This window comes from Giraffa tippelskirchi, chromosome 3 (genome assembly GCF_054371585.1).
Source record: "Giraffa tippelskirchi isolate mGirTip1 chromosome 3, T2T-mGirTip1v1.2.pri, whole genome shotgun sequence".
Lineage (NCBI taxonomy): Eukaryota > Metazoa > Chordata > Mammalia > Artiodactyla > Giraffidae > Giraffa > Giraffa tippelskirchi.
In genome coordinates, this window is record NC_137277.1 from 132,127,324 (window position 1) to 132,700,404 (window position 573,081).

The window sequence follows — 573,081 nt, forward strand, 5'->3', positions numbered from 1 at the left end:
CAAGAAGCAAATGCGACTGAGTGACTGAACAGAAAATTAGTCCCAAATCTGAGTATACACAGTATTTATTTTGCTTTTAATTCAGTCTCCTTTAGCCCCAGGTGACCCCACCCCCTCGACTTGGTGCCTGGCGCTGCACTAGGTCCTGAGGATACCTGGACAATAATGTAGAGATAGTCTCTGCCCTCGTGGAATGCATGATTCATGGAGGAGGGCAGCACATGTGTAAACAGATGCATGCGTGCTCAGTCATGTCCAGCGCCGTGTGACCCCATGGACTGTAGCCTGCCAGGCTCCTCTATCCATGGGATTCTCCAGGCAAGAATACTGGAGTGAGCTGCCCGTTCCTTCTCCAGGAGATCTTCCTGACCCAGGGATCGAACCCATGTCTCCTGTGTTGCCCTGCATTGGCAGGCTGATTCTTTACTGCTGAGTCACCTGGGAAGCCCCATACAAATAGGTACCTAGTGCATAATGGGGCTTCCCAGGTGGCTCAGATGGTAAAGAATCTGCCTACAATGCGGGAGACCTGGGTTCAATACCTGGGTTGGGAAGATCCCCTGGAGGAGGGTATAGCAACCCACTCCAGTATTCTTGCCTGGAGAATCCCCATGGACAGAGGAGCCTGGTGGGTTACAGTCCATGAGGTCGCAAAGAGTCAGAGATGACTGAATGACCAAGCACAGCACAGGGTGGCCAGGACTTTAAAGGAAAGGAGCAGACTGCAAGGCAGACAGTACTGGTTAGGTTGGGGAGGGTTTAGACAGAGCAGTCAATGAAGATCTATCCAAGTAGAAACCGGAAAGATGAAACCAGTCTGAAAAAAGAAGAGAAAGAGTGTTCTGGGGTGAGGGATGGCATATGCAAAGGCCCTGATGTTGAGTGTGGCTGGAATGCGGTGAGAAAAGAGGAGCAAGAGTTGAGTTTGGAAAAAAAAAGCTGGCTCCTCCCTTATAGGACACCGTCTGTAGACTGAATTCTATCTGAACTGGGCTGGGGAGCCTTGAAAATTTGGGGAGAAGGTAATGACATGACTCATGAGTTTTACAGAACAATCTGGCAGCCATGAGTTCTCTGAGAGCAATGCCTGGGCAACCACTGAGTGGGCACAGTGCAGGCATTGCCTCAAATACTGGGCAGAGTGGGGGTGATGGCTGGAGCCCTTCCCCAGCGAGCAGCTATTAATACTAGTACAGCAAGAATAGCAGCAAGACAGTTTCTTGTTCATGGGCGTCAGCTCATTTAATCCTCACTCCCGGGAGTTTGACGCTATTTTGTACCTTCACTTGTCAGACATGAAGCCGAGGCTCAGAGAAGTTAGGTAACTTAGCCAAAGTCACCCAGGCTTTCGGGCACAGAGCACAAAGACACACACTGCTGCAGAGGTTGGGGTGCCTCTCCTCGCTTTCTGGAAAGAGATGGATTTCACTCCTGGTGAAAACTTTTCTTTGGATGTGTTACAAAGCATGTTCTTAAACATTTTTAAAAGGCACAATAACTTTGCCACAGTGCTTCTTAGTTCAAAAAAAAAATATGGAGATTTGAGAGCGGTTGGTCCAGGGTGGGACAGAAGCATGATGAAGGACACCAGGGCACAGTTGCTACCCCTCATCTGGCAATCTTCCAAAGTGGTGCTTCTCCATGGCTGTTAAGACGATGACAGAAAGATGAAAACCCGGAGGTTGGCATGTCGGGACGCAGGTGAAGCCAGGAGCTGCAGGAGCGCCTTTCAGATCTGCTTGCCTTCGCATCAGCCAGCAGTGCCCCTCATCCGGGCTGCCTCCCTCAGATATGAGAACAGGGAAGGCCATTAGTGGGGGCCCTGAATACCCACAATGTCCCCACATCAGGTCCTGACCTCCCAGGAGGGAAGAAATATAATTGCTGGAGATTTGATAGAATTATCAAAAATATATCAAGTCAGCTACCTAAATTGTGAAACATGCTGGAAAATGTCCTACCATATAAGAAACATCTCAAAGCAAGGTCATGACTGCCATCTCTTAACAGACGCCCACCACCATATCCACATTATCTGTGCCACCTTCAGCACACAGACACACACACACACACACTCACTCACACAAAGACCTAAGTTTTTTTGCTTAGCCCATCATTCTGAAATGCATAAATTCCCTGCATCTGATCAGGCTTCCATGCAATAAGCATTTTCCACCTATCACACTTTTTTCTTCCAATTCACCAATTCTCTTTTCAGCCATAGCCTTTGAATGATTTTTAATTTTAATGACTACATTTTATGTTAATTTCTCAGCTTAGGGTTCTGGCTTAAAGCTGCTGCTGGCATGCCTTTAAGGCCTGCACTTCCACCAGGAATAAACCTGAGCTTTCAGCTTTTCACAGAAGACTTTAAAAACCCCACTCAGAGCTCTGAGCAGACAGGATGCACCCCCTTGTCTGGTTTAGTCTCATTTTCAGAGACAGTGGCCTCTTTTCCAGTGTGTTAGCTTTTTGCAAAGGTCCGCACTCCAGCTGCCCAACAGCACAGGTCCCAGGCCATATCTCCTGCCCCAACCTGGCATTAAACCCCAACTTCCACCCCCACCCCTACCCCTCGCCTCTCACCCTATGGGCAGCTGAAATATCACCCCTGCCTGACCAATGTCCCTGGCTATGTTGTCCTTTGTTACTGGCCCTGGCATCTCCCTTTCCTTTAAGGTTGGCTCTGCATTTAAAACCTTTTTTTAAAATATCACATAGGCTTGGGTGCAGTGTTTCTCTATGCTTGCATCAAAAGTGGGGGTGCACATTTATTCAGTCTGCCATGTTGTCAGAAGTCCACATTCTTGGATTTTCCACCTCTATGTGTCTTTATTAGGTTTTAAATGATTTACAAGCATGAGTTTTCGTGGCTACTATTGTGTCTTACTTATGGCAAGAGGAATCACAAACTTGGGGTGTTTGAGCCACGGGAAGTTAGCAATTGCTGAAAGCCCATCTCACAAATATAGAAACTGAGTCAGCAGGATGATGTAATGTGGTCCAGGCTGTGGACCTGGTGGGGGTACTACGATTCAAACCTGGATGCTCCAGTCTACATGTTTCCACCCAGCACATAACTCCTTGTCACCTGGAAAGACTAAGGACAATGGTCATTGCTGGATAAACAGTGTGGGTAGGCCTCCATTCTGGAAGGCCTCCCACCATGAAGGGGGTGCGTTTCTTAGTAAAATCCTCGAATGGCCACAAGCCTTCAGAGGGTCCTACTCCTGGTGACTTGGTCTCCGTCACTCCCCAGCTGTCCCCTCCCCTGCCCCAAAGGGAGACATACTCAGTCCTCTGAGTGATTGTGAAGTCCCTCCCCGCCAGAGTCTGCCCCTACCAGCACATTCTCTCCATCTGGCCAAAGAAATACTGCCCACTAGTTCAGATGAGCCTCTGGTATCTGTGAGGACATGAGTTTGGGCAGCCCCCTTGGACTGGGAGCAGCCAAGACCACTCCCTGACTCCGAGTGTCTGTGGGGGCAGTCTCCTCCTCAAAGCCCTGCAGGCCAGAAAGTCCTGGGGAGGGTTTATTGGGAAACTCACCACTGGCTGAGCCAGAGCTCCTGGAACCAGGTCAAGAAGGTGTGGACCAGAGAAAGCCCCAGCTTAGATGAGTTCAGATCCCAGCTTTGCATTAACCTCTATGACTCAGTTCCTATTCTGCCAGGTAGGTTAACAGTGCTGTCTTGTTTTTCTCTTTCTGATTTACTTCACTGTCTATGATAGACTCTAAGTCCATCCATATCTCTACAAATGACCCTATTTTGTTCCTTTTAGTTGCTGAGTAATATTCCATTGCATATATATGTATATATATATATGAATATTGGGACACGTGTGTCCTTTTGAATTATGTATTAATTCATATATGTGGAATCTATAAAAATGGTACAGATGAACCTATTTCCAGAGCAGGAATAGAGACACAGATGTAGAGAAGAGACATGTGGACACAGGGGCAGGGAGTGGGGGGGGGGCGGTGAGAAGGGGAGGGTGGGATGAATTGAAAGAGTGGCATTGACATGTATATACTGCCATGTGTGAAATAGATAGCAGGTGGGAAGCTGCTCTATAACACAGAGAGCAAAAAAAACAAAACAAAACTGAAACTCGAATGCTGCTTGGACATAAAAGATTTACTTTATGGGCACAGATCTTGTTAAATGCCTGTTAACAGTTCAGCTGGTTGGGTGGAGCCTAAATATTTGTATTTCTAAGATAGCCATGGGTGATGCTTATGCTGTAAGTCCTTGGACCTTACTCTGGGGAGCAAGGGAGTAGGGGTTTACATCAGTGGCAGGGCTGCTGCTAGGCCTTCACGGGAGGGAAGGGTCTTGGACTAGTGTCAAAGCCTATCTGGAGGCTGCTTGGCCCAGCAGCATTTTCAGTAGCTGAGTTCACTCTGCTGCTGCTGCTGATGGTAATGATGTTGAAGACGAGACAAAGTCTCAGAGGTAGGGGGCAGGGAGGGCCATGATTCGTGCCCCTCCACCCTGCAACCACCAGGCTCTATAGCAATCATGGGTGGCTGGCTGTCCCTCTCTGCCCCTGTGAGAAGGTTGTCATTGGCTAAAATGACAGAGATCTCAGAAGTCCTCTCCCCGAGGTCATCCTGAAGCTTTAAGACCCCCAGGTGACCCTGGGCTTTTTTAAGGCTGAAGTCAGTCCCCCACCACAGGGAAAGTCCATCTCCCATCACTGGGCAGAGTGCCTGGGATTCCCCCTCTCCCTGCCCAAGGGACAGGGCTATGATATGGCTCCTTCTGCCCTGGGTAATTCAAGGTGAGTCCTGAAGGCCCTGGGAGATTGGGTTCATCAGGGGACCATGGAGAGCAGGGCCTGGTTCCATCCTAAAGCCCTGGAGGTGAATGGGCGGGGCCTAGCCATCTCAGGCTGTCGCTCAGAGCTGTAATCCCCTCCTTCTCCTTCTGTCTTCCTCCTGACTGTGTCTGCTGCCTCCTTCCCACATCACCCACCTGCTTCAATACGGACTTTCACTCCTCTGGGCCTGCTCAGATATGGGCAGCTCTGGGTGGGAATCGGATGCTTGCTCCTATTCCTCCACGTGATCTCCTCCTTCCATGCCTCAATATCCCCAGCTGTAACTGCAGAGGTGGATAGGATGGTTTCCCAGAGCCTTTCCAGCTCTAGCATTTCTAGCATCCCTGGTCTAGGGTGGCTGGTTGGGAGCTGAAGGTATTGGTGGGGAGGGCTTCCTGGTCTGCGCCTGAAATACAGAAAAAGCTTTATATACAAAGATGCTTCCCAGAGCATCATTTATAATTGTGAAACACAGGAAAAAACCCACAAGTCTTATAAGAGGGGTTTTGTTCAATAAACTGACACATTTCTTAGGTTGAATATCCAGCATTCTCAAGAATTGCTAACAATACGGTGGAGAGTTGGAATGGTTTGAATATAGCAGAAAAATGTACCGTGTCACAGAGCCAACGAAAGTGTCGTGTGGACCCCTTTCTCTTAGCTCTACATGCTGATGTCCTCTGCCAGCTCCTCCTGCAGCCGGTGTTGGGCTGCAAGATGTAGTGACTGTTCTAGGAATCACATCCAGACACAAGCATATGCAGAGGAAGAAAAGGGACTTTCTCTTTCAAGATCAAGGAAACCCAAGAGGCCCCAAGGACTCCCCTTTGCCCTCATGGCCTGGAAATAGGTGTTCACTGATGTATAGGCTAGTAGATGGCCTCACCAAGACAGGCTGTGGCCAATTCCCGGGGTGGCTGCATGTGGGGCTCCCCCATTCGCATGAAAAATCATGTTACCACATGAAGGGGAAGAAGCAATCCCAAAACCGTATATAATAGGAACTCTGTTGTTATCTTTGTTGGTCTCCTATATATCTAAAATGATTTCAACATAAACATTTTAAAAAATCTAAGATCATTTTCCTAGGCTAAGCTTTTGGAAAAATCAATGAGAAGTGAATACATCATACTGGGGATGGTAATGTATTTTCCCCTCACTGTTTCCTTTCCTTGATTGATAAAAAGAAATCAAATATGATTATGATCCTACTGCCACTGAGGCATGGTACTGAGGCCAAACCTATAGGATCTAAATATGCATGAAAGAAAGTGAAAGTGTTAGTTGCTCAGTCATGTCTATCTCTTTGAAACCCCATGGACTATAGCCTTCCAGGCTCCCATGTCCATGGAATTCTCCAGGCAAGAATACTGGAGTCAATTGCCATTTCCTTCTCGAGGGGATCTTCCTGACACAGGGATTAAACCTGGGTCTCCTGCATGCGTATGAAACTTTAAAAAATGTTTTTTAAATTATACCTATATAGTAAGAGCACTCTCTGTTCTAGCCCAGCCTCCCTGTGAGCAGAGCCAAGAGCTGGGCATGCAGGTGATGGCTGATTTGGGAAACATTACCAGCAGCTAGACTGAGGGGTCTGAAAAATGAGAAGAGGAGAGAAAGCCAATTTAATACTACATCGCTGTGGGCAATGGGGGCTCCACTTGACCGGAGCTGTACGTCCCAGTGGGTGGGAGTGGCAGGCACAGTGGCCAGGACCCCGATACTCGGGCCCTGGCCCATCCCCCACGCTGCCTCGTGCACAAGTCAAATGCCCAAGGTCCTACTGTAACTATTGATAGAACTGCCAAAACAAGCGGAGATCCAGCTCCGTTTCTCCACTGGGAATCAGGGGTAATAACAGCTCCTTCCCTGAAACTGGAAGGAACCAGAGAAATGAAGTTGTGCAGCTTACTCGATGAAAAATGATGGTTCATCTCCAGAGTGTCCTCACCCGAGGCCTAGGGGGTAAGGGAATACCTAACTTGCCCAAGGCCAGGCAGCCAAGAAGCAGTCAGCCTGGGAATTTAATCTAAGCCTTGATCCCCTAATGCGTGTTGCTGTCTCTCTGTGTGGGGTTCTGCTTGCTGGTTTCTGCGGCCGTCACTAACACACCTGTGCCTACGTAAGGCTGAACTCGCCATCAGCTTGGTTCCCTGCTGGAAGCACTGGATCCTAGAGGCTGTGAGCTGGTGCCTTAAGCCTCGAGGTGTGGGGAGCCTACCCCCTCGTGCAGTCGTGTCCCTGGAGCTGGCAGCCTTATGGCTGTAGTGAGGAATGTCCTCTGGGGAGATTTAGTATCTGGTGATAGACTTGTGGGCTTGATTTAGCTATCCAGCTCTGTTCCACCCAGAGCAGGCGGTGCACAGCTGCAGAGTGGATAAAAAACTAGAGAAAACCAGAGGCGTCCATGGGGAGCTTGCTGAGGGGAGTAGGAAACTTGCATCTGAAGAGCATTTATTGATGCTGGGCCTGTGATCTCAGGGGATACGCAAAGCAAACCTATCAGGTCACCTACCCATTTTACAAGAGTAAGAAACTGAGGCTCAGGGAGGTTACGGAGCTTGACCAAGAGACTAGTCAAAGGAACTAAGGAACTCTACTTACTGTGGGGAAGGGCCTCCTGGGGCCATAGCACCTGCCCTAAGCTTCCTCTGGGACCAAATCCTGGGGGCTCCATGCCATTGCCCCTGGGCCCTGGCCCTGCCAGTCTACCTGTCATCAGAATCCAGGCCCTTTCATGGAGCTCTCAGCTATGCAAGCTCCCTGTTTCCAGTTGGTGGGAGACCTCTTGCATTAGCCTGGCCAGGGGCTCAGCAACCTGCAGAGCAGACCCCTGGGGGCCCCCAGGATCTCCCTTTGGAGTGGCTGGTGTGGTTGAGCCAACATCTTCTGCCTCCTGTGTGTCTTCCTACCGCCTCTACCTTGCCTCTGCCCATCCTTCTGGTCCTGCCCAGGTGCTGCCTGCTTCTAAGGCCTTTTCTGATGACGCAGCCCTCAGATCACCCTCTTTTTCTGCTGCCTCAGAGCCCAAGTGGTTCCCAGCAGTGGTGAGCTCCACCCTGGCTCCGTGCAGTATGACCTTGCTTCCAACACATCCCATCTGGCTGCCTGTCAGGAGGACTTCAGGAAGATGCCCCCCCCGGGGCATCTGGAGAAATCAGAGAGGTGTCATGGGTCTTCCTCTCTCCTCGGGCCCCTCCAACACACTCAGCCTGAGGGGTGACTGCAGGACCCTAGGCCCTGTCCCTCAACAGCTATAGGACGATGTAGGGTGTGGTGACCCAGTGGCCTGGAGGGGAGCTGAGCTGATGCGGCCAAGGGTCTGCATCTCATGGCTATGCATCCCGGAGCACACTGCTGCCTGGTATGCAGGATGGAAGATGAGTGGGCCGATCTAGTCCTTTAACTCCAGCCCTCTCAGAGACTAAGGTTCCGTGCTCTCCACCATGCTATGCTCATGAAGGCAGGAAGGAAAGGGCTGTTCGTGGCCAGCTCTGACCCATCGCTTGGAGTTTATTGAGGGCAGACTGTCCTGAGCTGACCACGTGTGCTGCTGCCTGTGCTCCCTCCCGGTGGCCTTGTGAAGTCTCAGGTCCCCTCCCAGTGGTGCTGTCCTCCATGGATACACTGCCTGGGTTATGCTACCTGCTGTCACAGTTCTAAGTGGGAATCACTATAGTGTCCCAGGGAAGACTCAGACCCGCCTTTTCTGGCCCTGACAGGAGAGCAGTTGGAATGCTTGATTCATTCATGATGTGGTAATAATGCACAATCTGTTAGGTTTGCTGTTGTTGCCATTGATTCTCCACCATACCTATTATCACTAGAGTTACTTCAGATGGGTGATTTCAAAAATACATATCTGGAGGCATTATGAAGGGGTTATTGCAGTGGCTACTAGGTACGGAGTCAGGAGACCTGAAACCGAGGCCTGCTTTTGTGTCTTTGAATTACTTACCTTACTTTTTTTTTTTTTGGACTTGTCAGTACCATCTATACTGTTCAGAACAGAAATTTCCAAACAAACTAGTTTCAATAATAGCACATTTGAAAATGAAAATTTGCTGGTTAACATAAATGAAAACTACTGTGGCTATGTAGGCTTCAGGTATGGGTTGATCCAGTGATTAACAATAGCTTCAGGCTCTGGTGCCATTCTCTGTCATTCCCGTTGCCCTTCCTCATGTGGTACAGTGGTTGCTCCACCGGCTTAGCCCTGGCAAGATACCAGAAGCAGTTGTAGCAATCCCACCCAGCCTCTCCTCACATCCCTGGTCCGAAACAGAGAGTGTCTGCAGTCCCTCACCCCTAGCAAAAGCCTTGATGTTCACACTGATTGGCCTATTTTAGGTCTCAGGCTGAACCCCAAATCAGTCGCCATGGCTGAGAGAGATGAAATGTGCTGACTGGCTCAGCCTGGATCACAGATCCCACCCCCAAAACATCAGGGAGGCTATTTCCCTGGACCGCATGAAGAGGTCCGGAAGGAGGGAGGTGGTGATGGGTGGAGAGGAGGCAACAGCTACCCACTTTATCTATGTTTCAGATATGTCATTTAACCTTTATCTCTACTCCTTCACTTAGAAAACAAGAGAATTTGTCTAAAGTCCTTTCTAACACTAACATTCTGGACTTATCGGTCATCTTTATCTTCCACACTGAATCACTGAGACCAGAGGAATAGTGAGAAGTGGCCTTGCGCTATCCACAGAGAAGGGTTTTCTGCTCCAAATGTAGAAACCATATCTTCACCGGCAACCAACCAGTCATTGTGTCCTTTATCTGCACAAGGCCAAGTACTGCCACTGTGTGAGTGTAAGACCCAGACCCTGGCCTGGAGGGCCTTATGGGTAAATCAGTGACATTCAACGAGCATTTACTGAGCACCTACTGTGTGCAATGCAAATTACAAACAACAGTGACATCTTCCAGGTGTGAGATTTCCAGTTACTAAGTCAATCCTGTGGGGTTGACAGATGTCACTAGACAAGAACATCAGAGGGCAGGGCAGAACAGAGCTGGTACAGCAATGACAGCCCTTGCCGGCCCAGGCAAGGGAGCTGGCTGTGGTGTGAAATGATTACAATGGAAATGGCTTGAATGTGCTTTGAAGGCAGAGCCAGCTACAGTATTTACATGGTTAGGTGCGACGTGAAAAGGCAGGACTCCTGTTTAAAAGACAGGGAAAGGGACTTTCCTGGTGGTCCAGTGGTTAAGACTCTGCCCTCCCAAAGTGGGGGGTGTGGGTACTATCCTTGGTTGAAGAACTAAGATTCTCTATGCCATGCAGCCAAAAACTAAAAAAGAAAGAAAGAAAAGGCAGGAAACTTACAGCTCTTTCTTTTCTGATTCCTTTCTCTCTCAACTTGTCATGGTGTCTACTTGTTGGCCACTTAATGTCATTTTAAGTAATGACAAGTAAACACTTTATATGACACAAATAAACTTATTTACAAAACAGAAACAGACTCACAGACATAGAGAACAGACTGGTGGTTGCCAAGAGGGAAGGGTAGGGTGAGGAAGCAAAGGATTAAGAGTTTGGGGTTAGCAGATGCAAGCCATTATATATAGAATGGATAAACAAGGTCCTACTCTGTAGCACAGGGAACTATATCCAATCTCCTGGGATAAACCATAATGGAAAAGAATATGAAAAAGAATATATATCTATGCATAACTGAATCACTTTGCGGTACAGCAGAAATTAACATTGTAAATCAACTACACTTCAATTCTTTAAAAAGTAAACATTTTAAATGATGAGCATGCATTTTACTGTTCGCCTCTAGACTGTGCCAGGCCAGTTTTAAGTGTAAATAGAAGAACATTTAACTCACATGCAGAATCACCAGGATTACACAGTTTGTGTTTCAGAGTTAGTCCATGCATATGTATTTCATTCTTACCAGAGCAGTGGAAATGCAGCCCAGCACTCATTCAACTGTTTTTATTTCACTTCTTGATATGCACACACTCTACCAACATGCTCTACCTTCAGCTTCCTGTTGGAGGGAAGAGGGACCCGGGGCTGTGTTATTGTTCCCTGTGCTTCGGGCCTCAAGTCCAGCACACCAGGTTGGCAGGTACAGGAAAGGGACAGAGTAAGAAGGAACGTGAACACTCCTCAGCTGTCCCTGTTTCCTGAATACTGTGGCCTTCTCTTTGCACTGGGAGTGAGTTCTGGCTTAAATGGAAGGCATGGCCTTTCAGGGCAGTCCACGCCTCCATGGACTCACCTGGTCCTGAGAGGTACTAATCCCTCTGCCCACCCCACCCCCCTTGGACTTCACCCACAAAACACAACATCAAAGACCAAATTACTGAGAACTTCTGCATGGCAGCCCAGAGCATTAACCCAAGTGTGGGGCCCTTCAGTGAGGGGCCTTGGGTGATCACACAGGGAAGATGCCCATGGGGGAGGCTCTGCTGGAAGGACAGAGATTTTGTCCAGGGAGAGAGATGGTGAGAGGGCACCCTGGGTGAGCAGAGGACAGGCTTCAGCAAAGATACCAAGATAGGAATTCTCCTGGTAGAGTTAGAAGGGGGAGGAGGGAAGAGTCTCATTAAGGATGGGGCTCCACAACGGCTGGTGGTCAGTCAGGAGCCAGCAGTCCGCAGAGAGCCATACACCTTGAAAACCTCAATGTCGCCATCAGTCCTGGGCCGTGGTCATGAATGGGGCTACTCATAAGCCATTTGTATTGCCTTAAATTGACTCCTCCCAGGGAGTGGGGGGCTGGTGGTGCACTTTTCTCTCCGTGGACTGTTTGCCCCTGAGTGTCATTATTTGCTAAATTGGACCAACCCCACTTGATCTCAAGCTTCTTAATAAAGGGGTAGGTATTACACTGTATTTCAGAACTGCCCTTTAGTGCCAGACATCAGAACTTCAACAAAAATTTTATGGAAGGAAGAAAAGATAACCCACTCTTTGGGAATTATACTTTAAAAAAAAATTGAAGTATAGCAGACTTACAATGTTGTGTTAGTTCCAAGTGTGCAGCAAAGTGATTTATCTATCTATCTATATTATACATACTCTTTTCCATTATAGGCTATTACAAGATATTGAATATATTATGTGCTATATGCTGCTGCTGCTGCTGCTAAATCACTTCAGTCGTGTCCGACTCTGTGCGACCCCATAGATGGCAGCCCACCAGGCTTCGCCGTCCCTGGGATTCTCCAGGCAAGAACACTGGAGTGGGTTGCCATTTCCTTCTCCAGTGCATGAAAGGGAAAAGTGAAAGTGAAGTCGCTCAATCGTGTCCAACTCTTAGCGACCCCATGGACTGTAGCCTACCAGGCTCCTCCGTCCATGGGATTTTCCAGGCAAGAGTACTGGAGTGGGGTGACATTGCCTTCTCCAATGTGCTATATAGTAGGTCCTTTTTGTTTATCTATTTTATATATGCTGCTGCTAAGTCGCTTCAGTCGTGTCTGACTCTGTGCGACCCCATAGACGGCAGCTCACCAGGCTCCGCCGTCCCTAGGATTCTCCAGGCAAGAATACTGGAGTGGGTTGCCATTTCCTTTTCCAGTGCATGAAAGGGAAAAGTGAAAGTGAAGTCGCTCAGTCGTGTCCGACCCTTAGTGACCCCATGGACTGTAGCCTACCAGGCTCCTCCGTCCATGGGATTTTCCAGGCAAGAGTACTGGAGTGGGGTGCCATTTTATATATAGTGGTGTGTATATGTTAACCCCAAACTCTTAATTTATCTCCCAGGAACAATGCTTTTTTAAGTGTTTTAATTCAAGTAATGAATTTTTTTGAATTTTAAAGTTTTATCTTGAAAATGATCCATTCCTCCCATTTTCCATTCATTTCGACAGGCGTTCCCTTCGGTAGACAACAGGGAGCCACACCTGGACAGAAGAGTGACTGCTGACTAATGGTGGGATGGGTGGGTCTTACTGCTTCTGGCTGACATCATCCTGAAAGCCTCAGGAGAGGTATAGACATGCGGCCCTCCTATGATGGTGACTGCGTGTGATGAGGTCTGGAGAGAGCGAAGGAAGCGAGTGAATGGGCTGTAAAGTGAAGATAAATAGAGAGGATAAACTAACCCTAGAGAAGACCAGAGCAGCCTGAGGTCCCCCCAGCCCTGCAGGGCCTCGAGCCTCGGATTATTTCCAAGCTTAGTGAGGCCGGGTGAGCAACTGAGACACTGGCACAAATTGTCCCTGGAGTTCTCTGGGAGGGAAATAAAGAAATATTTACAAGCCTTCCGTGAACAAGTCATGCGGTTAGAAAGAGGGCAAGGAGGGACAGCCTTTGTCTGAGTATATGTTGGCTTAGCACTGTGCACCACCAAACAATTAGCTAAAGATGTGAAGTTTTCCTGACTTGGTTTTCAAAATTCCAGTGCAATATAAACACTTAAATTCTTGGTGGATTTTTTCCCCCAGTTTTCCTCCAGATGTTTGGAGGGATGCAGATACCACAGTACATAAGTGTGCTTAAAAGGCCACTAAATTAGGCAAGTGGGTGTGAGGGTGTGACCTTCTGCTAGCCTGCCCTGGGACAGAGGCACAGCCTGGACCATGAGGTGTCTTGCACCTTCGGAGTGGGGGGTGGAGTTGGGGAGCTGGGCTGGAAGTTTCTGGAACAGCCAGGCACTATAGACAGTGAGGAATGTACCCATGAGGCCGACACTCGCCTGAGCTGTAAGAATTCACACCCTGGAAATGCAGGCAGGGGCCGAGGGGGGAGGAGGACGTGCATACATGGGGATGTGCAGAAAGACACTGTGTGTCCCTGGGGGCAGCTATGGCCCGCGTTGGGCTAGAGTGGAGGGAGGCAGGACCTGGCTCTGGAATCCTCACTTCAGATATCAGCTCTGGGGGATCTGCGCTGCTGCCTGGATAGGAAAGCTGACAAGCAGTGGTTACATCACTGTCCAGAGGCTTGATGGAAACTGACTCATGCCGCCCACTAAGTGCCTTTTATGCCTTGTGGCCCTGGGGCCAAACGAATCTGCTTGATGATGTGTTACCCGGACAGCTGAACAGTCCGAGGAAGAAAGAAAACGTTGTTCTTGGTGATTTTAACTCTGAGGTTAGGGAGGGACAGGAAAAAAAAAAAAAAACTACCAGCAATTAAATGAAACAAACTCAGCCTTGCTAGGGAGGGAGGGAGCTTCCTTGCCTGCCTTCTCCTTTCAGAGCACAGGCCAGGTGGGGCCCAAAGCATCCTGGCTCAGAAGATCCCTTGCTGCTGGGGAGGCAGAAGCCATTAAAAATGACATATGGCTGTCAAAGGATGCTCCCAAAGGCGAGCAGGGCCCGGGAGGGCCCCTGCCTACCCGAAGCACTTCTTTTGTGTCACACTGTCCCTGGCTGTTTCCTGGGGTCGTTTGCCGGCTTTGATATCCTGGTGGTAGACTTACTTGGGTTGCCACCTTTGAGACTGGGCCCTGGGGAGCTGTCGGCTCATTTACGACTGTCGAGCCCCAAGATAAGGTGCCCTCAGATCGGGGTCACTTCCTCATACTCCAGGGGGCCCTGAACTGAGCATAAATATGTCAAACACCTGCAGCCCAGAGCTGAACAGCTCTCAGAGATGCTGACCTGCTGGCTCCAGCCTTCACCGAGTTCAGCCTGCCTGCCAGCAGATAGGATTTCTCCTCTTGTAGCCAGGGGAACTGAGGCCCAGAATTAGTCAGGAGTCACTGTAGGAACCACTAGAGAATGGCAGCCAAGAGCCTGGATCTTGAACTTGGAACCAAACTGACATACTTGACTTCCACTCACCAGCCAAATGACAGTCAATCCATCTAAGGTCCATTTGCCCATCTGTAAAATGGACAGATGTGTCGTATCACCATCTCAGGACTTGGCTGTGAGCTTCAATGGGAATTCTGAGAAACTTATTGCTGTCTTAGCCTTTTTTACTGTGAACGAATTGCTTTCTGGGGCAGCCTGGCACCTGAGCCCCAAGCTCCAGCTTAAACCTTGTGGGCTTAAGGAATTTTAGAATTTTGGGTCCAGCAAGGAAGATTTGCCTGTAGAATCCCAAAGAGAGGTGGAGGGAAGGCTTTGGGACATCCAGATGGCCCATCAGGACGGGGAGGGGCAGTAACACAGGGGCCAGGGGACCGGCCTCGCCAACACAGAACCATTCAGGTGACCCCACCTGTTGTGGAAATGGCTTCCCTGTTGCCTGAGACTTTGGAGTATAAGCATGGGGGCCCATAGCTGCAAGAGGGCCCCTCTGGTTGGCTGGCTTAGAGCAGGTGTGGCTACAAGCAGGAGATGCCCTCCAAGGACAGGCAATGCTGATGTGGGCAGGAAGCTGCCTGGCAGGCCTACCTCATAGCTGCCTGCCACAGCTGCCCAGGGATGCCACTGCCCACCATGCAACAAACCACCAGCTGTGACTTCTTGGGAGACCTCCAAAGCCCTCCCAACATTCCTCAAAGGCTTAGGAAGGGGCTAAGAATGCCCAGTTTGTGAGTGGGGTGTCTTGAAACTGATTTAATCATATGCAGATAAGTGAATGGGGCATTTCTTGTGTCCAGGTGTCACAGAGGTGTTCACATGTGTCATCCACAAAAAGAGTGGGCACAGAGTCTAGGACAGACAGGCCTGCAGCAAATGTCTTGCACATGACTCTTGATAAAGGGCCCTGAACTAAGACCATCAGCTTCAGGGTGCTTCTGGTGGCTGAGAATGGCTCGGTCCAGGGGTGCACTTGATGCTGTTTAACTCCTTCCCCACAAGCTCATGACCATGCTACCACGGAAGCAAGTCTCCATCAAGCTTCTGCTCCACAGAGGACTTTGGGGAACAAGCATTGCTTCTCAAGGCCCCAAGGGTCTACACAGACTCCTGAGTGGGTGGTTGTCAGGAGCCTCTAGAGCCCCTCCCCTTTGAAGAACTCCCACCCCTGCACGAGGTCCCCTGTGACAGTCACACGCTTCTGGGGTAGGATTCCATGGTCTTTATCATCCAAGTAGCCATGCAACTGGAAATCCTCCCAAATGATGGACAACTGCATGGAGGACCACTTGGGGATCAAACTTCGGGCACCAGTGCTATAGGCCCAATCTCCAGGCCTCCCTGGATTCTTGTCCTCAGTTCATGCACCCTGGGGAGTGTTTCTAAACAGGGCAGCCAACCAGCAAGTCTGCAATACCTTTATTTTCACCAAGGAGCACTTATTTCTCATGTCATCAGGCTGGTTACTGGGCAGCTATTTTCACACATACACCAAAAACTCTACAAAGCAGAACACACCAATTCTAACATTCTCTGTGTTGGCAAATTGTGGGCTGTATTTTGAGGCAATAGAAGCCCTTACAGTAGGGTTTCCTCAGGAATGGCCTCCTGGCCTGGGAGTCATGATTTGCAGCTTGGAACGCCCACCTCATTGTTTAATCTAAGTGGCATCCCCAAATGTCACATCAGAGCAGGCCCTTGGGAGGTTTTGCTCAGAGGACTGGAACCTGGGGTGTGAATTGGTCCCTTGATGAAAATGTGAACTAAAGGGCTCCTTTCCTTTTTGTTTTCTGAGATCTTAAGTCTTGCTCCCAATTAGCTTATGAGCTCCTTGGGAACTGAGCCAGAAGTTCAGCCGCACGATGCTAGATTCATTGTATTCGCTGTTTCTTTAAATATTTATTAAGTGGATTTTGGGAGAGTAGAAAAGTTGGCTGAAAAAGGCATTTGGGGAAAGGAGGGCCTTGGTGACCAGGTGAAAGAAGCTGAATTACATTCAGGGGAGATAGGAAGCCATGGAACACTTTTGAGAAGGAGAGGGTTTGACCAAAGTGATTCTTGACAAGGAGCAATTCATGGTCTGAGCAGCCATCCAAGGGTCCCTGGTACATACACAGAGCAGCTCTCTACCTGGCCAGGCTTCAGTTTAGTGTGGTTTTTTTTTTTTTTTTTTGGTCATGCTGCTCAGCATCTGGGATCTTAGCTCCCCAACCAGGGTTCAAACCTGCACCCACTGCGGTGGAAGCATGGAGTCTTAACCACTGGGCTGCCAGGGAAGTCCCTAGCAGTTTCTTAAGAACAGGAACCATGGAGGATCTGCTGACTACCAGACTCTGTGCTAGAAGTCTCAGGCCCCAGGTGTCCGGATGAACCCTCTCTCTCCCTGTTTTCTAGAAGAGGAAGCCAAGGCTGAGAGCAGCCAAGTGACTTGCTCAGAATCCCAAACAGGAAGGGTGGACAGTTTCTGTCTGGTGCAAAGCTCTCCCTGCAGGAAGCCTCCACTTGTGCCCCAAGCGGAGGCATCGGATTCTGAGTCTCTCTGAGGTATCTGGAATCAGAGACATGCAAAGCAGGCCGGTTCCAGCTCTTGCTCGGGAACAGCAGTGCAGAAATCAAAATGCTTTCAAGTCACAATACCCACTCTCTGCATTGCAGCCCATCAGTGCTAAGTGAATTCCACAGGGATTATGGTCCTCTGGAGGCGGGAGGAGGCACCTGATGGACGGTGGCAGCCGAGACAGGACCTCCGCTGATGGCAAGTCCCATTAGACAGCTACATCCTTAGTTTTTGGAGGAATGCTTGTGGGGTGGCTGGTATTTCATCTTGTTGCAAGATGATAATGCTTAATTAGGACATTTTGCATAATAAGCCCATGTATTGGATTGATTTTGCAATATTTGGCACATTAAAAATTATTTTTCAGTTGAGATTAAAAAAAAATTGTACTTTCCTGCCTACACTCTCATTCAATCTAGAGACCCTTAAGTTATTCTATGTGGAGATGGATTATTCATCCTGATGTAGGACCAGATAGGAGGCAAACCATTTAAATAAAAAAAAAATTATTAACACTCAGCATGTAATGAGGGGAGTTTTATGGCTCAAGATAGCTAGTAACACCCTCCTTGTCTTAGGCTCTGGGGAGTTCACATATTGCAGGGGGTCAGCAGGGACCCAGGGGCAGACAGACCTGGATTCTGCCCCCAACACCCATACTTCCTAGTTGTGTGTCCTTAGGCAGGTTACTTGACCTCTCTGAGAATTGATTTTCTCCTCTATAGTATCTGTCTGCTTCATGTGTGCCCAGTCATGTCTAACTCTTTTGTACCCCATGGACTGCAGACAACCAAGCTCCTCTATCCATGGGATTTTCCAAACAAGAATACTGGAGCAGGTTGTCATTTCCTACTCCAGGGGATCTTCCCTGGGACTGAACCTGAGTCTCCTCTGTCTCCTGCATTGCACGTGGATTCTTTACCTCTTGAGCCATTGCGGAAGCCCATACTTTAGGGCAACTAATTGAATTGCCAATTAAACTAGGTAACAAATATGAGAACAACCCACTGGCCACCCCAGGAATGTTGACTTGCAGCTGGTATTTGATGCTTTTTTCTTTTTTAGGAGTTCCCAGCCATGGAGGTAAGATTAATAAGGATTAGCTGTCACCTGGAAGAATGTAGTGGAGAGAAATCATGGGCTTTGGGATTGCTCAGATATAACTCATACTCTACCAATCACTAACTCCATGTCTTGGGGAGTTAACACAGCTCTTGGCACCTCTGTGTTCTTATTTGTAAGATGGTTTCATCACACTACCTGCCTGGCAAGGTGTGTTAGGGAAGCTCATGCCTGAGGAGGAGCAAATTTGTATTAAGACTCCATTTGTTGGAGAGTGCTCAGGTCTCCAGACTGGAGGCACCCAGCTCAGGTCCCACCAGGATCCACCAGAGTACCCAGCAATATCTGTGGGCTGAATAGAACTGCCTCATCCATACATGTCTGAAGAGTGTCCACATGGGTACAGATGTTGTTGTGATCAACGGAATCCAAATTCTAAGGCATGACCGAAGTCATTTTCTCTCAGTGGAAGTAGAAAGGGCAAAAAGGAGGAGCAGAAATTTTATTTGGCACTGAAAAGGGTCAGCTAGAGAAGTTGGAGATTCTGGTCCCCAAACCAACTAGTTGTGTGTGATGCTGGATCTGGAGGCTGGTTGGAGGCCAGAGAGAGATTGAGGAGGAAGCTGGTCCTCAGGAAACCCAGTCCACCACTCTCCAGTTCCCTTCCCTCTCTGACTGGGCTCCCCAGTGGAAGGGGACACCTACCTTATGATCAAGAGCTTTGGGGGCAAACCTAAGAGCTTCCTATGAGGTTGTGTTCCTATGAGGCCCACTTCACAGGGGAGCAAACTGAGGCACAGAATGGTTAAGTGACTCACCTCAGGCAGCAGATTCAGGCTTCACACCCAGGCAGACCTGCTCCAGGAGGCTGGCTTCCATCCAGGGGTTGGGAGAAGAGTCTGGGGACGTGGCAGCAGTAGCAGCAAGGGCAGCGGGTAGAGAAGCAAATCCCAGGAGTGTGGGTTAGGCTGAGGCCAGTTTGTCTGCACACTGCACTGCCAGCTTCACAGCCCTAGCCAGGAGTCTCAGAGCAGCCAGAGGACATGACTCTGCAGCTCACCAAAGGCCTAAAGTCCTTCCTCTCCCTTTCTCTGACCTTCAGGTCAGGAAAGCAGGAAAGTGGTATGAACTGCTTCTGCTGTAAGTGTCGACCCACAGACCTGCACATGTCGGCTGCCCTTGCTGGAGGGGAGGGGGCCAGGGACTCCCCTCACTGTGGTTGCAGAGGGTGACACCCTACAGGGAAAGACTCCTTCTAACATAAACAGGGTCAGGGCAGAAAACATCACAAGAAAGATGCACACAGAAGAGACCCAGTGTTCAAGGGCAGCCCCACTATGGATGTGACCAGATCTTGAGTTGAGCGTGGCATCCAGAAGGCTCAGGCAGCAGGTGTGGAGGGAGACAGAGGCAGACTAGGCCATTACAGGACTCTGGGAGGCCTTCTGGGAAAGGCCAGCCAGCAGGCCTTGGGTTCTGTGAGCATCTGGGGAAAGGGCCATAGAAGGAGCAAGGGCAGAGGATGCTGTGAACCCAGGTGTAGAGATAGGCAGGCGAAGGTGTGCCTGGGAAGCATCAGCTCACAGCGTTCCAGGAGGCTGTTTCCTGGTCCCTCATGGCCTCTGGGAGGAGCTCTGGGAGCCACCAAAGGAGACTCAGCCCTGGCCAGCAGGGAGCTCACAGTCCAGCTGGACACACACATTATCCCAGAGGTTCTGAAACTTCACCCTGCCCCCTGGGGAGGGCCTGTTCAAAGGCAGGTTTATGGGTCCCTTGTCCTCATAGTGCCTGCTTTAGAAGGTCTCAGGTGGGACCTGAGGTTCTGCATTTCTACCAAGATCCCAGATGTTGCTGCTGCTCACTGGACCACACTTGGAGAACCACAGGGTTATAAGATGTAGAACATGGACCACTGGGCCACGTAGAAAACACACCAAAGACAATGTTGCTAATAGAGCAGGGGACCGGGGAGGAGCTTCCAGTGGAAAGAGATGTAGATGCAAGAAGAGTGGGCCAGGGGGCAAGGGGGTTAAAGTGGGCATGGCACCCAGCTAGACCACAGCCAGTGGGTGGAGAGCCTGGACTCAGCTGGAGGGGGGGGGGACATTTCTCCGGGAAACACTGAGGACCTCTCGGTTGAGAAAGGTGGACCCGAGATGCTAGGTTGTTAGAGGAGGAGGACAGAATTGAGGATGGGAACCGGGGGCAGCCTTCCAGTGCTCAGAGCATCTCCCCACGTCAATTACCGTGTTCACCCACCCACAACTCTCTAAGGTCTGATTCTACACCTTTTACCACCAGGCTTCCTTGCCTGTTCCAGAAAAGGAAATCAAGGCTTAGAAGTTGTGCAAAGGCAAGTACAGTGTGAACTAGAACGGCTGTAGTTAATGTCGCAATCCCACCACCTCCTCCAAGTCCAGAGTCAGGCAAGTCTTTCCCTTGTTCCCACTGAATAGCCCCCTCCGTTGGGTTCATCCTGTGAATAAAATAGCAGGAAGCCAATAGCAGGCCACGTAACGTGAGAAAGGTAATCATCCCCCTTCAGGAAATCCTGTTGCTGAGAGTCCCCTGGGAATGTTCACTTTCCCACTCAGACTACTCCCCACCCACCACCCACTCCCCTCCCCAGCTTCCCGACCGTCTGCCCAGTTGGCTTCTACAGGTGAAACTGGGCCAGAAATGCTGGGCCCTCGGCCAGAGTCTGACCTTCACCCTCTGGCCTCGAAGAGTCCCTCGGTGTAGCATCTCCTAGGGAGGAGGAGGCAAAAGAAGAGCCACCGGAAGTCCCCCAGCACTCTTGGACTCTGCCAGGAGGGTTGCAAGCCATGGCTGGGGAGAGAGGGGGATGCTGGATGCTCAGACGTTGTACCCTCCATGGCAAGAGGCCCCAGGGCAAGCATCCTGTCCTCCCTGGCTTCCGTTCCCTTGCCTGTAAGTGAAGCAGCAAAGGGAAGTGAGGTTTACACACGTGAATCTGCACATGGTAGGTTCTAGTCAACTTGCAGGAGATGAAGCAGATCAGAGCCCCCAGGGCTCAGAAGCCACAGAGGAGAACCCCTCATCAACTCCTGTTGTGCAGAGAACCCAAGTTCTGCCCAGGCAGGCAGCTGATGCCACTGACTGACAGTTTTATTTGCTGGCGTTTTCTTCCAGTGAGTGATCTTATTTTATATGACACACATTCATTTTCACATGTAATTACCTCCCTTCTCCCATCAAATAGCCCTGCAAGTTAGGCTGTGTTGGGTTATCTATTCAATGATTCATTCCCTCGGCAGATAGTACTGGAGCATCCTCCAAGTGCCAGGCATGGGTAGGTGCTGGGAACACAGACGCGGTCCTGCCCTTGAGGAAGTCTCCATCTGCCAGGGAGGCTAAGTCTGATAAACAAATCATGTGCTCAATAAGCTAATTACAATGATAGAGAGAGTTTCAAGAGAGAAAGGCTAGGTGCCCACGGAGCCTCTAACAGGGGACCTGGTTGAGTGCACAACTCTGAGCTGGGAGCTACAGGAATTCCTCTGTCCACTTTGCCACAGTCCCCACCTGGCCTGTTCGCCTTGCATCAGTAACCAAATTGCCCTTCTGATACCTCTCTGTGCTGAGTGTGCAGCTGCTGCTTTATTATCTTGATCATCTTGCTTAAGCTGTCCTCTTTTTCATGGTGCCAACCTGAACCTGAACTCTATGTGGTGTCTGTCCTTGGGGCCTATGTCTCTTTCCCAGACCATGATCTCTACCTTCTGAAAGTTCTGATGCCCTGGCAGAATTGGTAGTCTCTGCTGCAGAGATCTCACCCTCCCCTCTTCCTGATTCCCCAGCATGCCCTGCCCCTTGTTCACTGCCGGGTGTGAGGCACTGGGATGAGGAGACCTGGTTCCCATGTCCCGGGGCTCACAGCCATGCAGGACAACGGCATCAAGGAACCATGAAGTGACCTGATGGACAATGGCTCCCAGTGCTAGTGAGGCCCTATCAGAGAAGGCTCCCTGGAGGAGGTGATGCTGAGCTGAGTCTGAAAGGATGGGAAGTAGACAGGTGCAGGATTCCAGCCAAGGAGAGCAGTGAGAACAGTCTCAGAAGTGAGGGGAGTCAGGGGTGGTGGAGAGAGAAAGGCCTATTCTAGAAATGACAGATTGATGGGTACAGCTGGACAGTAGAGTGTAAGGGGCACTTCACCTAGTTTGGGGCATTCAGAAAGGCTTCCTGGAAGCAGTGGCAAACCAAGTGAGACAAACTGAAGGAACAACAGCAGCTGGCAGGAGGGAAGGGGAAGGATGCCACAGACACTGAGGAAGGAGGATATAGTCACTAATAATGCTGTATAATAACTCACTCCAAAACTCAGTGGCTTAAAGCAAAAAAAGAAATAACCATTGGTTCTTTCTCATGGTTTCTGTAGATGGGGGATTTGGGAGCAACTTGGATAGGGTTTATGGCTCAGAGTCCACTCTCCTGAGGTTTCATTCACATGTCAGCTGAGCCTGCCTGTGGTTGGAGGGCCTGTCGCCCAGGTGGCCTGCTCCCAAGCCCGGCTCACTGGCGGTGGCTGTTGGCAGGAGGCCTCAACTCCTCAATCCAGTCCACCTCTCCACTGGACTGTTCAGGGCCTTCATCTAATGGCAGCTGGCTTTCAAGGGAGTGAGTGAGCCAAAAGGCCAAGGTGAGAGCTAGAGAGGCTTTCATGACCAAGCCTCTGAAGCCACATGCTCTGGAGTATTCTATTTGTCCCATAGGACAGCCCTGCTACAGGGTGAGAGGGGACCAGCACTGGGCCAGGTAAGGTAAGTGAGGCCCTTGCCTTGTGTACAAACACTCAGTATGGAAAGCAAGACATATTTTGAATAATCAAAATCAATGTGAAAACAACCATGATGAACAAAATACCAACGTTTAAAATAAAGACTGAACCCAACGGGGCTTGGATTAGGGTGAGGTGAGTGAAGTGAATTGGATCCTGCACAAGGAAGCTGTGGTACATATACACAATGGAATATTACTCAGCCATTAAAAAGAATACATTCGAATCAGTTCTAATGAGGTGGATGAAACTGGAGCCTATTATACAGAGTGAAGTAAGCCAGAAAGAAAAACACCAATACAGTATACTAACACATATATATGGTATTTAGTCAATCGGTAAAGATAACCCTGTATGCGAGACATCAAAAGAGACACAGATAAATAGAACAGTATTATGGATTCTATGGGAGAGGGCGAGGGTGGGATTATATGGGAGAATGGTATGGAAGCATGTAAATTATCATATGTGAAATGAATCGCCAGTCCAGGTTCAATGCATGATACAGGGTGCTCGGGGCTGGTGCACCGGGATGACTTGGAAGGATGGGATGGGGAGGGACGTGGAAGGGGGGTTCTGGAGGGGGAAAACATGTACACCCATGGTGGATTCATGTCAATGTATGGCAAAACAAATACAATATTGTAAAGTTAAAAAATAGATAAGTAAACTAATTTAACATAAAAAAAATAAATAAAATAAAATGAGAGAATAGCGTGAAAAAAAAAAAAAGAGTGAATTCAGGAGCCCAAGACGGTGGCAGGCCATCCTGGAGACTGGACACCACGCCCAAGGATGAGTGGATGCGGGCTACGTGATAAGCCAGGCCCTCGAGGTGAAGCCCACTCCCCAAGTTCTGGGTCTAAGAGCCTGAGGGTCTCAGAAGCAGGTGTGCAGCCCAGACCCAAGGGCAAGGAATGAGTGCTGGGGAGACCTGTTTCTCCACCAAGAGTCACTGAACCGAAGAGGAAAAATCTCCACCCACAACTCATATATAAACAGCAATCTTGTTTCCAGGGAATTGGGGTTGGGAGCTTTATTCTTTTCCCAGTGCTACGGTAACAAATGACCACAAACTAGGGGACTTAGAACAACAGAAACAGTTATTATGCCAGAGTTCTGGAGACCAGAAGTCCAAAATCAAGGAGTCGGTCCCTTCCGGGGGCTAGGAGGGAGAATCTGTCCTGTGCCTCTCTCCTGCCTTCTGGTGGGTGCTGACAACCCCCGAGGGTCCTTGGCTTGTGGACATGTCCCCACTCCATGTGGTGCTCTTCCCTGCATCTGTGCACTAATAGCCCTTCCCTTTAAGGACACCAGTCATTGGGTCAGGACCCACTGCAATTTGACCACATCTTTAAAGGCCCTGTTTCCAAATAAAGTCATATTCATAGGTACTACGGGTTAGGACTTGAGCAGGTCTTGGGGGTAGGGGCACAGTTCTACCCACAACAGGAGTATAGGATTATTCTAAGGGTTTGCTACATCATTAGAATTGGAAGGAAGACAAATATTTTAAAATTCACATTTCATGCATCTGCCTTTTTCAAGCACTAACAGGAAGCAGAAATGCTTTTGAATAAAATATCTGGTTCCATTCTGCTATGATCTGATGGAGGAGAGTAGTAGAGGGCCTGGATGAATGGGAGAGGGGTATTGTCCACCCTGAGACTGAGGTTAACAGATAATCCCAGAGATGCAGCGAGCAAGACAAAAAAGATAGTGACAAAGGCTCTGAGGACGGACCCGCCAATAAAGACTTCCAAAACCCCACTGCATATTTGCAACAAGTGGCATGAATTAGGAGCTCCAACTCTTAATTGCTGCTTTATCCCTGGGGTGGATGATCCAGTGAGAACAGGATGTAGTCTGAACTCTGGGGAGACTGCACTCCTGCTGCAGACATTGTTGCCCAGAATTTTCCAAGCACACTTTGGTACTTATCAAGAAAATGTCAACACTGGGCAAGTGGGAAAGAACTGAAGTGAGTTTTGAGGTCAGGGAAAGCAAATAGGTTTTCTCTCTCATGCCCTGCCTCCACTGGTACTTGTCCAGGGCACTATAGGAAGAATTATACAGGCTCAGAGAACTATGATCGATTAGTTATATCTGCTCAGGGTGCAGAAAAGACAAGGGGCCTCTTTTCACATTTGCTATTCTAGATCCAGAACAGGACACTGTGGGAAGAAGTATCCTTGCTCAGAAAATTGGAATTGATTAGTGATGTCTGCCTCGAGTGCAGGAAGGACACGTTTGTTAGTCTAGATCCAGCACAAGCAGTGTATTTTGAGGATGCGAATACAGGCCAAATAAGACAAAAGAGCATGCCTGGATCTCTTTGTTGTTTCACAGTAAAACTCAGATATGTCCCACTCCCCAAGCCCATCCCAAACTGGATTCCCCCTCCTTGTTCCCATGTCAGTGAGTGGCACCAACATCCACCCAGAGACTGGGGGTCATCCTTGCCACCTTTCTCTTCCTCACTCTGAACACTCAATTACCACATCTCATTCACTTCTGTCTTGCCTTTCCCTCGAGCCTGTTCTCCATCATCCTCCTGGTCCAAGGTTCTCAACAGGGGGCAGTTTTTCTCCCCAGAGGACATATGGCATGATGTGGTGGGGCTGCTACTGGAGCCTGGTGTGCAGGGACCAGGGCTGGGGTAAGCATCCTACAATGTACAGGGTAGCCCTCATCATGGCAGCCCACATCCAGCCCAGAGTGTCAATGATGCTGAGGCTGAGAAACCCTTCCCTGGACCATGTGACCATCATCTCTTGCCTGGACAAGCTCAAGGGTCTCCCAACTAGGCTTGCTGGCACCCATTTGCTCCTACAGTCCAGTCCCCACCCAGAAGCCAAAGTCTTCTTAACATATCAGTCCTACTACTGTACTTCCTTGCAGACCCAGGCTCGTCCCCAGGACCCAGAAGACCTGGTGTGATCTGGCCCTGCCTCTCCAGCCACCCCTCCTCCCCTTCTGCTCCATCTCAGCGCTCTGGTTTCACCAGTTTCCTTCAGTGCTTTGAGGGAACCAAGCGTCTTCCTCCTTTGGAGCCTTAGCAGCAGCTGCTCCTTGTGTAGGAAACACCAGCCTTCCACCCCAACCTGTCTTTCTTATTAATTCTTGCTCATCCTTCTGATGTTACTACTTCCTTGGCCCTTCTTCATCCCCTGCCCTTTACCTAGCATGTATCATAGTCTGCAGCTATATATATATAGCTGTGAGATTGTTTCATGACTGTCTTTCTCCTCTCACTGCACTGGAAGAAGTACCCTGTAGGCAGGAGCAGTATTTGTCTTGATGAGTCCCATATTTTCAATGTCTAGTATTGTACCTGCATATAGGTTCTCCACAAATATTTGTTGGATGAGTGAATGAAAGAAAGAAAGGATGGATGGATGGATGGATGGATGAATAAATGAAAGAAAGAAATGACAGGTGGATGGATGAAAGGATGGATAGATGGATGAACAAACAGATGAACAACCTCAGGTTTTCAGACCCCTTGGCTCTTCATTCACCCAGTTATCACCACAGTGTCTCCCTCTTTTCCTTCTTTTCTATTTCTTTGCCCTTCAAATTTCCCTCCTACACTTTCTTCTCCATAAGCTATCATCTTAGGCAGCCAACGATGGTCTTTGTTTATTGTGCTGATTAAATGCCGTTCTTTGTGAAACAAATTCATTTGATTTTCTTATTTGCATATCCTTCAACGGATGTTGCCAGGAATGAAAAATAGTCAAATAGAACAAGGCATCTATGCTGGATGGACGCCTGGCACTGCCTAAAGGCAGGCAGGAGACCAGATGGCCTTGGGCTCAGAGTCAAAGTCATTGGCCGATAGGTCTCCAGCCCCAGCCCCAAGGGGGACACAGCTGTTGGCTCCCCAACCCTTAGAAGAGGTCATTCTCTGGCTTTGCCCAGGATGGGTATCTTGTCAGCCTGCAAGTCAAAGTCAGATGTCATCTCTTCAGTGAGGTCCTCCCAGATCACCAGTCTAAGTAGCCCAAGGACCAAAAGCACAACCAGGAGGCAGAGTTCAGAATTGGGAAGAGGCAGAAGCCCTAATAACATCTTAAAATCATGTGCCTGCCTTGCTTCTTTGCCATACGTGTTTGTTAAATGGCCTGATCAAATCATTCTTAGTTAGATATCTTGTTACTTGCAGTTAAAAGCACCCTATCTGGGACTTCCCTGGTGGTTCAGTGGCTAAGACTCCACACTCTCAATGCAGGGGGACTGGGCTCAATCCCTGGTCAGGGAACTAGATCCTACATGCCACAACTAAGAGTTCACCCCACAACTAAAGATCCTGCATGCCAAACTAAGACCCAGTGCCAAATAAATAAACAAAAACAAAGACACTTTACCTGATACATCCTTTACCACATGGGTTAGTTGGCTAGAGTCGCCATAACAGACTGGGGGGCTTAAACTTCAGAAATGTACTGTCTCACAGTTCTGGATGCTGGAAGTTCAAGATCATAATGTCAGCAGAGCTGTTTCCTTCCAAGAGCCAGATGAGGGCAGGATTTCTTCCAGGACTCTCCCCTTAGCTTAGAGATGCCCATCTTCTTCCCATGTGATCATACCATCTTCCCTCTGTACATGTCTGTGTCCAGTCATCTTATCAGGCACCAGGCATATTGGGCTAGTGACCTCATTTTAATTTAATTACCTTTTTAAAGGCCCTGTCTCCAAACACAGTCACATTCTGAGGTTAGGACTTCAACATACAGATTTGGGGGATCTCATAACACCCATGGAATTCTCTTCCATCACACAAGGCCATGAAAACTATCTTCTCCTTTCTTCTGCCAAGTAGGAGTTGCTATAGAGACACTGCTACAGCCCCCACCCCCCACCCCTCCTGCCCAGTGTAATCTAGCCAACCGTCCAGGGTGAGAGAACGCAGGAGTGAAAACCTCCCTCCAGAAACTTGAATCTCAACAGCCAGGAGTAACTGCTACTCATCACTTCCCATAACAGCGGTCTTGTAAACACTGTCTCCAACTACCCTGTGAGGGTGACTCCATCCCTGGTCCACACTGAGAAGGCTGAGCTCAGAGCAGTTAAGCAGAGGCCCAGAGTCACACAGCAAGTAGGACAGCCATGCAGATGTCTCTGCCCTCTGCTCTCAAGACAGAACCTGCTGTTCAGCTGTGGCAACACAGGAGCCTGCCTCCCAGGGCAGCGTTTGCAGTACCTGCCTCCACATCTGAGCCAAGGCCTTGTATTTCTGGGGCAGCCTCCCACTCCTACCCCATCCAGCAAGGGCTGAGCAGGAAAGAGGTATTTGGGCTTGACCTCTCCAGCTCAGTGAAAGCTCCCCAGGGGGCTATCTCTGCTCAGTGATCTTTGGTAGAGTCTCTCCCTCCAATTTTTTTTTTAACTCTTAAAAAAAATTTTTTTTTTAAATTTTTTGGCCATGCCTCATGGCATACAGTATCCTAGTTCCCTGATCATGCATCAAACCTGCTTAGAGTCCTAATCACTAGATGGCCAGGGAAGTCCCTCCTTCCACCTTTTATCTTTCACAGGACTTACTCTCCATAAACCTGTCCCACTCCCAACCCTGTCATGGTGTCTGCAGCCTGGAGGACCAAAACCAGTCCTGCTGGGGAGTGCACACCAGGATGAGAACCGTGACTCCACCTTGGGGACCCATCACAACAGTCTCTCTAGTCACCACTCAGCCTTGAGGCTGTTGGTTTCAAATCTAGAGGTGGGGGAGGGACTGGGCTTTGTGAGCCCTGGAGCACTGGGCTGGGGTCATTGTCACCTAGGCTGACAGTAGTGTAGTTAAGGTACCTGGGCTGGGAGGATGGGAGCAGTGAAGGCACTGTCCAAGGTCACCAGCTGCTTGGTGACAGAGCCAGGTTCACAGCCCCAGGTCCCTGAGAACCTGAGTCTGGATCTCCTGCCTGGCCAAACCGACCCAGAGGGGCAGCCCTGAGGAAGGAGGAGGCTGGGAGGCTGAGGGTCCATCACTGAGCTGCAGAAACTGCAAGGGTTCTTCGAGGTCCTCACGCTGGACATCCTGATGATGGAGAACCTCATCTCCCAGGGCAGAACAGACAGACAGCAAGATGTAGGGGATGAGAAGGGTATAAGCCCCTCCTCCTTCTTTGCACTGATTTTGCCAAGTAAGGCAGTCCCTCTTATCCATATGCACAGAAAACGCCCTTCTTGCAGGGACGTTGGGGGTCTTCAAAAAGGTGGTATGTAAAGAGCTCCCAGCCAGGGCTCTGAGACTCCTGCCTCCGGCCACCTGACCATGCTTCCTTTCATCAGGGCCCCTTGCACTCAGGCCAGCTCCTGACTCACTAATTTATGACAGGGATGACCTGAGACCTCTCCCCAGGGACTCAGAATGCCAGTTTATAGTCCTGCCACCTTCAGGGCTAGTTCATCTTATGAACAACAGGAGACAAAGTTGGCGTAGCGGCTTGACGAGTCTCTGCTTCAACAGGCACAGAGTGCAGCTCTCCCAGGCAGGGTCCCTTCCTCCCTGTAGCTGCTCTGGTCTGGATGACAAGGGTGTGACGGGTCACGAAAGGGTCCCTCCAAAGCTGACAGGCCAGAGCGAGGACAGCCTTCCCACTGCAGTCCCACGTGGGGCTGCTCTCTTGCCAAGGGTTCCAGGCTAGATTCAGTTCAGTTCAGTTCAGTTCAGTCGCTCAGTCGTGTCCGACTCTTTGCGACCCCATGAATTGCAGCACGCCAGGCTTCTCTGTCCATCACCAACTCCCGGAGTCTACCCAAACCCATGTTCATCGAGTCGGTGATGCCATCCAACCATCTCATCCTCTGTCGTCCCCTTCTCCTCCCGCCCCCAATCCTACTCAGCATTAGGGTCTTTTCCAATGAGTCAACCCTTCGCATGAGGTGGCCAAAGTATTGGAGCTTCAGCTTCAACATCAGACCTTCCAATGAACACCCAGGATTGATCTCCTTTAGGATGGATTGATTGGATCTCCTTGCAGTCCAAGGGACTCTCAAGAGTCTTCTCCAACACCACAGTTCAAAAGCATCAATTCTGCGGCGCTCAGCTTTCTTCACCATCCAACTCTCACATCCATACATGACCACTGGAAAAACCATAGCCTTGACTAGACGGACTTTTGTTGGCAAAGTAATGTCTCTGCTTTTAAACATGCTATCTAGGTTGGCCATAACCTTCCTTCCAAGGAGTAAGCGTCTTTTAATTTCATGGCTGCAGTCACCATCAGCAGTGATTCTGGAGCCCAAAAAAGTAAAGTCTGACACTGTTTCCACTGTTTCCCCATCTATTTCCCATGAAGTGATGGGACCAGATGCCATGATCTTAGTTTTCTGAACGTTGAGCTTTAAGCCAACTTTTTCACTCTCCTCCTTCACCTTCATCAAGAGGCTCTTTAGTTCTTCTTCACTTTCTGCCATAAGGGTGGTGTCATCCACATATCTGAGGTTATTGATATTTCTTCCGGCAATCTTGATTCCAGCTTGTGTTTCTTCCAGCCCAGCATTTCTCATGATGTACTCTGCATATAAGTTAAATAAGCAGGGTGACAATATACAGCCTTGATGTACTCCTTTTCCTATTTGGAACCAGTCTGTTGTTCCATGTCCAGTTCTAACTGTTGCTTCCGGACCTGCATACAGGTTTCTCAAGAGACAGGTCAGATGGTCTGGTATTCCCATCTCTTTCAGAATTGTCCACAGTTTATTGTGATCCGCACAGTCAAAGGCTTTGGCATAGTCAATAAAGCAGAAATAGATGTTTTTCTGGAACTCTCTTGCTTTTTCAATGATCCAGCGGATATTGGCAATTTGATCTCTGGTTCCTCTGCCTTTTCTAAAACCAGCTTGAACATCTGGAAGTTCACGGTTCACGTATTGCTGAAGCCTGGCTTGGAGAATTTTGAGCATTACTTTACTAGCATGTGAGATGAGTGCAATTGTGCGGTAGTTTGAGCATTCTTTGGCATTGCCTTTCTTTGGGATTGGAACGAAAACTGACCTTTTCGAGTCCTGTGGCCACTGCTGAGTTTTCCAAATTTGTTGGCATATCGAGTGCAGCACTTTCACAGCATCACCTTTGAGGATTTGAAATAGCTCAACTGGAATTCCATCACCTCCACTAGCTTTGTTCGTAGTGATACTTTCTAAGGACCACTTGACTTCACATTCCAGGATGTCTGGCTCTAGGTGAGTGATCACACCATCGTGATTATCTGGGTCGTGAAGATCTTTTTTGTGCAGTTCTTCTGTGTATTCTTGCCACCTCTTCTTAATATCTTCTGCTTCTGTTAGGTCCATACCATTTCTGTCCTTTATCGAGCCTATCTTTGCATGAAATGTTCCTTTGGTATCTCTAATTTTCTTGAAGAGGTCTCTAGTCTTTCCCAATCTGTTGTTTTCCTCTATTTGTTTGCACTGATCGCTGAGGAAGGCTTTCTTATCTCTCCTTGCTATTCTTTGGAACTCTGCATTCAGATGAGAATATCTTTCCTTTTCTCCTTTGCTTTTCACTTCTCTTCTCTTCCCAGCTATCTGTAAGGCCTCCTCAGACAGCCATTTTGCTTTTTTGCATTTCTTTTCCATGGGGATTTTCTTGATCCCTGTCTCCTGTACAATGTCACGAACCTCTGTCCATAGTTCATCAGGCACTCTGTCTATCAGGTCTAGTCCCTTAAATCTGTTTGGCTAGATTAGGGGTCCTCAAATCCAGGATGAAAGGAGATGTCTATTCATTCTCATCTTGGGGAGCCTCAGCAGGGTCTCCTGGAGCCATGACAGCCACCTGCCTCCCCACTATCTTGGGCAAGCTTTCCAAGATGCGCATTTGCACTCGAAGTGTGTCCTTCAGTAATCTCCCCAGCAAAGACTGCACTCTGCATGTCCCCGCAGATGATGGCAGCACCCCACTGGCACTAGGGCTGAGCCATTAAAACATGCAGCATGTGTGGTGTGTGTGAATTTCCAATTGTCTCAGGCAGACAGTATGGTGTCATACAAAGCAAAGGCTTTGGAACCAGTTAGATCTGGTTCAGTTACTTCAAGTTATTCCCTAAGCCTTGGGCTCCTTATCTGTAAAATGGGCTAGTAACACATTCTTCAGCTGTTAGGATTAGATGAGCTAAGTGCAGCAAGAGCATTTAGGCTGCCATTTGATTGGGACTCAATATTAACATTCACGAGGAAGGAGGGAAACAGGAGACACAGGGCAACCCTGGTAATGGGGGCTGCCGGTCCCACCGGGACAGCTAGGCCCTCTGGAAGTCTGCTTTTCTTTTTCTTTTTGAAGTATACTTCATTTACAATATTGTGTTAGCTTCAGATGTACAGAAAAGTGATTCAGTTATCTATATCGATCTATCTATATATATATATTCTTTTTTGGATTCTTTTCTATTATGGTTTATTATAGGATATTGAGTAGAGTTCCCTGTGCTACACAGTAGGACCTTGTTGTTTATCTATCTGATACATGGTACTGTGTATCTGCTAATCCTGAACTCCTCCTAATTTATCCCTCCCACCTTGCCCTTTGGTAATCTTAAGTTTGTTTTCTATGTCTGTGAGTCTGTTTCTGTTTTGCAAATAAGTTCACTTGTGTCATATTTTTAGATTCAACACTTAAGTGATATCATATGATACTTGTCTCTCTCTGTTTGACTTCCCTCACTTAGTATAATCATCTCTAGGTTCACCGCAAGTGGCATTATTTCATTTTTTCTTATGTCTTAGTAATATTCCACCGTGTATATGTACCACATCTTTTCTATTCATTCATCTGTTGATGACATTTAAGTTGCTCCCATGTCTTGGCTTCTGTGAATAGTGCTGCTATGAACATTGGGGTGCATTTATCTTTTCAAATTAGAGTTTTCATCTTTTCTAGACATACATCCAGGAGTAGGATTGCTGGATCATAGGGCAGCTCTATCTGTGTCTGCATTTCTGGACACTGAGCTGATGGCTGTGGTTACAGTCCTGACTGAAAAATTTTTAGAGACAGAATCTTCTCATACCCACACTCCTGCACATTCATGTGCATAAGCCTGTAATTTGGGAACATGCCTGTCTGGAGTCTGGAAACCACACTGTTACAGAAGTGGCTTTGCATACATGTACTCCTGTGCATCGAGGTACATACCCACATTCACACACACATGCGTCCAATGTATGTTGCACACAAAAAGTCCCATGGACATATGCACGTATACACACAAGCTTACATTGCTGTATGCACACTGCACACACATATAGAGTCCTGCAGACACATGCCATGTATACCATATATATATGTGCATACCCCTGCACACATACACACACACACAGGACCCCATGCTTCCAGCACATGTGTGGGCGCAGAGGAGCAGGTTGACAAACCCCAGAGCCAGACCAGTGTGGTTAGCTTGGAGATTAGGGCCCAAGGAAAGGAGGGAAAAGCAGATGTTTTTAGCTGCTGAAGGACATCCCAAAGTAAAAATAGCCCAGCTTGGGCCTGCCAGGAGGGGTGTTGGGAAGCGCAGTGGCCCTGACGCCCCAACACCCCCACCTCTCCCGCCTTTGAATCAAGGTCTTCAGAGGACTCGTTTGTACAGCCCAGATGCCACACGAAGGAGTTGCAGAGAGAGGGCAGGATGCTCCAGCTCATCCTTGGTGTCAGAGCAGGATGTCAGGGCAGGACAGCTGCAGAGCTGGAGATGGAGGGAGTCCAGCATCCCTGGCCCTGCTGGTACCCAGTTCACCCCGGAGCTGGTTAAGGACCACAAGGCAGGGGCACACGGTAACCCGGCATCCTCACTGTGCCTGGCTGACTGCGGTGGTCCTAGGACTGCAAGGAGAGGGAGGGAGGCCAGGGACCTGGGTAGGAGGAGAGGTCAGGACTTAGGGAGCACTCTGGCTTTTGTGATAGGAAGAGAGTTCAAACCTTGGCAAGCAGGGGCCTAGCTCCCACGGGTCCCAGCTCGGACAACCTCCACAGAAGGAAGAGAAGTGAAAACCAAAGCTACTAAGACTGGAAAAACTGCATAAATATTAAAATACATCACCATCCTTGATCTGTACATTTCAAAGAGGTGGATTTCATTGTATGAGAATTATATCTCTGTTGCTACACCTCTCCTCTTTCACTCCTACTTTAATGCTCTTGCCGGAACACTGATTTTTTTTCAAGTCCACTATCTCATTAAACCCTCACCCAAATCCACTTCACCTGCAGGGAAGGTGTGGGGCCTGGTTCAAGGTCACCAGGTGCTCCATGGTGGAGTTGACTCCAAACCTCACTTAGCAAGACTAGCAGGCTGGCTCTTTCCTTCTCCCATTTATTCTGTCGACATTAAGTCACTGAATCTAGATGTCCAATATGAACTGGATCAGGGGTTCCTGAATTCCAGGATCCAACACAAACACCATCTGGAAGGCTATCAAAATGCCAATTTTGGGCCCAGTCCCAAGGTTCTGTCTCAGTGGGTGAGGGCGGGTGCCAGGCTGGGTGGGGGTGAGAGTGCAGGCTCCTGTGCACCCAGAGAGGATGAGATGGTGTCACAATGCATCTGTGTCCAGGTATTAATTGAAACAGAAAACCCTGATCAGCTGTTTCTCACAAGCCAGGACGGCACTCTGACCTCTGCCGTGTATTAAACCCGAGGCAGTGGGTCACATGGACATCTCATTAAATCGCCCTCACCATGGAGGGTGGGGTGGGGAGGGATGACAGAGGGCAGAACTCCTGGCAGAAGCATTTTCAAGGTTAACTAGTGACCTTGGCAGAGGATGCAGGAGAGGGGCAAGGGTCCCAAGGGGCGGGGCCTGGGTGAAAGGATAAATTAGAGCATCTTTTGTTTGCCAGTCAATAGGTGCTTCCAGGGGAGCCTGGGAGGGAGGAGGGGACTTTGTTTGCCCAAGCGTTTAAACAATACCCCTGCAATCCTGTTTACACTCTTCATTTGCTCAGCAAACCTGCCCCTCGGAAATAGCTTTGGGGTAAACCTGGGCCCAGCTGCTGTTGGAGATTGCCACACAACCTGCCTGAGACTCCAGCCCCCAGGGTTGCTCATGACCTGCACAGGTGAGGGCAGGGGCTTCAAAGGTACACGGTGTCCCACTGATTGTGTGCTCACGGGCGCACACACGGACACACACACATATGACCCCACCTGACCTCATCTTGCAGGACAAGTGAGAGTTAAACTTTGCAGTTCAAGTTCATTCCATCTTTTAGCTTTGTACCTGACTTTTCAAAGGTTGGAACAGCTGCAAGGCTGTCTCTTGCTCTCAAGAGGACACCCCTCCTCCCTGTTCCTCTTTGCTAAGCTGCACAGATGCGGCTGTGCCTTCAGGGGCTGCTTGGTCCCTGGGCTGTAGGGGACAGGCCATCTTGCTCTCAACCCTTCCCCCCACCACCACCCCCCTCCCCACCTCAGTAGTCCTGTAGCTGGGGTCCCAGGGTCTGCTCATTACCCCTAAGCCAGGCAAGGGGACTGCAACCTCCACAGCAAGGACCTGCTGCTGGGTTCCCCAATCTGGGGATAGCTGCCCAAAGGTCTAGCTATGACCCCATAATGAGCCCTGGAGTGGCTGGCTGCTCTGCAGTTCTTGGTTAGAAGGCTGATCCCTTGGCAAGTTCACAAGACACTCTCAGCTTCCTTATGGTTCCCTTCCATGCAGCTGGGAATCCAGAAGCCTGGGGGCGCTGCTCCAAGCCCCTTTTATGCTTCATGAACTTGTGTGTCACTCAGGGGACAGCCCTGCTGTGGAAGTTGGCCCTCAGTTCCAGAAGCACAGGGAATGAGGTAAGTGGCAGTGTCTCAGACCTTTGACTTTCTTTCTTCCCCACTCCTGGGGTCCCACCTGAGCTGCCAAGGCCCCTGAGTTCCATGAAACCTGGCACCATTCTCTGACACCTCTCCCCACTCCTGAGGTCCCTCTGTCCTGCGCCAGGCTCACCTTCTTGTCACATTCAGTGTCTGCTCCACCTTGCACCAGCTTAGAATAAGCCTCAGGGCTCAGAGCTCCAAGCGCTGGACCCGATATATACAGGATAACCTACAGAACTTAGCAAACATTTTCTTCTGCCGCAGAACCTGGCTTCTAAAGCTCTGGGCTGTGGCTTGGAGCTCCTAGCCTGCTGCACATTCTCTTTCTCTTTGTGCCTTGTTACCACTCTGATCTCCCTGCGGCAATGGGTGCCTCTGGCAGGCGAACAGGAAGGTCACATAGAAGAAAAAGTCTGCACATGCCACTTTTCTAGAGGTATGAGCCCACTGTGTGTCTAGATCTGCCCTGGGGGAGGTGCTGGGAGGGCGGGGGGCAAACGCAGGAGTCGGTGGGGGGTGCTCACCTGAGCCTGAGAACCTCCTGGCACCTAGAGGACAAAGGAGCCCTGCCACTTAGCACGTGGTAGATACGTGTGACACAAGAATGAGCAGGTCTGTGTCACCAAGGTGTCAGCATTAAGAGATGAAACTCCTGGAAGAGACTAGGGGCCCTCAGGAGGGTGTCCACCTCTGACCCCTGGGCACACGTGGAGATGCTCCCGGTCTTGCTCCTTCTTGGGTGGATCTTAACACCCAGCCAGACCACATGGGCCCTGCCTGCCCCTCAGAGTAAGCTTTGGTGGCAATGCTAAGGCAGAGAGACACTGTCTCCTGGCGTGCAGGACAGAAGGGAGTCCTCTTTCAAAGCAGGAGACGTTGAAGGATGAAGAATCCCCCAACTTCTGTCGCTGCAGCCAGACACTGGTGCTCACTTCCCACCAGGCCATCCTACAATGGTATGGCTCCCCTCTGTCTCCATTTTCTCCCTGTGCTGTGCAGAGCAAGTAGGGACAAAGGGTGGGGGAGCAGTAGGTCTGCAGTGCACCCCAGTTGGGAAATCAAAGCAGTCTTCTTGTGATACAGATATATAATGGAATATTATTCAGTCATAAAACAGAATGAAATAATGCCATTTGCGGTAACACAAATGGACCTAGAGATGATCATTCTAAGCGAAGTAAATCAGACAGGGAAAGACAAACAACATATGCTATCACTTACATGTGGAAGCTGAACTATGACACAAATAAACTTTCATGAAACAGAAACACACTCACAGACATAGAGAACAGACTTGTGGTTGCTAAGGGTGGGGTGGCGGGGTTGGCGGGGGAGGGTTAGATTGGGAGTTTGGGATTAGCAGATGCAGACTATTACATGGACAAACAACAAGGTCCTACTGTACAGCACAGGGAACTATAGTCAATATCCTATGATAAAGCATAATGGAAAAGAATACAAAAAGAAATATATATACATGTATAACTGAATCACTGTGCTATACAGCAGAAATGAACACAACACTATAAATCAACTATAATAAAGTAAAATTTTTTTGAAAAGATATCTTCTGGATGCTTTGCGAGGGTGGCTTTGCCTGAAGGTCGAGATAACCCCCCACCACCACCCCGCGGTGGGAGTGGGGGCGCGGGGGTTGGGGGGGAGCAGCCGCTAGTGTTTTGTTTGGCGCAGCGGCTGGCGTGGTTGCCTCGTAGCTGAGAACATCGGCTCTGGTCACGCTTGCCTCCGCTCCAATCCTATTACTCCATGCGGTTGGGCTCCGAAAATAGCCTCTGTCAGCGGCGTCATCACAGTTCAGCGTTTCCACCACCGGCCATTTATTGTTCCTCGGACACAGGCATCGTTAACCCCTCCGCTGCCAGGCGGCCGGGGGCACCTGGGCTGAGCGGCCCCCTTTGGGGAAACGGTTTTCTTTTCATTGTCTTCATCCAGGAGGAGCTCCAAAGGGCAGGGAGTTGGCCTCCATGCCAGACCCTGCATACAACCTCTCATTTGAACTCATTTGAGAAACTGACTGAGGCCCTGGCGTTTCTGTCCGCATCTCATGCAGGAAGGAGATGAAGTGATTTGCCCAAGGTCGTCCAGCCGGGATACGGTCAGCGTGGGTACAGACCAGACCGCCTGACTCAATGACCGTGACCAGGCCCCGAATCTGCACTTTTAACCAGCACCACGCTCCTGAGTCTGATGATAAAGCCCACCAGGCCTCACAGCTGGCCCGAGATGCTGCAGGGCCCCCTGGGAAGGAAAGAACATGGGCCCGTGTGCCACGCAGTGTGCTCTTCAGACTATTAACACACATCATTCTGTTTCTTTTGGTACCAAATAAATGTTTCACTCAAGATAATGAAGATTTCTTCCACTACACCAGATTGGTCTCTCAAAAGAAAACAGCCAACAATTTTACAGCGCAAGACCAGCCTGGAAAATGGATGCGTGTGTCACGCGGTCCTGAGTGTGGAGCTGGCTCACAAGAGGAAAGCAGCCAGGACAGTGGCTTTGAGGACAGGTCCTGGGACCAGAGAGACCCAAAGTCACTGGGGGCTTGAGTAAGGTGGTGTGAGTCTTGGGGTTGGCACAGGGCCTATTGCTAGTGATAACATCTGGAATACACTGAGCCTCAGTTTGTACAAGACTGTCCTGAGAACTATTTATTAACTCCCTTAGACTTGTCAGGCAGATTTTGTTATTAGCCCCATTTTACAGGTGAGAAGACTGGCTACTTCATCCTGCAAGTAGGGCTGGAAACTAGACACCTGGCTTTGGAGCTTATGTCATGTCATCATAACTAGATGTGTCCTTCCGAAGACCCTGGCCTGCCACTCAGACACGTAGATTTTTCTGCACCTGCCAGGCCTGGACCAAGCACTCTCAGGGACCAGTGGGGTGTCCTGGCAGGATGGAGGGGTGCTCCTGCTCAGTGGACTCTGGCTGAGTCCCTTGCTGTCAGGAGGCTCTCTCCACTGGGCTCTCTCACTGGGATCTGGGACGGTTCCCGGACCCTCTTTCTTTTAGGCCTTGAGATGGTGGGGACAGATGCCTCGGCAGACTTACACCTTGGCCTTAATTTTGAAAATAGATCTTTTTATTAAACTCTCTGATCCTTCTACTTTGAGTGCAAGATCTGTTTCCTACTGTTACCCTGACTGGTACAGTAGCTAAAAATATACAAAACCATTGCAATTAAATAAAAAGAAAAAAAGGACTTCCCTGTTGATCCAGAGGTTTAGACTCTGTGCTTACACTTTGGAGGGCACAGGTTTGATCGTTGGTGGGGGAACTAAGATCCCGCATGCCATCTGCAAAAAAACAAAACAAATGGGTTTTAGTGGACCTGAGTTTGAAGCCCTGAGATGGGCAGCCACCTGCTCAAGATTGCTTGTGAGTTAGTGGCCCAGATGGGCCAGGTCCCCTGCCTCCTGTGCTGTTCCCTCCCCATACTTCAGGCCCTCTACTTCTGTGGGGAGAAGGGAATGCAGTCTGCCCACAGGTAGGGAGCCTCAGACCCAGGTGCAGTGTGCATTGGGCCCCAGGAGGCCTGCCAAGGGATGAAGGGGGTGTTCTTCACTTGGTAGAGGCCAGCTGTTCCCACCCAGGACAGAGGCTGTTGGCTGATCAGACTCTCAGAGGCTTGTGAAAGGCATCTCCACTTCATCTCTGAGCTTTCTGTCCTGTCACTCCATCTTTGTTCCTTCTGCTAAGGGAAAGCAGTGGGTTGACCAAGGGCCCAGACTGCCCTGTTCCCCTTCTCTCTCACCTGCATGTGGATACAACAAAGCTCTCCAACCCAAAAATCATGCCCAGTGTACCCCTACATGGCCAATGATCATTCCTTACTCCATGGCTTAGCCTAATGCTCCGATTACATTTGACATTCAATTGGGACAGACTGAATGAATTGGCACCACTGTATAAATGAGCTTAGCAGAGCTCTACCTGAGAAACTACTTTGATAAAAGGAAGAATGTATGAGTCACAATTCTCAACTAAATCTCACTCAAGTCTAAAAGGGCATTTTTGAGCCTTAACCTCGTGAGAACTGGACCATAAAGAAGGCTGAGCACTGAAGAATTGTTTTCGAATTGTGGTGCTGGAAAAGACTCTTGAGAGTTCCTTGGTCAGCAAGGAGATCAAACCTGTCAATCCTAAAGGAAATCAACCCTGAATATTCTCTGGAAGGACTGATTGTGAAGCTGAAGCTTCAATACTTTGGCCACCTGATGCAAAGAGCCGACTCACTGGAAAAGACCCTGATGCTTGGAAAGATTGAGGGCAGGAGGAGAAGGGGATAACAGAGAATGAGATGGTTGGATGGCATCACCGACTCAGTGGCATGAGTTTGAGCAAACTCTGGGAGGTTGTGAAGGACAGGGAAGCCTGCAGTTCATGGGGTCACAAAGAGTGGAACATGACTGAGCTACTGAATAGCAATAACAAGACAACCTCATCCCCAGACTCAGGCTCTGGAAGCCTCTGTGTCCCGCTCTGTCTTGGCATTGCTGCCCAAGCTTGACTGTTTGTGGGCTGCTCCCCAACTAGCCAGCAGTTCCTCCAGGCCAGCATGTGTATCACTTAGAGTAAATAACAAACACCTACCTCACCCACATTTGAACTTAGTAAAAGTTTGTTTCTCTCTCACACACCACTCAACATGGCCATTTCTGGTGAGTGGGTGGCCTTCCACTGGGTCATGCAGGATCCTGGGGTCTTGAAGCAGCACCCACCATGGGAGCCGAGATATCTGCACACACGTGACTAGGGAACAATTGCAATATGGCTGAAACTGAGCTTTGAATTTTACTGAGTTTCCATTTACATAGCTACGTGTATCTAAGCAGCTGCCATCTTGCCTGCTGCAGCCTTGGAGTTTTCACCGGATCTTCTGATTCTAGCTGGAAGATGGAGGAGATTTGGAGATCATTTTGAGACAGGCCTGGGAAGTGGTATTTGCCTCTTTTGCCAATGTTCCAGTGACTGAAACTCATCCTCTAACCACATCCACCTGCAGGGAACCCTGGAGCTGTAACCTCACAGGGTTTACCCTGCAGATAGAGTGAGGTTTTTGGCAAGAGTGCAGCGGTCTTTGCCACCCACTGTACTCCTTCACTTCCACGCTTCCCAGACCTAAAAGTGCCTGGCAGGAGACTGGCATTCAAGAAAGGGTTTTTTGTGGGTTTTTTTTGATTGAATAGATGTGAACATGAGAAGGTGTGTGTGTCTAAGTATCAATATGGATAAAGTGGTGAAAAAAAAGAGTGAATACTAGGCAGTGAATTCAGCTCCCAGGGGCTATTCAGTTCCCAGGGGCTACTGGGAGCTCCAGGCCACCTCAGTGATCCCAGGTTCTCCCTTCCCGGTCCCAGAATACAGGGCAAAATGCAAAATCTCAAACACAAGCAAATAGCATCATTTAAATAGCAAATATTGACCCTGCAAGGAGATAAGCAGAATACAAAGTGCAGAAGGACCAGGGCTGACCTGCTTCCGGCCGTGGCTTAGTTCTCCTGCCTCAGCCTCCACCGTGGCTCATGGTCTTCCCGCCATGGCGCTGTCGTGGGGGCTGCCCCAGGAGCTGGCTGAGGCCGAGACTGGGGGCTGGGTCCTGGTGGTGGGGGTGGGCAGCATTGGCTGCGAGCTCCTCAAAAACCTTGTGCTCACCGGCTTCTCCCACATCGACCTGATTGATCTGGATACTAACTATTGATGTCAGCAACCTCAACAGGCAGTTTTTGTTTCAAAAGAAACGTGTTGGAAGATCAAAGGCCCAGATTGCCAAAGAAAGTGTACTGCAGTTTTACCCAAAAGCTAGTATCATAGCCTACCGTGACAGCATCATGAAGTATGCTTTGATTATTACGTCCCAAAATTGTATTTGCTGTGAATTTTTAATTAAACTTGCAAAATATATTTTTATTAGCTAAATAAAAAAAAAAAAGAAGGACCGGGGCAAACTCCCAGCCAAGCCAAGCATGTGGGAGGGAGACTCAGGGCTGGGACCCTGGGTCAGGGACAGAGTGGGGGTGATGCCTTTATGTGACCCTGTGCACAAACCACCCAAAAGGGGCTTGTGGGCTGCATTCTAGGAACCAGGGTCACTGTCAGAGGTGGGAGTGGTCACTGGAGGGATCTGGGGGTAGGAAAGGGATGTGGGAGGGAGCTCAGTTAGGGGGTCAGGGATCTTGAACTTTACATACAACCTGCTGTGGGCCTGCAGGCCAGCTCCTCCCTGTCGTGGGCTCCTGAAGCCTGAACAAGGAGAAAGCTGGACATATGATTTCTAAGGCCCCTTCAGCTCTAGAGACATGAGATTGACTGTCATCTCTGTCCCTCAAGAAGTTGCATAGACTCCAGCAAGACCTTTGACCTTCAGAGGCCTCAGTTTGCCCAGCTATAAAATGGGAGGAATGTTGCTAAGTGGAGTCTGTGTGAGAAAGTGGATCCTGGGACTTAGGCAAATGGTCAGAGGAGCAAGAGACAGAAGGCCTATCTCCTTGGTAAACTTGGGCCGCCCTGCTCCCAGTGTTGAGAACTGCAGGTCTGTAGGGGTGATGTGGTCACATGAGGTCTGTCTCCTTTAAGGAGATGGGAGATCCTTTAGGGCAGAGGCCTTACCCAAGAGGGAGGCGGGGAAGCCTGATTTGTCAATTTCTATGGTGTGGATATCTCCACCATGGCCAATCCCAATCCATGAGGACTTCACAGAAAGTGGAGCTGAAAAGAGACATGCACCGGGACAGCAGGCTGGGGGCATTCCTTGGGTAGTCCTCACAGGCAGCCCCAAGTGAGGCCTCCCTTTCTGCAGGTCAGACCCCACGTGAGTGTGTGAGAACCCTCAGAGCAGGTTGAGGCACCCCTGGGCCCGCCTAGCAGCCAACCTCAGCTGACACCCCCACCCCTGCCCCTCTGCACTGCTGCGGGACAGCAAACCCCTGCTGACTTCAGAGAGGCCTGGGGCGGGGGGAGCTTGGGCAGGGCTCTGAGTGGCATTGACCATGGGTGGGCTGGTCTCCAACAAGACTTCACTGGCACGCTGGCAAGTCTGGGTGCAAACTCAGGGCTTCTGCAGGGTAACTCCTACCTGGGCTTCTTCTGGGGCAGTTGCTTTCCTAGAGGGTGCATCCCAGGAGAAGCAGGGAAGCCTCCTGGCCTTCTCTGATGCAGGCTCAGAACCCAGGCAATATCACTTCTGGCCCCGGATTCAAGGGGGAGGGGAATCCAACTTCACCTCTTGATGGGAAGGGCAAGGACCAAGCACAGATGAGCACGTGGGGTGGGATAGAGCTGTGGTCATCTGTGGCCACCAAAGGGGACCCTGCAGCCAAGCTGTCACCCAGGTCACTGTCTCTGATGCAGCCCAGGGAAGGGTAGGCTTGGAAGGTCTGATTCACAAGGTATTATTAATACTAAGAAAACACTGGGTTATGACTTTCCAATAATGTGATAGTTAAGATGATCTGAGCAATAACTGTGTGCCAGGCAAGGACTGTTCTCGGTGCACACACAGGTTATCTCATTTCTTTCTCACAATAATCCTATGGGTAGGGACTGTTATCCTCCCCACTTTACAGATGGGAAAACTAAGGCACGTAGCAGACAATAGTATTAGACTTCCCTGGAAGAAGCACAATCAGACACCAGCATTGGGCCCCAGAGTGCAGCTGAGCCCATAATATATCCTTGGGTTTCCTTCCCAGGAAAACTATGGAAGGAGCAGCAGGCTGACTGCCAGCCTGCCACTTCCTAGCTGTGTCACTACTTTCCTGACCTCCTCTGAGCCTCGGCTTCTGTGCCCATGAAATGGAAGCTCCAAGCTTGCTGGAGGATGATATGGAATCATGTAGAGTAGTGCCAGGCATGGGATTGATAGAATGAAAACATTAAATTCCCTTCCTTTGCCCCCTCAGGAAACAAACTTGAAGACAATGCTCAGGACAAAACTATCTTTTCCCTGTAGGATGGGGACAGTGGAATTCTATTGATACTGTGATGAAAGCCAATGGTGAGCACTCTGGAAAGGGTAAAAGGTAGTGATGATGCTGCTGCTGCTGCTGCTAAATCGCTTCAGTCATGTCCGACTCTGTGCGAACCCATAGACGGCAGCCCACCAGGCTCCACCGTCCCTGGGATTCTCCAGGCAAGAACACTGGAGTGGGTTGACATTTCCTTCTCCAGTGCATGAAAGGGAAAGTGACAGTGAAGTCGCTCAGTCGTGTCCGACTCTTAGCGACCCCATGGACTGCAGCCCACCAGGCTCCTCCGTCCATGGGATTTTCCAGGCAAGAGTACTGGAGTGGGGTGCCATTGCCTTCTCCGGAAGCTAATAACTTACCAAGTACCTCTGAGTACCTCCTATGTGCTGGGCTTCCTACTAGATGCTTTATATCCCAAGCCCTCCCAACAAAGTTGCAGGATGCGATAAAACTATCAATTTAGAGAGTTTAAGCATCGGATCCGAGTCTCAAAGCAGTAACTGCAGAAAAACAAGTCAAACCCAGCGCTCTCTCATCTCCTGCCTCCTCTGCCGTCTTGCCATCTTGCCGGGGCCCTGAGAGGCAAGGTTGAAACACAGAAGCTCAGTATTTGGAGGAAAAGTAGTTTGAGAATTACCTTGGGGAAAAGAATACCACAGCCTGCTGTCAATGACATGAATGAGTTGTTGGCCTATGGCCAAGACATAGATCCAAACTCCTCTTGGAGCTAAGAGGCCCCTGCCTGCTCTGGGTCCTGGGGACCTCTCAGATCTCAGCCCCTCCACACCACCTCTGCTTGCCCCCTTGCTGCTTTTGCCAGTCATGTTCCTGCATTTGCAATTCCCAGTTTGGAGCACACTATCCTCAAGCCTGGGCATGGTCCCTCTTCACCTCATCCAGGTCTCTGCTCCAAAGATACACCCTCAGGGAATCCTTCCCTAACCACTCTGTCATTACACCCACCCCATTCTGTCGAGTTAGGCTGCCTTTCTTTCACTATTGCCAAATAGCACTGGGTACTCCCTGACCTTATACTGTATATTTGTCTTCTTATTTATATTTATTTTCTGTCTTCCCCACTACAGTGACAGACCTAGGAGGTCAGGGGCTTCATCCTTGCTGGTCACTGCTGTATTCCTGGGGCTTGGAGCAGGGCCAGCACACAGCAAGTATTCAATACATAGACACAGTGCCAAAGACTTAGTTAGCAGGGCAGAGAGAGCCTTGTGACTTAACAATCACACTGAAGGAGAATCTACTTAAGGTCTTGTTTTAAATCAAAGCTTCATTAGCCTGAATGTATGGACACATCGTTGCCCGTTGATTCCAGAATTTTCAGCAGGTCTTTCCTAGGAAGGGAAATTTTGCTCTTTGGCTGAGCATGATCACCTTACAGGCAGTGCCCAGAGAGGGCAGTGGTTATAGTATCTTCACAGGACACACTCAAGGCACTTACCCCCAAAGACCCAAGGGCTGGGTTACTTAAAAGATGGGCAACCATGCAGGAGTGCAGGGCCCATGCTCAGAAGTGCTCACAGGGGTGAATTTAGTACTCTGTCATCACCATCTTGAAATTCTTAACATTTTAACAAAAGGCCTGCATTTTCATTTGTGGTGGATTCCACAAATGATGTAGCCAGTGCTCCCCAAAGAACTAGCCAACAGTGGAGCTTTAGACTTTCCAGATGTTGTTTATCTGTGGACAGAGATGCTTTGAAGGGCTACTCATCCACACCACTGAGACCATTTAACTGTATCGCCAGTTAAATTCATTGGGCACCTGTTGTGTGTCGGACTCTGTGTTAGACACTGGAGAAGCAGGAATGAAGGAGGCTTGGCACCTGCCCCTGGAGCTGCCAATCAAGAGGAGAGACAGGCAGATGAAAGGAGAGGTTATATCGAGCTTGAGGAGGCAAATTGAGTGCAGAGTGAATAACAACATTGGCCTGCAACGAGCTAAATGCTATCTGGACCATCAAGTTGAGATCAATCCCAGGAAATCTGGCCCCCAAGCCTACACTGTCCCCACCGTCCCTAAAGCCCCTGCAGAGGTACCAGGAGGAAGAGGGGAGGGAAGCAAGGTGGCTGGCTCTGGAACCACCAGATCTGGACCTGGCTGGGGCCCAGGTGCCCAAGAGCAGCTGGAGCCAAAGATGCTGACAGACTCAGTGGGATGGACTTCATCATCTCAAGTTTGATGGCTGTTTTGTGGCTGAAGGGAGCCCTGGAAGAGTTAGAGACCTCCATGCAATGACCTCTTGTTGAAGAGCCTTCCTGCAGTTATCCCAGCAGGTAGAGGAATGGAAAGGGAAGTCCTTGGAGCAGGGAAGGGAGAAAGCTTTTCAAAACATCTCTGCTCTCCAACCCCTCAAATCTCTCCTTTAAGGAGCCATGACTACAGCAAGTGATGTACACGGATCTCCTCCCATCCTTACAAGCAGAGGAGGGTGTTTGTTATTAGCCTCATGTTTCAGAGAAGGAAACAGAAGCACAAGAGGGGGAGTGATGTGCCCAAGATCACAGGGTCAAAAAGCGGACGGATAGAGCGTCTGGGGACTTCAGGACAAGGGTGCCCCAGCAAACCTCCCGACTCAGGCCAGCGCCAGCTGGGGACTGTTTGCCGAGGGGAGTGGGGTGGAGGGCACCTGGGTCCTCGGAGGTGATGCCCAGCGCCCTAGAGCCCCGGGGAGGAGCCGCCAAGGGGCTCGGCAAAAAAGACTCGGCAGGAAAAGAGCCTCCAGCTCCCGGGGCGCTAGGCATCTGCGCGCTGGGGGTTCGCAGCACCCGCCCCGCCGCCCCACCGGCCGCGCTTCCGCCTCCTCCGGGCTGTGCCGAGCGGATGCGCTGCCTGCGTGTGAACAGGGCTTGTTTTCCCTTCACGCCCTCGGGCTCCGTTTTTATGAAGAACTTCCTTCTGTTGGCGCTTTGGGAATATTCATTCCTGGCTTGCTTAGCGCGCGGGTGACAGTTGGGCTGGGAAATGTACCCGCGGCTTAATTAGGGCATCACCAGACCGCGCCAAGAACCCACCCCCGGACCCCAGGGACCCCAGAGCCTGCCGCCCGCTGCGGGGGTGAGAGTCGCCACTTCTGCCTGTGTGCGCACCATGCTCGCTTCTGCTTCAGCCCGCGACTCCAGGGTCCCCAGCCTGCCCTCCACCCTCTCACCCCAGTTCCTTCTTCTCCCCTCCGGTAGCCTTCACTCACTCACCCGCTGGAGACCCCTTCTCAACCAGTGGGCGTCCTAAGGCCTCCTGCCGCCCTGGCCCTTGGACAGCCCTGGGTAGATGGACCATGATGGACCACCTGCTCTCCGTTTCCTGCATCCTCACCAGAGCATCCTCAGGAGAACAGGCTCACATGTAACTTTCACCCTGATTTTGAGGAAGCTGAAAGTAACATTAAAAGGAAGGCCGGCAAAACTGGGTATACACATCATCAACCCACATGATTCAGGGCAGAGTGGGGGGAGACCTCACACCCCAAAAGCCCAGAAGAATACTGCAGAAGAAGGCCAACTGGATTGACAGTAAATGTCAAGCCAAAAAATAAATATTGAAAATTTGACTGCATATTATATTAGAATCCCGCTATAAAAAAAAACTGGAAAAATATTTGCAACACATATGGCAAAGGGTGAGTTTCCTTAAATGTGAAAGTACTCCTACAGTAGGAAGAAAATCAACCGCCCCAAAGAAAACGAGCAAATAGCAACAGGCCACTCTCATAAAGGAAGCATGAATGGCTGCTCAAGAAATGAGATGTGCAGCCTTACTCATGATGACAGAAACATGGAAGGGGGAAATGACATCGTGGTGTGAAATGATAGAGAAATATCATGATGGGTGGCCTCATGGGAGAAAAGGGCTGAAGGGAGGGGCCGTGAGAGGCTCCCACTGAGTGCAAGGCAGGTCTGCATCATGAGTTCAGTGGATGGCAGGTCACGCTTGGTGAGTTCAATGGGTTGTGCAAGGTGAAGCTGGGGTGAGTCTTCATTCAGACTCCATGCAAACTTCTGCTCCATAGCCTCCCAGCTGCAGCCCTGCAGGCAGCTTCCTTCTGTTCTCCCAGCCTTGGTTTTCTCATCTGTAAACTGAGGTTAGGATGTGCTTCCAGGGAAGATTGAGAGGTGTTAGCAGAAGGGAAGAGTCTAGGAATAAAGATGGAAGCTGAGAGAGGGAGATCTAGGAAGAGAAAAGGCAGGGTTACTGTGGGGGAAGGGAGGGCATTCAAGATGGGAGATATGGCCTTGGGGCTGAGACAATTCAGGTACACAGGAAGCAGGTACAGAAGAGGCAGCCCTGGGACTGCCAACGGGATGGGGTAGAAGAGCTGGCCTTGGAGACCACACTTTCAAGGTTTTTGGTGACAGAGGAAAGGGGAGAGCTTGAAGGAGGGATAAGGATACAGAGGGGAAGGGGGTCAGGATGGGGAAGATGAACTACCTATAGGCTGTGAAAATGACTTCAGGCTCCTAGGACTCCCAGCAGCCAAAGCCAGGCCTAAGACTGTGTCTTACAAATGAGCATATTTTATATGATCCGATCTAGTAGAAGTCCCACTTACACTTGCAGGGCAGAGGCACACCCAAAGTCCATCAGAGCATGGGCCAAAATCCAGCCTCCCCGGCACTGATGGAGAGGATGATGTTTAACCCAGAGCTGAAAGGACAGCAAAGTCAGAGGAGCAATTTGAAGCATATGCAAAGAAGGAAGTAAAAGACTGGCCTAAGAGGAGCCAGCTCCACAACAAGCATCAAGGTGGACAGGAAAACAGACTGGGGGGCCCAGAGCTGGAAGCGAACCTGAAACACGTGCTCAGAGAGTGGTGATGGACACGTTCACCAAACACTTGCCAAATGCATCCCTGGAAGGAGGCTTGTGAGACCTGTTAAAACAAATTGTTCAAGCCTGAGCGTGTGAGCACAGTGAGTACAGGATAGCTTTGAGGTCAGGCGCTGCTGGAAATGTCACTTCGGGTCTCAGCACTGGCTGGGCAGGGCCCAGTGGTCCTGCACTTGCCATTCTTTTTTTTTTTTTTAGATTCTGTGTTGTTTATTACTGTCCAAATACATGAAGTTCTGATGAAATAAAATCATATGGTACAGATACAAACAGGCCATGAGAATCCAGAGTCATTTTAGGGCCAAATGACAGACCACTCAACAGTTCACATTTTAGGAATTTGAAATGCCTTAAAATAGATAAGGTGGTGTCTGAGAAAGAAGAAAAGAAGAAAGAAAAGGAGAGAGGGAAGGAGGAGACAAGATACCATTGAGGAAATATCAACTCATAAGAAAACTCAACTTAGAAAGAAATGACAAATGAATTAAAAATGCACAAACCTTGTGCAGGTTAATGCAATACTAAACAGTAGAATACATAGGCCTCATAATACTTTTGCAATCTGCCCTTGCAACTCTTGAGGCAGGCATAATACTTCCCCTACATAAGAGTAATCTGAAAGGGCAGAAGATGCCTTGCTGGGGCCGCAGAGCAGAGCCCAGGCTATTCAGATTCACAGGGCTCCTTTCACTGAGCAGGAAATCCTACTCACCTTGGATAGAGAATGGGAGAAGTTATCAGGGCTCCAGGGCTCACAGGTTCCAGAGGCTGTAGGAGTGTGGAGGGCAGGTGGGTGAGGGAGAAATGAGAGCAGCACTGAGGACTTAAGGAGCAGGCAAACACAGACTTCATTACAATATCCCCGCGGAAGTCAGGCCTGGGTTCCCCAGCGGGGGGCCTCCAGTGAAGAGTTGGAGAAACCAACAAACATATCTGATTGGCTACTGGTCAGCCAATGAGCAGCCCCCTCTCTACCCTTGGTCCAATCAGCTGCAGGCTGGGCTTGTTGAAGGCAAGCCCTGTTGGAAGAGGAAATTGGATACGACAAGCAAATTAACTAAGGTCTGGGTTATGTTGAGTGATTAGTGAGATGAAAGACTCCCTGGCACTGGGGTCCATTCTGCCCCTAAGAGGCTTTGTGAACACAGTGCATTCCCTCTCCAAGCCTCAGTTTCCTAAGTGGCAAAATGGTAGTTATACTGGGTTTGTCACAGGGTTCTTGTGAAGAGAAAATGCGATGATAAACAGGAGAGTGTTTTGTAAACCGTAAAACTAGGGGCGAGTCGTTTTATTTCATACCCAAAGAGTCAATGTTGTTGGGTTTTACTTTACAATGAATGTAGATCCAGCCCCCAGCCTGTGCTGTACACGGGTCAGACCCTAGAGTTATATCCTCGGCCTATGTGAGAAAATGCTTACCAGGCTTCCTGCAGAAGGCACTGGGTTGCACAGTCTTGGCTCTGGTGGCATCTCTGCCTCCAGCGAAGCTGGTTAGGCCCTCCAGGCCCCAGTTTCTCCACCTGCAAAACAGCATCCTTGGCCTGATCACACACTGCTGAAGGATGAACTAACGCCCTACTTCCTCTTCCCTCTCTTCCTCTCTGGGGTTCCATGGATGGCAGCAGCTGAGAAGAACAGAGCCCCTGGGAACATTTCTGTACCCTCACCAAACTCTCCCTCCTCCAAAGACCTCTGACACTCTGCCAACTGCCCGCACAGCCCAATGCCAGACAAGAGTGCAATTTGCATCCTCGTTTCAATGTTTCCAGTAACATTCCCACAACTGGATTATAAACCTTAACGGTTGTATTTTACCTCTTTTTGTAAACATCACAGCTGTCTCCGTGTGTGACCAGAACTGGGCACCCAGCAAAAGTTCTTTGGAGGACATGGACCCTAGCAATCCTCCTGCAGAGGAGAGTTCCTGCCTCAAGGGCACCTTCCCTTGTCCTTCCTGCGCTCAGCCTCCAGACCTAACACAGTCCTCAACATCCCCACAGCTTCAGTTTCCTGGACCCCGGATCCTGGGACCAGACGAGGAGGGGCTGCCGCTCCCCGAACTCTCACTCAACCCTGCAGGCCTGGGTGTCATCTCCTGCAACAGCTGACAACGACGCCTCCACCGCGCTGGTGTCACTTTTAACACTGCACGTTCGCACCCGCGGCTGACTGCGCAAGGAGGCCCCAGCAGAGCCTCGTGCAGCCGCACCCCACGTGTGGAGCTGCTAAGCCGGCAGTTGTTCAGCAGGTTCTCTCGGCCTCACCTCCAAACGTGTTACTTCTGGAGAGAACGACACTGCGGAGCTGCAGGAGCACGGAGAAGCAATGGTGGGACCTGTCTGTACTTCGTTGGCTGGAGGAAGCGAAGGCAGGCAGAGAGCTGGGGCTGAAGCCTGCCACTTGCGCACAGCTCCCTAAGCTGTAAGGGGGCAAAGAGAAAAAGGAAAGGGGAAGCATGTCACCACAGCACTTTAGAAGTTTTATTAGAGCTGCATGTTGACCACATGTTTCCAAAGAGTAGTTCCTAGTGTAATGGTTAGAGACAAAAGCAGCTGGCAGAACCCTATACACAATGTGATGTCCGCTCTGTAATGTGCAGAGTAGACATGCCACTACTCACCTATCCTCCCACCCCCACCCACTGCCAGCTGCAGTTGGAGAATTTCACTTCCTCAACCTCCCCTCGGAGAAGGCAATGGCACCCCACTCCAGTACTCTTGCCTGGAAAATCCCATGGACGGAGGATCCTGGTAGGCTATATAGTCCATGGGGTCGCTAAGAGTCGGACATGACTGAGCGACTTCACTTTAACTTTTCCCTTTCATGCACTGGAGAAGGAAATGGCAACCCACTCCAGTATTCTTGCCTGGAGAATCCTAGGGACGGTGGAGCCTGGTGGGCTGCCGTCTATAGGGTCGCACAGAGTCGGACACGACTGAAGCAGCAGCAACCTCCCCTAGGTCAGGCGTGGCCATGTGACTTGCTTTGGCTAATGACATGTGAGGAAAGTAAATGCATCACTTCCGGGTGGCAGTGTTTTAATTGCCAGCTGGGGGCTCCCCAGCTCATGCTCCTGTGGCCTTAGCAGCCCTGGGAACATTGGTGATGTGCAGGGACCAGGAGGTCACAGGAGCCACCTTGGGGAGAGAAGCACCCCTGAGAGTCACCAGGACTCATGTGGTCTGGATATGAGCAGAAATAAACCTTTGTGCTGTTAAACTGCTGAAATTTCTGTATGGTTTCCTCAGCAGCATGAACTGTCCTATATTGGCTGATACTATAAATAGATGCAGGGAGTTCCCTGGTGGCCTCATTGTTAGGATTTGGAACTTGCACTGCTGTGGCCAGGGTTCAATCCCTGGTCGGGGAACTAAGATCCCACAATCCATGAGGCACTCCCTTCCCTGCAAAAAGGCAAAAAATATATATTAGAAAACATTGCAGTTACTGATGATTTTTATTTTTCAACTTCTTTAAAATTTCCAGATGTTATGTAGTCAACATATAATATTTTTATGGTTTTTTCACATTTATTGAGATATAATTGACATATTGACATATAGCATATGTTTAAAGTTTTCTTACTTTTATGACTTTAAAAGGTTGTTAGTTTTACCCACTGCTAGCTTTTTAAAGTAAATAAATGTGTCCTTGGAACTGTGCTAGAGGTTTCAGATATGTTATTTAATTTCATCCTCACAAAACCCTAAAAGGATTTTCCTGTTTTAAAAAGGAGGTGTCTGATCTTTAGAGAGATTAGGTGACAGGTAGTCTACACTCATTATCCCATTTATCTCCTCAGAGGCTTGAAGTATTTTGTTCCAGTTTTAAAGATGAGGCTCAGAGAATTTAAGTGAGTTGCTTAAGGCTAATCACTTGGGAACTGAAGGAAGCAAAATTGAAACAACAATAACCAGGACGGCAGACTTCGTTATGGGATGCTTCTCCATGCAGGCTCAGGTATGATCTCATTTTATGCTCTCTGTAACTCTACAATGTAGGTACAAGTATTGTCTCAACTTTCTAGATGAAAAAACAGAGGCTCAGAGTGACTGAGCAACTTGCCTATTATTAGGGTCATACAGCTAATAATTTGTGGAGCTGGGACTGGTGTCTTGGTCTATCCAAATTTTGGTCAGCTCATTTTGACCTGAGTTCTGTCTCTGGATTGGGAAGGGAATGGGAACCCACTCCAGTATTCTTGCCTGGAAAATCACATGGACAGAGGAGCCTTGCAGGCTATAGTCCATGGGGTTGCAAAGAGTTGGACATGACTGAGGAACACACTTTCATTTTGCCTGGAGCAGAAGTGATACAAAAGGTGCCTTTAGTTATTTCACACAGGAATATTTTTAAACCAAATTTCTCTTTTTATCAAAATATTTATGCAGAAAATATTTTAAATCAAGTGATCCCATGAAACTGAAAATCAAAAGTAGCAATCCATCCTTCCTTTTACCACCTAGCCCCCTCCCCAGAAGCAAATACTTTCAATTCATTTAGCTCTTCCTTCTGACATTTATATTTCTAAATACCATTCTTTATCATTATTGTTTAGATATGCATTGGCTTCCTCCTGTATAAGATTGCTAATGCTCCACCAAACTCCACACCCAACCCCCTCTTTCCCTTCCAATACAGTTCTATGACAGTTGCTAAATGAAAACTCAGCACTTACATTATTTATATGTATTCCATTTTTAAGTGTTAGCCACTCAATCATGTCTGACTCTTTGCGACCCCATGGACTGTAGCCCACCAGGCTCCTCTGTCCATGGGATTTCCCAGGCAATAATACTAGAGTGGGTAGCCATTCCCTTCTCCAGGGGATTTTCCTGACCCAGGGATAGAACCCAGGTCTCCTGCACTACAGGTGGATTCTTTACCATCTGAGCTACCAGGAAAGCCAGTAGTATTCATAGCTAAACAAAATACTATTTAATGGTTGTAAATGCTATCTTCTACAGTTTACCCCACCCCCAGAGTTAGTAATTACCTCAGTTTTTCATTTAATTGTTTTTCTAGTAGCATCATTAATTCATCCCACAAACATGTCTAAACATCTAGCAGTATATTCAGACATATCTGGTAATCTATAAGTTCTGTATTTTTCTTGAACTCTGTCCTCCTGCTCCTAACTGACCAGTTGTTCTCCTGGCCACTGTCTAGTGGAAGTCCTGACATTTCTCTTCATCATTAGCCTGGGAATTCTCTTCACCTCTTTCCTATGTTGATACCTTATTTCTTAGATCTTAAGCCATTTTCTTTCTTAGTTGACTCCCTTCATTTTGTTGTAATATGCACGCCAGTAGCTTCCTTGGAAACTGCATATGGGATTTCAGTTATTGGATAATTGATTGACAGTTTGGCTGGATGCCTAAATCTTGGTTGGAAATCATCTTCCCCCAGAATTCTGAAGGCAGCTCTCTTATCAGCATCTGGTATTCTGGGTTGATGTTAAGAAGCCCAATGATTCTCATTATGAGACCTTTTTGGTCATTAAAATCTCTAGAATTTTTATGTCTAGTGTTCTAAAAAAATTATTTAATAAAATTCAATATTTATTTTGATCTTTAAAAAAGTTTTGAGGGGGACTTCACTGATGGTCCAGTGGTTAAGACTCTGTGCTTCCACTGTGGGGAGGGGGGATCCCTGGTTGGGGAACAAAGATTCTACATATGGCCCCCCTTTAAAAAAAAAGCCTTAAAGAAGTTAGACTACATGAATAATGCCATAAATTGACTTTTACGTATTTGGATCTGAAACCAGGGGAGGTAGTAGAAATACCACAACAGTATCACTTTCTACTGGAGTCCCAGCCAATCAAATGGGAAAGAGGCATCAACCTGGAAAGGAGGAGGTGACTTACTAGTTTGAAGATTGTTTGACTGTTTACTTGGAAACCCACAAGAAACAACTGAAAACCTTATTGAAATGATAAAATAATTGCATAAGATAACTGGGTACAAAATTAGTTTTCTATTATCAATAGCTTTGAAATACACAGACAATTAGCTAGTACTAAAAATACAATGGAAGAAAGATTCCATTAGCAAAAGCAACCTAACAATAAAATTCTTTTAAAAAGTGCAAAATCTATATGAAGAAAACTTTTGGAATGCTACTGAAGAATACAAATGTGAACTTACACCATATTCTTGAATAAAGAGATTCAGCCTTATAAGGATATCAGTTCTCCCTAACTATAGTAACATAATCACAATGACAACACCAGGAGGATTTCTCATAGAACTAGACAAGTTGATTCTAAAGTTGATGTGGAAAAATACCCAAGAAAGTTTAGCCAGGAAAAGTTCGAAAAAGAAATGTAAAGAGCAGAGATAACTCCATCAGATATTTCCATGTCTTTAAAATCTATTATACAATTAAAATAATGAAAAGTATGGTACAAGCCCATGGAGAGATATATAATTTAGAAATGATAGGAAGTCACCCAATATATATAGGAAGTTACTATATAATCAAGTTGGCATTTTAAAAACAGGATTTATCCATATTTGGTATTGGGACAATTGGCCACCCATCTGTAAAAGAAATGAATTTAGATCCTCACTTCATATGTTACACCAAAATAAATTCTACGTGAACCGAAGGTTTAAATGAAATCATGTAAGCCTTAAAGGACCAGGAGAAAACCAAGGATATTGAATCTCTTACTACTTCAGCTCAATGCCTGGCAGCAGTGAGCAGTCCCAACTTGTGGGTTGTTGATGGAAGAACAGACTGATTGTGAGGTGCTGGACTAGATGTCATGCTTGTAGCTGCCAATCAGAAGGCCTGAACTAACTTTGCTCCATGGCATTTGTTTGGTTCTACCAGCATTAAAACATCTTTGGTTTTGAGCTAATATTTTAAAACTGAGAGTTTTCCCATACAAATCAGGATTTCAGACTTCCCCTGAAATGTCTAAATGTCTGGCAGCACTGGGCCCTCACTACTGCACTGCACGGAACAATCAAATGAGCCCTTGACTTTTGCACTGAGGCTGAGGCTTGGGCTCCAGTGACCAGAGCAGGTAAAGGGGCATGGTGATGCTGGATGTGGGAACCCCGAGTTGAGGGCAAGTGAATGAGGTTTTCATTGGGGCATGGGAGACAGGGGACAGTTCTTAGGCTGTTGTCACTCAGCCTAAGAATATATCATAGCAGAAGCAACAGGAGGGACTGGCTTGGCCAGAGGGAATTTGGGGTGTGAATCCAAGAGGCTTGGGGACAGATGGAAGGGGTGTGTGTATGTGTGTGTTGGGAGTGGGCAGGGGAGTTCTTGGAGGAGGAACTAAGAAAGCACCCCAATATTCTCACTCAGGTGGGTAAATGCTCATGAAAACATAAACCAGATCCGGGCATACGCCTGCTTAAAATCCAAGCTCCTTACCTGAGCCAACTGGCAATGATTCATCCTCTGTCCTTTCCTCTTTCTGCATTCACCTTGCACACCAAGCCGCAGAGGCCTTAAAGTGAAGTGAAAGTCGCTCAGTTGTGTCTGATTCTTTGCATCCCCATGGACTATACAGTCCATGGAATTCTCCAGGCCAGAATACTGAAGTGAGTAGCCTTTCCCTTCTCCAAGGGATCTTCCCAACCCAGGGATCGAACCCGGGTCTCCCACATTGCAGGCAGATTCTTTACCAGCTGAACCACAAGAGAAGCCCAACAATACTGAAGTGGGTAGCCTATCCCTTCTCCAGTGGATCTTCCTGACCCAGGAATCGAACCAGGGTCTCCTGCATTGCAGGTGGATTCTTTACCAACTGAGCCATCATGGAAACCTTGGGCAATCCCAAAGCTGCTAGGGGCTTTTTGCCTCAGAGCCCCTGTTCTTGACATTCCCTCTGCTCGACACGCTGTTCCTCTGACTCTTTAGCTGGCTGGTTCCCCTTGTCTTTCAAGTTTCCTCTTAAATATTCTGTCCCAAAAGAGGTTTGGAATATGCCAAGGGACAGCAAGAAGGCTGATTCCATGAGGTCCTGGGATTTTCTGGACCATAGGGTCCAGAAAAGCATGCAGGTTTCTGAATGCAGGAAGGCTTTGAAGGGGCAGCCGGTGCTGGGGGCACAGTGACAGGATCTGATGGACCTCCTGAGACTCCCTCTAGCACCTGCTGGGGGAGGAGATCCCAGGGCCAGAGTGGGAGTGAGAAGGAGAATTCAGAGTACTTGTCCGAAAGAGGAGATGGCAGGGGCAAGGCATTAGAGTGAAGTCTCGAGGTGTTTTGTGCATGTGCAGGGTGGGTGGAATGAGAGCTGTGGGTTTCAGGAAGGAGAGTCAGGGAACTGCTTGGGTTGCAACCCTGGCAGAGGGGAGGGTGGCGGCGCTGGGGTCCTAAGGAAAGGACCCTAGGGCAGGGAAACACTGGGCAAGTGTTGAACAGCCCCTTTCCGCGGTGGGCCCGGAGACGATCTGAAGGTAGCAGTGCAGGTGGAGCCGGGGGTGTGTTAGTTGGGCCTGCGGGAAGTGTCAGTCAGGTGGGGGGTGGGACGGGGAAGCAGATGTGCAAAGGTCTGGAAAAGGGAAGAATGTAGCTGCAGATCCCCTGGCCTGGCCACAGCCTGACCAACAGAAGGCGCAGGGTCAGTGACCCCAGAGGAGGCAAATTCTACCTGTGACATCGAGTCGGTCAAGCTCATCTAGAAAGTGAAGGTCTGATGTCAGAGTGTGAAGGCCATCCCAAAGGGCTAGGTGCCTGAGGACATCATCGTTATTCCCAGAGGGGGTGCCATTTAGCTCAGTTAATATGCTAAACAAGAGTTAATCTGGTCCTTCTTTCCAAGCAGAGCAGGGTCACCACTCTAGTGGCTAGTCCAGGCTCTAGCCCTGGATCCCAGGATCCTCAGGCCACATACTACTTCTCTCTGGGCTGCTGGTCCTAGTCAGTAAGAGTTTATTGTTACAGAAAGCAGGTAATTGGAGAGCATCTAAAACTCTTAAGGGCTTCCCTGGTGGCTCAGATGGTAAGGAATTTGCCTGCAATGCAGGAGACCCAGGCAGGTCTCTGGATTGGGAAGATTCCTGGATTGGGAAGATCCCCTGGAGGATGGCATGGCAACCCACTCTAGTATTCTTGCCTAGAGAATTCCATGGACAGAGCTTGGTGGGCTACAGTCCATAGGCTCTCAAAGAGTCAGATATGACTGAGCACAGCACAGGCCAATTGGAGCTTACATATTCATGACCCATAATTATGCTGTTGAGCCTTGAATGGGGCCCAGTCTCACTTCCTCACACTTAGAAGTAAGCCCAGTTATACCCACTGTCCAGCCGAAGTCAGGAGGCTGCAAGGTTCATGCAGGTGAGCAGGCAAAGCCCTGACCCAACGCATAACCACCGTTGGTGCCTCCCACACCTTTTTTTTTTTTTTGGCACCCTCCTCCAACACTCTCCCCTCTCCTTGGTCACCAGGGAAAAATGCTTCTGTAGGCAGGGTTCTGCTATTCCAGGGACAGCTCCAACCCTTCTTCATTACTCCTGATTTGAGAAACTTAATGAAGCTCTTACTCTGTGCCCACACTCTTCTAGACTCAGAGGGTTCCAGAACAAAACCAAAGATGCTAGGCCTTGGTGGGAGACTCAGGGTGAGAATATCTCAAGAGATAAAGAGCAAGAAGAAAGGGTAGGACTGACAGGCTGGGTTCTCTGTGGAGGAGACATGTGAGCAGAGACCAAAGGAGGTCAGGGCAGGGACAAAGGCCCTGGGGCAGCCACCCAGGAGGCCAGGGAGGCTGGTGTGTGGGAGCGAAGGGGTGTGAGTGGCCAGGATGGGCACTGGGGTCCTGGCTGACACGGGGGCCTCCTCGTCTGGGTGTCAGGAATCACCAAGTGCCCCAGGGTTCTCAGTGGCAGCCAGGATGATTCAAAGTTGAGACTTATCTCTGCTGGGGTGTTCAACCTGCAGAGGGTTCTGAGCGGAGGACTGACCCAACCTGCCATTCTAACATAAGTTTTTTTTTGTTTTTGCTTTTTTCTCAGGTTTAAATCATTTTATCTTTAAGCCCTGATTTTACAAAATGTGCCAGTTCCAAAGGGGAATTACATTTCCATCTGAATTTGTTCATGTAGATTGCATTCCAAATACATTGCAGCTAAGATGTGTATACATTTTTACATGCATGTTGGAAGAAAGCACATAGAAGCAGCTGCTTTTTTCAGTATACTTGGGCCATTTTCCATCTCTTTGGGTCAATGCACTACAGTCAGGTGAGGGGAGATTTATCTGGACCTTGTAGTACATACTGAACCACTAGGTGATGATTCGTCTTCTCTGCTTGTACAGCCACTCGGGACATTAGGCCAAATGTCTGATTGCAATTTTTGAAAGAGGACTCTGTAGATGGCATCTCTCACTTAATTCCGACCAGCCTGCTGCTTTAAGGTCAAGTATAACTTGGTTCCTGCCCTCTGCTGTCGATCAGTCAGCATCTGCTGACATGGCCCACAGGCTCTGACTCCCACCTGGAAATGTCATGAACGGCCCCCACCCTACACCTCCAGCCCCCGCCCTACGCCTCCAGCCCCTGCCGATATAGGGTTTTCTTGACAATCACTCTGATTGTATGTGGATACCAAGTTGTAGAGGGAGAAAAGGAGAACTTGGGAGACCAGATAAGGGCCACAGCAATCCTCAGGCTATAGATGGTTCTGCTCCATCTCCCTGTAGCCTTGGGAAAGTGTCAGATTCTGGAGTGACCCAGAGAGACAGGGGTGAAGGATGACACGTTTCCAAGGAAATGTAAGGCTGAGAAGGGGAACTGCTTTTGAGAGTTCTGTATCTTACTCTGCCCTACAGGGCAGCACATCACCACAGGGAAGAAAGGGGTTTTCCAGGTTGCACATATAGGGGGCTCTGCTGCCCACCATATATACACACTCTGTGTTTCAGAGCTTCCTGTTCTGCTTCTGAGCCAGGCTTAGAGCAATGTGGTCTCTCTTGCATCAAACAAGTCAATCCTGGGGTTATCCCATGCATTCCAGAAAAATTCCAGGCCGCTTCGATCCCATGTGTAGCCCAGACATAAACTACTGATGCATGATGTGGAAAGCCCACTGACAACCTTCCTGCTTAGCATCCACTGGGTTACGCAACGCTCTTCAAGAGCTTCCATTTTCCAAATCTCCAAGCACATTCCAGAAACATTAAAAAGCACAACTCACTTCTTCCAGTCTCAGCTGTAGGGATTGATTTCCCAGTGCTGCCTGTTTTTGGCCCAAGGGTCTTACCTGGGATTTGACAACCAGACGACTCAGTGGGAAACCCCTCTGCTCTGGGAGGGACGTTCCACAGGCGGTTGACAACTCCACGAGTGAGGGACTGGGCTCTGGAAGGGGAGAAAAAGAGTTGTTTTTTGTTTTTTTTTTTAAAGTGTTCTCCAGATATCTGTGGAGGGTCACATTGAGGGTTACCAGAGGCAAAGGTATAGACCATGGGAACCAATACACAGTCTTCCTGATAGTCACATGTAATTTTCTTCTTTTTTAAAAAATTATTTTTTGTTGAAATATAGTTGATTTACAATGTTGTGTTAATTTCTGCTCTACAGAAAAGTGACTCAGATATACACACATATACATTCTTTTTAATATTCTTTCCATCATGGTTTGTCATAGGGTATTGAGTATAGTTCTCTGTGCTATACGTTAAGATCATGTATATCCATTCTAAATGTAATAGTTTGCATCTGCTAATCCTAAACTCCCAATCTATCCTTCTCCCACCCCTCCTCCACCTTGGCAACCACAAGTCTGTTTTTTATGTCTGTCACATGTAGCTTTCTTATTGGAAACCAAACCAACACAGAACTGTTTCTGTTTCATTTTTGTTCTCAAAGAATTTCTGAAATAAATTGAAATTATTTAGTTAAGTGGTCGATCTTTTAATAAATAAAGCTGACAAACTTTATGCTGTATGCTTAAATCAGTCCTGAATATTCATTGGAAGAACTGATGCTGAAGCTGAAGTTCCAATACTTTGGCCACCTGATGCAAAGAACTGACTCATTGGAATAAACTCTGATGCTGGGAAAGATTGAAGGCAGGAGGAGAAGGGGATGACAGAGCATGAGATGGTTGAGATGGCATCACTGACTCAATGGTCATGAGTCTGAGAAGGCTCTGGGAGTTGGTGATGGACAAGGAAGCCTGGCGTGCTGCAGTCGTGGGGTCGGACACAACTGAGCAACTGAACTACAGTGAACTATAGTGCGTGCTGTGCAGGTCACACCCACTTGAGAACATCTGGCCTGGGGGCAAGTGAGGCCAGCCCCATGCTCCACACTCAGAGCTATCCCCAAGCCCCAGGCCCAGGAGCCCAGAGGAGGACCTGCCTTTTGCGAATTCCCATGAAGACGCTGTGTGGGCTGAGAGCAGTCATGCTCGTGGCAGGGGCTGCAGATTGATCTCTAATATCTCTTCTCTCCTTTCTCAGTGTTAGAAGTACTACCAGGATCCAGATTCACCTAGAACTACATTTCCCAGCCTCCCTTGCAGTTGATGGCCATGTGACTAGTTTCTAGCCAATAGCGTGTGAGCAGAATTGTCTTGTGGCAGCTTCTGGGAGCTTTCTAAAAGGACAGCTGATATATGATCTCTGCCCCATCTTTTTATCCCCTATTTTATTCTGAAAATTTTAAAATATATAGAAAAATTGGAATAATTATATAGTGAAATCATACATACCCATCCCCTAGATTCTATATGATCTATCCATCTATCTACCATCTATTACCTATCTATCATCCTTTCTATCCCTCCATCAACAACCCTATTAATATTTTTGATTCATTTTAGAGTAAATTGCAGGCACCAATATACTTTCTTCCAAATATGTCAGTGTATATTTGTTTACAATATTTTGATGTACACTTTTTACATATAATGAAATGAACAAACTTCAAGTGTACATTTGGTGAGTCCCAACAAATATACTAAGAATCAGCAGCCCAGAAAGTTTCCTCACACCCTCTCCCAGTCCATCCTCAACCTTCTTCCCACTGCTTGGCAACCATCGTTCTGATTTTCTTCACCATTAATTAGCTTTTCCTGCTCCAGAATTTCACTTAAATGGATCATTCATACAACATATACTCCTGTGACTGATGGGTTTAGGTTAGCATCATGTTTTTGAGAGTCACCCTTCTAGTTTCTATTGATGAGTGATCATGCATTGCGTGAGTATATCCATGCCCCTGTTGAAGGACCCTGGATTATTTCCGGGCTTGGGCTATTATGAATAAAGCTGCATGTATTGAGAAACAGTTCCCTCGTGGGTCTCTCACATTTTTACCATATTGTAAGTGAGGGACCAGCTGCCCTTTCAAGGATGTTTCTATTTTGAAGAGTCTTGGAAAAGAATGTGTCTCCCAGTGGAGCAAAGGGCGGGTGTACTTACTCCTCATTATAAAAGCTCCAGGTTCCCTAAGTTAGGGTTCCTTTCCTGTAATGCCTCACTGCATGTGCAGCATCCATCTGGTCCCATCCACGTTGCCCCCTGAGACTTGGGAATAAGAGGAACTGACGCAAATACACTGATGCTCTTGCTACTTGCTGTGCTGTGAGTAATAAAGTCTATAGTTCTTGCATCTTCTGCCAACCTCTGTGAAACAGTGGCAGGCTGACATGCTAGCCTTCACATTGAGTAAAATCTCAGCCCCTTCGTAGTTCTTGATACTGAACATTCTTGTAACCCTTGTTTTGATGACCATATGTTTGCCTCTTTCCTCTTTGTCTTTCTATCCTGCCACCTGGAATGCAGATGTGATGGCTGGAGCTCTAGGCATTCTTGGCCCTAGAGGACCACAGCTTTTCTCTAGGGGTAGTGATGCAGGAAGGTGCAAGAAGCCTGGATCTCCTGGGTCTTTACAGATTAAAATCGCCATACTGGCCCTGGAATTTAACAGGACAGATGCTTTGCTTACTCTATTGTTACTGTGGTCTTTTCCAATCCTATCTAATGCAACTCACATCATCATTCATCCCTTCTGAGATGTCTTCCCCTTCCCTGTTTTACAATGAACACTGTACTAACCTCAGTGAATGACTCTGATAGGCCTCTAGTCCTTTCCGCAAGGATTACTTCCCATATCCCAGCGCCCAGTGCAGTGTCTGGTAACCAGGAGGGGCTCAGGAGATGCTAATCGAACATCCATAGTGAACAAATCCATAAAAGAGAGGTTCAGATTAATAATGGTGGGAAAGTCCATCCTCCATCCTCCAAGTGGTGGAACAGAAAAAACATTAGATTGACAGGGAAGGAGTCAGAGTTCCAGCCCTGTGCTGTGTGACCTTGGGCAAAGCACCTACCTCCCTGGGCTCAGTTCTCTAGCTGTGCAATGCGGGCTTTGGTTCAGATGATGAATGTCCATGGCCCCCACTGGCCCTGAAGTGCTCTACTAACCCTGAAATCTTGGTCTTCTTGGCCATGCTTTTTGCTCCTTCTCATGTATCTTCTGCTGGACCAGTGGCATCTCTTGGTGGCCAAAGGAAGACCCATCCTTTCCTGGGCCTGGGACTGCTTTCCACCCAAGGTTGGGGAAATGTGGATGTCTGGGACGCTTGGCAGCTGGGGGAGATTGGCAGCTTTAGCAGCCCAGCTGGTGGCATCAAGTTGCTGGGTGCCTGGTCACCACATTAATCTGCTCTTGGTGCCACTAATACCAATTTGTGAGCAGACAGCCAGGATCAGACAGGCCAGCTGTCAGGCAACTGTGGACAGCTCAGTATGTGGTTTGATTTTTATGGCTTAGGGCTGGAATTAGAAATTAATTAGCAGATTTAAGTTTCTGGAGCTGCTTCAAACAGGTAGCTCCCAGGGACCAGGTGACACCCGTTCAACCCAATGACCCTGGCCCAAGCAGCCTCGTTCCATTCTGCCAACAGCCAAGGCATCAGTTCTGGCTCCAGCTCTGCTGCTGCCTTGCTGGGTGACCTGGCTGAGTATCTTTCCCTCTCCGTGCTCAGCCTCCTCGCCTGGACCACAAAGGAGTTGGGCCGGATGCTCTCTGCATCTTCCCAAATCCAACATCCTATGATTCTCATTTGGTCTAGGATGCCCAGCATGGAGTAGAGCCTGACAAGCCCTCTGTCCCCACTGCCAGTGGGACAACTTCCCGCACAGTGCCCCTGTAATCTTTCCAGGATCCCCATTTCTAGAAAAACCAGGCAATAAAGTGGAATGATCTGCAGTGCAGCTAGTCACCCCCTCCATCAAATCTTCCACCATTGATGGGAAGGAAGTCCTGTCTACCTGAGTCACCCCTCTCATCTTATGGCCCCCATGCTCCCCTTCATTGTTCATGGGACTCTGGCCACAGCAGCCTTCTTTCAAATCCTCTAAGTGACACCTTCTGATGGCCACAAGCTCCTGCCACTCTCTGCCTCCTCCTCCAGGTCTTTGCTCTGATATCTCTGCCCTGCCTGACCCCCGTTAGCACTCTCTGTGCATTTCCACGGTATCCCTCAGCTCAGTGGGAAGCATAATTCTTAAGGTCATTTGTCATTTGACGTTCATCTGGCCATGAGTCTCCTCAAGGCAGGAGCACGTCTGTTTTGTTCATCAGTTTTGTCAGTGCCTACTAGTTATCATCCACTCTCTGTCCCACTCTCTCTCACATGGTGGCAGATGTCCTGATTTTAACTTGATCTGTGCTCACCCCAAATAAAGACCCCATTCTCAGTCTCCCTTGTGGCCGGGCATGGTCACGAGCCAAGTCCTGGCCAATGGATATAAGTGGGCAGGAAGGGAACCACTGCCAGCTGTGCCCATCCCCCTGCATTTCTTCTCCTGGCATGAGACAGGGGTGAGGCAGGGGCTACTTTGGGCCCCACAAATGGGTTTCATTCCAGAAGGGCTGAGTCACAAGGTAGTGGGGTCTGAGCGACATGCCAGCTGGGACTTTGACAAGACAGATTGTCAACATCAGGGTCCTCCAGAGAAACAGAGCCAATGGGGCATATAAACATAAGTGCATGCATACTAAGTGGCTTCAGTCATGTCCGACTCTGCCACTCCATGAAATGTAGCGCTCCAGGTTCTTCCATCCGTGGGATTCTCCAGGCAAGAATACTGGAGTGAGTTGCCATGCCCTCCTCCAGGGGAATCTTCCCAACCCAGGGATCAAACCCGAGCCTCTTACATCTCCTGCGTTAGCAGGCAGGTTCTATACCACTAGGGCCAACTGGGAAGCCCACATAGAGATACAAAAACACCTAAGAGGGAATATTATAGGCATCGGCACATGTAGTTATGGAGGCCAAGAAGTACCACCATCTGCTGCCTGCAAGCTGGCACACAGGGATGCTGGTGGTGCCATCCCAGTCCAAGCCCAGAGGTGCAGGGACCAGAGGAGCCAGTGGTGTGTGTCTGAAGTCCCAAGACCCCAAGCACTAGTGTTGGAGGCAGGAGACATTTCAGCTCAAACTGGGAGCAAACGCACAGTTCATCTTCCCTTTGCTTCCATTCTTCACCCTCAATGGATGGGGTGATGTGTCACCTCTTCTCCACATGGGTGAGGGTCTACTGATCCCAACGCTAGTCTCTGCCAGGAACACCCTCATGGACATACTCAGAAATAGTGTTTCACCAGCTCTCTAGGCATCCCATAGCCCTGTCAGTGGACACATAAAATGAACAGTGACAGAGAGCTATTCCCCTGCCTTGTTTGAGCCACTGTCATTCTGGCTCTATATCATGGTAGCAGTAGTAGTAGTGTTACACACTCAGTTGTGTCTTCCAGGCTCCCCTGTCCATGGGATTTTCCAAGCGAAAATACTGGATTGGGTAACCATTCCCTTCTCCAGGGGATCTTCCCGACCCAGGGACCGAACCTGGGCCTCCTGCGTTGCAGGCAGATTCTTTACCATCTGAGCCACCAGGAAAGCCCCATATCATAACTACACCCCAAACCTAATTAATCCTAATTACCACTGTGTGTGGTAGGCACTTAGAAAATATTTTTTGGTTAAATGAGTGAGTGAACAAATGAATGAGCAAAGTTTTGTGTTATAGAATTAATGGTCTTAAGCACCGGGAACTATAGTCAATATCCTGTGATAAACCATAATGGAAAAGGACCTTGTTGGTTTTCTGTTTTATATATAGTAGTTTGCATCTGTGAATCCCAAACTCCCACTACATCTCAGTGACTTCTTGTGAAAATTAAATGAGGTACTGATGACAGGCATCTGGAAGAAAGATATTGACCCAATACAGTGAACAGGCCTCTTGGTCACAAACCCAGGCTCCAGACACTGCTTCCTGCCCGGTCGTCTGCATCTGAATCACATCATTTAGTGCCTGGTGTGTCTCCACTGCTCAGGGTACAGGGGGCGCCCAGGACTCAGACTGGCCTGAGGCAAAGTTCGCTCAGCCTCCAATCAGTATTTGAAAAATGAAGATATCGCTCTCTCTCTTTCACATGCACACACACACACACATACTCAGTCACATGTGCACATATACATACATACACAGATATACACCCTGCATTTCAAGATAAATCAGAAGACTGGGCCACCCTAGGCTCCAGTTCCTGCTGGGTACCAAGCAGCTGTTGACGAATAGCAGCTGCCCTTTCAGACAGGAGCTTGGGCTGTCTGCCCCCCAGATCCTCCTGCCACCCTCTAGGTGACCCCTCACCTGGCCCCATCCTAATCCCTGCAGTCCTGTCAGCCTCCTTGCTGCTCTGTGCCTGTGGGCTCATCTGCTGGCATCTTCTCTCACTGCACCATGACTCCCTGAGCCCAGCCCAGCCCGGAGCCTGGAGCCCAGAGTCAGATGCAAGTCCTTTGTTCTTTCCCCAGAGTGCCCCCCCTGTGACCACGCTTTTTGGGACAAACCACGTGCGCATTGTGGGCTAGACCTCTGAGCAACTGAAACTGGACCAGTGCCTCTTTAAGGTAGATCAGAACTCAGTTTCTGTGCTTCTTGAGGGTATGTGGGACAGCACACAGCATCCAGGGTGGCTTTTGTGGCCCCAAGAGCTGACGATCTCAGTGCTGCAGGCAGCTTGGATCCCTGAAGGGCTGTGTGGCCCCTGCCAACCTGGAGCCTCCATCCTGGACTGTTGGATAAGAGAGTGATGTGTCTCTCTTGGGCTTGAACCGTTACATGTCAGGGTCTCTGTGCTACAGCCAGTCAGGCTGCCCTTTCAGAGCAGACTTCCAATCCTGGAACATCCTGTCACCCAGGGCTGTGGAGAATTTGGATGTGCGTGCAGGCGGAACGCAGACAGGCGACAGGCCTGCTGGCCAGTCACCACGCTGCTGTTGACAAAACTCCCTTCTCAGAGAATGGGAAGCTAAGATGAGGACCCATCAGCCCAAGAGTGGCCAGGCTGTGACCCTGTGGTGGTGTCCCACCCTCCAACCCTGCCACACCCTGGCTATGTCCCACCGTGTGGGGACCTAGATCCTGGCCCGGCGGCTGCTACAGCTTAGGTCCCCCCGAGCACCCTGGCCACTCTCCTCTGTGTCTCTCTCCAACACAGGATTGAACAGCCCCTTATCTGCTCGCCAGAGTGGGCAGTCTCTCACTCCACTTTCCCTGGTGCCTCTGTGGATGGCAGGTGGTGATACGGGTTTCCAGGACTCTGTACGGCAAAGCCATGGGTCTTCAAAAGTGGAGCTGCCTGGGGAAAGGGGAGGGGTTTGGAGGAGGGATAATTGAGGAGTTTGGGATTAACATACACACACTACAATATATAAAATAGATAAGCAACAGGGACTTACTATATAGCACAGAGAACTCTACTCAGTGCTCTGTGGTGACCTAAATGGGAAGGAAATCCAAAAAAGAGGGCATGTATGCATACATGTAGCTGAATCACTTTGCTGTATACCTGAAACACAACATTGTAAATCAATTATGAAAGTGAAAGTGAAAGTCACTCAGTCGTGTCCGACTCTTTGTGACACCATGGACTATAGAGTCCATGGGATTCTCCAGGCCAGAATACTGGAATGGGTAGCCTTTCCCTTCTCCAGGGAATCTTCCCACCCAGCGATCGAATCCAGGTCTCCTGCATTGCAGGTGGATTCTTTACCAGCTGAGCCACCATGCAAGCCCCAGATTACTGGAATGGGTTGCCTATCCCTTCTCCAGCAGATCTTCCTGAGCCAGGAATCGAATTGGAGTCTCCTGTATACACCGATATAAAGTGAAAATTCAAAAAAGAAAGATTTTGCCCAAGGGAAAAAATAGAAAGTACTCGATGCATATTTGAATAAACAAGCAAATGGGGAAAAAAGGAGAGTTGCCTCTCTCCGTCTTTCCTGCTGTGACAGTCACTCCCAGTCACAAAGCCCTGCATGGGGATGGCTGTGGCCTGCCTCATGGCCAAGGGAAGGGACCACAGGCTGTGCATGGCTGGATATGGGAGCACCACCCACACTGATGGCCACTTCACTGACAAGCTTGTGCAGCAGAGATAGTGTCGGGCCAGATACAGTGGGACACCCCAGGGTGGGGTCATTACAGCTGACAGGCTTCTAAACAGCCCCTATGCCCATCACTGGGGCTTACAGCTGCTTTTTATTTTCATTCTTTTTTCCCCAAACGTATGAACATAAAAATGACAAAGGATGCTGATTCTACATCTCAGGGACCTGTTTTTTGGGGGCCTTTGGAGGAACTGGCGAACCCCTTCAGCCTGATGAAGCTTGAGCAGGTTCGTCTGCAGGGCTGGTGGTCACTCCAAAGCCAAGTGACAAGGTTTCTGTGGCCCCAGGTGTTCCTGAGTCCCATCGCTATGTCCTTCTGCAGGCCACTTTGCAGAAGGGGGCTGAGGGCTGGCTGGAAAGAGCATAGGCTACAGAACTCAAGCGCTCTGTGTTCAAGTCTTTTCGTCCACAGGTAGCAGTGTCTAGGCATTGACAAGAATCATAACTGCCTGAGATCTCAGTTTGCTCAGCTGCCAAGGGGAAGAGGAATGCTCACCACACAGGCTTATTGGGAGAATCGATTAACTACAAGTTCCCGGCATCTACCATGGGCCAGACATGTTCCTATAAAGAATGACAAAGCCTTTCCAACCTTATCTCACTCACCTCCTGGTGATGGTGGCTTCCTTCATGATGTCAGGGGCCAGACCTCACTGGCTGTCCTGACTTGAAGCTTAGTGTTGGTTCTTTGCCTCTGCTCAAGCTCTTTCTGCTCACATGGGCATGTGCCTTTGTGTGTGTGTGTATGGGTGTGCGCATGTGCTTGCAGATGCATGTGCTAAGGGGAAGGGGAGGTTCAGAAGCACATGTGCTTGTGAACCTCTGTGAGTGATGTCAGGTTGGCAGCTTCTACCAATGGCCATCAGGGGGTACTCATCAAGGCCCTTCTTTCGATGTCCCCAGGGACCCTTCTCCAGCCCACCCCAGTCCAGTCCCCACACTCCATTCTGCCACCACCAGGCCCCCCAGAGATCAGATTGCTCCCCTTTCCTGCCTCACCTCTGTCTCTATCCAGCAAACCTCATCTCCTCCAGGTGGGCCTGGTGCTGCCTGCTGGGGACACTAAAATACACTTGGGCACTGCCTGCCCTCAGGAGGCTTATAGTCTCCCAGGGAAGTGTATGGGTACACTAGAGTGTGGAGCAAGGCAGGACGTGCAGAGCAGTGGGCCCTTGCTGTGGTCGGGGAGGGGGGTGCCCAGCAGTGTCTCCTCTCCCGAGCTGGGGTTTCCAGCTCCACTCCCTATTCAAGGCAAGCCTAAGGGCCTTTTCTTCCTTCTCCCAGTTGTGCAAGCTAATAGCACAAACTGAGCTCCAAGAGGTAAGAAAGATTCCCCAACTTCCCAGGGGGAGGTCCAGCGTTGAGCCTGGCCTGTGCATCTGCTTCTCTCCTCCGCACAGCCTTCTCTCTAGCAGGGCTCTGCCACCCACCCCCAGTCAAGACCTCCAGTCTTCAGGCCCGGGCTAAAGGCTGCCCTGCTGGCTCCACGAAAAGTAAATTCCACAGAGAGCTCTCATCTCTGTCCAAAGAGGCCATCAGGGCTGGTGTTCTCTGGGGGCATGGGTGGGACTGTCTGCAGACCAGCCCCTCCTGTAGACTGTGCTGGTGAACACTTCAGCCCACCTATGAGTAAGTCCTGAGCCTCTGCCGTGCTCCAGGCTTCACGCTCAGAGGCCACAGATTGCCAGAGAAGTCCCTGCCTTTCGGGGGATGGAAGATGAAGATGAGAAGCTGGGCTGTAGCAAGAAGCAGGAACTCTTGGGGACAAGTCCTGTGGATGCTCCAAGGAAGGATATGGTGGATTAAGAGGTGAGGATTGTGGGTGGAAAGGTAGTCAGGGAGGGATTCCAGGAAGAGGTGGGGAAGGGACCACAACTCTTGAAAGGAATAAGCTATCCTTTGTGTACATGCCTGCTGCTCCCAACTTCTGAAAATGTCCCCTTCAGCACATATGATGGTTACAGCTAAGCACATAGCTCAGAGCACGGGGTTCAGCTTGTTTGAGGGAGCTGCCAGGACTGTGGTCCATGGAAAGGAGTCTTGGAGGTCCGGCCACATGTCTGGCTGCCCCTGGGCCCTGGCTTCAGTTGCTGTGTCTCGCCTCTAGCTCTTCCTAACTCCTCTACTCCCCGCCCCTCCCCGCCCCCCAGGATCACTGCTGCCCCATGCCCTTTGCACACTGTTTGCTCTCAACCTGTCACTCTCTGGATCCTTCTCTGTGTGTTCTGCATCCAAAAGCCCCAAGAGGGAGCATCTATTTGGATGGACAGACACTGGGCTCTGGGCCATGCACTCAAGCCAGGCCACTGACAGCTGCTCTGGGTCAAGGCTCCAAGTCTGGTGTCCCCAGCTGTGGCCAGCACCTTGGGTCGCATGGAGGTGCCCCTCCTCCAAGGGGCCTCGAGAGCCTGGTGTGTGTTGGGGGCGCATTCTCAGAAGCCCTCATGTCCAGGATCACCCGAGTAATCCCAGACCCTCAAGGTAGCCTCAGACAGCGCCGCAGCTCAGCAGGAGCAGAGGTCGACTGGAGCTGTGAGACGCTGGTTGGTGACACTGCCCCTGGGATCCTTTGCCCCAGGACCTCTAAGGGACTCTTGTGGCCACAACACGACCCTTGTCAAGCCCTGAGCCTTGTCCTCTAACCCAAGCCTGGGTGGAGGACAGCTGCTGTGAGCAGCTTGGCACTCGCCAAACCTCAAGATTTTTTCGGCAAAGGAGTTTGTTTTTTCTGCCCCACCAAACACTTGTCTTCTTTGATTTGCCATTGTTCTTTCCAGGGAGATCTGATTTTAAAACAAAAAATCATGGTTTCTAACCAACAGGACACAGACATGTGCCAACACATATCTGATTTGAAAGCAGTTCCTTGCTCAGTTTAAGCTTTGTTTTGGAGGGACGGGACAGAACATCGTCCCCAGCTGTCCGGAGCATGGGTTTGGCCCTGGGGAGGTTCCTGTGATCCCTCAGCTCGGAAATCTGACTAGACGTGTCCAACGGAAACCCTGCCATGAGGGTCACATAGCTTCCAATCTGGGGGGTGAGGCGGGGCGAGGCAGCAGCAGGATCATCTCTTTAAACAAGGAAGAACCAAAATAGCCCTGTTTGTGGTGTTATCAAGCCCAGATGTGTCTCCACACACAAAGCGGCTCTAGAGACAAAGCCACTTCCGCATTCAGGCCAAGGGTGATGCTGTCAACATTGAAGCTAATAAGTAACCTGTCGTTGGGTGAAGTCTGTTTTGTTTTGTGGGGGTTTCTCTGCCTCTGGGAGCAGTTCTTCCACCCCTGGGTGTTCCCCTTCCTTACCCCACCTTCTCCTCACTCCCAGGATGCTGCCCTCACAGGCCTGGGGTTCTACCAAACTCTGTGTCCCCTAGGGGTCTTCAGCCACTGTCACGGGGGCCAAATCACGCCCCACTCCCACTCCTGAATAAGAAGGAAAATTGCCTGGTCCATCCAGTAGCAAGAAGCCTAGAAGGTGATGGGTGACTCTCGGGTGTCTGGACTTCTCTGAGACCCTCACAGAGGCATGGAGCAGGGGCAGGGGCAAAACTGAGATGGGGATGGATGCTCAGCAATTCACAGACTAAGGCTTCACACACACATATGGAAGCTCTCTGGGCTTCATTGTCTCCTCTGAGCCATGGAGCCAACATGTCATGCCTCTTGAGGCTCAAGCGAGATGAGGCCATGAGGCCACGTAGCTAAGGCTACGTGTGGGGAACCATCCCACCTTTCCTAGTAACAGAAGCCTGGATTTTGCTGGGCACAAGGCTACTCACAGTAGACTATATTTCTCCTGGTGCCTGAGTATGGCTGTGGGATTAGCCAATAGAAGGTAAGCACAAGTGCTGTGTGGAGCTTCTAGAAATTTCCTTCACAGCTAGGACTTAAGTTCACACTTGGCCCACTTCTTTGTCCCACCTTCATGCTGTGATAAATTGTAATAACCAGGCTCATGAATTGTTCCTCTCCATCCCTATTAGTCAATCCCTGGCCACAAACCCAGTACTTTATGTACAACATGTCATTCACCTTCCCAATTACTCTACCATGAAGACATCTTATCACTATTTTACAGATGAGAAAACTGAGGCTCAGAGCAGGAGCTGGTGTGCAATTTGAACCCGTGTCATAGAGACTCCAAAGCCATGTGCAATTTTCATTCATTCAGCGAACACTAATTGAATGCTTTCCATGAGCTGGGCTCAGAATGGGGCCCTGGAGACAGAGCCATGAGCCACACCCACAAAGGGCTGTGGGTACCAGCTTCAGAGAGGGTGCCAGATTGTGGTCCCAGGCTTCACCCTCCTCTCTGCTTTCCTCTCAGAGCCAGGTAATAACAATTGTCAGCCCTATAGACTGTTAGACCAACCATCTGATTCTTCCACTTTGCCACTTGTGGGCACCTGGGTGGGTGAGAGAGTGTCTTTCCTGCTTCCTCTGGGATGAGACAAGAGCCCCTCGGAGGGATGCTGCACAATGGCTGTGTGGCTTCTGGGGTGTGTCTCCTGGACCACCATCCCGCAGGGGACTGGAGAGCATGTGCAGTACCCCATGAGATGTAAATGGAGACATCCCAGATCAAGCAGACCCAGAACTGCTTGGTATTCAGCATTCAACTCCTCGAGACCTCTCATGACTTGAGAGTCGTCTGAGTCAGGTTCATCCACTCGGTCCTGTCCTCTGTGCCATCCAAAGTACAACAGCTCAGCACCTTGTCTTAAGAATGCCCTGCTATTGGTCCCAGAATTTTCTCTTGAGCTACTGACACCTATCTTGCAAGTTCTGATGTATGTGCTGGGAAAAGACAATAGTCACAAGAGCAGCTGGACCTGACAAAGACTGTAAAATGCCCTCAGACTGCAAAGATGCCAAAATGTAGAATGTGTCATGGTAGAGTCCATAAAATATGACAAGAAGGGAAGAGGGTGGGTGTCATCTTCAGGAGAGACTGGCCAGACAGTGCCCAGTCCTCTCCAGGTGGGCTGGCTGGGCTGTGCCAAGATTTGGGGGGGGGGGGGTTCACTGGGGTCCGAATTCTACTGGCTTGGTGACCTTCATTGACCTTCCTGTCTTTCTGTTTCCTTGTGTGAAATGGGGTCTATAATATCCAACTCGTATGGTGCTTGTGAGATTTCAGTGAAAATGCGTAGAAAAAAATGTGAGTGTAAACACTTAGCAAATATGGGAGCCTCCACATGTCTGGTGGTCAGGAGGTCAAGAGGTGACATCAAACAGGCCTGGCCCAGCTCTGGCAGCCTTTGTTCTTAATCCCTCCATAGATAACAAGGCAGTCATGGAGCCCACCTTGAAGGGCTAAGAGGGTGAATGAGGGAAGGCTGCCTGGAGGAAGAGGACAGTCCATGGACAGCCACCAGAGTTCCTGCTGCCCTGGCACGGCCTCTTTCCCCCTGCTCCGCTTGAGCGGGCACCACCATCCTGGACCCTTTGCCTGATGAGCATAGAGCTAGGGCCTCCGTCACCAGCACGTCTGCCCACCGCCCCAGCCAGGCCTCCTCAACCTCTGCAGTTGTTTCCAGTTCTTCCCAACCTCTTAAATCTCCAGCTGATCAGCTCCCTGAGCTCAGGGACCAAGGTCAGAGGCAGAAATAAAGACACAACAGTTTAGCTGTCTTCAATCACATTAGCTGTTGTGGGGAAGGGCAGTAAAACAAAGATGAGATAGCAGGTCTGACATAGAAACACAGAGTAGGGTGACCAGGGAGCAGATGGCAGTCTCTGGAGCCAGGCAGACCTAGCTGCTATCTGGATGGCCTTGAGCCAGTCCTCTCCCCTCCCGGAGTCCTTCCTTTTTGGCTCCACACAGCAGTGATTATTACCATCCTTAGCGTTATCTCGGGCTTGTACGCAGTCTTGGAGCATCACTCATTCAACGAACGTGAATTTGAGCAAACTCTGGGAGATAATGAAGGATAGGGAAGCCTGGAGCACTCCAGTCCACAGGGTCACAGAGTTGGACACGACTGAGAGACTGAACAGCAAGTCTTGTACATGCAGATGACCCAGGCCTTCATCCTGAACCCATTGCTCTTCTCTCCCATCCCTGGCCCTGGGTGTCTTCACCAGCTCATGACTCTAATCCCATCCAAGGTCTGCTCCCAGATGGTCCAGCTGGGCTTTTGCCCTGAACATAGATGCGCTCAACCTGCTGTGGGCTGGTCATCTGGCCTGAGGTCTGGTACCTATCTCTACATTAGTGTGTTCAGAACTGAACCTCTGGGCCACCCCAGGTAAGGACCATGCACTGTGGATGCATCTATGAAAAGAGAAGGGCCCTAGCCTCCTGGGAAGGGGTACCCCAAATTCTCGGGGGTGGGAAGAGACTGCACAGGAACTGCTGAACATGCCTCAAGATCGCTGAGCTGCAAGGGTGATGCGAGAGGTGGGGTCCTGCCACATCTTATTGTCCTTGATTGTGCCAGGAGAGGGGTCCCTGCTTCCCTGTTGGGGTCGGTCCTCCTCTGCCTCCCACCCTGGACCTCAGGATTTCATCTCTCTCCAGGCAACAGAGAAGTGGGGATATAGGAATCCACCGCCTGGGGTTCCAGGAAAGGCTGCTACCTGGATCCTACAGACAGTGAACCTGCCCTAAATGTGCCCTGTAGTCACCCAAGCACTTCAGCTAGCCCACGATCCTCGGGCCTCCCAACTTACCCACCAGCATCACACACCCCAGCTACATACTTCCTCAATGAGTTATTTTTCCCTTATTGGAAAATCACAATAGTAATATATTTTGCTACTGCTGCTGCTGCTAAGCCGCTTCAGTCGTGTCCGACTCTGTGCGACCCTATAGATGGCAGCCCACCAGGCTCCACCGTCCCTAGGATTCTCCAGGCAAGAATACTGGAGTGGGTTGCCATTTCCTTCTCCAGTGCATGAAAGGGAAAAGTGAAAGTGAAGTAGCTCAGTCATGTCCAACTCTTAGCGACCCCATGGACTGTAGCCTACCAGGCTCCTCCGTCCATGGGATTTTCTAGGCAAGAGTACTGGAGTGGGGTGACATTGCCTTCTCCGGTAATATATTTTAGTTGCTAAAAATTTATGATAAAGAAACAAACAGGAAAGACGAAAAGTCAGTCCTTGAACCACCCCCCTCCACCCTCCACTCCCTTGTCCCACAGAGCTCCGCCTCCTCCTCCATGGAGGTTTCCCTGCACAGGCATCTGTGTGAATCTTCATGAATGCACGTGCAGGACTTTAAATGATACAAAATGGGTCCTGCAATTGCTGTGGTTCTGCATCTTGCTTTTATTTTCACTTACTAAGCTGAGAACATTTTTCAGGGTCAGAGCAGAGGTTTCAGCACCAGCTGTATAATTCTTTGTCATGCGGCCACCTTTCGTGTGTCTCGGGACACACAGGTGATCCTGCTGTCTTCTCGTGGTAGAGGAGACACTGAGGCATGGGACACCTTCATCATTTTGCAAGGAAAGAGTCCTAAAAGGGGAATTTCTGGGTCACAAGGAGCATGCATTTTAAATGTGGCCAAGTCTGCCCAGGTCGCCTTTCCACTGGCAGCAGGTACCATGCTGGTCCCGTGTCTGTGGCACCAGGGACCTGCATCCCCAGCAGTGCACCCCTTCCCATCCTTTCAGCTCTGCCCCCAGTGGCTTCTTCCGGGGACTGGGGAGCTTAGGGTCCTATTTGATTGTTCAATGGCTAAGAGTGTGTCTCCTTCTCTGGGTCACCCTTTCCTCTCCTTTGCCCATTTTTCTCTACTGGGTTGGACATGTCTTACTTGTGGGCTCATGGAATTTCTTTAGATGTACTATTAATTGCTTGTCCATTGTACATGTTTTAAATATTTTCTTTAGTCAAATATCTTTTAACTTGGTTTCTTGTGTAATTTTTCCATGTACGGGCTTTTTATTTTTATGGAGTCAAATCTATCAGCCTTTTCTTTTATAGCTTCTACATTTTGTGTCTGGCTTGGGAGGATCCTCCAAGATCTTGAAAATATTCTCCTCTCTTTTCATCCATTGGTTTTATAGCATTTTTTAAATAGGTTTTATGGGTTTTTTAAATAGATTTTATAGTGTTTTTACCTTTTACAGCCTCGATTCTTCTGAAACATATTTTGTGGTGTGACACTCCCTTTCTTGGGAAATCTGATGCTCCAACTGGTCCATCTTCCGATCCACCCATTCCTTCGCTCATGCTCTCCACAGTGTCTTGAGTCTTCGTGTTAAATCATTTCACTTGTGTCCAACTCTGCGATTTCATGGACTGTAGCCTGCCAGGCTCCTCTGTCCATGGGATTCTCCAAGCAAGAGTACTGGAGTGGGTTGCCATGCCCTCCTCCAGGGGGCCTTCCTGACCCAGGGATCAAACCCGCATCTCTTATGTCTCCTGCACTGACAGGCAGGTTCTTCACCACTAGCACCACCTGAGAAGCTGCCTCAAATGCTGAGGGTACAGCAGAGCCTGTCTGGAGAAGATGACAAGGAGCAAAGAACAAACACGTGGTTAGTTAATACGATTTCAGGTAATATGGTGGGAAATGCAATAAGGGATGAAGGGTTAACACAGAGGTGGTATTTTAAGTAATGTGGTCACAAACAGACTCCCTCAGAAGACAGCCAAAGCCTGAGATGCTGATGATGCAAGGGAGGAGCTGCTGGATCCCCGGGAAGACAGCTCTGGACAGAGGCAGCGGCAGGTGCAAGGCCCCTGACAGGAACCCGTTTCTTCAGGTCAAGGATGGCTGTGCTCCAGATGGATGCTGGGGAAGGGTGGTGGGCAGGATTACGGGGCCTTGGAGGCCCCTAGGAAGGGGCAGGTTTCACTCAGTTATTGGGAGTCTTCGGTGGCGGCCTTTAGTACATGTGATGTACTGGGAGGAGGGGAGCAGGCAGGTGGCCTACGTGAGTGCAGGGGACCCCCAGGCCTCAGTGCTTACCCTGTACTCTCACTTCTGTGGTCTGCATAGCCACTGCTGTGCAGTGTCACACCTGGCCCTGTGCCTGGCACATGGGGAGCCCTCCACAGACATCTGATAGCACCTCATTGAGCCTCACACACAGCAGGTGCTGATATGAGCTCCTTTACTCCCTACCCAGGCTCTAGAAAAGGAGTTGGGATGGAGGCTGGTCACTGGCTGGCCGCAGAGGGGCAGCAAGCCTGCCACTGCCCGAACCAGCAGAGGCTGAGCCATCGGCTTCACATGGTTCCTTGCACTTGGGAGGCTGTGACGGCCGGTCACCCAAGTAATGGCACCTGTGCCTCCTCACAGCCTGGAAGGGTCTGCAGAGCTGGCCAGGATGAGGAGGGACTCCGGAGCCAAATGAGGAGGCAGCGTGGGCAGGGCTGGCCCAGAGCTGTGCCTGAGGCCCATCCTGAGAGGAAGCAGGAAGGGGGCAAGGAGATGCTCTGTGTGGAGGAGGGGGAGAGGAGGAGCTGGCCCCAGGGAGCGGGCAGGGACTCAGAAGTGGAGAGACAAGGAGCGACCCCACAATATCACAACTTCATCAAGGGCTCGTGACACCAGGCTGAGGAGCCAGCTGGGCTGAGCCCACCACGAACCTATGTCAGTTCGGCATCCCACTCTGCAGGGAGGCATCGAGGCCCTGCCCCACGGCCAGCTCCAAGGGCCAGAGACCAGCTCAGAGGGCCAGGGAAGCCTCCCAGTCCCATCGACCTGGATGCTGAGATTTTAGCCAGGCCCTCACCTCTGTGCTTCTTTTCATTTCTTTGTTAAGTCTTGTCCTTAAGAGGTGCCAAACTAAAGCCTTCTAAAGTCTATGGTTTTTCCAGTAGTCATGTACAGATGTGAGAGGTGGACTGTTAAGAAGGCTGATCACCAAAGAATTGATGCTTTCTAACTGTGGTGTTGGAGAAGACTCTTGGGAGTCCCTTGGACAGCAAGGAGATCAAACCAGTTAATCCTAAAGGAAATCAACCCTGAATACTCATTAGAAGTACTGATGCTAAGGCTGAAACTCCAATGCTTTGGCCACTCGATGGGAAGAGCCGACTCACTGGAAAAGACCCTCATGCTGGGAAAGATTGAGGGCAGAAGGAGAAGGGGATGACAGAGGATGAGATGGTTGGGTGGCATGATTGACTCAATGGACATGAGTTTGAGGAAATTCCAGGAGAAAGCAAAAGAAAGGGAAGCCTGGGGCACTGCAGTCCATGGGGTTGCAAAGAATTGACAATAAAGCCATCTTCATCCGTTCTCAGCCTGGGAGGGAAGGGTGGAACCAGCAACAGAGGTAATCAGGGTAACTGGGCGAGGGGTCATTTGGAGAAAGAGAGCCAAGCCAGGAGCTCAAGGTCCAGGAACTGGGAGCTCAGGACGACCTTGCTTGGGCAGACACAGATGAGCCCAGTCGGAGGGGAGGCCTGGGAGCCAGGGAGCATGGAGACAGGAGAGTTCCAGGGCCAGGCTTTCTTGGTCCTGCTTCCCACAGAGGGTCTGGTCATCATTCCTGGATGAAGTCCACCATCTCTCCCCACCAGGAGGCCTGTGTGGAAGGGAGCACTGGGAGTGAGGTGGGTGCCAGGGCCTCCAGGACGAAACCAGCTAAGCTCTGGTTGACACACAAAAGTGAGAGGTATGTGGGAGCAGGCAGAAGGATGAAGCAGAAAGAGCCCTAGTCCTGGACATCACAGGTCATAGCCACAGGATGACGAAAGCGGACACCCCAGACATTGGCTCTCACCTGCTCTCAAGCTGTTGCTGTTCTCCTCTGCCACAGCCGTGAGCTTTAGTTCCTGAATGCAGACACACTTATGTTTAGGTCTCTGGGACTAATGATGACCTTGATAGAGAAGGATATAGATGCTCCGGACTAACATTCTAGAACTCAGAACCATTCAGCCATCTCCCCAGACCCCTGACCATGGTCCACAGGGCTGAGGAAGTTGGCCCCCCATCACCCTCTTCAGCCTTAAGGCCCCTCAGAAGTTCCCAGACACCCCCTCACCCCCACCCTGGGAGCCTTGATCTGGCAATTCTTCCCCCCGCCCCATTACTCTTCCTGCAGAGTTTTGATGACTGGCTTCCTCTCATCCTCCCCACTCTGCCCTGGTGAGGCCCTTCCTAGACTCCCTCCACCCTCTGCAATATTCTCTTCCCACAGTACACACAGCCTGTCATGCTTTGTACCACATATTATTAACTACAAATATTCGTTCGTTACTAGCTAGTTAGCTGGCTGGTTAATCAGTTATTTGGTTCCCGGTTTATGTTCGGGCCTCTGCCCCAACTTGCTCGTAAGGACCCAGAGGGCAGAGACCTTGCTTGTCCTGCTCAGGACAGTATCTCTTTTCTCAGCACAAAATGGCACAAAGTTGTTGTTGAATGAATGAATGACTGCATCTACTGGACACATGTCCCCTGAGCACAAACTGAACTTGCCAGCACAGGGCAGCTCGGATGAATAAGACAGGCTTCCCTCCCTCCAGGAGCTCCCAGTGCTGGCGTCACCTTGTTTTCAGTCTCTCCCCAACCCGGAAACTCAGCCCTGACAAATGGCCTTATTCTTTTTATTTCCTGCACCCCAGATCCCACCCCTCCATGTCTGACTTAGTTCTGGGGGTGCCTGAGGAGCCTTTCCTGAGGCCCTGACCCTGCTGTTCCTGGAAGCTCCATTCATCCATGGTTGGAAGTAACCTCCAGTGAAAACAGCCTTAGGGTGAATGGCAGGGACAGGGAAGACTCCCCTGAGGCAGCAGAACTTGGGGGCCCTTTTCCCTCAGGAGGGTGGGGAACACTACAGGCCCCTGGAGGATAGATACCTTGGAGGGGGTGGTCATGGTGGGAGCCAGCTTCGGAGGGATGACCCCCACCCCGGCAAGGGACCAGACCAAGGACCTCCAGCCCTCATGCCCTGGGGGTCAGGGCATTCCCCTCATTGCCTCTAGGGAAGACCTTGGGGGCTCAGTACCCATATCACCAAAGCACACCGCTTTACGACAATCCAGTAATGCAGCCTAGACACTTCAGCAGCTTTAGCTCAGTTTTTTCAGAGTATGAGGTCTCTTGACTCCAATTTCTATGGCTCACAAAGAGGTCGAAAGAGGCTGTAAGCCCATGGAGACAGGGACCCCACCAATGATGTTGTTTCTGCTACAAGAAACAGAAAAACCAATCTGAAGTGGCACCGAGGAAAATTTGACAGAACAAGAAGGCTGGAGGAAGGGAAGCGCTTGGTTGATCATTTCAGCGATTCAGCGACATCAACCTGAACCTGGATTCTTTCCATGTTTCAGTTCGGTTCTTCAGTATGAGAACTTTGTCCTAGGCTAGCTCCCCTCATGGTTTCAAGATAGCTGCCGATTTTCTAGCCATTACACACAGACACCACACAGGGAGAGAGAAGGCAACTCTTCTAATGTGTGTGTGTGTGTTTCTCTCTTTTTTTTTTTAATTTTTGGCCTCTCAGTGTGTGAGATTTTTATTTCCCTAACTGGCAATTGAGCCAGCACCCCCTGCATTAGAATCTTGGAAACTTAACCACTGGACCACCACTGAAGTCCCTAATGTGTTTCTTTAGTCCGTGAAAAATCTCTCCTGGAAGCTCCTCCCCCAGCTCAATTCCCCTCACGCCCTATTAGCCAGAATTGTGTCACGAGCGTCCTCTGCACCAATCGCTAACAAAGAGCCTGGGACTACCGTGTTTGGCTGAGAATAATTGGGATTGATGCTTGAACCACAGGTGGAGGAGGAATGCATACCTGACGGCTAAATTGCTTCAGTCATGTCTGACTCTTTGCCACCCTATGGACTGAAGCCCGCCAGGCTCTTCTGTCCATGGGATTCTCCAAGCAAGAACATTGGATTGGGTTGCCAAGCCCTCCTCCAGGGGATCTTCCCACAGGGATTGAACCTGTGTCTCTTAGGTCTCCTGTGTTTGCAAGCAGGCTCTTTACCACTAGTGCCACCTGGGAAGCCCTAGAGGAGGCACGGACACCAGCAAATCCAAGTCCTACCAATAAGGAAGACAACTGCTGAGGAAGGGACTGGCCTCCAGGGCAGAGAGAAAAAGGTGAGACTTTAGAACCACGGTGTCCCACAGCCCACAGGCCCCAGCACAATGGGTGTGAGGAAGACTGGAAACCCAGACCTTGTCTGGCTAGACTCCTGGGTGACCACACAGCAACGCACACCTGTGACAACACTACAGAGTGTGGACCTTGGCCAGAGCCAGAACTGCAAATTAACAGCCCAGGGGGCTTGTGAATCAGACTGGATGCCTCACCCTCTGGGCCAATGCTGTCTGGTATTGAGCACAGAGCTCCACAAGCATTTTGTCAAAGGAGTGCCCACAGGAGAGAATGAACACTGGCCTTGACTCAGAAACTAGGGCCTCTGCCTCTCTAGAGGCCCCAGCCCAAGCAGCTGTGGGCCTCTCCCATGCCCCCAGGAAAGACAGGAGCCTTCCTAGATGGTCAGTGAGGGGGAAAACCCCACTCCCTGGAACTGCATCCATTAGCTGCCAAAGAATCTTCTCAGCCCTTCACAGGCGGGCAGCTTCTCTGAAATCCGGAGGCCCTCACCCTGCCATGAGGCTCCACAGCATGGGAAGAGGCAGAAAAGCCTCTGCTCCAGTCACATCTCCCCATATCATTAGCCGCTGTTGATGGAAAGTCAAATGACCCTTGCGTGGGAGGTGGCATGTGGAGGAATTTATATGCTTTTAGAGCCCATTTTCCCATCTCATCATCTGCTCTTAGCTCAGGGCTGAATTAGAGCTAGTTCTTTCTGATTCCCAGCTGCAGTGTCATTTGATGTTTAAGAGAAGCCCAGGAAGGCAACAGAACAGCCCCCAGATGAGCAAAGATGTTGCGGTCTTCAGAGATTTCAGGATGAAATCAGGTGGAGGAATGGAGGAAATCTGGAACCTGAAGGTCTTTTTAATTTTCAAATTAGTTTCTTATCAGTGAGCTCATTTGATTTGCTTTACAGCCCTGTAAGACAGTTGGCCAGGGATTTTCATGCCCATTTGACAGATGAGAAAATTGAATGACTTGCCCAGGTTCCCACTTTGGGTGAGTGACAGAAATGAGATTAGGATTCTCTCAGCCCTATATATCTGGACAAAATTATAATTTAAAAAAATGCACGCACTCACATGTTCATAGTAGCACTGATCACAATAGCCAAGACATGGAAGCAGCCTAAATATCCATCAACAGAGGAAAGGATAAGGAAGATGTGGTACATATATACAATAGAATATTACTCAGCCATAAAAAAGAATGAAATAATGCCATTTGCATCAACGTGGATGGACCTAGAGATGATCATACTAAGTGAAGTAAATCAGACAGAGAGTTAAATACTATATGATATTACCTATATGTGGAATCTAAAATATGACACAAATGAACTTATCTATGAAACAGACTTAGACACAGAGATCAGACTAGTGGTTGCTGAGGGTGAGGGAGGGATGGATTGGGAGTTTAGGATTAGCAAATGCAAACCACTCTATACAGAGTGGATAAACAACAATGTCCTACTGCATAGCACAAGGAACTATATTACTATCTGGCAATAAACCATAAATGGAAAAGAATATGAAAAATAATGTGTGCGTGTATATATATATATGTATGTATGTATGAGTAACTTTGCTATATAGCAGAAATTGACACAACACTGTCAATCAACTATACTACAATAAAATAAATTTTTTAAGAAAGGAATCATCCCAAGCCTGGTTTGTTCAGTTACACCACTCACGATGCCCTGTGGGTGAACAGATCCTGCACTGGGAGGGCCGCTGAGGTGGTCTCCTCCACTCAGTTTCCCCCAACAAATACTCCATTGTCATGAGACTCTTTCTCAAGGCATCAGGCTGTCCTCTCAGTTGGTTAAAGCCTCACCAACAAGGCTGGCTGATGCACTCTTGATGGTGATGCAGTGCTTTGAATCTAGCTACCAAGGCCCTGTTTGAAATGTAAGATTGTGACAGATTTTTAGCAACATATTTGCAGAGGATCAGCAGAGGTAGAGGAGTCACTTGTGTCTGGTTAGCAATATATTTGCAGAGGATCAGCAGAGGTAGAGGAGTCACTTGTGTCTGGTTGAAATCTTCTTTTGTCAAGGGTTCCCCAGATGGTGCTAGTGGTAAAGAACCCACCTGCCAATACAGGAGACAGAAGAGATGCAGATTCAGTCCTTGGGTCGGGGAGATCCCCTGGAAGAGAACATGGCAACCCACTCTAGTATTCTTGCTTGGAGAATCCTATGAACAGAGGAGCCTAGTGGGCTATGGTCCATAGGTTCGCAGAGAGTCGGACACAACTGAAGCAACTTAGCATGAATGAAAGCATTTGTCAAAGACAGCTGAGGCAGGACTCAGCCCGCTTGGCTCATCAACAGAAAGGATGCAAAGTCTATCTCTTTGAGATACCCAGGAGACCCAAGACTCCCAGCCTGCTGGCACTGTACTCATTGGGCAGCTGACCCTCTGAAGGACATGTGCTCCTTGGATTGTTAAGACAAGACCCAGTTCCAGCATCCTTGGTACCCCATGGTAAAGGGCTGCTCCAGTGCCTGCTGGGACCTAAGTACCAGGCCCCATCTCACCACCTTCAAAACCTAGCCAACATCCACCCCCTCCTTCATCCTGAGCCTCCCTGAATGCCCATCACCCTCTTTCTTGGACCATCTTGGGCCAGTTCAGAAGTTTAAATCCCACCTCTGTGCAGACAACCCTCGGATCTGAAACTCCAGTCGTGGACTCTCTTGATCTCCAGTCCCCCTCAACCCCATCTCCAGACTGGAAATCTCCCCTGGCCTAAGTGGCAAAACTGTCCATAGTGGCCACAACCAGATTCTGCACCTGTGTCTTCCTCTGGGAATGATGGTAAACGCCCCACCTCCAGCTCCAGTCACCACTCCACTCCCAGTCTGCTCCCCAGGCCAGTCCAGGCCCCTGGGAGCCCCAGGAACTTTGATTTCAGCCTCCAACATCTCCTCCCCTCCCCTACACCCTCTTTCCCAATAGGGACACCTCTCTTTCCACCAAAACTTATCATCCTGGGTCCCATTGCCTGAGCAGTCTCCCAGCTGAAAAGGGAACCCACCGTAATATTTTAATGACTGTCCAGTTCATAAATATTTGCCATGTTACTAAAGATTTGTGGAGAAGTGTCTTCTTCAAAGGAATTAACAAAATGGATGAGGTGGCTGCTGTCAGAAGCACTGGGGTAGGGGTAGGGGTCTTCTATCCCTCCACTCCTCTGCCCTTGGCCAGCTCCTGGCCTGGCGGTAAAGAGCAAAGGACCAGAACTTTGCATCCTGATCTTCCCAGCTCTGCTCAACCTGGGCCTAGACTTGGTGCATACAAAGTTACCAGGTCCCCAGCTAGAGAAGACGAGGTTGCTAAGGCTGGAGTCCCATGCGCTCAGAATTCAGAATTTGGACCTTTCAAAATCTGAGCCCATTTAGACTCCAGAAAACACAACTCCCAGGACGAGTGTAAAACACCTCCTGAAAAGATCCCTCTGGACATGCCAGGGCCTGTGAGGAGTTCTGGGTACAGGAGTCATCAACCTATGGAGCAAATTCCCTCCTCATTATGCACACACCAGAGTTCAGGAGAAGTTTCACACAGCTCAGTCCTGGTTCAACGAGTTGGAAAATGCTCTGAGTCACAGAGAGACCCCAGAGGCAATCAGCCCCTCCCTGCCATCCCTATAGGCCTTTCTCTGTGGAAAAGCCTTCAGTAGAGGAAGCTGGTGGGGTGTGTGTGTGTGTGTGTGTGTGTGTGTTAGTTGCTCAGTCATGTCCGACTCTTTGCGACCCCACAGACTGTATGTAGCCTGCCAGGCTCCTCTGTCCATGGAATTCTCCAGGCAAGAATACTGGAGTGGGTTGCCATTTCCTTCTCCAGGGGATCTTCCTGACCCAGGGATTGAACTCATGTCTCCTGCATTGGCAGGCAGATTCCTTACCACTAGTGCCACCTGGTTGAGGAATAAAACAGTCCAGGATAAACTGGGGCCCTCTTCCTGGGCCGACAGAAACAGAAGACCCTGGAAGAAGGCAGTCCCATTCACTGCACATCTTTGAGGGCCAGGGTCCTGCCCAGTGGCTAATGTGGCTGGTTGGTACATCTTGCCATCTGAATAGAAGAGTAGCTTGTATTGCCCTGAAGGGAACGTGGAAGCAAGCAAAGTGGCTAGAGAAGGAGTGGAAGGCCTATTTCCCCCACCCCTCCTCAACCCCCCACACTGATTGGAAGTTGAGCCTAAGCATCACCAAAATAAAGTTTCCATGTCAACTTCAGAGATTATTATTAAGTGGACAGTGACTTTAGTCCTGGGAAAGTGAAAGTGAAAGTTGATCAGTCGTGTCCAACTCTTTGCAACCCCATGGACTATACAGTCCATGGAATTCTCCAGGCCAGAATACTGGGGTGGGTAGCCTTTCCCTTCTCTAGGGGATCTTCCCAACCCAGGGATCAAACCCAGGTCTCCCGCATTACAGGCAGATTCTTTACCAGCTGAGCCACAAGGGAAGCCCAAGAATACTGGAGTGGGTAGCTTATCCCTTCTCCAGCGGATCTTCCCGACCCAGGAATTGAACTGGGGACTCCTGCATTGCAGGCAGATTCTTTACCAACTGAGCTATCAGGGAAGCTCTTGGTCCTGGGAGCCTTGGTTTACTCCACTATGACATGGCAGCAATGGCCCCACCCTGCCTACCTGGCACCTGAATGAGGATGTGCTGAGAAAAATGTATTGGGGAAAACTTTGTGAGCCATGAGGAGGTGCACAAAAACAGACGCCTACTAGTATGGTGATGCTGAAGTGTTTCCCACGAGCTGGTCTGTTCCCCTCTAGATTTTCCCCTCTTGGCAGGCTGGAATCAAGCGCTGCACAACTGGGCTTCCCTCCAGCCTGTGGAACCAGCCTTGGACACAGGTGTTCCCCAAAGCTGGCCTGATGAACAGAGTCTGGATTGAAAGGATCGGCGAGCACTCTTTCATTTTCTCCCAAGGGCTCAAAGGCAAACAGACAGATAGGAGGGTCAGTGTGACGTGGAATCCAGCTCGGCTGTTAGGAGACTTCCTGTGGCATTCTTCTCCATAATTAGCTCATTCCTTTGTCCTAACACCCACATCTAGCCTGTCCATTTCTGTGATGTTTGTGGTTGGGCTGAGACTTGGGTGGGGGAGAAGAAAAGGGAGCTGTGGTTCATGCACACAGGGCACCTGTGGACTTCATGAATATTCCATGGCACCCAAGGGTATCGCTCCTCAACATACAGACTGGGCACTGCACCAAAATGCCCAGCTGGGGGATATGGGGGGCTCCAGTCCAGGCTGCAGCCCACTGGTCAAGCCCTGTGCCCAGAGGGCATTTTTCTCATTCTTACAAAGATGCTCCATAGGTTAGCAGTGCCTTTGGTGTTGTTTTATCGAGGAAGAAGCTGACGCTCAGAGAAGCTAAGTAACTTGCTCAAGGTCACACAGCAGGCAGGTGATGGAGCCAGGACACAATTTCATCCCCATCTGACTGCACCCTGCTGATTTATGCCTGACCCAGCCATACACTTTGGTACCCAAATCACCCCTCACATGATGTGTTAGAGATCTTTTGATTCCAAGTAACAGAGACCAGACCAGTAAAAGAAAAAGAAAAAAAAAAACCCAATAGAAGTTTTCTGAGAGGACTGGTAGAATCTGAGGAAAGAACTAGCAATCCCAACAGGAAGACCCAGGGGACAGAATTCAGGAATGTCTGGATACAGCTCTGAGGACCCCAAAGGTGGCAGTTCATGACCTTCCATCCAGAACTCTGTCATTAACTTGATTTGGTTTCCAGTCCCTGGCTTAAATTTCCTTGTTTTTAAAAATTTTGATAGAACATGATTGGGCAGCTTGGGTCAAATGTCTACCTTTTCTCTGATGGTTTCCTGGCGTTGAGTTCCGCATGAGAGTCATGAAAGCCAGCAGCCTATGGGTCATAGGGCAGTTGCCACATCAGTGGCCTTAGATTCAGCAAGAGGGGCCATTGCCCTGGGCTCCATGCTTCAGAGGCCTATACACACACACACACACACACACACACAACTGTAATAGAGCCTTTTGAAATTTTTTAGAGAAAAAATATTTTTTGAAGACACAAAACTTGAAGTTTTTTTATTCTTATATTTATCATAATTCAGATTTTTTGATGGAAATATATTCAAATTTTGTGCACTTTAAAAACAATTACAGAGACTCTCCTGGTGGTCCAGTGGCTAAGATCTCCCCGTACTTCCAGGGCAGGGGACCCGGGTTCTATCCATAGTCAGGAAACCAGATCCCACGTGCCACAACTATGGGTCAAAGATTCCACATGCTGCAACTAAGACCTAGCACAGCCAAATAAATAAATATGAAATACAATTACATTTTCTTTTCAATCCTTCAGGTCAGAGCTGGCCAATTTTTTCTTAAAGATTCACATCATACATATTTGAGACTTGGAGGCAATATAATCTGTCATAACTACTGTTACAATGTAAAAGCAGCTATGAATAAAATGTAAATAAATGTATGTGGCTGTGTTCCACTAAAGCTGTATTTGCAAAAACGGTCTGTTTATATATTGCTTCACATGTAAGATATTTTTTAGAGTTTTTGTTTTTAGCTGTTAAGCCAAGGCCAACCCTTTTGTAACCCCAGAGGACCCACAAGGCTGCTCTGTCCTTGGGATTCTCCAGGCAAAAATACTGGAATGGATTGCCATTTTCTTCACCAGGAATCTTCACCACCCAGGGACAGGACCTGCATCTTCTCCTTGGCAGGCAGATTCTTTACCACTGAGCCACCTGGGAAGCTCCTCTTTGGAGTTAAGATGAACAAAAAGAGTTCTTTGATCAAGTATGAATAAAGATTGTCAAATCACACCATGCTATTCACTGAGCATGAATATTCAAAGAAAGTCAATTCTGATGAGGTCATTGACAAACTTGCAGAAACTAAGGCTCAAAATCAGAAACTGTAATGTTCTCATTACTGTGGCTGGCCAATATTTAGAAAAAAGTATTTTCCCCTTTTCAAAAAGTAGAAACACACTGATGTGGGAGTTTGGAGTTAGCAGATACAAACTATTATATAGATTATGGATAAAAAATCAAGATCCTATTGCATAGAACAGGAACTATTTTCAATACCCTTTGATAAACTATCACAGAAAAAAATACCAAAAAGAAAAATATATAGATATAACCGTTTCCTAGGTGGCTCAATGGTTAAAAAAAAAAAAATCTGCCTGCCAATGCAGGAGCTGTAGAAGCTGCAGGAGACATGCATTCAGTCCCTGGGTCAGAAAGAGCCGTTGTAGAAGGTAATAGCAACCAGCTCCAATATTCTTGGCTGGGAAATTCCATGGACAGAGGAGCCTGGCGGGCTACAATTCCTGGGGTCACAAAGAATCGGATACAACTGAGCGATTGAGCTCACGCACATTTATATATAACTGAATCACTTTGCTGTACAGCAGAATTAAGACAACATGTAAATCAAGTATACTTCAATAAAATAAATTAAAAAAAAATACACTGAAGTGACTTAAATATGATTCCATTACTTTTCTACTCCTTTCCCCTCACCCAGGTCTGTTAGGTGCTGAGAAAACTCCAGAAGCATAGGCTCTGGTAAAATAGTTTCTCCTGAGGGCAGGTCTTGTTAAGAAGAACAAGGGTATGAGGAGGGATAGATTGGGAGTTTGGGAATGACATGCAGACACACACTGCTGTATTTAAAATAGACAATCAATAAGGACCTACTGTATAGCACAGGGAACTCTACTCAACATTCTGTGATAACCTATATGAGAAAAGAATCTAAAAAAGAACATATATATATATATATATGTTCTTTTTTAGATTCTTTATATATTCTTTATATATATATAAAGTGAATCACTTTGCTGTACACCTGAAACTAATACAACATTGTTAATCAACAATATTCTAGTATAAAATAAAAATTAAAAAAAAAGAAAACAGTATGCTCTAGTATATTCCAAAACAGTTCATTTCCCGTCTCCCTACTGGAAGCTGGAGGAGTTTTTTCTCTGATGACCTAGTGGAGCTCCCAGAGACAAAATTTACAACAATGGACTCCCCACACCCCACTTCCCTTTGAGCAGGTCTCCCTGCAAGTTTTAAGTCTCCGGCTTATCCACACTGAGCCTTCAGCAATGTCAGTCGGTTTCCCTACCCCATCCCTGGTTCCTGCAGAGATTTCAGCTCATGGGTTTCTGCTCAGGTAGATTCTGATTCTCTGTTCTGCCAGTCAGTCTCTTCAATGTAGGGAGAGCTATTTACCCTGGGTCCTCAGGTCTCTGAGAGATTTCATAAGAGTTGTTGATTTTTTTTTTAGCGCATTCAGCTTTTTTATTTATTAGGATGAAGGGGGTGTACATCTAAGTTCCTTAAATTCTGGCCCATAAAACATGTGTCCTATCACTTTCTCCTCTTTTTCACTAAATTAATTTTATTTCTATTTAAAAGATATTTACCAGCATGATCACGAGAAAAATGTGTTTCACTGCGTGCTTCTTTTCTGGTCATTATTATTCATTTCATTTCCTGATTCTTTTCTGAAAAGAATCTTATTACATAGAAGAAAGGGATTTGAGAAAAGGATCCACTCTGGGAGGCAGAATGATGGGCCCAGCTCGTGCTGGTTCATGGGAGCCAATGGTGAAATCTCTTTTCTGCTCTGTGTTCGGTGACATCCTGTTGGTAGCTTGAAATCAGCCGCAGTGGTAGTATTTATACCACAGAAATGCAAACACTATAAATCAGGGCTCCCTGCAGCCTGCCAAGAGAGTTGGTTGTTAAATACACCTCATATTCTGGGTATTAAATACTCTGAAAAAGTGAAAGTCACTCAGTTGTGTCTGACTCTTTGCAATCCTATGGACTGTAGCCCACCAGGCTCCTCTGTCCATGGGATTCTCCAGGCAAGAATACTGGAGTGGGCTGCTATGCCCTCCTCCAGGGGATTGTCCCGACCCAGGGGCTGAACCTGTGTCTCTTACATCTCCTGTATTGGCAGGCAGGTCTTTACCACTAGCACCACTTGGGAAGCTCCATCTGGTCTATACCCTCCTTTAAAATTTTTTTATTGGAGTACAGTTGATTTACAATGTTGTGCTAGTTTCAGGTGTATAGACAGTGATTTAGTTATACATATATTCATTTTTCTAAGATTCTTTTCACATATAGATTATCACAGAATACTGAGTAGAGTTCCCTGTGCTATATAGAGTAGGTCCTCGCTGGTTATCTATCATTACACTGTAATGTTTGTATGTTCATCCCAAGCTCCTGCTTCGTCCCCTATCCCTGTTTACCTTTTGATAACCATATGTTTGTTTTAGAGGTCTCTGAATCTGTTTCTGTTTGGTAAATAAGTTTGCTTGTATCATTTTTAAATGACATTCCACATATGAGTGATATCATACGATATTTGTCTTTCTCTGTCTGACTTACTTCACTTGGTATCATCATCTCTAGGTCCATCTATGTTGCTGCAACATGCAAAAAGACAAAATGTTTGTCTGAGGAGGCCTTACAAATAGCTGAGAAAAGAAGAGAAGCTAAAGGTGAAGGAGAAAAGGAAAGGCAAACCCATTTGAATGCAGAGTTCCAAAGAATAGCAAGGAGAGATAAGAAAGCCTTCCTAAGTGATCATTGCAAAGAAATGGTGGAAAACAATAGAATGGGAAAGACTAGAGATCTTTTCAAGAAAATTAGAGATACCAACGGAATATTTCATTCAAAGATGGGCACAATAAAAGACAGAAACAGTATGTACCTAACAGAAGCAGAAGATATTAAGAAGAGGTGACAAGAATACACAGAAGAATGAGACAAAAAAGATCTTCATGACCCAGATAACCATGGTGATGTGATCATTCACCTAGAGCCAGACATCCTGGAATGCAAAGTCAAGTGGCCCTTAGGAAACATCGTTATGAACAAAGCTAGTGGAGGTGATGGAATTCCAGTTGAGCTATTTCAAATCCTTAAAGATGATGCTGTGAAAGTGCTGCACTCAATATGCCATCAAATTTGCAAAACTCAGCAGTGGCCACAGGACTGGAAAAGGTCAGTTTTCATTCCAGTCCCAAAGAAAGGCAATGCCAAAGAATGTTCAAACTACCGCACAATTGCATTCATCTCACACGATAGCAAAGTAAGGCTCAAAATTCTCCAAGCCAGGGTTCAATAGTAAGTGAACCATGAACTTCCAAACGTTCAAGCTGGATTTAGAAAAGGCAGAGGAACCAGAAATCAAATTGCCAACATCTTTTGGATCATCGAAAAAGAAAGAGAATACCAGAAAAACATTTACTTCTTCTTTATCAATTACACCAAAGCCTTTGACTGTGTAGATCACAACAAACTGTGGAAAATTCTTAAAGAGATGGGAATACCAGACCACCTTACCTGTCTCCTAAGAAATCTGTATGCAGGTCAAGAAGCAACAGTTAGAACTGGACATGGAACAACAGACTGGTTCCAAATTGGGAAAGGAGTATCTTTCCCAATTTGGAAAGTTTGTATCTTGTCACCCTGTTTATTTAACATATATGCAGAGTATATCATGTGAAATGCTGGGCTGGATGAAGCACAAGCTGGGATCAAGATAGCCAAGAGAAATATCAATAACCTCAGATTTGCAGATGACACCACCCTTATGGCAGAAAGCAAAGAACTAAAGAGCCTCTTGATGAAAGTGAAAGAGGAGAGTGAAAAAGCTGACTTAAAACTCAAAATTCAAAAAATGAAGATCATGGCATTTGGTACCATCACTTCATGGAAAATAGATGGGGAAACAATGGAAACAGTGAGAGACTTTATTTTGGGGGGCTCCAAAGCCACTGTAGATGGTGACTGCAGCCATGAAATTAAAAGACAATTGCTCTTTGGAAGAAAAGCTATGACCAACCTCAGTTCAGTTCAGTCGCTCAGTCGTGTCCGACTCTCTGAGACCCCATGAATTGCAGCACGCCAGGCCTCTCTGTCCATCACCAACTCCCGGAATCTACCCAAACCCATGTTCATCGAGTCGGTGATGCCATCCAACCATCTCATCCTCTGTCGTCCCCTTCTCCTCCCGCCCCCAATCCTACCCAGCATCAGGGTCTTTTCCAATGAGTCAACCCTTCGCATGAGGTGGCCAAAGTATTGGAGTTTCAGCTTCAACATCAGACCTTCCAATGAACACCCAGGATTGATTTCTTTTAGGATGGATTGATTGGATCTCCTTGCAGTCCAAGGGACTCTCAAGAGTCTTCTCCAACACCACAGTTCAAAAGCATCAATTCTGCAGCACTCAGCTTTCTTCACCGTTCAACTCTCACATCCATACATGACCACTGGAAAAACCATAGCCTTGACTAGACGGACTTTTGTTGGTCTCTGCTTTTAAATATGCTATCTAGGTTGGCCATAACCTTCCTTCCAAGGAGTAAGCGTCTTTTAATTTCATGGCTGCAGTCACCATCAGCAGTGATTCTGGAGCCCAAAAAAATAAAGTCTGACACTGTTTCCACTGTTTTCCCATCTATTTCCCATGGAGTGATGGGACCAGATACAAAAAAGATCTTCACGACCCAGATAATCACGATGGTGTGATCACTCACCTAGAGCCAGACATCCTGGAATGTGAAGTCAAGTGGGCCTTAGAAAGCATCACTACGAACAAAGCTAGTGGAGGTGATGGAATTCCAGTTGAGCTATTTCAAATCCTCAAAGGTGATGCTGTGAAAGTGCTGCACTCGATATGCCAGCAAATTTGGAAAACTCAGCAGTGGCCACAGGACTGGAACAGGTCAGTTTTCATTCCAATCCCAAAGAAAGGCAATGCCAAAGAATGCTCAAACTACATGACCAACCTAGACAGCATATTAAAAAGCAGAGACATTATTTTGCTCACAAAAGCCTGTCTAGTCAAAGCTAAGGTTTTTCTAGTAGTTATGTATGGATTATAAAGAAAGCTGAGCACCAAAGAATTGATCCTTTTGAACTGTGGTGTTGAAGGAGACTCTTGAGAGTCCCTTGGACTGCAAGGAGATCAAACCAGTCGATCCTAAAGGAAATCAGTCCTGAATATTCATTGGAAGGACTGATGCTGAACCTAAAACTCCAACACTGTGGCCACCTGATTCAAAGAACTGACTCCTTGGAAAAGACGCTGATGCTGGGAAAGATTAAAGGCAGGAGGAGAAGGGGACAACAGAGGTTAAGATGGTTGGATGGCACCACCAACTCTATGAACATGAGTTTGAACAAGCTCCTGGAGTTGATGGACAGGGAAGTCTGGCGTGCCACAGTCCATGGGGTTGCAAAGAGTCGGACATGACTGAGCAACTGAACTGATGTTGCTGCAAATGGCAAAATTTTGTTCCTTTAATGGCTGAGTAGTATTCCACTGTATTTTTGTACCACATCTTCTTTATCCATTCCTCTGTATGAACATTTAGGTTGCTGCCATGTGCTGGCTCTTGTACCTTGTGCTGCAATGAACATCGGGGTACATGTATCTTTCTGAATTATAGTTTTTTCTGGATATATGCCCAGGAGCGGGATTGCTGGATCATATGATAGTTCTATTTTTATTTTTTTAAGGAATCTCCATACTGTTCTCCATAGTGGCTGCACCAATTTACAATCCCGCAAATATGCAGGAAAGTTCCCTTCTTTCCACATGTTCTCTAGCATTTGTTGTTTGTGGACTTTTTTGATGATAGCTATTCTGACCAGTGTGAGAGGATAGCTCTTTGTATCTACCCCTTTTTAAGTAGTGATGCAATTCGCAGGCCAAACTCGATTTTATGTCTTGGTGGAGCAGATAACTCCCAGCTAACAGGGAGAACAGGCTGCATGACCTTCTGACATCTTCCTGGCAGGGTATATCATTTCTCTACTTGGCCCAGGAAAATGCCAAGGGCTCCTTGTCAAAACGAGAAGAGTTGCTTGCTGAGCAGATCATTGCATTGCCCCCAAATCTTAGGGTTTCTGCTGATTCTCCAATCTACCATCTATTAAGCAACTTGGCACCATTGGATCTACTGGGTTATAAAGGTCCAAAGAGCAGAGCCACTTACATTGGAGCCTGGACCAGCCTAAGAGGCTTCTCTGGCACTGAGCCCCACTCAGAACATGGAACCTTGTGGCTCACTCAATAAATGAATCAGAAGAGCCCAATCAAACATAACATTTGGTTCTTTCCATGTTCCTTCCGAAGTCCAAAGGAGTTCACAAAGCATCATACCTCCTTCTTTGTAGTAGTGGGTCAAAACATGCGTGCTAAGTCACTTCAGACATGTTTAACTCTGTGGACCTGTGGACAATAGCCTGCCAGGCTCCTCTGTCCATGGGATTCTCCAGGCAAGGATACTGCAGTGGGTTGCCATGCCCCCCTCCAAGGGGTCTTCTCAGAGATTGAACCTGCGTCTCTTATGTCTCCTGCATTGGCAGGTGGGTTCTTTACCACAAGTGCCACCTGGGAAACCTGTAGTAGTGGGTGTAGTGGATCAACTTCTCCTTCACTTTGGAGGGAATATCTCAGTATATCGGAGACACCAGGACCCAGAAACTCCAGTGAGGTAGCCAAGCTCCTGTATTTTTATGTGATTCATTGCCGATCCTATAGTGCACATATGTCTTGCAAAAGCATTTAAGTATCTGTTACTTTCTGCTGTCTATGACCAATGGGCTTGAGGTCAGCAATGCAGTGGACAGCATCATGACATGTATAGGATGAGAACATTAGAGTGAATTGTACCACAGTGCCAGGAAACTGATGTCATCCAGAGAGCAGTTCGTGAAGATGCACTGCGATCCTTTTCAGGGGAAATCCAACTACTGAATTCTAAATGCCTTTGTGCTCAGAGGGGCTCCAAAATAGAAAAGATTTACCAGCTGTGATGCCATGGGCTGTGTCACTTTATCAAGATAATCTTGTCTAAAATAACAGCTGAAATTGAAATCACCATCTGAATAAGCTTAAATGATCTGTGGTTACTCTGCAAGATGGATCTGTGGATCTGTGTCCTGTACCAACTAAATAGCCAAGCTGTGCGAGAGTGTAATTGAAATCACTCCTGCGGAATTTTTCTCAAATGTTCCATGTTGGCACGAATATCTGAAATGCCCCAAGGATTTGGCATCATATGGGCTGATAGCTTTGACAAGGAGGTAGAATTCTGGAAGTTTCTATACTTGGTCTTTCCTCACTACAACTGTTACTATTCCACAAACCAGGGAGACTATATGGAGATTCTGTCAATTCTCAAGCATGTCTCCCATCAAACTAGTGCCTTAAAACCTTGGCAAATAAGCACAGGGTAGGTTCTGGTTCCTATTGCCTTCACTGAGGTGAATTGAGTCAAAATTCCAATTATGGAGACTTCCCTGGTGGTCAGGGCTTCTCACGTGGTGCAGTGGTAAAGAATCTGCCTGCCAATGCAGGAGACATAAGAGATGCAGGTAGGAAATGGCAACCTACTCCGGTATTCTTGCCTGGAAAATTTCATGGACAGAGGAGCCTGGCAGGCTACAGTCCATGGGGTCACAAAGAGTAGGACACAAATTAGCATGGACGCAGACATGCCCTGGTGGTACAGTGGTCAATACTCTGCACTCCCAAAGCAGGGGGTCCAGAGTCAATCCCTGGTCAGGGAACTGGATCCCACATGCCACAACTAAAGATTCTACATTCCACAACCAAGACCTGGTGCAGTCGATAAATACATAAATAGTTTCCAAAACCCTCCAATTATCACCTTAACCTCAAAATCCTCTAGATAGTAGGCCAGAGTGTTGTTCTGAATTTCCAGGAATCAGTCTTTGCTCAGAGTCATTGTTCAGTAGCCCTTTCTCCAGTGCAGAAATACCCAGGCAGTGACCCAGGTTACCTTGTAGTAGGTCAAGAGGAAGATTCACACTCCTGAAAGGTCCTGCTTTAAAGGTTATGGATTCTTTCCATAGGTTCTGGGTCTATGCATTGAATCAGGTCTAGGGATTTGATAGGTTAAGAGGCCACGTCACTCTGTCATGATGACCCAAGTCAGGTCCAAGAGGATCTTAGCCTATTATCTGTCTATTTCAGCCTAAGATCCCTAAAATCAAAGCCACAAGCAAGGTTCCTGCAGGTCAGGTCACCATCATTCCAGTCCCACGCTCTCCAGTGGTCACCAAGTTCACTGCCTCTGATGGTCCAGTGCCATTGCCTGGCATCTGCCCTTCAGGCTTCTCCATCCTTGAAATCATTGCCTGTCCAACCACATCATATCTGGCTCCATCTCTGGTCTTCAGAGAATAAACATCACAGCATCTTCCAAGGATGCTAGCACTCCCCTCACCGATGTGTTTCTGGTATATGAGGTGTTCCCTTAGAGAACAAAATTAAAGGAGGATTCCCGCATAATTGATTCACTTCAGAATCATAATTTTATGGGGAGTTTCTGACATTTTGGTGGTGGCTACACTGAGTCCAGGTTTTGATCAAAACCACAGAAGGCAACTACTTCCAGTTGCCTGGGCGACAGGTTGAATCTGACTCTCTGGGAGCCCCCTGACTCTCTGGAAGCATCATGTTGAACCTGACTCTCTGGGAGCCCCCTGTGGGTAACCCCCTGCTGTAGAGCCAATGGTTTGAAAGATGCTTAGAAATAGAATCCACAAAACACACTGATAGTGTGGATGTGGAGTGTGAGGAAGAGATTTCAGAGATGATGCCCTGGTCTCGTCAGGAGCATCTGGTGGATGGTGGTGTCCTCTCGTGAGGATGGGGATGCAGACTTGAGGTCAGTGCTGCCGAGATGCTCACATAGCAGAAGTGAACAAATGGCTGAAGGATGTAAGCGACATGCCTGAGCTCACACAGCTGCTGAGGGACAATGTGGGACTGAGTCCACGCTCCGCAGATTCCAGAGCCCAAGCTCTGCCTCCCACCTCCACTTCCTCTGCCACCCCTCTACCAGGTCTGCCTCACTCTAGGCAATACATTTGGAGGACTCCAGGCTAAGCACTTCACATACTTTTGAAACTCAGTTGTCCTGGCATCCCTGTGAGGCGGACTCAATCATCCCCAATATTCCAGATGAGGAAACTGAAGCTCAGACAAGCTAATTAGCTGCTTCAGTCTACAAGTGGCTGGTGCTGGCTCTTGCACTTTATCTAACCAGGCTGTTAGGAAGATCACAAGAGAAAGGGTTTGTGAAAATTCTTTGAAAAGTTTGCTTCCCCGGGTATAATACAAAATCAGCTCTCCACGGTTCTTTCTGTGGCTTCTTGCTCAGCAGCAGGACAACTCTGGTGAGTGCTATGCCCAAGGAGACTTTTCCTGTGGCTCAGAGGTGGGTGCCCAAGGTTCACCCTATGACTTCAAGAGAGTGACCAACAGCTGTGGCCCTGCTGCCAAGTTTATAGGAGGCTAAAGCTGCCATGGGCTTGCTCCAGTCAAGTGCCACTGTCCTGCTCAGCCTGCTCCTATGGAAGGTGCTGGGCCAGGGCAAGGGAGAGAATTTGAGGCTTGAGGATTTGGCAGGGTTTTGCAGTGGTGTGATTTCCCCTCCCTGCCCAGTGGAGGAAGGGATTGTCTCTTACGATGGTTGATTTTATACATCAATTTGACTGGGCTATGGGATGCCCATAGAGCTGTCAAAAACCATTTCTGGGTGTGTCCAGGAGGGTATTTCTAGAAGAAATTAGCATCTGAATCAGGGGACCAGTAAAGACCACTCTCACCCATGCAGATGGGCATCACCCCAACCATGAATAGCCTAAGTAGAACAAAAAGATGGGGGAAGGGGGACTTCCCTGGTGGTCCAGTGGTTAAGACTCCATTCTCCCAAGGCAGGGGGCACAGATTTGATTCCTGGTTGGGGAACTAAGATCAAGCATGCGATACAGCATGGGCCTAAAAAAAAAGATGGGGGAATATTTGCTCTTTCTGCTTGACCTGGGACACATATCTTCTCCTACTCCCTGACATTGGCTCCCCTGTTCTCGGTGCCATGGAACCTGGCCTGACACCAGCAGCACCCCCACCCACAGAGAGCATGTTCTCAGGCCATTCAGCCTCAGACAGGGAGCTCTACCATGGGTTCTCCTGGCTCACAGCCCTTCCAACTTGGGCTGAACTCCACTTTCTGGTTCTTCATCTTGAAGATGGCAGACCGTGGGGCTTCTTGGCCTCCCTAATCACAGGAGCCAATCCCTATAATAAGGGAGGGGTCAGAGTGAAGGGCAAACACACTTGCATCCAGCTGACGATCCCCACACCAGCGTCCTGCAGCTGCAGGAACCAGGGACCACTTGTCCCCTCTGGCCTTCTCTCCTGGCCCCATCCTGAGGGTGCCTGTGTCTAGAAGGCAGGCTGGGGTGAGGCAGGAGGGAGTGCTTGTCTCAAAAGAGGCCCCTTTAGGTCCTCCCAGCTGTGGGGTCAAGTCTGAGTATTGTCAGAAGGCCGACCCCCTTCTAGGGCCTAAGAGTGGGCTCTTTTTTAACACTTGGAAATGGATTGTCCAAGGAGACCAACAAAGCAAGAGACTGTATTGGGAGGGTCACACAGGCAGAGAGCAGCAGGGTAAGGGAAACCAGGAGAGCTGCTCTGCCATGTGGCGCACAGTCTCAGGTTTTATGGTCATGGGGTTAGTTTCCAGATTGTCTCTGGCCAGTCATTCTGACTCAGGATCCTTCCTGGCAGCAAGCACATGGCTCAGACAAGATGGATTCCAGAGAGAAGGATTCTGGGAAGTTGGTAGGACATATAGATTGGCATCTCCTCCCTCCTTTTGACCTTTCCTGAATTCTTCCAGTGGGGGGCAGCTTGTTAGTTCCTTGTTCCTTACCAGGACCTCCCGTTGTAAGATAACTCATGTGCATGGTTACTGTGGTGTCTGGCCATGGCAGGTGGTTTCAGGCAGTGATTCCCCTAACATGAGTGGGGAGTGAGATGTACTGAGTTTGGGATGGAAGGCTTAAACCAGAATTTTCTACCAACCACAGGTCGCTTAATGTGCTTACGTGTGTGCTAAGTCAGTTCAGTTGTGTCCAACACTTTGCCACCCTATGAGCAATAGACCACCAGGCTCCTCTGTCCATGGGATTCTCCAGGCAAGAATACTGTAGTTGGTAGCCATGTCCTCCTCCAGGGGATCTTCCCAACCCAAGCATCAAACCTGCATCTCTTCCATCTCTTGCATTGGCAGGCAGGTTCTTCACCACTAGCACCACCTGAGAAGCCCACTTAATCTGCTTACTACATTGCTAAGGATTCAACAAAACTTGCTTGCTGACAGCCATGAATCGAAAGTTAAATCTTTCTAAACTGACCCTCTTCCATGAAACTCCCCCTAGATGATCTGGAACATGGCCCATCCTGGAGGATGCTGCTTCCCACAGCCCTCTATGGAGGGGATCCTGCAGGTCCCAGTTCCTTCCTGTTAGCCTTGGCTGTGACCCCAGGCCCTGCAGCCAGTACAGAGAGGAGAGGAGGAGATGCTGGCTGGGAGCTCCATGACCACACTCCCACCCCTGGTGACAGCGACCAGATGGTGAAGCCCTGTCCTGGGATCACCCAGCGCTCACTGCCAGGAAGTGCCTGTCCATCACAGACCAGCCAGTTAGTCCTCTGGGACTGCTGTTTGCAGCCCAGGGCTTGGTTCTTTAGGCTTCGGCATCTTCGTCGGCTGTTTCTCCATCAGAGATGGATGTGAAAAAACCAACCTTAACACCTTGGCATCTTGGGAGGATTCTGAACGTTCCTTTGGCTTCTGCCCAGGCTCCATGGCCCGATGGCCCTGCACATAGAGCCCAGAGGTCAGCGACAGCACCACGACCACAGCCACCTGTAGTCAAGGCCTGGAGGTGGAAACCGGGCCTCACTCATTTCAGCACAATGAGGCCGGCCTGCGTATTGGTCTGCCGGGAAAGTCAGACACAGTCCTTGGCAGCCTCTATCACTTCCTGTCTTTAAGCTTTGTGTGGGGTGGAGGCTCAGGGTTGCCCCACCCCGGGCCCAGCCCTCGACTCCCTGCAGGACCCACACGAGCAAGGGCTCTAGGAGAGTCTAGGCCAAGCCCAGGCTCGGAGTGGGTACAGGAGAGGGTGAGGGGTCAAAGAGCCTGGAGCTGTCTTCTCGAAGGCTTCGTGCAAGGGGCAGCGAGTCCCAAGGAAGGATGAGGTTTTGGGCAACTCAGAGAGCAGGCAGGGCACTGCAGGCAGAGCACCCAGGATGAGACTCACAGATGTGTGGGGCAAAATTCCAGGGAGGTCTTCTGCATCCAGTCCCTGTGCTACAGCTGAGGATGAGGCTACAACAAGGTCAGAAGGACTGTGCCTTCAAGGGCTTCTTGTCTGGGAAAATATAGGAGAGGGAGCAGCCCAGACCACGGGAGTGGTCCCAGCCAAGTGCTTGTGGTATGTGTGTGGTGGGGGGGGGGGGTGTGCCAGAGGGCTCCCAGGTGGGCCTGGATGAGGCCCTGCCTTACTGGCCTGGCCGCGCCCACTGCTGCAGCTTCACCCTCTCCATCCATTCCAGCATCAACTTAATCCTTCCTCCTCCACAACTTCCTTCTTTGGTGCCTTGGCCAGTACCATCCCCTGGAGCCCAAATGCTGTTCCTCGTCTCTGCCTGGCAAACCCCAACTTATCCTCAGCCTCTCTGTGAAGTGCCACCTCCCCTGCAACCCTCACCAGATGGCAAGGGGGGGCCCTCCTCTGATCTCTCCCAGACCCTGACATGACCGTAATCAGGGCATCAGATATTAACTCATGTTATCCTCACCCTAATTCTGTGAAGAGGCATTAGCACCTTCATCTTAGAGATAAGGACATTGAGGTACAGAGAAGTTAAGTACATTGCCCAAAGTCACACAGCAGCTTCCTCTATAGCAGAAAATTCTTGTAACTTGACAGATCTAACACCATTCCTGCCCAGGAGGGTGTCCAGGTGCCAGGAGGCCTTCCCCACCTGGCTTCACGGTACTTTTCTGGGCCAGAGTACAGGGGATGTTTGTCCAGCAAAGAGTGTGCATTGGCCCACAAAACAATCAGCCACGCCTGAACCCCTGACGGGTGGCGGCCACAGCAGTGACGACTGTCAGGTGATGTTGTCTCCCCTCCCCTGGCTGCTACCCTGCCTTCCTAGAGAGGATGGGGGTGATTGTAGGGCATAGCCTCCAGCAGCAAGAAAACAAACCTCCTACTTTTCTCGGAACAGGATGCCCTTCAGGCTATCAAGCGTGAAGGAATTCTTCCGAGAGGGACCAGGGTGAGGCAAGAAGGATGTAGACAACACAGTGACAGAAACATGCGCCAGGCCTCTTGAACTATGCTCTGAATCTTCGCCCCCAGGTCAGCCCCCTTCACCCAGATGTCACCACCCACGGTCTGTGCAGGTAGGTGGCTGGTCCCACACTAGGGACAAGGGGGCATCGTGCCCCAGCCCCTCAGCGCACGTCCTTGCGTCTTCAGGACCAGCTGGCTTCTCCTCTGCCCAGGTGCCCAGGTCTGTGTCTCGTGACACTGCCTTCCCAGGTGCCTGACTTCCTAAAATTCTTGCACTAAGGCACATATCACAGGGTTGATCTGATTTTAGTCACAAGTCTCCGTAGGCTGGATGTACCCTTTGTCTTGTCTGCCTCTGTTTTCCTGACAGATGCATGAACCACCAGTGGATGGGTCAACACCGTCCGCTGGCCCCCGCCAGCCTCTCTGCATGTGGGCCTGCTCACAAGCTGCACACACGCGTATGCCCAGATATTCACACACAGGCTTGGGAGTTCTGATTCCTCCTGGCACTCTGGATGGGCCCACTCTTTACACAGAGCACAACTGGGACGAGAACAGGGCTCCAATTGTCATGGGTGACTTTCCCAGAAGCCATTGCCTCAACAGTCTCAAAATAACGGGGAACTCAAGTTTTATGACCAAATAATATTCCATTGTATATATATATACCATACCTTCTTTATCCCTTCATCTGTCGGTGCTACTCCCACACTCTACACAGACACCTTCATCAATGCTCACGTGTTCATACACAGTGTTCCGAGACCCTCCTGCATTCCAGGTGCCAGGCCTGAGAGTGGGGATTTAGGGCCATTTCACATGTGGGCCTGCTGCAGAGATGCCCCCAGTCTGGTGGGGGAGACAGGGAAGTCTGTAGGCAATTTTAACCTGGGCCGGCAAGTGCCCCAGGTGAGGGACAGCGAGCACAGAAACCTATGTGGGCCAGAAGCCCGCTCCGCCTGCAACATCAGGCAGGTGAAGACAGGGGAGGTGGCCATGTTGCAGCGGCCCCACTCAGCTCTAAGGGAACTCTTGACATCTTTCTCTCTTTTTTAAATTTGGTCACACCACAAGTCTTGCAGAATCTTAGTTCCCTGACCAGGGACTGAACCCAGGCCCTCAGCAGTGAGAGCGTGGGGTCCTAACCACTGGACCGCCAGGGAGTTCCACTCCTAAGATCTCTTTCCCAACAGGACCCTGGAATGAACCTGCAGGCTGAGAGCTCCTCGCAGTGCCAGCCTTGAATGGTCCTGAGGGGTGGATGACACTGCCCCTCCACGTTACTCCCTCCTCCCACGCCAGGACCTAGCGTTCTCATGCAGCTTGTCTGTCCCAGCCCCCTGTGCCTGATCCCTTTTCTGCACACTCCCTGGGGTGTGGCAGGCTCTGTCTCTGAAGAAATGAATAATGGCAAGTGAGGAGGGTTCCCCTCTCTCTCCACTTCTGCCCGAGGTCTGAGCCCCAGAGGGTTTTCACAGGCCTGCACACTGTAAAGCATCTTCACCATTCTTTACTTAACAAATTCTTCTCTATGTGCTCATCACTGGGGATCCAGAAACTCATGAAGCCCCAGGCCGTGCCTGTCCCCAGTCCCTCCACCCCTCACCCCGGCCTAGCCTGAAGTGTCATAAACACCCTGATAGACTGTTCTGAATGATGGAGCCCTGGCCTGGGGGGTCCCGGAAACATCAGACCCCAGTGAGCAGGCTGCCCTCACCACTCCCTGGGGAACAAATTGGTGGTGGGGTGGTGGGGAGGGGAACCGATGCTGGGAAGGAGAGGGCAGGAGGGGGAGGGGGAAGGACAGGATCGAAGCCTCTTGTCCTTGTTTACTCACCACCGAGCCAGAAACTGAACTTACTGGAAAGCTCCTGGTACTTTGTTTTCCTGAAACGAGACAAAAACAGGTTGGACTTCTCCAGTGTTTACTTGAAGACTTAATTACCTAATTATGAACCAGTTGCCTGGCAGGCTGGCAAAAGGTCAAGGTGGGGCAAATGCATCTGCTACTCACATGGCCCTGAGAAGTCTCAGGAGGCTTAGCCTACCCAAGACTAGAGGAAAAGGCTGAGGTGAGGCTGGAAGAGTCCTGGCTCTGGAGAAGGACAGGGCTGGTCAGAATGCTGTGCATCTCTGAGCAGCTTACTCAACTTCTCTGAACCACTGTCTCCATCTGCTAAGCAGAAATAGCAATACTTCCCCCCCCCCCCGGGTTATTGGGTAAACAGTGGTGACCTCACACTAGGCAATGATGGCTGCTGTTAGTAAAAAAAAAAAAAAAAAGTCTTCGTCTGCTCGTGTTGTTGGGGACTCCAATGTTCTGGAGACCCACCCACCACCATCAACCTTCTTCACAGATTGATCCCACCCCAGCAGATACTTTTGCTGCCCACTCAGAGCTAGCTCCTAGCCTCCCATGCATGGCACGATTTCAAGACAGTAGGTGGTGATGTCATTTGCGGAGCTGAAGTTGCTACTACGGACAGGAAGCTCTCCCAGCTGCTGGGAGAAGTTTCCTCCAGTTCATCTTGGCCATGCCATGACTCAGTTTCCCTCTGCTCTTGTCCTCCTGAACTCCTGAGATGCCACAAGCATGCCCTGATGGCATCTGGCCCCCTCTTCCTTCAATCTCCCTGGATCATCACCAAGTTGCTGCTTGGACCCTGGCACCATGAATCAGGAAGAAACACAGACCTCAGTACATTGAAGCTCCTGGTGGGACTCAGGGCCAACACAGTTGGCTCAGCACATGTTTACATGCATTTTTACATTAACTTGAAAATGAACACGTGCCACTTAGAAGCTCCTGACCCCAGTCTGAGGCCCAACAGGACCCGATGGAGTCTCACCCAACCCTTTCCCCCACATGTAACAGCTCTCCTTCCTGACCCTCTGGGCACACAGGAGCAAGGGTGGCTGTTGGCCCAGAGCCTCAGTGTGACCATAGGCAGATCGCAAACAGAGGACAAAAGCTTTCCTCCTCTCCATCTCCAAGTCCCTGCAATGACATTGCTGCTCCTTCTTCCAAGAGATGGGAGGGAGGTGTCGGCTCCCTAGCCCTTGATCCAGGCTGGCCAGAGGTTCGCTCTGACCAGCAAACACAGGAAGCAAAGGTGCTGGGTCTGAGCCAGGCACCATTGGTTTGTTTCCTCTACTCATTCACCTCCTGGTTCCTCCCTCTAAACCCAGAGTCTTTGGTGTTGGTAAACGGAGTTGGAAATGAGAATTCCTTCCCCCGTGGGAGAAGCACCTGGGTCCTCTTCTGGTGGAGAAGGGTGGAGACAAGTGGCGAGGGATGTGGGAAATTTACAAGCCTCCAGCCCTGAGCTGGAGAGGGGAAGAGAGGGCCACGCTGGGCCTCCATCCCCGCTGGTAAGAAACTCCAGCCATATGAGAGGCTGACTACCTCCCAGCTACAGGGAAGCCCTAGCACAAGGACAGAGTGCCTTGTGCTCCTGCATTATGGCTGAATAGGGGAGGGAACCCAGCCTCCGAACCCACCCTCCAAACCCACCCTCCCTCAGCACAAGAGCCCCAGCTTTTCTGATGGTAGTGGCTGCTAAACCATGTCATGTCATTCTACAAAACGGACCCCGCCAGCCCAGAGACACAGTGTCTCTTTCCCAAGTCATGGAGCAAGCGAAGGGGGGTTTGGACCATCTTGTGAGCAGACACACTCTCAGCCTCTTACCAGGGCACACAGGGCCCTTCTCCAGCCCTGCCACCTGCCCTCCCATGAAACCCAGAACAGCTTAGATCTGAGAGACCCTCTTAAAGATGGGAGATCCTTGGGAACTGGAGTCCTGTCTGCCTTATTTCTCCATCCTCCTAGTGTCCAGTGCTATATCTGGCCAGAGGGGAGCCAGGACAGAACTGCTTCAGGAGCTCTTCTGACTCTCTACCCTTGGGTGCAAGGTCAAAGTCTCTGGGCACAGAGCATACACCTATCTTAAAGATGAACGGTTATCTATAATTGCACATTTGTGAGTATTCGTGTGTGTGTGCACTCAAGCACCCATTCTTGTTACTGGACTGTGGGTCCCTTGACGGTGTGGGCTGTGAGATAAATGAGAGATAGATACATAGATAGATAGATAATTGGGTAGGAGGATGGATGGATGGAAGGATGGATAAAAAGACAGAAAGACAGACAAAAGATAATAAGATAAATAGATGACAGATAGATAACTCGGCTAGTGGATGGATTGATGGGTGGATGGATGGAGGGAAGAAGAACAGATAGATAGATCCAGCTATTTATCCCCTATGATCTCAGGATGGCAATTTATTGGTAATGGACCCGGATAACCTGAAAGGAAAGAAAGAAGGCAGAATCCAAGGTAGTCCTCATCTCTAGAAGAACAAGGGAGCCAGGAAGACACTGTGTCAGCCAAGTCTCAGGGCTTGAACTTCAAGGGTCCAGTGTGGTCTTAGCCACTGAGTTTCTCTGACCTTCCATTTTCTTTTGCATAGAAAGAGAACGGTGACGATAGACCCTGCCTGTCAAGGATAAACAAGAGGATAAGCCTAGAAGACTGTGCATTCAAGGTTTACAGAGCAGACAAGCCCAGGGCTTTGAATGAACACAGGGTCCAGTTCCAGCTGTGCTACTAATGTAGTGCTGGACCTGAAGACACTGTCCGACCACCCCCCACCCCCACCCCAGGCCTCAGCTGCAAACCTGGGAGAGGAAGCAGTTCCTTGGCAGGGGTTTGTGAAGATCGAACCAGGTCCCGGGTGTGGGGTGTGTGCTCAACCAAGGTGAGCACCCTGTGATGTGGTCAGCATCCTTGTCTAGAAGGCCTGGCTCCAGCTCTCGCAGTTTGGACAATCAGAGAGATGCAAGTGAAGACTGTGATGGACTGCGGTGGATGCTGCAGGCTGCAGAGAGGGGCTTAAGTGACACAGGCTCCCCTGACAGAGCACGGGGCTCACGGAGGACGAAGCCAAGACGAGCTCCTCGGAGGAGATACAGAGGGTTTGTGAGGAAAGCTCTTTTCCTCCCCAGCTGACTCCCAATAAAGGGGAGGTGTGGAAGGGAGACGTTTTAACAACAAAATAATGGCAGTTCTGGAGGAAATTCCAATGTCTGCTAATTTGTGAATGTGTTCCCCCAAGGAGGGGTTGGGGGCCTGGCCACTGGAGACAGCTGCCAACACAAACGGGGTCAGGGGGACTTGGCTTCATTTGTGGATGCAGACTTGGTAGGGGCTAGGTTCATGCAACAGGGCAAAAATGGGTTCTTGGGGGCCGCACAGCCCCGGGGGCCCAAAGCAGGTGAACAGAGCTGGGTAGGCAGGGGTCCTAGGTTCTCCCTGTGTACCTAGGCCTCTTGTTCTTTGCGGGGCCTAAGATAATTGGCTTCCCTTTGGCCTATCCATCCATCCATGAGCCCAGCAAACATCAGCCGGTCCTTGTGCTGGAGGGACAGTCCCGCTGCTTGGCCTCAGAGAAAACGGCCACCTTCAGCCCCTCCACCAAAGCCACCAGGGTTTGGCCAGGGCTATCCCTCCTCATCACCTTCCCTGGCTAGTGGGCAGAGGTAATGGAACCTGGGAGGGCCTAGCCCAGGGTAGCTGATTCATGGGTGGCTGGTATCCAACAGTGGTCCATCATAAGTTCAGATCTTCTCCATGGATCTGAATTTGGACAGAATTTTTCAGGAGATGAAATGTTGGATGCAAGGGGGCTGCTTAGCAAAGTAGTGTGGATGAGGGGGATGCAGAGCCTTTTGTGGGAGATGGATAGATGCTGACGGAAGGAGGGAGGAAGTGGGCCAGGAGGGAGAGAGAGAGAAAGAGAGCCCAACTTCCTAAAACACCCTGCTCACCCTTCCTTACATTAAATCTTGCCCTGCTAAACATGTTATGGACTTTATTTCTTCAGGCAGTTATGAAAAATAATACGACAGAAAAATAGGCATAAAGTAACTCGCTTAACAAATGATTTGTTATTGTTGTTCAGTCGCTAGTTCTGTTGTGTTCGCTGATAGGATGTGTTTTTAACTGTGAAATGTAATAACTGGTGCTCTCAAGAAACTTTCCACTTTTATTGATTCAAATGGAGACTTTGTGCTAAACACATAGTGTGCAAATGTTGGTTTATTTAAAATAGGAATACAATTGACATTAGCCCTCCCTCTTTACCGTGTGTAACTACAAATACTTCCTCCATCTGAGTCCTGAGTCATCACCAACACCACACACAATGGCAACAACCTCATTTTGATGCTGCTGTATTTACTTGGTAAGAATAATAATAGCCATACCACACACTTGAATCCCACTTTATCACGTGATTACATTTATTCCATGTATCAAACCTGTGTGGTGTAAGGGAGACATTGTTAATTATATTTGATAGATAATGGATGAATAAACCAAGGTTCAGAAACGTTAATTAACTTGCCCAAGGCCACAGCTAATTATTGCATATGTTGATCCTGAATAACTTATTAAAATTAATGTTGCTGTTGTTCAGTTACTACTAAGTTGTGTCCAACTCTTTGCAACCCCATGGACTGTAGTACCCGAGGCTCCTCTGTTCTCCACTATCTTCTGAAGTTTGCTCAGATTCATGTCCATTGAGTTGGTGAGTCTATCTAACCTTCTTATTCTCTGCCACCCCCTTCTCCTTTTGTCTTCAATTTTTCCCAGCATCAGGGTCTTTCCCAATGAGTCAGCTCTTCACCTTAGGTGGCCAGAGTATTGGAGCTTCAACTTCAGCAATGAATAGTCAGGATTGATTTCCTATAGGACTGACTGGTTTGATCTCCTTGCTGTCCAAGAGACTCTTAAGAGTCTTTTCCAACACCACAATTCAAAAGCATCGATTCTTTGGTGCTCAGCCTTCTTTATGGTCCAACTCTCACATCCACATGACTACTGGAAAAACCATACCTTTGACTATATGGATTTTTGTTGACAAAGGGATGTCTCTGCTTTTTAATACACTGGGTTTGTCATAGATTTTCTTCCAAAGAGCAAGCATCTTTGAATTTCCTGGCTGCAATCCCCATCCACAGTGATTTTGGAGTCCAAGAAAAGAAAACCTATTGCTGCTTCCACTTTTCCCCCTTCCACTTGTCATGAAATGATGGGACTGGAAGCCATCATCTTAGTTTTTTGTATGTTGAGTTTCAAGTCAGCTTTTTCTTTCTCCTCTTTCACCTTCATCAAGAGGCTCTCTAGTTCCTCTTCACTTTCTGCCATTAGAGTGGCATAATCTGCATATCTGAGGTTGTTGATATTTCTCCCAGCAAGCTTGATTCCATTTTGTGGTTCATCCAGCCTGGCATTTCACATAATGTATTCTGCATATAAATTAAATAAAGAGAATGACAATATACAACCCTGTCATACTCCTTTCCCAACTTGGAACCAGTCAGTTGTTCCATGTCCAGTTCTAACTGTTGCTTCTTGACCTGCAAATGATCAGTGAACTAAATTAAAGGCCAATTGGAGAATGGAGACTGCAGACCCTGCCAGCCTTTCCCACTCGTCACCCCCATCCTGCCCACAAAGATGGCCAACACCAAGCCTCATGGCTTTTCTTTATCAATCTTACAGAGCCAGCCAAGAAGGCAACCTTAAATCCTATAGTCAAATTCTGCCATCTTATCAATTTTATGGAAATAGACTTGCACCAAAGTGTTCTTTCAAGTTCAGCTTCTTGCATTCACTGTAATGGTTTTGAGAGTAAGTCACATTTTTCCTATAGTTTAGTCCATTCACTCTTTGGGCTGTGAATGGCTTCATAGACCGCACTGCGATGTGTTCATCCATCCTACTATTGACTGATGTGGGGGTTGTTTCCAGATAGAGACTGTTGGACTAATCCCCCTTCCTGTCCTAGTGCCCAGTTTTCTGTCGGTGTCCTAAGGAGATCTCTGATTTTTATCACCAATAAACAATTTGAAAATGGGGGAATCCGGAGAAATCCTAGTCCTTAGGAGGGACTCAATCCTGAACCTCTTAGGGAATGGAAATTCAGATTCATTTCACTTTCTGGGCCAAGAAAACAACACAGACTTCTTGAGGATGTAGAGTCTGAAAGGAAGGGGAGGAAGCCACAGAGGACAGGGCTTCAGGCTTCCAGAAGGAAGCAGTCTTTGAGGTGGACTGAGAAGGAGGATTCTGTTTAGAGTAACCTGAAAATTATTTGGGCCTTCCCTGGTGGCCCAGCAGTAAAGAAGCTTCCTGCCAATGCAGAAGATGCAAGACGTGTGAGTTCAATCCCTGGGTTAGGAGGATCCCCTGGAGAAGGAAATGGCAACTCACTCCAGTATTCTTCCTGGGAAATCCCATGGACAGAGGAGTCTGGCAGGCTATGTACAGTCCATGGTGTCACAAAGAATCAGACACAACTGAGCAACTGAACACAGACAGAAATTATTTAATTCAGTCTTTTATGCAGAAACCTCTCCAAACGTCTGAGTCTCCTGGCCTTCTTGTCTTCCCAAGGCAGGTGGGCATGGAGACCTCTCCATCCCCATCCAAAGGAGCAGCCGGTCACACCTGTCTGGACATTGGAGCCCACTGTCTGCACCTGAAGGCAATGGGGGCCAGAGGTGGTGGAGACTGTACAGGATGGAGCTTCTCACCCAGCAGCCTCCGCATAACAGGTGATGCACAAAACAAACCACCTCGTGAGCTTCCTGCAGTGATGCTGTCCAATCTGAGGTCTTGTAGAAGATTTTTGTGATCAGGCCTGAAGTTGTAAACTAGAGCCTTTCAGCAAGACCCACTGGCTAGCATGGGTTTGGTTGGGAGAGCCCAAATAAATTCAGACCTGTCCTTGTGGCCTGTACTAGTCATGGTCAAGCATTGCAGATGGCTTTCAGGGCTCGAAGAAAACACATACACACACACACAAGATAAACTTGATACTTCACCACACGACTTACTTCTTCACGCCAAATGTCAGGAACATCCCTCCAGGCGGAGGTTGGGGGACGGGTACAGACAGCTCAAACTTGTAATCCATGGAACAAATACAACAGTTTTTTCAACCAGTCCCTCATTAATGTACATACAGATTATTTCCAGTTTCATTTTTTTGCAAATGGTGATGTGACAGACACCCTTGTGCATACATTTTCACGTACTGAGGTTTCTACCACACATGTCAGAGCACATCACTCACTACCTCCTCCTGGCCGCTTCCTCTGGCCATGCTTCCTTCTCTGAGGCTACCCTGGATCACCTTCCCTGTGCCCATCAGCACCAGTTACACCTGCCCGATTGCAAGGCCTTGATCTTGCCAAACCTAATTCTGCCTTGGGACCCCTGTGCCAACTATTCCCTCTCCTGGAAGGCTCTTCCTTGATAATCAGTGACTTCCTTGCCATTCAGAGCTCAGGTAAAATGTCACCTCCTCTGAGAAGCCCTCCTGCTTATTCAAGCTTAAGTAGCCACCCTCACTCTCTTGTATCATACTAATTCTTTGTACAGCCCTCTGAGAGTTGAATTGTGTCCTTCAATAAGTTGTTGAAACTAACACAGCATTGTAAATCAACTATACTCCAATAAAGTTAAAAGTCAAAAAAAAATCAAAATAAAAAGATATAGTTGACTGACCCTTGAATAATGCAGAGGCTAGAGGCAGGGACCCTCCATGAATTTGAAAATCTGAGTATAATTTTTAGTCAGTCTTCTGCATACATGCTTCCTCCAAATCCATGATTTTGTATCCCAGGTTCAACCAACCTCAGATCACATAGTACTGTTATAGTTACTATTGAAAATAACACATATATAAGTGGATCTGCATAGTTCAGCCCAGTGCAGTTTGAGGTCAACTCCTGGTACCTGTGAAAGTGATATTTGGAAATAGTCTTTGTGGATGCAGTCAAGTTAAGAAAAGTTCAGACTGGACTCAGAAGAACCCTAATTCAATTACTGGTCTCCATATAAGAAGAGATCATTTGGACCAAGAGATGGGGAGAGGAGCAGGCTTTGTGACAACAGAGATAGGAGTGATGCACCTATAAACCAAAGGCCAGCAAGGATGCTGGCAGCCACCAGGAGTGAGGAGAAAGGCAAGATTCTCCCTTGGAGCCTCTATAAGGACTAAGCCCTCAGTTCTGGACTTCTGGTCTCCAGAATTGTAAGGGGATATTGCCCAGTTGTTTTAAGCCACCCAGTTCACAGAAATCTGTTATGGTATCCCTACAACATCAATGCACAGCCCTAATCCCAACCCAGTACATTTCTATTTCTTGCTGTGTTTATTTGTGGTCTGCATCTTCCATGAGAATGTCAGCCCTGTGAGAGCAAGGCCTTCTCTCTCCTGTTTGTGGCTACACCTTCAGTGCCTGACACATTGTCATTTTTGGAATGGAGTGAATGTGTGTTATATCTGAAAGAAATAAATTCCTAGAGGTGAGGACTCAAAATGTAAGTGCATGTTAATTTCAACAGACTATCAGATTACTTTCCCCCAAACATTGTCACAATGCCCTCCTCCTAGCAGGGCATGTGGGTGTTCATTTCTCACATCCTAATTGGCTCTGGACAGTGTTACTCTTTTTAATATTTGCCATCTGGAGGGTGCACAAGGAATCTCGTTGCTGTTCTTTCATTTTCCTGACTATCGAGAAGGATGATGAAATTTTTTCATAGATTTATGGGCTGTTGCAATTTTCCTATGAATTGTTTATTCATATCTTTGTTCATTTTTAATTGATATGCGTGGTAGATATAATAAAGATCCCCTCTCAAAATTGTCTGTGTCCTAATCCCCAGAACTTGTGAATATATTAGTTTACATAGTAGAGGGGAACGAAGGTTGCAGGTGGAATTAAGGTTGCTAGTCAGCTGACACTGAAGATGGGGGAAGATCACCCTGGATCATCTTGGTGGGCCCAATGTCATCACAAGGACCCTTAAAAGTTGAAACTGGAGGTCATGAACCAGCCGTGGCACTAGTGGTAAAGAACCCACCTGTCAATGCAAGAGATGTGGATTCAAACCCTGGGTCAGGAAGATCACCTGGAGGAGGGCATGGCAACTACTCCGGTATTCTTGCCTGGAGAATCCCATGGACAGAGGAGCCTGCAGGGCTACAGTCCATGGGATCGCAAACAGTCTGACATGATTGACGCAACTTAACACAGCATAGCATAGCACATAATCAGCTCACACTGAGATGGGGAAGATTACTTTGGATCATCTGGGTGGGCCCAATGTCATCACAAGAGTCCTTAAAAGTTGAAACTGGAGCAGAATAGAGAGACCCAGAGAGATGGCAGCATGTGGACTCAACCTGACATTGATGGCTTTGAAGATGGAGGAAGACACCAAAGGCCAGGGAATCCAAGCCACCTCTGGAAGCTAGAAAGACAAGGAAATAGACTTTCCCTAGAGCCTCTAGAAGGAGCTCAGATCCGCTAACACATTGATTTTAGCCCAGTGAGATTCCTTTTGGACTTCTGACTTTCAGAACTACAAGATAATAAATCTGTGCTATTTTAAGCCACTGTTTGTGATAATTTGTTAGAGCAGCAATAAGAAATTAGTGCACTACGCAACAAATAATGAATGTTGGAGAGAGTGTGGAGAAAAGAGAACCCTCCTTCTACATTGTTGATGGGAATGTTAATTGGTGCAGCCACTATGGAGAACAGTATGGAGGTTCCTCAAAAAACTAAAAATAGAATTGCCATATGATCCAGAAATCCCACTCCTGGGCATAGATCTGGAGAAAACTCTAATTCAAAGATACACGCACCCCTAAGTTCAGAGCAGCACTAATCACAATAGCCAAGATGTAGAAAAAACCTAGATGTCCATCAACAGATGAATGAATAAAGAAGATGTAATATTACTCATATATAAAAAAGTAAAGAAATAATGCCATTTGCAGCAACATAGATGCACCTAGTGTGAAGAATGTCAGACAGAAAAAGACAAATATCATATGATATCGCTTATATGTTGACTTTAAAATATGACACAAATGAACTTATCTATAAAACAGAAACACACTTCACAGACATAGAGAACAGACTGGTGGTTGCCAAGGGGGAAGGGGAGGGATGGATTAGGAGTTTGGGATTAGCAGATGCAAACTATTATATATAGAATGGATAAACAACAAGGTCCTACTGTATTGCACAGGGAACCACATTAAATATCCTGAGATAAGCCATAATGGAAAATAACATTAAAAAGAATATATATATATACATGTATAACTAAATCACTTTGCTGTAGAGCAGAAATTGACCCAACACTGTAAATCAAATATAATAAAAATTTTTTTTAAATTAGTGCACCATGTTTGAATTTTCTTATCAATTCATGGAAGCCTGATGTAGGTTAGGGATATAAATGCTTTATTTTCTTGCATATCTTCTACAATCACTGTCTGGTAATGGGATTATTGGCTTATAACTTACCTCCTTCCTCATTGAGCCTCAAGGACAGGATTCATATTTTATCTTGGTATTTCTAGCAAAACTGAACTTGGCAAGTGCACCAAAAATGTGGAATGAATGAAAAACTGGTGAACTAGACACATTCAGTCATCCCTGCATCTAACTCGTCCCTGTGCTCCACAAACATTGAACCCACAGGTAATGGGGAGACCCGGGTATTGTCCCATTTCCTGGTTGTTTCCCAGGTTTAGTTCAGAGATGAGGTTGAACATCAGTTCCCCAGATGATGGGGTCCTGGCCTGTCATTCACTTCCTGCGTGGGCTTGGGGTATGTAGCAGGCTGGGGGGAGACATTTGCACTCAACCAGATTCAGGGACTGCAGAGCTTGCATGGCTTTGGGAAGTAGACTTGGATGGAATGGGGGAGATTTCTGAATCCCTGAGGACTCCTCTGTGTGATGGACTGCAGCAAGACATTCTCCCATGAGGATGAGGACGGGGTCACTGTTACTCTGTCATGTGGTTCACCAGAACTGGAGTGGCCCCAAGTCTGGGAAACAGCAGAGGGGATGGAATACTGTTTCCAGGATTAGATTATAACATTGTCTTCGGCTCTCCAGTCAGCTGGATCACTCATGCTGCGGGAAACCACGTCACCAGCAGCCCCATGGAGCAATCTTTGTGGCAAGAGACAGCAGCCATGTGCCAACAATCACATGAGTGAGCTTGGAAGCAAAATTTTCAGCTCCTGCTGAGCCTTGAGCTGCTTGCAACTCTGTCCCACAGCTGGACACAACCTCACAAGAGCTCAGAGCCAGAACCACTCAGCTAAGCTACTCCTGGATTCCTGACCTCCAGAAATTGTGAAATAATAATGTGCGTTATTTAAAGCCATTAAGTTTTGGAGTGACTTGTTATGAGGTAATAGTAACAAATAGTGTTGGGAATCCTTTTTCTTCACAGTTTTGAAAGATTTGCTCTGAGGCTAAAGTTCTAGTTTTCTGTTATGAGACCTTTTCTTTGTTTCACATGTCCTGACATTGCACGGTGGTTTGGGTCTATATTTTCCATTGGGCTGGGCCCCTGGTGGGCCATTTCAATACAAAAATTCATTTTTTTCAGTGCTGGGGAATTTTCTGGAATTATTTCCATTGAAAATTTCCTCCTTAACACTTTTTCTAGTCTCTATTCCTGAAATTCCTTTTATTCATATTTTGAACCCTGGGGATTCATCTTTAATTTTCTGACTTACTATCCCCTTTTTCTCAATTTTGCATTTCTGTGGTTTTTTTCCTTTGCTTTCTGGGTAATTTCTTTATCTTCTAATCTTTTAATAAATCTTCTTCTTTTATTTTTTATTGTGTTTTCTTTTTTTGTTGTTTTGTTTTTACTGAGTGTTCCCTTTTCATAGCATCTTGTTCTTATGTTATGGATACTGTATCTTTTCTTTCACTCTAAAAATGTCAATACTAGAGTTACGGAAAATTTTTTGTTCTGTTAAATTTTCTTCTCTCTGCATAGTCTCTTGGATTCCTAGTCCTTTCTTTCCATGAGGTCATTGCTGAGTCAGTGTCCACACCGAGTGTTAGTAGAGAGGTCTACTGGGGGAGGAGAACCCAGCAGAGCTTTGGCCAACCACGTGAACGAGCCTGAATGGCCTTACTGGGTTGATGCTCAAAGGCTGGGGCACGATGGCTTGCTCACCATCTGGCATTTGGGCTGGGGAGACTCAGTAAAGTGGGAGTTCCAATAGTTGGGGCTCTTTGGGTCCCCATCTCTCTGTGTACTCTCCAACTCAGCAGTTTCAGGGGAAGTAGGGTTCTTACATGTTGTCTCAGGACTCCCACAGCACCAGTCCAAGCGGAAGAACAAGACAGGGCAGCAGTTGTATCACTTCTCACAACCTAACCTCGGAAGTCACACTATTTCTCTCCTTGAAGCAGGAGTCAAAGCCTACCCAGGTTTAAGGGAAGAAGAATAGCTCCCACCTCTTGAAAGGAGAGTGTGAGTGTTCTCATAGAGCATGTAGGGCAGGAAATACTGTGCTGGCCATTTTTGATACACATTATCCTAGTATTTGGGAATTCCCAAGTGGCGCTAGTGATGAACTCGCCTGCTAATGCAGGAGATGTAAGAGACGTGGCTTTGATTCCTGGGTGGGGAAGATCCCCTGGAGGAGGGCATGGCATCCCATTCCAGTACTCTTGCCTGGAGAATCCCATGGACAGAGAAGCCTAGAGGGCTACGGTCCATAGGGTCACAAAAAGTCAGACACACCTGAAGTGACTTAGCATGCACGCATGCACATCCTAGTATTTAAGCAGACCATGTCCTCAAAAAGTCTTTGTATTCATTCCATATTGCTGCCACCACAAGTTTGGTGCTTTGAAAACCACAAATTTATTATTTTACAGTTCTGGAGGCCAAACTCCAAAATGGGTCAGAAGTCCAGCTGGCCAAATCAAGGCCATACTTCCTCTGGAGGCTTTGAGGAGATCCCATCTCCTCGCCTTCTCCTGCTTCCCTTGGTTGATGGCCCCTTCCTCCACCTCCACAGCACATCTCTGCTTCCACTGTCACATCCTCTCAGACTCTGACCCCCTCGCCTCTCTCTCATAAGGACCCTTGAGGTGACATTGAGTCCAACTGGATAATTCAGTACACTCTTCCCATCTGCAAAGGCCCTTTCGCCATGAAAGTTTCCATTTTTACAGAATCCAGGTACTATGAGGTGGACATCTTCAGAGGGGACATTATTCTGTCCCTGGACTCACTTATATAGAACTACTTGCATATGTCTTTCTTGGGTGGCAGAGTCCTGAGGGGTTGATCCAGTGGACCTAAGAAAGCTTTGCCCTTATCCCTGGGGTGCCTACCCTTAAGCCAGAAGCATTCTTCACCACATACAGACCACTCCCAGGTTTGTAGAAGCTCAGGACTAGGGTCAGCTCTGACACCTTCTTCCCTGGTCATCAACCTTCTCTCTGCTCCTGGAATTCTGAGCAAATACACAGCTCCATGATCTCTCACAAGCCTGGCCCAATCCCAAGAATCTATCTGGCGCTGTGACACAGAGCCCCCTTTCCACGTCTGGTGAGTCTTTGGGTAACATGGACCCTCTCAAGCTGGGAGAAATAGATGATCAAAGCCAAGTCGCATCTATATTTAAATTCAACTCTGTAAATAGGCTCCTGGTGGGCAGGTCAGGGAGGGGACAATGTGAGGGAGCTGAAGAGCACAGCCTCGCAGGAGGAGGGCTCCTCAGCCCCCAAGCAGGGCGCCCCACTCAGACTGGGCCACCCTCATGCTGCAGACCCCTCTGTACTCTGACATTTCTACCTCTCCTGCTCTGATCACCACTGTCCACCCTTCCACTCCCTCCCACCTTCTGAGTCGCTTCTTTCTGTGTGTCAAAGACACTCATTTCATCTCTCTCTTCTATAATGAGAAATTTCAAAACTACAGACAGTGTAGAGAGCAAAATAGCACACATCCATTTGCCACCTGCTCAGTGATGATAATTTTAACAAAGTTTGCTTTCAGTTTTTTTTTTCTTAAGGCATGAAACACTATAGGTATCATTGAAGTCCCTTGTATTATCCTTCTGAGTTCCTTTGTCCCCCCTAAACTGAACCCTTCCATCCCTAGAGGAAACCACTCTCTTGACTTGGATGTGTCCAAAAAGTATGTCCACATTCTTTCTACATAGGTGTGCCTCCATAAACAATAGATTACAGACATGATTCACTGCTATCTACAAATTCAATGTAACCTCTATCAAAATGTCAGCAGCTTTTTTTCACAGAAATAGAAAAGCTTATCTTCAGATTTATATGGGCAAGGGAACTTGGATAGTTAAAATAACCTTGTCAAAGAAGAATAAGGTAGGGGGAAGGGTCTCATACTTCCTGGTTTCAAAACTTACTGCAAAACTCTAGTAATTAAAACAGTGTGGCAAAAGCATAAGCCTTACAGACCAATGGAGTGGAATAGACAGCCCAAAACTAAACCCTCCCATATGTGGCCCACTGACCTTTGACAAGGATGCCAAGTTGTTCGATGGAGGAAAGAACAATCTTTTTAGCAAATGGCACTGGGAAAACTGGATACATATCTATGTGTAAAAACTTTGGGCCCCTTACCTAACACCATACACAAAAACTAATTTGATACGGAAGAAAGATCTAAACTGAGGGCTAAAACTTTAAACTTCCTCTAAGAAAACAGGATAAGACCTCAACATTGAATTTTGCAACAATCTCAATGGATTTGACACCAAAAGTACAGGTGATAAAAGGAAAAATAGATTGGATTTCTTCAAAATGTAGTGTGTTTTTCAGAAAAAGAAAAATATCATATGATATCCCTTATACGTGGAATCTTTAAAAATGATAAGATGAACTTTATTTCCAAAGCAGAAATAGACTCACAGACATAGAAAACAAACTTATGGTTACCAAAGGGGAAAGAGTGGGAGGGATAAATTAGGAGTTGGCAGGGACAACTTAGAGGGGTGGGATGTGGTGGGAGGTGGGGGGAGGTTCAAGAGGGAGGGGATGTATGTATACCTACGGCTGATTCATGCTGACATATGGCAGAAACAAACTCAATATTATAAAGCAATTATCCCTCAATTAAAAATAAATAAATTTTAGGTTATGGGGAACTTGCCCGGCCTTAATATAAACTATAACTGAAACTCAGCAGGCCCAAACCGAAAAACTGGTTTGGTCTCCAGATACTCAAAAGGCTTTTAAGGTTCTTAGACTGCTCTCCTGTAAGCTCCCACTTTGAGCTTGCCCACAGGGTCAGAATTTAATTTGTTTGTCACTGAAAGAAAAGGTATGGCCTTGGGAGTTTTGATACAACCCCGAGGGCCTCACCAGCAACCTATTGCTTATCTAAGTAGAGAATTAGATGTAGTTTCACGTGAGTGACCCCACTGCCTAAGAGTAATTGGGGCAGCAGCTTTATTAGCACCTGAAGCTTTAGAAATAATTAATGGACGAAACCTTACTGTATTGACTTCTCATGATGTGAGTGGAATCTTAAATTTTAAGGTTAATGTTTGGATGACAGACAGTAGGCTTCTTAAGTATCAGTCATTGTTGTTAGAAGGACCAGTAACTCAGCTCTCAGCTTTTCAACAGGCATTATTAACAGAACTCCGGGAGATGACTCCTGACCCAGCCTCTGAGTCAAGCAAGCCTCTATTTGAGCCAGGAACCGAGGTCCTCATAAAAACACTGGGGTCTGGGGTCCCATCCCTTGAGCCCCTCTGTGAAGGCCCTTACCTGGTTATTCTTTCTTCTCCCACAGCTGTCAAAGTGCCAGGAATTGATTCGTGGGTACATCACACTCGAGTTAAGAGGTGGCACCCTGACCAGAACTAAGTGGCGTCATTTTACGTCTTTACTTTCTATGCTCTGACTTTGTGCTTTTCAGATGGGCCCGATAATCTATGTGAGCCTACTTCTGCTGACACCAAAGATCCTGAGTCTGCTGTTTGATCCTCAAGACAATACCTTCCTGTCTTGGGCTCACTCCTACGCAGCATTTCACAATCAGTCTAACTGCTGGGTCTGTGGAGCATTCCCCTCTTCATCAGTGAAAGGCTTCCCATGGTAGACATCTCTACTTCAAGGAAAAGACTTTCTCCAAGTCTGCAAATACCTTCAACAACAATCGCATGTGATGCCTCTCTTAAACTGATGACATCTAACAACCTTAAGATGGACTGATGTAACTATGGACATAATGTGACTTTTCATTTTGATTTTAACTTGGTTAAATGACTATTTTGTCTTACATCTGTAACTGTATAATGGGGTTTTCTAACCATCTAAAAGCTTTTAAGTTACAAATGGTTGTCCGAGCTCCTACGAGTGCCACAGCCTCCTCCAACTATTACTTGGGGCCCCTGGATCAGAGACCCTCAGTATGAGGGTTAGGAGAATATGTTGCCTCAACAATTTAGGGACTACGCCCCTAAACAGCAGGAAGTAGTTATGGAATGAAAAGGACGCCCCTTTCCCTTAGCAACATAATTCTCCTAAAAGAAAAGGGGGGAATGAGAGAGTCATTTCCTAGGCAGGTTGATAAGAAGTCTAGGGGTCTCCAAGGAGAGAGGGGTCTGGAATTCTGAAGGAGGAAGAAAGGACAAACTTTGTCTTTCTCTCTACATTCCTTAGGATTATATAACAATAATGTATCCCGCCTGAGGACAGTCTCTGGATTAAACTTTCTGGCTAATTCTGTTATCTTAAAATGTAAATTATGAGAGTAGGTCTGTCTTTACAAGGATTATAACAATAATGTATCCTGCCTGAAGGACAGTCTCTGGATTAAACCTTCTGGCTAATCCTGTTATCTTAGAGTATATAACTCCACTGCTAACACTAGCAAGGGAATACTCTTTCTGCCCCCTTCTGATGCCTATGTCAGAAGCTTTCTCTGTCTCCTTTATACTTTTATAAAACTTTATTACACACACAAAAATAAATAAATAAAACTGATATCTTGATTTAGCTCTAACATTAATTTACAACAATGGTTACCATGAGATTCCAAATAAAAATTGGGAGTTGGGATTGAAATATACACACAGTTATATGTAAAATAGATAACAATAGAGACTTAACATATAGCATAGGAAACTATACTCAATATCTTGTAATAACCTTTTCTAATGGAAAAGAATCTTAAAAAGAATATATATATTTATATATGTATATATATATTAAAGAAAGAGTAAATCAACTATATTTCAATACAAATTTTTAATTAAAAAATTTTAAGAATATAGAGCTAAAAAAAGAGGATATGAAAAGATGCATTACTCAGATATGAAGATTTCTGGGGAGAGCCTAAAACTTCCCAAGCAGGCCCAAAAATGGCTTAAGGGAGCAAGGAAAGGAGACTGGCTTGGGTCATTGGTGGAAGGGGCTGGGGTGGAGGTTCTAATGCACAGACCCAGGCTTGCAGGATTTGAACTTCCTGATGAGGCAAAGGGAGGCAGCACTCAGGCTTTCTGATGAGCTTGGCAGATCTAAGACAGGAAGGAAGAGGGAACAGTGGAGTTTGAAAGGTGTCAGCAGTCAAATGTTAAAGTAGAGCCAGACATGGTTATAATCTGTGCTATGGACTAAATGCTTGTGTCCTCTCAAAATTTACACGCTAAGGCCCTAAGCCTCAATGTATTTGGAGGTGGGAGCTTCGGGAGGTAACTCTGTTTAGATGAGGTCGTGAAGGTGGTGCCCCCATGATGGTATTAGTGCCTTTATAAGGAGAGGAAGAGACACAGAGCACCCATTCTCCACCAGGTGAGGGCACAGAGAGAAGTGACCATCTGCAAGCCAGGAAGGAAATCCTCACTGGAAACAAAAGTTTGATCTTGGACTCCCAGCCTTCAGAACTGTGAGAAACAAACGTCTGCTATCTAGGCCCCATGCCCCTAGTCTGTGGTATTTTGTGATGGCAGCATGAGCTGACTGAGACACTCTGTAAGGCTGATGCTAGTGTATTTTTTCTCAAGTCTATTGGTCTCATGTTTTCCACCTATTCACATGTAACTTTTATTTTTACTTATTTATTTTTTGGCTGCATGGCTTGTGGGATCTTAGTTCCCCAACAAGGGATTGAACCCATGCTCCCTTGAAGTGAAAGCACAGAGTCCTAAACACTGGACCACCAGTAAAGTCCCTGTCTTATAATTTTTAAACTGACTTTGAGATATCATATATAAAAGAATCATAGAATTTAAAGACATTATTCTTCCTCAGAAAGTATTCCCTCCTCTGTTAGGCAGATAAGGTGAGGGGATCATCACCTCAGTCTGATCAGAAACTGAGTTAGGTTGGACCGGGTTCCAGTGTTGGTCAGTGTGCCTCTGGCCTCAGACGTCCCCAGAGTAAGATGTGTCCTGCATTTCTTGCCACTCCTCCTTCCAGCAGCTGACTTCTCAGGCATGGTCTTCCTACATTTTTGACTCTAAGACTGGCCAGTCTTTGTCTCCTTGGCCTTAGAAGTTCTGCTTCTCTGAGATTTTAAGCTTAGCTCTTGCACCCCCACATTCACATGCAAGCAAAATATCTGGCAAATGTCTTAAGGGGGAAAGTTATCATGTTTCCTTTTTATTGAAGTGTAGTTGGTTTACAAAGTTGTGTTAATTTCTGCTGTACAGCACAGTGATCTACTTATACACATACATACATTCTTTTCTATATTCTTTTCCATTATAGTTTATCTTAGGATATTGAATATAGTTTCCTGTGCTATACAGTAGGTCCTTGTTGCTTATTCATTCTCTGTATGACAGTTTGCATCTGCTATCAGAAACTCCCAGCCCATCTCTCCTCCAGTCCCCATCCTCTTGGCAACCACAAGTCTGTTCTCTAAGTCTGTGAGTCTATTTCTGTTTTGCAGATAGATTCATTTGTATTATATTTTAGATTCCACACATAAGCAATATCATGAGGTATTTTTCTTCATCTGACTTACTTCATTTAGTATGATAATTTCTAGGTTTATCCATGTTCCTGCAAATAGCTCTATTTGTTCTTTTTTATGGCTGAGTAGTATTCTTTTGTATATATGTACTACATCTTCTTTATGCATTTATCTGTCGATGAACATTTAGGTTGCTTCCATGTCTTGGCTATTGTGAACAGTGGTGCTATGACATGTTCTTGATGGCCTTTTCCTTTAGTTGTATTTGGCCTCCCAAGGACTGAAAAACAATGTCTTGATGCCCAGCGTCCTACACTACCCTACCACACAGTGTCCCATTGGGAAACCATAGATCATTGCTATTCTCTGGTCATTCAGACTCATCCATGTGGCTGTCCAAAGTCCTGCCAGATTCTCCTCCCATTAGTAGGCCTCTCTGCCCAAAACTCAGGCTGAACACTGATTCAGCAATGGTCTCATGGAAGAAAAGGACTAGGAATCCCAACTCACCTAGAAAGAAGTTTTCCATCTCTGGAATTTTAGTTTCATCCTGACTTCTTATCTTCCACAGAGTTCCAATGTCCATAAAATATGATTTCTGTAATTTATCCAGTTTTTCCCAGTTGGTGCAGCATGAGAAAATGTTGGCTGCTGCCTACCACATTCTACACCAACATATTAGAACCTCTTTGGCTGTTTCATTTTTACTGCTATTTTTCCCCTATCATAGGATCATCCCACTTATATAGGGGGTAGAGAAATGTGAAAATATGGTCAAGACAAGAGTGGTATATGTTATAGCTAGTTGAACAACTCCAGTGGAATTTCCAAATATTTTTCTTTCTCACTCATACTAGGGAATTAATGCCTTCATCCCATAAAAGATTTGAATTGTAAGACTCTCAAGGCTCAAGCAATGTTTAACCCAACAAAATAACTGTCAGTGTCAGTGATTCATCCATCTGCAGTGAGTTGAAGAATAAAAGAAAGTTTGGGCATGTGATCTTCTTGTCATCCTTAAATCTTTCTTGCTTGGCAACTATTCTCCATCTACTCCTTGGGCTGGCTTAGGAACTGAAGAAACAGGAAAATAACTGAAAGAGAGTGAGTTTGGAGTCAGGCAGACTTGCTTTTAAACCCCTGTGTTACCTTAAGGAAATGACTTAACCTCTCTTAAGTTCTGGTTTCTTCCTCCATAAATTAAGACAAGCAATACCCACCTTCTACAGTTGTTGTGAGAATTGTGTGAAGTCTAGAGCACCCCTCCACACACAGGGAACATCTATACATTGTCCTCATCAGTCTTCACTTGTCCTCAGCTTATTCTTCTGCAAAATTAAGATGTGCCAACCATACAGCCATATCCAACTCTCTGGAACCCATAAACAACAGCCTGCCAGGCTCCTCTGTCCATGGAATTCTCCAGGCAAGAATACTGGAGTGGGTAGCCATTCTCTTCTCCAGGAGATCTTCCTGACCCAGGGATCAAATCCAGGTCTCCCACGTTGCTAGCAGATTCTTTACCATCTGTTCCATGTAGTCTTTCAAGGTAAAGTGTTAGTTGCTCAGCCATTGGGCTTCCCTGGTAGCTCAGTTAGTAAAGAATTTGCCTGCAATATGAATTCCCAGGAAGACCTGGGTTCTATCCTTGGGTTGGGAAGATTCCCTGGAGGAGGGCATGGCAACCTACTCCAATATTCTTGCCTGGCGAATCCCCATGAACAGAGGAGCCTAGTGGGCTACAGTGCATGGGGTCGCCAAGAGTCGGACACAACTGAGTGACTAAGCACGCATGCGCTCAACCATACAGAGTTGTTCTGATTCTGTGGTTCAGTGAGACCATGTAGGTAAAGGGATTTTCAAATTGAAAATACTCTGCACAAAGCCTTGGTCTCTATTTTTTTCCCTTTGGCTGTGTCACAAGGCATATGGGATCTTAACTCCCCAACCATGGACTGAAACCTTACCCTCTGCAGTAGAAGCACACAGTCTTAACCACTGGACTGCCAGGGAAGCCCAAGATTTGGTGCTCTCAGGGGCTGAGGTACCAAGTGACTTATCTCAGAGCAAAGTCCAAAGGCTGCTCTGGTTGATTTTTGTTTCTAAAGGTTCCTCATCGTTAGTGTCATCCTCAAGGCCCCCATCTTCATATAGAGCAGCCAAGTGCCATCTCCCATAGGAAGCCTCCCTTCAGTACCAGCCAGTACCTAGTGTGCAGGTACTTCAGAGCCTGGTGGGCTATTGTTACCCATCTAATCCCTGGGATACTCTCATCCACCCCCATTAGGTTGCCATAGTGGTGCAGAACTTGGAATCACACAAAACATCAATCAAATGAAATCCCACCTATGCAACTTACTAGCCATGTGACTTTGGGCAAGTCCCTTAAGCTTCCTGCCATCAATTTCCTCATCTAGAAAGCAAGGATATAATAATAAGGGGACACCTCCATGATATTGTAGGTTCCATTCAAGACCATTGAGATAAAGCAGATATCACAATAAAGTGAGTCACAGAACTTTTTTGGATTCCCCAGCGCATATAAAAATTTTATTTACTCTATACTGTAGCCTATGAAGTGTGCAATAGAATTGTCTTTAAAAATGTACATATCCTAATTTAAAAATACTTTCCTGCTTTAAAAAAAAAAAAAAAAGCCCACTAACCATCATCTAAGGGCTTCCCTGATGGCTCAGATTGTAAAGAATCTGCCTGAAATGTAGGAGACCCAGTTTAAATCCCTGGGTCAGGAAGAACCCCTGCAAAAGGGAATGGCCACCCACTCCAGTATTCTTGCTGGGAGAATTTCATGAACAGAGGAACCTGGCCAGCTACAGTCCATGGGGTCTCAAAAAGTCAGACACGACTGAGCGACTAACACACACAACCATCATCTGAGACTTCAGCAAGGTACAATAGTGATATCAAACTTTGCTGGTCACCAATCACCATAACAAATAGAAGAATAAAGAAAAAAGTTGAAATATTCTGAAATTACTAAAATGTGACACAAGGCAGGCACATATTGTTGGAAAAATGGCACTGATAGACTTGCTCAACGGTAGGGTTGCCACAAACCTTCATTTTGTAAAAAGTGTAGTATCTGTGCAGTACAACAAAAGGAAGCCTGGCTGCATCTACTTTTCAGGACTGTTGCAAGCAACGGATGAAAGAACAGGAAGCCTGGTGCACAGGGCAGACATCTGCAAACGGCAACTGTCCCTTTCCCTGGGTCCCTGACACTTCCTGCACCCACGTGCCTGGCTCGGCGCTGGATCAGAGTCTACACTCACTCTCCACAGCCCAGTCTCCTGCGGCCCAGCATCTCAAAGGACGGCGCCCTCTCGGCTTTCCCATCACCCTGGCAACGAGGGAGCGGCTTTCAGGGGGCTGGGCCAAGAGCCAGTGGGAGCCAATCAAAGCGCTGAGAGGCCACAAGAAGCCAATGGGTTTGAGGTGGGGCGGGGCCGGCCTCTCTGGATGCCCAGCGCGGAGCTCCCAGCTGCGCTGTCCAGGCTGGTGCAGGCAGGGCGCAGGGCCAGCCACCGACTTCCACCCTCTTCCCAGCCTGGAAGAGCAAGAATAAATTAGCTATTCTTAGTAGGGCCTGAAAGGGATCCTATTCTAACAAGGAAGACAAAATTTTGTCAGTATTTCTCCAACTCAAATAGTACAGTGATGTGGGCTAACAAGGAAGACAAAGTTTTATCAGTATCTATTCCTCAAACCCTGGTTCTTCATTGATGGGGCCTGAGCATGACCAGGGTGCTGGGTGCCCAAAGGGGCCTCCTGGGCAAAACTCAAGTGGTTTATGCTCTGTTGGGCTTTGGCAAGAAGAAAAGACCATCTGTGGGAATGGGGCATCTCCTGGGGTGCTGGCAAACAAGAGGCTTCAGTCCTCCCCCAGCTTGGTCCCCGGGGCCTTCGCTTGACAGCACCTCTGGACCAGTCTAAAGTGGGCGGGGCTCCCATTGGCCCCTGCAGACCTCACAGCAGACCTCAGCCTCAGCCTGAACCCTGCTAGGACCCAGTTGCTTCTGTGTCCTCCTCGCCCATCACCCCTGCTCCTGGATTCCTCTGCTCCTCACACATGAGCCCTTCCCTATGTTACTTGCAAGATCTTCAGTGGCTGCTGTTTCTCTTCCTTCCAGCCTTAGTCCCCTGACCACATAGCTGCAGGAGATCCCTCCTGCTCATCACTCTCCAGCACATCATCTGGGTCTCCTTTCCAGGGATTATCCCAGTATGGAATCATTAATTCATCTGTTTGCTGTCTACTCCCCAGCTAGTGTGACAGCAGTTCCACCAGGCCAGGGACTGGCTGTCTTGTTCACTGTGTATCCCAGGACACAGAGGAGACACTAAAATACATGATAAATGAGTGAATGGATGAATCCAAAATATAGTATTGAAGTGTCTCCTGGAACCATTCTTGCTATTGACGGATGAGCCTGACTGACAGTCTTATTCTCCACTTTCACTTGACCAGGGACTTATCACTGGTGATGGAGCTATGTGGAGTCCTGTATTAAGGGACACTATGGTCCAAACCCATCTGTATGACTCTTTCACAACTAAAAGGAAGGAGAGGACCTGCCAGTATCTCAGACTTTGGGAATTTTCTATAACTGATGGACAAGCTGCCCAGAACTCCCTGAATATCTTGCTGATATTTTATTAAGTGTAGAGGGTCTACACAGTTATCAAAATAATAATAAAAGTGACTGCTATATACTGAGTACCTGCTATGTTCCTGTACCAGACATTTCCCTGTCTCAGCTCAGGATATCATAATGAAATGCCACAGACTGAGTGGCTTAAATAAGAGGCATCTTCTTCTCATAGTTTGATAGACTTGAAGTCCAAGATCAAGGTGTTAGCAGATTCAGTTCTTGATAAGGGACCACTTCTTGGCTGACAGGTGGCCACCTCTTTGCTATGTCCTCACATGGCAGAGAAAGAGCTCCATTCTCTCCTTTTCTTATAAGGTCACTAATTCCATTGTGGGGTCCCCACCCTCATGATCTCACAGAAACCTAATTATCTCCCACAGGTCCCACCTTCTAATACCATAACATTGGGGATTAAGGTTTCCATATAAAAATTTAACAAGCACAAACATGCAGTCCATAATATCCCCTACAGGGACTACATTTTCTACAGAAATAGCACAATGTAAGTGATTAATCTCCTTTAGTAGGTCTCAGTGCATGAGGTGATGCAACTCATAGTCACACGGTAAAACTAAAGGTTGGTGGCCTCTCCCTACAGTAAGCTGCCCCCTCAAACCTGTTAGCTCACCCCCAGAGCTAGCCGGAGATCACACCACAGACCCTGGGCTCTGATCTGGTTGGTTAATTGATCAAGTAATTTGTGGCTGAAAAAAAAAATTATCATAAAAACAACATCCATCCTGGATTGGATGGAACCTTCTATCCCAATCACTCCATTTGGGACTTTCTCATTTATTCCTTCATCCCACAAGGGTCTGTTGAGAATCTCCTCTGTATCCAGGGATACACAGTGAACAAGACAGCAGAAAGTCTCTGGCTCCACAGGTGTATTTCTGAAGTTCAGGGCAAGTGTGTCAGAAGGATCATGCAAACAGGACCCATATCCCAAGGCCTGACAGGAACCCAGGGTTTGCTGCTTCTTTGCCCCCAGCATCCCCTGCCCCAGTGTCCACCTTCCCTCCAGCAGCCACCACCTCCCACACCTCCCCTTCATTTCTTTATTTGTTTTACCACATTGGAGGGGTTTTTAATGGGAGAAAGGGCCCAGGAATGGGGTTGTTTGAGGACAAGGAAACGAGCCACTTGCTGTGATGAATGTTCTTGAAAAGCAATTTATTTTTTCACGGGTAGCTCGCCGGGCTCAGGAACAAAAGTGCTTTGGCTGCCTATCAAATATTAACAGAGGCGAACTGTTTTCTCGGCGGTTCTCTTTTCCCGCACACGCTCACTTGCGCCTCTCACTAGGCATGACAGAAGTGACATCGAGTTCAAGGGCTCCCTGGGGTCCCCTCCCAAGATAAAGCAGCGGCTGCTTTCATGGCCATGGGACCCTCTCCCTCCTGCCTACCCTCTCCACTCTCCATGCATTTGCTTCCAAAAGACGACTGCACTGCAAAGACATTCAGTGGAGTGGGTCCCCAGGAAACCAGAGATCAAGTGGAAACATTGGATATGCTGCCCTCAGTTAAGCAAGAGAGGAGAAAGCCCTGTCCTCTTTGCCCCTGGACTCCAACCACATTCCCCACCGAAGCAGCCATCCTAATATCTTCCTGGTGTTTTCGGTTCCCCTCCCTCATCAGGAACAGAATCACTTCTCCCCAAGGATGGGCTCCCAGGCTTTGGAGTGTGTCTGCAGAGAAGATCTCTCAGGTGACTGATACTCCTAACAACTCACTGGGACCCTGCTTTTGCCAAATGATGGTTGTGCCTGCCTGGCTGAGGGAGGCCTCGCCATCCCTGGGAACAGGAGCTAAAGCAACACAGGGCCCAGGGTCTTCCCAGGTCCAGGGAAAAGTGACAGTGTCTGAAACTTACCATGATGAGAGCCTGAGTTTTAGCAATAATTCCAGGAAGGCAGAAGTCTCCTGCTAGCCTGCATCTATTGAGGATGACCAGACCAAACCCTGCCTCTCACTCCTGCTCCCCTTTGGGCTGACTTCTGCTTTTCCATTTGCTGGAGGAAATTTCTGAAATTGTCAGAAACAAGAGGCTGTGGAGGGGAATCCTCCACCTGAACAGAGGGCAGACTTCCCCATCTAATCATATTGTCCACATGTCCAGAAGAGTGACCTTCCTTCCCCAGCAGACGGTTAGGGTCAGGGACTTGGTTTTGTTTTCCTGAAGGGGGGTGTGAGTCTCTCAAGTCAGTGACTGTGCAATAGAAGCCTTTATCTGCTCTTAAAAGAACTTGAGACAAGGAGCAGAGGGTGGGCTCCCTTTTGCCCAGTCTGCCAGCCCCAGTTCTGGAGATGGACAGATCTCTGGATGGAGGCCCCCAAATCCAGCTCCCAGCAGTGCTGCAGAGGCAGGGAGTGGAAGGGTCAGGCCCAGGCCCTCCTTCTTCCTCTTGAAACTGTTAGCCAGACTGCAAAGAGGGCCTCCAGTGAGCTTGGCCCTGATATCACCCACTTTCAGAGTCCCCTCCCCTTCAGTGTGGGCTACCCTTGGGGCTAGCTTTTGTCTAGCAGAATGTGATGGCAGTGATGCTTGAACTTCTGAGGCTAAGTCCTAAAAAGCCTTGAAGCTTCTGCCAGGGTCTCCTGGGTGATGCATCTGGAGGTAGCCAGGCCCCATGTAAGAAGTCTGACTCACTCGAGACCACCAGGCTTGGAGGAAGTCTACATAGAGAGGCAACAAGGGCAGACAGCTACCTGGCTGGTCCCCAGCTCTCCCAGCCTTCCCAGCTGGAGTGACAGACACAGTAGTGGCACAGCCCTGTATGATGATCCATCATTGTAGCCTCAGGACTCCAGCTCCGGCCACCATTTCAGGACAACTGCAAGAAAGGCCCCCAAGTGAAAACCACCCAGCTGAGCCCAGTCAACTGATGAAAGAAAATGAGAACTCACTGTTGTAAGCCACTACATTTCGGAGTGTTTTGAAATGCAGCACAGAAACCCAGGACAGAGATCCTGGCCCGGAGAAGCAAGAGCTTTGCAAGGAATTTCCCAGGCTAGTAGACAATGGTTTCAATCAGCAGCTTTGAACTCGACCAGTTAAGAAATCTTTTGTCCATGGGAAATCATAATTAGAACTCTGATATGTAAAAGAGATAAAAGCATGGTAGTAGCTCTCTTCTTTAAAAAGTGAGAAGAGCAACCTCTCCTTTTACCCACCTGCCCCTGGGCAATGAATGAGACTCCACCTGCCCTCCCAGGCCTCTCTCTCTCTTTTGCTCTTTTTTCCCAACAAAGAAAAACACCTCACAGCAAGTTTTCTTCAGCCGCATTCCCTGGTCCAGAGGGAATCGTAGCAACACCCTGAATCCTGGCAACAGCCTTCTGTACTTTTGAAAGCGACATACTCAGGATCTTCTCTTTTCAGCCCCCATGTCCTCTGGCAACACCCTGCCTTCCTTCACCAAAGGACACCAGCAGTCCAACCAGCACCCCCTGAGATGCTAGAACACATTTTCTGCCATGAGACATTGTTATCAAGAGATGTTATCAGACTCTGCTTCCAGCTCACCTTTTAGACAGAGAAGAGGCAAACAGATATAATCCCTGTTGTGTCAATGGGGAAACTGAGGCCAAATATGGTCAAGCTGTCAGTAGAGCAGGAGATTTCTCCGGCCTCAGTCCCAGTCTCTCTACGAATCCTGACCCCCGCAATCATGAAGGCTGTGGCCCTAGGCCTGAGAGCAGCACACACCTTGCTCTTCCAAAGCCAAGCCAAGCTGAACCTCAACTCTTCTCCCAAACCTCACGGAGCAGAGGGACCCAGCATGCCCTCCTTCCTACCTGGCTTGTTCTACTTGATGCTAAAGACTCAGCTCCTCCTCCAGAGGCGATGGCCACGCCCCCCAACACTTGACCACGCCCCCGCACCGGGACGGTGTGTCCCTCATCCATCTTGTTCCCTTTTCATCTTTATCGCCAAATCCCCCCTAACTCTTTTTTTCTCATCGTGCTGACTTCTCCTTGGGGAGGGCGAGCACTTGCATAACAAGCACTTGACTCGTCTCCAAAGCCAAGGTTTGTTCCAATGGGTTTGACTTTCAACCTCCCCACGTCTCCTTGAGAAGATGAACCGCGCTTTTGTACCACAAGACATGCCAGGAATAGCTCCCCCGCAGTGCTCGCGGGAGGGGCAGGGATCGTGAGGAAGAGGCCGCAGCTCAGCTAGACATCTAAAAGGTACCATTAAGATGATGGACGTCTTTTTCCACGGTGCCTTGGGCAAGCCGTTGCGCTTTATTACTCATCTCTTCCGCAGGGAGGTCACGGCATGTCCTGTGCTCTCTGGCCGGGATGCACGCTCTGGGGACCACACTCGCATCCTGGGGAAGAGAGGATGCGGGAGCAGGGCCTCAGGATATTCTATCTCTGCATCCTTACCTGGACACAGGGCTTAGGCAAAACAGACCACACTCCTGTGGTCATGTCACAGACACCAACTCTCCCTCATCACAGTCACCATCCCCTGCAAATCAGCAGATTTTCCCAACTGTCTGCAACTTCTCATCACTGGAAAAATCCCAGAGGTAAAACCAGATTTCTGACCAATTTAGAAATGTCTGAACACACTCCACAGACAACAGCAGTGATTGTCACCAATTACCTAGCCATTACAGTGACCAAAGCTTGTCCTGGGCATTTGAGACTCCCTGCAAAGCAAGTTTGGCCATCTCACTTGTCCAGAGTCTAAGGGAAGTTCAGAAAGTTGTTCCTTGGTACTTAACTGGCAGACCTGGGATTTGAAATGACCCCTGGCTGGGTCTAAAGCACGATGTTCTTCCTATTGGTGACACTGCCCATGTGACTCAGAGGGCAGGATCTAAGATAGAAACGAGGCTGGACTCAGGCCTGGAATGAACTGGGTTAGTCTGAGCCAAATAATGAGGATTGGTGGCCTCCCTGCCTCCCAGCCAGTATTCCCTGGCTAACCTCCACCAGGCAGACATGTAGGCTGTAGAACCAGGAAGGTCCTTCAGGAGCATCCAACGGGAGAAAGGGATTCAGGAGCTGAATACCCACTATGCGGTAGGGCCATCGCCGCAGGAACCTGGTGCTCTCTAGAGAAAGCCCATGAGACGTGGGTTGCCTGACCCATTTCACAGATGGAGAAATAAGGTTTTACCAGAGTCAGAGGATCCATAAGACTTGCAGATATCAGGTCAATCCTATTGAGTCCAAAGTGTGCTTTCCTACCGCAACCTCAAGCTGCATCTGTGAGGAGAGAGCTTGACTTTTGACCCCAGAGGGTCAAACCACCTGGCTACTGCCTTTTAACCACCACTGGGTACCACTCTGAAAGGGCACTGAGCAAACGTGACCACGTGATTTCTGTCTCATCCCTGAATCACCTTCCGGCTCATATGGTATAACATCTGGGTGATTATTACCAAAAAGAACAGTTTCTAATTCCCTCATTGTCCAAATACAGTTTCCACTGCTGTGCTTAAAAAATTCTTTTCCCCTTCTTTGGTATGTTAAACCATCTCTCCTGAAATATTATAATGATCTTTGTTGACACCATCGACTAGCTTTTTAAGGTCTTTCTGTGTAAATACAGCAAAGATAAATTTCAGGCCAACTCCCGTCTGAATCATTCTGGAATGCTGCAGGGTCTGGGTGAGTGAGCCTTGGCTGTACCTCGAGTCAGGAGGAGGAATACATTACCCTTGACCTTTCTCAGAGGAGCTGAATGGCTGAGCCTGTCCACTGGGAAAGTCTGATAGGAGAGCCTTTCCTCCTCCCCCACTCTCCTTCCCAGAGCCTGGAGATAGGGAGGCATAGGGCAAGGCTCACCCCTGATCTGTGTTGCAGCTTCAGTTTGCAGCTCACGGCCACCTTTTGTCTGCCCTGCTCTCTGCCCCGGGATGCAGACCCATCTGGACTCCCTGGCCCTCTGCCTTCTTATTGGATTTGGTCCTGGGAAGCCCAGCAGAAGATGGGAAGAGATTGAGGGTAGGGTATTCAAGCCTCTGAGGCTCCCTCCCAGCAGGTCCACCAGTCTAGCAATCCTTTCCAGGCAGGTTTAGCTGCTCCCTCCTCCCCTTCCCCTGGCCCCTGGATGGTCAAGGGGACTAGCTTCAGGTTGCTGCCCTGGTCTTTGCACAGCAACCCTGATACTAGGAATAGGAGTCACCATTTACAGAGGCTTCTCTAGTCGGTCATTTTATCTACATGATTGTGCATAGTTCTAAGAGCAGCCCTTTGAGGAAGGCATCCCATGTGTCAGCTGAGGAAGCTAAAGTGGTGGCTGCTAAGCAGCTCGTTCAACGCACTCACTAGTAAATGGGGAAACAGGATTAGAGTCCTTGCTGAGTGGACCATCTCCCGTTGAAACCACAATGGTAGCTCCCTGGGGCCAGTATGGCAGGGAGCCATACTGCCATATCCCTCCCCCACCCCTATGGCAATCCTGGTCCCAGCCCCAGTGTGATACTCTTCCAAACCCCCCTACTTCAACCCTAGACTCCCAACCAACTGGGTCTTCCCCAAAGACTGGGTCACCCTCGCCCCCGTCAGTGCCAATGTTGGGGCCCATCTCTTGGCTAAAATGCTTGCTGTCCAATTCAGAAGCAGCACATTTTGAACTCAAAGGGATTGCAATCAAAAGTCTTCAGCCCTGTCTCCACTGCTGTTTCTGGGTCTGTGTCTCATGTGACCATTTAGGTCTCCTCTCGGCACTAACCTCTCACCCCTTTCTCTTTCCCTCTTGTTTCTCCATTTCCCAAAAGTGTTCACAAGTTTCTGATAGATTAACAAAGAAAGAAATAGAACCTCCTGCTTTATAGACAATGAGTAAGAAATGTCATCAGTAGACATAACAGTCAACAAACTACATAACACAATACTGAAATCAGCCCATGAGGAAAAAAGGGCGTGTATGCATGTTCAGTCACTCAGTCGTGTCCGAATCTTTGCAACCCATGGACTGTAGCCTGCCAGGCTCTTCTGTCTATGGAATTCTCCAGACAAGAATACTGGAGTGGGTTGCCATGTCCTCTTCCAGGGGATCTTCCGGACCCAGGAATCAAACCTATGTCTCCTGCATCTCCTGCATTGCAGGCAGATTCTTTACCCACTGAGATACTGGTAAGCCCTGAGGAAAAATGTCCAACTGGCCAAAAACTAAAGAAAGAATTAAATCTTCTTCATGAAGCTTAGATTTGCACAATGCACTCAAAAGAAACTGGACTTGGTAGAAACAATGGCTAAAAGCACACACATGTGCACACACACACACACAGGCACTCACAACAGCAGAAGGCAAATTATAAAGGGACAAAAAATTAGTTGTAAAATTTTGTTATAAAATGTAAACTTGTTGAAAGAAGTGAAAGTGAAAATCACGTCTGACTCTTTGCCACCCCATGGACTATACAGTCCATGGAATTCTCCAGGCCAGAATACTAGAGTGACTAGCTATTCCCTTCTGCAAGGGACCTTCCCAACCCAGGGATCAAACCCAGGTCTCAAGTATTGCAAGCAGATTCTTTACCAGCTGAGCCACCAGGGAAGCCCAAGAATACTGGAGTGGGTAGCCTATCCCTTCCCCAATGGATCTTCCCTATCCAGGAATTGAACGAGGGTCTCCTGCATTGCAGGAGGATTCTTTACCAACTGAGCTATCAGTGTTGGATGAATATAATTTCATTAAAATAGCAAAGAAACGATAACAGAAGTGATAATTAGACTGTATGAAAACCTAGAATCGAAATGTCATGTATTTGTTCTGAAAACTAGTTTCACAATGAGATTTTATCAGTGTTAATATAATTCTATTAAAGCATAAATATTCCAAAGGTTTTAGAATACAAATAGCTTCAATCTTTAAGAGGTGGAGTCAAAATGCCAGAGCCAGAGACATGGATGGACCTAGAGAGTGTCATACAGAGTGAAGCAAGTCAGAAATAAATATTCCATATTAATACATATATGTGGAATCTAGAAAAATGGTAGAGATGATCTTATTTGCAAAGCAGAAATAGAGACACAGATGTAGAGAACAAATGTGTGGATACCAAGGTGGGAAGGAGGGATGGGATGAACTGGGAGATTGGAAATGACATATATACACTATTGATGTATGCTTGTGTGTTAGTCGCTCAGTCATGCCCGAGTCTTTGCAACCCCATAGTTTGTAGCTCACCAGGCTTCTCTGTCCACAGCATTCTCAGGCAAGAATACAGGAGTGGGTTGCCATTCGCTTCTCCAGGGGATCTTCCCAACCCAAGGATGGAACTCAGGTCTCCCACATTGTTGGCAGATTCTTTACCATCTGAGCAACCAGGGAAGCCCATACACTACTAATACTATGTAAAAAATATATAACTAGTGAGAATCTATTGTATAGCACAGGGAACTCTACTCAATGCTCTTTAATGAAATAAACGGGAAGGAAATTCAAAAAAGAGGGAATATATATATATACATACAGCGGATTCACTTTGCTGTACGGTAAAAACTAACACAACATTGTAAAGCAACCATACTCCAATAAATTTTTTTTAATGCCAGAGTCAAAATTGAGCACTTCAGCTTGCTATCTCACTCCCAGTAGGCCCACCAGCGCCCTGCACTGCCATACCTTCAGACCCGAACTTCCATCTCAGCCCTTCTCCATCTAGGCCCCACCCCAGGGTCTGACCTCCAATCTCATTTCCCCTTCAAAGCCTCCTCTCACTCCCTCCCTCCTGATACCAACCAGTTTCCCATGCCTGACTAGTCCTCCTCCCTCTGATTATGAGTGGAGTGCTCTCTCAGGGTCTCCCTGCCCACCTTCCCAGGCCCAGACAAGTCCCAGAGACCCCTAAGTGATGTTAGCCCAGGAAACCTGGTTCCCACCGACAGCACTGCAGCCTACCATTCATAATGCCCCTCCTTAGAAGCCTCCTGGATCTCACGTGAACAAGATTCACAGGTTCTCATCCTGAGCACTAGGAGCCGGGCAGACTCACTGAGAATATCAACCAAGGCAGAGCTAAGTGTCTCAGGTCCCTGCCAAATGTTGGATAATCTGAAGCATATCACGTATGTTATTTCCAAACCTCCTAGCAATCCAGCAGGGCAGGTATTAACCCCTTCTGTTAGAGAGATAATGGGCTCAGAAAGATTGAACAACTTGGCCAAGGTCACCCCATTTTTAAAAGGTGGAGGTGTAATTGGAACCCATAACTCCCTGGACTCTGAAGTCCATCATGGTCTCCACTCCGTGGGTGTTCTCCACCCTGCTGAGAACAACTAATGAAGTAGAGAGATAGAAAATAAACATATGTAAGAAGGCTTAGAGAGCTGCCAAGCAGTGAGGAACTGGGGTGCAGAGACTGAGCAGAGGGGAGCCCAGAGCAGTGACCCCAGCACGGGGCCACTTTCCTCTAGAGGATCCTAAGAAAGTGAGAACACAATGAGAGCCAGCACCACAATTCCTAGGGATCCAGGACAAACTTTGACATTTAGGGCCCACTAAGGATGTCCTGGTAAACATTCCAGACTTTCAGTTGAGACCCAAAAGCTACACCCTATGAGTAAGAGTGAACCACTCACACTGTATCTGAAGCCCAAGACTGGACTGGATTAAAGTGATCTGGGATGATGAAGCCCCTAGCCTCAAAGGCTGCCATAAGCAAACATAAATCTTTTCTTAAAAACTGTAACATCATCCAAGATGAAAAAGCTCTAGAAATCTGCCATACCTATAATTTAAAAAAAATGTATCATACACTTAAAAATTTGTTTAAAGAATATATCTGATGTTAAGTTACATCATGAGAGATGCTGGGCTGGAAGAAACACAAGCTGGAATCAAGATTGCCGGGAGAAATATCAATAACCTCAGATATGCAGATGACACCACCCTTATGGCAGAAAGTGAAGAAGAACTAAAGAGCCTCTTGATGAAAGTGAAAGAGGAGAGTGAAAAAGTTGGCTTAAAGCTCAACATTCAGAAAACTAAGATCATGGCATCCGGTCCCATTACTTCATGGGAAATAGATGGGGAAACAGTGGAAACAGTGTCAGATTTTATTTTGGGGGGCTCCAAAATCACTGCTGATGGTGATTGCAGCCATGAAATTAAAAGACGCTTACTCCTTGGAAGGAAGGTTATGACCAACCTAGATAGCACATTTAAAAGCAGAGACATTACTTTGCCAACAAAGGTCTGTCTAGTCAAGGCTATGGTTTTTCCAGTAGTCATATATGGATGTGAGCGTTGGATGGTGAAGAAAGCTGAGTGCCAAAGAATTGATGTTTTTGATCTGTGGTGTTGGAGAAGACTCTTGAGAGTCCCTTGGACTGCAAGAAAATCCAACCAGTCCATCCTAAAGGAGATCAGTCCTGGGTGTTCATGGGAAGGACTGATGTTGAAGCTGAAACTCCAATACTTTGGCCACCTCATGTGAAGAGTTGACTCATTGGAAAAGACCCTGATGCCGGGAAGGATTGGGGGCAGGAGGAGAAAGGGACGGCAGAGGATGAGATGGCTGGATGGCATCACCGACTCGATGGACATGGGTTTGAGTAGACTCCGGGAGTTGGTGATGGACAGGGAGGCCTGGCGTGCTGAGGTTCATGGGGTCGCAAAGAGTCGGACATGACTGAGCGACTGAACTGATCTGAAGTGTTCTTGCCACTAATATATTTTTAAACCATTGTAACATCATCCAAACTCTCAAATGAACACTTTAAAATACAGTGTTTGGCAAGCAATCAAAAATAATGAGGTACTTGAAAAGGATAGATGACATGACCAAGATCTTGGAGAAAAAAATAGACAATAGAATTAACAGACCTAGGAGTTCCACATATTGGAGTTACCAGGCACAGACTTGAAATTCTTGCTTAATACACTCAAGGAAATGAAAGCTAAGTTTAAAATTTCAGCAGAAAACATAAGCTATAAAAAATTCAAATTCTGCAACTGAAACAAAAAAGGACATTGAAAAAAAAAAAAAAAAGGACATTGAGAACACAATGGGTACATTTAAGAACTAATTAGGCCTGGTTGCAGAGAGGATTAATGACCTGGAAAGTACAACAAAAGAAAATACCCAGAGGAAAGCTCAAGGAAACAAAAGGACAGGACAAATCAAAAAATACCTAAGAGACATCTAAGATACAGTGATGATTCCAGACCTATCAATGGAATTTAAATAGTAGAGAAGAAGAAAATGGAGCAGGAGATCCTTCTGAAAAGAGAAGAGCTGAGAATTTCCCTATATGTGAACTCTTCCCATTTAATCCAACCTAAATAATTCAATTTTCTGGATTCTTTTGTCTTTACTTTCTCTATTCTATTTCCCATCATCTATTGTTCCTAACTGGTACTTTTTGAGATGAATTATGGTTCAGATGTTGGCCACATGCAGCATTAGCAAATTAAGAGGCAACATTTTCTGGGAACTCTGAAAAACAATGATCTTTCCTCCACTGAACAGTAGAATGTGAGATCAGGAAATGCTGCAACTAGTTTGTGATCATAAAAGAGTAGTCTTGGGAGGAAGATGACACCACAGACATAGAGAAAGGGGGTTATTCTCTCATTAGATGACTTAGTTAAGACATGCCTGAAACCAACAACACACACACACACACACACACACACACACACACACACACACACACACCACATGTCTGTCTGATTATTGGGGTAATAAATTTCTTTTAAGCCAGTTTGTATCAGTTTGTGGATACTTACAACCAAAGCTACAAAAATGATATAAAATGTTGGAAGTAAAACTACTCTCCGGAAAATTTGAAATGAAGTCTATCTTGAAGTGTATGCAAGAGTCTCTTGCAACCACTCCACAATTTAGTATTGCCATTTTGAATTCTGTTTCTGATAGGCAAAACAATAATATTTCCTCTTTAGCTTAGATTTTCCTAGCTCTGATTTTCAGTGAAGGGGATTTTGTTGATAAACATTTGAATGTCTTCAGTTGTGTATTGTCACTTTGTGGCTGTGACTTCCTTAGACCTTGGATTTCCATCTTTTCCCCTTGCCTCCATTGTTCAATTTATCAGCTGAAAGCCAAACACTGTGGTGCATGGGGAAGGAGCCCCTGAATCAAATGGACAGGCCTATATACTGGAGAGACTGACCCTCTAGTAATGATGGACAAACAAGGATGCAAACATCTGGACCAAAAGGCTGATGACAACCCTGTAGAAGAAGATACAGGTTACACTTATTAGGACTTCTACACTTTATGAGTACTTCTACACTTCATTCCAAATAACTGAGTTATTTGGAATACCTTCCACTGTTTAATCTTAAGCTTTCTTTGTATCCGCTTTTCCTTTTCTTATTTTATTCCTTTCTTTCTCTGTCTTCATTATATTGATTGAATTTTCATTGTTTCTTTATGTTCAGCCAAGTTTAAAAGTTTTACATTCTATTTCTATTCTTTTACATTTACCATCTTTTACATGCATCTTTTACATTTATCATCTTTTACATGCATCATCAACTCAGGGACATGAGTTTGAGCAAACTCCAGGAGACAGTGAAGGAAAGGGAAGCCTGGCATGCTGCAGTCCATGGGGTCACAAAGAGTGGGACCTGACTGAGCAACTGCACTGAACTGGATGCTAATCCACTGTATTTTTTTTAATTGGAGTATAATGCTTTGCAATGTTGTGTTAGTTTCTGCTATACAACAATATAAATCAGCTATATGTATACATATGTCCCCTCCCTCCTGAGCCTCCCTCCTGCCCCCACCCCATCCCACCCTTGTAAATCATCACAGAGCACCAAGCTGAGCTCCTTGTGCTTTACAGCAGATTTCCACTAGCTGTCTATCTTACACATGATAGTGTATATATGTGAGTGCTATTCTCTCAACACGTCCCACTCTCTCCTTCCCCCACTGTGTCCACAAGTCCATTCTCTGCACCTGCATCTCTATTCCTGCCCTGCAAATACATTCTTCAGTACCATTTTTCTAGATTCCACATATATGCCTTAATATATGAAATTTGTTTTTCTCTTTCTGACTTACTTCACTCTGTATGACAGACTCTAGTTTCATCCACATCACCACAAATGACCCAATTCCATTTCCTTTTATGGCTGAGTAATATTCCATTTTGTCTATGTACCATATTTTCTTTATCCATTCATCTGTTGATGGGCATCTAGGTTGCTTCTAGGTCCTGGCTATTGTAAATAGGGCTGCAATAAACACTGGGGTACATGTGTCTCTTTGAATTATGGTTTCCTCAGGGTATATGCCCAGTAGTGGGATTGCTGAGTCATATGCTAGTTTTATTTTTAGCCTTTAAAGGAACTTCAATACTGTTCTTCATAGTGGTTATAACAATTTACATTCCCACCAATAGTGTAGGAAGATTCCTTTTCTCCACATCCTCTCCAGGATTTATTATTGTCTGTAGGTGTTTTTATGATGGCCATTCTAACAGGTGTGAGGAGATATCTCATTATAGTTTTGATTTGTATTTCTCTGATAATGATCGATGTCGAGCATCTTTTCGTGTGTTGGCCATCTATCTATATGTTTTCTTTGGAGAAATGTCTGCTCAATAACACACTATATATTAAGACCCATATCTAAGGCTTAATCAACATCTTTATTCTTCAGCCAACTATCACATGGAGTTTACAATTATTTAACTTCAATCACCCTGGAGGAGGGCATGGTAACCCACTCAAGTATTCTTGCCTGGCAAATCCCATGGACAGAGGAGCCTGGCAGGCTATGGTCTATAGGGTCGCAAAGAGTTGGACACGAATGAAGCGACTTATCACACACACAGAACTTCAATCAGCCAATGAACACTTATCATGTTATTGCTGTATACTGATTCACTTCCATTTCATTTTTAAGCCCTCTTTACAGATTAGTTCTTTTAATAATAAATGCTTATTTGCACTTACCAACATGCTTAGTAATTTCTTTGCTTAGTTTGCTATTTTCACACACCCCTTCTTCTGGATTCAATTTTCTTGTTACTGAGAAGCTGCTGCTGCTGCTGCTGCAAAGTCCCTTCAGTCGTGTCCAACTCTGTGCGACCCCATAGACGGCAGCCCACCAGGCTCCCCGTCCCTGGGATTCTCCAGGCAAGAACACTGGAGTGGGTTGCCATTTCCTTCTCCAGTGCATGAAAGTGAAAAGTGAAAGTGAAGTCGCTCAGTTGTGTCCGACTCTTTGCGACCCCATGGACTGCAGCCTACCAGGCTCCTCCATCCATGGGATTTTCCAGGCAAGAGTACTGGAGTGGGTTGCCATTGCCTTCGTTCCTGAGAAGATGCTTTATTAAATACTAGATGGGAGGCTGTAATAAACATTCAATTTTTGTTGAAAACTGTCTTATTTCATCCTCATTCGTGAATGATTGCTTACCTAGACATCAGTGATCAAATTGATAGTTCATTTTTCTCCAGTTATGTGATGATTTTATCCCATTGTCTACTAGCATCAGTTGTTTCTTCTGAGTAGTCCACTGTCAGCCTAATTAGCATTCCTCTTTCATTCCTCTGTCTCTTTGCCTGCTGTTTTTGCAGTTTTATGTTGATGTGCCTAGCTGTTGATTTCTTTTTATTTCAGTTTTTGGAACTTGATTCGTTTCTTCAATCTTTCTTCACTATTTCCTTCTCCTAGAGAGAATATGTATCTGGAACATTTCATTCTGTCTCCCAATCTCTTAACATCCCTGTTACATTTTTCTTCTCCTTATCTCTTTCTGTTGAGTTTTCTCAGAACTTTCTACCACCTCCCTATTTCTCTCTATGTAAATGAGAGAAATTGAGTTGTGAATATTATTTAATACACTTTTATTTCTCAAGATCTATTTGGTTATTGTTCACCTCTGTCTCACTTTATGATTGTTTTTCTTATTTTATCTTTTTAAATGTTTTGATCATACTTTTTTTACAGTCTCCTTGTTTAATTTTAGGTTATTCTAGCTATTTCTAGTTCTCTTAATTGACTCTTTAGTACTATTTTAACTGTAAGGGACAGAAAATCCCATATAAAACAGACCTAAGTAAAAGTAAGTTAACTGGCTCATATAACTGAAAAGTCTGGGTTATCCTGGCTTTAGTCACAGTTTGATTCAGGGCTGAAACTAGTTTCCCTTTTTTTCTATTTCTTGGACCCACTTCTGTTTTGGCTCTATTCTCAGACATATCATTCCTCATGAGTGACAGGAGAGCTGCCAGCAGGCCAGCAAGAGAAAACTTTTGCTCCCATAACTCTTATCAGAGTCCTAAGATTGCCTCTGGTTGGTCCAGCTTAGATAGTGTGCCCACATCGGCACCCACAACTGTGGTCATGGGAAGGAGAAACACGGACTAGCTTGGCCTGGGGTGGAGCCCCAAGAGCCCACCTTGTATTGAGGAAAGGCTGTTGGAAGAAGACAGGATAATAGATCCTGGAAGGTATGGTGTGTGGATGAGAGTGTGTGTGTTAGTCACTCAATCTTGTCCAACTCTTTGTGACCCCATGCACTGTAGCCCGCCAGGCTCCTCTGTCCATGGAGTTCTTCAGGCATGAATACTGGAGTGGCTTGCCATTTCATTCTCCAGGGGATCTTCCCGACCCAGGAACTGAACCCAGGTCTTCTTCATTGCAGGCAGATTTTTTTACCATCTGAGCCACCAGGGAAATCCATAGGTGAGAGTAAGTTTCATTAAATTTTAAAAGCCTAAGTGAATTTGGCCTAACTTTTATTTGATTCACAAGTTTGCCTTCTGCACATGCCCTTACACACACATGATACACACACATGCACATACATAGAGTTAACTGCTCCCCCAGCCCAACAGCTCCATCTCTTGTCTTGGTAGATGCAAGTCCAGCCCAGGAAGCTCCTTTCCCAGTGGTTCTCACTGCAGCACTGAGCCTGAATCTCTTTGGCTGGATTAGACCCAAGGCCTTTCTCTGAACACAACATAGTCACTTTGTCTGGCCATGCCTGGATCACATCCTTTCCCTACAGCCAGGGACAGGGGCAGCCCCACAAAGCTGCACAGTCTGAGAAGGAAGGTGGAGTTCTTACCCCCAGAGAAGGGGGACGGATGCTGTCAGATGGAAATAGTAGCTGTCCTCTTCAAAGAGAAACCCACCAATTCCCAAAGCCATCCCATTCCCATTGGGCAGCTTGGCTTGCCATGCCCTGCCTCCCTAGCCTCACCATGCCATGGATATTTTATGATTTCTCTAGTACTGAGAGAATCATTTCCTAGGTAGGTTGATAAGAAGTCCAGGGTTCCCAAGGAGGAGAAACATGTCCTTGAGCAAGATACATTAGGTTGATCAGAAGTCCAGGGTTCCTGAGGAGAAATGGATCCAGAGCCCTTGAGAAGGGGAAAGAGGCCTGGGGCTCTCAAGGAGAAAACGACAAACATTCTTTTCTACACTGCTTTGTCTTAGTCAATATAACATAGTTCAGTTGGTAAAGAATCCACCTGCAATGCAGGAGACCTGGGTTTGGTCCCTGGGTTGGGAAGATCCCCTGGGGAAGGGAAAGGCTACCTACTCCAGTATTCTGGCCTAGAGAATTCCATACAGCCCTTGGGGTTGCAAAGAGTTGGACATGACTGAGCGACCTTCACTTTCACTTTTCAGTCAATATAACAATGTATTTTGCTCGAGGACATGATTCTCCTTAACAAGAACCTTCTGACTAATCCTGTCATCTTAAAATGTATATTATGGGAGTGGGTCTGGTAAGATCTTTCTATTGTTCTTTCTAATCTTGTTAATTTAAGATGTATGTTGTGGGAGTGAGTCTGAAAAAAATATATAAGGCCTTGATAAGACCAGCTTGGGGGGGGGTGCATTCTCTGCCCACCTTCTGATGTCTATGTCAGAAACTTTCTCTGTCCCTTTTCTTACTTTAACAAAACTCTGCTACACAAAAGCTCTTGAGTGATCAAGCCTGGTCCCTGGTCCCGAAGCTAAATCTTCTTTGAAGATCATGAATCCAACATTGTTCACTGTAAGCTATCAGTACATCCCATCCATAGATTTACTTGGGAGCATTTCTCTAATTTCAGCCTGAACTACCATCTAGGGTAGTGAGCTTCAAATGTGTTACTCCCTCTCCAACTTTGTTGGTCCCTAGGATCAACAATTCTCATTGGTGCATCTTTGAAAATTCCTAGTCTAGAACACAAAATAGCTTCCATATCCCTCTGATCAAACACTTTAACGTCTTCAGGCCTCAGCAAGCCCCTCTTTTCCCCAGATGAGCCCACACTGTACAGACCACACTCACCTCTGTGACCTGGCCCCTTCCTGTGTGATCGGACAGATTCTTGCTGGTCCCAGCCCTGCCACTCAGAAGCAGTGAGACCTTTGGTGAATCACCTGACTTCTCTAAGTCCCACACCTGCAACGTCAGCATAAAGATATTCATCTGCAAGGTCAGGGGAGGATCTACTGTTGGCAGGGCAGCCCAGGCACGTTGCCTGGCTCAAGGTTACCCTCTGAGTGGAAGGGCTTCCTTCTCTCCTCCCAGTGAGCCTGGCTTCTTGCTCAAGGACTGGCGAGTCCTTGGCCTCCAGCTTTAATAGCCACATGTCTTTGTATCAATATAACTGCCCATCTGACCTTTGATTTCTGACCTGTGACACCTGCTCCTCCCCCGTGGGATTTCCCTGTTGGCCCATCTCCTCCTGTGACCCCACACCCATGAACCCCAGGCATGAGTGCAGCCGCCCCAGAACAGGGTGGGGGTAGAAGCAGGAGAGGAGGACAGGTGAAGTGGAGGAGGTGATGGAGGTCATGCCAGGATGTCATCTGGAGGGAACATCTGTGGCTTCCATGTTGTCACAAAGCAAACAGAAGTGAATTTTCTGTTTCACAATCCAGGCAGCTCGTTTTGTGGGCCTTTGACAGTTCTTTCATGTCCCTGACAGTGAGGAGCTTTTCCCCCAGGAAGTTAGAAGGATGACCACCCCCATGGCCCCCCTCACCTGGTGACGTTACGTGGCACACCCACCTGATGAGACTCTGTAGTCACTTTTCCTGTGTGAGCAGAGGTCGCTGAGCCACATCCCTGCCACCTCCTCTTCCTGCCTCCTCAGGACCCTGATCCCTGGGTCCTCTGCTCACAGAGGGCTCCTCACTCTGCCTCTCTTGGGCAATCTTTCCAGTTTTCAGTGAACGTTTTTTGCTCACAATAGCCCTTCCTGGGGCCCAGGAGGGGGTGCAGGCGGGTGTCACCCTCCTGCTATGGTTTGAAGCACAGCCCACGTACTCCTGGTTTGCCAGTGGGACCCTGAGACTATCCTTTGGTTTGGGACTCATTAGTGTAGCTAACGTTTACTTCCTTCTCCTCTCCTGCCTCCCCCTACCCCTGCCTGCCCCCTGCCTCCCCCTGCCTTTCCTCCCCTTCCAACTCCTCCTCCTTCCACCACCTTCCCCTGCCTCCTCCTCCAGGGACCACTTCTGGTGACAGTTCCTCTGACAAAGCTGTGATCAGCCCCATGGGGAGGGGGCTGTGATGGGGGCTGGGCTCCTGTCTGACCCTTTCCTGTCCCTCACTTGCTCCTGCTGCACTGCCCTCTCCTATTTACAGAGCAGAACCAGTCAGAGTTTGGAGCCAGAAAGAGCCCTTCTAATGGTTACAGACCTTCGCTGTGAAGCCTCAGCAGTTTTGCCCTGCTCCAAGCCTCTGCTTCCTTATCCGGGGAGCAAGGACACTAATGCCCACCTACACAGCTGTGGTGAGGGTTAAATAAGGAGAAGGTGCTAAGGGGTGGTTTCCAATCCGTCATCATCGCAGCTCACGTTTACGACACGCTGACCACATGCAGGGCACGTGGAACACAAATGAACTCATCCAACCTGCACAGCAAAATCCCACAAGGCACCCATCCTCCAGATGGAGAGATCACCGCACAGAGAGGTCAAGTAACTGCACAGGGAAACACAGCTGTTTGGGAGCCCAGGTGTCCGCCCCTTCCCTCCAGGAGGTAGAAGTGGGGTCCGAGACACAAGTTCTGGTCTCCCATCGCCCCGCTGGTGGTCAGTCATCCCAGTCCCCACTACCCTCTGGTCACACTGACCAGGGCTCTGCCCAGTGGAGCACCCACTCCCCGAGCCCCTCTCGCACTGGCCTGTGGGTGGCTCAGGACTCAGGCCTCCTCTGATTGGGCGGGAGTCTGTGTTTCTGAGAAGATGGTGTCATAGTCAGGGCTGGGACGGGGCCAAACAGTGGCTCTTGGCCTCAGGTCCCAGGCAGGCAGCTCTTATCATGAGGTGGGCGGTGAGGGGACGCTGGCCACAGGTGCTCCCAGGAACACGTGGAAGGAGGGGCACCCGCAGGCAAAGGGCTGGGGAAGAAGGTGGCTGTTGTCTCCTCCTCTATCTCTGAGAACAATTCCCCTTTTGAGCTTCTTGGCTGGGAGAGTTGAGAGATTCTTTCTCCAAGGCTTCTTCTTGACAGGTTGATTTATCTGTTTTGGTAACTCAGTCTTCCTGAGAAAGAAAGGCTGTGCACCAGGGTCGGCATGGGGGCCCACCTGGGGGCAGAGGAGGGCCCGTCCCCCAGTCCCACGCGGTCTCAGACCCTCGGGCCACCTCCCTGCCCCCTGCTCCTGAACAAGGGGAGGGGGACCAGACCGGAAAGCAAGAAGAGCAGGAAGAGCATGAGAGAACGTGAGGGAACCATAGCAGAGTTTGGGTTCCTCCTGCCATCCGCCCGGCCTCTGCTGCCCAAGGCGGGCCTGGACCCATTTTCTGGATGGGAAACCGCTGCCCAAGCACATGGTGAGCACGAGGCAGAGATCAGATTGATGCTGAACTCAGTGCCTCCAGTGCAGCCCCCAGGCACCAAAGGAAAGGACTCTGAGCCCCATGGGCGGGGTGGGATGCCGGACCTGGGCCGAGGCAAGTGTGGTCTCCCCAGATGGGGTGAGACCACAGGCTGGCAGCCTTCTTGGGTTGCCCCCTCACTGTCTCCCAACAGGAGAGCCCATTGCCAGTCCCTGCAGGGCTGTCCCCCCACCGGTGCCCACAGCCCCAGCACAAACCCCCACCCACCAGGTGTCTCCCCATCAGACTGCGGGGACCCAGGACACAAGCAGGGAGAGAGGGAAGGGTTAGGAGGGAGAGAGCCCAGAACCCCCAGAGGGAGGCTCAGGAATCCTAGGGTCTTTGAGAAAATCTACAAGGCGATCTGTGGTTGAAAAACCTAGTGGAAATGAAACACCAAGTCAGGCCCCAAGTGCAGTTTCTTTCCCAGGCGAGGAGACTGCATTCATCAGCCAAACGACACAGCCTGGTCCTGGACCTGCAGGGGTGTGGTAGGGCAGAGGGGAGTGGCAATGAGTCTGGGACTGAACTGGGGCTCTGAAGCCTGAACAATACAGACCACCCCAGCCCTGAGCCTGTGGGTGTGTCATTGCTCCCTGCTGAGCCCCGTTTCCCATCTCTGTAATGGGGGTGCTAGTGATGTTGGGTCAACCAAAATGGAACTTGGGGTTACACCCCCTGCCGTATTTTGTGTGTCCCCACAAATCACTCCAGGCCCCTCTGACAGCAAGCTAGGAATTTATCATTAGAAATGAAACACTGGAAAGTGGGGCTTGCGTGCTTAGTCGTGTCCGACTCGTCCTGACCCCACGGACTGTAGCCCGCCAGACTCCTCTGTCCATGGGATTCTCCAGGCAAGAGTACTGGAGTGGGTTGCCATTTCCTTCTCCAGGGGATCTTCCTGATCCAGGGATCGAACCCACATCTCCTGCACTGGCAGGTGGATTCTTTACCACTGTGCCACCTGGGAAACCCATGGAAAGTGTTGGTAGGGGGGTGATAAATGAGGAATGTGGGATTAACAAATACACATCACTGTATATAATATAGATAACCAGCAAGGACCTACTGTGGAGCACAGAGAACTCTACTCAATATTTTGTAACAACTTATAATGGAAAAGGATATGAAAAAGATTATATATATATATATATACGTATATATATATATAACTGGATCACTGTGCTGTACACCTGAAACTAACACGACATTTGTAAACCAACTATTCTCCAATTTTAAAAGAAAGAGAACACTGTGTGATCAGGGGCGGCTGCTGGCCCCAGGTGGGCTTCTTTAGGAGCTGCTTCAGTACCACCCAGGAGCCCTTTCCTCCTATCCTGGAGGGGCTTCCTTCCACCTCCTATGCTGTCCTCTGTCCTCAGGCCACCAGGTCCCCTGCTACATGGTGACCTCAAGGCCGGGGCTGCTCAAGCAGCAGTGGGCAGTCCCCAGGCCCCAACTGCTCTGCCCCCTGAGCTGTTCTTGACCACCTGGGCATCTCCCAGGCCTTGGGCTGCCTCTAGGCCAGTCCTCAGGTGTCCCCACTGCATGTTCTGGGGTCGTCCCAGAGGTCTTGGAGGCTTGCTGACCCTTGTGGTCCCCCTCTCAACCGAGGAGATGGATGCCCATGGCCACACACCTGGAAACTGCCCCTGGGGAACCCCCACAATCCTTCCACTCAGCTCCTTGCCCTCTGCCTTGGGGATTCTCTCTTCACACCTCCATGTTTCACTTCAACTCCTTGCAGTTTTAAAAACCATGATTTTAACTTATTTTTTAAATTGTGGTACAATATCCATGACATGAAATTTACCCTTTTAAACATTTCCAGTGCAGCTCAGTGACAAGGACATCCACCATCACACCATCCATCCCCAGGATGTCCTCATCAGGCAGAACTGACACTCTGTCCCTATTAAACCCATTCTTCTCACCCCAGCCCTTGGACCCACCTTCCTGTCCCTTGGAATGTGACGACTCCAGGTACCCTGTCTGAGTGTAGGCACAGGGTGTTTGTCTTTCTGTGACCAGCTTCTTCCCCTGGGCATAATGTCCTCGAGGTTCATCCACCTAGTAGCGGGTGTCAGAATGTCCCTCCTTTTCAAGGATCCATTGTGTGGATGGGCCACGTTCTCGTCATCCCTCCATCCACTCAGGTCCTTCTGCACTGTGGACCTGGGGCTGCCCACCTGGGTCCTGCCCCAGTGTGGAGCTCTGCCCTTCATGCCCTCCCTACCCATCAGGGCAGCAAGGGGCCCCCCAGCCTTGCCTTTCCCTGCACAGGGAGACTGGTCAGGTGAGGCCTCCCTGCCCCCTGCTCTCTGGGAGGTTGCCACTGTGGGTCATCCACAGGCCTTGCTCTGCACACTACCCCTCCCCACTGGACACCATCACACCAAGGCACTTTCACCACTGGTTTCTCCCCATGGGGCCCCAAGCAGGATGTCAGGGACACACGTATGGGAAGGAGACTCAGGAAAGGGCCATGCACACTCCAGGGAGCCCATCTCTCCCACCAGGAGTGGATGGGCCAGCCTCGGAGGGCCTTGGCTGTGCTCTGGGGACCTGGACCCGAGGGATGCCTCCCAACCAACACCACTCAGCAGCTCGAAGTCCAGGGCAGGTGCCTGGATGGCCCTGACCTTGGGTCCGGCCAAGCAGGGCTCAAGTCGCGGCCTGCTCAGGACGCCTGCCAGAGTCCCCCTTCTTAGAACCCCGGCCCTCCCATCTGTCTTCTGCTGACCTAGGATGAGCCGAGGGGTCCTGAGAGCACAAGGGCCCTGGAGCCTCAGCAGAAAAGAGAGGAAGAGAAAGCAGGACCACACCTCCTCAGTCCCTCAGGAGGAGTTCTTGAAAGCCAGGCCCCGGGGCCCCAGCCACCCATCCACTCAACACAGAAGGGCTGTGTGCTCAGGGCTCAGCCCCTCCCCCTGCCGGGCAGTCAGGCCCACAATCCAGGTGAGCCAAGGTGACCCCACTGCACTGCGCTGGGAAACCTGAAGCTACCAGGTCAGCGGTGCTGAAGCTGCACACAGCCCAGCACCAGTTGGTACTCCAGCACCCAGGAAACAGACACGAAAGCTACAAGGCAACAGGTGATGGCACAGTCCCATCCTACGACCAGAGCTTAGGTACTTACCACCTCTGTTTCAACAATTTACTTAATTGTTAAGTTTAACGTGTGATGATGGCTCTCAGCGTTCCTTACCATCGGACAGCTAGTCGGTTCTCAACGCCTCCAGCACAGCACGGCCCGCCTCGATGCTCAACCTCCAGGCCAAGGTTTTCTGCCGAGGTCGGCTTTAGATCTGAAGCTCTGACCAGAGCCCCCAACTCCCCGGTGAACAGTGGGGCCCATTGTCATTCCTACTGCCCAGATAAGACCCCGAAGCTCATCACAGCCTCACACACCATCCTCACAAGGACAGTGCCACTCCATCTGTGGTCCCTGGGTGTCAGGGGTGGGGGTGCCCTGCTGAAACTCCAGGCCCGGAAGGTAGATAGGCAGTCAGCAAAGTCAGCACCAGCTGACAGAGAGCAGCCCAGGCCCAGGGCCCACACACGTGAGGATGAGGGCATTGGGGCCAGGAGCCTCTGATCCTTCCATCATCGTGGCAATCTCAGATTTCCCTGAAAGGAGAGACTGTGAAGCCCAGAGACACATGGCACATGTGTCCAAGCCCCTTGGCACATGCTGTAAGTTGATCAGGTGACACATGGGTGACAAACTAGCAGGGCACAGTGGCACATCTGGTGCACCCACGACCTGAAGCCCAGGGGCAGTAGGTGAAATGGGCACCTCCCTCTAGGGGCACCTGGGCCCTCCTTTTGGCTCTTTTCCACTTGGGCCTCGTCCAGCTCTGCCCTCAGAGAGCTTCTGCTCTACAGGGGAAAGAAATAAGGTGCAAAAGGGGTGAGGAGACCGGAGGTTGCTTGCTCAATAATCTCATGTGATGAAAGAAAACACCCACACTCACTGAAAACGGGGCCACTGTTTCTAATAGAGCTTAGGCCTTTTGGGGTGGGGGTGGGGGTTCTATTCTTTCTTAAATATGTTTGACTTTTTCAGTAAAAAGCCATCCTCCCCCAGAGGGAGAATGCAAAATAAAAATCAATTCTGGTTTCTTTTTTTTTTAAATCTAAGATGACCCACGCTCCTTCTTTAAAAGTGAGAAGTTTCTATTCATGACATACAGCCAATCAGTTCTTTCCACTCTGACCTCAGTTTGCATCAGACAAGACATCAGTCCACCCAGCCTCCAAGCTTGAATGAGCACCTGCTATGAGCATCCTTCACTGGGAGCTGATGGCATGTGGTCAGCTCCTGCAGTGTGGCTTACAAAGAAGGGCTCGGACAGGGAAAGGAGTGGGAGGCAGCCTTGGTGAGGTGATGCAGGCATGTCCCAGGAGAGCATGGAGGAATACCCAGTTGCCAGGCCCAGATAAACCCAGGCAGAGGGAAGGGTCCCCCTGTAGCCAGGGCAAAAGTGAGTTTTCTTGAGTTACATCTCCCTCTACTGGTCACTTAGGGTATTATGGGAAGGAACTCTTGAACCCTTGGACTGGTGCAGTTTCATAGCAATGAACTAACACCTCTCTACCTTAGCACCACAGGTTGGAAAGAATGAAAACAAGGGTGGATCTGACCCATCTGCTTTAGGGAATAAGAAGTGAAAGTCCCTAGAATTATCTCCAGACACCAAAAATACTTGTTGTTTAGTCACTCAATCGTGTCAGACTCTGCGACACCATGAACTGCAGCACACCAGGCTTCCCTGCCCTTCACTATCTCCCAGAGTTTGCTCAAACTCATGTCCATTGAGATGATGATGCCATCCAACCATCTTGTCCTCTGTCGTCCCCTTCTCCTTCTAGGGGAGGGATGAAACATCGATTTTAGACAGAGGACAGAGCTCATGTGGAGGGATCCAGCTCACCACTTGACAGTATCTGGCAAGCACACTTGGAGCCTGCCTGTCGGGCATACATTTGGACCTACACAGAGGCCGCCTTTGCTTTGCCAGGGCCTCTTTTTAACTCTGAGTCTTTTGCCTGAGAAACCACACTTGCATCTGATCAAGCCTCTCGATGCAATTACTAATGGGAGAAAATACAAAGACAGAAGAACTGGCTCAGCCATAAGACAGGGATGCAACACACAAAGTCCAGACCGTCTTGTGGGAAACTCTACAGGACAAACAGCCAGTTTCTGCAACAAATAATTTGTGCAGGAAAAATGAAAAGGTGGAGAGGGATGTTTGGATCAAAAGATACTTGAGAATGGACTGATTTCCAGGAGATATTGTTGAATAGAAAAGCAAAAAGTGCGAAAGCAAAAACCACATGAGAGGAAAGGGAGTGAAAAGGGCAATATACATACACCTGCTCGTTTGTATCAAGGAAACACAGGGAGGATAAGCTGACACTTCTGAGAGTGGTTACATGCAGGGGTGGGAGCCAAGTGGAAAAGATGGGTGAACAGGGCAGAGGGGTTGGAGGGTGTGATACTTGAATACACTAACTTGAATAGTTCTCATTTTTGCCTGGATAATCCCAGGGACGGCGGAGCCCGGTGGGCTGCCGTCTGTGGGGTCGCACAGAGTCGGACACAACTGACGCGACTTAGCAGCAGCAGCAGATTTTTAGAATCATGTTAAGAGTGCACTCAAAACATTTTTTTGAACTTTTGAACTTTTTATGTTGTACTGGTGTTTAGCCAATTAACAATATTGTGATACTTTCAGGTAAACAGTGAAGGGACTCAGTCATACATATACATGTATCCATTCTTCCCCAAACTCCCCTCCCATCCAGGCTGCCACATAACATTGAGCAGAGTTCCACATGCTACACAATAGGTCCTTGTTGGTTATTCATTTTAAATATAGCAGTGTGTACATGACCATCCCTAACTCCCTAACTACCCCTTCCGCCTGGCAATCATAAATTTGTCAAAACCTTTTTTTTAAAATCAGCAAAGATGGAAGGAAGCCTCAAATGGAATGCAACCAGTAAACAATGAAATGAAGAGTTTTACAAATGAATTACATATCTACACTGAAGGGGAGGGAGGGGAAAACTCATCTAAGAAGCTTTGGAAAACAATATTTTTATTATAACCTCTGAGGCTAAAAACATAAAGACCTGTGCTGTGCTATGCTGTGTCAAATCGCTTCAATCATGTCTGATTCTTTGCGACCCTAAGGACTGTAGCCCACCAGGCTCCTCTGTCCATGGGATTCTCCAAGCAAGAATACTGGAGTGGGTTGCCATTTCCTTCTCCAGGGGATCTTCCTGACCCAGGGATCGAATCCAGGTCTCTTATGTCTCCTGCATTGGCAGGTGGGTTCTTTACCACTAGAGCCACCTGGGAAACCCCCTAAAGACCTGTATACATCTATTATTCCTTAAGGGGTAGGTGTATTTTTCACAGGGGTACAGGAAAGCAATTCTGGATGCATGCCCAGGAGCAGGCTTTCTGGATCACATGGTATTCTAGTTTTAGTTTGCTGAAGAACCTCCATACTATTCTCCATAGTGGCTCCACCAACTTACATTCCCACCAGCAGTGTAGGCGTATTCCCTATTCTCCACACCCTCTCCAGCATTGGTTATTTGTAGACATTTTGACAATGGCCATTCTAACTGGTGTGAAGTGGCACCTCATTGTATTCAATAGTTTTGATTTGCATTTCTCTAATAACTAGCTATGTTGAGAATCTTTTCATGTGTCTATTGGTCATTGAGAAGGCAATTCTAAAACTAGTTTATGTGCATCCCAGAATCGAGCAAATGGGTAAGTATGTCATGGATAATAAGATCCAAGTCACTCCAGGTTGGAGACAGGAACTGTAAAAAAGGAAAAGAGAAGCTAAAAGGAACTCTTTGGTGTTGGATTGGAGATGAGGGTATCAGCATGAAATCACAGTTTTTAATATGTATAAAATATGCATACTATATGTGGTATGCCTATAACTAATAGCATATACATATAATTCATGGTTTTCAATATATAAACATATATCTCCTATACATATATTGCGTATAATAAATACACATATACATATAATACATAACTAACAGTACCTACGTGTAACTCATAGGTTTTAATATATATTTTGTTGTTTAGTGGTTAAGTCATGTCTAGCTCTTTTTGAGACCCCATGCAGATATGATATATCTATGTATATAATATATATATATGTGTGTCTGTGTGTGTGTGTATATATATATATATATATATATATATATATATAGTATTCCTGCCTGGGAAATCACAAGGACAGAGGAACCTGGTAGGCTACAGTCCATGGAGTCACAAAGAGTTTGTCACGACTGAAGTGACTGAGCATGCACACACGAACACATATATACACATACATGGTTTTTTTACATACATGTTTCCTAGCTTCATCTGCTGAGATGGCCCAAGAGCAGTGAGCACACCCAGCACCTAGATCGTGGTTCCTACTCACCATTCTCAATGAAGCAAACCAGGGCTCCTTAGAGAAACAGCTCACTCCAGGGCTAACTCAGCAAGGTCCAACATGAGCCTGGAGCATCTTGTGATGGCAGAGAGCAAAGAAACACTCAAAAATGATAAGGACATGTCAAAAGGACATGGAAGCCGGGACTTCCCTGCTGGTCCAGTGGTTAAGACTTCATCTTCCAGTGCAGGGGGTGCAAATTCAATCCCTGGTCAGGGAGCTTAGATCCAAATGCCTTGTGGTCAAAACACTAAAACACAAAACAGAAGCAATATTATAACAAATTTCAAAAAGGCTTTTAAAATGGTCCACATGAATAACAAAAATCTTAAAAAAATAAATAAATAAAAAGGACATGGAAGCCAAGCTGAGAGAGCTCCCAAGAGCCAAGCCTGGGCCAATTTGAACAACAAAATAAAAGGTGATAGTAACGACCTGCAAGCCACCGAGCAAACTAAGAGTTTTTGAGTTACACCAAAATAGACAAATGAATAAATACATAAATGAGGAGAAAGGAAAACTCTTCCTCACAGAAGAAATCTCAAGCATTAAATGTAGAAGGAAGGATGGACACAGAAAACTGACCATTTAATCAACTCCTCAGTAATCATTTTTTCAAGCAACAATCAGCAAAGAATTCTAAAACGAGTAGGCAAAAAAAAATGATGAAAAACAAAACATTTACACAGTCTTAAAATGCCTTCCCACAGACCTTTATTAATTACAAAGCGAAAGAATGATAACTTCACAGTAGAGAAATCAGATGTCGTGTGCCCCCAAAAGGGTACACCGAAAGGATGCGGGTGCCTGCCAAAAATGCATAACCCAAATGTAATCAGGAGGAAACATCAGACAAACCCAAATTCTACAAAACAAGTGGCCAGTACTCTACTCCTCCTCCCCCAAAAAGAAGAAAAAGCCAGACTGAGGAACGCCTCCAGATGAAAGGAGACAACTGAACTGGCAAAATTTAAGTAAGATCTGCAGATGAGATCATAGTATTTCAAGCATGTTAATTTCCTGATTTTGATAGTTGTGCTGTGGTTATGTAACACGGTAAGGTTGGAAGAATCTGGGTGAAGAGTACAATGGGAATTCTTTGTACTATTTTTGTGACTTTCCAGTAAGTCTGAAATTATTTCAAAATGAAAAGTTGAAAAGGAAGATCCCAGAGGGGCCTCCCTCGGCCACTCTGGGTGGATCCTGACTCAAAAAACCTGGAGAGGAAATTAGGCCCCCTCTCAGATAACTGGACATCTGATTCTGGGTGTTTGCTTCCACCTCCGCCATGGTGGCCCTGCCATCTTTTAGAGATGTGTGCTGAGATATTTTTGGGTGAAATGATGTGGTGTCTGAGATTTGTTTCAAAATAATAGAGAGGCGGCAGGAGATGTGGGTGTGGCTGGGGCAAGGGTGGCCAGGAGTTAACTGTTGGGGCTGCAGGGTGGGTCCCAGTGTTCATAATACAGTTCTGTCTGTGTGGGCTCGAGATTTCTCCAAAATAAAATGTGTTTGAAAACACTGCCCAGAGGCAGAACTCAGCCCAGACAGAGGAAGGGAGAAAGAGTGTTGCTGTTGTGCAGTCACTCAGTCGTGTCCGACTCTTTGCAACCCCACGGACTGCAGCACACCAGACTTCCCTGTCCACCACTATCTCCCAGGGTTTGTTCAAACTCATGTCCATTGAGTCGGTGATGCCATCCAACCATCTCATCCTCTGTCGTCCCCTTCTCCTCCTGTCCTCAATCTTTCCCAGCAACAGGGTCTTTTACAATGAGTCACTTCTTCACATCAGGTGGCCGAAGTATTGGAGCTTCAGTATCAATCCTTTCAGTGAATATTCAGGGTTGATTTCCTTTAGGATTGACTGGTTTGATCTCCTTGCCGTCCCAGGGACTCTCAAGAGTCTTCTCCAACACCACAACTCAAACGCATGTTGGGCGGTGTTGAAAGCATGTTGGGGTAGCCAGTATTCCTCCCTGGATCCTTCCTCTTTCTGTGCAGGGCCATCCAAGGCCATGGCCAGACTGTCTGGGGCCTGTTCAGCCACCTCCCATGCCCCAGTTTCAGAGGTTCGCGGTCACCTGCTCCCACTGCCCAGGAGAGCAGACTTCAGAGCCGGGACCACTTGTCACATGGCCCTGAAGCTGCCCCTCCCCCACTCTCGACTCCCTTCCCTGTCCATAGGCAGCTCAGCGTGTTTTCATGACAGCTAAATTTTTCCCTTATTTTTGTGCTTCCTCTGACTCAAGCCGCACGGAGATGCTGCAGGGTGGAAAGCAAGTGTCCTCTTGACCTCTCTGGGGCCATCTCTGTGGACAGAGGCATCTTCTATATCTCAGGATGCTTGTCATTCCAACCCCCTCCCTCCAAACGCCACTCACAGCCCTGAGTCACCAGGACAACCAAAATGTGCCCACACCGCTGGGAGCTGCCACACTGGTCTTTCCTGGTCTTGGTCTTCCAAATGTGTCCTGTAAACAGAGAGCACACGCCCTGTCAGATCAACACTGGGGAGGATGCAGCGAGAATAGTGCTCTTACTACACCCTCCCCCAACCAAGACCAGCCAGGAGGGTGGATGTGAGGGTCCCAAATCCAGAAGCCCAAGACGGCCTCTTGGGACCCAAGGGCAGAGAAGCCCTAAGCCCACTACATCTCACCCCTACCCCTCACCTCACACCCCCTGAGCTCCAGGGAGGGGTGGGCTGCAGTCTGAGCGCCAGGGATTCCTATACTTGGAAGAAGCTGCCTGGTGAGTTCCCTGCCCAACCCCAAGTTGGCACAGAAGCTGTAGGGAAAGCTTGAGACCAGAAGGATGTTGGGGACAGTGACAGGACAACCTCACTTCCTGGGGCACAGGTGGTACCCAAGGCCAGATTCTGTCTCACACACATGCACACACACAAACACACAACACACTCATTCTCACACTCACTCTCATCCTCTAAACTTTGAGCCAGTGCCCATGATCAGTGAGGAATCAGAATGCATTAACGTTTGTATTCTGATGGAACAGATGCATGAAATAGACACTAAGTTTTGGGAAAAAAAGCAAGCGACCCCTCTTGCATCCCTGACTTTGTACTTTGTAAAAGATTAAACCTATGTGGTCATCATTTCATGCTGTGTGCAAGTCAAATCGTTATGCTGGTCACCTTTAACTTATACAGTGCTGTCTATCAACTATATTTCCATAAAACGAGAAGAAAAAAATAAAAATATATGAGAGTGTATTTTAAAAAGATTAAAAAGAAGGAGGCAGCAGCACACTGTGAAATGCCTGCCAGGGTGAGAGGTTGCCCTGGGGGTCAGCATGGAGCCTGGAAAATCAGACAGTCATAGGGGGTCCATGGCCTGCAATGTGGCACACACATCATGCTGTAAGTCATGGAGCCTCAGAGGTAGGTTCTGGGGAGTTGATGTGTATAAACTTGGACTGGGAGAAAGAAAACGTGTGTACTTTGATTTTTTTAGCCACTGAATGTGCTTGGGGTGGAGCAGTTAGATAAGAACGTTGAATGGTGTGGACCTGGGAACACACTGAACTTTTACAATTAATTATTACAAAACAATCCCCCATTTTTAAGCCTCCCTGCTGTCAATTTCCTGGAAAGTGAATGGGAAATAGACCTCTTTAGGTGGGGCCTCTGTACTCAATAGCCAGCACTGGTGGGCTCATCCTGGCCCAAGCCCACCACCTCCAGACCCCTCATCCCTGCCTTCCAGGCCATCCTTGATTTTTTTTTTTTTCTTCTGGAATGAAGAGCGTCAATGGGATCGTATGCCCCACCTGTGGCATGAGGGCGCCACCTGGTGGTCAGTCTGTACAGTGCCATTCCCCCAAACCGTCTGCTCTCTGTGTGTGTGTGTGTGTGTGTGTCTGTGTGTCTGTGTGTGTGTGTCTGTGTGTGTGTCTGTGTGTGTGTGTGTCTGTGTGTGTGTCTGTGTGTGTCTGTGTGTCAGAGAGAGAGAGAGTGTGTGTGTGTGTGTGTATGAGAATCAGAGAGAGAGAGAGATCACAAGAGGAGGGAGTTTCAAATCCCAACTCTGCTATTTACTTAGTAATTGAACTTGGACAAATCACTTAAGCTGGATAAACTTGCTTTTTCATCTGAAAAATGGAAATAACATTCCCTCCTCATTAAGCTGTTGGATGCACGTATAGGGCACAGAGGAGGCCGGTCATAAACTGATGCTCTCAGATTCTTCCACACATGGTCAGCAAGGATAAAGGCGGAGGTCTTCTACCAACCAAGTGCCTGCCCTACCCTGACCCCATACCACCACCCTGAGCAACACACAGAGAATGTCTGTGAGTGCCCATCTTCAGCTCAACACAAGTTATTGCCTCCGAACTTGGTCTAAGGCTTTCACTAGTTCATACTTTAACTGAGAGTTGCTGTCTCCCTTTGGAGCTGGTTCCATATCAAGCAGCATTAAAGGAGGCTCATCAGGATTGGGATATGTCTCCAGCACCCTTGTAGATGCTCAAGGCATAGAGAAGGACAGAAGAGCAGCAAGCAAGAGCAAGCCTGTGGGCAGATGGGCTATCTGGGTGAATCATTTCCATTAACTTGGGGCTGAACTGGGGTTTCTGCAATCATAAAAAAGGGCCTCACTGCAAAGTCAGAGGTGGGATCTCCTTTCCTGACAAGCCTCGAGGTCCCTTTCTCATCCACCATGATACCTTATTATAACTGAAGAAGATACAGTGGAATATTATTCAACCATAAAAAAGAATGAAATAATGCCATCTGAAGCAACAAAGATGGATCTAGAGATGATCACACTAAATGAAGTATGTCAAAGACAAATATCATATGATATCACTTATATGTGGAATCTAAAATATGACACAAATGAACTTACCTGTGAAACAGAAACAGACTCTCAGACATAGGGAACAGACTTGTGGTTGCCAAAGGGAAAGGAGTACAAGAGCGATGAAGTGGGAGTTTGGAGTTCGCAGATGCAAACTATTATATAGAAAATGGATAAACAACAAATCCCTACTCTATAGCCCAGGGAACTATAATTCAATATCCTGTGATAAACCATAATGGAAAAGAAAATGAAAAAGAATGTATGCATATGTATAACTCAATCATTTTGCTGTGCAGCAGAAATCGACACAACACTGTCAATCAACTATACTTCAATAAAATAAATTTTTTAAAAAAGCTAAAAAAGAAAAAAGATCTGGACATTCTGTAGCCCAAAGCATGGAGGGCCACAGGGGTTTTGGGATTGCGGACCATGGACCCGTAGTAGAAACTGAAACTGTCTCTTGGCTCATTCAAACTGTGCCCAGAACTGTTAAAACTGAACATTCTAATTCACTTGCTTCTCCTCACCTCTTTTCAAGTTACAACTCTGTAGTTCATTCTGATTTCTGGTTGTATTAACTTTTGCCAATTTTCTAGTCACTGTCAATTAGACCATGTTTCTTTAGGCTCCAGTTTGAGGTCAGCCTTTGACCTAAAACAGCTCAGAACAATCAGATCCTTCCTTCCCGTTTCCTGGACCATCCCAGGTGGGACCACCAGCCCATCACCTCCCTGAATCTCTCTCTGTCGTCACCCACGAGCTCTGTCCAGTTTTCCTAGGCCTTCTGGTCCTCTCTGGGAGCCCATGGGGCCTTCCTCAGGTCAAGGTTTCTAGATATTGAAATCAGTATGGCTGCAAGGGAAACCAAGGATACAGAAAAAGAGTTATCATCGTATTGTACATGCAAAGGAGTAAATACTGCAAAGGTGTTCTGAGCAGCCTGTGACAACTGTGCTGTGAGATGAAAATATTTGTGACTGAGGACAGAGCTATGGGTCCTTCTAATAAAACTGTTTCCTTTTCCTTTTTATTTTTATTTTTTTAATCCATGTACTGGAAGGGAATGTGACCTTCCAGTTAGAGGTTCATGAAAAGAAAAGTGTAATTTTTTCCCATCCGAGTTGTGACCACCCTGAATTCTCTACTTGGACTCTCAGGGTCCAGGGACCCAGATGAAGACCCTCTGAACCAGCGATCACTGATCTGCTATCAGAGCATGACTGTGGGAGACCCTTGCAGGTCGGTGCTCATTGAGTGCCAGCCAGGGAAGAGCATGTCCCTTGGAGGATAGGAAGCTGTTCTGACACCTCACTCTGCTGATTTCATTGCCACATGCGGCAGAGCAGCCTGGACTAGCTGGAGGGGGCCTCATGCCCTCGCTTTGGGCTGAGGGGAAAGTTGAAAGTGCATAGGGTCCCCAGGGTGCTCTGGGTCCTGCCCATGCAGTTTCCTGACCTGAGTGCAGTACCCTGGTGATCTTTGCATCTTAAGGGAAGTTAAACATCTATGAAAAATTCATTTAAAAAAAAAAAACAAAGAGGGGATGGAGGGCTGACCACAGGGTCTTCTTGAGGGAGAGATGAGCCCTGAGCATGGAGTCTAAGGAGAAAGGGGCAGTTTGGGAGCTGTCCCTGGAGGAGATGGGAGGGGACGCTGAGCAGGGAGAGACTGACTGCAGGGTGTGAGGAGGGCTGGGGGAGGCCTGAAGGTGGAGCAGGCCTGTTCTCATGATGTTTCCAGCCCTGTGCAGGGAGGGCCAGATGGGAATGTAGGACCCGCCCTTCTGTAGCTATGGCTACGGAATTCTGACCTGGGCGAGGGGAGTGAGCATCCCTCTATCATGCACCGGGTGTTACGGCAGGGGTTGGGGTACCAAGATGACCGAGAGAAACAGTCAGCGCCCTCCCAGGGCCCATCGGGCCAAGCGGGGCAGAGAAGAGAGGTACACAGTGTTAGGGCCATCTGACCCAGTCCAGGAGGTCAGGAAGGAGGGCACATAGGCTGAGACCTAGGGGAAGAGTCGGATGGCCAAGAGTGAGGAGTCTGCCTAAGGCCCTCTGGGGAGATGGCAGAGCAACCCCAAACCCACTTCACACTGTGAGATCTCATCCCACCTGCTCACTGGCTTATAAGACCCAAAGCTGTTGTCCATCTCAGGGACAATCTGAGCATCAAAATGGTGATGGCTAAGCCAAAAGGGAGCATCATTTTATAAGAGAAGGCAGTAACCAGGATCTCACTTGATGCTGCTGTTTAGTCCTGTTGTTTTTATGTTCTTTAATGCTGTCAGCTTCCCCTGCTCTAGGCCTGACTGATGAACAAGTCAGTTGAAATGAGCTTCTTCTCTGCTATCTGGAGATGCATGTGTTTTATTTCACATGAAGCTTAGATGACTTTCTGGAAGCACAGAAGTATGACATAAAGGAACATCACACCAAGCTCTTAGGCTCGGGACAGAACAGTGAGAGAAAAACACTCTGACTTCTCACAAATCCTTCCACTACTTCAACATTTCCAGCCAATGAAGAAACCAAGACCCAGCCATGTGTTTACCTGCCTCTGTATTTCTCCCACATCTGTTGTGCCTCACTTATATTGAGCTATAAATAAAATGTCATCCTTCAGGGGAAAAAAAAAATCACTTTACAAATGCGTTGTTGAATTGAAAACAGGCAACATTTTTGAAGTGAAAAATTTCACTTTGTGAATTTGTTATTCATTTGGTTGTTAACCTGTGAGAAGTTCCAGGACATTCCTCCTAATGGGAGTCACCGCTCAGCCAGCGGACTTGGCAGTAGCTGGGCAATTTTACGGCCACGAGGCCTGAGCGCAGAGGGAACTGTGTGAGCCAAACCACGGCCACATCCGCCCCATCCGGCCCTCCTCACTCTGCAGACGGGCACACAAGGCAGCAGGCAGAATACCAGCAGGAGAGCGCCTCCAGGAGCCTGCTGGTCCAGGGACCTCCCTGGCCTCTGATACCTCTGCCCTCATAGGCCACACCCATGACCAAGGAGACTCAAGTTTAGCTTTGGGCTTTGAAGATCCCGGGCCACCCACATTTTCCATATGGGGGTGGGCTGAGGTACAGTGGAGAGGACAGCAAGTCCTACCTGGGGTCTGAGATGGTCCAGGTCACCTTGTAAGAGGTATCCCAACCCCCAGACCACCCAGCAGACACCAGCATCTCTGGAAGTCCCACCTGGGAAGGGGCCTCCGCGTCCCTTTCTCCATCTCAGGGCCAACTCGCAGGACACTGGATGCAAGGCGGGAACCATTGAGGGGGTATGGGCGACGGGGGACCCCACGGGCTGCTCCCACCCCCCACCCAAGAGAAAGCAGCCCAGGGAGGAGGGCGGAGGCAGCGTGGAGCCCCCTCTACCACCACCCCCACCCCCACCCCCGCTCTGCTGATGTACTCCACATCCCTGCAGCCTCTGCACCCCAAATCACAAATCTAACCTCCCACCCAGGCAGAAGGAACCATCCTCCCGGCCCTGGGTCAGCATTTCTACTGGGGATGCCCATGGTCCTCTCCTTCTGAGAACTTGGGGTGACAGCCTCTGCATTGGACGGTGTGACACAACAGGGTGACGCGGAGGGAACACCTTTCTCCCAAAGTCTCACGGTCCCGCCTGCTGGGGGTCTCTGAGGTGTGGGATTAGGTACTGAGCCGGAGGCAGAGGAGGAGCTTGAGGTTGGTGCTCACTCTAGGGATGGGCCGTGGTCGGCAGAATCCGGTCCTCACCTGACACTCCGGCGGCTCCTGTGCTAATAAACCTATCTCATCATCTTGGTCCCCTCCGTCCATCTCCATGTCCTCAGACCCCAAGTTTGCTTCATCCCACTCCTGCCGGGATGCCTCCCCTCTGTGGACAACAATGCTCCCAGCTCCAGCGGGAGCACCCAGCATCGAGTTCTCTGCCTGCGTCTCAGCTCATCCCCTTCAGCCCTGAGAGGGAAGCCCCACTTCTATTCCCCATTCCCAACTGCAGAAACTGAGCCTCAGAGCACTTACTCTGAGCCGGGGAACACGGGGGCAGGTCATAGCAGGATTCTCGCAGAACCCAAGATCTTGCAGGCTGCTTCCCCAGCAGGGCTCTTCTCTCTGGCCAGCTTCTGGGGTTCTCCATCCTGTCTCCCAGCGCACTCGCTGCTGCCCAAAATCAATCATTATATTTGCTTTTTTTTCCTGACAACAAAAACAGTATAGGGTCATCTTGTGGAAAACCTAGATAATACGAAAGTAAGGAAGGAATTAAAACTCACCCACCTTTGCATCCCCTCTTGTTTGGCTCTGCTCTTTGGTTATTATAGACACAGGCTGTATGCACAGTTTCTCAGACTTAATTCACTTATATTGAGAGCAATTTTCCCATCGTGAAATATTTGTGGGTAATGTCATTTTCATGGCTGCTCTGTGCTCCATGGGACAGCTGAATTAAACTGTGTTCAGTGTTAAGGGATTATAACATTCACTTTCAAAAGTCTGGCAATGGGAGGGTGGGGTGACTCAGAGTTGTGAGGGCTCTTATGCTCTCCCTGGTGGGAGGGTAGAGCCATGCAAAGGCTTTTGAAAGCATCTGAGCATCTGGGCACCACTGAAGAGCTCTGGCTGGTACCGCCCAGCTGCCCATCTCCTTGGGACACACCTTAGCAAAACTCACCAGCACATACTCCAGCAGATCAGTACTGCAAGGCCAAGGGCCTCAAACATAATGTGGATGCAAGCAGCTGGAGAATAAAGTCTATGCCTTTTATATCAAATTGAAAAGCATGCAAAGCAACACTGTGCTTTTTAGAGATACATGTATTCCAGAGGACTCACGAAGCATGCGTGTGAATTCTGAGCATCGAGTTCGGGATAGTGGCTGCCTTTGGTGAAGAGAGGCCACAGAGAAATAGTTGGGATGGGGTGTGGACTATACCCAGCTACTCACTGGATAGGTTGATTTATGCAGTTGTGTTATTGGATACGTGGAGCTTCCCTGGTAGCTCAGTTGGTAAAGAATTCATCTGCAATGCAGGAGACCCTGGTTTAATTCCTGGGTCTGAAAGACCCAGGTAGGTTTTGTTATTAGGTACATAGTTGTTACATTAGTAGATTAATTTTATTTTGTATTACATTAATCAAGAAAGAGAGGAAAGGGACCAACAAAACTGACAAGCTTTTAACTGGGAGTACTAAAAGAAAAAGAAATTAAAGACTAAATGAAATGGAAATACATCCTGTGTTTGCGGATTGGAAGACTTAATATTGTTGAAATGTCCATACAAGCCAAAGCTACCTACAGATTCAATGCCATCCCTATCAAAATCCCAATGATGCTTTTTTCAGAAATAGAAAAACCCATTCTAATATTCATATAGAATCTCAAGGGGCCCTGAATAGCAAAGACAATGCTGAAAAAGAACAAAGCTTATTTTAAACTTATTACAAAGCTACAGTAATCAAAACAGTGTGGTACTGGCATAAAGGCAGACCAATGGAATAGAATAGAGAGACCAGAAATAAAGCCTCACATATATGATCAAATGATTTTTGAGAAAAGTGATGTTATTCAATGGGAAAAGACAGTCTTTTCCACAAATGATGCTGGGAAAACTATATTCACATGCAAAAGAGTAAAGTTTGATCCTTACCTAATACCATATACAAAAATGAACTAAAATGGATCAAAGGCCTAAACATAAGAGCTAAAGCTATAAAATTCTTAGGAGAAAACATAAGTCAAAGCTTCACAACATTTGATTTAGCAACAACTTCGTGATTATGACACTAAAGGCACAGACAACAAAAGAAAAAATAGACAAACTTGAGTTTGTGAAAAATTTTAAATGCTGTATATATAAAAAAAACAACAACAACTATCAACAGAGTAAAAAGATACCCCAAGGATAGAAAAAAATTGCAAATCATATATCTAATAAAGGATTAGTATGTAGGATGCATAAATAACATCTAAAAATCATCACCAAAAACCCAAATAACCCAATTCAAAATGGGCAAAGGAACCGAATAGACATTTCACCAAAGGAGATATACAAAGGGCCAATAAGCTATAAAACATGCTCAACATCACTAACCATTAAGGAAATTCAAGTCAAAACTACAAGGGGGCTTCCCTGATAGCCCAGTGGCTAAGACTCTGCTCTCCCATTGCAGGGGGCCCACCTTCAGTCCCTAGTCAGGGAACTAGATCCCACACGCCACAACTAAGAGTTCTCATGCTTCAATTAAGACCTGGCCCAACCAAAAAGATGAATAAATAAATACATATTTTTTAAAAACATTAGAAAAACTACAATGAGATACCTCCTCACACCCATTAGGATGGCTACCATCAAAAAGGAAGGAAAGAAAGAAATTCTCAAATGTTGGTGAGGATGTGGAGAAATTGGAACCCTGTATATTTCTGGTGGGAATGTAAAATGGTGCAGCCACTGTGGAGCAAAATATGAATCAAAAAATCAAAAACAGAACTACCATATGATCCACCAATCCCACTTCTGGGTGCATATCCAAAAGATTGAAAAAGGGCCTCATAGAGATATTGTACACGCATGTTCAAAGCAGTATTACTCACAATAGCTAAAGTGAAAGTGAAGTCGTTCAGTCGTGTACGACTCTTTGCGACCGCATGGACTGTAGCCTACCAGGCTTCTCTGTCCATGGGATTTTCCAGGCAAGAGTACTGGAGTGGTTGCCATTTCCTTCTCCAGGAGATCTTCCCGACCCAGGGATTGAACCTGGGTCTCCCTCATTGTAAGCAGACGCTTTACTGTCTGAGCCACCAGGGAAGTTCACAATAGCTAAAAGGTGCGAGCAACTCAAGTGTCCTTCAGTAGATGAACGTATAAGAAAAATGTGGTATATACATATGATGGAATATTCCCCAGGCTGAAAAAGGAAGGGAATTCTGACACAGGCTATAATATGCATGAATTGAAGATGATATGCTTAGTGAAAAAGTCCAATCACAAAAGAAAAATACTGTAGGATTCCATGTACATGAGACACAAAGAAGAGTCACACGCACAGAGACACAAAGTAGAAGCGTGCATGTCAGGGGTTGGTTCACGCTCTTACTTCACTTTAATTTCGTATCATTAATTTTCACACCTCTCCAGCTTTGACTTATATGTCAACGTTCATGATTAAAATTGTGTGACACTTGCATGGTCCCTGGACAGAGAGAACTGTAACATGTTTCACCACATATATAGCTGATCTTGTGAATTTGTTCGGTCACATGTCCTGCTGCTATGCTCATCACTTGGGTTTATTGGAGGAGAGCTGATCTATCGGTGATAAGGGATCGGGGTTTCCCTTATTACAGGACCCTGTCCTTCTGTTTTACTTTTCTTTCTCCCTTCCCCAGGCTGGGGATGGGACTTTGAAGGCTCTCTAGGGTGGGGGTGATAGGGCAAAGAGTGACATTGATATGAAAGCAGACTGTAGCAGTCTTTGTGAAAACACATCATTTCTAATTCCAATTTTTAAAAATTGAGGAGTTAGAATCAGGAAGTAGAATACTTCCTGCTAGCTAGCCTGTGGGCTCCCTGTGGAGGACCCCTGTCTGATTCATTGCTGGATCCCAGAGTCCAATGTGGGGCCTGACCCAGAGCGACCCAGTTCATTCAGAATCCACTGAACAAATACTAACAATCTCATCCAATACTAAATTCTGTGAGGGACTTCCCTGCTGGTTCAGTGGTTAAGACTCCATGCTTCCACTGCGGGGGGCGGGGGTTCAATTTCTGGTCAGGGAACTAGGATCCTGCATGTAGAGCAGCTCAGTTAAATATATAAAAGAAACAAGATTAATTAAAAATAAATAAATTCTGTGATTGTACTAAGAAGGAGAGAAGTAAGGAAAAGATGAGATTTTTCAGGATCCTTGACTTTGTTTTGGGACTCCCATGAATGAAAAGTTCTGGGTAGATCCTTCAACTTCAGGCTTGGCTTGATCCAGGTGTGTACACAGTGTCAGGCACCAGATTCGATTCTCTCCATCTCTTGCCTTTTCTTTTCTCTGAGTTGCCTTCTGTCTCAGGAGGGATACTTGTTAGGAGAGGGCAAAGATAGCCCACAGCACCTCCAGGTGACATCCCAACAGCTGAGCGATCATAACAGAAACAAAGCTGTTTCCCTCTAGTTCCAAAAAGGGGAAGCTGTGCCAAGAAGCAGAAAATAACTGAGGTAAGGAAACGGCAACCCACTCCAGTATTCTTGCCTGGAGCATCCCATGGACGGAGGAGCCTGGTGGGCTACAGTCCACGGGGTCGCAGAGAGTTGGACACGACTGAGCGACTTCACTTTCACTTACATTCAATACCCCGTGATAAATCATAGTAGAAAAGAATATGAAAAAGAATGTATATACATGTATAACCAAATCACTTTGCTATACAGCAGAAACTAACACATCACTGTAAATCAACTACGGTGGTGGTGGGCGCGGCAGCGGTGGCGGTGGTGGTTTAGTCACTAACTCAAGTCTGACTCTTGTGACCCCACAGACTGTAGCCTGTCAGGCTCCTCTGACCATGGGATTTTCCAGGCAAGAATACTGGAATGGACTGCCAGTTCCTTCTCCAAGGAAAGCAACTATACTTCTATTAAAAAAAAAATGGCAATAACTGAGGTTCAATCTGCAGGTTAAAGAAAGCAGAAACACAAGTCAATTTCCCTGTGAAGCTGGACTTGAAGATAATTAAGAAAACCTACAAACCAATGCGTCTTGCATTTCCCAGCCTTTTTAGCAGAGATGACTTGTGTTCCAAAAGAGTTTAGGGGCAGTAATATCCGCCCGCAGGACTGGCTACCTGGGAGAACTGATGTTACCCCAGAGCACCACAGCAGGTGGAGACAAAGAACTTCTGTTCCGGCCATACAGAATGTCAGTTTTTCTTCAGAACTTACAGCCCATCACGAATGAAAACTACATACACAGCCCGCCTCCCAGGGTGGTGGTGTCCACTGGCACAGAAGAACCATCCGAAGGCAGCCAAGCAGCCTCCCTTGACCCTGGAGCACTCAGCCGAGTAGCTCCAGAGAAGCCCGTGGCTCGTGCTTGGCCAATGAGAGTCCTGCATGCCTCCCCCACCCCCCCAGGGGTCAAGGTGATTGGCTCAGGGAAGGACACGTGATCCAAGCTAGCCCAACCAATAAGAGGCTTCCAGAGCACTCGGAAGCAGGCGGAATCTTAGCGGGAGCTGGCTACTCAGAGGACCCCTGGGAAATGGCTGGTCGCCAGTACCCTGTTTCTGACCAAGTGGAGCAGGGTCAGAAACAGGGTGCTGGAGGCACTGTGTGGCCAGAGAGCTCCTGGGCTATCTCTTGAGGACACAGCCTCCTACACCCTTTCTCTCCTGGCACAGATCCCTCCTCCATCTGCTACCATTTCTTCGGCCTCCAAGAGGATTTCATATCTTACTGATATCACCCCAGGAAGCGCCTCAGGCAGCCCTACCACAGGCTGGAGAGGAAGGAACGGGCTCCAGCCCACAGGTAAGAGACTGTAAAGCGTGCTGAGGAAAAGGGAGAAACAAGGCTTCAAGCAGTGTGAAGATATTTAAATGGAAACATTTTGGTTTTTGTTTTGGCTGAGGCCACAAAACAAGACATACCTTATGCTAAAGGACTTGCAAAAAGTGGGTTAGAGGAAAGCAGAGGTCAGGGAGGAGGCCCAGAGAGCTTTTGACTCTGAGAGAGTCAGCCGGCAGAGCAGCCTTGGCCACCCCCTCTTCCCTGGGCTGTACCAGGGTATAAGCTTGCAGATCCTTCCCCGGGTTCTCCCCCACACCACTCCCACCTCCTCCAGGCCTGGCCAGTGGTCTCGCTTAGGGCACAGGCTTCTCACATGTGAGGCAGGTAGATCCAGCTGCCTTGCTAGCATCCCAAGAATTGCAGGAACCACTGTCTAATGGTCCCCACACCTAGTCATCCTCACCACCTGCTGTCCCACTGGAACATTCCTAAGAGACAGCAGAGACTTGCTGGTTGAGATCCAAACACTGCCTCCCAGCAACCCGCAGCCACCACAGACTCACCCTGAAATGCACCAGACAGGGGGTTCCCTTTCCGGCCTCTCCTGGACTGCTATCTGTTTCTGTTAAGGTTGGGGGGAGTTCCCATCTCTCTGCAACGTGTCTAAGCCCCCAACTTCTATTCTGGGACTTAAAGGGCCTACAATCCCATTGGGAGAGTGAACAGAGCTTTTGGGACTGGAAGACTCCTCCAGTTCGGGGAATCCCCTCCCTCACGGGGAACAGGAAGTCTCCCACAAAAGGTCCGTGTTTCTCATTCTTCCAGACCCACCCAGGTACGCTCCCCTTTCTTTCCTCTTCTTCCTGGGATCTGGGCACAGGAAGCCCATGAGGAGGTATACCCCCCAAATGCTGTTGTATAGAAACAGCCTCATTGCTGTGAGCATTTGAGGGGCCCTAGGGGGAGGGGAGGGGCTTCCCTGGTGGCTCAGAGGTAAAGTATCCTCCTGCAATGCAGGAGACCCAGGTCGATCCCTGGATTGGGAAGATCTGGAGATGAGCATGGCAACCCACTAGTACTTTGCCTAGAGAATCCCTTGTACAGAGGAGCCTGATAGGCTGCTGTTGATGGGGTCGTACAGAGTCTGACAAGACTGAAGCGACTCAGCAGCAGCAGCAGCAGCAGGGGGATGGTAAGGCCCCGGGGGAGCAATTGGAACCTTTATGTGGTGGTGAGGGAGTGGGAACACCGAGTGACACTCTGCTCCAATTTTTCCATTCCAAGACTTTGAAATTGGACCCCACCTCTGAAAGTGCGGTGTGAAATTGTGCCACCAGCTGGCAGTGTGGAGCTAAGAATCCAGTCATTCCGCGCGGTCCTCGCCAGCGGGACACGCAATCCAGTTAGGGAACTGGTGATTCCAGCTCTGCCTTGTGTGAAGTGTCTGGGACTTCCAATCACTGAGGCCTCTCCCTGTACAAGGGAAAATAACCCAGCATTTACTGAGCATCTTCAGTGTTCCAGACACCATGTAGGGCCCTGGACAAACATGAGTCCTTAAATTGCAGCAGAGGTGATGAAATGGCATTTTGAACCCCATTTTGTATCCAAGGAAACCGAGGCTACAAGGAGGTTAAGTGACTGCTCAGTTGCAGAGCCAGAATCAATGCCAGCTGTCCACATCCAAAGCTAGTGTTCCTTGTGCTACCTCCCCAACGCGTCCTGAAATGACAGAGTCCCCTTGGCTCTTCCCTTCTTTGGAGACTGGGGAGCTGGAGGCTCCCCAGAAGTACAGAGGGATCCCCTCACCACCATATGAGGAAACACCACTCAACTGCAAGAAAACCATGCAAAACAGTAAGGCTTGCCTAGTATCTCAGATCTGCACTTCCTTTTATCTCCTGAGATCTCACCTTCCCTTACATCCTTTCATTTTATGGAAGAGCGAATTGAGATTCAGAGGGGTTGATCCCTTGAGTAAATGCCCAGAGTGTCCCGATCACAACCCTGGCCTCTGATTCACGACCTCGGTGCTTGTGTACAGCACACTCTAATTGCATCCCTTGGTTGGTTTAAATCAGGGTGGACATCTCTGAGTGTGCTTAGAACTCCGGTCCCGTGTCTGCTGGTGAGTTCATATAGGAAGGTAGGAGCCCAGGGGCTGGAAGAGGTGGGAAGGGACCCAGGAAAGGTGATAGGGGGACTTTTGGGAACAATTGGATAGTTTGGGGCATCCTGGTTCCAACCAGTCCCCACTGAAAGAGGCTGGTGGTTGTCAGGTCTGCGTTTGAATTCTGTGGTGCCACTTACCAGCTGCCCAGGTTTTAGTTTTCTTTTTTCTAAGACTGGGGATAATAATCATGGTCTGTATCTCAACAGATTTTCTCAGGATTAAATATAAATAAAATATATTTAATCCCTGACACCCATTAAGACGGCACCTACCCGGATTGTTTATCATCTGAGCCACCAGGGCTTATCAAAAAAGCAGAAAAAGCAAATATTGATGAGATTGTGGAGAAATTGGAATCCTTGTGTCCTGTTGGCAAGAATATAAAGTGAAGCATTTATGGAAATCAGTATGGAAGTTTCTCAAAATATTAAAAATAGAAAAATTTTTGGCAGCCCAGTGGTTAGGACTTGGAACTTTCACTGTCGTGACACTGGGGTTCAGTCCCTGGTCAGGGAACTAAGATCTTGTAAGCTGCATGGCATGACCAAAAAATAAAAATAAAAAATAGAATTACTAGATGATCTAACAATTCCATGTATTTCCCCAAAAGAATTTAGAGTAGATCTTGAAGAGACACTTGCATACTATGCTCATAGCAACATTATTCACCATAGCCAAAACGTGAAGGCAACCTAAGTATCCATTGAGAGATGAATGGATAAGCAAAATGTGATATATATATAAAACAGAATATTATTCAGCCCTTAAAAGGCAAGAAATTCTGACACATGCTGCTACATGGATGAACCCTGAGGACATTATGCTAAGTGAAATAAACCAGTCACAAAGACAAATACTGTGTGATCTCATTTGTATGAGGTTCCTAGAGTAGTCAAATTCATAAAGACAAAAAGTGGAAGGGTTGTTGCCATGGGAATGGGAGAAGGGGGGAGAGGGGTTAATGTTCAATGGGGACAGAGTTTCAATTTGACAAGATGAAGAGTTCTGTGGGTGGATGGTGGTGATGGCTGACAGCAATGTGAGTGTACGTAATACCACTGAACTGTAAACTTTTTGTATATTTGACCACAATTTAAAATACAAACAAATTTAAATGGTCATGTTATGAATAAATAATAAAAAAGACAATTAGTATATGTATTATAGATATAATACACACACACACATATATGTGTGTGCATGTGTATGTGTTTTAATGAGTCCTCTGGGTGACTTGATCCAAGGCTGCTTGTTCTTCCCTTGTGGATACTGATTCTTTGGGAGATGGAGTCTATATCACTTTCCTTGAGCTTGAATCTGAATGGACTCATGACTAGCTTATCACCAAAACAATGTGATAGAGATGCCACAGAGTGACTTAAATCTAGATCAGAAAAGTCCATTCAACTTCTGCCTTGTCTGCTGGGTGATTTGTGTTGGGACCCCTGAGCTTCCAGGGAAGGAGTCTGAGCAGCCCCCAGAGCTGCCATGCTGTGAGGAAACTTAGACGTCATAGATGGTTCACGTCTAGATGCTCCTTGTCAGCAGTGCCAGCTCCAGTCCTGGCTGGGAGGTTCAGACAGCACAGAGCAGAGAGAAGCTATCCCTCCTGGCTCTAGCTGAACTCCTGACCAAAGAATCCACGAGCATGGTAAAAGAGTTGTTTTTAGCTGTGAATTTCCTAAGTGTCTGCTGTTACACAGCAATAGTTACCGGAACACTCACATCACATATGGAAACAGTGTCCCTTTGAAATCTCTGTGTGACGTTTCACACTTTTCCTCTCCCCAACTCCTCCACCTGAGCTCCCTCCCTCCCTCTCCCCTTCCTACAGAGGCACAAACAAGTAAATCTAAAATGTCTTCTGAGTGTGACCCCAGATTGAATTACTAAGGAGTCCTGCAGCATCCTCTGCTATGGAAATGTTCTCTGAGTTCATGTTTTTTGCTTTTTCCTTCTTTTTTATTTTTTAAATTATCAAAGCATGATAACACACCTACAGGAGACTTGGAAAATACAGAACAAATTACATATAGTTCCACTATATATTGCAATTACTTTTTAAGTAGATAAGATTTTTAGTTGTAGTTTCAATATCAAACTCTCCAAAATTAAAGAATGAATAGACAGAAAAGTAGAAGGATATAGTGGACCCAAAAAGCACTATGAACCAATTCAACATAATTAAGATTTATTTTCATACAACAGCGGGATACAAATTCTATTAAAATCCCCATAGATTATAAACTTGGAGACACTAGAACATATCCAGGGACATAAAACAAAGTGCAAAAATTTCATGGTCTAAAACTGTTGAAATCGTACAGTCTGTTCTGAGTTCATGTTTGAAAATGAAGTCAAGTCAGAATATCACTCAGCCATAAAAAGGAACAAAATTGTGCCACTTACAGAGACATGGATGGACCTAGAGACTGTTGTACAGACTGAAGTAAGTCAGAAAGAGAAAAACAAATACTGTGTATTAATGCATATATGTGGAATCTGGATAAAATAGTACAGATGAACCTATTTGCAAAGCAGAAATAGAAACATGGACGTTGAGAACAAATGTATAGATATCAAGGAGGGGAGAAAGGGTGGGTGGGATGAATTGGGAGATTGATATATACACACTATTGATACTAGTATGAAATAAATAACTGATGAGAACCTACTGTATACCCCAGGGAACTCTATTTAATGCTCCTTGGTGACCCAAATGGGAAGAAAATCCAAAAGGAGGGGATATATGTGTTACGTATAGCTGATTCACTTTGCTATACAGTAAAAGCTAACACAACATTGTAAAGCAACTATACTCCAATAAAATTTAAAAAAAAAGAAAAGAAAAGAAGTCAGGTCACCACTCATGGGAAAAGACTTTATTGGGCAGGTTGTTCATTCAGAATTCTGTCATCAGACCTGCTTTCCCCACTGGTGCCCTTTCTTGTTGCAAGAATGCTCTCTGGCCCTCTGGCTTTTCCAGGTTAAGCCCCACTGGACACGTGCCTCTAGCAACTTTGCTCTGAGCATCACTCGGCTCTGCTCTCTTGGGTGAAGGAATGGGTCCCAGCCCTTCCCTGGAAGCGTGAGGGGGGCTGCCAGGCCCATGTGCCACCATGGCTTGGTTGTGACTGTGCTGTCCCCACAGGGCACAGATGAGGCATTATTAGGGGTGGGTGAGGTTTCACCCCCTGCCCTGCTGTACACAGTGGTTATCCCAGGCAAATCACTTTGGTCCTGGGCTGCCCTTCTGTTTGCTGTGTTTGAGGTGACAAGCACCAGCCCACTCGAAGGTCCCAATATGTCATTCACTGGACAGTGGTGACTGTTTGACACTTGAGCTGCTGAAAGGGACAAAGAAGACCCTGGCTTCCTGAAGCTCAGGCGCTTGCAGGCAAGGCACATGTCTGAAATCAACCAAGTACATGAACGGATTTTCACATGTGAGAACTGCTGTGGGAAAAAGGAGGGAGGGGAGAGGCCGGGGCACACTGGGGAGGGGGTGGTCACAGTCAGTGACCTTGAGAAGGTGACATCTGAGAGCTGTTAATTATGCAGAAATCTAAAGATTTTCACTAAATTTTGTCTGACATTTAAAAATAATGATTATGAACAGTAAGAAACCCAACCTGAGCTGACCGCCCAGCTCTTCTGCCAGAATCAAAGCTCTACCCAGGAACTTGACCCTTGTCACATTGTCAGCAGAAATATTTTATGACAAAGCTTATACATTATGGTCAGAGTCAAGTGGTTTCTAAATGATCTGTATCACCCAAAATCTATGTTGTGGATGCAACCTGAGAGGGTGTCACTCTGTCATCTGTGTGTCTGGAATCCTGCTCTGTTCACTGGGGCCAGAGGCCACCCCTTAGGCCCCTTGAATTCTGCCACCCTGCCCCTGGGTGACAGAAGCAGTGGAGCCCAGCGGCCCCCTTGTTGGGTTGGTTTAGTCACTCAGCCGTATCCGACAAGATCTTTGTGACCCCATGGACTATAACCTGCCAGGCTCCTCTGTCTATGGGATTTCCCAGGCAAGAATACTGGAGTGAGTTGCCATTTCCTTATGAGGTGCCAGTTTGGGGGATCCTGTAGGTTGTAGCCCTTAACCTTCTGCATCTGAGCCCCTCTCTTTGATGGTAATCTTTCTGGAACATTGAACTCCGGACTTGCCATTAGCATCTCATTGTGAATGAAGCGTCCCCCCAGCAGGCATGACACCCCAGGGGGTGGCACTATTGAGGGCTCTTGAAGTGCACTTTCCCATAAGGTAGCCACTAGCTACTTGTGGCCATTTAAGTTCAATTGTAAATTAATTGAAAATAAAGAAAAATGCATCCCTCAGTTGTAAAGTTTTCAAGTACTTGAGTACTTTAGTACTTGAGTAAAGTACTTGAGTACTCAGTTGCAAAGAAGCACATTTCAAGTACTCAATAGCCACAGGTGAGTGGCTGGTGGGTTAGATAGTGCAGGTATGGAATACTGTCACCTTCACAGAAAGTTCTACTGGGAGTCTCTGATCATCTGCTGGTTGAGAATGGAATGCAGGGATGCAAAGATCCTTCCCCCCCCCCCCCGCACCCCACCTCACCCCACCCTGGCCTCAGCCCTTTCCTCCTCCTCCCAGACGCACTCTTCCCTGAGGGACAGAAAGTAAAAGTTCTACCAGGCTCTTCTCTCTGTCCATGGAATTCTCCAGGCAAGAATATTGGAGTGGGTAGCCATGTCCTTCTCCAGGGCATCTTCCCAACCCAGGGATCAAACCCGGGTCTCTCACACTGTAGGCAGATTCTTTACTGTCTGAGCCACTTACCAGACAGAAGCCAGCTCTTTCAGCTAGATTGGAATCCAGTTCTTTCTAACATGGCTCTGTGGGCATTGTGAAGCAACACTGGTCCTTTTCAGGAAGACTTCTGCATTGGAGGCTGTTCATCCTTGGCCTCTGTCCACTAATGACAGCAATCTCCCTCCTTCCTATTGTGATTAGCAAAACCGCATCTCCAGACATGACTGCATGTGGGGCCTGGTGGACTGATCCCCACGACAGTGAGTCCCAGTGGCCCAGCTGAGTGGGAGATGAAGGGGCCTGAAGGACCTGCAGGTTTTCTGAGGTCAGACACCTGGAATGATTTTTTTAGCTTCTCAGAGGCTAGACAAGGATGAACAGACCTGGAACAGCTCAGCCTCTTGGATGGGCGGTTTCCTGCTCTGGACAGTGGGCTTGCCACCCTCTCACAGGGCAGTGAGAAGCACTAAAGGAGACAGTGGACGCAGGGAACTAGCCCAGTTCTTGGTCCCAGACGGGTTTGGCCACTGCATTTTCAAAACTTTAGCCTAGTGGATTTGGAAAGTCTCTGTGCCTTTCTCAAGGATTGGGTGGGCCCTGTAGGGGGTGGCAGTGAGGAGATGGTGTGAGAGGGAGCCCTGAGGCCCCAGCCCTGTAGCCTGCCTGTCCAGTTGCCCCAGGCTCTCTTCCTCCCTCTGCGAGGACTAACGACTAACGGGCACTCACAGCCCTTAGGGGCTGGTTGTGCTTCTCCCAGCACTTGCCCAATTCCAAGGCTACTGTCAGTTACTCTCAGCCCCATGCCAGGAGTAAAGGAGGACTTAGAATTATCTGGAGGAAAGGAAACAGTGAGTCTGCTGCCCAAGGTCAATGATGCCAAGCCTGGGATCGCCTGGAGTCACCTGGGTCCTCATGTCCTTAAATATCACATATTAAATCCTGTTTTTTTCATGCTTAAAATTATTTGGGGGTCTCCCATTGCTCTTGGGGTTCATTTAAAAACCTGTGGGATCAGGGCCCTGCCTATCTTCTAGCCTCATTTCTCTCTCCACACTGTGGTCCTTCCTACTTTGGGGTCTCTGCTAGGCCCACTCCCTCCCCCACCCAACACACACCTGTATGAGTTTAAAGACTCCACATTGCAAGCCCAGCCCAGTGCCTGATGTATGGAAAGCACTTCGTAATTATTTTATGAAATGAACACTTTTGTTGATTAATGAGTGAGTGTGCAAAGGTGGGGAAGTAAGACCTGAAATTAACTGCTTTGGCCTAAAGCCATTGTTACCACTCCCCCAGGTTCCTCACCAGCCACATCCTCTCACCCACCAGCAGATTCACATGCGCATTCTCTCTGGACACCTGTCACTTCCAAAGCCACAGAAACGACAAAACAAACTAAAAAGCATGTCAAAACCCCAGCAGGTCAATCGATCAGCAAAACAAAGGCTTTTTTCATTAAATACTCAAAGCTTTGGGTTACTGTTCTAATCCGCATCTCAGATGTTCCCCCCCCTCAAAGGCATTCTGGACCTTGGAAGCCTGAGCATCCGACTAGTGGGAGGAGGAGGAAGAAGCTTTGGGGAAAGCACCGGGAAGCCTGGCCACTGGGAGATGCCGCCCAATAGTGCTCCAAAAAGGATGAGCCAGCGTCCAGTCCCAACGGGCCTTAAAGGAAGAAGGAGGGCCAATTCATTGTTAGTGGAAGTTGAAAAGCCCTTTGGAATGACTTTGCGAAGTTTAACATATACCACTTGTCCCAGCCATTCTACCCTGAGCTTTACATCCCAAATGATTTTCACACTCTGTGCAAAGATCTATGCCCCAGATGTTCTTTGTGACATTCTCCATCATCAAGAAAACAGTCTGCCCATCAACAGAAGGACCCAGCACATCGTGTGCATCACCGTGGGGTATGGGGACGTTCTTAGGACAAGGAGTCTAAAAAAATGTTGAAGCACCTTTCAGAACAATATAGTATCATACGGTTTAGGTCTATATATATTTGAAATAATGCGTCGTTCTAGGATGTGAAGGGGAGATGATGGGCTATAGGGTCATAAACGAGGGAATGGCTTCCAGGAGGGATATTCAGCAGACACTGGAAGGAGGAAATGGGGAGAGAGGAGAAGAGGATGCCCAGCACTGAGAAAGGAGGTGTAAAGGCGCCGAGGTGGGTCATATGACCCTGCCAAAAAGTCAGGGTCCTTGCTGGGTACTGGTGGGGGGACCCAGGCCATAGAGGAGGGTAGGGGGCTACTGGAATCACTTAGGACCCCTTGTCCTGAGAGAAGGCCTCAGAAGGCCTTCCAAACATTGTAAACAGGGGGATGACAGGGCCAAATGTGGAATTGCTAGTGTGTAGCTGAAAAAACGATCCCCTCCCTCTCTTAGGAAGGGAAAACGCTTAGAAGCATCCTGAAGCCGAGGCAGAAGAGGGCTGGATAGGCGCCAGGAGCTGTTGGGAGGCCATGCTCCTCCTGAGAGGGAAGCTGGTCTTTGCTGCCAAGTGAGATGATGTCTGTGACCCCTGGACTTGCTGTCTCTGCACTGTGGGGGCATCTATATGTTGAATCGGAGGGCAGAAGTGAGAAGACGACACTCAGGGATCGGGGAAGGTAACTCAAGACAGCAGAGGAGGCTTAGTCCCTGAAACGCAGCAGACAGCTTGGCTCTGTTCTCCTGAGCAGGGGCTGGGGGTGGGAAATGGACCCTTAACTTCTGACTACAGAGCCTTTGTGGTCGTGATCTACTCAGTTGCCTTGGGTTAGGCCTCCCCATCCTGATTCAGTATCAGGATGTCCTGTGTTCGGGGAAAATGTGAGGAGCAGACCCTTTATATGTCATAAAAGTCACTGGAACCACCAACTCCAATCAGTGCCGGTGATCTTGGATCGGTATTGCTCTTGAACTTGCCCCAAAGAAAAACATGAAGGATGCTATCCCTGTACACTCCATGTTCCCAGACAGAGGAGGATATGTAACCAACACCGCCAGGGATGCCGAAGGAGGGGAGAGGTCTTTAATGTGAATGTTTTACAATGGAGTGCATATCACGTTCATAATCCGAAATGCAGTAAGAAAAAAAAAATGACCTAAGCAACTGTTTCAGCATCACCCTTTCTACTTGTTTGTCCATGGAGGGGATTCCAGATCCTGGTCAAGGCCAGGATGGCTGAAGGCAGGTGGACTCCTGCCCCACAGAATGCAATTCACTCTCGTTGCATTTGCATTTATGCGCTTCATAGGATTTGGGATTTGCGGGAGTTATGGCAGTGATTCCTAGTCCAACACAACCACGAGCTCATACTCATAATAGGTGATTTTTTTTTTAGAAAGGAGGAGACTGTGTGCCAGGCTCTGGGCTGGGCACTGTGTGTGACTCCTTCATTTAACCCTTATAACCATCCCTTGTGGTAGGTCCTGTAATTTGCCCATTTTACAGATGAGGAGACTGTGGCACAGTGAGATACTGCCTCTAAAAGTCTTTGAACTTATTTTAAATACAAAATTTTAAAAAGAGAAATGGATCCCTCCTACATGGTGGGAATGTAAATTGCTGAAGCCACTATGGAGAAGAGTATGGAGGCTCCTAAGAAAACTGAAAAATAGAATTGTCATATGATCCAGCAATCCCACTCCTGGACATGTATCCATAGAAAGCTCTAATTCGAAAAAATACATGCACCCCTATGTTCACGGGCCTCCCTAGTGGCTCAGATGGTAAAGAATCTACCTGCAATGAGGGTGACCCGGGTTTGATCCCTGGGTTGGGAAGATTCCCTGGGGGAGGGCACGGCAACCCACTCCAGTATTCTTGCCTGAAGAATCCTCATAGACCGAGGAGCCTGGTAGGGTTACAGTCCGTGGGGTCGCAAAGAGCTGGACATGATGGAGCAACTAAGCACATACACACTATGTTCATAGCAGCACTATTTTATAATAGCCAAGATTTGAAAATAACCTAAGTGTCCATTGACAGATAAATGGATAAAGAAGATGTGGTACGTATATAATGGAATACTACTTGGCCATTATAAAGGATAAAATAATGACATTTGCAACAACATGGATTGTTTAGACTTAGAGATTATCATACTAAATGAAGTAAGTCAGACAGAGAAAGACACTTTCCATATGATGTCACTTACATGATGAGGAATCTAAAAAAGTGATACAAATGAACTTATATATAAAACAGAAATTGACTCAATCACAGACAATGGTTACCAAAGAGGAAGGTGCTGGAGATAAATTAGGAGTTTGGGATAAACATATACACACTATTATATATAAAATAGGTAAACATCAAGGTTCTATTGTATAGCACAGGAACTATACTCAATATCTTATAATAACCTATAATGAAAGGGAATTTGAAAAAGAATATACATGTATAACTGAACCACTTTGCTGTGCACATGAAACTGACACAACACTGTAAATCAACTATACTGCTATGTTTAAAAAGTGGTTAAAAATAACCCTCTAAGAAGAGGTATCAACCAATATGATATTGATTTGATGCTGAGTACATAAGACCTGTGTTATCTGTTAGTCAGTCAGTCACGGGTTTCTTTTGGAAATTGCTTAAGATAAAATGTGGTCCCCAGACAAGCATCGTGTCATCATTGACACTAGAGACCTTGGAATGCATATTCTCAGGCCCCACCCCAGATGGACTGAATCAGAAGCTCTGGGTGGAGCCCAGCAAGCTGTGCTTTAACAAGCCCTCCAGGGGATTCAGGTGGTTAAGGCTTGAATTAAAAAGAAAGTAAACCATCAATGGTCCCTGAATGAATCCTCATGGGATCTTTCAGAACTAAGTGATTCCTCTGAACACTTCTTGGAGCTAGAAATTAGTTCAGTGCTTCTCACATTTGAAGATGAACAGAGTTTCTTTCGAGGCTGGCTGGGCCCCACCCCTAGAGACTCAGCAGGTCTGGGGTGCGACCTGAGAATTTGCGTTCCTGATAAGTTCCCAGGCTCTGCAGATGCGGCTGGTTGGGGAGCACACTTGGCGAGCAACAGAAGGAGTCAGTGCCCAGGAAGGACTATGGCCAATTCAGAAAGCCTCCTTCACATGGATCCCTTTTTATTTCTTGAAATAAAAAACTGAGATTTCTGACTATGAGGAGAGGAAGTCTTCTGCATTGCAGGGAGATTTCTTTACCGTCTGAGCCACCAGGGGAACCCCCTGACGCTTTATTTCTAACTGTGAGACTGCCATCTTTGAAAGGAAACTGAGAAGAGTTGCAAAATGGGAGCCGATATAGTCACATCCAACGAAGAAGTGCATCCAGGGACAGAGTAATAGGTTGAGGGTCTCCTTTGTACAGATTCCTTCTTCTGAGAGCCCTGGGTGTCTCCTTAAGGCTGGGTTCCCTGTCCATCTCAGGCTCCCTCTGGAGGAGGGAAGTCATATCCAGGAGGTTGTTCTCTGGTGCAAAGGGCAGGAGGAAGATGGTTTAGGGGAGTGTTATGGGGTATCTGTAAACAGCTGGGAGATGACAGGTCCACACAGGTCTCTCTGGTCACTCCTGCACACAGAAAAAGCAGATAGAAATGCCTTAACAGGCCTGTAAGGTGTTAGCTGGGAAGGGCCATACAGGATCCTCCAATGGGATGTATGAGTACACAGAGGACAGCGTGTACGTGACTTGCTAAGATTTTCTTTTTTAAGAATGCATGTTTAATTCAAGCACAGTGCACAAAATCAGTATTGATGGTCTTTTACCATTTGTCTTTAAAAATCTTGAAACCAATAAATCTCAGTAAACTATCTTAAGAGGTCTGTCCAAGCATAATTTTGGCTCTTATTGGTAGAAAACATATTTTAAGATGGAAAAAAAAACATTATGAAACAAAATGACTTTCTCAGTGGGTCCTTCACTGAATAGGCCTAGAAGTCAGGAGGAAAGTGATGTGAAAAGAGAACAAGCATGAGTTGAAGACCTACTAGGTGTTAGACGCTGGGACCTTGGTCCTGTCTTTGATTGAGGAAGACACAGAACTGAGGTTAGTGCATGACTGTGTATCACAGGTGATGAAGCAGAGAGAGATTAGCATACAGGAGGGGGGGTCTAAGGTGGGGGTGTGGTGGGGACAGGGGACACAGGGCTCTTGGAACAACAGGGCCAATACTGGTTAGATGAAGAGGACAGAGCAGGGGTTGACAACAGGGATGGGTGTCCTGATGGGAACCTGGTCCTCTGAGAGAACCACAGCACTTTCAATGGCTGGAGGGCAGTGGAGTGTGGAGCCACTGGCTCTGACACTGATGATGTGGCCCTGGACCAACAACACTGCCTGGCAGACAGAAGGGATGTCAACACAAGAGATACGTGTAGAAGGGAGAGGGTGAAGGACTTGGGAATTAATTGAATGTGAATAAGGGAGGAAAGGAAGGGCATCAGGGGAGCTCTTGGATCCACTAATAATTGGAGTGTCTACTTATTGAGCTCCTACTGCACACAAGACCCTGGGTGGAAGCTTTGGTTTCTCACTGGAAGAGTCCAGAACTGCAGTGTGGTCCGAGGCTGTGGTTAGGGGATCCATCTTGAAGCAAGCACACTGTTTTATTTGAATTTCTTGATTATTTTGGGTTGGAGGAAGAATGAGTGATTAAGATAGTAGAGGTTAGACTCTCCCAACCATCCCAAGTAGGATCTCTACTAAGTTCTAGGGATTCCAAGATCAAAATGTTCTCCCTGCCCTTAACAGACTCATAATTTAGTAAGACAGATGCACTGACAGATAATTAAAAAGTAATGTGTCAAATATGTTAAAGAGACCCACACATGATGCCATGGGAGTCTGTTGGAAGGTTATTTAATCCACTGGGAGAAGAAGAAGAGTGATCCAAAAAGGCTTCCTGGAGGAATTGACGCAGGAGTTAGTTTTACAGCTTTCTGCACAGGTTCTTCAGGTGTGGGGCTTGGCTTAGGGTGGGCCACTTGCTGAGGTAGTAAATACTGAAAGAGGAGCAGGTTGGAGAAAAAGGTGACAAGTTCAGGTTCAGACAGGTTGCCTCTGAGGCTGCTGTACAACTACAAGGAGTGATGTCAGGTAGGTATTGGATATGTGGGTCTGCCACTGGTCCCATTTTATAGATGGGAAAATTAAGGTTCAGACTGGCTAAGTACCCTGCTGACTGACAGCAACACAGCTGGATAATCACAGACTTGAGCTTCAAATTCAAGCCAAGTGGTGTTGGAGGCCAGTCAGCTGTCCTGTGGCCCTGTGGGGACCGCCCTGGACACACGCTTGGTGGCCTAGCTGGCTGGGCCATCAGTCTAGAAAGACCTTTCAGAGAGTTTCTGAAGATGATCAATAGAAGGGAAAAGATTTAACTGATGGGAACAGGAGGGCAAAAAAAATGACTCCTGTTAGAATAGCTCACGTTGTCGTGTCTGATTTCCTTTTGATGGTGAGATAAGAAGGGAAATGGCAGAATTTCAAGTTCCACCCAAACCACCAGGAACCCTTCCTAGTGCCCAGAACCCACAACCTTTGCCCCCCACGTCGCCCTCCCACTGACACACCACCCTCAGGGCCCACCCCAATCTTGCGCTCTCTGGTGAGACTCAGCAGCATCCTGGAGCCAGGCCCGGGAGGCTCCCCCACAACCAGCCACCTCCAGAGTGGGTGAGCAGACAGCTTTGCAATACTCTTTCCCGCCATTTGGAGAAGAGGGGAACCGAGGCCCACGTTATGGGGTCTTGGGTTTGGCACAGCCCAGCCTTCACACCTTCCTCCTGGCCTGACTTTTACTTGGAGCATGACAGGCAAGTCACATATGCCCATAACCGGAGCCACGTGGTCCAGCGAGGAGTAGAGACTAGGATTCAGGAGCAGGGGATGGCCTGAGTCAGGACCTTAGCCAAGTCACAAAGAGGACTCATGTGGACTAAATCATTCCCCTTTCGGCAAACAGTTAGCTTCTCCAAAATTAACATTAAAATTTTAACAAAAAACAAATTGATTTTTTCCCATGACTCCATTATGAGATTTTCTTCCCTGTGTGTTTGCTGGTGGTTTCTGTCTTTTTTTTTGGGGGGGGGGTTCTGTCTTATTAACAGTAACTCTCTCAGGGGACCCTGTTTGAGGCTGACATGTTGGCCACTTACCCCTTGTGTTCAGAAAGACAGCTTTCTTTACAGGAAGCTCCTGGGGGCTCCTGCTCTGCACCCATACTAGCCACCCAGCCCTCATCCTGCCCCAGTCCAGGCAGGCGGCTGGCATCCCTCCCTCCTTCAGCCAGGTTGCTAAGGAAGGACTTGGCATGAGCAGTTGCTTGACAACGGGAACCCCCATTACCCACCCTCACATCCTCTACATGACTACATGCAGCATCACCCAGAGCATCCCCAGATCCTTATTCAGAGGCTGGGCAGGGGCCCCTCAGGTTCCCAGGGTCATTTTTCTGTCTTCCCCTTGGCCTGCTCCTGCCATATGAGACCAGCCTCCCCTGCTCTCCCCTGTCCCTTAGCTTGAATTCCTGACCCTGAGATGAAGTAAAGTGCAAATACTTTATCTGGCACATCTACAAAATACCAGCATGGGGGAAGTATTAGTGTGCTGGTGCTGCCATAACAAACAACAGAAATTTATGGCCGCATAGTTTTGGAGGTCAGAAGTCCGAAATCAGGGTGTCGGCAGGTTTGGTTCCTTCCAAGAGCTAGCTTCAGGTGGTTTGCTGGCTGTCTATGGCATTCCTTGGCTTGTGGGGGCATCACCCTGATCTCTGCCTTTGTCCATACATGTTGTTTCTCCTGTGTGTCCAAATACTCTGTCCCTTTTTATAAAGATAATGGAAACAGTGACAGACTTTATCTTCTTGGGCTCTAAAATCACTGCAGATGGTGACTGCAGCTATGAAATTAAAAGACACTTGCTCTTTGGAGGAAAAGCTATGACAAACCTAGACAGAGTATTAGAAAGCAGAGGCATCACTTTGCCAACAAAGGTTCATATAGTCAAACCTATGGTTTTTCCAGCGGACAGGTATGGATGTGAGAGTTGGACCATAAAGATGGTTGAGCACTGAAGAACTGGTGCTGTTGAACTGTGGTGTTGGAGAAGACTCTTGAGAGTCCCCTGGACAGCAAGGAGATGAAACCAGTCAATCCTAAAGGAAATCAGTCCCTGAATATTCATACTGAAGCTGAAGCTCCAATACTTTGGCCACCTGATGCAAAGAACCGACTCACTGGAAAAGACCCTGATGCAGGGCAAGATTGAAGGCAGGAGGAGAAGGGGGTGAGAGAGGATGAGATGGTTGGATGGCATCACTGACTCAATAGACATGAGTTTGAGCAAGCTCCGTTGAGCAAGCTCCGGGAGTTGGTGATGAACAGGGAAGACTGGCATGCTGTAGTCTCTGGGATTGCAAAGAGTCGGACATGACTGAGCAACTGAACAACAAAAAAGACATAGTCATATTGGATTGGGGGCCATCCAAATGACCTCATCTTAACTAACTACATCTGCAGCAACCCTATTCTAAATAAGGTCCCATTCTGGGGGGCTGGGGGTTAGGACTTTAATGTAAGAGTTTTGGTGGGGAGAGATGCAAGTCAGCTCATAACAGGGGTGGAGAAGAGAAACAGGGGAAGGAAGGCAGCCAATATAGAGCTTACCATCCAGCAGTTTTCAACTGTGGGCAGCTGGTTATCTCACAGGGACTTGGGAGACAGTGGGGACCCCAGTGGGGTGGATGCTGAGGGGCTTGTCCCCCAGCTCCCCTTTACCCATGGCAGAGGCTGCTCTCAAGGGACACAGTTCCTAGGGGTTTCCTGCTGCTGTGCAGACAGAGTGGCCCCCAGTGTCCAGACAGAACCTCCCCTCACAAGCCAAAAGACAGAGCTGCTGGCAGCCAGACCTAGGGCTGAGCGGGTAGTGCCCAAAATGAGAAGGGTGATGGGATGTGCTGACATGTCACCAAGCCCCTGCCCCGACTCCCAAAGCCTTCCTGGTCACCAAGTCTGTGAACACAACTCTGGCATCTGGATCATCACACAGGACCCAGAGATGATGGGTCTCCTTGGTCCTCAGCACCCTCCCTGAGATCTGATACACCACCGTCTACTGTGGCCAGAACCGGTGCTCACATTTTGGAGGAAAACCACACCCAGGGGGAGCCTTATGGTTCATGACAGGGTGGTGGAGCCCAGCCCCTGGAAAGCTGGGATTTTAGAGACAATGGGGGTAGGAGGAGGGGGGCTGGGGTGAAGGCTGACTCTGACTCACCAAGCCTTGTTCTTTCTACACATGAGCACAGCCAGGATCTCTCCCCCAGACACACCATCTGGGCGGGCCTGTAGCGTGCTTTGGGAAGACAGGCAGGGGCAGGCACGGGAGGGTCTCACCTTCTGCCAGTCCCGTCTTTTACATGAGGTTCCCCGGGCAGTAGGCAGGGGACCAGGAGCCAGGCCCCCAGGTGCTGCTGTCTCCTCCAAGCTTCGTCCGAGCCTCAGCCTGTGCTGGATGCCTGCCCACCAGACCAGGAGGAGGGCGGGGAAGCAGGCATCACCACAGAGATGATCCCATCCAACTTCTTCATTCTAGACATGGAAACAGGGGCCCACGGGCAGAAGTGAACTGCTACAAGCCTCACACCGACTCCATCATGGTTTATGAGGCTATAGTTAATAATCAAACACTTAAGATCTATCGAACAGGCCTTGGCATATTAAGAGCTCATTAGAAAATTTCTGATTTTATCATCAGAACAACTCATAGGAAAGTGTTATTTACTGTCTCTGTGTGACAGATGGGGAAACTGAGGCCCAGATGAACTTGGCCGAGTGTGGCTCTGGGTTTCTGGGACAGGGCCACCTTAGGATGGGCTGTGCAGCTCAGGCAGGGTGGGGAGCCCCAAAGCACACAGGCCTCCCACATTCCACCTTGGCTCAGCCCCAGCGACAGGAACAGACAGGGAGCACCCCGGGGCCTGTCTGCCACCGGATCAAAGCACTAGGGTGGGGGCCGCCAGCTCTGGCGTGCAGAGCGGAGCAGGGCGGCAGCGTCTGGCACAGACCCACCCCCATGCCAGGGGCCCCCTCACTCGGTGCCCAGGAAGGGCCCTGGGAGGGTCCTGAGAGGAGACAGGGAGGCTGCAGCAGGCCTCTTTTGGGGGTTCTGCTTACCCATTGGAAACCCAGCCTCCCCAGCTTCTAATTGTTCCCCATCCCATGCCCAGGGCTGCCAGCAGAGTATGGGGCAGCCAGCAAAGTGTCCATGAACAAAGGCTGAAACGCAACTGTGGGAAACCAAAGCACAGCCGGGCACCTGCAGTCAGAGCTCGCCGGCAGCACTGGTCTTGCCCCTTGGGTGTCCCCTCACCCACCCCCACCCTAACAGCCATCTGATGAAAGAGGCCAGGGGTCTGTGCTCTATAAAATCTTTTATTTTATTTTGTATTTTATTTTCTCCGGCTTATTGAGGTATAATTGACTTACAGCACTCTATCAGCTTCATGTATACAGTGTAACAATTTGATGCATGTAGATATTGCAAATCTGATTATCACAATAAGTTTAGTTAGCATTCATCACCTCACATAGCTATAGAATTGCTTTTCTTGTGATGAGAACTTTTAAGATCTACTCTCTTAGCAACTTTCAAATATAAGATACAGTCTTGTTAACTGTAGTCACTATGCTGTACATTACATCTCTAGGACTTATAAGCGGAAATTTGTACGTTTTGACTATCCATTTCACCCAATCCCCAGTTCCCACCTCTGGCAGCCACCAATCATCTTTCTGTTTCTAGTTCAGTCTTTTAAGATTATCATGTGTTATTTGTCTTTCTCTGACTTGTTTCACTAAGCACAATGCCCTCAAGATTTATCCATGTTGTCACAGATGGCCGAATTTCCTTTTGATGGCTGAATAATATTCCACTATATACATCTATCACATTTTCATTATTCATTCATCAATTGATAGACACTTAGGTTGTTTCCAACTTAGGTTGTTTGACCTTTTCTTCTTTAATTTTTATTTTATATTGCAGTATAGTTGATTTACAATGTTGTGTTGGTTTCAAGGGTATAGCAAAGAGATTCAGTTATACATACATATATACATATGTATGTATACATGTATATATATATATATTTTTTGCAGATTCGTTTCCCATTTAGGTTACTACAGAATATCGAGTAGAGTTCCCTATGCTGTATAATAGGTCCTTGTAGGTTATCTATTTTAAATATATCAATCCCAAAAGTCCAATTTATCCCACCCCTAAGTTTTCCCCTTTGATACCATAAGTTTGTTTTTGAAGTCTGTGAGTCTTCCTGTTTTGTAAATAAGTTCATTTGTATCATTTTTTTTTAGAGTAGAAGTGATATCATATGGTACCTGTCTTTCTCTGTCGGGTTTACTTCATTTAGTATAATTATTCTAGGTCCATCCATGTAACTGCAAGTGACTTTATTTTATTCTTTTTTGTGGCTGAGTGATATTCCATTGTGCATATGTGTGTGTATGTGTACTCCACATCTTTATCCATTCATCTGTTGATGGTTTTTGCCATGTCTTAACTGTTGTAAATAATGCTGCTATGAATAAGAGTGTGCACACATCTTGTCCACATAATGTTTTCATTTCCTTAAGATGTATTCCCAGAGATGCAATTGCTGGGTCATATCATAGTTTGACAACTTTTGAGGAAACTCCAAGGGACCCTGTGCTTTGCAACAGGGGAAACACTCTTTCACCTACAAAATTCGGGCCAGTTAGGTACTTGTGCTAAACAGAGCATCAGAGCAGGAAGGGCTAAGAGATCACCCCATGGTGTGTGGAAGGAGTCCAAGAGCACATGGACATTTGATGGTAGGTCTGGCTACCATGTCTCAGCCCCAGCCTGTACTCTGTCCATGCCTTCATTTGTTTTCTACCACTGCCACGACAAATTGTTACAAACTGTGCTTAAAATGACACGAGTTGTGTTTTTTTTTTAATTTTTAATTTAATTTTTGGCTGAGCTGTGTGGCATGTGGGGTCTTGGTTCCCTGGCTAGGGATTGAACCTTTGCCCCTGCAGTGGAAGTACAGAATCTTAACCACTGGCCCACCAGATGCTGAAGCTGGAACTCCAATATTTTGGCGACCTGATGCGAAGAATTGACTCATTGGAAAAGACCCTGATGCTGGGAAAGATTGAAGGCGTGAGGAGAAGGGGGCTACAAAGGATGAGATGGTTGGATGGCATCATTGACTCGATGGACATGAGTTTGAGTGAGCTCCAGAAGATGGTGAAGGACGGGGAAGCCTGGTGTGTTACAGTCCACGGGGTCGCAAAGAGTCGGACACAGCTGAGCGACTGAACAACAGCAACATGAAATGGTGATATTTTGATTCTGTCATTCCTTCCTTGTTTATCAGCTACAATGCTCCTAAAAAGAGAAACTTTATATATATATATATATATATATATATACACACACACACAATTTTTTTCATTCAATCTGTCTTCACATGGAGATATTTGGACAGTTTCCAATTCTTTGATATCATGAATAATGCTGCTATTAATGGTTTTCTGCATATACTTTTATTTTATTTATTTTGGCTGCACTCGGTCTTCATGGTTGCACACTAGTCTTCTCTAGTTGTGGCGAGCAGGGGTTACTCTCTAGTTCTGGCACAAGGGCTTTTCATTGAAATGGCTTCTCTTGTTGCAGAGCATGGGCTCCAGAGCACAAGGGCTTCTCTAGTTGTGGTGCACAGACTTAGTTTCCCTGCAGCATGCAGAATCTTAGTTTCCTGACCAGGGGTTGAATCTGCATCTCCTGCCTTGAAAGGTGGAATCTTAACCACTGAATGACCAGGGAAGTCCCTGCATATGCCTGTTTGTACTGTGTCTGAGATAGATACCTGGAAATGAGATGTGCTGGTCAAAGGGGTAAATGCATATGCGATTTTGCTAGATATTGCAAATTTTCCTCCATCAGGGTTGTCCGTTTCACATTTCCACCAGCAATGTATAAGAGTGCCTGTTTCTCTACAGCCTCACTGACAGATTTTGATGTCAAACTTTGGGTCTTTGTCAGCCTAAGTGAGAAACAGTCCCTTGTCTAATTTTAATTTTCAGTTTTCCTAGTACAATTCACGGGTAAACACTTGTTTCACCCACCCATTCCTGATGTCAACTTTATCAAAATTGAAATTTCTATACACAACTGGGTCTATGTCTGGATTTTGTATTCCATCCCATTGGTCTATCTTTTCATCCACTCATCAGTACCAAATTGTTTCAATTATAGAGACTTTTTTTAAAAAATTGAAGTACAGTTGAGTTTTGGTTACCCCAATGGCTCAGTGGTAAAAAATCTGCCTGCAGTGCAGGAAATGCAGGTTGTCTGTGGGTCAGGAAGATCCCCTGGAGAAGGAAATGGCAATGCACTCCAGTATTCTTGCCTGGAAAATTCCATGGACAGAGGAACCTGGTGGGCTACAGTCTGTGGGGTCACAAACAGACGGACACGACTTAGCCCCTGACCACAGTCTTGGTTGTGGCACAAAGGATCTTGGTTGTGGCACGTGAGATCTTTCGTTATGGGCTTTTCTCTAGTAGCGTGTGAACTCAGTAGTTGTGGCGCACGGGCTTAGTTGTCCCATGGCATGTGGGATCTTAGTTTCCAAACCAGGGATTGAACCCACATCCTCTGCATTGGAAAGACGATTCTTAACCACATCAGGGAAGTCCCCAAGGCTTGCTGTCTAATATACCCTGTGGGTTGGCCTCAGCTGTGGACCAACACCAATCTTTCCACACCAGTTTCCTGCTTCCACTTTGCTGACAACCTCCACCACATGGCCTGACCCTGGGTGGCCCCTAATCCACCTCTCCCCTTCTTGGATTGATTCAGAGGCAGTGAGAGTTTGCCTCTCCCCTGCTGACTTCTGGCAAAGGAGGCTCCCCAAGTAACCTGGGTGCAAAATAAAACCCTGACACCAAACGTTTAAAAAGATATCTTGAAACATTGAAAAAAAATAATGGATATCGGAGGAGGAATCAAAGGAGAGAAATGATGTGTATGCATTTGGGAAGATTTGAGAGTAAATGTTCTTTTACGGAAGGCCGCAAGCCAACTCTATGTTATCTTTCTGCTGAAGACAGTGGAATGGATGGAACCTCAGGAGGTGGATGCCTTGAAAACTAAGCCATCTCCCACACTGTCTTTCCACTGCGTCTCAGTAACTCCTTAGAGAAGCAACTAATTTCATTTAAATTCAATATACTATGGGCTGGATCAGTTCAGTATCTTATAAAAATTTCATCACATTTTAATTAGGAGTCTTTCATAATTTTTTTCACATATAAAATTTTTTATTTTTGTATACATCCAACAGTAAAAATGAGTCTAGTGATCACCCACAAGTTTTCTTATGTTTCTTTGTTATCCATTCCTTCTTGCCAATTCCTCTGCCCCTAAGCAAATATTGATCTGATTTTTTTTTAATTCAAGCATAGTTGATTTACAGTGCTGTGTTAGTTTCAGGCGTACAGCAAAGTGATTCAAAATATATGTATACATATATACGCATGTATGTGTATAAATACATATATATATATATTCCCAGCTGGTGCTTGTGGTAAAGAACTTGCCTGTCAATGCAGGAGGCATAACAGACCTGGGTTCCATCCCCTGGAAAAAGAAATGGCAACCCACTCCAATATTCTTGCCTGGAGAATTCCATGGACAAAGGAGCCTGGTGGGCTACAGTCCATAGGGTCACAAAGAGCCAGACATGACTGAAGTGACTTAGCATGCACATGTGCAAATATATATATACATACTTGAGTGTGTATGTATATATATATATGTATATGTGTATATATATATATATATATGACATATAACACACACACACATATATATGCTCTTCAGAATCTTGCCACTCCCCACAGAGAAGCTGAGTCAAGTTTCCCTTTCTTTGAACCTAGGCAGAACCTTGTGTCTCAGTGAGTAACATGTAGTCAAGGGATGCTGGGTGACTTCCAAAGCTTCCCAAAAAGCAACAGGGTTTCCGCCTGGATATCTCTTGTGATGCTCACCCTGCGAACTCAGCTACCACCATGCTGTGAGGAAGCTCAAGCTAATCTCAGTAAGACCACATGGAGAGGTCCAGACCAAAAGGAACCAAGGCCCCCCACGCCAGCAGCCAGCGTGAACAAACAGCAGGCATGTGAATGACCATGTCTTCTGATGATACCAGCACCAGCCTTGGAATCTTCCAGCTGAGGCCTCCACACTGTGGAGGGGAGACAAACCATCCCTACCATCCCTACCATGCCCTATCCAAAATCCTGACCCACAGAACTTTAGAACTTAATAAATGGCTGTTTTACACCATTGAATTTGGGGGCAGTTTGCTACACAACCCTAGTGACTGGAACACTGTGATGATACACAAGCCATATCTCTCTTGGGGCTAGATTTTCTTGTCACCAGGCTCTTTTTACAGAAAGAAAAAGGGAGAACTCGAACAGTCACCCCCACCCTGTTCCCTCTGCTCACTGACCCTCCCTCACTTCTTTCAATCTCCCCAGCTTTACTGAGGTAGAATTGGTGTAACAAAATTGTACCTCATTAAAGTATTTTGTTGTTCAGTCACTAAGTCATGTCTGACTCTTTGCAACCCTGCTGACTCTAGCATGCCAAGCTCCTCTGTCCTCCACTATCTCCCAGAGTTTACACAAATTCGTGTCCATTGAATTGGTTATGCCATCCAATCATCTCATCCTCTGCCACTCCTTTCTCCTTTTGCCTTCAATCTTTCCCAGCATCAGGGTCTTTTCAATGAGTCTGCTCTCCGCATCATGCGGCCAAAGTACTGGAGCTTCAGTTTCTGAATCAGTCCTTCCAATGAATATTCAGGGTTGGTTTCCTTTAGGATTGACTGGTGGTTTGATCTCCATGCAGTCCAAGGGACTCTCAAGAATCTTCTCCAGCACAATTCAAAAGCATCAATTTTTCGGCACTCAGCCTTCTTTATGGTCCAACTCTCACATCCATACACGACTACTGGAAAACTCATTTGTTGTTCAGTTGCTCAGTCATGTCCGACTCTTTGCAACCCCACGGACTGCAGCACACCAGGCTTGTCCTTCACTATCTCGCAGTTTGCTCAAACTTATGTCCATTGAATCAGTGATGCCATCCAACCATCTGACTCTCTGTTATCCCCTTCTCCTCCTGCCTTCAATCTTTTCCAGCATCAGGGTCTTTTCCAATGAGTCAGCTCTTTGCATCAGGTGGCCAAAGTATTGGAGCTGCAACTTCAGCATCAGTCCTTCCAATGAATATTCAGGGTTGACTTCCTTTAGGATTGATTAGTTTAATCTCCTTGCTGTCCAAAAATGGACCTTTGTTGGCAAATGATGTCTCTGTTTTTTAACACACTGTCTAGGTTTGTCATAGCTTTCCTTCCAAGGAGCAAGCATCTTTAACTTCATGGCTGCAGTCACTGTCCACAGTGATTTTTGAGCCCAAGAAAATAAAATCTGTCACTGTTTCCACTTTTTCCTCTTCCATTTGCCATGAAGTGATGGGACTGGATGCCATGACTTTCATTTGTTCAACATTGAGTTTTAAGCCAGCTTTTCACTCTACTCTTTCACCTTCATCAAAAGGCTCTTTAGTTCCTCTTCACTTTCTGCCATTAAAGTGGTATCATCTACATATCTGAGGTTGTTAATATTTCTCTGGCAATCTCGATCCCAGCTTGTGACTCATCTAGCCCTGTGTTTCGCAAGATGTACTCTGCATATAAGTTAAATAAGCAAGGTGACAATATACAGCCTTATTGTACTCTTTTCCCTATTTTGAACCAGTCTGTTGTTCCATGTCCAGTTCTAACTGTTGCTTCTTGACCTGCATACATGTTTCTTACACAGGTAAGGTGGTCTGGTTCTACAGTTTGTTGTAATCACACAGTCAAAGGCTTTAACATAATCAATGAAGCCAAAGTAGCTTTTTTTAAAAAATTTGCTTGCTTTTTTTAAAGCAAAAAGATTTGCTTTTTTTTTTTTAAAATTTGCTTGCTTTTTCTATGATCCCATGGATGTTGGCAATTTCATCTCTGGTTCCTCTGCCTTTTTTTAATTCAGCTTATATATCTGGAAGTTCTCGGTTCACATACTATTGATGTTTAGCTTGAAGAATTTTACCTTGCTAGCATGTGAAATGAGTGAAACTGTATGGCATAGTTTGACCATTCTTTGGCATTGCCTTTCTTTGGGATTAGAGTGAAAACTGACCTTTTCCAGTCCTGTGGCCATTGCTGAGTTTTCCAAATTTGCTGGCATATTGAGTGCAGCACTTTCAGAGCATCATCTTTTAGGATTTAAAATAGCTCAGTTGGAATTCCATCACCTCCCCTAGCTTTGTTCATAGTAATTCTTCCTAAGGCCCACTTGACTTCACACTCAAGGATATCTGGCTCTTGATGAGTGACCACAGCATCATGATTATCCAGGTCATGAAGGCCTTTTTTGTACAGTTCTTCTGTGTATTCTTGCTACCTCTTCTTAATCTCTTCTGCTTCTGTTAGGTATACAGTTGTGTTCCTATCACCACAACCCAGGTAACAAACGTATTCCTCATCGCACAAAGTTTCCTGGTGACTCTTTTTTTTTCTATGTGGTAAGAACACTTACCACATAAGAAATCACTCCAAATCAATGTGGATGGCAACTGCAGGCATGAAATAAAAGACGCTTGCTCCTTGGAAGAAAAGCTATGACAAAGCTAGAGAGCATATTAAAAAGCAGAAATTACTTTTGCCAAAAAAATGTCCGTATAGTTAAAGTGATGGTTTTTCCAGTAGTCATGTATGGATGTGAGAGTTAGACCGTAAAGAAAGCTGACCACCGAAAAATTGATGCTTTTGAACTGTGGTGTTGGAGAAGCCTCTTGAGAGTCCCTTGGACAGCAAGGAGATCAAACTAGTCAATCCTAAAGGAAATCAACCCTGAATATTCTTTGGAAGGACTGGTGGTGAAACTGAAGCTCCAATACTTTGGCCACTTGATGAGAAGAGCCGACTCGTTGGAAAAGACTCTGATGCTGGGAAAGATAGAAGGCGGGAGGAGAAGGGTATGACATAGGATGAGATGGTTGGATGGCATCACTGATTTAATGAACATGAGTTTGAGCAAGCTCCAGGAGATGGTGAAGGACAGGGAAGCATGGTGTTCTGCAGTCAGTGGGATAGCAAAGAGTCGGACACGACTGAGTGATTGAACTGAACTGACTAAAGAACACTTAATATGAGACCTTCTTACACTGTTGGTGGGAATGTAAAATTGATGTAACACTGTGGAGACCACTATGGATGTTCCTTTAAGAACTAAAAACAGAGCTTCCATATGACCCAGCAATCCCACTCCTGGGCATACACCCAGAGAAAACTGTAATTCCAGAAGGTACATGCATACCAATGTTTATTGCAGCACTATTTACAATAGTCAGTACATGGGAACAAACTAAACGTCCCATCAACAGAAGAATGGATAAAGATGTGGCACATATATACAATGGAATATTACTCAGTCATAAAAGGAAACATTTGTCACATTTGCAGAGATGTGGATGGATCGAGAGACTCAAACAAAGTGACATTAAGTCAGAAAGAGAAAAATAATTGTCGTATATTAATGCATACATGGGGAATCTAGAAAAATAGTACAGATGAGCGTATTTGCAAAGCAGAAATACAGACACATATATATAGAGAAAATGGATAAACACCAATCAGGAAAACGGGGGTGGGATGAATAGGGAGATTGGGATTGACATATATACACTATTGACACCATGTATAAAATAGGTAACTAGTGAGAACATACTGTATAGCACTGGATATTCTATTTAATGCTCTGTGGTGACAAAGAGGGGATATACGTATACATATAGTTGATTCATTTTGCTGTATATCAGAAACTAACACAACAATGTAAAGCACCTTAATGCCAATAAAAATGTTAAAAAATTTATGAGATATACCCTTTACATTTTTTTTTTAACCCTTTACATTTTTAAGTACACAATTGCTTCTTGTTAATAACAAGCACAGTGCAGGCATTCTATTTTGTACAGTAGATCTCTGGGATTTACTTCTCTTGTGTAACTTATTTTATACTGATCCAGCAACTATTTTTCCTTATCCTCCCAACTTCATCCCTATCCCCCAGAATAGTAACAACTATTCTGCTATTTCTATCTTTTTTTGTATTGTTGTTGTTTAGGCGCTAAGTCATGTCCAGCTCTTTTGCAACCCCATGGACTGCAGCCAACCAGGGTCCTCTATCCATGGGATTTCCCAGAGAAGAATACTGGAGTGGATTGCCATTTCCTTCTCCAGAGGATCTTCCCTACCCAGGGACCCAACTTGGGTCTCCTGCATTGGCAGGAGGAATCTTTACCACTAACCTATGCCTTTGATTATTTTAAATGCCTCGAATAAGAGGAATCAGGCAGTGTTTGTCCTTCTGTGACTGACCTATTACACTTAAAATTTCTTCCAGGTTGATCTCTGTGACTGCAAACGGTAGGATCTCCTTCTTTTTTGAGGATAATATGCCATGGTATGTTTCTTTCACATTTTCTTTATGCATTCATCTAATGGCATATATTTGGGTTGTTCCTATATTTTGATTATTGTGAATAACACTGCAAGGAACACAGGAGTGCAGGTATCTTTTCAAAGTCCTAACTACAGTATGTTTGGATCTATAACTGAAAGTGCGATGGCTGGATTTATTTCTATTTTTAATTTTGTGAGAGACTTCCATGGTATTTTCCATAATTGCTACACTATTATGTACCATTCAAATTTTATTTTACATTACCATTGGCAGTGCACAAGGATTCTGTGTTTCCTACAAACTCACCAACACTTGTGATTAATATCTTTTGGTTTTTTGATGATAGACACCCTAACAAGTGTGAGTTAATATGGCCTTGTAGTGTGTTTGTTTGTTTTGCTGAGCTTGCAGGCTCTCAGTTTCCCAACTAGGGATTGAACTTGCGCCCTTGGCAGTGAAAGCACAGAGTCCTAATTAATGGACAGCCAGGGAATTCCCACCTTGTGGTTTTGATTTGTATGTCTCCAGGATGAGTGATGCCGCACACCTTTCATGTATCTGTTGGCCATCAGTAGGTCTTCTTTGGAGAAATTTCTGTTCTCTTTTGCCATTTTCTAGTCGGGTCATTTGTGTTTTTGCTATTGAGTTTTAGGAGTTCCTTATTTATTTTGGGAATGGACTCCTTGTCAGCATATGGTTTCTAAGTATTTTCTCCCACTCCATAGGTTGCCTTTTCACACTGTGGATTGTTTCCTTTGCTGTGCAGAGTTTTTAAACTTAATGCCATTCCACGATTTTTGACGTTTTTAATCCTTCATTCCTTCTTCCTGTCAGACAGTGCAACCTCACTTCCTCAGATAAGCCTTCTCTGTGTTCCCCACTGCTGCCTCCCACGCTAGGTTAGGTTAACTATGGTAATCTCTTGGTGCACTTTGTATTTCTTCTTTACCCAGTTGGCAATTATACATTTGTCTATGTGTGTTTTTAAATATTTATTATTTATTTATTTGACTGTTCTGGGTCTTAGTTGTGGCACGTGCGATCTTTAGTTGTGTCATGTGAACTCTGAATTGTGGCATGTTAAATCTAGTTCCCTGACCAGGGATCGAACCAGAGCTCCTTGTATTGGGAGTGCCGAGTCTTAGCCATTGGACCATCAGGGAAGTCCCCTGTCTATTCATGAAACAATGAACTCCACAAGGAGAAGGATCTTGTTCGTCCCAATCACTGTGATGTCACATCAGTTGGCATGGTATCAGGCACACAGAAAGACGGGGACTAAACAAACTGGGACTCACCCAGGGTCATATATTTAGCACTAGACCTGGACTACGACCTTGTGTCTAATGTTCATTTCTCTGCTCTGCCAGTTTGCCTCCACTCCACACCTTCTATTGCTTTTTTTTCCCCCAGTGCCCAGACTTCTGACCATCTAGAGATCAAGGCGTGATGTTTACACCTTCTCCTCAAACTGAAAAGATTCCATCTTCATCTCAACAGCCATCTCCTTGCCAAAATAAGCCAGAAAAGGTTATGAGAGTGCCTGCATTCCAGCAGGAGTGGAGCAGGACTGAGAAGAAAAACAGAGAAAAAGGAAATATCCTAAAATGTCGATTTGTTTAAACTTCTTCACAAACTGAACAACACAAGGAAACCAACAGAGACAAGCTTGTAATGAAGTAATCACCCAACGCTGCTAATATTCCAGTAACATGAAATGATTCTGCACATTTCATGGGGTAGATATGAATAGGGTCATTAAAATATGGCCAAGGAAGGGAGGGAGAGTTTACTTTTTCTGTCTCCTTAGAGTCTGTGTCTGAAAGCTCAGCAGGAATTTAAACAAATAGCATGGAGGAATGGTGAATCTGATCATATTTAAAGAGAAAGCCCTTCCAAACTTCTCTTTCCTTTGATAAATACATTTACTTCTCCAAGTTTTGGGTTTTAAACCCTGAAGGGTTTTTTTTTCCTTTCAATCTAGAGAGCCTATTTGACAAAAACAAAATTAGCATCAAATTGTTGTGATATTGTTCTGCATTTATTTTTTCCTCGATCAAGAAGAAATTGTCCTGTCATCTAAATGAATGTAAGGAAATTAAAAGGAAAGTGGGTAATAGGGAACGGGGATCATAATGCTCTCTCTTCTGTTAAAATGCGGAAAATAAAGTTAGAGAAGGGCTGGTCAGGTCAGTGGCACATGGGGAGAGCTACTGACAAAGGGAGGTCACATCAGTAACACAGGCTTGTGAAAGCAGGGCAGAACTGGGTCTCTGAGACTTTGGTCCCATACATTCTAGACAAGATGCAACTGTAGTAAGAAGGGATGAAGAGAGAGAGATGCTCTCAACACCCTTGGCTAAACTAATGGTACAAACTACTGAACTCATGGAGGATGGCAATTCAATGCTCTGACCTGGGACAAGCTACTTCACTTAAAGCCTCAGTCTTCTCACCTGTAAAATGGGGGAGAAGAAAATCTACTTCCTGGAGTTTTGTAGGTTATATAATTTAAGAGAAATACAACATGTAACCTAGCACATAGTAAGTAAGTCGTCCACAACTGTTAGAAGGAAAACTTAGAAACTTCTGCCGGTGAGGGTCCTCTTATTTGGAGGAGGTCCCTCAGCTTTAGAGAGGCTGGAGGCCGGCAATGGGTTGGGGGGTACTTTAGCCATCTGCCCCCTGCTTCTTCTAGCGGAGCAGCTCTTCCTGGGCTGCGGTGAGGCCTGAGGGCCCAAGGCTTGTTACCTAGTTTGCTTAAGCAAGTTCTTTCACACACACACCCATACACACTTTGGTCCAAAAGTTCAGTGAGGTTTTTTTCTTCCTTCTTCCTCTGTTGTTGTTGGGTTCTGATTACTTCCATCTGGTTGCGGCAGCTCGAGTGGCGTCTCTAAAAACAAAACAAAACAAACAAAAACCCTTCCTACCAAACACACAGGCACCAAACCTAGAAGGCTGCTACGCTTCTCACCAGCAGGCGCCCAGAGGGCGACTCGTGCTAGCCGCGGCGGGGGGCGCAGGCCGGACCCTGGCACCTGCGCGCGCCGGTGGCTGCCGGAGACTCGGCGTAGAACCGGCCCCCCCAGAGCCTGCCTTCCTCCCCGCCAGCCCTCCAGTCCCCCGCTTCCGCCCCGGCGCCCGGAGAAGCGGGCGCACTGGGAACGCCGACCCGGGCATCTCCCGGCGGAGGGGAAGAGGGAGGTGGGGAGGGCGGGGGATTTCAGAGATTGAAAACAGAACCGTCCCTGCGCCTCGGCTCCGGAGCTCATCTGACTTGAGTTAGCGACCCCCCACCCATCCCGGCGCCTTAAAAAAAAGTGTTGGGGACTGGCGCGCTGTTTCGTTCTCTGCTGGAACTTTCTTCGTAGGTGTGCTTTCTCTCCAGGGCGCTGAGGAGGAGGGTCCTAGGCCGCCCCTCCCCTCCTGGTCCCCGGGATCCCCTCCGGGCGGGGGCGCGCGGCTCGGGCGGGGGCGCGGCGCCCTGTGTGTCGCAGCCGTGCGCGCGGGGGCGCTGCGCCGTGCGGGCGCGCGGCGGGCTGGAGCGCGGGAGTGCCGGAGCTTGCCAGCCGAGGCAGCACGGCTCCGCGGACTTTTTTTCAAACTCCTATCAATGAGTCTTCGAGGAGGAGCGGGCGGCGGCGGCGGCGGCGGCGGCGGACGCGAAGGAAGACGAGGAGGAGCGGGAGGAGCCGGAGGAAGGAGCGCGGGCTGCACTGCGCGCCGGAGCCTCGAGGAGCTGCCCGCTCGCCGGCGGTAGGGGCTGCCTGGCCCCTGCCCTCCTCTCGGTCCCCTCCCCTGCCTGGCCCGCAACGCCTCGGCCGGAGTGAGTCCGGGCACACGGCAGCCCGCGGTGGATAGCCGCGCCAACCAGGTTGGGATGGGGGCCCGCAGCCACCGCCCGGCGCCCCGGAGGCCACCTGCGTGCTAGAGGCAAACTTTTGTCTCCCTCGGTAAAGTTGCTTTGGCTTTCTTTTGCTTGCTTTTCGTCGCGAAGTGCCCCGTACTTCGGCCGAACTCGGGCCGACTGGGATGCTGCGTCGTCTTGGAGCGTCCCTCGGCCGGGTACCCGCGCCATGGCACGGGGATCCGGGCACCGAGGGATAGCGCGGAGGCCCGCGTCCGGGTTCTGGCTAAACCAGGCTGGGACCTAAGGGGAGTCCAGGGATGGGAACTCGGGACGGAGGGGGCGATTTTGCATCCTCCTTCCTACCTGGGGGGAAGAGCTTGTCTTCTTGGCGAGCGCGACCGAGCTTGCCTCCACCCCGTCTCCACCGCCCCCGAGCCCGGGGCTGTTTTTTCGGGAGTTGGGGGTAGCGCGGGGAGGCTGGAATGCTGCGAGCTCCAGAGGTGGGACGTGGGAGTGTGTCTCCGGGGAGTGTGCCGGGGGTGGAGGGGCTGCAGCCACTCGCTGCGAACTTCTAACTGCACTTCTCCGCGCTGCCCGTCCCAAGCCCTGCCTTTCTTTCTTTCTCGCTCCTTCCTCCCCTTCTCGGGCCCTGTCGCCCCCTCCCCCTCGGTCAGGCTTTCCCTCCCGCCTCCCTCCTTGCTTCTCTCCTCCTCCTCCTCTCTTGCCCTCCGCTCTGAGATCCGCTTGACTTCCCCGAGGGATCCTCACGTAATCTCTTGCCCTGTCCTCTGGTCCCCCCCACCCCCCGCCACGCTCTTTCTTCCCCGCCCCCACTCATCGTCCACCCCCCCCCCCCGCGCCGCCGGCAATCTCTCAACAAGTATATTTGCTGAGGAATTTGAAAAATCCACTACTGCAACTTGATCTGTGTGCGATGGATGGGGAGCGGCGCAGAGAGAGTTGGGCGCCAATCCTATTAAGGGTTTAGAAAGGGGAGCGTTTTCCTCGGACGGGGCCCGGGGAGGGGGGGGCGCTGGTAGGGGGAGGAGGAAGGGAGCGCGTGCGTGTGTGTGTGTGTGTGTGTGAGCGCGCCCCCCGTGTCGGGGGTGGGGGCTGGAAGTGCACCCGAGTGGGCGCCTTTTCAGCCCGACAGTAATTGCTGTCACTTCCTAGGAAACCCGACTTCCACTACGCGAGGAGCTGGAGCTGGAGCCGGAGCGCCTCACCCCGGGTGCCCTGTCGCAGGGGCGCTCGCGGGCTTTGGCTCTCCCGCAGGGTGCCTCCCTCCACTCCCCTCTCTTTTGTGTCATTTTGGTGTGACTTTCAGAATTGATCCCGGCCGGGGAAGAGTCGACCTTTCCCTGGAGTCTGGTGCTGGCCCGCGGGGGTCTTTACTGCGCTCCTCTGCCTTCTCGCTAGGGCATCCCGCGCGGCGCTCGGCCTCCCGGGAGGACTTTGCAGCCCGGTGGCCGCGGCCAAGTCCCGGGACCCCCGCCCCGCCGTCCTCGCCGGGCGTGTGAAGGTTTAATCCCGACAGCTCCAGATAAAGGGAGCAGTTGTAAAACGCTCATATGCTGTTTGCCGACGAGGCTCAGGGGGATGTTGGAGCATTTGAAAGTAAACGGTTCCCTCGCAAGCGGCATAAAATAGTGTTTAAACAAATATTGTATTGGCGTGCTCAGGGGGCTCGGTGCCAAAAAGGAAAGTAAATAAACGCTGAAATCCAAAATATACAGCGATGGAAAGTCACGGAATAGGCGGGCTGGTCACCAGTCTCCCGAGGAGATCTGTTTGTTCTACCACCTGACCCAGAAGCCCCCTTCCCGCCCACTTCCTTACCTTGCCTGGAGTTTCCTTTCCTCGGTGGCTTCCTTTTGTGGGGGCCTCAGAGCGGCTTTACACTTGCCTCTGCCCCGAAAAAAAACTCATTGTGTGGCTACCTGGGCTGGTCTCCCCAGGGCCGGTCTGGGCACCCTAACTGTGCCTGGCTGCTTTGAGTTCTGGTGGCCTTCAGGCTCGCCCCAGCTTCTGGTCTGGCCAGAGTCACTGATTCTATACTGAAGCAGGAGGCATCCAGACCACTTCAGATACATCCCTTCAGGACCCCACCTCTTTCCTTCTTGTGCCTCTTTCTTCCTTCATCTTTCGTGCTTTCGTTTTCTCAGACCTACTGCTTCGACCCTGATGGCTGAGGGTTCTCCCCCAGGTTAAGGTCTCAGTCAAACCCAGACGTGTAGAGTTGTCACTTGTCTGAGAGTTTCAAAATTAGTTCTGGTTTGTGATATTTAGGATGGTTTGTATTTCCCCTCTGCTGGGAGAAATACACCAATTTCGTGAGGTTAGTTAGTGATGGTAGGGGAATTTAAACTAAGGTAGGAAGCGCTCCAACGGAGGTGAGGACCCCACTCATCCAGGAAATAGATCTCAGGTGACCTGACTCTCCCTTGGCTTGGCATCTGAGTGAGACTATAGTCACTTTAGTCCGTTTTCAAAGTCAGTGGGCTGAGAATGCCAGTGGGAAGGAGGAAGGTACTCACATCTCAGGGCCGAACTCACTGAGGACCAAGGCAGGCCTGACTGTTAAGGAGAATTTTCTTTTCTTTTTTTTCATTCTCCATGGGGATGGTTTGGAGGGGAATTTGTACAGGGTTCAGACTCCTTCGGCAGAGCATCCCAGGCTACTTCCAAACTAACACGGACTCTGCCCGTGGCCTTGGAGGGGACTTTTTGGCTTGGCCCATCTTTAAGAGTGTGTGGGGTTAGAGAGGCCCTTCTGACCTGGCAGCCTTAGAAAGGAGAGCCGGTGTGTGTTCCCCGGGATGCTCCAGCTCACTTGTGAGGAGGGTACCAAACAGTGAGTTGCCTGGTTGGAAGAGGGGGCTACAGGGCTGCTTGTCGACGACTCCTTGCCCGGCTGCAAGGGTCCTGGAGGCTGTACTGTAGCTGACTTGTTTGCACTGCAGACTGAAAGATACACAAATACTCCATGCTTTGTGTACTCCCACAAGTGCCCTGTACACAGTGCAGCCCTTAGGGCTGGATTAGCCAACCTGGCGATTTAGCAGGCAGGCCAGCAAAATTGAATATTTGCCTAAGAAACAGCCTTCTTTCAGCAGGACCTCTCTTGACCACCCAGAGGAAGGCAGAGGGACCTTCACCCTACAGATGCCAGCAAGTCCCTCTAACTGGGACCAGGCAGTTTTCATGCACACTTTGAAAGACTGTGTGGCCCCTACACACCCAGCTGACTTGTGGAAGTGCAAAAGGCAAGCCCTGTAGCTTTGTGGACTCAAGGGGTAGGGCAGCCTGCCTTTTCCTGGGAAAAGTGTGTTCAGCCACATTTCCTTGCATCTCATGATGCTGGCTCCTAGGCCAGCTCCAGGGAGGTGGAGCCACCTGTCCTGCTTCTTTAGGATGCAGAGGGGTTCTACCTGTGCCAGGCCCCATTTCCTGGTGCTCAGGGATGGTGCTCGGGCCAGGTGGACCTAGCCATGGAGGGCTGCAGCTGTACCCCCTGGGTCCTTTGAAAAGGAACCCCTCCCCGGGGTAGCAGCTCCCTGCTTTCTTCTTTTTAGTAAGTGTCAGAGGCGTGCACACTTGAAACATGTGAAGAATACCAAAGAGGGAAACTGTACTCTTAGATTCCAGAAAATTCAGAGAGGCCACAGAAGTGATTGTACCAGCCACCAGAATAGGCCCGGTTTCAGTGATCAAGGCTCACTGGCTTCTAAAGAAGGCAGGAGGGGAGCCTGCTCTTTAATTGTGGCCTCAGATTTGTTTAAAAGATGGTTTGGGAAGGGGTCCTGGGACTGCTTTGCCATTTGGCAATGTCTTTTGGTAAAGAACAACAGCTTCGTTGGTTTTAAATAAATCCTTGCCACCAGATTCAATACTGCCTATTCCAAAATGAATTCGAATGTTTGCTGCGGACTCCAAAGGATAAAAAAAAAAAAAATCGATCATTGTTTTTTTTTGTTTTCCTTTCCATGTTTTTTTGATCATTGTTTTTAGATTTGGAGGGTGACCAAAATAACCTAAACCTACAAAACTATGTTTAAGCCTCTGGGGAAATACCTTAGTGATAACAGCAGTCTTTCTGCGTGTTTAGTATCTTATTTCCCTCATCTCCTTTATCAACAAAAGCATCCTCAGTATAGTCGTTTGTGTTCTGATTCTAGCTTTTTAAAAATCATACTGTGTGGGGGAAAATAACTCACTTAAGATGTGACCAAAGAGTTCATGTAAACTGTTTTGAGATTTTTGGTTTAAAGTGAATAAGTTCATGTGGTTCTGTATGTGCGCATGTGTGTCATAAAAAAACAACCCCCCAAAAACAGGTTGCCGGGCAATGTGTTTTAACTGTGAGTGCCCGGTTTCAGGCATTAGCATAAGAAAAAAGTTTTAGTGCATTTCCTATTGTCTTGAAAGAAGAGTTTCAGCAAAGGGAAGGAAAGCCGCAAAAGGGTGATGGTCCATTGAGATTCTGCGGCAGCCCCGGCTCGTCATCTGGCCCTGAAATCTGTGATCGGATATCACTTTTATCTCAGTTTTCCATTCTCCGGCCTTTTTCACACGTTCACTTTTTGTCAAGGTTTATTGATTATGTTTTCTTCTCTGCAAATCTGTGGAAAATTTAATGAACCAAACACAGCAGTGAAATAAAAGGGACTTTTTATTCATTAGCAAGGGATTGATTTCCCCCCTTGGGCGGAGGGCCCCTGGCCTCTTGAGAGGTAGTGAGCGAGGGAGAGGGGGGAGGGGGTGGCCCTGCCCCCGGGCTGAGGCGGGGCCTCCCCGCTGACCAGCGCGGTCTCAGCCCCGGACTCCCGTCCGCACTCCATCCTGATGGTTGTTCTGCGCCCGCTGCAGACCTCAGCCTCGACCTCCGGGATCCGGGTTCCTCCGGGATCGGGACTCCCTGGGCTTAGGGGGCGGGGTAGGGATGGGGATATTTGTGTTCTCCACCCTGGCAAACCTCTCGAGTGCCTGGGCCTTCCCCGGGACACAGTTAAGTAGGGGCCTTCCTCCAGCCCCGGCTTTCAGACCTGTAATTAAGCAAAGCCCCTGGTGTGATTACGCTGTGCTGACTCGGCTGGGTTCTTTGGAGCCGCTTCCCTCTACGAAACAGAGTGAACTTTAGCTCTTTGTAGAGGCTTCCTGGGTAGCCTGGGGTCGGATTCGATTGCACGTCTGTCTGTCTGTCTCCCGTACACCCGCTTCGCCCTTCTTGTCTGCCCGCTTTGTCTCCTCCCTGTCCATCTTCCTTTCCCCCAGTCTTCATTCTAGCTCTCGCTGTCCCGCCTCTCCCCGCCCTATGTCTTCTTTCTCTCCTCGCTCCTGTCTTGTCTTTCCCTCCCTCTCTTTCCTTAGGCATCTTTTTGTTTCGCTCCCCCTCGGCTCCCTCCGCCGTCTCCCCGCCCCCCTCCATTTTGTGCCCCGCGGAGGGCTGGCTGCGAGGCCTCCGGGAAGCCGCGTGTTCAGGCCACCGGCACTGTGCCCGCGTACGGGGACCCCTCCGCGCCCCGAGCGGCTCGCGCGCCGGCGGCGCCGCGTCCCTCCCACCTGCCCGCCGGCCGGGTTTGCGGCGCCCAAACAATGGCCACATTGTCCTGGCTGCGCACCGGCCGCCCCCGGCGAGTGGCGGCAGGCTAGACCCTGCTCGTGGCGGCTCGGGAAGAAAGCCAGCGGCCCAGATCCAGATCAGGCGCCCTTGGCGCCCGGTGGGAGACCGGAGCGCTCCGGGCAGCCCGCGCTCACCTGGGGAAGGCGCTTCTCCCTGCCCACGGCCGCTGGCCCTCCCTCCCTCTTCCCGGTAGCTCCCCACCCAGTTCTCCGAGAAGGGGATTCATTTGACTTTAGGTGACAGTTTGCAGAGTGAATTGAGAGCATTTCACTAAAGCCAGGAGAAGAGGGGCCACGTTACTAAACTTTTGGTGGCATCAGAAAAGTTTTTCCAGAAGGCATATGTGCGAGTGACTGGAGCCACGAAGGCCTGCTTTTGCCCTGACCATCCGCCTTCCCCTACCAAGGCGGGAAAGTAATGGTGGTCACTCAAAATAGTATCCCCCGCCCCGCCCCCCCCCCATTGGTCTTGATCTGTAGGGATTGAAGACCTCTTAGCGCCCAGAAAAAGAAGGATCTTTGAATGCTGAGGATGTTAAAAGAGCGTCGGTCCCGGGTCCAAGCAGATGCTTAGCAATGCTCCTTTGTGTTGTGGACAATGCAATAAGTCAGCCCGACTTTTGAGCCACATTTATAAGGAACTGTAAGGGCCGCTCAAGTACACTTGTGCTAAGTTGAATTGATTGAAATTTAATGGCGGTTAGTGGCGATGAATGGTAATGATTTCCCAGCGTATCTCTGGCATACTTGACATTAATAACCGGAGTGTGTGTATATACCCGCACCGGGAGCCTGCCACACACGTGAGGCGGGAGCATTATTCATTTTCTGAGATGCCAGTCCTTCGCCTCCTTCCTCTCCTCAAATCCTTTTCCTTCTCACCATAATTCAGTTGTTCAGATGATATTAAAAAAAAAAAAAATCAAAGGGAAAGAAGGAAAGAGAAAAATCTTTCTCCATTGAGTTCGTACATCATGTCAATATAATTTTGAGCTCATGATTTTTTTCAGTTCCTACATAAATCAGCTTCTAATATACAGAATGTGATGAATTTGTTTTAGCTGCCACCATGAATTAATGTTATGCAAATAGAAGCTTTGCAGGTAAAATGATTTACTTAATAATTTCAACTTCTAATATTTAAACTCATTCATTATGTTGGGAGTTAAAAAAAGAAGTCCATATTTTTCAACCTGTGATGGGGAGATTAGTATGCAAGTATTTGCGGCATAGTCATTCCTTGATGGCCAGAAAATAGCTGTTAATGTGTTGATTCTTTCTAGGAGGATCTATAGTTCACCAAGCAAAGGTTTAAGAAGCAGGGGATGGAAGTCTTAACAAGTGCCTTCCGGGGGAGGACATAAATGCATGGAAATAAATCCAAAGTGACCATCACTGTAATACGTCTCCTGGGACTGTACAGGCTCTACTTTGGGAACCTAGCCGGGCTTTGCTTTTGAACTAGTCTTGAAGGATGAGTCTGTCTAAGCCAGGTGAAGGGTGAAGGGGCTCTGATGCCCCCTGCCCCCATCTTTGTCACTGGTTTGTCGAGACCATCTTAAGAGCGAGTTGTTCACAGCTCCCCATGAAGGTGGCAGTGATATAGAAAGTTGGGCAGAGGGCTGCCCCACCAAAAAAAATACTAGGAAGACTTTCCTATGTGTATCATCTTTGCAGGATGTTTTCTTCTGGAAAAAGTTGAGGAAGAGAGTAAAAATGATGGATAAGTGCCCTGTGATGAGTAATGAGCCCGAACTCTTGGGTTACCCTCCAAGAGTGTGAGACCAGTCACTTAGGAGCTGGGTGACCCGGTGCAAGTCGCTTGGCCTCTCTGTGGAAGGGGCGGGACTTGGCAGGTGTGATCTCTCAGATCCTCCAGCCACAACGTCCTGGGAGTCAGCATACCCTGCCTCTCGCAGTCATCGTTAAAAATCAGACCTCAGGCGGGGTTGATGGGGGGCACCAAGGTCTGGACAGAGTGTGGGGTCTTGGTCTTTGCCTCTGCTTTTGGGGAGAGTGTAGTGAGCCTCCTCTCAAGGAATAACCCTCCTTCCCCCACCTCTCTGCCTGTCACTACCTAGTCAGTTGTATTGCTCAGAGCTCCTCTGGGATGTGGTCACTGGGTGAGCGGGTGTGGGGTGGACATGGGGACATTGGTGGGGGCAGGGGAAGCGCTTGGTCTGCAACGGCCTTTTCAGACTTTCCTGAAGGCTACAGCCAAGTTGAAGGGTGGGCTGACACATAAATATGTCTTGGATCTCTGAAGATAAGTGTCGAGTTTTGACTTGCCTTCTCCAAAAATTGAGGTCATCGTGATCAGATGATGGGTTGAAAGGACATCACTCAACCATTTCTGCAGACAGCAGAGCGTTGTGCAGGGGTGATACATTGTGTGTCCAGGCAGCGACAGAGTATTTAGCGCTGACTCTCGCTCTTTACGGAGATCAAGGTGAGGGGACATCATTGATGGTCGCTGGCTGAATGCACCTCATTCGTGTAGGGAGAGAAGGAATCTGACTCAGCAGTCACTTAGCCAGGAGTTGTCAGGTGTGCTGGCGGCAGGATGAAGCAGGGTGGCAGGGTTTGAATGTGATTCGGATGTCTTCATCTTTCTAAGATGTCGTACTCTGCCTTTATGTTACTTACATGCATGAATGTAGCATCAGTATGTGTCCACTCTTCAGGTTAAGTATGGTGGTATAGTCAAGTCTTGTCTGACTCTCGACCCCATGGACTATAGCTCGCCAGGCTTCTCTGTCCATGGGATTCTCCAGGCAAGGATACTGGAGTGGGTTGCCATTTCCTTCTCCTAGGTTAAGTATGTGTGTGTATATATATACACATGAATAGACACACATTCAGAAGTCTTTTAACTACCAGATCCCTTTATGAGTTAGATTTTTTTCTTCTAAGATGCACTTAAACAAAAAGAACTAGCATAGGAGAATGAAGTCAGAGCTGGAAATGAGTTAAAGAGGCAAATCTGAAAAGAAAGTCTCCAGCGAGCTTCCTTCTTGCCAGGGATTCAGGTGGAAAGCTGGTTAAATATGCAGATTCTCAGGCCCCTCAACCTTTTCTTAGTGGCTCAGATGGTAAAGAATCTGCCTGCAATGCAGGAGATCCAGGTTCAATCCCTCAGTTGGGAAGATCCCATGGGGAAGGGAATGGCAACCCACTCCAGTATTGTTGCCTGGAGAATCCCATGGACGGAGGAGCCTGGTGGGCTACAGTCCATGGGGTCGCATAGAGTCAGAGGTGGCTGAGCTGAGCTAGTAACACTTTCACTTTCAGTTCTCAGGCCCCTCAGGGAGAACCTACAGATTGTGAATTCCCTTGGAGAGGGCCCTGAGATCTGCATTTAATCAAGGATTTTTAGGGCAAGGTGATGGGGATTTAATGATTTCTTCCTGTGACACTCTTCACCTCACGGATTTTTGCATTTAATAAAGGGAGAGCATTTCCTTCTGTAAGGCTGGATGGATAACCCAGCATTTAGACTTCCCAGCTCTTTGGTGGACTGGAGGTTGGGGCAAATTAACTACCTGCGAATTGAGCTGCTTCTGCTCCAGAACATCACAGAGAAATGGACTGTCTTTCTGAGACTGTCAGGCAGCTCCGACAATCCCACGGTTTGCTGAGAAAGATACCTGGAGAAACCAGAGAGCAGCGAGCTTGTTAAATCAGCACCTTAGTTTCTGTGCCATGGGTTCTTGACCTGAGAGTCCTTTGGATGGCTCCTTTGTTTGTTCCTGTATAAGAAACTATACCCGTGCATCATGATGGCTGGCTCGTTGCTTCAGCTGCCAGAAGTCAGACCCTTTTTGGGTCTAGTTCAGCGTTGCAGAGTTTGAGCAGCTGTTAGGTAAGAGTGACCCAGACTGAGGTTCGACTTACCTGTGAGTGTCTTTATGGTTCCCTGAGAAGGGCAGGAAGGAGATACAGACTGAGTGAGAGGAGCTGGTGTGGGATATCACAGTTTCCCAGCTGTGATGGCCTCAGGCCTAGAGGTGGAGAGAGCCTGCCATGATGGGCATGGGCTGGTGCAGGGAACCTGCCATGAGTGAGATGGGCTGGTCTAGACCTCCCAGGGCAGATTGAGGGTCACACTGCCTACCTATGCCCATGGCACTGGGCGCCCCGAGGGAAGTGGGATGAGGGCTGGTGGCATTTCTGTGTCCCTGGTGTCTGACACCTGGGTGCCACATTCCTTTCCAGATCCAGCCCTCAGTCCATGGACCCTCAGACCACTAGTGCCCAGCTCCACTGTTTTACCAAGAGCAGCTGAGGTCCCATACTAGAGTGCTGCTGCTTCATTGACACGCCTCTTCCCTTCTCCAAGGACCCCCTTGAGTGGGTGGTTGGTGGTGGGCAAGAAGGATGGAGGTAGCATCAGACTGATGGCCCCTTTGGAATCTTGCCTGAAAGTTGGTTTGTTGGACTAGACCTGACCCACAGACCTCCTAGCCCCCATCCTGCCCATGGTATAAGTCCTGTCCTTGCTTGCAGTGATGTCAGCAGTGAGAAGCCAAGTCCCCAGACCACTACCCATCCCTGGGCACCCACTAACCTGCTTCCCAGAGCACTGTGTGTCCCTCTCCAGCTGCCTAGCCACCTGCCCAGCCAGGCTGACAGCAACAGTGCAGCACTTGGGCCAGACCTGATCCCACCCATTCTCCTGTCCAGCCCAGCTCACCCTGTGGGTACCTCCCATTTCCCCAGTAGCCCAGGCCTGCCCACACCCTCTTTCTTCTGCTTCTGTTTCCTTAGGTTTTATTTCTGTTTTATTTAGGTTTGAACATTCATCTCTTCGCTTGGCTCAGGCTCTATTCATGTCTATACTTTGGTTTAGCACCTGGGCATTCGAGCAGAGCCTTCCCTTCTGATGTAAAAATATTAACAACAACAAAATATTTTTCCCACAAGATCTTAAAACTAAGATGTAATTTTTTTTTTTACTTTTTTTTCTTTATAGAAAACTTATGAAATAGGAAACAGCACAGAGAGGAAGATTTTGTCAAGTTTCCTTCCAATCTCTTTTTTGTTTCTAAGGAATAATATTTTGGCTCTATATTTTCTTACAAAGTTGAAGTTACATCATAACTTAATTGTAACAGTAACATCACTATAACATCTCATGGACAGTCCACATTATTAATGTGTACTCTTTATGCGATTTTTATTGGCTATCTAATATTCCTTTATCTACTCAAGCATATATATATACACTTTTTTTTATTTGACTATGCTGTGTGGCATGTGGGATCTTACTTCCCCAACCAGGGATTGAACCTATGCCGCCTGCAGTGGAAGCGTGGAGTCCTAACTACTGGTTCACCAGGGAAGTCCATCCATAAGCATATTTTATTTTACTCTCTTTATTATATTGTTGGGCGTTTAGGTTTTTTTTTTCTTCCTATCAGTAGTTTCTGCTGTTGTAGATATACACTAGAATAGATATCTTTGTGTGTAAATGTTTACCTGAAATTCTAATCATTTCCCTGGAATAGATTCTTAAAAGTGGAATGACTTGGCCAAAGTATTTGGACAGCTGTTCTTGAGGCCCTCAGTAGGCCTTAGTAGGTTTCCAGTAGTATTTTTCTAGTTTTTGTGGAGAGATGAGCGATGTTAGCTTGAGGTTTTCAGAACAGCCATGTACAAATCAATGTAAAGCAATTAACTGAGTGCCTTCTGCCAGTCCAGTGACTTGCAAAATATGGCCTCATTTTGCAGATGGGTAACCTGAGTGTCAGAGACATTGGATGATCTCCATGCTTACCTGGGAGGTGGGAGGCAGAGCCCTGAGCAGAGGCAGATTTACTGATGCCCAAACCAGGACCCTCTCCTGAAGCTGTCTTCTGAGCGCTGCCCTGGTCTGCCTGGTGCAAAGGCTACAGCATTTATTCTCAGCCAGGGCTGTTTGTTCCCCAGGGGACATTTGTCGGTGTCTGGAGAAATTTTTTGTTGTCATAAAGGCGGGGTGGGCAGTTACAAACCTAGACAGTGTGTTAAAAAGCAAAGACATCGCTTTGCCGACAAAGGTCCATATTGTCAAGGCTATGGTCTTTCCAGTAGTCATGTACAGATGTGAGAGTTGGACCTTAAAGAAGGCAGAGCACCGAAGAATTGATGCTTTCCAGCTGTGGTGCCAGAAAAGACTCTTGAGAGTCCCTTGGAAAGTAAGGAGATCAAACCAGTCAATCCTAAAGGAAATCAACCCTGAATACTCACTGGACTGATGCTGAGGCTGAAGCTCCAATACTTTGGCCATCTGATGTGAAGAGCCAACTCACTGGAAAAGACCCTGATCTTGGGAAAGATTGAAAGCAGAAGGAGAAGAGGGCGACAGGGGATGAGATGGTTGGATGGCATCACTGACTCAGTGAACATTAACTTGGGCAAACTCTAGGAGATAGCGAAGGAGAGGGAAGCCTGGCTTGCTGCAGCCCATGGGGTCGCAAATAGTTGGACATGACTTGGTGACTGAACAACAACAATGGTGGTGGGAGGTGTTGCTCCTGACATCTAGTGGGTAGAGGCCAGGGATGCTGTTTAGTGGCCAGCAGTGCACGGGGCAGCCCCCATGACAAAGGATGAGCCAGCCCAAATGTACCAATGCTGCAAGTGAGCGATCCTTGGTGGAGGTCATAAGCAAGGCCTGTGACCCTGGGTGGAGGTCACCAGTGAGGCCTGCTATGGGGTTTCTCTCCCTGGCTGACACAGCACGATTCTGGGGCCAGGGCTTTGGAGCAGGCAGAGGTACTTATTCACACCTCACACTCTCATCAGGCTGGAAATCATCAACCTTCTTTTCTGTGACCTGAATTTGAAGCAGGGTGGCAGTTGCTATCAAGAGGAATTCCTTGTGCAATCCATCAGTCAATCAGGTAGCACTTACTGGAACATCTGTTATGGGCCTGGCATGGATCAAGCTCGCTGCTGCAGGCTCACACCTTGCTAACTTGGTTAGGAGCTGGCGGCCACCGAAATCGCAGCAGATTTCTTCCTCGTGCATCTTCCTCCTGTGTTCTCTATGCCTCGCCAGGAGGCTGCTTTAGGAAAGTCAGGGATTAGCTGATGTGACCTCAAAAGGCCAGTACCTAGGAATGTTGGTCAGGAGCAGATAGTGCACCAGACAGTCATCAGAGAGAACCTATCTGCTTTTCTGGCTCCAGGCTAAATTTCCTACTTGGTGAATTTTGTACCAGGCTCTTTCTGGTCAGGCAGGAGAGTCCTGGGTCCGAATAACAAAAAGCCAGGGGTGGGGACCTTTGGTGGTGGCTTATTTATTTAATCTAGCAGTTGTGCCTGAGTAAGTCTGGGAAGGCTTCCTCCAAGAGAGGCCCAGAGTTGGGTCTCCATCGAGGGGCAGGAGAAGGAAGGGCCATCCAGGAAGAGGAATTCAAGCAAATGGTGGGCAGAGAGAGGCATTTCTGGAACCTCTAGGGCGTTAGTGTTACTTGGAGGATGAAGTGTAAGGGGCAGGTTCAGCAGGATGCAGAGGGGCCCTTTATGAGAGTCTGGGATGCTTTGTGCTCCCAGGGATGACTCCACCAACTTAGTGTCACCCATGGCTTATCTTTATTCAGGACATGATATATAAACATGTGGGGACTCAGGTTTTTTCTGAAACTGAAACATTTGGGATCTGATATGGAGTAAAGGGATCATTACATTTGCCTTATCATTTTCCTCCTTTTGGATTTGGGTCAATTTCATTTCTCAAGTTTTTTTCTGCTGGTATCCCCTGGAGGGGGAAATGGTAACCCACCCCAGTATTCTTGTCTGGAGAATCCCATGGACAGAGGAGCCTGGAGGACAACAGTCCCTGGGATCTCAGAGAGTTGGATATAGCTGAGCAATTGTGCACTCACACATGCACGCAGGCCAGGCCCAACTGTGGAAAAGAGTGGATTCCCAGCAAATGTGCACATACCTCTTCTCACCCTGTCAACCCTTGCCCATCTGTAGGCAAGGGATATGGTATTCACCTATTCCTGACCTGCTGCTGGAAGATAACTCTACCTCAGGGTCTGTGTAGGGGATAATGAGGTGAAAGGAATGAGAAGATGAACCTGGTTCTCAGAACGCTCTCGACTATAACAATTCGGAACACTTTCAGTGATTTAAGAGTAGTAGTTGTCATGCATCCCATCATCCATCCACCCATCCATCCATCTTTCCATTATTCATTTTCCACTTATCCATCCATCCATCATCTTCCTTCCATCCATTCATTATCCATCATCATTCGTCTACTCGCCATCCATCTATTATCAATCATCCATCCATTCATCCATTAGCCATCCTTCCATTAATGATACATCTATTCATCCATTTATCTATTGATCCACCCATCTTCTATCTATCCATCATTCATTCATCTTCTATCCATTCATCCACCCTCTATTCATCCATCCATCCATCCATTGACTATAGCAATTTTAAAGTCCTTTGCTCTTGCTTCTTGGCATATCCTTCATCTCCTATCCATGAAGCCAGTAACTCAGGGGTCACCTCCTTGAAATCATTCCTAGACCTAGGCTTCCACTTGTCCCTGGAGTTTCCCTTGCTTATTACACTCATCAATATTGTCTTGCTGTTGTCTTTTTATTTGTGCTTAATTGTTGATCGGGCTTCCCTTGTTGCTCAGCTGGTAAAGAATCTGCCTGCAATGCAGGAAAACTGGGTTGGATCCCTGGGTTGGGAAGATCCCCTAGGGAAGGGGAAGGCTACCTACTCCAGTATTCTTGCCTAGAGAATTCCATAGATTGTATAGTCCATGGGGTTGCAAAGAGCTGGAGCACAAGCTGGAATCAAGATTGCCAGGAGAAATATTAATAATCTCAGATATGCAGATGACTCCACCCTTATGGCAGAAAGTGAAGAAGAACTAAAGAGCCTCTTGATAAAAGTGAAAGAGGAGGCTGAAAAAGCTGGCTTAAAACTCAACATTCAGAAAACTAAGGTCATGGCATCTGGTCCCATCACTTCATGGCAAATAGGTGGGGAAACAATGGAAACAGTGACAGACTTTGTTTTCTTGGGCTCCAAAATCACTGCAGATGGTGACTACAGCCATGAAATTAAAAGATGCTTGTTCCTTGGAAGAAAGCTATGATCTACCTAGGCAGCATATTAAAAAGCAGAGACATTACTTTGCCAACAAAGGTCCATCTAGTCAAAGCTATGGTTTTTCCAGTAGCCATGTATGGATGTGAGAGTTGGACGGTGAAGAAAGCTGAGCAGTGAAGAATTGATGCTTTTGAACTGTGATGTTGGAGAAGACTCTTGAGAGTCCCTTGGATTGCAAGGAGATCCAACCAGTCCATCCTAAAGGAGATCAGTCCTGAATATTCATTGGAAGGACTGATGCTGAAGCTGAAACTCCAATACTTTGGCCACCTGTTGCAAATAACTGATTCATTGGAAAAGGCCCTGATCCTGGGAAAGATTGAAGGCGGTAGGAGAAGGGGATGACAGAGGTTGAGATGGTTGGATAGCATCACCAACTCGATGGATATGGGTTTGAGTAAGCTCCAGGAGTTGGTGATGGACAGGGAAGCCTGGCATGCTGCAGTCCATGCCGAACTGAACTTATTATTCACTGAATAATCATAGAATTATAGGAAATTTCTCTATGGGAGAAATTTTTCCATGGACATTTGTTCAGTTTACTTTGACAACTCTGTAAAGAAATGTGAGCCACCCAAGCAGTCTTCAGATTGGCTTCCTTTGGGATTGGCTTCCTTCAAGAGCAAGAGCACATGTTTATGAAGTGATTAGTTTGTAACCTAGCAGAGTCGTATTTTAAATAATCCAAGCTTGTGTTATAGTTCATTTGTGCCCCACACATAATCTCCGTGTTCGGTGTTTTTGTAACCACTTTGAAGAGTTTTTAGGTGGGAGGCAGGATGTTTCAGTGGATAAAGCATTGGAAATAGAGTGCGGTAACCAGAGTTCTAGTCTGGGTTTGCCTGGAATTTACTATGAGACTTCGGGAAAGCCATTGTCCCTCTCTGAGATTCTCCTAGTTTATTCTTTGTCCATCAAATGAGATGGTTAGAATAGATCATTTCAGGCAACCTTTAAGTTATGACATTCAGGGCCTGGGATTGCAGTTTCTTTATTTTAGCGATGAGAGAGGGTTATTTGGGGTTTTTAGACTCATGGATGGTCATAGCACTGATTTGCTTGAATAAAGAAGCAGCCTTTGGCCTTGGCATTCCCATGGGAGGTGCTCTGTGTCTAATTACCATGATGGTCTCAGGTGGCAGGGCTTTAGAAACTGCACTGTTTTAGCACCATCACCATGGGTCATTCTAGGATAACAAACCCATGCAGTAGGAATTATATGCATTTTACAGATGCTATGGAGGTTTTCTGGTTTTACTGGACTTGGGCTGAGGTCCCAGATCTACATCAGTCAGGGTCAGTTTCCCATTCATGTGGGGCTCTGCTGTATCCTCTAAGAGGGCAGGGCCCAAACTCTGTCTCTGCAGAGACACCTCTGCCTGGAAGACCCATCCCTGACAGCCTTGATGGTGGGAGTGTATGTATGGTCCTGTCATCAGTCCTGACCTGCCTCCTGTGTCTCCTTCATCAAGAGGTGATCCCTTCTGCAGAGCCTAGCTCCCTAAGGGAGGACAGTGAGCATCTTCCCTGGGCTAGTTTTTCCCCCCAAAAGACCCCCTTTTGGGAGGCAGGTCTGGGTCCTCTGCATTCCATGAAACCCAGCTTGGCATCTGTTTTGTGCCCTGGCATTCACTACAGAGCGGGACTGCCCAGGTGGGAGCTTGCTGCTCCAGCTATGGTGCTGTCATTGGGAGGAAACAGGCGCATGAGCCCTTAGTTTGAAAGGTTCTGTGGAGTAGGGGCTTTGGATCAGGCACTGGAGACAGACTGATATTCCAGCTCTGTGCCTCTGTTTTCTCATTTGTAAAGTGGGGATACCTGTGGACCTGTCTTGTGGGGCTTCAGTGGGGATAAAAGACTGTATGTGTCAAGTCCCTGGTAAATAGCACGAAATCTTTTTTAAAAATTGAAATATAGTTGGTTTCCCTGGTGGCTCAGTCAGTAAAGAAGCTGCCTGCAATGCAGGAGACCTGAGTTCAGTCTGTATGTTGGGAAGATTCCCTGGAGAAGGTAATGTCTACCCACTCCAGTATTCTTGCCTGGAGAATTCCATGGACAGAGGAGCCTGGAAGGCTTCAGTCTGTGGGATTGCAAAGAGTTGGACATGACTGAGCAACTAACACTAACTTATAGTTGATTTGCAATCTTCTGTTAGTTTCAAGTATACAGCAAAGTGATTCAGTTTTATATACACACATACACACACAGACATACTCACACGCGCGCGCGCACACACACACACACACACACACACACACACACACACACACACACACACACACACACACACACACACACACACACACACATATATATTCGTTTTCAGAATCTTTTCCATTGTAGGTTATTATAAGATATGAGTATAGTTCTCTGTACTGTACAGTAGATCCTTGTTGTTCATATTATGTATGTATGTGTGTATCTGTTAATCCAAAACTCTTAATTTATCCCTTCCCCCCTTTCCCCATTGGTAACCATAAGTTTGTTTTCTGTGTCTGTGAGTCTGTTTCTGTTTTGTAAGTAAGTCCATTTGATTCATTTTGAGATTCCACATATAAGATTTCACATATATCTGACTTAATTCATTCAATATGATAGTCTCACGGTCCACCCATGTTGCTACAAATGGCATTATTTCATTCTTTTTCATGGCTGAGTACTATTCCATTGTTCATAGATACCACATCTTTATACATTTAGTTGATGGACATTTAGTTTGCTTCCATGTCTTGGCTGTGAAATCTTGATTATTATGAAGAAGGCAGCCCAGGTGGGCACTGTAGATTTGACAGCTACATCCTGCTAGCGACTCCTTTAAACTCCAGTCAACCCAAATGCTAACTCTCATTTGTAGTGCTACTGGCTTAAACCAGAGTCCCCAGCACAGTTTTCTGCTAAAAGACATCTTGACAGAGTCTGTTCTTACCAGCACCTGGACACTTTTGTGCCCTTGTCTCTGACCTGGAAAGGGATCAGTTCATTAGCAGAGGGAGTTTCTGAGAGGTGCCTGATTGTGTCCTGTCTCAGACCAATAAGCACCTTCTGGACCTTACCTGGGACTGGCCACCTGAGGGTGATGATTCAGTGCCACGTCTGTCCTGCTGCGCTCCGGAGAGGTCTTTCTATAATGGGGCTCTTGACCAGATCCTTTCACAAGGCAGGACAGTGGTCATGCTCTTCAACTGATGGACCTGTTCAAGGCTGCAGGTTGCTGGTCAGAGAACAGGCATGTGGTTTTATGAAGCCACTGATCACATGGTTCCCATAGGGCAGCCCTCTATGACCCCTCAGGGGTACTCTGTGAGCCAGGACAGCTGCAGTGAGGCTCCCTAGCCTAAAATTGTCTTCTCCCCATTTCAGCTCAACCCAGGGGTCTTGGTGGCCACCGTATTAAAGCAAGAGATTTGTTCTGAGTTTATTAAAATTTTTATTTTGTTTTTTGGCCTGCTTAATCCTCGTCTTCATTTTTCTGTTCCTGTCTTTGCTCTCCTCAGTATGTAGTTTGCTATTGTATGGTTTATAGTTTTGCATCCTGTAATTTTTACTTGATATCTTTTGTAAGCATTTGTTGTAGGCTCTGGCAAACTGTTCGTGGCTGATCCCCCTCTCTTTTTTTTTTCTTAATATTTATTTGACTCTGTTGGATCTTAACTGCCTAATATGGGATCTTCTGTTGTGGCGGGCCGGCTCTGTAGCTGTGGCAGTGGCTCGTTGCTTCTCGGCATATGGAATCTTAGTTCCCAGACCAGGAATCGAACCTGAATTTGCAAGGCAGATTCTTAACCACTGGACCACCAGGGAAGTCCTGATCTCCCTCATTTGGACATAGTTACTTTTTTTTCACTCTCATAAGCAAGTCTTCTAAAAACAGCTTTATATATATTAAGGCTCTAAGTTTCTTAGTCTACTTAACTTTCCTTTTTAAAAAAACAGAATAAAAATAGGTCACCTGTAAACTAATTGTGAAGAAAGGCTTAAAAAGAAGAAAGTTGAAGCCACCGTGACCTTGGGTTTCTGTTCCCCATGTTCTGTGTGGGATCCCCAGCACCTTGGTGAATGTTCTTCTAGACTTTTCTCCCTATGTTTACTAACATTTTATCACATCACACGTGCTGTTTTATAATCTAGGTTTTCACTCACCACTACATTTGGGGGTATGTTTTTCCACAGATGTAATTCTTTGGCTGTAACTGATGACATCCTTGGATTAATTTCTAAAGGTAGAATTCCTGATCAGAAGTGAGGTCATATAATATTAAACTCTTTTCTCCTGTTTTTAGGTAAGTGGTTAAAAAATGAAACTGCCTAGGGGAGGTTTTTTCTTGTTTATTTTTTTGATACTAATAAAAATAAAAGATATATTTGTTATTCTGATTCAAACATTATACCAGTAAAAATTTATCAGTTTTTTTTTTCTGATACAAACCTAAATGCAATCAGAACAAGGTTAAAGATTCAGAAATGTATGATGTGGAGAGAGTAGGTCCCCCCAAATCCTATTCCCTAGAGATAATCACCGATAATGGGTATACGTGTGTTTCCAGTTTTCCATGGACATAGACCGTGTTTTATTGTCATTATCATTTATCTTTACATAAATGGGATCATACTACTGATAGTGTTCAGCCCCTTGCTTTCTTGGTGAGTGCTTCTTTAACAATACGCCTTGGTGTTCTTCCCACATCTGTCTGTGATAGATCAACCTTACTCATTTTCCACTAGCATTTAATTTTTATTTACACTTATCTGTTTATTGAACAGTCATGCATTCACATGGTTAATAATCTCAGAAAAGCATGAAGAGTTATCTGTACACGTGTATAAAGTCTTCCCAGCTCTGCTGTAGCTCCGCCGCCCACGTAGTTCTCCCAGAGCCAACCAGTGATACTGGGTTTGGTGTGTATCCTTCCAAAAAATGTTTCATGTGAGTCAGATGAAAATGACTAGATAGTCTTTTATTCCTTTTTATACCCAAATGGAAGCATAGGATGCATCTGTATTGTAACCCGCCTTTTTCACTCACCACCTCATGTAAGCACGTGAAGAGCTTCCTCATTCCTTAGGTTAGAGAGGTGTACAATTGTGTGTGCTTTTTTTTTTTTAATCTAGTTCCTAATGATGGACACTTGCCACTGTAAACAGTGTTACTTTGAATAACCTTGGACTACGTCATTTCGCATACATGAGTGTATCTTTGTAGATGACTTCCTGGAAATGAATATCTAGACATAGAGGTGGGAGTTTTTGTAGCTTGGATAGATAGTGCCAGATCATTTTCATTTTCCATGGAAGTTTATACACCCACCAGCAACCAGCAAGAGTGCCCATATCCACGCCAACAGAATGTTCTAATGACACCTTTTGATCTTTGCCAGTCTGATAGTTGGAAGGAAAACTACATCTCAGTGGCGTTTATCTTTTAATGTAAAGTTTGATAAGTTTTGACTTATGTCTGCAAACCACAACCAAGATAGTGATCATATCCATCATCCCCAGACGTTTCCTCCTGCCCTTTATACATAGTCTGTCTCTCCCACCCCCTCGCTTGCCCAGGCAACCACTGATGTGCGTTCGATCATTGTAGACCTATTTGCCTTTTCTAGAGTTAAATGACGGAGAAGGTGATGGCAACCCACCCCAGTACTCTTGCCTGGACAGAGGAGCCTGGTAGGCTACAGTCCATGGGGTCGCAAAGAGTCGGACACGACTGAGCGACTTCACTTTCACTTTTCACTTTCATGCATTGGAGAAGGAAATGGCAACCCGCTCCAACGTTCTTGCCTGGAGAATCCCAGGGACAGAGGAGCCTGGTGGGCTGCCGTCTATGGGGTCGCACAGAGTCAGACACGACTGACACGACTTAGCAGCAGCAGAGTTAAATAGACCCATACAGGATGTGTTCTTTTTTTTTTTTTTTGGTCTGTCTCACTTAGTGCAGTTACTTTGGGATTCATCCATGTTTCTTAGGTGGTGGTCCCTCCTTTTATTGCTGAGTGGTACTCCATCAGATGGATATACCCTAATTTCTTTATCCAGATGCTTGCTGATGGACATTTGTGTTTCCAGTTGTGGCTATCTCACATAAGGCCCTTGTGAACATTCTGTACAAGTCATAGTACAGATGTACGTTTTCTCTTCTGCCAGGTAAATCTTTGAGGGGTGGGATGTCTGGCTCAGAAAGTAGATGTGTCTAGGTCATGAGGTTGGACTTTTTAAGAAACAGTAAAACTGTTTAACAAAGAGGATTACACTATTCTGTATTCCCACCAGCAGCATATGAGAACCCAAGTTTTGCCACATTCTTGCCAACTCTTGGAATGGTCCATCTTTTGAACTTCAAGCAACTTTTAAAAAACAACAAATTGTTGGGAATTCCTTGGCTGTCCAGTGGTTTAAAACTTTGTGCTTTCACTGCTGAGGGCATGGGTTTATCCCTCATCGGGGAACTAAGATCTTGCAAGCTATGTGGTGGGGCTAAAAAAATAATAATAAAATAAAAAACTTTATTTTAGCTCACAATTAGGTAGTCCTCTTTTTTTTTTAACCATACTATTCACCCATTTAAAATGTAAAATTCAATGGCTTTTTTGTATGCTATATTATTGTTTTTTTAATTGCAGTAAAATATATATAATACAAAATTTTCTACTTTAACCATTTTAAGGGTACAATCCAGTGGCATTAGTTACGTTCATAGTGTTGTGCCACCATCACCACTGTCAGTTTTCAAAGCTCTTTCCTCTCCCCAAGCAGAAATTCCATAGCCAATAAGCTGTGACTCTCCATGCTCTCTCTCCCCCATCCCTGTTAAGTTCTATTCTGTTTTCTTTTTTTAAGCTGAAGTGTAGTTGATATACAATATTATAAAAGTTACAGGTATACAATATAGTGATTCACAATTTTTGAAGATTATATTCCATTTATAGTTATTATAAAATATTGACTGTATTCCCTATGTGTACAATGTATCCTTTTATTTTGTACCTAATAGTGTGTATCTTTTAATCCCCTACCCCTATTCTGCTTTCTATCTCGATGAGTCGCTTCTTCTCGATGTTTTATATAAGCAGAATCATACAATATTTGCCCTTTGTATCTGACTTATTACACTTAGCATAATGTTTTAAAGGTTCATCTGTGTTGTAGCTTCTCTTGTGGCTCAGCTGGTAAAGAATCTGCCTGCAATGCAGGAGACCTGGGTTTGATCCCTGGGTTGGGAAGATTCCTCTAGGGAAGGGAAAGTCTACCCACTCCAGTATTCTGGCCTGGAAAATTCCATGGACTACATGGGCTCGCACAGAGTCGGACATGACTGAGCAACCTTCACTGTCACTTTCCATGTTGTAGCATGTGTAAGATCTTCATTCCTTTTTAAGGCTGAGTAGTATTCCATTGGACAGATAGATTGCATTTTGTTTATCCATTCATCTGTTAATGGACACTTGGGTCCAGGGAAGTCCTCTATATTTTCTTTTAAGAGATATTAATGTTTTAGGTCTGTGGTCCATCTTGAATTCATATGGATACAATACAAAGTATGGACTAAAGTTAGTGATTTCTTTACACACACATCTCATTTTACTGTACTTTGTATTGTGGCACTTCACAAATACTGTATTTTTTTACAAAGTGAAGGTGGGTGGTGATCCTGCATGAAGCAGTTCTTTTGATGCCATTTTTCCAACAGCATTTGCTCACTTTGTGTCTCTGTGTCACATTTTGGTAATTCTGTCAATATTTCAAACTTCTTTGTCATTATATTTGTTATGATGATGTGCCTTCAGTGATCTTTAAAAAAATAATTTTATTCATTTACTTATTTTTGACTGTGTTGTGTCTTCATTGCTGTGCGGGCTTTTCTCTAGTTGTGGTGAGTGGGGGCTTCATTGCATTGCAGTGCACAGGCTTCTCATTGAGGTGGCTTCTTTTGTTGTAGAACATGGGCTCTAGGGCGAGGGGGCTTCAGTAGTTGCAGCGTATGGGCTCAGTAGCTGCAGTTGCTGGGCTCTAAAGCACAGGCTCAGTAGTTGTGGTGCACAGGCTTAGTTGCTCCATGGCATGTGGGATCTTCCCGGACCAGGGATTGAATCTGTGATTCCTGCATTGACAGGTGGACTCTCTACCATTGAGCCACCAGGGAAGCCCTGATTAGTGATCTTTGATGTCACTATTGCAAGATTATGAATTGCTCAAGACTACACTTCTTAGTGATAAAGTGGTTTTTAATTAGGTACGTATGTTGTTTTTTTAGACAATGAAATTGCACACTTAATAGACTATAAGACAGTGTAAACAGCTTTCATATGCACTCAGAAAACAGAAAATTTGTGTTGACTCGCTTTATTTTGATATTTGCTTTATTGTGGTGGTCTGGAACCAAACCTGCGATTTCTCCAAGGTCTGCTTATATTTATTTATTTATTTGCAAATGGCTGTCTTAATGGCTCCAGTACCATTTGTTAAAAGATTATTCTTTCTGCACCAAGTTACCTTTGCACCATTATAAAAAAAAATCTATTTCCTGAATATGTGTGGGCCTATTTCTGGACTTTCTATTTTGTTCCTTTGATCTATTTGTCTGTGTTGGCACTGACACCATACTTTCTTGGTTACTAAGTTTTATAATAAGTCTTGACATCAGGTAGTTTAGCCCTCCAACTTTGTTCCTTTTTTTATTTTAATGTTGCTTTGGCTATTTTAGATGCTTTGCATTTTCATATGAGTTTCTCAGAAAAGCCCTGCTTTTCAGATTTTGATTGAGAGTATAGTGAATATAGATAAATTTGGAAAGGATGGACATTTTAACAATACTGAGGAACCCAACCCAGGAACAAAGTGTGTCCTTCCGTTTGTTTACGTGTTCTTTAAATTCTCTCAGCAGGTTTTAAAAATAGCTTTTAATGTACAGGCATTGTATGTCTTTTTCAGATTTATCCTGAGATATTTTATGTAATTTGAAGTTATTACAAGTGGTATTTTAAATTTTTATTTGGCTAGTATTTACAGATATAAATGACTTGTGTGTAATGTACTTGTATCTTGTTTTACAGATTTTATCAGGTTTTAAACATAAATGATCACATCATCTGAGAATAAAGACAGTTTTATTTCTTTCTTTACAATTTGGATGCCTTCTATTTCGTTATTTTGCCTTATTTTACTGCCTCTAGACTATCCAGTACAGTGTTGACTACAGCTGGTAAGAGCAAATATCCTTTTCTTGTCCTTGATCTCAGATGGGATAACATGGTGAATCATATTGACTGGCCTTCAAACCAATTCTTTCAGTTTTTACTTTATGTATTTGAAGCTCTGTTTTTAGGTGCATACATGTTTAGAATTGTTATATGCTCTTGATGAACTCACTCCTTTGTTATTATCAGTGACTTTAAAAACATTTGTTTTTTAATTGGAGTATAGTTGATTTGCAGTGTTGGGTTAGTTTCAAGTGTATAGCAAATGAATCAGTTTTACATATCCATATATCTACTTTTTAACAAATTCTTTTTCCATATAGATCATTATAGAATATTGAGTAGAATTAGTGATTTTCTAGATCTTAGCTGATAATCTCTACTCTGGATCCTCTTTTTTTTTTTGTCAGATTTTCTTTGCATTTGTAGTTTCCATCAAATTTGGAACATTCTTAGCCATTATTTCTTCAAATATTTCTTCTCTCCACTCTCTTTTCTCCATCTCTTTTTCAGGGACTCCAGTTACACGTGTATTAGTCATCCTGAAGTTGTCACGTGCTCTTTTCTTTTGTAATTCTCTGCTTTTCATATCGGCTAGTTTCTATTGCTGTTTCTTCAGATTCATCGTCTAATCCAAGTTCAGTATTTAATCTTCCACTGATGCTTCCCAGGTGGTGCCTGAGGTAAAGAATCAGCCTGCAAGAGACAGGGGTTTGATCCCTGGGTTGGGAAGATCTCCTGGAGTAGAAAATGGCAACCTATTCCAGTATTCTTGCCTGGAAAATTCCATGGACAGAGGAGCATGAAAGTGTTAGTCGCTCAGTTGTGTCTGACTCATTTGCGACCCCATGGACTGTAACCCATTAAGCTCTTCTTGTCCATGGGATTCTCCAGGCAAGAATACTGGAGTGGGTTGCCATTTCCTTCTCCAGGGGATCTTCCCAACCCAGGGATTGAACCCAGGTCTCCTGTATTGCAGGCAGACTCTTACAGTTTGAGCTACCTGGGAAACCCACAGAGGAGCATGGTGGGCTATAGTCCATGGGGTCACAAAGAGTCAGACGTGACCAAGCATGCACTCGCAATCTGCCACTAAATCCCATTCAGTGTATTTTACATCTCTAGAGGTTTGATTGGGTCTTTTTATATCTTTACTGTCTCCTCTTAACTAACTGTTTGAAGGCTCTTATCTGTAAATTCTGATGTCTGTGTCTGCTCTGGTTCAGTTTTGATTAATTGATTATTTTCTTATAATGGGATGTATTTTCCTGTGGGGGGTTTTTTTTTTGCATGCCTGGTTATTTTTGATGGATACTAGATACTGTAAATTTTATCTTGTTGGGTATTGAACGTTTTTGTTATCTTGTAAATATTTTTGAACTTTCTTTGAGACATGGTTGACTTATTTGAAAGGTTTATCCTTGCTTTTAAGGTTGGTTAGATGGGATCAGAGCCCAGGGCTAGTTATTTGCTGCTGTTGAGGCACAATCCTTCTGAGTTCTCTACCCAATACTTTTCTTTCCAATCTGGGTGGTGGGAACAGGCAGTAGCCCTGTGTGTACTGGGCAGCATCCCTCTCATCCTTTTAGCTGCTTCCTGGCCCTGGTGCAGAACTGCATGTGCTGGTTGTAGTCTGCATCGATCTCTGGGGTGCCCTGCCAATCTCTAGGGTTGTCTCTCTGTTCAGCTCTCCCTCTTGGCATTCTGTCTTGCAAACTCTCACTGCCCTGGTCTGCCTGGATTTCAGCTCCATCTCTGCAGGTCAGGGAATCCACCAGGTCTGCCCTCCCCCTGCCCCCACCCTGCCCTCACCCTGGGGCACTCTAGTGCTCATCACCTTGTTTGTTTCTGTCTCTCAGGACCACGTTCCCTTTGTCGCTAGCAGTTCAGTGTCTTGAAAACTACGGTCAAATATTTTGTCTGTGGTTTCGGGTGGGAACCTGAATCTAGTTCCTGTTATTCCATCTTGACTGGAAGCAGAAAGCTGGATTGGAGGCTCTGTTTTAAACGGTATAGAGATTCCTCGGTATGGATCATCCTTACCTGAACGTGCTCACAGCCTGATTTGAGAGTCTGGTTTGGCCAGAGGGTGACTGGGAAGGGCCTGGTGCCGAGAGGGACAGGGACACCTCCCTAGTTATCCGGGCTGATCCTGCCTGGAGGGAGCGAGGCCTCCGAGAACATTTGTGTGGGCCGGAGGTTTGTGTTTCACCACTAGCACCACACACAATCTCAGCAGCCTGTCCAAGGGCTGTGTGCATAGCTGAGCGTGGGAGCCGCGTCGGAGCAGAAAACCCCAGGGTGCTTGGGCTTGCCAGCAGAGGCTCTTGTTCAAGATGTTGTCATGGGGAGAAAGGGGAAAACGGAAGTGGGAAGGGCCTGGTGTGAACCCCGCTGGCTGGGAGGCCTGGCCCTCCCCTACCCGGGGCTCTTGGGCCTGGCTGCAGCATTCTGGGCTCCAGCTCGCCCTCCCCCGTGATGGAGTGCTCGTTCCTGGGCCTGGGCCCCTGGCCGCCCGCGCTATCAGGAGATGGGAGGCTGGGCCAGGCCCAAGGCACAGACCCAGGGCTCCCTTGAACGTCTGAACTCGGCCGTGGCTGTGGAAAATATCTGCTGGGCCTGCCGCCTTGGGAAGGGCGGCTGGAGGAGGCTATAAATCAGGCAGCCGGCCGTCAGCCACCCCCGCCCTCCTTGTCCTGAGGAGAGGGCCGTGGGCAGGCCCTGGGGAGCCCACTGTCCGCAGGCCGGGGCCAGGCCAGCTGTGGCCACTCTGTGGGGCCAGACCTCCAGGGGAAGAGGCAGACACGGCCTGCGGGCCCCTGAGTCTTGCTGCTCTGGTCTTCTTGTTGTAGAGAAGGGTAAGCTGATGTTGGGCAGTGGCAGTAGCTTGTCAAGGGACACGCAGCCTGACCCAGGGCTGGGCACATCTAACTTTTCCCCTCCTACAGAAAAAGGGGAAGAAAGGGGCACAGTGACGACGGCGGGGCCAGTCTCTTTCAGGGCTGGATCTCAAGTGATTCTCCCTGTCCCCCACCCCATGGCAGGTTTCTTCTTTGCTCTAGAAATACTATTGGCTGTGGGAGGCCACATGGCCAGTGAGTACAGACACAACTGGATGGTCCTGCCTCTGAGACACCTACCTGGGTGGCACCTTGGACAAATGAGGGGCCTTAGTCCTTGAGGCTGCCCCTGGTGGTCTCAGAGGTCCTTCGGTGGCCTTCTTCCCTGGGCCATGGCTGGTAGGCCCCGAAGGGCAGGGTGATTCATGTTTGCTGTGTGCCTTTGGGCAAGGCCCTTGCCTCTCTGGTCCTCACTTGCTGCATCTGTCAGGTGAAGGGGATAAGACCATCCCAGGGCCCTGGGATTTGATCCTTCCTTGGGATGCCTGGCTGGGGAGTGGCCCTGGAGTGGGCTCTGAGGAGAGTCCGGGGCCTCTCAGAGGGCATCAGTGTGCCTCTGGTGATGTCGGAAAGTCTGGCCCTTCCAAGGATCAGAGGGATTGAGGCTTCCCTAGGGCCTGGGGTGACCTCTGGAGGTTGTGTTGGGAGATTTGGGGAAATTTTCCCCTTTGGCACTTGTGTATATGTCAGGGGGAGGGAGAGGCTGTCATCAGGTTATTCTGGGCAGGTGACCACATTTTAATCATCACCTGTGGTCCTTGGTTACTTGTCCCTGTGAGCTCCTAACAGCACCCGGCTGCCTTCCCACTGGCTAGGCCAGCCCCTCCTCCCCCACAATGTCTCCATCAGCTCTTGGACCACTGCTGCATCAATCTTTCCTTCTCTGCGCTTTCTCAGACCTCACCCCTGTCTCTTTCTGCTCTGTTCTCATGCCCTGAAGTTCTGTGTTTGCCTCTTTGCAAAAGCAAAACAAAACAGCCACAGTATTTCCAGGACCTTCTGGAATCCTGCCCTTTAGTTCCTCTTCATTAGGTGTACTTTTCTCCTCTAAACCCTGTCCCGGGAAGGTCTGACCCCAAATGCCCTGTTGTGCAATCCTGATGAGCTGGTCCAGCGCTGGGAGGATAGGGGGGCGGTGGCATGGGGCGGGGAGACGGTCTAGACTGGGCTGCACCTTGGCTTTGCTGCAGCCAATACTGTTGCCAGACATTTCCCCCCATCCTTTGTTGGTCTGGATCTTGGTAGCTTCACTGCTTTTCAAAATAAAGGAGGTGGGTGATGGGAGAAAGGCAGGTTGCCAAGGAGGAAGCTGGTCTTGTGTAGCCGACTTGAGGGCACGAAGGGAAAGCCTATGTGGACTGACCCGGTGTGGGGAGGATATCTGAGCTGGGGCTGTGAGTGGAGGAAAGGACCCAGGAGGCAGCCTTGGTTCTTGCTTTCCCAGAGCCCCTAGTGGTGGGGCTCGGGCTGGGGTGGGTGAGGATCCTCAGGATGTCAAGGGGCAGGGGATGTGCTGGGTGGGTGGCATAGGGACTGGGAGGGCTTCCCATGAGATGGACAACCTCCCTTGCCCTGTGTCATGAGTGGGCTCCCTGTGGCTGATCCAAACTCAGCACTGAGCCCAAGCCTCCTGGCTCCCCAACTGTCCTTGGGTTCTGTAGTTGTACCCCACCGCTGGCCTAGCTGGCTACGCCTCCCTCCTCTCCCAGGACAGATTCCTATCTGACTGTTGTCACACTTTTGATTGGCTAACTGGGTATCAGATCTCTGTGTCCCTTTCATCTGGCAAGAGAGCATTGGCTCTCATCAACATCTGCTGAGGGAGGGAAGGGGGGCAGGAAGGGACGGGTGATCATTCTGTAATGTATAGAAACGTCAAATCGCTGTTGTATACCTGAAGCTAACAGAGTGACGTAGTACGTTTTACTTAAATAAACTAAATAAATTTTAAATAATAAATAAATAGAACAAACATTGCATCCTGAAGATGTACTGCTTAGTATGATAGCTGTAGTTAATAATAATGTATTCTATATCTGAAAGTTGCTAAGAGAATAAATCTTAAAAGTTCTCATCATGAGGAAAAAAATACGTAACTACATGAGTTTGATGTTTGCTCCCTAGACTCCTTATGTTGATCATTTCACAGTATATACACATATCAAATCATTATGTTGTTTGTGTGCGTGCTCAGTTGCTTCAGTCGTGTCCAACTCTTTGTGACACTGTGGGCTGTAGCCCATCAGCTCCTCTGTCCATGGGGATTCTCTAGGCAAGAATACTGGAGTGGGTTGTCGTTCCCTTCTCCATGGGATCTTCCCGACCCAGGGAATGAACCTGAGTCTTCTGCACTGCAGGTAGATTCTCTACCTCTGAGCCACCGGGAAGGCCCATTATGTTGCATACTTCAAGCTAGTATAATGTTATCGGTCAATTACATCTCATGAAATGGGAGGGAGGGAAGGAGGGAGGCAGGAAGGAAGGTAGGAGGTCGAGGGTGGCTTGTTGGGGGCGGGGAGGTGGGGAGCTTGGTGCAGCAAGGCTTGGCATCCAGTGGACACTCGGGTCTAGCTGCTGTCTGGCACTGGGCAGGGGCAAGGTAAGGGGAGCCCTCCAGGAAAGAGCTGGGAGGGGCTGGCACAGAGCCAGGGGACTGCCTTCTAATAACAGCCTCTGGTAGAATGACGAAGATCCCTACTGTGTTGGCTGGGCTGGCATGTGCCATCTTGTCCCCTGGAGGAGATTCTGATGGACTTGGGGACCTGCCTTTGCTCACGGAGCAGAAGCTGGATCTAGTGTATGCGTCACATGTCTGTGGGCCCGGGCTGCGAGAGACAAGTAGGGGTCAAAACCCAAGACTATTTTCAGAGATTTGGGGGGCAGGTTCTATTCTTAGAGGGTTTTTTCGATCAGAGGGCCTTTTATGTTTTCCCTGGCCAGTCGGATGGCCAGGGCTTTCCAAAGCCATACTCCTCTGTCCGTGGAGACAAACACAGAATCCTGAGAAGATGTCTTGCTTTAAGAACTTTCCTCCGGGGTCCCAAGAAGAGCCCCACTACAGACCCTAAGTGTCCCCCAGACCTTTCCTGCTGGATGCAAGTCTCCTGGGTCTCCTGTATTGTCACCTGGATGTGTCCACTGTCCTCCGAGCTGCAAGGAGGACATGCTGGGAGTGGGTGTCACTGGCTCGGGAGATACCTGGAGGAGACCCAGGCTGCGCCTCCCAAGTTGTCAAGAGCAAACTTCTCACCTCCAGATCCCCAGACCGTTAGGTGTGTCCCAGGAATTAGCTAATAACCCTGATACATTGCATGTGTTGATGTGAATGTTTAAAAATTGTTTTAAAGAACTAACACTTTGAGGGGAGCTTTTTCATGATTTCACCCTCACCTGTTTTCACCCCATCCCTGCACCCCATCCCGAGCAGGAGTGAGGGGTGGATCCTAGCCAGGCAGGAGGATTCAAGCCCTCCTGGGGAGACCCCAACCAGCCTGCTGTGCTCTGGGAGGGGGAAGGAGAGGCCAGGGAGGCTCCTGGGAGTTTCCAGCTCCCCTTGTGCATAGACTCTGCAGGAAGAAATGGCCAACTTTGGGAGAAGCCTCTTGTGAAAATGAAAGTTGCTCAGTCCAACTCTTTGCGACCCTGTGGGCTGTAGCCCACCAGGCTCCTCGGTCCCTGTAATTCTCCAGGCAAGAATACTGGAGTGGGTAGCCGTTCCCTTCTCCAGGGGATCTTCCCAATCCAGGGATCAAACTTGGGTCTCCCGCATTGTAGGCAGATTCTTTACCAGCTGAGCTACCAGGCAAGCCTTAGTCAGGGGCTTTCCAGGATCTTAAAAGCACGAGGTGCTATTTTGAAAGCTCTAAGAAGTCTTCCACTAAAGAAACTTACTTCATGCTGACCCAGCATTTCTAAACCTCATCACCTGTGGAGCTGTCATTTCCCTGGATTTTTAAATGTTTCTCTGACAGAAGGCTCCTGAGTTAGCCTTGGTCTGTCTGCCTTTGTGTCTCTTGAGGCAGTGATGAGCTGTCACCTTGATTCATTGGTTCTTGCTGCAAACGCCCAGCGGAAGGAGCTGAGGGTCCTCTGTCTAGGGTGTGGTGAGCACTGCCTTGCTTCCAGCCCCGAGGCCCCTGCTGTCCACAAGGCCCAGGCTGGTGCCCACCTTGCCAGGGGTTTTTCCTTGACCCTCCTTCTGCCCTTGGGATGGAGGATTCATCTCTGCCAATCCCATGCTGTCCCCAGACATCCCGGTGTGGGACCACCAGGCCTCTCCCAGGTGCCCTTGGGTCCCTTTCAGACCCTGAACTCAGTCCTGGATGCCGCAGAAAAGTTGACTGTTTTCATACATTCTGGGGACAGAGCCCCCTTCACTGCACAGCCCACTGCTGCCTTTTTGCTTTTAAGTGAGGCTAGTCCCAATGGCCCGGTTGAGGTTTGGGGAGTATATATATATTGTGCTTTAGAAAGCTTCAGAATTTGTAGGTTTTGAATCCTGTGATAGGGCCTGGACTCCTTTTGGTGATAAAAGTGGAGTTTCCTTCAGGGTGATAAGAACATGGTGACTACCCTGTGCTTACAACACCCCTGCTTCCTACTGCCAAGACTCCTTGGGCTCGGAGACTCAATGCTGCCTCCTCCAGGAAGCCTTCCCTGACAGCCCAGGCTGATTCCTGCAGTACCCACTCAGATCTGTGTCTTCCTTTTGCAGGGAATCTGTGAGGCTAGAACATTGAGGACCCCGGGGTTGGTAGGGGTTTGTCCTGAATAGCTGCAGCAGGGTTGGGAGAGGGTGTGCCTGCCTGTGTTGTCAGTGGACACTTGGAGCCATCTGCCCTCTGTTAGGGCCATCAGGGCTTGTCCAGGGAACGGATAGGAGATTCTGCAGGACGAGAGGCATCCTGTTTCCCAGCAAAGTTCTGGCCGTGTGAGAGTCAATGAGGAGGTGAGGCGGAGCTCACCATGTGTCTCCGAGGCCATGATCTCCTTTGTTTCCAAAGTTTGCTGCCTGATCTCTTTCTGGCGTGTTCCAGTGTGGGCCGGAGGAGACGTGAGGCATGAGATAGGAGGTGTCGGTGTAGAGGGAGAATTGGGGATTGAGAAAGCAGCAGGAAAAAGACTCCTAGAATCCAGACAGCATTTGTCACAGTGATAGAGCCTGTTTTCCAAACAAGAGTCCCTCTGTGGATGAGGTCGCAGGGACGTCTGTGTCCCCGCCCAGTGCCTCTCGCGTGGCGGATGGGGTTTCCTTACACCCCATGCAAGAGAGTTCAGAGGTTCACGCTGGCGAGGCCCGGCTGGGATGAGCTATTCCTGCTGTTCCTCTGTGTGTCTGCAGCCGGCTGACCCTTCCCGATCCCGTAGCCTTCAGTCCAGCTGTGACGCCTCAGTCTGAACCTATCGGCCTCACCAGGAAGCACTGCGGCTGGGATGGCACGTCCCTTCCAGCCCCTGGTTGGTGTGAAGTTGGCCAGCAGGCCCCTCTGAGCGTGTGCCCACCCGGTGGGGACCCTGAGGACCTCCTCACCTGGGGAGGACTGTCCCCCATCCCCTCTAGAGAAGATTCAGGGAGGAGCCCTGGGGTAGGGGGGCATGGAGGCTGCCCTCAGCAGAGAAGAAAAGGCCGTGGTCAGGAGGGACCCCATCTCAGGAATGGGAAAGTCCTTACCCCAAAGCACATATTCTGTGTTCTTCATCAGTCTGAGAAAACCTAGGAGGTGGCCGGGGCATGGAGGAGCGTCCCTGTGCTCAGACTGGCCTGGTAGGATCCTGGCTCAGCTCCTCAAAACCTTTGAGTCTCAGTTTCTGCATCTATAAAATGGGGATGTTACTGTGCTCCCCTCCACCCCCACAGGGTGATTTTCACAAATCACTTAGTGTGACATAACAGAGTCAGCATCTGAAAAAAAACAATGGCTGTCATGATTGTATTATTATAGGGAAAGATTCTAAAAAGCTTCAGTGAAATTCCTGGGACTGATACTGGAAGCTCCAATCAAGGGAACTTGCCATGTGGGGCCTGTTCCCAGATCTGCCTTATCTCTGGGTGTGATTCCTGAGTGAGAGGCACCTTCACCAGAAGGAAGTGGGGATGGAGGGAAGCCCTTGAGAAGGGAGTGGGGATGGAGGGAAGCCCTTGAGAAGGGAGTGGGGATGGAGGGAAGCCGGCCTTCAGAGTCAGACCAAGGCCTCACCCATAGAAATTCGGGCAGCTGCCTCTTGCCCTATCCAGCGGGTGTACTCATGGGGTTTTGGCAAGGCTGAGATGTGGAGATGACCGAAAGACCTGATAAACACACAGCCGCTCTAACTAACGGCTGCTCATCTTTTCCTCCCATCTGCAGTGTGCCCTGGGCTTGCCCCACTCCAGGCAGTGGGCCTGGGACTCTATGCGAGCTGCTTCCTTGGTTGGGAGCTGACTTCCTCGGGGAGGGAGAGACCTGAGTCCCTGAGGAGGTGGTCATGGCCCAGTGGACTCAGAGCTTTTCCAAATGAGAGCAGCATGTGAGGCCAGGAACTTGAGTGCACTGATCAGGGTGCCAGGGTGCAGGTGAGACAGCCGACACCCCAGCCTTGTCTGGCACGGGGGGGTCCATCACGTTCAGTGGGGATGTTTTTATCCACGATCGGCCCCCAAGGGGCAACCCCCTTCTCATCTCTGTCTGCCACTGCCGAGAGGGTCATACAATAATGGGTCTCCTCATTTCCAAACCAACTGGGAAATTAAGCCGTGTCTTCATCAGAGCGCTATTAGTAATTTTCAAGAAAGGAGTAATTGAAAAGAAACTTTTTAATACCCTCAGCAAATTGGCATGGGGGCACGGGCACCAGGGGGCTTCTCCCCAACTCCCCCATGGTCCTGTGCCCTGCCCCCCTGACCTTCTCTCCAGCAGCCCCAGCCTCAGTCCTGGCTCCATCCAGCAAGCCACCTGAGCCTCAAGTTCTTTTCTGTTCCCTGCCTCTTATTCTTATTCTCCATCTGGAAAAGGAGGTTGTCCAGGACCACACCCCGTGGGCGCTGTGAAGTGAGGGAGCTGACATCCTTGGAAGCGCCGGGCTCTGTTGGGCATACCCAGGGCCTCCGTGCCCGGTGTCTGCGATGCTACCTTCGACATTGGCACCCCGGCTGCCTCCATCGCCTCTGGGCTCAGTCCGTGCCCATCTCCTCCTGACCTTTCTGGAATCCAGACCCACCCAAGCTCTTCTCTAAATGCTTTTTACTTCATACTCCACCGGGTATTAGTGTATTTTTCATTAAAAGCTGCAGCATCTCCAGTGATGGAGCAGCAGTGTCTCTCCCAACACTCATGCTTTCCTTGGACATTTGCTCTGTGCCAGGCTCTGGGCATGGTGCTCCTGTGCAGTGGGTTCATGTATCCCCATTTTATACAAGGAGACACTGAGGTTCTGAGAAGTGAAGGGGCCAGTGGAGCTGGGGTTCCTTTCGAGGCCCACTGAGCCTGGCTGTGGAGCCTTCTCCCTGTGGGAGGGTGGGGTGCTTTTGGTGGTCCTGTCTGCACCTTCTCAGTGTGTCTGTTATTGTGTGCTTGTAAGTTCATCCATTGCGTGTGAGTGCATTTCTGATTGTGTATGGATTTTGAGTTTATAGAAGTTTGAGTGCATAAAGTGTGCACGTGTGTTTGCGTGCATACACAGATAAATGCACATCCTCTAGATGTCTGCATGGCAGGACAGGTCCTGCTTGACTGATAATGGGTGCCTGCCTGTGCCTCCCGCCCTTCTCCTTGGCCCCACAGAGAGAGGGAGTTGCCTGGAGCAGGACTGAATGAAACCAGCTTGGCCAGGGTGCTGGCTGGTGGTGGGTGTTGGAAACCTGGCAGGATAGGGTGCTTAGGACTTGGCTGGATACCCTGAGAGCTTGGCCTTTGATGTTTGATCCGAGGCCCGCAGGGGGGTGGGGCTCTACTGAGCTGAGTGTTGCTGGGGTCTGTGAGTCGCATGGGCTGATAAGCCCTCGGCTATGCAGGAGTCCTTCCTTCCATTGACTGAGAGGCTTTGCTGCACACTCCCAGCCTGGAGTTGTCTGCAGGCAGAGGCCTTTCCAGCTTAAGCAGGCTCTGCTCCCAGGCCGACGCCCCTAGTGGACCTCAGCAGCACTCATTCTGTATCCTATGTGCGTAGTGCTTGGTCATGTCCAACTCTTTGTGACCCCACCCACTGGGCTTCTCTGTGCCTGGGAGTCTCCAGGCAAGAATACTGAAGTGGGTTGCCATGCTCTCCTCCAGGAGATCTTCCCAACCCAGGAATCGAACCCTCATCGCCTGTGTCTCCTGCATGTTAAGTGGATTGGATTCTTTACCTGCTGAACCATTGGGGAAACCCATTCTGTATCCTCATGGTACTCAAGTTCACACAGACCACATTGTTTGGTGCTCCCTGGAATTGTGCTGCTTTGTGGCCTCTCACGAGATGTGCAGGCCCTCAACTTCCATCTTCCCAGCCCCCTCCCTCCTCAGACACTCACATCCTCTGTACTGCTGGTCACCGGCTTCCCACTGGCCTCTCAGTGCCCACAGTCGCCTCCTCTCCTGGCCTTTGCCTGGCAGTTCCTTTTCCTGGAAAGTGTCCCCTGCCCTGTCATCTCCCCTCCTGGACATCACTCCATCCGGTACTGGTGCTAGGTTACCAGTCTGCCTCCACAGCTAGATCTGGGGTGTGCTGAGGGTAGGAGCTGCCCTTGTCTAGGTCTTGGCTCGGATGCCTGGCACAGACCTGAAGGCACTTGGGGGTGTTGGTGAGTGACCAGGTGCACAGAGAGGGTGCCCTGCATTTGGGATGTCATTGCCCGGAGGACAGCCAGGTGTTAACCTAATAGGCAGGTGATTTGAGGCAGGGACAACGTGGGGTGGGACCTGGGTGCAAAGTCCTAAATGTTTGCCCTTCTTCTGCTCTGTGGTCTTGGCAAGAGAGGGAACCTCTGGGATCCTCGGTTCGTCTTGAAAGTGGGGCTGGGACTTCCCTGGTGGTCCAGTGGTTAAGACACCATGCCTCCACTGCATGGGGCTCGGGTTTGATCCCTGGTCAGGGAACTAAGGTCCCCCATGCTATCTGGTATGGCCAAAATATACAAAAAAGAAAGAATAAAACAAGATGGGGCTGGGAGCCTTTGAATGTCGTGTGGATCGGGAAGGGTTGCCAGTGGGAAGCCATGTGCTGGGTGCCTGCAGGTGTCTCTGATTATAGTAGTAATAGTAATTGGGGCTCAGCCATCAGTGCTGACCACACCTGCCTGGCAGATGGAAAGAGGCCTCCTCTGTGAGCCCACCACACACCCTCTGCTCCCACCTGCTGAGTCTGAGTTAATCTTCGGAGCCCAGGCACTGCTGATGACATGCATCTCAGCCCTGCTCGCCAAGGCCCAGAGCCCACCAGGAATCCTCATCTGGCCTGGCCACATGAGGCTCTGTGGCAGTGAATCAGAGTGCATCTTTGGAGAGCACGCCTGAGCAAGCCCAAAAGCAGCCATGCGATCCTGATGTGGTGCTGCTGATGGGCACTGCATGGGTCCTGACTCCTCCAAGGGGGCTGAGCCTCTCTGTGTGTGCTGTGTGCAAAGGGTGGCCTGGTGCACAGGGTGGCGGCCAGCAGCCCCAGGGCCAGTGCTCAAGGGGGAGGACTGCCCTGCACTGAAGGTTGGGGTGCCTCCTGGGTCCAGCACTCTGCTGGACTCAAGAGAGAGCGTCATGCCGTGGGACACACTGGACTCTGGCTTTGCCCCTCACCTGCTCTGAGTTCAGGAGGTATCTCCATATGTTTGAGCCTGGCCTTCCCATTTGTACAATGAGGCTGGCTGGTTTCCAAGGGGCCTTCCTTCCAGCTTAGAGTCCTGTGGGTAAATCAAGAGCGTCTTCCTTTTTTGAAGAGATCTGCAGTCTCCTTGAGGAGACAGGACACAAGCCATCGGGGGCCACGTGCTCTGAAGGAAGAGTTTGAGCAAGTGGCTCAGACACTGACCTGTCTGGGAGGACATGAGTCTTTGGGCAGGTGCCCAGGGCTGTCTTGGGGGGCCTTCTGCCCATCCCCGTCGTGAGCTGGCCAGTGCAGCCCTTCTGTGCATTTGGCTGCTTGGCCAGGCTGGAGTCTTTTTCCTTCCAGAGGGCTAAGCTTGCCGGGCCTCCTCAAAGTTAGAAGGAGAGAGGAAACTGGCCTCAGAGTGGGCGGTGCGGCCCTGTCCACTCCCTCCCCGTGCCCTCGGCACACTTCAGGGCTTGGACATCTACATCTGTCTCTGGCCTGGTCTCCCTGCGGCCCAGGCACCCTTGTGTCCGGAACGATCTGTGTCAAATGCGGTCAGGCCACTCCTGTCCTTACAGGGCGTGTTGCCCACAGGCACAGATGGAGGGAGTTGGTTGCCTGTGCCAGGGCAGTTTGATTGGGAGAGGCTGTCTGATGTCTTGCCCCCACCCCCACCCCCTGCCAGGGCTGCTCAGAAAAAGCGCTGTGATTGATTAGCAATGTCTGCCTTGGACCAGGAGCAGGTTGGCACTGCCAGTCTTACACAAACCTTAGTCCAGGATAACGTTCAAATTCTTGGTAACACCCAAGGCTTCCCTCCTCCACTTGTTTCCCAGCACCCAGAAGCTCAGGTCCTTTTCTGCAATTAATTCCTGGTTTCCTTGTTTCTTGCTTCCACTTAAGAAAATCCTTCTGAGAGTACCGACCTCATTCATTTGGTAACCACGGGGACTGGTGTGGCACCCAGCACCCAGTGAGTGGCAGGGTTATGTTTTACTAGAAACAGCTCATTCTGAGTCCAAGGAACACCCAGGGTGACCAGTTCCAGGCTGGGCAGCAGGAAGGGGCTATGCTGATGCTCAGAGACTCCAAGCTCTGGGGACCTGTTGCCTGGGTCATGGTGGGGAGGAGAGATTCGTATCTTCTTCTGTGGACAAATGGTTTGGAGCATATTTTTTCATAGTTATAAGCAAACAATCTGTGCTCAAAGACACAGTGTGTGCAGTTCCAGACAGTATAAATGAAGAAGGAAAAAAGCCCCAATGATGCCTTTATTCAGCAGTGACGCATGGTGGCAGGTACATTTCCTTCCAGCATCCCTCCTGCAGTCTGTGAACTCAGTGAGAGCGTCCTGCTTTGTGTGCAACTTTGCACCCTCGATTTTTTCACTTGGTATTTTAACATAAGCCCGTCTCATGGTATTAAGTAAGTCTGTAAATCTGATTTTCAGTGACTAATGTTACATCGTTTGGACATGCTGGAATGACTTAACCAGCCCGTTATTTGAGGTTGTTTGGAATTGTTTCCACTATTTTGGCATTCTGCATTTTCCTGTGACAAGCAGCTTTGTAGGAACAGCTGTGAGGGCTCTCTGTGGGGGAGATTAACTTGAAGAGGAATGGGTGGGTCAGAGTGGAAGTGCTTTTAAGGCCTGAGGAAGATTGTTAGGGTACTTTGGGGGAAAGGGTGAGTGAGAGAAGGTTCCAGAGGGTAGGTCTATAGAGTCAGTTACAGGGCTAAGAGAGCAGGGTGCCCTGAGGTGGGGGCGTGGGGGTGTTCTGAGACTCTGCTTTTCTGGAAAGGGATGGCTAGGCCTGTGGCTCCAGTTGGGAAGAGTCCCTGGCATCTTGTGGCGTCCTCTCACTCAAGGTCACGGTTCGGACAGGTGGGAAAGCAGGTGTGTCTCATCCAGGCTGCTCAGCTCCATGTGCTGTGGGATGCCACGCTGGCAGCTCCCTGCTTCCCTCTGAGCTCACCTGGGCGGGGTGCCCTCTGCGCCTGGTGCTGGAAAGAAATGATGATTGCCATTCATACCCTTGTGCTTCCTTTGGGAGCCTTCCCTGTCCAGTGCCTGCTTTCAGGTCACTCACAGTTGGCAGAGGGTAGGGGCATGTAGCTGTGCCGCAGCACTGCAGGTGTGGGGCTGGAAACATTGTGATGCAGGTGGCATAGCCTCAGGGCCCAGAGCAGAGCGTCCACCTTTGTGGTGAAACTGGGCTTGGACCAGGTGTGGGAGGACCATCAGGGGTTTCCGGATCTGGGTTCCTGAACAGACGGGTCTCATTCTTCTCCCTTCCCCCATCACTTACCACCCTTTCCTGAGAAGCATCCTGATTCCTAGGTGAAGACGAAGCCTCTAATACAAGCTGACAATTCAGAAAAGCATCCAGGCTTCACTCATGTTGGGGGTGGGGCTGAGGGCACCCCCTGCTGTCTGCCCTGCTCCCAACCCGAGACAGCTGTACCAGCCCCTCAAGATGCGTCTGAAGAATGAGAGAAGGATGCATTGGTGAAAAATCTGGCAGCTGTTGGGTGCATGTGAGATAAAAACCATACTTTTTTTTTTTTGTAACTGCCTTGTTGAGATACACTTCATATACCATACTATACTTTAAAAGCTCATAATTCCATAGTTCTTAGCTGTACACATGAAACTAACACAACATCGTAAATCAGCTATACGTCAATAAGAAAAATTTTGAAGAGGTATAGTTAGGAAGTTTGAGATCGACATGCACAGACTGCTATGTTTAAAATGGATAACAAGCACCTACTGTTTAGCACTGGGAACTCTGTTCAATATTGTATGGCAGCCTGGATGGGAGGGGAGTTTGGGGGAGAATGGATACATGTATATGTATGGCTGAGTCCCTTTGCTGTCCACCTGAAACTATCAAAACATTGTTAATCGGCTATGCTGCTGGTAAGTCGCTTGAGTCGTGTCCAACTCTGTGCGACCCCATAGACGGCAGCCCACCAGGCTCCTTCGTCTCTGGGATTCTCCAGGCAAGAATATTGGAGTGGGTTGCCATTTCCTTCTCCAGTGCATTAAAGTGAAAAGTGAAACTGAAGTCGCTCAGTCTGACTCTTCGCGACCCCATGGCTGCAGCCTACCAGGCTCCTCCGTCCATGAGGTTTCCCAGGCAAGAGTACTGGAGTGGGTTGCCATTTCCTTCTCCAATCGGCTATACTCCAATACAAAATAAAAAGTTAAAAAAAAAAATAGTAAAAATTAAAAAAAACTCCAAGAAAAAATAAAGATAAATAAAAAATTAAAAAATAGTTTTAGATTATTCATAGAGTTGTACAACCATCAGCAGTATTTATTTTTATAATGTTTCCATCAGCCCCAAAAGGAACCCCACATCCATGACTAGAAAGCCCCCTTACCAGCAATCACTACTCTACTTTCTATGATGATACTCCGGTATGTACCTAGGTGCAGAAATTCCTAGATAAGAGGTCAGATATTGATAACCCTTAGATTAGGCTTTCACTGTGTTTTGAAACTCAGGAAACCAGGAATAAAAACTCTATCCCTGACTCTGTTGAGAGTCTGGCACTCTGGATCCTGACTCTGCTATGGAAAGAGCCAGCCAGAGAGGAGGAGCAGTTGCCTGCCCTTCATGGTGGCCTCCTCTTATTCACAAGCCTCACTGAGCTCTATTGCCTCTCATCTTCTGCCAGCATGACCTTCTGGCATGCAAAGTAGGGGTCCTTGCTTGAGTCCTTTGCCTCCCCTACGGGATACCATGTAGTGAGGGAATTCCGATCTGTCCACTCCAGACCACATTCTACTCTGTATCTCACTGTCCACAGTTGGGGCCCCCTTGAGAATTCTCTGACTCTTGCCAGGCTTAAAATCTCTTTTCCCAAGGCGGAGTCTGTGCAGAAGTTGAAGGAACCACTCTCCACTTCCATTACTATACCTGGACATGCTGCCTCTTGCCAGGATTGGTGGGCATGGATGGGCACAGGGGTCTGGGCGGGGGAACCTCTGTCCTGCCCACCTCCCCTTCTGTGATACTTCCACACTGAGTCAAGCCACGTGTAAACAGGAGCCTGCTCAGCATCTCATGCTGTTTAACCCGCTGTGATGAAAGCTGCGGCAATTATATTTTAATTGAGATGCACGCTGCTTCAGCAGACACAAGACAGCTACAGCTACTGCTAATTAATTTTCTTCCGAAATGACAGCATTTAATGATTATGCTCCGTGATGCTCATGATACGGATGAAGTTTACCTCTTTGGGTGCTATTCAGTGGTTCTACCCAGAGGAGGTTGGGGACATTCTCATGTGTCTTGCAACGCATGTGGCTTCAGACGTGAGTAGACAGTCGTGCCCCACAGGTGGGCAGTTCCTGTTCCTCAGGGCCTGGAGGAACTTGCCCCCCGCCCCCTCAACACACAGGCCAGGGCCTCTCACTGGCCTCCAGCCCTCTGAGGCAGGAGGACTGAATGATGGAGAGTCTGGGGTCTGGAACACCCCATATGTAGACTTGGGTTTTAAGTGTGAACTTGGACAAGTTGCCCTTAGCCGTCTCACCTATAAATGGGAAAAACACTGTTTCTCCCTGGGGTGACTAGGAGGCCGCACAGACCCGTTGTGTACCACTGGCAGACACCATGGGCCCTGTGGACACAGGCATGGCTGGGGCTGAGACAGACCCTGCCGGCTGTGGAATAGCCACCTTGACCCTTCCCCTGGGCTCCTGTCACTCTGTGTCCCCCGGTGCTTGGCTCCTGGGTCTTTTTAAATGTCAGGTACAAATTCTTGTTCTTGGTTCAGCCCTGCCTGGGGGCTAGGACCGTCCTGTTAGTGAGACAGGGCCCCCGCAAGCCCTCTGAGATGGGACTGAACCAGATGCTGGTTTTTGTAGCCACGGCAGCTCCTGAAGCCACGCCAGCGGCAGCAGGTGCCAGGCAGGTGGGGGATGGCATGGCGGGGGGAGAGGGCAATGGCTTTGAGTACCTGCTGGGCGCCTGTCTTGACACAAATGGACACATTTAATGCTTTCATTGTGGAGTGGTTTGTGTTATGCCCAATTTCTAGATGGAGGAAACTGAGGCTCAGAGAGGTGGGGTTATGCAGCTCATGAGAGAATCCAGTTCTGTCCGACTCTACACCTGACCCCTTCCACTCTGCTGCCTGTTAATGGGCAGCCCCGGTGGGCAATGGGGAGACCTGCAGCGTCTGGCCCTGGGAGGGACTGGTTGAGGTCGGGTAGGACAGACAGGTGTTAAGAAGGTAAGATAAGTGTGTGTATGTTGGGGGTGGTCAGTGTTTCTAGAATTCAGGGCTCTGGTCCAGGACAGTCTCTGGCAGTGGGTCATGGAGATGCTGGTGAAGCTGGGGCCGCACTCCCAGGAAACACCCCAAGGTCACCTGCACACCTTGTGTCCTAGTTGAGGGGCTCTCCCACCTGCTTCCCCAGGCACCCTCTGTGCTGGGGTGTTGGCAGTGCTCTGTGCCTCTTCCTGGTGTGGGAGGGCTCCTGGAGAACCTGGGGGCTGTGTCAGGGGGCTCCTCTGACACAAGCTGGGTGGTGGGAGGCCTGTGGGGTGGGCAGCTGGGGATCTTGAGGCAGGTCAGAGTGGGCTCTAGGTCTCACTGTTTCATCCCCTTGACTCCCCTCCAGTCCTGAACCCTGGATGTGCTGTGAGGGGAGGGCTGCCATTGGGAAGGGAAGGTGAGTTCTGGGACGATCCTGCTGTGCAACGTCTTCCCCTCTCTGGACTTGAGGTCCTCATCTGGAAGATAAGAGTTTGGTGAGGGATTCCCCTTCAGCTGGAAATATTAGGCAGTAGACTGGGAGTGTGGTGTTGGAGACAGAGGAGTTCAGGGGCCAGATGGAGTTGTGATGGACTGCATTCTAGAATGGGGGAGAGATCCTGCCATTCTTCCTTCAGAAAACCCAGAGGAGATCTCTTCTGTGAGCCCGCCTAGCCGAGGGTCATGCAAGGGTTCAGAAGTGACCAAGAGCTAGTCCTGACCCCTGGGTGCTGTTCTAGGAAGGTTGGTCCCAGATGTGTCCGGGAGGCCTGGCCACTGCTGCTGGCTTCCCAGGGAAGGCTGACCAGAGTGGGGAGAGCCCTGGACTGCCTGCTCGCCCCAGCTAGGATACATGGCTATTTTCCTCCTGGGTTCTCAGCAGACCCCTGGGCCTGCTCCCCTGCTCCCCTCCTCTAGACCTTTGTGCAGGGACTAGGGGAGTGGGGTCTAATCAGGAGCAGCCCAGTGAGTCTTGCATGGCAGCTGCTCCTGTGGATAGAGGATGGGATGCAAGGGGCCTGGCCAAGACCCCAGACTCACTGCTGGGCTCTGATCCCCACCACCCCATCCAGCTGAGAGCAGGAAGCTGTGAGGTCCAGAGGAAGTGGCAGGGTATAGGGCTGCAGAGGTGAGGGGCTGGGTGTGGGGGGCATGCAGGCATCTTGGCAGCTATTCTCCCCAAAGGGGCAGAAGGATCACTGAGAGTGGGAGGGAAGGGTGCTCTGGGGCCAGCCTGTGTGCCGTGGGCTAGGGATCTTAGGGGGCTGCACCGGGAGCCCTGACCAAGGAGGGTCCCCTTTGCCCCCAGCCAGGGCATCTCTCACCAGGAAACCCCTCCTCTCATAGCTGTGAAGCTTCTTTCTTAGAGGGACACCACCTCCATGCCAGCACCTCCCCAGTGGTAAGCAGAAGCAGTGCAGGCAGAGAGTGTCTAGGGAGTCCCATACCGGGGGCAGCTCTGTGTGGAGTGTGTGTATTTAAGTGTGAATGGGTGCGTGTGAATGAGTGTGTGACTGTGGGTCTGTGTGCAAGTGTGCATAAGTGTGACAGCACGAACCAGTGTGTGTGAATGAGTGTGTGACTTTGTGAGTGTGTGTGCTTAAGGATCGCATGAGTGAACATGTATAAGCTTGTGTGAGAGCTGATGGGGAGAGTTGATGAGTATGTGTGTGTGAATGTGTGAGAGGGTGGGTGCTGGAGGAGGGTGAGGGTGAGGGAGGAGGTCCCGTGTCCCCCACTCCATGCCTGGGGCTCTGGCTCTGTCTCAGCTGCAGGGCTACAGCTGTATCTTCCGGGGCAGAGGGTGGAGGCAAGTGGGGGACCCGCAGGCACCCCCAGCCCCCTTGGGTCTAAAGGCCCTTCCCCTGCACAGCCTGGGGAGGAGTGGGTCAGAAGGGCATGGTGGCAGCTGGAATAAAACTTGGGGATCTCAGCAGACATTTCTTTCACGTGGGCTCCCTGTTTGCGAGATGGGAATGAGGGCATCTGAGCTGCAGCTTAGGGAACCAGAGCCCAGCACGGGCCAGGTGGAGATCGGGACTTTCAGGTGCAGAAGCTGCTGGGGAGTCCGCGGGGCAGGCAGGGACACCTGGCTGACCAGTCAGCCTCACGGCCTCTGGAACCAGCCTGACCGGGTCCTCAGAGCCTGGGGCTGCCCTGGCCTCCTCCCTATCCTGATCTCCTCCCCGTCCTGGCCTCGCCCCTCACCTGTCATCGAGTGCTGATTTCTTTGACAGCACCACCTCCCCCCCAGCCGCTTCCTGGCTCTTGTCTCCTGGCCTGGCCGTGTCCCACCCCTCCTGTGACTCAAGCTGCACCGCCCCGCCCCGCCCCCCCCCCCCCCCCGTCTGTCCTGACACAGTCTTAGCAGCTCACACCGCCGCCCCCGCAGCCAGAGAAAATAATTAGGGGAGTGAAGTAGGTTCCCTGCCAGGTTCCCAGGACAGGTGACGTATGTGGGGGTGGGGCTGAGCCCTAGTCTCCGTGGCCTGTTTCAGGAGGGTGATGACAGGGTGACAGGGCTGGTGAACTGCTGGGCTGGTGCTCTGCCCAGTTCTGGGTGTCTGGGGGACTCGGGTTGTACACGTGGCTGGTGCAGCGAGATCAGGGGTAAAGCTGCCTCAGGACCCCTCTCCCTGTGTTTAGAGGGTGTGCAGCAGGCTGGGTGTCCTGAGCAGGGGTCTTCTATCTGGGCCAGGTGAGATACCAGAGACTTGGCACCCACTCCACACAAACCTAGGGCCTCCTGTCTGCTTGTCCTGCTCGTGGGAGCTGTGATAGGGAAGCCACGGGGCAGGGCTAGAGATACTAGAAGTGTTGTAAGGTCTCCTCTGTTATGTCAGCAGAAGTGTGGGTTGAACCAGAGGAGGGCAAGGCTCTGGGTCCAGCCTGCAGTTGGTTTGGGCACCAGGGCTGCCAGCCTTGCCAGAGGGATGGATGGTGGATGCTTCAGGGGGAAACAGATGTTAGAGAATCTTTATAAAGAAACTCTCCGCCCCCGGGGTGACTGTCCCATGAGGCAGGCTCTCAGGGCAGAGCGAGGCACAGGGGAGGGAATCGGCACCCCCTTTCCGCACATCCATGCCCTGCCCCATGTGAAATCACTCTCGTGTGTCAGTGCAAGGATGCATGTGCCACTGGCTGTGTGTAGTACTGGCGACCGGCAGCCAGACAGATACATCTCCAGCCTATGAAGTCAATACGATTGTCCCTCTATGTTGGCAAACCAGGAGCCATGTCCTGGGAAAGGCCAGTTGGCTCCATGGCCTCCTAAGACAGGCTATGACCCAGGAAATCCTACTGGGTCCTGTCCTGGCCTGGGGAGTGTGGGAGACCCCAGCCAGGGCTGAGCACTGGGGCCGGGACCTCCTGCAGCCTGTGCCTGGCTTATCAGGCCCTTGTGGGCATCCTTGAGTACTGAGCCTGGAGCAGGTTGGGGCCTAGGGGAAAAAAGTTATAGAGTCCAGATACTGGACTCCAAGAAGGAATCAGGATGGCCCAGCTTGGAACATGGACCTGGGAGACCTGGAGGGTCCAGGCCCAATGTACCTTCCACCCTCCCCGCTTGGCAAGAGAATTTAGACTCTCATGGTTCAATGATAGTTATGGTTGGCATCTACTGAGGGCTTTCTCAGTGCTAAGGGTGCCATGTTATCGAGTTCACTGCGTACAGAGACATTAACCAGCTCACCAAGGACACACAACGAAATAGGGGCAGGGCTGGGGTGTGACCCTAACCACTGGATGGTCCTGCCTCTCCAGACTCTCTCCAAACCTGGCAGGGTGCAGGTCAGTGCTGTCTGGGGTCAGCGTGTGTTTGAGTGTGTCTTTTTGTGTGTGTTTGTGTCATGGGTGTGTTTGAGTTTAGGCAAATGGGGAAAGAAAACAACACCCGCGTCCTTCCTTGGCTTCGCAGACATCACTGCATGGGGAAGGAATGTGGATTCAGCAGAACATTTTTTTTCTCTGTAGTACGTAAATATCTTGGGATTTGTCAGTTCTCAGAAAGGCATCTATTACTCGGGTCTTACCTAGCAGTCGTCGCCGAAAGGGAAGCCTGGTGCGGACACACACACACGGACACACACACCACACACACACTCCCCCCCCCCCCACTCACACACACTCACACGCACACTCATGCACACACACACACCCTTTAGCAGCCGGAAAGCAGATGCTTCAAGGATTCGGATGAGGCAGGCGTGTTGAGACCAAGGTCTAATTGCTGGGCTGCGCCTGGGAGGTTGGAAGCCACCAGCCTCGTGTCATCTTCCGTTCCTTTCTGATAAGCAGACGGCCATCTCTATGGGCACGCAGGGCCCTGGCGGGCTGTCCTGTTGCTGGAAGGAAGGGTGGGAGGAGAGGGGAGAAAAGAGAAAAAAAGGAAAGGAATGAAGGGAAGAGTAAGAGAGATAAGGGAGAGGGATGAAGAGAGACAGACCACAGCTCAAAGCAGGATCTGCGGAATCTTTCCAGGGGCAGGGGGGTGGGAGGGTGGGGTGGTGGCTGTCACTCACTCCACCTCCCCAGCAGGCCGCCTGGGATCCCAGGGGGATTATGATCCTGGAGGCCTCAGTTTCCTAGGAATAGATGGCGTCACTGGCCGCTACAGATAGGAAACCTCGGCTCAGAGAAGTGATGACTCCTGCCAGGATCTCCTGGCTGGTAAGTGGCCATGCTGGCCTGCGAGTCTCCTCTGACTGGCCCTGGCCAAGCTGTCCCCTTCCTCTAGGAGGACACTGTTCCCCTGATTCAGGTCCCCATAGCCCTCTCTGATGGTCCCTCTCAGGTGAGCCTTCCCCATGCTCTGGGCAGGATAACCCACTCCTTCTTTCACCAGGAGTTACCATGTCAGTGACACTTGCTGGTGGACCTGCCCCTTAGTCCACCCTCACAGCTGGATTCCTCCTCGGGAGCTCAGAAACTGCAGAATGAGGGGCTCAACCCAGTAGAGGTAAAGAGTAGGGGCTTGTGGGGGGACCAGAGGCCATCTAGAATATGCCATTGGCTTGCCAGGTGTCCAGGAGCCTTGGTTTTTAGAATGCAAAGCTTCACAGTATAAACAGACATTGATCCTAGCTCCCTTTTGCTCAAAGATTTCAATGGCCCCCGGTTCCTTCTGTATCAAACCCAGACTCGGGCCCCCACTCTCCTTCAGTGCTGCGCCGTCCCTGGCTGTCTCTTGCCTCCTGCACTTCTCAGATCCTGTCTCACCTTTCCTACCTGCTGGGGGTGTAGGCCTTGCTGTGAGGCCCCAAGGGCAGGCTCCAGGGCTGGTAGGCTTCAGGGATCCATTTCTGTCCCCAGGGCCCAGCCCACAGACCCCAAAATGTGCTGCCTCTCTCCTGGCACTTCCCAGCACTCTGGGAGCTGCGCTCAAGGGGCCAGGAGTCTGGCTCCCATGGCAGCTCATCTTTTGGTCTCTCCGATATCCTCTGGCTGCCTTTAGCTCATCTTCACACGACTGCCCTGCTCAAGTGTTGCTTCCCCTCGCTTGGGACCTTGGTTCCAGTACGTAAATCGGAGCCTGAGGAGGCCTGAAGGATGCATGTACAAGTTAGAGATGTGGAAACTGAGGCCCAGACAGAGATGTCAGTTCTCCCAACTGGTCGTGGCAGAGAGGTCCCAGGGCCCAGTTCCCTTCTCCCAGTGAAGTGTGGTGTTCAGCTCTGGGGAGGGTTTTCTGACTTGTTTCTGAGCAGTGTTACTTCTCTGGAGAGTCTCAGGAGCCTGGCAAGGTGACCCTGCCCCCCTGCGCCCACTGTCTGCTGACTGCAGCGAGGCATCCTTGCCTGCAGTTGGCTCATCCCCCACTCCGAAGCTCCCACCTGTCTTCAGTGAGTCCCCCTCATGTCTCTTTACTCCCCATGGTCTCTTGGCAGAAGCCTCTCTTTGCCAAGTTTCCTCATGCAGAACACTAGCTGGGGCTGCCAGGAGGGTGGGATGGGAGATGGGAAGCCAGGTACCCAGCTGGGGCCAGGCCCTTCCAGCCTCTGTTGTTGGGGTCTCTGACCTTCAGTTTACTCGTCTCTAAAGTGGGGATCAGAACAGCACCTTCCTTCCACAAGGGAGTCAAGATGCAAACTGGTGCCATGTAAGGGGCTCTTATACGGGAAGGAGCTCAGTAGCTACAAATCCCCCAACTCAGCTTTCATCTGGATATCTCAAAGGTGTGGCCATTTCAGCCAAGACTCTTGGAACCGAAAAACAGGACCCACACAGGTAGCCTTCTCATGGTGGAATTTCATACTCTGGGGGTGGGGTGGATCCTAGGGAGTTAAGGAAAGGGGGCATTTGTCGGAAGCAGCAGTCGTGTCTGCACCGGGCATACTGAATTGGAGGCGTGATGTCACTTCTGGCCTGGAGCTTGATCTTTCTGGCAGCTTCTTAACGGTGAAGGGGCTGATGGCACCCAGTTGCGATGGATGGAAGGATGCTTGACTGCTGGGGGAGATGGATAGAAGGATGCTTTGCTGCTGGGGGCACAAAACCAGTTTCATTGTTGGGGGCTCTCCTTTTACCCTTAATGATTCTTTTGTTCCATGAGGAGTGGGAATGCAGCCCCCAGGTCATTTTCCCGTCAAGTTTAAGAGATGTTGTACAGCACATCCAGTCCCCTTGAGGAAGAAAGAAGGTGTTTTTCTATAATATCAGCTCCTGCCTACTCTTGCCCCCAAATCATCACCACTTGGCCTTTTCTGTACCTACTGCTTTCTTTCTGGGCCCTTCCTCGATGGCACTCTGTGGCCATTCTGTCTCCTGGTGAAGAAAGGAGGCAGGGGTCCAGAGGGCCCACCTCCATCTCAGAGGTTCTCAGCACAGACTTGCCTGACCTGGCCACAATCCAGCACTTGTGGGACCTTGGTCATGGGCAAGGATGGTTCAGTGGCACTGGCCAGGATTCTCTGAACCAAAGGAAAACCAAAGCAGCCAGCACAATTTTCGGCTTTTGAACATTTCCTTTGGGAATGACTGGAGTGGGCCCTTGGTAGAAAGGGAGATGTAGGGGGAGACTGAGGTTTTGAAGATGCTTTTCACAATATTTCTGATAAATTCAGTTTGAGGCTGCCCAAGATGTGGGGTCAGCCTGGAGGCTTCTAGCCCAGTTTCCTGGCTTCTGAATGTGAGGGGCCTCCCTTAGGATGGAGAGCCAGACACCCTGGTGGACACTAGACTCTGTGGGGGCTGTGGATGGAAAGCAGTCAGACCCCCTGGCTGGGTCTCCACTGCCTGGCTTCTCTCGGTCCTGGTTTCTCCTCTGTGAAGAGGGAGGTAGTGTTGCTTCAGCGTGAAATGTAGGGAGGGAGACTTACCCTGGTGACCCTAAAGGGAGAGTCCTCTCTGCAGGCAGAGGAGTTGCGGGGGGGCAGACCATCTTCCTCTGTTTGCCCTGCTGGAGTTGGGGTGCTGGAAGCAGCAGCCCCCATTCTGAGACCCAGGAGGCCCCCTCCCAAAACTGGTCAAGGACACAAAATTGTTCCTACATCCCTGTGCTTCATAGTTAGAAGGAAGGCTAGATTTGTAGTTTCTGCTGGTATTTTCTTTATTTTCATTAATAAATAACATTTTAATGGAAAAAGCAATATGATTTTTACATTAAGGAACATTGCCGAAACCTAACGTGACTCCACATGCCGTCATCCTAACAAGAGTTTTTTTCTTATATATTGTTTCCAGTTTATTCCCCAGTTGCAGTTATGGGATGCATTCAAGTTTGCTTTATTTTCCCCTCCCATATGATCTCCAACATTTCCGTATTTCTGTCTTTGTAACAGTGACCTAACATAGCTGCAATACTGTTCCACTGTGTTGCTAAAATACAATATATTAAAAACAATCTCCCTCCTGTTAACATGGAGGTGGCTGCCAGGGTTTTGCAAGCATGGCTGCAGGGAACATGTTTCATGTGCTCTGGTCTGTGGCAGCATCAGGGAGGCAGGCCAGAGGCTTAGCAGATGCTTTACTGCAGGTGGTATGCTTTCAGTAGTCATTGGACTGGCTGGAGTTCTGCTTCCTGGTACATCCTAAAGCCACACACCACCCAGCAGGTGCCTTCTTCGTGTGAGGTGCTGACTAGAAGTTTCATAGACAGGAAATCATGATCATTTATAACAGCCCTGGAATATCAAATTTTTAGCTCCATTCTCCATCAAGAGAGTCTAAGTAAGGAGCAGCAGAGTCACCTGCCCATGTGCAAGTTGTTCAGTTGTGTCCGACTCTTTGCGACCCCATGGACTATACAGTCCATGAAATTCTCCGGGCCAGAATACTGAAGTGGGTAGCCTTTCCCTTCTCCAGGGGATCTTCTCAACCCAGGGATCGAACCCAGGTCTCCTGCATTGCAGGCAGATTCTTTACCAGCTGAGCCACAACGGAGGTTCCAGCAAAAAGCTGACTCTGGCTTTGGGTCCAGTATTCATTGTACTGCCTCTCCTTCTGGCATAAAGTAGTTAGCTCCCCATCCCTGGGGGGCGGTAATCAAGAAGAGGTTGGATGGTGAAGTGTCTCAAGTACTCTAGATGAGAGTTTCTCTGTCTTGGCAGGGTAATTCTCTTCTGTGGGGAGCTGTCCTGGCCATTATAGGATACTTAGCAACATCTCTGCCTCTCTACCCACTAGCAGCTAGCAGCACAATTTGAAAACAATAAAAAATGTCTCTGGATAGTGCCAACCCATCCCCTAAGAGTCAAATTCGCCCCCAGTTTCTCACTTGCTGGAGAGGATCCCTGAACTGTACAGGAGGTTGGTCATGGGCTCTCAGGACCTCTGGGACCTCTGAGGGGCTCTCTGCCTGGGAGGATCCCGTGATGGACTCTGTCCCCATCAGTGGGTGGTTGATTGGAAGGAATGAGTGTGGTGCCATCATGGAAGGAGTCTTGGGACCCAGGTTCAGGAAGGGCCTTTTCCACACGTGGCCCCAAAGTCTGAACCTAAAGCCTTACATTTATGTAATGTGCTCTGGGGTGCGAACCCCACTGCCAGTAAGGACGATGGGTGACAGACAGTCCTGTGACTGGGGGAACCTAACTCTTTACCTTCTCTGTGGCTTCTGGCCAGTTTGGAGGACTTGCCTCATTTGAGGAAACCCTACGTGTCACCTTGACCTCTCACATGGGCTGAGAACATCCTGGAACATCTTCCCAGGGGCAGTCCTGTCCGGGAGTCCATAACCTCTCGACTCACACATCAGGTCTGGGCGGCGGGGCTGGCAGGGAGACTGTGATTTTCAGGGTTGCGTGTAGACTTGGGCTTTAAAGAACTCTCATTTCCTCTCCGGAAGCCTTCAAAAGGCCTGGGAAACAAAAGGGGCTTGATTGAGTGTGCCTCGGAGAGCTTCATCGAAAGTGGGAAAGAAAAGCAGCATGCACTCCAAAGCCACTTCATTCTGCATGTGGTGTCACGCCAAGAAACGCTGAAGTAGGGGACAAGCAGAGAGGCATGCTCCGTGTTATCAGGAGGGTGTGCACTGGCGGTTAGTCAAGGACAGCTGTCAGCAAACTGTGTAGGGATTTTAGCTCCCCGTCCCCCAGATTCTCCCCTTACTCCCCTCCTGCCTCCTCTCTCCAGCCCTCTCCATTCCTGTACCCTTCTGGTTAGAGATTAACTTTTTATATGACAACCACTTAAGGACTGACCTTATTCCAGGGCACTTTGCATTTAAATAGGCTGTTCTTGAAAAAGCTTCCAAGAAGTGACTCTCTAATGGTAGAATTTCAGATAGTGAGTAGAGGCGGATTTTTTTTCTTTTTTTAAGCCGGAGAAATGACTCTGGTAGAATTTCAGGTAGTGAATTCTATCTGGCACCTTCTAGGCTGCATCTTTCTGTCAGGGTCTCAGGGTCAGTTAAATAACTATTAACAGCCGTCGACTGTGTGGCAAGCACTAGTTAGGGAACGGTTTAGGAGATAGCTGATTTAGGAATGCTGGGTTTATCACTCTGATGGCTCCCACTCATTGCACATTTATAGGACACAGAGTGTGTGACGGGCAGAGTGTCAGGGTCTGGGAGCAAATGTCAAAAAGCTGAACCACCGAGAGAGATGGTTAAGCAGAGGGCTTGAAGTGTCTCCTGAGCACTGTGTTGACATGGGAACCCTGGAAGCCCTCCTGGGGGAAGTGGCTCTGGCCTTAACATTCAACGTATAAATAGGAGTTCATTGAGTAGGGATGGGGAGAGCATGAGCACAGACACTGACAAATGGTGTCTGTGGGTTGCAGACTTCTGGAAATATCCTGTGTGAAGGGTGAGGTCTGAGTTGGTGGGAATAAGGCTGAGGAGGTAAGGAGGCCTTGGGGGCCAGGTGCACCCTGGTATGTAGTTTGGGCATCTTTCCATGGGTTGTGGGAGCCAACAACAGTTAATGCTCACCCTCTGCTGGACATGGCTTCAAGGCTCTGAGGCCCAGGCTCACTGTCTCCCATTCACTGTCCAGACGTTGCCCTCTATCGACCTTAGCACACCTTTCTGCACTTCACCTGTCCTCCTTTTGAAGATGCTTATTCACCCTTTCCTCCAGGAAGCCCTCCCTGACCTCCCTCAGGCTAGCTCATGCCCCTTATGGAGCCCTGGGACGTCCCTGGTCTCCCTGAGTGGGCGGGACCTCAGGCTCTAGTCAGCCAATCCGGGGTCAGGTCCCCAGGCCTGGGGAACCAGACACCTGGTTTGGGCTGTGATGTGTGACGGCCAGCAGATGGGAATGGAAAGAGGGTGTGGGGATATGAGGGCGCCAGGGTGTGCAGGCCCAGGAGAGGTGGGGACCAGCTGGGCAGGGTCCCAGTCCCACCCAGGACAGCTTAGCAGGCACTGAAGGCAGGGCACTCCTGTTGGCTTTAGTTGTCAGGGTGGTGCTGGCGGACTCTGGGGAAAGCCGGTGGCTGAGCCTGGCAGAGGCACAGACAGAAGAGCTGAGTGCAGGCATGGCCTGGGCTGTGGGGGAAGGGCTCTGGCTGGGCAAGTTGGAGCAGGGTGCTGCGCAGGCCGAAGCGGGAGATGCTGGGCCACCCACCCGCCCGGTTCTCCCTGGAGCCTTGAGAGCAGAGCAGCTGTCCCAGATCTGCAGCCAGCCCTCCCCACCCTGTCTTGCTCCCTACCCCAGGCCCAGCATCACATCCGTGGAGAGGGAGATCTCAGGTCTTTGGAGATTGTTGGTGCTCAGTACACATTTGCTGGTTCATGGACACAGGTGGCTTCGATCTGTTTACTCATGTCCTGTCTCTGCTTCCCCCCCGGCCAAAATCCCTGTTTCTGCCCAAGTGTGGCATCGTGTGACACTTCCGAGGGTCCTGCTTGCCCATCTCACTGGTGGGGCACTGAGACCAGAGATGAGCAGACACTTACCCAGAGTACTCTTGGGACAGGGGAGCGATATGGTCAGCTGAGGTCGGTGGCTGAGGCATGAACTGGTAAGGAGCTTGGGGACGGCTCTTTGGCATCGTTGGCAAGGAAGGGGCTCTCTCTGTATGTGAGCTGCCTGGGTAGGGGGCTAGACCAGGTGACCTCTGGAGACCCTTCTTGGTGCGAGACTCTGGGATCAGAATGAAAAAACTGAAGGGGTTCAGGAAATGTGCTTTGGGCCTTGGAGGGGCTCCTTGCCTGGCTGCCTCGAGATGCCCAGGGTCCTCAGCAGACCTAAAGCCAGAAATCAGACCAAGGCCTTCTCCTGCTGTGGACAAGTTTAATCTCTTCCCGTAGCCAACTCAGAATTGCCCTCGCCACCCAGTTGGCAACCGGGGCGGCCCAGCCCCTCCCCAGGAGAGCCTCTGTGACTTGGGTCACTTGTGCTGAGATGTTTGTTGAGATGTTTGGAGAGATCTGTTCTGGGTCTGCAACCACCCCACACCCGCCATCCCGGACCTGGGCGAATGCTCCTCTAGAGGCTGCATTTTGGTTCCCATTAGAAGGATGTGGGATGGCCATTTGCACCAGGCCTCTTAACGTGAAAATGCCACTCTGTAACCTACAGTTCCACTGAGAGCAAAGAGCACCTTAGGATATGGTTGTTCAAAAAGCACCTTTTAACCGATAAATACTCCCAAGTTTTTATTTGTCTTGAAAATGATGTGTGCTTATTCATAGACTTGGGTGCCCAGCACTGTATGTGGCAATCTTCATGCTTCACTTCCCTGAGCAGGGATTGAACCCTCTGCATTGGGAAGATGGAGTCTTAGCCACTGGACCACCAGGGAAGTCCCTGGAGACTTTTTTTCACAGCCCAGCTGGCAAACACTGCCATTAGAAGTTGATGACAGCCCCTTGTCCTAACCTCAGGGCCAGCCTGAGCTCCAACCTGCCCCACCCCCAGTGCTGCTGGGTCCCCAGGAGCCCCCAACCTTGTGGGAAGGCTGAGGGGAGGCTGGGTGGGAGAAGAGGTGGATCCTTGCATGCTTAGGAGCCAGAGAGCATTTGTGTGTTGAGTCAGTCATCAAACAGGGACTCAACCTTTGTCTGAACCTTTGTCTGGGGCAGGCGTTGCAGGCGTAAAGGGGGCGGCCATACGACAGGACTCAGAATACAGCGACCCGGGAGCATGCCCTTGGGGGACATGAGGCAAAACTGGCCTGGTGGGGGTTGGCCAGTTGGGCTCTGCGGAAATAACACTTCAGACAGAGCTGGAGGTGTGTTAAACTGGGCGACTGTGGGGTGGAACTAGGGGGGGCGACGAGCCTGGAGGGGCAGATAGGGACAGATCCCAACGTGGCCTTGGTGCCGTAAAGGGATTCGGACCTTGTTCTGTGGTTCTTTTCCCCACCTCAGAGCTTCCCTCGGGCATTTTCTCCACTTATTGGGCCTCTGTCCTTGTGTCTCCCCCGCCCCAGGTTCGGACGAAGGAGGCCTTGGTGCCCATGGCGCCCATGTGCCCTCCACTACCCCAGAGCCCTGCAGGCGGAGGCCTTGCGCCTGCCGGCAGCCTGCCCAGGGCCGTCTGTTTCTCCTCCTCTGGGCAGAGGCGAAGCTTGTTTTTCCTCCCCGCTTAGGAATCGCGCCTCAGAAGCACACAATGCAGCTGTTAAAATATCTGGGTCTGTCCGGGCGGCCGCACAGCGGGCTCCTTGTTCAGCTCGCAGACAGCGGCCCCACGGGGGCTGAGCTGGGAGCCCGCCTTTGCCAGCTGCCTGCTGGTGGGGATGTCGAGCCGAGACCCTGGCCCTCGGGGCTCTGCTGCTTTGGGACTTCCACAGGGGAAGGGGACAGACAGTGGCATTTGGAATCAGCACGATAACACATTCTAGAAAGATGCCAAGCTGAGAGTTTCCTCATTAGACCCCAGATGTCCAGACACCTGCGGTGGGTGGGAGAGGATGGAGAGGAAGGGGGCATCATGGGCTGTGGGGTCCAGGCTCAGAGGGGCCTCCTGCCGCTGCTGGGACTGCTGGGGGCAGGTCTTCCTGCCCCAGTGGGCAGATGGGTGGGTGTCTGGCAGGGACTGCAGTGATGGTAACGTGGAGAGCATTTGAGTGGGGGGGTCCCGTGTGTACCAGGCCCTGTGCTCTTCATCCTTATCCCGAGGGAGGCACCATTCTCATCCCCATTTTACAGATGAGGAGACTGAGGCTTAGGGAGGAGTTGGTTCTTATCCACAGCTCCAGGTAGAGCGGGATGCAAGCATGGACCTCCTTTCTCCAGGGTCTGTGCTCCCTGTGTCCCCTCTGAAGGTGCTGGCTGCTGACATGAACAGAAGGTGTTGTCAGTCTCAGGAGCAGCACAAGGAGGTGGGTGAGCTCTGATGAGGGCTCGGGTGAGGGGTGTCAGGGTAAGCTTCCCCGATTTTAGAGCATGGCTTTCCTGGGTAGAGCTGGGGGGAGGAGAGAATGTTCTGGAAAGCAGTGGGATGAAGAGGTAAGGGGGATGGAGGCAGTCTGATGTATTCAGGGAAGGAGCCCAAGTGCAGGTGAGTGGAACTGCAGGGTTCTCTGAAGAGTGAGTCACCAGAGAGCTCTTACCCTCTCCCTCCCAGAAAGAAAAAGCCTCTTGCCCAGCCCCAGCCCTCCCAACACCCTGCTCCCCTTGTCTGAAGTTGGCTGCTGGCTGCCACCAGAGGGGCCTGTGTTTCCTGTCGTCGGGGCCTCCCTGGCTGCTATTCTGGTCCAGAAAGTCAGTGTATTAGGGTTATAGTCTGCTTTCCTACACACTAGCGAGCCCAGGGGCTGGACAAATGAGGGAGCTTTCATAATTAGAAAAATACATTCAAGGAGCGATAAAGAAGCAGGTGCCCATGAGGAGAGTGGTTTCTGCATGGTGCCCATCCCTGGCCACAGGAGGACGGGGAAGGCTTTGCACATCCCCCAACCCCCAGCCCCCAGCTCTCAGGCCTCTGGTCTGAAGTTCCTGGCAGCAGCTGGGGTTGTGGCAGCCAGGCTGGCTGGCTGGTGTCGCAAAGGTGTGTCTGAGACCCAGCAGGCATGCCTCCTCACTGAACCTTGGTCTCCCCCAATCCTGTCTTCCTTGGAGAAGGGTGCCCACCTGCAGATGTTCACCTGCCTGGTTGAACTTGGGCCAAACCCCACTGAGGACACAGTGTTTGCAGTGCTGCTGCTGTAGGGTGTTCATGGCCACGTTGGGAAGGTTGACTGCAGTGATGGTAACGTGGGAGTAAGGAGGATGCTCAGTGTTACAGGGCAGGCTCAAAGAGGGAAATCACCTGGTCAGACACACAGCAAGTGTGGACTGCACTGGCCCAGGCACAGACATGTCTCTCACTCTGGGAGAAGAAAATGCACACGTTTTAAAAGAAGATTCTTTTGTCCCTGGCCGTGAAGGGCATGCAGAGCGTGCTCAGCCTAGTGCCGCCCTAGGGAGCCCTCCCCTCACTCCCTACCCTTTCCTCTCAGGATGGAGAAGGGATTGTCAGTTTGATCCCTGGGCAGCGGCTGAGTTGAAGTCTGTATCTGTCTCCCTCATGCCTCCGACATAAGGAACCAGGACGTCCTTTGTTTCCCTGTGGCTGGACTTAACACTGTGGTGCTCGTCGGGTGACCCTTGGATCTGGAGCGCCCTTTAGAATGTCCGTTTTCCAGATGGCAACACCGAGGTGATGGGAGATGAAAAGACTCAGTCTTCCACTCATGGCAGAGGTTGGACGAGTCCTCGGGAACTTGGGGCCATGAGAGGGAGAGCGTCTGCTACCATCTTTTCAGCTATAATGAGGTTATAATTATTATTACCTTTCACCTGCATTTTCCACTGCAGGAAATTTCATGTGTTTTATCTCATTTGATCATAAAATAAGTCTGTGATCAAGGCTGGGCGGTTGATTATTATGTGTTTGTGTACCCGTGGTATATGTGTGTGTGTGAGTGTGCATATCTCTGTACACATACATGCACATGTGTGCCAGTGTGTGCGCATGGTACGTACATCTCTATGTAACTCTGAGTGCACATGCGGACAACCCTGTATGAACGTATGACAGTGGGCATGTGTGTGTGTGTCCATGCTCACGCATGTGACTGTATGCATGGTCGTGGTCACTGCTGTAGGTTGTGTGCCCATGCGTGTGGGACCCGGGCAGCATGCTGAGATCAGGCAGGAGATGAGCACGCCAGGGCCTCAAGTTGGCCAGCATCGCTAGGAGAAGAGGTTTCATCCCTTCCCTGGAGACGGATTTCGCCTGAGGAAGACGCTCTGATTCCTGCGACTCGCTCATTCAGGAGAGTTCAAAGCAGCCCAGTGGCAGGAGGGAGTCTGGGTTGCAGGGTTCAGAGTGATTCGTTCATTCTGCTCTGATAGTTAATTTATTCTCAAGCCAGTCCTTTCACTCCGAGTGCTTCATCTTTGCTGTGCTATGGCCTCCTCCTCAGAATAATGCTTCATAGTATAAAATGCATAGGATTGGGAGAGATAAATCAGGAGCTTGGGATTAACATATACACAGCACTATATATGAGACAGATAAACAATGAGGGCCTACTGTATAGCGCAGGGAACTACACTCAGTGTTTTGTAATAACTTATAAGGGAAAGGAGTCTGAAAAAGAATATATATATAAATATGAAAAGTGAAAATGTTAGTTCTCAGTCATGTCTGATTATTTGCAACCCCATGGATTGTAGCCTGCCAGGCTCCCCTGTCCATGGAATTTTCTAGGCGAGAATACTGGAGTGGGTAGCCATTCCCTTTTCCAGGGGATCTTCCCAACCCAGGGATCGAATCTGAGTCTCTTATGTCTCCTACGTTGGCAGGTGGGTTTTTTGCCATTAGTACCACCTGGGAAGCCCACCTATATATATATGTTTATATAAAACTGAATCACTTTGCTGTACACCTGAAACTAACACAATATTGTAAATCAACTATGTGCTGTGCTTAGCCGCTCAGTCATGTCAGACTCTTTGCGACCCCATGGGTTGGACTATCGCCCGCTAGGCTCTGTCCATGGGGATTCTCCAATCAAGAATACTGGAGTGGGTTGCCATGCCCTCCTCCAGGGGATCTTTGCAACCCAGGGATCGAACCCAGGTTTCCACATTGCAGGTGGCTTCTTTACCGTCTGAGCCACCAGGGAAGCCCACATCAACTATACTTCAATTAAAATAAAAAGTGTTTAGGATTATGAAGGAGACGGATTGCACTGACTCCAGTGAACATAGGTTAAGAGGTGTGCTTCTTTGCTGGCATGGCTGGCAAGGTCAGTGGGGAGGTGTCTAGTGCTGACCCTGACCTTGAGCCAGCGCCGTGGTAAGTATAGGTAATGCCCATGGTGTGAGCATATCTGTGGCTTGTGCTGGTGGCAGGCTCACAGGCACTGTGACTTTTACCCACTTTCATGCCTGAGGGAAACATCAGATTTCTGTTTCAAATTACTGAAGAATAGCACCTCTTTCCTATCTAGGTTCTGCAGCCTTGCTTTAATTGGAATTTATCAATTATTTGGAAGCTGGAAGCGATCTTATGAGCACCCTGTGTAGTTTTTTCTAAACCTGCCTGTGTATCAGAAACATCCATGGAGCTTTTGTAAAAGTTCAAGTATTTTGCCCCCCGCCCTCCGCCTGGATCCGTGGCATCAGAATGAATGATAGCAGGAGAAGCCCCAGGGGTGTTTTCAGAGGCTTCAGGTGCTGCTGGTGTCCCTGAGGGGCTGGAGTGCCGAGAGCCTGGGGGGCAGGTGACCTGTGTGCAGCTCCAAATAGAAAGGGGACTCCTCTTGGCTCTGGGTCTAGCCCCTCACCCCCTTCCCCAGCAGAATCCCAGGAGTGTGGCTTCCTGGGTAAAGTGGGGGTGTTGACTCTCTCTAACCTGCTGGGGGCTGTGCTCTCAGACCCTTTTGATCCGGATCCTGTTGCGGAGGTGGTGGGCTGTCCCCCAGCACAGACCACAGGCCGCCAGCAGGGGTCTGGGGACCCGCGGCCCCTCCCTGCTGTCCCCAGCTGGCCTCCTGGAGCCCAGGTGAGGCTGTTGACAGGCAGAGTCTGCCCCAGAGGAGCTTCAGGGAGTGAAAGTGGCTGCCTGGGACCCTGGGCGCCTGGTGTTTACCCAGAAATTGTGCTAATCCCGGTAATTCCTGTGATTTACACGGCCTCTCGGCTCTGTCTGCTGCCTTCCTCTCCTGGAGGAGAAGGAGGGGGAGGCCCAGAGCTGGTCTGCAGAAGATGAGGCTTGTGACACAGAGGTCCCTGCAGGCCCCACCCCAGCCCCAGCGGGGTCAGTTCCCCACAGGAGCTTGTGGAACCCTAGGCATTCCCAGCCCCACTGCTCTCTGGGGCATGGCAATCTGAATAAGTCCACTCCCACCCACTGTGTCCACCTGGTCCTGGGGTGGCCTCGCCTTGAGGCTTCGGACAGCATTCCAGCCAGAGGAGCTGACCGTGGACCTAGACCCTCTCCCTCTGTGGACAGTGGCTTTGGGCTGCTCCCCTCTTCCTCTGTAATGATCCGGATGCTGCCATCTGCTTCGATCGTATAACAAGGTGGGGATATTGGTGTGAGGCAGCTGCTATACCCCAAGAAAATGCTCAGGCTCTTCCTCTTCTTTCCAGTCTCCTCATGTCCCTCGACAGAAGTGGTCAAGGTCCCTTCTTGACTGAGCCTCTTTATCTGCCATGGCAGCCCTGACTCTACAGTCCAAGGAGTCTGAGTTGCTGGCCTCAGTTTCCTCATCTGCCTTTGCAGCTGCCTTCCAGAAGCCTGGGTTTGGTCACGTGGACTGACCCTATGGGTGCCTTGAGTCCTGTCCTGGTTTCTGGTCCCTCAAGCCTGCTTCCCTCCAGATGCTGGCCGAGTTCCCTGGGTCCATTTTGTCCCGTTGGCAAGGGGTCAGACCACGTGCTTAGCTGGACCTGGGGACCCAGGGGTGCAGGGCCCTGTCCTAGCTTGGAGGAGGTCATGGTTCAGTAGGGTGGATGCATAGCAGATTGTGGCCAGGCTGCGTGAGAGGGGTCCGACCCAGGGGAAGGAGCCTAGCCAGCTTCCAGCCTACGGCAATGTGAGGCACGAAACTCATTGTCTACAAAGAGTTATGGAATAAAGAGTTAGGGATGAATGTACAACTACCAACTCCTCCTTCCCTCCATCAGCCTCAGTGGACCATACTCCCTTCAGGGCCATGATGCTGGCAGGCAGCCCTGGAGAGAGCCTCAGCTTTTGCCTATCCCTTGGCTGGTTGTCCCCATTCACCAGTCTTGCTACCTTAGATACAGCCTTAGGACAGGGGCCATGTTGAATCCCATGGGCTTCTGGCATAGGGCTCCTCACACTCAGTTCAGTTCAGTCGCTGAGTCTTATCCGACTCTTTGTGACCCCATGAATCGCAGCACGCCAGGCCTCCCTGTCCATCACCAACTCCTGGAGTTTACACAAACTCATGTCCATCGAGTCGGTGATGCCATCCAGCCATCTCATCCTCTGTCGTCCCCTTCTCCTCCTGCCCCCAATCCCTCCCAGCATCAGGGACTTTTCCAACGAGTCAACTCTTCGCATGAGGTGGCCAAAGTATTGGAGTTTCAGCTCAACAGGTCCCTTAATGCTTCCAGGGAATTCTGGGGCAAATCTCTTTGTACTGAAGGGTCCTCACTTGAGGAACAGTTTACCATGATGCTCCAGAATACAGCTTTGTGCCAGGCAGCCTGGGTTCAAGGCCTGGTGCAGCCACTTTAAGCTGTGTGTCTTTGGGCTAGTTACTCAGCCTCTCTGAACATTGGTTTCTTTCTACATAAATTGTTGCAAGGATTAAATGAACTCACTCTTGCAAAGAGCTTGGCACCTAGTAAATGCTCGTTCAAGGTGTGTTGTTCCAGCTATTATTTTGTCTTTACTTCTAAATTCAAGATGTGTTTAAGCTCACCTGAGCTTCTTGGGATGAAAAACCAGATTGTTCACAAAATCACTTGTATTTCCAAGAGCTGTGATTTCCTGCATCTGAGATGCACTTTCTTTGCCAGGCATTCTTGAGAGGGAGTCCCTGTGGCTCAGTTGGTAAAGAATCTGCCTGCAATGCAGGAGATCTGGATTCGATCCCTAGGTCAGAAAGATCCCCTGGAGAAGGGCATGGCAACCCACTCCTGTATTCTTGCCTGGAGAATTCCATGGACAGAGAAGCCTGGCAGGCTACAGTCCATGGAGTCACAAAGAATTGGAAATGACTGAGCAACTAACACTTTCACTTCCTGAGTGGTTGCTCTGTGCCAACCTGAGTGGGGAGCAGCTCTGGACCTGGTGGTGATGATGAATACAGTATGGGGGTTATGGGGGTGCTGCAGGGGTCTGGAAACAGAGGTGACTGTGATTGGGAAGGAGTTGGGGGGCTTCCCAGAGGAGGTGACATCTGAGTGGCGTCTTGAAGGAAGAATAGGAGTCTGTCATACAGAAAGGGTGATGGGTTTCAGGTGGGCATGCCAGGGTTAGGGTAAAGAGCAGGGTGGGATGAGGATGCTGTAGGTAGACCCAGGAAGACTTTATCGGAAGACCACGGGGCTCAGCAAGGCCTTGGCCAGAGGAGGGATGTGATCAGATTTGGTTTGGAGAAGGTGCCTGTCTTTAGGAGGGAAGGTGCCCTGGAGGGGTACCCAAGGTGGGATGGAGCTGCCTGTGACCCAGAAGGGAAGGACGTGGGGCAGAGAGGCCCCACTGGTGAGGTGCTTTGGGGGTGAAATGATGTCCATGGCAGCTGATCAGATGAGGGAGGAGGATGTGGGAGGATGGTGGCCCAAAGTGCCGGCTAGAAGGCTGGGAGGGGTGGTTCCTGGGCCCAGGCTAAGGGGGCAGAGAAGGTGGAGCAGGCGTAGCCCAGGCGGTGTTGGTGCCGCTCAGACAGCCCGCATCTTACAGCACAGATTATACAAATAGGCTTAAAGGATCAGCCAGTGATCCCGAAATCTCAAGGCCAGAGGAAACCCTGTAACTCACCAGAACCCTCAGGGAGATCTCTCTGTCTCTCATCTATCCGGGGTTTTCTGGGTGGGTGTTTTCAAGACTGAAACCGGATAGGCTGGCCCGTGAGATAAATTCAGGCAGTTCAGAGCTGGGGCCGTCTGCCTGGCAGGTCAGCCGAGCTGCGACCGCCTCCTTGCCTTACACCCAGCATTCTTTTGCACTCCCACTTTCTATTTAGAAAAACATGAGAGTATCGCGCAGACTTTTAAAAAGTGACATTCTAGGGCCTGTGGATGTAAGATTTGAGACTCCTAGAAAAGGAGCTGACCACTGCCTTTGGTTTCTGCCGCCCATGACCTACAAGCCCAGAACCTTCTCTTCCCGCTGGTGTGGAGACCTACTGCCTTCTTCATGAAACAGCGGCCAAGGCCTCCTTGGCTCTCTTGAGTGGCTCCCCCGTTTTTTACTTCTTTTATGGAAAAACTTCCTGACTCAGTGCCTGTGCCACCATCTCTCCCTGAGCCTACCTGGGCCCTGGTCACTACCGTGCGGCTCCGGGGCCTCATGGAGTCTCTGATGGAGCTGACTGCTGCCAGCTGTTTCTTTCTTGGTTGGAGTCCAGGCCCCAGCACACCCCTAGAGATTTTGCTCTCTCTTCCTTTGCCCTCGTCCATTCCTGCTCACTCTCCTTGGCTGGTTTGTTTTTTTTCTCCTGCTAATGTTGGAATGCCCTGCGTCTTGTTCTGGAACTTTCTCTGCCCTCTCTCTTGGAGATCTTGCCCTGGGCCTGCCATATTCCCATCTGTAACCTCCATCTCTCCCTGAGCTGTGCCTTGTTTCTAACAGTCTCTGCTCTTTTTTTTTTCAATTGAGGTACAGTTGATTTACAATGTTGTGTTAGTTTCAGGTGTACAGTGAAGTGGTTCAGTTTTACTTATACACACATTCTTTTCATATTCTTTTCTGTTATGGTTTATCACAGGATATTGAGTATAGTTCCTTGTGCTATATATAGCAGGACCTTCTTTCAGTCTTTGCATGTCTTTTTTTTTTAATAAATTTATTTATTTTAGTTGGGGGCTAATTACTTTACAATATTGTAGTGGTTTTTGCCATGCATTGACATGAATCAGCCATGGGTTTACATGTGTTCCCCATCCTGAACCCCCCTCCCATACTCCCTCCCCCTCCCATCCCTCTGGGTCATCCCATTGCCCCAGCCCTGAGCATTTGTCTCATGCATCAAACCTGGAATGGTGTTGTGTCTCAGACTTAACATGGCCCAAACTGAGCACGTGCCCTGAACCTACTTCTCACCCTGTGCTACATCCAAGCAAGTGGCTCCATTGTGCAGTCACTCCAGTGCTCAGCCAAAAATAGGACCATTTTGACCTACCCCTGTTCTTTTAAGAAAATTGGTTTTCAAATGTCTGTTCTGTAATAATTGATGCAAACCCTCAATTAGCAGTATCTGTGTGTGGGGAAGTATCACTTAGTAAAACGCCTGCTTGTGACCCCTGAGCCCTGTGTTCCCTGGGTTCCTCTCTTAACCCATGACAACTCCTCTTTCTCTCACACCCAAGCGAGGACTGTGGGCTCTGTCTTCAGAGCCACTGTCCCTTTAATCCAAACCACCATGTATCTCCCTGGGTCATTGCACTCAGACCCCTTCCTCCCAGATCTGCTCTCTATACACCTGTAGGGTGACTCCTTTATACCGTGAGTCCTGTCACATCCCCCTTCTGCTCGAAATACTCCAAGGGCCTGCACTCAGCTTCTTGCTGCTTCTTGAACAAACCAGCCTCCTCCCACCCAGGCCGGCAGCTCCTGTCCCTGCCCTGTGACTGCTACAGTCTCCCTCAGACCCTCATGTGGCATCCCATCCCTTCCTTAGTGAGGCAGGATGGTGGCCTTCCTGCCCTTCCCATGCTGCTCTAGCCTGCCCTTCTGCTTTCCTTCACATGCCACCTCTCACTAAGGGGAATGGTATGTTCATTTATCTCTCCCCCACCTTAGTTATCATGTCTCCCAAGTAGGATGTCAACTCTGTGGGTTGTGTTCTCAACAGCAGGCACAACACTTGATGCATATTAGGGCCTTGATAAGATATTGACGAATGCATGAGAGTGATTAAATGATGAAAACTGTTGAATGAATGAATGAGCAAATGGATGAAAGAGTAAATGGACATACATGTGAGTAAGTGAAAGGTGGACCTGGTGAGCAGCTAAGGAATGGGAGAACGAGGGGTTTTCTTTGAGGACCTCCCTGTTGCGGTCCTTGCATTGATTTTTCTTGTCCTGTGAGTCTGAGATGAGGGGCATTGCCTTCTGACTTCGTTTATCGAGGTAATTCTTACTACTTGCCATGTGCGGGACTAGGAACTTGTTGCTTAGATTTGAAAAATCTTGGGTAACAGTGAAAATGCTTGGCTGCTGTCAGTAAGGTCATTTGGAAGACCAGTTGAATCTCAGAATGAAGAAGACTCAAAATTAATTAAACCCTCCTTGGCAATGATCAGAGGAGGAAGCTGTTTGCTTTTGGAGTGCGGGGCGGTGGCTGGGAACCTGGGTTGGTGCTTCCCGGCTGGGTCTGGGGGACATGTTGGTGATTGCCTTTGTCTCCCCCCCAGGGCTGCCACCCAGGACTATGTGCGGCTAGGATGGAGACATCCGCCTCAGCCACGGCCACGGACAAGAAAGAAGTCAAAAGTGGGATCCTGGAGGGCCTTGCTTTCCCTGACCCCAGCAGGAAAGCCTCGGCCCTTGCAGTGGCCACAGCAGCGGCGGCGGCGGCGGTAGCTGCCCAAGGAGGTACTTGCTGTTCAACGCACTTGGCGGGCTGGCGGGGCAGGGGAGGTGTTTTTCATGAGCCCATTTGAGATTCAATGAGACGAGTGGTCGATGTCATTGGGCAGACATCCTGGGTTCATGGGGGGAGCCAGAGGGTGCTCCAGGTTCTGGGGACCCCAGGCACTGCTATGGAGGCCTGCAGGTGGATCTTGGAGGTCCAGCTCCCCCAAATCGGGAAGGGGGGTTTGGACATCTCGGGCTCCATCAGGAAAACGGAGATGGAAGGGATGGGAGGGAGGTGTGGGTCTGAGGGGCGGCCCGGGTGTGTGTTCCCTTGGCACACATGTGCCAGAGAGGCGGCTTCTTGCCTCTGGCCTGCCAAGGACTATTTTGGAAAGTAATTGTCTCCTGATCCCTTCTGGCTGTAATTAGAGGGTCAGGTACGGAATTTAGCATCCTTAGGTGAATTTCTGGCCAACTTAATTATAACAGAAGGACTCCCCGAGCCACAGCCTCTCATTTTACTGCCCCAAAGAGAAATACGCTCTGGTTTCCACTGGTCTGTGCCAGCATCCCGTTGGGAAAGTTTGGCGGGAAGGCAAGACCTCCCCTTGTGTCTGCGCGGTCCATCTGGAGGCCACAACACTATTTCTGTCTCTGGGGAATGGAGAGACTTAGATTTCTTTTCTTCCCCTTTTTATTCAAGCGCATTTAGTCATGCCCTGTTGCTTTTGCCACTCAAGCGCAGCTCGGAAGCACAGCTCAGAGGCAGCAGTCGGGGCGGGGTGGGGGGGGATTGTGCCTTCTCTGGAGTGGGGTGTGAGTGCTGGCTGCACCACTCACACGTTGATGTACACAGATCCCAGGGGGCTTTGTTCCAGGGCAGACCCGCAGTCAGTGAACAGAGTGAGGCTGAGTTTCTATAATTCTAACCTGTGCTCAGATGGTGCTGGGCTGCTGGGCCGTGCTGGGTGCAGCTTAGAGCTAGAGCACCGAGATTTGGAAAGAGAGAGTGGGTAGGATTCACTGTTTCCATGAGTGAACTGGTCGTTGTTACCACATTGTTTTTATTTTTCCCCATGATTCTGAGTTGGAGGTCAACTGTCAGGATGTGTGGCCCCAGTCAGTGGAAGGAGGTCCCAGGCCAACCTTCTTGCTCCGGGAGGTGGGTACTTGGCCTCCTGCCCTGTGTGATGTCCCTTGACTCCAGTCTCCTCTAGGAGCCAGGCTCTCCAGGCCCTCCCTCTGTGAGGGGCCTGTGGAGTGGAGGAAGGAGCCAAAGGCCAGGATGGACCCCATGCACGGGTTGTCAGGGAGCCAGGGCATGAGTGGAAGGAAAGGAGGGATGACCCGGGGCGGGGGCCTGCGGTGGTCCCACTGCTGGCTTGTCCTGGGCCTGGCTGGGTCTGCATTTGGACTGTGCCTTCCACTGGCCTGTGGTGACGTCTCAGGCTGTCTCTCTGCCTGATGCAGAGATGCGTGGGCCCCTGAGGCCTGAATCCCCTGGGTGCATCTCTGGCCCACCCTCCAGGCCCTCAGCTGTCCCCTCCTTGGCCTGTGTCTGCCTCTTTGAATCCATGAGTGGATTGTGAACTGCCATGCGGCACGCTTCACTGTCATGTCCCAGTAGCTGAGAACAGACCGAGGTGGTAATTAGGGAGTAATTACAGAACAACTGGGGAGAAAGACCTTGAACATCAGACCTGGTTGTCACTGATGGGGCAATAACCACAGATGCTTGAGGGGGTCTTGGTCTCTTGGGGGCGGGGGCAGGCAGTAGACCTAGAGCTTGGGTTGCAGTGGCCCCCCAGAGGCGCCTGACCTCGCTCTGCCCCATCCTCTTACCCAGGATGTAGTCCTGCCCACCCCTGCAGGCCTCCATCCATCCCCTCATTGCCGGACTGCAGGAGAGTGCTTGGCTGATGAGGTTCCTGCGCTGGGCGGCTGTGCCTCTCCACCCAATCGCCCAGGGCAGGCGACTCATTGTCACTGGAGCAAGTCAGGTGTGTCTCCTGCTCCCTGAGCCACTCTCTGAACACCTCATTTGGGAAGAGCCCTCCTGGAGTCAGGGCAGAGCAGTGGCATCTTGGAGTGGTTCCCTGAGGTCTGGGGGACCGTGATGTCTGCATCCTGCCGGTGGGGCAAGGGAGGCTGGTGGAGCAGCCCTGGGACACTGGCCTGGGTCCCCATTCCAGCCATGTCCGGGTCCCGATGTGACAGGCCATTCGCTTCTCTGGGCCTCGTTTTCCTAAACTGTGTTGTGAGAATATTTGGCAAGTGTTATTCCAAGTCTGTATAAATCTCATGACTTCAGACCTTCCTTAAATCTTACCCACGGTGACAGAGATGCCGTGAGCAAGAATCCTCTTTTATTCAGGAAACCGAAGTCCTAGTAGATTCCAAAGAACCTCTGCTGTGGGCCCACAGGGGCTTAGGCCTATGGACAGGTGAGATGGATGCACAGAAAGGGGTGCCAGGCAGCACAAGGGGTTTGTGTGGGTCCCCCACACTGAGGCCCTCTCAGGATGGGAATGTTCGTGTTCTGCTCTGGAGCTCAGTGCCTGAGGGTGTCCTGGGGCCCTGGGTGGTGTCAGGGAAGGTGGCATTGGTGAGGAGCTGGCCCAAGAGAGGGGGGCTTAGCACATGGCTTTGGGGCTGGTGTGAACATAGGTGGGCAGGGCAGAGGGCCTGCATGAAGACCTGGGAGAGGGGTGGTGCTGTCTGGTGTGTGCTGAGCTGGGGCAAGGGGTGGGGGAGACCTGAGAGCTGCCTGTCGAGGGGTCTGTCCCTGAGTTGTTTTCTGGAAAAGATGGGGTAACCATCCTGGGATACCTGCTTGCTGAGGCAGGGGCAGGACTGAGCTGATTCCCTGTGGTTGAGCAAGTGACTGCCGACTCAGACACCAGCTCTTCTGACACTGTTTGTCCCTGAGATCGTCCCTGTGATCCGTACTGTGCTTTGCCGCTTTTTCAGAAGAGAAACACAAGCTCAGTGTTTCATGGCCTGTTATGCATCTGTCCAGAGTAGGGGGAGTCCTGTCTGAGGATGCTGGGGGCACTGTGTTGAGGAATGCAGAAGGGTCAGACCCTGAGAACTGGCAGGGCTGTGATCAAACACCCCCTAGTTGCCCCTTGGCTCCCCCTGCCCACCCTCCACCCCGTCAACTGTTATTGGCCTCAGGAGCTTCAGTGCCACCCCTGGAATTGTAGGACTTTGATTCTAAGAACGATCGTTCCTTTAGGCAGAAGGATTTCATTTCCACGTTATTTGTAACTGTAAACACTTGGAAACAACCTAAGTGTTCAGTGATAGGGGATTGATTAATCAAACTGTAAAATGTGTGTTAAATGGAACATTATGTAGAGCCTGAAAATGTTGATTATGATTATCATGATGGGGGACGTGCATATGTTTTGGGGCTTCCCAGGTGGTGTTAGTGGTAAAGAACCCTCCTGCCAATGTAAGAGACATAAGAGAGGTGGGTTCAATCCCTAGGTCAGGATGATCCCCTGGAGAAGGGCATGGTGACCTCCTCCAGTATTCTTGCCTGGGAAATCCCATGGACAGAGAAGCCTGGCGGGCTACAATCTACTGGGTCTCAGAGTCAGACATGACTCAAGCGGCTCAGCACACACGCATGTGTATGTTTTAATGCAAAGTAAAAAAGCAGGATACAAGTTATTCTCACCTCTGTCACAAGTTTATAGTGCATAGAGGTTCCCTTAGCAATAGTTGACCCAGGGCGATATACATTGCATATGGGAAACTTATCACTTTGGTTCTTAAGGACCTACAGATTTCTAGAACCCTCTATTAGAATGTCAATAAGGGGATTCCCCTGGTGGTGCAGTGGTTAGGACTCAATGCTGTCACTGTCAGGGCCCTGGGTTCAATCCCTGGTGGGGGAACTAAGGTCCTACATGCCTTGGCCAAAAAAAGTCAGCAAGTCTGAGAGGCAGGGGTGCACTGGAAGCAGACTATGCAGACTTGGGAGAACCAAGTATACAAGCTCTCCTTCCAGCTCTGCCATCTGTGGCCTTAGGTTGGTCATTTAACCTTGCTGGGGTGGGAGTATTTACACCATGGAAATTGGCAAACGCTATACATCAGGGCTGCCTCCAGCCCCTGTCCTCTCCCAGCACTTGACTAATAGCATCTGGAGACTGAATCAGCTTCCTTGGCCCCGTTAGGAATGAGAAGGAGAGTAAGGGGCCAGAGTGAGGAGGTGAGGGATGAGGGCAGTAGGAGTCCCCAGTGGTAATGCTTGGAAAGGACATGCAGGACGTCTAGGGTGTTAGAGGAGGAGTGTTGGCACGTCTAGTTCACGAGGAGTCAGAGTGTCTCCTTGTGTAGGTGGGACTGAAACGAGGTGGCGAAGGGACTGGCCCAGGCCTTCTGCTGCTTGCCTAGAGAGTGGGGTCTGAGGCTCAGGGCCCTTGCCTCTCCCATACTGAGCATCTCCTTCTGTAATTTGCTTTGAGATCCTGACTTAGATTGTTTGTGGGTGATTTGGGCCTTAAAGCTCAGCCTGCTGACACTGTGTGTATGTGGCCAGCCTCTGCACCAGCCCTGGACAGTTCTTATCTGTCCCCTCCCTTGTTGGTCCAGTGGCCTAACAGCACCTGCTTCCTTCCAGCTCTTGGAGGTCTGGGCTATGACTTATTTGCAGAGGGACCTTGAAAGTTACCTGGCTCGAGCAGCCTCTGTTGCTTGACCACCCTTTGGAGTCGTGAAGCTAGCTATGCTCAGGGCTGGGTGTTTCCACTGAGAAGTTCCACCTCTTTGTGTGACAGGAACACCTTTGCATCACAGGTCTGTACAAGGAAAAGCAGCCCTGTAGTCAGACCAGACGGCAGAAGCCGCGGCTGGTGGGCACTTTCCCAGCCTCTCGAGCTGCGGTGCTAACACTTGGGAGGCCATCAAACTTTAAAAACATATTTTTGCCTAGAGCTATTTTTCCCTTTAATTTTTTCACATGGCGTAATTTTAAAGGCAATTCGATTCAGATGTTCCTCATGTTTTTACACTGAAACTTCCCCGATGCTGTCGTATTTTCCTCTTCAACAGTGGATTTTCTTTCCAAAAATATTTCTGAACCTCTGTGTTTGCTTCAGCTGAGCACCAGGGACCCAGCCACCCCATGCCTCTGGGCTGGGAGGATGAGAAGGCTGGAGCCATAAACCTCAGCTGCATCTTGATCCAGGGAGCTTTCCTTGTCCCCAGAGTCAACACAGGCCATAGAAATTCTATGATGCATCTATGTTAGCCAACACCTCACTCTTACACAGAGCACCCACCATGTTCTAGGCCAGGGTCCTCCCAGGGTGGTCCTTCCATCAGTCAGCAGCATCAGCATCCTTGGGACTTGGGCCTCACCCCAGACCTCCTGAAGCAGAGCCTGTGAACTATGATTCTGATCACTCTTAGATGTTGGACTCTCTATGCCTGGAAGCAGGAGGCAGGACGGGTCTTTGTACATGTAGAGTGAGAATCATATGCAGAGGTGCCATGCAGAAATTACAGGAGACATACAGTGTGCTCACACCTGCCTGGCACAGGCCCCTTGTGAGTAGTAGCTATCTCTCTCCTTGTATGCAGTGTAGAGTCATGGTTGAAGCAGCCCAGCCTCTGGAGCCAGTCTGCTTGCTTAAGGCCCAACTGTGCAGATCTCGGGCAGGTCTGTGCCTCAGTTTCCACATCCATAAAATGGGCACCAGAATGGCACCTGCTTCATAGCATTGTGAGAATTACCTGTGTTAGCACACGTATGATGCCAGGCACACAGTTAACTCCAAGTTAAGTCTTTGCTCTATAAACTATAACCAGCTTTCCTTTTCTAGGCCTGCAGTCCCTGCCTGACTTAGAAGGTCTCTTTCTCCAGTAACCCTCGCTAGTGGACCTCCCCGAACAGGTGGTGGGAATCCCAGATTTCTGATGTCTTCCTGTTTGTGAAGCTGGAGGGAGCCCTGGGCTGGAAATCGTACCTGAGTTCTTGTCCCGCTGTGCTTTGCTACCATAGGTGACCTTAGTGGGTCCCGGCCTCCTTAATTCAGCCTTGTGTGCTGGAGAGTGGGATCAGACCGAACGATGCCAAAGCTGGCCAAGCCTTCGAGTCTTGGGTGACTCTAATAAAGGCAGACTTTCAGGATGCTAAAACAGAATCTCCTGGGCCAGAGCCTGGGTACACATATGCTAACAAATTTCCCGGGTCACTGTCCAAGGCATGGATGAGCCCCCCAGAAGTAGAGAACTGGTGGCACCTGGGCAGTTTTGGTGGAGGGGGGAGCCTGGAATTGCTGTTAGCATGGCAGTCCCTGTTGCCTGAGCTCCCACTGGCCACCCCTTCCTCTTGTTCACAAGCCATTGGCTTCTTGGAAAGTTTCTTCAAGGTAGATTTTTGTTCAGAGGGGAGGCATTCATGCCTGTTTCAGAATGCTGTGAAAATGCCAGAGTATGGAAATAAGATGTTCTTACTGTGAGACTCAGGACTGGGAAAGCCCAAGTCATATGGCACCCACCCTGCCCTGTCATCCTTAAGTGTCTCCATCCCTCTTGTGTCTGTTTCTTTTTTTTTAACAATAATTTTAAAAAATGTTAATTAATTATTTATTTTTGGCTGCACTGGGTCTTCATTGCTGCGTGTGGGCAGCAAGTTCTCTAGTTGTGGCAAGCAGGGGCTGCCCTTTGTGGGGCAGGCCTTTGTGGGGCAGGTCTCTCCTTGCGGTAGCTTCTCTTGTTGCCAAACATGGGCTCTAGGGTGCTCAGGCTTCAGTAGTTCTTGCACACAGGCTTAGTTGCCCCAAGGCATGTGGAATCTTATTCCCCGATCAAGCCTGTGTCCCCTGCATTGGCAGGCGGATTCTCAATCACTGGACCACCAGGGACGCCCTGATGTGTGTGTCTATTTCTGAGTCTCACCCACTCCCCCCGCCCAAGCCCCGAGGCCCTGTGACAGCACCCCCAGCAAGGCAGACATCTGGGAAATGATTGCTGGGTGAGGGGAGTGAGTCTGATACTGTCACGCCAAGTGTGTGCCCGGTGGGCTGGGGTGGCCAGCTGCCTTTGCTGACCCAGAGGTCCCCTAGGATGAGGGTCCATGGGCCTGGCCTGCTCCTGGGCTGTGGCTCCCCTCCTGAGACTCCCTGGACAGCGGGGAACTTGCTGCTGTGGGCCAGTCCTGCTTGGCCTCCTGAGCTGCCCAGCATGGCCACACATTTGCTTTGAGCCCAAGGATGCACTCACGTGTGACTAAGTGGGCAATTACTCTTATTTAAGTGATTTTCAGGATGGCTGTTGGTGCTGCTTCTGAGCTTGTTTTAACGGCCCAGCCACACGGAACAGCCGGTTCCCATAAGACTTTTCCCGAAAGCAGAGCTCAGTTCTCTGTGACAGCTCCACACGCCCAGGAAGTGGACTGCAGCACAGTTCCCTGGGCGTTTTCAGGGTGGGCTCTGAATGACTGTTTTTTTTTTTTTTTTTTTTTAAGTTGAAGTATAGTTAGTTTACAATATTGTTTCAGGTGTATAGCAAAGTGATTCAGTACATATATAGACATTCTTTTTCAGATTCCTTTCCATTATGGTTTAGCACAGAATGTTAAATATGGTACCTTGTGCTGTACAGTAAGTCCTTGTTGGTTATCTATTTTATATATAGTAATGTGTATGTGTTAATCCCCAACTCCTACTAATTTATCCCTCCCCATCCTGAATGACTCTTGATGATGCCCTGGCATGGTCTCAGGTGCCGGGATGTCCTGGAGGATCAGAGCGTGAGGGCTGGAGCCTCCTTCCAGCCCTCCATGGAGCACGGAGAGTGGGGGAAAGGACCTGGCTTCCTCCCAGCTCCCCACTTGTTAGCTCTGTGTTCTGGGACAAGTCAGTTAAGTTCTCTGAAGTCTGGGAAATGGAGATAATACTGGTCACTCCTTCTGGCCACGATGGACTGAAATGAGACAGCCTTTGACCGTGGCTGGCAGAGTGCCTGTGTGGAAATGAAGTAACTGCTGGGGATGTGGGTCTGAGCCAGCTTTCTTCTTGGGTATGGTGGCCTCATGCTTGATGCTGAGACCTCATGCTTTAAATGTCCCTCAAAGCAGCTGCCACCCCAAATCAGAGGGGATGCCTGCCTTCCCCCAGTACAGCAGGCTTCTTCCCCTCCTGCCCACAGTGTTCAAGGCCAGCCTGGGGTCTGCACTCTGGCCACTCCCCTTGGCTCACATTTGCATTTCGGACCTGCATTTCTGTGCCTTTGAGCTGCCCTGGCAGCAGGAAGGTGTTCCAGGTGTTGCTTTGACTCTTGGTCTTGTTAGTCCCCGGGACATGCGACCTGCCTGGCAGATGTAGCTTCACTTCTTGTGACTCTTTTACATGTTAAACTGTTGTAGGGTTTGGAGAAAGCTTCAAAGTCATTTCCAACGATAGAACTGGAAGAAGCTTTAGCAATCATCTAGTTCAAATCCGTTCATTTTACAGATGTGAAGACTGAGGCCCATATACTTGAAGTCCAGTCACCCAGGGACACCGTGGTGACTGGAAACCCATATTTGAGGCTCTGCCTATATTGGGGCACTAGCTGCCCCCAGCCCTGTCCCCTTCGTGGCCCCAACCTCAGCTTCCCAAAAGGATGGTGTTTATGTTAGAAACATTTTTCTGACGTTTGGTTCTGTCAGAACTAATTTTAGCATTTCTAAAGCTTGGTGAAAATACAGCCTCATTACTTTGATGTCAGTGCATAGTTTACTATTAGTATATTCTGGGGTTTATCATTTTAGTCATGTTTAACACGACTGCACCAGGCATGCACTATTAAATCTGGCTTATTTTACATTCCTGTCCAGAATTATTTATTTGTAACAATTTCCTCTCTATCAAAAGACACAGCTAATGCTGTGTTTTAATGTGTTATTTACACACAAAATAACCTATTTACAACTCAGTATGCGCCGGAGGGAGGATGGATGGGCCCCGGTTTCCTGCGTTCTGTTATATCGGAGTTTAACAATCTGGTTTGCTAATAGAACCATTTATCATTGGTGTGGGGAGGATAATTTATTTTATGTTTGTGGCCAGGTCTCACGGCCTCTGATCTTGGGAACATTTGGAAGATAATGAAATCAGGCCTGGTGTTCGGGGGGCATGGGGGATCCCTGGCCTTCCTGAGATTGCCCCGGGGGCCTTGGGGTTCCCTGAGCTCACATGGGCATTACATAGATGGTTCTGAAACACCAATCAGAAATGTATTGGCGGACACACTGCCTCTGCCTTCTAGGGGTTCCCTGGGATGATCCTGCCCAGGGAGCCTCCTCGGAGGCAGCTTGAGAGAGGCCCATAGGGATGCGCGAGGTTTTTCCAGGTGGGACGAGGAAAGAGGGTGGGCATTACGGGGAGAGCGGAAACAGAGTAGCCTGTCAGGAGTGCAAGGGCTTGGGGGCAGTCAGCAGGCTGGCGCTCGTGCCTCTAGTGTGGGGTGTGTGGCCTGGAGGGGCTCCAGCCTTGGTGGCAGATGGAGTGTTCAGACTGCCCTCCCCTCCCCAGGTCACCCAGGAGCTAGCCACAGAGGCTGAAGTCAGGTTCTTGCCACTCTGGAATGGCAGGGCCAGCTGAGAAGCTCACCTGCAGTGGGAGGCAGTCTTGGGCAGAGCAGCTGGAGGCAAGGGGTCCAGCAGCCAGGCATGGCGGGATGGGCAGTGGTGTCTGGAGACCTATAGGACCCAGGAAGGGGGAGGCCTTTTGACTGCCCTGGAGTTAGGCCCAGGGGTGACTGGGGTACCCAGGTGGAAGTGTGGCCACTGGACCACGTGGACTGAGATTCCTGTGGCTTTATCAGGGTCCTCTCCTTTTCGGCACACTGATGGGTGAGGGGGGAAAGCTGTGCATCTGAATGCCAGCACCAGAGGGGGCAGGTGGGGAGGGGGAGAGGAGTCATCCAAGAAACAGGAGCCTAATGCTTGTCCCCAAGAGCTTGACCCATGGAGAAACCAGATGCCCCAACTCGCGATGCTGATATGGCCATTGCCTGAGGCCTGAGTGAGCAGGAAAACTGCAGGGAAGGAGTGGGGTCCGAAAGGCCCTGAAGGCTGAGTCAGGCCCTGGGAAGGCCATCATCTGCAGCTGTGTGCTGGCTCTCAGTCGGGGTCCTGCTGGGAGCAGCCGCATGTTCAGATCAGGTGGTTTGGGAGACGTTACCAAGGAGGTGTTTGCAGAGTGTGGCAGGACTTAGGGCAACTGCGTGGCTGGTGCATGGGGCACGCAGCTCTGGGATGGTCATTGTGGTCTGGGGCCTGGGGCTCAGGCTTGGGAAGATGAGGCTTGAATCCTTGCTCTGCTACTTGCTAGTTGAATATCCTTTGCTGATCTGAACCCTGGTGTCCTCATCTTAAAATCGGACAAAACATTTATCTTTTGAAGACCGCAGTGCAGGTAAGCAGTGTAAAGTGCTTTGACAGCACCTGGCATGTAGTAGACATTCTGTATGGACTAGTTTCTGCTATATTTGTATTATTGTGGCTATTATTAGGTTTATTCTAGAACTATTTTCCCAGAGTAGCATGTATGCTTCCAATAGATATCTGAACATGAGGAAGTGAAGGAATGAATGGACAGGTATCTGAACAGTCTTCATGGAGGAGCAGGTTGTCCATGATGTGCGAGGCGGATGGTGTTCTAGCTGGAGGAAAAGCACGTATAATACAAAGGTCCTGGTGTCTGAAATGGGCTGGGGGTGGCTGGCTCTGGCTGCCCCTTGGGAGAGCGGATCCCTTCACTCCCCAGCCCCAGCACAAGCCCCTCTCTTGGGACTGGAAAGCTCTATAATGCTGTGTCCAGAGGCCCCTGCTCCACCTGTGTCCACCAGCTGCTTCACGGCCATACGAGGAGGCTGGAGGCCCAGCCTAGCCTGGCTCTGGGTGTGCAAGGCTCATTTGGAGCCCTCTCCAGGTTTAGACGGGCTTCCCAGGTGGCGCTCAGTTCAGTTCAGTTGCTCAGTCGCTCAGTCGTGTCTGACTTCTTGCGACCCCGTGGACTGCAGCACACCAGGCTTCCCTGCCCACCACAAACTCCTGGAGCTTATTCAAACTCATGTCCATTGAGTCGGTGATGCCATCCAACCATCTCATCCTCTGTCCTCCCCTTCTCCTCCCATCTTCAATCTTTCCCAGCATTGAGGTCTTTTCAAATGAGTCAGTTCGTTGCATCAGGTGTCCAAAGCATTGGAGTTTCAGCTTCAATATCAGTCCTTCCAATGAATATTCAGGACTGATTTCCTTTAGGATGGACTAGTTGGCTCTCCTTGCAGTCCAACAGACTCTCAAGAGTCTTCTCCAACACCACAGTTCAAAAGCATTAATTCTTTGGCACTCAGCTTTCCTTACAGTCCAACTCTCACATCCATACATGACTACTGGAAAAACCATAGCCTTGACTAGACTTTGTTGGCAAAGTAATGTCTCTGCTTTTTAATATGCTGTCTAGGTTGGTCATAACTTTTCTTCCAAGGAGTAAGCGTTTTTTAATTTCATGGCTGCAGTCACCATCTACAGTGATTTTGGAGCCCCCCAAAATAAAGTCTGTCACTGTTTCCACTGTTTCCCTATCTATTTGCCATGAAGTGATGGGACCAGATGCCATGATCTTAGTTTTCTGAATGTTGAGCTTTAAGCCAACTTTTTCACTCTCCTCTTTCACTTTCATCAAGAGACCCAGGTGGCGCTAGTGGTAAAGAAACCCCCCTGCCAATGCAGGAGATGTAGGTTCGATCCCTAGATCAGGAAGATCTCCTGGAGGAGGGCATGGCAACGCACTCCAGTATCCTTGCCTGGAGAATCCCCAAAACAGAGGAGCCTGGCTGGCTACAGTCCATAGGGTTGCACAGGGTCAGACACCACTGCATTGACTTAGCACGCATGCGCCAGGTTTAGGCAGCCTCTTCTCTGGGGGCAGGCAGGGAGGGAGGGTGCTGGAGGGGCTCCATCTTGAGAAAACTGCCCTTGGCCCTTTCCCTGTGTGTTGGCTGGCGCTGCTCCCAGTGGGTGTGGACTGACAGTGTGTGTGTGAGGGAGTTGGGCTGCCTGAAGTCCTGAAACCAGACAGGGCGAAGCACTTTTCCACATCCGATTTTCCATCTCCTTTGAACAGCCACATTTGAGAGGAGGGTTCGGGCTTGGTATGGTGCTGGTGATAGACAGCAGGCTGGAACTCTGTGCTGTCCTTCATCCCTGCCATTCTGGACATGAAGCCTTGTGCATGAAGCCAGAGCAGGGTGATGCTGGGCAGGGCAGGACAGCATCCTCCGCTCCCAACCCAGAACCTTAGAGATTTACCCTTAGCCGTCACCTTGCCTCTGGGTTCCTGCAGAGGCCCACATTGTCCTTCATCCTTCTTTGTCACCTAGGTTCCCTGGTGCCAGGGCCTTCCCCATGGACAGCTGCTGGCACCTGATTACCAGGGGCTGGAGCAGCTGAGCCCGGGGAGAAGAGGGTCAGAAAGGGAAGCACAGGTTGCCAAAGGCATGAGTTGTGAGGCTGGATGCGATGGAGAAACTTTGTTGCATTTCTGGTCCAGAATCTGCCCAGTGATCACATTTCTCCAGGCTGCATTGGTGCCAAGGGAAAGCAACAGGTGCCTTCAGTCAGGTACAAGAGTGGGGCACCGTTGCCTAATGTGTGAAGTGGTGGTGACAGGACTCACCCGTGTAGGGGGTTAGGATCTACATGTGGCCAACAGGGGGCTGCTGTCACTGTTCTCATGGGAGGGTGACCTCACCTGCCTCAGAGGGCCTGTGGCAACTCCTGGCTGTGCCATTAGCGGCCAGAGTAGTGTGGTGCCTTCCAGCTGACCCCTGCCCTCAGTGGCGCCCTCATGCCAGGCCCCCAGCTCTGCCAGCTCAGGGCTGACTATGGGATGGAAAAAGGAGGGAGGGAGGACCTAGCAATTCTGCTCTTAGGTATCTACCCAAGAGAATTGAAAGCATGTGTTTCTATAAAACCTTGCAGATGAATGTTTATAGCAACATTATTCATAAAGTCCCTCAAAATGAAAATAACCCAAATGTCTATTAGCTGTGCTCAGTTGATCTGACTCTTTACAACCCCATGGACTGTAGCCTGCCAGGCTCCTCTGTCCATGGAATTTTCTGGGCAAGAATACTGTAGTGGATTACCATTCCCTACTCCAGGGGATCTTCCCGACCCCTGGACCAAACCTGCATCTCTTGCGTCTCCTCCATTGGCAGGCGGATTCTTTTACCACTGGAGCCACCTAAGAGTCCATTAACCAATGAATGGATAAAATGTTGTCTATCCACATGATGGAATATTATTCGGCAAAAAAAAGGAATGAAATGCTGATACATACTTCAACACCTTGAAGTTGAAGGTGTTCATACCATATGGTATGAACCTTGCTAACATTATGCTCAATGAAAGAAGCGAGACACAGAAGGCTAGATATTGTATAGTTCTCCTTACATTAACTGTTCCAAATGAGCAAATCCATAGAGATGGAAAATAGATGAAAGGTGGCCAGGGTCAGAGGGGAGAAGGAAATGGGGGTGGCTGCTGATGCTTATGGAGTTCCTTTTTGAGGTGATGAGATGTTCTGGAATTAGATAGAGGTGATGACTGTTTGACATGGTGACTATACTAAAAACCACTGAATTGTATGCCATAAAAGGGTGAATTTTATGGTATGTGAATTATATCTCAGTTTTAAGAGAGAAGGAAGGGCGAGAGGGAGGAGGTAAGGAAGGAGGTAAGAGAGGGTGAGGGAGGTGCCTGGGGGCGTCTAGGAGTGGCTTTGTCTTGGCCCTAAAACCCCCGGCATGAGTTCCTTCCGGGGCTTCGAGAGCACCATTGCCCCCCAGGGAGGACTCTGCTGCCTCTGGCCAATGAGCAGCCTCCCTCACCAAGTCTATAGGCTCCAGAAGCTCTAAAAACCACTGGAGTGGAAGGATGGTGTTTAATGACAAAGTAAATAATTACATTAAGGGTGTGAGAGTGGAGGGGAGCCGAGTAAATCACTTTAGAAGGAGCACCAGCCTGCAGTTCACTTCTGGTCCTTTATCACCACATTACGTCCTCCCTTGGATGCCGAATAATTGATCGTGGCAGGGCTAAGGGCTCTGCAGCAGCAGGGGTGGGGGCCCGGCGGGGCTGGGAGAGACCGCCTGCCAGCAGGCCAGGGTGACCCGGCTGCACCTCCTCCTGCTCCAGGTGGGAGAGGTGTGGGGGCCCGGGAGAGAGGGGTCCCTGTCCTGCTGGAAATCAGATGCTTGGCTGGGAAGGGCCAGCTTCTTCTGAGCTTCCGAGTGGGAGGGGCTTGGGGCCATCTGGTCCACTGAGGCCCAGAGAGCAGAGCAGTCTGCCCGAGGCCACACAGTGAGCACGGCTGGACCCCGGTAAGGAGCTAACCTGGGACCCCCAGGCCAGGATGCTGCCCTTGCCCCAGGGCTGGGCTCCAAGGAGGGGTGGGCATTAATGTGTGGGGTCCTAGGCTTTCTTCAGAGCAGCATCCACGGAGGGCAAGTGCTGGCTGGATTGCAGTTGCTGGGAAGTGGCAGAGGTGGCAGGTCAGCTTGATGCAGATTGCGGGATCTGGTACACCCACCGGCCTCCCCTGGCCTGGCCTCGTGTTCCCAGAGTGGCCCCTTCCCTTTACTGTTTTCTCTCCACCCTGTGGTCTCAGTCTGTCCTCACGGAGTCCCAGTGGACGGCTCAGGAGCCCTCCTTCCCCACTCCCCAGTCGCCTGCCTGTCCCTCAGGCCAGCTCTTAGCCAGGGACCATGGATGGGCAGGCAGCTGGACTTAAATCTGAACCCCAAGAGGGTCATGCATGATGTTGGAAGATCCAGGAAGATGGCGGTATCTTGGCCTGAAAGGATAGCTCTTCTCCAATGGAGACTGAATCAGAATGCCTGGTGGCAAGTGATGGAAGCCCACTCAGACCCTTCAAACCCAGGAAGCCAGAACTGCTGCACCTGGGCGCCAGTGATGTCACTGAGACACTGCCCCTGTCTCACTCTTCCTTCTTTCCCCCCCTCCCTGCCTCCTTCCTGTCTTTCCACACATGTTTATTGAGGGTCTAGTGTGTCCCAGGCGATGTTGTGGTCACTGGGTCACAGCAGGGGACACTCAGGCAGGGTCTGCTTTTCCTGGAGTGGACGGTCCAGTTGAGTGAGACGGGCAAGTTCTCCCATGAATGGCCACACCACCGAGAACAGGAAACGGGGACCCTAGTGGGGGGTAGGCGGGGGGAGGCAGTGTTTCCCAGGATGCTTAAGGAGAGTAGAAGGGGCAGCGGAGCAGGCTCTGGTTGTGCCCGTGCTGGGAGGCAGTGACTGTCACACCCCATCCAACCATCCCTGTGCTGGGAGCAAGAGCTGAAGGGGAACCTCAGGGAGCCAGATGCCCTGTTTCCAAGCCACTGTAGGGCAAGGGTAGCTCCTTGAGTCCTGATCTTTCTCACGGGAACCGGCTGGCCCTGCCTCTGGGGCCTGTGGTCAAGACTGGAGCCTTCCCCTTGGGAGCTCTGGCAAGGCCAACCACAATGCCAGTGTTGGGGACCACAGGCCCCACTCTGTGTTTCTGATGTCATCGCGCCCAGAGTGGGTCGCCTGTTCCTTGGCTGCAGTGATGCTGCTGGGTGACATCTGTGAGAGGTTCCAAAGATTCTCAGTGTGCCAGATGGAAGGTGCTAGAACTCTCCCGTTAGTGCCTGGAGCAGCCCTGACCGAGGGTCCTGGCGGGGCTGTGGGAGGTCAGAGATGGTTTTTGTGCACATGTCCCCATGGAGGAGTTAGGAGCTCCTGGGATCTTTAAAAAATTAATAAATAAAACAGAAAATGGAGTCAGTGTTTCCCTGTGCTGTGATGCTGGGCACCCCATTGCTCTGGAGCTGGGGGCAGGACAAGAGCGGCCTTTGAAAGCTCTTCCCAGAGGAGGTGGAGGCAGGGAAGATATGACGTGGGGCCACGGCCTTGAGCTCTTCTGTCCCAGAAACATCCCAGCTGCACACCGGGAGCAATCTGACCCCCTCAGCTGGTTTCTGTCTTGGGAGGGAGAGAACCAAGCCCAGGGTCAGACTTGAGACTCTGGGCTCTGTTTGTGCAAGAACTTAACAGCTGGGTGGCTGCCTGGGGCAGATGGATGCCATCTCGCATGTCTGCTGGACCAGCCTCTTGCTGGTGGCGTTTAAGTACAGCTACATCAGGCCTTCCGTCCTCAGCTGCAATAAGCCCTCCACCCTTAGCTGCATCAGGCCCTCCATCCTCAGTTTCCCCTCCCATCCTGGTCCCCACCCCTTGCCTCTTCCTGCCTTTCTTAAGTGCAGGCTCATGCCCACTAGATCTCCAGGCTGTACCAGCCCCCTGGACTGCTGCATCTTCAGGGGAAGATCACCCCAGCCTCCCCAGTCCATCCAGGGGACATCTCAGGCTGTGCCCCGGGCATGAGGTCACTTGTATCCAAAGTTATCATCCTCAGAAGCTCTGAGATGGGGTGCTATTGCACAAGGCTTATCAGGAGGTAAGAATGGGGCTGGGGACGTGAGACTGGGGTGACAGGTACAGGGTAACTGAGCCAGCCATGGCCACCAGTAACTACTGGAGTTTCATCCTTTGGGATAACTCCGGGACCCTTTGTGATCTATCCGACCCAAGGAAAAGGGAGCTGAGCTCCTGTCACTTCGACCTCCAGTGCAGGAGGGCCGAGTGGGATTTGCAGGCAGAAACCTACAGACAATTAACCCCAGGTGCTAGCGATTGGAAGCTGGGTGTGGATGCTTCACAGTGGTGGGAACAAGGGAACATGAGTGGAGATCACTGAGCATCTGTCACACAGAGACAGAAGTGGTGGGAACTCAGAGGTCATGATTTCTGGGGTTTTAGGAGTCCTTTTCCATGTCCTTCTCAGTAATTTCGTCACTAGAGATGAGTTCTGATGGCTTAAGAATGGATGATTGTGGAACCATAGAGACTCCCCAGGAAGAAGACGGCAGAAAGGCTGTTATCAGACATCTGTGCCTCATGGGATGAGTGTGTCAGATGCTGTGTTGAGAGAACGGGGTTTGATGGGGACAAGCCTAGGAGGACAGGAAAGAGGCTGTTACTTGGAGAAGGGGCTGGATACAGGCCTGAGGGACCCAAGAGTCCCCTTGGTGCACCCTTGAGACAAAGGCCCTGTGTCCTGCCTTCCTGAGGACCATCAGTGCCGGAAGTGCAAGCATGGGGGATGGTTCTCCCAGCCTGGCCTGGCGTGGCGGAGACCTCAGACCCCAAGCCCTAGGGATGAGCCTGATTTATAACCAGTAACTAAAAATATATACAGTGAAATGAAAACCGCTGCCACTGAGCAGACTCCCGCTGCCCACTGAGAAGATAAGTAACGGCAGTTATAAGGCCACTTAAACCCTTACCTTTGGGGTGTGGAGGGGTCTCTGCAGACAGTACGTCTTTATCAAGAAACGTTTACCACCGCTAAGCGGGAGAGAAGGCAGCTCAGCCACAGGGCTCTTTTGCCTTTATGGAACTGCAGCCCATCGGAAACTAGAGCCGCAAATCACTGTATCCAGAGATCGGGGAGAGTGAGTTAACCCTGACCGCTGCCTTCACGACAGTGCCCCTGTCCTGCTCTCACATCAGTGCAGGGGCCACGGGCCAAGCGCAAGCTCTGTGGGTGCGCGTGGCCCCTGCCCACTTCTGCAGCCTCATGCTGTTGCTCACACGTGCCAGCCTCTGCCTCTTGGCGTGGCTCTCCCTCTTCCCAGATGCCTTCCTCTGCTCGTCTGCCAGAGCGTCCTACTTGTCCTTTGCACACGCCTCGTGGTCCCCTAGACACCCACTCTCCCACCAGCTGCAGGTGAATCAGCGGAGCAGAGCCACTGGGAGTGACGTGGGACCAGAGTTGTGATGGGACCAGTTCACGCTGAGCTGCGGGAGCCACGGAGTTTCTGGAAGGCTGTGGCCTCTGCATCTTGGGTCGGCTGTAGGTTAGTGGGGTCCTCAGTGGGAGGAGAGGCCGGGTGTGATGGGGAGAACATGGCTGTGGACGCAGATCTCATGTCATCCTCGGCGAGCTCCCAATCTCAGGCCAGACGAATGCAGGGGAGCTGCAGAGGCAGCCCGCCCCTTGCAGCTGTTTTCACATCTGGGCTGGGAGCTGGGCCAACCAGCTCTGCCCCTTTTTCCAGGGTGAGCCAAGGATCAGGGTGCCTTTTGTCCTTCCACCATGGGTCCCCAGAGTTTTTGGTACCTTAAAAATGACTGAGGACCCTAAAAATCTTATGTTAGTGGGGTTCACACATCTTGACATTTACCTTACTAGAAATGTCATGTGAGAAAAATTTGTATCTTTAAATTCATTAGAAAATAACAATGGTGGTTCCATTTTTATGAAAAATGTTTTCTAAAATTAAAAAAAAATGGGATGATTTTTTTTGTAAATCTCTTTCATGTCAGTTTGAATAAGAAACACCTGGATTCTCTTACCTGCTTCTGTATTTCATCTGTTGTGATATGTTGTTTTGGTTGAAATAAGTGGAGAAAATCCTCCATCACATAAGATGGAGTTAGAAAGTGGAGGAATATAAAGTCTTTTAAGTGAATTGTTCTTCTCTGATATTACACCAAAACTTGACATGTAGTTGTTTCTGAAATGTTACTTTCAGAAACAACTCATCTCAAAGCCCTTTCTGTATTCTGTTTGTTAAATTCCATTGATCTGCCTTGCACTTGGAAGGGGTATTTTTTACCCAGGCACCATTGTGTGTCATCATGCTTTCGTCCTTTGGAAATACTGGCTCATGGAGTTGTGAGGCTGTCCAAACATACAGAGATGAGAAAGACACATCATTTCTTGGTATTACTGTGAAAGTGCCGTGACTTGCCCTGCCCTGAAAGAGGACCCAGCTTTGTAGCATCCTTCCTCTTAACCTCACCCACATTTCGCCATGGCCAACCCTGAGCTGGAGTCATGCTGGGGAGGGAGATCTTGGAAATGAAGTGTTAGCTTAACGATACCACCATGGGAGTTTCCCCCTGCACCCTTCCTGAGCCCCTCGGTGCTACCTGCCCTGTGGTTGCACTTTCTCTCTTCTCTTCTGACCATCTGTATTCTCCAGCTAAGCACAGGTCTGTCAGGACCCTGCCCCATCCCCCCACCCAGATGGCTCCTTGGTCCCTCTGCTCGTTCTCCTCCCACACTCAGATCATCAGTCTGCCCACTGGGGGAAGTCCCTGCCTAGGGCCTCCTCTGAGGGTCCAGCATCATCAACCTGTCACTTATATATATGATGGAAACTTAAGAGACCTGTGCCTGAGGATGGTACAAGATGCCGGGTGCCACAGCCCCTACTGAGGATAGACCTTTCTAAAGCCTTTATGCCTGCTCTCCCACAAGAGGCCCAGAGGGATCCCCAGACTTTCCCACCAGGTCTCCACAAGCAAGGAGAAGACTGGAATTTGATGGGGTCCCAGACCAGTGCCCCTGCCCTGCTCTATGCTTTGCAGGCATCATGTTTTCGGTTCATGGAACCATGTAGCCCTGTGCCCACACTTGGCAGAGGTCAGAGCTGCCTGAGCCTGAGGACCCAGCCCCTGGCAGAGAGGAGTAGAAGAGCCAGAGGACTCCAGGAGTGCCAACATCCTCCCTGGAGGCGGCAGTGCCTCCTACATGCCTGGGAGTGGGTGGTGGAGGTGGCGGCACCTGTCCTGAGTCTGACAACAGGGCTGCCACCTGCATTTGGGATTTTTTTCCATCCCGGAAGACATCTCTAAGAAGAAAATAGCTCTGTATCCGTCAACAGCCTCTGGGAGGCAGAGTGGAGGTGGCTAGGGCCCAAAGCAGAGGCAAGAGTGTGGGCTGAGCTTTTCAACTGGCTGGGTCCTCAGCTGACACTGCATGTTGCTGGCATTTAGTACGAAGCCAGGAGCCAGACTGGACCCTGGCGTTGGGGAGGTTCTTATGGGGGCTGGGCTCTCTGGTGGGGAGCCAGGGTGTCGCTTACTGCAAGACCAGCAGGGTCCATCAAGATGCTTGGCTCATCTCTCCCTGCTTTCCCAACGCCTCCCTTATAATCCCAACCCAGACACAAAGGACTTCTAAGCCTCCTGACTTCGGGCTCACAGCAAGTCTCTGCAGGGGACCCTTCCCCCCACCCCGCCCCAGGTCCCAAGGTTCCTTCAAGACCACATTCAGTCAGTCAATTCCGTTTAATTCAAAAAGCATTTGGGTGTTGACAGGAGGCCTACTCATTAACCTGTTGCCAAGCTCACCCAGTTATTAAGTGGTTCAGCCAGGACTTGAACTTGAGTCTGTCTGAGCCCTAAGAGCAGGCCCCTCTTTCTTCCTACTGCTGCTTCCCTCCTGTCTTCTGCTCATAAACCTGCTTATCTGGACTAGTCACAACCCCCTGCCCTCTTTAACTTATACCCACGTTAATAGATGTAAATCTGCTAGAATTGTTTCTAGACAGAGAGTCCAGGGGCAATGAGTAAGGGTGTAAGGGCCTCTTCTATGGATGAATTACATACTATTTAGCAAAAAGACTCTGGTGCATAGGTCTGGGGGCCCAGGAGTATCTTGTCTCTTTCTGAGTTCCTGGCTCCAGTTGGTAGAAAATTACCCTTAGGGGTGGGTAATCTCCAGATGGGTGAGGTTTGTTCTGCACTTTACAAGTGCTGATAACAGATAATTCAGTGTGATATTAATAGGATGCTAGTGTTTGGGAGCTCTTTCGTGTTCTCTTTCGTGTTTTCTTTCCACTACCTTTATTTTGCTTCATTTTGCCATTCTTCTGCCAGAGGCTGAAGCCCAAGGGCAGGCATAGAGAATTCTCCGAGAATGTCTGCCTCAAGAATAGCAAACCTGAGGGGCTTTGTGACAGGCAGTTTCTTTATCTAGTTGCAGGTATTCACTAGTCACTTTGCAAATAACCCACCATCCAAGCCTCCTAGGAGCTCACCAGCCAGGAGGAGAGATTCACAAGCACAAGATTGGCATCTTAGGATGGTCAGGACTTAAAGAGATGTCAGCTCTAGATGCTTCTTCCTGCCTTTGGGGAAAAGAGGTTGGGAAGACTTCCTGGAAGAGGCATGCCTGAGCTGGGTCTTGAGGGATGAATAGGAGTTCACTAGGCAGAAAAGTGGAACAGAAAAAGAACACTAGCACAGATAGAGGCTAGGGTGGCAGCTGATAGTGTGAATCTGAAGGCCATTGATGCTTTTGCTGTGGGGACCTTCTTCAGCAACTTCCCCTGGAGCATCATACCCTGGACAGACCAAGGGAAGCAAAATAAAGATTCCAGCAGGTCCATTTTGCCTTCTGTCTGGTCTTTTCTCAGCTGCATCTGTGTTCCCTCTGGCTCCCTGAGAATCAGTCCACTTGAATGAGGGTGGGTTTTAGGAACAGTGTTCCTTCCCCTCTCTCACCCAGACCCTGCTTTCGCATCTAATGTGAACTCTCAGCTGTTGCCCTCATGTTTGCTGAAGTCACTGTGACTGAGCTCTGGGGTCCTGTGAGGGGGACTGAGCTTTCATCCCAGTGGGACGCCCTGGAAGCCTGAGTGAGTTAAACTGCTGAGCCAGCTGGAGAACATCAGTCCCCCTCTCCTGTGATAATGTCACAAGATGACACTGGGGAGGGCAGAGCCTCTTTGAGGCTCTCAGTGGAGTGGACTCCGGCCAGGACCCTGTAGGTAGGCTGGCTGCGGACGTGCAGGCCTCCAAATGTCTGTGGGGCCAGCCAGCACACGGATCCAGGTGGCCTGAGTGTTTGTTCTGATGTGACCAAAACTTCAGTGGAGAAGGAGGGAGCATGGGTGCTGGAGGAGGGGGGCTTCTCCTTCTGGCGGGAGGGGACTGGTTTCCCCTTGGTGAAGGGCCATATCTTTTGAGAACTGGCGAGAAGTAAGGAAGATGGGCCACCCTATGACTTTTCGGCCCCAGAGGAGGAGCTGCTCTATCCTACCCGGGCCTGCGGTCCTGAGTGGCCAGAGGAGCAATCGCTGAGTTGGCTGAAGTGTCTGTTGTCTCAGTCGGCCTGTGACCGGGAGGCCTTCCGAAGGCTCTGCCATGCGCTGACTCAGGGACTAGTGTGTGGCCTCCCCGTGGTTTCAGATGCTTCCCCAAGACCCAGGATCCCCCCTCCCCCAGGGAGATGGGAAAAGTGTGCACGGGGCCCAGAGCACCGACCCAGCCAGACAGCCACCAGGATGTGACGGGGACAGTGCTCCCTAGGGGCATCTGGGTCAGGGAGGCTCATGGGGATGCAGAGGGGCAGACGCGCCTGGTGGTTCACTGGCTCCTGGGCTTCCTGGGTCGAGTTTCCTCTACCTGGTATGTGATGTGTTTTCCTACGTTGATTGTCTGTGGGGAGAAAAATGTCCAAACTAGGGATGGGCCCATGGCATAGCTGAGCTGCATAATGAGTGAACTTCCACTATGGGAGAAATATCAGATCCTGAGAAGGCAGTCTCAGCTTTGGGCAGGGTGTTTAGTCTCGTGCCGGCCTAGGCTGTCAGACCATTGGAGGGGCTGTTAAACTTGTGTCCGGCCCCAGACCTAGACTCACAGGCGTGCGGTGGAATCCACGTGGACATGTGGATGAGAGCTGGAGGGCGTGGGAGGGATCGGGGAGGGCACACACACACTCTTGGGAGGGGGGTAACCTGGCCCACTCCCCCTTCCTTCACTTTTCCTCCTTTGTTAAGCAGTTGGGAGACTCTCTTGCATCCGTTTTTGTCTGTGGTACCCCAGCCAGCCCATTAGATTTCCCAAGTCTGTGCTAAGAACCCCCCAGAGGCAGATGAACTCCCATTCTATAGATGAGGCTCCTTGGCATCAGGTGACCTTCCCCACTGGACAGCAGTGGGACAAGGTCACATTGAGACTCCCCTGGGCTGGGCCCCCATTGATGGGACTCATGGGAGTTTTGGGGCTTTGACTCCACGAGGCAGAGCAGACAGTGGCCTTGGGGAAGAGAGTTGCTGGTCCATCAATGTTTGCTGTGTCCATGCCTCTGACTTGGAGAGGAGGCTGCTGTGGGTAAGACCTAGCCTAGTTCAAGTTTTTGTTTTTTTGGACCACACCACAGGGCATGTGGGATCTAGTTCCCTGACCAGGGATTGAACCCATGCCCCCTCCAGTGGAAGCATGGAGTCTTAACCACTGGATCACCAGGGAATTCTCTAGCTCAAGTTTTTGATCTGCTGCTGACCAGCTCGATGGGACCTGGAGTGCTCTCTGGGCCTCGGTGTCCATCTATAGAGCCTACCTGCTGGGGGCCTGGATTATCGTAGGTGGGTATCAGGAATGCCCGTGGAAGGGTGCCTGGCAGGTGACGTGCTCACAGAAGTGTGTGGGTGCGAACAGCCTTCCAGAGAGGGTGTCCTGGTCCCTCAGCCACCATGCTGTGGGCACAGTGCTAACCCTGCACTCAGTGGGCACTGGGCAGTGATCCTGGTCCCTTACCCATTGTGTTGTGGGCACTGTGCTAACCATGCACTCAGTAGGCACTCTGGGCAGTGATCCTGGGGCAGGCATGGCCTGTGGCTCAGGGTATTGGACAGGATGGCTTTGGAAACATGTTAGCAAGCAGCTCAGTGGGCCGGGGGCTCCAGAACTCTGTGCCCGCCCAACTTCTGGGCCTTTCCCCCATCACGGGAACTCTTTGTGCGCACTTGCCACAATTAACCAAGAGAGATGGTGCCCCCTCCACCCTTTAGTGAGTGAGTGACAGTCATACGGGCAGCAAACAGGGCGCTTCTGCAAATTATGTATTTACATGGTTTTCTGATTATTGAAGCAGTCTGAAAAATTGATTAATGCAGAAAAGCACAATGAACGTGGTCACACTCTTCCCTCATTCTGCCTCCCGTCATTCATGTGTTAGCATATTTTTTTTCCAGTTCTTTCTTTCTGTGTAATCATTTCTCTTTTCAGTGTTAGGTTCAATGAAGGAAATTTTGAAAACAAGTCCTTGGACTTTTGGAATTTAAAGCTTCAGAGGGAATGTCGAATGCAACCCAAATAGCTAATTTCCCATCTGATTTTTTTTTTCAGTACATGTCAAACCCATCTTCTGCCCCTTACCCTGGCTCAGAGCCAGGGTACCCCCAATGTTCCCTCTTGCCCAGAGGGCATCTCCACAGAGTGGTCTTGGAGGGACAGCCCAAGGTGTTAGGTGCTGGGAGGGGACTCTTGGACAAGTGTGCACAGCGTTTGCAGTGAGAGGCAGGTGAAGGACGGGCAGGCATCCTTCCCGCCCCTGCTCGCGTCCCCGTGTTTCCAGAATGAGGTAGCGTTTGGCATGCAGCGGGGTACAGCCTGTTTTGGTATGCCGTTTGGTCCCTGGACTTAATGAGTTCTACAGGGACGCGCTGCTGTAGCTAAAGATCATTTACCTGAATTGCTTTTTAATTTCTGCCATGGGAAGCTGCCCCTGGCGTGGTATAATTACAAGATAATTTACAGCAATCCCAAATCTATAAATTCAGCCATATTGGGTTGGGGGAATGGACCAGAGCTATGTGAGGGCTAAGAGGAGAGAACCCCCCTGTCGATAAGTTAGTCTCAGTTTCTGGGTGCAGGTTCCAGTTGCTGGGCGAGCATGCAAGAGGCAGCGAGGGACGCGTCTTGTCCAGTAGATGCTGGAGTTTCCTTTAACACCAGGAGTGAGTTCTTCTTGAGCTGGCCCATGGGAGAGGACATGTGTGTGATTTCACAGTTTTGCCGAGGGGCCTGAGGAGGTAGGTGGCCTGGGGCTGTCTGTGGAACACGTGGCATTGGCAGTAAGGGTTCAGAAGGCTCCTCGCCCCATTCTTTTAGCACAAACCCTCCCCCACAAACCACAGGCTCTAAAGAGTACAAGTAGGCCTCCGGGCAAGGCCCAGGGGATCCTGTGGGGTCATCCACACACTCCCCTGGGCAGGAGCTGATGGAATTTGTGGCAGCTGAGCCGTGCGGGGGTGGAGGGGACAGTGCCAAAGCTGCAGGAGAAGTGAGGGGCTTTCTTCTCTATACCTCCCTTGCAAGACCCACCATCTTTGCCCAAAGGGAAGGATTTACACATGTGGTTGGCCCTTAACTTTCCCTGTCACTGAGTAAACCACCCTTTTCCACCAAAACTACCCACAGAACCAAATATCCATATTTTCTTTGCACAAAGGCAGTTTGTTAATTAACAGAATTCCATAGTGAATTAACTTTATATAATAAGGAAAAAATAAGACTTTTCTGATTTATTGGTTATAGAAATCTAAGTGTTCTTTTCTTAGGTGATTTACATTGGGATGACTTTTTTGTGTGTGTGTAGCAGTGGGAGGCCATAGCCGTAGCCAAAAAGCCGAGGAACTTAGGTTCAGAGAGTTTAAGTCACCTGTGACACATCACACAGCTGGCAGGAGGACTTAAGGCACCCACATAGCTCACCTGACCTCAATTCACTGTCAGGCTGTCCTGTGGGAGAGGTGGGAGGAACAAGGAACAAAAAATAATCCATCTTTTCCCAGAGCCGGAGGCAGGGGTGGGGGCGGTGGGTAAGTGTCTGTCTTGATGGTTGTTAGCTCTCACAGAGAAGGTGGTATTGTTTTAGGGTGGTGCCCCCGGCGTGCCTTCCCCCCAAGGTGTGCAGTTCTGTCTCACACCAGGGATTGTCTCCTCTTCCAGGAGGCTGGTGGTCCTCAGACTTGCCTCTTACACCATGAGGACTGGGCCTCAGAGGTAGGGGAACTACAAATACTCAGACAGTGCCCCTCACTCTCTCTGGCTGACAATTCTTTTCCTGCCTTCTAGGGTCTATACCAGTCCCTCTCCAATCAGCCCTGAGGATGTGTTCTAGGGGGTCTTTGAGGGTCTCAGCTCACCTGGGGGGTTTGGCTGGGCTGTGAGCTAAAATATCCACACAGCATGATGTCCACACTACAAGGAGACATCAGGACCTGGGCCCCCTTGTCAGTAACACCACTGAGAGGGAGGTCCCCCCAGCACCTCTTATGTGGAGCTCATCGGCCTCTGGCCCCCACACAAGTGTCATCGGGAATATTGGGGAGAATTTAAAGACACTACTTAGGGTTGGAAAGCCTTCACTACTTATTTAAAAGAAATCTTCTTGGCCATGCTGCTCACAATATGTGAGATCTTAGTTTCCCAACCAGGGATTGAACCTGTGGCCCCTGTAGTGGAAGCACAGAATCTTAGCCAATGGATGGCCAGGGAGGTCCCAGAAGTTACTGCTTTTGAAGAAGGTTGCTCATCCCTCAGGTTTTAGAAATGCAGGCCCATGGAATAAAGCCTCTGACCTGGCCCTGTCCACCTCTGCAGCCATTTACCTGTAGTAGTAGTGTCTTGATGCACCCATCCTATCCTTTGTCTGCCCCCTCCAGGAAGCCTTCCCTGATTGTCCCTCCCCGGTGCTTCCCTCTCCCTCAGAGCCCCATTGCGTCCCATCCTATCTGATGACGCTTCTCCCCCATCAGCCTGTGCTCAGCCAGGCAGAGCCGGGATGTGTTCTGTCTGCAGGACCTCTCCCTGGCTGGCTGGAAGATGTTTGGATAACCAGGCAGAGGATCACAGAGATGCCTCCTTCCTGTGTCTGCTTTGGTTTACAGCTATCCCCACACGAGCCTCGACAGCTTGGAGCTTTGAGCTCTGGCTGTGGCCCAGCAGTGTCCTGACAAGGGGCAGGATGCAGGGGTTGAATACTCGTGGCTGGGCACTAGGGGAGGCGGATTTTTGTTATGACAGAGCAGGGCCTTGGGCCGTGGCAGGCTCAGTCCAGAGATAGCTGAGGTGCTTACAGCCAGCCTGGCCAGCTGGTTGGGAGGGAGCTGGGGCTGAGCTGGCTAGGGATGCAGGAAGTATGGTCTGCATCAGATCATGTCCACGTTCACACCCATCTCCCGATTCATGAACTTCTGGAGCTTGTACCTCTGCTGCCTCTGCCCTTGGAGGTTTCGAGCCCGGGCCTCTGACTGCAGTCAGCTCCCGGGGGGGCTGCTTGACTGGGGGCAAAATGTCTCCATATAGAGGAGCCCCCCGAACGGGACTGCTGAGAGGGCAGGTCTACCCACGTGGGGTCTTCTTGAAGGTCATTTGGGCTGATGGAGATTTTTGTCTTGTGTACAGGCTCTAGCCTCAAATCCCTACAAAAGCTGAGAATCCCCTCCACTCCTGTTTCACACATGAGGGACCTGAGACCCAAAGAGAGTGGGTGGATCACACAGGTGGGAGAGGTGGATTTGGACATAAACCCATCAGGTTTCAAAGCCCGTGGCTTCTCTAGGTCATGCCCAGGGAACAATTTGAGAATTGGGTAGTTAATTCTCTCTGTGGTTATGTGTCGACCCCGGGGATAACCTTCAGAACCCATTTCAGATAAGCACCACCCCCCTCCCCTCCCCCTCCCTCAGATGCTGGCACATATTTCTCCATGAGCATCCTTAGATCTGTGTCTCCCCACACCATAGCTTCCAGGATGAGTGGAAGATGAGTGGACAGACATGGTACATGTTTGTCGATGTTTTTTGAGTGAATCAGTGATCACATGAGTGGTTCAGGGATTCATCCAGAGCCAGCCCAGAATGCAGAATTTGGCTAAGTTTTTCTGGCCCCATCACTGTCCTCTTTCAGGCTGATGGGATGACCTGCATGCACATTTCTGCTGATAACTTCTTAGTGGTGAACCCAGGCCACCTAAGCCAGGGCTTCTGTGTATAGTGGGTGATGGAGAATCAGGGAGATTCACACTCACTGGGATGGCCACGATCAAAACCCAGAAAAATATTGCAAGTGTTGGCAAGGATATGGAGAAACTGGAATCTTAGTGCATTGCCATTGGGAATGTAAAATGGTGCAGATGCTATGGAAAACAGTCTGACAGTTCCTCAAAAAATTAAACAGAATTATATGATTTGGCAGTCTTGCTCCTGGGTAGGAGGAGGAGTTTCTTTGGGCTTCTTAAACCCCAAAGAAGTGCAAGCTATGTACATCCATGTCTGTAGCAGCATTATCCACAATATCCAAAAGGTGGAAGCAACCCAGGTGTCCATAGACAGATGAATGGACCCACAGGATGTGTTTTGTAACATACAATTGAATACCATTCAGCTTAAAAAGGAAGGAAAATTTGACACAGCCTATATCATGGATGAGCCTTGAGGGTATTATGCTGAGTGAAATCAACCAGTCACCAAGAGGACAAATACTATGTGATTCTACTTTTTTGAGGTCCCCAAAAGAGTCACATTGGATGGGTGCCAGGGGCTGAGGGAGGGGGACCGATCAGTTGTTGTTTCATGGGGACAGAGTTTCAGCTTGAGGCTATGAAAAGAGCTCTAGAGATGGATCGTGGCGGTTGCACAAAGTCAGTGTACTTAATGCCAGTGAACTGTACCCCTAAAAATAGTTAAAATGAGAAATTTTGTGTTATATGTATTTTAGCACAATTTTCAAAATTAAATTAAGAAAAAAGAATCAGTGGGAAGCCAGATCCAAAAACCCACAGACTTTAAAAAAATTTTTATTGAAGTATTGTTGATTTGCAATGTTGTGTTAGTTTCTGTTGTACAGCAAAGTAATTCAGTTATGCATATATGTATCTTTTTTTCATATTCTTTTCCATTACGGTTTATCACAGGATATTGAGTATAGTCCCCTGTGCTTATAGTAGGACCTTGTTTGTGTATGCATTTTATGTATAATAGTTTGCATCTGCTAATCCCAACCTCCCACTTCATGCCTCCCCCGACCCCCTCTCCTCCTTGGCAACCCTAAGTCTGTTCTCTGTGCAAAGACCCATGGACTTTTAAAGCTGGGACAAAGCTGGGGGTCCTGACCCACCTATTCACCTTGTTTTACAGACAAGGAGAGTCGGCTGGGACAAAGCTGGGGCCCCCTGACCCACCTATTCACCTTGTTTTACAGACAAGGAGACCCAGCTGGGACCCTGCACCAGCTTTTCTGAGAAAATGTTGTTTGGGACCCGAGGTCACTGTTCCAGGAGACCAGTCCTCTGTCTGAACTCCTTGCTCCAAGACTTCCCTCCCATTGGAGCTGTCAACCCCAGACAGACGCTGAGGGCGGGCAGGGCTGGTGGAAAATATGTTGGTTTGAGAAATTTAAATCTGATATTTTTTTCTTCTCTGTGAAAAGAATTAAAATCCAGCAGAAGCTTATTACAGGAAGACTGAGGTTATTTTGGGAAGCAGCAATTAACGGTTTTATACTTTTCATCTCCTTTTTGCCCTTGCTGCCCGCACAGGTCTGGGAAGCTATTAAACCTTTCACCCAGCCCTCAGCCCAGAGGAGTCTGCCCTGCCCTGTTTCTCCTCTGCTTGCATGCCTTGGGAAAGAAAAGAGAGTTCCATTCCTATTAATTACAGCCAAATCCGCTCCGTAAGCACTTGGTGAATGTGCTCTGCACTGAGGTTTAAAGCCCGTCTCTAAACAGAAGAGTAAAATGAAAGGAAGCATGCATTTGGTCGGACGCTGTAATTTGCCACGTCATCTACTCTCTTGTTGCTAAAATGGATACTCTGCTTAGGCCATGACCTCTAGCTGCCCCAGATCATTGTCCACGGTCACACCCTCCCTAAGAGGTCACCTAGCCCCTCCAGGATGAGGCCGACTGGGCTCAGGGAAGGCAGGCAGCGCACACATATGCATGCACACACACACACATACACACTTTCTGTCTCACGCACATGTTTTCATATGCATGTGGATGTGGACAGCAGGGTAGTAGCTCAGTAAACTCTACTTAGGTGCATCGCGGGAGTCTCTGAATGTATTTCTGATCACAGTTTGTGCTTTCTGAGGCCATCTGACTCAAAGATGCTTCAGTGATTAAGCCCTCAGACCCAGGACTTGGACAGTTTTGGGTGGAGCCCCAGGCCATCTGCTGTGTGACGTTTGGTAAGCAGAGCTAGCCCGCAGCCTCAGCTTCCCGTCTGTAAATGGGGATCACAAAGTGTTGACCTCATAGGATGCTTAGTAACTGTTTTTCAGGCGGGTCTTATCTGCATTGGACAGTATCATCACCCTCATTCTCCACATTTGCATGTTGCCTAGGGTCCTATCGCTTCACTGGGTGCCTTCCCACCTGGGGCTGGGGGCTGGGGCCTGGAGTGGAGGATGGCTTGCCCCCTCCAGGGTGGCTGTAGGAGGGGGCCATGTGGGCTGGAGATGCTGGCCAGGACTCTTTCCTTGGGGGCCTCCTTCCCAGGAGCTTTGGGGTACCCAGAGGCAAGACTGGGACCCTTTGAGTCAGCACTGTGCTGGGCACTAGGACAGAACGTGCCTGGTGGGTGGTGGGCATATGTCTGGGGGAGGTTGAGGTGTGCCTGTGTGTCTATCCCTGTGCACACATGCTTACAAGAGGTAGCTTTCAAGCGGAAGTGCTTTGGGTGAAAATTGTCACAGATTTGGAGGTCTGTGTTTGCTGTCACCCACGGGGTGGAGTCTGATGGTGGCAGTGGCCTTGGCAATCAACCACACAGACCCTGGGCAGGTCACAAGCCATCTATATCCTCAGTCTGAGTGCCTGTTGTCCGGAAGGACAAGTGTCTCCAGGAGCGCAAGTTTCTGGCTGGCTTCTGGGTACAGCTGTGTGGGCTTTTCAGTGCCACCATCAGAGACCTGGTGTCCCTTCTTATTGCCATGTTTTGACTTAGTGTCTTAGCTCCCTCTGCCCTTGGAGGTTCACCCTGGCCCCTGCCCCACACCATGCCCAAGGCCCCGGAAGACCTCCAGTCCTGAGGTGTGGGATGCATAAAGGGGAGCCTGGGCTCTCCAAAGTGGCAATTGCTCGGCCTCTGCTAGTGTGAGTTTGGGCTGCAAAGATACGCGCAGACCAGAGGGCACCTGCCAGGCCCACCCCATCCATGGGGAGGGTGGTATGGTGCTGGTGACACCTGTGCAGCCCAGTGTGGACTTGGGGGCCCATTTCAACCTGGCGAGGTTGGCCAGGCTCGGGGCAAAAGGGGCACAGCGGGCTCGTCTCCTGAGGTTCCTGCAGGCCAGGCCACGTCCATGTGCTACAGAGGGAACACAGAGCTTGGAGGCAGGTTCTCTCTCCAGGAACTTCCCGGCCAGCCCAGCCTGTGGGGCTGAGTCCTCCTGCCTGTGTTGTCCCCATCATGTTCTCTCTGTGTCTCGGGTGGCTCTCCCCATGCCTTTTTCCTGTCCCCACCATCCTTCTCTGATTGTGTTGCAGTGCTTGCCACTCTGTCTCCTTGTCTGTTTGTGCCTCTTTCTCTCATTCAATTCCTGTCCCTGATCCTTCTTCTCTGTCTCCTGGTTTCATGGTCTCCCTCCCTGCCTCTCTTTTCTCCTGTGCGGGCTCTTTGCTTTTCTGTTACTCCTTGTCTTTCTACCAGTCTTTCTTCCTCTCTCATTCTGTTTGTCTCTGGCCCTTTCTCACCACATCTGCCTCTTACTGCACGTGGAGGTCTGTCCTGAGTGGCGGTGGGTCCCATCTGATGCCTGGCCTTCCCTCTGCTGGGCCTCTCGAGCAGACTTGAAATTCCTTGAGGCCATTCGGCCCAGGCTCCTGATAGTTGTCTTGCTTGGGCAGTTGACGGGCGCTCCTCCAAGGAAGACCATGGCGCAGTGACCTCACTTCGTATGAGGACAGTTGTCTGCCAAGATGCCAGCCTAGGCCAGGGCGGCACCTGAATGTTTCCAAGGGACAGGCTGCATGCACCACGGCCGACAGGCTCACACCTGTCCAGGATGGAAAGGCTTGGCTCAGGGTATTTTTATTCCTTTTTTTTTTTTTTTTGGTTGGAGGGAAGTGTTGAGTAAAACAATAGTTTCCATTCAGAGAGCATCTTCAATATGCTGGAACCCATGAAAAGAGTTTTACATATACAGTAAGTCTCCTAATACGAACTTTCAAAGTTGCAAACGTATGTTCTGTCAGCAACAGGCGTGAGTGAAATTACAGCTTGCCTCTGTCTCCTATGGCTGATGATCCTTCAGCTCTAGCAGCTCTCACTTTCTCTCCCTCCTCCAGTCAGTAACTCTTCTTACCTGTTCACTTGATGCCAGCTCCCATATGCCAGCTGTTGTACTGCATTACTGTATTTTTCAAAGTACTGTCCTATAAGATGAAAAATATCTTCTTTATTTTTGTGTTTGTCTCTTATGTATTATTTGTGTGAAAAGTATTATAAACCTATTACAATATAGTACTATACAGCCGATTGTGTTAGTTGGGTACCTAGGCTAACTTTGTTGGGCTGACGAACAAATGGGACTTACAAACATGCTCTCAGAATGGGACTCGTTTGTATGTTGGAGAGTTACTATATTGTCTCTGATTGTCACAGCCCCTGATGGTACATGTCATTGTCCCATGTGATGATGGTGGCAGCTGGAAGGATGGGAAGGGAGGTGGTACACACGGTGGTGGCCCAGAGCACAGGTGTGAATCCTACTCGAACCTACACCAAGTTCTTAACCTTCCCAGGCATCATTGTCTTCATCTGTGAAGAGGGTTAGTTGTGATTCCTGCCTCCCAGGGCTGTTACTGGGATTCCCTGAGGCCTTGTTTATAAAGCGCCGGCCTGTGGTAAGGATTTACTAAAAGCTGCCAGTATTGGGGAGATTGGGAATTTTTTTTTAACTTTTTGGCTGCTCCACGTGGCCTTCAGGATCTTACTTTCCCAACCAGGGATCAGACTTGCACCCCCTCCAGTGGAAGCACAGAGTCTTAACTGCTGGACTGCCAGGGAAGTCCCCACATTGGGACTATTATTGCCCACTGCGCGGTGGTGAAGGAGCCACTGCAGCATCCGGGGGAGGATTACAGCCCTTACCGGCTCCGCAGTGAGTTCTGAACTGGTGAGAACAGTGAGAGACCAGGACGCACTGTGGCGTTTGCCTGGTGATGTGGGAGTCATCGAGAGTGGGTCCCGTGTCCATGCCCGCCTGGTTCAGGGTGGGCCAAAGGTCCCACAAGAAGCCTGGAGCTCCAGGTCTCGCCTCCTCCGCTTGGCTGACACAGCCTGTGTGCCGGGGGAGTCAGCGTCCTGTAGCTGGGAGCACAGACCTCTCTTGCCTTCTGCTGGGCACTCAGGGGCAGACAGCTGCCACCCACTGGCAGTGTGGATGTTTGGAGATGGCTTTTTTGTGTCTGTTCTTGAAGGAAACCATGCTTCCACCTCCCAGCTCCAGCCTGGCCTGAACAGATTCCGGGCCACTTGGCTGCTGCCCCGGCCCCTGGGGTGTGCCTGGCTGTTACTCTGTGCAGTGTGTTCGAGCAGCTGGAAAGTAAACAGCTCCCTACTCTGAAGGGCAGCTCTGTCCCCCTGACTGTGTGACCTGGAGAGGTCATGTCACTGCCTGTGCCTTGGGAGGACACCTGGGCTGAGTCAGGTGTTGGCTGACCTGGGGGGAGGGGTCTTCCATGGGGCAGCAAAGGGTTAGAGGCTGCTGGAGCTCTGTGTCCTAACCCTTTGGAAAGACAAGGACAGCTGGAAAAGATGTGTCCCCCCCACCCCCCCACTCCAAGCCATGGTGACAGGACAGTGTGTGCTTAGGCACCAGGTCCCAGAGAAGCTTGAGATGGGGAGTCTGAGTTTGCAGTCCTGTCTGCTGTTCCCTGGGGAAAGTCATGGTGGTTCTGTGTGACTTATCTCAGTCTGGAGGACTCAGGAGGTCAGGGTTGTCATGAGGTCAGTGGAAGCCTCCTCCCACCCACCTTGGATGAGCAGGTCCCCTCCTGTGTGCCTCTGCCCTCAAAGCCATTTACTCCCTGTGGACGAGGGTGTGAGGGCATGCAGTAGCCACTGCGTGCCATGGAGGTCACCTCCCTCCATCCTGGTGGTCTCCAGTGGGGAGCTGAGGACTGCCAAGGCTCCTGGGCTAGCAGGATCCTTCAGCTCCCCCATCCTCCCAACTGGCAGTTAGGAAATATGCAGGCCATTTAGGGACACTCAGCATTTGAATTTAAGATGCTCTTTCAGCAGAATCCACAAACCAAGGTTTAAAATTCAGTTGGAAACCAATTCCTAGGCCTTCCAAAGCTGTCTTAGTTCTTAAAACTGGCAAGTAGCACTAAGGGGTCTGTCTGGCCCGGCTGAGGTCAATGGTGCACTGGCCTAGTTCTCAATCAGATTCACTGTGACTGTGAGTGCCAGCACACAGCTCTGGGGGTGTGCCCCCCCATACCATCGTGCCCTGGGTCCTCTGCAGAATGTACAATCATGTTCTAAAATGCAGATTTCAGTATTATGCAGGTATCGTGAGGCCACCAGATAGAAAATGAGTGTCACTAAAAGGATCGTGTTATTCACAAACCAGAAGAGGAGAACGCCCTCCACACCATACAGGGCCACTCGGGGAGCACCAGGGTCGGTCAGGAGGTAGAACGGGGATGGGAAGTGTGAGCAGAAGCCTTGATGGTGGTGTTTGTGGGAAGGAGTGGGTGAGTCTGGGTCAGTGGGCTTAGGATGGGCTAGATTGAATATTTTCAGGAGCTCTGGTGTGTAGGGGGATCTCTAGCTGTCTGGTACCTGGCTCTGGGGTGATTAGGGCCACGAGTTTTTGCCTGTTGGAGTCTAAGAGCCAGATTGAAGAGGTGGTCTGCAGTACTCTGGATTGGTTGGTTTGCTTATGAAAGTCATGCTCCTCTGCCAGTCTTGTGCTGTCTTTAAGAACTGACCGGTTCTGGAAGGGGCAATCTCTCCCTAGTTAGTGAGACCCCCAGATGCCAGAACATCAAGAATATAGACAGTAAGAAAATAAAGTTAATACAAATAATCAGGAGCCATGAGATGGGGTCTGGGTCACTACAGATCCTTTTACTTTTCTGGTAACAGTTTTTATTTGCATTAATGTTTTTTATTTTTCTAAAATAATTTACTTTTAATTGGAGGATAATTGCTTTACAATATTGTCCTGGTTTCTGCCGTACAGCATGAACCGGTATACATATATCCCTTTTGTCTTGAACCTTCCCCCCACTCCCCATCCCATCCTACCTCTCTAGGTTGTCACAGAGTACTGTGTTGAGCTCCCTGTGTTATAGAGCAACTTCCCATTAGCTATCCATCTTACACTTGGTAATACATATGTTTCAATGCTACTCTTTTAATTTGTCCCAGCCTCTTCTTCCCCTACTGTGTCCAGAGTCTGTTCTATGTCTGTTTCTCCAGTCCTGCCCTGCAAATAGGTTCATCAGTACCATCTTTCTAGATTCCATATAGATGCCTTAATATACCATGTTTGTTTTTCTCTTTCTGACTTACTTCACTCTGTGTAACAGGCTCTAGGTTCATCCCCCTCATTAGAACTGACTCAAATTTGTTTCTTTTTGTAGTTGAGTAATATTCCATTGTGTATATGTACCACAACTTATTTATTCATTCATCTACCAATGGACATCTAGGTTGTTTCGGTGTCCTAGCTATTGAGCTATTGTAAATAGTGTTGCAGTGAACATTGGGGTACATGTGTGTCTTTTTCAATTATGGTTTTCTCAGGGTATATGCTCAGTGGTGGGATTGCTGGGTCATATAGTAGTTTTATCCCTAGTTTTTAAAGGAATCTTCATCCTGTTCTCCATAGTAGCTATATAAATTTACATTCCCACCAACAGTGCAAGAGGGTTCCCTTTTCTCCATACCCTCTCCAGCATTTATTGTTTGTAGGTTTTTTTGATGATGGCCATTCTGACTGCTGTGAGATGACACCTCATTGTAGTTTTGATTTGCATTTCTCTAATAATAAGTGATGTTGAGCATCTTTTTGTGTGTTTCTTGGCCATCTGTATGTCTTTGGAGGAATGTCTGTTTAGGTCTTCTGCTCACTTTTTGATTTGGTTGTTTGTTTTTCTGGTGTTGAGCTGCATGAGCTGCTTGTATATTTTGGAGATTAATCCTTTATCAGTTTGTTTCATTTGCAGTTGTTTTCTCCCATTCTGAGGGTTATCTTTTCATCTTGTTTATAGCTTCCTTTGCTGTGCAAAATCTTTTAAGTTTAATTAGGTCTCACTTGTTTGTTTTTGTATTTATTTGCATTACTCTAGGAGGTGGGTCAAAAAGGATAATGCTGTGGTTTATGTCAAAGACTATTTTGCCTGTGTTTTTCTCCAAGAGTTTTATAGTTTCTGGTCTTATATTTAGCTCTTTAATCCATTTTCAGTTTATTTTTGTGTATGGTGTTAGGAGGTGTTCTAATTTAATTCTTTTTACATGTAGCTGTCCAGTTTTCCCAGCACCGCTTATTGAAGAGGCTGTCTTTTCTCCATTGTATATTCTTGCCTCCTTTGTCAAAGATAAGGTACCCATAGGTGTGTGGCTTTATCTCTGGGCTTTCTATCTTGTTCTATTAACCTATATGTCTGTTTTTGTGCCAGAACCATACTGTCTTGATTACTGTAGCTTTGTAGTATAGTCTGAAGTCAGGAGGGTTCATTCCTCCAGTTCCCTTTTTCTTTCTCAAGATTGCTTTGGCTATTCAAGGTCTTTTGTGTTTCCATACAGATTGTGAAATTTTTTGTTCTAGTTCTGTGAAAAATGCCATTGGTAATTTGATAGGAATTGTACTGAATCTGTAGATTGCTTTGGGTAGTATGGTCATTTTCACAATATTGATTCTTTCTATGCAAGAGCATGATGTATCTCTCCATCTGTTTGTGTCATTTTTGATTTCTTTCATCAGTATCTTATAGTTTTCTGTATACAAGTCTTTTGTCTCCTTTGGTAGGTTTATTGCTAGGTATATTATTCTTTTTTGCAAAGGTGAATGGGATTGTTACCTTAATTTCTTTCTTATTTTTCATTGTTAATGTATAGGAATGCAAGGGATTTCTGTATATTAATTTTGTATCCTGCAACTTGACTGAATTCACTGATTAGCTTTAGTAATTTTCTGGTGGCATCTTTTGGGTTTTCTATGTATGGTATCATGTCATCTGCACACAGTGAGAGTTTTACTTCTTCTTTTCCAATTTTGTTTCATTTTTTTCTCTTTTTTCTCTGATTGCTGTGACTAGGACTTCCAAAACTATATTAAATAATAGTGGTGAAAGTGGGCACCCTTTTCTTGTTCCTGATCTTAGAGGAAATGCTTTCAGTTTTTTCACCATTGGGGATAGCGTTTGCTGTGGGTTTGTCATATATGGCTTTTGTTATAAATAGGTTCCTTCTATGCCCATTTGCTGGAGAGTTTTTTTCATAAATGGCCATTGAATTTTGTCAAAAGCTTTTTCTGCATCTATTGAGATTATCATAGGTTTTATCTTTCAGTTTATTTATATGGTGTATCACATTGATTAATTTGCATATATTGAAGAATCTTTGCATCCCTGGGAGAAATCCCACTTGATCATGGTGTATGAGCCTTTCAATCTATTGTTGGATTCTGTTTGCTAGTATTTTGTTCTGAATTTTTGCATTGGTGTTCATCAGTGATGTTGGCCTATAATTTTCTTTTTTTGTGATATCTTTGTCACCCTGTGATATCAGGGTGATGGTGGCCTCGTAGAATGACTTTGGGAGTGTTCCTTCCTCTTCAGTTTTTTGGAAGAGTTAAAGAAGGATAGGTGTTAGTTCTCTAAACGTTTGATAGAATTCACCTGTGAAGCCATCTGGCCCCGGGCTTTTGTTTGTTGGAAGATTTGTGATCACAGTTTTGATTTTGGTGCTGGTGATTGGTCCCTATAGACACTTTTGCTCACAGAACATTTCCTAGCCTCCTTTGCACACAGTTTCTGGTGCCTCTGTCCCTTGCCATGTGGTCATTGCCACAGGTATGAAAGTTACCAGTTTTCTGTAGAGGATGATGTGCTTTGTCCTATTGTTATCCTGGTTTCCAGAGCTGGGAGATGGCGTGTAAGGAAGGATCTTGCTGTGCAGTCCTCATGTGGGTATTTTGGTGACTCTGTGTGCCAGGTTTTCTAATCCATAAGTGTGAATGATCTCATTTTAATTTGCACCCCCCCATTCACTATGGGGCATTTTATTTTCTTCTCCCCTGATAGGCCCATTCAGCTCCTTTGCTCAGCTTTTGGTTGGAGGTCTGCTTTCTAGTTTTTTAAAGAGATACTAATCTTTTATTGTTTAGATGTGTTGTAAATAATTTCTTCCAGTCTTTGGCCATTATCTTTGTTTATGGTATGGTTTATTGGGACAAAGTTGTAGATTTTAATATTGTTGAGTGTATCATTCTTTTCCTGGGGCATGTATTGGTATCTTTAAGAGGTCTTTTCCTACCTTGAGGTCATAGAGATATTCTCTAATATTTTCTTCTAAAAATTATAAAATTGTACATTTACATGTAGTTTAAGAAGTCTAACTGGAATTGTTTTGTCTTTGACATGACATAAGGATCAGATTTTGTTTTGTCTAGGTAGATAGACAATTGTTTCAGTAGCAGTCACTGCATTTCTTAATTTGTAAATGCAAATATTGTCCCGTGTAGTCTCCCTTGCATCCCTGTGTGTCTGTTTCTGGCTTCTCTCTTCTGTTGCATTGGCCCATTCATTTCTTCATTTGTCATCCTACACTGTCCTAGTTACTACTGCTTTATGTAGAGTGTAATATCTCATGGGGTGAATTCCTCATTTGTTCCTCTTTCAAATTGCCTTGGGTCTTCTTTGGCCTTTGTTCTACCGTGAGAATTTTAGGATAAACTTTTGTTTTAGATTCCCTGAAAAACCTCCATTGGGATTTTTGAGGTTAAATTGATTTGATTGGCATTGAATTGAACCGATTTGATTAATTTGGGGAGGATGGCCATCTTTGTCATATTGAATTTTCCCCACCTAGAATCATAATCTTTACTGAATGCTTCTTTCATAAAAAGCTTTCAATTAGCTTTAGTTGTGTCATAAAGCTCTTACATATTTTTTGTTAAATTTATTCTTGAGTGCCCTATAGTTTTGTTGCTCTTGTAAATGGTAAATATATACCTAAAAATGACAATTGCTAATTTTTTATTGCCGGTGTCTAGGAATGTAGTTGGATTTTGTATATTAATCATATTTCCAACAATCTTGCCTGATATCTTATTAAATGTATCCATAGATGTTTTGTTTAGTCTTGTTATTCATAAGTTATGAAAATGTTTTCCTTCCTTTCCAATTCTTATGTCTTTTATCTCTTTTCTGAATCTTACTGTGCTGTCTAGAATATCACTGTCCAATGGAAATACAATGTGAAACGTGTTTGATTTAAAAGTTTCTGGTATCCCCATTTTAAAAAGTAAAAAGAAATAGGTGGACTTAATTACATATTTGATGGTATATTTTATTTAACCCAATATTTAACCTAAATACTAGCATGTCAACATGCAATCAATATAAAAAAAGATTTAGATAGTGTACATTCTTTTTTCTCCAAGTCTTCAAAATCCAGGGTGTGTTTTATACTTAGAGCACATCTCAGCTAAACCACATTTCAAGTGTGTGGTTATTGTCTTGGACCCCCAAGGTCTAGAATCTTCACTGTTGAATAGAAATTTGGTGAGTGGGCATTTTTATCTTGTTCCCAACTTGAAAGGGGATAATTCTGAAGTATAAGAATAATATTTAATGGTTTTGGGTAGATTTTCTATATTAGATTTAAAGTTTCCTCTTTTGTTAGGGCTCCATAATTGTGAAAGGATGTTTATCAGTGCATTTCTACAAATACTGAGACAATGATGAAATGTCTTCTTTACTTTCTTATTGGGATGAGTTTATTTTGATACGTTTCTGTTATTATCACAGCACTAATTTTTGGGATAAACCCACTTGAGTTCACTTTGTTGGATTTAATTGGTAATATTTTCATCAAGGTGTTTGAATCCACGTTCAGCAGTGAGATCAGCCTATGAATTTACTTTCTTTCTGTTCTTATTTAGTGGAAGTATTCACAAAATTAGCCTCATTATATGTTCTAAGGAATACTCCTCTCTCAAATATCCACATATTTGAATATGTTATTTAAGGATTATCTTAAAGTATTTGTATATGTTAACATATTTGCATATGTTCATATTTGTGTATGTCAAATATAAGCCAAGGATTGATTGTCCTCAAATATTTCCATGATGTTAAAGATTGTTCACTCCTTGAAGGTTTGGAAAAACCTAAACTGCAAAATTGCCTGGTTTTGTTTGTTAGTTTTTTTTTTTTAACTACTGATTCAATTTGTTTAGAGGTAATTCAATGGATAGAGGTAATTCCAATTTTTAGCTTCTTTTTTAGTTTTCCATTAAATCAATCAATCCCTCTCTCTTTAGGAATGTGTCGGTTTCTCTTGCTACCAAATTTACTGGCAGTGTCTGTAGTTATGTCTCCTTTTTTATTCCTAATAATGTTGATTGCTGCTTCTCTGTAATTAACAGGTGTATTGGCTTTATTAATCTTTTCCACTTGCTCAATCCCATCTGGTTTCTTTCTTTCCTGTTTCATTGATTTCTTCTTGTGTTCTGTATCCTGTTCTTCCTTATTTAGGTATGTATCAGTATAATTTCCCTAATTCCTGGAGTTGGGCCCCTAGATGATTGACTTTCATCCTTCCTCTTTTTCTGCTCTCCCTGATATTAGCATGTATTTAAGTGCTGCTTCAGCTCCATCCCAAGAGTTTTGATATGTAGCCATTTTACTCTTTTAAAATACTTAGATTTTCTTCAGTTTGGAAAGTTTTTCGTCTGTTACATCTTCACATTATTCACATTATGCTTTCCCCATGATTCTATCTATTCTCTCCTTCTTGATATGCTCCATGTGGTATCTGCTGACTCCTGCTTGTGGGTGTGTTTTGTAATTTTGGATTGTATTCTAAGTCAAAGGAATGAATCTCTAATGGTGTAATTCCAGGCTTGGTGGATTGTGAATAGAGATTTATCTATAGGAATCCTGTGTAACCTCAGTGAAGCTTTCTCCCTCCAGAGTGGTTTCCTGTCAGACTCTGCCAGGTTCCTTGGAGGTGACCCAGGAATGGGATCAACTGTAATCTTTTTGTAGTTTGGGGGTTTTCTAGTCATTGTGGGGACTGTAAATTGGAACTATTGCCCAGTAAGAAGGCAAGCAAGTCATTACTAACACTCAGAGGAGACTTTTTAAGTCTTTTGCCCATTTCCCAGGCAGAAGTACAGGCATCCAGGCAGTTTCAGGGTGCCCCTATGCTGGTGGGCATTGAAGGGTATTTATTCCCCACCAAAGCTGTAGCCCTGCCAGTGGACTTGACTGCACAGAGGGTTTCCCACCCTCTCCCTATGTGGGTCACTAAAACAGAACCCCTGGGTTGTAGAGATGCCCTGGGGACCTCCAGCATCAGCTCACCTGTTCTTGCTTTTGGTCTCCAGATTCACTCTTGAATGAAGAGTGAATCTTCCTGTTTTCCCCAGCTCAAATGTACATCTAAATGATATTCATTATATTTATTGAGTTAGAGAGCTTACCTTGTCAACTCTCTATGCTGTGTTTTTTTTTTAATATGGAAAATGAAAGGTAGGGAATGAGGTTGATGGGGAAAGAAACCCATATTTTGGGAAAGAGCTGTAATTATTATCCACTCCAGGCAAAAGACCCATAAAGTGGTCGGTTTTAGGGAGAGGAAATCCTTGGCGTCTGCCTTATTCCCAAATCCACTGGCTAAGTCCCTGACTGACTAAGTCCTTTTGGACAGGGACCAAGGCTTCGTCTACATGCCACACCACAGCCCAGTGTTTGGGGTTCGGAGGGGGCCCGGAGAGTGGGGAGGGCCTCTTTCATCTCATTGCAACCTCCCAATGGGTCCTTCTTGCTGCTGCCGGTCACCGACCATTCTGAGAGTGTGTGCTTATCTAGAAACAAATATTTTTGTTTATTTATTTGTTTTTGGCTACACTGGGTCTTTGTTGCTGTGCACGGGCTTTTTCTAGTTGTGGTGGGTAGGAGCTACTGTAGAAGGGTGTGGGCTTCTCATTGCAGTGGATTCTTTTGTTGCAGAGCAGAGGCTCTAGCATGCACAGACTTCAGTAGCTGTGGCTCTCGTGGTCTAGAGCGCAGGCTCAAGTTTGCAACGCATGGGCTTAGCTGCTTCGTGGCATGTGGAATCTTCTTGGACCAGGTATTGAACCCATGTCTCCTGCATTGACAAGCACGTTCTGGACCACCAAGGAAGTCCCTAGAAACAAATATGTTGATGATCATGATTTCCCTGATACCGAATTCAGGGGCTTACGGTGACTTGCAGGGGAAGATGCTGAGTTTTTGTGGTTATTATTGATTATGACTTTCTGAATGTCCTCATTCGTTCAAAGACTGTTTCCTGAACCCCTTCTGTGTGTCAGGGGTTTCCTACCAGCATTGCTGAAAACAGCTCTTCACTACCTTTGATATACTAGAGGCTGGGAAGGCAGAGAAGAGCTGGACTTGCCTTCCAGCCAGTTCAGGAGGTGGTGGGGACAGGGCTGTCCCCACAGTCCCCTCGCAGAGTAGCAAGCAGCAAGCATGCTGACACAAGGGCCAGCTGCGGTCTTCAGGTCTTCAATGGTGAGGGTGTCATGATGAAGCCAGTCGAGAGGGAGTGTGTGTGTGTATGAATATGTGTGTGTGTGTGAATGTGTAACTGTGCATGTGTGTGAATGCATGTGTATGTGAGTGTGTGTGTGTATGTGTATACGAATGCATGTGTGTCTGTGTTACTGCTGGGGTCTGGGGAAGATGAATGCCACCCCTTTCCCTTGCTCGAGTTCACCCATTATTGGGGACGTTTGGAGATCTTTAACTTTTTGTTAAATTTTAAGTTATTTCATTACCTGAAATAGTGTACATTTCATAATCCAAAATTCAATCATTACAGAAAGACATATGGTAAAAAGAGTCTTCCCCTCCACTCTGTCTCCCTGCCAGCCAACTGCTTCTGCTCCCTGGAGGCCACCAATGTCACCAATTCTCATATGTCCTTTCGAGATATTCTTGATGAACACACGTAAATAATACATACATTTGTGAATATTTATATATGTGTGCTGATCTATAAATTTACACACATACACACATATATGTTTTTTAATGCAATTGTCGACATCTAGCTGTTTTGGCTTGACAATGTATCTTGGAAATTGGTCCATATCAGGCCTAAAGCTCTTCTTCATTTGTTTTTATGGCTGCTTGGTATTCCATTATATGGACGGATTGGAATTTATTTAACGAGTCCTTCTCTGATGGATATTTAGTTTTCCAAGCTTCTGCCGTTTTCAAATAATGCTGCAAGAAATAGTCTTGTGCTTGTTACTTTACACATTTGAGAGTGTGTGTAGGGTGCAGAAGCTTCTGAACCTTCTAAAGTAATAACCAGAGCTCTGAGTCAAGGCCACTGGTGTGGGAATGGGCTGGCCTTGGCCTCCTGAGCTTCCTATGAGCTGAATCTGCAGTTAAAGGAATTTTCCTCAGACTTCATTCATAGACTTCCCCTTGTGGCTCAGCTGGTAAAGAATCCGCCTGCAATGTGGAAGACCTGGGTTTGATTCCTGGGTTGGGAAGATCTCCCAGAGAAGGGAAAGGCTACCCACTCCAGTATTCTGGCCTGGAAAATTCCATGGACTGTATAGTCCATGGAGTCACAAAGAGTTGGACATGACTGAGCAACTTTCACTTTCATTCATAGACATGCAAGGTGTGGTTTCTGAAGGAGTGAATGAAAGTAGTTACATCTCAGAGAAATTACAATCAGTAGCAGGCACAGGAAGTAGTTTTGTCTGTTTTATAGATTATCCTCAAATGAATTCAAAGAAGGGTATACTTTTTTAACATTTTATCTATTGATTTTAATTTTGGCTGTTCTGGGTCTTTGTTGCTGCATGCAGGCTTTCTCTAGTTGCAGCGAGTGGGGGCTACTCTCTAGTCGTGGTGCGCAGGCTTCTCATTACGGTAGCTTCTCTTCTTGTGGAATACTGGCTCTAGAGCACAGGCTTAATCATTGTGGCACACGCGGTCATGGTTGTGGCTCATGGCATATGGAATCTTCCTCGACCAGGGATCGAACCTGTGTCCCCTGCATTGGCAGGCAGATTCTTAACCACTGGACCATCAGGGAAGTCCCCGAGAAGGATATTCTCCTTGTATTTCCAATGAAGGCCTTGCAGGAGAGCTGCCTAATTAGACCTTCTGTGGTCTGGATAGAAATCTGGCTGAGGAGCCATTTACTGTTGTAGAAGTTGGCTCATGAGACTTTCTGGTGGCCCAGTGGTTGGGACTCTGCTCCCAACAGAGGGGACAAAGTTTTGATCCCTGGTTGAGGAGCTCGTCTCACATGCCCAGCAGCCAAAAAAAAAACTTGACATCAAATGAAAGATGAGATAGACAGTGGCACTGAAATAACGTGAGCATTAACTTTGGTAGAAGCTTCATTTTTGACCTAACGTAAGACTTTTTTTCTAAGCTACTCCATGCACTGGGTGTGTGTGTGCTCAGTCACTCAGTCATGTCTGATTCTTTGTGACCCCATGGACTGTAGCCCGCCAGGCTTCTCTGTCCATGGGATTCTCTAGGCAAGAATGCTGGAGAAAGTTGCTATCTCCTCCTCCAGGAGATCTTCCTGACCCAGGGATCGAACCCACTTCTTCTGCACCTCCTGCATTGGCAGGTGGATTCTTTACCACGGAGCCACCTGGGAAGCCCCCATGCTCTGGGCAGATCTTTAAATAAAGGCCTGTCTCATGCTTTGTTTCAATTTGTGGTGACTGTGAGTGATAATATGTAAGGAGCTGGTGTTAGAGGCCAGCTTCTGTTGGAATGCTCTCATTCGGTCCTTCTGACAATCCTACTGTCATCCCCACTTTACAGATAGACAGCTGCGGCTCAGGGAGTGATATAACCTTCTTGAGGTCCCACAGCCAGGATTCAGCCAGGCTTCTGGCTGGGCTGTTGAGAACGGAGTCCTTTTTCCCCTCAACTCTCCAGGACTCAAGATTCAGGGTGGCAGGTTTTGACCAGAATCTGTCTACTCTTATTCAGGCCATGCTGTCAATCAAAATAATTCCAAGCAGGGCATCGAAGGTGCTGTTGAAGGCCATTAGGTCCCCTGTTCTTCTAGGAAAATATTTTCAACAGGAAAACAAGCAGCCCCGCCCCAATTGGGGTCCCCTAGTGAAGTGACAGGAGAGCTGTGATGCTGTGGATGTCTCATTGCAGGCCGAGGGCATCAGAGGGGCTTTGTAGGTAGGGGAGTCTACAGTGTGGTCTAGCTCTGCCAGAGCCTGCAGTGTTGGCTCCAGCTGGGCCTGTTTCATCACCTGTTACCTGCAGGCTGGAGTCCTCTCTGATGTCTCAGCAGAGCCTGGAGTAACCCCTGGCAGGCTGTGCTTGCTCTTTCCCCCAGTTCTGAGTCGGCAATCAACACACTTGGGCTGTCAAGGGCCAAATAGTAAAGATATCAGTGTTTGCAGGCCGAACCTATGGTCTCTCTCACAGCTTCTCACTCCTGCTATTGATGGACTAGTAGCTTAGACAGCCTGTGCCTAATGGAGCAGGACTGGGGTTCAATCAGACAAGGCTGGAGGGTCAGTTTGGCCCTCAGGCTGCTGTTTGCTAACCTTACTCCCATTGACGAATGACGTTAGACTGAATCTACATCAAGTGAGTGAATCCAGCCTCATGGATACTAACTCCACTTTCTTTGTGTTTGCTGGGGGTGCAGAACACTTCAGAAGGTTTCCAACCTCTGCCCAGACACCTCTGGGTGGCCCCAAGTGCGAGGGGAAGAGCACTGGTGGGGTGGGGGAGTCAGAAGACCCACCTCCAATCAATCGTGTTGCCTGGAGCCTTGGCTGCTCTGTGCCTCGCTTTCCTCACCTGTCAAATGGGATGGTTGACTGATTTCTCAAAGATTCTGCCTAGCTCCAAAATTAATCTTCTTTTGCCTAGAAGCTGTAGTTTTAGTTTGTGTCTTTGGTCACCAAGACATATCGGATAAGGTAATTTTGTCTTGCAGTCTGTCCCCCAAGAGGCATTTAATCTCTGGGCTGGTGGCTCAGTTGGTAAAGAATCTGCCTGCAATGCAGGAGACTTGGGTTTGATCCCTGGGTTGGGACAATCCCCTGGAGGAGGAAATGGCAACCCACTCCAGTATTCTTGCCTGGGAAATCCCATGGACAGAAGAAGCCTGATCAGCTATAGTCCATGGAGTCGCAGAGTTGGACACAACTTAGTGATTAAACCACCATCACCATCACCCTGTCTTAGCAGACCCTAAACCTTTAGTTATAGGTTGGATAGGGACCATCCTTGGTGCATCCTGCCCACATAGTAGTATTGTGAAAGGATACCTTCACCTGTGACTCTCTGGGTGGCCCCAGGTGAGGCACGTGTTAACCCCTGCCTGCTCACCACCCAGAATTGACCCCCATGTAGCCTCAAGGGATGAACAAAGTGAGACAAACTGGGGAAAGAGATGCTTTGGATGAGCAAACAGTGCAAAACGTTATCCTTGCTATTGCCTGTCTTTTGGTTGTTCTGAGGGAAGATGCTATACTAAGACCAAGCCTGCTCACTGTCGCTCAAGGAGCTGGATCAGTCAGGCCCGACCCTGCACCCACCACTCAGCCAGGCCCAGGAACGCCCGCACTGGCCTTTCAGGCGTTGCTTGAGCATGCGCATGGCAGTTGCCCAGAGGCTGGGTTGGTGCCTCCCATTTTGTCCTCAAAACTCACCCCAGCCTTGGTGGCATGGGGGCTGGAGGAGCACTCCCTGGGAGAGCTGGAACCCACAAGCATTTGGAGCTGTGTTCGTTTCTGGGCTGACGTGGCTTGTTTCACCACTAATGTACTGGGAGCTTCTGTTTCCTGATTTGAATTATGGGTGATGCCTGCCTGGAGACCTGGGTTTCCGTGGTAAATCATCCGCGTAGTAAATATTCATTATTTACTAGGCTCCAGGTGCTGTGCCAGAATTTATGTCTAATAAGATATTATTATGAGGTTTTCCTAATTGCCAGGCACAAGACTGAGTATTACCTGGATCAGCTCATTTGGTCCTCACAACAACCTTTCCCATTTTACAGATGGGAAAACCGAGGCTGAGTGATCTCTAAGGTCCCAGGTGGGTCTGGGCTGAGCTGATTCCAGAGTGTTGTTGGATGACTCCGCCTTTTCCCTGGTTAGCAGAGGGATGTCACAGGGCAGGACCCCAAGCGCAGGCTAGACCTGGCTATGTGTTGTCATTCGAGGTGTGCGTATTGCTTAGATGCTCCTCAGTCAGCAAGTCACTTTCTTGCTCTGAGCTGACTTCCTTCCACTTTGCTGAAAGCCCCTCGTTTGGGAGTCATTCTCTGGAGCTCTGGATGGAGGTAAACTGTGGTCCTGGGCTCTGGACCCTCCAAACCATGGCCATTGATGGAGAAAGATTGGATTCTGGTCCACAAGTGTTGTCAGAAGGGGTTTCCTAAAAACCTTAGCAGGCCTCACTCCTGCCTGGCTGGATCTGGACGAGTCTTGGCATCTGTGTTGTTAAGGAGGATGGTCTCCAAGTGGGTCCCGTGGCTGTTGGGCCCCTGGCCTCTGGGTGGCTTGGTGCAGGCCAAGTGCATTCTGGGTGATGGCACCATCCTTGTTAGGTGGGGGTCCTGAGAGCCAGCACCTTCACTAGGCTGTCTCCTACCACCTGCAGTTGCCCCAAGGCCCACTTATTCCTGGCCACTTGACTGTGCCAGGTCAGAAGGTGGGAATGGCTGCAGTGTTGGAGCCTCTGAAGGGTCTGGCTTTAACAAAGCCATGGCCCAGGCTTGGAGCCAGGCAGTCCCGGGCTTGGGCCTCAGCATCCCCTTCAACTTAACTCCTGTGGGTGAGTTACCTCCTCCCTCTGAGACATGCTTTCCTTACCTAGAAATCCATGTCCGTCTCTCCGTCCGGGAGTTGCTGTGCAGATGACGGGGTCTGTGTCCGCAGAGGGTGACAGTGGACCACGTGTCCAGCCAGGGCCTTGTAGGGAAGTGTTTGTTCCCAGCTCTGATCCATGCTTCTCACTCCTTGGAGCAGATTTCAGCTGTGTCTCTCCAGGTCCCAGCAGGGTCCTGACCCAAGAAAGAGCCCAGCCCTCTTTGGTTTTGCCTCCAGGTCTGGGATATGTCACTGTTAGACTGCCTTGTCCGTCCCTGCTTCTGGGGGACTTGGAAGGGCGAGCAGGCTGAAGGCAGGCTGGCCATGGAGTCAGGTGAGGTCAGGGTGAGAGCCTCTTAGGCCCAGTGGACACGATGCTAAAGGCCCACAATGCTGTTAGGGGCCCATAAAAATTTTTAATTGCTTTTTAAATGAGAAGAAAATAAATGGCTAGAGTCTAGCACAGAAGTCTGGGTCATATTCATCTCTAAACCATATGTGCCTGAAATAGAATTTTAAAAATGAAGGAGCCCTCAAAGGCAAAAGTGCTCAGGGCTACGAGGGTCATTGTGTGCCTGGGGGAGGACGGGCACCCACCGCACCCCCCACCCTCTCCGAATCCATGCCTGGGGGCTCTGTCTGAGGATCAGGAGAAGAAGAGCTGGCAGGCGGTGGGGGTGGAGAAAAGGGGGTGCACAGGCATCCAGGCAGTGGGGTTCCTGAGGTTCCAGCAGGGGAAAGGCAGCGATGGCTGTGTGTCTGGGTGTGCCAAGCCCCAAAATGCTGATTGAGAGCCTGATGACGGGGTAGCAGGGTGTGAGTGTTGAAAATCACTGCTCATCCTCCCGCAGCAAGCCTGGAGATTCTGGTCCTCAGATGCTCTGGCTGCATGGGGGCAGGAGTAGGGATTGCTGTTTGGAGCCAGGGAGTTGATTTCATCCAGCCGAGGCTAGGACCCAGTGTGGAGGCTTAGAATACAGCTGGATCCCTACCAACCCCCTTTTCCTGACCACATGTGGTTCTAAAGCCCAGAAAGCAGGAGACCCACGGGGGACATGGCAGATGTCACCATCCCGAAACACGCTTCTTGTTTATCTTTTATTAATGACAGGCACTTAGGCGGGGGTAGTGCTCAGAGAAGCCGGGGGAAGCAGGAGAAGGCATGAATAATACAGGCTGCATCTTGATGGAGCTTGTTGGGCGGTGCACACCTGAGCTGGTTGTGGATGCTCCTGGCCCCTGAACTTGGGAGGGAAGCTGTTCTCAGCTCTGGATGGCACTTATTGAGCCATCCCTGGGACAGCCTTGGGAAGGGGAAGCCCCAGCTCTGGCCTATAGTTTGCACCAGTGAGGCCTGGGCTTCCTCCATGAACAAGTCTGTGATGTCTGGGGCTATGCAGTTCTACCCCATATCTCATCACCTAGGAAACTTGGTGTCCAGAGCAGTGGTGCTCACACAACGTGTTTGCAGCTGGGTGGTATCCGGCCCCCTGACACTGGTCTGGGTTTGTCTCCAGATTTTCATTTTATTTTCAGGCGGAGATAGGGTATTCATGACAGAGATGAGAACTTAGGCCTGTTTTCCATTGTTCATCCTATTCTTGGCAACTTTTGCCTAGGGACCTGGCAGGAAAGAAACTCTGGAGAGGGAAGAGTTGAAGGGAAAAGAAGCCTCCTTGGCTTCTTCGCCTTTTCTGCTAAAAATGGTGGCAGCTCTGTGTTTCCACTAAAAATAGCTAGTCTTCTGTCAAGGCCACCCACACAGAGGATCTGGGGGCTGGGGGAAATGAGATGTGGGTCTTGGATATGTCCCACTTGCGTGAAGAGGTCTGGAAGCTGACAGATGGAGGCGTCCATAGGAGAGAGGGTGGGATTGGGAGGGGGCGAGGTGGTGGTTCTGAAGACCTGAGCTGCTTGTACACGATGAGGGCAGTACTGTTTTGTTGTCAGGCATTCCTCTGAGCTGCTTTAAGAGCAAATGGGAAAAAATGAAAGTAAATGGGTGGCAGATGAATGGATAAACCATGCTACATACATACAATGGGATATTATTTAGCCTTAAAGCGAGGAAATTCTGACACGTGCTACCACATGGACAAACTTTGAAGACGCTATACTAAGCAAAATAAGCCAGTCATAAAAAGACAAATATTGTAGGATGCCACTTATATGAGTTATCCAAGTCATCCACAGAGACAGAAAGTAGAGTAGTGGTTGCCAAGGACTGGGAGGATAGGGGATCGGCAGTTAGTGTGTGGTGGGGATGCATTTTAGTTCAGGAAGATGGTCACACAAGAATGTGAATGTACTTAACCTTACTGAATTGTGCATTTAAAAGTGGGTTGAAATGGCAAATTCTCTGTTATGAATATTTTACAAGGTTTTTTAATAAAGATTCAGTGAGAGGTGACCCCTTTCTTCCTTGTGACTCCCCTATGGAGAATGATTGAGATCGGGTTTTTAATCTTTTATGTCAGTAGTGATTAGTTGATAATTGGCTTCTTCTGCAGAGAAACTAAAGTGACTCTCTTGGGCAGAACACATGCATGGGGAGCCCCAGAGCTGAGCCTCATGCACCTTGGCATTTAGGGATCCCCCAGTGGAACAGTGAAAGTTTCCACTGAACAAGTCCCACTCGGCATGGTGGAACTTCCAGACAGGTTTCTAGTCTCTCATCATTATAGATAAATTGACATTCAATGTTTAACCAACATCTGGAGAAAGTCTGCGACATGAAAGAGCGATGTCAGTGTAAACCATGGGCAGAGTATTGTCCCAGGAGAAACCAAATTCAAGAAGAAGTGAAAATGTAAATGACAAAGATAGCCTTCTCATGGGTGTTCTCAGAAAGACTGAGAAAGCATTGCATCCATAAAACAAGAATAGGATGCTATGAAATAAGAATTTTTAGAGAACAGAAAAACATCTTTCTAAAAATTGAAGTATAGTTGATTTACAATGTTGTGTTAGTTTCTGCTGAACAGCACAGTGACTCAGTTATACATACATATACATTCTTTTTTTATATTCTCTTCCATTATGGTTTATCACAGGATGTTGGAATAGTTCCCCGTGCTGTACAGTAGGTCTGTGTTGGTTATCCATTCTCTATTATAATAGTTTGCATCTGCTAACCTCAAACTCCCAATCCATCCCACCCCTAGAAAAACAGCTTTAGATTAACTATATGGTGGTGGAAATAAAAGATTCATCAAAGGAATAGATGGAAATATCATGGAAAGGAGAATAAACAAGCAAAGGCAAAGAGAAATGAAGCGAGTTGAGAAAGCTAGACTGTTAAAGCAGGTGGCTGAACATATAACTAATGGAAGTTACAAAAAATGGATGAGAGAAAATGATAAAAGGGTTAATAGAAGAAAATTCTCCATATCAGAAAGACAGAAATCTTTACATTAAAATGCTCTTCTGCGTGCCTAACACTTAGAAAAAAAAAATCCTATTTCGACATGTCTTTGTGAAATTTCAGATAACCTAGAATAAAGAGATTTTCTAAAAATGTCTAGAGAATGGGAAAACAAACAAGCAAACAAAAAGTCCAGGTTGTCTACCCAAGTAGGAGGATGGTAACCGCCCTCTGGAGCAGCAGCATCCTGTGTGGAAAGACTGTGACTTTGCCCTGGCACGGAGAAGGGAAATAATCCATCAGACTCTCAACCTGTAACTCAAGGATGAGGGATGTTTTCAGTCATGAAGGAAGGACTCAGAGCTTTTACCTTCCACACCTCTTTCTTAGTTCCTTAAAGATCCTCTGATAAGGGAGTAGGTGAAGGAAGGGAAGACCTGGGACCCCAGCAGGGAGCCCCCCAAAGAGAGTGATGCAAGGTTTACGCTGTGGCCACCTCCTGCATGTGTGCAGAAGGAACCAGGGGTGGAGGACCTGGGGAGCTGGGGAAAGGCATCAGTAGACAGGCTACACACCTGGAGGAATAGCAGGTGAGCCATCACTATACGGGGAGGAAAGAGTGGCCTCATCCATGGTCCTGTGCCTGGTTGGGGGGCTTCAGCGAATCAAGTTTTCCTCCATGGAGAAAACTGATCAAACACTGAGCTCATGCGATTAAAGAACCAAAACATGGTGTTTTAATATATTCCTTATAAGGATCAGGTAGCTGTCAGGGGAGTTAAAAGTAGAGAAAGTTTAAAAAGTTCAAAGCAGATAGATGCCTCCAGACCATGGTGGGGGATGTCAGTGTTCATAAGCCTTTCTGTGCTATTTGCTTTTTTTTTCCCATTGTATGCAAAAATTTTTTTAAGTTAAGAAAAAGAATCATGAAAATTAAACTGAAGCAGTATGAAATGGGTCATGGTTTTCAGCAGGATCCTTTTGGGGTCTACTCAGGGAAGCCCGGCTGGGCTGTGGACCCACTGGCTTGAGCCCATTGATGAAGTCCATCTGGGCCTGGGTTGAAGTGACCTCTCAAGTGGGGACTTTTCAGTTCTGTTATTTTGCTCTGTTTGGGTTATTCCTTGGGGAAACAGATATGCAGACATACTGCCAGTGGGCCTGGGCAAGTTCAGAGCCAATGGAATGGTCGTGGCCTTGTACTTGGGGAGGTCTAGTGGACACGGTCACTTTTGGCTTGGGCACCCGGCTCCTCTGGAATGCAGGTCTGCCTTGGAATCCTTTGGAGCTCTTTATGTCCTGGGAGGACCCACAGGTGAGGCAGGCTGGGTCCTTGCCCTTGCCCTTGGGAACTAAGCGTGAGTCAAGGCAGAGTGGGAGACCCTACCATGGAGGCCTTCCTGGAAGAGGGTGGCTAGTGCCCGCCAGGCTGTGGGCAGCAGGCTAAACCATTGTGGTGCCTACGTCCACGGAGCTCCTGTGCCCTTGGAGGCAGTGGGGGTGGGGAGGGATAGACAATAAACAGGTGAGACATGTTTAATAACACACATAACAGATAACAGTAAACACACATGAGACCATTTCAGCAAGAGCTGCTGGGAAGGAGGTATACAGAACAAGGCAGGAGAGAGTGATCAGGGAAGGCCTCTCAGAGGAGATGACGTTGGAGGGCAGAGAGCTGTGATGGAGCTTAGGAAGCCTGTTTGCCGAGAATCCCACTGGGGCCAGGCAAGGAGGAGCAGAAGCCCACGGGGAGGAAGTGGAGATGTCCAGGGGGAGGGGCAGGCTGGTTGGGTGGGAGATCATCACATCTTGGAGAAATACTCTTCTTGGCTCAAGCCTGAGCTGAGACTGGAAAGGCAGGTCAGGGCAGGGCCAGGGGAGCTTTGAACTTCAGGCTAAGAGGAAGCAGCCCCAGACCCAGAGTGAGTGGGTAAGACCCTGGGGCAGCTCTGGGATTACAGCCTAGATGACATTTGCCGGCATGAAATACACTTGGTGGTCTGGTGGTTTAGTTGATAAGTCATGTCCTACTCTTGGGACCCCGTGGACTGTAGCCCGCCAGGGTCCTCTGTCCATGAACTTCTCCAGGTAGGAATACTGGAGTGGGTTGCCATTCCCTTCTCCAGGGGATCTTCCCAACCCAGGGATTGGGAAAATCTCCTGCATTGCAAGCGCATTCTTTACCACTGAGCCACTGTTGACTTGGTAGCAAATCTCGAGCTTGGATTCTTGAAGGGAATCCCAGCAGAGAAGGACACACGGGGTCTGCCATCCCTATTCCACCCAGGCTGATGTCAGGCAGGGACAGGCGTGTGAGAGTCGTTTCCTGTGTGACGAGCATGCTCCCCACCCTGTTCGTGGGCCAGCTCTGCTCTGGGCCTGGCTGGGGCCATTTCAGGCCAGAGGAGGTGCTGGAATCCTCCCCTGCTCACTCTGAGCAAGCCCCGCCCCCCATCCCTTGTCACTCCAGCCTTGGGTGACATGCTCTGTGGGCACCAATAAAGTCAACATGGGATGGAGGGATGGCACTGGGAGCCAGGGCCGGCGTCTCTGAGGCAGGGTCACTCGCACACACAGACAGAAGAGACAGCTTTTCCATGGTTGGCGTGAGGAAGGCTTCCGTGCCCACCGACACCTTTCCTGCCCGCCCCTCTCCAGCCCCACGTGGGGCTGAAGCCTGGAATTCCACCATTAGAAGTTCATTCCTTTGGCTTGGAATACAGATGTCCCAGTGGGGAGATGACCTTTGCACCATCACTGCCATCACTGGTCCTCAGCACCTCATATGCCTCAGCAGGGTGTCAGGGCCTTTGCTGTTCCATGGAACAGCTAGCCTCTACCAGCTGTGCCCCTGGGGGCTGTGCACTGTGCTCAGTGTGGTTGTGGAAAGATGGGTTAGCCTCTTGCGAGGGTATCATGGGCGCTGAGAGAGGAGGAGGAGCACCCTTCCACTTGTTATGGCGTGTGTTCCATTAAGCTCATTATGGAAAGTCAGCTACGTCATCACTCTTGTCTGCATTTTACAAAAGGGGGAAATTGAGGGTCAGGGAGGCGGGTCACTTGAACCTGTCTGCACAACTTGAACTCAGCCTGGGCCACTGATGCCAATGCTAAGTTCTCCCTACTGTCTGTCCTCACTTTTCTGCCACTTCAGCCCAAGAAACTCGATGAATGGGCTCCTCTCCATTTCTGCCCCCTTTTCTTCCTTGGGGGTCCTCTGGTGTTGGTGCCCAGGAGTGTTCAAGGATATAGCAGTGCCTGCCTCCAGCATCTCAAATAGATGCTGATGTGGGCTCTAGTGGCTGCATCTAGAGTCTGAGCTGAGACCGTCACCCATCTCATCACCCACGGCTGAGCCTTTCCAGCTCCATCCTGCAAGGCCCCAGGCCGGGATTTGGGCTGCCCACATGTGTCAGGCTTTGGAAGGCAGCTCCTGAGCCAGAAGGCAGGATGGCCCATGGAGAGTAAGTTGGGCTGGGGAGAAATTTGGTCAGTTAGGGGCTTCGTTCTAAAGTGGACCCCCCCGCTCCCCTTGGTCTCTGCTGCCCTTAGGCTGTATAGTGCCTGGCTGGCTTTGGCCTGGGACTGGCTACTGTGTGAGGGAGCTGGCCTGACTGCCCACAGGACACCCCCACAACACCAAGAATCCTCTGAGCTCCAGGGACCCTCTGAGCTCCAGGGTACCGTCCAAGCCCTGCCTGCCCTCCCCCGCACTCTCCCAATATTCTTCCAGAGTGTTTCCTGGTTGCTTCTGTTGACTGTCCAGTGCATTCCTTGTTCCTCCAGGGCATATGAAGAAGCCTCGTGTTGCTGGAATGGGATAAAAATCCAGACAAATAAGCCCCTGATGGGTGACTGGGACTGTTGGTGGACCTGGCTCATTTTCAGGCCCAGGGGAGTGGCCCTCTTTGAGTTGAAACAGACCCAGGGGCCCTCTGATTTATGTCCAGGGGGTTGCTGCCTGGACAGGCGGAAGCATGAGCTGTGGGCTTGTGGAGGATGGCAGGAGAGTGTGGGTGGTGGGGATGCTGAGAGGAAAAGTTCATTCCTCTAGGCCTTTTGGCTGTTCTAGTCTGAAGACCAGGGGAAGGCTTCATGATGTATGTTCTCTTAGATGAACAGGGCTGAGAATCTTAGTCTCTGAAGCCACTGTCCTTCCTCTGTGGGCACCTGCAAAAGATCAAGATCTAAGTTGAGTGTCTATGGAGGAAAGGAAAAAGAGGAGTCACGTAGAGATGAGAGGTAGAGACAGAAAAGAGGAAATGCCCTGATTATAGAACTCTGTCCATCTACACCCCCATCCATCCATCCATCCATCCATTCACCCATTCCTCCATCCATCCATTCACCCATCCCTCCATCCTTCCATCTATCCATCCATCAATTCACCCATCCCTCCATCGATTCACCCATCCATCCATTTATCCCTCAATCCATTCACCCGTCCCTCCATCCATTCACCCATCCATTCATCTATTTACTTATCCATCCATTCATTCATCCATCTATCCATTCACCCATCGCTCCCTCCATCCATCCATCTATCAACTCACCCATTCACCTCTCCATCCATTCACCCATCTCTTCATCCATCCATTCATTCACCCATCCATCCATTAACCCATCTCTCCATCCATTCACCCATCCATCCACCCATCCCTCCATCCATTTACCCATCTCGCCATTCATCCATTCACCCAGCCCTCCATCCACCCGTCCCTCCATCCATTTTTTCATTCATCTCTCCCTCCCTCCATCCATTCATCCATCCATTCATCCTTCCCTCTATCCATCCACTCATCCATCTATTCACCCATCCCTGCATCCATCCATGCATTCACCTATCTCTCCCTCCCTCCCTCCATTCATCCATTCACCCTTTCCTCTATCCATCTACTCATCCATCCATCCACCCACCCATCAATCTATCCATCTATCCACCCCCCACATCCATCCATCAATCCAGCAACCTACCCATCCACCCAACCACCCACCCATCTACCCAGCTCATTTTTTTATTGATCACCTGCTATGTTCTCACCATTTCCTTGCAGTTCGCACCTCATTATAGCCCCCAGTGGACAACCACACCTTTACTGTTTTTATATATATATATATATATATATATATATATATATATAATATATATATATTTTTTTGCAGTTACAGCCTGATCATGACCCGTGGCCCTTGCAAACTGTCCTTACCATTTTCTTATGATTCTACTTGTTTCTCTTTGCAAACCCTCAGAGACTGTAAGCCCCTTCATTCAGAGTCATGGTTGCTTCTAATTCTCTTGGTGCTATCCCCAGAGCAGTCACTCAGAGCATCTTTAGAGGGTTGATGGAAGCATTACTGCAGACACTTAAATTCCTCGAGACTAAGGTTGCCTGGGCATCTTTCTAGAGTAGCTGGGGTGGAAAGGAAGTTCATACTTGCTGGGGCTCAGGGCAGGGTGGTGGTACAGAGCATGTTGCATTTTGGAGTCAGATGAGGGTGGAATTGATTCCCAGGGATGATGACCTTCAGTGAGTCACTTAACCTCCCTGAGGCTCAGTGTCTTTACTGTCAAGAAATAAGATATAAACAATCTGTGCAAGTAAATGGGTATGTTTGTATTCCACATGGTACCTGCATGTGGGTGGTGGGTGATGCCTTCCCCTCTCCCATGTCCGTAGATTCAAAGACTGGTTAAGGCCTCCCTTGACACCCCCACCTCCACCTTGTTGGGATGGGCAGAGCCAGATGAAGCTTTCTGAGGATGCAGGACTCCCGGGCCGGGGCCAAGCTGTGACCCACAATGGGCAGTCTTGGATGTTTCTTGGCACTCCCTCTCCTGTCTCCACCCTTTTCTGCTTGCATCCTACTGTTTTCCCTCTTGGGTCTTAGTGTCCCCTCGGCAGGATGGGGAAAGACACAAGTGCTGAGTGACTGGAGGGCTTGGGTTCTGCCTGACGCCTTGTGTGGGCCCTCCACCTTGGGCTCCCATGCAGCTCAGTAGCCAGTGGGCTGCTTCTCACTGGGTACCTGGGCAGTGATGGTGGTGAGCTCGGACTCAGAAGACATCAGGAGGTGAAGGGGGAGGCTTAACCCTGGGGGAGGCACACAACGCCGGGGGCCGCAGGCTTTTAATCAACCGAATTCCCTCTACCCCTCCCGACTCCACTTATTACCTATTAAATAATTATCTCATTTGGAAAGTGTTTCTTAATGTAGGGCAGACTCCTCCCTGAGGCATGGGTTTTGCAATGGATTGTCTCCTGCGTGTTCCAGGCTGGGACAGGACTGGAGCAGTCTTGCCCCGGCAGTGCCTGCGCACGAGACTTAGTCCTGGCTGGGCTTTGCCAAGGCACAGCCGGGTGGGGCGTCGCCTCCCCGAGCCCCAAGATGACCTGGCTAATAGCTTCATTACAAAGATGCTCTTCATCGTCTCTTAAAGGAGGTTGCCTGGGGCTGGGCAACCTCCAATTACTTGATATTTTCTGGGGCCCTCCCCAAACATCTGGCAATGTCAGAGATGGAAGAGGCTTTTTTCCTTTTTACAGGTGAAGCCCTGGGGAGGGGAGGGACCATCCTGAGGTCATATACTGAGTTGATTGTAAAAGTAGAAGCCAGGGCCTCCTGCCTGAGAGAATCCAGAGCTTTCTCCACTTGATCCTTCCTTGGTCTTGGAATGTCATGTGCACCAAATGTGGCCCCCTCCCCTTTTGTAGGAAGGGGTTGTTTCCTGAAACCAGAGCTGGGAGACTGTGTGCAAAGAGTGAGTGAGTGAATGAAGACAGCTAAGCCTCACAGCAAACAACCCTACAGAGGAACCTCCTTTTTTGTTATTAAAGAGTTATGCCTGCTTTCCAGAATGTGTGTAAACAGTCCTGAAGCCTATATAGAAAAGCAGGCCTCGCCCCGCCCTGTCTGCTCCCAGAGGTCATCACAGTGGCTGGGCAGGCACGTGTCCTCCCTTGGCTGCAGGATGGAAGATGGATGGGCTTGGAGAGGAAACTCAAGAGGTTGGGGGCGTTTGTTAAGGTTCCCCAGGTGGATCAGTGGTTGTGGACCAGGGCTGTGTCCAGACTTACTTCCTGATCTACAGTCCACCCGTGGCCAGGAATTTCTGTCTCCTTCACACTGCAAGATGCTGCAAGGCATGACTTTGGTCCCAGTGCCATCATGGAACTGTGTGGCACGCTGTGTCCCCCCTTGCCTCACCTGGGCTCCTTCATCTGCATAGTGGGGTCCCTCATCCTCTCCCTGCCTTCATCCTAGTCTTCAGACTCACTCCAGGTCTGGCCCAGGCCCTGGAGCTCCCTGTGTCAGTGTCATTGACAGAAGATCTAAAAGGCTCCCCTTGGGAAAGAAGGGGTGGGATGAATTGGGAGATTGGGATTGACATCTGTACACTATTGTATATAAAACATAACTAATGAGAACCCACTGTAGAGCTCAGGGAACTATACTCCCTAAATAGGAAAGAAATCCAAAAAGAGGGGCTATATGTATACGTATAACTGATTTACTTTGCTGTACAGCAGAAACTAATACAACATTATAAAGCAACTAAACCCCAATAAAAATTTTAAAAAAATAGAAAAAGTAAGGGCTCCCCTTGGACTTGGCCCAAAGTCAGGACTCTGGGATTGGGACTCACCAGTGGTCACTGTTACCTGGAGTGGGGAAGGGGTACTTTGGTGTGAAGGATGAGTGGCTGAGCTGTGTGGAGGGACCCGGAGTGGGCATTTCAGACAGCTGTCCTGGTGGGTCAGAGATGTGTGAAGGGTCTGGAGGGAACCTGTTTTTGCCTTGGGAGAAGGTTCGGTGGAAGATTCCATTGTGTGCAGGCAGGGGCTCATCATACAGCCTGGGCTCAACTCCATTGTTAATAGGTAGTCACTGATGGTTCTAGAGCAGTGGAGGTGCTAGACACAGGGGATGAGGAGGGAGTTGGGCTCAGTAATTCGGTTCTGTGGGGCCTCAGAAAAATTACCCGACTTCTAATACTGTAGGGGTCAGTGTCCCTACCTTACAGGATTGTTGTGAACATTGGAGCTGATTTCATTACCCTGATGCAACGCTCACAGGCAGGAAATGTGCAGTACTGGTGGTTGTGATGTAACCCATGTAAATGATGGTGACTGAAGCTGAGGGCTGGACCACCAGACCCTTAAAATCTTGGACCTCCAAGACCTGTGCCCCCAGCAATAAAACTGTGGTTTATTGTTCAGTGATGGGTGATGGGTGATGAATTAAGATGCTAGATCCCTCTGCTCTGCTTGCCATCCCAGGGCTGCCTGTGTTCAAGGCACCACGATCCTGCCAGACTCCAAGGATGCCTGTAAAAACACTGCAGTGGGTGTAGGTCCCGTGTGTAATGAGTGCTGAAGTGAGTATAAAACACCCAAAGTCCTGGCAGGCCTGGCCTGTGATTCAGCTCAAAGTGACAAGAACTGGGAGATGGTCCTGATAACAGGCCTGTGGCGGGGCCAGCTGTGCTATAGCCACCTGGGCTCCTGTCAAGTCCTTTGGTTCACTTCCTTGCTTTTGAAGACAAAAAAGTCAGTCTCATGTTTTAGTCTCTAAGTCCGGCTGGGTCTTGGGCCCCCTGGGGGAAGTGGACATGGTGAATTGCTGATGCCATGGTGGGACGGACTCTCCACAGCCCCAGCGGTGCCCTCCCACCTCCCTGACCTTGGGTGTGTGAGAGCCTGCTGAGCTGAGCCCCTTTGTTAATACAGATGAAAAAGGCCTTAACCTGTGGGCATTGAACTGCCCAACTTGAAAAGGTGACTTGGTTGCCTGCATGGCAAGTGCTAAGAGGCTCACGAGCTGGCCTGTCTACCCTACAGACTCATTACCGCTGGACCACAGTGGAATCGCAGAGCTAGGTAGGGATTGTGTCTGCAGGCTCCGCCAGCTCTGCGGATTTCAATGAGCTGATCGCTTGTCATTTTTTATTAATGAGAGAGTGCCTGATTCATTATACATCTGAGGGGTGAGCCACCTGAGATGGGGAGGAGGAGCATGGAGACGCACAGCCACCACGGAAGGGGTGAAGTGGCCCCATGTGTGTCTTTTCTTCCTCTTTTCCCAAAAGAAACAAGTCAGAAAAAGTGTCTGTCTTGGGCAGGCCAAGACAGATGACCTGCTGTGTGATGACAAAGGGGAGGAGGCCAGATAGTCCCTTAGTCTGGGGGCTGCAGCACTTGGGGAGTTCTCTGTGGCCACTTTCCCCTGGTTTCTCTAGTTCAAAGTCCCCTGCTTACCTGTGCCTTGACCGGGGTTGGGGGGTAAGCAGAGGGAAGCCAGGCCCCCCAGGCCTGGGACTCTTGATGAAGGAAAGGCTCAGCGAGCCCAAATGTCTATGAAGGAGGCCCCCAAGGAGACCTGGAATGCACTTCGGGTGAGCGCTGGCCCCAAAGGCATTTGCTAAATGTTTGTGGGATGAATGCATGCCTGCATGGGAGATGCCTCCTAACAGCAGGATGCAGTTCACCCGCCACGCTGCCAGCCCTCGCCCTGTGCCAGGCTTCCTGTCGGGCACTGGAGACACGGCAGTCCTCGCTCTCCAGGAGCTCCCGGGAGTCCTGGGTTCTATCTGTCCTGTCCCCGCACCAGCACCAGCCGGGGGATTTCAGACACCCTTGTTTCCTTATCTGCAAGATATGCTGAGCAGTGTCTGCCTGGCTGCCTCTCCCGTGGGATGGATCAGCTGTGAGAGCTGGAAGCCCTTGGCAGGGGCTGTGGGTCCACCAGGAGCACCTGGCATCCCGGTGAGCTGGCCAGGCATGCCTGGCCTGGCAGGTGGGGACTGAGCTTTTAAGGAGACCTGTAGCATCTTGCTCAATAGTTCCACTGTGCACATGTTGAGCAGGCGCTCCGTGATTCTGGGTGAACGAGGGGGGTCTCCGGCAACCCTGGGGAAGTGGGAGGTGGCCGTACCCTCATCAGTTGCCTGTGGGTCTGAGATATGAGAGCATCACAGGAGCAGCCATGGCCACACAGCTGGCCGTGGGCTCTGCCACGTTCCAGCTGTTTCCACTGGTGTTTACAGCATCTGCTTCCTCGGGTTATAAGATGATGGGAGCCCTGGGAACAGTCTTCGCTGTGACTGAACCATTGGAGGACCTGGCTTAGATTACTCACAACTTGACCTCCTTTCCTCAGGTCAGCAGGGCAGTGAGAAGAGGATGTGTCCATTGAGGGGCCTGAAAGAGGCCTTGGGAGACCCTGGGAGCATGGGGCCTGCTTTGAGGTCCCGTAAGAAGGGCTCTCAAAGACAACTGCTGCCCACTCCACACCCAGCCCGCTGCAGCCCTGGCCAGTGGCCACACTGCCCCCAGTGAAGGATTGTGTGCCACCAGTGCCCGCCCCTTCCCCAGCACCCCAAGAGGACCAGCCCTGGCTGTGGAGTCCATTCCAGCCTTGTCTGCCCTGATGATGCTTTGCTTTAAGCCCTAGGATGCAACAGACATAACACACAGATCTGTAATCTGTTGTAATCAAATGCTTAGTATGCTTCCAGTTTGCTTCATTATGAGGATTGTATTGTATTTTTAATTTTTTAAAATTAATATTTATTAGAGTATAGTTGATTTGCAGTGTCGTATTAGTTTGAGATGTGCAGCAAAGTGATTCAGTTATATGTATACATATATCCACTTTCAGTTTCTTTCCTACATAGGCCATTACAGAGTACTGAGTAGGGTTCCCCGTGCTAAACAGTAGGTCCTTATTAGTTATCTATTGTATGTACAGTAGTGTGTATATGTCAATCCACTCTCCCAGCTTATCCCACCCTACTCCTTCCCCTTTGATAACCATAAGTGTATTTTTTATATCTGTGACTCCATTTCTGTTTTGTAAATAGGTTCTTTTGTACCTTTTTTTTTTTAGATTCCTCATATAAGCGATATCATATATTTATCTTTCCCTAGGGACTGTATCTTTAAATAGAAGTTTTAACTGTAGTTATGCAGTTTCCCAGCACATTGTGGGTCACCTGGAAACCCACTCACACATTATTCACTATGGAAAAATGCATCTGGGGTCCAAATCATTGGTTTGCAAAATGCTGAACTTGGGGAACACAGCTTATTTGTTAAGTGGGAACAGCCTGGATCCAGAATAAAATCAAGGGTCTGATGTGTCCTGTCTCACAAAGGCAAAGATAAGCCCGGAGAGGATGAGGCTAGGGGAGCCCAGTCAGGAAGGCTGGTGCTCAGAAGAGGCAGGGTTGCAAGGGCAGGAGGGAGACTGTGCTGGGCCTGCGGGCACATTAGTTCAGTGAGAAGGCCAGCTTATCAGCTAAATGGCCCATTTGTAGGGGCGACCAGAGAGGTAGACAGCTTTCCAAGGGTGGTCACTCGATTTGGCCATCAACTACAGGGCTTTGCTGGGGCCACGTTTCCAGGATGTGGAGAAACCCGTGTCTAAGTGGGATGCTCCCTGAGGGTGGAGTGGGGACAGACCAGTTGGGGACCTGAGGGAGCTGCTGTGGTCCTCCTCCATGGCTTTGTTGCCACGCTATGTCTGTTTTCCACCTGCCCTCTCTAGTATGGCTTCCTTGGGGCCAAGGCAGCTTGAAATGATCCTCTGAGCCTATGAGTCCTGTTCTCTGCTAACCCTGGTGTGTTTATATGTCTAGGGGAAAGAGAGAGAGAGAGTCGTAGATGGTGGACTTCCTGGAGGAGATTCTACTACCCTCATGTCCCTGAGCTGGCTATTAGACACAAAATGGCTTTTGCTCTTTCTGGGCTTCCCAGATGGTGCTAGTGGTAAAGAACCTGCGTGCCAATGCAGGAGATGTGAGACTTGGGTTTGATCCCTGGGTTGGGAAGATCCCCTGGAGGAGGGCAGGGCAACCCACTCCAGTGTTCTTCTCTGGAGAATTCCATGGACAGAGGAGCCTGGCGGGCTACAGTCTGTAGGGTCGCAAAGAGTCAGACCCGACTCGCACGCACAGGGCATTTGTAAGTCACAGGAGGACATTTCTTAAAGCTCCCTTAAGCTTGGTGGAAGAGAACCAGCTTACTACTGCATGTGGAAGGTCTGAACAGGAGGGCAAACACCTTGGGAAGGGCTAACTGGAGATGGTTGTGGGGCCCAGAGAGGAGCTCTTTTTGTGGGGTGTCCATGGTTGGGCCGGGAGCTGTCTCATTCTGGCCCAAGGGGACGGAAGGATGATGACATCCTGTGGTCCTGTCCCCCCGGGCCACCTCACTTCCGCCTCTGAGTAGGGTTGGGGGTGGGGCGGGCTGTATAAATCCAGCTTGAGCTTCTAGAAAGTTTAGAGGCATAATTGTAGCGATTTGGGAGGCTCCAGACAGCCACATGCCTTAAGTCAGGAAGCATCTCCCTGGATGACTGAGAGCAAGTAGCTGCTAGGCCAGTTCTCAACTGTGTGGGGAGGAGCCCCGGAGCCCACCTGCACCACAGCAGGCTGCGTGGTCCTCGCCACCAGGAGAGGCTCTGGCCTGCAGCCTCCCACCCCTCCCCCAGACCTTGTGCTCCCCCAAGGCTGAGGCTAAGTTTGGGTCACTTTCCTTTTTTTTTTTTTTTGTGGGCTCTGTGGTGCCATCTGAGGCCGTACCACCCAAGAAGGGGCCTGCTTTTTCATTTTGCTGACCCAGGAGGTTTGAGGATGAGCTTTTTGTGTAATCAACCAAGACAAACCTCTGACCCTTTGCATCTCCACCCGTCCCATCTGGTTTGGCCGTCTCCTCCGCACCCTCCTATCCCAGGAAGTAGCCTTGACTCAGCTCCAGCCTTGCTGTTTGGAGTGTGGAGGAAGTGAGCAGGCCTGAATGGTGCTGACCTGGGATCCAGAGGCCCCAGTGATGCCCAGGTCCTGTGGGTGGAGCCCCTTCTGAGTGTGGGGCCTCGCTGGGGGCTCTGTTTCTGGGGCCAGAAGCTGGCAGTGTGCCCTGGGCAGGTCAAAAGTGGGACAGGGGTGATGGTGATGGGCAGGCGGGCCGCATCCAGTCTGGTGCCTCGTGCCCATGGGCAGCACTGCCAGGACTTTGAGTGAAGGATGCACTTGGTGTTTCTGCACACAGTTCCTTCAAGATCCCAGGGAGGACCGTGGAGGCCTGGGCTGCCTTCCTGACTTAGGAGTGGGTTCCACAGACTCTGCCCCCTCTGTAGGAAGCTGTCTTGTTTTGGGAGCCTCCAGGTGTGCTCCTCCTGACAGCTTAAGTGGGAGAATTTGGAGGGTGGGGGCAGGGCTGATGTTGGCCACACTCAGTGGGTCTCTGTGGCGACGTGGAATTGGGGACTCCTCTTTAGAGGAGTGTGACCTCAAAGGGTCAGGGTGTGGGGAGGGGTAGATGGTTCAGAAGCCTCCCTCCTCGTCATCACACCCTTCTCCTCCCCCCTCCCCGCCCCCCACCACTGTTCCTTTCCATTTCTGGGGTGAATTTCTAGCCTCTTGTATTTCTGTTAATCCCATTAAGGCAGGCTCTCCCTTTGGGGACAGAATGGCCACCTTTCATTTTCATGATGCCTTGAGATCAAATGGGAGAAAGGGTACAGAATGTCCTTGGGGGTAAAAGGGCTGAAGATGACAACGGTACTGACCACTTCCCACCCCAGTAGGCCCCTCCCCTCTGTGAGCAGAAAATGCAGAATTCTTCCACCAGTTCGGCACCTGGCAAAAGTGGTGCGGGAGCAAGGTGGAGGCTTTGTAGATCAGTGGTCCTGGCCGACCTCCCCTGTCAGGTCCACAAGCTGTGTTTGATGGGCACTACTTGACCCAAGGTAATTGCCATGGCCCCCCTCCCTATGGAAGGGAAATGAGAGAAGAAGGGTGAGTTTCCGTAGCCTGGGGAGACTTCCACACTCAAAAGACATACAGAGTTTGTATGTGTCATTTCTGCCAGTTGGCTTGGGGTCACATTATCCGTGACCCCTGCCTGTGAAGGGCCACTCTGCAGGCCTCTGCTCCCTAGCTCTGTGGCTCTCAGTGTCCACACAGGGCCAGGGAATCTTCCAGAGATTCCCTGGGGACAGTGGCCTGGGGTCATTGAGCAAGTCACCTTCCCTTTCCTGGACTCCGTTTCCCCTTCGTCCTCCGGGTCCGGATGGACCCCTGAGGTCCCAGCCAGCTCCTTCTCCCTCACTGGGGGCTGCAGAGCAGAGAGCTTGAGGCACTGCGGCCCCCCACCCCCACCCCCGGCTCCAGACCCTTGCCCCGGGACAGCCCAGCCCCGTGGAGGACCGGCGGACAGGCAGCTTCTCCCAGCAGGAAGGTGCTTCAGTTCCCAGGCCAGAAACGTTCCCTGTAGGGAGGTGAACACGCTGCCCGCAGCGGCAGCCGGATCCCCCAGTCCAGCCGGCCTTTAGATTAGCCGCGTTCTTAAACCCCCCCCCGAACGAGGGAGCGAGCGCCGGTCATCAATGATTCATGCGCCCCGCCTCCCTCCCGGCGGCCACTTGATGTTCCCTCCCGCTGCTCCATCCCGAGGCTCCGGCGGCCTCTCGCCCGCCCGGCGGCACCCTCCCCCGCACGGCCGCCCCTCCGGGCGGGTGGCATTCCTCCTCCCTCCCTTTTGGCCGCGCTGGGTAAGTTGAAGGAGAAAGACCGCTTTCCCGCGACGCTTCAAGTGGAAATGAGGAGGTGGCTGCTCTTGTTTGCACAGGCCTGGCCTGCAGGTTCTGCTGCCGCGTCGCCGCGCTCCAAGTTTGAAGTTGGGAGCATGAGTAGGGCCCAGCCAGGGGGAAGCTGGCTGGGGGAGGTAGGGGGAGAGGTGGGGGCGGGAATGAAAAGAGCTGGGGTCGGGGGTGGGGAGGCACGAGAGAGAGAACAGAATTCGAAAGAAAGTGAAGTGACTCCTGCTTGGGGAAGGGAAGGAAGAGGTTGTCAGGGATTGAGTGGGAGGCAAATTCACATCGTCAGTTGCAGGATTTCTTCCCAGCTCCTCCTCCCGGACAGACAGCCCCTGAAACTCTCCGGGTGCCCATGAGAACTTTGAACTGGGAGCTTCTTCTGAGATCTGGCGAATCGGGAAGTCTGGGAGCTCAGCCTTCACCACTGCAATTCCCTGGTGGTCTTAGCGGCAAGGAGGATTCGCAGACAAGAATCTTTATTGTCTGCGGAGCCTCAGCTCCGAGTTACTTAGAAAAACATGTGTGTGTTAAAGCCAACCTTCCCTGGGGAAGACACTGTGTTCGCATGAGGAATGAATTTGGGAAAAGTTGAATTGAGGAGAGGAGAAAACAAAATCGTATTCAGAAGGAATGTTCTCGAGGCTTGGCAAAATCTGGAAGACTCTTTCATTGTCTCTTTTAAACATCCTTTTGATTCTTCCTTCTTCTGGCTTCCAACAAGTCCTTACTTGGCTTGGCCTTCAGGTCCCCAGGAAAGAAGCCCCCAGGGGTCCTGAAAGTGGGGAACTTGTCCCAGTGGGGGTGATGGTGCCCCTGAGGCCTTGGGAGTGCCTCCCTGGTGTAGAGGAACTCACAGTCTTAGGGGAGGGCCAAGGAGGGACAGAGGCCCTCCTCAACCCCCATCCTTGTTTGGGCCGGTCCCTGGGACATCTGTGTTCTCCCCTTTGCTAGTTGGAAACAGAGAGTTACAGAGGGAGGTAAGGTCTTCTTGGCAGGTGACTTTGGGGAAGTGGTGACACGACCCCACCATGTCAAATTAGAGTCTGCTTGTGCTAAAGGAGAAGTGTTGGAAACCTGCGCGTAGTGGACGTAGGGGAACAGCTGCTGTCAGCTGGAAATATGCTTCTCTGTGTTATAAAGAGAAACCTTCCCAGGCAGAGGGAGCCGCATGTCATCGCCCTATGAGGGGGCAGGAGGAGAGAGGAAAAGTCACTGTCCCTGGAATGTGGTGAGGGACCAGGGAAGGGTGGGGATGAGATGAGAGAGGAGATGGGCCCCCTGATATCACAGGCACTGAGAATTAGGACCCCTCCTGATCCTCAGGGCAGCAGAAGGACACACCTGATTGTTGTGTGGAAAAATCTCTCTCTTGCTGCCGTGCTGAGACAGGGCTGGAGGGATGGGACGGATGGCCTTGGAGGGGACCAAGACAGGGCCTGGCAGAGATGAGCATGGCCTGGCCTGGAGCTGGGTGGGGAGGGCGCTTCCTCTGGCCAGCTGTTGGTGAGTTGGGGGTGGACTACGGTCAGGGGGCCAAGGCCCTGGGCATTTGAGTACAAAGTGCCATTCAGTATAATGGACACAGCTCAGTCTTGCCCATTTGTGGTTTTTAAACAAATCATGATCCCTACCTTCCAAACAATTTAAGGTTTTTTTTTCCTAGCCAGCCCCATCACAAACTTTTGAAGCATGAAATGAATTTTGCTGCCCCCCGCCAATAGGATCCTTTCCCTAGATAATGGATTTTATGAAATGGCTATAATCCTCCCAGGTAATGAGTGAAAGCTACACTCTCCAGTTGGACCTGGCATTCCTCTTCCTGATTTATGATGTATTGGTTAAAATAGTAAACTGATAGCAGTCGCAAAATAGTCATCAATCACCAGGCAGTGTTGTTTAAACTATAGAAAGGTTTCCAGAAGGGAGATGCTAGAAGCCAACAAAGGAACAGTTTGGCAGTCCCAAAGGCATAAAGCATCAATGAAAGCAAATCTATGTGCTTGTATTTTGAAGTTGGAGAAATGGAGTGAGGAAGGAACTGCAGGCAAGCCTGTTCTCAAAGGTCAAGGGATGTCCCCTCCTGGGCTCCAGACTGCAGGGGGTCCATGGCTCTCTCCATTTGACTTGTAGTTTGTTTCTCTTTCTAAGACATTTTTGGATATGTCCCCAGTTTCTAATATGTATAAAAATGTTGGACTAGTGGGTGGTGTTGAGTTTTAAAGCAAAGTCTATCAAACGTCTAAGTGGCATCAGTGTATTTTAACTAACACTGGAGTACAGAGCCTTCAAGTGTTGGTTGGTGCTTGAGACACTGATGTTCTTGGGGGCGGGGAGCGGAAAGCTCAGTTTGGTTTGCAGCCTTGTTTTCACAGAATTGCCCCTGTCTCAGTGAGTTATTTCATAACTGTGGATTACTTCTATCAGTTTAAGTGGAAAACTTTTCCATCATTGGCTGAATGAATGAATGAATGAATGGGAGAAAAACTGTGACGGTCTGTGTAGTGTCTAGGTAACTCCCTCACCATTTTATAGCTGAGGCAACTGAGTCCTGGGAGAAGGGAGAAACTTGGCTTGGGTCTCGTAGGGAATTGGTGAAGTTGTTTGGAGTGGGATGGACCCCGGTCAAGGTGTGATTCTCAATGACGTCAACCAGAACTTGAGCTTTGCAGGTGACACTGATCTGTAGTTGTATCCATTTAGTACTAGCCCTGCAGTGGAGGGCAGGGTATAAAGTCGGCAGCAGGTGACCCCTGTGGTGAGATTGCATGGGTGTCTCTGCCCCTCCCAAGGGCTGTGCCACATGCCAGCTTCAGACCCTGCTCCTGCTAGAGGGCCACCCGGCCCCTGATTGGAGCTGAGTGCCAGGAGCCCCAGAGCTTCCAGATGGCTGTTAGCCGACCCCTTGAAACTTCCCTTTCCTATGGAGCCTCCTACAGAGCCAGCAGCCAGCAGGCATGCAGTAAATGTGACCCATGTCCACCCTTTCAGTTCAGTAAATGGCCATCAGGCACCAACTCTCTGGGCTGGGCCCCGTGCCAGCGCACAAACGGAAGTTCAATAAGAGATGGTTGGAAAGACCACTTGGGATCTGGGACAAGGCTGTCAAGCCCTGTCCTGGAAGTCAGGACTCCCAAATTGAAGATGGCAAATGCCAGGACTTGGAGGAATAGATGGGAAAGAGTGACTCATGACTGTACTAGTCTTGAACTAGTGAGCTAGGAGAACAAGGCAGCTCTTCCCTCAGGCCCTTCCTCCAGGCCATGGCCACCAAGCTTCCGCAGGGGCCCTGATGCCGACACCCCTGGGAACCTTCCTTATCCCAGTGAGAGGGGCTGCATCCCCCGTGCCTACACTGAGCTGGGCGTGATGGGTGCTTTGTGAGCATTTGCCTTCCAAATGCACAGAAGGGGCTGGCTTTTTGGAAACCCTCCCTCCAGGGGTCCTTGCAGGGCTGGAGATCCTGGCCTAGGCCTCCCCATCTCCTCTCCCCTCCCCCCCAACTCTGTCCTGACACCCGGCCAGCCACACCCACCCAGGACAGAAACTTTTCTGTCCCTCTGTGTACCTGGCTGTCCAAAGGTGAGTGCTAAGCACATCCAATCTGCACTCTTCTCAAGGTGCAGTTTGTACAGGACGGCTTTTGTTCTTGTTAGAGTCGCTAACCTCTAAATCTATTTAACACCCCTTCCCTGGTTGTCCATCATTATGACACATGATTTTCCAAAGGATTTACTATTAGTTAGCAGCACAGGGCTTTCTCCCTGGGGTCGCAGCTACTTGCAGTGAAGAAAATGCATGTTCAATGTAGCAATTTGTCTTTTTTTTATATATTTATTATAAGAGTAAATGAGTTATTGTTGGAGACTTCAATATTATTGCAAATTAGGTGCTGCACATGGAGCCGAGCCCATTTATTATGTTTTTCAACTCCCACGGCAAGCACAGCCATTCAGAAACCAGCGGAGAATTCGGACCCTTCCCAGGGGGCACCGGGGCGGGGGGGGGCTCAGGGTCTTCACACTCTGCCGGGGTCGAAGGAGATAGGGAGCCGCCTGCTGAGGCAGGAACGGAGTACAGAGTTTGTCCTTGTGCCAGGCGGTCAGCGGTGGGTGGCTGATGACCCGGGTCAGCAGGCTGGAGCAGGTGGCAGCGACATGACCTCAGACTGTGACACCCGCCCTGTGACCTGCTCCAAGCCCACATGGGGCAGTCAAGAAGCTGGAGTTGAAGATCTGTGCCTGGGGGTCCCTGGGGCCGTGACCTCACTTCTGGCCTGGTGGTCCAGCCTCAGAGTCTGCATTTGTGTTCTGACTTGGGATGAGCTTCTGAGGGATGGAGTAGTATGGCTGGACCCCTGCTGAGGTGTTGCTGTATCTGCTGGCCCTGTTTGATAGCCGCTGCCTGATCTGGAAGTGGACACGAAGGCTTCAGGATGCTCAGAAGAGAGCTGGGTCCTTGTCCACCAGAGCTGAATTCCATGGGGCAGAGTGAGAGGGCCCATGCCATCAGAGCCAAGGAAGGGTGGGCAGAGACCCTGGCATGCAGACTCTTCTCGAGGCTGGAGAACCAAGGGAAGGCCACCTAGCCAGTGTGGTCCAGTGGTCAGGAACACAGGCTTCTGCAGACCAACCAGCCCAGATCAGAGTCCTGGCTGTGTGTCCCCTCGTGTTTATGTGACCATGGACAAGATGCTCAATCTTGCTCTGACCTTCAGGTTCTCTTCTATAAGATGAGGCTGATAGCCCATAAGCATCATTGAGATTTGATACTCATGTCTCTTGAACCCTTAGCATGGTACTCAGACCAGAGGAAGGGCTCAGAATGTTATTTGTTCAATTTACTCTTCCGTGGGCTTTTCTGAAAAGGGGAGGCTAAACCTTAAACATGAATTATTCACTTGATTTGATTGTAGTAGTAACATATGTGAATGGCAGGTGCAGAGGAATCCCTCCCTCCACACCACCACCCAGACAGAGCCCGTGGTGAAATCTTGGACCATGTGCTTGCATTTCCTTCTGTGTCCACATATTATACACGTACATCTATCTTCTTTTTTTTTTTTTTTTAACAAAATGAGATTGTATTGTATTGCCTGCTTTGGAACCTTTTCACCAGCCAGGGCATCCTGCCCACTTCACCATCCCTTGTCATTAAAATTCTACCGCTGCTGTTCTCAATCCTTTATGCTCTTAAAAATTATGGAGAACTCCAAAGAGGTTTTTCAGAAGTGTTGTATCTATCGATATTTACCATTTTCAAAATTCCAGCTGAAAAATGTGAAAGATATTTTCAACTCATCTTAAGATAATAGTTACAAAGCCACTTCAAGTTAGGGAAAACAAGCCATTTTTAGGAAAAATATTTTCCAAAACAAAAAAAAATGAGAAGAATGACCTTGTTTTTCAACTTCACATACCTCTTAACTGTCTGGTCTTATAGAAGGTAGCTTTTTCATATGTTTTCTGCATTTGATCTGTTCTGTAGCCTCTGGGAACCACCACTGTCCACTTATGAGAGAGCAAGAGAGAAAAAGATAACGTTGTAGTAAAAGATAAAGATAGTTTGGCTTTGTGGATCCTCTGAGAGAGCCTTGGGATCCTCAGGGATCTTAATGCTCTGGTCCCCTTTTTAATGCCTAGAAAGTGTTTGTGGCCTCCCCAGCTGAGGCTGGGCCATAAGCGTCCCTAGAGCGGTCAAAGGCTCCCTGGGACAATGCTCCTCCTCTGAGCATTTGGCTGCATCTTTCTCCCCATTACCTTATGATGGAACTGATGTCAAACCTTGCTTATGTGCAGGGTGTGTAACTGCTGAGAACATTTCATACCTCCTCGGTCACCTCTGGTGTAGACGCCTGGGGTCTTCAGCCAGCTCAGCACCTCACCCAGATCAACTTCTTTGTCCAGAGGCTGGTCCAGGAGGGAGCTGCTGCCCCAGGGTCTAGCCACATGGGAAAGCCCCCAGGTCCTGCCTGTCCTCACCCCAGAGCACTTCTGGCCTCAGACCATGGTCCCTACTGGCACCTGAAAGGCCAGAGTGACGACATGGCCACTCTTCCAGAACCACCCCTCAGGCCAACAGAGCCTACTCTGTGCGGGCTCTGTAGGTCTGTGCGAGGGCCCCTGTTTGCCTTGGCGTTGGCCTGATTGCTCGTCTGGCTGGCCAGCCCTTTTCAAAAACTGGCTGTGGTGTTCTGAAACTTTATTTTTCAGGGAGAAGGATTTCTGGACCTGGAGCAAGGAGGGGAAAAGTTAGGATAATAATCAAAAGACCCAGTAGCCAAAGTAGAATGGTAAGGATTTGGAGATACTGAGAATCATCAGAGAGCAGCATAGATCACCCATCAGGAGAGAGGCTTGTGGTGGGTGGGTGGGAGCCATGGCCCCATGTATGTGGAGCAAGGCTGTGCCAACTTCTCCCTGCGTCAGTGTTTGGGGAAAAGATGGATGTGCCCGGAAGTGGCTGCACTCCTGTCTGTGTAAGCAGGGCCCACGTCGAACACCCATGGGCGGCATCCATCATCCACGACCTGTAGCATTTGTACTGGTTGTTTATGGTCTCTTGGCGTGCATTGTTTTCTCGGGGCTGAAATATAGCACGCTAATGAGGTATCTCTCTGCTCAGGAGGACGCGGGCGGCTTGGAAAGATGCCTCGGCAGGATGCTGACTAGTTTGTCAACAGCTGCATGCTGTGGCAGCTGCTGTCTGTGCAAAGAAGAAAAAGGAGTTTGGAGGGTGGTGCTGGGAGAAGCTGCAGTGAGGACACAGCGGGGGTTGGGTGCCTGGGAACCTCAGTTCAGTCAAGGGTGTGCCTGGAGGTGACTTTCATTTGGGAAGTTTGTTCCTGGGACTGATGGCCCTGGGGCCAGCAATCACTCAGTGTAATGTGGCTGGGGGAGGGCCAGGGGGACAGGTAGACCTGGGTCCCAGATTTCTCCCCATTCAGCCTGAAATAGGCCTGTTTCCTCATCCATCAGGTGGATGGGGGCACCCACTCTTGTCGGCGTTAGGAGGCTTGACTGTGGTTTGGGGCTGTGCTGCGTCTGAGGTGGCAGGGCGGCTGGTGGTGGTTTTCGAGCCGAGCTTGGCAGTTGACTTTGTACTCACAGGGGCTCCTGTTGATCAGGAACCTGGGTGTAGGCAGGCGCTACCCCTGGTGGAATATGGCATCTGATCAGAGTAGAGGCCGAGTGAGCATCTGCAGGTGGCTCGACAGGATCAGGAACCTGGGTGTAGGCAGGCGCTACCCCCGGTGGCACATGGCATCTGATCAGAGTGGAGGCCGAGTGAGCATCTGCAGGTGGCTCGACAGGCAGAGTGGGCTCAGGGACCAGGGGAACTGGACCAAATCTGGGGGGAAGCCTCAGGAAGGATCGCAGGGACTTGTGCTCTGGGTACCAGAGTAGCCGAGGTGCTTCTCAATTGGAGGGAAGTCATATGAAAGGCAAGTGGCCCAGATGAGGAAGGGGAGGGGCTTTGGAGGAGTTTGAAAACAATTTTCAAGCCAAACAGAGTAAAACAAATATCATGTGATATCATTTTTATGTGAAATCGAATCGGGAAAAAAAAGACACAAGTGAACTTATTTCCAAACTGAAAGGGAAGGAGTGCAACCCAGTGCTCTGTGACAATCTAGAGTGATGGGATGGAACGGGAGATGAGAGGGAGGTTCAAGAGGGAGGGGGCATATGTATACCTATACCTGATTCATGTTGATGTATGGCAGAAACCAACACAACATTGCAAAGCAATTATCCTGAAATTAAAAATAAATACATTTTAAAAAAACCAGAAAGGGACTCACGGACACACAAAACAAACTTATGGTTACCAAAGGGGAAATGGAGGGGGCTTAAATTAGGAGGCTGGGATTAACAGATACATACTGCTGTCACTTCAGTTCAGTTCAGTTGCTCATGTTCAGTCATGTCCAACTCTTTGCAACCCCATGGACTGCAGCACGCCAGGCTTCCCTGTCCATCACCAACTCCTGGAGCTTACTCAAACTCATGTACATTGAGTTGGTGATGCCATCCAACCATCTCATCCTCTGTTGTCCCCTTCTCCTCCTGCCTTCAATCTTTCCCAGCATCAGGGTCTTTTCCAATGAGTCAGTTCTTCCCATCAGGTGTCCAAAGTATTGGAGTTTCAGCTTCAACATCAGTCCTTGCAATGAATATTCAGGACTGATTTCCTTTAGGATTGACTAGTTGGATCTCTGCGGTCCAGGGGACTCTCAAGAGTCTTCTCCAACACCACAGTTCAAAAGCATCAATTCTTCGGTGCTCAGCTTTCTTTATAGTCCAACTCTCACACTGATACATGACTACTGGAAAAACCAAAGCTTTGATTAGATGGACATACTGCTGTACATAAAATAAATAACCAACAAGGACCTGCTGTATAGCAAAGGGAACTCTACTCAATATTTTGTAATAGCCTATTAGGGAAACGATCTGAAAAAGAATAGACATATATATTATATATGTATGCATCATATATATGTATATATAACTGAATTTCTGTGCTGTAGACCTGAAACTTACATGATATTGAAAATCAACTATACTTCAATAAAAAATTTTGAAGAGAGAGAGAATGTATCCTTGGATTAGAAGAACCATGATACATGCACCATGTCCCGGGTGAAACTTCCCAGCTTGTAACAACAACAACTAATAATACTAGCTGCCCCTATTTATGATCCACTAGCCATGGCCCAAGCCCTTTACAGACACCATCTTTTTTCTTGTCCTCACAACCTTACCTGTGTTGGTGTGTGTTAGTCTCTCAGTTGTGTCCCAACTCTTTGTGACCCCATGGATTGTAGCCCTCCAGGCTCTTTCGTTCATGGGATTTTCCAGGCAAGAATACTGGAATGGGTTGCCATTTCCTTCTCCAGGAGATCTTCCCAACCCAGGGATCGAACCTGGGTCTCCCACATCACAGGCAGACTCTTAATCATTTGAGCTACCAGGGAAGCCGGTGTTATTACCTATGAATTCTGTACAGTTAGTCATGATACAAATCCTGGGAGGATTCTAATGGAATTCTCCAAGTTGATTGTAAAATTCACATGGAAGAGGAACTCATCCCACAGAGCCAGGACTGTTCTGGGAAGGAAGACAGTGATGGGAGTGGGAGGGCTGCCCTTTGAGATATAGAGCTGGAGTGATTATAGCAGAGCATTGCATCAGAATGAAGGTCCAGAAAGACAGAAATGTAGAATTGCGGGGTTAGCCTGTTTTTAACAAGGATGTCTATTGAAATCAGTAGAGAATGATAATGGTTTTGTTGGTAGAATTAAGACAATGGGTTAGAGAGAGAGAGAAATTAAATTCATAACTCCTTCTATTTTTTAAAAAAAAATTCAGGTTGTGTAAGTGAACTTCTCTATTCATCCCAACACTTTGGCTGCCATGGGAAGCCTTACACAAGACACAAATGTGAAAGCCTTAAAGGATAAGATGGATATGCTTGACTGTATCAGAAATGCATACTTCTTCCCTGACATTTTTATTAGGAATTTTCAATACATTTTCAAAATTTTCAAATTTTGATTTTCAGACATTCAGCAGAGCTAAAAGAAAATTCCGACCCGATTCTGCCATGATCGTGTTCCTCTCCTGGACCACGTATCTGTCTGTCCATCGGTGCCTCTCTGCTACCTCTGTTTCATCTGATTTCTGAGGCAAATCAAAGTAAATTGGTGCCATCAGTGACACAGTAAACTTTTATGGGAAAAAGATGCTGTAAATGAAGTTAAGAGAGATGGCAGCTTGGGGGAAGACTTACTACACACAACCAAAGGGCAGGAAACTTCACCAAACGAAGAAAAGGATGGTCCCAGTTTTCTAAAGAATAGATAAAACATCAGTTCAGTTCAGTCGCTCAGTCATGTCCGACTCTTTGCGACCCCATGAATTGCAGCACGCCAGGCCTCTCTGTCCATCACCAACTCCCGGAGTTTACCCAAACCCATGTCCATTGAGTCAGTGATGCCATCCAACCATCTCATCCTCTGTCATCCCCTTCTCCTCCCGCCCCCAATCCTACCCAGCATCAGGGTCTTTTCCAATGAGTCAGCTCTTTGCATGAGGTGGCCAAAGTATTGGAGTTTCAGCTTCAACATCAGTCCTTCCAATGAACACCCAGGATTGATCTCCTTTAGGATGGACTGGTTGGATCTCCTTGCAGTCCAAGGGACTTTTAAGAGTCTTCTCCAACACCACAGTTCAAAAGCATCAATTGTTTGGTGCTCAGCTTTCTTCACCGTCCAACTCTCACATCCATACATGACCACTGGAAAAACCATAGCCTTGACTAGACGGACTTTTGTTGGCAAAGTAATGTCTCTGCTTTTAAATATGCTATCTAGGTTGGCCATAACCTTCCTTCCAAGGAGTAAGCGTCTTTTAATTTCATGGCTGCAGTCACCATCAGCAGTGATTCTGGAGCCCAAAAAAATAAAGTCTGACACTGTTTCCACTGTTTCCCCATCTATTTCCCATGGAGTGATGGGACCAGATGCCATGATCTTAGTTTTCTGAACGTTGAGCTTTAAGCCAACTTTTTCACTCTCCTCTTTCACCTTCATCAAGAGGCTCTTTAGTTCTTCTTCACTTTCTGCCATAAGGGTGGTGTCATCCGCATATCTGAGGTTATTGATATTTCTCCCGGCAATCTTGATTCCAGCTTGTGTTTCTTCCAGCCCGGCGTTTCTCATGATGTACTCTGCATATAAGTTAAATAAGCAGGGTGACAATATACAGCCTTGACGTACTCCTTTTCCTATTTGAAACCAGTCTGTTGTTCCATGTCCAGTTCTAACCGTTGCTTCCTGACCTGCATACAGGTTTCTCAAGAGACAGGTCAGATGGTCTGGTATTCCCATCTCTTTCAGAATTGTCCACAGTTTATTGTGATCCACACAGTCAAAGGCTTTGGCATAGTCAGTAAAGCAGAAATAGATGTTTTTCTGGAACTCTCTTGCTTTTTCGATGATCCAGCGGATATTGGCAATTTGATCTCTGGTTCCTCTGCCTTTTCTAAAACCAGCTAAACATAGAAATAGTTAATTATGAGAAGAGGAATTGTCAGTGTAATTTGGATTAAAGGAAAACCTCTCAACCTTCTTAGTATTTAGGGAGTAGATCTTGAATTGGCAAAGATTTAGTAGTCGGCTAATGTTGAAGGAAGGACAGGATGTATGCTAACAGCCCTCTCTTGGTTGCTGATACAGTGTGAGCTGGGGCTGGGGGCCTGTGGCAGCAGGTAATGACAGTTTCCCTTCTCGGGATCTACCCTGGAGGAGCATGTACCCAATGAGGCCTGCACAAAAAAGTCCCTTGTAGCCCTGATTAAAATAACAAAAGGTTGCAGACACCCCAAGCAATCCAGAAATGTTGAAACAAACCATGGCACCTCCATTTAGAGGAACCATATACAGCAGTTAAAGGTGAGTCTGATCTGTTAGTTCTGATGTGGGCTGATCTCTTAAGAAGCATTGCTAATTGAACCGTGAACAGACTGTATCTCTTACTTGTACAGTGTGAAGGAGAGAAACTTAGAAACAGTACAGCCAGACTTTACTGGGTCCTTGTGTTTTCAGGCTCTTTCTGCCTGTTATCTCTGTTCCTTGACAGAAGTCTTTGTAGTCCTATTCTTCCCATTTCACAGATGAGGACAGTGAGGTGAGTCTTGCCAGGATCACATCTGGACTCTCCTGCCTGCAAAGCTGTTGTTGTTTTTGCAACGCCTTCACTTTGTCTAGACAGGAAAAAATGGTACCTGTTCAGAGCAAAATCTCAGGAAATTGAATTCCCTCCCTACCCTCAGCTTTCAGAACTTGCTATTCATTCAAATACTATTAGTTACAAATATGTGTGTGTGTGTATATATATATATATATATATATATATACATACACATATATATATATATATACATACATATATATATATATATATAGCTGCAGATCAGAAACACCATTTAGGTGCAAGCTGGAGAAGGCAGGGGACATGTTGTGGGCAGGGTACTTTGTAGCGGGTCTAGTGTCCAGAGGTCTAGTTTCTTCTTCCTTGGGGCTGGCTGGAGGTTACCAAGGCTGCCTTACTTGCTGAGCAAGCATCTCTGCTAGAGGAAACAAACTCTTCAGGGTGATGTCATGGAGCCACTCCCCGTAGTGTCCTACTGGCCATGCATGCCCTGACCTGGGGGGCTCACAGAACACCAAACTGGGCTCAAAGCCAGCCACTCCCTGAAGCTCATCAGAACTTTCCCTCTGCAAAGATGCTGGAGATCAAATCTCATCTGAGGAACATGTTAAAATCCCTTCATAGGGTTCTAATAGTCACCAGAGAAGTAAGATAAGCTAGGGATGACAGATGGGAGGGAGCTGCTCTCCCAGAGGTTTGTAGCTGGCTGCAGAGGGATGGAGTGATAGATGCAAGAGGTGCCCAGGTGGTGGACGTGGTGTCTTCTCAGGAGTGGCCTTGCTCCACGGGGTCTTTGTGGACTGTATCTGGCCAACCATCAGGGTGGAGCGAGGCTCTGTAGGCCCCAGCTGAGGCAGGACCCAGAAGGTGAGTTGGGGGCAGGCCAGTGTCAGGAACCTGGGTTCCAACAAATCAGTCTCACTCAGCAGAGGCTGATGCTTCAGGGCCCTGTTTGCACAGCCCCCTCCATGGCCTTGTGATGAAGCGTAAACTCATTATTTGGTATCTCTTTTAAAGAGCCTCCCTTATCCCAACTGTATAAGCTTCAGGTCCCGTGAAACCTGGACTTGTCCCTCACACAGTCGGTAGCAGTAGGTTGGAGGGCAGAAGGTCTGAGAAGGCCTCGCCAGGTATGGGTGTGGGGCCTGGGAGGGACCGGGCCTTGGCCCTAGGTCTGCAGGTAATGTGTCTGCCCCAGGCTTGACCCACCCCACCCTCCACCCAGTGTGACCCTGTGGGTTGCTTCGCCCGCAGATCTGGAGTGGGAGGCCCTGTCTGTGGGGACCCCTGCTGCCTACTGAGTCAGCCTGAGCCTCCTGAGACTGGCCTCCAGACCCAGTGAACAACTTCTGTGTCACTTATTGATTTCTCTGGAGCTTTGAATGCAGACACTTGAGAAAGTCTTTAAGTAGACTCCTTTGATGAAGTTTAAAAAGGACCACACACCCTTCAAAACAGTTATGAGAATATAACACACATATAGCAAAGAGCACAAGTCTTATTTTTTCCTATTCCTTTTTTAAAATTGAAGTATAGTTAATTTACAGTCATCATGTTAGTTTCAGGTGTGCAGTAGAGTGATTCAGTTATGTATACATATATATCTATTTTATTTCAGATTCTTTTCCCTTATAGGTTATTACAAGGTATTGAACATAGTTCCCTGTGCTATACAGTAGGTCCTTGTTGTTTATCTATTTTATATATAGTACTGTGTGTATATGTTAATCCCAAACTCCAAATTTATCCCTCCTTTTCTTACCCTTTAGTAATCATAAGTTTGTTTTCTCTGACTGTGGTTCTGTTTCTGTTTGTATGTAAATTCATTTGTATCATTTTTTCTAAAGATTCTGCATAGAATCCATATCACATGGTGTCTTTCTCTGTCTGGCTTACTTCATTTAGTGTGATCATCTCCAGGTCTTTCCATGTTGCTGCAGATGGCATTATTTCATTCTTTTTTATGATGAAGAGCATAACATACGTTAAGTGTACTGCATTGATGAAATTTTGTCATTTGAACACATTCATCTAACCAGCAGGCTTCCCAGGTGGTGCTAGTGGTAAAGAACCCACCTGCCAGATTGCAGGATCAATCCCTGGGTCGGGAAGATCTCCTGGAGAAGGAAATGGCAACCCACTCCTGTAATCTTGCCTGGAGAATCCCATGGACAGAGGAGCCTAGCAGGCTACAGTCCATGGGGTCACAAGAGCCGGAAATGACTTAGCAACTAAACCGCATGTAACCAGCACCCAAATCTCAAAACAGACCAAAGCCAGCCTCTGGGAGCTCCCGTACCAGTCCTAGTCTCTACCACCCCTGCCCCACCCCAGGCAATCTCTCTCCTGCCTTTGGTAGAATCTCTTGGCTTTGCGTGCTGTACATTCTTAATGTAAATGGAATTATGTGCTGTGTGCACTGTTGTGTCTGGCTTCTTTCTTATGTTTGGGGGATTTGCTCATGTTGTTACATGGCCTGGTGGTTTGTTCATTCTCACTGTCAAATGGTATTGACTCCTTTTTGGTAAATGCAGGATCATACCCTGATCGGTTCCAGTACTGATTGGTGTTTGGGTTGTTTCCTATCGGGGACTGTTCTGTGTGTTCTGTGTTCCTTGTGAACATCCTCATGTGGTTTCTGTGGACATACAGGTACATTTCCTCTGGGAAAGTAGTTAGGAGTAAAACTGGGATCTTTAGTATGTGTGTGGTCAGCTTTCATAATTACTGTCAATTGTCCAAAATCATGTACTAGTTGCCTCAGTTTTGATACTGGGATTTGCTATTCAAAGGTTGTTTGTTTAGTTTTTAAAAATTTTCTGTATTAACATCTAGGAAAAATTATTCGGGTAGGGATAGCTACATGAAAGTGTTGACTGAGCCTGAGTCCCTGATGGGAAATTAAAGAATTGTGAACTGAGCAAACAGACCTGGAGGGATATTCACTCACACACAGACTCAGCGACTCACATATTTTTTCTTCTTCCAGCCACAAATATTCACTGTGGCCTCCTCCCTCCTAGAGGCCAGCTGAGCAAGAAGGAAAGACAAAATCAAATCCTTTGTATTGTAGAATGTATTGGTTATTTCTTATGGCCATTAAAGGCTCTCACTGAGGAAGGCCATCTATTTATATAATGAGGTCCATGCAGAGCTGCCTAAGCAGAAATGGGTGCAGTAAAGTCACTTCATAGTGTTGAAAGACTTCGCTGAATAAAGGGGAAAGTTTAAATAAATTAATGCCTGTCTATGGAATGAAGCAGTTTGAATCCTCTAAAATGTTATTTATGCAGCATCTTAGTGATGATATTAAAAAACAGAATATAGAATTATATACACTGTATGAAATGTATTTTTCAAATGTGAAAACCAGTGGAAGTGTTAGTTGCTCAGTTGTATCTGACTCTTTGCAACCCCATAGACTGTTGCTCGCCAGGCTCCGCTGTCCATGGAATTCTCCTGGCAGGAATACTGGAGTGGGTAGCCATTCCCTTCTCCAGGGCATCTTCCTGACCCAGGGATTGAACCTGGGTCTCCCACATCACAGACAGGTTCTTTACTGTCTGAGTCACCAGGGAAGCCCATTTTTCAAATGTATTCTGTAGCCAAAAGGAAAAAGGCAAACTTGGCTTACTTTTTCTGGTTTTAAAATTTTTTCTTCTACTTGAAATATCCCTTGAACTCCCTGATTCGGCACCATTCTGCCCTGTTGGCATGCACCCATATCTGGGTGCAGCCAGGGAGGGGTGGTGTGTGTGTGTATGTGTGTGTGCATGCACGTGCACGTGCTGGGCACAGCACTGGGGTCCCTGTCTGTGGTCACCTCCTAGATCTAGGTGGTGGATGTGGTTCCTTGCTCTACCAGGGCAGGGACTTCACTTTCTGTGATTTCTGCATGCCCCTTGTGCCCCACCACAAACCTTTCCTTGGCTGGCTTTGGTTTAGGCGAGAGGACTTTAGCCAGGCATTGCCCAGCCTGGAGCAGTTTGCAGAAAAATGGGGAACAGACCAGGTGTTGGGAAGAGCTGGAGGAGCCGTGTCCCTGGTTTTGGAGCTTGCCGTTGGTCGGTGAGTGGGTGGGGCAGGTTTGTCTGGAGGCTGCTGCAGGGTCTCTCCAGGTAGGAGATCATGGGTGGATCCAGGCTGAGCCCGGATCCCAGTGTTGTGAGGGGAGAGCTGGCCTCAGAAGACTGGAGGGAGGAAGGCTGTGCGGACGACTGCCAGCACCCCATGTCCACTAGTCTGCCTCTGACTGCAGCCCTGCTACGAGCCGGCCACCTGGGCAATTCTCAGGCTGGACTTGCTCAATGGTCGGGTTGTATCCCTGCAGTAACTGTTACTACTTAGCAACTGCTTAAGAGTTACTAGGTTACTCATAATTACTACTTAGCAGTTTGTGGACCAGAACCCATCCGTCGATTCCAATGCAGTGTGTTAACTCTGTGCAGGCTCCCCCTCTAATGAGGAGCTTTGAACCCACCAGAGCCACCCTGCCACGTGAGGGGGGCCCTTCAGCCAGCAGAGCAAACCAGTAATTTTCTTGAGCATTTAGCTGAACTTCCACAGTTGGCTGTATTTCAGCACTGAGGATTTTAAATGCTGTTGAAAATGCCCATATGGAGAGATGTGTGTGCATTTCAAATGTGTGTCAATTTCGTGTGTATGTTGCTCTGGGGACCCAGAGTAGGAGTACATTGGAGCATCTGGGGATACCGTCTGGCAGCCTGTGACCTCCCTGCATGCGTGGACTTGACTGGGTGGGATGCCCCTGACTTTCTGACTTTTATCCTATTAGGGGCTCTTATGGGGAAGGAAAGGGTTTCTTTAAGGACCCGGAGCGTGAAGGATTGGAAAGCAGAGCGTGTTCCTCTGAAATCAGGCTAGCGCTGAGGGGCTGCCAGCCTGGAGTCCACTTTCCACACGCTTGGTTTCCTCCCTGTGTTTTACATGAATGTCTAGTGCCCGGCCATGGGGGTTCTACTTGTTGGGAATTTTAATTAGAGAATTGGGCAGACTTAATTACTCTCTATTCAGATTTAAAGCAAAGGGAACTGATTCATTTTTCCTCATCTTTCCCAGCCTGGCCAGGGCCACCTTGTCCAGGTCTAGTCTCTGAGGTTTCATCCTGTCGTCTCATGTCTCCCCTGCTTCCCACCCTGGCCCTCCGGCTCCACCCTCAGGAGGGGAAATCAGGTCACATATGTGGTTATTCACAAACAAACACAAACCTTGTTTGGCCCTCCTAACAGGCGAAGCTTGTGGGTTTTTTGTCCATGCCCTGGGACACCCCGGAGCAGGAACGGCGTTAAGACAGTTGAGGCAATCTGCTTATGAGTCAGGTTGTCAATGACTAGGTTATGTCTTTCTCAAGCAAATTTGATTTGTACTGATTTTGTATGTTTATTTTTATTTTTTCTCAAAAGTTTTTTTCTTTTTTGGGTTACATTGCATGGCATATGAGATCTTTGTTCCCTGACCAGGGATTGAACCCTTGCCCCCTGCAGTGGAAGCACAGAGTCTTCACCACTGGACCACTAGGGAAGTCCTTGTACTGGTTTTGAAAAATACAGTTTTGGTATTCAGTTGAGCTTTATTTGGGGGCTGAATCATTGTTTCTCGACATCACTGTCATACACAAGACCTAGCACGGCTTCCACCTGGCTACCTAGGTGGAAAGTTCAGTGTTTCTCCCCCAAGGAGAAAAGCTTGAAATCAGTCATCCTTTTAAGCTATCTTTAAAAAGCAGGTCCTCATGGTGGCAAAAACTAGTCATGTTACCATAGTAACATGGTGTCTAGGAACTTCAGTTTCTGCATCTGTGAAATGGGGATGAGGCACTAACTAACCATATAAAATGTTTAATCCAGTTATCTGAGCAAGTTCCAGTCATTCCCCTGGCCCCTTCTCTGTGCACAGAGGTCCCATTAGTGTTACTACTTTCTCACTGGAGACCTTGAATGTGATGCTTTCAGGAAAAACAGCTCCAGTTCAGAGCTATTTCCCAGTGCCCTGTCAGTTACCCCTGCCACACCCAGAAGTGCCAAAGCTGGGACAGTGTCCAGCAGGAGGAAGGCTCACCTCCCCTCCCATCCTCAGGGTACCCCGGACATGGGAGGACAGGTGGGAAGGGAGGGCAGATGGAGCTGGCAGCACAACCATGCTGAGTGGGGAGGGAGAGCAGGGATCCCATGACCCAGCATCCAAAGGTAGCTTCAACAGGCCAGGTCCTTGGAGATGGAAAGTAAGAAGGGACTGGTAAGGCCCCACAGGTCGATTCCAGAGGACACTACTGTTCAAGTACAGGGTCTGGGAGAGACTTCCCTGTTGCTTGGAAATCAAACAATTCAACCAATTTCAGGGGTCTTACTTGACTGTGAGTCTACAGTCCTCTCTAAATGGATGTGCGTATTAGTTGCTCAGTTGTGTCTGACTCTTTGTGACCACATGGAGTGTAGCCTGCCAGACTCCTCTATCTGTGGAATTCCCCAAGCAAAAATACTGGAGTGGGTTGCCATTCCCTTCTCCAGGAGATCTTCCTAACTCAAGGACTGAACCCACATCTCTTAGGTCTCCTGTATTGGCAGGCGGATTCTGTACCACTGAGCCACCAGAGAAGCCCTTAAATCCTAAAAGAGGTGTATAGTCATGTTACCACTACCACAATCAAGATATACAATAGTTCCCTCCCCCAAAATGTTCATCCTGTCCCTCTGCAGTCTCACCCACAGCCCCTGGCAACCTCTATTACATTTTCTGTCCCTGTAATTTTACTTTCCCCAGAACATCATATAAATGGCATCATAAAGTGTGTTTAGCTGGGGTTTTGAAGAGAGAAAGAACAGGGTCGCTTCAGTCTCTGGAAGCAGGTCTGCCTTCTAGCTGTACATGCTCTAATGCGAACTGCAGACTACAGTCAGGCCTACAAGAAGATCACCTGGAGGCCAGCCTCATTGCAAAGGGAGTTGTGGTGTTGGCAGAGACTTGTTGAGCACTGGCTACATTCTCTCCTTAAATCTGCGAAACGTCATAGGAGGACCAGTATCATTGTGATTCCATTGAACAGATCTAGGAATCAGAGGCTCAGAGAGGTTCAGTAATTCACTGTTCGCACAGCTGAGATGAGAGCCCAGTCCTGTCACCTTCATTATTTTATGCGGCTCTTGAGCTGAGCATTGGACAGATGTTATTTACTAGTGACAAGTAAAGCTCTGGCATCTAATAGATGGTGGAGGGTAAGGAAGGGCCTAGCCCCATGTCTCCAGTCCCTGTCTGGGGCTCAGAGGCTTCCAGGTAGAATAGTCTGAGCCGTGGTTCCGTCCTATGAAATGCATGCGTTGAGGCCTACCTTTTGGGAACGAGAATTTGCACTGTGCTTCAGAACGCCTCCCCCACACTGTTCTGTGTTACACATTCTCAAGGCTGTCACCTGAGGTCCTGTGGAGGGTTGGGGGTTTGCTCCAGGGACCCAGGGCAGCTCCCAGCATGCAGCCCCTCCTTAGGCTCATAGCCACACAGAGCAGGTGGGATCACACACATCCTCTGCCTGGGCCCAGCCAGGCCTCTCCAGGCAGGGGAGAGGGTGCCCACTGCCTGTGAAGGAGGCAGGGGCCAGGGCTGTGAGGAGAGTGAGGCGGTCCAACCTAATTGTGGAGTGGATGGACGTGGCACCAGGGCCGCCTGCTGCACATGCTGGCCAAGGGGAGGGCTCAGGGAAAGGACAGTATTGCCGTCTGGAGACCAAGTGTCACTAAACCTATGGGTAATGGGTTTTCCATCCCCTGGGTAATAGGAGACACCAAAAAATGAGGACATTACTTAGTGAGTCCCTCACCTCCCTGGCCCCGTTCAGCAGACTCGGAGGAAGGACATTGCCCAGCATTGAGCCGTGTGTGGATTTAATGGGGTTTCCAGCTAAACCTTCCATCAAATTTACAGCTGTGCCTGTCTCCTGACCTTCCCCCTCTCACACATTCTTTTCGGAAATGAAGCTGTGTGCAGGCTGGGAGGTGTCACTTCCCTGGCGTTGGAGATATACAGCTGTGGGCCCGGGTTGAGATGGTGGATTTAATCAGGCTGGGTTGCTGCAGTGCACCTGCCCCTAAGCCAGGTGACATTAGAAGAGCCACTGGGGTCCATCTGACCTGTGTAGAGTCAGCGAGTCCTTATGCTGCCAGCCACAGGCCCAGGCCCAAACCTTGCCCACCTCCCTGCTGGACCGAGGCCTGATGTCTGCTCACCCCACCTAGCTAGGAGAAGGGGTCACTACACCATATTCTCCCATCACCCCCCAGCCTCCCTGTTGCTGCTGTCAGCATGGGTGCCTGGATTCACTTCTTCTTCCTATTCCCACACTGCTCCTCACTGCCTCCTCTTCCTATTTCTTCCCCTAAATACCCACTCCTACCTATCTGCCCATCTAAAGCCAACTGTTCTTCAAGTTCCCACACAAATGTCACCACCTCCAGGAAGCCTTCCCTGATTGTCCTTTCCCCAGCAGGAAAGCTCTCCCTTCTGGGAACTATGAGGGCATCGGAGGTAAAAGCCACAGGCACTGTCTTCACAAGGGCATTCTCCCTCTTAGTCTGCAGCCGCATGTGGACTGTGAGCCTTGAGGGCGGGCCTCTCCCTGTGTGTCCAGTTGCTGCTGAGCTTGGTCCATAGAAAGCACCTATTATCGTAGGCACTGTCCCTTTGCTGCCATAAGGCCTATGGTCAGATCCCCGCCCCAGAGAGTGAGGATACAGTTACACTGTGAATGCTTCCATCCCCAACAGGGCATGCTCAAGGCTCACAGACGGGCCCTCCTCACTGCCAGGGTGCTGGCCTCCGTATGTCTGGGCTCTAAAATAACTGGTCCCATGGGAGGCAGCCCTACACCTTTCTGTTCCAGCCTGGAAGCACTGACCAGGTCTTTCTGACTGGCCTGGCCGCCCTCGCTCCCATCCCTGGACGGGGCAGGCAGTTTCTTCCACTCCTCTCTGCTCTCTTCGGGGGCAGCGTGTATTTTCCCAGCCCTTCCCTTCCTGGCCCCATGTTTGTCTGACTGGCTGCCTCCGAGGCCTGCGGTGGAGGCTGTAGCAACAGGCAGTGTCCAGTGCCCACTTGGACAAACAGCACGCGAGGCGGCTGCTGGCACAGGGCAGTGTCTAGCAGGTGGGCAGAGTGACTCAGGCTTGAGGCCTCAGGGGAGGATTCAAAATCAAATTGTCTGTGTTCCTTGGAAGCCAAGGGCTTTTGTGCTTAGAGTTGGAGAAGGAACAACCTGGAAGCCCCAAACCTTCCTGGGGCGTGTGAGGTGGGGTGAGGTGTGGTTGTTACATTCATGTAATCACTGTTAGCACAAAGGACCCTGGGCTAAAACTGAACTTTTCTCCCTCCCTGGTTCTAAGAGAAGGAAAAAGGGAAAACACACCTGTTTACTGAGCACTTGTTAGGTGCCAGAGCTTTCTACACCCATCAGCGTGTGTTCTTCAGGCAAACTTCTTAGAGTGGGGAGTTCCTAGTCCCATTTTACCAAAGAGTTTAGGAAGGGGAAGGCCGTGGTCAGACCTGTGCTGTGGAAAGCTCACACTAGCCTTTGTGATGGGCATGAAAGGGCAGGGGCAGAGTGGTGAGGCCAGGAGTCTGCTTAGCAGAGCTAAGACTGAGACAGGCAGTAGCGAGGGGCTGAGGGAGGGCTGGGGTAGGTGACAAATGTGCTGGTGTGTGGACTTCGGCAGGGAGGAATCCAGGACAATGACAGCTGAGTGGATGGTGGTGCCTTCACCAAAGTGGGAGGCCCGGTGAGAGAGAGGGGGCAGGGGAAGGAGATGCCAAGCTCTGTTTTTGTTGAATGCGTCACCTCTAAGATGCTCATGGCTCCTGCAAGGAATGGACAGAACCATTTGTTGCTCAGAAGAGAGCTGTGGGCCCAAGATGCAGCCTCAGAAATGCATGGTGAAAGATGGGCACCCAATACACCCGTGTTTTTTCTCTGTAGGTGCCAGGGACTCTCTAGGAGGATGCTCGGCTTCTCAAATGAATCTTAGAAGCTGGCCCTGAAGGGTTCCTGTGGTTATTGAAAGCAGGTGCCTAGAAGCCCTGTCTGAAAACTGCCCCCTCCCCCCCATTGCAAGTGGCAGACAGTGCCAGCCACAAGACCCTAGTGTGAGGGAGCATCGGTAAATATGCAGCCCAGAGGCAACCTAGGAATATCCCCTCATAGTGAATCTGTACTAATGCTCACCAAATTAGATCATTTCCAGCCAGAGCATTGAGCCTGTGATTATAACCCTCTCAAGCCATCTTTTTCCTGACCAGGCTGGGTATTAGCGTTCCAAGTGACTTGTGATCAACAGCGAGGAGAGCTGAGGATGGCCGCTCGCTGGTGCCTGCGAAGCCCAGGATAGCCCCTATTTGAGGTTAGCCTTGAGTCAACTTGTGCCGTGTACTTGGGAGCCTTTCAAAGGAGACGGGTGCACACAGATCATTATGAGGCTAATCAGAAGTTTGGGTATTTAGTGGGCTGTGTACACAGCAATCATTGTTGGCAAGGGCCCTTCTCCTCCAGAGGCCATTATTGCAGAGCGGGGTGCTGTTTGCCTGGTTTTGTCTGGACCACGATTTGCATCCACTTGATGAATTGTCAGGGTCGGGGGTCTCCTCCTGAGGAAACAGTGGAGTGGCTGCTGAGTAAACCCTTGAGAGGAAGGGGAGCACTAATACCAGCGTTTGCCCAGGTCCTCAAGAGGGCCGGGCTCCTGGCGCGGTGCTCCATCAATACGACAGGCGGCTCCGAAACTTTGAACGCTCATTCACAGACCCCTTTTATTGTTCGCTCAGACAGGGACCCAAGAAGTCCACTCCCGGGCAGGGAGTGGCTGGGCTGCAGTGGCTCAGATGCAATGAGCAGGACCTAGCCCGCAGGCTCTTGCTTTGTGGCCAACTCTGGTGGCCTGCGGCTCAGTTCAAGTTTGCAGAGTGATTTGGATGTGACCTTCTTCCAGTCCGGCCCTGTGGGGTTCCCCTGTAAGCCCCTGTCCTGTCACCTGCCTTCTTCTGTCGGGGTGGACGCCGTCAAGAGCCTCCAGAGGGGCAGGGGGGACTCCAGAGGGTGGGGAGGACTTACTTTGCTTGCTTGCTGCAGAGAAGGGCCTCCCTCCCCCCTCCCCCCATCAGAGTAAACACTTTCAGTTGCCAAAATGCCCTGCCATCCAGCACTGTGCTGTCTTTTTTGGCGAGGCAGGAGGTGTTTGGGGTTTGATTTTTGGTATTTTTCAGGGACATCTCTGACGCCTGGTGATGATTCGTTTTTCTCTTGATGGGACATTGTGGCTGAGTATTAGGAATGAGACCTCAAGTTTTATTATGTTTATCTTCTTATTTTTCACGGAATACTTTAACCCTGAGATTCAGGGCAGGGTAGGCAGCAGACACAGACCACAGGGCCACACCCCATTAGGAAGCCCGCTGCTCACTATAGACACGCCTGCAGTTGGTTTGATTTTGGGTGTGGACGGTGATGAGATTTTTTTTAGATGACAATTTCCATTTAGAACCATCAGGGGTTTTCTTTCATCACAGTCATAACTGTTTGACACAAGCTGGTTATCAGCAAGGATGCCAGTTTTCTTCGAACAGCCCTCTGTCAAGAGTTTCCACGATAGGGGTCCAGCTCAGGACAGGAGTCACCACTGGAGTCCGGGCTCCACTGAGAGGCTCAAGGTGACTGGGTGGGCCAGCTTTGGCTGAAACTTCAGTAGTGAGCCCTTCTTTCCAGAGAACCCACCATTCACAGTCTATCTGTCAGTTAGCAGTGAATTCATGGTCCTCGTTTTCTCCGTTTACAGGTAAAATGGAGGCAGTTAAGCTGCCAGCCCAGCACCAGGTGGGAACCAAGTCTCCTTGTCCCAGAGATGGGGAGAGGCCAGGCTAGGTGGATGTGAGGTCCAGGTGAGATCATTAGGTCAGGTCTCCAGGGACCCCAGAGGAGCAGAATGCATCTTCTACCTTTTCCTCAGGGGCAACGCAGAAAAATTCTCTTTCAGCCCTCTTTTGGTCCTGCCTGCGACAAAAAGCTGTTGAGTAAAGACTGAAAGGAATCAGGGCTAGTTTAGCCATTGAGATGTTCTGTGCGTGCTCAGTCGTTTCCGTTGTGTCCGACTCTTTGCGACCCCATGGACTGTAGCCTGCAGGCTCCTCTGTCCATGGGATTCTCCATGCAAGAATACTGGAGTGGGTTGCCATGCCTTCCTCCAGGGGATCTTCCCGACCTAGGGATCCAACCTAGGTTTCCTGCGTCACAGGCGGATTCTTTACCGCTGACCCACCCGGGAAGCCCCTGTTAAGATGTTCTAAGCAAGTTTAAATGTCTCTTTGTTTGCATCTCATCTTCCTTAGCAACTTGTAAGCCACCTCAGCCAGTCCTTAGAAGGTGGTTGGTAGATAGACAGAGACAGAGAAAGAATACCACCCACCTCAGGTTCCTCACTAGAGGAAGGTATGAGAAATCAGAACACAGTGTGAATGTAAAACATAAAACGACAAGACTTTTTGTGAAAAACAAGTCTTGAGGGTTCAGGGCCCGGCACAAGATTTGGACACCAAAAGCTTGATCGGCAAAAGGAAAAATTGATATATTTGGACCTCAACAAAAATTTTAAAGTGAGCTCTTCAGAAGACCCCATGAAAAAGATGAAAAGATAAGCTGCAGACGGGGAGAAAATATTTGTAAACCTCGTCTTTGACAAAAGACACGTATCTGTGATATGTAAAGTGCTCTCAAAAGTTGATAGTTACAAAAGAAGCAATCCAGTTAGAAACTGGGCAAAAGCCATTTCACCAAAGAGAATGTATGCAGATGGTGAAGAAGCGCGTGGTATGCAAACTAAGGGCACAGTGAGATACCACTGCCCATCTATCGTAACAATTAACAACCCCATGTGCTGGCCAGGTTTTGGGGCAACTGAATCCACTGCTGGAGCAAAGATGAAGTGGTGCAGCCACACAGAGAACTGTCTGGCAGTTTCCTATCAAATTAACCATGTACATAACACATAATCTAGCCATTATGCTCTTGGGCATTTATTACAGAGACGTGAAAATTTAGATCCATACAAACACTTATATCTGAATGTCTTTAGCAGGTTTATTTGTAATAAAACCCAAATTGGAAACAATCGAGATGCCCTTCAGCAGGTGAATACAGTGTGGTCCATCCATGTTGTGGAATACTACTCAGCAACCAAAAGGAACACACTCTTGGCATTCACACCAACTTTGTTGCATCTCTGGGAAAGGATGCCAAATGAAAGAATCCCCCCAAATTATAAACTGTATGATTCCATTCAGATAAAAATTTTTGAAATTATAAACTGTTAGCGATGAAGAACAGATAAGTGGTTGTCAGGGTGAGAAACAGATTTGGGGGCAGGAAGGAGGTGGGTGTGGTTGTAGAAGGACACGTGAAGGATCCTAATGGTGTTGAGACTGTTCAGTATCTTCACCGAGGTGATGGATGCGCACGCACGCACACACACACACACACACACACACACACACACACTCACACGAGTACCAGTAACATTTGGAAAATCAGAACAAGATAGAGGGATTATATCATTAGACTCCTGAAATAGTGGCCCTCTCTTTCCCTTACTCCCCCCATGTGTGACCAGTGCCAGACTCCACCGAGGCCCAGAACTCTCCTGACCCTGCAGGACTGTCTGCCTTCTGACTTCTCGCTTACTATGCAAATTCTGGTCACCTCTTTGGACTACTTATTGCAACACCCCACATAGGTGTTTATTAAAGTATTATCCCATTGTGTGTGTCTTCCCCACCCCCCACCCCACCCCACTGAGGTCGGGAAGGGAAGATTTGGTCTTTTGGTTCAAGTCTCAAACACATCCTCTTCTTGGTTTTCACCTCCTGAAGTTTCTTCTGGGTCACAAGGGAGAAGTTTGTTTCAGAAGGTTTCTGTAGGTGGTGGGTGGACTAGAGCCCCCACCCCCAGGTCACTAGGGCTGAAGTCTGGACCGTGGACCCACATAGTCCGTTCAGTGTTAGTTTTGTGATGCAGGGAGTTAGGAAGGCCTTGCAGAATGTTGGTCAGGGCACAGGCCTTTCTTTGCATGTCAGGAAAGTGGGTACACGCAGGCTGTTCTGTGCAACACAGCCAGCAAGAATGCAGCACAGGGAGGGTTCTAACTGGTCTAAAACTTGACCAGCAGTGCTTCTGGCAGCCTCCTACTGCCTCTTGACCTGGGTCCTGGCACCCACATGTCTGTGCCTGAGGGCTTTCTCTGCTGCTGGCCAGGGCTCCAAGAAGTTAACCCATGAAACCATCAGCCCTGCTTCATGAGTGGCTGTGGCAGAATTAGTATATCAATGCCCCAGCTCTCTCACCCTCGGTCAGGGTCTCCATGTCTACTTCTTGGGTACCCAGACCAGATGGGGTTGATATGGCTTCCCTGGCAGATACTGCACACTTGAAGTCATGTGGGATTGTCTATCACTAGCAAAACGAGGACTGTGACCCCTGACTAGCTCAGCTCCTGCCACCCGCACACATAGTTATTATTACTGTTTTATCGCTTTTTGGTGTGTGGCACGCAAGATCTTAGTTCCCCAACAAGGGATTGAACCCATGCACCCTGCAATGGCAGTGCAGAGTCTTAACCAGTGGACCAGCAAGGAAGTCCAGTTACTAGTTTTTTGAGTAAGATGTCTTAGAGGGACCGGCTCAGATATTTCAGTAGCCCAACTTGTCCCTAGGTGGTTTGAGAAGAAGGCTGAGTTGCCACAGCTTCTAGAAATTTCTATTTCATTTTTCTATTTTAGTTTTTGTTTTTGCTGGTGGATGGAAGCTGAGAGGAAAGGTGGGCTCAAAGGTGAATAACAAAACCCAGCTCCCCAAGAAACAGAGAGTAGTTGTCAAGACCCGGGCGGGCCTGCCCCTCAACTCCTCTCCTCTGCACCCAGGGTATGTGTGTGGCTCAGGACAATTAGGGTTCTTGCTGGGCATCCGCAGCCCCCTGTCTTGAAGGATCTTCTGAGAACCGGCTCCTTTCTGGGAACTTTTATAAGAGATTTCTCATGGCTCAGTTCCCCTATAGAAAACTAGGGATTGTAAGTCTTGCCGAGCTCAAGAAAGAAGCTGAAGGGAGTGAGTTAGAGCCCGGCAAGAATAAGTTAACAGTATTCACGGCAGTGTCTTGGGAGGAATTACCCAAGAAAGAAAGAAGAAAAGCTGAACACAAAACCAGCCGAAATGAAAAAAAGGAAAACTTGAAGGCCGCTAAGAAAAGATGGACAGAACACATCCAAACTCCTGGGCCCAAGCCGTCGAACAAGGGGGCAGACGGTTTTGTGGGGCTCTGGGTGTTCAGCCTCCTGAGCCCAGGGCTTTGTGGGCCCTGTCTGGGGGGATATTTAGCAAAGCTGTTTCTTTTGCATAAACCCAAGTAATGACCGAGCCTGAGGAGAGAGGAATTGTGTGAGCTGACAGCAGAGTGATTTAACGAGGGGCCACCTGATCCTCTGCACCTCCCAGCCTCCCCTACTCAGCCGCTGCATGTTAATCACCACAAAAGGCTGAGGCCCGAGGGAGGCCCATTGTGGGGACAGAAGGCCACAAAGGGGTGGCCGGGGTCCTCCTGGGGCTTTGTGACTCAAGCTGAGTTGGGGGCGTCATTCAAGTTGCCTTTCTCTTGACGCTGAAAACTCAACTTGCCGGGTGAGGGCGTGAATCTTAGTTTTGAGCTTCATTTACCTTCTTGCTTCTTCCTAAGAATTTACTTGCCTCCCACATCTATGTGCTTTCTTTTATATAGGGGATTCTATATATTTTTTTATTATCATATCATTAGTTTATAATTTTGTGCTAATTTCTGCCGTATAGCGAAGTGACTCATTGTACATATATGTACATTGTTTTTTCATATTCTTTTCCTTAATGGTTTATCCCAGGAGATTGGATATACTTACCTGTGCTACATGTAGGACCTTGTTGTTTATCCATTCTAAACACTTTCTGATAGCAAAATTCATTTCCCTCATTTTTAAAATGTAATCTCAGTGGCAGATATCCAGATCTTTAGAAAGGAGAGCTTTGCAGTGCCCACAGGGTGGCTGCTGGATTGACTAGGGCTAGGTTTTAACTGTGCCCTGGGGGCCTCTAACCTCTGGCTCTCAGAAGCACTTGCTCTGTTCCCTCTCCTGCATTCTGTTCCCTTCCTCTCTTTCTAGAGCATCAGTGCTGCTGGGTCAACCCTTATTGCTGGGGAGTAGAGGCTGGGGGCACAGATTTCTGTGATTCAAATCAATGGACCAGGTAGGGATTGGAGGGGGAGGAATTTCAGCATCATCAAGAGACTGCAGACGAGAGAAAGTGGATTGGGAGCATCAGCTGGTTTCAAGTCCACAGAGATAAACTCACACGCCTCCATCTTGTTTCTTTCCTCCAGGATAAACCCAGTTCTGCTTCATCAAGCCTCAATGAGCACCTTCCTAAAGGTGTGGGTGACACTGAGGGAGGGGGGTCTCTCGAGCAGAGGCTTTGGCCAGGAATCTGTGGACCCCTCACAGCCCCCACCCCAGGCTGGCCTGAGCCTTCCTGTGCTGTGATGCCCATGGTTTTCCACTTGTGAGAAACTGGGAGGAAAAGGACAATAGGAATAATGAAAAAAAAAAAAAACCTGATAATACAAACTTGACTGTAAATATGGAGCAGAAAAGTCATGCTTGGGCTTGCCACTGAATGTATGCATGGAAGGAACAGTACAATGTTGGGAGGGGGAAAGGCGAAATTAAGCATTTTCTTCTGAGAACCAGGGTGAAAATCGAATCATTAAGTGTCCATGAGAGGGGATGGACCTCAAGGAGATGGTGGGTCTGGGAGGTGGGAAGCCTGCTTCTCATCACTTGTCTCCCCCAGAAACCCACCCCTTCCTTTTCTCTTTCTAACATGAAGGATCCCTCTGTTACTGCCAAGGTTTTCCAACAATGACGCCTTGATGATTGCAAAAGACTCTGAAGTCATTAGTCCTTCTTTTTCTCCTGCTGGTACACAAGGATCTCTTCCTGTCCATTATCTGGATGAGAAACTGAGACCAGGTGGCTGAATGGTGGGCAGGTTCTAGAGTTAGGGGTCCCATCACGCTAAGCGGTACAATGTCTGATTTTTCCATCTCCATCTCCACTCCCTGTGTGGGGTCTGGACAGGTGGGTTCTCAGATACACCTAGTTGTGCATCTCTCAGTATCTGCTGTGCTCAGATTTCTCCCTCCCTTCCTCCCATCCTCCTCCTCGCCCTCCCTCTCTGTCCCCCACTGAGGGCCACCTGGAGGCACCCACCACCTCCTGTCCCAGACCCAGTCCCAGACCTCATGGAGCTGAGGTTCAGTGAGAGAGTTGGTTTGGGGTCCAGAGGGGCCCTCTCTTCCTACTTGGGTTGGGGCGGGGCTGGCAGAGCTCCGGCAGAGTCTTGAGATGTGAGTGTCAGCTCGGCTGACCAGGTTGGGGCAGGGCGTGTATTTACAAGGGAGGTGGCCTTTCTTTACAAAGGATGAGACTTGAAAGGCGAGCCTCAGGTTCCATGGTTACAGCAGCCACAGTTTCCAGGGCAAAATTGCACCCTAACCGTTGGCATTTTGTTGTAAAGGTGGGAGTGTTAACATATCTGTGTTTCCTCTGAAACCCACGCATACAAGATTCTTTTGAAGCTTTGTCCCTTTTTCTGTCTTTCTTATGGAATCCCCAACTTGGGAATTAATCAGTTGTGAGTCACTGAAGGTTAACTTGATGAGGTTTGTTTCTTCGTTTTTATCCTCTGTGGTTCTAAAGGCAACCTCCAAACAAACAGGCTTGTCGTTTAATGGGGTCAACTAAAGAGAAGACCAAGGATTTAAAAAGGGATCATAAAATAAAAAAGAACAGGGCAAAGTGGGGGCCAGTGCTTGTGGAACTGGGGGAAGGTGTTCCTTTCCATACTAGGTGGTCCGTGAGGGAGCCTCAGCTGGGGACTGTCCTGTGGGCAGGGGTTTCAGAAACCGGAGTCCGAGACTCTCCTTTTGTTATGATACCCCAAATGTGGTGCTTTCCCCAACCCAGCACCTCTCCCACTGATGCTCCATCACACACCTCTTACTCATAAATGCATCCACATTTCCTGATCTTGTCTCAACCTCCGGGGGGAGGAAGTGCCCTGAGTTTATTTACTGTGAGGGAAAGTAGGGCTCCATCCTTTCCTCAATCTTTCTCCTCGCCCAGAATATTTTGGAAAAACAAGCAAACAACAACAAAGGAAATTTGCTATCAGACTTTGCCATTAACATCTGTGATCTCAGGAAGGCAGGTGACAGCTGGGAACTTCAGTTTCCCTGTCAATACAGGGAGTGGGTTTGGCTGATAATCTCTTGGGTTGAACTGATAAGATCTTAGATCCTATGCATGTATATATACTTGGATTATCTCTTTAGGGTCCTCAAATTTTATGAGGCTTTTCTCACCCAGTTTCATGAAATCATCTAGTAATTCCACCCAGTGGGGTGACATTTTGTTTCCAACATCAGTGTCATGTCTGATTAGATGGATTCTGGTGCTGGTCCTAGGGAATTTTGCCTTTCCAGCTCCAGGCATTCAGAAGAGTAAATATAGTAATATTTTCCCAACGAAGGTTTCTTCACCTGTATCATTTTCTTACTGTTATTGTGTGATGTGATTCCCATCCACACCCCCCCCTTCCAAATCAGAGTAAAATGCAGCAATATGATGCACTGCTAGAGTAGATTAAAAAAAAAAAAAGATTATTATAAAGAAAATCATTCCAATTCTGTGAGTTTTGCATTTTATTTCCCCCAGACATTTGTCGTGTTTACAGGGGAAAAGAAATGTCTTTGTAAACATAGGTTGTATTTACAGAGAAAAATAAATATCGAAATAAATGTCAAGCTGTTAAAACTGGAGCACTGGCAGAATTCCACACAAATGGTTGGATGAGGGTTTCCCTGACTTGGGCTGTGCGTTCCCGGATTGCTCGTAAATGGGGAGTTGGTCTTTCTGTCTTCAGTGTTGAGCCCAGCTTTAGGGAGGGGAAATGAACAATGATCAGCATTCACTGTGGGATTGATATTTTACACAGCCACATTTTCTTACCACCCAGCTATTACTACCAGTCTTTAGATGAGGCAGCTGAAGCTCAGAGAGGGAAAGCAACCTGTCCTGAATCACACAGCTAGCAGGCGATGCAGCCGGCTGTCTCCCCAGCCCAGATGGCAGGGCTGGCTGCAGGACCTGCATGCCTGTTTCCTTCTAACCTAGATCCAGGGTGACAGCCTGCTTGAGGCACCTCTAGCTATAGGGCAGACTGGAAGGGTGTCTGGTGAGCGAGGCAAGCATCTCTCTCTCTCCAGTCCCTCTGGCCTAGGAAGCCCGGCTGCATATACGTTTACACCTCTTCACCGAAAGCTGGGGCCTTTGGAATCTCTTCCAGCCATCAGGCCGCCTGCACACCCCCCAGGACAGCCCTTGCCTGGGGCTCACTGCGAGTGAAACTGCAGCTGGGCTTCATTTATGTCTTAGAGTTTTACTAGCGGGCATCTCGGTGGGAGGTGGGTTTTGCAGATTCCTGTAATATAGAGACAAACACCCTGGGATAGAAGGGAAAACACATTTCTCACTTTAGGGGTTTGCTTCTGAGGGCTTCCTTTTTTGGGAATGTGTTCTGTCTCACTCTCTCTCTGACACACACATGCTCGCACGTACACGCCCCACAGCCTCACTGTTCCTCAGGCTGCCACTATGGAAGTCCAGCCCTGGAGGATGGATTTCCCCCCCATCCCTACTTCCCTGCCCTGAGTGGTCTCCCGGCTGGACCAGCATGGGGCCTTCAGCCCTTGTTGGTCCTGGAACACCTCTTTGGCCGGGTGGTTGCAGCAGGCAGTAGAGTGAGGGCGATCGTGTGGCCGCGGCAGACAGGGGAGGCTGGGTGCTTGCAGCCCAGAGATCCCCTTTCTGCCCAGACCCAGCTTGGACCTGTACCTGATGGGGCCTCGGTTTCCCATCTGCTCAACAGGAACATTTGGGCCCCACCTCGCTTCTCTCTTGTGGCCTCTCTGAGGGTGAAGTGAGGTCTTGGATGAAAATATGCCTTAGAAATGAGTCTGCCCAGGGAGTATAAATGCAGGCTGTTTTTCTTGCTGGTGTCCAGCCCAGGTGTGGGCTGCCAGTGAAATGTCAGTGCTTCTGGGAGGGACAGGAGCCCTTTGTGGGGGGATGTGCCCTGGCTTGGTGCATCCAGGGGCTTGGCAAACGCTGATCACTGAGCTCTGGCCCCTAATTCCCAGGATCTGGGGTGATGCCCAAGTGTGTGCATTTTCTGCCTGCTCCCAGGGCCGCCCCGAGAACTGTGAGCCAAGCGTATTTTTCTTTGAGTTCCCAGTGGGGCTGGGCAGAGTCTTCTTGGGGAACTGGATGCAGCTGGCCTGTTTGCTGCCACTGGAATCTGTGTGTGTCCTGCTGCTATTCTCAACTGTCTTTTTCGGATCATTCTTTAACAGACTATAATCCTTCAGCCAGGGTTCTCAGACTTCAGTGTACAGAAGAATCACCCCAGGATATTGCTGAATTTGCTCCTGAGTCTGTAGGTCGGCATGGAGCCCAGGAGACTTCATTTTCAACACACGCTAGGTGATGCCAAGGCTACTGGTGCTTGGACCACACTTTGAGTAGCAGGGCCCAAGACAGGCAATTTCTTAGTAGTGAAGTCACTTCTAATTGGTGAACCCACTTGTCATTGTCTCCGTGAACTCTAAGCAGCTCACCCACTAGCTTGGTGACCCTGGGCACAGGGTCTGAGCGGGTGCGGCCTCGGTCTCCCCTCTGTGTAGTCAAGATGATAAACCTGGCCCCAGGATGGTTGTGTGGATGAAACGAGATGAGGAGACCTTGCCTACAGCCTTGGAGGTTTTGGATGAAAATTATTTGCTGTCTTTCAACTCTTTGACTTTCATAGCCCCTGATAAAATAGCCAAGAGATTTGTGTGGCTATATTTGTTTCAAAACAGTGAAAAGTGTTGGCTGGCTTGCCCAGGGTGGTGGAGGAAGCCCCAGGGGTGACCCCGTCCCTGCTGACCCCCAAGTCCAGGTTCAGCATCATGCCTTGAGAGTGATGAGTAAAGACCCCTCAGAGCATCTACCTGATACTCAGATCCATTTGGACTTTTCAAGAATTTGGAATCACTTACTTTTTTAGGTCAAAAGGAAAAACAGAGGCTTTTTGCCTGATGATTATACATCTTAGCTTTGAGGTTTGTAGCAGTATGAGTTCTTTCTCACACACCCACACATTTACCCTCACTCTTGTTCAAATCTGTAAACAGTTTTTAAATGTGTATTTTCTTTCAAAATAAAGCCACTTAAGCTTTACCAAGATGAGCTGCTGACATGAAATCCACATTTGGGAAACCTCTGTCACCCGTGTTTTACTGAGTGTGGGCTGTTGTAAATTAAGTGAAGTCACAGTGGGGATTTCCGCCCCCCCTGAAATGGTTATGGAAGTCGAGCTGCTCCCAAGTAAAAGATAAATTATGGCTGGATGTAAAGAGGCATCATTTAAAAAGTGTCAGGATACAATTGGGTTCTTAAAAACCATGCAGAGCTGCTAAATTCACATGAAAATTGAGTGGTGAGGGATTGCCCGGGGTGACAGCGTCCTTGGCATTGATTTATCCCATCTGTTTGGCCAACCCATTACTTCAGGCCTCTGATGGAGACACAGCATCAGCCAGGAGGGTCTTCATGGCCCCAGCCCTCAGCTAGATCTCTGGTGAACACTAAGAGAGCAAGGGTCTGCCCAGACCCCCGGGAGAAGGGTAATGCATGTGGGACCCCACTTTATCAATATTTTTATTGAAGTATAGTTGATTCATAATGTTGTGTAAATTTCTGGTGTACAGCAAAGTGATTCAGTTATACATATATATGCTTTTTTTTATATTCCTTTCCATTATGGTTTATCACAGGATATTGAATATAGTTTCCTATGCTCTACAGTAGGACCTTGTTGTTTGTCCATTCTGTATATAATAGTTTGTGTCTGCTAATCCCAACTTCCCAATCCTTCCCTCCACCACCCCTTTTCCCCTTGGCACCCACAAGTCTGTTCTCTGTCTGTGAATCTATTTCTGTTTGTTTCATAGACAGGTTCATTTGTGTCATATTTTAGATTCCCACATATAAGTAATATCATATGGTGTTTGTCTTTCTCTGTCTAATTTACTTCACTTAGTATGACCATCTCTAGATCCATCCATGTTGTTGCAAATGGCATTTTGTTCTTTTTAATGGCTGAATAATACTCCATTTTACATATGTACATTTTCTTTATCCATTCATCTGTCAGTGGACATTTAGGTTGTTTCCATGTCTTGGATGTTGGGTTATAGTGCTGCTGTGAACATAGGGTGGCTTTTTTTTTCTTTTGGTTTATAATTTTGTTTAGATATATGCCCAGGAGTTGGATTGTTGGATCATATGGTGATTCTGTTTTTAGTTTTCATGCTGTTCCCCACAGTGGCTGTTCTGGTTTACATTCCCACCAGCAGTGTAGGAGGGGAGCTTCACTTCAGAAAGGGGACATAAACCCCTTTTTATTTATGATCAGATCCTTTCAGTGTCATCTTGAAGGTTGATTTGAGGCCTAACTGAACCACTTCTCCCTAAATTTTTAGGCCACCCACGATCATTCAGTATTATAAGTTCTACCGCAAACAGTCAAAATCTCTGGACCTGAACTTTTCACCACTTAGGTTTTTACCCTGGAATGGAAGGAGAAGGTAGGGTTCCTGAGTGTAAGGGTATGATTCTTGAACTGTGTTTGCAAATTATTTCCAGTAGTCATTTCCAACACAGCACCTCCAAATGCCCTCTCCAGCCTTGGGTACTGAGAAAAAAAATCTTGCCAATGTTTTTAGATAGGAAATAGTATTATTTAATTATTAGGACATCAAGATGGTTTTGCTGTTTTGTTTTTTTCTTTTTTCCCCCCCAAAAGAGAAGAAGGTCCTTGATTACAGAAGCATTGAGGGTTGTAAGGACCCAACTTGGCAGAGCCTGGCTGGAGCTTGCTCATGCCAGCTCCCAGGAGCCAGTTGTATACATTTTCCAGCTCCCGGTTCATGTCGCTCCTCAGCAGCTTAAATTCAGCTGTGGTGGGAGCACTTACTCTGTGGAAATCGGCAAATGATGTAAACCAGGCCTCCTCCCTCTACCCCTGCCCCTAAGAACTGGTTGCTAACATTATCAGCAGTGCAGCCATTTAACACGTGCTCAGAGAGGGCTTGCTGAGAAAACACACGATAGCAAGAAAAGCCTGCTGTCTGGCTAGGGAAGAAGGAGTCTGGTTAATAGTAATGGACACTCTTCAATCAAGGTCTGGATCTTTGCAGCTCTCCTAGTCCCTGCATGGGAGAGAACACGTTCCCTTCAGGCTTGAGTACTCAAGGAAGACTCTGAGGAAGAATTAGCACTTAAGCCAGATCTCCAAGAGCCTGCAAAACATGGAGGAAACAGGAGTAAAGTCTGGGAGGTGTGTTGTATTGGAGGGGCTGTCAGGAGTCCTCATTTGTTGTCATAAGTGAAGGCTCACATTAAAATCCCAGCTGGTGCTATGAACCTTGACTGTGACATTAGCCAGGACCCCCAGAAGGTCCATGCTGCCCACCCCCACATGCCTCTAGGGGCTGGACCATGATAGCGAGATGCTATACACCTACCGATTGTGGCATCTGGTTCCTATTTTGTCAAAGGTTGGGGTTTACCGTCCACAATCTGCAGCCCACGTGATTTCAAAGGCAAGGCTTAATTGGTCCCCAATGCTGGGCTTTTTTTCATCTCCCAAGGAAAAATGAGTTCTGTTGCCTTGATGGATGGGGGAGGACAGGTGGAACTTGCAAGTATATTTGGAAGTTGCAGAAGGAGTTCATTCTGAGACTCTGTGTATAATAAACGGTTCAAGCTGGGACCGGAGAAAGGAAGTGAGATCCAAGAAATATGACAGCAAAGGAGGGAATCGGGGCCAGACGGCCAGAGGGAGATATTCAGGGCTTGGTTTCGTTTGGCTTAAAAGGACAATTCAGATGGTCACTTTACAGTGGCTCCAGTCTCTTGGTGCTGGGTGCTGGTGGCCCTCACTGTCAGAGGCCTCAGTGACAGAACTGGGTTCCAGCTATTTGGTTCTGGCTGTTCCAGAACCTTTTGCTGTTGAACCTTTGACTTTGGCCCAAGAGGACAGGTTGGCTGAGTATGCCTCTGAGGGTCCGCCAGCCCTGGCTGGTCTTTAGTTTCATTTCCTGTCTTCGTGTCTGCATGTGTCCTCATGGGCAGAGGATGCGGAGTCTCTGTTCACACTGGAGACGCACATGGGCACGAGCCTTAGATGCCGCAGAGCTGGCAGCAGTGACCCAGGTGAAGAGGAGCCTTCTGCGGCCCCGTGATGCTCCCCACTCCTGCCCTCTGCCCACTGTGTTCCTAATGACCCCACATTTGATCTGGGGGTGTCATGACAGAAGAATCTATAAGAGGGGTCTGGGAGGAGATGGGTGTGACCGGGAAGTGTTGGTGGGCAGGGGAAACAGGGGCTTGCTCAGGTGTGGGCATCTGTAGGTGGGGGGGGCGTTGGAGGAGGAGGTGTGTGGCCAGCCTGGATTGTGACACAGGGGCAGAAGAGCCATCCTCAGCCCATCGCAGTCCTGGGGATGAGTTCATCCCTGAGAACAACTGTGGGCAGTCGGCACAGCTCTGTGAGCAATGCCAGGAGTGACTATGAGGACAGGTAGAGGTCTTGCCAGCTTTGAGTTCTGGAATCTGCTCGGTGCTTCTGGAAAGTGAGCGTTTGGGGAGCACTGAGCACCATCCCAACCCAGAAGACATGGAGTAGTCCAAGGAGCTTCTTGTAGGTGGAAGCCATCCCTTCATTCGTTCTTCCTCATCCCTTGAGCACTAGCCTCACCTTCCACTCAGATGCTCATTTCAAACACAACTTCTTCAGATTGGAAGGGTAGGGGCCTGGGTGCTGAGGGTGACCTCATGACCTCTGGGTTTTGGTTCTTGAACCATCCAGTGGAGAACGGCACACCTGCCCCGTGCCTCCCGGGTGCAGAACCAGGTGTGATCGTGCATGAGCGATGGAGGGGCCTGTCCTGGAGAAAGCACAGCTGTTCTCCAGGCCTACAAGTCCCGTGGGATTCCCCGGGGAGCTTTCAAAAATGCTGATGTCTGGGAGCCCACCCCAGAGGCTCTGTTGGCCAGAGCGGGATGGGTATTGGCATTTTTAATTCCCTGATGTTTCAAATATACTTCCAGGCCCTGCGATCCCCTGAGGTTGAGAAACGGGGGGAGGTAAGGGGAATGGTGGGTGATGGCCTCCCTGGATCCCTAACCCCTCAGGCATGGGGTGGGGTCTGCAGCTGGCTGGTGCAGGGACAGAAGGATGAAGAGAGCAGCCCGCACCACAGGCTCTCCCTCAGCCATTAAAGTTTATCGTCGCCGCGGACAGTGATTGAAAAAGGCTTTTTGCAGGACTGAAATGTGAGCAATGAAACTTGCCAGCTGATACCTACACAGGGCACTTATCTCATAAAAATATCCTTCGTGTCAAAAGGTTTCAGTAAGTGTGGCTGCAAGTATTAGCGGTCATTTCTGCCGGCCTCAGGCTCCCCCAGGGCCGCAGGAGGGCTGTAAAAGCGGGGAGCTCTTAGTTCCTGCAAAGGGGGAGGGAGGGACAGAAGGAGAGAGGAGGAGAAGCTCAGCCCTGTCTGCTGCTGGACAGGAGAGTGCTGGCTCCTCGGCAGCCCCCAGTCTAATCTGCGGGTGCTGTCCCTTGTGTGTATCCTCCAGTTGCCAACTTCTCTGGTGGTAGGGCCACTCCCCCAGGGGCAAGTGTGCCAACAGCCAGCTTAGGGATGAGGTTCCATTTGTGTGAGCTCACTAGCTGCCCCCAATGATCCTGTGAGAGAAGGAAGTTACCTAGGCTGAAGCTCAGGGAGGGTAAGCAACTTGCCCAAGATCACACAGCAAGTAAGTGGCAGAGCCAGGATGAGGAAACCAAAACCCTCCTCTTTTCAGGACACCCAGCACTGGGATGAGTTCTCACTCTGTTGGAACCTGGGTCACTGCTAGAGGCCCAGGCTGACCTGAGCAAGCCTCTGCCCACTGCCCCCGGAATGCGTCAGAGCCTGGACTTGAGGCACAGATCCGGCTGAGAAAAGGTCTCCTGCCTTTATCTGAGAGGCTCTTCAGTGGGAACACAGGTTTTCAAGGCAAACTCAAGCGAGACTCATTGTGTGGTGTAGGGGCTTGTGGCTCCGGAGTTGCTGCCTCCCTGGGGTCACCAGGGACTGCTGAGGAGTGGCTGCACACATGGCTATCCCAGTCCGAGTTTCTGTCCAGGTATTAGGGCCCCAGCTCATTCTGTCCCCTGCCCCTCACTGGGCTCCAGTGACCTCCTGAGCCCACTGCTGGCTTGGATAGAGGGGTGTAGTCCAGAGCAAGGCCTCTCTGAGAAGGGAGCTGTACTAGCCATGGGCAGGACCCCCTCCCCACCCAGCTTCCCATGGCAGTGTCCCCTGGGAGCCAGGTCAGTCTCTGGGCTCAGGAACTCACTGGGAGCAGGCCAGCCTCAGTGGTGGGTCCAGTAGGAAGACAGGGGTTTGGCCATGATGGGGGCTCCTGGACTGTGATCTGGGGGAGGCAAGGGTCCTGTCTCCAGATGAGTTTCCCTTCTCCCGGCCTGCACCCATGCATGGGTGATGAGGCTCGCTGGCCCCCGGGGTCAACCCTCCTCCCACACAGGATGCCAGGTGGGCTGGGTCCAAAGCAGAGCACCCAGGACCCAAGCCAGCAGCTCACAGACTCTGCTGACCCCAAATTCCCAATCCATCCTCCCCTTTGGCAACCACAAGTATTTTTGTCTGTGAGTCTGTTTCTGCTTTGTAGATAAATTCATTTGTGTCATACTTTAGATTCCACATATAAGTGATATCATATGGCATTTGTCTTCCTCTGACGTACTTCACTTAGTATGATAATCTCCAGGTCCATCCATGTTGCTGCAAATGGCATTATTTCATTCTTTTTTATGGTTGAGTAGTGTTCCATTGTGGAGAAGGAAATGACAACCCACTCCAGTATTCTTGCCTGGAGAATCCCAGGGACAGAGTAGCCTGGGGGGCTGCCGTCTATGAGATCGCACAGAGTCAGACACATCTGAAGCGACTTAGCAGCAGCAGCAGCAGCAGCAGTGTTCCACTGTATATACGTATCGCATCTTCTTTATCCATTCATCTGTCAATGGACATTTGGTTGCTTCCATGTCTTGGCTATTGTGACTAGTGATGCTGTGAACATAGGGGTGCATTTGTCTTTTTGGAGTATAGTTTGGTCCAGATAGATGCCCAGGAGTGGGATGGCAGGATCATATGGCAGCTCTGTTTTGAGTTTTTTGAGAAGCCTTCACACTGTTCTCCATAGTGGCTGTAACAATATATAATGTCGAGTGTCCTTAGCATCCTGTAAGATGTTTCATGCCCCAGCCCCAGCCCCACTACGGCCCTGCTTTGATGCTGTGATAATACCAAGCCTCCCTGCTGTTTCTCATCTCTGTACCCTCCTGGTCCCCTCCTCTCTCACTTGTCACTTGCTAGTTTGGGTGTCTCCCACTGGCTGGCAGATCCTTGAGACCAGTGTCCATGCACTTTCCCTCCTGTGTCTCCAGAGCAGAGCCTGGGCCCAGGGACTGAAGATGTGTTGTATGCTGAAGAAGACAGAACAGGGAGCTGGATTCTCCCAAGGAATCTGAGTGGAGGTGGCCTCCCTGGGGAAGACCACAGGGAGTATCTTTTCTGCGGCCAGGAAGTTAAACATCTTCATTTGTCCAGCCAGCCACTCTCGTACAAAAGCAGTCATGACGATAGGCAGAGTCCAAGGGTGGTTAAGCCTCAAACTCTAGAACACAGACAAGGCTTGAAATCCTTTCTTGCCCGCTGTGTAATCTTAGATGCGTTACGGACTCTACAAGCCTCAGTCTCCTCATCTGTAGAACTGGGGCAGTCATATTGCTTCCTACCCCATGGAGGGCTGAAGTGAAAGTCACTCAGACTCTTTGTGTCCCCATGGACTATACAGTCCATGGAATTCTCCAGGCCAGAATACTGGAGTGGGTAGCCTTTCCTTTCTTCAGGGGTCTTCCCAACCCAGGGATCGAACCTAGGTCTCCCACATTGCAGGCAGGTTCTTTACCAGCTGAGCTACTAGGGAATCCCACAGAGGGCTGATAAAAGAGCAAATAAACATGACAGTCAAGTGCACAGGATTATGCTTGGCATGGTGCTCAAAATGATGTTTTAAAATATTCATTTATTTATTCGGCTCTGTTGGGTCTTAGTTGTGGCACAGAGGCTCTTCGTTGCATCATGCATGATCTCACTGCAACATGTGCACCCTTTAGTTGTGGCTCATGGGCTCAGTGATTGCAGTGCACAGGCTTAGTTGCTCTGCAGCATGTGGGATCTTAGTTCCCCGACCAGGGATCGGACCTGCATCCCTTGCATTGCAAGGCAGATCCTTAACCACTGGACCAGTAAGGAAGTCCCTCAAAATGATTTTGGTAGTTGTACATCATTCAATAGATATGATATTCTTGAGGGTTTACCTCTGGACTTATGGGCGTGGAAAAACAATATAATTACTACAGTGAACAATATGGACGTGGAGGCTGCTGTCCTCGTGGACATTTATTGATCCTCTTTCATGTTCGTGGGGTGAGGGGTGGCCAGAAGGCCAACGTGGACAGCACATCATGGCCTCGTGTCCGTGTGGGACCCCACGTGCCCCCCAGCACTGCAGGGTGAGCAGAGACCATCTGTAGTGGGACATCATCCAGTGGTGATGAGGGAGGCCCTCAAACCCTGGTCTGGTGGTCTGTCTGCTCAGTTTCAGCCCAAAGGGGGCTAGCCAGGGGAGCAAGGGTGCCCAGGACCAGCCAGAGCATGGAGTGTGGCCATGGGTCTCTGGGTGACTCACGCACTCACACTTGGGTAGGCCCGCCGAAGGGCCACACGTGGCATCTGCCCTGGAGCTGTGGTTTGGGGGGAGCCAGTACTATGGGCACAGCTCCTGGCTCGGGCTGGTGTTGCTCCAGTCCAGAGGCAGATTCACGGTAGGGGGTTTGGTTTGGGAATCTTGCTTTGCTCGGAAAGGAAGGGAAATCAGCTGCCAAGTAGAATACTTCACTTCACCACATGGCTTATGGGCAGTGGTCTGACTGTAAAATTGAGAAGCAGGTTTTGGGGTCCAGCTTAGTGCCAAGGCCCGCTCCTCCTCTGCCCTGAAAGGGCGTCTCTGACCAGTGGGGAGAATCAGGCTGCAGTGTCACCCAAGGCTTGTGCTGATGATTTTACCCCCAGCGGAGTGGCTATGAGGGTCCCCTAGTTCCAGTCCCCTGTGACACTGTGAACCCCAGGATTGCACTGTTCTCACTATCATTCCTTCTTGGAAATAAACACATCTTCTGCCTTTTGGCCAACTGGTGATGAGGGTCCCACAAGGAGATCACCTGGAGGTGCCTCCCAGACTCAGGAAACCCACCTGGTGCTTTCCACCTGGCTGGGGCCCCTGGTCTCTGCCCAAACTTGGCCCTGTTGTTTCTCCCCACTTTAAGCCCCACTTGCCCTCCCAGCTGCCCTGCTGGTGTTCACTGCCTCTGGCCAGCTGTGCCCTGTCAGTTGTATCCCCACTGCGTGTGATTCTGTCCACTTCTGAGAACTCTTCCAAAGTGCCCTCTGGAGGGAGAGAGTGAAATATTCAGGGGCCCTGGAGAAGGGATATCGGTTGCATGGCTCCAAGCCTGGGAAGCCGATACTCAGAGAGGAGTGAAAGCATACACATTGTTCATGGCAGGACAGCTGCTGGTTGTGCCCCCTTATTCACTCCTACTTTGCATCCTGGTTTGTCCCAAGCCACCAGTGGGTCCTCACTCCCTTCTTCCAGGCCCCCAGTGGGCCTTCATCCCCATGGACAGCAGCACTCAAGGGAGCAGATCAGACTGTAGCCATAGCCATAGCTTGTCCAGGTGCACGTGCTGGGCATGGGCACGGCAGTCTCATTTCCCTCTGGGTGCCCTCAGGGCCACTGATGACACCTGCAGTCTCCCCAGGCTGTGGTTTCTTCCTTCCAGCCATCCTGTTCTGACCTCAATCCCCTGGGGCATCTGGTCCAACCCTGCCAGTGGGACCTTTGTTCCATTGGGTCTCCCTGTGGCCCCCAGGCCTGAGGCAGGGGTAGTGGCAGAGCCCTCAGCCACACCGTCCCTTGGCAGGTATGCAGGGAGATCCCCTCCTAATTATAGGCTGTTTGTCATCTATGCAGATGGTAAGAGTCACAGACATCCATCACCCCATCTCCCAGCACCAGTCAATCATCGGTGGGCCCTTAAAGATAATACACTCTTTGTTTAAGGCAATTACTTAATCTTGACAAACTCCTCTGTTAAGCAGGGCTCATAGGGGGGCCATCATTAATCAGCACAGAACCAGGTGGGTGCTTTTTCTGAACCACAGTCACTTCTGGGGACCAGGGCTGGGCCCTTTGCCTCCTCCCTGCCCTAATTATGCACGCAGCATGCTAACAGCGGGCACCCCACTTGCGCTGTGGGGGCACCAAGCCACGGCAGGGCAGAGGGGTGCATTTTTAACACTAGTCAGCACATTTCCAAGCCCGGCAGGATGATCCATGGGGGTGATTAACAGGCCCCAGGAACACAGCTGGGGAAAACAGATAACCCCCTCTTGTGGATCCCCCCAGACTTGCCTCCTGAACTGTGCTAGATCCCTGGGTAGTGCTTAGAAGCTGCTGCAGGAAAAACTCATTCCATTTGGGGAGGAGGGGTTCAATTTGTTTTTGAAAAAATCACGGACCAAGTGCAAAGAGCTAGTTCAGCCCTGTGACTGCTGGAGTTGGTCAGCTCTGCCACTTTGCTTTCCTAGCTCACCTATGCCTGGCCCCCTCCGTCATACACCTGTGGCTCTGGCCACACTGAAGCCCTGCCCCAGGTCCCCTTGGCTGGGGGTGAAGCTGGACCCACAGAGTAGGACCCTGGACCTCCTCCTTGGCTCACATTTTATCTTCAAGGTCCTAAAAGAGCTCTTACTGCCCTGTTCCGCCTTTAAGAATGTGGCTGGAATTTCTGTGGATGGTTGTGTCACTGATTAGCTGTGTGACTGACCCTGGCTGGACTCCTGTATCTCTCTGTGCTTTGGTTTTTTCATCTGTAAAATGGACATGATGATGCTGCCTGCTGCTGCTAATGAGAATACATCCTTCCTCAAATGCTATGAGGATTAAATCAGTTAACAGATGTCACACACTGAAGAAGCTTCCAGTACATAGGAAACCTGGTGATTTTGCTGTTAGAACAACTTCTAATTTCAGTCTCTGAGGAGAGCCCCAGCTGACGAGGACTCTGTCCTGCTTTTCCTGTGACTACAACTCAATGGACATGAATTTGAGCAAACTCTGGGAGATAGCAAAGGACAGGGGAGCCTGGCATGCTGCAGTCCATGGGGTTGCGAAGAGTTGGACATGACTTAGCAACTGAACAATAACAGCGTTCTATTGGCGCTAGTGGTAAAGAACCCACCTGCCAATGCAGGAGATGCAAGGATGCAGGTTCGATCACTGGGTCGAGAAGATACCCTGGAGGAAGAAATGACAACCCACTCTAGTATTCTTTCCTGGAGAATCCCATGAACAGAGGAGTCTGGAGGTCTACAGTCCATGGGGTCGCAAAGAGTTGGACACGACTGAAGTGACTTAGCATGCAGTACTGTTAATATCATGTCCGCTACAACTGCTCTGAGGTGCTCTTCTGCTGCTGTGCTGTCCACTCTGCCTGCTCTCCCTGCTCTAACACTGCTCTGCCTACTGCAAATCTGTGCTGCAGGACTTTCTCTCCCAGGTCCTAATCTATGCAGAACGTTGGCAGCTATTGGCCCCCTTGTTATCCCCAAGCCTCTTTTCTAGCCATGAACAGATTCCCTCATTCATTCATCCCCTCATTTATTTACTCCCTCCCTCCATGCCAGGCACCGGACTCAGGCTTGTCGGAAATGCCCCAGAGGCTGTATCTTCTGCCTGATTTGGGGAGGGAGCAGGAGACAGGTTCAGGAAATGTCACAGCAGAAGGCACTCGTGATCTTGATACCAACCAGGATTCCCAGCCTTCCTTAATCAATAGAAATTGACTAGAGGCCAGATAAGAAATTCAGGCAAGGCTTTATTGGAGTATCGAGAACAGGAAACAGGTTTCTTCACTTACTCCACAGGGTGGGGTGAGCTGGTTTCTTATATGGGTTGAGAGTAGGGGTGTGTCCAGGGGTTGGGCTGGAGGGGTGGCTTAGGTGGTTTGCCCACCTCTTATGTGATGTTGAGTGCAGGGGACATGCATGGTACCCTGCTTTTGCTCCCGGCTCCTCGGAAGTGGCAGTTGGCTTTTCTGGTCTCTTTGTGTCTTGTTGTCCATAATTTGACCCAAGTGCACATGCAGGCAGGTTTTTTTTGTTTGTTTGTTTTTTAATCCCTTAGAGTTTCTTTGTATTTTGTTGCTCTAGGAGACATTTGTTCAGATGCAAGCACTTCAGCAAAGGGTCCCAGATCCCAGCCTGCCTCAGTCTGGAGTTGTTTAAGGCAGTATGAGTTGGTATGATAAGTAGGAGATAGGCTTGGTGGGGAGTAGCAGAACTTGTCAGGGTAGCAAGCTGGGAGCTTTCTGGGGTCTGCAAGGTGTCTGACTGATCCTGGAGGGAAGACTTGGGGACAAGATCAGGAGAGTCCAAGGGCCCAGCCAGGCTCTGGACTCCATTCTACTGGTGATAGCCAGACCTGGGGGCCACCTGCCAAGCAATGGGAGCCCTCCTCTGGGTCCCCTTGGCTGGGATGAAGCTGGACTCACAGAGCATGGCCATTGCCCACAGCCCCTTGAATGGGGTGAAGAGGGGCTAGGATGCTCTGGGGTTTGTAGGGAAGGCAGCTCTGGTTTCTTCAGCCCCCAAATACATTGTATGAGAGAGTTCACCCTTACATGTTAAACACTCTTTGTTTTAAAGAAAGTGCACACTATCTGCTTTTAATTCATACATTTAGCTCATCAAAACATTGTTTTGCAAGAGGTCTTTTTGATGTCCAGGGAGCCTTTGGAGTTTGTTTTTTTTTTTTTTTCTCTTTTTTGCACCCCGCCCCCCGCCATCTTTAGCCCCTGTTAGAAACTTTAATTCTAGAAAACAAGGTTCTGGACCCTGTTCAGAGCCAGCAAGTTGAGTCTTGAGGCCATGTTTTCTGTGTCTGTTTCTCCATAAGCAATACTGGGGAAAGGAGCTCTCCTGGGCATTCTGAGGATGGGTCTCCAGTCCTGCAAGGTGGACATCCCATGTCCCGGATGTGGCAGTGGGATGTTGTGGGCTGGCGTGTGGGGTGGAAATGGCATATGCTGGGACTGTCGGTCAGACAGCTGGGTCCAGAATCACGTGGAGCCAGTGCTGCCCGGGGAGCTGGGCTTCCAGGAGTGTTGAAGGACTCTGTCTGTGTTTGTCCACAGCCCCAGCCTCACCGCTCCCTGTGTGTACTTTGGGGACCCTCTTATTTTTCACAGGGTCACAGGAATCCAGATACCTACTCTGCCTTGTTTGGGATGCCTGCCCAAGCTGATGGGGAAGGCAGTGGGCAACAGTCCAGGGCAGAATTCGGGGAAGCTTTGAGGGCTTAGTCTGTACCACCCTCATGGGTTAAGGGTATGGAAGAAGTTTGGTGATGAACATATACACATGACTGTATATAAAATAGATAACCACCCAAAGTCTACTGGATAGCACAGAGAACTGTACTTAGTATCTCATGGTAACATAATGGAAAGTGTTGGTTGCTCGGTCGTGTCCAACTCTTTGCGACCCTGTGAACTGTAGCCCGCCAGGCTCCTCTGTCCATGGGATTCTCCAGACAAGAATACTGGAGTGGGTTGCCATTTCCTTCTCCAGGGTATCTTCCCGACCCAGGGATCGAAGCCATGTCTCTTATGTCTCCTGCACTGGCAGGTGGGTTCTTTACCACTAGCACCACCTGGGAAGCCCACATATATTTATGTTGTATAGTTGTAGCCATTATCTTGTAATAACATTTAAAGGAGTATAGTTGGGAAAAACACTGAATCCCTATGCAGTATACCTGAAACTAATGTAATATTTTTAAATCATGTGTACTTCAATAAAGAATTTTTAATGAATAAAGTCAATAGGTTAAAAAACAATAAACAAAAAAGGATGTAGAAGGAATGAACGTGGGCACCCTTGTGACTTAAACAGGTGCAAACAAGGGAGAAATGGAAGGAAGAACGGTTAACTGCTTGTTAATTGGCTAATTTAAGGGCCAAATAGAAGTTGGCCAGGAGCTTAGATTCAGAAGCAAAGGACTGAAGTTTGGGGAGAATGTTTGTCACCGTTATTTATATATCAATGAAACTTTGATCCAACTAGACTAGAATTCAAAAGCAAAGTCCAGTAATGATAACTGGTTAAGCCTGGGTTGTGCAGTAAGGCGGCCGCAAGCTAGGTTTACTGTCTTGCACTTCACATGGAGCCGATTCAAACTGAGATGTGCTGTCAATGAAACTACGTAACTGACTTGGAAGACTTAGTACAAATAAAAGTGAAAGTCACACAGTCGTGTCCTACTCTTTGCAACCCCATGGACTATACAGTCTGTGGAATTCTCCAGGCCAGAATACTGGAGTGGGTAGTCTTTCCCTTCTCCAGGGGATCTTCCGCACCCAGGGATCGCACCCAGGTCTTCCGCACTACAGGCGGATTCTTAACCTGCTGAGCCACAAGAGAAGCCCAAGAATACTGGACTGGGTATCCTATCGCTTCTCCAGCGGGTCTTCCTGACCCAGGAATCTAACCAGGGTCTCCTGCATTGCAGGTGGATTCTTTACCAATTGAACTATCAGGGAAGCCCCGAAATAAAACTTCAGCTTAATGATTTGTGTGTTGAAAGGACAATATTTTTGATATACTGGGGCAAGGAAATTGTATATTAAAATTAGTACCTGTTTATTTTTAGTTAGTTTTTTTTTTTTTTTAATGTGGCTACTAGAAAATTTAAAGTAATATATGTGGCCTACATCACATGTCTGTGAGGCCAGGGCTGTCCTTGATGGGAGGAACACTGGAGAAGACTCATTTGAGAAAGATTGAAGGAAAAAAGTCCCTTTGAGTAGCATATAGTCATCTGTGCCATACTGACAAGGGCCTCTCAGAAAGGATCCTTAAGAGTCCTGCTTCAGTGAGGGAGTGGAAAGCATTTGTGATGAGCCGCCAATGGCAGGAAAATGAGTAAGTGCCGCCCATGGAGGTTGGAAGTGCTTGGAGGTTGTTCTCATAGCAGATTCCACTGCCTGGTTTGGAATCTCACTGACTGGCTTTGGTGGGCTCTGCCTTGGAACATGCTGTGGAGTCGGGGGGTCTTGGCCAGCCTGGGGAAGCATCACCAGTGCTTCTTGGGGACAGGATGCTATGGCCTCCTTGAGACCCAAAGCCTTCTTGGTGCTCTCAGGAGGTGGGAGGCAGGGCCGTAGCACAGACAGTGGTGCACCTTTTGCTGGATCTCTTCAGGAAAGAGCAGATGCTGGTGAAGGAAGCAGAGTGACGGGTGGCACCTTGGGGACCCAGGGGGGACAGGCAGAGGAGTGGCACAGGCATCCTCCTGAAGGGCCTCAATGCCCCTGTGACAAGTGGGCTTTGGGGCCAGCGACAGGACAGCAGTGAAGCTGCTGACTAGTGGGGCTGCTCGTGCAAGCTGGCAGGTGAGTCAAGGGCATGTCTGAGCAGGTAAACCTGTGTGGTGCAGGGGCCACACTGGGGTGTGTGCATCCATCCCAGGCCACCCCACCCAGCTTAGCCTCTGGAGCCACTAGAAGGAGGACAGGAATAGGTCAGTGTCTTCTCCAGGCCCCTGAGCTGAATTTGTGCTTTCGGCAAGGCCCCTCAGAGGGCTGCAGGGGACACCTTTAGAGCCACAGCCCCCTGGGCCTCAAGTCTATTGTAGATTTTGGGATCCTGCATACAGTTTTCTATGGGATAGATTCTGTGGCCAAGACGGTTTTCAAAATTAATCAGGCTTGACCTCCCAGGTTTCTTTTGGTCCTAAGAATCTGTAATGTGGGACTCCACTGGTCTACCCTGATCGGCAGGCCACTTATCCCTTTCCTAAGACAGCAGGGATTTCCCCAGGGCCTCCCCGGAACTCCCCTCTAGTCTCCCAGTCCTCATTGCAGGGGCAGGGGGTCTGTGGAGATGACCAGGCTGGCACTGCTGGGGCCCCACTGTGTGCCCAGCTGGCATAGACTCTGACATTTTAGCTGGTCTCTGCTTCACATTCACCTCTGACCTGGGTCCTAACACTACCCCCACTTTACAAATGAGAAAACCAAGGCACAGGAAAGTTAAGTGCATCAGCGGTGGGGCTGGGCTGCGTCAGGACGTCAGCTGCAGCCTCAGTGCTGTTCACCACAATCCTGAGGCCTCTTGCCCAGGTCCCATCTGTCTCCCGTGGACACATTTTCCCACCATCCTCTGCAGGTGTCTCAGTCAGTGCAAGCTGTGTAACAGCAACACCAGAGATGGGTGGAAGGCTCAAACAGCAGACATTAGCTGCTCACAGTTCTGGAGCCTGGAAAGTCAGAGATCAAGACACCAGCAGATTCAGTGTCTGGTGACATCCTACTGCCTGTTTTATAAACTGCCTGTTCCCACTGTGTCCTTATATTGGAAGGGGACAAGGGGCTCCCTGGGTCTCTCTTATAAGAGCACTAATCCCATCATGCAGGCTCCACCCCCATCACCTCGTCACTTCCCCAAAGCCCCACCTCCAAATACCATCATCTCAGGTGTTAGGACTTCAACATAAGAATCTGGGGACAACATAAATATTCAGTCTGTGGTGGAGAGGAGCAGGCCCCAGGACTGCCCAGGCACCCACGCTATGAGGGCCATGTGGCACTCAAGTCTGGACTCACATCTGGCCTCTCCCTGTTGGTGTCTGGTCCAGCTGTGGACCTCATACTCCTCTCTGCCTGCCTGCCCACCCACCCTCAGACCAGCCTCAGGGCACTGCCTTCATGGAGTGGCTCATACTAGCCCCAGCCCAGCTATTTTGTCCTATTTTGTCTAGCAAAACCTTTTTGGAAAGTCCAGCTCGTGGTGGTGAGGTGGGCCCAGCCGTGGCCCTGGTCTTGCCAGGCCCTCTGTGGGGGCAGGTCTGACTGCCCCAGTGGCGTGGGCCTCAGACCCCAGACACCCGCCAACTTGTAGTGCTGGAATTTCCTGTCTGATTTTCATTTCCCCCCACTATTTTCCCCCTTAAGTGAGACAAAAACGCTTTTTAATTGCATGCTCTGGAGTGCCAGTCAGGATATTATTATTCTTATTAAGTGCTTCCTGTGGGGCAGTGCCTGGGCATGGGGAGGGGCTCTGAAAGCAGCCTGTCCCCCGGTTATTATTGGGAATAACAGTGCTATTTGCATAAGGCCTGGCCACTGAGAAGGAGGCTTTCCTTCCTGGCTGCCCCTGCAAGGTCTTCTTCCCAGCCCTGGTACTTAAACCCATTACTTGGTTCCCGCTGGGAGAGGCCTTGGCCATCTGAGTCCATGTGTCTGAAGAGTTGGCCTTTGAAACTGTCCAGGTTTGAAAGTTGACTGAGCCCACCCCAGCACAGGGAGGTGTGCACAGGGGCCATCCGCATGGTTTCTCCAGCCCTGTGTGCATCTTTGTTCTTGTACTTGGAAAAGCACAGACTCTGGGCCACATTCCTCATGATCCTCTGGCCATTTGAAGTCTGTCTTCAGGAGCCCTTGTAAATGGGACGGCTTGGTGGTCCCCTGGATTCAGATGACACACTCAAGGCGGTCTCTCTCCTCAACCATGGAGTTTCTCCAGCTGTGAATGTTCTGCCAAGACAGTGCATAGTAGGTAGAAATATGAGAAGTAATCTCCTTACTGGCACTTACTGGTGCCAGAGGGAACTCTGGGGCAACAGCAGGTAAATAGGGTGATCCAGGCTAGTTGTTTTCCGAGTGTGGTCCTTGGCAAGCTTGGTCAGTACTACCTGGGCACTTGTTGTAAATTCAGGGTCTCAGGCCCACCCAGGCCCATGGAGGCCGAGACTCCGGGGAAGAGGCCCAGCCACAGAGCTGCAGGTGATTCTTGGGTCTGAGAAGCACTGATGTGAGCGCCCAGCAGAGGATGAGATGGTTAGATGGCATCGCCAACTTTTTTTCAATGCTTTTTTGAAATGAATTTGAGCAAAGCATTGGACATAGCGGAAGACAGAGGAGTCTGGCACACTGCAGTCCAAGGGGTCGCAAAGAATCAGACACGACTTAGTGACTGAACAACAACAAAACCAAGTGACAAGGGCTGTGAGCTTCAGTCTTCATCTGTAAAACGTGATGGCACACACCCAACTTGTGTAGCCAATGACCACATCCGCACAGACCAGGAGCTCAGTAACTGGCAGCCCCCTCTCTGCTCACCGTGCATCTCAGGAGAGGTGAACAAGAGCCACATGGGGACCTTTTCACCAATCCATGGCATAAGGGACCCCAAGATGCATCAGGGCGCACAGAGCGCCCTGCTGCACTGTGAATCCCTGAGTGGGCCCCACGCCTTCCTCAACCTGGATATACCGGAGAGGCCACATGGTTTGGACCAGCACCCACATGCACACAACTCTGTGCCAGGATGCAAATGAGTCCTCTGGACTCTGTCCACACTGCCTCCAAGCCCGAAGGACCCATCATCCTTTCCCTTCTGTCCAGCTCTCTCACTCCTGGTTCCTTGAGGACCCAGCTCCAAAACCACCTTCTCCAGGGAGTCTTCCTGGCTGCTCTGGGTCCCACGGAAATCTCGCTTCCTCGACTCCGAGGCGTTCTGACAGCTATGCCTGTGGGCCCCATTGAATCCCACAGGGTCAGGGTCTCCAGCTTTGCAGACAGCCTCCACTGAGGTGCCCAGTACACGATCTGTGGGCAGGAGTACTGCTCCTCACTCTCTGGGCCTCCAGACCCTCGAACAGGACTCCTCTATTTGGACAGAATAGGGGAGCCTTAGGTAGGCTGTCAATGTGACTTCCGTTCTCCAGGCTGTGATGGGCCAGAGTTGAGAGCTCCACGCTGTGAATTCCCCAGAAAGTTAAGGAGCTGGACATCGTGGGGCCTGCAGCCTGTTCAGGTCAAGGCAATGCTAAAGGGATCATGTATCTGAACTGCATCATGTCCCTAGGTCAGACCTACATGCTGAGGAAGGGGGCATCCCATGTCTTTTTTGCAGATGGCACCATCATTCCTGGTATCTTCTGGGAAGGCGTGGGCCTGAGGCTTCCACAGAGATGGGAGGGGTTGTGGGATTCGAGACAAGCCCAGCTTCAATGGCGGAAACGTCGAACTTAGGTGCTCAGGCCACCATCTGGTGTCCAGCAGCCACTTGAGGGCTGGTGGACCTTGCGGGTTCATCGGGGGGGCACAAAATATAAAGGCACCAATCGCCATCCCATCCCTACATGATCAGTCCTTTTCCTTTTGCCAAGTGTTCTCACGTTCTCATTCCCTGAAGAGTTAAACAATTTAATTGACCAAGTTGGGCATTCGGGGTGGAATGGAGAAGAGTGATTTTCTTCTCTGTTGAGAGTCCTCCCCAGAGGTTCACTTGTTCATGCCATCGATCCCTCCTTGCTTCTTGGAAGGAAGAGCAGGGTTTGATGTCAGGAAGTTGAATCATAAAAGGGATCCATCCTCTGAGCCACTGCCCTCCAGCACACGGGACGGCTCAGTCATGTCCGACTCTTGCAACCCCACAGACTGTAGCCCACTAGGCTGCTTCGTCCATGGGATTTTCCAGACAAGAATACTGGAGAGGGTTGCCATTTCCTTCTCCAGAGGACCTTCCTGACCCAAGGATCAAACCTGGGTCTCCTGGATTGCAGGCAGACTCTTTACTGTCTGAGCCACCAGGGAAGCGAGGAAGAGATGGGTACACTTTTATCAAAAGCTGCCATTTGAACAAAATTCACAATGATGTTCATTGGAAGTCTCAGGCCACCTGCAAATCCCCTCCCGTATTTGTTTCATCTTGGGCAGCACATCACAGATTCTAGGGAAGGAGCAGTGAGGACCGCTAGAGTTGGAGCAGCCAACCTGAGCTTCCTGCAGTGAGCTGTGTGGGAATGGGGGTGACTTCAGCAGGGATAAAATCATAGAAGATTTCATCTTCCCACAGTGCCCTAAAGCACTGTGACCCATCATTTCCACCTGTCCCCACTGTGTAAAGTGGCAGTTCCTGACGAGGGCACATTCGGTGGTGGGTGGTGCATCTGAGATCAGTGAGATGCATCTTGGGGTCCCTTATGCCATGGATTGGTGAAAAGGTCCCCATGTGGCTCTTGTTCACCTCTCCTGAGATGCACGGTGAGCAGAGAGGGGGCTGCCAGTTACTGAGCTCCTGGTCTGTGCGGATGTGGTCATTGGCTACACAAGTTGGGTGTGTGCCATCACGTTTTACAGATGAAGACTGAAGCTCACAGCCCTTGTCACTTGGTTTTGTTGTTGTTCAGTCACTAAGTCGTGTCTGATTCTTTGCGACCCCTTGGACTGCAGTGTGCCAGACTCCTCTGTCTTCCGCTATGTCCAATGCTTTGCTCAAATTCATTTCAAAAAAGCATTGAAAAAAAGTTGGCGATGCTATCTAACCATCTCATCCTCTGCTGTCCCCTTCTCCATTTGCTTTTAATCTTTCCTGGCATCAGGGTCTTTCCCAATAAGTCAACTTTTTGAGTCAGGTGGCCAAAATATTGGAGCTTCAGCTTCAGCATCAATCCCTCCAATGAATATTCAGGCTTGATTTCCTTTAGGATTAACTGGTTTAATCTCTTTGATGTCCAAGAGACTCTCAAGAATCTTCTCCAGCACCACAGTTTGAAAGTATCAGGACTTTGGCACTCAGCTTTCTTTATGGTCCAACTCTCATATACGAATATGACTACTGGAAAAACCATAGCTTTGATGATACACACTTTTGTCAGCAAAGTAACATCTCTGCTTTTTAATACTCTGTCTAGCTTTGTCATAGCCTTTCTTCCAAGGAGCAAGCATCTTTTAATTTCCTGGCTGCAGTCACTGTCCGCAGTGATTTTGGAGCCCAAGGAAATAAACTGTCACTTTTTCCCCCTCTATTTGCCATGAAGTGATGGGACTGGATGCCATGATTGTAGTTTTTTGAATGTTGAGTTTTAAGCCAGCTTTTTACTTCTCCTCTTTCACCCTCATCAAGAGGCTCTTTAGTTCCTCTTTACTTTCTGCCATTAGAGTGGTATCATCTGCATAACTAAAGTTGTTGATATTTCTCCTAGCAATCTTGATTCCAGCTTGTGCTTCATCCAGCCCAGCATTTTGCATGATGTACTCTGCGTTTTAAGTTAAATAAACAGGGTGACAATACACAGCCTTGTTGTACTCCTTTCCCAGTTTTGAGCCAGTCAGTTGTTCCATGTAATGTTCTATCTGTTGCTTCTTGACCAATATACAGGTTTGTCAGGAGACTGGTAAGGTGGTCTGGTATACCCATCTCTTTAAGAATTTTCCACAGTTTGTTGTGATCTATACAGTCAAAGGCTTTCATGTAGTCAACAAAGCAAAAATAGATGTTTTTCTGGAATTCCCTTGCTTTTTCCATGATCCAACAAATGTTGGCAATTTGATCTCTGGTTCCTCTGCCTTTTCTAAATTCAGCTTATACGTCTGGAGTTTCTCAGTAAGTACAGGTGAAGCCTAGCTTGAAGGTTTTTTTTTTTTTTTTTAACTTTAAACTTTTTATTTTGTATTGTGGTATAGCCGATGAACAATGCTGTGGTGCAAAAATTGTCTTAATGACCCTGATAACTACAGTGGTGTGGTCACTCAACTCGAGTCAGCCATTATGCAGTGTGAACTCAAGGGGATCTTAGGAAATATCACTATGAACAAAGCTTGTGGAGGCGATGGAATTCCATCTGAGCTATTTAAAATCTTAAAAGATATCACTTGCTAGCAAATGACAAAACTGGGGTTCACATCCAGCTTTGTCTGGGGCCTGCGTGCTTCCTATTCCTACCCTGAGCTCCTCAGACCACAGGAACAGGTCACCCCTTAGGACTCTCATTTGACTCAGGAGCAAGGCAGATGTCAGTTGAGCTGTCAAGCTCACTATGCTTGACTTCGGGCCTCCTCATCTGCCATTTTTTTTCTCCTCTATACTAGCCCCTTCCTTCTCCAGAGATACAGGTGTCACTTGCTGCCTGGTTCCTTCCATGATGGGGAAGTGACCTGATAAGTCATCTGTGAATTTTCACATTAGTGGGAATTTATGACTTTCCCATGATCTGTTTACTTCTAAGAAGAGTGAAATAATTGCACTGGATGTTTTTTAAGATGCAAGGAATTATAAAAGGAAAGAAACATGATATATTGGTCATGAATGGGGAATCCCAGGCAGAAATAATGGGGGCCCCTTTCCTGGCCTCCAGAGCCATGCCTCCATCTCAGCTTCTCAGAGAGTACCACATTCCAACAAAGTCCCCCCTGACATGGCCCCAGCGCTGGCTTTCTGCACAGTCACCCCAGAGCATGGTCAGCCTCCTGAGAGGGATGGGATCGAGCCCTGGCCACTCTGAGATCATGTCCCTCTGCCCAGTCCCACAGGCTGAGCTGAGATGCATTTGTGCCTCATTGTAATTCAGCCCTGTGTCAGGCCAGGACCAAACCTCTTTCCAGAGGCTGCTGTCTGCACCTTCCCTCGATCAGTGCCAGGGCTAGACAGCTCTTCTTTCAGAAGCCCCTTTCTTCCCTGGTCCCAGGCCTGGAGCCCATGTGATCTGAGCTCATTCCTTGCTGCTGTCTTGATGGGAATGACCACATAACTGGACAGCATGCTGATCTCTAGGAATTAGACTGCCCAGAGGGCTGGGGTGTCCCCAACACGCCTGGTCTCTCCCGGGAGATGGCTGCTTCCCCCTGGCTGACCCCTCCTACTATGTCTCTGAGCCCAATCCTCGGGGCAGCGCTTCCCCATTGTAGCAACACATGACTTCATCCAAGGAGAATTCCTCCAGCTGCTGACCTGGCTTCCTGGTCATGTTTCCATGACCCAGTTTTCCTGATTCTTTGTCTGAATCCTCTGCTGACACCCCACACCCACCGTCCCATCCTCTTAGGCAGTAACCCACCAGAGTCATTAGCACTAACTAGAGCTGGGCTTCCAGGGGAAGAAGGTCCCCTTGGCCCTTTCCAGGCCCTGCTCACTCACAAAGCCAGATCCTTATACCAAGGACACTGCTGACACAAACGTGCCCTCACCCCTGGGACTACCAGCCAAGGAGCATTTAGCGTTTAAACCTTAGTGCAAAAAAAATCCTGGGGTTAAAAAAAAAAAAACCATCACACCACCATCATCAGTTTCCCAAACTGTTGCTCTTTCTATGAGGATCAAAAACAAATGTGCTTTTTTTTTTCAGAGGGGGCAGGGCAATCCATAGAAAATTTCCATCTTAGAGTTTCTTCCTCAGAAACTTGAAAAGAGAGCCATTTCTTTGAAATGGCATATGGTGTGTGTATGTGTGTGTGTGTTCCCTGCTCATGCCAGAAGGACATGATTTAGTTTGAATTTTTTTTTTTAGCTTAAAAAAAGACCTCACAATGAAAACAATGTGTGGATGGGTCCCATTCAGTATGTTTCTGGAAGGCTGCCTTGTTCTTTGCGCTCATTTTTGTAAGTTCCTTGGATGCTGCTGACGGCCTCTGGGTGGTGTGCTCTCTCGCAGAAGGTCCAAAGTGGGGTTCCCTCCTTCTCTGCCTGACAGAGGGGCCCTGGGCACAGCATTCCAGTCTGAATGTTTCCATCAGGGGCGTGGGGCCAGCAGTGGTCCATGCTAGTCTGTGAGGATCCTGAGTCCTCAGATGAGCCAGTGTCAAGCTTTATCCTCAGTCTATGTGCACAGCAAAGCTGATCCCAGAGGCAAATGTATAGGTGGGCTCAGATGCCAGGGCCCAGGGCTGAGGGCTGAGTGGATTGGGCAGGGCCATTAGGTCAGTGAGTTGTACACAGAGGACCATAAAGATGAAAGATGCAGGTGCAGAGCCTGCACCCAGCACCCACACCCCCCCGCCCCTCCCCCTGCCCGTATCCCTTCTGAAGTCTTGGTGAGTCACCTGCTGGTACAAGCATGGCTCTTCCTTGGGGGTGCAGGTGACCCTTCACACAGCAGGATTGTTCCTGTAGAAAGGAGCTTGAAATTCATCAATCCCCATTGTACAGAAGGATAACATGAGACCCAGACTGGGGACTTAATGTTCCCAGTGTCCCAGGGCTGCCTAGTGACAGAATCAATCTGTGGTTCCTGGCCGAAGCATGCCCAGCCCCGTGTGGCCTGTCTCTATCACGTGGCCTTCTGAAAAATTTCATCAGAGCATATGACTCCCTGCTCAGTACCCCAGGAAACCTAAATCTGCCAGAAAAGAACCCCCAAGTCCTTTCCAGGGCCCATCCGGGCTTATAGGACCTCTTCTGTCTCTCCCAGCTCTGTCCCTCTGCTCCAACCCAGGTGGCCAGGTGCTGAGACCACCAAGCTCTTCTCCCCACCCACCACCCACCCACCAGGCCTTTGCAATGGCCATGCCCCTTGCAGGCCCACCATCTTCCCTGAGAGCCCTGACTTCCTCCCTCATGTCATCTGAGACCCCTATGTTCCCCTGCCCAGCTGGGTTTCCTTCTTAGCTTCATCACCCCTGGCATGATGTCATCAGTGTATTTCTGGTTTGCTCTCTGCCTGTCTCCTCTCCCAGGAAGCTCTACAGCTTTGTGGTGGCAGCAGTGTAGGTGGCTCGGTGACACACACCTCCCAGACCTGGAGCCGGGCTTTGACAGAGCCAGCCCTTGATACAAGCTGAATGAATGAATGAATGAATGGCTGTTCCTATGGTGACGACTGCCCAGAAATAGCCCCCTGATATGAATGGCCTGGGTGGTTCTCTGAGGGTGGGCAGAGGGGCCTGGACAGCAGGTCCCAGGTTGTACTCCTTGCTCTCTGCTGGGTGATGGGAGGCCCGCTGTCCATCCTGGGAGCTGCTGGATCGGAAGTGAGCGCTCAGAGGCCCTATGGCTGATGATCGGCTTTGTGCTGAGGTCTCTGGCAAAGTACATGGGGTTGAGTGGGGAGATTCCGTGAAACTAGCAGTCAAACTAGTTGGTCTCCTAGAATGGAGACACACCACTCTGAGCTTTGATGTTTTTTTTTCCTGAAAAATGGAGATAAGGACAGGGTTGATGGTCAAACTAAGCAAGACACTGTAAGCAAAGCTGCATGAGGCCACTGATGTCACTAAGAATGAGCATCTGGGCCCATTCCCTCCTGACCCTGGTGGGGCTTGCCACGCTCAGCAGCTGGCCGACCCAACACCTCCCCACCCTGACTAGAAGAACTTCTGATATGCATTCCCAGGCTTGTCCTGAGGATCCCAAGGGGGTGAGGCTGTAGATGCAGGGGTGTGGCCAGAGCCCCTGCTGCCTGCTACTTCCATGGGTGTCAGCTGCGCAGGGGGCCACAGGGCTGTGGGGAGTTCATGCCTGGTGGCCCTGACTTGAGAAAGAGGAAGCTGCTTTCACTGGAAACCTCCACAGCCTGCACTCCAGGACCTGGCAGAAAGGAGGGAGCAACCCCAGCTGCAGCAGGACCCTGTGGGTGGCTGTCTCTTATGCCTCTGCTGGGAAGCCCCAGGCCCCTTCTCCACCTTGTGCACGCATGCGTGCGCACACACACAGAGCCTGGTCTTGTGCAGCTGGGTCACCTTGGTGCCACCTCCGTTTCATTTTGCCTGGTCAGCTACCATGAGCACTTCATTCCTGGAGGTTTCACAGCTCTTTAGACCTGATGAAGTTGAATGAATCCTCAGAAGAGCACTGCTAGCTGGTGAGGTGGAGAGGAAGGTCTGGGCTCTCCTGGCATCAGGGGACCCCCTTCAACCTTGGCAGGTGCAAGATCCAGGGGAAAGGAGCACCCCAAGGTGCTGGGAGGTTAGTCAGTGGAAAGAATAGGAATTCCAGGACAAATACAGCCTGGGCTTTCAGTGAAGACCCAGGAACTGATGTTTGCAAAGCACTGAGAGCAGAGTCTGGGACTGTGTGAGCGTTTGTTAAATATCACGCATCACAAGGTGGGGACAGAAAGATCCCAGGATCACTCTTAGACCCAGGGACTGCCTCCGAGTGTTCGTAGGAACTGGGCAGAGGGAAAAGCCAATGCCCAGCTGTCCTGGGCCTTGGATTCCCCTCCTGGCTCTATCATCTTTCAGTTCCATAACTTTGAGCTGAAATCAGCCTTGGTCTCCATTTCCTTATCTATGAAATGGGCACAGTGACACCTACCCTGGCTGCCTTGGGGAGCCTTTTGAATATGCAGGGAAACGGTCAGAAATAGACAAAAACAAACCATGTTTATTTTATTAGCAAATACTGTAATCTGGTCTACCTGGCTGCATTTTAAGAAAATTAAAAAAAAACATCATAAAGGCCCTTTCCTGCAAGTTTGGGAAGGTGAGCACTGCTTCTCTGCTGACTCCCCTGGGGTTCAGAGAAGCCCACTCTACCTCCCAGGCTGTAAGCAGACCAGCACCAGCCTTCTACGCTTCCGCCCTCCCCAGGGTCTGCAGTGAGCAGAGGGAGACTTGTCCCACACCCCATGGCCAGTAAATGGTGTAGTCATGGTTTGATTGCCTTTTTATACCATTCATGGGGTTCTCATGGCAAGAATACTGGAGTGGTTTGCATTCCCTTCTCCAGTGGACCACATTTTGTCAGAACTCTTCGCTGTGACCTGTCTGTCATACAAGGCATAGCTCATAGCTTCATTGAGTTTCACGAGCCCCTTTGCCATGACAAGACTGTGGTCCATGAAGGGGAATATTCATTGCAACGCTGAATATTCATTGGAAGGGCTGATGCCGAAGCTGAAGCTCCAATACTTTGGCCACCTGATACAAAGTGCCGACTCACTGGCAAAGACCCTAATGCTGGGAAAGATGGAAGGCAAAAGAAGAAGGGGCAGCAGAAGATGAGATGGTTAGGTAGTGTCACCAACTCAGTGGACTTGAACTTGTGCAAACTCCAGGAGATAGTGGAGGACAGAGAAGCCTGGCGTGCTGCAGTCCTTGGGGTCGCAAAGAGTCAGACACGGCTTGGCAACTGAACAACAGCAACATGGTTTGATTATGGGCCGTGGAGCTCTGAACATTAGTGATAATTGTCATCATCAGTAGTAACAGACAGGGTGCTTTTATGTGCACAAGCACCTCTCAGCAGGAGCATTTTATCTTCATGGCAGCTGTACGGGCAGTTACTGTTACTTATGTTCGGATTGGACACAGAGAGATGCAGAGAAGTAACGGAGCTTGCCCCAAACCAGGCAGTTGGTGAGCAGCAGCTGGTCTCCGGGTCTCTGACTCCCAGAGGCTGTCCAGTCTTCCTGTCACTGTTTTCAGAGTCACAGCTGTACGCCCAGCCCCACCTCCTCAGAGGACATGGGCGCAATGGGAGAAGAGGGTGGTCGTTTCCGCAGTCACCAGCCCCAGAAGGGAGCACCCAACCACAGGGATGGGGCAGTGTGCCGGCATCATGTTTCCTTGGAGCCCAAGATGTGTAGAGTCTGGGTTTGGCAAATTGATTCAATCAGGGTGAGAGGATTTGCTTTCTTTATCCCCAGTCCCCGTGGAGGGTGTCAGGACTGTAGAATTAGGAAGATACAATTGAATACATAAAAGTTAAGGTTAAATGTCAGGAGAAAAGTTTACTCTTCTTAAGAATTCATAAGCAATGAACCCAAGTGTCCATCAGCGAATGAATGCATAATCCACCTGTGGTGGTATATCTGTGCAATGAATATTAACCAGCTTTAAAAAAGGAAGTTATCTTACTCAGCCATTAAGAAGAATGAAATCATGCCATTTGCAACAACATGGATGGACCTAGAGACTGTTATACTAAGTGAAGTAAATTAGAGAAAGACGAATACCAGATGATATCATTTGTATGTGGAATCTAAAAAAATTAATACAAACGAACCTATTTACAAAACAGAAATAGACTCATAGAAGTACAGAACAGATTTGTGGTTGCCAACGGGGAGGGAGGGAGGGGAAGGATAGATTGGGAGTTTGACATGAGTAGGTGCAAACTAGTACATAGAGAATGAATAAACAACAAGGTCCTACTGTACAGTATAGGGAGCTGTATTCCATACCTTTGCCTGGAGAATCCCAGGGACGGCGGAGCCTGGTGGGCTGCCGTCTATGGGGTCGCACAGAGTCGGACGCGACTGAAGCGACTTAGCAGCAGCAGCAGCAGCAGCAGCAGCAGCAGCAGCATTCCGTACCTTGTGATAAACCTTCATGGGAAAGAATATGAAAAAGAATATATATATGTATAACTGAGTCACTTTGTTATATAGCAGAAATGAACACAATTTCAAGTCAACTCTACTTCAGTAAAATATGTTTTTTAAAAAAAGGAAATTTGGGCGCATGCCGTAGTGGATAAACCTTGGGGACATTATGCTAAGTGAAGTCAGCCAATCACAAGACAAGAGACACTGTGATTCCGCTCATAGGAGGTCCCTAGAGGAGAATGGTGATTGCCTGGGGGAGGGGGAGCTGGTGTTTAATGGGGAGAAAGTTTCAGTCCGAGACGATGGAAAGAATTCTGGTGATGCATGGTGGTAGCACACTCAATTGTACGCTTATAGATGGTTAACATGATAAATTTTCTGTTGCATGTATTTTACCACAATCAGAAAAGATTTCGTGGTGCTTCCAGTACTAGGATCTGCTTGGACAAAACCCACAGCATTATTTGTGTGCATTTATCACCTCAGGTCTGACAGTCAGCTGACCTGTGCGCATGGAAAACAAACCCACCTGACTTCTTTAAACTCTTGAGTAATTTAGACTCAACACTCATCCTCTTTGGCCCATGGCTCTCAGACTGAGTGAGAGCTGACTGAGAAATCTTAGCCCTTTCCCAGTCTCACTACTTTTTAAAGAGCCTTGTTTTCTTAAGGCCTATAATTATGTTTGCCTCCAGGGTACCCAGGAATTTTCTTTTTTTAATAAGCAAAGAGCATCCTACAATTATCATGATGATTTGTGGAGGGCAGGCCAAGTGCAGACAGGAGGCTGACGCACTCTGGAAGCCAGGTCTCACGTGTTGGCGTTGGCATCCTGGGGGCCAGAGCACTTGGGGTCTGTAATTAATATTAAGAGCTGGAGAATTAACAGACCCACAGAGGTGTCCACTGTGGCTGCCAACAGGACGGGGCGGGCGGCTCGGTGGGATTGGCCTGACGGAGGCTGGCCGCAGCCGGGAGCGGTCCTGCCTCCGCAGCCGGTTCTAGGTAAATACCTACGCCTGGGTGCCTGAGAGCCCGGATACCGTGACCTGGAGCTGCCGGAGCCACATCCAGCCAAGGCCTGGATGCGCAGAAGCCTGTGGGCGCTGTCAGCCCTGATTTGCGGCCAAGTCTGTCATCTCCCCAAGTTCAAAGAGCGCTTAGCTGCTTGTCTTTGTCAAGAGCGCGGTTGGGGATCTTTTATGTGAAAGATGTAGGGTTCTCGGGCTGACTTTGATTATTTATTCATCCCCCTTCGTGGGTGTGTGATAGCTGGGCACCCTGGAGCCCCCCTGTCCTGACCGTTCTTGCTCTGAAATTCATCGAGCTTTAAAGCCCTTTGAAAATTGCTTTTCGAGGGAGGGGAAAAGTTTCTGAAGTCCTGTTTCTCTCTCCCCTCCGCAGTGCCGCCGCATCTCCTGCCACCATTCCACGCCCCCTTCCCGATTGACATGCGACACCAGGAGGGCCGGTACCATTACGAGCCTCACTCTGTCCCCGGCGTGCACGGGTAAGTTCCAGCCGCTGCCCCGCCTCAGTCTCTCTGCTCCCCAATGGACGTTGTCCACCTGTGTCACCGAGGCAAGCACTGACCCCGTGTGAAGGGGGGCTGTCCTGTGAACCCCAGCTCTCCTTGCGTTTCCTGAGAAGGAAATGCACCCACCTCCCACATCATCACTTCCAAGGTTGCAGGGGGGCCCCTTGTGTCCATCAGCGCCCTGAGACTCTTCCCCATCCAGGCAGCGGGGACATTCTGCAGGCCAAAGTCCCCATATAAGTACAGTGACTCTGGATAGATGTTGTTCCCACATAATCATTCAGAGCACTCCCCTTTCATGCCCTCAAGTATCCCAGTTCAGACAGTGAATTATAGTCTCCCTACTGATAAGGACAAGTTCAAAGTTATACTTTGGGGCCTCTCCTGCTCCTTGCTTTGAGACCACCACCACCCGCCGCCACCCCCCACCCCTTGCCAGTGAAGGAGCTCATCCCCTGCGTGTCTGTCTTTATTCTTGCTCCTGTCCTTCTTCACTCCCACCCTTGGGCTCAGAGCCCATAGCCAATGTCTCTTTTCTTGGTTTTAATGACTCCAAGACCTGAGCCCTTGCTACCGTGTCCCTTTTGCTTCCAGAAAAGAGACTAAATCCTCTGCCCCACCTCCTATATCTCTGCTGTGCCTTTTTACCAGACATCTCCCATTCCATGCCAAGCTGCCATTTATGGTTCCAGCCCCCATGTACCTGGGTCTCAGCCCCTGCTGTCCAGCTGCCTGGAATGGTCCCTTCTCCAGACCCCTGTTGGCTCAGGAACCACCTTCTCTGGGAAACCCACCCTGAGTGGGGGCCTTCCCCTGGATTCCCACCACCCTGTATCACCGGAATGAGCTGTTTTTACACTGCCTCCAGTGGACTCTGGGCTTTGCTCTGATTCCTGCTTTGATGATGGCTGACACGTGTATAATAAGTTCACAGTCAATGTTTGCTGAGCAGAGAACCCTCTCCACACCTTCCACCTGCTGAAGACAGACCCTGCCACCTCTCCTAGCTCCCACTGGAATAAAGTCAGTCAAAACTTGCTGAGTCCTCTCTATATTCAAAACTCTATGCCTGAGCAGGGGGCAGGTGACTCCACCCCTCACTGCTCACCCCAGACGGAGCAAATCTGGGACTTCTGTTTGCTTTTTAAAGATATTTTGTACTCTGGAATAATCTCAGACATTTAAAAATAAGTTGAGAAAATGTACAAAGATTTCCTGTATATCCTCACCCTGTTCCTCAGACATTCATATCTTACATAACAAAAGACTGGTTCGGTGTTATTAACTAACTCATAAATCTTATCTAAATTTCATCAGTTGCCTGTGGATATCCTTTTTTCCTCTGTTCAGGATTCAGCCCTTACATTTAGTTGTCATAACTCCTTAGTCATCTTTACCCCAGGACATGGCTCAGTCTCTTTTGCCTTTCATGACCTTGACACATTTTTTTTCTTTTTCCATTATGGTTTATCAACTGAATATAGTCCCCTGTGTTATACAGTGGGACCTTGTTGTTTGTCCAGCTATATGTAATAGTGTGCATCTGCTAATCCCAAACTTCCAGTCCTTCCCTTCTCTGTCCTCTCTCTCTGTTCTCTATAACTGTGAGCCTGTGTCTGTTTCATAGAAATGTAATATTTTAGATCCCTCATACAAGCAATATCATGCTATTTGTCTTTCTCTTTCTGACTTACTTCACTTGGTGTGATAATCTCTAGGTGCATCCATGTTGCTGCAGATGGCATTATTTCATTCTTTTTTATGACTGAGTTATATACCATTGTATACATGTACCACATCTGTATCCATTCATTTGCCAGTGGCCACTTAGGTTACTTCCATGTCTTGGCTGTTGTGAACAGCACTGCTATGAATATAGGAGTGCATGTATCTTTTTATATTTGAATTTCGTCCGGGTATGTACCCAGGACATACGTACCCTGGATTGCTAGATCATGTGTCAACTCTGTTTTCAGTTTTTTGAGGAATCTTCACTACTATTCTTCATAGTGGCTGTACCAGTTTACATACGACCTTGACACTTGAAGAGGAAAGGCCACTTAATGTATAGAATGTGCTCAATTTGTGCTTTCCTGATGTTGCCTCCTGATAAATTCCGATGATGCATTGCGGAGATACTGCCATGGAAGTGGTGCTCTCCCATCCTAGAACATCATGTCCAGGGCCCATGACAGCCAAACTTCTCATCCCTGGAAATCCTAACTTTGATTATTTGCTTACAGTGAGGTGTGCTGGGTTTCTCCACTTTAAAGCTGGTCTCTTTGTAATTGCAAGTAAATTCCTATTTCTCATAATATTTTCAGCCACTCACTTAAACATCCACTGATGATTCTTGCCAAAAACAGTAACTACTATTATTTGCCAAATGGTGATTTTCTATTTCTGTGATTCTTTCCACATTTATCGATTGAAATTCTACTGTAAGGAAGACCTGTCTCTTCTCCCCCATTTCTCTATTTATTTGATCACTCTTTATATCAAATCAATGTGTGGATATTTGTGTTCTTCCAAGAGTTATACTCTATTGCTATCACTATTCATTTTGTTGTTCAAATTGTTCCAGGTTTGCCCATTGGGAGTCCCTTCAGGTTGTTCCCTGTGACATGTTTGGATCTTTGCGTTTTACCTCGGTGCCTGCAGCTGGTGCTTGCTTGACTAGGACCTGCTGTGGGCAGGCTTGTATCCCCCTGGTGGGTGGTGGGGCCGTTTCAGCCCTCTGCCCACAGCTCAGGCAGCTTCTGGAAGGTGTGTCCTATTAGAGCTGGTGGATCACTGCAGAGTTGCTCAGCTGGTGGCAGCTAAGAATTCTCTGAGTATCAGGGGAGCTGAATCCCTTTTCAGGAGGGGTTGAAATGGCAGTTTTTCTGTTCTTGGAAACTGTTTGGCTGATTCCGTGACACAGATCCTGGACTTGGCAGGCCTACAACGAAGTTCTGGCAAGAGGCCCCGTGCTGGTCAGAGACCAGGGCAAGGCTGAGAGCTCCCTGGGGTAGCATGCAGGCAGGCATACATGTGTCACTCTGCTGGGGAACATCCAGGCACCCATGGCCCCATACACCTAGGGACAGTGACAGAGATATAAGAACACCTCACTATTAAGAGCTGCCATTTCTCAAAGTAACTCTGACCTTTGGACAAGCTCTGCCTGTAAACACTTCATGTGTTCATCTTACTTAATCCTCTTAACCCTATAAGGTGTGCGTCTCGTGTCAGCCCCATTTTACAGATGAAGGAACTGAGGCAGCACAGAGGGGCTAAGTAATTCATCATTAGGGCCCCACCCCCTGACTTAGAGAGTGAAAGAGTTAGAAACCTAATTAGGGCCCTCGGCCAGACACCGGCTTTTCCCTTGGGAGCATGTGTTTGACCACAGCTCCCCTGCATGTGTCCACACAATTCCTTCTTGGAAGCTCACATAGCCCTTTAGTAGGACACTGCCCCCGAATTCAGTGGTTCCCCAAACCTCTGGACCAGGAGCATAAGCCTGCTAGGAATGCAGAGTCTCAGGCCCAGGCCCAGACCTGCTGAGTCAGAGGCTCTAGGGTGGGCCCACCATTTGTGTTTAACACACATTACAGGTTTGAGATGCTCTGTCTGCAGGCAGGAACTTGTCACTGAATCAGGGGGCCCTTGGTACTGTTAGTTCCTGGCTTAATGGAGAGCTGTGGTTGAGAGGTGGTCCCTGAGCCTTATCCAGACTTTGTCATCCCCTAGGTCAGGGCTGGACACAGGTCATGTCCCCTTCCTGGGCCTGCTTCTCACCTGGCCAGTAAGGAGAAGTAAGTCTTCTGGGCCTAAAACCAAGGTGTTAGCAGGGCTGGTTTCCTTCTGGAACCTTCCAGCTCCAGGAGAGAATCCATTTCCTTGAGTTTTCTAGCTTCTGGAGGCTGCCTGCATGCCCATGATCCCTGCCTCTCACCACGTTGCCTTTATGTCCCCTGCTTCTTTTCTCACATTGCCTTCTTTCTCATCTGCAGTAGTTTTCTTCCTCTGCCTCTCTTAGAAGGATGCCAGTGATGCTTTTAGTGTGAAATCCAGGATCATCTTCCGGTCTCAGGAACCTTAACTCAAGTACATCTGCAAAGCTCCCTTTCCCACAGAAGGTGTCATTCACAGGTTCCAAGGATTAGGACACAGACATCTCTGGGTGTCACTATTCAGCTCGTTTGTGATCACGAAGTTTCAGTGGTGAAGCCTGGCATCACCCAGTAGAAGACAGTAAAGGGTGTCAACCATTTGTGCAGGGCCTGCTGGGGCCAAGCTCTGTGCTGGAGCCTGATTGGGCTGTATTAGTTGAGCTTCCTGATTGCCTATGAAATGAGGTTATAATTTGCATCCTATGGATGCAGACACTGAGGTTCAGAGAGGTGCACTGATTTTCACATGTCATCCATGCAAGGTAGGCCTGCTTGCTTCCCCTCAATGGTTGAGGAGCCCACCTGACCCCCAAAGCCCACTTTCTGCTAAGGTGGGCTCCCAGCGGCTCCACACTATCCTGGTTCCTTCCGCCCAGGCCACAGGAGGAATACAGCGAGTGTTCAGGGCTAGCCTTGGGCCCTGGGAAGCCCACCCCTTCATCCCTCAAAGTGGGTGCCCCAGGTGGGAAACAGGATAAAGCCTAGAAGAAAAAATGGGCCCCCTGGATGTGACTTCTGTGATCACTGTGGTCTGATCCTGATGGAGCACTCCATCCACCAAGCCCCTGCTGTAGTCCCTCCTCCTCATCGTTGCCAAATGCAGCAAATGAGATGCAGTGTCATCTCTTGTCCCACCTTCAGAACCTCTGCAGCTGCTGGCACCCAAGGCCGCTGCCCACTGGCTCTCTTGGCCGTGGTGGGCGTGGCTCCAGGAAGAGCACCCCACCCCTGGCCCCTCACCCTGCTACCTGGGCTTGAACCCCAGGACTAAACACACCAGCTTTGAGAGGTAACCATCTAACCAATCTGAATGGATAAACCTGTTTTCTCATCTATAAAAGTGCACGATAATAGTACCTATCCCATTTAGTGAGTTATTTGAAAAATTAAATGGGATAATACAAATAGCGTATTTGGAACAATGTGGAAGCTTGCAGTGGATGCATTGTGATTGCTGTTGTTATTTCTGTTGGCCGATTAGAGAGGGGTTCATTGTGGCAGAGGTAGGCCATGACGTGACCTTGGAAGGGGATGCTGTCTGAGGGCTGTACCATGGGGAGGTGGGAAATGAGGCTGAAGAGATACCGCTGAGGATGGAGGGAGGAGGAGTCTTCTCCCACCACCCCCCACCCTCCCCAGTTGAGGAATTTGGACTTTCTCCTTTTGGTGACCAGGAGCAGGAGGGAGAGGTCTGATTCATTTTCAAGGTAATTGTAGGAGCTGCTAGAGGATGGGCAGAAGAAGCGGGAGACCATAGGAAGGAGATGGGCTACAGCAATCACTGTGGTCAGACAAAGGAGGAGACCTGCCAGGGCTGGCCGCACACCTCCCCAAGCAAGCAGCTACACGTGGGAGGACCAGGCAGTGGGGACAGAGTGTGAAACCCACCCAGCACCACCCAACTGGACAGCTTCCTCATAGTCAGCCACCCCAACACCCAGCTCTCTCCAGAGCCACCTTCCAGTCCCCTGGAGGTGCAAACTCACCACAGGCCTTGCACAGCTTACGAATGCTTAGATGGTTCCTGAAGAGTAAATGGTCAGGACTGCTGATGCAGCACCTGTCACCGGTGTAAACCATGGGTGATAGGGAGACAAATGGACGGGAGGGTGGGTTTGATGGTCAGATGTGTTTCTCCTGTGACACTCCCACCCTACCATGGGGATCGGCTCGTGAGTCTCCGAGAGTCCGTTCTCAAGGGCAGAAGAGAAGGTCCTGCAGTCTGTCCACCACCTGGTGACTGCTAGCAGGGAACAGGAGCTCTGTGGATCTCCTCCACCCCTGCCCCTTGGAACTAGGCTCAGCAGGTCACGTGGAGAACCAAGGCTGAGGTGGGACACAGCGGGGCCCTCAGTTGGAGCCCCCACCTTCTCGGTGTGTGTGGGAGTGGGGACTGCCTTGGGCCCATATTCACTCAAATGCTTGCAGGAAGGGCAGAAGCTCATAGTTCCTGGTGCAGGAGGCTGGGTGGATCCTCAACTTGCCACGCTGCTTGCAGGGTCCTTGCCATCTCAGCCCTGCCCTGGGGCTTCATAGAGGACCAGTTCCAGCTGCTTACAGCCCGGAAGGGCTAGAGAGACCAGCTCATGGAACAGTTCTCAAACTTGGCTGTAAATCTGAACTAGGATGTTTCTTAAAGATGCACATTCCTAAACAGTGACCCCAGAGGCTCAGACTCTTTCATGCTAAGGTGAGGCCTGGGAGTCTGGTTGTTTGTAGGCACCCACAGGCCATCCTGTTTATCTGTTGCCCAGGAAAGCAGGCCCAGAGCTGTGTGTTGGTTGTCCAGAGCCATAGAGCTAGCAAGCATTTAGGCCTTTTCCCTCTGTGCTAACAACTCTGCGATATGGGTGTTAAACATCCCCTGCTTCCTTCTCATCACCTTCTCACAGAAGCCCACAGGATGACCTGAATCTCTTCATATTCTCAGCCTGCAGAAGGAGATGTGCATATGGGGACAAGAGGGAGGGGAGGAAAGGGGACAGACACAGCATCTCAACCGTAGGGAGGACAGTCCCCTCCACTTTCCACTCACCGGGCTCCATATCTGACCTCTGACATCTGTGACCCCAGTACCTGCCTGGACTCCGGACCACCACTAATTGCTCCCCTGCATCAGATGATCCTGAGCTGTAATTGATGGAGAAACTCCAGCAGTCACAGCCAAGGCCACCCTGCACAGAGAAGGAGCAGGGGGTAGGGTGGGGTTGTTGCTAGAGACAAGTGGCTCTGGGGCTTAGCCATCAGTTCATGGAAAGGCCACATGCTGACCCAGGTCCTATCAGGAAAGAACAGGAATACCAGCTGGTGGGTGTGAGGGCTTCCACCTTCCACCATCCTCTGGACACTTTGTCACGTGTGCCAGTTGCCCAGCACCCCCCTGAGAGCCATTCAGGGTGTCTGAACCCTACCTCATCCTGGTGACTGCACATGAATACAGATGGTCATCCCCACTTCCCTCAAGAAAGTAGTTTCTTGGCTGTTGCTGGCTGACCTCATGAACTGTCAGGTCTGGGTGGATCTGAAGATGGCATTTTCCAAAGTCAGTGTTCCATCAAGATGCCACGCTCCTAGATTGATAAACACACAGCTGGCCTTGCTCGCAGCTGACCTGCGTTGTCCTGGGCCTCTGACAGCTCTGTTCTCAGCCAGCCACCGAGGGGAGCAGAAAGATATGTGGAAATTTTTTTGATTCTTGGCCCAAACGCCAGGTTCACATTCAGACAGGAACAGGCTTTGTGTTTCAAGAAGGGCATTCTCTGCCCTCAGCAATCATGCATGCTTCTGTTGACTGCCATGGAACAGGGGAAGAGACTTCTGAAGGGCATGTCCGCCTGGCTCCTGAGCCAAGATGCTGGGTGGGCCCAGGGTTGCCCACCAGGGAAGGGCCTTGTCTTCCTCCCTGTCAGTCTACACTGCCCTTCCTTCTCCAGGGAGTGCTTCTTAAAAGCCTCAAGGCTGACCACTTCTTCAGAGGAACTGCCCAGCAGGTGAACGTGGAACCTAGAAACCCCAGGGACAAGGCAGTTTGTAGGGTAGCTCCCCCTCCTCCCTTGGCTGTCTGAGAGTTGAGTGACAGGTCCGTGTGGAGCCTTGCCTCCCGGGGATGGGTGTGGCCCTTAAAGAGCCCTCGAGGCAGGTCCTGTCCTCTCTCTGGGCAGCAGGATGCTGGGCTCAGACTAACTGAGATACAGTCACAGCAGCCTATGTCCGGCCCTCTGGATTATGTCATCTATGTAGCTCAGTCAGTAAAGCATCTGCCTGCAATGCGGCAGCCCTGGGTTTGATTCCTGGGTCGAGAAGATTCCCCTGGAGAAGAAAATGGCAACCTATTCCAGTATTCTTGCCTGGAGAATCCCATGGACAGAGGAGCCTGGCGGGGCTACAATCCATGGGGTCGCAAGAGTCGGACACGACTTAGCGACTAAACCATCACAAACCCTCATCAGCACCACTTGAGCATCTTCACACCTGCTGGATACATGGGGGAAACTGAGGCATGACAATGTTGGCTGCTGTCCCCAGGGACATTCACCTAGTAAGTAGCACAGCAAGGACTGGAACCCGGACAGTTTGACTCTAGAGGGCTCCTCTTTGCCCCAACCCCGCTGTGGAAGTCTCTCACACTTACAGAGCTTCAGATCCCCAGCTCCAGGAACGTGCTTAGCGGCATGGGACAGACAGCTCATTTATAATGGAATCTGCCTGTAAAAGTTTAATGAGGAGCGTGTCTGATAAGGCAGCCCGCTCTTTGATCTTTGTTGAATGCCGGCCCTCGCAGAGGAGTTGTTGCCTGACTCTGGACTTTGCGGAGAGCCATGTGGTCAGCTGAGGGCAGGAGGGGCCCCAAGAGTGAAGCAAATCTTGATGTGCAGAAATGAGGTGGGTCTACAGCAGGGAAGGGTGTGCAGAGCTGGCATGGGGAGGAGTTCCCCCAGGGAAAATGTCCTGCCGGGTGAAAAAGTGATCTTTCTCATTTCTCTCCTGACCCACTGGGCCCCCATCGTCTTGGGCTGTTCCCATCCTACACACCCAGGGTGTAGGCAGTACAGCGTGAGGCCAGAGTTCAAATCCTATGCCATCTATGTACCCTTTACATCCTTGGGCTGGCTGTGTAACCTCTAGAGCCTCGATTTCCCCATCTCTAAAATAAAGACAACACAATCCCCTTCATGGGGTGCTTGTGAGAATTAGGTGAGTGAGTAGTGTGAAACACAGAGAACAGGTCCTGGTACCTGATGGTTGCTGGTTAATGGCTTGCTCTTTTCACTCTCCTGTTGACCCCAGAAGGAAACCCATGTTTTGTTCCAGGCACTCTGCTGGGTGGTGGGCAGATGATGTTCTGTCCAGTCCTCTCAAATGCCCTGTGAGTTGCATGATAATTCTTCCCCATTCACAGAGCCAAAAATTTGAGGTTTCCAGAATTTAAGGGCTTCCCAAGATCACTCAGCCAGAAAGTGAGATCTAACCCTGCATCCATTTATTGAGCTTAATTCTTTCTTGCTGGATTTATCTGTGTCCCAAGTGTGATCACTCAGGGTCACTCCTGCCAGCCTTAGTCCATATCTGTTGAGGGAATTTGTGAGCAGTGAGCTGCCCCTGAGTCCTATTGCAGCTGCTCTCCAAGCCTTCATTACTGCAGCCAGCATTGCTGCATCAGTGATATACTCCAGGACCCATGGAGAAGAAGTGTATCTGGCACTGTGGGAGCTCGTTCTTTCGTCTTCCCCTTCCAGGAGATGCACTCCTGACAAGTGAACTTAACCTGTCCTGCCCAAGCAAAGCAGCGTTTAGTTGTTGCTTCCCTCAGTGGGGAATTTCTCAGCACTTGTTCATTTGATGACACTCACCTACTGCCTTCAATGTGCTAGCCTTGCACCAGGCATGAGGGATGCGGCCCAAGGAGATGCAATCTTGGTACCCACAGGTAGCTCCTGGCCTGGGAGGGGGAGGGAGGCCTGGGAGGGTGGTGTGCTTGGGTGGGGTGGTGGGGGAAGCAGGGAACCCAGAGCACCAGGAAGCCAGAAGTGGAAAGCATTTATCAGCATTTATCAGGGGCTTGTCTCTGCCCGCACTACCCCTGGCCCCAGCCTGCCAGGGTGTGGGGGAGCTCCACAGCCTTTCTGGAGTTGCCCTTGTCCTGTTGGGGGGCCTTGACTCCCAGGCCCTTTTCAAAGCACATACTAATGCATTCGGAAGCTTGGTAAAAACTGGCAGCACACCCACCTCTAAGAAGACAAGATGTCTTATCTAAACTATTTGGGATTATCCATCTAGTTTTGACAGACAGCCAGGAAAGGAAATTCCACACACCCCTTTGGCTGGCCCAGCCCAGAGTCAAAGAATTCTCACTGGAGAGGAGATCCCCTCTATATAGCCCACCTTCCACCCAGGCCTTTTCTCCTTACCTAAACCCAGACTCCAGGGAAGCCTAACAAAGCCCCTCTCCCAACCTTGAGACCGAGTGTCTCACTCCCACCCATAGCTCCCCTTTCAGCCCCCTGCATTTGCCCTGTGATGGGACCATCCCCATAAAGCCATGACTTTCTGGAAGGTTCTACTCAGCTGTGCTCAGCCAAGGGTGACTTGTCTTACAGAAGCAGGATCCACATACCCAGAGCTGTCCCACACCTCGGGTACCTTGTGCTGTGCTTAGTTGCTCAGTCATGTTCGACTCTTTGTGACCCCATAGACTGCAGCCCATCAGGCTAGTCTGTCCATAGGGATTCTCTAGGCAAGAATACTGGAGTGGGTTGCCATGCCCTCCTCCAGGGGATCTTTCCAACCCAGGGGTCAAACCCAGGTCTCCCACATTGCAGGCAGATTGTTTACTGACTGAGCCATCAGGGAAGCCCAAGAATACTGGAGTGGGTAGCCTATCCCTTCTCCAAGGGATCTTCCTGACCCAGGAATCGAACCGGGGTCTCCTGCTTTGCAGGCAGATTCTTGATCAGCTGAGCTACCAGGGAAGCCCCAAGGTACCTTGTAGGGGGGAGCTAATTCAGTTGCCTCCCAAAACACGTGGATGGAATCCATCACCTCCCCGTCCCCCACCCAGCGTAGCCTGCACAAGTCAACAAGTGATCAGTTTGCTAGGGAAAAAAGCCTCCTTGATACTCCCCTCTTGTTTTTTCTGCTTTGTGGGTTTGGATGTTTGAAAACGCTGATAACCTTCCCATCCTTCTGCTCTGACGAAAAGAAAATGTGATAAAGGGTGAGTGATTGAATTAACCCCGGTTGTTTGTGTGGCTAGGTCTTAACCAAATCCATCTGTATGGCCTCCTTTGTAGGCGCAATTTTATAACCTAATTTCCCTACCCAAACATCGGTGTTTACTTAGCGAGAAATCTGTTCTTTGTCAGCCGAACACAGTGATTTCTTTATTATGGGTCTGCCCTGCGTAGGGAGTGACAGCTGAGAGCTGGTGCTCAGCTAGGCCTGGTGGAGCATGTGGGTCTCACAGGGTGAGCAAAGTGTCTGAAGGATTGTGTGTGTACACAAATGTCTGTCTGTTACAGAGCAGGGTTAGGGTTAGGGTAAACTGAGGCTGGCTAGGAGGGAACTGGGCAGCAGATAGATGGAGTGGCCAAGATGAGCCCACCGAGCGACCCCGGAGACAACCGCTGGACCTTTCAGCAGCCCACACAGATTCTCCATGACAGCCCTGTGGTCTCTCCACTCACCAATCCAGAACTTCCATCCACTCAGCCAGCTTCCACCCAGCCACCTTTTTTAAAATTTGGTCTTACTACTTTGAAGACGTACAGGAAAATAGCAGAAGCATGGTTATGATGTTAAGAGTAACAGTGACCATTGGTTCCCTGCCCTGCCCAAGGATGGGGGATGTGCTGGCACCCTTGGGACCCCGTGTGCCCCTCAAGAGTCCTCCTTGGAGCTCCATGTCTCTTGGAGTTATCACCTTCCTGCATCTGTAACAGTTCTACGTGGTGTCTGCTGTTCAGTCACTGAGTCGCATCCGACTCTGCAACCCCATGGACTGCAGCATGCCAGGCTCCTCTGTCTTCCATATCTCCCAAAGTTTGCTCAAATTTATGTCCATTGAGACCTGGTGTCTGACTCTCCTAATAATACATTGTTTGGTTTTGCTCTGTATGCTTTATATAAATAGAATCGTTGCAGATGGATTCTTGGGAAACCTGATTTCACAGGTCACAGAATGTTCCAGAAAGGCATCCCATTGGTTCATGTGCTCTTAATTTGTGAATTCTCACTGCTCTGAAGCAATCTGGCCTGACAGGCACCTGAGATGCATCTGTGCTTTTGCTATCTTGAACATCATTGCAGTGAATGCTCTAGCACTGATCCCCGGGGCTCAAGTACTGCCCGTTCTTTAGAATAAATGTATGTCTGAGAATGAAATTGCTAAGTCACAGGGTATTCACGTGTTAACCCTCCTAGATGTTGCCAGACTTTTTGCCGAGCCACACCCACCAGCGAGGTTCAAGGACTCAGCCTGTCCCACATCCTTGTTCCCAGGGTGATGTCATCTACATTTTAATTTTTGCCAAAATGGCATCTCCTGTGATTCGATTTTTCCATTTCCTTTGTCGCTAATGAAGCTGAATTCATCCTTTCAAATATGTTTATTTGCCAATAATGTTTCCTTCTCACGAAATGCCTGTTCAGTTCTTTTGCCCTTTAGTCTATGGAGTTGTCTTCTTCCTACTCATTTCACTAAGCTTTTTATATATTAAGGCTATTCATTTTGTGGTTGGTTACCTGTGCTGCAAATATCTTCTCCCAGTCTGTGCCTGATCTCTCTGCTCCTATAATGGAACGTCTGGGTGAAGGGACATTCCTGTTATAACCTGGCACAGCTTACCGACCCTTCCTTCATACGTTTCCCCACATGCTCTCTCACAACCCAGCTGTCTGGTCTGAGCTTCAGCCCCTGGTCTCTGCTAGCTGTTTCCCTATTTGACCCACCTTTTTTTCCAACTATTCTATCACAGAACACCAAGCCTGTACCACTCACTGACTCCTTTCCATTCCCCTGTGAGAGTTGAGGCCCAACTCAGATGCCACCTCCTACAGGAAGCCTTCTCAGATTACCCCAGAAGAGTGAATGAAACCTTTCCTTCCCACCCCTCTTTTGGCTCTAGCACCTTGTGTACTGTTTGCAGGCTACAGTGTCCACACTCCCTCCCTAATCCCAGAGGTCCCAGCAAGGTGATTTTTTTTTTTATTGACGAATAGTTGATTTACAATATTGTGTTAGTTTCAAGTATAGAGCAAAGTTGTTCAGTTATATATATTCTTTTTCAGATTATTTTACATTATATAGGTTATTACAACACATTAAATATAGTTCCCTGTGCTATACAATAGGACTTTATTGTTTATCTGTTTTATATATGCTGCTGCTGCTGCTAAGTCGGGTCAGTCGTGTCCGACTCTGTGCGACCCCATAGACGGCAGCCCACCAGGCTCCTCCGTCCCTGGGATTCTCCAGACAAGAATACTGGAGTGGGTTGCCATTTCCTCCTCCAGTGCATGAAAGTGAAAAATGAAAGTGAAGTCGCTCAGTCGTGTCCGACTCTTCGATACCCCATGGGCTGCAGCCTACCAGGCTCCTCTGTCCATGGGGTTTCCCAGGCAAGAGTACTGGAGTGGGGTGCCACTGCCTTCTCCGATTTTATATATAGTAGTGTGTTAATCCCAAACTCCTAATTTATCCCTCCCAACCCTTCCCCTTTGATAACCATAAGTTTGTTTTCTAAGTCTGTGTGCCTGTTCCTATTGTATTATTTTTTAGAGTTCACATATAAGTGGTATCATATGATATTTGTCAGTGTCTGGCTTACTTCACTTAGTATGGTAACATTCATGTGGCTGCAGATGATATTATTTCATCCCTTTTAATGGCTGAGTAATATTCCTGTGTGTGTGTGTGTGTGTGTGTGTGTGTGTGTGTGTGTGTGTGTGTGTGTGTGTGTGTGTGTGTGTGTGTGTGTGTGTACCACATCTTCTTTATCCATTCCTCTGTTGATGAACCCTTAGGTTGCCTCCATGCCTTGGTTGTTGTACATAGTCCAGCATGGTGATTTTGTGAAGGCACCAAAGTGAACTTTAGGTTAGGTTGGGGGAAGTAGCTAGGGGGTTGTCTTTTCCTAACAGCTTGTCATTACTGGGACCACATGACGCTCAGGCACTTGGCTTAGATCTGTGTGTGGGGGGAGGGGGTTCAGAGTGGACCCAGGGAATGTCAGGGTTGACCAAACATTCCTGGTTCAGCACATATCACTCAGGTTGACAGCCACTTGCCCTGTGTTCTGGGTGTGAAGTCCTGGCTGAGACTTCTTCCAACCCTTCCCCTTCAGTAACCATAAGTTTGTTTTCTGTCTATAAGTCTGTGTCTATTCTGTATATAGATTCATTTGTATTATATTTTAGAGCTATCAGAGACCCACCCAGTGTTGTCAGAGACCCACCCAGTATTGTCAGAGACCCATACTCTTCAGCTGGCAGAGGCAATGATGAGTGACCACAGGAACAAATTGGTGACTGGCTGGCTGCTTTGGCCCAGCTCCTTTTTGCAGGTGTCCTTTTCCTGGTCTGTAGAGCCTCCCCCCTGGTGGCTCAGTGGTAAAGAATCTGCCCATTGGAGACATGGGTTTGATCCCTGGGTCAAGAAGGTCTCCTGGAGAAGGGAATGGCAACCCACTCCAGTATTCTTGCTTGGAAAATCTCATGGACAGAGGACCCTGGCAGGCTACAGTCCATGAGATCACAAAAGAGTTGGAAATGATTTAGCAGCTAAAACAACAAGAGCCTCCCCCATGTGGATGGAGTGCAATTCAGATGCACTAGGATGTGCCAGTTGGTCTCTGATGTAGGGAGAGGTAACTCTCCAGTGACTTTAAGGGAACTCACTGTACCTGTTTTTATAATTGCAACCCCCCATAGTTTATTTTGAAAAGGACTTGATTTCTGGAACTTTTGAAATCAATGTGTGGAAAAGGTGGTAAGCAAGCTTGCCAAGGTACAGTTTCCATACAACAGAAATAAAAGAAAACCAGACAAGCAAGAAACAACACAACCAAAACCAATAAACAAAAGCCTTGGAGAGGAGATTGAACTCCATGCAGCAGGGCATGATGGAACTCCATTTCTTTTCTCTTTTAAAAAATTTTGTATTTATTTATGGTTGCATCAGGTCTTCTTTGCGACATGCAGGCTTCTCTCTAGTTGTGGCACATGGGCTCCAGAGTGCAAGCACCTGAGATCCTGCACTGGAAGGCGGATTCTCAGCCACTGGACCACCAGGGAAGTCCCCCTGGAGCACTCTTTCTATCTGTTTGTAGGCCAAAGGCTTGCTGGGCAGGGATGCCTGTGAGAGCAGACCTGTGCCCTCCCTGGCCCCGGGTGCTAAGAGCCCCAGTTTAGGGAAGAGCAGAGCTCAGAAGAGCAGGCCAGCCTTAAGAAATTCATTTGCTTTCTGAGACATCAGTGGGCCTGAGGTCACCTGCCTGGTGTTTCTGAGTAAGCGGGTCCTTGGGCTGGGTGGCTCGGCCATAGCAGAGGGTCATGGCCTCCCCACTTTGAGCCCACTGATCCTGCCCATGGCCCTGGGATCCTGGTGGGTGGCAGCAGCTCATCCCAAAGGCAGGACCTGTGCATACAAGCAAGCAGTCCCCAGGGCGGGCAGGGTTGGCATGTCAGGGCTGTGTGCAGGGCGCGTTCAGCTAAGGGGAGCCAGTGACCGTGTAATCCAGGCGGCTGGCAGGAAGGCATGCTCCAGAGCCCTGTAACACAGGGGGGATGGAACACAACCCTCAGACACCCTCCCCCACACCCCAACCCCAGTGTGAAGGGGGGCTCCTTTTCCTGGCCCGCCTGCCACTGATGGAGCACCCACTGGGGCGAAGCTACTCCAGGAAATAGCACACTGACTCTGCTCTCTAAGAGCTGATAGTCTCAGAAGAAATGTGATAGTAATAATGACAGCAACTCCTGCCCCATCCCAGGGGCCTTCTCCACACCAGCACAGTATGCTTGACACACCTTCTTAGCTCCTAGCAAGTTACTACCAACTCCGTGGCTTACAACAACAGGAATTTCTTCTCTTATGGTTCTGGAGGCTCTGGGGGGAGTCCCTTCCTGGCCTCTCCTAGCCTCTGGCATGGCCAATACCCCTTGGCTTGTGGCCGCATCCCTCCAGCCTCTGCCCTAGAGTTACATTACCTCCTACTCTTCTGGGTCAGGTTTCCCCTTGCCTGGCCTCTCTTAACACTTGTGCTGGCATTTAGCACCCACCCAGATAATCCATAGGGCTTCCCTGATGGCTCAGTGGATAAAGAATCTGCCTACAATGCAGGAGACCCGGGTTCAATCCCTGGGTCAGGAAGATCCCCTGGAGGAGGAAAATGGCAACCCACTCCAGTATCTTGCTTGGAAAATCCCATGGACACAGTAGCCTGGTGGGCTACAGTCCAAAGGGTCACAAAGGGTTGGACATGACTGAGTGACTAAGTACAGATAACCCATAATCTCATCTCAACATCCTCACCTTAATCACATCCTTCAGATGTGTTTTCCCTCCCCCCACCCCCCAAATACATGGAGACATCTTTGAGAGATATCAGCTTCCCACACTTTCCTCCTCTCCACTCCTCACTCGTATTTGTAAGAGTGCATCTGTGATTGCTCTTTTTGGATGAAGAAGCAGATTCAGAGAGGGGCATGACTTGCTCCAAGGCCCATGGTCAAAAGTGAGGCAAGGAGCCCCTATCTTCTGCTACAATGCCTTGCTCTACACTGGACACACTCACTATTTCATCCATCCATCCATCCATTCGTTGTTCATTATCCACTCATTCATCCATTATCCATCATCCATCCATCTATCCATCCATTCATTCTTTCAAAAGGTTGAGCACATGTGTGCACCCTACTGCACAGGGCCTGGTGCTCAGGGAGTGAGTGAGTGGAAGTGGGCCTGGAGTCTGCTGCTGGGGCTGCCTGTCCATTGAGGAGACAGGCCGCATGTGAACCCATCACTGCAGGTGCCTGATGGATGACCAGCCACAATGGACATGCTCAGGGTCCGGGGAAGAAACTGTCTTCCACATCCAGGGCAGGATAGGGATGAAGAGGAGAAAGGTGTGTGAACGGAAAAGCAGGTGTCTGGGGCCAGCTCTCTGAGGAGGAGCAAGGCAGCGCCCAGGACCAGAGAGAAAACCATGAGGGGACATGCAGGATTCAGGAGGTGGGACATAGGCACTAGACCATGTAGGCATGTGGTGTCCTGGTGCCATGAAGGCCATCAGTCACCCCAAGAAGGAGGCTGGAGGGGAGGTTTGAAGGCCTGTAGCCCCAAGTGACCAGACTTCTCCTTTCTCCCCCTCAGTGAGGCTCTTGGACCAGGCTGGGATAGAGTGATGCCCAGCACTGGGTCCCCGTGTTCTGCCAACTGCCACTTTGAGTGTCAGTCATGCTGTCTGTAGGACATGGGAGGTGTTCCCTTCCTGTTTCTGGCCCTCCTGACCTGCACAGGAAAAGGTCTGTGAATATAGGCAGTAGGAATGTCTCTTGGGTGGCTAAGGGTCCTTCTGGCTGCTGACCCCCGCCTGGGCAAACCTGCTCTGACGGCTGGTGCTGAGTCTGGGTGAGTCAGCACCCTCAGCTCCGCATTGTTCTCCTCTCCAAACAGGCACCTTGGGTGGGGTCCAGGGCCCCCAGTCCCCAAATGAAGGAGCACGTTGGTTCCTGCCTAACGCCTTGGCTCAGGCTGTGCCAGGGGTCAGATATACCCCCCGACTCCTCCCATCAGCACAGACTCATTCAGCTCTGTAGCCCGGCGGAAGCCAACACCCTCTAGGAACGCACCCTGTTGTGCCAGCGCCTAGGGATGGCGCCCGTCCTCAGGGGTCTAGGCATGCTCGCTCAAGTCCAGCCAGCTTGAGCTGCGATGCACATGGACGTGCAGGGCTCCCATCGCCATGGCCTTCCCTTTCATCTCCCTCCAAAACTTGTGCTCAGCGCTTGGGGAGGGAGGGGCCCAGGGCTGGATGCTGGGAGAGGTGGGCGGGGTCTTCTCCTCCACCCTCTGAGTGCCTTCCATTTGCTCATCTGTTAAATGTAAGAAAAGAGACAATGGGCATGGGCCAAGCACCTGCTTGTTGCCCAGGAACACAGTACTAAGCTCTTTCCGTTTCCCAGCTGCCCATCCTGCTGGTGAGGGTACGAATTGCATGACTGAGGTCCACAAGAAATAGCAGAGCCATAATTCAGACCCAGAGAGTACAGACTCTGCCCACCTGTGTGATAGCTCCCCTCCACCAGTGCCGCCACCCCCAGGGTCCAGTCAAAGCCATGTCTGTAAAGGGACACCCAGCAGCACTTCTCGGGAGCAGAGACAGCTGTGGTTTGGGCTTACCTGTCCATGCACTCTTGACAGTGTCAGAGGACCGAACCTGCCTTTCCAGAGTCAGAAAACGCTCGGCCACTTACACCTCTGCAACCTCAGGCCAGGCTTCTAACTGCCCCCAATGCAGGCAGTAAGACCTGCCTTGAAGAGTTTCTGGACCTGCTGCACGCTGTTGGCCTCTAGCGCATGTTGACCACGTGGTGAGCGGCACCTTTCCTGGCAGTGCCCACTTGGACTGAAATGGCAATGGGCCAGTTGGTCTCCACTTGCTTTTTTCCTGCTCCTCTTTCTCCTTTTCCTCCTTTCGTCCCCTGGCTGGTAGCCTAGCCCTGAAACCTTGTCCAGGGGCTTTGCAGGCCCCTCCCAAGGGGGAAGGAAGGAAAGAGGAAAGCGCTGATGTTGGGAGGAACCACAGGACCCCTGTCCTGCAGCAGAATCAGCCCAAAGAGGCTCGACCCCACTGCTCACCACACACATACACAGAGACACACACACACACACACAGACACATAGAGACACACACACATACACACAGAGACATGCATGCACCACATACACTGACATGCGCACACAGACAAACACGCACAGACACACACGTACACACAGACACACTCACGAGGAGGCAGGAGGTAGTTGGCCATTCGTCTTACCCAGACTCCTTGTGCTTGTACTTCGTGCCCAGGCACGGAAGGGCCAGCACAGCTGCCCTCGCCGCCCAGCAGCTGTGGGCAGAATGCCTGCAGGCTGGAGGGTGTCAGGCCCAAAGAACCACAGCTCAAGTCTGCCTTGCAGGAAGCCAGGCCCCAGATCTCTTGGGCAGGGGGAGCCAGGGGAGGCTGCATTAGTCAAGGCTCGCCTTGACAAGCCTTGGCAGTTGCCTAAGACAGAAAAAGTCAGCTGGAACTGTTTGAAACAAACAAACAAATGTATTGGTTCAGAGAACTGGAAAGGATGAGGGTACTAGCTTCTCGTGGCCTTCTCTGGTGGCTCAATGGTAAAGAATCCATTTGCCAATGCAGGGGACACAGGTTTGATTCCTGGGTCAGGAAGATCTCCTGGAGAAGGAAATTGCAACCCTCTCCAGTATTCTTGCCTGGGAAATCCCATGAACAGAGGAGCCTGGCGGGCTGCAATCCATGAGGGTCCCCAAAGAGTCAGACACAATTTAGCGACTGAACACCAACAGCTCGCTTCCAGTAAAGCCAGATCCCTATCCAGGGGCTCAATTCAAGAAACTTTTTCCATGACTCTCAGCTCTGATGCTTGTGAATCATCAGCTCTGTTCCTGGCCTTGCCCCTCAAAGCCCTCGGCGGCTCCACACTTATATCCTACCTGCACAACAACCCCTGTGGGCAGAGCACACTTCTTTCCCAAAGATTTCAGTCAAACCTACTGTCTTGGGCACATGCCCATCTCCAATGGTGCCTGGGGATATGGGATACTCTGACCATCAGAGCTGGGGTCACATGCCGCCACCCACAGCAGAAGAAGGGAAGCAGATCCAACACAGATCCAGCCCGAAGGTCTCTGTGGGTTCTGCCACTCCTCCCAAGATATAACCTTCCCCAAAATGTTCTTACATTCTAGCCCTTCTTTGCATTTGCTTCCTTTATTTTTAATATACTTCACCCATGAACTCCTCCTGGGTCCCTCCTCCAGAACCCAGACCAAATGTCACCTTCTCTGAGGAGCCTTCAGGCAGAGTTAGGGAATTTGTTCCTCTGCTGGAATCTTTATCAAACCAGCTAGTGTTTCTGCCTCTTGCAGCTGGGCTGTGAGCTCCCTGTGGATCCCTGGCACAGGGCTAGCGCTTGGGGCAATTTTGTTGGGAAAATGCACAAATATGGGAAGAAGCAATTGATAAGATCAGGTTCTGATGAGCCCAGAGCTGGACTGAAGTGGAGAAGGTGATACATAAGGGTGGAGTCGAAGCTGAGCAGCCCACAGGGAGGCTGATGTGGTCAGTCCAGCTGACAAAGGCCTGCAAGCATGTGAGTGTGCACACACGTGTACCTACAACCTAGAATATAACATCTTTTAAAATGAGCTTATACATCTTGTCCCTCCTTCCATCCTCAAGGCCACTTCCTTGAGTCTCTGTCCAGTTGCCAGAATTCAGGGGCTGGATGGGTCACGGCTAAGACCAGGGTCAGGCTCCCACAGCCCATAAGCGTGGAAATGGAAGGAGAAAGGGAGGCTGTGGCTGGGGGATGGCCTAAAGAAGCAGCTCCAATATTACCAGCAGCTTCCTTTCCTGGCACACCCAACAGCCCTGTTCTTGGTTCCCCAGCCTGGCAGCACCACCTGTATGGGGACACTTAGTGGTGCTTGGGATGGGACAAGCATCCAAGAAAGAGCAACTCTGGTCCCTGAAGGACTGGCCTTGGAAGTTGGGTGTGTTAATGTGATTTAAGGTCACTGGGAAGCCTCCTGCTCCCTGTGATGCATTCCTAGTGCTTTAAATTCTGCCATTTGAGATTCATTCCTTTGGCTGTGTTTGGTCTTTAGAATGACAGTCTCCTGGAATTTTTGTGACCCTGGAACCTATCAGTCACTCACAACCCAGTGTGAGGCAGAGGTTCCAGCTCCCTCCTGAGAGCTGGGTTGGATTGTGCATGGTGATGGGATGGCAGTGGTGGGGAAGAGAGTGGAAGAGATGGAACAAGACAGGGGGAGGAGAAATCAAGTTCTTCATTCCCGGGTGCTGTCCCTTCCCTGGTCCTGCGCCCACCAGAGCCCTGCTCACACAGAACTGCAGTCATCAAGAGCACCTGCCTCTCTGCTAGGGGACCCTCTTGGATTGATTGTGGTTTCAATACTTGCTCTCTTAGTGACCTTCGGTGAGGTACCTAGCCTTTCTGAGAGTGTTCTCATCTGTAAAATAGACGTAAGGTGCTGACTTTGTGGATTTTTTATTGAGATTATTAAAGGAAAAACATGCATGTGACCCCCTGGCAGCTGGCACCCAGTCTTGAGGCAATGCCAGGTCAGGGCACAGCTAAGTGGGGCTGTGCAAAGGGGACATCCAGGGAGGGGATGGCCTGGAAGAAACTTGAGCTCCCTGTTTCCTTGGTTAAGAATGTGATAGGAAGGGGATGACAGAGGTCGCTGTCCTCCAAAGGATGGTGACAGAGGTGTGGAGACAAGAGTGCCAGCTCCTCGGTGTGCGGACTCGGGCCCCACCTGCCGCCTCTGGGCTCAACCGCTGAGGCTGGACAGGATTCCAGTCCCGCTGAGGCAGCTCCCCGGTGGGGTGCACGTTGCCATGACAAGACGCCTTCCAGCCTCCTGCTTGGCCAGTGGGATGTTTGTCACCATGGACAGATCGGGGCTGCCGTGTGCCCTCCATGTGTTCCTTTAACCCCCCCTGTAATCACCCCCTTGTCTGGGGTCCATGTGCTCCACGGGTGACCTGATACTAGGGAGGCCTGGCCAGGCCACTTAGGGCCACCAGCTTCATCAATAACAGACTGCCTTAAGCTCGATGCCAGCCAGCCTCCCTGTACCTGCCCTACCTTGAATTGTCTGGGGGAGGACCACAGCTCTGAGGACTCACTCACCCAAGGTACATCACTTCCTCACTCCTCTTGCAATGACACTTGGCCTCTGTGGCCTGGAGCAGAGCCATCTCTTTGATCCATGGACTCAGTACAGTTTCCTCACAGGTGGCCTGGGCTCTTAGTAGTGTTAGTCGCTCAGTCGTGTCTGACTCTTTGTGACCTCATGGACTGTAGCTTGCCAGGCTCCTCTGTCTATGGTATTCTCCAGGCAAGAATGCTGGAATGGATTGTCATTCCCTTCTCTGGAGGATCTTCGTGGCCCAGGGATCGAACCCGGGTCTCCTACATTGCAGGCAGATTCTTTATCATTTGAGCTACAAGGAAGCTCCCTGGGCTCTTAGGGCAGCTTGTAAATGAGAACAGCAGGAGGCTATGACTGCCAGCAGAGGCTCCCCTCTGCCAGGCTTAGTACCTGGCTCACAGATGTGTCACCATTACTGGCTTTGAAAATAACTCTGAATGACTGTGGGATGTCAGTTGCCTGCCAGGCACTTGATGCAGCAGTGCCTGGGACACACCTTGCTCCTAGATAGAACTTGGTTACCTGGCAAGCACACCTGCCCACCTACGATGAGAATCACGCCTCCTTCGGGGGGAGCAGAGGCTCCTCCCGGGCCTGCAGGGAGGAGAAAAAATTGCCCTGACAACGTATAGGATGCAGGTTGGCCAAGAATTGACGTGGGCAAAAGCGCTACCACAAGGAGGCGGCTTAGCAGGTTCATTGTATCTGCATGTCCCTTGCAAGTCACATCTGCCAAAGCTCCAAAATATGGACTTCCCTCCTGGTCCAGTGGTTAAGAATCTGCCTTCCAATGGAGGGGATGAGGGTTTGATCCTTGGTCAGGGAACGAAGATCCCACATGCCACAGGGCAACTAAGCCCATACACTACAACTAGAGAAGCCCACGTGCCACAACAAAGAGCCAGCGCAGCAAAAAAACAAAAAACTTGAAGATGACATAGCAGAGTGCATATACCTAGGCAGGTGGAGTGGCCTCTGAGTGGGGAGTTTGTATAACGCAGGTGTTAAGACACCGAACGTCACCTGTTTGGGTTCTGGTGTGCACTCTGTCATAAGCACAATTTTCATGCCCTATTGCACACAATCAGTAATTAGCTCTAGTTTGCTGCAGCCACAAATAAATCATGCCTTCTCTTAAGTAACTGGTTCTCACAGTGCCTTTTCACACATCAGATGTAACGGTTTTGAGGGCTTCCCTGGCACGTCTGGATTTTGCCCTCAAATGTGGTACTGATGTGTCTCAGGCACTGTTTGAGGGACTTTCATCCTCACAGCAACCCTATGAAATGGGCACTGTTGTTACCCCTATTTTGCAGATGAGAAAACTGAGCCTTGGTGAGGTTGAATTACTGAGCACAGTGTGACTGAGCTGGTGAAGGGTGAGATTCTGCTTTTTTAAAAAAAAATTTTATTGAAATGTAGTTCATTTACAATGTTGTGTTAGTTTCAGGTGTACAGCAAAGTGACTCAGTTTTATATATATGTATATATAAGATTCTTTACCACTGTAAATTATTAGAAGATATTGAGTATAGTTTCCTGTGCTGTACAGTAGGTCTTTGTTGATTACCTATTTTATCTGTAATTGTGTGTATATTTTAATCCCAAATTCCTAATTTATCCCTCCTCCCAAGTTTGTTTTCTCTGTGGGTCTATTTCTATTTTGTAAGTTTATTCATATCATTTTTTTATATTCCACATATTAGTGATATCATATGATATTTATCTTTCTCTGTCTGACTTACTTCACTTAATATGATGGTCTCTAGGTCCATTCATGTCTCTGCAAGTGACAAATTTTCATTCCTTTTTATGACTGAGTAATATTTCATTGTATATATGTACCATGTATTCTTTATCCATTCATCTGTTGATGGACATTTAGATTACTTTCAAGTCTTGGCTATTGTGAATAGTTCTGGTATGAACATAGAGGTGCATACATCTTTTTGAATTAGAGTTTTATCCATATATAAGCCCAGGAGTGGGATTGCCGGATCATATGGTACTTTTATTTTTATTTTTTTAAGGAACCTCCATACTGTTCTTTAGAGTGGATGAGAGTCTAATGCAGATTGATCTGAACCTCCTGCAAGGCTGGCCAGATTGGTCTGAACACATTCTTTGCACTGTGTGAAGTCACAGAGAGGTCCCTATTTTCTGAAAAATCAAAAACGATATCTTGGTAAATTTGGTTTCCAGTGACTTTGTTGTGGTTTCCCAGCAACTACCCCCTGTCTGATTTTTCTTTAACATGGGCAAGTTTTGGAGCAGATGACCTCAGAACACCCCTGCAGCTAACATGCTCGCAGCTGCTTGGAGGCCCCTGGGGGCCAGGCCTGTCCTTTTGTCAAGTGGAGCAGGCACCTTCTGCAAGCCTGACCATGGAAATGGGCCGCAGCCATGCCAGGAGCATCCCTGATTGTCAGTTGGTGTCAGAGAAGAGAGACTCAGGGAACATCAGAAAGAGCTTCATGTACAGAGAGCTAGAATGATATTCCAAAATGATAGCTCAGCCTTTCAAAACTCTTCTTGAATCCTGGTCTTTTCCTTTCTAGCTGATCCTGTGGCTGAGCACTTCACTTCAGAGATTGTCCCATGGAGGTCCCAAATTCTCCATCTTTCAGGGCATCTCCTGATTCTTTTTCTTAATTCTGTTAGGAAGATAAGCCTTTTGCATCTTCCACATGCATGTGTGCATGCTAAATCACTTCAGTCGTGTCCAACTCTTTGCGACCCCATGGACTATAGCCCACCAGGCTCCTCTGCCCATGGGGATTCTCTAGGCAAGAATACTGGAGTGGGTTGCCGTGCCCTCCTCCAGGGGATCTTCCTGACCCAGGGCTCAAAGCCAGGGCTCCTGCATTGCAGGCAGATTCTTTACCACTGAGCCACCAGGGAAGCCCAGGTCTTTTTCCTGAATTGGCAGACTGGTTCTTTACCACTAGCACCACCTGGGAAGCCCATTTTCATGGTCTGTTTTCCACACTGGTTGGTAGGAGGCGTGCATTTGTCCATTAACGGAGACTTACTTGTTACTGCCTCCAGCCCTGAGCAGGCTGTGGGCAAGCAGTGGTGGCAGCTCGCAGGTGTGTGGCCTGCCGAGCTTGTGGTCCAGCAGATCCAGTCCCATGTATGCAGAATTTCATCACTGACATGAGACGCGTGGGTGGTCAGCCGCACCAGCCTTGAGAGCTTTCCACCTGCACTGACTGGCTCATGTGTTAATATGAGAGTTGAGACTCTATGTGAAAGGTGACCGAGGGATGTTGGTGCATAAAATAAACGTGTGGTTGCTCGTTTGGTTCTGCTGCTTGACAGGGTTCCCCATGCATCCTCCTGGGTGGGCCACGCTTTCTTATAACGCTGTCGTTTCTCTCTGCAGGCCTCCCACCCTGAGCGGCAGCCCTGTCCTCTCTGATATCTCATTGATTCGGCTTTCTCCACACCCTGCCGGCCCCGGGGAGTCCCCCTTCAACGCCCCCTACCCATACGTGAGCCCCCACATGGACCATTACCTGCGGGCCGTGCACGGCAGCCCAACACATCCCGCCATCTCTGCCGCCAGGGGCCTCAGCCCCGCGGATGGTGAGTAGGGGGGCCTGGGGTACGGGGTCAGAGGGGGCGATGCTAACTCCGATGCTGTGTGTTTCTCTGCCCTGTCCACGGGTTGGCAAACAGGCTGGCCGTCCTCCCTGCCACCCCTCAACAACAGGTCTTTCGATAAGTGAGTGGCTAGAGCCAAAAGAACCAGGGGTGCATTGGGTTTTGTGCTCATTTTGAAGAACTATTCATAAACACCCTTAGCATGTAAAATGATATAATAAGAATGATAAGTTCTGTTTATTCACGGAGGTCCTATCTTGGGAGAGAATTGCTTGGTTGTGAGACACCCAAGCCTGCAGAAGCTGGTATTAAGCAGAGTGGGTCTTGTATCAGGGTGTCTTGGGGCCCCCAGAGCAGAAGGAAAGCAGAGCCAGGCTGGTTGTCTGCCTGCATCTCTTGTGGGTCAACACATGCCCTCCAAATGGACTCCAGGCTGCAGCGTGACCATCAGTGGCTTCATGTCCCTCTTGAGAGGATGTTGAGTGGCCCAGCTCAGAGTCAGATGACAAACCTGTTCAATTCATTTGAGACAGGAAAGTGCAGAGTCACAAAGAGAAACCAGACCAGTGAATGGCTGCAGCCACAGGACTTGAAGATGGACGATCAAGATGCAGTCATTTGGAAATGGCCCTTTAGGATTGGACCCAGGGCTCGACTGTGCGTGGGTCCTCCGAGTGGCCTTGACCAACCCGGGATGCCCTGAAAGGTTGTGCTGCCTCCATGTGGGGCTGCCATCTCCCAGAAAGTGGACACAAGCTCCTCCACGTCTCTCCTGGGCATGCAGACCAGGTTCTGAATGCTGCCCCACCTTGAAGTTCACATGTGGTACAGTGGGCAGGAGGTGTGTTGCCTCGTGTGGAAAAGGAGCCTCTGCAGACATGGTTAAGTTGGGGATTTTGAGTCAGAGAGATCATCATGATGATCCACGTGGGCCTTAAATCCAACGATAAATGTCCTTACAAGGGAGACACGGGAGACGACGCAAAGATGGAGCCATGTGGCCACAAGCCAAGGAAGCTGGCAGCTCCCAGAAGCTGGAAGAAGCAAGGGACAGATTTTTCCCCTAAAGCCTCCAAAAAGAGTTGGCCCTGCTGACTCCTTGATTTGGGACTTGCGACCTCGAGAGCTGTGAGAGAATCAAATCTGTTTTCACAGCAGTTAGCGGCAAGCCTGAACTAACTTGTTACCGCAGCCCGAGGAAACTAGTACGCATGGTGACAGGGCAGTCCTCCCGAGGCCTGGGTCAGAGAGGGGCCAGAGGGATGTCTGGGGGAGGGACGAGGAGCAGAGTGCCCTCCTGGAGAGCCTGTGAGTCGGGGACCCTGTAGCTGCCGACAGCAGTGTAGCCACGAAGAGCTATGTGGTAAGACAAGACTGCCCTGGAGGCAGAGACTTCCTGTTGACAGAGCCCTGATTTTATGCCTGCTTTCCATATACTAGCCTTGTGGCACCTACCACACCCGCTTAGCCCAGCCCCAGACCCTTGAGACAGCAGAGAATGTACCAAGGAGACGCGGCTAATGAGCATGGCCCTGACCCCTACAGAGGGTGGGTCAGAGACCCTGAGGCCTCTCTGGTCTCCAGACCAAGCTCCCCATTGAGCAGAGATAGGCTGACAGTTCATTCAACAGCCGTGCCAGCTGGAAATTTCATCAGAGGTCTGAGGCCGGATCTGCCAGAATGTGTGTTGCAGAGGACAGTGGGCATTCCAGGGAAGGCTTCAGGGAGGAGGTGGACAAGCAAGGGAGAAGGGAGGGCATTTGAGGCACAGATAGGGCAGGCAGAGGCCATGGGGCTGCAGGCCGGAGCTCTCCCTGGAGGATACAGCAGGAGAGGGAGGGGAGGAAGAATAAGCAGAGGATGACTTGCTTCTGTGGACTGGCTATTTCTCTCTGCCCAGCACGTGTGCATCTCCTCTAATATCTGCCAGAGCTAATAGCAGAGAGGCTGTGAAGACAGCTCTTAGAAACTTGGGCTCTGGATTCAACATCTTTAACTCTTAAAGTGCCAGAGTCTTCAGCTGCTAAGGGGCTCACTGGGTGATGCTTGTGAAACTAGAGAGTGGATTCGATCCCGAAGCCCTGGGACTGCACCCACCCAGGAACGCCCAGCCCAACATGGCTGATACTGTCATTTTTACTAGTAATTCGACTCGTGGATATGATTACCCCCATTTTACAGATGGAAAACTGAGCCGGCTCAGAGAGGTGGTGCCTTCTTAATTTTTCACACATGGTAAAAGCCAAGACTCCCAGCCGGGATAGTGGAGTGGCCAAAAAATTTGTTAAGATTTTCCTCTGATGGGAAAACCCAAATGAACTTTTTGGCCAACCCAAAAGTTGCTTCCCAAGCCTCTTTTTAATTAGCACCACACTCCTGAGTGCCAGGCACCTTCAGGATACGCTGAAGTTCATCTTCCCACCTCCTTCCTAAGCCCCAGACAGAGCTGAGTGCGAGGTTGAAGGCGGACAGTCTACTGTGGTTCTGCAGCTGCGGGACAGGCGGGGAGCTTTATCTGGCCAGGCTGGTCAAGCACTCACCCGCAGTCCCGCCTTGAGTGTTACGGTGAGTGTGGCCTGGCGCCCAGCTGTCTGGCCACCCCGGCACTTCCAATGACATCTTCTTTCTCCTTTGAAAACTCTGGTGGATCAGGGACCCTGTCAGCCTGAAGCTCGGGGCGTCTGTGGGGCCTGGACTGGGAGGAGGAAGCAGTTGTTTATGGCTTTGAGGAAAGACGAATGTGAGGCTGGGAGCTGCAGCCCCATCAGCAGAAACCATCGCACCTCAGCCAGCCCCGCCCAGCCGTCTGCTCAGGGCCCACCTGGGACAGCGGGGGAGGGGGACCCAGGACCCTAGGGGGTGGAGGATGGCTGGAGGGCACTGAGGGGCCTCCTCGGGCCAGGTGTGTGTTTCTCTTTTTGGCTAGATTCTAACAGTTTCTTTCTCTCCCTCCCACCCATAGTGGCTCACGAGCACCTTAAGGAGCGGGGGCTCTTTGGCCTCCCTGCTGCAGGCACCAATGCCTCAGACTATTACCACCAGATGACTCTCATGGCAGGCCACCCTGCGCCATATGGGGACCTGCTTATGCAGAGTGGGGGTGCGACCAGTGCACCCCATCTCCACGACTACCTCAATCCAGTGGATGGTGAGTGCTGGGCTGGGGTGGGAGTGGGGAGCAGGACAAGGCTGACAGTCCCCTCTGGGCCCCTTTGATGGCTCCTTTTGCCTGGAGGAGCCAGATGGAAGGATCCCGGGTTTACCCCAACCCCTGCTGTGATTGTTTTCCATGGGGGACCAAGTGTAAACACCACACAGAAACACATAGTGGGTCATCAAGGGCCAAGAAGTGTTGCAGGAATTGCAGACAGTCCAAAGAACAAAAAGGACTCATGTCTGCCTTCATGGAACTTACAGAATAGTGGGGAGAGACAGACAATTCAGAAATGGGGGAAGGGGAATTCCTTAGCAGTCTTGTGGGACTCTGCAAAGATCCCACATGCTGCGTGGCTAAAGAAAAGGAAAAAGGAAATGGGGTAAGGAGCTTCGAGTGGATGAGGGTGCCATCTTGAATGAGGAAATCCTCACTGAGAAGATATTGGAGCAAAGAATTGAAAGAGGTGAGCCATGCAGAAATAAGCCAAAGAGTGATACAGGCAGGAGAGACAGCACTTACAAAGGGCCTGAAGCAGCAGTGTGCCTGCTGGGATCAAGAAAAGCCCAGGAGGCCAGTGGATCTGGTACCCTAGAATGCAGGGCCCACAGGGTATGGCCAGAGTTCTGGGGCTGGCTGTGCCGGCTGCTCAGGGCTTTCACAGCAGTGATATGGGGCCCGTGGAGAGAGTTGGACAGAAGAGTAACGAGACCTGACTTAGTCTTAAAAGGAATCCCATTCTGGCTGCTGGTTGAGAGCAGATTTAGGGGCAAGGTGGAAGCAGAGGTTCCAGACGGCAGATATCGGGAGAAGTAGTCATTTCAGATAGATTTTGAAGGAAGAGCCACAAGATTTGTTCCTGGATGGGATGCAAAGTAAGGGAGGAAGAAAGGCGTTGAGAACATCAGGGTCTCCAGCCTGAGCAGTTGGAGGATGGAGTAGTCAGTGACTGAGCCAGGAGGCCACAGGCACGTTTGTGTGGACAGAAGATTGGGTGAACTGGGGAGATGAAGTGGCCTGGTCCTCCTTAGATGCTAAGACCCCATCCTACTCTCTGCACTCTCACAGCTGTTTTCCCAGGGGCACCTGCACCCTGACCTTGAGCCCCTGGGGAAAAATGGAGCCCCTTGTGTGAGAGAGGGTGGAGGAGGGGGAGAACGCTAAGGGCATCTCACCCTCTCCCCAGGCAGCGCTGCTCCACCTGCTGGTCTTGGAGCTCCCCCCAGAGACACCCAGGGATACAGACCAGGCAGCGGGGCTGGAAACCACAGCAAGGTTCTTACAGATTTGTCCTCCTCAAGCCCTTCTTTACTTCCTGATTTCAGAGAGCAGACAGGCCTGCAGGAAGACCTGCTGGGCTGCAGGCAGCCCCGTGGGATCAGACAAAGCTCAACGGGGGCTCTGCATCTCTCAGCCCCCACCCCCGTCCTCTAGTCCTCTGCCCTGGGCTTCCTGTCCACCCCTGGCCAATGCCACTCCACCTTATTGGCTGGAGCAAAGCCAAGCCCCTTACTTCCTAAGCCTTGGCTGAGATCTCACCTCCTCCAGGAAGTCTTTCTGGATGTCCCTTCCCTCCCCCACCTCTTTCTTGTCACTGACCAGGGTTCCTGGCCTCTTTAGTCAATAGAAATTGATCAGAGGCCAGACAAGAAATTCAAAGAAGGCTTTACTGGGACCCCTGCTGCAGTAGGGGGTAGCAAGAACAAGTAACAGGTTCCCTTGCTCACTTACTCCCCAAGGGAGTTCCTTATATGGGGGTGAAGGTAAAGGCGGGCCCAGGGGGTCAGGCTGGAGGGGTGGCTTAGGTGGTTTGCCTACCCTTTAAGTGTTGCAGTGTGCAGGGGGCATGCACAGTACCTTGCTATTGCTCCTGACACCTGGTTTTTGCTCCTGACCCTTAAGAAGTGGCAGTTGGGTGTTTGCTGTTTTTGTATCTTATTGTCCACAATTTATTCCTACTACACGTGCATGCAGTTTTTGTTTTTTTTTGTTTTTTTTTAATCCCTTATAGTGTCTTTGTATTTTGTTGTTCGAGGAGACATTTGTCCAGGTGCAAGGACTGCAGCAAGGGGTCCCAGGTCCCAGCCTGTCTCATCCTCTCTATTACATCTCACACTTACAGGAGCCACCTCGTATGGTCCCTGTGCCCCCAGGTTCCCTGCCACTCTCCCCACAGGAGTGCTACCAGGGAGGAGCATGGCAGTCCTCCCAACGCCCGCTCTGTGGGCATTGTCCCATGACACCCTCCGCCTGCCCTGAAGGGAACCCACAGTACAACCGAGCAATGCCACCAGCATCTGATCCCTGGGTCCTCTCACTCTGTGCCTTCCCCAGGATGGTGTTTCATGCAGGATGTGAGCTTGTCCTAGATGAAACAACAGGTGAAGTGACACCTGTCGGCCCCCTGAGCACACGTTCCTGTGTGATTTTCTCTCTCCTCCCCTTAACAGCCCTACAGGTATCCCCACAGGGAGCAGGCTGGCCCTGGGGAGATCGTGGGTGCTTGTTACTCAGCGCAATTAGACACCAGATGACAGCAACAATACAGGGCATAAATGTTGCTGCTGTTGTCCGAACAAAAGGTTCCCCAAGCGATGTCTGCCCTCCAAGGGCTCAGGGTGGGTGGTGTGCAGACTCAGAGAAGCCATGGCCAAGGGGTGTGGTCAGGCAGGTGTCCCCAGAGGGCAGGAGAAGCCGAGTCAGCATATGTGAGCACCTGCTGCATGCACGCGTGTGAGCGTCTAAGTGAGGTCTGCCTGTGTTCCGTGACTTCACATACACTCCCTGTGTGACTCCACTCAGCCCCCTTCTGGGGCTGGAATTCCCATCCCTGCTGTAAGATGAGCTCACTGGGGTCCCCAGCACCAGGGACTTGCCCAGGCCGCACACTGGGAATCCAGGCCCCCCTCCGCTTGTCACTCCACCCAGCTCACCCCATCATACCACCCCATGCAGCCCACCCTAGACTTGCCAAGTCTGTCGTGTCAGCTCCCCAGCCACCTAGTCCTGTGCCAGCTCCCAGCACAGCCTCTCAACTCAGGCTCCCTCCACCTGATCCCCACCTCCCTGGATCATGTATCCCCTCCCCGCTCCCATCACCCTCAGGGTCAAGCCCAGACTTTACAATGTGGCCTGAGCAGCCTACCCTCCAGCCTGTCTCCTCCCACCTACACACTCGCTGCACTCCGCATGCTCTTGTGCCTCTGTGCCTGCCCCTGCAGGCTGGCCTGGCTCCATCCCACAGGGATCCCAGGGCTCAGGTCAGCTGGCACTTCTCCTGAGGCACCACCCACATCAGCTCCTCTTGGGTTCTTCACCTCCCTCTGCCCACCTGCAGGACCCCTCTGCCCCAGGTGCACCAGCTGGTTCACTGGCTGGTACTTCTGTCTTCACACCCCCTGCAGGTCCGGAGCATGGCTGACAAGGAACAGAGATCTTGTATTTGTGGTCGGTGAGGGAGGGAGGGAGTGTCGGCCACAAAAGAACCTGGGGTAGAAAGATGTCACTTAATCGGGAAGAAACTGTGCTGAGGCCAGCAGCTGTCAGCCTGCAGGAACCTGGAAGGGAACACAGCCACTTTGTTCTGGGGCGCTCAGTGCTTGACAGCGAGTGGGGCTGAGCATCTGAGGCAAGGGGTCAGGTGAGCTCAGCGGTGGGCATGGGAGCTGCCCCGAAGAACTCGGCACACCCGCTGCTGTCCTGTCTCTGCCTCAGTCTCGAGGGTGTGATGGGCTTCAGGGCGCAGAGGGGAGCTTCACCACCTCCAGCCTCGGCCTGAACAGACACTGACTCATGGCAGGTGATTTTCCTGAGTCCTGATGCATTTCAGCAACAGACTGTTTCTTTGCCCTGTTTCCCATCAGTTAGGATCCAAGGAAATCAGTGTGAAGTGTACTATGATTTCTTGTATTTGTTGTTACCTACATTGTTTTTTCCAAACCCGTTTCAACCAGAACTTTGCTCCCACTTTTCCAAGTTCTAGGTGTTTCTGTGCAGCTCCCATGCCTACGAGGATGTGTTCTCACGTGGCCCCTGAGAGACTCAGGTGATCATGGTCCAGGCCTGTGCCTGGTGGAGCCCAGACCTGCCTCTGGGGAGTCCCTGGCCCCCCTTCCTGTGAACCGTGGGAGCCAGGAAAGCCCATCAGCTCCAGTGTTTCTGGCTGGTCCCAGCTGCACAGATCTGGGGAGAGATGCTCCCAGGATGCTCTGTCCACTCAGTGGAGGTGTGTGGTTCTTCCAGTCAAGTTTCTTTGTGCTCAGACTCTCACAGAGGAAGGTGTACCGACCAGGGGCCAGGGCAGGAGGGCTCAGGGGACCACCTGTGAAGGGGCCCTGAGGCTCTGAGGGCCTGTGTTCACATAAGGAAGCTGCCCATACACAGGACAGTGACGTGTGAGCTCTCTGTGGGTGCGGGGGCCCTGAGAGCTCAGGGGGAGTCAGGGAGACTGTGTGTATGTGTGTTTTTCTCTCTCTTTCACACACCCACACACATATCGCACTCATGCCATAACCACTGCCACATACACCATACCCCCACCACACACACACACACCATGCCCCTCCATACACACACCCTGCACCCACACATGCTACATCCCTACTGCATGCACACACCGCACACACACCCCATATACACACACCATATCCATACTACACACACAGACCACACACACACACACACACACACACACACACACATTGTACCCCACATGCCACATCCCCACAACACACCACATCACACACACACCACATATACATGCCATACCCCCACCACAAACACACACTCACTCTCTTCATTCATTCTGAGGATACTTACTGAGCACCTACTATGTGCCAGGCATGGTGCTAGGTGCTGGGGATGCAGCATGCCAAGCCCTGCCCTTGTGGTGTTTACTGTCCAGTGGGGCTGTTCTGAGGAAGCTCCTTTTCGGGACAAAGAATACCTGTCCCGAGGCTGCACCACCTCCCCAATCTCCTTCCTCAGCTCCTTCCCTTCATGTTTCAACAGGAGGCAGAACTATGGGGGAGAGAATTTCCAGAGGCAATAAGTGTTGAGCTAAGGCGTGGAGATCAGGTCCACCCACCTGACTGTGAGGAGGGTGTCAGGAAGGCCACCCGGGGCCACATCAGCAGAGAGTGTCCCCAGTCCACCCAGCGGCAAACCAACCACAATCTTACTTTAGCCAAGTACCATCTGCACAGTTATTTATTTAATATTATATTTTTAACAGACTTACCTTAACAGAGATGTTTATTTTTTTATGAAATGAGAAACCCATTGACATCTGTGGAAGAGGTCCCCATTTGTGTATCTGTCAAGCCTAAAATGATCTCCTTTGGGTTGTGTGTGTGTCGTAGGCGGGGGAGATGCCACAGTCTTAGCAGTGAGGCTGGGGGTTGTGGGTACTTATTGAATGGAAAAGCCAAGCCCTCTCTCTGCCCTCCAGAGCTCGGGGCCAGGCTGCGGGTAGGACAAGGGGCATTGCCTGAGGAAGCCTTCCCCCTCCCTCTGCTGGAGCCTCCAGGTGGTCGATGAAGGACCATTGCCCCATTCTTTAAGGAGGCTGATTTATAGCTGGAAGCTGTGGAGTGATGTGCCTTTGGAAGGTAATAGATAACCAGTCAGGGAATCCAAGGTTATCATTCTGCCTAGTGGTTCTCTAGAGAGCGGGGAAGTCACTGGTTGTCACCAGGGCCTTAAGATGGAATTTTCTCATGTGATGCTGTTGAGTATCGGTGATTTAACGACAGACTGGAAGCAGCCGCAATCCCACCCCCTCCCACCCTCACCACATTGAGAAGATTGAAATGTTTCCGATTGAAATGTCTGTTTACAGCCCGTATTTCCTCTGAGCTGTATATTTTATCGTCATATTGACACTAATTTGAATCGGATGTCACCTCCATTCTGACGCCCGTTCTTTATGCTGCCGGCAGGTCCGGGGAGGTTTCAGAAACCAATTACATTGATCACACCACAGAGAGGCAGAGAAGGTGACAGAGGAACTGATAGAGGCCTCATTTGGGCGGGGAGTCTATGCCTAGCCTGCCAACAAGAGGGGAGACCAGGGGCAGGGTGCTGAGTGCAGACTCAGGCTGAATGGTGTGTCCAGGTCATCTGGTAGACCTGCAGAAACAGTCTCATGACACAAGTGTTAGGAAGTCACTTTCCAGGTGAGGAACCTCAGGCCCAGATCCCTAAATTTCTTTTATCTCTATCACAGATCTAGGAAATACCCTCAATCTCACACCTCTGGGTTCCAAAACCTTGGTGCTTTTTACTCCCCCAGAAGAGGGTTTGTGGACAGCTAAGTGTGGGGCAGGTTAAGGTCCTCAAGCTAGATTTCCGTAGGGCATCTCCTCAATGAATCCAGAAATGATCAGAGTGAGGGGCCGGGCCTGAGCGGTGGGGATAAGAGTTCAGGAGCCCTGACACGAGGCCGCATGTGTGCTCAGTCGCTCAGTGGTGTCCAGCTCTCTTTGCAACCCCATGGACTGTAGCCCGCCGGGCTCCTCTGTCCACGGGATTTCTCAGGCGAGAATACTGGAATGGGTTGCCATTTCTTCCTCCAGGGGATCTTCCCAATGCAGGGATTGAACTGCTCCTGCATTGGCAAGTGGATTCTTTACCATAGAGCCACCTGGGAAGCCCCTGACCCGAGTCTAGACGTCCCCAGGGAAAGCGCATCCCAGCTCCAGGCTGCAGACAGCATCTGGCAGAGAGGAGGCTCCTGGGGTGTCGAGCCAGGACAGTGTCTGCCCTGCCTGGGTCCTATGGAGCCAGACTCGCTGCATCCCTCCTTCTGTGCTCAGCCCAGGTTCTTGGGTACACAGAGGGCCCACTCAGAGCTGTGTGATGTGCTGCTCAGTAGCCTTTAGTGATGTTGGTCCATCTTCTAGGTGAGGAAACAGCCCAGAGAGGTCCAGTGGCTCACCAAAGACACCCAGCTCAGACCCTGTAGGCAGGGTCAGAAACTGGGTCTTCCTAGGTCCAGGGTCTGTTTTTACATCTCCTGCTGATCCCAGCTGCCCCAGGAAAAGCTACACTACCCCCACCCCCACTACCCCTGCAAGTACTCCAGGATTACCTGGGCTCACCCTGCTTAGGTGGAATCTGTCGAATCCTGCCTGGAGCTGCAGGTACCATTGTGTCCTCTCACTGGGATTCTGAGATCCAGGAGATGAGGCCAAGTATCCTTGCTTGCAGCCCCCACAGTGTCCAGACCTGTGCTGGGCAAGCTGTTGTGCAAGAGTCTGATAGGTGCTTGAACTAACACACAAATGAGCAAAAGAAAGGACTAACGGATTAAACGTGGTCCAGATGCAGGTGATGACAGGAGTGGGTAGCATCTGGCGTTCGCCCAGGTGAGAGCAGGCAGGTGGCTGATCACCCAGTGGCTGTTGGCTATCAGAACAGGGGCATCCACAGATGAATGGACGTGACGACTCCACCAATCCCAGTCATAAATCACAGGAGAAGCCACGGGAAATGAGTGCCAGGCTTTTCTTTCTATTTAGTAATTTATCAAGGGAAGAGGCACATTAATAAACATATTTCCCTTGAGGGGTGGGAATAACAGAGATGAATATCACTGTCAGATTTGGCCTGTTTCCTCTTGTTAGGGGCGCTCATGAGGGTGGGAATCCAAATATTAGTAGCAAAATCTTTTTTTTAGCATATTACAAAGATGTGTGTATTTCTTAATTTGTGTGATATTACGTCTCACCCCACCCATGTATTTTCCCATTTGCCACTCAGTTCATAAGTAATAGAAGTCTTTCGAAAGATTCACTTTTACATCTTGCTTAGAGTTGCCTTTAAAGTGATCATGCACAAGGAATGAACCCAGTAAATAAGAATTAAGAAGCTTAGAGGATGCCCAGATGGATGGATGACTGTTTAGGGACAGATGTCCTCCTGTGTGGCCCAGTCATTTCTCTCTAGATCTGCTGTCTTTTTTTATTTTAAGGCTGCCCAGGGATGTAGGATCTTAGTTTCCCAACCAAGGATCAAACCCGTGCAGGGGAAGCATGGAGTCCTAACCACTGGCCCGCCAGGGAATTACCTAGATTTGCTGTACTTTATTCCATTATTAGCTCTAAGCTCACCCTGCTCACCAGAAGAGTCCTTCTTGCCCCTAAAGAAGCCATATTAATTCAGTTTTATTTTGGAAGATGTACTGGGTTTGAGGCACTGTCCATGGTTCTGTCCCTGAGTCGTCAGGGCAAATCTGCTGCACTGCACCCATTGTACAGATGAGCATAGAGAGGTTCAAGAAGCTAATTCACGTGCCCAGGACAGTCACTACACATCAGTCTGTCTGTGTGCCCCCAGTGGGTGTGTGTGTGTCTCCACCTAGGGCCCCCGAGACCATGAAAGCCATCCCTGGTTATCTGCCCTCTCCACCTGGGCAGAGGCAGTGCAGTGGTGGTTCTGGTGTCCTCCTTTTCAATCATTCTCTGCTTCCCCTGGCTGTGAGACCTTGGGCAAACTTCTTGTCTTGTCCTTTGTAAAATGAGGCTCATAATAGTCCCTTCCCTATGGGACAGTTGTGAAGATTAAACTGCTTTATACTTTAAAATGCTTAGAAAAGTCACAGACACCCTTGGGCACTCAGTAAATACTGACTTTGGAGAGTTCTCCCTCAACACACCAGGCCTCTGCCCCATGCCCGGTGTTTAGCATCTCCACTGAGCTAACCACAGAGCCAGCTGATCCCAGTGTTGGGATTCAATGGTGAGCAGGGAGCCCTTGTCCTTGATTCATGGAGGCAGGAGGAGCAGGAGCAACCAGACATACACAAGAGGGTTCAAATTCCCTCAGAAGGGACTGGGGTGCCCTGAGATCATCTGAGGTAGGGGGGAGGGCAGCCCAACTCCAGGAGGTCAGCGACATTTTCCTGGGGAAAGTGATGACCCAGCTGAGGACAGAGCACTGCAGACAGAGGAAACAGTACGTGCAAAGGCCCTGTGCCAGTGACAGGAGGAAGCTGGCGAGGGAGGCAGGCAGGGGCACCCACAGGGCCACTGTGTAAGCCACACTGAGGACTTGTGCCTTTTTCATAACAGCAGTGGGAACTCTGGAAAGGTTTGGGGTGGACAAACACAAGGATGTGATCTGGTTTGGCCATAGTGAGGAATGTAGATTGGATGGCAGTTAGTTAAGGGCCCCGGGATGCCTTAGGCAAATGGTGGGCTGGACCCGTGGAAGTCAAGAGAAAGGGGGCATGTGGAGGGCTTCAGCGGAGACTCAGCTGTGAGGGAGATGAGGAGGGGTTGTCAGGCCGACTCCCACTCCCCCACTCTGCTGCTGTATGGGTGGTGGATGCCCACAAGGCCCAGCCCTGCAGGAGTAGGGCTGTGTGGGCTGAACTGGGGCTGCTACCCTTCAGACACAGGAGGCCAGGTGGGCAACTGCTGTCAGGAAGTTCACTGTCAGAGCCGCTTAAAGTGGGGAATGGAAAGCAGTTTGTGGTGAGATCTTGCTGGCCCCGCCCCTCCCCACCTCTCTGAAGATGGACACTGAGGACCCAGAAAAGCCACACATCAGGGCTCCTCTGGACCAGGGTCTGAATCCTGCCCTTGAGCAAGTCTCTAACCTCCCCAAACCTCAGTTTCTTATTTACACAGCTGGGTTTGCGTCTTGGGGGACGGTTCAGTTGCTCAGTTGTGTTTGACTCTTTGCGACCCCATGGACTGCAGCATGCCAGGCTTCCCTGTCCATCACCAACTCCCGGGGGACACCTTGTGTTCCTGGGATCCTTCCCACCACAAGAGAAAGATGGTGACATGGTCTGAGTGTGTCACCTGCTGGCCTGGGTGCCAGCCATGCTCCCGGGCCCCTCTGTGAGGCAGTGTCCCCCACAGCATCTCTGGAGCACCTTCTGTGTACCCACCATAGCCCTGCTTCCTAAAAGATCTACAAGCCCCAGTTCTTAGAACCCAACAGAATACACAGCCAAAAACAAAGATGTGCTACAAGTGCTTCATCCTTCTGGTTGAAAACAAAGTCTACAATTACATGCATGCTGCAACTGTGGGGTATTTCAGAGTGCCCAGGCCATCTCAGCATCTGTCATCCCATTGCAGCCTGGTGATCCCAGTGCTGAAAGGGGTCCCATTCTATACTAAGGACATGGAGGAACATTCCAGTCTTGCACAGCTTAACAGTTTGCCCCAAGCCATGAAGCTGACTTGTACAGACATACATACAGGGTACCAGCCCTCACCCCACCCCAGGCCATTGGTCTTGGGCCCAGCATCCCTCATCCATAAGGGAGACAGTTAGGAGAGAAAATCTCAGAATCCCCTTTCAGCTGGAGGATTCTGGGACCTCCTGTATCCTCTCCACAGCCTCAGAAAGGTGTTTCTCCTTGGGGCCCAGCAGTAAAGGGATTTGCCAGAATTGCCAGTCAAGGATAGGGGTTGGGGGAGAGCCAGGCGTGGTCGCCCCCAGGGTGGGAGGCAGTGGAGCAGGGGCTCAGCTGAGGCTCTTTCACTTGGTGGCTGTGGGCTTTCTAGGGGGCCAGCTGGTCCTGGGCATGGGAGTTCAGAGGGTCACAGGGTTCACTCCTGCCCCCACTGCTCCTGCAGTGGTGGTGGTGTGGCACACTGATACGCTGACCCTGCGGCCAGCACAGCCTACGTCTTCCTGGAGCAGGGACCTACAAGGTCTGAGCAGGCAGAAGGGAGGAAGGCATTGCGAGCCCAAGCGTGGGAGTGGGCTGGGCTGGGCCATGTGCGTCAGAGGCTGGGTTCCAGCAGGCGCTGCACGTGTTCACTGGCAACCTCTCCAGCCCAAATGAGCCTGAATGCCACTGGAGGGAGCGGGGTGGGCAGAGGCACAGCATGCCCCTGTGCCAGGCGGGCCTCACACATCACCTGATTCACTCTTCAGCATAGCCCTGGAGTCTACCCTTTATAGTGAGGTAATGGGCCCAGGGAGGGTCTGGAAAAGTTGGAGACCTTGGCAAGTGGGTCGTTGACCAGTGATATTGTCAAAACATTTCTAGGCCTCTGTGTGTCCAGAGGGGAGAACAGAACCCTGAATGGCAGAGGAGAGGCTGTAAGCAGGAGCCTGTTGGAACAGGGAGCCCTGCTGGGGGCAGGTCCTCCTCCCTCCCCGTAGTTATGTGTGCATGTATGGGGGAGGGGAGAGAGTACTCATGGACAGTCAGATAGGGTGTAAGTGTGTGTGCGCGCTTGCGTATCATACAGCTGATCATGCTGGATGAAGGAAGCTGGAGGAGAAAGATACTTCCATTTATGTAATAGACAAATACGCAAAACAGGCAACTCTAAGCCAACTGTGAGAAGCCAGGGAGGTGGCTGCCCCGGGGAGGGTCGGGAAAGGGCCGAGTAGCTGCTGGGCCCTGCTTCTTGGCCTGATGCTGGCTTCTCAGGTGGGTTCCCTTTAGGAAAGGCCACCAGTCAGCTCACCTATGGTTTGTACCTTGGCTGTCATGCCTTTAAGCATTGCTGCATGCAGTCCTGGCTTCTAACAGGAGAGCCACGAACACAGCTCCTTGGCACACCAGGTGTGGACAGATCCATCCTGCAGATGAGCAAACTGAGATTGAGAGAGGCCCATGCCCCAGAGCCCCCAGCCGGACAGGGGCAGAACTGCAGTGCCCATCAGACTGGTCCCCTTTCCCCCAGTCCCTTTCCCCTGTCCCACCCCCCGCCGCGAGTGCCATCATGCTGATGCGGCTTGGCTTGGATGTTCCACAGTGTCGCGTTTCTCCAGCCCCCGGGTGACACCCCGCCTGAGCCGCAAGCGGGCGCTATCCATCTCCCCGCTCTCAGACGCCAGCCTCGACCTCCAACGCATGATCCGGACCTCGCCCAACTCGCTGGTGGCCTACATCAACAACTCCCGCAGCAGCTCGGCCGCCAGCGGGTCCTACGGACACCTGTCTGCCGGTGCCCTAAGGTGAGCCCAGCCCAAGAGCTGGGGCCAGGAATGGAAGCTGGGCAGGGGCCCAGAGGGGAGGGTCTACACAGGCCATCCCAGGAGAAAGACAAGACTTGTATTATTTTTTAATTTGTTAAAGTATAGTTGATTTACAATGTTGTTAGTTTCTGCTGTACAGGAAAATGATTCAGTTAAATGGATTTTCTTTTTCATATTCTTTTCCATGATGTTTTATCCCAGATATTGAATATAGTTCCCTGTGCTGTCCAGTAGCACCTTATCATTTATAGGACTTGCTGTATTTGTAAGTCAGCAGACTTGCAACTATTCCATGAATTCAAAACCAGTAGGGATGATGCTGAAATGTGCCAACATTTGGGTACATCTTCATGAGCCTGTTTTTCACCCACCAAACAACTTCTGATGTGATTAGTTACCTTTACCGAACCTATTATGAAAGCTTCCATCATAAAGTCAAAGGCGATTTTACTGATATTTCAATGGGTGTCACTGACCAGCATGGGGGCTACTGGAAGTATGATACTGACTTGGCCCTCACATGTCTAGGCTGGCAGAAGCCTCCCTCCTGGGTCACAGCATGGCACACCCAAACCTCCTCAACACTGCCTACCCTGTCCCCTCTGTGTAGCCCTTGACTGTTCACAGAATTCAGACCCCAGCCAACCTGACTGAAAACCACGTCCTTCCCATGGCCCTTCAGAAAGAGGGCAGGGGGGGCAGATAGGAATGTCAGGAGAGCTCAGCCCAACGACCAGGACGAGGAAGGATGACAGTTGCATCTGTTATCTTTTGGTGCATGACAGAACAAACAAACAGAAACCAAAAAACAGTTTGGTAGCAGTTTCAAACAACAACAAACATTTCCATTCTGCACCGTTTCTGAAGGTTAGGAGTATGAGACTGGCTTAGCCTCAGGTCTCAGGAGGTTGCAGTCAAGATGTCGGCCAGTGAGACTCACCTGCGTCTGGCATCTGTTTCCAGGATGGCTCACCCTTGGGGCTGTTGGCTCAAGCTTCAGTTCCTCTTCACAGGAGCCCCTCCACATGCTGCTTGAGCACACTCACAGCATGGCAGCCAGCTCCCCTTCCTCCAGCCCCCAGGGGAAGTGATCCCACAGAGAGCAAGAAGGAAGCCACAACATCTTCTATGACTTAGCCTCAGAGGGTACCATTTCTCCCTTGATAGATCTTGTTCTGTAAAGAGCGGTTGTTTCATAGGTGGGTGGCCTGGTAGAGCTCAGAAGTGCAGTAGGAGTTCAAGAAAAGAGGAGGATGTGAACAGAGGGCTTGGGGTGCACTTCCTGGACGAGGGGGCATTAGAACAGACTTCAGAGGCCAAAATGAGTTCAAATAGTCCAGGAGCATCAGTGATGCAGGGGTGCATCTCAGGCATCGGAGCAGCGAAGGGCCAGGAGGTGGGGAGTGACTTGCCAGGGCAGAAGGCTGCATCCTGGGGCAGGGCCTAGTGTATAGCTCAGAAGAGGGCGCCTGAGACAGCAGGCAGTGGGGAGCCACAGCTGGTGCTTGAGTGAGGTAAAGTCACAGTGATGGGGAGAGGTCAACAACTTGACCATCCTGATCTCTGGGCAGGGTCCCGTCTGCCCAGGACGCTTGAGCCTCACAGAACCATGCCTCCCACCCCACCCCACCCCAACCCCACTCCTTCACCTTGTCTGCCCTTCTCTGCAGCCCAGCCTTCACCTTCCCCCACCCCATCAACCCCGTGGCCTACCAGCAGATCCTGAGCCAGCAGAGGGGCCTGGGCTCGGCCTTTGGACACACGCCACCCCTGATCCAGCCCTCGCCCACCTTCCTGGCCCAGCAGCCAGTGGCCTTCACCTCCATCAATGCCACACCCACCCAGCTCAGTAGCAGCAGCAACTGTCTGAGTGACGCCAATCAGGTAGGTGGGTGCAGGGAGCAGGGGGGCCATCAGCTACTCCTGTGAACCCAGTGAAGGCCGATCGTGGCCATCTCATGCTAAGAACTTGTGGAAGGACTCTGGGCACAGGTCTGGCTGGCAGGATACCTCTGGGCAGAGGCCATGTGATCAAATGGGCCTTGGGCTGGATGCCCTTTCAGGAGACCCAGAATGGCGCTTCACACTGGCCTCACTGCCTGTGGGCAAGGGCCCAGCCTCAGTTTTTTGGCCACTTGTCTGATAAGACTAATGAGCAAATGGAGAAACTCTAGGATTCAGAGTCAGGCATCATACAGGGACTTCATACATAGCATGTAACATGGATGAAACAGATGGAATCATGGCTAATACCATCCAGCTTAGTTTTAGAGCATGACAGCCATCTTATTTGACTTTCCCAATGGTCCTTAGATAGGCCTGGGCCCACTCACACAGTACCGGGCACACACTTGGTGCCATAAGCATTTGATGAATGAACGAGGTCCTGTTTTGCAGATGAGGAAATGTAACTGGAGTCACGGAGACAGTATCAGACTGTGAGAAGGTCACAGGCCTCAGATTCAGATAGTATTTTGAACCCTGATTTGCCCGAAAGCTCTTTCAGCCTGAGCTGACGCCCCTGCAGAGTAGGGCCTGCCACCTATATTAAATCACTGTACCTGGGTCCACCTGGATCCTGGTTAGCACCCATGATGACAGTTCTTGAGGTGAAGCACAGGCCACTCAGTTTAGGAGCAGCTCTTTTCAAGAAAGTTCTCCCCAGGACTCCAGCCAGCCACCCAGCACCTCCCCCAGATGGTGGCTGTCGGTTTTTGTCCCATCCCCTGACACTTGAACTGTGGTGCTGGAGAAGACTCTTGAAAGTCCCTTGGACAGCCAGGAGATCAAACCAGTAAATCCTAAAGGAAATCAACCCCGAATATTCTTTGGAAGGACTGATGCTGAAGCTCCAATACTTTGGCCACCTGATGCAAAGAGCTGACTCACTGGAAGACCCTGATGCCGGGAAAGATTGAGGGCAGGAGGAAAAGGGAACGACAGAGGATGAGATGATTGGATGGTATCACCGACTCAATGGACATGAGTTTGAGCAAACTCCAGGAGATGGTATAAGACAGGGAGGCCTGGTGTGCTGCAGTCCATGGGGTCACAAAGAGTCAGACATGACTGAGCAATTGAACAACTGACACTGTAGCTGTAACCTGCTAGTCCCAAGGAACCACACCTTCTGTCCTGCTCCCTGAGTGGCCAGGCCCTTTCGTCCTCAAACTTAGAGTTGACCCTGACTCGGAGGGTGAGAAGTTGAGGCCACAGAGTCAGGAGTGGGGGTCCCCAGCATTTCTCAAAGAGAGGGTCTCCTGCTCCATCTCTGTGGGGTGGGGGCTACATAGTGGGGAGGAGGGCGGTGATGGGCCAAGCTCTGGCTCTCCTGGCTGAGGACTGAGCTGGGGTGGAGGGGGGGAGTGTTGCTGAAACTGCAGTCACAAATGTTGACACAGATGGTCTATGTGCAGAAGGTCCCAGAGGTAAAGCCCCAGGAAAACTTGGGAGATCCTGCCTGAATGTGATGGGTCCCTCTGTGCTCCCTTCTCTCAGAACAAGCAGAGCAGTGAGTCGGCTGTGAGCAGCACCGTCAACCCCATCATCATTCACAAGCGCAGCAAGGTCAAAACTGAGGCTGACGGCCTGCGGCCAGCCTCCCCATTGACCCTAACACAGGTAACCTGACAGCTGTCCTCGGGCTGGGGCCCGGCCTCATCCCCCAAGGGCCATGACTCTGTTGGGAATGGGTGATGGACAGCTTGCATGAATGAATGAGTAAATGAATGACCCAGAGAGGGCACATTGCGAGTTCAAGGAGGGCTGGAGCTCTGTCCCTGCTCTCTGCACCCCATGTGCTCATCAAGCACCTGCTGAACAAAAGAAGGAAGGGAGCCAAGGATGCTGGGTCTGCAGCACAAGCCCCTGGTAAACTGAGTCGCTCACAGCCCCTGAATGGCTCAGGCCTGTCCTTGCTCCCTCTCCCTGGAAATCTGTCCCCAACCTTATCCCCTGGACAGCAGGAGTCACATCCACCCAGAGGCTCCCCCGCCCCCAGCCCTACCCCACCAGCTTCTGGGTCACTTTGTCTCCTGTGCTGCATGGTCAGCTTTAGAAAGGTGGTGCTTTAGGAACAGTGCTTGGTTTGGCTCTGCGCCACCGGGTTTGCACAGGGCCTGGTGTGCAGTAGCTAGGAGATAAGGTTTTCTAAGGACTCAGTGCCGAGTTGAGGGAGTGAGTGTTCCAGTGTGCAGGAGGGGAGAGGGGACAGGTCCTGGTGGGAAGGATAGAAACAGAGCCACCTAAGGCCCAGAATGGGCCTCTGAGGTCCCTGGAGATCCTACCACTTGTTCCAGCACCAGGCTGGCAGGCATGCAGCCCCAGCTACTGGGAGGGTCAATGTGCGTACTGAGCTCCAGGGCCGCCTCTCATGGTACCTCCACCCATTGCTGCAGAATCAGCAGCTGTGACACTGAGTGTCCTGGGGGCCTCTGGTCCCCATCTCCCCTACATCTGCCGGACCATCCTTTATCAAACCTGTAAGCCATCGGGCATGCTCCGGGCACTTAATTTTTATGAAATATTGGGTTCTGTTATTGTCAGGCAAACACAGGGGTTGGTGACAAATTCTTCTCCCTTCACTGACGCCAAAGCATCTCCGTGTGATGCATGGTCTCCACGCAGCCGGCCATCATTGGGGGCCGTTGAAATTGATGAGGACAGCACGCATCCAGGGGAGATAAATGTGCTGGAGCTGCGGGGACAGGACTGCAGGGCATGGTGGGAGGCGGTGCAGGCAAGGGCGCTCAGCCCCGGGGAGCCCGCTGCCCTTCCTCACTCAATCCGGTGTCGGGGGCTGGGGTGGGGGAAGGCACACAGGGCCCTCCCTCCTGCCCAGCTCGGCTCCCACCTCGTGTCAGGAAAGGACAGGTGTTTATCACCAGGAGGTTGTCACCGTGTCACTCAGGGTCCTGATTCAGTGACCCGACTCCTTTCCTCCCTGACTCACTTGCAAGGTGGACGGGCTCTTTCTCTTGGCAGAACAGAACAAGTCCCTCCTCAGCTTCAGCCTGCAGACTCCTGGGCTAGGATGCCGCCTCGCTGGATCTGGAGGCCTGCCCCCCTGCTCCTTCGCCATCCTCCTTCGCTCAGATCCACCTGGCAGCTTTTTCACACCTTCTCTGAAATAAGCAGATCAGGCAGCTTGAGGAGTAATAAGGTTATCCCCAGTTTTTCTGGAAGTGCAGAGGCGTTCAGAGGCCCCTCCCATTGCTAGACATTCGGGACAAAATGTTCGCGCCCCTCCTTTTAAGGTGGGCTGAGTGCTGCTGCCTGGGGACTTACTGAACAACATGTCATCATTTTCCAGAACGCAAACATTGATTGTAAGGTGCTCTGGGAAATGACACCTGGAACCTGCCCCTCGGAGGAGCCCTTGCAGCATTTTGGAAAGCTGGTCCTGGGTGCGAGTCTGCATCAGCCATGGGAGGGTCACGGGGCTGGTTTCTGCCCCAAGAAATGCGTTCAGCTTCTGGAGGGAAGCTGAGGTGAGGGCTGCAGCCTCCGATCCATTGAGTCTCTGGAGCCTGCGGGGTCTGGGGTGCCTGGCTGTGGGGAGAGGGTGTCTGTCCCCCCCACTCAGCCTGAGCTATGAATGCTTTCCCTGGAGGCTCTTTTGAAAGACAGAACATTCCTGCCATTTTGGAAATAGTTTGCAAGTAAAACAGCTCCCCTAACATCTGCCCCTTTGCCTGGCTTTGCCCCAAGCCTGCCCTGTAGGCCAGGGGGTCCTGGGGAGGCCTCGGCCCGCTCTGGGGGGCCTCGCCAGGCCTGCCTCCCATCCTGGCCATCTGTGCCTCTCCCCAGGCCCTCTCCTGGGACCACTCAGATTATCCCAGGCTCCCTGCTTTGAGGCTGCTTTGTTAGCATCAGCTGGGATGGGGGTGGCCCTGTGGGGCTTACTCTCAGTCTGTTGCTGCTTTGGGAGGAAAAGGCTTTGTCCTCTTTGAAAGGAGCTTTGGTGCCTGTAATCAGTGGAAGGCACACCTTACGGGCCTTTCCTTCCCCCTGAAATGGGCACATGTGGGCTCTAGCCTGGCCAGAAACATGAACCCAGACATAGGTAACCACAAATGCAGTGTGTTCTGGAGGGAACAGTCAGCCTCCACTTGAATGTTAGGGTGCCTGGCTGTGGTAGCAGCATACAGACACCCACATTTTAGGCCTGTTGCAGGGAACCCGATGCTGGGAGAGTACTCTGGGTGCCATGTATGACCCTGGGAGGAGGGGACAGTACAAGGATAAGGCCAGGCCAATGTGTGTGGAGTTTCCTTTTGCCTCCAAACAAGAGCCGACCCTGTTCATATACACGCTGTGAATACAAATGCCCCATCCCAGCCTGTGGGGCCCACCCCTGCTCTCCCCGGAAGACACCATATCCAATAAGCAAAAGTCACTGCCCTCCTGTCTCCTGTTCTCATAGCCATGTCCACTGGACCCAGGATATGATGGGACACCTGGGTGATGACAAGCCAGCATATGTGCATGCTTGTGTGTGCACGCATGTGATGTGTATGGGAGTGCAGGTGTGGCTGCACCTAGACCAGCCCATGGGTGCTTGGCACAGCCTTCACGGGGCTGACAGTGACCTTTCCCTGGGACCAAGTGGCTGCACAAGGCTCAGGTGGGTATGCTCTGCCCCACCCCACCCACCAGGAGCAGCTGGCTGACCTCAAGGAGGACCTGGAGCGAGATGACTGTAAGCAGGAGGCTGAGGTGGTCATCTATGAGACCAACTGCCACTGGGAGGACTGCACCAAGGAGTACGACACCCAGGAGCAGCTGGTGCACGTAAGCCCCTGAGCACCTGCCCCTGGCCACGTGGAGCTTCCAGGTCCTCCGCTAGAAAGAAGGGACCCCCAGAGGTGCCTGGACCACCTCCTGGGCAAGTGGGAGGCAGGATTACTTACCAAAGCCTTACTTATTTCTGAAATGGGGCTTATAAATACATATGTAGTACAAGAGATTAAGAAAAATAAGGAGAAAGTTAGAAGGAAAAGGAGCAATAAAATAAAGCCCAGAATAAAGTTAGTATTAAAAACCAAGTATTCTGAGCTAGAGGTCACATACATATCTCTGTCTCTATTTTTTTTAAGCTTCCTGGCAGTCAGTGCAAAGAGGGAAATAGGATTAGTTAAGTCAGCCAGTGCCCACAAGATAATAACAAATCTAACACTGAAATCTGAAAGAAGTTTCTCCCATGGAGGAAGGAATCGGTCATTTCCTCTTGGAGACCATGCACAGATACTCAGTGTACATGGGTGCAGTTGAGTGTATATGCCCATACAAGGAGTGAGCTGCTTAAAAATGCCTAGTTACTGACAGATCAGGAGACCAGAGAAAATCATGAGAACTGGGTGTGCTCTTCAGGGTCTGCCTCTAAACTCCCTACAGCAGCAGCCACTGTGGGCTAACTTGTGCAGTGCAAAAAGCAGGAACAGGGGCTTAAGGTAGGAGGTGCCTGGCTTCCTACCTGACCCCACCACAGCTAGCCAAGCAGTTCTGACAAGTGACTGCATCTCTGTGAGCCTCAGTTTTTCCCTCCTGTAAATAGAAGTGGAGCCCACCGTACAGAGGGCTGAAGGCTGACTATGATACCAGCATAAACACTTAGCAGAGAGCAACCCTCCAAACACAGCAGTTCTCTCCTAGCTCTTCCTCCCTGTTCCCCACACCAGCCAAGTGTTCTCCTCCTCTGCATCTAGAAAAGAACTTTAAGTCAAGAATAAGTCTCCTCCAGTCCCAACACACACACTTTTTAGTGAGTGAGTGTCTATAAAGATAAACCTACACCAAGCTGGCAGCTCAACGTCTGTGTAGATACACACAAACACTCATATATACACAAACACACACACACACACACAGTGGTCACACTTACAAGCCATCCCACATGATTTACCTCCTCCCCAGGTCTGTAAAATCAACATTTAAGACAATACCCACTCCCTCTTCTTACTTTTATCATGAGCTTGCACTCAAAAACTGTAGGTTTCTTTTGCCTTGGGGTTTTTCTCCCCAAATTCTTACCCAGGGGACTGGAGTTTCTTGGCAAACCCATTGCTGCTGATGTTGAACCTTTAAAGCAGGGTCTTATCTAATCCCTCAGGGACTTGAACATAACTTATCAACCTGTGCCACCTCTTTGGGTTAAACAAATCTTGAGGTGGAGTCCAGGCCATGGGAACTGTGAGCTTTAAGCCGATAAGATGAAGAGAGGAGAAAGAGAAGATCTGAGGTGAGGGAAAGGGCCCAAGCAGAGGGATGGAGTGAAAGTCGCTCAGTCATATCTGACTCTTTGCGGCCCCATGGACTATACAGTCCATTGAATTCTCCAGATCAGGGTACTGGAGTGTGTAGCCATTCCCTTCTCCGAGGGATCTTTCCAACCCAGGGATCGAACCCAGGTCTCCCGCATTGCAGGTAGATTCTTTACCGTCTGAACCACCAGGGAAGCCCAGAGGAGTAGAGGGGAGGGTGTAAAAGATGCTTTAGCAAGGACTGAGTCGGCTCCAAAGAGCAGGGAGGGGATTCCTCATGGAAAGGCAGACAGTACAGATGTGGGAAGCAGGGCTCCAGCTGCAGGCTCCCACCGGGCCAAGGGCTGTCACTGGGACTGTAGGTGACCACCTGCGTCTGGCCCTGGAAGGAGCAGGGTCCCATGAGAGGGGGCAGCCTGCTCTGCCCAGCTCCATCTCTCTCTCTCTGCTCCCTGAGAAGATGGATGGCCAGACACACACATAAGCTAGAGCCCCTAGTCAATTATTAACAATTTGTTGCTAAGTAAACCAATAAGAAAAAAATGAAAGGCATTGTCAGGAAGCATTTTGATCATTTGAAAAGCTTTCAGAATGGAAAGTGAGGCTAATATGGTAAGATTTCCCTGGAAGTTCAAAGCACAGTGGATTTTGCTTATCTCCCTGTCAGCATTTGTATGCATAACAGTCTGGCCTGTCACCTGGGGCAGAAGGGCCCAGCGGTTTTCTGTCTCACAAGGAGAGAGGTTGCCGGTGTCCAGATGCTCAGCTCTGGGCAGCCTTGTGGGTTACAAAGATCTACAGCAGCGCTGTCCAAGAGAAAGACAATGCTGGCCCCAATGCCAGGCGCACATGTAATCTTACATTAGCTAGGAGCACATTTAAAAAGAGGGAAAGGAGACAGGTAAAATCAGTTGGAATCATATAGTTTGTTTAACCCAATATATCTAAAATATTATCCTTCCTGCATGCAATCGGTATAAAACAAAATTTTTGAGCTACTTCACGTCCTTTTTTTTCATTCTCAGTCTGTGAAACAGGTATGTGGCTTACACTTCCAGCCCTCCCTGGTTGGGACCAGCCACCTTTCAGGGGTTCAACAGCCACAAGTGGAAAATGGCTGCGACCTAGGCCAGTGCATGTCCAGAGGTGGGGGGAGGAAGTGGAAGCTGGGAGAGGGAATGGGGACCAAGAGAACAAAGAGGATGGGGATGGAAGGGACACTGTGCCCTCCCCCTCCTAGCTCCTCAGGGACCCAGGCTACAGGTAGGACACAGATGGGGCCTCAAGAGACTCCCTGGTGACTATCAGAGAGGACCTCCAGTGGAGAGGACCAGTCTACTTTGTCATTCTACTGTGTGAGTGACAAATGCCACTGTTACTATCCCCAGTTAAATAGGCAGCCTGAAAGATTAAGGCCATAAAGGTCCCAAGGCCCTACCCAAGTAGCCACGTATGCCAAGCTCAGAAGTAGTAATGGCCCTGCTCCCATGAGGACAGCAGCCTTCAGTTAAATCATCAAAGCAAATAACTGGAAAGCAAATGTCTACTGAGAGCAGCTTGTTCTGTTGCCCGTATCAGAAAACCTCCATGGCCCATTGCTCCCCATCATCGGAGAAACTGCCAGGGCGGGGACACAGGTGATGGGCCCAGGGCGGTGCTAGTTGGGGTGGATCTGAGGCCTCCTTGTCCAGGGAAGGCTGACTGGCCATGTACTTCCCTGCCTCGCCCCAAATGGCCCCACCTGCCCTAAGGGGCAGGGCCACCCCACTCACCCACCAACCCCCACCCTGCTACTGCAGAATCAGCTGGATGCCTTGGGCTGTCCCGCCTTGCTCTCTGGGCATTTTATCCCTGGGACAGCGGTGCACAGTGCCCAGGGCATGCTGACACAGTCAGACTCTAGCTCTGTCCTAGGCAAGCCACTTTAACAATCTGGGCTTTTGTGAAAAGAAGACAAAGCTAACATCTCATGGGTCATCAAAAAGAGAGAAGAGGATGTGTTTATGTTTCTGTTGTAATAAAGATGTTAGAGAATTCCCTGAGAGTCCAGTGGTTAGGACTTGGCAGTTTCACTGCCAGCATCCTGGGTTCCATCGCTGGTCAGGGAACTGAGACCCCTCAAGCTGTGGGGCCTTAAAGAAAAAAAAAATTGTTATTTAAAACTTTCTGGAGCCATAGGGGCAATCTTGGGAGAGGCTGCTCATGTACCCACTGTGAGCAGGTCTGCCTCAATACAGCTAATAACTGCCTACTCTTTGCAGCCTGGAAGCTTCATCATAACCACAAGTTTTCCATAGACTAGAGCCCAGCCCAGACTGGGATGAGCGGGGGTGGCTCTGACCGTCATGGATGGTCATTTTAATGACTAATTAGAAAAAGCAGCTGAGATAACTCATGAGGAGGCATGGCTGGCATGTGGATGCTGGTCCGTGTGGTGGGTGGTCTGCACAGACCAGGTGTAGTCTGGAGGGGTGGATGGCTGGGCTCATCCCTCTCCGTGGGCTTGTTTCTGGCAGCACATCAACAACGAGCACATCCACGGGGAGAAGAAGGAGTTTGTGTGCCGCTGGCAGGCCTGCACACGCGAGCAGAAGCCCTTCAAGGCACAGTACATGCTGGTGGTGCACATGCGCAGACACACAGGCGAGAAGCCCCACAAGTGCACGGTGAGTGGCTATGGTCTGGCGCATCAGCCAGGTTATGTGGGTCATGTTGGACGTGGCTGACTACGGAAAGACCCGGTGGAACAGCTTTGGAACAATGGGACAAGACTTGTCAACAGGGCATGCTGTCTGCTCCTGCCCGGTCTGGGGTCCTAGGGGCCCCTTGTTCTGTCTGCTGCCCCATTTGTTCACTTACTCTCCCTGAGTGTGTGCATCTAGGTACCTGCGGTGGAGGTGTGCTGGTGTCTCTGTGGTTGTGTCTGTGTGACCGGGAGCCCCAAAGCTATGCCCCACTCAGCTGGGTGGCCCTGAGCAGGGGGCTGGCTCGGTAGCTCCCTGCAGACTGTCCTCTGCACAGAAAAGAGTTTCACTGGAGAGTCACAGATTGAGTGATGATGGTTTAAAAGTCACTTTGGTGGACTTAAAAAAAAAAAAAAGTGAACACAATTATAAGACCTTTTGGACAGTCTCCCTTATGGAGTCAACAGGATTTGTGACTATCTGGTGAGATCTCTATTTAACACACAGGAATTTCTCCCTCTTTCAAAGGAGCAGGCCATTTGTATATCTTCTTTGGGGAAGACTCTATTCTAATATTTTGTCCATATTTAAATTATTTGTCTTTTTGTTGTTGAATTGTAGAAGTTTTACTAGACTCTAATTGGATTTGCAGGTATTTTCTCTTATTCTTTAGGTTTTCTTTTGATTTTCTTCATAGTTTCCTTTAAAAGATAAAAGTTTTTGATGTTCAGAGAGTTTGTTTTATTGATATTGCTTGTGCTTTTGGTATCATATCTAAGAAACTACTGCCAAATGCAAGGTCACAAAGATTTATCCCTGTTGCCTACTGGTAGTTTTATGGTTTATAGATATGTAGTTTTATTTATATGAACATATATAAATATATACACATATATATTTTTAATAGTATGAAAGTGAAGTCACTCAGTCGTGTCTGACTCTTTGTGACCCCGTGGACTGTAGCCTATCAGACTCCTCCGTCCATAGGATTCTCCAGGCAAGAATACTGAAGTGGGTTGCCATTTCCTTCTCCAGGGGATCTTCCCGACCCAGGGATCAAACCCAGGGATTGATTTCCTGCATTGGAGGCAGATGCTTTAACCTCTGAGCTACCAGGGAAGCCTTTAATAGTGTAGCTCTTCCATTTAGGTCTTTAATCCATATTCATTTAACTTGTATATGGTGTGGGGTAAGGATCCAGCTTCATTCTTTTGCATGTTGTTACACAGTTGTCCCACCCCATTTGTTGAAGAGACTGCTCTTTCCCCATCAAACGGTCTTGGATCCTTGTTGAAACCCAATTGAACCTAAATGTGTGAGTTTGTTTCTAAACTATCAGTTCTCTTCCATTGATGGCTACATCTGTCCTTATGTCAGTACCACACATGGTCTTTTTTAATTGAAGAATGGTTGATTTACAGTGTTATGTTAATTTCTGCTGTATAGCAAAGTGACTCGGTTATACACACACACACACACACACACACACACATATTCTTTTTTATATTCTTTTTCATTATGATTTATCTTGGGAGATCGGATCTAGTTCCCTGGGAATACAGTTGCTTGATTACCATAGTTTTGTAAGTTTTGAAATTGGGAAGTGTTAGCCTTCCAAGTTTGTCCTCCTTTTGCAAGATTATTTTTGCTTTTCTGAGTCCTTTGCAGAAGTTATTTTCTTAAGATCCTGAGTGGTAGCAAACCATAGGCCTCTGATATGAGCTGTGAGCTGCAGAAACAGAAGGCATTGGAGCCAAGTGTGCTCAGTCAAACTGGTCAGGAATAAAGGGGAGGATGTGAGGAATGGAACAGTTCCTGCTGGGGTTTATGTGTCATACTGGGGGCAAATTTCATAGCTACAATGGATGCAGTTGCAGTATCTTTGGAATAGGTAACTCTTGCAATGAACCTTCCCTCCCTCCCTTCCTGCCCCTCTCTCTGGCTCCTTCTTCCTTTCCTAAAATGTTTCTTGAGTGCCAAAAATGTTTCTCTTCGCCAGGCACTGATTCCTAGGAACACAGAAATGAATAGGACCTAGAAGGTATCTGCTCTCAGGGAGCTTGTATCCTTGTGGGAAGGCCAGATAACAAAATGATTAAGATAATCATAAACTGCATTAGGGAGTATAAAGAAAAAAGGGTGTTATTATAATTAAGAAAATCAAAGAATTGCTCTAGGAGGAGATGACCCCAAAGACTGAGAGGGGGTGGGCTGGGCCAAAGCCAGGGTGGGTGGGGACAGGGAAAAAGCTTCCAGCCAGAGAGGACGTTGTGTGCAAGGCCCCTCACATGGAAGAACTTGGTGGGGTCAGGGACTAAAAAGGAGAGGGACATGGCCTGAGCCAGGGTCAAGGTGGCCTGCTCCCTCAGCAATATGGGGGACACTGAATTTTATTCTTGGCACATTTTAATGCATAAAAATGTTCTCATCAGAGAGGGGCATCAGGAAACTGTTGAAAATAATATTTACCGAGTTTTTAATCATATGGGAAGAGTCTTATAATGTGCTATCAATTTTAACAAGCAGAATAAGCAACTGAATGCTCGAGATGTTCCAGTTCAGGTTTTTAAAATGTGAGGGGATGACCTGCCAAGTCCCAGAATGAGACTTGCCTGGAGGTCAACAGTGCCTGTCCTGGGCCATGGAAGGTTTCATTTTCCTCCTTGCACTTTTCAGTCTTTTCCAAGTTTTCGAGATGTGTCATTTACGTGATTAGGAGGGAAGGGAGATGTTGAGATCCGCGCTCCTGGCTGCCCCTGTAGGGCGGAGCGGATCACGGGGCTGGGGAGGCAGCAGTGGACCAGTCCGCAGGTTGGGCTCCCTGCACTGGATCTGGGACTCACTGTATCTGCCCTCACTGACCAAACCCTTCTCTTCCCAGTTTGAGGGCTGCTCAAAGGCCTATTCTCGCCTGGAGAACCTGAAGACTCACCTGCGCTCCCACACCGGGGAGAAGCCGTATGTGTGTGAGCACGAGGGCTGCAACAAAGCCTTCTCCAATGCCTCAGACCGCGCCAAGCATCAGAACCGCACCCACTCCAATGAGGTACCCGCCTGGGGTCCCCGGCATGAGTCACCCTCACCCCATGGCTTCTTGACACCCTTAGGCCATTTGGTAGCCAGATGTCACTCCCTGCCACCCCCTGCTGTTGGAGCTCAGCACACAGCCACAACCCCTGTCCCCACAGTCCGACAGCAGCTGATGACACACTCCAGCTACTAATGCTGCCTGGCCTGCCATGACTGTCAGCCTCCTCTCAATGGGGCACAGAGGAGGCTCTGTATCCCTAGGTAGCCAGAGCCCCGGGCAGAGCTGAGGGAGCCCGTGGTGTGGGCTGTACTTGCCTCCCAGTCCTTCCTAGGGTCAACCACTGTCACTCAGACTCAGGAAAGGATGTCTCTAAAAGTTTAGGGACATTTTGGACCCCAAAGGGACTTGCTTTGATAAGAAGTCAGAGGAATTCCCAAAGGTATTAACTCAGAGTGTCTAAAGACAAGAGATAGCCTTGGAAAGGTGTATGTGTTTGCAAGTATGTATGCGCCTGTGTGGATGTGGTTGTATGTATTATGCGGGGAGGAGGCATGGATATGTATTTGTAAGTATGTGTACACATGTGGGTGTTTATATACACGTTCAAGTGTGTGTGTTTATATGGATGTGTGTGTATGTGCATACATGTGTGTACATGTCTGTGTGTATACATGTAGACAGAAGTCTGTTTATATGTGGATGTGTGTGTGTGTGTGTGTGTGTGTGTGTGTGTGTGTGTGTGTATGAGCTCAGGACTGAGCGTCAGAAACCCTGGGTTTTCATCCCACTGCTGGGTGACTTGGAGCCAGTGTCTTTGCCTCTCTAAACCTGTCTTTCCTCATGAGAGAGAGCAGGGTGTTCAGTGCTGTCTCACAGACGTATAAGGAGGTAATACCCTCACTGATACTAAAAATACCAACGTGCCGATCGCTATGCTGATCACACCAGGTACTGTGTGTCTGTCCCCTCCCTCCACAGGCTCTGATCCCTGTCTCCAGTCTGAGGGGGCTGGGGGTGAGGGTCTCGTTAACCACATGCTTACCTGCAAGAAAAGGTGGCAGGCGAGGCCGGTGGGACGGGGTTCCATCCAGGGGTCCAGCCCCTGCCGACAAGGGTGCCGCCAGCTCTGCAGAAGGACCGGCTTCAGGAGGATGCGCAGTGCTCCCCTGCGGAGTCTGCCTTCCTGCCCCATGCCTAACGCCTCTTCTCTTCCCAGAAACCCTACATCTGCAAGATTCCAGGCTGCACCAAGCGGTACACGGACCCCAGCTCCCTCCGAAAGCACGTGAAGACAGTCCACGGCCCAGACGCTCACGTCACCAAGAAGCAGCGCAACGATGTGCACCTCCGCGCCCCCTTGCTCCGGGAGAGTGGGGACAGCGAGGCCGGCGCCGAGCCCGGCCGGGGCTCCGAGGACAACGCCGAGGCCAGCAGCACTAGCCAGGCTGTGGAGGACGCCCTGCACGTCAAGGCCATCAAGACGGAGCGCTCCGGGGTAAGCCGACTGGGCAGCAGAGGCCCGGTCCATGCCCCGCCCCCAGGAGGCCACACCCAGCGGCAGGAGAGCCATGCCATCTTCCCCGGGGGCACCCCCTCCAGGAGCACAAGAATGTCCCTCCTCTCTCCAGCTCAGTATCCCTCCCTTCACCACCTCGGGCCCCCACCGAACTTGTCTTGAGCCAAGTGGGTCCCATTCTGCTGGGCTGACCATGAGGAACAGTATGCCTGCCCTGACTCGGTCAGTCTGCAGGGAGTGGGTGGTTCCTGGTGGCTGACTCCGACCGGCCCCCAGGCGCCGCAGCTGCTTTCCACCCTTCTGTCCTGTCTCTGCGTCCTTGCCCTTCTGGCCTGCACCCCTTTTGTTCTAACCACCTGTTCTTTGTCTCCACCTCTTTCTCCTGACTGTACCTCCCCTAAGGATAGACGGTACTGAGGTGAGCAGAGGAGTGGGGCTGGGGGAGGGCTGGCATGAGTAAGGGCGGCTGGGGTGCTTGTCCAGGCTCCTTAAGGGCCTGGGAAGGCAGGTTTGGTTAGGTAGACAGCAGGTGCTGCAAGTGGAGCCGTTGGAACAGGTCATAGCTGGCAGCAGGGGTCAAGTGTGCAGTCACAGGAGGAAGCCGTGGGGTCCAAGCCTGCATGAGGATCAGGGCAGAGTGGAGGTGCAAATCCAGGCTGCAGAGGAGGGAAGGACAGACCTCCAGAAGGTCTTGAGTCCTGAAGTGAGGAAGGTGGGCAGTGCCATGGGCAGGTGAAAGCACTGCAGCTTCCCTGGAAAAGCCTGGAATGTGGGACCTTCAGGCCAGGAGTGAGCCAGAGATGCTGCATCTCAGCTGAGCCTTATTTGGGCTCAGATCCCAGGTCACAGTGAAGGTAGCCCACGTTCTGTGAAGTTCCGCACCGTACACGTGTGCCATGAACTCTCAGCCCACTTTACCTTTACTAAGAGGGAGTGCTGGTTTGGGGAGGGCAAGGGCTGCATCCAGCAGCTACCACCTCTGCAGTCAAACTCCCTTTCTAACAACCCATCTCCAGCCTTTTGAGCAGGCTGCTGCTCAAAAGGCTGAAGGTCAGCAGGCCTTCACTCTTCCTTGCTTCCTCAAGCAGCCCATCACTGCTGTCAGGATGCTTAAGTCTCCTCTTTCTGTATTAATTTCACACGGCTTCGGCAGCCTCTGTGGGGCTCAGCTTCCAAGTGTTCACACGCTGAAAGTTCTTCAAGCAGAGCTCCGGCCCAGACACTGGCTGGAAGAACTTAGGAGCACAGCAGGGAGGCTGTGTTGGGGGAGAGGGGCTGTTGGTGGGTGCCTGACGATTACCTGGTGCCTTCTACTTGCTGGGTTGTCTCCATCTATCCATTGACTCTCTCCAGGGGGCAGCTCAGGTCCAGCTTATAGTTGGGGAAGCCGAGGTTCAGAAAAGTAATGCTTTGAAACCTCTTCCATGCAGCAGCTTCCTTCTCGCCCCCACCCCCACCTCCCCAGGTGTGCAAGAGTGCTGTGTTGGGTGGCAGGGCCCATGATTTCTCGCACCCTCTAAGTCTGTGCCTTCTTATCATGCCCCCTGCAGCTGTGTCAGTCCAGCCCCGGAGCCCAGTCTTCCTGCAGCAGCGAGCCCTCTCCCCTGGGCAGTGCCCCCAACAATGACAGTGGTGTGGAGATGCCGGGGACAGGGCCCGGGAGCCTGGCAGACCTGACAGCTCTGGAGGACCCGCTGCCAGGGGCTGACACCTCCGCCCTGGCCACCCCCTCTGCTGGTGGCCTACAGCTGCGCAAACACATGACCGCTATGCACCGGTTTGAGCAGCTCAAGAAGGAGAAACTCAAGTCACTGAAGGATTCCTGCTCATGGGCCGGGCCAGCTCCACACACCCGGACCTCCAAGCTGCCTCCCCTCCCGGGAAGTGGTAAGTAAAGGCCCCAGATGCGCTGGTGGGGTGGGAGGGAACCCAGGGCAGCACAGTGTGATTGACACCCACCAAACACCATGTGCTCTGGAGAAGATAGATCTTATGAGCCCATTGCACAGTTCTGGAAATTGAGGTTCAGAGAGGTGAAAGTGCTTTACCCAGATCAGTGGCAGAGCTGAAACTTAGCCCAGGCATGAGTGACTCCAAAACCCATGCTCTTCCAACTACACCATACTGCATCCCCATACTCCTCAAAACAGGCAAACTCAGCTCCCATCATCCTGTTCCTCATGATCCATTCACTTGTCTATCAGGCACCTTCCATGGATAACATAGCAAAGACCCTCGGCAGGACAGTGAGATATTCCAGTCCCTATGGTGAAAGGCCATGCCACCAGATTCAGGATGAGCCAAGTAGCACCAAGGACAGAGCTCAGGGTAGTGAGAGAAAGCAGGGCAGCTGGGGAAGAGCTAGGAGGACTTCCTGGAGGAGGCAGCCCTGTCCTCAGCCTTGGGAAGTGTTGACCAGGCTTTGAGATGGAAGATGTCCTCGCTGAGCATTTCCTGAGTGTCGACTCTGCCGAGCAGTGTGCTAGGCACAAGACACCCTGGGGCGCTGAGCCTCTAGGCTGCCCTCCAGGCACTGATGGCCTATGTGGACGGTTAGGACGGGTTATAGAGGGGTGACACTGAGAGGCTCTCTCTTGAAGGGAGGATTGTTGCCCCAGCTGTTAGGGGAACTGCCAGCAGATGGCCTTCAACTCCCAGCCTCCTCCAGAGATTGCCTGGGGTGCTGACAGCTGCCTCACCCAAGGTCACCCCTTCCCAGGGTGGCCCACAGCCAGGGACAAATCAGGGATGTAGAGGCCGCTCAAGGCCCAGAGCTCTCCATGAGATGAGCCGCAGCTGTCGGGGGTCCAGTGTTGCATCTGTCTTCTCCCGGCCCACTCTGCAGCCTCTCTGCCCTCCCATGGCCCTGGGTCCCAAGATCCTCTCTGTAAACAGCCTGCTAGGTGAACACAGCCCCAGGGGAGCCCAGCTGGCAACACCCATCCATGGATGAAGAGGGTGCAGGGAGGCTGCGTTCAGGGCCCTCCTGGGCTCTTTTCAATAACCCAGTGTTCCCCAGCGACACATGCCACCTACAGCTGGAGAATGAGAATGGGGAGAATGAGAGCACAGGGCCTGCCTGGCAGCCGTAGACTGGGATCAAGCCTCCTAACTTCCGCTTGTGCCCTGGCAGTAAGCGCCACCATTTGCTCCCAATTGTCTCTTTCTTCCTTTTGTTGAGAAATCACTGACTGGGTGCCAGACCCCATTCCAGGGCTCTAGGCCCGGCAGGCTCAGCGCCGTCCAGGCAGTCAAAGCATCGCCTTTTGTCCCCCATTTCCAACGCTGATCCCACTCCTCTCCCACAGGCTCCGTGCTGGAAAACTTCAGCAGCGGCGGGGGCGGCGGGCCCGCGGGGCTGCTGCCCAACCCGCGACTGTCTGAGCTGTTCCCGGGCGAGGTGACAGTGCTGAGCCACCTGCAGGAACGCCGCGACAGCTGCACCAGCACAGTCAGCTCGGCCTACACCGTGAGCCGCCGCTCCTCCGGCATCTCCCCATACTTCTCTAGTCGCCGCTCCAGCGAGGCTTCGCCTCTGGGCGCCGGCCGCGCGCACCCTGCCAGCTCTGCGGATTCCTACGACCCCATCTCCACCGACGCATCGCGGCGCTCGAGCGAGGCCAGTCAGTGCGGCGGCGGCCCGGGGCTTCTCCAGCTCACGCCTGCCCAGCAGTACAACCTGCGGGCCAAGTACGCGGCAGCCACAGGTGGACCGCCCCCCACCCCGCTGCCCGGCCTGGAGCGCGCGAGCCTGCGGACCCGGCTGGCGCTGCTGGATGCTCCCGAGCGCGCGCTGCCCGCTGCCTGCCTGCGCCCGATCGGGCCTCGGCGGGGCAGCGACGGGCCACACTACGGGCCCACGGGGCCGTTGCCCGCTTTCCCCCACGAGGCGCCAGGCGGCGGGGCGCGGCGGGCCAGCGATCCCGGGAGGCGGCCTGATGCCCTGGCGGCCCCGCGGGTGCAGCGCTTCCACAGCGCCCTTGACGTGACCCCAGGCGCGCTACCACCACCCTGCGGCCAGGGCCGAGGCCTCCGCCTGCAAAGCCACACGAGCGCCGACGGCAGCCTGGCCCGTAGCGGCTACTCGCCACGGCCGCCCAGCATCAGCGAGAACGTGGTGATGGAAGCCTTGGCGGCGGGGGCGGATGGCACAGGCCCAGAGGTCAGCCTCGGACTGCCAGAGGACGACCTCGTGCTCCCCGATGACGTGGTGCAGTACATCAAGGCACGTACCAGTGGCACCCTGGAGGAGAGTACCCCACCGGTGTACCCGCCAGAAAGCACCTGCTTCTCTGAGAACCCCAAACTGCCCAGCCCCGGGCTGCACGGCCAACGCACCATAGCAGCTGCAGACTCCAACGTGGGCCCCTCCGCCCCGGTGCTAGGAGGCTGCCCGCTGGGCTACGGGGCCCCCTCCAGCCTGAACAAGAACAGCATGCCTGTGCAGTGGAACGAAGTGAGCTCAGGCACCGTGGACGCATTGGCCAGCCAGGTGAAGCCTCTGCCCTTCCCACAGGGCAACCTAGCTGTGGTACCGCAGAAGCCAGCCTTCGGCCAGTACCCAGGATACAATCCACAGGGCCTGCAGCCAAGCCCCGGGGGACTAGACAACTTACAGCCACACCTACAGCCCTGCGGTGGACCCCCCTCCGCACCCAGGGGAAATTATACACGGCAGCCAGGGGCTGGCGGCCAGTGTCCCAACATGACTGCCGCAGTGAACCCCCACCCCAGCTATGGCCAAGCCCACCCCCAGCTGAGCACCATGGGTGGGACCCTGAACCAGTTCCCCTCCTCTTGCAGCAACATGGCAACCAAGCCAGGCCACCTGGGGCTCCCCCAGCAAATGGAAGTTGCTCCTGACCCCACCATGATGGGCAACAGCCACAGGGAGCTCAGCCTGCCCAATTCCAGCCTGACTGGGATGCTACCACCTCACCCAGCCCAGAACTACCCACAGCAGAGTCATCACCTGGTGACCACCATGAGCCAGGAGGGCTACCACCAAGGCCCCAACCTGGTGCCTTCCTACCAACCTAGTTTCATGGAGCCCCAGCAGGGCACGATGGGGGCAGCCGGATCTAGCTTTGGCCTAATGCAACCCCGGCCACCCCCAGAGCCCGGCCCTGCCGGCCGCCACCGTGGGGTGCGTGCTGGGCAGCAGCTGGCCTATGCCAGGGCAACTGGCCATGCCATGGCTGCTATGTCAGCCAACCAGGAGATGGCAGAGTCTGTACCCAAGGGGACAATGGGCAGCATGTTGTCCCTACCCGCCCAGCCACCCCCGCAGGACACAGGCGGGACCCAGGACCACAGCATGCTCTACTACTACGGCCAGATCCACATGTACGAGCAGAACGGAGGCCCTGAGAACCAGGCCGGCTGCCAAGCCCTGCGGCCCCAGCCATTACAGCCCCAGGCCTTACCCTCGCCGGGAGTCAACCAGGTGTCCAGCACTGTGGACTCCCAGCTACTTGAGGCCCCCCAGATCGATTTCGACGCCATCATGGATGACAGTGATCACTCCAGCTTGCTTTCTGGTGCCCTGAGCCCTAGCCTCCTCCACGGCCTCTCCCAGAGCTCCTCCCGCCTCACCACCCCACGCAGCTCCCTGACTCTGCCCTCCATCCCTGCCGGTATCAGCAACATGGCCGTGGGGGACATGAGCTCCATGCTCACCAGCCTGGCCGAGGAGAGCAAGTTCTTGAACATGATGACCTAAGGCCCCGGCCCTGGCACTGAGCGTACTTGGAGGAACCATCGCTTCCCAGGACATGGTGCTTTTGTCTGTTTTACCTTTTTCCCCAAAAAGTATTAAATAGGTCTGAGGGAGTTTGGCCAGTGGCTGGTTCAGACCACAAATGCTTTAAGGGCAGGTTTATGTGCATCCTGTCTGGTCTTCCTTTAGATAATCTTTTGGAATTCTCAAAAGTCTTCTCGGAAAAGGCAAGGCAGGGATACAGAACTCGTTTACACAGTGCTTCACAGCCTCTGGTGTTTATGGGACTGCTCTGTTCTGGCTTTGTCACTTCTGTCATTTGGCTAATGAGCGATAACATTGGCCCAGGGCATTCCAAGCACACGTGGAAAGAGTTGAGAGGGACCACATTTGGGTTTGAATCCAAAAGCCATACCAGATATTCTAATCCAGGAAGATAAGTTTCTTGGTCTGGTGCCTGCAAGGTAAAGGAATTCCTGGTCCACGGGAATTCTTTGTGAAGCTTAATTGTTGAAGCCTCTGACATCCCTTGCTGTGGAGGGGGAATTTCTTTTTTTTACCTGGATGGTTTGGAAGCACATCCTTATTATGGGTTTGGTAGAGCTGGTATCTCTACCCTGCAAACCCAAGTTTGCGGCTGGCTGACTATCCAAGTGTACATGGATGAGTAAAGTATGAAAACATTGCCCAAAAAAGGAAAGAAAACAATGTAATACTCAGGGCAAGCCCAGAAGCTGCCCAGGCCTCTCCAGACCATGTTTACAGTGTTCATGCATGTAGAATGTAGCCCTTCCTGAAAAGAACACATTTCTAAATACCTCGGAGCTGCTGGAGCTGCTGGGGGTTCGGGATGGACCAAGGTGAGCTGAAGTGTGTGATGAAGGGGACCTGGGTAAAGAAAGCAGACTGGGGGCCCAGCCTCAGGCCGCCCTGGAGGTCTCCCAGTAGAAAGAGGAAGTCACATGTTTACCCAACCCTGTTTCTCCAATGCACTGTCCACCCACCTTATGGTGGAAAACTGTGTGGCTTGATGGCAGCCTTTGCCCACATTCCTCCAGGCCGTGCTGTCCACTCACCAGCAGCCCCCTGACTGACCCCAAGCTACAACATGCAGTCCTGGTATCTTCTGGCCTCCCTTCCCTCCACCCACCTGTTCATTTCAGAGAGTAATGATATGCATGGTGTTTTGGGCAGGGGTGGGATTGTGAAGGGGTTGATTCTTGGGACTCTGAGGGACCATCTCTGAATTTTCCTGTTCAGTGTTGACCAAGCCCCACCTGGAAATGGAATTTGGAACTGGCGTCAGAAGACATTGTTCCCGAACATATGGGAGGGTGAATGGATGCATCCTCCCCACCACACACGTTCACAAACACCCCACACCTTTCTCATGTTGAATTTGTGGCAACCTTGCTGAATCCACCTGCATCACTATGAACTTGACACTGACTATGAGCCTGACTTCAACCAGAACATGGCCAACACCTCACCTGGGCCTCTACACCCCAGAACAGCAAGTGCTTTGTCAGGGTTCAAAGACAAGGTCAAGTTCAAATGACAGCCCTGAGACACCTCCAAGGGTCTGGGCTCTGTGTGGTGCATGTTCTTCCCCTGGGCTAGGATTTCACTGGCCGTTTCCAATTTGTATATAAGCTGTACAGAAGACGGCGTCCCTGAAAATACTGTAGTTGCATCATCCAGTCAGATTTATATCTCCAAAACATTTTTAGCTTTTTCTACATGCTATGAATTGAGATGACATACTCAATTTGTAAATAAGTCGTTTTTGTACATTAAAAAAAGTAATTTTTTCATAATTTATTTGATCTATCTGCTTCTTCCTTGACATTAGTTAATGAAAACCTGGGCAGTAAATTCAGTGCATTTGAACAGAAATGAGGCTGTATTTTTTTCTCAGCAGCATCAAAATTGACTGTCCCGCCTTCGCCAGGAAATGTTTAACGCTGGGGCATTTACTGGCTGTTTGTCTGTTGTCTCGGGGTGGAGGCAGGGGGGAGGGGGCAGTGAGAAGGGTTTGACGTTGCAGAGGGAATATCTTGCTGTTCTTCCAGCCACGTGGTTGGAACATCTAAGTTGGTTTGCTGACTGTGAGATGCAGCAATGGTCTCAAGCCCTCCTCATGTCAGAAGCCCCTCTTGGCCAGGCAGTCGAATGAGCACACTTGAGTTGTGGGAGGCAGGGAGAGGAAGACAGGCAGCCCCCTGTCCTCTGGTGCAAAAGCAGAATCAGGCAGGCTGATGAAGCCCTGGATACCCAGCAGCTGGCCACGGGCAAAGGAGGCCATGAGAAGCAGCCACACGCAGGGACTCTGAGCCCTCGGGGGTGGCCCTGGCAGGTGCACAGGGTTACCCAAGTCTGGCAATCCAGCAAGCTGCCACTGAAGCGATTGAGCTACAGCCATGTGTCTCGGGGGGACCAGTGAGGGAAACCATGTGGCGTGGGATGAATTCTGGAACTGGGAGGGGAGAACCCAGGATGGGGTTGAAAGAAGTAGAAGGCACCTTCTATAGGGCCAGTTAGACTGGCCTCTGGGATCCCAGCCCGGGCCCCTTAATACCCTCTGTTCCAGGAGAGAAACCTTGGCACCCAGCTCAGAGAGTTGCCAAAGCCGCCTGAAAGACACTCAGCTGAAAGCTGCTTCTGAAGGATGTCACGAATGCTCAGAATAATAGCAAGTATAGGAAACCCCCGAGGGGAAGGGAATTCAGCAGGTTTCCTTTCTGAGGGTGTCCCAGAGTCTTTGCTATGTGTTAGGGAACCATTCCATCTCTGGTCATATCCTCATGGTGGAAAGATTACAGCCGAGTCCCAGCCCCAGGGATTTAGCGGATTGAACCCTCAGGAGGAGGAACTGAACAAACCCGGCTGAGCCCTTTCCTCTGCTCTCAAAGCCCATCATCTTCAGGCCTCGCATCTCTTCTACTTCATTATCTGTTGTGTCCCCAGAAGCAGCTGTGTCCTGCTTTGAAGGCAGGGAGAGGCCAGCAGTTCAGTGCTGCCTGAGACTGGATGAGCTACAGTATTAAGAAGTCCACTGAGGCCATTTAACTCAGCCACGTGCTCTGTGTCACTTAAGTTCGGCCACGATCATGCTGCATGACCATACCCACGAAGCCTCAGCACCAGGGAACAGCATCTATTTTGCTCATGAACCTGGCTCCACTAACGGTTGGCTGATCCCCTTTGGGCTGGGCTGGGCAGCTCTGCAGCTCAGCTGAGAGCAGCTCATCCAGCTGGCTGGGCTGGGGCAGCTTGGAGCCGCTCCACGTGACCCTCATCTTCCTCCCTGGTCAGGACACTGGCCTGGGCATTGCCTTCTTGTAGTGATGGCAGGAGCATGGGAGCAAGCAGAAAAATGTGAATCCTTCTCAAGCCTCTGCTCAGAACCAGGGCACCATCACATTCACCTCATTCTGGCAAAAGCAAGTCATGTGGCAAACCCGTATCAGGGATGGGAAGTGTCCTTCCGTAGGAATAAGAGGGATAGAGTGACTATTTCTCAGCAATAGTACAGTCATCCTCAGTCCGCCCTCGCGCACTCAGATCCCTCCCACATGTAGAATAGACTCACCCAAGACCTTGAGTTCTCTCTAGTCAATCATCAGGCTCAAAGTCTAGGATTGTGTGGTCTCCATTTGTTCTAACCTAAAAACTGAGCTTCTCTGCCCCTCAGGCACATGCACACGCTCAGCACACAGAGTGGCCCAGGCTTAAAATCACTGCGGGTTCCAGTCCTGTCTCAGCCGCTGGCCCGTGGCCTCTGAAGTCGTGCTGGGCAAACATCACCAGTGATCTTACCCTCGGGTGGAATGTTCCCCAGTCTACTATTCTTTGCTCTGGCATTCATGTTGCGGTGTTCTTTGTTTTTCCATCAACATTTCCACTTCTAAAGAGGGCACTGAAAAGTGTGCCCTCTTGGGTAGCAGAGTAACTCTTCAACCTCTTCCTGCCTGAAGAGGGTGGAGAGCTTGAGGTATTTTATGTGTCAAGCACCCTCAATATACTCCATGGTTACAATACATTTGCCCACTCAACTCCCTCAAACATGGTGGGTTTTGATATTTGATTCCGGTCTACTCTGTGCACCAAAGCCACACCCATAATTCCTTTGTCAATGGGCATCTCTTACACTGATTACTGACAGCCCACATCAGGCTATGTCTAGGCACCTCATCGTCACTGAAAGGCTATTCAAGAGTCACCTTATTCCTTTCAAGGACCATAAGATCAAGGACACACCCTAGACTTAATCTTTGCTCTGAGGCCATGTCTCACAGGCACTGCCCTAGTCTCTTTGCAGCAGACCTGAGCTTCATTTGAACGTCTTTGAGAGCCCAAAGAGATAAGAGATAAGTGATCATTTTGTTTTCTAAATTCTGCTTTACGCTGGCTGGTTCCTTTCTGAACTCATATCTTACTTGTGGTTCCTTATCATTTACAGCTCAAAGAAGATGCTCTTTATAATATTCTGCCTGGAAACCAGCCTGACAAATTCCACAAATTCATGAGAACATTTTCTCCCTCCCAAAAGACCATAAGCAATCCTTTTACCGACTGTTTCTTCACCACACCATCCAAGTCACTATTTTTCTTGCCATGTTTCCAACCTCCTCTAAGCGTCCTCACTGCCCTGTATCAAACCGATGCTCCATATTTTAGAACTTGTGCGAACAGCCTCCCATTCTGGGTACCAATTTCTGAAGAAGCATGGTAACACTGTCTGATAAGCACAGAAGTCCTGAAACACAAAACACCCAGCAACTATTTAGCTCGGGAGTCTGTGAGTCAGCTGAGGGGGTTGCCTCAGATGGCAGCTCAGCTTTGCCCCTGGGCCTTCTCCCCTGGACCCAGAGGATTGCTTGGATATGGCAATGGCACAAACACCAAAGGGCACATGAACACAGAGGAGGTCGCTGAGGACCTAGGCTTGGAGCAGAAGGCAGGTCACATGACTGAGCCCCAAATCAATGGACTTCTGGAATGCATGCCTCCTGTAGAATTATCGCAGATCAGTATTTGAACAATTATCCAACCTACCACATCAGACCAGCCTTGATCATATTAATAATTAGACTGAATTGTACCTCCATCTCTCTCCTGAGTCTGTATCTCAGTTGGCTCTAAATCCCAAAGGGGAGCAGAATGGGGTCATTCATTGTTGCCCTGTAACCAGTGAAGTGCCAAAGCCAGCTTCTGATCCTATGATGTACTTTTTTTCCCAACCAATAACTTTTGTTTATGGTTAAGGAAAATGTACGGAAGCTTTTCCCAAGGGGCACTATTGGTAAAGAACCTGCCTGCCGAGGATTCGAAGATGTGGATTCAATCCCTGGGTCAGGTAGATCCCTTGGAGGAAGGCATGGCAACCCACTCCAGTATTCTTGCCTGGAGAATCCCATGGACAGAGGAACCTGGCGTGCTGCCATTCCATGTGGCTGCAAAGAGTCGAACACAGCTTAGCGACTGAACAACGACAAACTGATATCGAGTCAGGTCCTCACTTTTTCCTCTCTCCAAAATGCCAGATTCAGAACTGAAAGTTACAGAATGATTGGTACTAAAATGATTTGAAGATGATTTATTAAATAGGCTTGATATTTTAAACCCAGTTTTGCAAGTAATTTTTAAAAATCTGATACCTCATTTCACAGGCAGATGAAATTTTCGGTGGGTTGCCTCAGATTTTTTTTATTTTTTTACTTCCCTTTGCTTGTTAAAATATAAATGTGAAAAGCAGGCTCAGAGCAATTTACACAAATACTTTTGGGACAATTTACGACTATCCCACTGGTCAGTGAAACTATCCATGTCCCAAACATTTACAGTGATTACTTGACACTGGCCGTGTTGGGAGAATTTACACCATGGAAACAAGCAAACACTATTAATCAGGGCTTCCTGCCCTCAACCCCAGAGAGCTGGTCGTTAAACATTTACCAGTGTACGTGGCAGCATACTGAAGTCCTGTGAGTTGTCAATAGCCCGATGCACCTAGAGATCTTTTCTAAGTTTCTAAGTCCACAAAACCTATTTCGTGGAGAACTTATGAGTCCAGGGTGCCATGGCTACCTTGGTCATCTAATTTAGTGGTCATCTAGCAAGCTGGCTCCCCCAGCACTAATAACACAGGCATAGCCCATATGTAGTCTCCAGTCCTTCCCTTCTTTCTGGCCCTGGTGGTCTGTGAGTTCTTTAAAGGATGAGCTGTGTCCGATTCAGCCCATGAGAAGCCATAAGTGGTTTTGATTATTTCTGCTGAGTTTAGTTCCAAATCCAGTGGTTCTAGAAAGCTTCATAGAGGGAGATTTGAACCAAACTTTGACAAACGGATAGAAACTGGACCTTGTGAGTAGCCCATTCAGAATTTATTTGAAATGAGGCTTCAAAGAGATGAAGCTATAGAAACAGTGAAATTGTCATTAAGAGGTAATGGGGTTTGCTTTTTCAATAGATTGGGGTGGGGGAAGGAGGAAGAAGAAGAAGAGGAAATCTGGCAGCTGGGGACTGAACAGAGACCAAAGGCCTTGGGCCATGGTCTCACAGTAAAAGAAAAGAGACTGTCTTGTGATTGTGACCTGAGGGTCTTTGATGGGCCCTTCCAGCTTCAAAAATGCACTCCACTGACCTTCTTTGGTTCCAGAAAATCTATTACTGAAGCATATTTCCTCTGAGTGCAGGCACTGAAGTCCACTGAAAAAGATAGTCCAGTGATGGAGGGATGCATGGAAGAGCCCACAGCAACATTATAAGCCCTCATCAATGGCTTCCTGAACCACCTGGAAATTTCCTGCAACTGGGTAGGTGTGAAAGACTTGCTACATGGTTGTAAACTTTCTTCCTTGGAGGGGCCCCGAGTTCATGCATTAGTTCAGGTTCAGAAACATCCTCTGAATTCAGGTCATCTGAGATTCCTGAAAGGTGTTCAGTCTTCACTGTCTTCTTAATCTCCTCCTTCTTCTCCTCTCCTCTTATTTCTTCTTTTCCTTCCCCTTCATCCCCTCCTCCTCCTCTTTATCCTTCTCCTTCTTCCTCTTCATCTTCCCCTTTCTCTTCTCTTCCCTCCTTCCTTCCTTTTTCCTCCCTCCCTTCCCCCCTCTGCTCCTTTCTCCTCCACCCCTCAGCTGGTGAAAATGAGCAAAAACAAGTGTGCGAGCCCAACATGTGATTGGATCACTACAGGTAGAGTGATGTGTGTGATGACATCACACATAGGAAGATGTGATGGGCTTGTATTGTGGTGCAGGGAGGGGGCCCATAAAATCAGCATAGTTTGAATGAGAAATAAGACCTGATCCAGGTTTTGAAGATGAATGGGAAGTTGTCTGAGGGGATTGGAAATGTCTCATCAGAAACCATGGAGGCCAGAAGTAAGTGAAATATTTTTTAAATGTTGAAAGAAAAGAACTGTCAATGCAGAACTCTGTATCCATGAAGATATCTTTCATGGATGAAGGTAACGCTCTCAGATGAAGGAAAAGGAAGAGAAATTCATTGTCAGCAGATCTGCTCTAAAGGCAGAAAGGAAATGATATAAGAAGAAAATGGAGCATCAGGAAGGAGGGAAGAGGAATAGAAACAATATCTGGATAAATACAGTAGGACATTCTTCCCTCCTGAGTTCTTTAAAATAAACAATAAGTCCCTTACATACAAACTTTCAAGTTACAGACTTTCAAAGTTGCAAACCTGCTTTTGCATGTCCAATTACTGACAATGATTTCATGTGTCTGGCGTATATTGCCATATGCATGTATCCTCTACAAGTGGTTGTGCTTTTGTGTACTTTAGTGTATAGTACTGTATAGAGGACAGCAGTACAGTATCTTTATTTCAAGCCCAAGATGTCTAGAAGTGCCAAGCAATAACCACTGGAAAAAAAAAAGTGGAAATAATTGAGAGAGTGGAGCGAGGTGAAAAGGTGGTAGATGTGGCTCATTCTTATAATATGAATTGTTCAACAATTGGCACAGGTCTAAAGAACAAGGACAAGATCATGGAACATGTGAGTCTGCTGTGCTGATGATGTTGGCAATAATATCAAAGAAACCTAGAAAAGTGATGGAGAAGATGGAGAAACTTCTCAGTGTGTGGATGCAGGATCAACATCAGAGTTGAGTGTCACTCAGCTTAATACTGATTCAAAAGAAAGCTAAAAGCCTTTATGAAGACTTGAAGAAGAAGCATGGCAATGACTCAGAGGGTGTGAATTTTAATGCCAGCCATGGTTGGTTTCATTGATTCAAGACTAGAACCAAACTTCACAATATAAGTGTCAGTGTCGAGGCAGTGAGTGCAGATACGGTAGCTGCTGGGAAATTTCCTGAAACACTTGAATTACTGATGAAGTTGCGTATTTATCTGGGCAGATTTCGAATGTGGGTGAGATGGGACTATACTGGAAGAGGATGCCAGACCAAAGTTACATCAGTAAGTAGGAAAGTTGGAATCAGGCTATAAAGCACCAAAAGATAGACTGACTCTGTTGTATGGTGGCAATGCTTCCGGCAATATGAAGCTTAAGCCTCTCTTACGTTATCATTCAGAGAACCCAAGAGTCCTTGAAAACATAGCCTAGGGCTCTCTTTCTGTTGTGTGGAAGAGTGACCCCAAAGCCTGGGTTACACAGACCATTTTCTAGGACTATTTTTTCCACCACTTTATCCAGGAGGTAGAGAAAACATAGCTTGGAGAAGGATGTCCTATTTAACTTTCTTTTGCTGCTTGACAGTACTCTTGGCCACCCCTCATGCATGGATGACCTTCATCCCAAAGTCAAAGTAATGTATCTTCCACGGGATACTGCATTGCTTATCCAATGTATGGACCAGGAAGTTACAACAACTTTCAGAAAATACTATTTACGTCACACATTTGGTCAAGCTGTAAAGGTGAGTGATGAATCAAGAACAACCTTACAACAATTTTGGAAAGACTATAACATCTACAAGGCCATAAAAAAATAGTGACTTCACTTGGTGTGAGTTTACAGTTGTCACCATGAATGGGGTTTGGAAGAACCTGTATCTGCAGTTTTTTCATGATTTTCATGGATTTGAGGATGTGGATGAGGAATCCAAAGATATCATCAGCAACTTACCAATCTTCAGTGAGTAGCTGGTGCTAGATCTGGAAGAGGACCACTTCATTGGACTCCTTGCTGTGCAACACAAGGAGCTTAGTAATGAAGACCTGATGGAACTGGAGGTCCAGAGAAAGGGTGAAGAGAGACAAGAGGAAGAAGTAACTGAAGAACTAACGAGATTCATGATGAAGGAAACGGCGAGGGGATCTTCTTTATTTGAGGAGGCAGTGTCAGTTTTTGAGACAGATGACCCGAATGTAGAATGGTACATGAAGCTTGTAGCAATCCAGTGCTACCATGTCATATGATGAGAAAAAAAGAACTACTACACAGACATCACTGGATCATTTTTTTAAAGGGTAGATAGAATTAAATCCAGCAATATACCAGAGGCTGTGCCATCAACATCAAGCACAAGTGAAATTGCATCTTGCTCTCCGTCTCCAATTGCTGACAATTCTTCCTCTCTACCATCTCCCATTTCCTCTTCCTCCCCCAGTCAGTAACTCTTCTTGACTGTTCACTCGATGCCAGCCCCTGTATGCCAGCTGTTTGTACTGTACTATATTGTACTGTACTATTGTACTTTTCAAGGTACTGTACTGTAAGATTCACATTTTTTTATTTTGTGTGTTTGTTGGTTTCTTATGCATTATTTGTGTGAAAAGTATTATAAACCTATTACAATACAGTACTATACAGCTAACTGTGTTAATTGGGTACCCAGGCTAACTTTGTTGGACTTATGAACAAACTGGACTTACAGATATGATCTCAGAATGCTGCTGCTGCTGCTGCTGCTGCTAAGTCACTTCAGTCGTGTCTGACTCTGTGCGACCCCGTATACGGCAGCCCACCAGGCTCTGCCGTCCCTGGGATTCTCCAGGCAAGAACACTGGAGTGAGTTGCCATTTCCTTCTCCAATGCATGAAAGTGAAAAGTAAAAGTGAAGTCGCTCAGTCGTGGCCGATTCTTCGTGACCCCGTGGACTGCAGCCTACCAGGCTCCTCTGTCCATGGGATTTTCCAGGCAAGAGTACTGGAGTGGGCTGCCATTGCCTTCTCCAATCTCAGAATGAAACTCATTTATGTGTAGAGGACTTACTGTATTTAACAGTTGAAGCAGTGAGGGCTTTCAAAGTATGTACATGGGCTTCCCCAATGACTCAGCAGTAAAGAATATGCCTGCAATGTAGGAGACTCAGGAGACATGGTTCAATCCCTGGGTCAGGCAGATCCCCTGGAGGAGGAAATGGCAACCCACTACAGTATTCTTGCCTGGAAAATTCCGAGGACAGAGGAGCCCTGTGGACTACAGTCCATAGGATCACAAAGAGTCAAACATGACTGAGCACACACACACATTTAGTAAGACAAATGTGTCTTGAAGAAGGAGATGGTTAAGGGACTTAAGGGACTAGATAACAATATTCCACTTGAAGTGGTTAAGTATTGAGCATCAGGAAACAAAGTTCAGCATGTGTATTGTCTTTCCTGGTACAATCAATAAACAAACAAACTATACAAAGTGATGTGTGCAGAAACGCCGTAGACAAATTGAAATGAAATCCTCAGAAGGGCCCAATAGCCCAAAGGAAGGCAGGAAAGACAAAACAAAGACAGCAAAACATTAAACAGTAGAACTGAGTCCAAACATATCAATAATTACATAAAATGAAAGTGGTCTAAAAGCATCAATTAAAAGACAGAGAATGAAGTTGGAGCACTCATCCCACCAGATTTTAAGACTAACTATAAAGCTGCTATGGATAAGACAGGGTGATATTGGTGACAGAAACACACAGATCAATCAACTGGACAGAGCCAGGGTCTGCAAAATACAACCCAAAGAGAAAAACTGCCCTGAGAACTGTTTTGTATCAACTGTGAGCGAATAGTTTTTACATTTTTTAATTAATTACTTTGTACTGGAGTATAGTTTCTTTACAATGGTGGGTTAGTTTCTACTGCATAGTGAAATGAATCAGTCATACATACACAAGTATCTCCTCTGTTTTTGGACTTTCTTCCCATTTAGGTCACCACAGAGCATTGGGTAGAGTTCCCTGTGCTACACAGTAGGTTCTTGTTAGTTATCTGTTTTATACATAGTATCAATAGTGTATATATGTCAACCCCAATCTCCCAATTCCTCCCCATACTTTTTCCCCTTGGTATCTATATATTTGTTATCATATCTGTGTCTCTAATTCTGCTTTGCAAATAAGTCCATCTGTATCATTTTTCTAGATTCCACATATACACATTAATATATGATTATTTGCTTTTCTTTTTCTGTCTTACTACTCTCTGTATGACAGCCTCTAGGTCCTTCCACATCTCTACAAATGACCCAGTTTCATTCCTTTTTATGGATGAATAATATTCCATTGCATATATGTACCATATTTTCTTTGTCCATTCATCTGTCAATGGACATTTGGTTGCTTCCATGTCCTGGCTATTGTAAATAGTGCTGCTATGAACATTGGGGTGCATGTATCTTTTTGAATTACAGTTTTATCCAGATATAAGCCCAGGAGTGGAATTGCTGAATCATATGGTATAACTCTATTTTTAGTTTTTTAAGGAACTTCCATACTGTTTTCCATAGTGGCTCTATCAATTTACATTCCCACCAACAGTGTAAGAGGGTATCCTTCACTACAGTAATCAAGACAGTATAGTACTGGCACAGTTTTTACATTTTTAAAGAGTTGGGTTTATTTAAGGATATGAAACAGACTATATGGCCAACAAATCATTAAATATTTACCACGCGGCCCTTCACAGAAAATATTCAGTCAATCCCTGGAACAGAGGGTCCAGAAATAAACCCACTCACATAGAATCAATTGATTTTTTACAAAGATGTAAAGACAATTCAATGGAGAAATTGTAATCTTTTCAACCAGTGGTATTGAAACTACTGAATATCCATAGACAAAAAAAAAAACAACTTCGTCTAAACCTCATAAAAAGATTACCTCAAAATATAATATGTAAATACAAAATTCAAAAATCATAAAGCTTTTAGGAAAAAGATCTTTGAGACCTAAGTTTAGGCAAATAATTCTCATACACATGATCAAAAACATGACCCATAAAAGAGAAAACTGAGTAACTGGGCATTATCAACATGAAAAATGTGTTTCAGCAAGAGACGCCGTTAAGAGAATGAAAGACAAGCCACAGATTTGGGGAAAATGCTTGTTTTTTCTTTTTTCTGTCACATCCTAAGAGCACCAGAAACATTAGAGCGGCAAGGGCATGTGCTAAGACTTGCATGGTGAAAACTTGGTCCAGCTTGGTAGGATGTACAAGGCCACACCAAGAACCCAGGCATCTGGCGATTAGAGGCGACCAGGAAAGGATGATGTTAGAGATGGACAATGGTGGGGGACCCAAGGACTACTTAGGAGGTGAAATCCAGAGGACTTGGTGGAGGGTTCCATGTGAGTAGTGACAAATGGAGGCTTTAGAAGCAGTCCCAGTTACTGACTCACCTGCCCTAAGAGATGAAGGATTGTGCGAGGGCCAGTGTGATGGATGGAGATGATGTGGGGCAGGACAGGGTGGGGACACTAGGAGTTCAGATTTGCACATGTTGAGTAGGTGTGCTTGGCATACATCCCAGAGAGAGCCCTAAGAGGTGTTAGAATGGATGAGTCTGGAACTCAGAGGAAAGTAGGGGTTGTGATGCTGGCTTGTGAGTCAATCACATGTAGGAGGCTGAGGTTACCTGGGATAACATAGAGCCTCAGGGGGTAGGGAGCCGGGAAGGGAGTCTTATGAAATCCCAGCAATCAAGGATCAGAACCAAGAGGCTGAGGCTGCCAGAGAGTCTAGAAGGGACGGCACGAGATGGTGAAGAACCGGAGCTGGCGGGTTTGGGGAGGGCTCCCCAGAACACAGAATGGGAAGGAACATCTCCAGGAAGGGGCATGGCAACTGTGGCCAGTGCTCCTGATCACCGCTAGACTGGGAAGCCTTGCGGTCATCCCTGGCTGTTGCATTTCTCTCATATCTTGAAATCCTTTTGGCTCTAACTTCAGAGAATATCCAGAATCTGTTCACTTTTCACCATGATGCCCCAGGACCCCATGAGTTGCTGGATTCCCCTAGTACCCAGCCAGTTGTGAGACACTTGGCAGTGTAACTCCACCATGGGGGAATGTTTCACCATGAAATGACTGGATCAGGGCTCTCTCTGCGCCTGCTGGGAGAGTTGGTTGACCAGCACTCCACTCCACTGCTGTATCCTCACTTTATTCCAAGTTTCCTTGCTGGTCCACCTGTTCCCACCCTTGTCTCCTATGGCCTAGTCTCATCCTCCAGTTGGAGCATCCTTCAAGATCATGTTACTTCTCCCATAGCACTGACCCTGAGCCCTTCATCCACCCTGCCCAAGTGCTACAGCCCACAAGGCTCTCCAGGACCTCACTGTCTCCCCTACCCCAATCACTCTCCTTTTCCCACCCTGGCCTCCTTGCTGCCCACATACACTCCCAACACACTCTGCCTTGGGGGCTTTGCACTTGCTGTTCCCACTGCCAGCAATGTCCTTCCCCTGATACACACAGAACTCACACTTTCAGGTCTTTGCTGCCCTGACCACCCTATTTAAAAGTATACACTCCCTCCACCCCTACATTCCTGTTGCATTTTCCCTGCAACACAAATGAGCATCAAGCTCAAGGTATAACTTACACTTGCTGAGTGACTTCACTGGCTCCGGGAGCAGGAGCTGTGTGGATGTGTGAGCCGGGCAAGAAGATGGAGATGAGAAGGTGGGGAGTGAAGGAAGTGATGGAAGACAACTCTTTCAAGAAGGGTGCCAGCTAGGGGCTTCCCTGACAGTCCAATGTTTAAGACTCTGCACTTCCAAGGCAGGGGTCCTGGGTTTGAGCCCTGGTCAGAGAACTAAGATCTCACATGCTGCACAGGGCAGCCTAAAAAATATAAATTAATTAAAATCAAATTAAAATAAAAAAGAAAGGTGCCAACTAAGGGGAAAGGGAAAGAGAGAGCAAGAACTGGAGAGGGTCTATGTATGACTTTTTATGGTAGATTTAAGTGTGTTGGAGAGCTGATGAGAGGGACCCAGCTGAAGGGAGAGGCCACTAGTCAAGAGGGAGTGGGACGAACAACAGTGCACCGTGGGGATTAAACCCTGGTGGCTGCCAGGTGGGAGAACTGGCCTCAGATAACAGGATCAAGAGGGAAGGAAACAGCAGGGTAGCAGACGGAGGTGGGCGTGGAGGTTTGGCCCTAGGAAGGGAAAGGAGCTCCTATTCTTCCTCTTGGGCTTCCCTGGTGGCTCAGCAGTAAAAAATCCACCCGCAATGCAGGAGACCAAGGTTCATTCCTGGGTCTGGAAGATCCCCTGGAGAAGGAAATGGCAACCCACTCCAGTATTCTTGCCTGGAGAATCCCCATGGACAGAGGAGCCTGGTGGGTGACAGTCTAAGGGGTTGCAAAAAGTCAGACACAAATGAAGCAACTTATCACAGCCCAGCATTCTTCCCCTTGATGCAGGAGTTGAGGTGGTCTGCTGGGAGACCAGTGGTCACAAGCTTAAGAACAAAGGAGAAGGTTTAGGATCATTAGCCACTGGAGAGTTGAGGAGAATCACCAATTGAGGGAACCACCTGCCCTGGGTAGGGGGCCTTGTTCTAGCAGGGCTGTGCTGCTCAGGGGTCTCAAGAGAGCAAGCTGTGGTCACCCACACTGGCATAGCTGGGAAGCTCTAGTGATGGGGTATGAGGAGGGGCAGGGCTGTGTGGCAGCAGCAAGCACTATGGAAATGTGCCCCTAGCCACATATCATGGGCCGTTGTGGCCAAAGAGCCAAAAGTGTCACTTCCCTCCTACTTGGGCATTTGGATTCCAGTGCCAAGTTGGGATTTGGGGACAGAGGCTTGTTCGGGGAACTGTCTCTCTCCTTGGAAGAAATTGCCCTGGGGCCAGGAGGAATGATGTCTAACTATGACACTTTACAAGGTGGCAGGGAGAGGGGGGACCCATTAGGCCCACTGCCATGGTCCCTGCAGCGCAGCCAGCTGCCCGAGTGCAAGGTAATCCCCCCTGTCCTTTATGGCCTCGGCTCGGTGGGAGTGACACCGGGCCCTGCTTTACGAGCTGCCAGCACGGCTTCTACGAGCAGACCCGCTGTCAATAAGGGCTGTGTTTTATATTACGGGCAGGACGATTTATGGGCCGCCCAGCACTCGGCAGACAGCCATTTGGCCAGGGAAGAAAATGACCTAACACTTTAGATATTTGGAAAGCAGAAAACAGGGTGTGTGTGTGTGTGTGTGTGTGTGTGTGTGTGTGTGTGTGTGTGTGTGTGTGTGTGTGTGTGTGTGTGTGTGTGTGTGGCACGTGGAGCTACGTCTGTGTCTGCTGACTTACCAGGTACTGGAAAACAGGAACAGCTTCATGAAAGATGTTGGCTATAAAAATGAAATGAAATGACACATTTCCCTCTGGATGGGGCCTTTGCATCACACACTGACCATGAGGTTTTGGGGGAGAGAGGCAGGTAACCAGATGGTGGTTGCATGTATGCTCACTCATGTCCAACTCTGGCGACTCCATGGACTGTAGGCTCTTCTGTCCATGGGATCATTCAGGCAAGAATACTGGAGTGGATTGCCATTTCCTACTCCAGGGGATCTTCCCGACCCAGGGATCGAACCCACATCTCTTGTGTCTTCTGCATTGGCAGGCAGATTCTTTACCAACTGTGCCACCTGGGAAGACCCAGCCAGTAGGTCGTTGGTTCCTGCCAAATCCACTGACTTTCAGCATGGCATGTGAGAAAGTCTCCATGGGAGCATTTGCCCTATTTTATTGAAATATCTATTCAGATCTGTCTTCCCAAAAGACTGCAAGCTCCTCAAAAGCAGGACCGAGTCTCATTAGACTTTGCGTTCTTGGTTTTTTTAGTTGTTTCTGGCCTGGAGCAGGGATTCAGTCAAGGACTGTTGAATTCATGTGTAAGTGGGAATTGTTTACCTGGGTGCTGAAGTGATCTGCTAAGAGCTGACATCCCCATTAGACAGTGAGCCTCTTGCCAGCAGGTACTCTGTCTGGGTCAGCTCAGGCCTTGACACATAAGTGAAAGTGAAAGTCGCTCAGTCGTGTCTGACTCTTTAAAAACCCCATGGACTATACAGTCCATGGAATTCTCCAGGCCAGAATTCTGAAGTGGGTAGCCTTTCCCTTCTTCAGAGAATCTTCCCAACCCAGGGGTCAAACCCAGGTCTCCTGCATTGCAGGTGGATTCTTTACCAATTGAGCCACAAGGGAAGCCCAAGAACACTGGAGTGGGTAGCCTTTCCCTTCTCCAGGGGATCTTACCAACCCAAGGATCGAACCAGGGTCTCCTGAATTGCAGGTGGATTCTTTACTAACTGAGCTATGAGGGAAGCCCTCATAAGAATGAGGGAATATGAGGGAAGCCCTCATGACACATAAGAAGCACCCAGAAATGTTACTGCACTGGGATGGGCTGAACAAACCAGAGCACTATGGGTCACATGACTGTCCATCCACTTAACCAGATTTGCAACTGGTGGAGCCCCATTTCAGACTTTGCTGGGAACAAAAGTAGGGGGATGGCTTCAGGGCCGTTCCTTCTTGGTCTCTTGGCTGCCCCTTTCTTCTCCCACTGACCTCTGAGTGCTGGAGGGTCCCAGGCTCAGTCTGCATCCCTTCCCTCTGTTTTCTCTCCCCAGCTGTGCTCACACAATGTCAAGACTTTAAACACGGTCTATGTGCTAATGACTCTGAAATGCAGACCTCTCTCAGAAACTCTAGGCTGTAATATTTACCTGCTTGTTTGACATTCCCTTGGAGATCTCATAGGCATCATCATTTTAATTAATCCCCAAACTCTCTCCTCCTCCAGGCTTCCTCATTTCAGTATATGGCACCACCACTCACGAGTTGACTAAGGCAAGACCCCAAGAACCATCTGAGATGGTAAAGTTTGTGTGTCAAAGTTTGTGTGGTTTGACTGGACCACGGGGCAGCCAGATATTTGATTAAACGTTATTTGGGTTTATGTGTATGAGGTATCTGCAAGGATGTTTCTGGATGAGATTGACATTTGAACTGGTAGACTGGGTAAAGTGTACTGCCCTTCCCAGTGGGATGGGCCTCATCTCATCAACTAAGGGTTTGAATAGGACAAAAGGCAAAAGGGAGAACTGGCTCTCTCTGCTTGTCTTCAAGCTGGGACATTGGTCATCTCCCACCTTTGGACTTGGACAATAACTACACCATCAACTCTACTGTGTCTTCAGCTTGCCCACTGCAGATCTTATGACTTCTTAGATAGATATAGGTACAGAGATAGAGATGGAGATGGAAATATATAATTTCTCTTTTTTCTCCCACTTAAAAAAATTTTTTTTTTATGTGAACCGTTTGTAAAGTCTTTTTTGAATTTGTTATAACACTGTTTCTGCTGTATGTCTTGGTTCTTGGCCCCGAGGCATGTGGGATCCCAGCTCTCTGATCAGGGATCCAACTCACACCCACTGCATTGGAAGGCAAGGTCCTAACACTGGAACAGCAGGAAGTCCCTCTCCCACATTTATTAATGGAATTCTACTGTAAGAAAGAGCAGTCTTGTCTCTCCAATTTATGTATTTATTTCATTTTTATTTATATCAGTATAGAAAGGTGAATGTTTAATTTATTCTTTGGGTTAAAATCAAGCTAATGCCATCGTTTATTTTCTTGCTGAAATAATTCTAGTTTTGACCATGTGAGTTGCCCTACGCCTGGGGCTGGGCCCGGTTCTTGCACGCGTTGTTTCATTTAACTCTTCACCGCAGACTTCAGAGCGAGCTGTTGTGATGTTCTCCTACAGCTGAGCAAACAGAGGCTCAGAAAGTGCACCTGTTCACTGGAAGTCACCTGGACAGGTTGTGGAGAACACAAGTTCTCACATCACAAGTGTCCCCTCGGGGCCTGAGCCCCTGCTCCTTCCACGCCTTAGTCAATTCAGTCACCCAGGGGTCCCCAGTCACCTTGAGAGGGTGGTCACTTCCATTTCAGAGAAACTGAGGCACGGATTGGTCTTCTGGCTGCCAAGGTCCCATGGTGCCAGCATGACTGGCAAGGTGTGATGCCCAGGGTGCTGGATTCTGAAGGCCTCCACATGACCTGCCATGTCATCTATACCACACTCTCCTCCACACAACAAAACTGTTTTCAGTAATAATCTTTTAACAGAAAAATATTAATGACCAGAAAATAATACTTATTGTGAAATTTCTCTCTTGCTAATGTTACACACACATATACACACATACAGAGTGAAGAAAAACTTGAAAGGAAAAGAAATCAAATATTATAATACTTCAAAGGAAAATCATCAACAATACCTCTCCTGTCTACCCAACAATCTGAACTTTGATCCCCTAGTTTCAGGCTGAGGTAATAATGTTTTACATAAATAATTATCTTGTAACTAACAAGTGAGATTTAATAAAACAAGAAACATCTGCAAAGGGTACAATTTAGCCAATTACTGATTTGTACAGTGATGTCATGTTTCATTTTTTTGATTTACTGTTTTTTTCCAAAATAACCAACCAATATTGAAAAATGTAAACTGAGATTTTAAAGAGACTATTCAAATTCTGCCAAATGGTTCATGTGTGAACTAAAATCTGTGTTTACCAAACAAAAGTATTATACTATTTAACTGCTTTCAATTTCAACCATTTACTATGCCTGAAAGAAGCTGGAATGATTCTGAAACATGTTCTTACCCTTGTGACATGTGTAGCTCAGTCTGTGTGTGTCAGGGACTAACTGTGTGTCAGGGACTAACTGTATAAAGTTCAGTTCAGTCGCTCAATCCTATCCAACTCTTTGTGACACCATGGACTGCAGCATGCCAGGCTTCCCTGTCCATCACCAACTCCCAGAGCTTGCTCAAACTCATGTCAACAAGTAGGTGATGCCATCCAGCCATCTCATCCTCTGTAGTCCCCTTCTCCTGACTTCAATCTTTTCCAGCATCAGGGTCTTTTCCAGGAGTCACTTTTTTACATCAGGTGGCCAAAGGATTGGAGTTTCAGCTTCAGCATCAGTCCTTCCAATGAACATTCAGGACTGATTTACTTGAGGATTGGCTGGTTTGATCTCCTTGCAGTCCAAGGGACTCTCAAGAGTCTTCTCCAACACCACAGTTCAAAAGCATCAATTCTTTGGCGCTCAGCTTTCTTTATAGTCCAACTCTCACATTGATACATGACTACTGGAAAAACCAAAGCTTTGACTAGACGGAACTTTGTTGGCAAAGTAATGTCTCTACTTTTTAATAGGCTGTCTAGATTGGTCATAGCTTTTCTTTCATGGAGTAAGCGTCTTTTAATTTCATGGCTGCAGTCACCATCTGATGGCATTGAAGCATGTAAACTATCATATGTGAAATGAATTGCCAGTCCAGTTCGATGCATGATAAAGGGTGCTTGGGGCTGGTGCACCAGGATGACCCAGAGGGATGGGATGGGGAAGGAGGTGGGAGGGGGGCTCCGGAAGGGGAACACATGTACAGCCATGGCGGATTCATGTCAACGTATGGCAAAACCAATACAATATTGTAAAGTAAAAAAATAGATAAATAAATAAATTAATAATAAAAAAATAAATTCTCTCACTGTTTCTGTTGTTTCCACATCTATTTGCCATGAAGTGATGGGACCAGATGCCATGATCTTCGTTTTTTGAATGTTGGGTTTTAAGCCAGCTTTTTCACTCTCCTCTTTCACTTTCATCAAGAGGCTCTTTAGTTCTTCTTCGCTTTCTGCCATAAGGGTGGTGTCATCTGCATACCTGAGGTTACTGATATTTCTCCCAGCAATCTTGATTTCAGCTTGTACTTCATCCAGCCCAGCATTTCACATGATGTACTCTGTATATAAGTTAAATAAGCAGGGTGACAATATACAACCTTGACGTACTCCTTTCCCAATTTGGAACCAGTCTGTTGTTCCATGTGCAGTTCTAACTGTTGCTTCTTGACCTGCATACTGTATAAAGGGGAGTTCTCATATCTTCCATGCAAAAAACTAAAAATAGAGCTACCATATGATCCAGCGTCCCATTTCTGGGCATATATCTGGAGAAAGCTCTAATTCAAAAAGATACATGTGCCCCAATATTCGTAGCAGAACTACTTACAATAGCCAGGACATGGAAGTAGCCTGAGTGTCCACTGATGGATGAATGGATAAAGAAGATGTGCTTCATACATACAATGGAACCCTACTCAGCTATAAAAAAGAATAAAATAATGCCATTTGCAGCAACATGGATGGGCGTAGAGATTATCACACTAAGTGTAGTAAGTCAGAAAGAGAAAGACAAATATCATATGAAATCGCTTACAGGTAGAATCTAAAAAGGAAAAAAAAAGATACAAATGAACTTATTTACAAAACAGAAAAAGACTCACAGACATAGAAAGCAAACTCATGGTTACCAAAGGGTAAAGGGAATGGGATAAATTAGGGGGCTGGGCTTCACATACACACTATACTATACATAAAACAGATAAAAAATGAGAGCTTACTATATAGCACAGGGAACTATATTCAATAACTTGTAATAAGCTACAGAGGAGAAGGATTTGAAAAAGAGTTATATATACATATATACAAAACTGAATCACTGTGCTGTACACCTGAAACTAACACAGCATTCTGAAACAACTATACTCCAATTAAAAAAATTGTCTTCCATGTAGAAAATGATCTTTATTAAAGGATAACTTATTCTTGCCTGGAAAATTCCATGGACAGAGGAGCCTGGTGGGCTACAGTCCATGGGGTAGCAAAGAGTTAGACATGACTGAGCAATCACACACACACAATAAAAATATGCTCATTGTGCTCACAAGTATATCATGAAAACTAGCCAGAGCAATTATTTAGAACTTACTTAAAGAAAGATATTTCCCCAGAGGAAAATCTTATTACCAACATTGTTTAGATTACTGGTACAGGGTGACTCTGAGAAGCAGAGCAACTCAATCTGTTTTATCATTGTTTTTGTACTTTTTATCAATCATGCACCCTAATACTGTCTGCACCCAAAGTGGACCCCTCCCACCATTTACCCTTGGTCGTGAGGAGGTCCCACTTAACTTTTAAGTATCTTCTGCTAACAGGATAAAATAAAGGCAAAGCCCCTGGCCTTCTAGAAGTATAGTAAGTCATTTTCAGGACCCAAGAGCCCTCAGCTCAGTCACGTGCCTTCCCTGTTTTTAAGGCCTAGCTCACTTCCTCCTTTCTTCAGACACTTGCCTGACTCGCCCTTCTCTACAAAGTGGGCACATAGATTCCAGCCAACTGGCACATGCAGGTCAGTCTGGGCTCCACCAGGGTCCTTGCTTATCCAGCACCAGGTCACCTCTGGTGTCCCGCTCTGTCCCCCCATCCCCAGCACCCATCATGAAGTTGGCAGGGCTGCTGAATGAGAGGGGACAGCAGGAGACCAGTGCTCAGCCTTTCATGAGGGGACCACAGCCAAGCAATGGAGAACCACAAAATAGGTAGAGGTCTAGAAGGCTTGGAGGTTGCCTTCAGTCTTCTTGGGCATGTAAACCTTGTTACTCAGTGCTCCTCCCCCACCATGTCCAAGCAGGCCATGCTGGTAAGAGGTGGGGAGGCGTTTGTACTCTCTGCCCCTATGACACGTAAAATCCCACACCAGGCACTGGATACATGTCTCCTCACTTCAAACTCACAACAACCTTCCTGGCCTCACCCCCTGCCCACTCACCAGCCTGCTCCCTACTCTGCAAGGCCTCAGCTATGAGATCTTATCCATCTCAAGGCCCCCTGCTGACTGACAAGCTCTCCTGCTTCTAAATCCCAGGGAAAAAGTCCTTCCTGAGAGCAGCCCTCCATCTCAACCCAGGGGTCTCTCCTTGGTCCACTCTGTGGTGTCCCAGTGGTTGCCCTGGTGGGGAGCTAACGTAACGGTCTTGTCTAATGCAGGGAGGTCCTCTTATTATTGTGCCACTCAATCTACAAATGAGGATGTTGTAGAGAGGTTCCAAACTTGCACGAGGGCCCTTGAAGTTGGGCCTGTGGCCCCACCCTGTGGTCCCCACTCCAAGGAAGCCTCTTGAAGGCAGCAGTGTGTGGCTGCCTGGTCTCCTGTGCCCCGCCCAGCCCCAGGTGATGGACGGCCTTCTGCTGAGACTTATGAGCTATTTGAAGCTGTCAACCAGCTTTGTGTAAATATCAATTCTGTTTGGCAAAATAGCTGGAGAGGGATTTTTATTTCTGCTGGGCATGATTATGAGTATTGATTTGAGAATCTGAAAAGTCAATAAAACAGATTAAACCTCCTGAAGAATGAACGCAGACCATCAACTTGTGTTGCCGAGGGCGTGAAAGCGAGGTGGGTGGGGAGGAGAACTCAGAACTACGTCAAATCCAGCAGCTCGCAGGCCCCAACTGCTGCTCAGCCTGGTCCTACCCCAGGCATTCAAGACACAGTGAACACACAGCCCTGCACCTGCAGGACACTTGGCCTGGCTCTGCTGGAAACTGACATGATGGGAATAATTTGGAGATTCTTTTTCTCTATAACTTTGATTTTTCTTTTGAACGGTAATTGACACATAACATATTAGTTTCAGGTGTACAACATAATGATTCAATACTTGTAAATACGGCAGAATATCACCACAACAAATCTAGTTGATATGTGTCATCTTAGCATAGCTACAAAAAATTTGTTTTTCTTGGAATGAGAAGTTTTAAGATCTATTCTGTTAACAACTTTCAGATATACAGTGCAGTATTAGTATAATCACCATGTTATACATTACATCCTTAGGACATATCTAATTTATGACTGGAAGTTTTTATCTACTCATTTCTCTGTTCCCCTGACCATTGCCTCTGGCAACCACCAATCTACTCTGTAACTGTGAGCAAGGGGTGGTTTTTGTTTGTTTATTTGCTTGCTTGCTTGTTTTAGATTCTACACATAAGTGATATTTATGGTATTTGTGTTTCTCTGACTTATTTCACTTAGCATCCTACCTTCTAGGTCCATCTGTTAGGTAGTTAGAATAGGAAAAAGGAGTCCAAAATGGTGGTGGCTAAAAGACAAAGATGGGTTGAGGCCTCTCCTTTGGGGTCCGCCTGCCCTCATGCCTCGAGGGTGTACTATACTTTGTCGAATAAAACTCTCTTGTCAGGAGAGTGTGTAATTTCCTCGGTTCTGTCTCGCTGCAACAAAGATTTTAAACCGTGACCAGTGTTACAGCTCAGTTACAGCTAAGAGTTTTAACCAGCACACAAAGGATAGTACACCTTCAAGGCATAAGGGTGGGGTGACCTCACAGGAGAGACCTCAACCTGTTTTGGCTCCCTCTTTTTATATGTTTTGTCCCCTCCCCAAGTCTGCCCTATGCAAATCAGGGCTAGCCAGGAAGGGGGCGTGTTTGTTTCACCTGAGGTTCTCACTCAGGTCCATGGATTTTTCCTTTGTTCCCTTTTCACGGGCTTTTCCCTTTCTTTGTCTTTTAGCCACTGCCATTTTGGACTCCTGTTTCCTATTCTAACTGCCTAACACATCAATGTTGTGGCAAACGCCAAGATTTATTACTTTTTATGGCCAAGTAATATTCCACTGTATATATATGTATACACACCATATCTTCTTTATCCATTCATCCATCAATGGAGACTTAGGTTGTTTCTACTACTACTAAGTTGCTTCAGTCGCGTCTGACTCATTTCAACCCCATGGACAGAGGAGCCTAGTGGGCTATGTAAGCCAGACTGTAGCCCACCAGGCTCCTCTGTCCCTGGGATTCTCTAGGCAAGAATACTGGAGTGAGTTGCCATGCCCTGCTCCAGAGGATCTGCCCAAATCAAGGATCGAACCCGTGTTTCTGGTGTCTCCTGCATTGGCAGGTAGATTCTTTACCACTAACAACACCTGGCCCTTGTTTATTTTTACTTTTGTTCCTTTTGCTTTGTAGTCAAATTCTAAACATCATCACCAAGATCTATGTGAAGGAAATTAGCACCCAAGTCTTCTTCTAGTTTTACGGTTTCAGGTCTTTTGTTCAAGTCTTTAATCCATGGAGTTCTTGATTAAAAGAATCCAAAGAGATTCAGCAAACTAGGGCTAACCCTGAGCGAATCCTGGTGTGGAACTAAAAACAAACAAGCCAAAACCAAAACAAAACAAACAGCTATAAAGAACAATCTTGAGGTAATCAGTGAAATCTGAATATGGACCTGATATTAGAAGATTTTAGAGAATTGTTAAATATTTAGGTGTGATAATAGTTTAAGAATGTCTTTATTCTTAGGAGACACACACTAAAGTATTTAAATAAGAAATGTCATGATGTCTTACTTTGAACTTACTTTGTCTATAATGTTCTTTTCCTTTCATGCCTTTGTTGGGTTTTATAACAGGATTATTCAGGCTTCCTAAACTGAGTTAGAAAGTTTTTTCCTGTTCCTATATTTTCTGAAATATTTTATGTAAAATAAATATTATTTCTTTTTAACTGTTTGGTAGAATTCACCAGTGAAAACATCTTGACTTGGGGTTTTCTTTGATAGATATAGGGCTGTTCAGATATTCTATTTATTAATAAGTCAGTTTTAGTAAGTTTTCTATATAAAACTCTTTTTCAAGGAATTTGTCCATTTTCTCTAAGCTGTCAAATTTCTTAGCATAAAGTTGTTCATAATATTTCCCGTTTTATTCTTTAATGTTTGTAGAAGAGCCAGTATTATTTCCTTTTTCATTTATCATAGTGGTAATACCTGTTTGCTTTTTTATTTTTTCTTGATCATTCTTGCTAGTGGCAAGTCGATTTTATTTATCTGGTCAAAGAATCAACTTTTTTCCCTAGCTTCTTTAAGTGAAAACTTAGGTCACTGATTGTAAATCTTCATTCTTTTCAGATATACATTTTTGTTAGAAATTGACCTATAAGTGCTAGTTTAACAGTATGCCACAAATCTTGATATTATGTGTTCATTATCACTCAGTCAAAATGTTTTTAGATTCCCTCATGATTTTATTTTTTTTACTTGTGAGCTATTTGTCATTTATATTGTTATAGAAAAACCCAAAAGAACTCTTTGGCCAACCCAATAAATGTGTTAGTGTCCAATACTTGGGACTGCCTAGGATTTGGGGGTTCTTTTTTTTTTTGGTTATTTGTTTTGCTTCCTAATTAAATTCTATTGTTGAAAAACATATTCTATAAGGTTTCAGTCTTCTGAAGTTAACTGAGATTTACATTATGGTCTAGCAGATAGGTCTATCTTTGTGAATATTTCACACACACTTAGGGAACATGTGTATTTTGCAGGCAACCCGGCTTGAATCCAGGTCTGCTATTTACTAGCCATGTGAATTAAGCAATAAATATAACTTCTCTGAGCCTCCAAATATAAAATGAGAATAAATTATGATAGTACTGATCTAAAAAAGGTTGTAGTGTGAATGAAATAAGAAATTGTTAACACACAAGTCTTGCTCAGTGTTAGCTGTTCTCTGTTTTCTCCTCCTCCTCCTTCTCTTTGTTATTATTACTGTATGGCCATAATCATTACTATTGCTATTGTTGCTGTTACATAGTTGCAATCATCTTTAATTGAACTTCTGAAGTTGCTATTAAGCCATGCCGTCAGGAGAGTTTCTGGTGGATTATTTTACAGTCAGTTACAGAGTTATTCTCATCATGTTGATTATTATCACCCTCATAACTAGATTGTGTGCTTTACATTTTCACCTGGAGGCTATTTTGCAAGGACGTACCAGCTCTGCCACATTCTTGAAGCCACAGGGATATCCCTGGCCCAGACAAGTGAGGTCTTCGGAGCTGACCAAACTTCTGGGGACACTTGATGTTTGATAACGCAAATTTCTCATTCTTGAGTTCTTTGATTTGTTACTTTGGGGTGGCCTAGAAAGTATGTCTTGGATGATTGTCATCTGTAGGACACGAGGGTTGGACGTCCTGATGAGACAGGCTGGGACTCTTTGCTGCAGTGCTTGCACCTGGACAAACGTTTCTGCAACAACAACAACAAACTACAGGGGACTGGGACTTCCCTGGGGGTCCAGGGGCTAAGACTCCACATCCCAGTGCAAGGGGCCTGCACTCGAAACCTGGTCAGGGAACTAGATCCCACACGCTGAGACTAAGACCCAGCACGGCCAGTAAATAAATAAAATAATAATAATAAATAAAAACTATAAGGGACTAAAAACAACTGCACATGTGCACAGCTGGGACAAATTATGGACAACAAGATGCAAAAAGACGCCCCCCACTCCAAAATAAAATCACAAGTCTGCTTCTGAAGAGCCAGGAGACAAAACAGGATGTTAGGAGCAAAAGCAGAGAAAGCCCCCTTCACATGACACCACCTAAGGGGTGGACAGACCACCTAAGCCACCCCTCTGCCCAACCCCTGGACAAACCCCCTACCCCATATAAGGAAGCAGCTCACCCCACCTCAGGGAGCAAGTAAGGGAACCTGTTATTTGTTCTCACTCCCTCCTTCTGCAGCAAGAACCCCAATAAAGATTTGTCTGAATTTCTTGGCTGGCCTCTTATCAATTTCTACTGATTGCGGAAGGCCTAGAACCCTGGTCAATATCACTCAGTTCTTGCATATTAGCTGCATTTTTTCCATTGTCATCGCTGGTGCTAGGTGATCTGTCTGGTTGTAACATCTCAGGCTGTGAACTTTCTCCTTCAAAATTGCCTCTCTATGGCTCCATTGCCTTCTGGCATTAGAAGTAGCAGAATAGGACTCTGAGGCTAGCTGGATTCTTGTTCCTTAAGAAAGAACTCTTAGTTTTCTGCCTAATGGCCTAAGGTGTTTGTTTTTTTTCATAATGCAGTTCCAAACATTTTGCATGATATGAGTATAAACATCTTTCCTGATCCTGTTTGATCCACATACACAGCTCTCTAGCTGGGAAATCTCTTTTTGATAATATATTGATCACTCCTTCCACACTCACAAACTGTTTATTGAGTACCTAGTTTCCAGGACTGGAATTCAGCAGTGAAGAGGAGAAAGCTCCTGCCTTCAGGGAGCTTCCAGATATTAAGGGAAACAGTCAATAACCAAGTGAAGATGGTAAACAAGAGCTCCAGGCAGCAGAAGGCAATATTTTGGAGGATAATAAAACTGCATGAGGGATGGAGAATGAGATTGGCAGGTAGCTTGCCTAGGGTGGCAGGAGAGGGTGAATGGGCTGGAATTTCAGCCTCTTCTTTCCTTCAGTTCAGTTTAGTTGCTCAGTTGTGTCCCATTCTTTGTGACCCCATGGACTGCAGCATGCCAGGCCTCCCTGTCCATCACCAACTCCCAGAGCTTGCTCAAACTCATGTCCATCAAGTGGGTGATGCCATCCAACGATCTCATCTTCTGTTGTCCCCTTCTCCTCTGGCCTTCAATCTTTCCCAGCATCAGGGTCTTTTCCAAGGAGTCAGTTCTTCCTATCAGGTGGCCAAAGGATTGGAGTTTCAGCTTCAACATCAGTCCTTCCAATGAATATTCAAGACTGATCTCCTTTAGGGTGGACTGGTTGGATCTCCTTGCAGCCCAAGGGACTCTCAAGAGTCTTCTCCAACACCGCAGTTTAAAAGCATCAATTCTTCAGCTTCAGCACTCAGCTTTCTTTACAGTCCAACTCTCACATCCATACATGACTACTAGAAAAACCATACCTTTGACTAAATGGACTTTTGCTGGCAAAGTAATGTCTCTGCTTTTTAATATGCTGTCTAGGTTGTTGATAGCTTTTCTTCCAAGGAGCAAGCGTCTTTTAATTTCATGGCTGCAGTCACCATCTGCAGTGATTTGGAGCCCAAGAAAATAAAGTCTTTCACTGTTTCCATTGTTTCAGATCTATTTGTCATGAAGTGATGGGACTGGATGCCATGATCTTAGTTTTTTGAATGTTGGGTTTTAAGCCAGCTTTTTCACTCTCCTCTTTCACTTTCATCAAGAGGCTCTTTAGTAACTCTTCAATTTCTGCCATAAGGGTGGTATCATCTGCATATTTGAGATTATTGATATTTCTCCCAGTAATCTTGATTCCAGCTTGTTCTTCATCCACCCCAGGATTTCGCATGATGAACTCTGCATATAAGTTAAATAAGCAGGGTGACAATGTACATCCTTGATGTACTCCTTTCCCAAATTGGAACCAGTCTGTTGTCCCGTGTGCAGTTCTAACCGTTGCTTCTTGACCTGCATACAGATTTCTCAGGGAGTGGATAAGGTGGTCTGGTATTCCCATCTGTTTCAGAATTTTCCACAGTTTGTTGTGATCCACACAGTCAAACGCTTTGGAATAATCAATAAAGCAGAAGTAGATGTTTTTCTGAAATTCTCTTGCTTTTCTGATGATTCAACAGATGTTGGTAATTTGATCTCTGGTTCCTCTGCCTTGTCTAAATCCAGCTTGAACATCTGGAAGTTCACGGTTCACGTATTGCTGAAGCCTGGCTTGGAGAATTTTGAGCATTACTTTACTAGCATGTGAGATGAGTGCAATTATGTGGTAGTTTGAACATTCTTTGGCATTGCCTTTCTTTGGGATTGGAATGAAAACTGACCTTTTCCAGTCCTGTGGCCACTGCTGAGTTTTCCAAATTTGCTGGCATACTGAGTGCTGCACTTTCACAGCATCATCTGTGAGGATTTGAAATAACTCGATTGGAATTCCATCACCTCCACTAACTTTGTTGGTAATGATGCTTCCTAAGGCCCACTTGACTTTGCATTCCAGGATATCTGGCTCTAGGTGAGTGATCACACCATCGTGGTTATTTGGGTCATGAAGATCTTTTTTGTACAGTTCTTCTGTGTATTCTTGCCACCTCTTCTTAATACCTTCTGCTTTTGTTAGGTCCATATCATTTCTTTCCTTTATTGTGACCATCTTTGCATGAAATGTTCCCTTGGTATCTCAGATTTTCTTGAAAAGATCTCTAGTCTTTCCCATTCTATTGTTTTCCTCTATTTCTTTGCACTGATTACTGAGGAAGGCTTTCTTATCTCTCCTTGCTATTCTTTGAAATGCTGCATTCAAATGGGTATATCTTTCCTTTTCTCCTATGTCTTTCACTTTTCTTCTCTCAGCTATTTCTAAGGCCTCCTCAGACAACCATTTTACTGTTTTGCATTTCTTTTTCTTGGGGATGGTCTTGATCACTGCCTCCAGTACGATGTCACGAACCTCTATCCATAGTTCTTCAGGCCCTCTATCAGATCTAATCCCTTGAATCTATTTGTCACTTCCACTGTATAATCATAAGGGATTTGATTTAGGTCATACCTGGATAGTGTAGTGGTTTTCCCTACTTTCTTCAATTTAAGTCTGAATTCGGCAATAAGCAGTTCATGATCTGAGCCTCAGTCAGCTCCCAGTCTTGTTTTTGCTGACTGAATAGAGCTTCTCCATCTTTGGCTTCAAAGTATATAATCAGTCTGATTTCAGTATTGACCATCTGGTGATGCCCATAGGTAGAGTCTTCTCTTGTGTTGTTAGAAGAGGGTGTTTGCTATAACCAGTGTGTTCTCTTGGCAAAACTCTGTTAGCCTTTGCCCAGCTTCATTTTGTATTCCAAGGCCAAATTTCCCTGTTACTCTAGATATCTCTTGACTTCCTACTTTTGCATTCCAGGCCCCAATGATGAAGAAGACATCTTTTTTGGGTGTTAGTTCTAGAAGGTATTGTAGGTCTTCATACAACCACTCAGCTTCAGCTTCTTCAGCTTTATTGATCGGGGCAGACTTGGATTACTGTGATATTGACTGTTTTGCCTTCGAAATGAACAGAGATCATTCTGTCATTTTTGAGATTGCATCCAAGTACTGCATTTTGGACTCTTTTGTTGACTATGAGGGTTACTCCATTTCTTCTAAGGGATTCTTGCCCACAGTAGTAGATATAATGGTCAACTGAATTAAATTCACCCATTTCAGTGCATTTTAGTTCACTGATTCCTAAAATGTCTGTAATTTCCTCAGTTCTGTCTCATCACAACAAAAATTCGAAATGATGGACCAGCGTTACAGCCCTCAGATGCACCAGGGTTACAACCCTCAGATGGACCAGTGTTACAGCCCTTGAACAGACCGGTGTTACAGCTCCATGTTACAGCTCAGTTTTATTTAGAAAGTGAAGGAAAATACATCCTTGAGGCGTGAGGGCATGCTGACCCAAAAGACGCAAAGAAAAGAGAGGCCCCAAGCCAAATTTTGGCTCCTTTTTTTGTATGTTTTTCTCCTCTCCCTGGGCCTGCCTGATGTAAATTAGGCTAGCCAGGAGTGCTGTTTGTTTTACCTGAGGTCCTCGGACCTCCCTTTGTTCTATTTTCGTGGGCTTTTCCCTTCTTTGTCTTTTAGCCACCGCCATTCTGGATTCCTTTTTCCTATTCTAACTACCTAACATGTCAATGGTTACTCTTGCCATCTCCTGTCTGACCACTTCTAATTTACTTTGGTTCATGGACTTAACATTTCAGGTTCCCATGCAATATTGCTCTTTACAGCATCAGTCTTGACTTCCATCACCAGTCACATCCACAGCTGGGTGTTGTTTTCACTTTGGCTTCATCTCTTCATTCTTTCTGGAGTTATTTCACACTCTTCTCCAGTAGCATATTGGGCACCTACCGACCTGGGGAGTTCATCTTTCAGTGTCCTATCTTTTTGCCTTTTCATACTGTTCATGGGGTCCTCAAGGCAAGAATACCGAAGTAGTTTGCCATTCCCTTCTTCAGTGGACCACGTTTTGTCAGAACTCTCCACCATGACCCATCCATCCTGGGTGGCCCTATAGGGCATGGCTCATAGTTTCATGAGTTAGACAAGGCTGTGGTCCATGTGATCAGTTTGATTAGTTTTCTATGATTGTGGTTTTCATTCTCTCTGCCCTCTGACAGATAAGGATAAGAGGCTTATGGAAGCTTCCTGATGGGAGAGATTGACTGTGGGGGAAACTTGGTCTTGTTCTGATGGGAGGGACCATGTTCAGTAAATCTTTTAATCCAATTTTCTGTTGATGAGTGGGGCTGTGTTCCCTTCCTGTTGTTTGACCTGAGACCAAACTACGGTGGAGGTAGTAGCTCCCACCAAAGCTGGAGTTTTTGAGTAAGAGGTCAACGTCTGTCTCAAGACATATCCTCTAAATAGTCTATGGAGACAGAAGCAAACCCTCCTGGAAGGATGCCCTTGTAACAGGAGGGAAAGGGGCAGGGCACAACTTTTGAAAGAATGACATAGGCCCAAGGACACAACATAAACTTATTAGAATCAAATGGGACCAGTGAGCCAAGATGGCAGACAAGACTAGACCTTGATCCTCAATCAGCAAGTGAAATGACACACCCAGAGCTGCCATGACAGTTCCAGGGCACTGTTAAAAGACCAAAGAGTGGGTTGTGGCCCAAATCCTGGAAATCTCCACACCTTCCGCAAAGTAGTTGGGATAATCCTCCCACTCATTAACATATGAAATTGCCCAGCCCATAAAAACTAACCATGCCACATTTCGTAGCCACATTCACCCTCTGCAATTGCCCACACTCTGTTTGTGGAGCGTGCTTCTCTCTGTATCGGAATAAATCCACTTCTTACCTGTCACTTTGTCTCTTACCGAATTCTTTCTGCAATGAGACATCAAGAACCTGAGCTTCATTAGGTCCTGAAACCAGGTGCTATGGGTTTTGGCTGGGTTTGAGTCCCTGTCATGGGGGTTCCAGTCCCAATCAGGGTTTGGGCTGGGTTCGAGTCCTAGCCATGTGGGTTTAAGTTCCAACTGGGTTTTGGCTGAGTTTAAGTCCCAGCACATGGGTTCAAGTCCCAATCTGTGGTAAACGGTTTCACCCTGACTATCAGCCTGTTCAGTTGGGAGCCCTGGATACAGGGGCATAGTAAGAGGACAGGAGGGAGCTGAAGCTTCCACACCGAAATCTGCACTCTTAGGACACAAGTCTGGCATGTCTCACAGAGAGATAAAGAGCAACACATATGGCACTTCTACCCACTTCCCTTGTTTTCTATAGAACCAGTCTAGTTGTAAAACAGTATCATAATTGAGGCCCTTCAACCGGTCAGCATTCCCCGTCTTCCAAAGAATATTGTGGCCATTCAGTATCACGGAAGAAGATCAGGCATGTCTTTTTTTAAACTCTGGGGATCAAATTTGTCTCAGTCTTTTAAAAATACATTTTAAAGGAGTGGTTCTGGAACTGCTAGCTCCCATCTTGTTCTGAAGATCCCAGATGAGCCCCCAAGATGACAGCTTATGGAGAACGATGTCAGATTTGTGATCTCCAAAGAAGATTTAGTTTTGGGACCAGGGACCAGGCTTGGTCACTCAAGAGCTTTTGTGTAGCAGAGTTTTATTAAAGTGAAAAAGGGACAGAGAAAACTTCTGACACAGACTTCAGAAGGGGGACGGAGAGTGCCCCCCTTGCTAGTCTTAGCAAGGGAGCTATATACTTTTCAATTGGTGATGACCTTAACTGTGACCTTCTTTCTGGAATGAAGAATACTTCATCAAGTACTTTCACCTTCCATTTGTTGAGGTTTTAGTTCTGTAAAGGCCTTCCCTGGTGGCTCAGACAGTAAAGAGTCTGCCTGCAGTGTGGGAGACCCGGGTTCGATCCCTGGGTTGGGAAGATCCCCTGGAGAAGGAAATGGCAACCCACTCCAGTATTCTTGCCTGGAAAATCCCATGGATGGAGGAGCCTGGCAGGCTACAGTCTATGGGGTTGCAGAGTCGGACATGGCTGAGCAACTTCACTTTCTTTTTCTTTAGTTCTGTAAAAGAACTCAAAGATATCCTTATGTGTTCCTTGAGGCAGAGGCAGAGTCCTGTCCCAAGGCTTCACTATTGTTTCTTGGCTGCTTCTCCCTCTCTGCATCCCCTCCCTTCCCCGATTATCAACTCTCTGAACCTGCTTATTGGAACTCAGGGAAGGTCATGGAGGCTGGAGTCTGTTCCCTACAAACAAGAAACAGGGGACACAGAAAGGCTTCCGTACCCAGGAGCCCCACAATGTCCTGCTTGGTTTCATCTCCAACATGTAGTTATAAAACTTTTATCATTTGCTTCTATATTATTTCCAGCAATCTGGGAGAACTTGCTAAAATGTCTTTCACTCATCCGCCGTGCCATCAATTCAGTTTTTCCCAGTTCCTCATGTTCTTTTCTTCCTCTGGGGAGGATATTGAGTCCTTAAAATGATTTTGACTTTCACTCTGTGGTCTTTTTCCGTGGGTCTCATACAGAAGTCTGCTTTCCTAGACTCACACTTGGATGAGGGTTATGAAGCCCCACCGTGTTCCCTTCAGTGATGTTCAGAGGGTAGGACAGAAGCCCTCTCCTTGCTGTGTCCTATGGGCTCTGGGGCTAGATAAATTCCACCTGGATGACAAATGAGTGCAGGTTAATGAACACAGCACCCAGTCCCAGCCCTGAGAGCACAGGCACCAGGGCAGCCCTGTCTGGAGACCCTCCACTGACTTGGGCAATCATGCCCAATGGATGTATCCCACGGACACTCGTGGTGGCCAGGAAGCACTGTCACCTCTGCCTTGACTTGTGGAGAGAATTTGGAGGGACAAATAATTGCACAAAACCACATACTATTCTGCCTTGAAGTTTCTCTTCTGAGCCCCCCAAAGCCCCACAGCTGGAGAGGTTATTTATGTTAACCTCATATTTAGAAATTAAGCTCCGATTTAGAAATTAAGGATTGTAATTTAGCATTAACCCAGATGTCAAGACATAATGAGACACACTGTGGGGGAAATTGGATTCCATATTGCCAAAGACCCATTTTATTTATAATAACCAGCCACTCACATCCTGCCAATATTGATGGATCATATGTTTAAAATTTTGATAGCTCATTCATTTCTATAATTACATTTATTTCAAATTAAATAAGTCTTGCACACCCTTGATATACAAAGAGACAAAATTAATTTGTGGATCAGAATTAACCCGCCATTCAACCCTCAGAACTGTCCTTTCTGAAAGCCCTTGAAGAGCGACATTCTGCCATTTCACAGACGATAATTTGCATATGAACCATTTTTAACCTGGAAGGGGCTTATCCTGGAGCTTAGAGGGAAGTGTCATTGCAAAGGGGATAGGGTGACTCGCTCATCAACAGGCCTAGATATGGAGATGGGGTCTTTTGCCAACAGAGCCGATCTGCCTAGGAAAGAGCAAAAGCGATCAGGGGACAGCTGTTTGGTGTTGCAGGGAAGGTGTGATCGTTGGCATTTGTCCCCAGTACTCTAGTTACTGGTGAGTGACCTTGAGCAGGATTCACACAACTGCCCTTTACTGAGAAGTGAAGAAATGTCCACTGCTTGCTGCCTGCCCACACCCCTGGCCAGGGCCTGTCTCCTGGCCACACCTGGCTTGACAGGGGACCCTGTGGAATGATGGGCTGTGTGAATGATGGTGAGGGATTCAAACAGCACTTCCTGTGTGGTCACCCTGAGTCTACACCATGCACACTGTGGGGACACTGGCCTGCAGAAAGGATGGAGTCACCCGGCAGAGCAGGACACAAGTGGAACTGGGCAGAAAGGAGAGAGAGAGAGTGGAGAGAGATGGAGAGAGAGCCCTTTGCCCTTGACTCTGACTCTAGACTCCCTGCCCACCAGCTGTCCTTGGTTTCCTGTTCTTGGCCATCAGAACTTGCTCTGCATTTTCTCAGGACACCCTCTTTTCTGATGCACTGGAAAAGACCCTGATGCTAGGAAAGATTGAAGGCAAAAGGAGAAGAGGGCAGCAGAGGATGAGATGGTTAGATAGCATCACCGACTCAATGAACATGAACTTGAGCAGACTCCAGGAGATAGTGAAGGACAGGGAAGCCTGGGGTGCTCCAGTCTACTGGGTCCCAAAAACTCGGACACAACTTAGCGACTGAACAACAACCTTCTTGTGAGCTGAAAGACTGAGAGGCCTCCACCCTGAGCCAAGCCCCAGATTCAGGGCCACATCTCTGCCTCTGTGAACACATCCTGTAAGGCAGGAGTCGTCATGAGTGCCACCCAGCGTTCCCTGGTTATGGCCCACGGTGCCCACCCCTCTCTGTGCTTCAGTGCTGTTGTCTGCCATGTGGACCTAACACTTTCATTGCAGGGGCTGTGCAAAGATAAGAGTAATGTGGATGAAACATTCGCCCAGTGCTTGTACATTATAAGTGCTTCCCAAGTGGCGAAAGAAAAAAAGGTAAGGCTGTCAACAAAAAGATATTCAGGGAAGGGAGATAATGATGAAGGCCTCTGAATCTTGGAAGAGAAGGAAGCAAAAGAGGACAGCAACTCCTGGATGTAGCCAGAACGAGAGATGCGAAACTTGGCAGGTCCCAGCATGACAGTAGAATGTGGGAAAGAGAGTAGGGTATCACTGAGGTCTCAGATGTGACTCTAGAGAAAGACCTGACCATGGAGTGGCTGGGATGGTGTCCAAATTTTCACAGGTTAGGGTTAGGGTCCTGGAGTGGGGAGCAGAGGTAACTGTAAGAGCAAACCTGTGAGACCTGCCAGGGGTCCTGAAACAGCATAGAGAAGTGCCTGGGAGACAGAGTGAGGACTCCGTTCTATCCTAGGACTGTCATGAGTGGTCAAGATAGAGCCCAAAGACTGTGACGAGGAAGCACTCAAGCCCTGGACCTGAGCATAAGTCTGGACAGGACAGGACATACCTTACACAGGTACCAACAAGATGGCCCTGAGATGAAAACACCCTCTCTCAGGACATCTGCTTAATCTCCTCTCCCTCCCCAAATTCATCCTGGTCACAGGTGTTGGGAGTTGTGCATTGGGGGGAATTCTGAATTGATATAGTTTAAAATCCACAATAGCTAAGAAATCACTGATTTTGACTCAGTTTACTTCTAGGAGAGTAGCAGGCATTCAACAGAATGGGTCTCAGCATTAGAAATTAAGTGATGCTCAGACATAGAGGACAGAATTGTGATTGCTAAGGGTGAGGGTAGTAGGGGAAGGATGGATTAGAAGTTTGGGCTTAGCAGATGCAAACTACTATATAGAGAATAGATAAACAACAAGGTCCTACTGTATCACAAAAGGAACTATTCAATATATTCAATATCCTATGGTAAACCATCATGGAAAAGAATATGAAAAAGAATGTATAAGTATGTGTAATTGAATCATTTTTCTGTATAGCAGAAATTAATATAACATTGCAAATCAGCTATACTTAATACAATTTTTAAAAAATTTATAAAGAAAAGCAATGAACTTAAAAAAATCTAAATGCCTCTGCCTCCACAAAAAAGAAATTAAATGATGCTAGCTAAATATGGAGATTCACTGTTGTATACTTGAATCTTATAAGTGTGAAATTTAGTCCCTGGAACTAGCATTTCACAGTCCCACTCTCTCCCCAGGAGAATGAGGAGACTCTCCAGTGCTTGGGAACCATGTCTAACGGGAGACTCTCCAGGGAGGCATGTGACTGTCTCCAAAGTGTTGAACAGCTGGCCCGTGGCAAAGGAAATAGGTGTTTCCTCTTCAGGGTTGAGGATGTTAGTAGTTTTGGGAGGGGAACCCGTCATCAATTCAGGCTGGGAGATAAAGGTTTCCTGGCCCCGAGCTCTCTGTCCTGGGTGGGTGGATGGCCCTGGCATGGAGAATCATATTAGAGGCTGCAAAGAAAAAAAGATGTCTAGATCCTCTCTAACTTGGAGGTGGACACCTGCTTACCCAGAGCTGCTGTCCTTTGCATGGCTCTAGAATCCAAGGCCAGGGACTTCCTTGTGGTCCAGTGGTTAAGGTTTATTTCTTAAACCTGAAGGCCCTGAGAACAAATGGCTGACCTTGCATGAGCAGAAAGGAGTCCTGCCAGCTGACTGCCTTTGGACTGCCTCTGAAGCACTCATTCTTCCTGACTGGTCAGCAGACTGCCTTTGGATTTGCATCTTTTTCCTGAGTCCTCATCTAGCTGGCCTCTCCCATCAGATTTGGTATTCACCAAGCCTCTATAATCCTGTGAGCCTATTCCTTAAGATAAATCTCTTTATGTAGTCACATCCTATTGATTCTGTTTCTCTGGAGAACACTGAGTAACAGAGCATCCAATGCTGTATCTGCACCTGGTTCTTCTTTGTTTAATAAATATCAATAAAGTTTAAGAAATAAGCCAATATTTATTAAAATTAAAAAAAAAAAAAAACTACGTCTCTTCCTAGATGGAACCTAATAGAACGCTTTCGTAACTCAGATTTCCCCGGAGGAGAGAAGGAAAGTTTGCTCCCATGAGAGGCCTGGGCAGACAGAAGCCCAGTAAGTGGCCCCTGCTGTGTGCAGGGTACTGATTCAGTGCTGAGTGGAACCCATCACAAGCAGCTCAGCACAGGCCTTGTGTGCTGGGCTCTAGCACCGTCCCCAAGATGGTACTTTGGAGAGTAAGTGTCAGGGTACTTTCAGCTATGAGGAAGAGAAGCTCTGACTCCACCTGCTGAACCAGCCACACGAAATTTGTCAGCTCCTCTAACCAAAAATGCCCATGGGGCCAACTTCAGATAGTTGAGGGTTGGTTCAGGCAAGGGGAGCCAGTATATTTCCATGATGCTGCTTTTCATGTCACAGTGACAACTTCATCCTCTGTTTTCTAAGGCTCCTGTAACAAATGTCCACAAACTGGGTTGATTAAAATAACAGGGGTTTATCTTCTCCGAGGGCTTCCCAGGTGGCTCAGTGGTAAAGAATCCACCTGCTCTAGGGCAAGTATTGGGGGGCTCTACTCAGACTTCCTGGATCCCCTTCATGGACTCTGCATGCCTCTGCCTTTCAGTACCTGCACCTGACACTCTGCACAGAGGCTGTCCTTAGGATCCTGGTGAACCTCATGCAAAGAACAAGGGAGTTTTCATTCTCAGGGGGCAGTCTTCTGCAAGCCCAGCTCCCTTGCTTCCTGGGAAGGGTAACTCACACACCTGAACTCCCCTGGAGGACCATCCACCCTCTGCAGCTACCTTTCCAGGACCTTACCTGAAGTCACAGCCTGGCTTGGCTTTTCCCATGCCCCCAGTGGTCCCCCCAAGAGTACTTCCATCATAAGGCATTGACTGGGGATCCTTGTTTCAGAGTCTGCGTCTGGGTAAGGTTACCGAATTCAGCAAATAAAGATACAGTTCACAGTAATAATAAAATAAAGATTAGTCATACTTAATAAGTAAAATTAAAGTCTTTATTATTTAATTTTTATTTTTAAACATTTTAAAATTGAAGTACAGTTGATTTATAATGATGTGTTGGCTTCAGGTGTACAGCAAAGTTATTTATTTATTCATATATACATATATATATATTCTTTTTCAGATTTTCCATTATTAGGTTATTACACAACATTGAAAATACAGTAAATTAATAAAAGTCCAGTGAACTTTGAATTTCACATCAAATTAATTTCAACGACAAATTAATTTTTAGTGTAAATATGTCCCATGAAACATTTGGGACATACTTAAATGAAAAAATAATTTGTTGTTGATCTGAAATTCAAACATAAGTGGGTGTCCCGTATTTAGCTCTGCTACTTTTGAGGAACCTCATTTCAGACGAACTGTGCTCTGGATGAACCAGCTTAGGACACGATCTTGTTCCTGAACCAGACTACTGTAAGAGGAGGCAGACAATCCTGTCAGGACCCAACCTGGGTCTGGTGGGTGACACCAAGTCCTCCCAGACTGTGGGGTTGGGCACTCCAGGTGGGTAAAGGAGGCGACCACAAGGACAGTAACCATGTATAAGTGAGTAGAGTTGGATCTCATTATTGGCAGTAGTTGTGGTCTAGACTAGGGGTCCCCAACCTCCAGGATCTAATGCCTAATGATCTGAGATGGAGTTGATGTAATAATAATGGAAATAAAGTGATTCAAGCGCATTGAAATAAATGTAAAGCGCTTGAATCATCCCCAAACCATCCCCCTGACTCCAGTAGGTGGAAAAATTGTCATCTACGAAGCCAGTTCCTAGTGCCAAAAATGTTGAGGACTGCTGGTGTAGGAAGTTACGGTGGACACTGAATTATGACACTGAACCATCGCTCCCAGGGAAAATACAGGATCAGGGTCCTGAGCCTGCAGTTACCACATTTTGGTCCACCAATCAATCTAGAACCTTGAGTATTTCTGTGTAAAGACATTTCATCTAATCTACACGGTAGATCACTCACATTCAACTCATGGCCAACAGTGCCATAACTCATGAATGAAGGAAGCTCATCTAACTTAAAAGTCTCTCCAAAAGCCACACACAGCCTTCTCATCCATGGGACACTAGACAGTACTTCAGCACTCGCCAGAAGGGTGTTTAAAACAGTGAAATCACCCACAGAAAGCACAAAAATGTGAAAAACATGATGTTAAGTAGACCATGAAAAGGACACTAGGTTACTTATAGTCTGAGCTGAAACAAGAAGGCAGATCCTCATTTTGTCCAAGTCCAGCTGGGAACGGGCACATTGAGTGACTCGCAGTTTTGCCCTGTGCTTGTGTCCATGTGCATGCACGCATGCTTAGTTTCTCAGTCCTGCCCAACTCTTTGCAACACCACGGACTGTAGCCTGCCAGGCTCTTCTGTCCATGGGATTCCCCAGGCAAGAATACTAAAGTGAGTTACCATTTCCTCCTCCAGGGAATCTTCCCAACCCAGAGATCAAACCCACATCTCTTGCATCTCCTTCATTGGCAGGCGGATTCCTTACCACTGCACCACCTGTGAAGCGTGCTCGTGTCTGCAAAGGACCCAAATGCAAACACTGCGAGTATTGATCTAAGGGTTACAAGTACCTTTTAGCAAGTAGACAAATTCGCAAATACAGAATCTAGGAACACTACTGTGTATAAAATAGACAACCAACAAGGACAACAAGCACAGGAAATGTATTCAATATCTTGTAATAACCTATAATGGAAAAGAACCTGAAAAAGAATATACGTATGTGTATAACTGAATCACTTGGTTATACACCTGAAACTAACATGACATTGTAAATCAACTCTGCTCCAATAAAAACAAAATTAAAAAAAAAATCCGTGAAGAGTAGAGAGAGAAGTCGCTCAGTCGTGTCCGACTCTTTGCGACCCCATGGACTGTAGCCTACCAGGCTCTCTGTCCATGGGATTTTCCAGGCAAGAGTAGTGGAGTGGGGTTGCCATTTCCTTCTCCAGAGGATCTTCCTGACCCAGGGATTGAACCCAGGTCTCCCGCATTGCAGGCAGATGCTTTATTGTCTGAGCCACCAGGAAAGCCACTAAGAATGAGGATGGGCTATACCTGTAAAGCTTCACTAGGGGCTGTTTGCAGAGCTACCTGTGCTGGTTTCAAATATACTCACATTACGTTTACCTTCCGAGAATCCCCTCCTATGAAAACAGAGGGGCCAGCTAGGTAAATACAGAAGGCAGACAAACAGCCTCTCGTGAGGGACACTGTTTGCACAGCTATCAACATGCAGCCTTTACTTGCTCTGTCAAGGTGGCAGCTAGCCATGCACCCAGTGTACACACAGTAATCAAGTGCCAGGCGCTGCATCCGCCTGCCTCTTTAGCACCTGTACGATATGAAATTCCTAAACTCGGCCCCATAGCATTCATCTGTAAACAGACCTGCTTGCTTTTTAAAAGCAGGGGAAAAGCCGTGCCCTGAGCCACTTTGCAAGTTGCTCCTACTATGTACACAGCCATCTGCTACCAACTCTTCTCACATATCTAAGGCCCTGGAAGGACTGTTTAACCAAGAGTTGTTATTTTAAGAGTTTGGAAGGGATCATCCACCCAAGCCCTTATTTATCTCTTGAAAAGTTTTTTTCTTTCAGATTGACTGTTTGCCTAAAACAATCAAAACATCAAAAAGTTTTCCTTGGCTAGAGGGATGAATTGGGAATTTGGGATTAGCAGATGCAAACTATTATATTGAGAATGAATAAAACAAGGTCCTACTGTATGACCCAGGGAACTATATTCAATGTGCTAAGTCATTTCAGTCATGTCTGACTCTTTGCGACCCCATGGACTGTAGCCCTGCCAGGCTCCTCTGTCCATGGGATTCTCCAGGCAAATATCCTATGATAAACCATAATGGAAAAGAAGATGACAAAGAACGTATATCTACGTATAATTGAATTGCTTTGCTGTACAGGAGAAACTAACACAACATTGTAAATCAACTATACTTCAATAAAATAAATTGAAAAGAATTTTTTTCCTTGGCTAGAGCTCATAGGCTTCCCTCAGAGAGATGGACTCAGCTGTCCGTCTATTTTCCCAGATACCAGAAGGGTAGGTTGGCAGAACTTCACTGGGGCAGGGAGGTTGGGATGGGGGGGTGGGCGTGGTCAGGTATTGTCATAGCAGGCCTCTCATAAGTAGTGTTCACAACTTTTTATTTTCCCCAATTTTTTATTTTGATGGATTTCACCATTTATCTTTCCCAAGAATTGTGTAGGGTTGGCCAAAAGTTTGTTTGGATTTTTTCCATAAGGTAGTATGGAAAATCCCAAAAGAGCTTTACGGCCAACGCAATATATGCATACAGGTCTGGAATCAGCTGTTACTAAAAGGCCCACACAGCAATCCCTTAGCCACCAGCCCCTCTCCACGCAAGGCATCTGCTTTGGACTCTCTTAACTGTTTCTTCTGGCGCTGACAAACTTCTTGCTAATAAGATGCTTCTGTCTTATTGATTGAACCATCATAGTGTATTGTGCAGGTCTCCTGCCAGGATGGCTGAGCCTTCAGCTCTCCCCACCCTCATGCACGGCCCTTCCCCGCCCCCTCAATAGTGTTTATTTCCATTGTTATAATCATATAAATAATGTTTACAGCACAGTACAATTTTTGTTTCTTTTCCTTGAACATCTTTTCTTCTCCTTCAATCACTGACATTTTTTTTTCACCAGCTTAATTTTCTATGGGCTTCTTGCTGGCTTCTCTTTTCAGTTGCTCCACAGGACTTTCCACCTGTCAGTCAACAGCTTTTTGGGTTTTTTTTCAAACCTCAAACCCAGTTCTAAGGGTGCCTTTCTACCTGAACTGGGCATCCCCCAGGTGTCCTCCCATCCTGGGCCTCCCCTGAACCTGATCCCCTGTTTTGAGACCCCCAAGGCCTCCTCATTCTCAGTCTAGTCCCTTCTCTTGCTAAAGCCCATCCTTGGGCAGTTTCCTTGGAAAGGGTGTCTGGGAATTGAATTTTCTGAGGTTTTTCAAGGCTGACAATAATTCTATTCTACCTTCACATTTTTTTTTTTTTTCCACATCGAGGGGCATGAGGGATCTTAAGTTTCCCAACCAGGGACTGAACCCATGGCCCCTACAGTGGAAGTGCAGAGTCTTAACCACTGGACCACCTTGTGAAGTCCCTAACCTCACTTTTAAATCATGATTTGTCGGAGTAGCATATTCTAGGTTGAAAATAAATATCCTTCAGTGTGTTGGCAGAAGATGAGATGGTTGGATGGCATCACCGACTCAATGGATATAAATTTGAGCAAACACCGGGAGATGGTGAAGGACAGGGGAGCCTGGTATGCTGTAATCCAGGGGTTGTAAAGAGTCAGACATGACTGAGTGACTAAACAACAGCAACAGCAGTGTGTTGGAGCCACTGGTCCAGTTTCCTTAGCACCAGGCACTGCACAGAATGGTTCGACGCCACCTCTATTCCCCTTCCTGGGGATCTGGCCGGATGTCTTCAATTTGCTCCAAGAATCTCCTCTCTTGTCCATCAGGATCCTGGATTCCCACACTTTGTCAGCCAGGCAGGAAATTTGGGTCCAGAGAGGAATCCTCTCCATACCCTGTCCTGCTTGGGTGGGTGCAGATTTCTTTCCCACCAACGTGTTCTGGACATCTCCCTGCCTCAATCTCACCTGTTAGTGTCTTGCAGGCTGAGCTCCACCCTTGGGGACAAAGTCTGGCCACCTTGGCAGCAGTTTTACAAGCCATGAGGCCAGGGCGGTAGGCATAGACTAAGGAATGCAGAGCCAAGCAAATGATGGTGCACGTGTTAGAACCTGTGCATCAGGCAGGACCTGATTTGAGCCTCCAAAGAGTAGGACACCCGCTCTGCATTGCACAGGCCCTGTGCCAGGTCAGTGCGCCAGGCTGGACCACAGTTCCCAGAGTGTCCTTTCTAGCATGTTTCCCATTACATTGGGCCCTGAGGGCAATTCTCCTGGGGTGCAGAAGGGGGAGGGGCAACTTTGTAGCATATGCATGTGATCACTTAGTTTTGTCCTACTCTTTTTGACCTTATGGACTGTAGCCCACCAGGCTCCTCTGTCCATGCGATTCTCCAGACAAGAATACTGGAGTGGGCTGCCATTTCCTCCCCTGAGGGACCTTCCCAACCCAGGGATCGAACCCGAGTCTCCCACATCTCCTGCACTGGCAGGAGAACTCTTTACCACTGCTCCACCTGCAAAGCCCATAGCATATACACACCTTCCACCAACTGTCCAGTTTCACTATTAGGTGCTGTGTGAGGGAATCCCGCAGATGGGGCTAAAGTCCATAATCAGCTGACCTTAAATAAGCAAAGGAGGGATTTCCTGGGTGGGCCTGACTTAATTACTTAGGAGTCCTTTAGGTCGACTTAGGTGGCCCTGAGGCTGAGAGTTCAAACCAGAGCAAGGGCTGCACTGGCTCTCCTTTTCCTCACCCTCCCTCCTGACAGCTTCCTGGAACCATGAGCCTCTGCTGATGTCAGTGGGGTCCCACCTGCTTCTTTGCAGCCCTTCACGACTGCCAGAATCACCTGGATTTCAACCTGCTTAGCCAGACCCCATGATGGAGTAAGCTGACTCCCTGTAATAAATCCCATGATATATATATATCTCCTATGGTTCTGCTTCTGGGTGGAGCCCAGACTGACACTGACTCCAGCCAAGAATCTGCCTTCCCCTGGGGGGCGCTCCGCTGTATGGCTGTGTGGAGGCCCCCAAGAGTGTGCTCCCAGACCGACAGCTCCCAGATCACCTTCTGGGGGCTTAGAAATGGAAATTCAGACTTCCCTAGTGGCACAGTGAGTAAGAATCTGCCTGCCAATGCAGGGGACACAGGTTCTAACCTTGGCCCGGGAGGATTCCACATGCCATAGAGCAACTAAGTAAGCCCCGAAGCCATGACTACTGAAGCCCTCACACTCAGAGCTCATGCTTTGTAGCAGAAGCCACCCCAATGGGAAGTCCACACAATGCAACTAGAGTAGCCCCTGCTCGCTGCAACTAGGGAAAACATGCACGCAGCAATGAGGACTCAGCACAGCCAAACACAAATAAATACATTTTTTTAAAAAAGAAAAAGAACTAAATGCAAATTCTCCACCCATTCCCAGAAACTCAAGTTTGAAAACTACTGTTCTTACATAATCAGGGTGTCCCGCCATATGCTGATTCTTGTTCAGGTGCCCACACGGCCAGAGGCACCCTCAGGCCCTCTTCCCTATCTAAGAACCAGCCCAGAGCCTTGTCCTTAGAGGCACAAAATAATAAATGAAGTCCAGGCTCTGGAAGTCAAGCCTGACCCTGCCTCTTCCAGTGTGAGGAACTCTGTCTGAAGGTAGCTCAAGGTTCTCAGAATAAGACCAAGCTCCTGGCATCAGGATAAGACACTGCCTTCATGATCTGGCCCCTGCTGGCCCCTCCAGCTCTTCACCCACCACCCTCTCCAGTCCCTGTTCCCAAGGCCTTTGCACCTGTTGCCCCTCTGCTCAGGACTCCCAGCTCCCCTTTCTTCACTGGAGATGCCAGCTCATCCTTCACTCTCACCCTTGATGTCATCTCCCCAGGCTCTTCCCCTCCAGGGATTCCATTCATGAGCTTCCATTCATCACAGCTTGGAATGACATTTTTATTCTATATTTTCATATTAATCATGTATATTAACAGCTCTCTTCCCATAGGCTCACCCAGAACAGGCCTCTGCTCTCCAGAAGGCTCTGCTGGATAAAAGTTTGCTAAGTGGGTAGATGCCCCTGAGTGAAACACTAAACATCTCTGAGGTTCAGGGTTTTTAGGAGGGAAATGGGACTGATGACATTTACCTTGCAGGGCTACCCTGAGGATGAAATGAGACAGAATGCCCCTGGCCCCGTATGTGGTCTGCAGGCAGTGCTCAAAAGTCCCAGCAGGTGTAGTTGGCAGTTGACACTCCCACCACCACTCAGTTAATACCCAACCACAGGCTGGAAGTGCCCTTCCCTCTGTGCCTGTTCCTGAGCCACTGAAATCCTCCGCTCCCCGTCTGTCTCCACTGCTCCCTAAGCTCCTCACACACAGAATCTGTCCCTCCATCATTTTCATCCCATTGCTGGGTGTGGGGCCAGCACAGAAGGAACCCCAGGGGTCTTAGATGGGGGTCCCCCAAAGCACGTCCTGGGACAAGGGCCTCTGAGTGGGGGATTTACTGATGACCTGCCCCCATTAGAAGCCAGTGTGGGAACTGAACAAGGAAGAAAGAAAGGAGTGGGGGTTTAGCCAGGGTAGAGCTACACTTTGACCTTGAGGGAGGCCCCAGAGGGTAAGCTGGGCCTCAGACACGCCCCAACCTGAAGCCAAAGAGCTGGGCTTTCATTATAGCTATCTTCTAAGGGTAAGAGGGCCAAGGAGGGCGTCAGCTCCCAAGTTTTTGGATTCTCTGTGCTGGATGGGGCCAGGGACCCCAAAGGGCTGAGGGCAGGCAGTCCCCCCAGGAAGAACTGCAGGGGCTGAATTTCAGTGCAAAAGTATGAGGTGGGAGGTAGGACAGAGACAGGCACATGAATGGTGGAAGGATCCAGAGGGGCTGGAGAGCACCTCCCACCCATCACACCTCTCAAAGTTTCCTCACACTTTCCCAGATGATTGCCCTGAACTTGAGAAGGAGACTCTTGAAGAATGCAAAGGGACAGCTTTCCTCTGGTGTTTCTGCCAGGACAGCCAATAGGAGAAAAGTAAGCCCTGCTTGGATAGCAAGTCAGCCTCCAGCCTCGCAGACCCCACCTGCCACTGTGGCCCAGCCTGGCCCCTGGTGGCTCTGGGACCCCAAGCAGTTGGGTGGGAGAAGGACCAGGAAACCCGGTCTTCCCGCTGCAGCCTGAGAAGTGACCACCACTCTTAGGTGAAAGGCGGCTTGGCAGATCTTTTTCCAAGAGGCTGGAAAAAGTCAGATGGAAAATCCTAACTTGGCCAATTAATATGAGCAGCAGGAAAATCTCTCAGTTGATTCCCTAACAACAAATCTCTGTTCCCAGGTCCATGGGAAGGCAGAAAAAAAAGTGGATCTCATGTGAAGGAAAATTGAAGTGTGCCCAAAAGTTCATCAATACTTTTCTGTCTTCCCTCTCTGGATTCCCAGCAAAAGTTGCTAGAACATGCCTCCCTGTTTAGCGAGGTAATTTGATCCGGGCAATAATCATCATAAATATTCATGGTTTTGCTTTAACATTAGGATAACATCTGTTTCCAAACATCTGCAATCTGTTTTCAATGCTTCAGTAACATGTAAATTATCTCTAACTAATACAATAAATCGCTAATGGGGAGAGTGATAATGAGAGCTGCCCATGAAGGCAGAAGTCCAGCCCCGTCTCCAAAGGCCAGTTTTCTGGAGTTCTCCAGAACTTTCCTCAAATGGAAGGGGCTTTCAAACCTCTCCTGGCCTCCTGGCTTGCTGCCTAAACCAGCTACCTCTGCACTGGCCAGGGCCCCCTCTGAGCCTCACCCTTCTCCGGAGAGTGCTCACAGATCTTTCTAGAAATCACATCCACGTAGGCAGGTCCCACTCACAGAATACTCTCTGAGCTGCAGAACAAGGTCCAGTCTCTTGGCTTGCAAACCAGACCTGTCACCTGTCCCAGCCCCAGCTCTGGCCACCATCCCCACCCCCAGCTCCAGAATGCCCACCAGCCTCAGCTCCTTAAAGGCCCCCAAACATTCTTTCTCTTCTGTTTGCCCTTTACCACTTGGTTATTGACACCATGCAGAGAGAACCCACAACACAGTGAAGAGAAGACAAATCAGCCAATTGTGAAACAGACTGGACCCTCCCAGCAGAAATACTGACAGTCAATCATTTCACTCTCACTAGTCATAATTATTTTCTTTATTGAAGTACAGTTGATTCACAATGTTGTGTTAATTTCTGCTGTACAGAAAAGTGATTCAGTTATACATACATATACATTCTTTTTCATATTATTTCCCATATGGTTTATCACAGGATATTGAATATAGTTCCCTGTGCTATACAGCAGGACCTTGTTCATCTGTTCTCTATATCATAGCTTGCATTTACTAATCTCAAACTCCCAATCCATCTCCCCTAAACCTGGGCAACCAGGAGTCTGTTCTCTATGTCTGAGACTCTGTTTCTGTTCCATAGGTAAGTTCATTTATGTCATATTTTAGATTCTACCTATGCTGTTGCTGCTGCTGCTAAGTCGCTTCAGTCGTGTCCGACTCTGTGCGACCCCACAGATGGCAGCCCATCAGGCTCCGCCGTCCTTGGGATTCTCCAGGCAAGAATACTGGAGCGGATTGCCATTTCCTTCTCCAGTGCATGAAAGGGAGAAGTGAAAGTGAAGTCGCTCAGCCGTGTCCGACTCTTAGCGACCCCATGGACTGTAGCCTTCCAGGCTCCTCCGTCCATGGGATTTTCCAGGCAAGAGTACTGGAGTGGGGTGCCATTGCCTTCTCCGGATTCTACCTATAAGTGATATCATACGATATTTGTCTTTGTTTGTATGATGATCTCTAGTTGCATTCATGTTGCTGCAAATGGCCTTATTTTATTCTTTTTAATGCCTGAGTAGTAATTCCATTTGTGTATATGTACCGCATTTTCTACCACATCTCAATTACTATTGTGTGTATCTACCACATCTCAGTTACTACTGAGTAGGGATTCCATTGTGTATATGTACCACATCTTCTTTATCCGTTCCTCTGTCAATGGACATTTAGGTTGTTTCCATATCTTGGCTATTGTGAATTCACTAGTCATAATTAAGAAACAAGTTAAAACAATGATGAGCAATAAATAATGCTATGAGTTTGTTTTGTTAGGAGAAATAGCTAATTTGAAATAACAATTTGTGTAAGATGATTCTACTCTCATTTATTTAAGAATAGGTATATATGTGTGTAAGTGTGTGTGTGCGCATCTTAGTCACTCAGTCATGTCTGACTCTTTGCAACTCCATGGACTGTAGCCTGCCAGGCTCCTCTGTCCATGGAATTTTCCATGGAATTTGCCATTTCCTCCTCCAGGGGATCTTCCTGACCCAGGGATCAAATCCAAGTCTTCTGTGCCTCCTGCATTGTCGGGCAGATTCTTTACTATTGAGCCAGCTGGGAAGCCCCATAATAGGGATGCATGCATGCTAAGTTGCTTCAGTCACGTCTGGCTCTGTGTGATCTTATGGACTGCTGTCGCCAGGCTCCTCTGTCCATGGGGCTCTCTGGGCAAGAGTACTGAAGTTGGCTGCTGTGCCCTGCTCCAGGGGGAGCTTCCCCACCCAGGGATGAAACCTACATCTCTTATGTCTCAGGCATTTGCAGGCGGGTTCTTTACCACTAGCACCACCTGGGAAGCCCCGAAAATAGGTAAACTGTGGGGAAAATACAGATGCAAATGCACTCTTAACCTTAGCCAAATTGGTCAGAGTTACCTTTGAGGATTAAGGTAGGTACCTTTGCTTTCTTATTTGAATTGTTTACAGAAATATGTACTGTATTTATAAAGCCACCCAATTATTAATTTCAAAGGGGCAGAATAGCAACTTTATTGTGAACCAATCTGGAGGATACTCTCTTAACCAAGTTATCAAAATGAGCATCACCCTCAATGGGACAAGCTGACATCACATACCTCCTGATATGATGTGCTGAGGACAACACAACATCCTTTCTGTGGTCTTCCTGACAAAATGCACAGCCTGGGTCTCCTCCCATGGTCCTCTCCCCAACAGCTCTGTAAGGGCCTTTGCTCTGACTCCTGGCACCGGGGAGCCTGGGGTCTGAGGGCCCTTGGCCTGTCAAGTTTGTCCATGTGGCAACCGGAAGCAGGGATGGGCAGAACCAATGTGGGGCAGAAGCTGAGGGAGAGCCAGGCCAACCCGGTAGAGTTTGGGCTTTGGCCCAGCAGCTGAGCAGCTCAGGGCAAGTTCCTGAATCCCTTAAGCCTCACGTGGATGAGGCTCAAGGTACCCAGTACAGTCTCTGGCACATTCTGGAAATTCAGCAACTCATTATCTAACCCCTTCTCTAACTTCCTTCTCTGGTGAAGACAAAGCAGTCGAAGTGAGTCTGAGCAATAGCTCTTTCCATCAATTTCAGTAGTGAGTCAATGAAAATATGTTTGCATGTCATCAAGCTTGTGTGTTTGAATTTTAGATGATTTAAATCATTGCCAAAACTTTTAGTCACCAAAGATAGTTTTCCTAAATGGCGAAAAGAAATGATGAAGTGAAGGCTCTCTGTAAGAGCTACCAATGTGTTACATAGCATGTGGACCTTGAATCAGTCACATTACTTACATGTCCTGTAACATCAGCCTTTGGTTTCTATTCATGATGGTGTGAATGTTGCCTTCCTATATCTAAACTTAATTTCTGTTTGGAGACCCTACTGCACTGTTAGTTTAAACTTAGGTTCAATCCATTCAGAATCCCTTATGTTTTTTTCCTGGAGGCTTGAAGTCACCACCAACTCACTCTGGCATCAGAGGGGTACCCTAATTCAGACTACTGCTGGGTTGCTAGACTGGCCTACAAATCTGGTCTTCAAATCCCCTTTCCAGCACCAGGAAGCACCATTGCTCCCTGGAGCCTGAGCTCAGGGAACCTCTGAGGATTCAGGGCCATCTGCCCATACAGACCTCTTAAGTAGCCACTTCCCTGGGCTCTGGCCTCCTCCCAAGAGCTCTGCTTGGAAAGGGAAGCTCTGTGATCATTAGCTCTTATCACCAAGCATCCCCAGGTCTCCTTTCAGGCATTACTCTGTCTCCTTGAACTAGATATGGACTCTGACCTGCTTTAACCAATGAAAACTGAGAAATGACAAGTGGTACCACCCAGCAGAAGCTTTGAGAAGAGCCAAACTGAGACTGGGCACACCTCTCTTTCCCTCTGCCACAGAGACTTGTGTGACAGTAGCTGCTCCATCAGCCTGAGTCCTGGATGGAGGAATTGAGGGCAGAGCCTCCAGCCTGTGTCCTGGAATAGAAGACAGTGTCCAGTCTACCAATGATGGATGTGGAGTGACAGTGAGACATCAACCTCACTTCGTTAAGCCACGGAGACTTGGGATTGTTTGCTACTGAGGCGAAGCCTACCTATCCTGACTGCTACAAGACACAAGTTTCCTTTGCTCTTGAGCTTCAAAAACAACCTAGGTTCTAACATGCACCATTACTCAGTCAACAAGAACAAGGCTGGAGGCCCTCTCCTCAGGGACCCCTAGCCTCTCAACCAGGGGGATGTTTTTCCGATGTCCCCTGGCTTCTTGTTGATTTTTCCCTCCCTGGCCTGGTGTCCATAACTTTAAAGCTGGACTTTTGAAACTTAAAAAGGCAAGAAATGGCCTGGATGGGAGGGGAGTTTGGGGGAGAATGGATACATGTATATGTATGGCTGAGTCCCTTTGCTGTCCACCTGAAACTCACAACATTGTTAATTGACTATATGTGTGTATGAGTGTGTTAGTCACTCAGTCTTGTCCGACTCTGTGACCCCATGGACTGTAGCTCACCAGGCTCCTCTGTCCATGGGATTCTCCAGGCAAGAATACTGGAGTGGGTTGCCATTCCCTTCTCCAGGAGATCTTCCTGACCCAGGGATCAAACCCAGGTCTCCTGCATTGCAGGCAGATTCTTTACCATCTGAGCCACCAGGGAAGCCCATTAATTGGCTATACTCCAACATAAGATAAAAGCTTTTTTAAAAAAAATTCAAAAAAAGCAAGAAATGACAATTTTCTCTATTGTCCTGCTGTTCTTCTCTGAGGTAACAAATGCAAACTGACTAGGGCAAGGCCAACGATTACCGTGGGATGGAGAATGAGAAACAAGATGTATTTTAAAGAGAAATTGTGAGAGTCTGAATAATAACCTCCCAAAGATGTCTATGTTCCAACTTTGCCTGGCAATCCAGTGGTTAAGATTCTGCACTTCCACTGCATGAGGCATGGGATAGAGCCCTAGTCAGGGAAGTTCCACATGCTGCATGATGTGGCCAAAAATTAGAAACCGAAGATGTCCATGTTCCAGTACCCAGAACCTGTGAATAAACTGCCTTAGGCAAAGGTGCTTTTGCAGTGTGATTGGGTTAGGGATTTTGAGACGGAGGGATTATCCTGGGTTATCTGGGTGGTCCTAATGCAGCCACAGGGTTCCTGTAAGAGGGAGACAGGAGAGTCAGAGTCAGAGGAGACAGAAGGTCAGGAGCAGAGGTCCTCGTGATGGACTTGGAAGATGGAGGATGGGACCACAAACCAAGGAGTGTAGGCAACCAGTGGAAGCTGGGAAAAAGGTAGGAAAACAGATTCTTTCCTATAGCCTCTGGAAGGAACATAGCCCTACCAACACTTTGATTTTAGTCTTGTACAATCCAAGTTGACTTCTAACCTAGAGAACTATAAGGTAGTAAATCTGTGTTGTTTAAGCCACCAAGTTGGTAGTGACTTGTTATAGCAGCAATAGGAAATGGATACTCTTTTTTATTAGTTAAAATATTATCCCACCCCATAAGCAGGCCAGGTGGGGTCAGCCAGGTCACCTACAGTGACATCTTTGTCCTCTCTTGTCATCAGCTTCATAAAGCCCAGCTGCGGTCTGCTCCCACTGGTCTCATCAGGTCACTGCACTCCTTCTTCCCGGATTTCTTCCCCCTACATTGCAGCCTTCTGGATGCTCATATCTTCTTCAGACTGAGGGTCAACCTGCTTGTTTTGAAAACTGCAAAGACATACTTCTTTGGCTTCTGCTTCCTCTTGTGGGGTGAACCCTCTTTTCTGCTCCCTCTTTTAGTTCTAACACACCAGCCACTCCAGGAAGAGAGGTTCTTTCTGCCTTCTTCAGTTCCACAATTCAGGCTGTTTTCTAAGAGGATATCCAAGTAACCACACCACATTCAGGCTTGACAGGGCAGAGAAATCAGGGTCCCAGACTTGATTTTTCTGGACATCTCTAAGGCTTCAGTGTCCACTATGGTAGCCACTAACCTATGTGGTTATGCATATTTATTTCTTTATTTGTATTTATTTTTGGCCATGCCATATGGGGTGTGGGATCCTATTTCCCTTACCAGGGATGGAACTTGCACCTCTGCATTGGAAACTCAGAGTCTTAACCACCGGACCACCAGGGAAGTCCATGTACATTTAAATTAAATTAATGAAAAGGAGAGCTGACTCATTTGAAAAGACCCTGATGCTGGGAAAGATTGAAGGCAGGAGGAGAAGGGGATGGCAGAGGATGAGATGGTTCGATGTCATCACTGACTCAATGGACATGAGTTTGGGTAAACTCCAGGAGTTGGTGATGGACAGCGAGGCCTGGCATGCTGCAGTCCATGGGTTTGCAAAGAGTCGGACACGACTGAGCAACTGAACTGAACTGAACTGAATGAAAAAGAAGGTCTCCAGGGTCCAATCACACTAGTCACACTTCAACTGTTTAATAACCACACGAAGCCATGGCTACTGTATCCTGTAGCAACGATATAGAAATATCCATCATTGCAAAAAGTCCCACTGGACAGCCCTGCTCTGAGACAGTCTTCTTTCCCTTTACTGCTTTTAGAACCCTGGTCAGCTTAACGAAAGGAGCATCTGCTTACATTTACACCTGTATTCTCTCTCCCTGGAGCATTATATGTTTTGCCTCCTCTCTGCCTAGGAAGTGGATATTTCCAGCCCATAATAAAGGATTTCCGATATGTAGGATGAAGCCATGGGCCTTCCCCTACTGCAGAGATCTGAAAGCTTAACCTACATTTCCCAGACCCACTTGCAGTTAGAATCACTTCCATGAGGTTAGAAAACAGGAAGGAGATGGAGGCCGACTTCCTAAAGCTTTGGGCTGTTCTCCTCTAGCAAATAAGAAAGAGCAGTTTCCAGCCCCTACTGCAAGGTGCTGAGAAGTGGCTGCAGCAGTGGCTGGAGTCATCATTCCCATGTCCAGCCACCAGCTTCACGATTCATGAGGCAGCTTCTCCATGACCAGGGTGCAGATAGTAAGTGCAGTTTCTCTACCCAGGATCCTGGTCCCTGGGTCACAGTTGTATTCCTGAAATTAATTTCCTGTTTTGCAGTGTCCTAGTAGTCATTCTTGAGGCCAAGGCTGGAACTTGGCCCTCTTCCCCTTCAAATGACTTTGTAAATCTTTAATTCCCTGTATTATATCCCTTCTGCTTAAATACCTAGTGTGGTTTCTGTTCTTTTCACTGAACCCTGAATATTTCAGCAAGAAGCCAGGAAAGAGCTGGGTCAGGTAAATTGTAAATCAAGGCCACCATCTGGGCATCTCTAAAGTATAAATTGCCCACAGACCAAATGATTTATCCTGAAAGCAGTAGTTCCCAACCTCCATCACCATGGACCAGCTGGGAGGCTCTGCAGAGCTGGACCAGTTGACACCTGCCTTTGTTTTATGAAATGGTTTTTATATCCCAGCTCCTATATAACCAGTCACAAAGAGGTCAAAGAGGCAAGACAGCTTCAAACACCATAGATGGTGAAAACAATGGGTTTTTCAGTCAGTTCAGTCACTCAGTCATGTCCAACTTTTTGCAGCCCCATGGACTGCAGCACACCAGGCTTCCCTGTCCATCACCAACTCCCGGAGTTTGCTCAAACTCATGTCCATCGAGTTGGTGATGCCATCCAACCATCTCATCCTCTGTTGTCCCCTTCTCCTCCTACCTTCAATCTTTCCCAGCATCAGGGTCTTTTCAAATGAGTCAGTTCTTCACATCAGATGGCGAAAAGATTAGAGTTTCACCTTCGGCATCAGCCCTTCCAATGAATATTCAGGACTGATTTCCTTTAGGATTGACTGGTTGGATCTCCTTGCAGTCCAAGGGACTCTTAAGAGTCTTCTCCAACACCACAGTTCAAAAACATCAATTCTTTGGCGCTTAGCTTTCTTTATAGTCCAACTCTCACATCCATACATGACTACTGGAAAAACCATAGCTTTGACTGGACAGATCTTTGTTGGCAAAGTAATATCTCTGCTTTTTAATATGCTGTCTAGGATGGTCATAGTTTTTCTTCCAAGGAGCTAGCATCTTTTAATTTCATGACTGCAGTCACCAACTGCAGTGATTTTGGAGCCCCCCAAATGCGCAAATGACACCACCTTTATGGCAGAAAGTGAAGAAGAACTAAAGAGCCTCTTGATGAAAGTGAAAGAGGAGAGTGAAAAAGTTGGCTTAAAGCTCAACATTCAGAAAACTAAGATCATGGCATCTGGTCCTATCACTTCATGGCAAATAGATGGGGAAACAGTGGAAACAGTGTCAGACTTTATTTTTGGGGGCTCCAAAATCACTGCAGGTAGTGACTGCAGCCATGAAATTAAAAGACGCTTACTGCTTGGAAGGAAAGTTATGACCAACCTAGACAGCATATTAAAAAGCAGAGACATTACTTTACCAACAAAAGCCCGTCTAGTCAAGGCTATGGTCTTTCCAGTAGTCATGTATGGATGCGAGAGTTGGACTGTAAAGAAAGCTGAGTGCTGAAGAATTAATGCTTTTGAACTGTGGTGTTGGAGAAGACTTTTAAGAGTCCCTTGGACTGCGAGGAGATCCAACCAGTCCATCCTAAAGGAGATCAGTCCTGGGTGTTCATGGGAAGGACTGATGTTGAAGCTGAAACTCCAATACTTTGGCCACCTCATGTGAAGAGCTGACTCATTCGAAAAGACCCTGATGCTGGGAAAGATTGAGGGCAGGAGGAGAAGGAGACGACAGAGGATGAGATGGTTGGATGGCATCACCGACGCAATGGATATGAGTTTGAGTAAACTCCGGGAGTTGGTGATGGACAGGGAGGCCTGGTGTGCTGCAGTTCATGGGGTCACAAAGAATCGGACACGACTGAGCGACTGAACTGAACTGAATTGAACAAAATAAAGTCTGTCACTGTTTCCATTGTTTCCTCATCTATTTGCCATGAAGTGATGGGACTGGATGCCATGATCTTAGTTTTTGAATGCTGAGTTGTAAGCCAATTTTTTCACTCTCTTCTTTCACTTTCATCAAGTGGCTCTTTAGTTACTCTTCAATTTCTGCCAAAGGGTGGTGTCATCTGCGTTTCTGAGGTTACTAATATTTCTCCCAGTAATCTTGATTCCAGCTTTGCTTCATCTTGCCTGGCATTTCTCATGATGTACTCTGCATGTAAGTTAAATAAGCAGGGTGACAATATACAGCCTTGACGTATTCCTTTCCCGATTTGGAACCAGTCTGTTGTTCCATGTCCAGTTCTAACTGTTGCTTCTTGACCTGTATACAGATTTCTCAGGAGACAGGTAAGGCAGTCTGGTGTTCCCATCTCTTGAAGAATTTTCCACAGTTTGTTGTGATCTACACAGTCAAAGACTGTGGAGTAATCAATAAAGCAGAAGGAGATGTTTTTCTGGAATTCTCTTGCTTTATTGATGACTCAATGGATGTTGGCAATTTGATCTCTGGTTCCTCTACCTTGTCTAAATCCAGCTTGGGCATCTGGAAGTTCACGGTTCATGTACTGTTGAAGCCTGGCTTGGAGAATTTTGAGTATTACTTTGCTAGCATGTGAGATGAGTACAATTGTGCAGTAGTTCGAACCTTATTTAGCATTGCCTTTCTTTGGGATTGGAATGAAAACTGACCTTTTCCAGTCCTGTGGCCACTGCTGAGTTTTCCAAATTTGCTGGCACATTGAGTGTATCAGTTTCACAGCATCATCTTTTAGGATTTGAAATAGCTCAACTGGAATTCCATCACCTCCACTAGCTTTGTTCATAGTGATGCTTCCGACTTGATTTCCCATTCCAGGATGTCTGGCTGTAGGTGAGTGATCACACCACCATGATTATCTGGGTCATGAAGATCTTTTTGCATAGTTCTTCTGTGTATTCTTGCCACTTCTTCTTAATATCTTCTGCTTCTGTTAGGTATTAAATGTGTTTTTAATTAACACTAGATTCAAAAAAGCAGAGTTACAGCCCCAATGTTATGTTCCAAATGTGATCAAACTGTCAAAAGTACATGAAATCAGCCACATTACACTGTGAATCACAAGTCACAGTTATATTTGTTCTGTGGGTGTGGAAAAAGCAACTTTTTTCGTCATGATGGAAAAACAACACAAAGACTTCTGACACCTGGTCTGATGTGTCTCCCTGCCACCTCTGACCCCTAGGTCCTGCCCACCTGTCTGCACCATCTTGTCTGCTCTTGTGGATATTTGCATGGCTTCACCTCCCTGACCCACAGGTGCTTTACTCTACATCCATGTTTCAGTAATTCCAGCACAGTAAGTGTGACTTCTCCCCAGAAGTGGCAACTCTTTGAAAATCATGTCCCCATGAGCTCACTGTCATCTCCTTGGGAATCTCCTCACAGCAAAGATTGCCAAGCGTCTCTGCCCATTTGTTTCTCCCAAGTGGTCACCAAATATTTATTGGACACTGATGTAGGTTGAACAGTGACCCCAAAACTTGTGGAAGTCCTGACCCCCAGTACCTCAGAATGTGATACCAAAGTAGGATGGGTCTCAAAGGCAAATGACCTGTGTCCTTATAAGATGAAGGCCATGTGACCTCTCGGCTTCTGAGATGGCCCAGACTCTGTCTGTGGAGTGCGTTTCTCCCTGGGCCTCTCTTGTCTTTTAAGAGAGACTATATTCTGTCTATAGAATGTGTAGCTATCTAAATAAATCCATTCTTTAAAAAGAAAAAAGAAGTAGAAGAAGACTAAGGCCATGTGAAGACAAAGGCAGAGATCCGAGTGATGTGATGCAAACCAAGGAACACCAAAGATGGCCAGCAACCAACAGAAGCTAGAAAGAGGCAAAAAAAAAAAAAAAAAAAGCTTTATAGCTTTTATAGTTTTCAGGGTAAAGTGTCCCTGCTGATATCTTGATTTTGGACTTCGAGTCTCCAGACCTATGAGACCATAAATTTGTTTTGTTTTAAACAACCAGTTTATAGTACTTGGTTATGACAGCCTTAGAAAACTAATACCAGGCAATGGTCTGTGAGTTGGGGTCCCGGGGGCAAGGACGAGGCATTACCACCATCCTCTAGGGGCTCTGAGCCTCTCTGTCCCCAGATTTCTCAAGGCCTCCTTCCTCCTGTCTCCCCACAGCTTCCTCCTTCTGCACCTCTAGGGGCAGGATGGACAGTGGGTTTCAAATCCTGGTGTGGCTAGCCGTCACATGATTTTGAACCAGGGGCCATAGCCCCCTGCCCTTCAGCTCAGAGGACTGCTTTAGTCCTGCTCTGATTCTAATCTGGAATCCTAATGCCTTTATAAAAATTTTTGTTTTGTATTGGGGTGTAGCCGATTCACAAACAATGCTGTGATAATTTCATGTGAACAAGAAAGGATCTCAGCCATGCATATACATGTATCCATTTTTCCTCAAATCCTTGGGGGTTCTAATTTTATGGATGGGGAAACTGAGCCCCGAGGGGCTGTAGTGACGTGTCAAGATCAGGTTGGTTAGTGTTGGAATGAGAATTGGTGTTGAGGCCCCAGACCCCAGCCTGGGTGTCCCAAGCCCTCTGAGCCCCAGCAGGTGCTGGAAACAAACCATTCCCCCCCTTCCCAGAGGCCGTGTATCCTCAGTCAGTGGTTCATCTCTGGTGGTCCCTGGGTGTCACTCATGACAAGCTCTGCCTTCTTCTTCCCACCTCCACCTCTGAACCCTGCTGGCCCCAACGACCGGCCCTCAGTCTGCTGGAGCTCACTGATTGCTGGCTCTGAGACCTCTGGGCCGGGTTAACATCTACACTCTGGATCAGGTCTGTCCCACCTGGAACTCCGGAGCAGAACTACAGGGAGGACCTGGGGACTGAGGGCTGGACTGGTGGCCTGCGTCAGCCACAGAGCCCAGCTGGACGTGGGTGATGCACAGGTGAGTTTGTTCATGCAGCAGACAGCCGGCATGGATATGTGCACTCAGCACATCTGTGCCTCCCAGGCTGTGTGGGGTCCCAGGCCTGTTAAGGATCTCCTGAAAGCTATAAATCTTCCCTTATAAAATGAAACGTTCAGACATACACAGAAAATTCTGTACATGATTTGCCATAGGCTTGCTAGCCACCAAAGTCCACCTGTTCTCTCCTTAGGGAAGAGATGGATGCACCCCCGGATGACAGTTAAATTTGCATTTAAATATGTGGTATGCATTTTAGGGCCTACCTTGTAGAGGAGTCCTTAGAACCAGAAATCTGCAAAGTTACCTGTGCTGAGTGAAGAGGAAAGGCTTTTGGGTACCACTTTCCTACCTGTATGGTATTGGGTGTGTGAATTCATTTGTCTGAGCCTCAGTTTCCAAATATGGCTACACATGAGGTTAAGACATAAATCTCAAATGCCTAGGGACATCCCTGGTAGTCCAGTCCCTGGTTAGGACTTGGCACTTTCACTGCCGAGGGCCCGCGTTCAAACCCTGGTCAGGGAACTAAGATCCCACAGCGGAGTGGCACAGTTAAAAAAAAAGTCTAGTAAAAGAATAACCAGCAATTTAAAAATTAACCAAAAACATCCTTTATACAGTAATCCTTTTTCTCTTTCTCTCTGTGTCTATATATAATATGCTATATGGATCTGAAAAGATATTCACCCAAGTGTTACCAGGAGATTTAGACTGAACTAGAGATAATGAAATGTATTTTTCTGCATTCAACAAAGAACATTTATTCTTTTGGTATACACAAGAAAAAATAAACATGATTATTTTTTCAAATTAAGTGCCTAATACAGTGTTTGCCAGAGAGCATCTGGCCAATAAATAATGTTTATTATTACACTGATGTGTTATAGGAAATAGGTTGCCATATCGTATAAAGTATATTATTAAAGAATCACTGTGTTCATTCATTCACAAGACATCTCTGGAGTACTGATGACCTGCCTACAAAGTGTTGCCCTGGACCCAGGGGAGAGGGTGGGTGTAGAAAAGAAGCAGTCTTACAGGATGGAGAAGGATTGAGAGCAGACAGAAAACGCAAAGTGCCATGCACCCACACAAGACTCCAAGATTGCTTTCAGAGGGTGTGGGTATGGGGGTACACATAAGGGTCGAGGAGGTACGCACTGCTTGAACAAGCAATGTCTCAGCTGCACACACCCCTTCATTTTTTTGGCCATGCCTCGAGCCTGTGGGGTCCTAGTTCCCCAACCAGGGACCGAACTGGAGCCCTCAGCAATGAAAATGCAGAGTCCCAGTCACTGGACTGCCAGGGAATTTGTTCAGGGTGGGAAGGATGGATTTCCAAGGAGGAGATGGAGATATAGGGGAGATCCCAGAGGGCAGAAGGAGACAAGTGTCGTTGAGAATGAAGGGGCAGCAGCAGGCAAAACCCTCTGATCTGGGGACATAGAGGGGATTGGCACACAGACCACAGGATTCCAACTGTAAGCTCCCAGCTGACACATTTTGACTTCATTCCACAGAAGATGGGGGTCCCTGTGCTGCTTCTTGAGCAGGAACAGACCTAATCAGAGCTATATGTTTTTTGTTAGGACCAAGGTCTTTTCGCAAGTAGCAGAAACTAGACCACAGTGGCTCAACCAAATAGGGTTTTTCTTATTTGATTTGTTTTGTTTTGTTTAGTTTTTTCACAGACCATGGAATCTGGAGGTAGAAAATCCAAATCTAGCCTGTAGGCTCTATTCTGTTATGAATGAGGTGGGTGCCTTCTGCCCTTCTGCTCTACCGTTCCTGGAGTGTGACCTTCATCCTAAGGTTGCCTCATGGATACAAAACGGCAGCTGCCTCTCCAGGCTCGTGTCCATAGACTAAGCAGACAGGCAGGAGGAGGAGGGGTGGGGGGAGAAAGGAGGAGGAGGAAGTAGAAGTGGAGAAAGAGAGGGAAGGAGAGGGGAAGGAGAAGGTGGATCCCATTTGTAAGAAAATCCATAATAGGAAAACCTATAGCGATAGAAAGTACATTAGTAGTTGTCAGGGGCTGGGAAGAAGAGGGAATGGAGAGACTGGGAGATGCCGGCTGAAGGTATAGGGTTTCTAACATTTTCAAGGTGACGAAACGGAGGCTCTGTGAATGTACTAAGAATCATTGCATTAAATTTTACACTTGAAATGGATGAACTGTATTAATCTCAGTAAAGCCCCTTCCTACTGCCTTTCCCTTAAAGGATGTAAGTGTAGAGAACAGGCTCAGATCCTTCCTGAGAGCCCACAGGAGGCCCCGTGGGAGTAGGGGTAGGATGGAGAGAATCAGATGGGTCTTGGCAGCCTTAGACCCTAGAGGGAGTTCAGGTCCAGGCCTGAGCTGTATCCTCAGGGCTCAGGGCAGATCTGCATGGGGATGATGGGCACCTGATGGAGCCCTGCTGTGCCTGTCTCGATCATGTTCCCAGTCACCCAGGGCAGCCCTCATTCATTAGTGCTTATTCAGTGAATCATTCACTTAGCCAACATCCCTTGGCATTCACTTTGTGCTTCCAAACTTCCCATTCCCCATCCTCATAGATGCCATTCTTCCCACAACTTCTCACAGAAAAGACCCCTGCCCTCTCAGAAATGAACAGACTGGCTGAAAGAAAAAAAATAATAATTCTACTGCTTATACTGTACCGTCCATTACACTCTATATATTATAACTTTCATAAACAGGGGACCATACAACTAAGTATAAACTCCTTATGTTTATGGTTCTTATGGAACGATAGAATTCAAATGAATTTTCAAATGTAATAGAAATCAATTACTAAAACCAAGAACAATGTAAATGTCTTTCTGCACCTAGATTCTGGCTTGCAGAGTGGGGGCCCTGTGAAGCCAGCCTTTCCCCCACATTTTCGATCCTAAGTCCTGATCTGTGATGTCACAGGGGACAGAAGGGTCAGGTCAGAGGACTCAGAGGGATGGTTTGCCCTGGCCTGGATGGGGCAGAGTGTGGAAGTCTTTGGGCTGGTGAGTGGAGGAACATGAGCAGGAGTCGGGGCTGGGTTCAGGGGATGGAGTTGGAGGGATGGTACCCCAACAAGTCTAGTTCAATTCAGTTCAGTTCAGTTGCTCAGTCATGTCCGACTCTTTGCGACCCCATGAATTTGCAGCACGCCAGGCCTCCCTGTCCATCACCAACTCCCGGAGTCCACCCAAACCCATGTCCATTGAGTCAGTGATGCCATCCAACCATCTCATCCTCTGTTGTCCCCTTCTCCTCCTGCCCCTAATCCTTCCCAGCATTAGGGTCTTTTCCAGTGAGTCATCTCTTCGCATGAGGTGGCCAAAGTATTGGAGTTTCAGCTTCAACATCAGTCCTTCCAATGAATACCCAGGACTGATCTCCTTTAGGATGGACTGGTTGGATCTCCTTACAGTCCAAGGGACTCTCAAGAGTCTTCTCCAACACCACAGTTCAAAAGCATCAATTCTTCGGCACTCAGCTTTCTTCACCGTCCAACTCTCACATCCATACATGACCGCTGGAAAAACCATAGCCTTGACTAGACAGACCTTTGTTGGTAAAGTAGTGTCTCTGCTTTTAAATATGCTATCTAGATTGGTCATAACCTTCATTCCAAGGAGTAAGCATCTTTTAATTTCATGTCTGCAATCACCATCAGCAGTGATTTTGGAGCCCCAAAAAATAAAGTCAGACACTGTTTCCACTGTTTCCCCATCTATTTCCCATGAAGTGATGGGACCAGATGCCATGATCTTAGTTTTCTCAACGTTGAGCTTTAAGCCAACTTTTTCACTCTCCTCTTTCACTTTCAAAGACTAGAGATCTCTTCAAGAAAATTAGAGATACCAAGGGAACATTTCATGCAAAGATGGGCTCGATAAAGGACAGAAATGGTATGGACCTAACAGAAGCAGAAGATATTAAGAAGAGGTGGCAAGAATACACAGAAGAACTGTACAAAAAAGATCTTCATGACCCAGATAATCACGGTGGTGTGATCACTCACCTAGAGCCAGACATCCTGGAATGTGAAGTCAAGTGGGCCTTAGAAAGCATCACTACGAACAAAGCTAGTGGAGGTGATGGAATTCCAGTTGAGCTATTTCAAATCCTCAAAGGTGATGCTGTGAAAGTGCTGCACTCAGTATGCCAGCAAATCTGGAAAACTCAGCAGTGGCCACAGGACTGGAAAAGGTAAGTTTTCATTCCAATCCCAAAGAAAGGCAATGCTAAAGAATTCTCAAACTACCGCACAATTGCACTCATCTCACATGCTAGTAAAGTAATGCTCAAAATTCTCCAAGCCAGGCTTTAGCAACACGTGAACCGTGAACTTCCAGATGTTCAAGCTGGTTTTAGAAAAGGCAGAGGAACCAGAGATCAAATTGCCAACATCCGCTGGATCATCGAAAAAGTAAGAGAGTTCCAGAAAAACATCTATTTCTGCTTTATTGACTATGCCAAAGCCTTTGACTGTGTGGATCACAATAAACTGTGGAAAATTCTGAAAGAGATGGGAATACCAGACCACCTGACCTGTCTCTTCAGAAACCTGTATGCAGGTCAGGAAGCAACAGTTAGAACAGGACATGGAACAACAGACTGGTTCCAAATAGGAAAAGGAGTACGTCAAGGCTGTATATTGTCACCCTGCTTATTTAACTTGTATGCAGAGTTCATCATGAGAAACGCTGGGCTGGAAGAAACAATTCTAGAAGCATAAGTAATTGAGATAGCTGGATGGGCAGGAAGGTCTAGCAGTGGGATGGTGGGGGAGAGGAGGCAGGGCTTGATCCCTGGAGAGCCTGAAAGCCTGATTGCCAAGGATTGGGCATTGTCCTGCGGGCCTGCGAAGTCCTTGAGGGCTATTATAATCTCATTTCTGTTTAGCAGGACCGTGCTGGCCACAATGCAGAGGCAGAAGGGAAGACAGACGAGATAGGAAATTAGCACCACAGTGGGACATCCAGGTGGGTGGTCTAGAATGCCAGGCTGAGCCCTGGAGGGAGGCCTGAGCTGGACAACTATCTGGGCATCAGCAGTGGTGACCGCGAGCAGCCCCTGACTGACTTGGGCACAGGGACAAAGAAGGGAAGCCTCAGAGAATCAATGCCAAGGGCCTCTGATGAAGCCTCTGGTGGAGGAGAGAGAACATGGTGGGTCTCAGAGGGCACTCAGGGTTGGGCCTGACTGCCTCCCCAGCCCCGGGGCAGAGCTGAGGTTAGCGGGCTCCCAGCTCCCCGGCCCTGACACTCACATCGGCAGCCTTTGCTTCTCAGACGGGGCCTAGGGATGAGGGCAGTCCCCAGCCTCGGGGATGGACTCGGGCCCGGAGGAAACAGATGCCCACCTTCCGAGGTCTGTTTTCCATTCCAGTGCTACCATAAATCGCCTGGAACAGCCCCCACCCTCCCCCGGCTGCTACTTTGCAGTCGGGGTGTATCAGTCATGATAAGACATTACTTAAAGCACCAGTGACAGGGCCTAATCAGTCTTGTGAAATATAGACTTCTCCCCACACTGCGGGCAGGGCCGACATTAATACACATTTATGCAAAGCAAGAGCTGTAGCTGTCGGGGGCTAATCTTTACAAGTATGATAAATGATGTTTATTTTCCATGATGGAACGAAACACCCCAGCCGACAGTAATTGTAATAAAAAGGACAGATCAACTTCTATGAAGTGATTGAATTACCCTTCGATTGCATTAATGTCCACACTCTGTCGTGTCACCGGCATCCTCGAGGTTCTGAGGACAGTGAGCAGAACAACTTCCCCTTCAAGTCCATGCCTGCCCTTTCTGCCAGGCTGCTGGGGCCAAGGGGGCGCCTACTGGGAGAGATGGGTCCAGCTTCTTCTGCTCAGACCTTCATCTTCCCTGTGTGTGAGACCCCTGAACTGGAGGTTCACAGAGCCCATTATCCAGGTGGACAGCCTGAAAGGGCCGGGAAGTGGGGTGGCTTGGGGGCAGGAGGGGTTGACCCTGCATGGCCAGTGTTTGGGACCAGAAGACAAAATGCTATGTCTAATTCTCCCCATGGCTCCGAAGGATGGTGTTATTATTTTTTTGTCTTGGCAGGCATGGGAGAGGGAGCTCAGAAAGGTGAAGTGGGCTGGCCAAGGTCACACAGTTAGTGTGTGTCGAAAACGGGGTTCACGCTCAGGAGTGTTTAACAGACTGCTCTTGAGGTACCTGAGGGGACCCTGGCCCCCAGTCTTCCTCTGATGTGGGACCAGGTACATTTCCAGCTTCACAGAGGACTGACCCCATTCCTGGTAGAGTCTGGACACCAGGAGGCCCAGATGAGAGATGTTGGATGCCTGCTTCCAAAACCGCAACTGGAGACGATGTGCCGGCAAGGAAGCACGTGGGATGAGCAGGCAGGTGGGTCTGACTCTGTCTCTTAGACCACAGTCTTTCTACCTATAAAATGGAGTTGCACCCTCTCAGTTGGTCACCAGTTCAGTGCTGAAAAGGGTCCCACAAGGGTCTCTACTGGGTTGTTGCTCAGAGTCAGACATCTCTTGAGAGATCCAGTGACCTTGAGGGCTGCCGGGGACCCCAAGGGAAAGGGAAAAGCATCTCTGATCAATTCTCCCCACAGAAGCCAAAGGCTCCTAGATAAAGTGCATCTTGTAATAAAGTGTGCAACTTGCCTGAAGCTCTCCAATGACCTCCACTGAATTCAGAGTAAAATGCCAGCTCCTTAATCCACCATTTGTCCCCGTGTACATGGCACTTTGTTCAAGCTACAAAAAAGGCAATTTCATAGCAGTCCATCAAACAACAGTTTCTCAGACTTGTAGTTGCCAAGAGGGAGGGAGATGGGGCTAAGGATGGATTGGGGGTTTGGGATTAGCCAATACAAACTAGTGTATAAGGAATGGATGAACAACAAAGTCCTACTGTAGAGCACAGGGAACTATATTCAATATCCTGTGATAACCCATAATGGAGAAGAATATGAAAAAGAATGTATATCTATGTATAACTGAATCACTTTGCAGTACAGCAGAAATTAACACAACACTGTAAATCAACTATACTTCAATAAGATAAAATTTTTTAAAAAGAGCAGTTTCTCTTGATGGCACCTGGCTCCCAGTGCTCTTTACCTACGCCTCACCACAGCCTCTCACAGGCAAGGGGCCTGAGGCTTAGGGAGGGGAGCATACTTGCTTGTTAGTTACTGAGGCTTTACACCCAGAGTAGCAGCACTGAAGCCTGCTGGACCCCTGCCTCTGCTGCCTTGCCTGGGGCCCTCCTCTGCCTAATAGACTTTGCAGGGGAAAAGACAGAGCATCCACTATGAACCAACAAATGGTCTGACCAAAGAGAATATTTTCAAAATGATGCATTTTTACTACATTTAATCTCAAATCCTAATCCACCCGAAGTGTTTCTGAGCACTGCCCTGCAGGGATGCCAGAGGTCATTCTGATGGGGCTCTTGTGTAGCTAGCAGCGCCCTAGGTATGGGCTCTGCAGGTATCTGCCGTGGATGGCTGGAGGTGGGGTGGAGCAGCTTACTGGAGGAAGTGATGGGCCCCCTTCCAGAGACTCGGTCCCCAGCACTGCTGGGTGGTGGTTCTCCAATCTGATGTGCATGCAAGTCCCTGGAGGGTTTGTTAAAACACAGATTGATGTGGTCTAACCACACAATGGAATATTATTCAACCCTACAAAGGAATGTACTGATACAACTTGGATGAATCCCAAAAATATAATACTAAGTGAAAGACTAAACACAAAAAGTCACACATCTTTTGATTCCATTTGTATGAAATATCCAGAATAGACAAATCCATAAAGATAGAAAATAGATTGATAGGGGGTTGCCAGGGGCTGAATGGGGAATGATTGCTTCATAAGCATTGCTTTCCTTGAGGGGTGATGAAACTGTTTTGGACCTAGAGAAGGGTGCTTGTCACAAATGCATTGGGAGGTCACTAAATGTCACTGAATTGCACACTTTCAAATGTCATTTTGGGGGCTTCCCTGGTGGCTCAGTGGTAAAGAACCTGCCTGCCAATGCAGGAGACACGGGTTTGATCCCTGGTCCGGGAAGATCCCACATGCCTCAGAGCAACTAAGCCTGTGTGCCTCAGCTGTTGAGCCTGTGCTCTAACGCCTGGGAGCCACAACTATGGAGGCTGCTCGCCCTAGAGCCTGTGATCTGCAACAAGAAGGAAGTTCCTGCAATGAGAAGCCTGCACGCCAGAGCTAGAGAGTAGCCCCCACTCTCTGCAACTAGAGAAAAGCCCACGCAGCAACAAAGACCCAGCACAGCCAAAATTAAATAATTAAATAAATAAAAATTATATTTAAAAAAACCCTTCACTTTATGATATGTGAATTTCACATCAGTACATATGCATACACATAGACTGTTGGGTCCCAGCTGCATAGTTTTTGCACAGATTCAGGAGATCTGGGTGGAGCCCAGGGTTACCATTTCTAACCAACTCCCAGGGGCTGCTGATTCCCAGACCACACTTGGAGACTCCATAGAGGGTAACCCAGAACCTCGAGAGGCCCTGGCTTAGATCAGCCTCCACTGAAGCCCACGGCTAGCCAGGGGAGCCCAAGTGACACCAAATTCGAGGGGGTTATTGACCACCTCCCATTAAGAATTTGGGGCTAGTTCTCATTTAATGTTTGTGCTCATAGTTTGTTCCTTTCATATTTTAGCTAAAAAAGGATCATCTTTCATGTGTTTTAAAACCAGGATAGTTTGTTTTTAGAGCTGGTTTGGGATACGCTTCTCCCCATCCTGGCATCAGTGGGAGGCGTGGATGGTACTCAAGAGGGAGATGGAGAGAGGTGGGTGAGCCCAGCCAGGTGGCAGAACCCTGGACCCTGGACCCGTTCTCTAAGCAGCCAGCAAAGAAGATGGTGATGTCTTCCAAATTCTGTCACCCTCCTTCAGCTTCCTCCAGCTCCCAACTTCAACCCTGGTGACTCCCTGGGCACCACCACAGCCCTGCCCCTCTCCCTGGAGGTCACAGGGTCAGACTCTTCCTCAAGCCTGGGCCGTCCAGGCTTCCCCATCGGCCGCTCTGTGGAAGTCAGAGAGTCAGGGGCATCCTTGACTAGGCCTGTTCTTGAACCTCCCTGGCCCCCACCCCCCATCCCCTGCTGCCAAGTTGCTTTGCCAGCCACCCTCACCTCTCACCAGGACTGAAGTAAAGCGTGTCCTCTGCGCCTGCTATTGGCCCTTCCTGTGGTCCTCTACCCCACAGCCAGCAAACCTGACGTGCTTCCCTCGTAACTATGGTAACCACGACCACCCCTGCTGCCTCATTGGGCTCCGCTCTCACCACGCTTCCCTTCACTGGGACCTGTTCCACGTTATCAGTCTCCATCTTCCCCGAGGCCTTGGCCCAAACAGCTCCTTCTTCCTGGAACCTCACCCCCTACTCCCACTGCCCACCCCCCATCCCCAACCCATGCAGGTTGCACTACACAGCCTAAGCCTGCCCTCCTTCAAAATTACTTCATCAAGGACGACTTCACAGGACTGGACAAGGGAAGGCCCCCACTGAAATTTCTTCTATGACCCACTGCTTTCCTTTATCATGCCTGTTCTGGTTTGTGATTATACTTTGATTTGCATGGTTTTTTTTTTTCTTAAGGTCTATCTCTCTCCACCATGGAGGACTCACCAAGGGCCAGGCAGTGAGCAGTTTGCTTGGGGCGAGACGCTCCAAAAATGCCTGCTGAATTGCTGAACCAAGGAAATGTTCTTGTCTTCCTGAGGTGGGTGGTGATGCAAGTGAGCAGTGCTTTGCCACAGAATAACACTGAGTGTTTTAAATGCTTTTAGCTGCCCAGTTCTTGCTGCACTTGCGTGTGTGCATGTGGGTGTGCACATCCACATGGGCTTCTCCAGACCCTCAGAAAGTGATGATACAGAAAGAGCAAACATCCGAGGCATCCACTACTGGGTGCAAGACCCTGTGGAGGAAGACACGGGGCAGGTTCCTGGTGTTCCATGGAGCAGGAAGGGCACTCTGTTCACTTGGGGCTAGCCTGGTCCCTGGCCCCTAGGACTCCCCTCCCTGCCAGAATTTGGAAGACATCACCATCTTGTTTTCTGGCTGCTCAGAGAATGGATCCTCACCAGATTCTTTGCCACCAATCTGCCCTTGGGTGGAGAAAGGGACAATCAAACCCTTCCCCTTTTCAACTTAGGCATTGTGAGGGAAGGGGAGCCCTCATCCATGTCCCCCCGGCCCCCTGTTGTTGGACAAGCCTGTAGATCATTGTCAAAGACCTGCAGACACAGAAATTCTACAGAAAGCCCAGCTGCTGTGACCCCATCCAGGCCTGGAAGGCTGGTCCACCACAGTGACCCTGGGGTTGTGGACACCATGTCGACGGTGCTAAGCCCTTAGCCATGTCTCTTTTGCAGGCACAGGAAAATGTGGCTGATGTCTTCAAGAAGAGGGGGCACCACTGACCATCCTTATTTTGGGAGAGAGTTTAGATCCTGTGAACTTTTAACCAAAGGGAAAATATAAGATGTCAATATTCTACTATTTCTGAAATTTCTCCTCAAACCATCCTCTACCCATCACAGATTCATTCAACAAATCCTAAAAAAAGGCTGACTTGATGCCCAGCACCAAGCCCTTGACCTCAGAGAGACAAATGTGAAACAGACATGAGAACTGCATCAGAGAGGCTGTTATAGGGAGCCCAAGGAAGGGGCTTGGGAAGTGGTGGGGGCAGTAAAATTGGGAAAGGCACCCCAATGAGGGTGCAAGACTTGAGTGACTGGCCAAGAGAGCATGGGGGGTGAATGGCAGGCAGTGAGGAAGGACTCCCCAAAAGGAAGAACACAGACCAAAGACACAGAGCAAGGCTGCTTCTTGCTTTCCAGAGCAGAGGTGGTAGCAGTGTTTGGTTTCTCATTGGCTCCAAGCTGCCTCCTCAAGTCCTTAAACTCCCAGGAACCATCAGCAGATGCTGGTTAGTGGGGGTTGGAGCCGTGTGCCAGGGCGGTGGTGCTGCAGGGCGGGCGCTCCTGGTGCCGAGCCAGGTTGGACGGGTTGCAGCGATGAGGAGCATGGGGAAGGTGCCTAATAGGTGGTTCTTAATTATTATTATTATTTTTTATTAGGAGCCCCGGCTGCCCAGACCATAAGGATGCGTGACCCTGCCTCTGCTGGAGCTTCATTAGGGAGATGCATTTGGGTGAGACTAATGAGGTTGGCTCAGGGAAAGACCAGAAACAAACCTGGGCACCGCTGGTTGGTGCAGTGGGGTTTCAGCCACACTTGCATTTTTGGCAGCAGGTTGTTGCTCGTTGAGGCTCTTATGCATGTGTCCTGGCCGCCTCTGGGCTCGGGCTCTGCTACAATTTATTATGATTATCAGAGCCGTGAGGTGGGCAGGCTGGGTGGAATTAACATCTTCACAATGAGGAAGGTGGCTCTGGCCTCTGGGAGCCTCCCTGGATATTCCAGGTGGAATGCAGGTGGGAACCATGGTGGAGCCCAGCCCCATCTTTGAAACTTTCCAGTACTTTCTGTTTTCTCCATGCAGCTGAGCCAAAGTGGCCATCACCCAGCCTAGTCTGGCCCATCCAGAGAAAAGAAACTATCATCCCAAATGTGACTTAGCAGCTTTGGAAGAAGACCACGACCTTGACTTGAAAACCTGTGCTACCTTCACCTCCTCCAGGAAGACCTCCCTGATACACACAGACATTAACATCCATCCCCTCTGTTCTGTCTGGGCACCTACTTGTAGGGTGGCTCTTGGCATACTCTAGTGTCATATACTTGTCACATGCCAGTCTCTCTAGCTAGTTGTGAGGACCCAGAGAGCAAGGACTGTCTTCTGATCACCTTCATACCTCTAGCACCCAGGATACTTCATGCAAGTACAACTTGCAAGATGTTTGTTAGGAAGAGTTGACCTGAGTTATGAGTGCTCTTGTTCTGGCCTAGCCAGCTGTCCAAGGGTAAGATATAGGGGACAGAGGCAGAAAGTCAGAGCAGAGGAGACTGAAGTCAGGTAGACTCTTAGAGACCCAAGTGAGCACCATGGAGAAAGGTCCTGAAACAGGCCAAGGGGTGTCAGAGTCTTTGTCACCAGGAGCCAGCCCACTTATATCCCCAGATGTGACCTCTGGAGTTTTTGTGATTTATCACCAACCAGGAAGGGCAAGGTCCTGAAAAGGCAACTGAAGACAATGATTCTTGGGCTTGGTGCAAGCCTGCTTGCCCCAGGAAGGCAAAGGTTGTTTCTCAAACCTGCTCTCCTGAACTGAGTTGGAATGAGGGTGAACCTTGGAGTGGCCTTGTGCAGAGATGTCCCCACAGTCAGGTACACAAAGATGCCACAGAGAGACAGGCCACAGTTTCTCAAACATCTGTTCCACACAAGGATGGGGGCATTAGGCCATCCTTTTGATACCAAAATAGACAGGTTATAAAGGTGCAAGTTTTTAAATTTTTATTGGAGTATTGTTGCTTGACAATGTTGTGTTAGTTTCTACTGTACAGCAAACTGAATGAGCCATATATCCATATATCTGCTCTTCCTTGGATTTCCTTCCCATAGAGGTCACCACAGAGCTCCCTGTGTTATGCAGTCAGTTCTCATTATTTATCTATTTTATACATAGTGTCAATAGTGTATACATGTCAATCCCAGTCTCCCACCCACTCTTCTCTTTGATGTGCATATGTTTATTCTCTACATCTGTGTTTCTACTTAAGTAAGGTGTAAATTTAGCAATATTGTAGACAAACTGTGAGACACCTGAGCAATGTCACACTTCTGACTCCTTCTCTCAGCCAGCAGGGTACAGGTATGTGTTTTTCTTTTCTCCTTTGCCCTTCTTGGGCAGAGGTGGTTGGGAAACCTCACAGGAAGGAGGGAGAAAATCAGAAACTTAGCTGAAGAGGGAGCTGAGGGCCCGTGTGCGGGAGATGCTGGCTCAGAAGTGCCCTGTCCAGCCAGTGGCAGCAATGCTCTGTCCTCCCCTCTGTACAGGTTTCTCTCTATACACATTGATGGGAGGGAAGAAAATGTCATCAAACTCATTTTGAATAGAGAAGCACAGTCCTCATTTTTTCTCTTCCGTGGCATGACATTGAGGGAGGTGGACAGAGGGCAATTAGTAAGGCAGCCACTGCAATGGACCCAAGGAGGATGGGGAAATAGGAACATGTGGAGAATGAATAAGGAGGGGAGGGTGAGAGAGTTTGAGGTTAGATTCTTAGGGCTTGAAGGTTTGTTGATTATCAGGGTTGAAAAATAGCAAGATTGGGATGAATCATATAATTGGGCTACAGGGAGGATGTCGGTACCCTTATGGGGTCAGGAGACCCAAAAGGATGGGGAAGAGGTGGCGGAGATAAGTCAGGAACATGTAGGATGTTCTTATTGTCTTGAGAGAAACCCTGGTCTCTGAACACCCTTCGAATGGTGGGATCTGCGGTGGACTGGTGGCCGTTCGTGGTCTTCAGTCCCCCACCCCCGCCCCACCACAGCTGGCCAGTAATGAGGCAGTCCTAATGGGAAACAAGATGAGGGCACTGCGGCCTCCAGGGGTGAGTGATGGCAAGGGGAGGGGCAGCAGCTGGTCAGGGAGGGGCGAGGGGCGTTCAAATACCACACAGGTGCCTGGGGTCTCCCTGCTTTGGGGCCATCGCAGAACCCCCCTCCCCCACCTCAGACCTTGTCTTCCCAGGGACACCATGCTGTCCTTGTCCCCTTATTGTCCCCTTAGCCTGGCCTCCCAGTTTTCCTGATTATTTTTTCTTCCAAATCTAAGATTCACTAGTGCTCATTACAGAAAATTAGAAAAACAGCGCTCAGTCCTAAGAAGAAAGAAAACTCCCTCGAAGCCCACCTGCAGGGAGAGTGACTGCTAAGAGCTGGTCTATTCCCTCCAGACTATTTTCTTTCTTTTCTCAGTGTGTTTGCTGCAGACCTCTGAGGCCACCAGCGTGTTTCTGTTCAGTCGCTCAGTCGTGTCCAACTCTTTGGGACCCTACGGACTGCAGCCCGCCAGGGTTACTTGACCTTCACTATCTCCCGGAGTTTGTTCAAATTCACATTCTTTGAGTCAGTAATACCATCCAACCATCTCACCCCCTGGGGTCCCCAATGTGAGTCTGCAGGAAATAGCCTGTCAGCTTCGTGGGGTTCTAAGCCTCCCCCTAGTCCTAGCCGGTGCCCTGTCCTAGGTCTCACATGGTGCCAAGGTGTGTGGGAGTGGGGAGGGCTGTAGAGGGGCCTTGGGTCACCTGCCACTGAGTCTGTCCACGTGAGTAACCCTGGGGAGAGATGGGGGCTCTGGCTGCGTGTTTACCACACTGGGATTTAGAGATTCTGGGGAGATTGGAAAATGGTTCTCTGTGACCACTGATATCTGGGGCCCTCCCTTGGGCTCTGGGCCCCCTCACCTCCCCCCACCCTGCCCAGCCTGGAGAATCTCCCCCTTGTTTAGAGGAAGCTCTTCCCAACCCCCACTTCTCCTGACCCACATACATCCCCCCACCACCTCATCCTTCCCTCATGGACTTGGAAGACCATGAAATCCAGAGGCTAAGTCCCTTGTAAACAGAATTGAGCTCTTTTTTACTGCGGGGGCAGAAACCTTCCTGGGAGGAGAAGGAGGCTGTTTGGCAAAGAAAAAGAAAAAGAAAACTCCCACCATATATAAGACCCCATCCTAAAGCAAGCTGAGCAGTTGCATCCCTACAAACACACACACATGTACTTTTCCTACAAAATTGATATTGTAATGTACATCCTCCATGCTTTCTCAGTGTTCCCCTCCACCCTATGCTGCGGGCATTTTTTCACGTCATTGGAAAATGTGGTTTTTGATGGTGGCTTCTAAGGTTAATTTAGTCAATGAGCCGGAACCAGGGAGTCCAGCAGGTTAAGGACTCATCATGGATTTCAGCAGAGACTTACAGCAACAACTCTCCTGCATCTCTCTCTTTCTCAGCCCATTCCAACCTGGGCCCCCTCCCTGCAGCCACTCCCTTGCTCAAGAAGCTACCATGACTCCCAACTTCTATAACATCAGGTGTGAACTCTGGCTTCAAACTTCTGCATACCTAGCAGGCTCCTTCTCTTCTCTGCCAGCTCCTGCCATGGCTATCCTCCTCTCTCTGGGACACCAGTCTCCTGAATCTCTCCCCAACCCCCCCCACCCTGCTCTTACTTGGCCAACTAGCCCCCACCTCCTCCGAGCAGCCTCTGCTGTGTTCTCCAGGCATTCTCACCTCCTTCTCTGCGAATTGTTGCCACTCTTGGGGGAAACACTGAATTCCCTGGGGGACAGAACCCCTCCTCTCCCTGAGCCTTGAGGCCAAGGACCCTCAGAGCTGAGTGGGTTGGGGTCTCATGAAGGGGTCCATGAAAAGAGCATCTCTCAAGGAAGGGCTGTGACCATTGCTGGCCTGCAGGTGGCCTGACTCTGGTTAGGACTGTTTTGCTGTCCAGTGCCAGCCCGGAGCCAGGCTCAAGCCCCACCTGGGCATGGAGGAGACAGGATGTCTCCTGCCCAGCAACTCCTGGTGGGAGCATCGCATACCCACCAGTCTGGGGGCCACGGGGCTTCCCTACTTCACTCAGACCGTCATCCCAAAGCCCCCCACCTATTTCCAGCTGTTCTTGCATCATCCTCCGCACCTCACAGATGAGAGAAAAATGAGGCCGGGCAGGGAAAGTGGCCGGTCCCAGGTGACAGAGGACCCTAACAGAGTGGACGTTGCTGTCGTGTCCCTTGGTATTCACCCCAGCCTGAGAGGCTCCACCCTCTGATGAGGCCCCTGCTGGAGCCATTCAGCTGGGGAGTGCTAAAGGCACCAGTGGCCTGGACACAGAACTTCAGAAGTTCTGGAATTTGACACCAGTGACAAAGGGCAAAACAGAACCCCAGGGCCAAGTCAGAGAGAATGGAGCATTCACAAGGGGCTTCCTTGAGGAGGAGGTATATTTACTTTAAAACAGTATAGTTTACTTAATCCATATTTGTTGGGGTTCTCAAGACCATCTCTTGTCAGAACAGGAAACGTCTGGATGTAGCCAGGAGACCACAGGGAATATTCCAGTGGAGGCAGCAAGAAGAGGGGACGAAAAATAAACGTCTTTCTTGGGCTTTAGAAAAGACACAGGCTCTGCAAAGAAAGTCCCAGGTCATAGTTTTGTTTTGTAACTTAAATAGTATATTTTACTTAACCCATATGTGTTGGGGTTCCCAAGACCATGCTCAAGGTAGAGAATTCACTAGGAGGATCAGCATACAGTTTTACCCATGGCTAAGGTTTTTGTACTTTTTGTTTTTGTTTGTTTGTTTGTGTTTTAAAGAAAAAGGAAACAGACTGAATCAGCATGGGGAAAGGATGTGTGGGGTGAAGTCCATAGGAAACCAGGTTCAAGCTTCCTGGAGCTTCCGGGTGGAATCACACAGGACACACTAATTCCTCCTAGTGTGACATCACTTGTGAAACAGCGTCCATAGGAAAGCTCCTTAGGGACTCAGTGTGGAGGGGTTTAATGGAGTTGGGTACGTAGGAATCTCTGCCAGACACAAATCCAAATGTCAGACTCCCCGCAAAGGGGGAGCAGAAATTTAGCATAAAGCATGTTGTGCAGAAAATCTGGGCCCAGTGAGCCACTCTCACCATTGAGGGGATGGTTGGAACCTCCCAGGTCACAAATTTTCAGCAATTGCTCTCAACTCTTATGCTATCAGATGATTTGCCATTAGACAACAAGCAAACCTGTACACAAGGCTCACTTGCTTTTCTGCTTCTCCTCCTGCCTCAGTGGCTCCTCTGTTTAGGTCTTCTTCACTGGTTCCTTGACCTTTCAATGTTCAGGGCCCCAGGTCAGCCTCCCTATCTCTTCTCCTGTCACTCTCACATCCCTCCTGTGGGCTTTAAATCCCATCCGCCCTGCAGGTGACCCTCTCCATTCAGCCCTCTCTGCACCCAGATGTCAGACAGGCATCTGGAAACTCCGGTGACTGTCACCATGCTCCCTGTGTCTTCCGCCCCCAGATTCCATCTCCAGCTATGGGATCGTCACCCACCCAGACACCAAGACATACAAGGAGGTCTCCCTGGCCTGTCACTCCTTCCCCGAATCAGCACCACTCATGAGACCTCTCTCTGTTACCTCGAGGTGCATCCTTGTCTGCCACTCATGAGTCCCTCACCCCAGTCCCAGCTGCTTCCTCAGGAGGGGCAGAGGCTATAGTGACCTTTCTGGACCATCCTCTCCCATCCTCTTCAAGACCACTGTCCACACTGTGGAGCCAAGGGGAGCTCCTCACTTTAAAATTTTTTTTTAATTTGTATTATTACTTTTGGCCATGCCTCATGGCTGGTACTAAGTTCCCTGAACAGAGATTGAACCTGGACCCTCAGCAGTCAAGGTGTGGAGTCCTAACCACTGGCCCCCAGGGTATTCCCTGGAGGGATCTCTTTAAAATGTGCATCTTGTATCCTTGCCATGGTCATGGGGCTCAGCAAGATCTGGTCCTCCCTGCCTCTCTTCACTGGTCCCCTCCCTCCGGCTTGAGCCAGCTGTGCCTTCTTTTGCCAGCACCAAGCTCATCCATCCCAGTGCCTCTGCATTTGCCACCCCTCCCAGATCTTCACACCAGAACGAGACAGCGGGGTGATCAGCCGATGGGAGGCCGTGGCTGATAGGAGCCAGCAGGACAGGCACAGGGGAGGGAAGATGGCTGTGAATGTGGAGGGGAGCAGCAGGAACACAGAGTCCGACAGACTGAGCTGGAGCCCAAGAGGAAGGACCAGGGCCCCAGCTCATCTGTCCCCACTTGGACTCCAGCTGGGGTCCCCATCATCCATCTTTGATGATGGAGTGACCTGCAGGAGATGTTGGAGCCTTCTTCATGTAGCTAAGCACACAGCCAGCCCAGGAGTCGAGAAGGCTCTAGGGGGGTCTGGCAGGAGCTGGGGGAGCTGTGGTCCCTGCAGAGATGCCTCGTTACCATCTCTGTCCCCTGCAGGCCAGCAGCGCCCAGGACCACAGTGGACAGCACTCAGGCCTGCGCCATCTTCCTAGCATCACAGGGATGTGGCTGCCACCTCCTTCCACTTTCACATTGCCTCTCAGGGCCAAGCTTAAACCACCCAGGGAAGGGAGTCCTGGGAACTGCATTTCATCTTAGCTGAGATGACAGCAGACAGATTCATTACATCAGCACAGAGCCTGACCCTGCGCTGGGCCCTGTGTCTACAGTGGGACTGTGGGCACTGGTCCTGCCTCCAGGGAATCCCTCATCCTTGGAAGAAGGACAAGTCAAACATAATGTATTACACACTTCGAGAAGAGCAGGCAAGACAATGGGGAGCCTGGACTGGTCCCCAGGGAGGGACATCTGGGCTGGATGTAGGAGCGTGAAGGGAGGCTGACCCTGCAGGCTGGGGTACTAGGGGAGGGGCCCATCAGAGTCAGCGCTCCGGACAGTCACTTCTCTGTGTTGACTTCAAGAGGGCAGACTTTGGGTGATTTTAGCCAAGGAGGATGCCTGTGGTAGCCTGGCTCCAGGGGTGACCTTGACTCTGCAGAACCTCACATTCCCATCTGGAAAATGGGGTTGTTGACAGAATTCAGGACAACACTGGTACAGATAACACACTATGCCCCGCTCTCCAACTCAGAGCTGGTACACTGGGATGACCCAGAGTGATGGGATGGGGAGGGAGGTGGAAAGGGGGTTCAGGATGGGGAACACATGTACACCCATGGCTGATTCATGTCAATGTATGGCAAAAATCACTACAATATTGTAAAGTAATTATCCCCCATCTAAAATAAATTAATTAAAACAAACAAACAAAGTTAGCTCTTCCTAAAACTGACGTTGTCGGATCCTGAAAAGTTTAAGAGGACGAGAAGACTTCCTGTGTTCCCAGTCATCACAGGTTCCCTTGAACATGGGAACTGCCTGAGTGCAGAGGACCTTTCTTCTGGGGTCTCCCAGGATCCCCACTCAGTCCTGCCCGCACTTTCTCATCCCCACGAGGGCCTGCAGCCACCCTGCCATCTGCTGTGATTTATAGAAAAGGGGCCGTGATTAATCAGCCAGTCAGCGCCGAGTGCAGCCGTGTTCTTTCATTTCCCTGCCCCCTGACCCTCAGCACAGTCCCAGGCAGTGCCGGGCAAGTGTATTAATCATGTACTTTAAAAATATTTAAAGGAAGCGCTGCGCCCGGAGCAGAGTCTCCTTTAATGGACTCGTTTTCAGTGGAGGGTGAGTATGCTAATTAGGAGATAAAACAAACCGGCTGTTTGAAATGCAAATGAGCCTGTGGAGGCACTCCCGGTGCCTTCCTCCTGAGCCGCCGCTTTGGAAGCTAAATCTTACTTCTCCAGCCACTTCCTGCCATCGATTTTTAACCAAAAAAGATAGTGGCTAATTCTGAAACTGAGAGGCGCTGGGTCGTGCTTTCTCCCGCTCTTCTTCTTTTATCAGGAATGAGGACAAAATTCCCCCACACCCGTGTGTGCGGACAACCGAAGGAGCCGCAGTGGCTCTGCCCCCCTGCAGATCTCCACCCCAGCCCCTCAGGCCCCTTCTCCCCTCTCCCTCTGTCTCTACCTGGGTACGGGTTTCCCAACATCTCCCGTCTGCCTTCCTGCCCAGTTAAACCCTCTGCACCCTGCAAGCTGTTGGCGGGAGCCTCTGAGATGCATGGGAATGCTTCCCAGACTCCAGCCTTTCCAGTAACCTCCACCAGCTCCTCCTGCCCACCACCAAGTCTAAACCTCACTGATTTCCCCAAACCCTCTCCACCCCAAAGGGCATGACAAGCTGTGCTCTCCTCGAGTGCCACTGCTGCCTCCTCCGGCTCCCGCTCATCCACAGGATTCAAGGTGAGCATCACCTCCTCTAGGGAGCATTCTCAGATCTCCTTCTGTACCTGTGAGATCCCCTTGGCATAGCAGAAGACCTCTATGTTCCTGTATTTGTCATCCCCCCAGGACCCAGGGTTCCCTGGTGCAGGCGCTGTTTTCTTCCTCACTGTGCCGCATGCCTGCTGGCCCATAGCTGGCATTTGTGTCTTAGTTGCTCAGTTGTGTCTGACTCTTTGCGACCCCATGAACTGTAGCCCACCAGTTTCCTCTGTCCATAGAATTCTCCAGGTAAGAATACTGGAGTGGATAGCCATTCCCTTCTCCAGGGGATCTTCCCAACCCAGGGATCGATCCCAGGTCTTCCGCACTGCAGGCAGATTCTTTACCATTTAAGCCACCAGAGAAGCCCATTAGTAAATCCTATTGAGCTGGGTTGACTTCAGGGGAGGCCTACCAGCTTCCTCTACCCAGTGACAGGCATCCTGCTAGCCCAGGAATGACCACCTGCTGTAACACAGGTCTTGGAGAAGCAGAGAGGTGCATTCATCCAGGAGATGCAAAAATCCACCTCTCTGAAGACACAGTGTCTCACCTGCAGAGATCTGCTCCAAGTTCACCCCTGTCAATCAGGAAAGTTTCAGGACCTGCTTCTCTTCTAGATGTCAAGATCGAGTCTGCACTCCCAGGCATGGTCCAGACACTGCTGTGCATTTGCCCTGCTCTGCCTCTCGATGGGCACAGCGGCAGAGCCCCCTTTGCCCAATCCTATGTGGGCAGCTCTGTTCACCTCCTTCCCACCCACCGGGTCTCTCCAACATGACCGAATCCCAGCTGCTGCAAGTATGGCCTGCACCCCCCCGGGAACAACTGACCCGGTACCCAGTGAGACTACTAGGGGAAATTCCCTGGCAGTCCAGCGGTTAGGACCCCACAGTCTCACTCACAAGGGACTGGGTTCAATCCCTGGTTGGGGAACTAAGATCCTGCATGCCATGCAATGCAACCAAAAAAAAAAAAAAAAATGGCATGAAATACCATCTTCTGTTCTAGCCCCAGTCTCTCTTCGCCCCTCTCTGTCCAGTCCACTGCATCTCACTCCTCCCAACTCCTGATCAGACTGTGTCTCAGTTGGATGGTCTGGGAGCAGATGCTGAGCAGAAGTCAAGGTACAAAAGTTTATGAGGGAATCTCATTAGTGGAAGCAGAGGGAAGAAGGGGTTGAGGGGAGAAGCCTTAGACAGAGATGCCCACCCCGAAGGACCTGTGCCCTGCCTGGCCTGTGGGCACTAGAGCAAAATGTGTCTATCCCAAGTGACCTGCCCCGGGGGACAGTCAGGGCTGAGGCCACTCCAAGTTAGTGTGACTTCCACTTAAAAGCTAACAGCTGTAGGATGAAGGCTAAACACAGCTTCTAGGTGGACAGCTCCAAGGGGCTCTGAGTGATCTTAGCCTGAGTTGTCCAGAGCTTATACAGAGAGGGGGAGGTGCCCTGGGGCGGGGGAGGTATGGAGAAGGAGGGCCACTGCCAAATGCTTCTGAAGTCAGCCACCCCACGGGCACTGGCACTGGAGTCTGAGCCTCCTGAGGGGCATCCCAGGATGTATCTCAGCCCCATTGCCTGGGGATGCAAGAGGGCGATTCATCGAGCCACAGTGGTTCTGTGGATGTTCACCTCCCTCACACTTCCAGGGGCTCAGGCTTGGTGCTGAATAGTTTCTGCCACACCTGCCCCCCACTACACACCCTATGTGGACCACAGGCAAAGCACCGTTCAGCTGTACCTGTGTCAATGTGACTGAAGCAGCAAGGCACTGGTCAGGAAGAGATGGGAGACGGCAGGCTGACAAGGAGTGGGGGCAGATAGAGCTTGTCTGGGGACCCTAGCAAACTTAAGGAGCTTATATACTCATCCGGGAGGAGAAGTCACATCAGAATGTCTATTCAAGCATCTGTATCTCGGGAGATGCCAGGCTCCAGACATAAACATAGGACCACGTGAAAAGCCATTGGATGGGATGAGCTCACCTACAGAGAGAAAAGAGAATATGTATTTGAACTGAGCCTTAAAGGCTGGCTCAGACCACAAAGAATCTGCCTGCAATGCTGGAGACCCTGGTTTGATCTCTGGGTCAGGAAGATCCCCTGGAGAAGGGAATGGCTACCCACTCCAGTATTCTTGCCTGGAGAATTCCATGGACAGAGGAGCCTGGCAGGTTACAGTCCATGGGAACATGAACAGTCAGACATGACTGAGCTACTAACACACTTAACAAGGTTAAGAGATGAAGAGGAACAAGCCAAGGAAACCAGGAGGCTTGGCAAGGGCCAGACAGCTGGGAGAGCAACAGTCCTGTGGTCAGGGTACAGAGGGAGGCCAGTTTCTGGTGGGGGCCAGACAGTATTCCCTTAGGCTTCAGCCAGAGCACAGGATCTGGCCGGCCAGTGGGTGTATTTGGTGGTGGGAGGGCAATTTTCCTCTTATGATCTTTCCAGGCTCTTTTTTTTCTGGGTGTAATAAGAGGCAGAGAGTTGGGAAAAATTCTAAGAGGCTGCTGGGGGGCTGAAGAAATAGTAAAAATGAGAAAGTCTCCTGGGATATGGTGGGAGGTGGATGCTGTGAGTTCTCTTCCACTAGGCTTGCGTGAGTGTATATGTGTGTGTGTATGTGTGAGTGTATATGTGTGTGTGCACGTGTATGCACAAGTGTGCATATACCCCAGGATTCCTCACCCAGAGCTTAGAAGACTATTCCCAGGTTGGAGTCAGGAGGCTGGTGGGATGCTATGATGCGGCTCAGGGTGCAGTTTGCTCCATAGTGAGAGTCTGGGGTCACCTCTAATCCTGGCTCTGCTTCTGAAAGTCACTTTCAGCCTGTGGTGCCTCTGTTTCTTCACCTGTAAAAGGCATGTACTGGGCTCCTGGAGTCTGGCTCCACCTTGCAGGTCTAGAAGATCACTCTTAAGCTATATGGACAAGGCGGTCCAACACTGTCCTGGCTATGATCACAGATGGTGTTAATTGCGCTTGCACAGAAGCTGTTCCCATCCTCAGAGCAGTTTCCAGAAAAGTCAGGACCCGAGAGGTTTGGGGAGGACTGTGGCTGCAAAACTGCAGCTAACAGGAACTGGAAGAAAGGCACCACCCAGAGCAGAGGGGAGAAGCTCTTGGGACAGAGGGGAGTGGCTCTCGGGATTCCGGGGGAGGACCTCTTCCAGCTCTGGAAGGCAGTGTAGCCACCAGCTAACAGCTCAGTCTCTGGGGATGGGTCATAGTCGGCCCTGGTGGCTGAGCGGTTTGTCTGATCAAATTCAATATCAGAAAAGAACAGTGTCAGCCTGCACACTGCATCTGCTGCCCCTGCTGCTCACAACTCTGGTGGGGTGACTGTCCCGGTGCTGTTATGTCCTCAACACAGTACTAGGCACAAAAGGGTCGGGTGCTCATGTGCTGGACAAATGCAGGTTATGTGGAGGGGTGACTGGTGTAATCCTCTGCTTTGTCTCCTTCCCCCTCTGTCTCTCCTTCTCTGGTCTTTTCCAGCACCTCTTGCCCTGTCCCTCTGATAAATGGCCAGGCCCCTCGTGCAGAGGAGGGCCATTTGGGAGGCACTGCAGGGAGCTGTGTAGGGCCTTGTTCTGCCTGACATCTTTATTAATCGCTCAGCCCAAAAGATAAACCGCTTGTTAATTAAATTTGCAGATGTTTCTAAATTGGGAGGTGTTTTGATTGTTCAGTCCCAGAAAGATAGAATGGTCCCACATCGGGCCTTGGAAGGGTCAGCCTGGACTTGGCCAGGACACGGGCGATTAGGCCACGTGGTCACGGTAAAAATCATGGCCAGCTTTACTGCCCACTTGCTCGGTGCCGGGCAGGGCAGGAGCCAGGAATGGGGGGCATGGGTGCCAGCTACTCACACCCTGGGGACCTGGACCAAGTTTCTTCCCTTCTCCAGGTCGCACTTTGCTCTTCTCTGTAAGATGGGTCCCTTCTCAGCCGTGGCCCTGGCCAAGCGAGGGAGAGGCCCCGTTTTTCAGCTCAGGGGTTTGTCAGCACCCAGTGCCTCAGCACAAAGCTTCCCCAGAGAGTCTCTGGTGGCTGAAATGTACAGTTAAATATGGTTAAAATAGTATGTTTTGTATTATGTGACTTTTACCACAATGAAAGAAAACATTTTGAAAAAGATTTTAAAAAATAAAAATTAAAAGAAAAGAAAGCCTCTGTTGGGAAGTGGGGGGCAGTCATGAGACCTGGGTCTTGGTGTGAACCCCGGGGATCTGGTAGGTTTGTGGAGGGTTGGAGACTCAGGTCTTAACTGTTTATAGGGGTGTGGAGGTCTAGAGGTCTGTGGGTCTAGGAGATCAGGGTGTCTGAGAGTCTGATGGCTCTGAGGAATCTGGGGTCTCAGGTGTCTAGAAGGGTCTGCAAATGAGGTAGAGTTTGTAGGGGTCTGTAGAGTCTGGTGACCTGAGGGTCTGAGAAGTTAGTAGGGTCTAAGAAGTTAGTAGGGTCTGAGGATTGGGTCTGGGAAAGCTGGAGGTCTGGGGGCCTGGGGAATCTGAGTCTGAGGATTTGAGGGGGCGCTGGGAGATATGGAGGCTTGGGCTGGTTGAGGGTCAGAGTCTTATGGTCTGGGATTCTGGGACTGTTTGAGATTTGGGAAACTAACGCCTGGGGAGTTGCTGAATCTGGGGGTTCCAGAATTTAGGGATGAGGAGTTTTGGGAAACAGGGATCCTGGGATCTGGGGTCCATGGTCTCAGATAATCTTGGGGGTCTGAGAAACCTGAGGTTCTAGGAGGGTTTGAAAGGGTGGGCTCTGAAAAGGAGGGAATTGAAAGCAGAATGTAGCACAATACCGCCACCTAGTGAGCATCCCTTTGCATTACGGTCACCATAATGCGGACAGAGTGGGGCACAGGATCAGAGCTTGTCCCTAGCTCCTGGCATCTCCGGGCCTAGAACTCCCCCCATCGCCCAGATGCTTAGCGCTCTGCATGGAGGGAGAGAACGAGCATGTGTCCCTCTGGTTCACCGCTGCACCTCCAGCGCCTGGAATAGCACTTGGCATGTGGTGGGCGTGCAATGCATGTTTATTGAACCAGAAAACTGGCATTTTCAAAGCAGTTCATCTAACAAGGGCTCACTATCCCTGCATGTGCCCATGCAAACCTCTTGCTTTGAAGTCAGGCCGTGCAGCTGTTTGAATTGGACAGGATCTTGGAGACGTTATGCTAAGATTCCACCCTGAGTAAGGTCTGCCTGCTCCCACACCCCCAGGGTTTCAGGTGCACCTGAGCTCAGAGTCTGAGCTCACATGACACAGTCTTAGTTTCAGTGCTGCTTCCCAAGCTCCTGGTCTGTGCAGATCCTGGGTCTGTGTTCTGTCTCGGCCACGAGAGGAGAGGGGACCAGCTAGCAGGAACTGACTTGCAGTGTGGAGCGGGGGATGACAGGGGCGCAAGTGGATCAGAAGGGGGGGTGGGGCTTGGGCAAGTCTAGGGAGAGGAGAGTATGTGTGATTCAGAGAAGCTGGATAGATGGAACAGCAGGAGCAAAGACTTGCCTGGAGACTCTGCCAAGCAGCATGGGGTGGGGGAGGGGGCGGGGAGGCGGCGGGGTTGGAAAGGCTGGTGTGAGCTGGGAAGAGGATAGAGGCTGCAGATAAGGCTGAAGGGAAGGGGGAGCGGGGGTAGGGGGTGGGTAGGGGGAAGCCGAGGAAGAGGATGGCTGGGAGGCAGTGGGATGGGACATGGTGGGAGATTTCCTTTAATAATCATAGTAATAATATATTTTAAATTCATTTTATTGAAGTATAGTTGATTTACAATGTTGTGTTGATTTCTCCTATAAACAGTGGTTCAGATGTGTGTATGTGTGTGTGCTGTGTGCTTAGTCACTCAGTTGTGTCCGACTTTGTGACCCCATGGACTGCAGCCCACCAGGCTGTTCTGTCCATGGGATTTCTCCTCCAGGGGATCGAACCCATGTCTCCTGCATCTCCTATTTTGTTTCATATTTTTTTTCGTTATGGTTTATCTCAGGATATCGAATATAGTTTCTTGTGCTAAACAGAATGATAGCAATAATATTGATAATTATGCTAACAAGTATTGAGTACTTACTGGGTTCATTAACTCATGTAATGCTTTCAACATCCCCCCATTGTTAAGCCAGCAGCACAGAGAGGTTAAGCCACTTACCTAAAATCACCCAACTATGGAAGCATCTGGCTTCAGAGCTCTTAATCCCTCTAGGCTACTGAGGTGAAGAGGAAGGGGACAGTTGCGATGGCCCTATGCCCTCCAGCACAGCGTCCTAGCCATCTTTTCCCTTTGTCATGCTTGCCATCTGTAAGTTTCCATCTGCAGGGTGAGGATCGACTCCTCAGGCTTGTATACAAGCATGTATACAGGACCGGCTCTCTGCCCACCCTGCAAGCCTGCTTTCCCGGTCCCCTGGATTTAGAGGGAAGGCCATATTTTACAGAGCAGTGGAGACAGTAGCCATCTCTCTGTCATGCAAGACAGATGGGGATGACAGAGGATTAAATTCCTATGGGTATTAAGTATAAAACTTAAGTTCATTTCCTGCAGGATGGAAATCCTTGACACTTCAGCCAAATGATGAGTAGGGCTTTGGATTCCAGGGAGGAGGGAGTATGAGCTATGGGGGAGCCACAGAGGTGGGGAGCTGGCAGCTTCAACACTTGGTGGTGACCCAAAACAGACCTGTCGAAGGGTGGCCCACGTGGGCGGATCAGCGGAGAGGAGACGCTGCTGGGAAACCCCAGGGCCCCTCCCTCTTTTGACAGCTCTTATGGGCGTAGCCTCCGTGAGAGGCGGGAATTTATCCAAGGGGCTGTATTAGCTCTCAAGGGTGGACAGGAAGCTGCCGAGGTTTCCAGGATATTGGGAGCATGAAGGTGTAACAGTACCGATTTCACATGAAGACATTTTGGGAAGAAAAAAATCAATTTTAAGAATTTTTTTTTTTTTTGGAATTTGTTTTTATTTTACTGGGTCTAGGGGATGGGATGGGGAATACCTCTGTAAGTTATGCCCCACTAGGAAGATGTCCATTCTAACTTTCCTGGGAGAGCTTTCGGAGCTTTTTCTTTTTCTTGGAGCCACTGCTCTTGCTGGCAGCAGCCTCTTCAGGTCCACTGCTGAGTGGCTCCTCCTTGGAAGACAGTTTCTGCTTTTTCTTGGGGACCCTCTTGCTTTCTGACTCATCAGGGTCAGTAACTGGTTCTTCTTTGGGAAAAGATTTCTTCCTCTTGGGAAGACTTCCAGTACCAGCTGTCTCTTCAAGATCACTACTAACTAGCTCTTCCTTGGAAAAAAATTTCTTTTTCTTGGGTTTGGAAAAAGAGACAGATGGGTCTTCAATTCCATTCTCCTGAAGAGGCTCCTGGGGCTTTTGCTTTTTCTTCTTTTGGGTCTTTCACTTGTCTCCCATACTCCTCCGGGGCACTGCTATTTTCTGAAGAAGCCAGGGCAGTTGCAGCCAGCCTTTTCTTTCCTTTCTTCAAGCGTTTCTTTTCCTATTTCTCGAGCTTCCTAGTAATCTCGGCAGCCGCTTCCTCTGCCTGAAACATTGCCTTCTTCATGACACCCAGATTCTTTCAGGGAATCTCTCCAGTCTCAAAGAAGGACAGCCGCTCCTCAACTTGTTCTCGAAACTTCTCCCCAAAAACACTGGTGGGCACCTCAGAGAAACAATCGATTCGTGAGGCAATACTACATTTGTTTGCCAGGTATCGGGAGATGTGACCTTTATTCTTGGCAGCTGCTCGGCCAATGAAGATAGAGTGGAAAATGAGTCCGTATTTTGGGGTGTTACCCCTTGTCTTCAAGGCTCTGGAAACTTGGTCCCTTTGCTGGGCCCAGGGAATCACTCAGACACCAGGACTAGCCATCACCCCCATAGCAGAGGCCTGTATAGGTCAGGGAGCCCTGGTCAACCATCACTGCTGCTGCTGCTGCTAAGTTGCTTCAGTCGTGTCCGACTCTGTGCGACCCCATAGACGGCAGCCCACCAGGCTCCCCTGTCCCTGGGATTCTCCAGGCAAGAACACTGGAGTGGGTTGCCATTTCCTTCTCCAATGCATGAAAGTGAAAAGTGAAAGTGAAGTCGCTCAGTCGTATCCGACTCTTAGCGACCCCATGGACTGCAGCCTACCAGGCTCCTCTGTCCATGGGACTTTCCAGGCAAGAGTACTACCATCACAGTGATCCCCAAACAATTTTAAGAATTGGACATGCATGTATTATAGATATTTTAAAACGGTTTTCAGAGGAAAGCCACATTATTTTCTTCACATAGATATAATATACAGTATTTTGGTCCAGGAAGGAATTATGCCTTTTCGATACACACACAATTGATCAGAAGTTCCCCAAGAATGTGGAACGCTGACCTTGGCTGGAACGGTCTGTGTGGCTCAGATCTGCCACTAGAGGGCAGCGATATCCCTGGTTGGGAGATGGGATACTTGGGGGACTTCTGAAGGGAGGGCCAGAAGGTAATGCATTTTGATCACCAATCAAGATTGTAGAAGTTGTATTTCTGGCCACCAAAAACTTTGATATCTCATTTAAGCATCATCAGAAGTCCATGAGGAAGGTATTTTGAGGATCAGAGAAGTTAAGGGTCTGAGGTCACTCAGCTAGTAAATGACAGAGCTGGGATTTGAACCTAGGTTTGCCTGACTCCAAGGTGGGAGCTCTTCATCATCAAGGGCTGGCTACTTCCAGGGTCAAGGTCAACACAAAGGTTCCTGGACCCCGGGTCTTTCTGCAGTGCTGTTTTCTTCCACTATCTGATGCAAATGTGAGTCTCAGCCTACTGCTCACTCCTACCCCCACCCCCAGGCCCAGCCAGGCAGCATCAGCAGGATCCCTAAGTAAAGCAAAAGCCAAAGCAAAGTGCAGGAGCAGACATAGCCCCTGTATCCTCTGTCCTGGCAAACCTGGCAGCACCACTGGTCTGAGAGCAGGGGATTCCAGGCAGTGCATGGACCACTTGAGCGGACCCCGCCCTGCCTTTGACCACATCAGGGGCCAAGCTGCACCTCACGCTGTTGAGGCTGGGGCGAGAGCAGGCAATAATTTCCCCATGAAATAAAGAAGTGATGTCGTGGGGAAGGAAATTCCTTTTCAAGCTTCTGCCGGGAATTCCTTGGTGGGTCCCCAGTTTCTGTTAAAAGCAGCCTCAACACAAGAAAAGATGCTCAGCATTACTAATTATTAGAGAAATGTAAGACAAAATGACAGTGACTCGCACCTCACACCAGTCAGAATGGCCATCATTAAAAAGTCTACAAATAATAAATGCTGGAGAGGGTGTGGAGAAAAGGGAACATTCTTATACCATTGGTGGGAATGTAAATTGGTGCAGTCACTATGGAGAACAGTATGGAGATTGCTTGCTGCTGCTAAGTCGCTTCAGTCGTGTCTGACTCTGTGCGACCCCATAGACGGCAGCCCACTAGGCTTCCCCGTCCCTGGGATTCTCCAGGCAAGAACACTGGAGTGGGTTGCCATTTCCTTCTCCAATGCATGAAAGTGAAAAGTGAAAGTGAAGTTGCTCAGTCGTATCCGACTCTTAGCGACCCCATGGACTGCAGCCTACCAGGCTCCTCTGTCCATGGGATTTTCCAGGCAAGAGTACTGGAGTGGGGTGCCATTGCCTTCTCCGGGAGATTGCTTAAATAGCTAAAAATAGAACTGCCATATGATCCAACAATTCCACTCCTGGGTGTTTATGTGGAAAAAATGAAAACACTAGTTTGAAAAGATATACGCACCCTACTGTTTATTGCAGCACTGTTTATGATAGCCAAGACACTGAAGCAACCTAAATGTCATCAACAGATGAAAGGATGAAGAAGTGGTGCATATGTACAATGGAGTATTACTCAGCCATAGAAAAGAATGAAATAATGCCATTTGTAGCAACATGGGTAGACCTAGAGATTATCGTACTAAGTGAAGTAAACCAGATAAAGACAAATACCGTATGATATCATTTATATGTGGAATCTAAAATATGATACTTATCTGCAAAACAGAAATAGACTCACAAAGAGAACAGACTTGTGATTGCCTAGGGCGGTGGGGGAGGGATGGATTGGGAGTTTGGGTTTAGCAGATTATACATAGGACGGATAAACAGCAAGGTCCTACTGTATAGCACAGGGAATTATATTCAATGTCCTGTGATAAACCATAATGGAAAAGAATATGAAAAAAAAGCATCCTCAACCCTCAACCAGGCTGCCTAGGGTGAGAAGCCAGGAAGCAGGGGAGGGAGCAGGCAGGGCTGGCACCAGGGGTGGGATGCCATGGTCCAAGCCAGAGCCATTCTGCTCCATGTGTTCAGACCAAGGGATGGATGGAAGGGAGGAGAGGAGCCAGAGGAAGGAGAGGGCCACAAAGGAGTGAGCGTTTTCTACCCGCAGTGTGATACCAGCCCTCACTTAGGGACGCCCCTCTGCCGGCACCTTGCTGGGCTCTAGGCCTGATGGATCGCCTCTCCCCCAAACTTGGGATGTCCTATCCCCATTTTACAGATAAGAAGACCAAGACACAGGCGGATGTGCTGATCTGCTCAGGGTCAAACCCTACCCAGGCCTCCTGGGTCACCCTGCAGGCCCACATCCCAGTTCCTCTCCTACCCGTTGTCCTCAGCCAAGTGAGGATGCACGACTCCCTCCCCACAAGGGTCATGACTTTCCTCCAGAAACTCCTCAGTCCTTCATGCAAATCGATTCTTGGTGGGGACAACCCATCCATATTCTCAACACCCCAGAGCATCCTTGAATCATGATACACACTCACCACCATCCCCTCCCTCCCGGCAGCCAGCCAGGCCTTCTCGGAACTGCTTCCTGCCAGGGTGTGAGCAGACTGACCTTGAAGCCCAGGCAACCAGGGCCTAACTAGCTCTGATCTGAGGCAAGTGCAGGGGTTTGAGAGAGGGGTCGTCCATGGGGGTGAGGGGCTCCACCAATCTCAGGCATCAAGACCAGGGCCCCCTTATGAACAGGGAGGTCATAGGGCCCCCATCAAGACCAGGGCCCCCTCTGTCATGGACCCCAGGCATTTGAAATAGCAAACGTTACCTTTTAAGATTGCACTGGTATAAAAGCAAATATAATTCAGACTGGACTCATTAGTATATAGTCATTTTGATTATATTCTTTTTTTCTACTGATGTAAAAATACATTAAAATGAAAACATTTTCAGGGGCCTCATAAGTGCCTGGTCTTAGGCCTGTGAGCCAGTTGAGGCCTGGCAGCAGGAGCAGGGTGGAGAGGGTAGGATTACAGGCCATGTGAGGAGGATGCAATGGTGCCCTGGAGACCAGGCTGGGCAGCAGCTCCCTGGACCCTTCTTGAGCTGTGTGGCAGGCACAGCCTGGGTACATTTCTTGCCCTCTCTGAGCCTCTGATTCTATGAAACGATTCATTTTGCTGGCCAGGTAGATTAGGGCAGAGGTGAGAGGAGAGGCTGGGGACAGGGGCACACTATCTGGGTACAGGGGTGAGCCCAGCACAGTCCTCCCCTTCCCACCCCCCAGCAGAGGAGGAAAGCTGGCTGATGGTGAGAATACTCTTTGCCCTGTGGGGCCTGGCAGGCTCTGATGAGAAAGGTGGATGGGCACACGCCAGAGACCTGTTAGAACTCTGCCCCCAGGAATGGCTTCTCTAAGCTGAAATTGGCAGTAGCCATGCGCCCCCACAGATGTCTTGGCAGGGTGGGTGGCTTGAACACAACCTCCAAAGGACAGTGTTTGGACCACATAGACCAGGCTCAGGGACCCAGGACACCCGGTCCTTCCTGCACAAGCCAGGAGCTCTCTGCCTCTCAACAGAAGCCTGGAGCCTGGGCAGAGCGATGCTAACAGTCTAATGAGGAGGCAGGTGGGATCAGAGACCAGGAAAGACCTGCTAGATGGCAGCGTGAGGCTTCAGCGAGGAGGAGGCAGCTGGTGGGAACAGCAGGAACTGTCCCTGCCAGCTCCACTCTGGCTGGGGCAGGGGGACTGTGCCAGCCACTCAGCCAGCACCCCGGGAGGGCCTCTGTGGCCAGGCGTGGAGATGGGCAACTGGGTGGAGGGAGCAGGCTCACCGCCCTGGGCAGGCTCATGTCCAGGCAACAGCTGAGAACAGAGTAAACTGGTTGGTTAAAAATCAGGGTTCAAAGGGAGGGTCCGTTACTTATTCATCACGTGCTGGTGCCAGGCAATGAGTCAACTTGTAAATGGCTGAGCCAGGATCCCAGCCCAGGCTGCTTGCACACTGTCCATCCCACCTTTGCTCCTCACTTTGAATCAATGCATCTTCCAGTGTCATATCTTTTTGCCTTTTCATACTGTTCCGATCAGATGATTGGAAGGCATCATGGACTCAGTGGGCATGAGTTTGAACAAACTCTGGGAGATGGTGAAGGACAGGGAAGCCTGGTGTGCTGCAGTCCATGGGGTTGCAGAATCAGACACGACTTAGCAACTAAACAACTGAATCAACAGACAGAGCCAGGTAGAAGAAGGGAAGGACCAGGAGGGGCTAGCAGTGGCCCAGGAGGAGACTGGGGGGAGGGGGAGGGAGCCCACTGCCAGAGGAGAAACTCCAAGTGCCAGTCTGTGAGGGTATTTACATCCCCCTGACAGGTCTCCAACTTGAGGCTGATGAATCCAGGTGGAAGGGGGTGGGGGTGATGTTCACACCAACATCCTGCTCAGCACAGGTGAGAACGCAGGTGAGAGACGAGGCAGAACACACCTCGGCTGTGAATCCTTCCAGCCAACTCTCCGAGAGAAAATACAGACACAGTGAACTTCATGAAAATTTTTAAACATTGAGTATCAGAAGACAATATCAACAGAATAAAAAGGCAACCCACAGAATGGGAGAAAGTCTGCAAATCATAGACCTGACAAGAGAGTAACATCCTGAATATAAAGAGAATTCCTCAAAGTCAACACAACAAAACAAACAACCCAGCTATAAGGGCCAAAGACTTGAACAGATATTTTTCCAGAGATGATATACGAACGGCCAATGACCACATGAGGCTTCCCCAATGGCTCAGTGGGTAAAGAATCCTCCTTTCATACAAGAGATGCAGGAGATGCAGGTTCAATCCCTGGGTCGAGAAGATCCCCCGGCAAAGGAAATGGCAACTCACTCCAGTAGTCTTACCTGAAAAATCCCACGGACAGAAGAGCCTGGTGGGCTACAGTCCTAAGTGTTGCAAAGAGTCAGACACGACTGAGCAACTAAGCACACAAGCAATGAGCACAGGAATAGATGCTCAACATCACTAATTATTAGGGAAATGGAAGTCAAAACTACAATGAGATAGCACTTCACACCATTAGAATGACTACTATAAAAATATTATAATAAATGTCAGTGAGGATGAGGAGGAAATTGGAACCTTGGTGTGTACTGTTGATGGGAATGAAAAATAGTACAGTCACTCTGGAAAAGAGTATCAAGTTTCCTCACAGAACTAAAAATAGAATTAACATATGATCCAGCAAATCTCACTTCTGGGCATATACCTGAAAGAATTGAAGGCAAGGACTGGACTAGGTATTTGCACACCCATGTTCATAGCAGCATTATTCACAGAGGCGAAATGTGGAAGCAACCCAAGTGTATTTAACCCAACTGGACTATAAATTTGAAAATGGTTAAGATAGTCAATGTGATGTGTGCATTTTACCACAATAGAGAAAATGGAGAAAAAATAATAGTCACAGTGTCTAATAGTTCTGACAGGTCAAAGGGGACAGACCACTTCCCACTCAAAAACGAGCAGTAACCAGAAGCAGAAAAAGGCAGGTAATTGTGAATCAAAAGAGGAATTCCATCCAGAGGCCCGAGAGGGTTGGGGGTAAGGGAAATCAGGTAAATAATCCTTCATATTAAAAAAAAAGTTAAAAATTACATGGCTTCTTCAGGGGAAAGAAACTTAGAGTAGATATGAAAAAGACTGGAGCATAGATACAAATATTACATCAGAAGGAGGGGGAAAGTAATCTAGAGGAGCTCAGGAAAGAAATAGAAAAAGAAAAGAAAATTTTTCAAGAGAGAAAAGCCACATTGGAAGCCAAATACAGGAGACAGGATAATGCAAGATAAAGTGGAAAAGGACAGTGAAATGAAGTGATTATGGAGCAGATAAGAGATATAAAGGGATGAGTCTTCTGAAAAAGAAAACAGCATAAATGAATTTTAAAAACCAATACAGTTTTAACAGAAGAAAACTTTCCTGAAATGTGTAAAGGTTGAAATGGACATACCAAAAAAGATTACATTATGACCCAGTGAAAATGATGACAGTCAACACTCAGATATGCCTTATTAAGTTTGCTGAGCATCAAGAAACGGTCCTGAGAGTTACTTCTAATTAGGAGGTGAAGCCAGGATGGTGGAGTAGGCAGAACCTGGGCTCACCTCCTCCCTTGGGCAGGGGAAAATCACAGCTGCTCACAAAGCAGCTATGGAGGAGAACCACCTGCAGAGGAGCACAAAAGAGTTTCCACAACTAAAGATACAATGAAGCAACCATGACAAGAAGGGTGCAGGGAGCAGAGATGTGCTATAGTCAAGACCCAAACCCAGGGAATTCTCTGATGTTTCAGTGGTTAGGACTCTGTGCTTTCACTGCCAGGGCCCAGGTTCGATCCCTGGTTGGCGAACTACGGTCCCGCTAGCCACAAAATGTGGTTAAAAAAACAAAAGACCAACACCCCTGGGTGGGCAATCCATAAATGGGAGGGTTATCACAATGGCAGAGGCTCTCCCCCAGGAGCGAGGGATCTGAGCCCACATCAGGTTCCCCAGCTCTGGGGCCTGCACCAGGAAGACAAGTCCCCAGAACATCTGGGTAGAAGGTCAGCAGGGCTTGCGTGCAGGAGAGCCACAGAGCTGCAGGAAATAGGATCTCTACTCTGGAAGGACTTACGAAATATCTCACATGTTCCAAGACCCAGTGCAGGGGCAGAAATGTGAAAACAGCCTGAGTCAGACCTACCTGCTGATCCTGGAGCATCTCCAGTCCCTCGGGACTCCCTTGGGGCATGGATGTTGGTGGCTGCCTATGGGGAGCTCTGTCTACCACAAGGACACTGGGGCTGACAAGTGCCTCCCTCTAGCCTATCAGTGCTGGGGGCTCACCTGCCTACCAGTCTGCTGGTACCAAGCAGCCAGCCACCCTGGTACCCGGCCTTGCCCTACAGTGACTGGGGGCCCCCCCACAAGGCCATCTGATGTGAAGAGCCGACTCATTGGAAAAGACCCTGGTGCTGGGAAAGATTGAGGGCAGGAGCAGAAGGAGACGACAGAGGATGAGATGGTTGGATGGCATCGCTGACTCAATGGACATAAGTTTGAGCAAACTCTGGGAGTTGGTAAATCACAGGGAAGCCTGGCATGCTGCAGTTCACTAGGTCACAAAGAGTCAGACAGGACTGAGCGACTGAACAACAGCAACACAAGGCAGAGAGAGCCTCAGGGAGCTGCCCTGGGGGCCCACAGGCTTGTGTATCATCACATATCAATCATGCCAGGAAAGCAAGACATCCTACATCCTGACTCCATGGGGAGAGGACAGGAGCCCCACATGGGCTGCTACCCTCCCTTCCCCAAGCACTGGAGGAGAAGGGGGGAGGAAAGGGGAGAAGTGGGGGGAGAGGGAGGAGAAAAGGGGGGAAGGGGAAGGGAGGAGAAGGTGGGGGGAGGGAAAGGAGGGGAAGCGGGGGAGGAGGAGACAGATTTCACCCCCTCCCGTTTCACAACCAAATCCATCCCAGAAATATAACTATTCATTTTTTTAAAAAAAGGCAAAAGTGGCTCAATTATCAAATTGAGCACATATGTAAAAGAATGAATGAATTGGAAGGGGAAAAAAAGGTTGAAGGAATGACCCATAAAGAGATGGAAAATAATTTGGAATTCCCCTCAGGCCCACTTGGAGAAGAACCCTTGATAACCGACCTGGGTCCTAGGGCCCTGTCATCAATGAAATTTTCAACAACTGGTTAGGCTAGATGAGTTCTGAGCCTTCAGAGTGCAAGTCCAGACAGGCGATAAGCTGGAGGAGGTGGGCAGAGCCACCTCTGCCCCACTAAGACTCCCCGGAGCTATCCTTCCCATCATCTTTGAGAGGAGACAGGGGATAATTTTAGGAGTGAGATTGGGCTCTGTGATTTGAACCTCACACTCCCCCTTAAAATTCTCCGCATATCTGTCATCCAGGAATGTACCTAAACCTAAACCTTTTCGGAAGACATTCTGTTTCCAGTCTATTCCGTATGGGCAAACCATTGAACAGATAAATGTGTACAATAAACAGGTCTCTAAGGGCAAAGTCTAATGTTCTGTTACTTTATGACAATCTGTGATGATGGATTACAGATGCGCCCTATTAGCTCGACTCCTATCCTCAGGGCGAATCAGTGACCGAGGGGATGCTTGGCAAGGGCTCTGCTGAAGTCCGCCTATTCACAGAGTCTGAAATTCCACCATTAGAGAGTCATTTTTTTGGAAATAAACATTGCCCCACTTACAGTCCAATAAAAAAAAATTTCTTTTCCAATCGCCCGGGAAAGGGATAGATAATAATTAAAGCCACCATTAATCATAATGCCTCGATATATTTTAGCAGATTCTTTTCACCAAAGCATACCCTCTGAGATGGATTAGATGGTGGGAGGGTGAAAGACAAACGTGGTGGATCAATCCTACCTAGGAGAGGATGAGAGGCCTGGTAGGGTCCTTGGATGTGGGAGAAGCAAAGATGAAGGTGAGTGTCCAGAGTGTCCTGCCTGTCCCTTAGACTCTATTACCCCTCACATCTCTCTCTGGACTCCCTACCCCATTTGGCCAGCAGGTGGCAGCGCAGGGTTGAAAATGAGCATCTCCGGAGGCGTTCAGACTGTTCACCCAGCTTCTTTCTAAGGCGGCCTCGGTGTTCATTTAGGAGGATGGGACCAGAGGCGCCGGGCAGCCCGATGATGTGGGATACACTGCTGAAGCCTCGGTGACTCTGGACCTTCAGCTCTTGGCAGGTGGGCGTGGTGTCTCCCCTGTCTGACTTGGGGAGGGCCGTTTGGAGAATGAAAGGCGATCTTAAGGGTGGAAATGGTTTACAGGGTTCTTGGGGCTGCCTTGGTGAGGGTGGGGGTGGAGGGCATTAGAGGGGGCCAGCAGCTTCACACTTGGGAGGCCTGGGCTGGGCTGGTGGGGAGACTATGAAGAGCGGGGTGCACGGTGAGGTCAGTGCCACACTCGACCTCAGCCTAAGAGGCAGAGGGAAGGAGCAAGGGCAGCCTGGACTGGAACTGGCCTGAGGCTGCTGCTCATTGTCTAACCTCTCTTCTGAGATGTGTCGGTGGCTGTGAACTCTGTGAGGACAGTCCTTCCTGCCCCATCCTTTTTAGGAGGCTTGATAAAGCCTGTGGGCAGCCTCTGCCTCCCACACGCGTGGCTCTGGAGCTACACTCAGCAACCTGCCTCATCTTCACCTACCCAGGCAGCCCTCTGGAGGGAGGGAGGAAATGAGCAGCTCTAAACAGAGGCCTCTGTCCAGAGACACCCTACTTCTTCCCTGGGAAACCCCAAGTGCAAGCGAGAGCTCAACACACAGGCCGGCCACCTGCATGGACCTTACAGAGCAGGTAGAAGGAATAGTGTCCTCTGTTGTCATCTTAAGGACACCCTGCCCCACCACCCTGTGATCTAATGCAGTATCAGCACACACTTCCTCAGGAGGGGGCTCTGGGCACTTGTTAGATGTTCATATATATACTGGGGCCATCCCTGGACTGGCTGAAGCTCACATCCCAGCTGAGCGTGGATATCAGCATGTCCAGCAGGCCTGGGTGATTCTTGCACTTTGGTATCTGGAGATGCTCTGCATCCATACAAAAGATGGAGGGAGAGACAGAGGCTGGAGCCTGGGAAAGGCTCTCTGGGCCACCTAACCTGAAAGGAGGCAGAACGGAGTCTAGGAGAGAACCGAAGAAGGAGGCAGGGGGCATCGGCAACCAACTAGCCAATCTTGGTGCCATGGTGCATCCACCTCCCAATAACCCCTCTCTTCACCTGGTATGCCCCTCCACATCTTCCCTACTGCCTCAAGAGAGACCAGAACTCACCCATCTCCACGAACTCTGCTAACCCTTGTGGCCAGGTAGATCCCCAGGACCTTTTACTGACCCAGAGCTGATTGTGGTGGGCAGAATCATGGCCCCCAAAGATGTCCACGTACCAACCCCCAGAATCTGGAATTTGTTACCTTGCATATATTCCGAGAGCCCCTGGGTGGGGGGTAGAACACAGCCCTGCAGACACCTTGGTTTAGCCAACGAGACTTCTGATCTACTGTAAGATAATAAATTGTGTTTGTTTGAGCCAGTAGCTTCGTGGTCATTTGTTGCAGCCACCATAGGAAACTGCTATAATGATCTGATTGGGAAAGTTGTTCCCATCATGGGCCCTGCGCAGCGTGGGAGGCTGAGGGGTGCGAGGGTGGGAGAGCAGCAGCTTAGAAGCCACAGGCCCTCCTGATGTGAGTCCGAGTCCTTATCCTCTCTGAGTCTCCATCTCCCCATCTGTCAATAAGGGTGGTGATGACACCAACTCCTGCAGGCAGTAATCAGCTGGTCAGCTTCAAACCTCCTCCTGCCTCCAACCACTTCCGTCCACCTGACACCCAAGTCCCCTGGGCTCCTGGGAGACGCTGGAGGAAGGCAGGCTCCCCGGGGTCCTGAACCATCCTCGGTGCAGACACACACACAATACTTTGGGAAGTGATCTTCCTTTGGTTTCCTGTCCTGGCAGCTCATCTGAGGGATCCTCACATTTGTCTGTCACTCCTGGGGCCCCAGGCTCCCTCCTGAGGAACTGTCAGTGGTAGCATCCCAACTGTGGTTTCCAAGGTAACTCTGATGGTGCATCCCTTGCACCCAATGTTCAGAGACCTGTGTGGATTCTTCCCTTGTCCAGGGCCAGTGTCACTTCCCAGAAGCCCTGGATGGAGGAAAGGGTGTGTGTGTTCAAAGAGGCTCTCCTGGATTGGGAACAGGTTGTCAGCCAGCTTTGATCCTTTTGTTATGGGGTGGTCTCTGGAGGGAAGGGCGTGTGTAGAAGGTCGGGCTGGAAAGGTCTGTACCCTGGGTGGCTGGGGAGCCTGGGGGCACGGCCAGGGTGAAGATGTCCCATGCCGCCCCTCAGACCCCTTCTCTCATGTCTAAGACACACTATTCATAGTCACTTATAACAGCATCTTTGGCAGGAGGCCAGCTTTGCAGTCAGGCTGATGAGGGTTCAAACTCAGCCCATGTCATTTACCAGCCAAGGGGCTTACACCCTGAGAGCCTGTTTTCTCAGTGAAAGTTAAAGTATTAGCCGCTCAGTCATTTCCAACTCTTTCTGACCCCATGAACTGCAGCCTTCCAGGCTCCTCTGTCCATGGGATTCTCCAGACAAGAATACTGGAGTGGGTCTCTGTAGTTTCCTGTAAAAGCATGCAAGCCCCTCCGTTTCCCTTTCTCAGAAGAAATGGAAGTTTAGCCCTGCCCACTCTGAAAGGGCATCTGATCTCAGGAGGAGGTGTGTGCAGGTTAGCCGGGCCCACGCTCTGAGATCACCGTCTCCCCAGGCATAACCCTGGCCAAGCATCCTTCAGCCCTGTCTGCAGGTGAGACGGATGGGGCTCAGGGAGGAGATCGGTTAGCTGCGCCCTCTGCTGGCCACATCAGGAAAAGCGCTGGTGGAGACTTCGGATGGAGGGAGAGTCCCAGCTGGGACTCTTGCCCAGTTCGCCTCATCCTGGGTAGAAGCCTGAGATGCCGGCTGGGGTGAGAAATACGGACCTAGATTCTTCCGGTGCCCACAGCATCTATCCTCTCCCCCAGAGAAGGGATCCTGCCCTCTCCTCTCATGGCCCCTCAGTCTTCCTAGACCTCTCCACGTCTTCTCCTGCAGAGAAGACGTCTTAACCTTTTCCAGGAAAAATGCACGTCCTGGGAAATGCGCATGTGGCATGGGGTGGGGGTGGGGGGGAGTGGGGGGTGTGTATGCCCCTTTCTTCCTAATCTCAGTGTCCACCTGGCCCTTGGGGGCCCAATGTAACCAGATGCTGGCTGGGGCTCTGTTCAGGCAGAAGCGATTTGAAAATCAAATCGGTGGTGCCAGAACATTCCATTCTTTAGCTGAGTGGTTTCCAAGCAGGGTATGCAAATGTGTCGCCTGGGCATAACAGCCCCTGGAGGGATGGTTGGGGGGCACTCCCGGGCGAGATGGAAGGGCCCTGGGCAGGAACGCTGACCTGACAGTGCCCAGATGTCATGAGATGGAAGGATGGCCAGGCTCTGCTCCCCTCTGCCTCTCCATCCTCCTGCCGTTTCTAACCCCTAACTTCTAACACTCCCAGATCTTTCTCTCTCTCAATCCTAATCTTACTTGCTCTCACACCTGCTTCAGGCCCCCAGACCTCATATGGCAACACCTCCCTGATAGGCAGGTATGGTTGCCATCCTTCCTAATTTCTCCTTGTACGCAAATTCCACCACACTCTTCTTGCTAACTGCTCTTCCCCTTGAGTCCCCTGCTCCTGTCTGTGAGAGGCTGCATTGACACTGACCCTGAGATGGTTCCCGGGATGGATGGACAGGAAGCACCTGGTTCCAGATTTCACATGCCGGGTGCTCAGCAAACACTGTGTCCTTGCTTGAGGAGGTCATGGCAATGGCTGGGTGAGGGGAAGCGGGCAGCTGGCTGTAATGGGAAACCCTTGTCACCATATCCATTCTGGAGCTGGCACATTCACGTGTGCCCTGAGCAGCAGTGATGTGTCCAGAGTCGGGTACAAAGTCAGGGCTGCTCCAGGGCCCTGACACAGAGAAGCCCTGGGGTCAGGTTGGTAGGCATTTCTCTAGCTGCCCTGCAGTACTTGGGGTTCATGGGAGGTGAGACCCTATCAAATCTGTGCTTGGAGACTCACAGGGCAAAGTGGAAAGAAGCTGGGATTCTTCTAACACTTGTATGGCCCTGGCTTCCTCTTTCTCTCGAGCGGCACCTCACCCAGCACAGACCCAGGCTCCCCCGGGACCTTGCCAGCCAGGATTATGACTTCTCAGCAAAGCTGTTCACCACTGCTTCATCTTCCAAGAAGGCAGATGGGGAAAGGGGGACCACCTAACCCGAGGTCAGCAGGTGCACAAGGGCTCAGCTCTCCGGGCATCCCAGGGTGACGGGGTGGAGTGCTTGGACCAAGATGCAGCTGGATGCAGTGTGGGGCTGCTGTCTGGGAGCATCAGCTTGGGTTTGTCGCTTGCTGCCCTCTAACAAAGCGGAACAGGAACAACTCGAGGGTGCGCTAAGCACCTGTAGCATGGACAGCCTGCTCACTTGGGCTCTAGGTCTACATGTCTAGCTGAGTCCCTCCAGTGTTCCTGGCAAGGCAGAGCCCAGGTGCTGGGACGGCTTGCAGCTCTGGGTCACTGGACGCAGAGGTGGACTGTGGTGATAAAGAAGCGATGCCGTGGGAGGCAGCAGAGACGAGGAGGGGAGGCTGGCCTCGCCCTTGACCACCTCTGTGGCTGCCCGTGGCCAGTCTTGTACTTCCTCTACCTCGCTTTCCCCAGGAGTCAAGTTTGACAGCATGGGTTTTAAGGGTTATGCCAGCTGTGATTTGGGGAGAAGTGGAGAGATTTGAGAAGCAGAGAGAATGAAAGGGATAAACATTAGCCAGGAGCTTCGACCACCAGAACAGGGATCCAAAGTCTGGTGTTTCCCATGGCAACATCCCTTGCTGTGTGCTCTACAAAGAGCAAAACCGTAATGCCCCCTGCTAGAGAATTCTTTTCCTGTGCCTTATCTTGGAAGCAGGGAATGTACTGTACCCAGAATCAAATGAATGGTTTGTGGGCAGATAGGCCTTTCTGGGAAGTGCTGGTGGGGGAGGAGCAGGGCTGGTCAGGAGAGCGGGGTGGTACAGAGCAAGGTCTCCGGGCTCAGAGAGTTGCCAGGGGCTTGCAGACCAAGACCTCGGATCATTCCAGAGACCTCTGTTTTCAAAACAACAAAAAAACATGCCAGGCAACTAGCTTTAGCTAAGATACAATTTGAAGGCCTGGACCATCTTCCAAGCCCTTTATTTGTTCAAGGTTGTTTCACTGTGTCAGGAATACTTCATGAGATTGTGTTGACAACCTTCCTCTGACTGTTTCTTCTATCAACTCTGCCCTTGAGTAGCCTGCCCACGGCAAAACACACACACCCACACCCACACCCACACACACCCCAAACAGATGAAGGCCTGGGTTATCCCTGTTGGATGTTTTAAATAACTATCATATTTCTTCTACCTAAATTCCCTAAATGATTAAATTATCTACAAAAAATTTATTAATTCATTCGCCAAGTGAAAGACTCAGCAAATTATCCTTGGGGGCTAAATCCACTTGCCAAAGGGTGTCCCAAAACTATGCTTTGACAGTAATTAGGTATAAGCTACAATGGAAAATTTTGGTTTCCTTCCCCTTTCATTATGATCTTCTTTTTCCAAAAAATAATTGTAAGCATAGCTCAGAGCACAGTTGGAGGTATCTTCACCATCGTCCGATGTGTGCACATGTGTGTGTGCTTGTGTATGTGCTCAAGTGTGTGTGCACATAGGGGTGTGAGTGGGTGGGGGCAGGTGCTTAAACTTCATCCTGATTCTAAGTCATGGACCATTAATAATGTCTGACTGCAAAACTCAGGAGCCACTAAATATTACACTATTTATAAGTAATCTCTTGCCCAAGGCATTGAACTACTTAATGAAGCCTTGAATTAATGTGTAACTTACAAAATAGATCATTCTACAAATATAGGCTACCAGAAGCATAATTGAAGCTGTTCTCTTTATTTCACTACTTGGATGGATGCTAGAGAAGGAACAATAAATACAAATAATAATATTTAAAGTGTATTGAGCCAGGCATTGTGCACGTTATTTTGTATGCATTATTCCATTTGGTTATCATAATAAACTTACAAGAGACACACCCACTGTTCCCACTTTACCGATATGAAAACTGAGGCTTGGAAAAGTTTCTGTAACTAGTCCAAAGGCATGCAGTGGAGTTCAAATCCAAGTGCATCTGACTCTTACACTGGAAGGTGCAACTCTGGGGCAGAAGAGTAAGCAAAGAGTGGGTTTATGTGCTAAGGTGTCTACTAATTTGCCTAAATGCAAACATGGAGTTTGTTTGCTTCAGGGGCTGATCTTGATTGTTCAGAGAATGCAACGGTACCTGTGAAACTGAGGGGTGCTGAGCAGGTTTTATGGCAAAGAGCTCAGGAGAGACAGATGGATCCCTGAGTGCCCTGCAAGCCACAGCTGATGACCAAGCTTTCTAAACCCTAAAGCTTGGCAGCTGGGATGCCCAGGGTGTTCATGACCATCACTGTTCACTACCCAGGGGTGATGAGAGGAGAGCCCGGTCTGGGGCATTCTAGGGAAGCGTGGGCTTCTAGAGGATGTCCAAGGACCTTCATTCTGGGAAGTCCTTCCTGACTCAGTTGGACTGACCCTCCCAGAGTCCTGAGATGAGGCTGAAACCCTATGTTGACCTCCACTCAGGGAGGGCTGAGTGCCACCCGTGGTCACGCCATCCCCTGAGAGAACACAGATGGAGGCTCTGTTCTGTGGCCCTGAGATGCTCACTGGTCACCCACGATCATGGGCACTGCCTGGGAATGGGTTATGCCAGCATTTCCCTGGCGCCCACTTGAGGCCTTGATAGTGGTCTTGCACAGAGAGGATGCCCTGGAAGACAGCCCAGGGGTATGGATGGTGATGGGGTGTCAGGGCCACACTGGGTGGGGGTTGGGTGAGAGGCTGGTCCATCATCCTGTCCATTCTGGTCTTTGTGCCTCCTTCTTCTGCAGATCATGGGCTCATCTGGGAGGGATGTCACGGGCCTTCAAGATGCTAGTCCCTCAAGGAGCTAGGCTCACGGTCATTGCCCTGGCTCCTGCCCCATCTGTGACAGAGCAGATACAGCCCAGCTCTCTCCACTCCTGCCACGTGACCCTTCTTCTCCATTTGATGCACTGAGCCAAACACTTGGTGTGCGGTTGTTATCATCCCTTTACTTCATGAGACTGACAGCTGACGTCCAGTATCCCCAAGACAAAGGGATCCATCCAAGGAGGGCTCAGAGGAGACCCCGTTTGCTTAGGACTAGGGCTCCAGACTAACTTTTGGATAGTGGGGCACCTGAAGCCTCAGGTGACTGGAGGGTTCTGTATCTCAAGTCTGGAAGGAGGGAGGAAACTCAGGTGGAAGGGGCTGCTCCCCAAATAGAAGTGCTCTACCATGTCCCTTTCTTGGGGAAGAGGCGCCCTGCCCACCCTTAGCTGCCAGCAGCCTTCCCAGGCCCTGCATGCCAGCGCCCCGGGAACTGTCCAGCTCATAGTCTGCTGAACTGCAGGGGCAGCCGCACCACCTGACAGCCTGTGGTCAGTGAGCTGGAGATGTGAGAGAGGGAGAATGAGGTAGCGGGTGGAGGCCAGGCTGGGGAACTCAGAGGGGGGCCGCTGTCATTGCCACATTTGACCTGTAAGCATTCCTGATAGTTGGTTAATTAAAAATAAGCCCAAGGGCCGAAGGAGGCCCACAGTAGGGTGGGAACTTCTTGCTACAGAGAGATGCCAGGTTTCAGACTAAAGAACTATAAAAGGGCAGGTTATTCAAGCATCTTTTGCTATAGACATAAACTTGGAGGCCCTGAAGGCAGCGGTGACAAAGTCATGGTCACAAAGCTGGTTGAGAGTGTGACCAGGAGCCAAATCTTGCCCTGACCATAGCCCACTCTCTACAGACAGTAGTCAGGATGTCTTCACTCAGATACAGTTACCACCAGCTGCTGGTGTGTAGTCTTTCGGTATCATCTCATTTTGGTAATGTTATTAAATATTTCACATGTGCCAGCTCCTGTTCTTATGGCTTCACATTTATCATCGAACCCCTCGAATCCTCTCAAAAATCCTGCGAAGCAGAAATGATCATCCCCACTTCCCAGATGAGAAAATAGAGGTACAGAGAGGTTAGGTAAGAACTGGGATGCAGTGCAGGCAGACCCGATTCCAGAGGCACCATTCTGACCACTGTGTTATGTGATTTCTTCAAAAATCTTCATTTGAAGAGCCAGGGTGTGTCCCTGGGCTTTTATATTTGCAAAGAGTAAAAAAGACAGGAAAGAATTTGGGGAAGGGAAGCTGGTGGAAGGTCTCTGTTAGGTTTTATCCTAATAGTAAGAGGGTCTTTGATGTGGGGCAGGGCAGGTGGATTGGGAGTTTGGGGTTAGCAAATGGCAACTATTATGTGTAGACAGATAAACAAGGTCCTACTATATAGCATAGGAAACTATATTCAATGTCCTGTGATAAATCAAAATGGAAAAGAATATTAAAAAAGAATGTATATATGTTCATAACTAAGTCACTTTGCTGTGCAGCAGAAATTAATCCAACATTGTAAATCAACTGTATTTCCACTTTAAAAAAATTGAGTTAAAAAGAGAGAGACTGCTTGGAAGATACAAAACCCATCCCAAATGGTGGACACAACAGCTCGGCAGACTCTGGGATCTTTGGGGCCAGTTTCTCTCAGCTGCCAGGCCTGTCGCTCCTCCCCACAGGCCCCCCGCCACGGCAATGGTGGATCCTCAGTGTGGCTCCACCAGCTGCCCTCCCAGACAGTGCTCCCTTGTTGGCAGAGGTTTCAGGAAAGCAAAAGAGGCTCCTCTTTGCCTTCAGGTGGATTGGAACTTGGCCACGGATTAGCAAGTGTCGTAAGGAGCAACGCTCCTTCAGATTCATGACTCTTCCCTCCACCTTTGTGTATGTTTGAAAATTTCCATAACAAAAAAGTTTTCTTAAAGTGTAATAAAAGATGTCTTGTCCTCAGGAAAGTGCTAAGGATTGAACTCTAGTTTGGTTGTAGGAAGGACTGTGTGATGGGCAACTGGGAATCAGATCCAGAAAGGGTCACTGAGGACACTTCCTGATGCAAGGCCATTCAGTGCGGCCAGAAAATAAGTAAGCAAAAAAATTGAAAAGATAGTCACAGATCTACACTTCAAAAGACAGTTGGCCCAGCAGTCTTGCAGAAAAGGTTTGCCAAACTGTCTTTTTCTTTTTTGGCTGGTAGGATCTTAGTTATCCGAGCAAGGATCGAAACCATGCCCCTGCATTGGAAGCACAGAGTCTTAACCACTGGACTGGCAGGGAAGTTGCCCCCCTTTTTTTGCCAAACTCTCAAGGAAAACACAGTCTCTTTATAAGACAAACTATTCCACAACTTAACAAAAATAAAGATCTTCTGCCTTTCTTTTTTATAATCCTGACATGCATGTATCTTTTAAAAATTTATTTTATTGAAGTATAGTCGATTTACAATGTGTTGATTTCTGCTGTACAGAAAAGCGATTAAACCCATTATGGTTTGTTATAGTATATTGAATATAGTTATAGTATATTGAATACAGTATATTGAATATAGTTCCCTGTGCTATACAGAAGGACTTTGTTGTCCATCCATTATATATATAGCAGTTTGCGCCTACTAATCCCAAACTTCCAATCCACCCCTTCCCACACCCTGCTTCTCCTTGGCAACTACAAGTCTGTTCTCTATGTCTGTGAGTCTCTTTCTGTTTCATAGATAATTCATTTGTCATATTTTAGATTCTACATATAAGTGATATCATATGATATTTGTCTTTCTCTGACTTACTTCACTTGGTATGCTAATCTCTAGGTACATCCATGTTGCTGCAAAGGGCATTATTTCATTCTTTTTATGGCTGAGTAGTATTCCATCATGTATATGTACCACATCTTTATCCACTCACTTTTCAGTGGGTACATGGGCAGTTTCCGCTGACGTACACATATCTGAAACATTAGCACAGTGAATTTGCTACTGAATTAAAAGAAAAAAATGCATTTTGATCTATAGAACTTTTCTCAGGAATGCAAGAGATGTGCAAGATTGATATAAAGAAAACTCTAAAACTCAAAAGACTTGAATAAATGGAGAAATTTTAATGTTCTGGGGCAGGGAGATGTCCTTCAGCAAAGATATTGTTTCTTCCTAAGTGGATCTCTAAGTCTATACATGGAATTCCAATCAAAGCACCCACAGAATTTTCAGGGACGTTTGACTAGGTGACTCTATTAAAGTTCATCTGAATTAGAAATGTATGAAGATAGCAAAATAAATTTGAGGAAGGGTAATAATCCATAGGGAGAGGAATTACTGTTTATCAAGACATACTTGAAGGGTTTCTCCAGTACCTCAGCGGTAAAGCATCAGCCTGCAATGCAGGAGATGCAGGAGAACTGGGTTTGATTCCTGTGCCAGGAAAATCCCCTGGAAGATGGCATGGCAACCCACTCCAGTGTTTTTGCCTGGAGCATCCCATGGACAGAGGAGCCTGGCAGGCTATGGTCCATGGGGGTCTCAGAGTCAGACACGACTGAAACAACTTAGCACAAGCATAGAGACATACTTTAAAGTTAAATAACTAGAAGGCTGAAGTATTGGTACAAGAACCGTCAGCACATTTAATGAAACAGAATAAAGTACAGAAATAAGCCTGATTATTAAAATATTCATCCATCTAATAAATATTTCCTGAATACGTCTTATGTATCAGCACTGTTCTGTGTCCAGGTGATATAAGAAAAAAAATAAATCGGTAATACCCCTGCTTGCTTGAAAGCTACCTTCTAGTGAAGGAGACAATGAACGGAAGAGTCCTCTTGTGTCAATAATACGGCACATGGCGACAGATGCCTCTCGATCAGGATGGCAGCAGTGGAGGTAGTGAGTGGTCAGATTCTGGATATATTTTAGGGTCTATATTAGGACTTGCTCTCTGATGTTGATGTAGGACATGCAGAGAGGAATCGAGAATGAGGCCAAGGGCATGGCCTGAGATGGGGCAGATCTGGAGGGAGCAGAAGGAAGGGACTACGTGAGTTGCCTCTGGTCCCTCAGGTGGAAATGCTCACCAGACATCCAAGAGGGGGTGTCCAATGGACAGCTGGGTGTATGAGGGTAGAATCTGGTGAGAGTATTGGGGAGAGATATTTAATTTGGATGTCAGTCGGCAAATAAATGGATTGAAGCCTGGAAGCTGGATGAGATCACCCGGAGGGTGCGAACAGATCTGAGAAGGACAGAGCCCAGGCCTCCAGCAGAATCAGTCGAGAGGATGAGGGATAACGGGTGAGGACACTGGGAAGGAGCAGCGGGTGAAGTGGGAGCCTGGGGACTGGACAGGGAGGTATCCTGGGAGAGGGGGAAGGATCCCAGGAGGAGGGTGTGGCCCATTCTGCAGGCATGGAGAGTCCAGACCACAGAATTCAACAGTGTTCGTGGTCTGAGCTCAAGCATGCTCAGAGCAGCCCGCAGCAACTGCAGGAGAGTGGGGGAAGCAAAGCCACAGCAGGGGATTAGCTCACGCATCATGCTTCATTTCTTTCATTGACTAAAAAAGAGCTGAGAGCAAATATGGTTAAAATTGCATCTACTTATTCCCATTAAGTCCTGTACATATGAAACTTTAAGTTGTGAACTTTCAAAGGTGCAAATGTGCATTCCAGCAACGTCAGATGTGAGTGACATTGTAGCTTGCCCTCCACCTCCTATTTGCTGACTGTCCTTCAGCTCTACCATCTCCTACTTCCTCTCCCCTCTCCAGTCAGTAACTCTTCTTGCCTGTTTACTCGATGCCAGCCCCTGTATGCCAGCTGTTGTACTGTGCTGCTATACTGTAAGATTAAAAAGTGTTTTCTTTATTTTGTGTTTGTTTTTTATGTATTGTTTGTGTGAATAGCATTATAACCCTATTACAGTACTATATAGCCAATTGTGTTAGTTGGGTACCTAGGCTCATTTTGTTGGACTTAGAAACAAACCGGACTTTTGAACAAGCTCTCAGCAAGGAACTCATTCGTATGTAGGGGACTTACTGTATTTAATCTTGGGTATTAGTCATGAGTGTTTACTATTTCCTTTATTTTCTTATATGTAAAACGTCGTGTAAAAAAGAAGAAAAACCATTTGTAAGTTCAGTTCAGTTCAGTTCAGTTCAGTCGCTCAGTCGTGTCCAACTCTTTGCGACCCCGTGAATCTCAGCACCCCAGGCCTCCCTGTCCATCACCAACTCCCGGAGTTTACCCAAACCCATGTTCATCAAGTCGGTGATGCCATCCAACAATCTCATCCTCTGTCGTCCCCTTCTCCTCCTGCCCCCAATCCTTCCCAGCATTAGGGTCTTTTCCAGTGAGTCAACTCTTCGCATGAGGTGGCCAAAGTATTGGAGTTTCAGCTTCAACATCAGTCCTTCCAATGAACACCCAGGACTGATCTCCTTTAGGATGGACTGGTTGAATCTCCCTGCAGTCCAAGGGACTCTCAAGAGTCTTGTCCAACACCACAGTTCAAAAGCATCAAATCTTTGGTGCTCAGCTTTCTTCACCATCCAACTCTCACATCCATACATGACCACTGGAAAAACCATAGCCTTGACTAGATGGACCTTAGTTGGCAAAGTAATGTCTCTGCTTTTTAATATGCTATCTAGGCTGGTCATAACCTTCCTTCCAAGGAGCAAGCATCTTTTAATTTCATGGCTGCAATCACCATCAGCAGTGATTTTGGAGCCACAAAAAATAAAGTCTGACACTGTTTCCACTGTTTCCCCATCTATTTCCCATGAAGTGATGGGACCAGATGCCATGATCTTAGTTTTCTGAACGTTGAGCTTTAAGACAACTTTTTCACTCTCCTCTTTCACTTTCATCAAGAGGCCCTTTAGTTCTTCTTCACCTTCTGCCATAAGGGTGCTGTCATCTGCATATCTGAGGTTATTGATATTTCTCCCAGCAATCGTGATTCCAGCTTGTGTTTCTTCCAGCCCAGCATTTCTCATGATGTGCTCTGCATACAAGTTAAATAAGCAGGGTGACAATATACAGCCTTGACTCCTTTTCCTATTTGGAACCAGTCTGTTGTTCCATGTCCTGTTCTAACTGTTGCTTCCTGACCTGCATACAGGTTTCTCAAGAGACAGGTCAGGTGGTCTGGTATTCCCATCTCTTTCAGAATTTTCCACAGTTTATTGTGATCCACACAGTCAAAGGCTTTGGCATAGTCAATAAAGCAGAAATAGATGTTTTTCTGGAACTCTCTTACTTTTTCGATGATCCAGCGGATGTTGGCAATTTGGTCTCTGGTTCCTCTGCCTTTTCTAAAACCAGCTTGAACATCTGGAAGTTCACGGTTCACGTATTGCTGAAGCATGGCTTGGAGAACTTTGAGCATTACTTTACTAGCATGTGAGATGAGTGCAATTGTGCGGTAGTTTGAGCATTCTTTGGCATTGCCTTTCTTTGGGATTGGAATGAAAACTGACCTTTTCCAGTCCTGTGGCCACTGCTGAGTTTTCCAGATTTGCTGGCATACTGAGTGCAGCACTTTCACAGCATCACCTTTGAGGATTTGAAATAGCTCAACTGGAATTCCATCACCTCCACTAGCTTTGTTCGTAGTGATGCTTTCTAAGGCCCCCTTGACTTCACATTCCAGGATGTCTGGCTCTAGGTGAATGATCACGCCATCGTGATTATCTGGGTCATGAAGATCGTTTTTGTACAGTTCTTCTGTGTATTCTTGCCACCTCTTCTTAATATCTTCTGCTTCTGTTAGGTCCATACCATTTCGTCCTTTAACGAGCCCATCTTTGCATGAAATGTTCCCTTGGTATCTCTAATTTTCTTGAAGAGATCTCTAGTCTTTCCCAATCTGTTGTTTTCCTCTATTTCTTTGCATTGATCGCTGAAGAAGGCTTTCTTATCTCTCCTTGCTATTCTTTGGAACTCTGCATTCAAATGGGAATATCTTTCCTTTTCTCCTTTGCTTTTCGCTTCCCGTCTTTTCACAGCTGTTTGTAAGGCCTCCTCAGACATTTGTAAGTAAATACTTAAAACTTACCTGTTTGCTGTATACCTGAAAGGAACACAGCACTGTGAATCAACTATAGTCCAAAATAAAATTTAAAAAACTTTTTAAAGTTTTTCTAAAGGGGTAGAAAAAAATCATGAATTTTCTCTCCATGCTATTTAAGGATATAATAGAATATTTTCCAAAATTTCTACACAAAATATTTTTAGAATGATGCTCAGGAAACTGGCAAGTGGCTGTTACTGGTAGGCAGGCCTGCCTTATGAATTCTGCTTCCCTTAAAAATTATTTCAAATTATGCTTTATAATTAATTACCTTGGTAAAATGACAAAAAGGATCCAGGCTGGACTCATTATTATATGTTTACTTTTTTATTCTGATTATAAAAGAAATTATAATTAAAACGTTTCTGGGGTTTGAGTCCCAAAAAGCCTGGTGGCCACCTGTGTCCCGCTCAGTTGAGCCCATGGCGACCTCAGTCGTGAATGCCAGGCAGGGGTCTGAGCAACAAGGTGGGAAGGAGACTTCCTTTTCCTGTGACATCTTTTGTTTTATTTGAATTTTTAAAATCATGTACATTTATCTGTTTTTGAAAAGGAGGAAAAACCTACACAGGAATAAGTAAAAGATCAGTAACCTAATAGGAGATTGCATGAGGATGCAAAGAGAGAATTCACTGCGGGGTCACTGTGAATGGCCAGTAACCAGGAAAGGACACTCAGCCACATGGTCATCAGGGAAATACAACTCACACAAGAAAAAGGTAAAAATGAAAAGTCCTGGTGCTATGGAGTGTTGCCAAGGGCGTGAGGCAATAGGCTCTCTCACAATGAGGTGGGGGTGGTAACTGGCTTAGTCTTTCAGGAGAACAATTTATTAGTGTTTATCCACACATAACATGCAAATACCCTTTGACTGGCATGTTTATTCCCAGATATGGAACATACAGAAATACTCTCAGGTACCAAAAAAGAAGGCACGACATGCATGTTCTTTCTCTCGAATAATGGAAAATTGGAAACAACCTTAATGTCCTTTAATAGGGTAACTGATAAACTACATACTGTGAAAAAGTTTGAATAGTCATTAAAATAATAAGACAAATTGACATGCAGCAACACAGATTGTCTATTATATCATTGTATGAAAAAAGCTCTTACAGAATGAGCCTATCTGCAGGGGTGCGTGTGTGTGTGTGTGTGTGTGTGTGTGTAAGTAGAAGCCATCTGGAGGATCCATGCTCAGCTTTGGACATAATTGTCTCTGGAGCTGATGAACGATGGGGTGAGGAAAGGGGATTTTTAGTCTATACTTGGTGTGCTTTCATAGTGATCAATTTGATTACAAAAAAACATGTTTACATAATACTTACATAATTTTTAAACACATAAAATGTCAGGTAGCTCATTCAAATTTACAGTTAAATTAGTTAAAATACGAAGTCAATGCCAAGTGGGGCTGGAGACAGCTCTTGCCAACCTGGCCAAAGGGGCTGGGGGACTGGGAGATGCGGGATTTAGGGGGGTCTGGGGACAGCTTCGGTTTGAGACGATGGCCCTTCAGGGTTTCAGAGCCAGGAAGGCCCCGGGGTGCTGGGCCTTCACACGCAGGCCACCTCCCAGGCTGGGAGTAGAGAAGACTCCCTACCACCCCTCCCAGGAGGGCGGCCTGCAGAGGGGGAGGGGGAGCAGCAGAGTGCAGGGCCGGTCGAACTGGGGCGTTTGTATCCGGTGTCCAAGGAGAGGTCTGGCTTTCCCAGGGTCACATTTGTTCTTGAGGCCTGATGGTGACTTGAGCAGTGTCACTGTCAGGATACATGTGTGGGGTGAGTGGGTGAGGGCAGGGCACCCAGCAATGCAAACCCAAATGGGCTGGAGGACAGAGGGGGAAGGTGGAAAGGAGCCCCGGGACAGGTGGTCCTGTAAGTCCCACCACTTCCCCAGGCCTGAAAGCAGCAATGTCCTGTCCTGATGCCCCAAGGACACAATCTGTGTCTAGAGTACCCCCTTACAGGACTCTGCTCCACGGAGGCAGCTGACACTTGCCCTCACACCACCAACCCTGGGAACCTTTAACCAAACTGGCACGTGATCCTGGGGCCCCTCTTCAGCTGCTGCTCCCACCAGGCTACTGGTCAGGAGCCGAGGCCAGGCAGCCAGGACACTCAGGCCTGAATCTCCTCCACTTACCAGCCGAGTCTCAGTTTCCTCATCTGTAACCTAGAGTTCATAGAAGCTACCAGGAAGGCTGGAGAGATTGGGCGGGTCCATATAAGCAGAAAGAGAGCTGAGAATGTGGCTGCCAAGATCTGGCTCCTAACACAGATGCAGGGGGTCTGCACAGGTGACCCTCTGGCAGCATCCTTGTCCCTGCGTGGGGTGGCTGGTGGAGAGGAGCCATGCAGGTGTGGGTATGAACAGAGAACAGAGACCTCTGAGCATGACTCTGGTGTGTCCTCCTCAGTGGAGCAGGCTTAGGCTGGGGAGCAAGGACCTTGGGACCCTCCTCTGAGGCTCCTGATGTTGCCCAGGCAGGAATGGGGCCAAGGTTACCCAGGGAGGTGAAATCACAAACCCGCAGGTCTTTCCGGCCCAGACTCCAGCTTCTGGCAACCTCAGCAAGTCAATTTTCTGGCTTCTGTTAAACTCTAACCTTGTACTGACTTAATAGTCAAATTGAGGCCCTGCGGCAGAGTCTAGGGTCCCACTGCCCCCCTCAAAGAGAAATTGAAAGAAGTTGCTGGAAAATGACTGTAGGACAAATGAGAAGGACAAATACTTTTAACTAACTGGAAAGACTCTCACCATAAACAGATAGCCCCAAACTGGGAAACTGTGGATGGTGTTCTGGATGTTTCCATGTCTGGATGAATGGCTGTGTGCTCTCCAGACACCTCCCCCAGGGCTCTCCTACATCTGGGCGGAGAGGGCGGTCACAGGGTGATATTGCCCACTTGAATAGCTATCCCCGGCGTGGCAGGTGCTCGGTGCCCCCACCACTGTCATAGATCTGACTCGAATGTTCCTGCTCTTGGCTCCCCACTCCCTTCTTTCCTTCCTCACCTGAGGATGACAGCCTCACCCGAGGAAGCTGGTCCTCATTGTGCTGCCAGCCTGGGGGCCTGAATCTCAAAGTCAACCGCTTAGGGTCCATCTCCCTCTCCCCGGCCACTAGCATTCCGGAAGGCCCTGTGCTGGGCTGCACACGCTGCTTTCGGACCATCTCTGCATCTCCCTGGGGCTCCACTACCCCCTTTCCTAGGGGACAAAAGGGGCTCAAGGGGGTAGAGTCAGTTGAATAATCCTCCCCAAATATGTCCAAGTCCTATTCCTTAGTACCTGAGAGTGTGACCTTCTTTGGAAATCAGCCATTGCAGTTTTAATAACGTAAAGACATGCATATGTATGAGGAGGGCATGGCAACCGACTCCATTATTCTTGCCTGGAGAATCCCCATGGACAGAGAAGCCTGGAAGGCTACAGTCCACGGGCTCAAAAGAGTCAGACACGACTGAACGACTAAACACACAGCACATGCATATGTATGGCCGAGTCCCTTTGCTGTTCACCTGAAATTACCACAACACTGTTAATCGGCTATATCCTGGCACAAAATGCTTTGACATTTTTTTAAAAATTAAAATTAAAAACCAAAAAGATCTCAAGGTGAAATGATCCTGAATTTAGGGCAGGTCCTATGTTTAGGAGAGAGGAGGGGAGATTTGAGACCCAGACACAGAGGAGACACAGGCAGATGGAGGCCATGTGACGACAGTTACACAGACCAGAGGTGAGGGTCAGGGGGTTGCCAGTAGCCCCTGTAACCTAGGAGAAAGGGACAGATTCTCCCTCCGAGCCTCCAGAAATAAGCACCCCTGCCAGAACCTTGACTTTAGACTCCGGCTTCCAGACCTGTGAGGATCAGAATCTATCATTTGAGGCTAGCTGGTTCTTGGTCCTTTGTAGAGGGACCTTAGGAAGCTCATGCGGAAAATTAGTGACTTGGTGGCCCAGGGTCACTCAGCTCAGAGGGTCAGGACATGGACAGAGGTCTGCTTGAGAAAGAGGCCTGCCCTGGACACCTAGGCTTCATTTGAGGGCATTTATTCCAGAAGGCCTCCCTAGTGACTCAGACAGTAAAGGATCTGCCTGCAATGCAGGAAACCTGGGTTCAATCCCTGGGTTGGGAAGATCCCCTGGAGGATGAAAAGGCAACCCACTCCACTATTCTTGCCTGGAAAATCCCATGGACAGAGGAGTCTGGAGGGCTACAGTTCATGGGGTTGCAAAGAATCAGACACAGCTGAGTGACTAATATTTCACACACATTCCAGAAGGATGTTTCGAGTGTGTGTGTGTGTGTGTGTGTGTGTGTGTGTGTGTGTGTGTGTGTGTGTGTGTAGGAAGAAGCCTGGCATTTTCCACCCAGACAGCCAAGAAGGGATGGGGCACTGCTAGGTGGGCTGGACTATCTTGAGGTCCTCCTCCCTCTGGGGGTCTGCTGGGTCTCATCACACTTTAGAAGCCTCCCCTCCTCAGCCTTGACCACAGCATGGAGTTCTGCAGAGGAGGCCCCTGGCGGGGGGCAGGGGGGTGATAGCCCTCTCTAAGCTAGTGGGTGCCTCTGGAGGGCCTTGGCAGGGTGCCCACGGGGGCCATGTCTCTCCCCAAAAGCCTCTTGCCAGAGTCCAGCTCCAGCAGGTCCAGGGGTTCCCTCAGGATGGACGGCGTCAATGATACGAATGAGAAGACACAGCGAGTCTCGGTGTTTCCAAGTGTCTCCTGCCTTTATTGTTTTTTAAGACAGCTTTTATATCTTTAGTGGTACATAGAAACAAATGTATAGAGTTACATCAAATGAGCTTAATGGGTCAACAGTGTTGACCTTTACGACATGGTTTGCATATCTTAGTTCATTTTGTTTACATCATCTTCTGGCCTGGGGGCCTGCCAACATCTTGTGACTCTCCTATTGATAAGGGTTGATCAGTCAGAACACTTTTGTATCAGGCACAGCAGGAAAGAATCCATCAGTAGAAAGTTTCAAGGCAAAACCTGTTTTCGGTAATTTACTCTACGCCTTGAGCTTAACAGAAAAGAACATGGTCCCATAAAGTCATAGAACAGCAAGCTGAAGGTCAGCTCTAAGTAAGAATCTTCAGTCAAATCAACAATTGTCTCACTATTTGTATTACAGCTAAACTTCTATTTATATAAATCTTCAACTATTATGTTTTCATTATATAGGCTAAATACGTTAAGAGTAAAAACATAGTGAGTAAATATAGACTAAGCAACAGTTTCACAAAGCAACATTTCCTATATTTCCCAACAAGCCTTTTTTCCTGCGAAGGGTTTTGTGCCCATAGGGGCTTTCTGTGCGGAGGCTCTCAATGTTATTTTATTATTAAGGAACAGTTATGTATATTAGCTCTAAAGGCACAGGCTTATTTATTAAACAAACTAATATGTTAGCAAAAGGAATTTAGATCAGCATACTCTATATCCCAGATAATTTTATTTAGGGTGCTACCATTCAGGGGCCTTGTTGATTTGAGGTTTCAGAATGATCTATTTTAGAAGGAAATCGGGAAAGGCCTTTTGCTTAAGTCATAGAAAATAAGAAGAGGTTTTTTATAGTAAACATCAGAAAGACAGATGTCTTTAAGGTGAGCGCTGAGGCAGCCTTCCGAGAATCCCTGAGGCCTGAGAAGCCGTGCTCAATCATTCCTCTTTCCCATGACTCTGTCATGGGTGGGATCTCGTGGGCTGGCTCCCGGCAGCCTCTTTCATCAGTCTCATCAGAGCCGTCTCAATCTGGATGGGGTGGTCAAGTCAGAGGCTGGGTGCAAACCCCTGTTTGGGGACCACGAGGTCAGGTTGGCTGGGTTGGTGCCCTGCCCATAGGTGTGAAGACCCAGAAGCTGTTTTAGCCTCTGGGGAATCCCTCCTTCCGGCTGTGACCTCTGGAGTCTTCTAGTAGCTTCCAGAAGGTGGGGCTGGGAGGCACTCTCTCCATTCACATCCCTGGTGCCCTGTTCCCTCATGGATAGGTGAGAACCAGGATGGAAGCCAGCCTGAGGCGCAGGCAGAACGCAAAGCAGGGATGCCAGACAAGCAGGGAAATTCAGGCTATGATGGAGAGGATGCCGTGCTGACCCCCAAACACCCCTAGGATGTGGAACTAACAACTGCCCTTTTTTTTCCACTAGGACACAGAGAGACACACCCCTCAGCCTCTGCACTGCCTGCCCCCAGCCTGTGTCACTGACCCCGGGGCCATGACCCAAGCACCATGGCCTTTGCACAGCCTGGGATGAGACCCCACCCCCACCTCCGCCACTCTGCATGGCCTGGCTAAAGCCACACATCAGTTCTGAGCTCAGGTCAGCACCACCGTCCCCAACCTCCAACCACACATCCTTGTCACCTGTGTGTATGTCTCCTCACGGTCACCCCTCCAGGCTGGGGACTTGCAGAGCATGAGAGCTGTGGGTTCACTTCTCTCCCTCTCCTTGGGGGCAAATGTGGTATCCAGGACACAGTGGATGCTTCACACACACTCTCCAGGGGCCCCAGGGCATTGGCAGTGGAGGGCCCAGCCCTGGACCACCTCCTGTAAGATGAAATGAGTCATTTCTCAGCTCTGAATGATGGAGACTGTGGTAGTGAGGATGGTCCAAGGGCGTGCAGGAACACAGAATTGTAGCTACTTATGGAGTAATGGATGAGAAAGATCTGCAGACTAGCAGGAAAAGTCTTCTACAACTCAAGATATAAAGAAGGAACCACAGCGACATGGGTAGGAGGGCAGAGAGGCAGGACAGTCACCCCCAGGTCGCTGACCCACAGATGAGAGCATAATTACAAAGGCAGAGCAAGGGATCTGAGTCCTACAACCGGCTCCCCATCCCAGAGGCTCTGTGTCAGGAAGAAAAGCCCCAAACATTTGGCTCTGAAAGCCAGTGGGGTTTCCTTTCAGAGGGCAGGGGAGAGCAGAGAGTCAACTCTTTTTTTATTTTATTTTATTGAAGTATAGTCGTTTTGGGGGCTTTCCTGGTGGCTCAGACAGTAAAGAATCTGCCTGCAATGCAGGAGACCCAAGTTCGATCCCCAGTTGGGAAGATCATCATGAGAAAGGAATGGCTACCCACTCCAGCATGCTTGCCTAGACAGTTCCATGGACAAAGGAGCCTGGCAGACACAACCAAGTGACCAACACTTTCACTTTTCATAGTTGATTTACAATGTTGTGCCAATCTCCGCTACACGGCAAAGTGACTCAGTTATATACATATATATACATTCTTTTTGTATGCAGTAGGACCTTATTGTTTATCTGTTCTAAATGGGATAGTTTGCATCTACTAACCCCAAACTCCCAGTCTGTCCCTCTGTCTCCCCATTCCCCCTTGGGAACCACAAGTCTGTTCTCTGTGTCTGTGGAGACTCCAATCTTACAGGGCACAGACAGAATCTCACACAGTCTGGGACCCAGGGCAGAAGCAGTCATTTGAAAGAAGCCTGGGTCCCACCCACCTGCTGATGTTGGGGAGCCTCCCAGAGACGCAGGATGTGACTGTCTCACCCTGGGACATAGATGCTGGTGGAGCCATTCTGGGGAGCTTGTTCTCCCACGAGGATGCTGGTGCTGGCAAGCCTGTTGTGGAATCCTCCCTCCAGCCAGTTAATACCAGGGCTCAGACCCACCCAACAGCCTGCTGGAACCAGCACTGGGGTGTCTCAGACAGACCAAGAAGCTAGCCTGTCAAGGACACCATGCCACCCACTAGCAGCCCTGCTGCCTTGAATCCCCTGAGCTTATTGCCCTGGGACCCAGCCCTCCACACCCCCGTGCTGGCACTACCCTGGAACCCCCAGGACTCTGCAGCCAGCCTTCAGGACCCTGCCCCACCCACCGGTAGGCCTACATCACTCTGGGATCCCCAGGGCCCACAGTCAGAGACCTCAGGGCCAAGCTTCACCCACCGGTAAACCAACACCAGCTCTGAGACTCCGGATCTTGTAGCCAGAGACCCCAGGACCTGACTCTGCCAGCCAGCACACAACTTTCTGGACTGGTTTTCTCTTTTTGTCCCCAGGCAGGCCCCCTCCCCACCTGAGGCAGGAGATAGGTGGGCCCCAGGGTGAGCAGCTGGAGTCTGTCCCCTGCAGACAGATCCTCCTAGATGAAGATAACAGCAGGAGAAAGAGAGGAGCTGAGCTGCCCAGATTAAAGATGAAAGACCACGGTATCATCACTCTCTAGGTCAAGGATTCCTTCCAGACTATACACGCTCAGAGAGGTTTCTTAAAGGTTCAAAAAGGAAGGCCACCCATTAGTAAGTGATGTTAAAGTACCCATAGGCCTCTTCGCTAGAATCCATCTTGGCTAAGAGATGCACAGACAGGGGAGAACCCTGAGATAAACCAAATACGGGCTCAGAACCAGGTAAAGCAAAACGACTGGCCAGAGGAAACCTGGAAGAAGTGCCCCATATGAGTGATTCAAACCACCACGAGGGTGCGACTTTCTGAATCTGCCCACGTGTGTCTATCCACATGTACCATTTTCCTCCTAATAAACACTTTATTTATGTCACTGCTTTCTGTCTCTATGTGGAAATTCGTGGTGATGGGCCAGGGCCTTGTCACTGGCCACTGTCTTTGGTGGTCTAATGGCTAGGATTCAGGGCTCTCACTGCGGTGACCTGACTTCAATCTCTGGGCAGGAAGCAAACCCAGCTTCAAGCCGCTGCAGGCCGAGGCCACCTGAGATCACACCTTCTCCCTGGCCCTTTGCTCTGGGCAGCAGAGCAAGCTGACCATCAGGGGCCTGCAGTCACTCTTCCCGTGCCCTTGGCTTCCAGGCAGATTTGCCTTTGGAGGCGCCCATGGGACTATGTGGGTCAACGATAGAGAGACGGGTGTCAACTCCCCTGGCTCCTCCCTGCCAGTCCAGGTCTGGACAGAGGCTGAGGACCTACGTGGCTATGGCTCCTGTTGGTGGTCCTGGCACCTCCAGCCCTTGCTGGCATCTTAGCCCTGCCCTCAGTGCCGTCAGAGCCTCTCTGCAGTTAGCCCATGGAAGGTCCTCTGTTCTAGCCAGCCCCTAGCTGACCCACCTCCACACTTCTTGATACTATCTGGCTAGACTTGGTCTGATTTGATGCCTCTCCTTGACCCCAGCCTGGCCACATCTCCTAGGACCACACCTGTTACGCTTTCTGTTGGAGACACCAAAAGGTAGCTGTTTAAGAGGTTAATCCTATCTGGACCTATTACCAGATGGTGCAGCAGAAAAAATCAACAGATCTGAATTTGAATACTGTGTGACTTTGGGCAAGTCACTTAACCTCTCTGGATCTATTTCTTCTTTGTAAAATGAGGATACTAGTACAACCTTCTTGGATTGTTGCGAAGATTAAATGGATGAGCAGCATGCCTGGCACATAGCAGATTATGGTGGCAGAACTCTGGGGAGTTTGGAATCCCAATGACCCTCATGACCTCACCCCCCCCACCCCCCCATGGGGAAAGGCAGACACTATGGTCCTCATCTCACAAAGAAAATCAGTCCAGAGCATGTTCATACAACAGTGAAGACCTGAATCAAGGGTTCTCAGATCTCTCAACACTCAGGCCAGGGACACTTTAGATACAGCACAAGGCTACTTCCAGAGCCTTTACAATGCTTTGGATATTTATGGGTGAAAAGACAAGCTATCTGGGGTTGACTTTAAAATAGTCTAACAGAAACCAAAAGAGTTGGGGGGAAACAGAATAGATAAAACAGACTGTTGGTGAATGTCGTAGCTAATGGCAGATACCTGGGCTCCTTATGCAATTTTTTCT

At 49.0% G+C, this 573,081-nt stretch overlaps 2 protein-coding genes, 5 long non-coding RNA genes and 2 other non-coding genes across 13 annotated transcripts; 4 read left to right on the forward strand and 5 right to left on the reverse strand.

Annotated features, from left to right (window-relative positions):
* The first annotated feature begins 34,558 nt into the window (after positions 1 to 34,558).
* On the forward strand, positions 34,559 to 38,151 carry LOC145540887 (uncharacterized). The gene is made up of 5 exons (XM_081576088.1): positions 34,559 to 34,712; positions 34,918 to 35,031; positions 35,631 to 35,755; positions 36,044 to 36,215; positions 37,851 to 38,151. The coding sequence occupies exons 1-5, from the start codon at positions 34,652 to 34,654 to the stop codon at positions 37,859 to 37,861; spliced, it is 483 nt and encodes a 160-aa protein (XP_081432214.1). The 5' UTR covers positions 34,559 to 34,651; the 3' UTR covers positions 37,862 to 38,151.
* A 6,003-nt stretch (positions 38,152 to 44,154) lies between these two features.
* On the reverse strand, positions 44,155 to 55,331 carry LOC145540888 (uncharacterized). The gene is made up of 6 exons (XR_014078614.1): positions 55,292 to 55,331; positions 51,480 to 52,017; positions 50,878 to 51,032; positions 50,033 to 50,133; positions 49,326 to 49,632; positions 44,155 to 47,158 (listed from the first exon to the last, which is right to left on the reverse strand). It is a non-coding gene; the product is annotated as an uncharacterized LOC145540888 (long non-coding RNA).
* A 72,683-nt stretch (positions 55,332 to 128,014) lies between these two features.
* On the reverse strand, positions 128,015 to 144,183 carry LOC145543427 (uncharacterized). Its single transcript, XR_014080709.1, has 2 exons — positions 144,111 to 144,183; positions 128,015 to 131,197 (listed from the first exon to the last, which is right to left on the reverse strand). It is a non-coding gene; the product is annotated as an uncharacterized LOC145543427 (long non-coding RNA).
* A 10,650-nt stretch (positions 144,184 to 154,833) lies between these two features.
* LOC145541525 (uncharacterized) lies at positions 154,834 to 167,099 on the reverse strand. 2 transcript variants are annotated; one of them, XR_014079087.1, is made up of 5 exons: positions 165,557 to 167,099; positions 163,947 to 163,985; positions 163,243 to 163,415; positions 162,988 to 163,161; positions 154,838 to 156,614 (listed from the first exon to the last, which is right to left on the reverse strand). It is a non-coding gene; the product is annotated as an uncharacterized LOC145541525 (long non-coding RNA). The 2 variants fall into 2 exon arrangements; XR_014079086.1 differs by lacking the exons at positions 163,947 to 163,985; positions 165,557 to 167,099 and having other exon boundaries at positions 154,834 to 156,614; positions 163,243 to 163,521.
* Positions 167,100 to 168,135: 1,036 nt separating this feature from the next.
* On the forward strand, positions 168,136 to 171,489 carry LOC145540819 (uncharacterized). Its single transcript, XR_014078565.1, has 5 exons — positions 168,136 to 168,483; positions 169,159 to 169,297; positions 169,747 to 170,319; positions 170,544 to 170,590; positions 170,842 to 171,489. It is a non-coding gene; the product is annotated as an uncharacterized LOC145540819 (long non-coding RNA).
* A 23,377-nt stretch (positions 171,490 to 194,866) lies between these two features.
* LOC145540820 (uncharacterized) lies at positions 194,867 to 200,487 on the reverse strand. The gene is made up of 2 exons (XR_014078566.1): positions 200,241 to 200,487; positions 194,867 to 198,920 (listed from the first exon to the last, which is right to left on the reverse strand). It is a non-coding gene; the product is annotated as an uncharacterized LOC145540820 (long non-coding RNA).
* Positions 199,380 to 455,770, forward strand: GLI2 (GLI family zinc finger 2). 4 transcript variants are annotated; one of them, XM_081576000.1, is made up of 15 exons: positions 199,380 to 199,980; positions 264,700 to 264,880; positions 392,264 to 392,369; positions 417,413 to 417,615; positions 420,596 to 420,781; positions 424,764 to 425,012; positions 432,520 to 432,721; positions 434,413 to 434,626; positions 436,241 to 436,363; positions 439,400 to 439,534; positions 443,520 to 443,669; positions 446,569 to 446,733; positions 447,935 to 448,213; positions 449,785 to 450,121; positions 451,543 to 455,770. In XM_081576000.1, exons 2-15 carry the CDS (start codon positions 264,730 to 264,732, stop codon positions 453,954 to 453,956), a joined length of 4,914 nt encoding a protein of 1,637 aa, XP_081432126.1. In that variant the 5' UTR covers positions 199,380 to 199,980; positions 264,700 to 264,729; the 3' UTR covers positions 453,957 to 455,770. The 4 variants fall into 4 exon arrangements, with proteins under 4 accessions (XP_081432126.1, XP_081432128.1, XP_081432129.1 ...); XM_081576002.1 differs by lacking the exon at positions 424,764 to 425,012; XM_081576003.1 differs by lacking the exon at positions 424,764 to 425,012 and having other exon boundaries at positions 199,564 to 199,980; positions 432,536 to 432,721.
* Positions 455,771 to 512,753: 56,983 nt separating this feature from the next.
* On the forward strand, positions 512,754 to 512,830 carry TRNAE-UUC (transfer RNA glutamic acid (anticodon UUC)). The gene has a single exon. It is a non-coding gene; the product is annotated as a tRNA-Glu (tRNA).
* A 27,237-nt stretch (positions 512,831 to 540,067) lies between these two features.
* LOC145544034 (small nucleolar RNA SNORD86) lies at positions 540,068 to 540,153 on the reverse strand. The gene has a single exon (XR_014081259.1). It is a non-coding gene; the product is annotated as a small nucleolar RNA SNORD86 (small nucleolar RNA).
* Positions 540,154 to 573,081: the final 32,928 nt, after the last annotated feature.

Coding starts and splice junctions, on each gene's coding strand:
- LOC145540887 (XM_081576088.1), top strand. CDS start 34,652: ATGGAGGGTGGGGTGGGGAGGGATGACAGAGGGCAGAACTCCTGGCAG. Junction 34,713..34,917: donor CTGGCAGAAGCATTTTCAAG/GTTAACTAGTGA, acceptor TCATTTGCTCAG/CAAACCTGCCCCTCGGAAAT. Junction 35,756..36,043: donor CCAGAAGCACAGGGAATGAG/GTAAGTGGCAGT, acceptor CTTCTGCCGCAG/AACCTGGCTTCTAAAGCTCT.
- GLI2 (XM_081576000.1), top strand. CDS start 264,730: ATGGAGACATCCGCCTCAGCCACGGCCACGGACAAGAAAGAAGTCAAA. Junction 392,370..417,412: donor TCTGTCCCCGGCGTGCACGG/GTAAGTTCCAGC, acceptor TTCTCTCTGCAG/GCCTCCCACCCTGAGCGGCA. Junction 439,535..443,519: donor CCCAGGAGCAGCTGGTGCAC/GTAAGCCCCTGA, acceptor TGTTTCTGGCAG/CACATCAACAACGAGCACAT.